This window comes from Dromiciops gliroides, chromosome 2, assembly GCF_019393635.1.
Source record: "Dromiciops gliroides isolate mDroGli1 chromosome 2, mDroGli1.pri, whole genome shotgun sequence".
NCBI lineage: Eukaryota > Metazoa > Chordata > Mammalia > Microbiotheria > Microbiotheriidae > Dromiciops > Dromiciops gliroides.
In genome coordinates this window covers 398,029,950-398,564,434 of record NC_057862.1, presented here as the reverse complement: position 1 = coordinate 398,564,434, position 534,485 = coordinate 398,029,950, and the positions used below count along the sequence as shown (strand labels likewise).

Here is a 534,485-nt window from a genome sequence, read left to right as displayed (position 1 = left end):
TCCCATCATGGCACCAAGACAAGAATTCCACAGTTGAGTACTTAGCTTCTCTAAGACATAATTTTTAGAGGTACCTTTGAGAGGGAACAGCGGTCATGGTAAGAAAGATGGCAAAAAGATGACTTCATCTATAAGACTGAGGGGTTGGACTAATTGGCCAATGACCCTTTCAGCTAAATCTATGATCCTCATCTGTAAAATGAGAGAGTTAGACAAGATAATCCCTGAAGTATAATAGCATGTGAGTCTAAGATGATGTTTGGGTGAATGGAGTATTCTGGAAAGGGTGATATGAGGAGCTAGGCAATGTGATGTAGTTAAATAAAAAAGTACTGCACTTATCGTCAAGAAAGGCTCATCAAATCAAATCCTTTCTCCAGTACTTCTTAGCTGAAGGGATATAGGCATGTCAATTTCTCTCTGAGTCTGAGTTTTCTCATGTTTGAAAAGGGGGTGATAATACCAGTAGCATCAACCTCACAGAGCAGTTGTGAGAATCAAATTAAATGATTCAGGTAATACATGTTGTGAGCCATAAAGCACCTTAATAAATGTCAGCTATGATGATGATAATCATGAAGATAATGATGAAGATGATGACAATTATAATAGTAGTGAAGAGAAGAAGAAGAAGAAGAAGAAGAAGAAGAAGAAGAAGAAGAAGAAGAAGAAGAAGAAGAAGAAGAAAAACAAGATAGTTGTGGTGGTGGTGGTGGTGGTGGTAGAGAATGTTTATTAATGCAGAGTCCTGGAGGAAGGAGATCTTGTTGCAGCAGTTCAAACAAAATAAGAAGCTACTCCATCCAACTAAGTTAGTGAACTTCACAATTTAGATTTTATGTGGAATATCAATGGACCTCAAAAGCAGCTAGTAGATATAGTGCTGGACCTAGAGTCAGAAAAACCTGAGTTCAAATCTGACCTCAGGAACTTGCTAGCTATGTGACCATGGGCAAGTCATTTAACCTCTGTTTCCCTCAGTTTCCTTATCTGTAAAAATGGGTATAATAGCATCTAATTCACAGGGTTGCTGTGAGGATCAAATGAGGTAATATTTGTAAGGCACCAAAAAATTGCTAAGTATTATTACTATTAATGCTCATTACCTTTCTATATGACATACTAGGTATCCTTGAAAGTACTGGCTACAGGACATCTACCACAATTCAAATTTTTTAATGGGAATCAAAACAGTAGGAATAGAAAAGGAATATTCAGGGTAATAGCAAAGGATTTCTGTTGTTGCTTTAAATTGGTTATAGCACATGGTGAATTTTAAACAAGTCATTTGTCTGATTTTTTTCTTTATTTTTTAAATATACATGAAAACTGCAGTGTTAAATGTGTGGTAAGCATCCAGATAATTGCTTTTCCTTTTGTACTTGGGATTCAGCTGTGTCTCATAACAGAATGGCTATGCCCAAAGTCATTGCTTTGGTGGAGACACTGCATGAGTTTAAACAATGACTGAGAGATTTCATTTGTCAAACAACTATCTCCCCATGAGCTGTGGCCATGACATCAGTGTTGCCAGACTACCACATTCTAATTCTCAGATATCTGGGCCAAAATTTTGAAGTCAATATACATGTTTTTAAAATGAAGTTGATGGGCAGCTAGGTGGCACAGTGGATAGAGCACCGGCCCTGGAGTCAGGAGGACCTGAGTTCAAATCTGGCCTCAGACACTTGACACTTACTAACCTATGACCCTAGGCAAGTCACTTAACCCCCATTGCCCTGCGAAAGAAAAAAAGGAAGGAAGGAAGGAAGGAAGGAAGGAAGGAAGGAAGGAAGGAAGGAAGGAAGGAAGGAAGGAAGGAAGGAAGGAAGGAAGGAAGGAAGGAAGGAAGGAAGGAAGAAAAAATGAAGTTGAAACATGTCACTTAAGATGCAGAAAAAGATACACATTTTCAGACATAGTCAGTGTGGGAATTTGTTTTGGCAGATTATATAGCTATGGATTGAGGGCTTTCTTTTTCTTTTTAAATTTGCCTAATTGGGTGGGGGAATAGTGGAAGGACAAATTAATAATTTTTCAAAGTATATTTATACTATGATTTATTTGCATATAATTTACTTCTGTGCAATGGAGTTTATTCTGACTTAAAACTCAAGCACTAAACCACACTTTTGAAGCAGAATAGTGAAAGTATATTACATCATCTTGCTACTAAAGTATTTCAATGCCATCCCTTAATGGGATAGGACTCTTATTGATAATGGGAATTATTTATTGAAAAAATAATGTATTAAGTGCACAGGATTTAGAGTGGACAGCATTTGTATATGTAAATCATTGCACTGCTAAGACACAAACTGTGTCATAAAAATTTAATAAAAAATATATTTAGATGATACTTATTTTAAAAAAGAGAAAATTTAGTTACATCTTAGGTAGATGATTCCACTAAATAGCTTACTTCTTACCTCTTTACAATCCTGAGAAGTTGGTTGTAAACTGCCTTCTTGTAAATTAGGACATTTTAGATACATTCTGAGCACATTTTAAGCTGCAAGTACATGCTTCTTCAAGATAAGTAAGGACTATATCTTATTTATCTTTGCATCTCCCTCAGTGTTTAACACAGGGCCTTATGCAGAGGCTTGTAGTAGAATGAACCTTAGAGACTAGCTAGTATGGTTTTTAAGAGAGATCACCACATATCATGTTTCACCTCCAATTTGTGACTGGCCTTGGGTCTGAGTGAAAATATGATTGAGAATTCTGATTCACAAAATATAAGTTGCTATAAACAAAGTTTATGGCATTAACTAAAAAACTACTTGAAATTATTAAGTTTTAGCAGAGTTGCAGGATACAGAATAAACCCACATAAATCATCAGCATTTCTATATATTACAAACAAAGTCCAGCAACAACCAATAGAAAGAGAAATTCCATTTAAAATAACTATAGACAATATAAAATACTGGGGAGTCTATCTGCCAAGACAAACCCAGGAACTATATGAACACAACTATAAAACACTGTTCACACAAAGTCAGATCTAAACAACTGGAAAAACATTAATTGTTCATGGGTAGGCCAAGCCAATATAATGAAAATGACAATCCTACCTAAACTGATCTACTTATTTAGTACCATACCAATCAAACTATCAAAAAATATTTTATAGATCTAGAAAAAATAATAAAATTCATCTGGAAGAACAAAACCTCAAGGATATCAAGAGAATCGGGGAGGGGGGGAAATGTGAACAAAAATGGTCTAGCAGTAGCAGATCTCAAACTGTATTATAAAGCAATAATTGTCAAAACAATCTGGCACTGGATAAGAGAGGTGAACCAATGGAATAGAATAGGTACAAATCATACAATAAGCAAATTACTATAGTAATCTAATATATAATAAACCCAAAGATCCAAGCTTTTGAAATAAAAACTCATTATTTGACAAAAACTGCTGGAAAAACTGGAAAACAGTATGACAGAAACTAGGCATAGACCAACGTCTCACACCATATACTAAAATGGGTACATGATTTACACATAAAGGGTGATAGAATAAGCAAATTAAGAGGGCATGATATAGTGTATCTGTCAGATGTATGGACAGGGGAAGAATTTAGGACCAAAAAAGATATAGTGAGCAACACAAAATGTAAAATAGATAATTTAGATTATATAAAATATTTTTAATGTTTGCACAAACAGAACCAATGCAACCAAAATTATAAGGAATGCATAAAACTGGGAAAGAATTTTTGAAACAAGTATCTCTGACAAAGGCCTCATTTCTCAAATATGTAGAAAACTAAATCAAATTTATAAAAATATGTCATTCCCCAATTGATAAATGGTCAAAGGATATGAACAGGCAGGGGTTTTTGTTTTTTGTTTTGTTTTGTTTCGGGGTTTTTTGGTGTGTATGTGAGGAAACTGGGGTTAAGTGACTTGTCCAGAGTCACACAGCTAGTAAGTGTTAAGTGTCTGAGGCTGGATTTGAACTCAGGTCCTCCTGACTCCAGGGCCAGTGCTCTATCCACTGTGCCACCTAGCTGACCCAAAACAGGCAGTTTTTAGACAAAGAAATCAAAGCTATCTATAGCCACATGAAAAAATTCTCTAAATCACCATTGATCAGAGAAATGCAAATTAAAATAATCATGATATATCACCTCAAACCTATTAGAGTGGCAAATATAACAAAAAAGGAAAATGTTGGATGTTGGAGGGGATATGGGAAAGCTGGGTTGCTAATACACTATAGGTGGAGTTGTGAACTGATCCAACCATTCTGGAGAGCAATTTGGAACTATGCCCAAGGGGCCATAGAACGGTGCATACTTTTGACCCAGCAATACCACTGCTAGGTTTATATCCCAAAGACATCCCCCCAAAAAAAGACCTATTTGTACAAAAATATTTATAGCAGCTCTTCTTGTAGTGGCTAAGAACTGGAAATCAAAGGAATGCCCATCAATTGGGGAGTGGCTAAACAAGCTGTGGTATATGATGGTGATGGAATATTAGTGTACTATAAGAAATGACAAGCAGGACAATTTCAGAAAGACCTGGAAAGACTTGTGTGAACTGATGGATAGTGAAGTGAGCAGAACCAAGAGAATGTTGTACACAGTGACAGCAATAGTATTTGATGAAGAATTGTAAATGATTTAGCTATTCTCAGAAATACAATGATCTAAAATAATCCCAAAGGACTAGTGATGAAGCATACTATCCACCTCCATAGAAAGAACTGATATTGATTAATTGAACATAGACTAAAGCATGCTATTTTTCACTTTCATTTTTTTCTTTTGAGTTTTCTTATATAAAATGATTAATATGAAAATGTTTTACATAATTGCACATGTATAACCTATAACTGGTTGCTTTCTACCTCAGGGAGGGGAAAGGGAGGAGGAATAGAATTTGGAACTCAAAACTTTAAATAAAAATGTTTATTAAAATTTTTTTAAGGAAAAAAGGTTTATAGTCATGTTATGAAGAATGGGATATGCTTCTCCAAGAGTATACCCAAAATTTTATAACTTCATTGATTGAAAATCAACCCAGAGGGAGCAGCTAGGTGGCGCAGTGGATAGAGCACCGGCCCTGGAGTCAGGAGGACCTGAGTTCAAATCCGACCTCAGACACTTAACACTTACTAGCTGTGTGACATTGGGCAAGTCACTTAACCCTCATTGCCCAACCAAAAAACCCCAAAAAACAAAAAGAAAATCAACACAGAGTTTCTGATTATTTGCAGAGATCCATTAGTTTATCTTTCAATTTCTGTTGACACTGACTTTTTTAACTCAATATGCAAAGGGGTTTGTATCCAAACTTCCACATGTTTGGTTTTAATCAGTAGTAATTATTCCTTCAACTATCTCTTTAAAATTTTTCTGATAACACTTCCTCCCTTTCCCACTTTGACTTTGTTGCCTCACTCCAATCCACAATTTCCCCCTAACTTGGTAACTTTTGCTATATTTCAGTAGAAAAGTATGAATTACTATACCTTCTCAAAAAGTATCTTGTACTCTTAGGTTAAGAATGCATGCTTCAAGGTCAGTGTTATAATTATTAGAGAGGCTGCATAGTATATCGTATAGAGATCTGACCTTGAAGCCACAAAGCCCTAGGTTCATGTTCTAACTCTGACACATACTGGCTTTGTGGTCCTGCCCAATCACTTAATCTCTCAGTGCTTTAGACAATTCTAAATTGCAAAGATGCTGACTTGCTTTGGTAGAGGAAGTTTCCTCATCTGATAGTTCTTTATGTCAATGAACTCACAGGTCCAGTTCCTATCTCCTCTGTTGTAACTATATTATCTGAATTTGAGAGATGAGTAAAATGAAGCTCAGAGAGGTTCAATGACTTGAACTACATCAGGTAACTGTCAAAGCCAGCACCTAAACTCAAGTCTTCTGCTACCAGGAACAATATTCTTTTCATTACATTACACTGTCCTGGACAGCACCTGATCCTAAACATTGCAAACACTGATCTTGAATTTGGAATATGAAACTCATTTACTAGGAGGCCTAGGTAAAGGGTTTATATATATATATATATATATATATATATATATATATATATATATATATATATATATATATATATATATATATACATTCTGACTTGTATTTAAGAGCCTCCAAATTTCAGAATTATGAAAAAACTGATATAACAGTCAATGCAGAAGCTCTAGCCCTGAAGGATAACCGAGAAGAAGGATTAGAGGATTATTTTTTCTATTTGTCCAAGAGTGGGAGGGAAATCCCATTTACATAGCTTGACTGAATTTTCCTAGCAAATTTTCTTTAATTTGTATGTAATACTTCTTATTTCTCTTTGTGTCTCATTAAAAAAAATAGTTCTCTTCTGAATCTTTTAAGGGGATCTAATTCATGTGGTCCACTGAAATCTGCCCCTTTTTTTAACAAAAAGAATTCATGTATTTTGCCTATCCACCACATAAAATATATGAAGATGTTAGAAACTACTTCCACAAAACACAAGATAGGCACTGCAAGGACAACCAATAACAGCTCAGAGATGTTTTATTTTGAAATGCATATAGTTGGGGGCATCTAGGTGGCTCAGTGGATAAAGCACCGGCCCTGGATTCATAAGGATCAGAGTTCAAATCCAGCCTCAGACACTTGACATTTACTAGCTGTGTGGTCCTGGGCAAGTCACTTAACCCTCATTGCCCCTCCAAAAAGAAATGCATATAGTCCCCCCCATAATATGGCTCAATCATAAATCATTCTTATAGACCCAATGATAAAGTAGAAAAATGGCCATGGCCAATTTTAAATGGACCGGCTTTTCTGCCATGTAATATAGTGGGGGAAATGTTGTTAGTAGGACTTACAGAAGTGGGAGGGATCCTACATATATGTATTATAAATATATGTATATATTCACATGTATTCATATACATGCATATTTTCATGGAAAAGGGTTTAGAAATAAATTTCAGCTGGCATCTGGGTAAGTGTAAATTGGGGTGAAAAGAAATTGTAGAATCTGTTCTCTATTTTGCTTTTTTGAAGTATTAAAACCCTATATTTGAACTGATCCAACTATTCTAGAGAGCAATTTGGAATTATGCCCAAAGGGCTATAAAACTGTGCATACTTTTGATCCAGCAATACCACTGCTAGGTTTATATTCCAAAGACATCCCAAAAAAGAGAGAAAGATCTATTTGTACAAAAATATTTATAGCAGTTCTTTTTGTGGTGGCTAAGAACTGGAAATCAAAGTAATGCCCATCATTTGGAGAGTGTCTAAACAAGCTGTGGTATATGATTGTGACGGAATATTAGTGTGCTCTAAGAAATGACAAGCAGGAGGATTTTAGACAGGCCTAGAAAGACTTGTATGAACTGATGTATAGTGAAGTGAGCAGAACCAGGAGAATGTTGTACACAGTGACAGCAATATTGTTTGATGAAGAACTATGAATGACTTAACTACTCTCAAAAATACAATGATCTAAAATAATCCCAAAGGACTACTGATGAAACATACTATCCACCTCGAAAGAAAGAACTGATATTGATTTAACACAAACTGAAGCATGCTATTTTTCACTTTCATTTTTTTCTTTTATTCAAGTTCTCTTCTACAAAATGACTTATATGGTAATGTTTTATATAATTGCACATGTTAAACCTATATCACATTACTTGCTGCCTTGGGGAGAGGAGAGGGGAGTGGAGGAAGGAGGGATGGGATTTGGTACTCAAAACTTTAAATTAAAATGTTTATTATTATTTTTTAAAATAAAGTTTACACAAATTTTTGTAAACCCCTACATTTGGGACAAGCCAAGAACATTGGTGCAAATCTTAAAGGACACAAATTTGAGGTGTTGTTACTATTACCATTATTATTATTATTACTAGAATTACTGAACCACTAGAATTCTTTATTCATACCTGATCATGAAGGTTCCAAATCTCAGAATTTTTTTCTCAATGACATCTATTCCTGAGCCCTTCATGGTCTAGTTCCAGCCTAGCATGCCTTTTCACACTTATTTCATATTAGTGCCTTCCACGCTGTTCTTTCCAGCCAAACTGCCTATTTCCTCTTCCCTGGACCTGGCATTCTATCTCCCAGCTCTGTGGCTTTTGCACAGACTACTCTCCAGGGCCTGAAATTTACTTCTTCCTTGTGTAGGGCTCATAGAATCCTTAGCTTCCTTCAAGGTTCAAAGTCTGTGGCTCTTCCTCCTCCTTCATGTAGCCATTCTTGATTGCCTTAGATGTATTTGTAGTGGAATGTAAACTCCTTTGCACAGGGTCTTTTTTTTTTCTTGGAGTGTTCACCCAAAGGACAATGAAAAGGCATATCAAGGATATGAATGGGCTATGGTACATTACAAATAAGGAATTACAAAGAAGAAGCTATATAAAGGATTCCATCAAAGAATGTAGGAACTAAAAAGAGCTATGCTTAGACATGTGATGAGATTGAGGGTTAATCAATGCAAAGCCTAAATGCTACACTGGTATCCTCACAATGTCAAAAGAAATTGAGAAATGCAAAGAGAAAAAAACACCCCTCTGTAATGATAATAGCCAACCTTGCCCATGGAGAAGAGTTGAGAAACTGTACCTCCCTCCCCTCTTTGTGGCCTCCTTTAAGATTGAATTCAAGGGGCAGCTAGGTGGTGCAATGGATAAAGCACCAGCCTTGGATTCAGGAGGTCCTGAGTTCAAATCCGACCTCAGACACTTGAGACTAGCTGTGTGACCCTGGGGAAGCCACTTAACCCTCATTACCCCGCACCAAAAAAAAAAAAAAAAGATTGAATTCAAGTGCCACCTTTCTAGTAAGATTGTTCTCAGTCCCCTCACCTACAGGTGCCATTGCCTCTAAGGTTCCCTTCCATCTATTATGTATTTATCTTGGATATCCTGATTTACATATGGTGCCTCCCCCACTGGAATATAAATTCCTGAAGGCAGGGGTTGTTTTTGCCTTCTCTTTGTAACCCCTGTCAATCAGTTGATAAACATTTATTAAGCACCTACTATGTGCTAGATGCTGATCTAATGGGCTTAGCATGGTGCCTGACACATAGTAAGTACTTATTAAATGTTATTTGATTGATTGATTGATTGATCAGCTATAAGATAAGGTTGAAGTATTGGTTTCACTGTCTTTTTTTTTTAATCTTTATTACAAACCATGACCCTCTTGGTAGAGGAGAGGGGAAGGATATAATCAGAAATTAAGGTGATTTAAAAACAAAGGATAGTAATTATTTTAAAAGATTGAAAAGAGAGAAATGGAGAAGTTCTGAGGCATGCTGAGTGACATTCCTTGAAACTAATTTGTGGGAAGTTGGGCACAAGAGGTACACAAGTAAATCAGAGTCCCTGATTGACATGTTGGAAGGACTTCCTGAATCAATCATATTGCAGATTCAAGGGAGCCAGCAAATCTCCCCACTATGTAGCAGAGTGTTCTGTACATAATAGGTGCTTAATTGCTGCTTGTGGAATTAAAATCTAATTGAATTTTTCATGAACATACACATGTACATACTTCTTGTAAATTCTTACAAATAAAGAGGCCCAAAGTAATTGTGAGATCTTTCCCTTACTCTGCATCTAAGTAGCTTTTGTGAGTTTCACAATGTTGATTATTTCCTTCTTCCTAATGCACTCTATAGCATTCAACAGTTTTTCCATTTGTCATCCATAGATCATCCACTTCTTAGACAAAATAATATTTTCTGCTCCACAGCTGGTGGCCCTCTAAGGAAAACCAGATGTGTGAAGCACTTGGCCCCCAGGATGGATATAAAAGGAGATATGGCATTGCATTCTCTAAATAGCTGTTGTTGATCCTGTATGTTTCTAAAGAATACATAAATTATTTTCTGTCTCGAATGATAACCCTATTAATAAGGTTAGTGGCAGCAATGGAAGGCTGTTGCTTAGCACATAATCCAGGAGTGGGGAAAAGTTGGCATGTGTGCCAGCTCTGCCACTAATTCATTTTCCATGTAACCTGGAGAAATAAGTTCAGTCTCATCATGCTCTAATTTCTGGCTCTGTAAAAAAAAAAAAAAGGGGAGGGGGTGGGAGGAGAGTCACTCTTACAAACTCTATAGGTGTTTATGGTGAATAAAATATTAATTTTGCAACTAAAGTTAAGTTCACTGTTAACATTTAAAAATTAATCCTGACAATCGGACTTATTGGAGCATGGAGTGACCCACCCTTTCCCCCCTTGGGAGACTCTCCCTTGGATCACTGTGCCCTGACCAAAGAATCAGTTCACTTAACTGAGTTAGACCTTGGCCTATTGTCTTCAGCCCAGGGTACTGATCCGAGGGCATTTTTTAAGGTTTGGTAGCCATCCAGAACCATGAACTTAATCCCCTTACATTTCTAAGTGAAACACATGTCTGTTCATTCAGTGTTCCAAAGTTCTCCATCCCTGGGAATTCCTTCTATGCTGTTACCATCTACTGTATGTGCACACTAACTTCCCTAAGTCAATTACATTCAATTCAACAAACATATATTAAGTACCTAATATTAGCAAGGCACCCTACTAGATAAAAGACATATGAAGATGAAAAAGGAAATAGGAAAGGTCCTCGAGGATTCTTCTAGGGACATACTACAAGTGCAGAGAAAATAAATACAAAGAAATATAAAGTTATTTCAAGAGAAAGCACTAATGACCCAGGGAAGAATTGGGAAAAGGTCTCATGTAGAAGATAGCACCTGAACTATGCTTTGAAGGAAGTTAGAAATCCTGTAAGGGAGTCAACTCTCTTCCAAGCCTTTCAGTCAATCAAATAAACAAAAATGTATTATGTTCCTACTATATACTAGGCACTGTGCTAAGTACCAGGAATGCAAAGACAAAAGTGAAATGACCTCTGCTCCCAAAGTAGGGGGAAGGCAATGTGATCAATAATTGTAGCATTTCTGTGGCTCAGTCTTCCAACTCTCTATCACATTTGTAGGTTGAAGACCCCAAAGGATGGCTAACTATTCCTTCATTCACGATTCCAAGCATGACCATAAGGAGTTGTATTTTTCACTCTAGGGATATCATTCATAAGCCCCCACCCAGTCTGCTCCCCATTGATTACCAACCACGTATATTTAATTCACTTTTAGAAAGGGGTAATTTCTAAGATGATAAGGTAAGAACAAGTAGCACAAAAACATTTCCAAAAAAGTGACAAACTTTCCCCTAGCCCACACAAGGTCTCTGGGGAAAATGTGCTCAGATTTAGAGAACATGTCACTTTAACTCATGTTGTTTTATTCAAACTCCACAGGAAATGTCTGATTCTTTTCAACCAACCATGAGACATTTCTTTTATGGCATCATTTGCTTTCATTTAATTCATACATATTTAAACCAATGGTGTCAAATTCAAATAAAGTCCTACTGTCATATATTGACTTAGAAAATCACAAATTAACATTGTCTATGTTGTTTTATATTTTTATTTATGTTAAACATTTCCCAATTACATTTTAATCTGGTTATGACCACACTTAGAAATTTTGTGACTGCTTGGGCTGGTCAGCAAATTTGACATCTATGATTTACACCTTTGATTGATAGATGAACTTAATAGAGGTGTCAGAGAATTATTCACATCTAGTTTACAGTTTTGATTAACTAAGTCTGTAATTCAAAGAGATATTCTCACCTGATAAAGGAATTAGGGCTCAAAATGTCTCATTAGTTATTTTATTTGAAGTTAATGGGTGTGGTATACTTCTGTTATATAAATATAGACAGAGTATATACAAAATGAATGCACAGGTTATTTTGGGGAGGGAGGGCACTAGCAACTAAGTGATCTGGAAAATCTTAAAGTAGAAGGGAACATTTGCTTTGTCTGAGTTTTGGAGGAAATCAGAGATTTCAAGAAATGGAAGTGAAGGAGACCATTCCAGTAAAGGGAGGAAGTTACCTTGCCAGTCACCTATCTTAGTTTTTATTTCCCCCCTACCATGAAGAATCAGTTTCCCTAAATTTAAGAAAGGAAACGAAGGATGGTATAATGGGTAGAATCCTAGATTTGGAGTCAGAGGATTTTTTGTTAAAATCTAAGGTCTAATACTTACCATGTGTATTATTAAAGGTGAGGACCTTTATCTCTCCTGAGCTCCTGTAAAATAAAGGAGTTAGGACGGATGATCTCTAACATATTTTCTGGCTTTAGGTTATATGATAACCTGGACTTGGGGTCAGGATATATGTGTGAACTTAGGCCCAGCTTCCTCAGTCATAAAATGAGAGGTTTGGGTTAAATAATCTCTAAGATTCCCATTTCTATCTATAAATCTTAGGGGCAGTATCTTGTAATAATGACTCAAGTTCCAGTCTTGGATTTGATCATCCTTGGGTTCAAATCTCACCTCTGATACTTAACTAACTGTACAACCATGGGCAAATCACTTAAATTCTCTGAGACTCAGTTTCCTCCTCTATAAATAAAGGTAAAGATGCAGTGGCACCTACTTACTTCACAGGTTTGTTATAAGGATCAAACAAGATAACATACGTAAAGAACTTTTTGAATTTCAAAAGTGCTACAAAAATGTCAATTATTATCCTATGGGGGCAGCTAGGTGGCTCAGTGGATAGAGCACTGGCCCTGGAGTCAGGAGAAAATTAAGTTTAAATCCGGCCTCAGATGCTTGACACTTACTAGCTGTGTGACCCGGGGCAAGTCACTTAACCCCAATTGCCTCATCAACAACAACAAAAAAAAGAATTATTATCCTATGAACTCAAATACTAGGTAGTCAAAAGAAAATTGACAAGGGCATATAGTGTCACACATCAAAAGGAAACAAGAAAAACAATTTTATAATTGCTATAGAAAATATTTATTGCAAAAATAAATACTCAAGCCAAATTGGAATAATTAATTAATTAAGCAAAGGTTCACAACTGGCAAACATATAGCAAAATCAAAATGAAACCTACATCTTGACCCTCTAACACTGGCTCCAAAAAGGTAATGGGAAGCATTTAGAATCTCTTCTTTCCACCATTTGTTGGATGTCCATAGACTATCCACACATTTAGATAGTTTATGGAGCACAGTTAATTGCAAAATTCTCCAAGGACAAGGTACTTCCTATCAGAATATCCTCAGATATTCTGCTGATGATACTGTAATATCCAATCACTCAGTCAACCCTCTGAACTCATATAGCACTTTGTTCCATTATTATTGAATTTTCACATTCTACTTTAGCAGGCAGCAAAGTGTACTAGAAAAATAACAACATTGGTCTTACACTCAGGAGACCTAAGGTCAATTCCTGGCTTTGCCACTCATTGCCTGAGCAACCCTGAGCAGATCATTTAATCTCTTGCTTGCCTCAATTTTCTCCCCTGTTAAATAGGGAAAATGATATTTGTCCTTCTCCACTAAAGGCCTCTTCTGATACTCTTCTTGGCAAAGAGATAAGCCCAGACTACTGAAGGCTACACCAGAAGAACACAATTTCTGGTAGGTCCTATCAAGCTGGAAAGGCATTGAGTAGAGACATGGCAGCAAACTGCATTTCTGTCATCTGAGATCCAGCCTCACCAAGTAACTTGGGGGAGATCAATTTTTGAACCACAGCAACTCATGAAAAACATCTCCTAGAACATAGAGGGGATGCAAACTGCATCAGTGGAGACACACAGATACACACAGACACAAAATAATGTCATAGAATGATAGCTCTAAAGGAATTTTAGGGGCCATCAAATCCAACTTCTTCAGTTTGCAAATGAGGAAACTGAAGCCCTAGAAGATTAAGTAGGTTACCTGAGGTCACATATGCATTAAATTGTAGAGGCAGAATTTGAACCCAAGTCCTCTGACACCAAATGTATTATTACATGCAAGGTGCCACCCACACTTTCCTTGAAAAATTGAAGACCTCATGGTCTTGTCTAGAAAATAAGGTTTGATTATATGCTCTTTAAGTTCCCTTTCAGCTCTAAGTACATAATGCCACCTCATGGATAGGAAAGCACTGAAAGCCTCAAAATATTCATCTAAGTATGAGTTACTATAAATTTTTGAAGTTACTCATGCTGCTGCTACTAGGTTGTAAACTTTTAAAGGGAAGGCTAATGTTCTATTTTCCTGAATCTTTTCTAACAGTCTGACTCGCATATAATATGTACTCAATAAATCTTAATAAATGAAATAGATGAAGTCCCTCAATAACAACATTTTATTTGTGTGGGTTGATTATGGCACTTGATGGCACATAGGACAACAGCTGGACTTGTGTGCCTGTTCTTGGATGTCAAGAGAATGTAGGTTGTATCTTTGTGCTACAAACTCCTTTGGACAAAGACTGTCACCATATAATAAAACCTTTGGAGTTCCACTCACTCATTGGGAATCTAGGGGAACTGAGGCAGTGGTTGGGCTATGGTTTGCTTTGTCAATAACTGAGAAAAAAGCTAGTGGCAGCTAGGTGGCACAGTGGATAAAGCACCAGCCCTGGATTCAGGAGGACCTGAGTTCAAATCCTGTATCAGACACTTGACACTTACTAGCTGTGTGACTCTGGGCAAGTCACTTAACCCTCACTGCCCTGCCAAAAAAAAAAAAAAACTGAGAAAAAAGAATGAGTTTACTAAAAAGATCTGATCTTGGTCTAGTACCCACAGTTACAAAGCACTTTATCCCAATAATCTCATGTGATCCTCACAACTATCCTATGACGTTAAGTAGGCCAGATAGGTTGTGCAGTGGATAGAGTGTTGGGTCTGGTGTCAGAAAGCTACATCTTCATAAGTTCAAATCCAACCTCAGACATTTACAAGTTGTGTGATTCTGAACAAGTCACTTAACCCTGTTTGCCTCAATTTCCTCATCTGTAAACTGAGATAGAGAAGGAAATAGCAAACCAGTCCAATATTTCTTTGCCAAGAAAACCCCAAATAGGGTCACAAAGAATCGAATATTACTGAAAAACAACTTCAACAACAGCCAGATATGATTAGCCTTACTTTAAGGATGAGGACACTGTGGTCACAAAGGACAGTGACTTGCCCAAGATGTTGCAGAGCTGGAACATGACCCTAGATCTTCTGACTATAGGTTAAGGGCTCTTTCTTTACCACATTGCCTCTGTGCTAATTAATGGTGTAGGTGAAGGAAATGTTCAGAGGGAAGGCCAACAAAATGTTTTCAAGCTATTTTTGTGCAAATGCTGCTGCTGCAGATAAACTGCAAAAATTACTCTCATACACTCACTGAAGCAGATATGATTAAAGCAGATCAAATTGTAAGATTATCACATGGCCCACCCATATCCTCCCCACTCCCATCAAGCAGTTCAATTTAAAGAGGTATTCACCAATAATGATGACTCATGTTTATATGTGCTTTAAGACTGGCAAAGAATTTTTTCATGACAATCCTATGATATAAGGAGGATGTGTTATTGTCTCCATTTTAGGCATGGAATGTTTGTTGAAGGAATGAGGAATACAATAACACTGTACTTCTTTTAAAATATTTCAAAGCTTGAATTTCCTGTCAGTTTGATGTTGTTTGCCTGTTCTGAGGCAAGGCAAGTAGCGTTTATTAAGCACTTAATATGTGCCCAGCATTGTGCCAAGTCCTAGGCCTACAAACACAAGCCAATAAAGAAATATATATGCATACATAGATATATACATACATACATACATACATACATTCGTACATATATACATACATAGCTACATATATACAGAGAGAGAAATGGAGAGAGAAAGAGAGAGAGAGAGAGAGTTCCTGCTCTCAAAGAGTTAACTGTTCTAGTGGGAGAAGACAACACATAAAAGAGAGCTGAAAAGGCAGAGGGGTAGGGAGGGGGAAGGGAAAGGAGATAACCAGAGTTGTGGTATTGAGGTCTAATGATTCAAAAACACAGCTAAGAAGGGAAGGAAGTAAGGCCCTCCTGAGACAGTACCCAATACACAGTCTCCCTCCACCACCCATCAAGGAAAACACCAATGGGAAAAGAGGGCCAGTATGGCAGACAGACAGTCCCCGGTGAGGAGGTATCTGAGTAATGGTGACAGAGTCCAGAGAGTCAGAAGTAGAGCTAGGAATGGACTTTACCATATCACATATGAGATTTATCAATGACTACAGGGCACCAAGGTTCAAGTATGAGTTCTGCCACTTGGACTACATGATCTTGGTCAAGTCACTTCATTTCTCAAAGCCTTATTTTCCTTATCTATAAAATTAAGATAATCATACCTGCCCTACCAAATCTTAAAGGATAATTGTAAGGATCAGTTGTAAGGATCAGTTAGGTATGGGAAATGCTTTTAAATCCATAAAGCATGATAGAAATACTGTAATTATTATTACAGCTCTAAATAACACAGCTATGAACTGCTGGAACCCCTAACTCCTTCAAGGTTTAGTTCAGAAGTTGCCTCCTTCAATAGGCTTTTCCTGATTTCTTCAGTTGTTGGTCTCCCTTCCTCCCCAAATCACTATATATTTTATTTTTGATACATATATGTGTATCCTGTATTTTCTGAGAACATACTGTATCTCCCCCCCCCCAAGTAGAATGGAAACTCTTTGAGGGCAAGAACTAGATCCCATTTGTATGTGCAGACACAGGGCTTTCCACATAGAAGACACTCAAAGCTGGTTAATTGAGGACTTTGTGTTTGACAGCTTTGTGGAGCATAAATTTCAGGAACTCAGAAACCATATAATCCAAATCCTAGGGTCACATATCTAGGACTGGAATGGATCACAGAACTAGAGATCACCTAATCCGACCCATGCATATTACAGAGAAAGAAACTGAAAATCAGGAAGTTACATGACTTACCCAAGGTCAAATAGATAGTGTCCAAGGCAAGATTTGAACCCAAATCCTCTGAATACTATCTTCACATCACCACCCTGCCTCCTTGTACAGCGGCCACAACAGGTAGATGGGTTACATATGCTGGTGATGCAATGAGAAGGAAAGAAATAAGAATCTTGGTCTGGAGTCTTTTATAGGAGAGTCTTCAGAATACGTGGCTAAGGGCTGCAGGAGGAAAGGAAGGGCTTACCAAGAAATAAGCCCCAAGCCCAGCTGACTATCCTGGCTGTGTCCCAGTATGGTCTGCAGAGATGCTGACTTCAACATCTGAGCCAGGGCCTGGATGCAGCTTCTGGCTAGAAGGGGCATATACGATGAGCCACTTCAGGGTATCTCCTGGTGGCCAAGTGAGGCATTTACACAGCTGGCATGGACTAAGAATGTTCCCTTGTACATCTTCAATCATTCAAATCCTGAGTCAGTTGGGACAATGCACAACTGCAGAGTTGCTATTAATTTCCCACTGGATTTGAATATCTAAACATGCCTCTGCCCCAGTTCCTCTGCCTAGGTTTTCAGATACTAGGACGCTGACTCCCCTGCTTTAGCCTCCCTTTAATCAGATCCCATACCCATGCCTAGGATGAAAATAGACCCAGATAGCATTTGAGATTCTTTAGATAGCATTTAGTGTTTGGTCTACAATTGTCACCATTTTGTAAAGATTCTGAAGGAAGGAAAGTAAAATTCCATGAAAGCCCATTGAATTTAAATAGGGCAATGATGATGAAACATGCTATCCATTACAGAGAGGTGATGGATTTGGGGTATGAAATGAGACAAACAGCCTTTGAAGGAATTTGTTTTGTTTGACTATGCATATTTGTTACAAGGAATTTTGTTTTGGTTTGATTGTTTATTTGCCAAATGCGATAAGGTATGTTAGGAGAGAAATGGATTGCTGTTCATTTTTTTTAAATAGAGAATTATAGGGGATGGTACAACAGGGATGCTGCATGCACTTTCAAATGAGGTCATGATTATTAGTTTTATTTAACTGTTTTACTTTGCTACAAGAGATGTCTCATGAAGTGGGAATAATCTGTAAATGTTTGTAATGTTAAAAACAAAACACATTAATAAAACTTTTTTTTTCTTTTAAACAGGGCATTAGATTACTTGGAATAGTCCAGCAATCTATTAGAGTACATAGAAAACTTTAAATATGCATGGACAGTAGTAGTAGTTTGTGTAGTCTATGCAACATGATTTATAGATTTCCCTCCCTGACCTAACATTAGTGTTATTCTTTTCAGCTCAGATTGTCCTCTGTTAATATACAAATGCCCATGGAAATAAGACTACTAATACTTCTTTGTCGGTGATGTGGCCACTCCACTTGATGCCTAGTCCAACCGTACTTGCAAGGGAGTAGTTGTCTGGGACCTATGATTTCATCAGTTTATGGAGCTCCCAATGAGGAAACACCCCCTGCTAATAGAGATGTCCTGCAACTGTTAGTCTTAGAACGACACCTAGAATATTGAGAGGTTAAGGGAGTTGCCCAGGGTCAAACAGCCATTATATGGTAGAGGTGAGACTGGAATCCAAGTCTTTTTAACTGCAAGGACAACTATGATGCATTTTGCAATAAATTATTAGTGTTCATAATAATAATTATTATATTTATATAGCTATTTAGGGTCTGCAAAGTAGTTTACATTATTTCATTTGAGCCTCACAACAACCCAGTAAGCTAGATGATTATGGGTATTATTTTCCCTTTTATACAAATGAGGAAACTGAGGCTCAGAAAAGTTAAATGATTTGTCCACAGTCACACAGCTACTTAGTATCAGAGGTGAAATTTAAACTCAAGTCTTCTTGAGTCCATGTTCAGCACTATGCTTGGATTTTGAGAGTTGTTTTGGCTGAATAATTAACTCTTGGTCGATCCAGTGATTAGACTCTGAAAACTTATCAAAGTTAGTCGTAGGACAAAAACATGACACTCAAGCCTGGTGAGACCTGCCAAAGCTTGTTCTTTACTGGCACCCAGGATCATACCAGTGCCATTGTGAAGCCCCAGAGTAGGACTTTAGATGAATAATAAAAACAATGCTAATAATATCTGACTTTCATATAGCACTTTAAGGTATTCAAAGCATTGTGGATATGTTATCTTTGTGACCTACTCGTTAGTTGATCTAGCCCCTGACACTACAGAACTGGCTACAGTACAGAGAGGGTGTCACACAATCTCTTTGGCTTCTGACCCCATGTGGAAAGAGTTGTGTTTGGCTTGTGTTTATCTAATGGCTCTCGACTCTCCAGAAATCACTCAGGCTAACAAGAAATGAGTTATAGGATAAGTTTATTTAACCTGAGCAAAAAACATAGAATAAGCACACACTCAAATCTCTTAACAGTCAGGAAAACTTTCCTTACCATCACAGAGCCCCCCTCCCTTTGAAGCCATACAATAATATGACTCATGTTACCAGTGAAGGAATCAGTCTCGGTTAAGTCTGAGTGGGACTAGGCATCTCCATCTCCCTTCCCATCTTTTCTCATTAAGGTTACAAACAATGCGCTTGCTTTCTCTCTCTCTCTCTCTCTCTCTCTCTCTCTCCCCTCCTTCTCTCTCCCTCCTTTCCTCCCCCCCCCACCTTTGTCTTTACACAATTTTCTGGTTCTAATTTAATTATTATCTCATTATGTCATCATCACCACCACCACCACCATCACTATCATCTCATTATATCCAGCCTCATCCCTTCCACTGAGCTTCAGTCCCACATCAACAACTGTCTGTTGGACATTTCAGATTGGATATCCCAAATCTTGCCACTTCTATCTCTACAACATCTCTCACATCTGATCCCTCTCTCCATTTACACAAGCCCCATCTTATACCAAGCCATCATCACCTCTAGCCCAAACAATACAATGGCCCCCTCATTTAGTTTCCTTGCCTCAAGACTCAACTGACTTCAATCCATTTTTCATACAGTGCCAAAGGGATTTTCCTTAAGTGAAAATCTGACTATATAACTCCCCTACTCAAGAAAATCCATTGGTTCCCTATGGATGCTAGGACAAAATATAAACTCTTTTCTTTAGATTGTCAACCCTTTTCTTTCTTTTTTTTTTTAAATTTTGGCAGGGCAATGAGGGTTAAATGACTTGCTCAGGGTCACACAGCTAGTAAATGTCAAGTGTCTGAGGCCGGATTTGAACTCAGGTCCTCCTGAGTCCAGGGCCAGTGCTTTATCCACTGTGCCACCTAGCTGCCCCTCAAGATTGTCAACTCTTTTCAACCTGGCCTGAACCTACCTTCAGACTCATGTATTATTCCACTTCACAAAGTCCATACAAATTGGACTTCTTATTTTCCCTCACATAGATATTCCATTGCTTATATTCTGAAAATGTCCTCCCTCCTCACTCCTACCTCTTAGAATCCCTAGCTTCCTTCAAAGTTCAACTGAAGTACCATCTTCTATATGAAGCCCTTCCTTGTCTCCCCTCTCTCAAAGCTACCTTATGCCTACACAGTTATTTTGTATTTACTTGGTAAATATTTTACAAATATATACATATATATACACACATATGTATGTCATATATGTGTGTATATATACATATATATATATATATATATAAAAACTACATACTCTTACATATGTTGTCTCCCTTAATGGAATGTAGGCTCCTTGAGTGCAGATATAGTTTTGTGTTTTTGTATCTCCAGTTCCTCACAGAGTTCCTGGCACATAGTAGGCACTTAATAAATGCTAGTTAAATGATTAATTGAAGCATAATTCATAGAGTTATTGGAAAAACCTGAACCTAAGTAATATTAATTGAATACACTTGTCAAAAGAGGCAAAAAGCTTGAAAGTTTAGCCAAAATAAATTTATCAAGTCCCATGTGGGCAGCTAGCTGAGAGGAAATGTCAAACTTGAGAGGTAATCAGTCATTTAGTAAACAAGCATTGCCTAAGTGTTTACTGAAGTCCCTGCCCTCAAGGATCATACATTCTAATGGTGAGTACATTTTGAATGAGAGAGGAGGGGAGAATCCCTGTGTTCAAATTGGAAATGCTAGGCAGTTATGGGGGCAGGCATACTGATCACCTAGGGAGACTTCTACAGAGGGGGAAGTAGATACTAAATAGTAATGTGTTAAAGATAACTTTACCTAGAAAAAGAAAATGGAATAAGAATTTTACATAGTGCCTACTATGTGTCAGGCATTATTATTATTATTATCCCCATTTTACTGTTAAGGAAATTGAGGCAGACAGAGGTGAGTGACTTGTCCATGGTCACACAGATAGTAAGCATTTGTGGCTAGATTTGAACTTAGGTCTTCTTGGCTCCAGGTCCAGCACTCTATCCAGGGGGACACTAGCTGGCTCTAGTCTTTTGCCTCTTTTTGTATCCTCAGAAATTAACATTGTGCCTGACACATAATAGTCACTTAATAAATGTTCATTGACTGCCTGACTGACTGATCAGCCTTATGTTGAAAGAGAGAGCCAAAGACTAGAAAACACTCACCTCACCCGTTATTTTCTATTATCACCCTGGCTTCACTTTTTTCACACTCTCCATGGTCTGCAGCTGGATAAATGACAAATTCGCAGTCCTTTAGCAGGAAGAGGTGCTGGTAGTAGCAGCATAAAAGGGCATCTACAAGAATTTTTTTTAACTGCCAAACAGACCGTCATGATGAAAGACTTGCAGAATCTAGCCTCCTCAGTCCCCATCCCTGGACACTGGTCTCCATACATCATACTGACACCCACCTTCAGATCACTGTGTCTATTCAAATAGGTCCTTGGGCAATAGGTTTGACTATACCACCAATGACTGTCACCCGCTGGCCTCCTGGCAGGGAATCCGGCTGAATATTATACAGTCTCTGTCCCCAAGGACAATGTTATAGCCTGGGGAAGGGTCAATTCAATACTTTAGATCATACCCTAGATTTCAAACTGGAAGGAACCTTAATCAGCATAGAGGCATTTTTAACCTAGAGTCAATCCATGGATAGATTTCAGGATGTCCATGAGTTTGGATGGGAAATAATAACATCTTTATTTTTCACTAACCCATAACTGACCCTTGGCATGTCCTTCAGTAATGAATGTAGGCTTCACCCAACTGCCAAAGGGGTCCGTGACACCAAAAAAAGTTAAAGAGGAACAGCTAGGTGGTGCAGTGGATGGAGCACCGGCCCTGGAGTCAGGAGGACCTGAGTTTAAATTCAGCCTCAGACACTTGATACTTACTAGCTGTGTGACCCCGGGCAAGTCACTTAACCCCAACTGCCTCACCAAAAAAAAAAAAAAAAAAAGAAAGTTTAAGAAAGCTTGATTTTATCGAGAGCAAGTGATTTGTCCAAGGGCATACATGTAGTCAATCCATAAAGATTTATTTATTGCCTAGTATGTGAAAGACAGTCCTAAGTGCTGGGGAATACAAGGAAAGGTAAAAGATAGCTCCTGCTCTCAAGGGGCTTACTGTCTAATGGAAGAGACAATGTGCAAATAGCTATGTACAGACAAGCTATACGCAGAATAAATTCAGAATAGTCAACAGAAGAAAAACATTAGAATTAAGGGGGTTCAGAAAAAGCTTCTAGTTGAAGGAGGGATTTTGGATGGAAGCCAGGGTAGTCAGGAGGCACAGATGAAGAAGAGGATTTCAAGTATGGGGTGGGGGGTGGGGAAACTAGTGAAAATGCCTGGAAGATGGAGTGTGTTGTTTGAGGAGAGTAAGGGAGCCAGTGTCACTGGACCAAAGAGTATGTGGAGAAGTATAAAGTGTAAGAAGACATGAGAGGTGCTAGGTGAGAGGGAAGAGACAAGTTATGAAGAAGTAAGTGCTCTAAGAAGTAGAGCCAGAGTTTAAATTTAGGTCTTATGAATCCAAATGCACCACAGCATAAATATTTGGAGTTTCTTGAATACTGTGGCAGATCTGTGGTATTTATCATAAGTGATGGTTATGGTGATGGTTTAAGTAACTACTATGCGCAGGATACTGTGCCATATTCTGTGGGAGACACAAAGATTATAGAGATACACCATTCAATTCCCACTGAGTAAATCCTAAAAGAAAAGCCCAGTCCCACAAGCAAAGGAGAAATTTTCACTCCGAGTACAAATTGGACATACTTATTGTCACATGAGGATTTTAAAAAAGTACATCCAGATAAGACCTTCCAACTCTGAGACACTATGAGTGTATGACGGACTAATCTCCAATCATGCCCAAAGAAGATTGTTTGGCATATGATATGTTTAAAAGAGAAAAATATATCCAAAGTAGAATTAAATTAAATACAAGTTTTTAAATTATTAATAATGTCAACAACCTTGGAAAAAATCTGCATTCCTTAAATCTACTTCTGCCTTTGTTTTCTCACAATAAAATATTAGAAATAACAAGTCAAGTCTTGCAAAACATAAAACTGGCCTATTATTCAATTTCCTAATTTGGGTGAGGTGTAAGTTGAAGGATCAGGAATCATTCTAGGAAAAGAAAAAAAAAGTGGTTGGAAAATAAGTTGACCTTTGCCCTTGATAAATTTGGAAGCTCTTTTTTCATCCACAGAAAGTTTTTATAAGACCTTTCCAACAAAACATTACAGAGTTTCCATTTCAAGGACTTACTGGCAGTCCCAAAGGTCATCCACAATGACATTACAGAGGCATAATTGAGAAACATAGGACATGTATTAATCAGCTAAGTGAATGTGTGGACTTTAGTCATACTTCTTTGTATTCAGCTAAATACTTGATCTCTTGGTATCTGTGTCAACCATCATGTCAGAAAAGACAATACATAACAATAAAAAGAAAAAAGAAAAGAATTATATAAACAGTATTTATACAGGTATAGCTCCCCTTATGTGACAAATATAACCTGAGAGCCCTCATACAAGGATCCATGTGATAAATTCCTGATGCACTTCAGTTCCAGAAAAAAAGTTTGTTTCTGAAGACAAATGCATATGTTTTCTTTAATATTTTTAATAGAAACTATGCAAACCTAAACGTTTCTCTTTTTGTATTAGCCATCTGAAAACTTGGAACCAAATTCAGTACCCAAATGACACTCAGTGCATCTTAGGCACCTGATAGTCTAAGCTCCCTCTACTTCCTGTAGTCCCTGTTCTGTTTTAACCTTAAGTGCCCCATCTTTTATAATGTTTAACTTATAAGATAACTCCCATCCTGCTGGAAGTGGTCACCCAAAGTAAATAAAATTGTACAGGAGATATGTTCCTGAAAAAAAGAAGTTGCAGACAAAATTTTTGTAAACAAAATATTAAATATTTTAAATATACATAGATATTCACTATTCTACAGAGCCTTGTGACAAATCCTTTTGTAAAGAGAATACTAGTTTTGCCACATGAATAACTGAACCCAAACAATTATGGCATAGTGATAAGAACACAAGACTTGTGGTCAAGAGATACCTGCAGGGGCAGTTAGGTGGCGCAGTGGATAGAGCACCAGCCCTGGAGTCAGGAGTACCTGAGTTCAAATCTGGCCTCAGACACTTAACACTTACTAGCTGTGTGACCCTGGGCACGTCACTTAACCCCAATTGCCTCACTAAAAAAAGAGATACCTGCAATTGAGTCTTCACTCTGAAACTTCGTTTCCTCTTCTATAAATAGCAAAAAGCACTTTCTAATACCAAAAGCACACTCGTCTTGAAATCAGGAAAGGCCTGGATTTTACTCCCAGTTTTGACACTTACAAACCTTAATATCAGTTGTCATTATTATTATTAAATGGTTCCTTGTCCAAAACATTCCACTCTTAACTAACTCCCTCTTTCTTTCCAAGGATACTCTAGAGAAGTTGGGATCTCACTGATGCTTCATAGATATCTATTGCTACCTATCCATACCTTTGCATCTTGTCTAATTCATGTCTTCGTCCTACCATAATACTCCATCAAAAGTAGTCTACACAATTCAACTGGTGGTCTTTCTCTGGGTCTTTTAATATTTCATTGGTTTCAGCTAGGTACATAAGCGGATAGAGCACTGTGCATGGAGTCTCCTGAATTCAAATCTGGCCTAAGACACTTACAAGCTGTACAACCCTGGGCAAGTAACTTAACCCTTTTTGCCTCAGTTTCCTCATCTGTAAAATGAGCTGGAGAAGGAAATGGCAAACTGCTCCTGTATCTTTGCCAAGCAAGTCCCAAATTGGGTCACAAAGAGTCGAGCATTACTGAAAATGACTGAACAGATAGATCTACCAATAGTATGCTAAAACTTTCTCTTATCTCCTATTCTTCAAGTTCCTCCCCATTCACGTTGGCTTTTTAGAATCCCCAACTTCCTTCAAGACAAAGCTAAAAAATACCTTCTGTAGGAGGCTTTTCCTAGTCCCCTTCACTGTTAGTACTTCCCCTCTAAGGTTACCTTTCTATCTACTTTGTATGCACCTTGTGTAAACCTATTTATTTACACATTGTCTCCCCCATTAGAATGTAAACTCCATGAAGGCAGACACTATTTTTACCTTTCTCTATATCTCTAGCACTTACTCTACTGCCTTGAACATAGTTGAGACTTAATAAATGTGTGTTGATTGATTAACTGTATAAATTGTGCATAATACATCATTACAGCCTATTTAAACTCACTGTGTGTCTCCCCATTGTTTTGGGGGTTACCTGAAATCTGGATTCCCCTGAAATTGTGGTCTTCTGATGGTATTTTTTTGGGGTGAGGCAATTGGGGTTAAGTGACTTTCCCAGGGTCACACAGCTACTAAGTGTCAAGTGTCTGAGGCTGGATTTGAACTCAGGTCCTCCTGACTCCAGAGCCAGTGTTCTATCCACTGCGCCACCTAGCTGCCTCCGCTGGTATTTTTAAATGAATTTTGATAACATGGAGCAGGTTGGAATCATTAAAAAAACACGGGAATGCTATCTGAGCCACTCTTCTCCTCTAGTCAGTACTGGGGTAAGCTTATTCTCCATCTTTAGTGCCTGTCCAAGATGCCAAGTACCTGTTACTTCTACTTTCTCACCTCCCAGTCACTTTGAGTCCCTTATAATCTGGTTTCCATCCCTTCCACTCAACTGTTTTCTTCAAGGTCATCAATGATTTCTTTTTTTGTTAATTCCAATAGCTCTTCCTCAGTCCCCATTCTTCTTGACCTCTTGGGGACCCACCCTTTCTCTGACTTTGTCACTCCCTGAACTTTCATAGTTTTTCTCCCACTTCTCTGATTACCCCTCTCCTGGTTTTCACCCCTATCTGTCTGATTACTCCTTCTGAGTCCCCTGCTAAATCAACCTCCTTTTTCTCCTACTATTTGTATCCCAGGGCTTTGTCCTGGAGCTTCTTCCTCATCTATATTTTTTTCTTGGTGATCTCATCAGCTTCCAGCTATTCAATTATGTTTCTGTAGGTGACATCCCAAGTCTATTTAAATAGTCTTAGTGTCTCTCCTGGATTCAGGTGCCACTTCACCACCTGGATGGGTTAAGTTTGAGTTTGGCATCCCAAACTCAAAATATCCAAACTATATTCATTGCCTTCCATGCCCCACCCCCAAACCCACCCTTCCTCCTAACCTTGCTATTTCTGTCTAGGGTACCAACACATTTGCAGTCATCTAGATTTAATTCAAGTGATTTTAGTAATAATGAGCTTTTCTTGATACCCCCTACTTGTTATTTCTTCCGGTTCCCACCAACACCACAAAAATACTTCAAGTTTCTCTGCAAATATTTTGTAGTTATTTATCTGTCCACACGTTTTTCCCCCAGTGGAATGTAAACTCCCTGAAGGCAAGGACTATTTTTATTTTTATCTTTGTACCCCAGTGCTTATCAAAGGGCCTGCCACATAGTAAGTGATATAATAATTTTTTTAGTTGAATGCATTTCAATTGAATTGGCTGCCCATCCAGTTACACATCATAATGTGAGCAATATGCATTCTTCATTGACTTGTGTTTTTTTTCTGAGTGGATCATAAGGTTTTTATCTCTTGAAATGGAGGTTAAACCCTAAAATGTACCCTGAACTGTAAGTTCTTGATAAGAGAAGCTGAGAAAATCCAGCTTGCTGGGTACTTATTCTCAGAAACACATTTAGGTTATAAACAGCTATCATCTGCAGAGTATAAGTTCCCTGGTACAGGGACCATACCTTGTTCTTCTTTGTATCATCCACAATGCCTTACACATGGTAGGCATTCAGTAACTAGCTAATGATTGTCTCAGTGATTGATTGATCACCTTGTTGCTAAAAAGTCAGGAGCACTGTACATGCTGAACAGGGAGTTCATTCAGCTCCCTACATTCTGATTTCTTTGGAACAGCTATATCCCCACTTGACTGGAATGTCCTTTTCTGGGCAGAAAAAAACAACAGTCTTAAGGCTTTGACTGGTCTAAGAGATCTGTGGACTCTGTCTCGCAGACCTTTCAGCCAGGCTCTGTTTGGCTCCCTTGCAGCACTCTCTCCATTATTCTGGGCCATGCTTCAGATCTGTCCTTCTGAGGTAGGCCTCCCTCCCCTTGCCTGACACTTCATTGTTGCTAAAAATAGACAGTGTCCCTTCTGAACAAAAACACTTGGCAAATCAGTTAGTTATTACAGATGCAGCTCTATACTAGTCTCTGTGCAACTGGGAAAGGAGAGAATGGAGGAGAAAATGCTGCAACACACACTCACCATCTTTTTCCCTCCTTCCCTCCTTCCCCAATCTCTCAAATGATCTTCCATGATTCATTTAAAAATATCAATTCAGAACTCCTCAAAAATGAACAGGCCAAAATAGCATTTTAAATAAGACTCTTGGTAGACTTCTAGAAAGCAGTGTCAACAGAACCAGTTCAAGAGACCACTGGAAAACACCTTTAGGAAGACCCTATCCACAACCACACCTAGCATAGCAACTAAGGACAAGATCTAGGAATAGCATTAAAAAGTTTCCAGTTAACAAAATGCCTCCTCCAAGAAACACTGAGAGATTATAGCCCCAGTTTGCTTTTGGCCACATTTTGCAGTGAGAGAGGGCAGGGGGAAAAAAGAGGAGTAGGGAAAGAGGAAGAAGGAGAGAGACAGGGAGGGAAGGAGACAGAAAGAGGGGGAAGGAGAAAAGATACAGGGGAGGGAGAGAGGAGGAAAGGTGGGAAAAAGGAGAGAAAGGAGGGAGGAGAGAGGAAGACAAGGAGAGGAGGAAGAGGAGAGTAGGGAAGAGGGGAGTGAGCAAGAGAGAGAGGGAAGGAGAGAGGGAGGGAGGGAGAGAGAGAGAGAGAGAGAGAGAGAGAGAGAGAGAGAGAGAGAGAGAGAGAGGGGAAGGGAGGGAGCAAGAGAGAGGAGGGGAGGAAGGGAGGGAGCAAGAGAGAGAGATATTATGGAGGTTTCTAAATTAAAGCCTCTCTTAGACCCTGGATGCCCAATACACACAGTTTCATAAAAGCTAGACAAGTGTTATTATTCCTCTTGGAATTTTCCAAGTAGATACTATTTAATCTTCACAGGTAGCAAATTGATCTGTGTCAACATATGGGTACTTTTCAATCAATGCAATTTGGGAAATACTTGTTAAATGCCTAGTCTGTGCAAGGTGTTGTACTGGACCCTGGGGATACCAAGGCAAGAGGCCAAAAAGGACTTGTTCTCCAACACCTGATGCTGTCCACCCAGATAAATTAATACAAAGTCATTTGACAAGGGAGAGAGCAATCACAACCGAGGCAGGGACGAACACTGTCAGTTTGAAGAAAAGGAGAAGGCTTCATTAAGGTGACCCCTGAGTGTAATGAAAAATAAGGATCCCAAAAGGTCAAGATGAGAAAAGACATGGCTGATAGAATGCACAGAGGCAGGAAAATAGAATGACAAGGTTGAGAAATAGTTTGGTCGGTACATACAATAAATGAAGGAGGGAACAATCATGTAAGGTAAGCATAGAAAGGTAGGTTGGAACTAGGGTGTAGTGGGCCTTGAATGCCAAAATGTGGAGTTTATATTTTATTCTGTAGGCAAAAGGGAGCCACTTAAGGTTTTTTGAGCAAGAGAGTCGTGTAGTCATACCTGTACCCTTTGAAAATGTTCAGGATGAATTAAGAAAAGGAGGGATTATCTACAGAGACACTAATTAGTTAAGGACTGGTGGGCCTACAGGCCAGGGATCCCTGGCTTGAATCCTCTGGGCAAGGAGACATGTATGTGAATCACTGGGTCCAAATTCAGGAGCCGTGTTTCTCACTTTGCATACATGAAAAGTTCACTGTGAAGCCGCTCGGTGCTTATTCTTTGAATGTAGCTTGTGTGACTGGCACTAACAATAACTTCCCAGAGGTTTAGGCATCAAGGCAACTAACCCAATGGACTATAAGCTTCTATTTTGTTTCCTATATCTGGAACTGTCTCCCTCTGCTCACTGGACTTCACAAGGCTTTTTTTCCCAAGGAAACTCCAGGAGTCTCTAAAAATGAACAGTGATACACTGATCTCTGCTAGACACTCAAAGAGCATCCACAGATTCTCTGGGTTACCTGGAGTCCCCAGTCACAAGTTCACTCCTGTCTACCTTTTAGTGTTTTGCCTGGAGCCTTCAGAGCAAAGGCTCTTGAATACACAATCTGTAGTTTGTCAAGGTCCTTCAGTGGTCAATAAACTGCTCCAAAATGCAAGTGTTGCAAGAATGTGGGTTGGCACTTCTATACAGAAAGACAGGGCAGTAATGTTAGCTGTATTTTTCCTCTGCAGGCTCTTTTTTTTCCTTTTTATACTTTAGAACTGTGATTTTATCAATGCAGGGAATTCCTGGTGTGGAAAAACCTTTCACAGATAGAGATTGAAATTCACATGTTAAGTATAGGCTTAGAGAGATCCCTGGGTACACTGATTGGTTAAGTAACTTGTCGATAGTTATATAACTGGAAGGTGCCATTTTGTGTTTTTTTCCCCAGCATCTAACACAATGGATTATACATAGTAGAGTTTAATAAATGATAGTTAAGTTGTTTTATTATTGAATTGTTGGCTCAATTTTTGTACCAGCCAAATAATTATTTACAAAAGCATCAAAGCTAACAACCATGGATAGTAGCTTCTCTTCTGGAGCCAATTGCAATTTCAGTTAGAGAGTGAATATGGAAGAATTCATTCAAAATTTATCAGACACTGTATGCAAAAGATTGTGTTATGTACTGGGGAAAATATGAAATTTGGACAAAACATAGTCCATTCAGTCCTTCAACTACATTCCACAGTTATTAAACACCTTTTGTATCCAAATCTGTAGACAAGGTCCTGGAGAAAATACAAGGTCTAGATAAGAAAGAGGTCCTACCTTCCCCCATGGAGATTACAACCTATAAGGAAGACAATATTAACATGTGGATTAGATTGTCTCAAGGTTCCTTCCAGATGTAAATTTATGGTTGTATTTTCCTACTAGCCAATAATTTATGATGTGTATTTGAGAGGTGCAAAGCAAAATTCTGTGTGAGGCCCAAGTTCAATACCATTTGAGTGAATGAGGAAGAATTAAATAGGGAGGAAAGAAAGGACATTGCAGGCATAGGAACAGTACCAAGCCATGGAATGGGGGAGCTCAAGACATGGTTTCGGGAAGGGGAACAGAGAGTTATCTAATTTAGTTTTAGTACAAAGTAGAGAATATTGTTAAAATAGGCTGGAAAAGTAGAGTGGAATTAAATTATGGAGGATTTTTAATGTCAGGCTTTTGAAGACCAGAGCACTAGCAGAACTGGAAAGCTTGGGTTAATCCCCATACTTCCACACTACCAATGAGACTGTTGTGTAAGCCAAGAGGCAATGGGACATTTTGAGTTAACTTAGGTCCCAGGGGGAATTTATCTGGGACCCAGCTGTCAGAAATTTGAGGAAGGAGGATATATAGATAGCTATGGACTCTGGTGGGATCTCCTGAGATTCCAGGGAACTTCCTTGCCAACTGCTTTTAGTCTCCTTGTTGGTGACTTTTACATATTTTTATCATACTATGTTGCTTTTTGCCACCTTGTGGATTGCTTTGACCTAGGGATTATCAGATCTGTTTTTATTAAGCATTATTATTTGTTATTATTAAACATTATTGTTTGTCTGAACGCTGGGGCTCTGAGTGCTCCATTGCACCAACAATGAACTACAACCCATGAGGATACTGACTAAGGAGTTGAAACTTGACACGGTAAAGTTCTTTCACCCATCATGATCATCAGATGATTCTAATTTCCTAATTGTCTAGAAGGGAGAATGTCATGCAAGACAATAAAATACCTGCAGAAGCTTTCAAGTGCTCATCTATGATCCTATGTCACTCATTAAGAAAAAAAAAAGAAATGGTAAAAAACCTAAAGCATTCATAGCCTACCATGCTTCTTCTACAAGATGGAAGTATGAAGCATTCTTCTAGTGGTAACCAAAACTGTAGTATATAGCAAAGCAAGAAATAACCTTAGAGATCCAATCTGGCCCATATCAAGTCTTACCTCCTATTTTATTGTTACAAAAACTAAGGTCTAGAGAGGAAAGTGGCCTACCCAAGGTCATCCAGCCAGCCAACAACACAGCTGAACTTAGGTCAACTCAGGCACTGAAAAGGTAAAAAACTGATCATGGTCCCCAGGGTCAACTAAAGACTAGAACCCAGGATCCCCCCCCCCATTCCAATCAACACATCAAGCAGGACTATACTAGTATCTCCATCTTTAAACAATGATGTTTGTTTACAAAAATGTAAAACAATCTTAGTCTCATAGGCTGTGAAAAGAGATCATCTTAGTAAAAACCACTCACTTTGCAGATAAAGAAACTAAGGTCCCCAGGGGGTAAAATTATTTGCCTAAAGTCACATAGGCTGGGAATAGGCAAACTAGGATTGAAAGCCAAATCCTCTGACTCCAGTGAAAGTTTCCTTTGCCTAGGAACAGCAGCTGTCTTTTCTGACGACTAATTAGGTAACTTCATTCAGGAGTGTGATAGCTTAAAACAAACATGTAAATAAATGCCTTGAAGGTAGCATCAGAAACAGAAGAGAGGATTTTCATCTAATAAGCTAACAGATGAGCACCCTGACAGGCTCACAACACCGATGGCAAACATAATCTTGCAGAAGGGCTACCAAATGAAGTTAACAGTTTCTACAAGAAATGAAAGAGTGGTTGTTGTGTACCTTTCTCCTAGGTGAAGGAGTCTGGAACCCTTGTACTTTTATCTTCTACTATTCTGATAATTGTATTTCAACAGAATTGGTTTCCTTTGTATTTCTATATATTTTATTTTATGCATCTAGGAACAATATTCTGAGAAAGAGTTCATAGGCTTCACCAGTCTGCCATAGGAGATCCTTGACACACCCAAAAAAGATTAACAACCCCTGTGCTAGATACTTGTTAACAACATGGTGCCATGGAAAATTGACTGGGTTTGACACCACAAGACCTAAGTTTGAATACTATCTTTTCCACTTACTACTGGTGTGAACTTGGTCAAATTACTCAACTTTTCTGGACCTAAATTTCCTCATTAGTAAAATGAAAAGGAAGAGGTTGGGATAGATGCCTTTTAAGGTCCTTTGAAGCTGTAAATCTGTGATGACAGTTTACTTTTTTAACTCTATAAATGAAATCTCATAGATTGGGAGAAGGGGACTCTCTGCTCAGAGATAGTGGTGTCCACTCCCACCAGTTTGATGCCTGAGCCTCAACAACAGGATTGAGAGCAAGACGCATCAGGAATTTCCTTGCTCTCCTCCCACCACTGCAAGGCTTGGGTTCTGTTGCAATTTAACTGGCAGGGTATTCTGCTGAGATTTTCACCAGCTAAAATCCCCCCAAGTTGTGCCTGATCTGACACATCTGCAAACCTTTTTTTTTTTTTTGGCAAGATGACACAAGGCAAGATGGTGTAAACGACTACCCCAAGGTCACTGATCCACACAGCAGAGGAGCAGGAAACAGAATTCAGAGGTTCTAGAACTTAAAGTCCCCTTGTCCTTCCCTGGCCTGTACTCCAGTGTTTATCAAGGCACCCTGGAATCTGAGTGTGTCCTCCCAGATGAAGCAAGTATATTGGACCAGGAACCTAGAAAAAAATACGCCCCTTATGTTCTATTTAATTAACATACATGGAGACTAGAAAGGTTCAGAGAAACTAGCGATTCAGAAGTGTAATCCTGAACAGATGGCCGCTCCCTGCATGATGTCTCTGAAGGAGATTTTTTTTTAAGGTAAATAGAAACAAATGTTTTGGCGCATAATGAAACAAAATATAGATCTCTCACCATTTTCTAACAGCAGAGAAGAGTGTCTTATTAATCACATTTCTATGTTAAAAACAAAACAGGTTTAAAAATTCTGAAACACTCCCTGTCAATGGTGGCTATTATAACATAGTAGAAAGAGAACAGATTCTGGAGTCAACGGAACTAGGTTCAAATCCTACCCCTGAAACTCACTATCTGTGTGACCTTGGGAAAGTCACTTAACCACCCTGGGTTCCTCATCTCAAAAATTAGGAGGGTCGATTAGATGGCATCTAAAATTCCTTCTCGCTCTGGACTTATGATCAGAAAACAGCATCCAAAATAGCCTGTTCTTTGAAATGTTACCTTACATATATCAGGCAACTTTTCAAATGAATGAGGATTTCATCTTTTTTAAGAGAACAATGTGGATTAGTGGGAAAAGCAGCAAGTCAGAAGTTGTGAGGTTTTTTGTTTGTTTGTTTGTTTGTTTGGGGGTTTTGTGGGGGGGGGTTGGTGAGGCAATTGGGGTTAAGTGAGTTGCCCAGGGTCACACAGGTAGTAATTGTTAAGTGTCCGATTTGAACTCAGGTTCTCCTGAATCCAGGGCCAGTGCTCTATACACTGCGCCACCTAGCTGCCCCAGAAGGCATGAGTTTTAATCTTAGCTTTTACCACTGTAAACTCAAACAAGTTATCTAACCTTTATGCTTTAGTAACCCCATATTCGACCATACTCATACACAGGAATATTATTCAAATATAATACAGTATAGAATTTAGAACTAGAAAAGACTTTAAAGATCATCCATTACAATCTCCTTATTTTACAGAGAAAGAAACTGAGGTCCAGGGAGTGTTATTTGCCCAAGGCAATATTCGTATAAGAAGTTGTTAAGTATCTTTGGTCTCCTCTGACAACCACAGCTCTGTGCCTCATATCAGCCCTGCACATAAAACTGAGAAAGGCCAAAGGAAAAGAAGAGAACGTAATGTACTGCTTGGCCAACAGAAACATAAACTAAAGATCTCAAGGTCAGAGATTGCAGAGTGGCCCTGTGGCCAGCTCTCCTTACTGGGGCCTGACTTTGAGTATACTTCCCCTACTCCACAAACCATAAACTAGCTGCAGCAAGATGTAATCAAAGGCTCCTCCCTGCCAGTGACAGGACACAGAACAGAAAAGCACTGAGAATTTAGGAACTTCTGTCTGCCCAGGGTACCAAGCCAAAAGGAATTAGGTCCAAGATAGAGCACCTGAATCCTTCATCTGACTGGCTGTACAACATGCCATAAGTTAAACATATGTTGGGAACTCTGTCATATTTCCTATACTCCTTTGCACATTTGCAGGGCAGGAAACAGAGAAATGAAACTGTCTTTCCCGGAACTCCTAGATTTGCAGCATGTCTGTGGACTGCCTGCATGTGGCCTGGGTCTAGGGAGGAGGATCTGAGAACACAAGGCCTTGTAGCTGGTGTTCTATTACATATTAGTTATACCATCTATGGGTTCTATGCATAGCAACAGAACCACTGCTGGAAATATGGTACCCTGTTATATCAAGAGGCTTTAGCTGTGGACACCACAAACCCTCTGAGTCATCTCCTCTTAACTAAAACTAGACTATCTGCAGACAGTACACAGACATCTAGGTAGCACAGTAGATGGAGCACTGGATCTGGAGTCAGAAAGACCTGAATTCAAATCCAGCCCAGATACAAATTGTGTGACCCTAGGTGAGTCACTTAACTTCTACTTGTCTCAGTTTCCTCATTTGTAAAATGGGGAATAAAAATAATAATGGCACCTACCTACCATGGTTGTTATGGGGATCAAATGAGACAATATTTGCAAAGTTCTTTGTAAACCCTAAAGTTCTATATAAATAGTAGTGGTGGTGGTGATAAGGAGGAAAAGAATGAGGAGGAGAAGGATGCCGCAAATCCAGAATATGCAAAAAAAGACACAGTCCAATCATAGGGGATCTTGGCCTCTAAAGAGAAGAGTCAAATTCATCCTTATTGTCCTTGGCTCTTTATGCCCTCCACCCCTGGTCCCTAGGGGAAAATCACTTACAGGCTCAATAATGTGCTGTTGTTTGAACTATAAATTGATCCAGCCACTATGGAAAACAATTTGGAACTCTGTCCAAAAAGTTATATGAATATAATGAAATATTATTATACGATAATAAATTAAGAAGAGAATGGTGTCAGAGGAAACTGAGACTTGTATGAACTAATGCAGAGTGAAGCAAGCAGATCTGAGAGAACAATTTAGACAATAACAACAAAATTATAAAGACAAACAACTTTGAAAAGCAAGAATTCTGTTATACTATAAGAAATGACAAGGAGGATGGGTTCAGAAAAACCTGGAAAGACTTATATGAGCTGATGCAGTGAAGTGAGCAGAATAAAAAAATTAGCACAGTGAGCATGGGGACTTCTCTGGACCTCCTGATCTTTTTCTAAAGAACACAGTCAAATGGAGTTCAGAGGTTCTAGAACTTAAAGTACCCCTTGTCCTTCCCTGGCCTGTATTCCAGTGTTTATCAAGGCACCCTGGAATCTGAGTGTGTCCTCCTAGATGAAGCAAGTATATTGGACAAGGAAACTAGAAAAAAATATGCCCTTAATGTTCTATTTAATTAACATACATGGAGACTTGAAAGGTTCAGAGAAACAGTCAACAGTCAGGTTAATAGCTAGCAAGGGCACTTTTTGTTTAGTCAGAATTATAAGTAAAGGATTCAGGATTCAAACCCAGGTTGTCTCATTCCAAATCTGGAGCTCCTTCTACTACATCACTGTTTCCCTCTCAATCTCCCTAGATTTCAGTACTCTGGAGGAATTTAAGAGTTGATATCAAGTGGGTTTCGATTTCAGGTTTATGCTTCCTTAGGGTATAGTGTGGACCCTGCCCCCTTTTTCTCAGACAGGGACCACCCCTTCCTCTCCCCAACTTGTCCAAATCACCAATACAGAAATTTAGCCTTTTTATCCTATCCAAAAGGGAATCCCAGGCTGATTCATAGCTGGACCCTGTTCTAGCTATGAATGATGTCAATTGTGTTTACAATAACACTCTCTCCCTCCTGAATATTTACTACTCCAGTCAGCTCTCCCTGACATGGAGAAATACTACCCTTTTTTTCTCTTCAAGTAAAAGTTCATGCCCCATTCAGTTTATGGTTAAGAAGTCTTGTCTGTAAACTGCCATCTTACCAACAAGAGTCCTTATAGAAAAGAATGAGAGAGACCTCTTCTACTTCATTCAATGAGCTCCTTCTTTTCTCATAACAATCATTACAATTAGATGAAAAAGGCCAGACCTCTGTCTCTACCCTCCCACTCTATCTCTAGGGCAGCTAGGTAGCGCACAGTGGATAGAGCACTGGCCCTGGATTCAGGAAGACCTGAGTTCAAATCCAGCCTCAAACACTTGACACATGCTAACTGTGTGACCCTGGGCAAGTCATTTAACCCTCATTGCCCCACAAAAAATAAAATAAAATAAAATAAAATAAAATAAAATAAAATAAAATAAAATAAAATAAAATAATAAAAACAAATCTCACCTTAGACACTTACTGGCCGTGTGACCCTGGGCAAGTCATTTAACGCCAATTCCCTTTGAAAAAATCTGGGGTCATCTCCATTCATCCTGATATATAGTTGTCACTGGACCCAGATGACTCTGGAGGAGAGTGAGGTTGGTGACTTTGCACAGCCCTCCCTCACTTAAATCCAATTCACCGCAAGTCCTGACATCATCCAGATGTCATGGCCCTCTTCAAGTAGAAGGACAAACAAGTCTACCTCTACCCCTGAACATTCCAAATCCTAGTAAATATAACAGGATATGCTTTCCACCCACATACATAGGGTTATTCACAAAGCATATATATCTGTCTAGAAGTCTGTATGAATACTTTAAAGACCTGTGATTTTTAATCAATATAGGGAAAATTCCCAGTGTGGAAGGTTCTCCAATGTAGATTATTAATTACAAAGATTTATAACCTAGTTTTTTAAAAAAGACTAAGATACACAGAAAAGACATGAGACTCACAGAGGTTAAGTGAATTGGGCCTGGTCATATAACTAGAGCCAACGGACTTATTTGTTCCCCACGTTCTCTCTCCACTATACTCATTTTGCCTCTTGATTATTCCTTCTTTTTTTCCAAGAGCTTACTAATTTAATTATGAACCAATGACACTAAACAATAAGTTTTAAAATTTTAAATATCTATTAAATATAGGTATATGACCACCAGAAACCATGCAATTATATATGTATATAATTTATATAAATTTTATATTTAAATTTATGTAAATAAATTAATTTATATATTTATATATAATTTCATGGTTTCTGGTGACCACCCAGAATATTCAGGCCCTCCATTTTAAGGACTGGGGCTCCCATTAAGTGGAGTTAAATCCTTGCATATGTAATTCCTTGCTCTAATCCTATATATGATAGATAGATAGATAGATAGATAGATAGATAGATAGATAGATAGATAGATAGATAGATGGATAGATAGATGGATAGATAGATGGATGATATGTAGGATTCTATATATTCTATATTAATATATAGTATCCTATATATTATATCTAGGTAGATAGATAGATATAGGATTGGAGCAAGGAATTGAATATACAGTGATTTAACTCTACTTCATGGGAGCTCCAGTCCGTAAAAGAGAGTACTTGAATATTCTGGGTGGTCACCAGAAACCACGAAATAATAATAACTCACATTTCTATGGTGCTTTAAGTTTTATAAAACGCTTTCCTCACAGCTTTGTGAGGAAATTAAAAGTATTATTGTCCCCATTTTACAGATGAGAAAACTGAAGCTGAAACAGGTTATAGAATTTCCCCATGATTATACTGGGTTACATGGTTACAGCTAGGAAGTGTCTGGGTTTGTATTTGACCTCAAATCTCCTAAAAATACAAGTGTACTCATTTCAACCACATTAATTTCATTAACACCAGGCTAAAACAATGCAAGCCATTTTAGCTGGGGGGAGAGGGGGTGTGCAGTTATTTAGTTCTCATTATTACTCAAAATTGTCATTTCATTTTCTTAGTTCACATTAATCCACTGTAAACTTGTTGCAGCATAGGTTATTTTAGCTAAGTTCATTATAGTCTACTGTTTAAATCAAAGTCTCAAAGCTTATGATAAGTATGGTGCCTAACAATGGCATCCAATAGCATTTAGAGTTTTACCACATTTGTGGTAAGTAGTTCAACATATTTACCACTGATCATATGTTGAATAGAGGAGAATGTAAGGACAATTATAAGAGGGTTTAATGAAGGTGGATTTGGGCTATAATAAAATTAATTAAATTAATTAATATAATTAGACTAATAAAAACTGACTGAAGGAAGCTGCTTAGGGTACAACATGTAGGTAAAGATTGCTAGGAGGGACACCTAAATAATATATAATATAAATATATAAATAATATATATAATATAAATGCACATAATTTTAATTCCACAAATCACACTTCCTATGATACATAAGTTTTACTTCATGAACAAGTAGCATACAAATTTGAGTTATTATTATTAGCAATAGAGCAACCCCTCTCTGGGCTTTTCTTTCCAACTAGCACTGGATTACTAGATTAGGTTCCAAGAGGGCAGTAATTATATATCTCTTTTTGGTATTCCAGGAATAACCCTGAAAGGCTGAGCTTTCTAGTACTATTGTTGGCAAGTCCTGATCCAATACATAACCCCATATCAGTCAATCAGTTGACATTACCTTGCATTTACAAAATGGTAATATGATATCAAAGATGATATAAAAATGATATCAAATGATATAATATCTGTGAAGTGTTTAACACAGGGCCTGGCTCATAGAAGGTGCTATATAAATACTTACTCCTTCCCCTATTCTTTGTTACTGAGAACACATAACAAAAACAAGTTACAAGGCAAACAAGCCCTTTCTCAAACAAAGGAGTACACTCTTTCCTTACATACAAAGTCCCTGGGGAGAGTGGGCCCAAACTTAAAAGTGCCAAGATAGTCAAGCACTCATGATAACACTTTGGACCAAGAGATACTTCATGACTACTGGCTCTAGGAAAGCAAGAAAAAGAAAGACATATAGTCTGCTTGAAACTTTTTATATGCATATTCTGTTCCAGTTCTCCCTCCCCTGAGTCATCAGTTCTTCTGGATCTGACGCCTATTAGAAGGCTTTTCATCATCCCGTTCCAGTTTTCTCTCATGGACCAAAACAGGCTGCCTAAGGTTCCATATATTGGATTAGAACCAGGGAGGGAATATCTGTATGTGTTCTGTATAACCTACCAGTAAGGGCAAATCCAAGCATGCTCTAAGGACCAGGACCTCTTGGTTTAGCAATAATCACTATGATTGTCATTTAAAGCATTCACTTAGAAGCAGCTTATGTAAAGAGCATATCATCCTGGAAAGAAGAGTGGACTTGGAGACAGGAGAGAGTGATTCTAAGCCAATGCTGATACTTACCAGCTGTGTGACCATCAACAAGTCACTTCATTTCTCCAGGGCTCACTTTCCTCATCTGTAAAATGAAGGCATTGACCTAAATAATATGTAAAGTCCTTTCCATTTCTAAAATCTCACAGCCCTATGATCCTAAGACTCATGTGTAACAGTAAAGGCTCAAAGTATCCAGTGAATATTAATAGAAAGAAGGTACAACTACCAAACCTAGCTTGACCCAGCTTTGAGTCTAATTAAGAATGGGTGAAAGCCAATTTATTTAAGCATCCTTGAGGGAGCAGGAAGTTCTAGCTTTATCATGAACAGAAAGGATAGCATGGGGGTGATACCCCATCCTGGATCCCCTTCTGGATCATTGATTTGTCACATATGATATGTGGTTGCTGTATTGAACAACTCTTATCTAAAAGCAACATCTTTGGATCAAAGCATGATAGCTTACAATTCCTGTCCAGAGATATCTGAGGAGTAAATATATACATAACTACCCGAGTTACCAAGATAATACCTATTTTTACTTCCCATTTGCTTTCACTCATCAGCCAGAGATACATTTTTCCTGTGCTAGGTTTTTTCCCTCCTCTATATCTCTATTAATAGAGGGGAGGAGCAAGAAGTATGTAAATAGCAATTCTTAGAGCAGGATGGTGAGGGGAAAGGCATGGGGAAAACCTCAAGGAGAGATCTCTTTGGGGCACAAGGTCTTATGAGACACTGCCCCTCAGAAGGAAAGAAGGCAACAGGACACTCTGAGGCCACTGCTGAGGAGGCTACCACTGAGGAAGAACAAGGTAGGACCAGACACTTTGAGGCGTTCATCTGAGGTCTCAAAAGACCTTGAAATTCCACCTCAGTCAGTGTGCAAAACCAAATTTCACTTTCATCATAGTTGTGCAACAGTCAGTCTTCCTAAATTAAGTGTGGTTGTGCCTAGGACACATCCCCCTGAGAGCCCAGCCCATAACACAGACTCCCTAAACCCTGGGAAGGCTATGGGGGCAGCAAGAGTGCAAGTGGAAGGGACAAAAGCAGGAAAAGTAGAGCCCTGGTTATCTCCCTCCGATTCCAAGATACAAAAATGAGTCTGTGGGATGCTGGAACAGTCAACAGGCCCTAGGAGAGCAGCTTAATAATTAGAGGGCCAACAGGAGATGGCAGTCCACGTATGGGCCAGGGTTTGGTGGCAACAGTGCTGAAGGATACAGGGGCTATATCATATGAACTGTAGAAGACCATGAGACACAAGGGGACCGTTTCAAGTAAAAAATGATCCCCCTGAATTTGGAGCACCCTGGATAAAAACTGTGGTTTTCTCATCCTAGTTATGACTCCAGAGAGAGCTCTATTAATAATTTCCATGACCCTGTTAGTTTAATGAAACCCGAATAAATGATTTGCAAGATAGATCTGTCGATGTCTTACCATGTTTCTAGCCCAGTACAATTTGGGATGGTTATTTCTAAATCTAACTTTATTGTTTGGATTGCACGTTATTATGGAGAGTTGGTGTGTTAAAGTAGACAGTGCCGGGGATTTGGATTAAGGATACCAATACTGACATTCACTGACTAAAGGACTAAAGGACTGTGGGTAAGCCATTTATTATTTCAGAGCTTCCATTTCTCTCTCTGTACTTTTAACTCCATCACTCAGCTCCCTGCATTCTCTCTGGCCTGGAATGCTCTCCCATCTCCATTCCAACTACTGACCTCCCTGGCTTTCTCTAAATTCCAACTAAAATTCCATTCCTACTGGAAACCTTCCCCGATCCCTCTTAATTCCAGTGCCTTCCCTCTGTTAATTATTTCCCATTTATCCTATATATAGCTTGCTTGTATTTATTTGTTTGTATATTGTCTCCCCCCTCAGATTGTAAACTCCTTGAGGTCAGAGAGTTGTCTTTTGCCTCTTTTTGTATCCCCAGAACTTATCACAGTGCCTGACACATAGCATGTGGTTAATAAGTGTTCACAGTATTGTATTAACCTACTCGATATGCAGGCTACTCGATATTGATTAACACTCACCTTGGGACATTGAATACAACAGAAACTGCTAACTAACTAGTGAATTCATGAAGTTTAATAGCAGGTTAACAAAGAAATGATGCCATTCAAAGGATGCATTCTTTTTTTCCATGTTTTCTTTTTAAAAAAAATATTCTTATTAAGAACTTTTTGCTTCTACATCACCTATATTTCCCTATATATTTCTTCCCCTCTCAGAGAGCCATCTTTATATCAAAGAATAAAAAGGGGGGAAACAGTTCAACAAAATTAACCAACACATTGGGCAAGGAATTATATATAGTGTTCCACACTCATGGTCCCCCAACTCTGCAAATAAAAAAGAAACATTCATTCCCATCTCTTCTTTGGGACCAAATGTGGTCATCAAAATTTCTTGGCACTGTTTCGATTGTTTTTCTACTTATATTGTTATTGTTCATTGTGCATGCTGTTTTCTTAGCTCTTCTTTCATTCCATATAAAATAAAATGTCTTTTTATGCTTCTCTATTGTGAGAAAATAATTATTAATAATGGATTTTGGGGGCAGCTAGGTGGTGCAGTGGATAAAGCACTGGCCTTGGATTCAGGAGGACCTGAGTTCAAATTCAGACTCAGATACTTGACACTAGCTGTGTGACCCTTGGCAAGTCACTTAACCCTCATTGCCCTGCAAAAAAAAAAGAAAATGATTTCTTGGGGGGTGGGGCATCTGGGTGGCTCAGTAAATGGAGCACTAGCCCTGGAGTCAGGAGGACTTGAGTTCAAATCCAGCCTCAGATACTTGACACTAGCTGTATGACCTTAATTAAGCAAGTCACTTAACCCCAAATACCTCACCAAAAATAAAAAATAAAAATAAAAATAATGGATTTCTTGGGGGACACAGGGACCTGGTCTCAGTCAGGTTTTTCTCTTCACCCCCAACTTCAGAAAGCATAGTTCTTGGAAACTTTAGCTGATCCCTTTTTGGGACCAGCCCGGAAGCCCATGGGTGGATCCATAGAAATGAAGATAGAAACCACACCCATCTGAACACACCTCTGCCCTCAGAGGGTTTCTCCCACTATACCTTGATGTCATCACACTAGAGCTCATGCTCAAGTTGCATCCATCAGTTAAATTGAATGATGATGACCAATTGGCTTTGTTTTTGTTTTTGTTTTTTGCAGGCAATGGAGGTTAAATGGACTTGCCCAGGGTCACACAGCTAGTAAGTGTCAAGTGCCTGAGGCCGGATTTGAACTCAGGTACTCCTGAATCCAGGGCCGGTGCTTAACCACTGCTCCATCTAGCTGCCCCTGACCAATTGGCTTTGATCAGTGGGTAAGGAGCCACCTCTAACGAAGGAGGAAGGGGACTGGACCGCAAGAGGCTTATTCTCTTTTTCCTGGACTCTCTTGACCCTCACTACATGCTTTCTCCTCTCCCTATTGGCCTAAATGTGATGGGTATGTAATTGTTTAGGCCTGTATCTTGTGACTAGTGAAGAAGTTATAGAAATGCTAAGCAGTCAATTGTTTACTAATATTTAATACATTTTAATGATAAATGCTTACTACCTAAACTGGTACAGTGACCATTGATTTGTAAGTAGCAATATATTGAAACCCCACCCTAGTCTTGCAATACTTTAATAAATACACTATTGGGCAGCTAGGTGGTGCAGTGGATAAAGCATCAGCCCTGGATTCAGGAGGACCTGAGTTCAAATACAGCCTCAGACACTTGACACTTACTAGCTGTGTGACCCTGGGAAAGTCACTTAACCCTCACTGCCTTGAAAAAAATTATATAATTAAAAAATAAATACACTATCTTCATCATATTATTTATGTTTTAAAGTATAGGAATATTCCATTACATTTATGTACCACAACTTATTTAGCCATCCCCCAATCCTTCAGCATCTACTTTGTTTCCAGTTCTTTGCTACTACAAAAACACTACTATAAATATTTTGACATACAAAGAGACTCTTTTGATCTCCATGCCCAGCAGTTGGATCTGAATTGTGCATTCCTACATGACTTATCTATGATCAGTATATTCATAGTGTAATGATTGGAATGATGCCACCTGCTGGAGACTTATTGTAGAAAAGCTCCGCCATGAGGTGAAGGTCTTTGAGGGCAAGACCATGCGTCTTTTCTTTGGCGTCAGGAAGTGACATTTGCTTATGGGAGGAAGAAGGGGGAGCCTGGCGCTCTGACTCGCACTCTTTCCTGTAGACTCTGGCGGAGAGCGGAGCTAGAAATGTGCTCTCCCTTAAATAGATAGAGGAATGTAGGCCTTTTCTTCTCTCTTTACCAAATTCTTATTCTCCTTAATAAATGCTTAAAAATCTAACCCTTGCTAAAGCTTATAATTTATTGGTGACCACTTCTTAGAGATTTTAGACAGACTAGCTAGAATTTTAGCCTTAACAATAGGCACAGAGAGTTTTTCATACCATAAATTGGTACATTTAGAGAGTACCAGGATAGTGCATATATTCTGAATATGAGCCCCAGGGGACAATGGGTGTTCCAGTCAGTCTGCAGTTCTGGGGAGAGCTGACCAGTCCTATGTTAGACAAGGATTGCGCCATACTCCAAAATCAAGACAAGCATAGTCCCATGGGTGACTGCTGACCACCTGTATCTTCAATGTATCCTCTGTTTGAATATCAACAAATTTTGTAGTTAGGTAAATTCATTGAGTGTGAGTTTTGGCCTTTTCCCATGAATCCTTAAATAAATTGTTACATTTGCTAACTCACAGAGTTGATGTGTGGGAAGAATTGCATAAATACGGATTATTCCTCCATCAACCCAAATTAAGGGACATATGCCTCTATAAAATCTTAGCAGTGTACATAAATCTACCATCAATCAATCAGTCAATTGATTGATAATCTGCTGGGGTTTAATTTATAGCAAAAATTTCAAGAATGTCCTAGTTCCTTTAGTAATATATTTACTCATTACTCATTGCTAATCCTGAGTCACCTTCGGAAATTGTGCTGTGTATTGTTTTAATGTTAGCACTTATTCCAAATCTTCTCCTCACCTTCTTACTCCAATTGATGGATTTAGAATCAGAAGATCTAGGTACAAATCCTACCTCTGTCATTTACTATTTGTGTAGCCTTAACCACCCTAGACCCCCAGTTTCCTCATTTGTAAAATGAGGGGGAGGGGGAGGGGGAACTAGATGACCTTTGAAGTCTCTTCTAGCTCTCAATCCAAGCCTATGATTTTATGATGACATTCTTGTCTATGGACTACCCACAACTAAACTAATGCTTATAGACAATATAAAAACTGGTTCTTAGCATCTTCAACCCCCTTACTGCTCTGCTATGATTACTGGAGAATTGAGGTCCACACAAGGATGATGGTCATTTTGTATACTTCTTCCTTTTTTGGTCTTCCATTGCTAAAGAATTCATCACCAAATGAACCTCTCCATCTTAGTTAGTCTGGTCCTTAGAAAACAGACAAGGTTTGTTTCTGGAACTATATTGGACCATATTTTCCACTCTCTGGTAGAATCAGAGTTTGAATCCCACTGCCATAACCTTGGAAGTCCCCCAGTCACCTCCCTGATACAATGAGACATTGGAAAAGGACTTTACTTCAGGATTACATGATTAAAATTCAGCTTGTTCACTTCTGTGTTGTTCTTATTGTAGGAGAAGGAAAAAAGTGAGAAGCAACATAGCCTACTCAACAGAATTCTATTCAGGAATCAATCATTAACATTTATTAAGCACCTACTCTGTGCCAGGCACTATGTTAGGTACAGGGGTAGACAATACAAAAATGAGACAGTCCCTACCTTCATAGAACTTACATTGTACTGGGAGGATAAAAATAGGTAGTCCCTAGGTTCAAATCTCACCTCAGACATTTACTTTCTGTGTGACTATGGACAAGTCACTTAATTACTTTAGACCTTAAGCAAGTCCCCAGGACTTTTTTACTAAGTAATATCAGTGGAGGAAATCACAGATCCTTAATATATTGATATAATATGTAGAACAATATATATGTATATGTAATAAACATTATATAAATAAGTGCCATACTTTGGTCCTAAACAAAATTAAATTAGAGCATAGATTTCCTGGACTTATAGTAGAACTATGTATTTTGTCTCTATCAATATGGTGTATTGCAAACTTTAACAAAGAGTACATTATAAAATGAGCAGGGAGGAAAGGGAATGATGAGATGGGAGATTGTTTAAAGGACATTCACTAAAAGTGTCCCAGACCTTTTCTTTTGGATATGTCAAAGAAGATAATAACAGAAATCAGAAGCAATTATGGGAATTACTACTGATTTTTTTAAGTAAGAAAGGTATCAAGAAGACAAAAAAAAATGAACTCATTAAAGTTAAATCACTTTGGGGATGGGAACACCTGAGCTGTCAAATAAATTAGAGGGACATTTAGAAGGGGGTGGACGGGTCTCCTTCCCTTCACATGCAGAAGCATCCATAGGAATTCCCAGGGGCAAGGCCATTTTTCTTTTGTGGCTTTTTTTAAATGTTCTTACACGGAATCTTTTTTTCTTAGGAGAATACCAAACATCAAAGTCCATCCTGTAGTATCTACTTTATGAGAAATATAAATGTATGCGGTTTTTCTACCCAAACCTCAGCAAAAACATTTAGGTTTTCTTTAAGCAAATGATTATGGGTTCATGGCTTTTTAAAAAACCCAATTCATATATAAAAATATATACATCACACTTATTACTTGCATATATAAACTGTTTGACAAGAGATATTACAAAATAAGACCCAAGGGGAAGATGACTATTCTCTGCTACCCTCAAATTCAGATTGCTTGGGATAAAGTTAGTCTATCCATGTATTTGTAAATTTCTCTGACATCCATCACTATGTTATCTTTGCCACAGAAACGGTAGGGCCCAGATTGTGGACCACAGCTGGGAGGCTTTGAGTTGCGGTTTCCTGGAACAATCCACAAAAGCTACAGAGTTCAGCCAGCTGGACATTAGAGACCTTGCCATTTCTTCAGAAACAGCAGCTGGAAAATTGGAACAAGGGGTAAAGACTGAGCAATGGGCACAGATGATGATGGTGATGATCAGCAACCCTGGACAGATGAGGATGACTTTCCCATGACCCACTGATGCATTCTTAAATGACTGATCTGGACCAGCTAATTTCTTTGCAATTTGAGAACTACTTTCTCATTTATGATGCTCAACTTTCCATTTTCTATCATTACCTTCTGATTGCTATTTGCCACTGCCATGATGTCCAAAAAAAAAAAAAATAGGTTAAAATTTTGCCGCTTACATTTCTTAGTGCTTCTATGCAAAGGGGTCCTGAGCTATAATCTCTCATGTGGCATATTTATGCGATATCTTCAAGAATCTGGAGATATGTCTGTGGGATACAACCTCCGCTGAAAAAAATCAAAAGTCCTCCATAGCTTAGTAGATGGTCTTTGTGAAGCCCTAAGGCTAAAAGAATTTCATCACCTGTTGGACAACCTGGTGTTAAGCTGCTCTGAATTCAGTCAAGCTGGTCTTGGTATGATAAAAAGCCTTTTAAGCTTTTTAGAAATTTCCAAAACTTATGTTCTTTTGGTACAGTCTTAACTGATACTACTTTTATGACTTTGGACAAATCACTTCACATACCTCATCCCTATTCCTCAAATATAGAATAAGGGATTGAAATATTTAGCCTCCAAGGTATCTACTAGCCCGGGGGGGGGGGGGGGGCGGAACTATAATCCTAAAGGACCCTATAAACCCAGATTCATCTTCCATAACCATAGTAAAAACATCAGGGTAGGAATTTAGTGGAGATGACCTAGTGTTCTCAAAGGCTGATTCTTGGCTCAGTTTGGAGAACAGTGCTTGTACAGGCGGGGAAGGGAAAGGGAAGAGATGGGAATAAGCATTTATATAGCAATAATTATGCTCCCAGGCTCTGTGCTAAGTGCTTACAAATAGTATCTCATTTGATCCTCACAATAATCCTGGAAGTTAGGTGCTCTTGTATCCCCAATTTACAGTTGAGGAAACATGCCCATAAATACCTGAAGCTAGATTTGAACTCATGTTGTCCAGGCTCCTATCCCTAGCACTCTATCCACTGGAATCTAGAGTAGTACCTTAGCTGTATGTTTCTGGTCCTTAAAGAAAAATACAGTGGTCATTCATTTGGTTGGTTCCTTTCTATTTTCTCCCTCACAATTACAGCCTCTTAAGCAAGACTTCTGATGCTCATGAACTTGGATGATGATAGATAGATAGATAGATAGATAGATAGATAGATAGATAGATAGATAGATAGATAGACAGACAATAGATAGACAGACAGACAGGCTATTGCAATATAATTAGTTTCCTTTTTCATTCTATGTATTTTATTTTATTTAAACTATTATTCTGAAAAATGGAACCATAGGCTTTCTTAAACTTCCAAAAGGGACCCATAACCTACAAAAAATAAGTAAATAAACACTGATCTAAAGCTTCATAGTGAAGGAACACTGCATACACTACTCCTAATTCAGCATTTATTCAATATCTACTACATAGAAGGCCCTGTGCTCCACCCTGGGGAAGACACAAAGATTAAATAAGACACAATTCCTGACTTCCTGAAGTTAACCTCATAGTAGAGAGGGCAACCAAGCAAAATAACTGTAGTACAAAACAGAATGTATCCAGCATATAGGAAAGATGTAATCAAAATGCAAATGCACAGTTTAAGGAAGGAAAGACCATTTCCTACTGGAAACACTACATATGGCTTCCTGGAGAAATTGACATTTGCTCTGAGTCTTTGATGATGAAGGGGGGGCATTTCAGGCAGCAGAAGAAGCAGAAGCAAGGGCGAGAGAAGGCAAGGAAATAATGCAGGGAGTAGATAGCTGATGGTAAGTAATCTATTTCAGCTAAAGGACAAAATACATAGGGTAAAATGTGAAAATAAGTCTGGAAAGGTAGACCAGACCCAGACTGTGAATGGCCTTGAATGTCAGACTAAGGAGTTAGATTTTCTTCAGCAGAAATGTTTTGAGCAAAGAAGTAAGATGAATCAAATCCAATAAATAATAATAATGACCACAGATAATATTTAACAAAAAAAGTTCCTGTGTAATAGTCTGGCAGAACATTAACTATAAAAGAATCATAGAAGGATATTAAGGTGGCCCAAGTCCATTTCTATTTGAATATCATCCAAAAAAATATGAAAAGAGTATGATAGTTGTTAATAATAATAAAAACAACAATAAACCTCATTAATTCAAAACACTTTCCTCTGGTATTACAAGCCAGACTATCTCTCATTCAGAAATTCTCCATAACCAGTGTCTAGCTAATGGTTGGTATTAGGTGTAATTGTCTTCCATTATGTTTAATTCTATTCAATTGCACAAATATAAATCAAAGTATAAGTCAAGTATAAGATATTGTGCTAGGCCCTTAGAATATAAAGATAGCTAGGATGTAGTTTCTGTTCTCAACTCTCTTACAATTTGATAGTAGATATGACACATACTCAAAAAAACATGAGTCTAATAGGCAAAAGAAATACCTAAGAAAATTCCCCAAGAAAAGAATTAGAAAAGATTGAGGATTTAAGTATTTTCTCTATATTGGTTTATGGGTCTTTTGGAGCTCTCTACACAAAGTGGGCATTCAATGAATATATTCTGACTAATTGGTTGGTTGTTCTCCAGCTTGGTTGATGGTGAATATCATCATTCATCTAGAGTTGACTCTGATCTCATTTTTCCTAAGATAGTGGAATGTCTAATAAACCATGGATACTGGCAAAGTTTTAATAGAAAGTTAACAGGTGCCAGATTCTCTCCTTCCTCTGCCAGCTAAAGAGTTCATTTCCAGGCCCCTTCTCCAATAACAAGACCATGAGTCTAAGCTTGCATGAAACCCACACCTAAGTTAGCCTTGAGTATTAGCATCAATTTATGTCACTCATATAAGCAACATTCAGCTAATTTTCAGTCTAAAAGTCTAAGCCCTGGGAACAATGTCACTGAGATAATACGTTGGCAATTTTGAGATTATTATTGCAAACTGCCAGTAATGTATATAATGCTCAAGAAAGCTTCCTTTAAAAAATCACTAAGCTTAGAGACCTGCTTCCAAGGCCAATGATAAAGTGTAAGGAAGGAGAATTGTCACTGGAGCCAGGCAAGCTAGGTTTGACTTCTGGATCTGCTACTTTTTTTCGATATGACCTTGGACAAGTCACTTTTATTCTTTTTGACAATTTCCTCATTATAAAATAAAGGGAATAGACTAGGTCATTTTATGTCCCTTCTAGATCTAAGTCTGATGAGTTCAGATATAAAATACAATTCCACAAATCCAATCAGGTGCTAAATCTTGAAATTTCTACCTTTACAAAATCTTTGCATTCATCCTCTTGTCACTACTCATGATTACCCGTGTGATTGGTTCAAGAACCCATCAATGTTCACCTGGACATTTCCTTCATTTCCTCTGACTCAATCCCTCCTCTACACAACCACCAAAGTAAATCTCCTTAATCTCAGATCTGACCATGTCACTCTGCTATTCATAAAAAATCGACTTGGCTTCCTATGGCCTGAATGTAGCACATGCTCTGTACATACTGTCTCGACCCTTATTCACATTGGCAAATGGATCCCCAGAGTTCAACTGGCTACTACATCCCCTCAAGTTAACTCTAATGAGTTGGAGGCAGTAGGGTTCCCAATGTGCTATAATTCACAAGCCTCCACTGGTATGTTTCCTCTAAAGATTATCCATTGACATCAGTCAACCATATATAATTAACTTTTGTATCATTTGGGTGGTACAGAGCAAACCCCCACTCTCCCATAAGTACAGCTACTATGGGAAAGTAGACTCCACTTTAGAGTATATGTGGCAAAGTGGGGGGGGAACAACAGCTCCTGACTGATGAAAGTCCCTTTCTCCTCTTCGTGGGACTCTTGTGAAGTTCCTCTTTAGGCAATAAATATTTCTTAGATATCACCCTGAAACTTCCTTTCCTCATCACATTTCATCTGTGCTCAAATGGTGCAGACATTGCCATCAGCCTATGTTAACCCAGGAATACTGCTAGCCAGAAAGGGGGAAAAGTAAAAAATCTTCTAGTCCTCCAAATTCAAAGGTACTTCTCCAGTGAGGGATGGGGCGGGGGACACAGTGTGGAGACTGAGGCCAGCTGAGGCAAACACAACCTACTGACCCCACAAAGTGACTTTTTCTCAAGTCTGACTGAGGCAATAAGCACCAAACTGCTAGTTCTAAACTGGCTCACATTTTATAGACCATCCACAGATCATGAACAAGTTTCCTCAACCTATTGGAACACGTCTCCTGTGTAATGTCATCATTCAAGAACTTTTTAAACCAGAATACAGACTTTGATTCATTGATTTGGGCCTTATTCACACCTGGTTAATACCTCTGATTGACTGATTTAATCAAGAGGCCTGAGTTCTATGAAATTACTAAAGTAGGGGTATGGAATATCCATATTATATAGGTTAAAACACAAATTCCCGTTTGGCTTTTAAACCTATTTACAACCTGGCCCACCCTCTCTTTTCAACCTCATTATAAACTTCCCAGTCAATTTGGCATTCCCTTTGATTTTCGCACAAGGCAGTCCATCTCCCACTTCTATGCCTTTGCATTAGCCATTCCAATGGAATGTTCTTTCTCCTCCTCTCCCCCTGATAGAGTCCCTTACTTCTCTTAACATTTATCTAAGGCTCTGTCTACTACTATTTATAAAGTTCTTAGCACAGGGTCTGGCACATAATAGACACGGAATAAATGGGTTTTTTTTCCTTCCTTATTTCCTGCTAGTACTTTATAGTAATTTATAAATAATACATATATATATTTATAAATAGTATATATCTATATAGATATACATTGTCTCCTTTAAGGTCCCTGAAGTCAGAGACTATTCCATTTTTGTCTGTTTTCCCAGCACCTAGCACAATGTGCCTCATCCATAGTAGACACTTAATAAATGATCGTTGGATGGTTGATTGATTGATTGATGAACTCTTTCCCCTATCCTTACTGAGTAGACTCTGAAATATAGCACACAATAATAGAATTTCATAGTTGGAAGACTATCTTCTTCAACCTGGCTGGATGATAATTCCCACACCAATATGTGGTCAATAAGTGGTCAACCAGCTGTTACTTGAATATTTCTAATGAAAGGGATCTTATGATTTTTGGAGGCGGTCCATTCCATAGCTTTTTGAGAGGGCACTATAGAACAGTGGAAAAGATACTGGATTTGGGAGTCAGAGGACTTGTATTTGAATTCCAGCTCTGTTACTCACTGCTTGTGGGACCTTGGGCAAGTCATTTAACCTATGTAGGCCGGTTTTCTCATTTAAAAAATGAGAGAGTTGGACTTGGGACTTCTGTGGTCCCTTACACCTGTGACACAATGATACTATGATCTCTGATCCTTAAAATGTTAGGAAGTTTTGTCTTAACAATTATTAACTAGCACAAAGCTTGAATTTACCTCTTGAATAGCTCCCATCTCTCCTCCCCACCATTGGTTTGATCCTCTGAGGGTCAAAACGAAACAAGTCTAGTTCCTCTTCTATAAGACAGTCCTTTAAATGTTTAAAAAACAATAATAATATCTCCCCATTACTCAAAGTCTTTCCTTCTCCATGCTAAACACTGGATCCTCAACTAGCATGAGCTCACGTGTTTATTGTTGTTCTTCGATCATTTCAGTCGTGTCCAACTTTTCATGACCCTGTAGCACATAGCACACCAGGCGCTTCTATCTTCACTATCTCTTAAAGTCTGTCCAAGTTCATGTTCATTGCTCCCATGATACTATCTATCCATCTCATTCTCTGCCGTCCTCTTTTCCTTTTCCCTCAATCTTTCCCAACATCAGGATCTTTCCAAGGAGTGCTGTCTTCTCATTATGTGGCTAAAATATTTAATCTTCACCTTCAGTATTTGATCTTCCAGTGAATAGCCTGAATTTTAATTTCTTTAAGTATTAACTGATTTGATCTCCTTGCTGTGCAAGGGACTCCCAGAAATCTTCACTAGCACCACAATTCAAAATGTTGAGGCCCAGGGTAGCTCGGTGGCACTTTGGATAAAAGCACCGCCCTGGATTCAGAAGGACCTGAGTTCAAATCTGGTCTCAGACACTTGGCACTTACTAGTTGTGTGACCCTGGGCAAGTCACTTAACCCTCATTGCCCCACCAAAAAAATGTTGAGGCCCTAATCAATTCACTTGGGGGCAAAATTAACTCTACCACCCACAAGTTGGCTCGGTAGCTTATTGTATACCGGGAGTGTGGGGAGTCAACTCAAGTCAACCCCCGCAACAGTTCCACCAGTGTCCTGGCCCACATTCACAATCCTGGTTGTCCTCCTCTGGATACTCTCCAACTTATCAATATCCTTCTTAAAATGTGATGCCCAGGAGCAGCTGGGTGGCACAGTGGATAGAGTACTGGCCCTGAAGTCAGGAGGACCTGAGTTCAAATCTGGCCTCAGACACTTGATACTTACTAGCTTGTGTGACCCTGGGCAAGTCACTCAACTCCAATTGCCTCACCAAAAAAAAGTGATGCCCAAATCTGAATATAATACACTAATGTCTTCTGACAGGATAAATGCCATGGCACCCAGTTCTTTGAAGTTACCCCCAGTAACTCTAGAGCTCAGGTCCTTCAGTTGTCCTCTGCACTAGTTACCTTCTCTTTAAATAGTAGGTTGCCTTTCCAAGGAGAAATTGGAAAACTCCTCCATGGTCATGGTTAGTCATTTTACCTAGAATGTTTGCTCACTACTGAACAATCCCAAACATCTCCACATTTATTTTTCTATGATGTGTAGTTCTGTTTGTCCACTGTCTGGCACACCAGCATCTCCAGGGCTGCAGAAGCTCCAGGTAGGCTTATTCCTGTACTACGTCTCTTTCAGCAAGCCAGATAGAAAGTGTCTACATCTTGGCTCCCCTCGATTTGGATAATGAATCTGAAGTGGCTGCATTTATTTGAATTCACACAGTATATTTCCATTGGGCTGGAACCAAATACCACCTTTTAAATAATTATAACTTTGACAGGGGTGAATTCAAATGCAACTACAATTATCCTTCCACATTGCAGGGGTTGGGGTGTGTCACCCTTCAATCTGGAAAATCCATGTAAAATTCTTCGGCCCTCCCTTCATACCAGAGATGTCTGATTTTTTTCTTTTCTTTTATGTGATTTTATAGCACCTTATTGTAAAATGTGAGTTAAGTATTTGGTCATAGGCTTTATGTTGTCTGATGGCCTTCACTGGCTATCTGTGGCTTCCACAAACCTCCCCAAAATCCCCATTTAATTTCTTATGCTTACTGAAGATATATCAAAACCATGATGGGGAAAGTTGCCATGTGGTATGGATAACTGTACTTCAAGGGGATTCATTATTGCATTAATGAGAACCTGACTATATTAATTACCTACTGAATATGGGCTGATTATGTTGGTTCACATACTCTAGGGATACAGAAGGGAATGGAAGGAGCTAGAAAGGTATGAGGTGTGGACCAAGAGAAAATACACATGTAGAACAATATGGAACAGACCCCAGGAGGCAGAAACTATATCTGTATGCATATTAGTAGTCTCCATCATCTATTTCACTCTTGGATCTATGCCATTCTTTCACCCCCATCATCTTTAGGCCCTTGAGATGTTCCACCACTCAGCCCATCCTCTAACAAATTTATGATGATGATGATGCAGCTAGGTGGGGGGAGTGGATAGAGCACTGGCCCTGAGTACTGAGTTCAAATCCGGCCTCAGACACTTAACACTTACTAGCTGTGTGACCCTGGGCAAGTCACTTAACCCCAATTGCCTCACTAAAAAAAAAAGAAAAAAGATCAGTTAGTGACTAATACATTGTTGGTGGAGCTGTGTACTGATTCAACCATTCTGGAGAGCAATTTGGAATTATGCACAAAGGGCTGTAAAGCTGTGCATACCCTTTGACCCAGCAATACCACTTTTGGGTCTTTTTCCCAAAGAGATTATAAAAAGGGAAAAGGTCCCACGTGTACAAAAATAGTTAAAGCTGCTCTTTTGTGTGGAAAGGAATTGGACATTGAGGGGGCTGCCCATCAATTGGGGAATGGCTGAACAAGGTGTGGTATATGAATGTAATGGAATTCTATTGTGCTGTAAGAAACGATGAGCAGAAGGAGTTCAGAGAAAACTGGAAGACTTGCATGAATTGATGATGAGTGAGATGAGCAGAACCAGAAGAAACATTGTACACAGTATCATCAACATTATGTGTTGATCAACTATGATAGACTAGGATTCTTCTCACCAATACATTGGTACAAAAAGTTCCAAAAGGATTCATGAGGGGAAAAGATCTCCAAATCCAGAAAAAAGGAACTGTGGAATATGGAAGTTGATTGAACCATACTATTTCTTTTGTTTTGGGTGCTGTTGTTTGTCTTTATTTTGAGGTTTTCCCTTTTTGCTCTGATTCTTCTCTTATAACATGACTAATGCAGAAATATGTTTGATGTTTTATATATATATATATATATATATATTATATATATATAATAAACCTAAAAAAAAAAAAGATCAGTCAGTGATGATTACAAGCATTGTCTGCCCACTCTGCTGAAAGGATACATGGCAGTAAGGACATTTTTTTCATGTTTCCTGTGGGTTGTTTAAAAAAAATCCAGAAATTCTAAAGCTTGGCATCACTACTACATAGGAAAATCAAAGTCAGACTCACATTCCTTTCACAATATTTGCCGGTTTTATTTACAGAGATGCTACAGTTCTGAAAGCAAAAGTCACATGAAGTATGAAAAATTTCATTCGTGTCATAAAAGGCTGAGACGGGGGGACAGGGAGGGAGGTGGACATGGAGTAGAAGGAATGGGAGCCACACACAGCAGAACAGTTGTACACCGAATCAAGGAGAGAATCAAATTGTAACATTTTTCTCCTTTGCCACCTGGTGAGGTTCCTACCCCCTACCACTTTGCCATTTGCAATTTGCCCTGTGCTAAATTTCTGTTGCCCTGTCCATAATTCAAGAACATTGCTGCCTCTTCACCCAACCCTCACTCCTCTCATATTATTTCCAAACCCAAAGGAACTGAAGTTTTCAGATCCACTCCATTAATAGCTAAAAACTACCTAGTCCCAATTTCTAGTTGCTACCTTTACCCTAGTAGGGGTTAATGGGTAGAATGTAGGGCATGACACTCATTTTGAACTCAATTCAACAGTAGTCTGGAACGAGGTGTGGAGATTTAAGAGCATAGCAACTTTTGCCTCAACCTCAGGAGAGAGAAGGAGGGTAATGTATGGGGAAAGAGCAGTATTTATATGTCATCACCATGAAACTTGGACCAGGTAATGAGCAGAAGCAGGAGAGTAGGCTGGATTACCTTTGGGAAACTATGCAGCTTCTCCCTGAAACAAAGGCATATCCTATTTTAAAACCAACATTTTCCCCAGGATGATTATATGGCTGCAAGTAGTGGATACAAATTGATATTAAGACTCACCCAGAGGGCAAAGAGGAGGTGCATGGTGGAGTGAGCAGGTTGCAACCATTTCCAGCAAAAAGTTGTACTGGATAAGTGGTATAAAGGAAATGATAAGAGAGAGGTAATGAAAAGTTGTACTACTCACAAAAGTAAGAGCGAGGGATAATCAATAAAAAGCCTGAATGCTCCACTGGTAGTCCACACAGTAACCAAAGATCCAGAGTCAGGCCCCCAGCAAAGGGGGTAGACCCCCTTGGAAGATTTGCAGGGTATAAATACGATTCACCCAGAATAGGAAAACATAGATGGATTTGTGATCTGCATCATCAAAAGGAGTACCCAGGGCAATGAGAGAAAAAAAATCTATCAGAGAGTATCAAAGTTCCATGAAAGCCCAGAAACAGCAGAACAACCAAATATAATTACTATAACCATGCATTGGAACCTGGACTTGCCTCAGGTAACCATAAGATTCCAATGCTTTCCCAATAATAGATTGGCCCTGAGGTCATGATCTGTGTGAGTATTCTGGGGAAAGAAGGAGGGAAAGAGAAAGAGAGGAGAAAGAGGAGGAGGAGGAAGAAGAGAGAGAGAGAGAGAGAGAGAGGAGAGAGAGAGAGAGAGGAGAGAACTCTGAGAGAGAGAACCCTGAGAGAGAGCACCAGAGAGACCCTGAAAAAAGGAGGAGATAACCACATGATCCAGGGGTACTCAGCTCACATCTTCTATCTTGAAGCCATGTGGACTCTTGAAGACATTTGAAAATGAAGTAAACAAATGATGCTTGGGGGAATTAGATGGGGGAAAGTTCTTATATAGGGGCTCTGCCTATAAGGCGGAGGGAGGAGTGAAGCTATTGATCCTTTAGGTGAAGGTAGAGATGGGAACCAGACTGAGAGAGGACAACGAGACTAAAATGAATGTGAAGTTTATATCTCTCTTATTTAGAGAAAGATCATTCCCTTGTTTGACAAACAGCATAAGATTGGTGGTTCTCCTGCTTTCAGACGGTGACTGCCGTACACTCTATAGTGTGGCTGAGAATGACTTATGACAAGTGAGCACAGAGCCTAGTGGACCAGGTTGGGTGAGATGACCCTGGCTATCCTGCAAATTCCTCTAATTGCCCACTCCTAGAAATTGTTTCACTGCTTCCTTATAAGCAGAAAGAGTTGACCAGGAAAGCCTAGTCCCTGGGGCAGTTGGGCCCAGTCAATATACAATCACAGTAGTTTTCCCTTTTCCTCTGCTATGTGTGTCCCATTCCTTCACCATTGTTTATTCTAGAGTATATAAAATAGCTTAAAGGTGGCCAGTCCTGCTTTTTGTTTGCAATTAGGCTCCTTGGCAAGACTGTGGGATTACTGAGTCTAGAGTCTGGAGAAAGTGAAAGACCCATTTATTACCTAACCTGAAGCTGAAAAACAGGAAGGTAGCTGAACATTGAGCTTGTCCCCAGGGTGACCTATGACAGTTTTTTTTTTTTTTTAAGATAGCCTCTAAGGTGATGGGCAAGGAGAAAATAAAAGCAAAAAAGAAAACTTTCATCTCAGTCATCATTCATATTTTTTTCTAGACCACTCACACACAGATATATAACACAAATTATTTATTATATAAATACATTTTTAGTGAAGGGAAAAAGCCAATAACAAAAACAGGAATAAAGGAAAGGGCCTGAACTGTGGGATCTTTTCTGGGTTCCTCAGGTCTACCCTTGGCACCCACTAGAACACAGCATGTTCAAATTGCTACAACACAGTGATAAAAAAATTAATAATTTATTAAGACATCTACTTTCCCCATCCAGGGTTCAAATATCCTTCATCTTAAAGATCTTAGGGTCGGGGGCGGCTAGGTGGTGCAGTGGATAAAGCACCGGCCCTGAATTCAAGAGTACCTGAGTTCAAATCCGGTCTCAGATACTTGACACTTACTAGCTGTGTGACCCTGGGCAAGTCACTTTACCCCCATTGCCCCGCAAAAAAAAGAAAAAAAAAGATCTTACGGTCCTAGGATTTAGAGCCATAAGAGAACTTAGAGTCCAATCTCCCTCATAAAGTCCTCCTTCCCTACTGCCTTTCCTTTCTTTCACCCCCAACCCCTACTCTCCATATTCAACACATCACTGATTTTGTCTCCAAATAGGCAATAATACTGTTGTGTTTTAGGAGCACATGAGAATGGTTGAAGAAGTCCACTAATGTACAGGTATGGTGGGATCATGGGGGCCTCAAGAGATCATCAATCCATTTTCTTTCCTCCTGGAATAGTGACACCTTGTTTTCATGTAGTAGATAAGAGAGCTTTCATGAAAAAGAGAGAGTCCTAAAGAGACCAATGCAGGTTGGCCATGTCATCACTCACTTCTCCCATTTCTAGTTCAAACATGCCCCATTTTCATTACCTTGGATCAGAAGTCTTACTTATTTGGAAAATGAAGTAAACAAATGATGCTTGGGGGGAATTAGATGGGGGAAAGTTCTTATATAGGGGCTCTGCCTATAAGGCAGGGAGAGTGATGCTATTGATCCTTTAGGTGAAGGTAGAGATGGGAACCAGACTGAGGGAGGACAACGAGACTAAAATGAATTTGAAGTTTATATCTCTCTTATTTAGAGAAAGATCATTCCCCATGTCTGGATATAGTGTGGTACAACACAAAAAGCCCTCGATTTGGAGTCCTGAGTTCAAGTCCTGATTCTGCTACTTACAACTTCTGTGGCATTGGATAAGTCATTTAGAATGTTAGCTCCTTGAGAACTCCTCTCTCCCTAAGAGAATATCTTGCTTTTCTATTTTTTATCTCCCAGTGCTTAACACAGTTTTTTTCATATAGCTAAGCCTTTAATAAATGTTTTTCTTTCATTAATTCATTCATTCATTATACCTCTCTTAGACTCAGTTTCCCCATTTGTGAAATGAAGGAGTTGTACCAGATGACCTCTAAGGACCCTTATATCCAAGATCCAGCTATGATCCTATAATGCCTCTTCAATCTCTACCTCAGAAAAGCGCTAACTTCCTTCAAAGTTTAGATCATGACACTTCCTGTAAGACGTTTCCTCATGCCCCTCTATTGCTAATGCTCTTTCCCTCTTGAAATTATTTTGTATCATTTTATATTTACTGATCTGTATAGATGTTGTGAGTTTCCCCCTTTCTTCAATGGGCTATTGGGATCTTATTTGTGTGCTTTTCTTTTTATTCCCAGTGCCTAGCATAGAGTAGACAAAGTTAATGTTTGTTCAATTGAATTCCATTGGCATCACTTTATCTAGTCCATGGAGTGGTAAGAAGGGTGTTTTAGGTTCACAGAGCTAAACACAAGGGTTGGAGAAGTGATCAGGCTCACATGACCAATCCTTAACGTTTAGCAGCAAATGTTTTCTAAATTAATAGTTTTGTTGTAAACATTACCTTTGTGACACTAAAAAGATGAAAGCAAAACCCAATGCACAACTTACATATATTCTGATGAGATTTACTTAAGAATATGAATTGTTGTAAAGATGGATTACATCTGGCTGGATGTTGGAGACTTTCTTCTGCTTCTATGTCAGCCTTCTTCATGCCAAGACAAGTACCAGTATCTATGTGAAGGTTGCAGAATGATTCTTTGGTTACAGTGCAATTTGAGGAAATGAAGTGTGTCAAAGCTTTCTTGCAGATCAATAGTGGGGTCCTGCCTCTAAGTAGCCCCTGTACCTCCATCCTGGGCAAGAAAAGGAGACCCAGTCATTTAAAAATTTAACTTAATTTTCAAAAATCAGTCAGGCCCATTAAGTTCAAGTTTCTTGAATATTTAAAAAGAGCTAATTGTCAGGCACCCTTTTCTGAGCTCATGCAAATCTTTTCTGAATACTAATTGGTCAGAGAACATGGGCAGACCTACTAGACAATCTTTTCCATGGTGATGATTGGTCATTGAGGCATTTTGGTTTCAGTGCATATTTAAGATTTTTAGTGGTCTTAGATTGTAGGCACCTACTGTCTGGAGAGAAACCTATATTGGTCACATTTTCAAACACTGGTGACATTGGGAGGTAGGAGTTTTCTCAGAATGAACAGTCTGCTCACCTTGGGTATAAATAAATATCCTGAGAATGATCTTGACAGAAGTTGTCATTTTAGAGTGGTTAGGAGGGGTGGATAAGATCAGGGAGGTTGTGAGGGGTCTGGAGTAAGATGGTAAAACTTTTTGAAGAAATTAGAAGAAAAGAAAAACATATAGTTAAAGTTTCAACAAGCAAATTTGTGTAAAAACTGTTAACTCTTTTCTAAAAATAAATGTTATTTATAGCTTTTATTTTTGTATAACGTAAATGTCCTCCTGTATCCTCAACCTCAAATGATAGTCACCTACTTTGTTTTCAGTTCTTTGTTGCCACAAAAAGAGCTGCTTTAAATGTTTTGATGTATATGGGACTCAGTTTATAACAATAACCTGGTCATGGAATCTCTGGATCAAAGAGTATAAACCTTTAGTCACTTTATTAGCTTAATTTCAATTTTGCTTTCCAAAAAAAGTTGTATTAATTCATGGCTCCACCACAATATACTATCTATCTTTTCCACAACCCCAATTGATATTTCCATTTTTGTCATCTTTGACAACCTGCTGAGTAATGGATGGAACCTCAGGGTTGTTTTTGATTTCCATTTTTCTTTCTTTTCTTTTCTTTTCTTTTTTGGTGGGACAAATGAGTGTTAAAGTGACTTGCCCAGGATCACACAGGCTAGTAAGTGTCAAGTGTCTGAGGTCGGATTTGAACTCAAGGTCCTCCTGAATCCATGGCCGGTGCTTTATCCACTGTACCACCTAAGCTGTCCATCCATTTTTTCTTATTAGTAGTGACTTGGAATGTTCTTATAATTATTCATAATTTACAATTTTTGAGAACTGTTTAAGCACCTATTATATGTTAGACACTCTGCTAAGTGTTGGGAAAACAAAGAAAGGTAAAAGATAGCCCCTAGTCTTAATTAGTTCATAGTCTAATGAGGGAGGTAACATGACCACAACAATCTACAAACTATATACAGAACAGAGACAATCAATAGAGGGAAGGCACTGACATTAAGGGAGATAAGGAAAGGCTTCTCATAGAAAATAGGATTTTAGCTGGGACTTGAAGAAAGCCAGGGAAGTCAGGAGGTGAAAATGAGGAGGGACAGTACTCCAGGCATGAGGAAGAACCAGTGAAAATGCCTGGAGCCTGGAGATGGAATACCTTGCTTGAAAAACAATTAGGAGGCCAGTGGGCCAATGTCACTGGATTTCAGGGTATGAATGGAGGTGGGGGTGGGGGGGAGGTTAAGAGAGATTGTTAATATTCTTTGACCACTTAAGTATTAAATAATGACCATATATATGTATACATGTATACATATATGTGTGTGTTTATACATTTTGGATATCGATTCCTTGTTTGAGAAATTTGATATAAAGATTCTTCCCATTTCCCTTCTTATATTTGGTGCATTAATTTTGTTTGCACAGAAGCTTTTCAGTTTTATGTGATCAAAGTTACCTATTTTATCTAGATAACTTCTAATTGTCTCTATCCCTTCTTAAGTTAAGACTATATCTCCTAATCTAGCTGTAAAAAGCTATGTGATCTAAAATGGTCAAAAAAAGTTTGAACGGGCAGTTTCAGAAGAAAAAATCAAACTATCAATAACCATAACACTATTGATTAGAGAAAGGAAAATTAAAAATAATTCTGAGATATGACCTCAAATCTACCAGTCTGGCTAACACAAAAGAGAAGAAAAATGTCAACTGCTGGAGAGGATGTGAAAAAATTGAGACACAAATGAGGTTGTTGGTAGAATTGTGAACTAGTTTAACCATTCTGAAAAACACTTTGGAACTATCCCAAAAGACCATAAAACTGTATATACCCTTTGACCAACAATACTACCACTAGGTCTGTACCCCCAAAGAGATCAAAGAAAAGGGGGAAAGGAACTACTTGCACAAAATATTAATAGCAGCTCTTTTTGTAGTGGCAAAGATGGAGTCTGTTTGTTTTTTTGGTTTTGTCTTTTTTTTTTGCGGGGCAAGGGGGGTTAAGTGACTTTGCCCAGGGTCACACAGCTAGTAGTATCAAGTGTCTGAGGCCGGATTTGAACTCAGGTACTCCTGAATCAGGGCCGGTGCTTATCCACTGCGCCACCTAGCTGCCCCTTTGTAGTGGCAAAGAAATTGAGAGGATAACCAGCAATTGGGGATGGATAAACAAGTTGTGATATATGATTGTGATGGAATACTTATTTTGCAATAAGAAATAATGAGTGGGATAGTTTCAGAAAAATCTGGAAGATATATATCAACTAATGAAAAGTAAAGTGAGCAGAACCAGAAACATATACACAGTACAGTAATATTATAAGGATTATCAACTGTGAAAGACTTAGCTACTCTGATCAAGACAGTGATCCAAGATGAGGCAGCTAGGTGGCACAATGATTAGAACACTGGCCCTGAAGTTGGGAGGATCTGAGTTCAAATCTCACTTCAGACACTTACTAGCTGTGTGACCCTGAGCAAGTCACATACACACACACACACACACACACACACACACACACATGCATGCATACATAATCTCTTGCCACTGCACCCAGATGGCTCTGGAGGAGAGAGTGAGGTTGGTGACCTTTCACAACCCTCCCTCACAAATCCAATTCAGTACAAGTCATGACATCATGTCATGAAGGACAAACAACAAATCCAAGACAATTCCAAAGACCCCATAATGAAAAATGCTATCTACCTCCAGAAAGAGAACTAATGAACTCTAAGAGCAAATTAAAGCATACTTTTCTTACTTTGTTTTTCTTAGTGTTTGTGTGTGTGTGTGTGTGTGCGTGTGTGCTTTTGCAACAAAGCTAATATGGAAATGTTTCACATGACTTCACATTGATATCATATTGCTTGCCTTTTCAAGGGTGAAGAAGGGGTGGAAGGAGGGAAAGGATTTGGAATTCAATTTTTTTAAATAAATGTTCACTTTTTTCATATTATTGGGAAAGAATGAAATAAATAAATATATATTTCAAGTATATGAGCTACTTCACTTGTAATTTTTTGCTATCATCTTTAATATTTGGGATATATCCATTTTTAATTTATTGTGGGATATATTATAAGATGTTGATTTAAGTCTATTTTCTACCAGACTGCTTTCCAGTTTTCCTAGAAATTCTTATCAAATAGATAGTTCTTTCCAAAACAATCTGTTTTGAGGCTGCAAAATTTATTTTCAATTGGAAAACTGTTAACTTAATATTCAAGAAAAAAGGACAACAGTCGAAATAATCTATTAAATAATGGGAAAAAACCCACCCTAGACAGAAGATAGAGGAATGCTACTGTGGGTTACTCAAGCCCCATTCTGTTTTGCTCTCTGCCCTGCTTTCTAATCTGAGTAATATAATTTATCTGCATGACCTCAGGCAAGTCACTTATCTTCTACGGAACTTCAACTTCAAAATGTGGTGTATGGACTACATGACTGAGAAGAGCAGGTCTCTTCCAGCTTGAAATCTATCGTTCTATGAAGTTTTTAATAATGTCATTCCCCCTCTTTTTTCCTTTACTTCCTCTCTCTTATCCTTCCCTGAAATCTAATATGTCTAGGACTAGACAAAGTAAATAGTAAAGTTTTGTGGGTCAAGGACAAAGGTACTCAGGGGCAGCTAGGTGGCACAGTGGATAGAGCACCAGCCCTGGAGTCAGGAGTACCTGAGTTCAAATCCGGCCTCAGACACTTAACACTTACTAGCTGTGTGACCCTGGGAAAGTCACTTAACCCCAATTGCCTCACTTAAAAAAAAAAAAAGGATAAAGGTACTCAGAGTTTGAGAGATAAAAAAATGTCTGTTCCTTCTACTTTTCTCAAGCTATGTGTAAAATTGTGTGATAATTCTCATAAGATGTATGGCTGATTGAGAACTGTTATTTCTCTGAATTGTCTCTCTTTGATCTTATAGATATACTCCATCCATCACAAAGCAATATCATAACATTTTTTCTACCACAGGGACCAGGATTTCAATTCCCTCACCTAGTCTTTGGAGAACAGATAACATGTCTAAATGTCATATAAAATGTATCAGAAAGCCATATTAGCCCACTAGGAAGCCAGTCATGTTCTTGGTACTTCAGGGCTTCTGGGAACAATCAAATCCACCTGTACTTTACAGTCTGTTGGCAAATCACAGAATTAAATCAGTCTGAGTAGGTTTAGAACCATTCAAACCATTTCTCAAAATCAGATCAAACCAATTAATATCTGCAAGTTCAAACAGGGTGCAGTCTATTTAACATTACTTATGCTGGTTCTAGCTGGTTTCCAACTACAGCTTGATATTTCTCTACAGATTCTCCTACTTCACTCAGACTTTCATAACTAAGGACACAAAGAACAACTCATGAACTGAAGCCAAAAAAAAAGTTTTCTTTCCATTACTCTATTCTAAAAAAGAATAATAGAGCAATAATACTTTGGACAGTAAAGCTGCTAGAAAAGATTAATGTAAAATGTTTGTGTTTCTTGTGTGAAAAGCACCATAGACATAGAAAGTATTACAAATAATGCAATAAACCATCGGGTCAATATAGCTTCTTCAGGTCTTCTGCAGGGCTGAATACGTACTTGATAGAAGCTTTATAAACATGCACTCAATTATCTTAATGTTACCTGGAATACAAGCAGGTAGAGAAGACTTTAATTTCCATTACACATGTGGAGAAACTGAGTTTCTGAAGGAAATTATGTAACAGGAAACCAACGGCAGCCAAACAGAGTCCATTCTAGACTGAATTTCCTCCATCATCTTGAGCTGCTCTTGGGGAGTGCTGTGACCAACATGAAAGCACTAGACCTAGCCCTTTTTACTCCATATCCCCAAATGGACCACTATGGGATATTCTTCCTATCCAAATTGAGAAAAATCACATAGCTCATTCCCCTCTGGGATTCTGAAGCATCAAAGCACTCACTGAATGATGTCCTTACCAGGGACCACATAATGGACTCCAATAACTTAAGAGCTCAATTCAATTACCTACAAGCCTTAATTTGCTCTTTCATAAAAGTCCCTTCACTCAAAAGCACACAAAAGCAGCTCTTTCCTGGGCATCTTTGCCACTCAGCACCATCAGTAGGAAAACAAATTCTGAAAAACAATGTGAGTTTTTTTTTTTACTGGCTCTCAAGGATTAGCAAAGAACCTTTTGACTTAAACTGAGAAACATCTGGAAAGAATTAATATTTGGTTTATTTTCAAGCCATTCCCCATTAACAAAGAGGTTCTCAACTTTTTTTTAAAAATTAATATCCATAAAAAGACAGTTTACAAGGCTTGATGATTGTCTTCTGGTATGAACAGGCCACAAAAATTTTATTTGTCCCACAAAATTTGCATTGGCCTCCACTTCTCATAGTTCCGAAAAATACACATTCACAGACCTAAAAAATTATAAGCCTAGAAAAGCCCAAGAGATCATCTGAATCAGTCTTCTTGACAATCCAAACTATTCAAAATGGACAGTTCTCTCTCCTCTTCTTGAGGTCACCAGGAAATGAAATTTGACAACTTCCTTTAGGGAACCATTCCGTTAGGGACCCAGTGTCTTATCATCTTGCAAGTCAAGTTCTTCCTTAGTCATTATTGTCATCCCTAGCACTTAGTATAGCACTTGGACACAGAGTTAAATGTTTAATTAACTCCATTTCCAATCATTAATCTTTGTCAATGGACCTCATATTCTATATACACACCGTCTAATGTCTCCCTTTCCTGAGCTCAAAGACAAAATCTCTCATTTCCTACTGACTTCCCCTCACCTAGCTTGTCCCTCTGGGCACCTCATAGGCAACGAATCCAAAACTAACGTCATCTCTATCTCCTACCCCAGATGCCTTCCTTTTCTAACTTCCTTGATCTGTTTGTTGATGGTGCCACCATCCTCGTCAGTCACAGGTTCACAACTCTTCCCTGTCCCCCATTCCTTCACATGCAATCAAATTGCCAAGTCCAATCCAATCAATTTTGCTGCCACAATATCTCAAATCTATCCTTTCCTTAACACTCACATAGCTACTACCCTATTCAGCCCTCATCACTTCTTACCTAGATTACTGTGATAGCCTACCAGTCTCTTCTCTCTTCAATCCATCCATCACAAAGCTGCCAAAATAATTTCTCTAATGCAAGGATCTTAATTGTACCACTCCATGATCAAGAACTTCCAATGGCTCCCTTTTGGCTAATAAATAAAAACAAACACCTTAGTCTGGCATTTAAGGCCTTTCAGAGTCTGACTCCAATCTGCCTTTTTAGCCTTATTCTACATTACTCCCCTCCATGTAGTATATGTTCCAGCCAGACTGGACTATTAACTGTTCCCTGAACTGGACATTCATGAACTCCCTGTCAAGATTTTTATCTTCTCCCTTCAAGGCTCAAACCAAGCACTACCACTTCAGAAATGCCTTCACCAATCTCCCTTTCCCCACCATCTGAGGTAATTTTCTTCCTTCTCATATTTTCTCATTTTACTTTAGTTCTTTCCCTTGGCCCCGATTCATTCTGCCTTGTGTTCCACTTATCAGTGTGTATGTAGAATTCACCTAGTAGAATGTAAATTCCTTAGGGACAAGAGCTGTCACTTTCTATCTTTGTATCCTCATCGCCTACCTAGCAAAATAACTGGCACACAGTGGGTGCTTAATAAATATTACTCTAATTGAACTGAATTGTGTCCAACTGATTATGTTGGCTCCTTGCAATAGAGATTGTTTATTCTTTCTATGCCCAGTGCCCAGCCCAGAGTAGGCACTTAATAAATATTTTGTGGATCAATTAGCTGAAACTTCTTTCAATCTAATTCCTTTGGCTGACTAACCCATGAACATAGAGAAATGATCAGTATTCCACCACCTCAGAAAAAAATTCTCTGTATCTGACAAAAGTAACCCAGTTATCTCATCTAGTTTCTGTTTTTTGTTTGGTTTTGTTTTTACTATGAAGCTTGTTGTGGATAATCAGCCTTAAAACATAAATGCCATAGGAGGTAAATACATGCCCTTTACCTCGCAACTCTGAAATATCTATTTAATTTCACTTAGAATACAAACTAGCCATTAAAAACCTACTTCCTTAAGGAACAGTTAAAAAAAAAAACTTCTCAAGACATCTAGGTGGTGCAGGGGATTAGAATGTATAGGGCCTAGAATCAGAGACCTGAGTTCAAATCCAGCTTCAGACACTATCTATATGATCCTGAGCAAGTTATCTACTTATACTCTATTTGCATCAATTGCCTCAACTCAAAAATGGGAATTAAAAACAGCACCTATCTCACAGGGTTGTTGCGGGGATCAAATAAGACAATATTAGTAAAATGCTTAGCACAATATCTGGCACATAGTAGATACTATACAAATTCTCATTCTCTTCCCATCTTCTATAAGTTTGTTCTGTGCAGGGTCTAATAATTCATGTGGTTTCAATATTTTTAAAAAGCAATCTAACCTACAACACAAATTAATAGGGTTTCATTAACTCAGTTAAGAGCCTCAGCAAAAACAATTATTTTCTTAAAAGGTATAGGAAAGGAAACTGAAATGATTTCAATATAACACTAGCTGAGATGGGGAACCATTTTTTCTATTAAAGACTGTTGACCCACAGAATGAATAAACCAATTAAAGGCCAGATACAAATTTTTAAAAAGCAACTTAATTTAGGTTTTTTTTTTTTGGAAAAAGAAATAGAAAACAATTCTTCAACTCCTCTTTAAATGAAGATCAGGGAACATAAAACTTCATTTAAAATAATGGCTAACTGCCGGTTAAAAAAAACAAAAACTTTTCTTTAGACAGGAGTTCTTAACCCTTCATTGTGTCATGGATGCCTTCTCAGAAAAAATGTTTTTAAATGCAGAAAATAAAATACGTAGTATTACAAAGGAAATAATATCAAACTATATTTTTAAGCAACTTCACAGAGCCGAGATAAGAGCTCCTGCCTTAGACAATGATCCTAAACCCAAGATGATAAAATCCAAGAGCTAAATCTGACCCTGAATATGAAGATTTCCCACCCTTGCTGTAAAGGATACATTTTCCCCAACTCATAGGAATTAGTTCATGGACAAATTAAGTGGGGATGTTATCATTTAATCACAGATATTGTGCCCCACTAAAAAGAGGTGAAAAATACCTTGTTCAGTCCCATATTATGGAGTTTCATTCATTCAGGCAACAACCTCAGCAAAAATGATTATTTTTTTTTAAAGAACATAGAGGGAAATTGAAATAATTTCAATAAAAAACACGCAGCTGAGATGAGGAACCATTTTTCTATGGAAGGCCATTGACCCACAGAATAAATGAATCAATTAAAGGCAGATAACCTCCTAGCCTACTTCTAGTCCTCTGAGAGGGTCCAGAGCAATACCAGGGCAGACCTCAAAGATATTGTGAATTCAGTTCCAGACCACTGCCCACAGCAGTAAAATGATATCACAATAAAACAAGTCCAACAAATTTTTGGTTCCCTCTACATAAAAGTTATGTTTACACCATACTGTAGTCTATTAAGTATGCAATAGTATTATTAAAAAAAAAACCAAACCATGTTGGGCAGCTAGATGGCACAATGGATAACACACCTGCCCTGGATTCAGGAGGAGACCTGAGTTCAAATCCTGCCTCAGACAACGTGACACTTAATAGCTATGTGACCCTGGGCAAGTAACTTAACCCTCATTGCCCTGCCCCCCCCCAAAATGTATATACCTTAATTTTAAAATAGTTTATTGCTTAAAATGCTATCATCTGAACCTTCAACAAGTTGTTAACTTTTTGCAAGTGGAAGGTCTTGCGTCAATGTTGATGGCTGCTGACTGATATGGGTATTAGATGCTGAAGTTGGGGTGGCTGTGGCAGTTCCTTAAAGTAAGACAACAACAAAGTTTGCTGCATTAACTGAGTCCTTTCACAAAAGATTTCTCTGTAGCACACAATGCTGATTGATAGCTTTTTATCTACAGTAGAACTTCTTTCAAAATTGGAGCCAATCCTCTCAAACCATGCCATGGATTTATCAACTAAGTTTATATAATATTCTTCAATATTGTTGTGTCTCAGAGAGTAGAGAAGCAGGAGGAAAGAGAGAGAGACAGAGAGAAAGAGACAGAGACAGGGAAATGGCTGGTCAGTAGAGTGGTCAGAACATACAATATTTATCAATTAAGTTATGGTCAGGGTTCATGGTGCCCCCAAAATAATTACAAATAAATAACATCAAGATCACCAATCACAGATCACCATAACAGATATAATAATAATGAAAAAATCTGAAATATTATAAGAATTACCAAAATGTGAAACAGGAAGAAGATATCAGAACATACTGTTGAAAAGAAACAATGTCAATTGACTTGCCCAATTCAAGGTTGCAACCAATCTCAATTGGAAAAAAAAAAAATTTAAAAGGCAATATCTGCTCTGTGCAATAAAAGCAAAGTTCAATTAAAACAAGGTATGCCTGTACCTGTTCTGGGTTGTGAGCGGCGGTTGAGGTTTCTTCATACAGAATATAGAGTATATCATGTTATTTATAAAGTACTCCATGGACCATCTTAGTATTTTATAAGGACCAAGTACTTTAAATTAAGATATTAGGATGACCTTACAAATAGAAAACATGACAATTCAACATGTACTTATTCATATGAAAACATCCCCTCCAAAAAAAAAAAATCCACACCAAATCTCAAAACACAAGTATGATTCTATACTACCAGGTCTAGTGTGAGGAACAAAGCATCATGGAAGCCAGGGATGTTTTGGTGTTATCATGCAAATTAGATATTCTCAACAATTCTTGCCTTGTTTGAGTTCTCTATAAAATAGTCTTTTAGGTAGGTGTGGGTTTGGCATTTGGGCTCCATGGTCTGCCCATGAGAACTGCACTCTCTGTAGTAGTTTGAAATGGAAGAGGTTCAATTTCCTGGCATGGTGCTAGTACATACAACTATGAAGTCATACAGACATACAACTATGAAGTCAGCATGAGGTCAGAAGAAGTAGCACAAGGTCACTCTCAAGGTTTCTTTGAAGGACTTTAGTACTGATAATAAAACCCAGCACAGCATACCTTCATCAAAGAAGATGTTGTGCTCTATGAGTAAAGCAGAATTTCAGTAGCACAAAGAAATTTGTGAGATGCACAAATATGGAGATGTCTTCATCCCAAATGTTCAAACAGACTATTTTGTGCCCAGCCTTCCAGAACCTTTCGAGCTCAAATTGGACTGATCATCCATAGTTGAACACACTGTACCTTGACCCCAACATCATGGTATCGCTGGCTCCTCTTCAAGTATAAAGAACTAACAACAACAACAACAACAACAACAACAAGATGTTCTCATAGGCTTAAGTCTTAGAGCCAAATCATAACAAAAATCATAAAACTTTAGAATGGAAAAGGCCAATCTAGTCCAACCTCTTCATTTCAAAAGTAAGAAAAATGAAGCCCAAAGAAGGAAAAGATTTATTCAAGTTCACATAACTGGTAAATAAAGTCTGGAGTAGAATCTTTCTCTTCTGATTCTCAGTCCAGTGTTTGTCCCAAGAAATAGTGTTGATGAATGAGTAACAGGTGGCAAGTCAAACCTTTAATTCAAATATAAAATGTCACCATTTCCTGCAATGGAATAATACCTTAGTCCTATCTTTTTAGTCCTTGTCCTCCTAGGTCCTTTCAAGCACAATATCTATGACCCCATTATCCTTAAATGCATCCTTGTAGGGGCCAGTTAGTCTCTACTTGCAGAGGTGTACTAAAAAAAAGTTTCCAAACTTGATATTTATGCACATTGTCTTATATCCTTTGAAGAAGACAGCAAACTCCCTTAGATAAAGAGAACTCTAATTGAATTCTAATTTGTATCTATAATTACCAACGATTTTTTGAAGACCAGAACTATACATGTGTACTCCTACTTTAAGCAAACATGATAAATTAAACTCTAAATCTTCATTTTACAAAAAGATTTACCATAGAATTCTTTATTGACTAGCTTTACCTCCTCTTAATGTAATATATTTACATACAACATGGGTAACATATATGTTATTACATAGAATATTTGAGGATATGAGCCATTTCATAAAATGAGGTATACCTGTACTGGGAAATAGTTACTTTAATATAGATAGATCCATATCTATTTATTTATTTATCTATCTATCTGTCTGTCTATTTCAATGGTCCAATGGATCTGAGATCAAATTGATTTGGGCACCTCCTCCTTCCATCAGTGCAACCCATCCATGTTTTTTCATATTATGTGACTCTTGACAATACCCTGTGGTAAATCTTCCACAGACTGGCATAAGCCAATATGCTAAACTTCTTCTTAGAGGGTTCAAAACACAAGTGTTTTCTTCTGGGTGGGGGCCCAAACATTCCCAGACCTTATTTTGGTTATCAATGTTTATATTTCCAAAACAGGAATGTCCTCTGCTTGTATTATTGCAATGATGCAAATGATTTGTTTTCAAGAACCATGATGATGTCCCAAGGGTTCTGGGACAAAGTTTTCACTAGTTTACATTCCCTCTGAAGCCTTTCTTACTGTACCGAGGTCTCCAGAAGAGCTCAGTCCCTCTTGGAGAGGGTTATCTCTTTGAACTATTATCAAAAACCTGTTGTACACTTAGATGAGCTTCTTCAGAAACAATTGATTTTGGAGAATGTTCACGTTGTCAATATTGGATCAGCTAAAATATTTTGATGGATTGTTCCATTATTTCAATCGCTATAAGGGAATGTAAAATAAATGGAATGGGAGTAAGGGATGCATAAAGGAGCAAGTATGGAAGTAACTTTTTTGTCACTAAGAATCTACCTCAGAAAACCCTCCTTTGGGAAGAAGACTCCAGCCCTGAATTTGGCAAAAATCTACCCAAAGCAAGTGACTAAGTCAAAAGATGTCATTTTTTAAAGCATTAAAACATTTTCTGTGTTTGTAGCATTAAGATAGACTGGAAGTTCCTTGAGGGCAAGGATTCTAAGTCATTCAAATCTTGTACCATTCCCAGAGTACTGTATACAGTTAGCATTTAATGTTTGTTAGTGTTCTCATGCTATCGTGGGGAAAAATGTCTTTACCTTCTTAGCAATTTGTAATGGAAATAAGTCTAGATTAGGTACCAGGACACCTGGGCTCCAGAGTCTGCTTAGTCACAGAACTCTGTTACTGAACAAGTCTCTTCTTTCTAGGTCTCAGTTTTCTCATTAGTAATGAGTGGTTTGAAATCTATGATCCAAGATCCCTTCTATGAAAATTCAAGCACTGGGAAATTTACTTACCCACTCTGGACCTAAATTTCCCTTCCATCTGTCAGTGCTGTATGAATTGTAAATTAGAGGGCTTGGTTTTGAATTCCAACCCTGCTACTTTCTCTGTGATCTTAAATCACTTCACCTCTCTGGGCCTCAGTTTCCTCATCTGTAAAATAAGAGGGTTGGACTAGATGGCCCGTGATTCTTGGACTTTCTGCATATGGCCCAGGGCCTTAAAGTCACGTCTTCACCAGAAAAGTAATGGAAAACTTTCAACTAATACCCCACGAAAGAAAGTTGCTTTGAACGTAAAAAGTGTCTTCATTTGGCTAGTGCGGCTGGGCCTCCGTTAATATAAGATCAGCTGTAGAAAAGGAAGGGAAGAAGGAAAGGAAAATGCAGAAGAGACGAGAAGGCAGAGGAGATGAGAGGGAGGAGGCGCGTGAACGCCTCACCAGCCTCCTCCCTCTTACCCCAACCTCCCACCCCCCACCCCGCTACACTGCTTCTGCGCCGCATTTCTCCATTGAGAACGAGGAAGGCGAGGAGAAGGTCGGGAGTGGGGAGCAGAGGGGAGAGTTCGCGCGCGCGCGCCCGCCTGCATCCCAGACTCCGCCCTTCGTCCTCTCACGGCAGCGTCGGAGTGGCGGGGGGGGGGGGGGGGGAGGGGGGGGGGTGGAGGGAGAGAGAAAGAGAGCTCCCTTGAGTTCTCGCGCGGCGCACGCGGCGTGCTTGCTCACTCGCTCGCGCCCCCTCCCCCGGGCCCGGCGAAGCAGCCGGCTCGCGAGCCCCAAGGCGGGCAGGCGCGCGTCCCTATGACGTCATTGAGGCCGGCGAGCCTGTGCGGTGTGGGCTAGAAACCCCTGGCGCACTCGCCGCACTCCGCTCTTTTCCTTCCCTCCCCCCTCCCTCTCATCCCCACCCTCTCCCTCCCAGGCTCTCTTTCCCCCTTCTTTTTTTTTTCCCTCTCCTCTCTTCTCTCTCCTCTCGCTCTCTCTCTCTCGCTCCATTAGGATCCACTGAACGATGCGATCTCTGGGAGCAGCCGCTGTCGCCGCCGCCACCGCCCGCTAGAAACCTTCCCCCCCCCTTCCCCCCTTCCCCACCGCTTGCAAAGCCCCCAAAGAAGAGGGAAAAAAGGGAATAAAAAAGAGAAAGAAGGGGAGGGGATGCCAATACTAATCACCATCCTAATAATCCTCTCTAGCCGAATGGATCCACCCTGCCCCCCATCCCCATCCCATCCCCACCCTCCTCCGGCTCTCTGGCTCCATCGAGCGCCTCTGCCCCTTATTTTTATTTTTAATTTTTTAAATATTTTTTAAAAATAATCTCGGTGTCCCGCAGCCTAGCGCTGCGCAGCTGCTGCTGTTGCTGCTGCTGCTGCTGTTGCTGCTGCTTCCTCCTGCCGCTGCCGCTGCTCGGATCCCCGGCGGTGGTTGCCTCTTTTCGGATGCGTTGCTTGCAAGCAGCGGAGAGAGACCCGCAACCCTGTCTCTAGAGCTACCAAACCCCAGCCCCCGAATCCAGCCTCCTTCTGCAGGTGACCGGAAAAGGGGGGGCAGTAGCCTGAAATCCACCTTGCGAATTTTTGGGGGGAGGGGCTTCATTTTTTATTGTGTTTGGGGGAACTTGATTTCTTTTTAAAAGAAAAAAAAATACAAGAAAGAAGGAAAGAAAATTAGCGAATTTTTTTAAAGGACAGAAATAAATATTTCTGGGGGGTGGGGGGGGGTCAAGCCGAGCAGGGGAACCGTGCCAGCCGAGGCCGTGCGGGCTGTTTGGGGTGTCACGATGGGATGTCCATTGAGCGCAGAGGAGAGAGCCGCCTTGGAGAGGAGCAAAGCGATTGAGAAAAACCTCAAAGAGGAGTGGCATCAGCGCCGCAAAGACGTGAAATGTACTCTTGCTGGGTAAGAGAGCCTAGGGCCACCTCCTCACCCCCACCCTTCTCCACAGGCCCCCTGAACAGGAAGGCTGCACCCTATTCAAACAACGCCCCCGCCGCCACTCTGTATTTCACCCCTTTCTTCACCCTTCTCCCTTGTCCTGTGTCCAAGAAGACTTGTCCTGAGGCCCAGGGAGACCTTTCCCTTCTTAGATTTGCAACAAGATAACCAAGCCATTGCACACACACGAGTCTTCAGCCAAAAAAAGCTGATCCCCTGCATCCTTTAGTCCAGCTGCTCCTTTCCTCCTCCCAGTGTAATCTCCCAGTTCTTCTAGCCTGACACTGACTAGCTTCTTTCCTTTTTGTCTGTCCCTACAGGGGCTGGAGAATCAGGCAAAAGCACCATTGTGAAGCAGATGAAGTAAGTCCCTATTGTATTGGGATTTTAATTTTTTTCCCCCTTACTCTTCTTCCAGCTCTCCCTAAGGCCCTGTTTGTAATTCTTGGTCACAAACACATAACACTTTGTCTCCCCCTCCATCTCCCTTCCCACCTTAGGTGTTTCTCTTCCCTCCATCCCATCTCCCAGGAGGGGTCTTTTTAGGGAGGGGTGAGAAGAAAGGATGATGGTGGGGGCTGTAGTTGTATGAATGACAAAGTCCGCCATATTGATCAGAGCATCATCACTATTGGCAATATTGTGAATGTTATTTCCTACTAGTGGGGTGTTTTTCCCTATCCTCTCCCTCCCCATCCCCCATCCTCCACCCTTCTCTTCCCTCCCCTTCTCACAGCTGCACCTGTGGCAGGGATTTATTTCTGGCTTGCCTAGAAGATGGAGGGGAGGGGACCTTGTCTTTTGCTCTGGGTGGAAAAATCAAGTGTCTGCTGTTCATGATTTTGGTGCTGAATTGGAGATGTGGGGGTTTCTCTATCTCTAGCTTTCTTTCTCCCCATATACATATACATACACATATACTCCCATGGGGTGGGGGGCTCAAAAGGAGAGGAAAAGAGTGGGTGGCTTTCCAGGTTGCTGTGAATGGCACAGATGTAACCAGGGCAGAGCCATCAAACAGACCAGTGTCAATTAAGCTTAATGTCAGCTTTCTATCTCTCAGCTCTTTCCTCTCTGCCCCCATCCTCCCTGATGTTTGCTCTTTTGACTTGGGCAGCTGGGTTAGCTCCATGTCACTTATATTATTTGTTTGCTGAATAAGGTATGTTATATTTAAATCTACCTACAAGGCAGATTTAAAACAAGTCTTGCTGCCACCCCAAATCCTCTTTTGCCCAAGGGGTGAGTCTTTCCTTAATTGGCTAGCTGGAAGTCAATTTTGACTATTGATAGAAATGTTTTTCTTTTATTGATATTATTTTAAGTGAAAGAAAATCTCATAATCTGCATAAAAGCCTCACCCTCTTTCTGAACACACACTCACACACACACACACACACACACACACACACACACACACTTTATTGTTCCTTGCTCTTGACATCAACCATTTCTTGGGAAGTTCTAAGGCAGGTTTGTTTTAGATTTGGGGGAGGGGACTTAGAAGGTGAAGGTGCAGGGATTTTTGTGCTCCATTCCCCACCACCAATCTTGTGTCTTTGCCACTTCCGTTATTCTTCCCACTTGGAGTTCGTTTGAGAACCGTTTAGTGAAGCTTCCACGTCGGTTTGCTGTGACACCTTTACGTATACACAGGGTTCCTAATTAGGGGTTGCTATGCAGTAAACAAAAATGATTATTTTTCAACTTGACAGAATAGCTGAAGTAATTGCATCCCGCAGGAAAACAATGGAAAATAAAAATCTCTTTCTTGGGGAGGTGGGTGAGGGAGGAAGTATGTTTGCGATTCCAGAACTAAGATGGGGGGGGGGAGTTCAAAGCCCCAATCTTGCACGTATAACTGGCATGACAAGCTGGTTCGAGGCGGCGCCATGATTGTACCGTGAAGCAGCTCTTTAAAAATTCCCATCTGTTTTTCATATTGCTATATTTGCACGAGAAACCCCCTGGGAGGAGTTTTTGCAAGGGGGTATCTCAGCTTGCTGCACCCCTCTGGAGCCATGATTAATTTGACTTGGGGCTTCTCTAGAGCTGTGTACAACCTAAGTGAATTTGGGAAGTGGGGCCTAGGGAGTTTCTATTTGCAACAAGGTGCATCCTGCATTTGCATGGCAGGTCACTTAATGCACACACTCCAATAAATAACAATAAGCAAGATTTTTTTTTTTAAGTCTCTAATCAACAGAGACAGGTTCCCGGGCCCTTTAAAAGCCAGTGCAACCCTGCGCTGCGTTGGGTTTCAGGCATTGCGAGTGGTGGACAGCGCCCAGCTGAGGCTAGAAAAGTCGATTGGGTCCGAGAGCGCAGCAGCACGGTGCTCAGCTCAGTGACTGGCCGGGTGCTGTAGCTCGGAGAGTCTCGGCTGTATTCGGGTGCTATTCGATTCCCTGGGAGGCTAGAGCCGAGCCACTTCGGAAACAGCCGAGTGTGTTCGCATTTCGGGCAAGGCTAAGAGGGAGGGGGAAGGGTAGAAATCTCTGCAAATTAACTTTGCATCAGCCAAAGCAGCAATTCTCCCCACGTTGACTTCCACACTTCCCTTGAAGATGCTACATAAATTAGGCTGACTTAATAAGGTGTTTAAAAATATATACAGATTCCCCAAAAGGGTAATATTATCTACCTCTTCATTCAAAGAGAGCTGAGCTCTCCAAGGGGAACAGTGTGCCATTTTAGAATGAAAATTCCTAATTGCACAGGAAGGAAATCTAATCGAAAGACTGCATGTAGACTTACTTCTCCCTGGAAGTCTCTGATGTCCCGAACAGTTTTTCCTATTGGCATTCTTGGTAATACTGGGGGAAAAAGACAAGCAAGTGTTTGAAGGTCTACAAATAAATTAGAAATGTGGGTCTCTAACTCCCCACAGATGCTGTGAGATTTTAGTCTCAAAAATAATTTTGAAAAAGAATTGACTAGCACAGATCACAGGATCCCTATTGAGAATGGGTTGGGGCTTGTTCAAAAGGAGAGCCAAAGATACATGACCATGGTCCAGAAGACAACACCCCAAAGGATTCCTACAAAGATCAATAGTGAGGACTCTGTGGGTACCCATGAACAGAGACTGACTGTCCTGTGGGTTCTGGCTCTAAAGGGGAATATACCAGGTTGGATGTTGAACTCATCATCTATGAAATGTGTGGCTAGTAACAATGGTATTCTGGTAGTTTGCATTTGCACAATCATGACCTAGAGCTTGTGAGGCACAGATTTCTATCAAGAAACTCAGGGAAATTGTACAATGGGTGGGGTGAGGAAGCCAAGATGGTGACTCCACATGTCCAGGAGAAATATTTAGAGAGTAGTTGCTGGTTTCTGTGCAGCACAAAGTATCTTTCGTAATAATATGTAGAACATTCTACCAAACAATTGTTGAGATACATAGTACTGGTATTATCAGTGATTCAGATAAAGGCATAGATGGCATTCTTATCAAGTTTGCAAGTGATGTAAAATTAAGAAGAATGGCCAACCCATTAGATGATAGAGTCTAAATCTATTTAGATCTTAAGAGGGTAAAAAATATTCAAGCCTAAAAATATTAAATTTAAGATGGATAAATGTAAAGTTTTACATTTGGATTCGAGACACATTGATTTCACAAGTACAAATGGGGTTGGCATAATTAGACAGTAAGTAGTCTAAAAAAAAATAAGGGGATATCAGTGAGTTGTAGGTTTAGCACAAGTCAACAGTATAAATATGGCAACCAAAAAAAAAGCATATTTTGGGTTGTATAAAGAAAACTATAGCTTCCAGGAGTAAGGAAGCAGTAGCCATACTGTATACCAGGGTGGAGAAGGGCCTTGAATCCTTGCCACATGAACATCATTTGAAGGATCTAAAGTTGCTTAGCTTGAGGAAGATTGGAGGAACATGATAGCTATTTTCAAGTTATTTGACAAGCTGTCATTTGAGAGCAGTCAACCTATTCTGTTTGTCCCTGAAGAACTGCATTAGGAACACAGGCAGAAGTTTCCAAGTGGTACATTTAGGGCAAGTGGGAAACAGTTCCTAGCAGTGAGAACTATCCAAAAATGGAAAAGGCTTCATCAGGAAAAAACTGGGTTTCCTCTCTTTGGAAGTCTCCAAGCAAAGTTGAGTGACCATTTGTCAAGTGTGTTACAAGTAGAAATTCTTTGCAGAAATATGTTTTGCATGACTTCATACATGTAATGAGTATAATTTTTCTTGCCTTCTCAATGGGTGGAGAAGGAGGTCGAAGGAGAGAATTTGGTACCGAAAATAAAATAAAATAAATTTATAAGTGGAGATTCTTGTTCAGTTATGAGTTGAACTAGATGGCTGCAAAGGCCCCTTACAGGTCAGAAATTCTATGATTCTTTTAAAAGCTCCCTTACAAATGAGAAAACTTGAGATGTAGGGAGGTGAAATAGCTTGCCTAAAATTACTCAACCAGTAAGTAGTGGTGCAGGCACTTGATACCAGTCTCTCTGACTCCTAAGTCCATTTATTACAATTACCACTATACCCTAATTCAAGACCAGGTAGCTGAGACCAACACACCAGGCTAGCCAGAATCAGCTAAGGTGTTCTTTTATTTCACATAGATAGATGTGTCTATGATATTACATAGATAACATCCATGAAGCCCAGTGAGAGCCTCATGATTTTGTAGTGGTGATAGAGATTTATCAGACTGGCCCTTTGAGTTGTGATGAAGGATATTTCAGACATTTCAGCCAACATTACCAACATTACCAGAAAAGCAACAACCAGGACCTTTATTTCTTCATTTCATTCTCAATAGCTTCCATGTTTTAGTGTGTGGTTTAAGATGCTAGAAAATATATGCTGATAGTAAATAATCAAATAAAGGAATGGGTATTGGATACTGCTTAGATTAAAAAAAAGTTACACCTTGTTAAGAACATTTCAGAAGTGGTTTGATTTTTTAAAAATTACTACTGATTGAGAGAATGTATTATGGGGGAAATTATAATCATTTATGTGGTCTGTTTTCCAATTAGATTCTTTTATGGCTTTGCAAAGCTTAAAGTGCTATATAACATGTATTGTCATGATAATGAATACCCAATAACAGAAAAATTTTGTTGAAAATTGGGTAGGTTTTGGGGGGAGGAGGGGGCCTGAAATTGTATTTGTGTCTGAATTAGTGTTTGGGAGCTTTGTGGAATACAATGGAATTCCCAAACAGTTCAGTGCTGAGACATAAACAATGATAATTGAGATAGCACCAATATAATTTAAAATATTCCATGATTATTAAGTGGCTGTTTTTAGCATTTTAAATACTTTTGATCGTTAAGGGTTGTGACTTTGCCCGTTAGATATTCTCATCATTTTTGTGCTCAATCTGTATGGCTCTTTTTATACATGCAGACTAATCAAGGTTTTAAATGGATGTGTCAATTTTATCTAATTACAGAAAAACACCCTCATGGAGGAATATTATAAAGAATTATATTTTATGTAGGATAGAATCACCAGAATAACGATCTAATTGGCTCACAGGTTTTGAATAATTAGCAATAGCTCATCCGGCTGTAAATTTAATGAAAACGAAAAGTGAACTATGGAAGCAATTGCTAAGCACACACTATTTAAAGTTCATTTCCCAGTATCAGAGGCCAGATTGTAGAATTTAGGCTGTTGTCTATGTTGGAACATAATGGGATTTCTAGGAAGACAGGGGTGTGGCTTGAAGCAAGATTTAACTGGTTAATTTTACACAGTAACTGGTAGGTTTTGCATAACTGTGAGTGGAGTATCATGTTTGGATATCTATCCCTAAGACAGATACATTCAGTAGCATTTCCAAACATATTATTAGTAATCTGAAGACTTGTTCCTCACCTAAGTTAGAGCTATCCCTGACCAATATGACTGGATATATACTAGACAGGTTACACCCTTCCAGTGAAGAAGGCACTCAGCATCCTTAAAAGAAATCACCCACTGTGAGAAAAGCTGCTGGTTTCATTCTGCTATTTTGACTGAATTCATAAAAAAAATACAGGCTATTGCAATTATTTCATAAACAATAATGAACAGTAACATCCTTCATCTTCAGATAAAAACTTAGAGCATTTCTGGTACATTTCCAAAAGCTTACATAGATTTATGTTGTTAGCCACGTGACTAGATTGATAGACTTTTGACTTAGAAAAGCATTATCTTCAGCTTTAGTTGGGTCCTTTACCTACCTTTCTTTATACTTATTCAAAGGTGTGTACCTTCATACGTCTTGAGACAGCATGAGCATAAAAAGGGTGTTGGATGGAATGGAAGGCAAGTTTTCTATTAGTGATGGGTGATATTTTTTCTTCTTTATTATTCCATAAGCCTAAAGATTTTTATATCAGAATAATAGCAAACAGTCCACCTGATTTCTCATCAGCTGTGGAATTCTTGAAGTGCAATTACCTGTTGGATTCTAAAGGGAAGCCTCTCTGTTGTGGAAAGTGTTCTGGCCAATCGCATGAAAGGTGAAGGCTCCAAGATGAATGGAGATGGCTAAATAGAAATACAGAAGAATTAACTGCTAAACATTTGGGGCTTGGTTAGGCCTGTGGTACATGACGATTGAACTGCATGTGTCTTTTGTGGTTGAAGTTAGTGTATAGTACTTCCCAAATTGTATTGTTCTTTTTTAGAATTCCACATCTGTTCAAGAAAGAAGATCACTGATTCAGGAATGACCTCATTCCTGGTTTGTAAGCACTGTGCTTTTCCCCACCTCTGTGGCTATTTTTTATTTCATATGAGTCTTCCCACGTCCTATGTTTTCTGACACTTGGAATTCAACCCACTGCAGTATAGTTAATGGGTACTCAGTTTAGGGGCAATGCCTTCTTCGAGTTGTAGCCTTGTTCTTAATTGTTGTCATGGTATATCCAAACCTGAGAGTGTGAAATATTAAACTGCTCTAAATATACATGCACGCGCACATACACACACACACACACACACACACACACACGATATATTTCCAAATACACAACATTCTAGAATGAAGTGCAACATTTTTTGTGGTTTTGAAAATTCCTAAATGATTTAAATGTTTGTATTAAAAATATAATATAGTGCACTATTATACTACAATTATATATTATATAAGTAATAATGTATAAATTTGTATACATTAGCTAATTAGGCATTTTTTCCAAACTTAATTAAATGTCATGGGATGAAGAGAGTATTTTTTTAACCAGCCATTCAGTAAATCTTTGTGATTAGTTAGAATCACACCAGAGGTCAGGCATGATGATTTAGACCCAATAGCACTATTTAAAAGAGCCATAACTCCACTGTTAAATTGGCACAGCTCTCTCAGAGGTGTGAAAGGTCTCACCAGCCTTTCAAAGAAATCATAAAAGCCTCAAAAGCACTGTTTTTTCAAAAGTGTATAAGGCTTTTTTTTTTTTTTTTGGTGGGACAATGAGGGTTAAATTAAGCCCAGGGTCACACAGCTAGTAAGCATCACATATCTGAGGCCGGGTTTGAACTCAGGGCCTCCTGAATCCAGGGCCAGTGCTTTTTCCAAAGGCTTTTTCTTGGTGGCAGATGTTACCACTTAAAAAGGACCAATGTCCTCTTCCAGTGCCCAAGAGGATAATATATGCTAGTCCAGCTAATCCAATCCCCTCATTGAACAGATGAGGAATCTGAAGTCGAGAGAATGACTTGCCGAAGTCACAGGATGAGTAAGAGAGGTGTAATCTGAACCTAGGTCCTCCTCACTCCAGAGCCAGTACTCTTGTGCAATACTGCACTACATCATGGTATGGAGGTGACCATGAGTTCTATAGCTTATGCAAGTTCTATGGGGTTGGCAGGTTCCAGAGGAGACATGGTAACAGACTGTCTATTGCCCAGTAACCAACCAGCCCAGGATTTTAGGAGGCACAGCAGTTTTCAAAAACCATTTACTAAGTGATAGAGGGATTATAATATGTATTGGTAGAGGAAGAACCCACTGATGAAATGACAGACCTTTGAAGTATATTATGGGAAAAATAGCTTATCAGTGTACCAACAAACCCATATTATACTGAAACTGAAAAGGCATTCTTTTCTTCCTTTCTTCTTTCTTGTCACTTATACTAATAACATCTTTTGTGAGTCCCTTAACTGCTGGTATTCTTCCCCCCCAAATAATTTTGTATTTGTTTTTACTCTCTCATAAATGTACATGATGGTTCCCTCAATTGGAGGGAAAGAACTCCTGAAAGAACTGTTGACTTGGGGTTTGGGGGGTTTTGTTTGTTTGGGTTTTGCCCTTGCATCCCTGGTGCATGGCACATAGCAGGCACCTGATAAATGCTTACATGATTGATTATTGTTGTTGTTTGTCCTTTGTTCTCAAAGAGAACCAATAGCATCAGGAGGGTGATGTGATTGGCATAGTGACAGCATTCTTAATAAATAGGTTTAGAGATGATTCTCTTGCAATGTTCTTTTATTTTTCTAAGGTATGAGATTAACTTTTTGGACCTTCCAGAGACATAAATGGGGTCTTACTACCCTTCACATGCATGTCTCATTTACAATTTCTGGGGCTTGGTCATAGTGAGATGCAGGAAAAGGGATCCCATGAGTATTATTATGTAGTCTGCTCTCACCTCTCTCTGGCTCTGCAGTAACCATTATATAACAACCTATATGGCCAAAACTATTGTGACTTAAAAAAGAAATAAAGAAAAGGAACTACTACACCAACCTACAATAGTCTAATGAGGGGAAATGGAGTGAAAAGATCACTAGTAGCCTTTGGAGAGCTGGTTCTAGTGCCAGCGCTTCTACTGTGACTCTGAGTAGCCTTAAGTAAGTCGCTGCCCCTCCAAGGGCCTCAGTTTCCTCATATGTTAAAATGAGGAACTTTTGGCCTGCATGATCTCCAAAGTCTGTTCCCAAACTACATAATAGGATTCCATATAATTTGAAGTTACATAGTTTTGAGGGCCTTGAGAAGTAACCTCATTCGACCCTGTTTCAAGTAGGAAAGGAAAAGAAATCAACAAATCTTGATCCTTTAGAAAAGCCCAAGGTCATGAGAAGGGACAGTCATTCCTAAGCTTCTTAGAGTATTTTGTGAAAAGCAGATAATTAGAAGGCAAAATCAAATCATGGAACTTCTCAAAGGCTGGGGTAGGGGCTGACCTACACTTCTAAAGGACTACAGCCAAAATAGTCCAGAGAAGTTATGTTGAAAGGCATCTCTTGACACAATTCTGAACCAGTTTCTCCCTTGCAAACACATGGGAGCCAACAAACAGGATCTGAAAGTCGATGTGATATAAGAAACGCGATGTTTTAAGTAGCAGGAATGAAATGGTGTGCTGGACACAAGAGGAGTGCTTTGTCTGTGGTCTTTTGGGATACATTGGGCATGAAGAGGGCCATTGTAGAGGTGACCAAACCCCAGCACTTAAGCCAGGGACAGCTGGGGGGAAAGAGTTCCAGGTTGTGCTGCCCAAGAACAAGGCTGGGAGCTACTGTCAGCATGAACAGAGAACAAAATGCATGAAATGGGATTTTGGAAAAAAAAGAGTGGGTGTACCTAGCCTCCTACTGATTTTCTCTTCTGAAGCATCTTTAGTTCTAATTTTCTTGACAGAAAAAAGGAAAAACATTGTGCTTTTTTAACACCAAAGTTAAAATAAAATAAGAGGAATTCTATAAAGGTAATAGCCAAGGCAATAAATCTTTTTCCTAACCAGGTCCACATCTAAAACTGTCTCTGCAAATAGTACCTAAGAAGGGTTAACATGAAGTTCACAATATCTTCAGCTTGATTTCCTAATGGTAGGAGATTTTAATCTACCCTTGAAATAACATCTCCCAGGGCCTCAGTTTCTTTATAAGTAAAACAAAGGAGTTGGTCATGATGACCAACTGGAAACTCCCTTCCAGCTCTGAGTTCTATGATTCTAAGTCTTCTTGTCCAGGAAAACAGATGTTCCTGGTGACAGATGAACTCCCAGCCTTCTCTCTTGGCCACCTCCAGTAGAGGTCATAAATAATAAAACCATTAAGCTCCCAGCACCCTTCAACTAATTGAGAAAGAAAAGTAGAACATAAATCCACAGGAGTGTTAACTCAGGGAATCGAGGAAATCAGTGTGTATCAGGCCCATTTTTTGGACTATCATGGAGAGAAGAGTGGAAGCATCAAGTAGTGCCCAGATTTGTCTTGTAAGTCTTCCAAGGTCTCTCCCCATAAAGCATAGGATTTAGTATTGCCCTTCCATTTCTAGAAGTACAGTAGTATGACTGAAACAGAAGAGGGGAAGAAAGAGCCCCTGTTCTTTTCTCCCAAAGAGGGATGAAGGGGGGGTAGAATGAGGACATGGACCTGTGGCTTTCTCAATTAAAAGGTGGGAGGCAAGGCACAGAAAATATGGAGAAGTTGGAGACTGCCTGTTTTAGTCCAAAGATGAACAAACTTGTGGGGCCCACAAGCATTATATGACAAGAGGCACCAGCTCTCATATTGAAGAGGCACTAGTGTACTGCAGTGATCACTGGAGTTGGGATCAGATGATCTGGGTTCAAATCCTGGTTCTGCCACTTACCATCTGGGTGACTTTATTAGGCAAGTCACTTGATTTCCATCTTATCTGTAAGAAGAGGGGTTGAACTAGTTGGCTTACAACCTTGTGAGGGAGGTGCTGTTATTATCCTCTATTATTGTCTGAGGCAAACAGAGGTTAAGTGACTTGCCCAGGGTCATGTAGCTAGTCAGTATCCCAGGCTGGATTTGAATTCATCTCTTCCTAACCCCAGGTTCAGCATTCTATCCCTTGTTACCTACCTAGATGCCTCAGGGAGCTCCTAGGTAAAACAAATCCTTTTACCATGCAGATCAGCTTATTCACATTATAATCATTGTTCATTCCTTTAGGTGTGCCCAGCTCTTCTTGACCCTATTTGGGGTTTTCTTGGTAAAGATACTAGAGTGGTTTGTCATTGCCTTCTCCAGGAAACTGAGGCAAAGAGGGTTAAGTGCCCTACCCAGGGTCACACAACTAGTAAGTGTCTGAGGTCAGATTTGATCTCAGGTCTTTCTGAATTCAGGCCTGGTCCTCTATCCCCTGGTCACCTGGCTGCACATAGGAGGCAATTAATAAATGCTTGTGGACTAACAATCTTAGACAAATAATTTAATCTTTGAGTATCCCATGGCAATTATCTAAGACTCTGAGTTGCAAAACAGTTCAAATATGACCTTAGACACTCACTAGCTCTATGACCCTGGGCAAGTCACTCAACCTCTGTTTGCCTTAATCTACTAGAGAAGGAAATGGCAAACCACTTCAGTTATCTTTGCCAAGAAAATCTCATGGATAGTATTAGCGTAGTATGGTCCATGGGGTCATGAAGAGTTGTACATGACTGAACAACTGGACAACAATGTGCCAAGTACTGTGAATGCAAATACAAGTAGAAAGGAAGATGTTCCACATCCTCAAAAAGATTTCATTCTAATGAAACCAGTATGTGTCATGCTCAGGACTAGTAAATATTATTAGTCCCATTTTACCAATGAAGAAACTGAGATTCAGAAAAGTTAAGGGATTTACTCATAAAGCTAATACATGCAGAAGTCATAATTTAAACCCAGGCTTTCAATACATGGTCCTGCTTATCCTGATGTTTTCCTTGGTGCCACCAAAGATGCTTGGAGAAATTGGGACAGAAGCTGCTAGGGAGAGGCAGACATATCAGCCTATATAGTCATGTCTTTTTATCACTTGCCTGTTTTCTGAAACCAATTCAGCCTACCTCCTCTAAGATAACATCTGTCCTGTTGAGTCCAGCCTTCGATGATTTCTAGATTCACGCTTTTGTTGTCTTATTCCCTCCCTGTTCCATGTGTGAAGAAAGAACTTGACCTTTGAAATCAGAGGACCCAAGCTCAAATCTAAGGACTGCCCATTTCTACCCATGTCACCTTGGGCAAGTCATCAAATTTCTCTGTGGTCCCTTCCAGCTTGAAATTCTATGAATATAAATTTAAAAAAAAATTTTTTTAATTATATGAATATTCACTCCTCAACCAGATCAAAAGGGCCCTAAAGTCAATGGGTGTGTATGACTTTTGTACTCTATAGCAGCTAACACAATGCTAGGCAAATAGTAGCTGTTCAACAGATGCTTATTGATTTACCGATTGCTATAGGCCCAAGCTACTTCTACCTGGCTCAGATTCTTGCGTTAAAGACTGGGATTTGCTTCATTTACTGGGCTGCCACCTTCCCTAACAAAGGGGAAGAATGTAAGGTTGATGAAGGTCCTTAGAAACCACCAGTTTTTCGGACTGACTACTTTCCCTCTTTACTTGGATTCTTCTTGTTCCGAAGAGAATGTGCAGCCCCTTAAATTAAACCCTCCAGCTTGACGGCTCTTTAAAAAAGAGCTCTTGAATGTAGCTGGGTCCATCTTCGGCTGTGGGCTCTCACATCCCAGTGGGGGGTCTGGACCAGTTTGTTAGAATGAGGCTTTCATTCACCTGCCACAGAGAAAAAATTCTTAAGCAAAGCAGCAATTGCCCAAAGAGGCCAGGAGAAAGGCAGTCAGCTGGTATGGAGCATGAATTCTCCATCTTGTGCCTGGGATGGGGTAGGGGGGCAGGCTGCAAATGCTACCTGAGTCTTCTTAGAAAGAGCAGGCGCTGTCAGGAAATACTGGGGCACTGCAAGAGGGCTCCAGATGGGGGAAGATTCTGGGGAGTGGGAACAAGGGTTGGTTCTCTATTTCTTAGAACAAGCTTAAGGGTCAGGTACACAGAAGAGTCAAGGGAGCCTGTACCTGTCTCTTCCACAAAGCAGGACATTGTTGACATCATTGTCAAATATGCTCAGGGGGAAAGGAGAATCCTTAAGATCTTGTGACTCTCCCATGGGGCTAAGGAACTTGGCATCATGAATTCTTTGCCAGGTTTGGCTCTTATTGTATGCTTACCGTTGAGTATGCTCTCTAGTCTGGAGGGAGGCCTGCTAGTAATGTTTCCATTATGTTCATGGTCAATCAGCACCAAGAAGCCTTTTTTCCCACAGCAGGTGTTGAGGCAAGACAGTAACCAGAATATGTACTCTTCAGCAGCAAAGAGATTGTCTGAAAAGAAATATAGCAAGCTGGAGAAAGTATTCAAATAAATGGTAGTCAAAAGACCTATCAAGACCTCTGCCACTATTTGCTTTGTGACCTTAGGCAAATCCCTTACCCTCCACGAGAGGTAAGGTTCTGAAATTCTGTAATTATATTTCAGTGGAGTTAGGAATCCTGGTAATAATTCATGGATTTATGTTGAGTTCATATACCTACAGGGTTCTGGGATCAAGTAAGAAGTCACTCTGAGACTATTATTTCAATGGAGATTTGTGAACATGCTTAAGGTTGAATGATACTTCATGTTACGCAATGGAGGACAAAGAATTTAGAGCACTTCTGTAGTCCTTTAGTTCTCTCCCTATACTGCAGTCCTATTCAGTGTTAACAACATCATCTTACTCTGTATGTAAGGGGCAAGCTTGAGCCACTGGTTGCAAATGTAGATTTGGAAAGGATCCTTGTGGGAACACAGACAAACCGGTAGAGTCATTTTGGGCAAAGTATCTCTCCTACTCTTTGAAACATAAAACACTTTGCAGAATTCCTATAAAAAAACATGATCCTAGAGTAAAAAATAAATAAATAAATAGATAGCTAGATAAATAAATGAATGAATGAATAAAGATTAAGAGAAAAAAGAAGAAAATAGCCAATGTCAACCCAGATTCAAAATGGCAGCATGGGTGAAAATATTTGTAGGTATAGTGGTTGATAAAAGGAAGGTCACCAGGAGACAGCAAGATTCAGAGGGAATAAAAGGAGAAAAGAAAGAAAGTCCCAGGCCTGATACATTTGTGCTGGTGAAAAATGCCTTGTTTTACTTTTTAATTCTTTAAATTTTACCTCTGTCTTCATAGGGCAATTAAGGGAGAAATTTAAGAACTAAGACGGACTATCCCATAGCAAAGTGCTTATCTCACAACTTTCAGCGTTCTCCTTTGTAAAAAGAAGGGGCTGGCACCAGGTGGGTGGCAAATATCACTTCCAGCTCTAATATTAAATAAGTCTATGAAGTAGATAGTGCAAACATCATCCATTTCACAGTAAACTGAGGCTCAGAGAATGAAGTGACCCCCCCCCACAATCACTTAGAACAGACAGTTTCCATCTTGTACATAACTTGTGCATCAATATTCCCAAAGCAAAGGTCTGACCCAAATCCCTTTCTCAAGAAGCTGTAGTGTCTCCCTATTGCCTCTGAAACAGGATGAGTTTTAAAGCCCTTCCCAATCTGTTTCTAAACTATCTTCCCAGACTAAGTTCACATTACACGTCCTCACACAATCTGCATTTCATCCAAACTGAACTAACTTGATGTGCCCTCTATACCACATTTCATCTCCTCCCCCCAGTTCTGAAATGTTCTTACTGCTCTCTTTGCTTAGCTCCTGTCAAGGCTCAGATAAAGCTCTACCTCCTACAGGAGGATTTTTATGATTCTCCCTCTTGTTATTGCCCTCCCTGTCCCTCTCCCCAAATTACTTTATATTTACTTTGTGTGTATTTTATATTTACTTATCCTTTATATGTTGTTTCCCTTAGTAGGATGTAAAGGCCCAAGACTGGAAGGCGCTTTCCCTTTTGGCTCTTTGTTTATAGGGCCTTCCATACAGCAGGTGCTTAATGCATGCTTATTGAATGCATTTTTCTAACATAAGAGAGGGAGGTACAATAACAACTGCTTCTTAATGAGATCTTGGAGAAAGAATCATTCTGAAAAAATGAATTTTCCAGATAACTGAGGCTTGCCCCTTTAAGCAGCAAACCTTTTTCAATACTACTTTTTGCCATTTTTATGAAAATCTTTCCAAGATGCACTATGCACTTCACCGTCTTAAGTAGAGGGTACTAAAAGCAATTTAAGCTTCTCTTATTGACTCAGGAGCATTATCAGGAGGTAGAAGAGCAGTGTTCAGATCCTGTCTCTGCCAGCTACCAATGTGGACGTGAACAAGGGAAGCTTCTCAAACTCTGTGGGCCTCCGTTTCCTCCCCAGGAAAGTGCCAGTGCTGGGCTAGACAATCTCCAAAGGCTCTTCCAGTTCTAAATCCTATGATCCTATAATCCTGTGATGTTGTGGTTTCTTCAGGACCTATTGAAGTATGGGGAACTGTTTGGGCATCTGCTTTTTATAGTTTTTGTGCTTCCTCTCTTGTTATCAAGTCACTACCTATTGCAACACTAACAAGTATTGGAGCTGGAGCTATAATCCAGGTCCTCTGACCACTAATAGGCATTGTCTTTTTCTAAATTACACTGCTAATCTACTATCATAGGAAACCAGACAACTGAGCTGATTAGCACTGTCTGTAAAGTAAGAGTAAACGGACATCGAGAGGGTTTCCCTGAAATAAATTGAAGAAACTTTAAAAGTTCATGGACGTTATTATATTTATGTGGCTGTTAAAAACTCTTTCTTTTTTGTTTGATAACTAGTTCTTGGCAGTGACACAGATAACTCTGGTCACCAAAATGTTAGGCATCATTATAATTTGTAGTCAAAATGGTTGAATTGTTTCCTAAGGCATAGAGGCAGGTGAGAGGAAACTCGGTAGCATGAGATCCTTTTCTCTGATCTAAATGGACCCTTTCTAGAGAAGGGGTATGACCAGAGTTAGCCTTTCTCCAGAGACCCAGAGAGTAACCTGTGTTTTCTACATTTCTCCAAGGAGAGAGAGAACAGCAGTGACTGTTTGAGATCTCTGCAGTAGGCATTTCCCTTACAGGCAGCATGGTATTGGTGAATGAATGGATGAATGAAAAGCATTTATTAAGCACTTACTGTGTGCAAACTACTGTGCTAAGCATGGGGACAAAAATTTTAAAAAAGCAAGATGACCCCTGCTTTCAAAAAGCTCATATTCAAATCAGGGGAGACAACAGATGAGGTCTCAGTTGCCAGACATGGAGTCAGGTAGAGTTGTATTTGAATCTCTTCTCTATTAAGCAGTGTCACCATGGTCAAGTTACTTACCTTCTCTACACCTAAGTTCCTTTCTCTATAAAATAAGGGGGCTGGACTTGATAACCCCGAGGTCCCTTCCAGCTGTAAACCTATGACCCTAGGACCTACCTGATAAGCCTCCTATCTAATAATTTCCATTGGGAAAATATGCCATTTCAAGTTGCACCGCTGAGAGCTGAATCTTCCTGAGATTTTTTTTTTTGAAGAAAAAGATTTCAAACTTTGATATGTAAGAGAAAAAGTGCTAGTTGAAATATTTTTCAAGCTTAATTGAATTCCAAATTTAGAAAAGGAGTATACTATAGTTAAAAGAAAATTTCCCACAAATATAATCAGCTGTCTCATAAAGGAGTGTTTCCTGTCACTAGAAATATTCAATAAGACATAAGATGGTCCTCTGTCAGAGATGCTATAAAAACAATTTGTGTTTGGATTGTGAGGATGAATTAGAGGCGTTACAGACTTTGAATATGGTAGTGGCTTCGCTATTCCAAGCTGAGAAGGTAAAACTTTTAAATTTGGGTTCATTTTGCAGTTTGGATGCCCGAAAGAGAGAGGCTGCCTGAAACACACAAGTAGGAAACAGCTGTAGTAAGTCTCTTTATGGATACAGCTTTCTGTGCAAAGAGGTTTTTTAATGCCTCTCATTGGATTTTTATCTTTCCTCACCATTGCACAAATTAGGAAACCATTAGCCCAAATGATGGGCAGCTGAGAATGATTTATTTGGCAGATTCAGGGGTTCTGCCCCAGTTCTCTTAGCAGTGGTAGAAAGCTGGTCCTCATGACAAACCTAGGGAATAGACCTGGGACTTGACACCACTGGACAGGAAGCTCCTAAGACCTTAAGATTGTTGCAGTTGGGATGCAGGAAGGGAGAGCAGTGACAAACCTAGGACAATGGCAGAATATTGGTACTCCTTCGTGTCAGAATTTATTCCCTGGATAAATAAGAGGTTTTTATAGGTTGTATCCAGAGATTGAGAGAGGTGGTTTCATCTAAAGGATCCCCAAAATAAAGAGAGCAGCATTCCCTGCCCCAAACAGCTCCCATAGCTGTAGTCATAGTTCCCATTCATATTTCTTCCTTACCAATATCTTTCAGGTGCCTCTCCATTCCCACTACCCTCATTCCAGTTAGTTCAGGCCCTCCTTACATTACCCCGTACTAGCACAACCACCTCGTACCTGGCCTCCCAACCTCCATTCTCTCTTCCAATCTTTTCTACCCATTGATGATAGACCTGAGAAGCTACTTTCATCATGTCACTGCCCTGCTCAGAAACCTGAAGAGGTTTCCTCTTTTCTACCATGTGATCAAAGCTCTGTCTGGCTTCTGAGGCATTCCATAGACTGGCCCTATCTTATCTTTGCATCCTCATTTCCCATTATTCCATAACAGAACCAGAATCACTGCATAATAGAGCAAGAAAGGACTTCAAAGGTGATCTGGCCCAAATCATAACTGATTGTGGAGAAGTGGTTATCCAGCCTCCACCTGAAAATTCTCAGTGGCAAGGAATCCATCCTCTCCTAAGATGGCCCATCATATTTTAAGGCAACATTGATGGTTGTGGAGTTTTTCCTCAGATTCATCTGAGACCTTTTTGTAGTGCCCCACTGATTCTTGTTCTGCCTTCTGGGGCCAAAAAAGTAAAACTAATCCCTGTTCCAAAACATAAGCCTTGAAGATAGCTCTTGTTGCCCTCTCCTTAATTTTCTTGTTCTGCGTGCTAAAGAGCCCCCTTTCCTTCAGCTTATTCTCGTATATTTTAGGTTGGATGCAGAGGTTTAGAAAGGCGAATTCACCCAAAGGATCCCAAAGATAGAGGGAACATTCCTCCTCCCCAAGCCTCCTGACTCCAGCTCCCATAGCCATAGTCATAATTCCTATTCCTATTTCTTCCTTGTCTTTGTCTTTTGAGTATGGCACATGCTAAAGAGCCCTAGCTTCTTCAGTTAGTAATCATGTGGCATAGTTGCCAACATTCTGACTATTCTAGCTGCTCTCCTCTAACCCTTCAGAGGGTTAGGGTTCATAGGATCATATAATTAGAGATGGAAGGGACCTAAGAGATGGCCTTGTCCAACCCCCACCTCATTTTATAGATGAGGAAATTGAGACCCAGAAGGTAAAGTGACTTCTCCAAAGTCATACAGATAATAATCAATAGAACCAAGATTTGAAGCCACACCCACTGCTGATAATCCAGACCTCTATCCACAATACCATCCTGCCATGTTGGCTCAGGATTTGATCCTTGTTTGACCTGGTTCATCTTTTTTCTTCTTATACTAATTGCGGGGTGGGGGGGCGGGGCAAACGGATAATGAAGACTTTGAAGAAATTCTCACACCCATCTTAGAAGTGCTTTACCACTAAAAACACTGAGTTCACAACTGGGACCTTGATGACCCACATCCACCATCTGGCCCTACCTTCATGTATGGCACCAACTCACATGGAACAATAACATCTGGATGTATGTGAGTTATAGTTTAATTATATTGCCCACGACATTGGACTTGAGATTGATTATTCACCATGTTTGGTGAGTAAAATTCTCACTGGGAAGCATTTAATCCTTCAAGTTTACTTAATAGAGCAGAAGCCTTGTGTGACAGACATGTCCTTGCTTTCTGAGGTTTGCTGCAGGATCAGTTGATATCCTTCTGATTTACAGCTCAGCAAAAAAAAAAAAAAAGTGACAAGCTGAGTATTAACTTGTTCATTTCAAGGTGATTTGCTGCATAGCCATTTCTTCAGCAGGAAACCAGATGCAGCTTTTGCAGTGTACAAGGTATTTGCAACTCTGGCCTAAGTAATTGCATTTCTGTTTTAGGATAATTGGATCAAAGGTCTAGTACTGGAAGAGAACCTCAGTGGCCATCTAGTCTAACATTCAGCATTTTTCAGTTGAGGAAATCAAGGCCCAGAGAGGCTAAATTACTTACCTATGGTTATACAGGTAGGCAAGATTTGAACCCAGGTTCTCTGACTACAGAGCCAGTGTTCTTTACAATGTTCTCATATTATGAGATTGGATATTAAAGCTGAGGAGACACCCATAGCCGAGGCTAGGTAGACAAGTATAGATGGAGAACTGTACAACACGGTAAAATTTCAGTTAATCTGCTCTCTTGGAGGAGACTTATGGTTTTGCACAATAATAGAGAATTAACAAATGATTTTAATTGAGTCAAAAGAATGACCATCACAATAAAAGATAACCCTCAGTCATTTTTATCTGCCTTGGAAAATAGAGCTTTGTCTTTCCATTTCAAAATGGATGTCTCTGGGGTTCTTGGAATTCCCCACTTTTCAAACAGAAGTGGGGAGCTGCACCACTAAGACTCAACTCAAGTTGGAAAGCTATCTTGCACTTCATTTCCTCTCTGGCTGCAGGATATAAAATACCTCCCTTGGGACGGATATGAAACACCAACCTGAGCCTAGCGGCTCTGCTGGAAGTTTGCTATCTGGCTGGCCGACACCTTCCCTGGGGTGAAGAGGGTAATTAGTGTTGTGGTTTAAAATGCCATTCCTGGGGGCCCGAATATGGAACCTCAAAACCTCCTTCCCATCTGCTGTAGCAGATTAGTGGGTTGCAGGTAGAGAAAGTAGGAGGTAGCAGATGAGATGATAATGTCACAGAGGCTAAGCGTCAGTGCCCTGGTGCAGTCAGCTTGGTGAAAACGGATCCACAGCCGATCATCCTCCTTCTGTAGCAGCGGAAGGAGAGCTGCCTGGGGCTGGTGAACAGAGCACCCAACTGCAGAATGACAGGATCTCAGAGTCGGGAGGGACTTCAGCCAGCCACCATTTAGTTTACACTGTCCCTGACCAAGAATCCCTGCTCCAGAAACCCAACGATGGGTCCCCAAGAATGCTTGGAGATTTCCCTTTTGTGTTCAGAATTGTTTGTTGACTCCCCCGATTCGGATGGGAGCTTCTTGAGGGCAGGGACAATGTGTCTGTCTTTCTCTGTCCCTTTAGCACAGTGCCAGGCACATAGGCAAATGCTTTAATAAGTGCTTGTTCTGGATCATCTCAGAATAATATTTTAAATGAATAAAGATTACAAAGGAAAACAATTATATTTGAAATACAATTCTCAAAAGTTTTTTTAAAAATAAGTTCATAGACTGCCTGAGATCTTTATGCACAGACCCCTTGGGACTCTGTGGACCCCAGGTTAAGACCCCTTGCCTATTAATTAGGACATTTTCCTTATATCAAACCCAATTCAGGGTTTTGCTGTAGCTGCTCATCATTCCTTTGATCTACCCTCTGGAGTGAAGCAGAACAAGTCTAATCATTCTCTATATGGCAATATTTGAACATGATTATTCTGGCCCCTCTGAGGCATTCCTTCTCTAGGCCCAAACAAACCCTGTTTCCCCTTTTACCTCCTTTGGTTTGTGTATTACCCTATTTCACCAAAGCTATACCCCAGGTGATCTCTCTCCCCTATTCCAGGTTCTATACTATCCTTCTCTTCCCCCATTTCCAACCCCATTGAGGGCAGTGGCCACTTACAGGTCTCATGGCCTTTGACTCATCCTCACAAGGCAGCATCTTGGGGTCCTTCTCCCCTTGGAGTGTCCCATGACTCTCTCCTTTCTTTCTCATCCCTAGACTAAATAAATTTGCCTTTTAAAAATACTGTTTCCAATACCTGTCTGTGCTACTTGACCTTGGGTGCATTTTCTGAAGCTTTTCCCCAAGTGTCAGAATTGCTAGTTATAGCTCTGTGTGTAAATTACAGGCCAGTTGCAGAAGAGGCCAGACTTTCTTGAAACTCTCAAGATCCATGGTTAGGATTGGCATCTTTCCAGGGGGGTGAGAAATGCCCACATCACTTTATCTACTACTTAGAGAGAACACAGCACACCTATAAATAGCCACATGATGTTACTACCCATGGTATAATGGCCAAAAGCCTAGGGACACTATTCCCCAGTGGGAGATGAGGAGGAGTTTCAGGAGACAAGTAATATAATAGGAGGTGCATCTTGCCCAGAACCTGGGGGTAACACCCTTGCACCAGAGAGAAATGAAAAAGAAAATCTATTTTAGTGGTCCTATCCTTGGTTTTAAAATCACCTTTAAAAAAAAAAACAAATCACTATTCCTTCTCTAACATTATGAACTATGAGTTGGAACCACTGTAAGAGGATACTAGTTGACATTCATCCCTTACCATTGTTTTTTTTTCTTTCCCTTAGGTTTTCTTTCCTTGGAATTCTTTAATCCTAAATAAACCTTTCCTTGACCCTGCTAGGCCTTCCGGCTTCAATCACATCTGTTTTTTGTTTTCCTCTTCACTGTTAACCTTATTGAAAAAGTCATGTAGACCCAATTACTCCAATCAATAAATCTACCAACAAGCACTTATTAAGTACCTACTGTGTGTCAAGTACTGTACCGGGTTCTGGGATTACAAAGACAGAAGTGAAACAGGCCTTTCTCACAAAGTGCTTACATTCTACAGGAGATACAACATGTTTACAGATAAGTAATACAGGAGATTAGATGAATAGATAAACAGACAGACAGACATGGTGATAGATACAAGAGCCTATATATAAACATATATGTGTGTATATATATATATACACATATATGTACATATATATGTATGTATATATACATGTCCAAAATAAATACACAGTGATGAGGACTGACGTTAACAACTAGAGGAAACAGAAAAGACCTTTTGAAGAAGGTGGTACCACTTTTTCCTTAACCCCTTGCACCTTGGCTTCTGCCCCCACCATTTGCTATTACATACGACCACACACATTTATTAAGCATCATCAGGTTGTTATACTCTGTGAGAGATACTAAGTTTAGATAATACAGAATCCTTGCCCTTGGGCACTATAGTTTAGTAGAGGCTTGAAGACACAAAACTATATAAGTTCAGTAGAAGATTCTAAAAAGGAGTAGGGTCTAAAATTGGTCTCCTGGAGACCCTCCCCCCAGGGAACAATTCACCAAATTTAACATCCTTTTTTAAAAGTCCTCACAAACCTCCCTTAGCTCCAAAGACCCTATGCTCTTCTTGGCATTCCCAAGAACTCCCTTGCTGTTCCTTCATCTGTTTACTGGTTCTTGCATCTGCTTCCTGACTTTTTTTTTTTTATGGTGAGACAATGAGGGTGAAGTTACTTGCCCAAGGTCACACAGCTAGTAAGTGTCAAGTGTCTGAGGCCGGATTTGAACTCAGGTCCTCCTGACTCCAGGGCCAGTGCTCTATTCACTGTGCCACCTAGCTGTCCCTGCTTCCTGACTTCTTAATGTGGACATTGCCAAGGTACCATCTCTGACCCTCTTCTTTCTCCTCTAGCAATTTTATTCTTTCCTGTGGCTTTAACTACCACCTCTATGAAGATGACTCTCAAACCTCTATTTCTAGCCCTGACCCACATATCCAGTTGCCCTAAGGAGATGTACCACTGATACCTCAAAGACAGTGTGTCTAAAACTAAGGTTATAGGATCTAGATATGGGAAGAGACCTTAGAGATTCCCTAGACCAATTCCCTCCCAACCCCATTTTTTAGATGAAGAAACAGGTCTAGAGCAGTTATATAACACACCCAAGAAAAAGCAAACTGAAAAACTAAGATTTGAACCAGGGTCTTCTGACTCCTAATGAAGTGCTCTTACCACTTGCACTTGCCACAAGTGCTCATGTCTCTCTAATCTACCTGTCTTTCTGTCTATCTCTCTGTTTGTCTATCCATCCATCCATCCATCTATTTATTTTTCTATCTCATCTCTATTCTCTATTTCTCCACCTATCTATCTCTATCCCTCTAATTATATCTGTCTCTTAATATCTATAGTAATATTGATATAGGTATCAATAGATATAGATAGAAAGACAGATGATAGGTAGGTAGGTAGAGAAGTGACAATCAGGAAGAGTCTTACTTCCCGTAGTTCTCCCTAAATCTGTTCCTCTTTTAGATTTAACTATTTCATAAGTGATACCACCATTTACTCATCTTCCCTGGTTTGCAAACTTGAAGTTATCTTTCACTCCTCCCTCTCCCTCACCTCTCATACACAACCAGTAAGTTACCAAGTCTCATCAAGTCCACCTCTCACACTCTCCTCCCCTCTCCCTTCTTTCCTGTTGCCACCACCATAAACATAGGCCTTTGTTATCACCCATCTAGACTATCACCAATGCCTCTAATAGGGCTTCTTCCTGCCTTACACTCTCTCCTTCATACTGGTGACAGAATAAACAAAAATCCCTAGAACTGGGAAGGACCTCAGGTATTATCTGGTCCAGTCCATACCTAAAGAGTTATCTCTAGAACATTCCTGACAAGTAGCCATTCAGCTTCTGCATTAAGCTAAACTTCACTTACCAAAGCAAAGCAGCCCATTCCATTTTTAGATAGCATTCATCATAAAGAACCTTTAGAGTTAAAAATCAGCATTTCTGTAACTTCCATTGCTCTTAATTCTCCTCTCTGGGGGCAAGTAGAATAAATCTAGTCCCTAATCCATAACAGCCCTTCAGAGGAAAAAAAAATAAAAACAGAAAACAAAATCTGACCTTATTAATGTGCAAACATGATCATATCACTGCCAAAAAGTCGACTATAGCTCCTATTGCCTACCAAGAAAGGATTCCTTTGGCTGGTGTTTCAGATTTCCCATGTTCTGATCATATTGCCCTACCTTTCTAGCCTTATCTCATCTATTTCCCCATAACCAGTCAGGGCTGGGAATAAACTATACTCCTCTGGACATACTCTGGGTTCTTATGCCTCTGTCTTTGTTCTCCCTTTTCTGTTCCTTGGAACATCCAGTCAGTTAAGAAACATTTATAAAGAGAATGCTTGACACACAGTAAACACTTAATAAATTCTTGTTGACTTTTCAAAAAAAAAAAAACTCACTATGGAGCAGATAGGTGGTGCAGTGGATAGAGCACTGGCCCTGGATTCAGGAGGACCTGAGTTCAAATCCGACCTCATACACTTAACACTTACTAGCTGTGTGACCCGGGGCAAGGCAAGTCACAACCCCAATGCCTCACAAAGAAAAAAAAAACTTCACTACGTGCCAAGCACTGCCCTCTTTACCTATCCATCCCTTAAAGTCTACCTGATGTGTCCCCTCCCTCATAAAGCCTTCCTTGATCCTTGCCCCAATCAGGGATAACCTTATCCCCGGGAGCTCTCATAGTACTTTAGTGTGTACCTCTGTAGGCAGTGAAGTGGATAGAGCACTAGACCTCGAGTCAGGAAGACTTTAGGTGTGGCCTAACTGTGTGACCCTGGGCAAGTCACTTAACTGTCATCTGCCTTGGTTTCCTCATATGTAAAATGCTAATAATAGCACCCACCTTCTTGGGTTATTGTGATGATCAAATGTTATAATATTTTAATGTACTCTGCAAACTTTAAAACATCATATAAATGCTAGCTAGCTAGCAGTAGTAGCAGTAACTTACTATTGTGTATTAGAGTTTTCTGTTTATATATTCCCTCCCTTTGTTCTCTTCACCTAATTTGTAAGCTCCATGAGGCCAGGAGCCATATCATATCTAAACTTTGTATCTTTCCTTAGTGCCTAGCATGGTGTCATGCATGCAGCAGATGTTTAATAAATGTGCATTGAAGGAGTGAATGAATGGATCTTCCCTAAACATACCTACTTCTGCCTTTGATCTGCCGATACATCAGCTTCCCATGGAAAATTCCTGTCATGAGGAAGTCAGCTTAGCCTGGAAAACCTGCAAGAGCACCATAACCCTTTCCTCCTTGCCTTCACTCTTCTCCAAGAAGATTATCTATCTTTCTCAATTTATCTTATAGTTGTGACTGGTATTTCTATAGCAAGTACCTTCAAGGAGCTCAAAGTTCTGTATGGGTTTTTCTCCCTTCTTACATCAAATATGCAAGAGGTTTTTTTTTTAATTAATAAAAAGTTATTTCCTGTTTTTCAGAGAGAGAAACTAAGCTATGGAGAGGTCTGTAACTTTTCACAGTCATAAACTAATCTGTGGCATTAACATTCACCTAACTGAGGTAACTGACATTTCTAGAGCACTGTTAGGTAAACAAAGTGCTTTGCTCAAGATTCTGTGAAGCTGATAGTACAAATATGATTACTGACATTTGAGAAGGCATAAACTGAGGCTCAGAGAAGTGAGCTGTCCATGGCCACACAGTCAGTGAACACAAGAGCCTGGATTCAAACCAAGGTCCCCTGGTCCAAGTCCAAGTGGTTTTTCTGCTGATCCCACACTGATATGGTCAAAGCTAGAACCCAGTTCTCCTGACTTTTGATCTAGTCCTTATCCGTAAGACAACTGTCTTCCTTTGTTGTCTAAATCCTTCATAATTAGAAAATGGCTTTTGTGATTCCCTTTTCTCTTGAGGAGCCTTAAAATATCCTCAGAAATCACAAGCCACAAGTTAAGAGCAGATGCTGATTCTTGGAAATCATGTGTTTATGTCAAAGCTCTCAGGACAAATGGGGTAGGGCCTGGGAGTCTGGGTGAGGAAGCAGTGCTCCCTCCATCCACTTCTTTCCTCCTTCCTTCTCCATTTTAAGATTCCCATGCCCTCAATTTCTCTGGTGTTTAGAATTAGAAAAGGTCATTGTAAAACCACAAAGGCCAAACAGAGCCAAGGGAAGGTAGGAAACATAAGCTTGGCAATGAGGCACCAAAAGAGTACAAGGGTGAGGAAGAAAATATCACAGCTCTCCTTTTAATCCAGCTAGAAAAATAAATAAGATAAAATGGAGACTTGTAAGGAATAACTTGTTTTTCTTCAAGATTATACAGAAGTTGGGGGCAGCTAGATGGCGCAGTGGTTAAAGCGCTGGCCCTGGATTCAGGAGTACCTGAGTTCAAATACAGCCTCAGACACTTAACACTAGCTGTGTGACCCTGGGCAAGTCACTTAACCCCCATTGCCCTGCAAAAAAAAAAAAAAAAAGATTATACAGAAGTTAAAAGAATACAGACTCCTTCTGCCACCTGACCCCCAGCAGCTAGGTGGCTACAGTAGATAGAATGTTGCACTTGGAGCAAAGAAGGACGTGATTCAAATCCTGCCTCAGACCCTTCATAGGTGAATGACTGGGGAAGTCACTTAATCTCTTTCTGGTCTTAGCGTCCTCATTTTGTAAAATGGGGATAATAATAGTGTTATTTCTCACATAGAAGAAAGATTCTATAGTGCTTTGTAACCTTAAGGCATTATATAAATGCTGGCTAATTATCATCTACCTTACCTTTTTGGGGCGACACACCTTTTTCAGTCCACCAATAAGGGTGCTGAGGAATATATTTCCAGAATCCTGTAACAAAATCACAAATCTAAAGATGGAAATAAACTCAGAGACCACCATTTAGTCCAATCCACCCATCTTACAGATGAGAGAGCAGAGGCCCAGGAAGCACAAATGATTGCCTAAGAGATATAGGGTAACAAGCATCAAAGTGGATTTCGAACCCAGGCCTTCTGACTCTAGAATCTCTTAGTTTTTCCCTGTGCACCACCATTGTCTCCTGAGATGAGCTCAGCTCTTCTTGATTTTCAGGTTTGATAGTCTTAGAAAAAGCAAACTGACTACCATAAGCCCAAAAGAATGAAAAATACATAAAACTGCATTTGATCCAGCCAAAGTCTAATGAGTTGAAGCCATCCTGTTTCCAGATTTTATCTCCCTGAAGGGATCTTGCTATAGATTGCAGATGTCACAGCTCAGGTGCCTGATTGCTCAAGTTGGCTATCATCAAGATTGTGGTTTCAGTAATTTTGCATTCTAAAATGGCCCTGTGGTTGATCCCTGGGGAAGGTGAGAAACTGAGGTAGGATGAGAAGTGACATAGATTCAAGATGGAAATCCAGAGAGAACTTGGCGTATAGAGGACCCAGTCCTCTAAATCATTCTTTGCTAGTCAGTGGATGTATGATGGAAGTTGGAAGAGGCTTAAATGCTGTGGGGTAAAAGAAGCTAGGGAATGTTGGTAAAGAGAGTAAGTAAGACCAGAGCTGGTGAGAAAAGCACTGGTGAGACAGGCATAGAAGTTTGCAATGGGATTAAATAGGGCGATTAGTGAGCTCAACTTTCAGATAATGCAAGGGATTTCGAAAGCCTTTATAAGGTCTTCCTAAAACACTACTGACAGGTAAGAGTGGCATGCAGTTGAAAATCTATGATTATCTTGCTGTAGGAATTCTTTGTCTGGAGCCTCATTACGAGCAGAGCACAGCAGTGGGAGGGGAACAGCAGCATGATTATACCTTTGGGGAGGTCAAGTGAGGAATTCTCACTTATTTGCAAAGTGCTTTGCCATCATTTTTATTAAATGTTCCCCACAACAACCCTGTGAGGTTGGTAGGGAGTTGTTTTGTTTCTCCCTCCAATCTACAGAGCAATAGAGTTCTGACAGTGGGAGGCAGCTGAATCCTGGTCCCTGGATCAAGTACTTGGTGACGCACACAGTTGGTGCATCACACTTGCAATGGGATTGTGTCTAGAAATCTTTTCCTGGGACTAGTGTAGAAGAAAGAGTAAGAATCAGAGGACCTGGATTCAACTCCAGTCTTTGCCACTCATCAGGGGTATCACTGTGGGTAAATCACCAGGCTTCAGTTTTCTATAAAATGGAGAAAATAATGTTTGCACTACCCATTTCACAGGGTTGCTTTAAGGAAAGTGATTTTGTAATTTTTTTTTATCTGAAACTGGAGGAAATTCCCTCTACTGATCCACATCTTCTAGTTTTAGGGGGTTGTCTTGAGTACTGGGACAGTATGTGATTTGACCCAGGTCATACAGCCAGTATGTGTCAGACCTAAGCCTCAAAGCTAGGTCTTCCTGACTCTGTGACTGGTCATCTATCCACATGCCATGCTGCCTCTCAATAAATAAATCTTACTGACGTAGTAGAAATAGGAACTATTGTTATGTGCATAATAATGATGAAACTGGATGGGGACTGGTGTTCTCTCAACCATAGGGAGATAAGGTAAAGCACCAGATGGGGAAAATGATGTGTGGAGATAGAGGAATGAGCATTGGGGCTTGAAATCAGAATGCCTGAGTTTGAATCCCAGCCCTCCTAACTAGTACTTTTGTGACCTCGAGTGAGTACAGTCATAGAGAGAATGTTGAGAGATGGTGAGTGGCCTTGGGCAAAGCTAGCCTACAATTTATTCCCTTAGCCGGGGTAGATTTGCCTGAGTGGCTCCCAGGGGAGAAGCTCTTTAGTTGCCTGTTTCTACCCCAGGCCCCAATTTTGCATTCCTCCAAGGCCGGTGAGCCAGGTAGCTTTCCCCTAGACCTCTCTCTTTGGAATGCTTCAGTCTCTGTGAATGGGACAGTCAGGCTTTCTTCCAAGAAGTGGCTGCTGAATGTAAAAGTCCTCATCTCACTTTTGAGTGAACCCAGAACTGTCTCACTTTTGTCTTTGCGGCCCCACACCCAACACAGGGCCTGATGCATAGTAGGCACATAAGAGATATTTATTGATGGATCAATTGCTGATGTTCCAGTGACAGAAGAGCTCTCTGATGGAGAGCACTCCCCAGTCACTAAAGGAAGTGGGGAGGGAGAGAGGGAGCAAGGGCCAGGCTCAAGTGTGTTTGCAGAGACAGGTAGAATTTGCAGCAAACAGCCCTCCATTCCTTGCAAGCCATTTATCTGAATGTGTTCCTTTCTGGCTCTAATGCTCTAATGCTTCCCCATCCTCTCCTTCCTTAATGTTACCTGCCCAAGAATTGCCAAGAGCTCCCCTCCGCACCACGTCACTCCGGGCCGGCGGTGGGAGCCAACTGAAGGGGACTGGCTCGGCACTGAGGACATCTCTGTTCTCTCGGCCGTGCGGGCTACCCCCTGGTATCCCAGCCCCTGTCCCTGGGCAGACACAGCAGTGACCATTACTATCTTCTATTATCACTGAATAGAACGTACTGCTTATAGAAGCTGATCCACTGGAATTGGGGAAAGGAGTGTTGTTGCTTCTGTTATTTGGGGGTGAGGGTGGAGGTGGAGGACAGAAAAACATCCATCCATCATTGGGAAGGAGGCGAGAGGCCACACCAAGGTTCTCATTTAAGTCACTGAAATTTCCAAATGCTCTCTTTGACTCTTCTTTTCTCCTGGCCTCCTGGGCATTTTTTCCCCATTGGACACAGTTTGAAACAATTGTTGGGCCTCCAGTAAAATGTAAACTCCTTGAGGGCAGGAACTGGTTTCATTTTGTCTTGATATTCTCTAGGACCTGGTTAGTATATCGTAGGCACTAAAACATTTTTTTGAATGAATATGCTTCAAGTTTGTACTAATGGGGTCCCCAGAAATAATTCCAGATATATCCATTTGACCTTAGAGATCATCTGGTCCAATTCCTCATTTTAGGAATGAGGAATTTAGGCCTGTGAAGGTAAAGTGACTTTTCCAAGGTCACACAGTATGAAGGAGCAGAGCTAGGATATTAAAAGAGAACTTCTGACTCTAAGTCGCAGTGCTCTTCCCAGGACCTCACGCTGGCAGAATCAGTGGCAGGAAGGAAGTCTGTGGAAGAGACTTTTCACAAGATAAATAAGCAGTAAGTTCTCCCTCTAGACACTTGTTTAAAACTGCTTCCATACCAGTTAGATTTAACTTACAGACGAGTAGCTGAACTAGTGCCTTTCCCTACCCTTGGCCTCTTACCTCCCACCTCTCTCCACCCAGGGCACCACACCCCTGCTTGTATCCAACTGTCATTTCAAAATGTGAGCTGAAAGGGAATGTATGAACGTGATCTTTCAAAGTATCATGGATCATAATTATCAGAGATCAAGTCCAGCAAACTATACTATTAAGAACAGAGCTGAGAACCAGAAAATCAGTTCCCATATCCCTCCTCCCCCAAAAAATGCCCTCAAACAACCAAAAGTCCATTTAGCCCCCCAAAAAACATACCCTTTATCTCGGTCTTCACTTACAGCATATTTACTCTTCACATTTCTTTCTAACAAGCTAGGTTTGCGTGGTTTCCCAACAATATTGCAGATCAGAGGCAGCAAATTAGAAAGGGCGTAGATGTTGGTTGCTAGAAGTAGGTACACTAACTACAACGAGTGCCCATTTATGGCAAAGTTACTAATGAAAAAACTAAAAAACACACTCAAAACAACTCCAAAAGCTTAGTAGGCTGGGGGCATTATTTTGGAAGCCAAATAGCTTGACACACTTCAGTGGAACCTATAATCACTGACCATCATGATTCTAGCCACCCTTTGTGAAAACAGGATCAGTGTCTTGGAAGGACTTGCATGAACTGATGAATAAATGAGATGAGCAGAACCAGGAGAACATTGTACACAGTATCCATCAACATATGTGGTTGATCAACTGTGATAGACTGATTCTTCTCATCCAATACAATAGTACAAGATAGTTCCAAAGTACTCATGATGGAAAAGGCTCTCCAAATCCAGAAAAAAAAGAACTGTGGATATGGATGCAGATTGAAACCCTACTATTTTTCTTTTGGTTTGGTGCTGTTGTTTTTCTTTTTTGAGGTTTTTCCTTTTTGCTCTGATTCTTCTCTCATACATGACTAATGCAGAAATATGTTTACTGTTATTGTACATATATAACCTATATCAGATTACTTGCTGTCTTGGGGAGGGGAGGGAGGGAGAAAAATTGAAACGAGAAATTCTTATAAAACAAATGTTGAAAACTATCTCTACATATAAGTGGAAAATAATAAATACTTTTGTAATTAAAAAAAACAGGATCAGGGGTCGGCTAGGTGGTACAGTGGATAAAGCACCGGCCCTGGATTCAGGAGTTCCTGAGTTCAAATCCAGCCTCAGACACTTGACACTTACGGCTGTGTGACCCTGCGGGGAATCACTTAACCCCCCATTGCCACACACACAAAAAAAAAACAGGATCAGTGTGCTATTCAGGATTGGAATACAAAAATGGGTCTGAGGTCTCACTGATGTGGGGACATCCCCTGATACTGCAGATCACTGTCTATCCATGCTCATCTGATTCTGCAAAACTCTGGCTCATCCACCTGCCATGAATCTTCTGCTGGGAGGAGGGTTCAACACAACAGGCTAAGCACTTCCCTTCTAGAACCCCTTGACATTGCATGAATATAGGTGGCCCATGTGGGCTCTCCAATGTTCACTCATACTTCTTTTTTGCAGTCATATATATCTTGGGTGGCATTCTCTACACTGCTTCACATGTGCAATTCTTCGTAGTAATTCAAACCTAGTCACTTCTTTGGTTTTTTTAAGTATTGAGTTCCTTAAAGGCAAAAGCTTCTGGACACTTCATTTATTTATGTGAGGCACACCATTCCTCACTGATGCTGAATAAGTCAGGTGGCATCATGGTTGTCTGACTGATTTTCACCTACTGTTATTAAGTGAGCATTAAAAAGAAGGACTTTTAACCTGAAAACTGAGGCCACCTTAGAGCATATGAGCAGCTGACTTTGACTCAGAGTCTGGGTGCATTAGCCACTGCATTCAGTGCACCTTCTAAAATCTAGTCTATGGGTTCTCCTTGTCCTTCTTTCAGGGACTATGCCCTGTTATTCTTTGCATCAGCTCCTGTATCTTTTATCTGGGTAGGAAACAAGGTAAGAGTTCTCATCAGTCAGTGGCACTTTTTGCTCTAGCCAGGGCAAAGGCTTTGGTGGAAGGTCGAGGTGAAATGAGTTTTCTGAGATTCTCTGTGACAAGTTGTCTGGCCTCTCTCTCATGGCCTATTCCCACAAGTAATTGCAGTTTGAGTTTCATTTAGCTGTCAAGTCAGCCTTCAGGAGCATTGAATCTCAACCCATCTCCAGTGAAACTATATACTATCCAGTTTTTAAAACAAGAAAATCATGATTCTTCATCGATCCCCTACTGTTCCCATGTACTTCTTCAGCAAAAATTTTAAGTGCTCTACCGACCCTCAGGAAGAAGTCCAGACCCAGAGGAACTCCCAGTCTAGCCATGAATCAGAAAAGTGCTCAATTTGGGGTGGGGGGGATTCTAAAACAAGCAGTAACTATTTTCCTTCACCAAAGGACACCCTCAATTTTGAACATTGAGGCTTTGGGAAGCTTTTATGGCTAGAAGAATCTAGACTTGGTGATCTGCTGTGAGGCTTCCTTGCCTTGCTTCAGCAAGGCTGGGGAGTGAACCGAAGGAACCTCATCCTGAGCCGAGTCTGTCACTGTCTTCTGTGGCGAGCTGGATTCATGACTTCAGCTGCTGCCAACACATTCCTTCCCTCTCTGGCTGACGCCGGCTGCTGAGGGGATCTCTGTGCATAGACGGTAAGAATTGTGGTTTCCTTGACTCAATAAATACTGAAACCATTCCATTTATTCCCCCTGTTATATTATTGTTATGATTTTGCTCACCTAATGAGGCTCGGAGGTATCATTCCTCTCTGTCTATAGCCATTGGCCTTGCTTTTGGGTGATAGAATCCATTGGATGCTACACTGCAGCTTTCCTAAGCCTCAGTTTGGTTTGTGAAATACTGTCTTCTGGGCAGGGTGCAATAAGAAAGATATAAGCATGTAGCAGCATCTAGTCTCATGCTTTGGGGGGAAGAAGCCTCTCTTTCCAGAGTAAGAGCTCATCAGAGCTGGAAGTTGTGTTTTACCAATGTGACTTGGTGCAGAAAGGCCAATTCAGAGGGTTTTTCATGATCATGTTTACACTGGCCACTGCCCCAGAAATTAGAAAGGCATTATTTGGGGTGAGGAGAGGGATTCACAGGCTCTGAACTCTATAGCAGATCTTTGTAGTCCAAGAAGACATGGAGTGAGTAGCTACCCTGAGTTATTAAACCTCCCCCAGCTACTTTTGGCTTATGTGGGCCAAAGCATTTTATTTAGTATTTATTTAGGCTGCTGTGGAAACTGAAGAAAACATCATTTTGTTCAGACACTGATGGATCATTAGAACAACCACCATGAGTAGAGAGAGGCAGTTTTCCAACCCACTCACTGAAAGCGAGGGTTACCATCGAGAGAGACAGGCTCCCAAGCAGGCAGAGAGGGGATGATGTGTAAGGTCCACAAGGAGGATGCTGAGAGCCAGTGAGGGGGGGCAGACGCTGCTTCCTGTGACTAGTCCAGGTTTGAGACATTGCTTTTGTCACTGCCCGAAGCCCTTTATATCCTTAAGGATGATGCCAGGGACTTGACGCTTGGCCCTGCAAAGCCAAAGCCATATATGCAGTACCCAAAAGGCAGCTAACTGTACTTTTTCGTTAGTCCTATAAGTAGCAGTACATGGTGGTGGGTGCCAGGGAGTAGAGAGCTTCTTGCAGCTGTGGGCAGGAGCCATGTATTCATAAGGAGGAGATGGGAACATACAGAACTCCCCAGCTCCATTCATTCATTCATTCGTTCTAAAAGCCTGTACCTTTCACAGAGGACATTTTCCTTCCCTTCTCCTGCTCTGCCCCAAACCTCTACTCATCTGCCTCCACTCACCTCTTGGCAGCTGGCTTCAGTGGCAATTTTTCCAGGGATATAGGGTACCAGCTTTGCTTAGAGAGGGTGTGGCCAGAGTTACTCTGGCAGGGAGGATCCCCCCCACCCCACTCCCAAAATCACAGTAGGAAGCAGTAACATACCAGCTAAGCAGCCTTGGCCCATACCAATGGTTAACTCTCTTCCTTTTCCAGTAGCTCCCGGGGAATTAGTACCAATGGCACTGATAGATGGCATTGGTCTTTTACCCAATAAAATTACAAACAGAGGAATTTGCCTTGGAGATGAAACTGCCCTTGAGGATAATAATGGGCTTTAGAAGTACACATGAGGGAAGTTTTCCTTTTCTCCTCGTAGCCAGTTATCTGGGGGTGGGAGATGGAGGGGGAGAGTGGGTCAGAATCAAGGAAGAATGGGAAAGCTCTTTAAAGTTTTAAAAACAATTAGCTTCGTTTACATGGCTGTCAATCGAAACCAGTCTGACAATCATTAACTTTTACTCTCTGTGTGAGATTATATGTATGTATGTTATAAAAATATGTTGAGATTAAATATATGAAAAATGTATGACCGTCTGCTACTTGATGGTCACAATTCTACTCCTAGTTCTGCTATTTATAGCAATGTGACTCTGAGTAAGTTGATTCTTCTTGCTATTTTTGCCCTCAGTAAGATAAAAGGACCTTCTGATATTCATAATTCCATGAATCTGTATGAGATTCTCCTTTTCTCCCCAAATGAAAAAATCCGGAGCCAAAGATTTTTGTGTTATCTCTATGGGAATACAAAAAGAAGAGGTCAATTCTCCATAAGTCATTGAACTTTTGACAGAATTGATAAAAATGGCACGAGAACACACGCCAGACTGTTCTCACGGCTATGATAAGTATAACATGGCATGGAATGGCAGCACCGACTGTAAGCAGGTCCTCTCAGGCAAGGATGATGAGCACAAGGACAAAGACACACCAAGGAGTATTTTCAGCAACTGGTCTTTTCTCAGATTCGAATCAGTTCATGGTCTTCATGCTTGTTTATCCACCAAAACAGAGGAAGAGGAGGAGCTAAATTGTGAGGGGAAGCTAGCAGAGCCATATAGGGAATGAATATAAAATAGGGAGCTCTCTAAAGCTAGGAACCACATTTTATGTTTCTTCGTATTCCTAGTGCCTATACAATGAGCAGCATAAAGTAGATTTTCAATAAATGTCAGCTGGTAATAAGAGGAGAAAAGGAAGGAAAATAGTCAGTCCTAGGACAAGGGGTCTCGTGGGAGGGGGGTCCCCAAAGGCAATGCTAGGATTATAGTCTGAAAGGGACCTTAAAAGTTATCCACTTATCCAGTAGACCCCTCACTGGGACACTCTGGTACCTTTCCTACCCATGAAGTGCTGACATCTTTACACTGCCTAGCAAAAGTGTGGTTCAAAGAAGACTCCTTCTATATCTCACTGACAGCAACAGGTGCCATTTTCTGCCCTGTGCAAATATGGTTTCTTTAGAGTACACAGGCCATTCTTTTCCATAGCAGGGCCATCTGTTTCTGGACTCAACCGTGATTATATTCTGGGTGCCTAGGACCATCAGCAAACAATGCTTTACCTGTCCACCTGATAACATGCAGCCTCTGAAGCAGAGGCCTATCTCCTGAGCCAGAGGAAAGCATAAGGATAGAAGAGGAGAGAGGGGCTGAGACTCCGGGTATAAAATACCCTAGAAACAATCAGAATTATTTTTAAGCTGTGTCATAAATAAATCAGGCTAAGTGTGATGTATGGAATGGACCACTGAGTTTCTGACCTGAGAGCCTTTGATGTGGAATTCTAAGAGACCTTTGAATGCCCCTCTTTTCGGTGTAACTAATTCCCAGAATCCTTTCACATGATAGCAAATGGCCCATAATTGCCAAAGACTCCTAAGCAGATGTGATTTTCCCTTTTTGTTGTTGTGTCTTTCCTGTCCCCTTCTTCATAACCACAAGGAGTAGAAAGGACCTCAGAAACTATTTAATCCAACTATATTTTCTTTTACAGATGAAGCTTAGAAAGGGGAAAGGAAAGAGACTTAGCCAGAAAGAATCACAGAGCAAGTTAGTAGCAGAGTTGAATTCGAAGCCAGGTCTACTATACTGTTTCCCACTAGGATGGTTCTCTAGAAATATTTCTATATCATAAGCAGCTGAGACCTGTGTTCCTCTTTGATTGTTAGGTTAAAATAACCCAGAAAAGTTTTACTTTGAACATCTAAAGATACAAGGGAAGGGAAGGAGGGAGGGAAGGAAGGAGAGAGACACACACACACAGAGACAGAGAGAGAGAGACAGAGAATGAGAATAGAATTATTAAAAAAAAAGGATTATATAATTCCCTTGTTTATCTTGACATCCTCACTGAACGAGAGAGTTGGTGGTTCACAATCAAGAGATGTGCTTCACTTTCCTTATGTGTCCAGAGTCTCCCATTTTCTGAGCCTCCATAGTCATTTATATGGTCACATACCTGTAACCTTGTTACCCCTAAACCCAAGGGAGTGCATGATAAAAGCCCAAATCCTATTAAACCATTTGAAAGTAAGAGAAAAGAAAGGGCCCAACTCATTTCTGGATCACATAAACTAACTGGAATGAACACAGTGTGAATAACCATAACTTAAGAACCTATACTAGTGCCTGGACCCTTTCCCTCATCGCATCATTTCCAACTAGTTACCAAGTGTCAATTTTTACCTTGTCACCCACATGGCCACTCCCTCTGTTCAGTCTGTCAGGATTGCAGCACTGCTGAAGTAACTAACCTCTGAATTGGCCTTCTGGTTTCTAGTCTTCCCCTGTCTGATCCATCTTCTGATCCATTTTCTTTTCCAGAAGAACATTCCTAAGCCACAGATCTGACCATGACACTCTTCTGCCCAAAACTTTTGGTGAATCCCTATCACTTCTAGGATAAAAATAGACTCCTCAGGGGCAGCTAGGTGGCACAGTGGATAGAGCACCAGCCCTGGAGTCAGGAGGACCTGAGTTCAAATCCGGCCTCAGACACTTAACATTTACTAGCTGTGTGACCCTGGGCAAGTTACTTAGCCCCAGTTGCCTCACAAAATAAAATAGACTCAGCCTAGCCTTTAAGGTCCTCTCATGTCGGACTCCAACTTGTCCTTCTTGACTTTTGTTGTTGTTCAATTTACCGTTCTAGATTTATTTTATCCCATTCCTATCCTAATATTATCCAATTTTTTCTTATCCCTTTTTACAAACTCTTCAGTCCAATGAATTTGACTTGACATATCCCACACCTGGGCATTCACAAAGTTAGCCCTTTTCTTGATCACATTAGCTGTATTTATTTTGTCTGGATTTATATATGTATTTTTCTCTCCTCTATTAGATTCTAAGCTCCTGGAAGGCAGGGAATATTTAATTTCTTTTTTCTAGCACTATACTTGGTACATAGTAGTTGGACTAAGTTGAATGTATTTTAAAGGCAGCTTTTTTTGTCCTATTCCTTCTTGAATCACCTGTAATTTTTATTACTCTATGGTGTTTTGTGATTCACAGACATATAGCATCACTGGATGAAAATTGGTAGAGAAATTTCATGCCTCTTTAGAAAGACATCTAGGGGGGCAGCTAGGCGGCACAGTGGATAAAGCACTGGCCCTGGATTCAGGAAGACCTGAGCTCAAATCCGGCATCAGACACTTGACACTTACTAGCTGTGTGACCCTGGGCAAGTCACTTAACCCTCATTGCCCTGCCTCTCCCCCCCTCAAAAAAAAAGACATCTAGGGAGAGAAGTGGAATTTCTGGCTAGAGAAGGTGTTGCCTCTAAGGAAGAAAATTAAACCAAATGGCTCCCCCTTCTACACTTCCTTCTAGTTGATAAAGGAGGTCACATTATAAAAACACTTTTTTCCCCTCCATGATGGCAGAAAACTTCCTTGTGTATTCCTTCTCAGCTCTGTTGAATCCTACACATCTCTATCCTTAGATTAAACACACAGGAACTTGGCTCTGACAAGGTCTGTCAAAGACCCGTCAGACCAAATGGAGTTCTCTCCTTGCAGTTCTACCTGCTCTCAGTCAGAAACTGGTTGATACCTGTAATGCTTAGCCCAAGTATCCCTTTTCTGTACTAAAAACAGGAGGCGCTTTTGGAAAGTCAGATCTCAAAGTAACTGACAGAAAATTGATCACAAGGTGTTCTTTCTAGGATGTGGTATTTTCCCCCACTTCTCTCTTCCCTGACCCTGGCTGTGCTGTGAATCTTGATCCAGAACCAAACAATGCAAGTCATGGTGTGGAAAAAGGAAGTGGAGCACGCTGCACTTTCCTGGAAGGTGGAGGTGTCATCTAAATGTTTCAGAGCTGTTAGGTTCAAAGATATGGGGATTTCTATTCCTGGTTGCTACTCCTAGATTCTTATTTGCCAACCATGCTGAAAGAGCAAATTATGTGAGAGCCTTTGTGGAGTCACAAGCAAGGTACTGTCTTAGGATCACAGGATCCTGGATTCCAAAGGGACTTCAAAGGTCATCCAATCTAGTCCCCTCATCTTTAAGATGAGGAAACTAAGGCACAGAGATTGGATGACTTGCCCAACATCCACACAGATAATTGGGATTTAAACCCAAGTCCTTGGGCTAATGAGGTAGGTCAACAGAAATAGCCCATACCAATCATAGGATCATAGTTTAAGAAGGAGACAGGACCTCAGAGGCCATAAACCCTTCCTCTCATTTTAAAGATAGGAAACTGAAAAACAGAGAAGCCAAATGATGCCTTGATAAAGAGTCTAATTTCATTCATTTGACTCATTGGAAACATCATAGCAAAAGAATGAACTGGAATTGTAGAGGGAGGATTGGAGGGTTAGTGAAAGTTTTGTTTTTATATACACCATGGTGTGTGTGTGTGTGTGTGTGTGTGTGTGTGTGTGTATGTATATATGTTTATATATTATATATGATTAAGTGATTATCTAATTTAAATGACAGGTGATTTAATTAATGTAAGTACTCCTCCCTCCCTTGTTCACCTCTCCCCCACTGGTAGAGATAGGAACCTACAAGCACCTTCTCATCCTGTATGATTCCCATCCTTGCCCTCCCATAAATCCCTCATAGAGGAGCTACCTAATGAACCAGTGATCTTTTCTCTGGATCTTATAGTATTTCATGGACACTAGTATCATACTTGAGCTGGCCATCCATTACCCTTCACCCTCAATATATAGTTATAACTAACACTTATTTAGTCCCTGCAAAGAACTTTGCAGATATTATTTCAGCCTTTAATTGAGTTATTTGAGCCTTACAACAACCCTGGAAAGTAAGGACTATTGTTATCCCCATTGTAGCTGATGAGGAAACTGAGGCTAAGAAGTTAAGTGATTTACCACAACCAGTAAGTGACTGAGGAAGGATTCCTGACCCCACTAACATCCTCTTCACTGTGCTGCCCCGCCAACTCCATACTAACTAGAACTCTTCTATATATCCTAGCTGGTGTCATCAAATAATCACTTTTAAAATAGGACATGGTAACTAGAAAATAATGAGTTTTATGATAAAAAATAAATAAAAAATAAAAATAGGATATGGTATTCGCTAATGGAAATAAATCACCCTGTCTGCCTCAAGGAGGTGGATAATTGAGTCCCAGCATATCACTGTTGACCACCCTCAATGAAAATTCTTTGAAGACAGGGATATCTCCAGTGTCTAGCACAAGGACTTAGCACATATAGATTTTTAATACATTTGTTTAATAAATGAATAACAGAAAGGGCACCGTGTAGCTTTTGGGAGGAGGGGGAAATAGGGAAGAAAGGACAAGAATCTTATTGATAAGATTATATGGGGGTGGAATTACCACCACCACCCCCTTCATTATTCATAGAATGCAGAGATTACTCCTTATAAGATCATAGAATGATAAATTTATAAATGGAAGGGACTTTAAATGCAGTCATGACCAACTCCTTCATTATACAAATGAGGAAACTTAGACCAAAAAATGAGGCCAAGAGAATTTAAGTGATTTGCCCAGGATCACAAAAAAGTTTCTGAGACAGGATTTGAACTCAAGTCTCCTTGACTCCAAACCCAGCACCCTCTCTATTTTTGCAATGCTTCTTCTCTGGAAGCTATAAATCTAAATTGTCCCATCAAGGTAGGGAATGGGGGAGGAGCAAAATTGTAGTCACTTAGCCCATGTTTATCAAGTGACTTCTATACCCTTGGCTAACTGTTTATTGAGAACAAAAGAATTATGAAAAGAAATATGACCATCAAAACCCAACTCATTCTGTACTCTAGTAGTATGCCTCATTTCCAGCTCTTAAAGTGCTTCAATTAATTTTTTTATTTTTAAATTTTTTTTGGCGGGGCAATGAGGATTAAGTTACTTGCCTAAGGTCACACAGCTACTAAGTGTCAAGTGTCTGAGGCCGGCTTTGAACTCAGGTCCTTCTGAATCCAGGGCCACTGTGCCACCTAGCTGCCCCTCAATTAATTTTCACAACTTCCATAAATTGTTTTTTAAAAATAGTAACAACAGCATTCCCCAGATTGCCTACTCCATGCCCACAGTGTGCTTGAGGCCACCAATGAAAGGAGCCATCAGACTGGGTCCTTTTCCGCAAAGTCCTGATAGTCTAATAAAAATGTTGGTTCTCTGTGTCAAAAAAAAAAAAAAAAAGACTAGAACAAGATCAGTCTGCTGTATATCTGAGTGTCCATTGTTTTCTTGCCCTTTACTAACTGGAAGGACTGGGGGCTTTGGGTGGGAGTGGGAAGACAGATAATAAGGGAAGTAGAAGCCATAGATGTGGCTGCCCCAAAGCACCTTATAATTTAGGTGGAGACGGGACTCATACAAGGAAAACCACTCTAGGACACTTATAAAGCAACAGAGTGGGCATGATTATAAAAACATTAGAGGCTTTAAAAAAAAACATACCAGGATTTATGTATCTAGATGAGTGGAATCAGTGTGATTTATAGGAGTGCTGGATATGGAGTAAGAGACTCAAGATTCAAATTCTAGCTCTGAACTTGACCTCTAAGGATACCTTTTAACTCTAAATCTATTATCTTATGATTTTCCAAAGTCTTCCTTTTTGGGAGGTTATACACTTATTAAAAAGATATGGGGGGGCAGCTAGATGACACAGTGGATAGAGCACCGGCCCTGGAGTCAGGAGTACCTGAGTTCAAATCCGACCTCAGACACTTAACACTTACTAGCTGTGTGACCCTAGGCAAGTCACTTAAATCCAATTGCCTCGCAAAAAAAAAAAAAAAAAAAAAAAAAGATATGGGGGCAGCTAGGTGGTGCAGTGGATAGAGCACCGGCCCTGGAGTCAGGAGGACCTGAGTTCAAATCTGGCCTCAGACACTTAACACTTGCTAGCTGTGTGACCCTGGGCAAGTCACTTAACCCCAATTGCCTCACCAAAAATATATATATATGGCCATCACTCAAAACCATTTGGAAAAAACTCTTCTTTGGGGGCTGAATTGCCTTCAGAGACTGTTCAGGAGCCTCTTGAGGATATCAGCCTTGTTATTTTAAAATCATACCTTGTCATTGACCAAAAATGGTAATATTCAGCTTGATCTCCCACCTTATCCACCAGTCTTGGCTCCAGAGAACTTCTGACTATTTTCAAAAATCAGATCCAGTTTCAAAGGACAAATGTTTACCACCAATGAGAAGATTTAAAAGAATGTGCCCCAGGCTTTGAAGATAATTCCTAAAGAAACCTTCTAAATATGTTTTGTCATCTTGGAATGATAAGCAAAAAAAAAAATCTGCTTTTTATACTACTTTTAAGGGGATAAGCTTATGCTGGTGCCTTTATTGGGGTGTTCTATTGCCATATATTGCATTAACAAGTGGAAATGTACCTGGAAAAGAAAGGAGAATAGAGTGGTCAGAATTTGGTGTTGTCAGATGGTACCCTTCTTTATGATGAGTTCTCATTTAACCAGCATTACAAGAGGGTTCAAAAAGGAAAGAAGAGAATTTGGGGCGATCTGATGGCCAGGCTGATCTTCCAACCAACAGACCCAAATATGTCCCTGAAAAATCAGTCTGTTTAAATTTAACTCTAGGGGGAAAAAACAGCAGTTCAGTTTCCAAACTGGAATTCTCCACCCATGTGTTTTTGGTATGCACAGATGCCTTGGAGTTTTCTCTCTAACAATAACAAAGATTGTTCACAATTATGAATGGTTTGGGTTGACTTCAACTCCAACAAAACCATGAATCATTTTGTAACTCCAGTAAGGATAGCATTATCTGAAATTGCAAAGAAGTAATAAATACTTTGGCCCCAGAAAAAAAAAAAGAAAGAAAGAAAGAAAGAAAGAAAAAGAAAAGAAAAGAAAAGAGAATTGGACACATGATAGAACCCCCAGTTACGTTAATTAAAATGAAAATCCTTTTAATTATTTATTCTTGGGCAGCTACACAGAGCAAGAAACAGCTGGTGGGTAATATTTACAAAGCCAGGTTCAGTGTATAGGTGCCTATGGTATTGTTCATCACATCTCATCTATATAATCCATCTCTTGTTAGTATGTGCTTTTTTTATTCATTTCTTTCATAACTTTGGGCAAGAAATATTTTCTCTTAAATGTCACTGTTGTTTAAGTAGGCAGTTATCCATGAAGATAAAAGTAGCCTTACAAGACTAAAGGTGATAGGATCTTTCTTTGAATTCCAGGGACAGACTGTCTTTCTATAAAAGGTCAGATAAGTTCCCATAGAGCCTTGCTATGTGGTGGGGCTTCTGGAAGTGAAACTCTAGGGGTCAGACTTCGTAGATGGGGTTAGAGCAAGGCAGTGATAGATATCTGATCTCTTTGCTCCCCCTTAATACGCCATACCTTTCCTTAGAAAGGTGTGAATTATTTTGAAAGCCACTAGTCAAATATTTTAGTGCTCCCTTGGAGTGATCCAACTTTCTCTGGTCTTCCTATCCATCCTTATACCATGAGGCGGAATGAAAATGCAGTGACCAAGCACTTACCCATTACTATCACATGGAAGCCAACCTGAATTCTGTGTGTGTGTTTCATTAGCTGTGTGACCCTGTGTTTGCCTCAGTTTCCCCACTGGTAAATTGGGGATAATAATAGCACTTACCTCTTGCAGTGAGGATAAAATGAGATATTTGTAAAGAACTTTGCAGACCTTAAAGTGTTATACTGATATTGGCCATTATTATTACATTCTCTCTGTCCTTTTCTTTTTCTTTCCTACTCTTTCTATTTCTCCCCTGGGCTTCTTTCTTCTCTCTGTCTGCTTCTTCTCTCTGCAAATGAGCCTAAAAAGTAAAGCCCATCTAACTAACAAACAGTCCAGCAGAGGATATTGGAAGTCTTCTGAAGTTCATGTTGTCCCTCATAAATACCTCAGGAGCTTCTGCCTCTGGACTCTGATCACTTTCCTTTATAATTCATCAGCCAACCAAGTACGCATGGAAGCAATAGGTCCATAAGGTAATACCCATCCCACCCAACCCTGGCAGCACAGTAACTTAAGGAATCTTTGGGAAATTGTTGAGGTGCCACTCAAGAGGCAGCCCTGAATAAGCTGCCCTGACAATGAAAGTGGGTATAATAGACCTCCTTTTGGCAATGAGATGCTTTGATAAAAGTGGATGTGAAAGTGATTCCTGTTAGTGGTTGCCCGCATGAGCCATGCCTAGACAAGCTCCGTGTGCTTTGGGGGGGAGCCCTCCAAGGACACTGGGAAGTGATGGCTTATTCCTGCTCCCACTAGCCCAGCAAAAATACCTCAAAAGACCCCAACAAGATAAGAATAACCTCATTCTACTCTGGAGCCCAAGTTGGGAGTCGCTGAGGCATCACATTTTGGGGGTTTTAATGAAGAATTGTCTCAATGATGAGTTCTGGAGATAATTGCAGAATGTTTATTATTCTTGGGAAACAAGTTAAGAATTTCAGTATTTATAGCAAATTGGCAAATGTGGAAATCACTGCATACATCCCAGGTGTGGGCTTCCTAGAAATGTCATTGGTAATTATCACCAGAGCTGTTAGCTATTTATCTCTTTCCCAAGGCTGATGAATAGGAGTGCCATTTATTCATTAAAAGATGAAAAACAAATAGCATCTCCTTGTTCTACCAGTAATGAAGCCATCCCTGAGCCTTGGAGCTCGAGGAACAGAAAAGATGGTTGTTTCACTTCCTGGTGACTACAAAGTACCCTCTGTGGCTGGGCAGCTAGTACATGAACCAGCCCCAGAGAAAACAAATACAGATCTCTGGGAAGGGGTTAGAGGGGGAAAGATGGATAGGGATCATGCTTTCAATTGGACATTAATAACCTGAAAATTAAGGAGTTATCTGACATTGGAAAAGCAAGTACCCCCATGGAAAGATTGAGAACAGCAGAAAGCAGAAAACATTGCAAAGAAAGGTATTTATTTGATAAATGCTTAAATGGATCAATGAATGGCCATGTGAAATGCTCATGTTTAAAACACAGGGCAGACAGTCTTTTGTGCCTGTTTTATTCACATAATGTTAATTTCCAAAGACAAACTGAACAAGTGTCAACTTAATACAATTTATCTCCGCATTGATTGTAAAATTTTGGAATTCTTATGAATTTTCTGTGATGAATTGCTGGTAGTGCTTTTCTAATCGTCGAGAAGGGTGATCGAGAAATTGCCAACCATACTTGGAACATCTGTAATAGCAGCTTCCGTGAATGTTACATAGAGCTATATTTTATTGCCCCTTTGGCTGGTAGTGTTGTGGCTTGGGCAGTATGATGTAGTAGAAGAAACATCTGATAATGTTCTGGATCTGGAGATGGAGGGCCTAGCTTCAAATCCTAGCTCTGTTAATTATTACCCATAAAACCCTGGGCAAATCAGTCCCTTTCCCTGAGCCTTACCATCTACTTCTATAAAATTAGACAATTGTACTAGATAATTTCTAAGGCCTCTTACAGTTCTAAATACTGTGCTCCCATTTTGTTTGGGGGAGGGAATCATTCTATGGGCCTTTTAGAAATGTGTCTTATGGTATATATGTATATGTATGTGTAGGGGTATGTATGTATGTATGTAAGTATGTATGTATATATGTATGTGCATGCACATATACATATGTATACATATATTTATATGTGTTATACAGATGATTATATGTAATATATAATTATCAGTTATGTTTATTATATATTATATTACTATATATTACTATATATGTATATGTATATAAATTCATCAGGACTTACAACATACTTTTCTTATAACGGTCCTGTGAAATAAATGGCATAAGTATCCCTATCACTCCCATTTTATCTCACTTTATAGATGTCGAACCTGAGATAAACCAGTAAAGGACTTTGAGATCAGGCCATATGAAGACCAAGTGGAGGAATTGGGAATGTTTAGCTTGAAGGAAATAATACTTTGGAAGGTGGGGAGCAGGGAATAGATACACAGTATCTGTTCTATAGTATTTGAAGAATTATCATATGGAAGATTCGCTCTGTTTCACCCCAATTAGGGCTTCTTCTGGTGGTAGTAAGTTTTTTCCTTTCAAGAAGTCCTCTAGCAAAGGCTAGAGAGCCACTTGTCAGATAGGTCATAGATTTAATTTTTGTTCAGGTAGAAGTTAAGCTCGATGGCTTCTGAGATCCCTTCTGACTCTGAGCTTCTGTGAGGCACTGAAGACTTAAGTGACTTACCCAAGGGTGCCTGACAGAGCCGGAATTTATGTTAGCATCTTCAGTTTCTTTTAGGATGGGGCTTTTTCTGTCTTCTCCCTAGTCCACTCAATGAAACAGAGTCACACAGTGGAAAGAATGTTGGTTTTGGAACTAGGATTTGCTTGCTGGGTTTGAAACCTGGTTCTGTCACATCCTCCCTAGATGACCTTGAACAAGTTACCTCTCTGAGCTTCCATTTCCCTCTTTGTAAAGTGACGCAGTTAAACTAGATAATCTCTAAAGCCCATTATAGCTCTCCACCAGGGTTCTGAAACTTCTGTGTGTGTGTGTGTATGTGTGTGTGTGTGTGTGTGTGTGTGTGAGAGAGAGAGAGAGAGAGAGAGAGAGAGAGAGAGAGAGAGAGAGAGAGAGAGAGAGAGAGATGGACCCCTTGGACAGTCTAGGAAAGCCTTGGACCTCTTCACAGAATCATGTTTTTAAATGCATAAAATACACAGGATTCCACTGAAATGCAGTTATCAGAATATTAAAAGAACAAATTTATTGTCCCCAGGTTAAGAACCCCTGCCCTGCATCTTGTGATAGCTATGAATGAGGGAGGACAACAGAGTGAATAAGGAAGAATTATAGCCAGGCTCTGTTCTTCCCAGGGGGAAAGTAGTTTGAGTAGTTCAAGTCAAAACTCAACTCATCTTATGAAGCAGAGCCTTTAGCAGGCCACGTGATTTATCCCCCTGCCTCTCTTTCCTTAAGATCCTTGCTGCTGTTATGATGGAAATCATGCTAGATTTGGAAAAAGAAGACCTGGGTTCCAGCCCCAGCTCTGTGATTGAGACCGAATGATATCTAAAGAGGAAGGAGTGGAAGGTATGGGAAGGCTAGATAATTTCTAAGGTCTCTTCTATCCATGGGTCCTATTATATAATACTTTTTATTACAGAACATCTTTTATTAAAGGCCTCAAAATGCCTAAAAATATTTGTGTCAGTTATCGTTAAGTCAGGCTCGGAATAGAAACCTCCTTTCCCCAATTCCCAATCTAAGACCTTGGGCCACACAGCTTCCCTTACCTTTCCCTACCCTTAGTCTGAGAGCCTTCCCAGCAAAGAAAAGTGAGAAGGCATTTTGATTGTGTACATCGCCTGTGAGACACCACTTGTCCCTTGATTACAAACATCTCTCACAATCCAAAAAGTGAGCAATAGCTTGACGGTCTGCTGGCAGCTGCCTTATTTTTCTCTTCAAAGAAAAACAATACTTTTTCAAGAAGGAAATGAAAACCTTTGGCTCAGAGTCACCCTTTTCTGTACCATCAAGATGTGCCAGAGAAGTTCTAGGCCACTCCTCAGCTATATATCTTTCTTTAGTTCTGTCAGTCAACTCTCCTTTATTCGTGGGGAGATAATCTGCTCTGTGACTTCTCTGGGGTCACTTTTGTGACCAGAATATAACCTTCTTCATAATATGGTGAACTCAGAAATGGTCAATCCTTTTAAATATTTATTTACCTGGGCAGCTAGGTGGCTCAGTGGATAGAGCACTGGCCCTGGATTCAGGAGGACCTGAGTTCGAATCTAGTCTCAGACACTTTACACTTACTAGCTGTGTGACCCTAGGCAAGTCACTTAACCCCAATTGCCTCACCAAACCCCCCCCAAAAAAAAATATTTCTTTACCTAACATGCATGATTAGCAAAATATATCTACTGCCCTTCCCCTTCAAAAAAAATAAGTGTAGAATCTAAAGGAAACATGTTTGATTCGATTAAACTCAACAAGCATTTCTAAAAGCACTTAATAAATGTCCCAGGCACAGCACACATTGTTAGGGACATATAGACAAAGAAGCAAACAGTCCCTGTCTTTGGGGAGTTTACCTTCTACTGGTGAGGAGAGGAGGGAGAAGCAGAAACACCATGTTTAGAGATAGGCAATACAAAAAATATATACAATAAGTAATAATGAGAGCTAATATTTATATAGTACTTTTTTCTTTTTTTTTTTTTTGGGCGGGGGGCCGGGCAATGATGGTTAAATGACTTGCCAAGGGTCACATGGCTAGTAAGTGTCAAGTGTCTGAGGCCGAATTTGAACTCAGGCCCTCCTGAACCCAGGGCCAGTGCTCTATCCACTGGGCCACCTAGCTGCCCCCTAGTACTTTGTTTTGCAAAGCACTTTAACATAGAGTTCCATATATACATTTGTTTGATCTTCACAGCAGTCCTGGGAGGTAGGTGCTATTATGATCCTAATTTTATAGATGAGAAAACTGAGTCTGAGTGAGGCTCAGTGACTGGCCTAGGGTGACAAAACTAATAAGTGTCTAAGGCAAGATTTGAATTCTGGTCCCAAAGTCAAGCACTCTGTCTATCCACTGTGCCTCAAAATACAAAGTAATTTGGTGGTTGAGTCACCACTGACCACAAAGGCAACCAGAAAAGGCCTTGGGTACGATGTGGCACTTGGGTGAGAGTTTGGATTATCTGCATAACTAGTATGCAAGATAAAATATTGGCCATGATTTGGAGTGGTCATATATATTTTTTTCAATGATTACCCCATGCAAACAAACTGTGTTGAGTTGAATGATTCTTTTGAGTGTAGAAAGAAAAGATGCCAGATCACTTTCTGTCTTGTGCTTGCCAAGGATGTATTTCTTAGTACCTTTTTCCCATTCTCAGTGGAAAAGTACTAGAACTGAAATCAAGCTCAGCTTAAGAATCACCTTCTTAAGTCAAACAATTCATTGGAGGATTAACATAAGGAACATACATCCCTGAACTTGTATTTTAAATTGGTTGTTGGCCAAAAAGGCAGACAATTAGGATACAAGATCATAGATCTAAAACTAGAAGGGCCTCCAAGTTCATCTAGTCAAACCCCACTCCACCCCCATTTTACAGAGCAATCTTTGGCCCAGGGAGATTGTGATTTGCCCAAGGTCACACAGATAGTGTTACAAGCAAGATTTTAATCCAGGTCCTCTGACTTCAGAGCCTAAGTACGCCCAGTGACTCACTGTGGGGATAGACAAACATTTTTCAAAAATGTAAATCCAAGAGTTTTTTCTCAGCAACCTTTTATAACATCTGTGTGTTTTGAAAATGGGTCCTATCCTCATTACATGATAAGTGTATGTATTGCAGCCTGTTATTGGCACTCTGGGAAGAAACACTTAATAACAATAACTGATGTTTGTATAATTCTTAGCAGTTTTAAGATGCTCTATATGAATAATCTTGTTCGATATGGGCAATAGGTAGAGCATATTTTATACAATCACAGGATCTCAGGGTTAGAAGGGACCTCAGAGACCATGTAGTTGAACCCATACCTCAATATGAATCTATTCTACAACCTGGGTCTAGAGTAAAGGTTCTGGGTTCAAATTCTACTTCTAATACTTATTACCTGTGTTTTCTTTGGCAAGTCACTTAACTTCCTCAGATTCTTCATCTATAAAAATGAGAGGGTTGGGCCAGATGGCCTCTCAGTTCCCTGCCAGCTCTAGAACTAGAGAGCCTCCCCATGAAACCTTCCAAAGAGGGGAAACCCAGTACTTCCTGATGCAGTCGATTCCACTTTTGGATTGCTCAAATTGTTGTTCATCTTTCATTCTTAAAGAGGACCAATGAGAGCATGAGGGTGAGGTCTTGACTTACATGTGAACTGGATATGAGTGGGGCAGACTTGAGCAGAATCATCAGCCTCACTCTCTCTTCCAGAGTCCAGTGGCAGGACAAAAGTTAAGACAAATGTGATGGCCCAAGATGTCATTGCATAAATTATTTTCAGGTTGTTTTCCCCTTGCCCTACCCTAAATCAAGCCTAAATCTGCCTCTTTTTGTAAATTCTGCCATTTGTTCCTAGTTCTGTCCTCTGGATCCCAGCAGATGACAATAATTTACGTACTTGGATACATCTATTATGTATGTATTTTATCTTCCCCAAATCTTCTCTTCATCTAATTACCTTTTGTTCTTTCAATTGACACTCCTATGGCTTGAACTCTAGTCCTCTCACCATTTTGAGCATCCTTTTCTAGTCTGTTGATGATCTTACTAAAATATGGCCTATAGTAGGAGATGGGGTATGCCAGGTGTGATTTGACCAGGGGAGGCTTCAGTGGGGTTATATTGCTTCCATTATTCTAGACGCTACGTCTTCATGATGCAGACCTAAGATGCCCATTTTACAGAAGACAAAACTGAGGTTTGGAGAGGTTATGACTTGCCCTACCTTATAAGGCTGTTGGTAGTGTCAAGATAATGGAATGTGATAGATGAGATTTGGCAGATACTCAGGAACCCACCTGAGTAGATTACTGACTGATTTGACTAGATTACTAGTTGACTAGATTCTAAGCACATCTGGTTGGTACTTGAGAGTACTTATGAAAGCATGGTTCTCAGAAGCTAAAAAAACTTTGAACTTCCGGCCCAGTCAACCAACCAGCTTGAAGAACCTCCCATTTCTGTGAGGGGACAGGAAGGAGGAAGGAGAGCCTGCACAGAGAGCGCTGTCTCTTTTGGTTCCTGACTTCACTGTGGTGGAGGAGAGAGAGACTCCAGAGGACTTCACAGGGAAATTGAGGAAAGATAGGATTGCCAGGCTGTAGGAATTCTGTTCTCAATCTCTCTCTTTCTATCTTTCAATAAAGCCTTAAAAACCTAAACTCATTTTATCAGTGATTTTAGTCAGTTTCCCCCAAAACTGGGGGAACAGATTAGGACCCACATTTAGAATTTTAAATTACACAGTAGGAAAGTGTTTTGTCCACTTTAAGTAAACATAGAAATACACGTTGTTATTTTTATTACCCGAGATCACATAGCTAGAAGAACACAGGACTTGAACCCCAGAGTATTCTGATTCTAAGTTCAGGGCTCTATCTACTATGCTGTACCAGTGGTCTGACATTCTCTTAGTCATTCAAATAAAGGAAGAACAAGAGCAAATAGCTTTAAACTGCAACATGAACAATTTAAATAAGCTATAAAGCAGATTTTCCTAACCTGGTCCAATGGGAATGTATTACAAAGGGAGGCTGTGTAACCATCTTCTCTGGAATTAGGGGCAACCCCCACAAATCATTCAGAACAAACACCCATGAGGTCTAGTCAGAGTTCACATGGAAAGTTCAAAGTACAGGTTACCCAATAAACCAATGGCAAAACATTCCAGTGACCACCAGAGATTCCCAATTCTATTTAGGGAACTTTAAAAAATAGGTTAGGTTCTCTTTGGTCAGGATTAGTTGAAATGTGGGCATACCAAAATTTTGAGGCATAAATTAAATACCACCTACCCTGTAAGTGTCCTCTCAGCACTAGAAATATGTTTAGTTTTAGCTGTACCAAATGAAACAAAAGCATTATGGAAATATTTAGTGATAGAAAAGATGTTATCAACTTCAGGGTCCATAGGCTATTCCTAAATACTACATTGGTTTGCCCAAATAGATGACTCATTTGTTAGTGTTAGTCAATGGAGAAGTGGCCTATGGGTAGGCTACTGTTGCTGAGTTAATACCCAGGATTATTTATTCTGTTGTAGAGATCTGATTAGTTCTGTTTTTCCTCTATGGTAGAGTTAAATTCAATTTCATTTAGATTCATCCTGGAATCACCTGGTAAGAATCCTTATGCTTTTCAGCCCAGGTTCACTCTCCAGTACTCACAAGAGATGTTCACAGCCTTACCCTGTAAGAGAATGGTGTCCAATGTGGTTTTCCTGCCCTTGGGACATCTAGAAAATTTCACTTGATTTATATCATTCGTTCATTCCACAAATAGTGTGGGTATGCTGAACCACAACTGATATTTAGCACATGCCTATGCACAGTAGGGGATGCATTAGTAGAATGTAAGTTCTATAAGAACAGCAGTGATCTAATTTTTCTTTGTGTCCCCAGTGACTTTCACATGGTAGATGTTTAATAAACATTTGTTTAATTGAATTGAATGTAAAAATAAAAGTAGAAAATACATACCTAATGTATAGGAAGAAAGGACAGGCAACTGGAGAATAAATCCAACATTTAAAGTGAGAACTAAATAAATACAAAGGCTATACCTTGTATAAACTTTCTCTCAGTACCTCCTTAAGTGCTTTTGCATGCAATAAGCCCTTTAAAATATTGGTTAAAAAAATTAGTCAAATTACATGCAGGTCATGTGTGATCGGCATGGAGTCAGGTTGGTCCAAGAAGGCATCCTAGATCTTTTGCATTATGTAAGCACCTAGAATCATGTGTTAGGGATGGGGAGTGGGAAGGAGAGTGGCTGCCAGTAGATATATTCATTGACGCTAATGGAGGATTATCAATATCAATTGGTACTAAGGAAGTGATGCACATAGTTGATGACTGAGACTTTGGACTGGGAATTCACTTTCCATCTCAAAGTCACAGAATCTCTTGGTTTTGTAGAAGCCACTTCAGGCTAACCCAGACTTGAACAAGAATCCTTTCTAAGGTTTACCCAGCAAGTGACCATCTAACCTCAGCTTGAAAATCTCAAGGGAGAAAGAACCCACTGCCTCTGGAACTTGTAGATAGCTTCAATTGCAAGGAAAGTTTTTTTCTCGCATAAAACATTGCTCCAAGTTCTGTTCCCTGAGGCTGGGCCAAGACAAATCTAATTAACTTCTGCATAATAAGTCTTCAATTACTAGAAGGCAAACAATTGTCATTTAACACCCCAAACCTTAGTCTTCCCTTCTCCAAACTAAAAAGCCCCAGTTCTTTCAAATGATCCTCCTACAGTCGCCATTACCATCCTAGTTGCCCTCCTCTGCATGCTCTCCAATTTATTACTGTCCTTCCTAAAATATGGTACCCAGAACAGAACACGATATTCCAGTTGCACTGTGCCCAGAGCAGAGTTCATTGGAGCTATCATCATCTTGTTACCAGACATCATTTCTCTCTTAATGCAGCCTTAGATCACCTCCATTTTCTTAGTTCCCACATCACAGAGTCCTTCGCTCCCTATAGGATTTAGAGAGTTTCCTAACCTCTTTTTTCAGTTTCTGAAATGGGACAAATGCCTTCCAGCTGATGGCCTTTCAGAAGTTTGAAGAAGAGTAAATGAGTTCACCTCCTTGCATGAAGCAACATTTTCATGGTCAAGAAACTTCTGAAATGGCTAAAATTGAAAAGTGAGGCACAAAGACAAGGTCAATAGTACCCTCATTCCACTTCCTTGGAGCCCCAAGAGCACTTTCTGCCTCAATTTGGGCACTTACTGCATTTTTGTCTTGTTATTAGAGTGATTTGTTTTTATGTCATATCCCCTTCCCACATTCACTAAGATTGTAAACTCCCTGAGGGCAGGAACCATGTCTTATTTATCTTTAAACTCTCCTAAGGCTAGAGGTAGAGGCATTCAATAAGGTTTTTTTTAGATGATTATGACTCATTAGTTCATTCTTTCCACTGGTCCCTATGTATTCTGTTGGTCACAGCCTGATGGAGTCTTCTCTGTCAAGTCAACAAGCATTTATTAAGGGCCTACTGTATGCCTGACTCTGTACTAAGCACTGGAACCAAGTACAAGAGCTGTCTATGTCAGTCAATGTAGTTGATAGATAAAGTTGGTCATCACAGAGACAATGTATTTTATCTGCATGGCACTGTGCATACAAATTGAGTACAAAAACATCTTGGTAAGGTGAGAAATTTGAGATACTGAGCCAGTAGGGAAGCTGCTTTTTAAAACTCATGATGTGAAGTCACTACCAACTGTGACTTCATTAAAGAAGCAAAGGAGGGGCAGCTAGGTGGTGCAGTGAATAGAGCACCGGCCCTAGAATCAGGAGGACCTGAGTTCAAATCCGGCCTCAGACACTTACTGGCTGTGTGACCCTAGGCAAGTCACTTAACTCCAATTGCCTCACCAAAAAAAGAAGAAGAAGAAGAAGAGGCAAAGGAGACAGTTTTCTACAGAAGGGGGTGGGGGGGAGGGGGAGAGAAAAGATCTAATTTGATAAAGGAGAAACATACAGGACACCTTTCCTAGAGAGTAATACCTGCAGAGAAGAAGGCTCCAGGCCACAGAATGTCCCAAGTTTTCCTTATATAACACCATTTTAGAAGTTTGATGGTTGGTTGGTGGAAAGCATTCTTCAGATAAAAAAAGACACTTTTAAGTCATGCAGGTCATTTTAAGAAGTTTAAAGACATCTGTGAATACTATTGTCACTGATGAGTTTACTTCTAATAATTTATAAAATTATAACCGTGACTTGAAAAGATGTTTAAAATTGGCGTTGGCATGGGAATTCTCTCCACTTATACAAATGAAAAGTTTTCCACGTATTAATAGGTGGTTTCATGAGTTTCTGTGGCCAAAAACCCCCATGCCCGGATGGTCAACCAATCAAAGGTGCTAAGCTTCTGTGGCTTTAGCTAGGCTAGTCTCTGATGACAGAGATATAATCTGTCACCAGGCCTAAACTCAAAGCCTTTCAATCTCAGTAATACCTACCGGGAAAGGTAGTGTGGTATACAGTAATAGAGCACTGGCCTCTGATTCAGGAAGAGCAGGCTCAAATCTTCTGTGAAAGAAACCAGCTGTGTGACCCAGACAAGTTGCTTAACTTCTCAGTGCTCTAGGCAATTCTTTAAGAATATAAGTTGCTGGGCAGCTAGGTGGCACAGTGGATAAAGCACTGGCCTTGGATTCAGGAGGACCTGAGTTCAAATCCAGCCTCAGACACTTGACACTTAACTAGCTGTGTGATCCTGGGCAAGTCACTTAACCCTCATTGCCCTGCAAAAAAAAAAAAAAAAAGTATATAAGTTGCTGACCTGCATTAGAAGATAGAATTTCCTCACTTGGGTGTTTCCTATACCAATGAAATCACACAAATCCAGTCCCTAGCCTTCTCCTTCCTTTAAAGAGAAGACATTTCAGATGAGAAATTCATATTGTATCTTTAGATACAGGCATTGATGCATGCATCAATAAAAATCAAAGAGCACTAGTGTTTTTTTCTTTTAACCCTTTAGCCCCTGGTCTGAATAAAATGAGCCACTTTTACTTCATTATACCAGTGAACTTCCTATTCAGTCGTTTCAGTTATGTCTGAGTCTTTATGACTCCATTTAGGGTTTTTTTTTTTGTTTTAGGACAATGGGGGTTAAGTGACTTGCCCAGGGTCACACACCTGGTAAGTGTCAAGTGTCTGAGGTCAGATTTGAACTCAGATCCTCCTGAATCCAAGGCTGATGCTCTAGCCACTGCGCCACCTAGCTGCCCCACCCATTTAGTTTTTTATTGGCAAAGATACTAAAGTGGTTTGTCAGTTCTTTCTCCAGAACATTTTACAGATGAGAAAACTGAGGCAAACAGGGTTAAGTAAGTTGCCCAAGGTCACAAAGCTTGACTAAGGATGGATTTGAACTCAGGAAGATGAGTCTTCCTGACTCTAGGCCTAGTATTCTATCCACTGAACCATCTAGATACCCCAATGAACTGCTAGGACAAGGATTTTAAAGGAGCCACATGTTCAGTGGGAAATCCAACTTATCCTTCCCTCTGGTACTGCTAGTTCATTCCTTTTAGACAGAGAATATCAGAAGTCTACCATTTACCTGAAAATATGCTTCTCTTTAACCTTCCCCTCCCCCTCCTCATAAAATATACCTTAAACTCATTTCATGGTGCCCTTGATTGCTACTTTGACTAGAGTCAAATATTTTTTCCACCTATATGGCAGGTAAAAAACTGTGGCTTCTTTTTTATAATACTTCCTTTCAGAGGTCATTATAGCCATCCCTAAAATCAAAACCTCATCTAACAAGTAACTGCTACAAAATTCTCAACTCCACACTGAAACTTTTCCAAAGGTTTTCTTATGGAAAATCTCAGCTTAAGGCTGTCATTCATTCTTGCAAAGGCCATTGAATGAAAATTATTTCCCTAGAGTGGTCTGTGCTTCTGGTGATTTTTCTGAAGTCATGATCTGGAATTCTGAATGAAGCCCATGGTAGGGAACAATGAGCCTTACTACAAACAATAAACTAGGCCGTACTTTCCTTATGTTGCTGACATGAAGTCACTTGACTCCATATACATTTCTAGACTAGCATCTCCATGCTAAATTTGACCCAAGGAGAAGTACTGGCTAAAAGTGAGGAAGAATAAGAATCAAATGATCTAATAAATGAAAGACTGGAGGAAATACTGAAGTACTAATTCTAGAGAAATTGCAGTATCAAAGGTTCTCACATCCAACTAGTCTGTCTCCTGATTTTTGGATCTTCCTGAAATGCCATAGTCAGGGGTGGAGTTGAAATTCCTTTAAATTGATGCTGAAGACACCAAAGTCCCCTCAAAGTGGTTTCTAAATAGACTAATTTACAAGGAATCAAAGCAGGAATCACCAAGGAGGCATTTTTAAAGGTAGAGGAATCTCTTTCCATGATATTTTTAGAAAGCATTCATAAAACTACTTCTCTGAGATGTTTTAGGTTAGTCGTCCTACCTAGTCAAAAAGTTGGCCTCAGAAACCTCTAGGACCCACAGGTTTCTAAATGTTTTCTATACATGATTTATTTTGGACAGGAAAAAAAATTTTTTAATGTAAATGCTTTTCTCGGGGACTATTCCAATCGTTTTTTTCTCTATTAAAATCTTCAATATCCTTACCTCTACTCAATCTCTATCACAGCAGATGCTCTTACCTCTTACTTTACTGAGAAAATTGAGGCAATCTGAAATGTACTTCCCTCATCTCACCTACTCCATACCTTAAAGGAAGAGGCAGCCCTTCTCCTTGATAAGATCACCCCTTCTACTTGTGTCCTTGATCCCATCCATTTCCATCACTATTCATCACTACAAAGTGAATGAATGAATGAATAAGAATAAGAATGGTCTTCCTTTGAATTAGCCATTATCTACAGCAGGGGTTCTTGACCTGGGATATGGGGACCCAAGACCCATGGATAGATTTGGGGGGAAGGGAAATCTATTAACTTAGATGTAAAAAATGCTTTATTTTAATTAATCTCTAACTAAAATTTAGCATTTCCTTCCATTATTAATGTAAGCAACAAACATATTCCAAGAAGGGTGCTATAGGCTTCACCAGAGTGCCAAAGGGAACTGTGACACAAGCAAAGAGGCTAAGAATCCTTGAACTGGAAGATAGCATATGTTATTAAGGAATTACACATCTAAAGCATTAATTCATCCCAATTATTTAAATTAAATTAAAATACAAATATTGTCATGTAGTGGCTTATAGAAGGTACCAGAAGGAACACTGGCTTTGGAATCAGAAGACTTGGGTTTGGATATTGATTCTACTCTCTATTTGACCATGGTTAAGCCCCTTCCCCCCAACTTCCTCCTATGTAAAAAAGAGGGACTAAATGATCCCTTTGGCCCTTTCTTATTGTAAATCTTGTGATCCTAAACATTTCCTTGTCAACAAGTATTTGCCATGTCTAAGGCCCCATGATAGATGCTGTGGAAAATTACGAAGAATGACCAGACGTGGCCTCAGCCCTCAAGGCGGGCTCACAGTCCTCTTGTAAAAATAAGCCAGGATATGTGAAAAGTTAAATGACACTATAAAAGGGTAATAAGAAAAATGCCACCAGGCAGTTTGTGCTTAATTAACAAATGGGGGCAGCTAGGTGGCGCAGTGAATAGAGCACTGGCCCTGGAGTCAGGAGTACCTGAGTTCAAATCCGGCCTCAGACGCTTAACACTTAACTAGCTGTGTGACCCTGGGCAAGTCACTTAACCCCAATTGCCTCACTTTAAAAAAAAAAGACAAGATGTTAGGAAAGGAAAAATCACTGTGAGAAATCAAGGAAGGCTTTGGGGGGAAGGTGGGACTTCACTTGTACCTTGAAAGAGGAGGATGGCTTGTCTAGGCAGAGAGGAGTCGGGAGGGTGCCCTGCTTCAACAAAAACACAGAGGCAGGAAAACACAAGGTATATTCAGGGAAAAACAAGTAGAGCAGTTTAGTGGAAGTGGGTGGTTTGTTTACATAGAGAAATAGTGGGAGAAGGGCAATGATCTGGCCTAGAGAACCTTTCCCTTCTGACAACGGATCATGGACCTGAAGCTGAAAGGGACTTTGGAGGCCAAAGAGCCCTGGGTACTTAGAATGTAAGCTAGGAGACTTCCTGTTTACCCAAATCTTTTGGTTTTAGTTCACTGCCAAGTCCATGACACCGGTTCTGTTTTTCTTTATCCCTTCTCCTTTGTTTCCTTACCATGTGCTTGGGAGCATTTAATATAAGGCTCAGTCCTTTCTACACCAGCAATCAGGGAAAAATATAGATAGATAGATAGATAGATAGATAGATAGATAGATAGATAGATAGATAGATAGAGAGAGAGAGAGAGAGAGAGAAATATATACATACACACACGTATATATATGTATAATCTTGCAACCCTTTCTTTCATTTAAACTGTCACACTTTAGTGGTCCTCTTTTTCACATGGTGAGAGTTTTCAGAAATAAATTAACAAGTACTAATTTATAGCATATATGTATGTGTATACATATATGCATAGACAGATTAATTAAAAACAGATTTCTTTTTTTTTTAAGGCAATCAGGGTTAAGTGACTTGCCCAGGCTCACACAGCTAATTAGTATCTAAGTTCAAATTTGAACTCAGAACCTCCTGACTTGAGGGCTAGTGCTCTATCCATTGTACCTCCTAGCTGCCCCTAAAAACAAGATTCTTAAGAATTTTTTTGTGTTCAATTATGAGTGGTAATCTCATCTCCAGCCAATCAACAAGCATTTATTAAGCACCTTCTATATGCCATGCAGTCTGCTCAGCTCTGAGGATTAAAAAAAAAAGTGTGTTGTGTATATTTATATTAACTTTAAGGGAGATCAAGAAAACTTTCTTGTAGAGGGTAGAATTTGAGTTGGGACTTGAAAGAAATTCAAGGGAATTCAAGAGGCAGAGATGAAGAAGGAAAGCATTCCAGGCATGGGGGACAGCTAAAGAAAATGCACAGATTCTGAAGAGGGAGTGTCTTATGGGAAGAGGAGCAGAGAGGCCAGTGTCAATGGATTATGGAGTATTTTGAAGAGAGTAAAGTGTAAGAAGAATGAAAAGGGAAGATCACCAAATACAAAATAGAAAAAAGTTGATTAGATGATATTTTAGAGGTTTTATAAAAAGCAAATCCAATGGAACTAAGAGCAAACTGGGGAAAATCTTGACATTGAGTTTCTCTGATAAAAAAATATCTCATTTCTAAATTATATAAGGCACTGATTCAAATGTATGAGAATAATAGTCATCCTCCAATTGCTAGTCAAAGCATGCAAACAGGCAGTTAACAGGCAAAGAAATTTAAGCTATATGAAAAAAAAATGTTCTACATCACTCATAATTAGAGAGAGGTGAATTAAAGAACCTCGCACCCATCAGATTGGCAAAGTTGACAAAGAAGGAAAATGACAAATGTCAGAGGGACTATAGAAAACACAACCAAATTATTGTACTGTTGGTGTAGCTGTGGATTGGTACAGCCATAATTGAAAGGAATTTGCAACTAAACACAAAAAAGTTACTAAACCTTTTGACCCTGTGGCACTATACCTACACAGATAACCCAAAGAGATCACAGAGAGGAAAAAGTCCTATATTTATAGCTACTTTTTTTGTAATGACAAAGAACTGAAAACTAAAGAAGGACCCTTTAATTGAGGAATGGCTGAACAAATCACAGTATTTAAATATAATGAACTACCACTGTTCAATAAGAAATGATGAAGGAAATGGTCTAAATTGGGAAGACTTACATGAACTAATGTAAAGTGAAGTCATCAGAACCAGGAGAACAATTTATACCATAACAACATTGTAAACAAAAAACAATTTTGAAAGACTTTGAGATTCCATCCAATGAGCAAACTTAATTCTAGAGGATCAGTGATAAAGAATGCTAATAACTTCCTAACAGAGAAATAATGAGCTAAATATTCAGAATAAGATACATATTTTTGGACATGGCCAAGATGGGAATTTGTTTTCCTTCACTATGAATATTTGTTATAAGCATTTTATTTTTCTTCTTGTTCCCCCAATGAGGAATTTTTTGTCTTGTTTTCCCACTTCTAATAATGACTGACATTTCATGTAGTGCTTTTAAGTTTTCAAATCATATTAGATACATCTTCTCAATAGAGACTCCAAGAATCCTCTGAGTAGGTACTATAAGTATTATTATCTCCATATTACAGATTAGGAAACTGAGGTTCAAAGAGGTTAATTGACTTGCCTATGGTTGTACAGATAGAAAGGGTCAGAGGTGGGATTTGAACCCAGGTCTTCCTGACCCCAAGTCCAGTATTCTTTCCAGATTATCTCTCTATGAAGGGCATCGACTGTGTTTATGTGTATGTGTATGCAATTATACTTACATGGGGATGATACCTGAAGTACTTGTCATATGGGATTATTGTAAGGATCAAAGTAATAATAGACATAAAGCGCTTTGAAAACCTCAGAGAGCTAAATAAGTATCAGCTATTATTACTATTATACATGCTTAAATATAAAAGGTCTTTTTAACTGCAAGAATGAGAGCAAGTTGAAAAGTGGGCTCCGGGACTTACTCATCACTTAAAAAGCTTGTGATGTATAAATAGGAAAATAAGGAACATCATTAAGCTCAAGGGCATGTTTTAATGGCAGTTAATTAACTTTTAGAAAATAGTCAGCAAATATTTTGCCTTTCTGCTAAGATGGGTCCTGGAGAGACTGTCTCTAATACCTAACTGCGGGTGGTAAAGTATGAGTAGGGATTTTAATAACAGCCGCCTGTATAAAGAAGTGTTTGTTCTTGGACTAGTTTTAGTCTCTTCCCCCTCACCCAGCCAGCACTCAAACAGTTGTCAGTTAATGGGCCTGAGATAGTGAGATGGAATTAAATCTGCTCTGAGGGTTACTGCTTTCTCCATTACATGATGGAATTGTGTCTGTAGCTAATGGGATTGTCTGCTTTTATTTTTCCTCCCATCCTGAACTCCCTCTCCTGCTTCTTATCAGCAGTACTGCTGTTTTCCCTGATAAAAAGGTATGCCAAAAATGGATTAAAAGGGGACACATCTGTATGGTCAAAAGGGATATCTTCTTTGTGGCCACAAATAAAAGCAAAAGACAAGAAAAATACCTAATATGTGATTTTCATAAGCCAGCAGAGGGTCATAGGGTTTAGGGAAGGTAAGGACCTTAGGCCAAAAAGTAGGCCTTCAAGAATAAGCTGAGGGGCTCAGAGACACCTGCAAAATGTCAAACAGGAGGCAAATAACAAACAGGATTTGAAACCAGATCCTCTGACTCCAGATCCCTTGCTCTAGATCGGAATACCACATCCAGGCTCTGTCAAAACATAAGATTCATTCTGACCACATTAGGTAAGGATACCAAAAGTAATAAAGTAAATAAAATCCCTCATTTTAAGATTTGAAGTCAAAGTGCCTGAGTTTGAATTCTTGCTCTGCCACCTATTTCTTGTGTGACCTTGGTCAAGTCTCTTCCCATCTCTGAGTCTTAGGTTCCACATCTCTAAAATGAAGGGGATTAAAAGGCCCCTAAGCTCTGAAACTATGAATTTGATCCCTGCCCATAGTAACAATACCTTGCAGATAATTAGAAAAATTTGCCAGCCCACAAATCTTGTACTTCATAATTATATGTAATATATGGAATAAAATAAAATCAATCCTTAACCTGCTATCAGTTATTATTAGGTCATGATCCATCAGCAGATGAAGATCTGCAGGGCTCTTCTATACTTGAGTGTAAAGTGTCAATCAGTGAAGAAAGACTCATGATTGGGAAGACCAAAAAAAGGAGGAAGAAGAGGTATCCCAAAAGGTGTAACAATAGATGGGGATAATGTAGGAGATGTTCAGGGAAAAGTAACTTAAGAAAGAATTGCTTTGTAATCAAAGAATGTTAGGACAATTCTTCATGCCTCGAATATATTCCGTACAGATCCACTTGTTCAGATGTTCTTAACATTTTCTGTGTCATAGATTCCTTTGGTAATCTGGTAAAGCCTATGGACCTTTCTTAGAATTATATTTTTAAACATTTAAAGGAAATGCTAAATTTCACTTAGAAATTAGTGAAAATCATTTCTTGCCTTCACAATGGTTGGGGGAGGGGTAGAAAGGAGGGAGAAAGTTTGGAACTCAAAATTTTAAAATAATGATTTGGGGAGTTTCATAGAAATAAAAAATATACAAGAAACAAAAAAGAAATTAGTGAAAATAAGAATATAATTTTTCTCATCCAAGTTCATAGACCCCTGAAATCAATGAACACCTGAGGAGTCTGTGAGCCCTAGGATAAAAATTCTTGCTCTGTTACAATCCCTCATTTAACAGATGGTAAAACAGGCCCAGAAGAAGAAGGAAATATTAAACTATAGAACATAGAATGTAAAAACTGGAAGGTCTCTTAGAGTTCATCTAGGTCAATCACTTCTTTTAGAGATGAGGAAACTGAGACCTCAGTCAAGGGAAAAGTTTGCTCAAGGATACAGAACTGAGAGAACCAGGAGTAGATCTTATGATTCTCAGGCCAGAATTCTTTCTTTTATATATTTCTTTGTATTGACCTTTGCTGATCAGCAACAGAGCTATGTTAGTTTTTAGCAATGGAGCAGTAAGAGCCAAAAATTCTGAAGGGCCCATGTATTGGGCTAAGCTTTGAGAGACTTCAACTTGAATCTGCTGTTCTCCCCTTTCTTTGATCAACCAGTCAGTCAACAATTATTTCTGAAGTACTTACATTTGCATAACACAGTGCTAAGCTCTCAGGAACCAAAGAAAGGCAAAAAACAGGTCCTGCCTCCCAGAAGCTCACATTCTAGTGGGGGAGACAACCTAGAAATAACTAAGTACATATAAGATGAAAACGGAAGAGTAGATGAAGGTAATCTGTGTTGGTTTAGGGGGTTTTGTTTGTTTGTTTGTTTTTTGGTGAGGCAATTGGGGTTAAGTGACTTGCCCAGACACTTGTCAAGTGTCTGAGGCTGGATTTGAACTCAGGTCCTCCTGACTCCAGGGCTGGTGCTCTATCCATTGCGCCACCTAGCTGCCCCAGATGAAGGTAATCTGAAAGGGGAAGGCATTAGCAACTGGAGGGGAGGGGATAGGGACTAGGAAAGGCCTCTTGAAGAAGGTGGAATTTGAGCTGTCTTGAAGGAAAGCAGGAGCAGAGGTATATGTGTGTAGGGGTGGGGTGGGGTGGGGGCATTAGGGGGAGAGCATTACAGGCATGAAGGTTACATGGCCAGTGTAAGGGCACAAAGAAAGGAGATAGGGTATCATACTCAAGAAATCAAGTAGACCAACGTAGCTATGTCTTAGAAAGCATGGAAAAGAGTCGGGTGTAAGAACATAGGAAGGGACAAGGTTACAAGGAATTTTAAATACCAAAGAGATGACTTTATATTGGATTATGGAGGCAGTAAGGAGCCATTGCCACTCATCGAGAGGAGGGTGACATGCTCTGACATGCACTTCAGAAAAATCACCTTGGCAGCTGAGAGAAGGATGTGTGGAGGGGGAAGACACCTAAAGTAGGGAAATCAATTAGAAGGCTCTTGTAACAGTCTAAACAAGAGGTGATGAGGGGACCAAACTAGGGAGGGTTGTTGCTACAGGAGTAGAGAGAAGGAAATATGTGTGTGTGTGTGTGTGTGTGTGTGTGTAAAAGAAATGTTATAAAGGTGGACATGACAAACTTTGACATTGGGTATGATATGTGATTTGGAAATGAGAAGTCAAGGATAACACAAGGTACAGGATTGTATGACTGGGAGGACTGTGGTTCCTTAATAATAGGGAAGCTCAGATTGAGATTTGTTGGAGGTGGAGGGAAGGATAGAGTTCATTAGTTCTGCTTTGAACATGTTGAGTTTGAGATGCCTATGAAACAATTATCATCCTGAGGTAGGTGATTCCCAGATCCATATATCCATTTCTAATCTCTCTCCTGAGCTACAGTCACACATTTCCAACTGCCTCTTGGATATCTTAAATGAAATAAGATGGATATATAGCTCTGGAAATCATCTACCTCAAGATGATAGTTGAACATGGGAATTGAGAAGATAACTAAAAGAGGTAGAACACTACAGAACAGAAAAGAGGCTCAGGATAGTTCCTTGGGTATATCCACATTTAGTGGGCATGACCTGGAGAAAGATCCAGTAAAGAAGATTGAGGAGTGATCAGACAGGTAGGAGAACCAAGACAGAAAAATGTCATGGAAACCTAAAGAGAGAAGAGAATATCCAGATGGAGAAAGTAATCAACAGTATCAAATGCAGCAGAGATCACCAATAGATAGAAATTGAAGATGAGAGAGAAAGAGGGAGAAAGATAGTTGGGTGGGAAGGCACTTTCTGGAGAAGTCAGAAGAGGGTGAGATAGGGGTGCATGTAGAAGGATTCACCTGAGACTAAAGTTAAGGAGAAAATAGTAGAGAAAGATTTCTGCGTGATATGAATTAAAGAAGAGGGGAGAAGGGACTTTAGGAGTAGAAAGGAGGAAATATATATAAGAAATGTTATAAAGGCAGAAAGAAGTTCTCTGGGAATGGTCTCCATTTTTTTTCCAGGGAAATATGAGACAAAGTCTTCAGCTGAGGTGATTGGGTAAGAAGCAAAATTGGAGGTTTGAGGAGAGACAAGTTGTTGCTCAAATGCTGTTTAGACTGGTTTCACCTTGGTAGATAAATTTTCCATGTGATAGGGCTCTTTTTCCTACATCTTTTTCCATGGATCTTGAATCCTATAAGCAAGTGTGTTTTATTTGAAGAATAAAAATACTGAGGACAAGAGAATGTATGCAAGTCAATTTTATGTAGGGTATTGGGAGAGAATCTTGGAATTGGTATCCATGGTACTGGGTTCAAGATCCAATTCTCTTATTTACTGTCTGTGAAACCTTGACTATGTCATTGAGCCTCCCTTTCTAGCCTCTAAGCTTCTTCCTCTGTAAAAAAAAAGGGGGGGGGGGCCCGCAGGAGGTTTAGATTCTAAATCTTAAGAATTTGTGATTACAGAACTACAATCCACACTAGAATCAGTGCCTTTTGTCCACTAGACCTTAGCTGTTGAAACTTGCTTCTTACACAATGGGTGGCCACACACACAGTGAGCCCTGCAGAAAAGGGGAAAGACTTAACAATCTCTTACATAAAAAGGGAAAGGCTATATTAGAGTTTGGAGAAAGAGAAAATCTCACCCATCCAAGGAAATTCCTTTCCTTGATTTATTTCTCTTACATATAAATTGTGTCTCTCCTCCAATTACCCTGCCCTCCCCACAAATATCCTCCCCTTTAGAACAGGGCATGTGGTATACTTCAATTCAACAAACATTATGCTGTTGTTTACTATGTGTCTGGCACTCTACTGGGTGCTGGGAATACAAAGACTTAAGTGAAACACTCCCTGCTCTCGAAGATCTTACATTCTACTGAGAGGAGATTCTACATACACATAGGAAAGTAAATACAAAGTAATTTTATGGAGATAGAGTAATTGTTGGGGACTGGGGAAAAGATCAGGTAAACTTTCACCTAGGAGGTAGCAACTAAACTGTGTTTTGAAGAAAGATAGGGACTAGACATGGGGGATAGCCTATGAAGGGGTATGTTGTATACTTCTCTGGAATCCCCCCAGTGATGAGCATTCAATGGGTGCTCAGTAGTGGTTTGCTTGATTGATCTGGCTGGCTATAGCTTGGAAGAATATGTTAGGCTGGCATTCCCCTTGATGCCCTTGGAGGTTCTGGTAGATCTGAAGATGACCCGCGATGGCAATTCTCATGTTGTCAGGTCCTTCATTCCATCCGCCAAGATCCCTAGACTTCCTGAGGGGCTATTAGCAACTGGCGCTAAGGAATGCCTTTTGAATCTCCCATCGTCTTTGAGAACCCACTGCCTCATTGAGTTGTCACATCTGGGACAGTTCACCAGCTCAGTGGCCATTATCCTGCATATCTGCCTAATGGCCTTATTGTCTCATAGCACCCTTCTCACATCTCTCCTACTTGTCCTAAGGGCATCTAGTCCATCACATTCTTGAGCTCTGTAGGCAGAGCCCTCCCATCAAGTGTTGCTCCAGGTTCCAGTTTTCCCAGGCAGCCCTGCCTTAGCCAGCAATGGCCCATCCTATCAGAAGCACACATGATCCGTCCTGTCACATATAATCTGGCAGGAATTGCTAGAGTCACAGTGGGTTAGGTCACTGAAGGAGGGCCACAACTGGAGATTGCTCAGAGGCAGCTTCTGTGCCTGGCACAAACTGGATAATATACTTCCTGCCTGCCAAGATTTCAGATCTGAGGCTACTCTCACCCAACCTCAAGGTGGCCAGCTAGATACCAACAAGCTCCTGAACCAAGTATTTGGGGGTTGGGATAGGTTCAAGGGTAGGGAGTAGCAGCTCTTGCTGCTGCCCAATGGGCCCAACCAGAGCTCAGTGTAGCAGCCAAGTCAATGAAATCTCCTCAGGGTGGTTGGGATCCGAGCAGGAGAGGACAGCTTTCCAGGGCCTGGTCTCATCACTCTACATTATTTCCCCTTCAAAAGCCAGGAGCTGTGTGTCCCTCTTCTCCAGCAGCTAATTCTTATCAGATAGACAACTAGCTAGGATGTTCCAGACATTCTCTCTGCCATAGTTAAGAGAAATCTGGGAGGACATTTAGAAGACTTCTTTCCAGCCATGCTTGTACAAACAGTACCCTGTGAAGCTAAAACAATAAAAAATACTCTTTACGATGCAGGGCAGGGATTAAGTGGTGTTTTCATCTGTTTCAGCCTCAGTACTCTGGTTTGCTAGGTTATACCAAAAGGCGCAGATATCACCAAGTTATGCTTTTGTATATAAGTCTTAACCTGCTTTTCTTCCTCCTGATTTTTTTTGTGAGGCAATTGGGGTTAAGTGCCTTGCCCAAGGTCACACAGCTAGTAAGTGTTAAGTGTCTAAGGCTGGATTTGAACTCAGGTCCTCCTGAATCCAGGACCAGTACTCTATCCACTGTGCCACCTAGTTGCCCCCTCCTCCTGATTTTCTTATCCTGAATATCAGTACAGGTCTATGCTCTTAAATCACATAGGCCACAGCCATTCCAACTATGTGCCTTTTGTCACACTGTAACTTGGATTGTGTAGTATAATGGAGGACCAGAGGACCTCCATTGAGGATTAAGACCAACAAATTTATTTACACTTACAATCCAAGCAGTTTTTTAATCCCAGGGAGGGTGCATTCCATCTGTATAGGCCCAAGTCTAAAGTGGCATCTGCTCTCAGCCTTTTCTTACTCAGTTCTTTGTCTCCCAGATTTCTTGACTTCCTTCAAGTCCTAGCAAAAATCTCACATTAGACAAGGAGCCTTTCCCAATCCTCTTTAATCTCAGAGCCTTCTGCCCGTTTATTTTCTTCCATTTACCTTGCATACATCTTATTTGACATAGTTGTTTGCATGTTGTCTCCCCTGTTAAACTGTGAGCTCCTCACAGGCAGGGACCATCTTTGGCCTTTCTTTGTATCCCCAGTGTTTAGCTCAGTGCTTGGCACATAGTAGATGCTTAATTATATGCTTTTAAACTGATTGACCAGTTGTTTCTTTAAGCAAAAGAGGTGATTTGTGGGCACTATTACTCAATCAAAATTAATTACATTCCAATAATTTTTAAAAGACTTATTTCTAACCCCAGGATACTTTGGATATGTCATGCGGAGAATTCTTTTCTAAAAATTGACTGATTCTAATTCATCAGAGTGACTAATACATCTTACGAGGGATGCATCCATTCCAAAGACAAGGCTTGTTTGGGTCCTGAATTTCCACTCGCTCCTCTCCTTGCCTTTTTCCAGGACTGGGGCTGGGGCTGGGGCTGGTGTGAAAGCCTGTCATTCAAACCTACAGCTTGTCTCATTGGATCCACCCGAATAACATTTAGCTAGATTTATCCCATTGAGTTAGATCAATTGATTCCTTAATGAGCCATATCTGTGCCTTCGGTTACTTGTCACCATTGTTCACATTTACAGAGGAGAGGCTATATTTGATTATATGTGTTTTCCTTCCATGGACTAAAGCCAAATCCTTTTTCATGGATGAAATCACTGTGTCTCAAAAGGACCCTGCTCATTTTGTTTCCTTCTTCCACTTGCCTAGTCCATGCCATATGACAAGACATGATTTTTTACTTTAGTTTCCAAAACAAAAGGCTTTATTGCTTTTAAGAAGAAAATTCTATTGCCAGAACACCCACGAGTAACCAATAAATGCCAGTATGCGTAAGTATTTGGAGACAGTGATTGTCTGAGTGTGTAAATGTTTATTGGTGTCCATAACATTCTTTGCACCACACCACTTAGCACTTATTTTCATATTATCTTTTATTTTCTCATTTTCATCTATATTGGACACTCCTAGACTATAAGATCCACAAGGACCGAGGTTGTGGCTTTTAACTGACATATTTCACAGAAACCCTAATATAGTCCTGATTACATAATATCTTTAATTTTTTAATTTTTTAGTGAGGCAATTGGGGTTAAGTGACTTGCCCAAGGTCACACAGCTAGTAAGTGTTAAGTGTCTGAGGCCGGATTTGAACTCAGGTACTCCTGATTCCAGGGCCGGTGCTTTATCCACTGCGCCACCTAGCTGCCCCATACATAATATCTTTAAAACTCAGATTTTCAAACTCCCTCCACTGATACAGATCAGAGCCACTCTGTCCCTTAATTGATAGATAATTCTGCATGGGGTGCTATGGCCCAAATTTTTCTTCACTTGATTTCCCATCTTTGACAAACCCCTCCAAATTTAGCAAGATTGATCCACATGGTCCATTGGAAGGAATGCCAGATTTGGATTCAGGGGCCTAGGAATCAAATCCTAATTCTGTCATTTATCACCTTTGTGACTGAGCAAATCACCTACCCTCATAGATCCTCAGTTTCCTCAAATATAAAATAAGGACTAGATGATCTAGAAGGTCCCTTTCAGCTCTATCTCTTTGTTCCTATGGTCTTTGTTTTTTGTTTTTGTTTTTGTTTGGCGGGGCAATGAGGGTTAAGTGACTTGCCCAGTGTCACACAGCTAGTTAAGTGTTAAGTGTCTGAGTCCAGATTTGAACTCAGGTCCTCCTGAATCCAGGCCCAGTGCTTTTATCCACTGTGCCACTTAGCTGCCCTCTCCTACGGTCTTTGGACAACAAACACACAAGTCTTTCCTGGACCCACAACTCAGACTTTTTCCAGTTTAGTAGGATCTGTCATATTCATACTGTGCTAGTTTAGCCTTCAAAATCTCGGAATCATCTCCAAGCCAGGATGAGGCATCAGGGAGGACCATTGTGTAGGTAGCATATCAAAAATTAATATTAACTGGATCAACGAAACAACAACAGAGAAGGCTTCTGCCATTATCTGAACCTCTATCTGAGATGAGATACCATTTCCCATCAATAGTGGTTTCTGAGGATTAATGGTGAAACATGCAAGACACATGCTTCTTATCAGAGAGATGGAGGAGTAGAGGTATGGGATGGGATATACATCTTTAGACATGGCCAGTGAGATTTGTTTTGCTTGCCTTTGTTTCAAGAAGACAAGAATGGGACGTGACAGTGATATGAAAAGAAAAGAAAAAAGAGCATCAATAAAGCATTTTAGAATAAAAACAAAAATCACCTGTTGGTATATGGAGACCAGTACTATGAACACTAGTGGCAGCCTCCATAACTCATTCTTTTGCCCCTGATTCTCTGCTAAGATTGTCCTCCAGGATCAGTTTGAGCATCTGCTTAGTGACCTGCACTCTTGTGAAATTTGGGAGAGGGGACCAGGGAAATGAAGAAAAAAGAGTCAGCCAAGCCCCTTACCTCCTTATCTTTTAAGTTATAGATCTCAAGAATTATCACTAGTGCCTAGAAGTTCCTACTCATTTCCTGGCTTCCCAAAATCCATCCAGTGAATTACCCCTGTTAACCTCTTGGAGGTAATCTAGCCCCACTGCCAATAAACTTCTAGAGAGGCTTCAGTTATTTAGAAAAAGAAGTAGATTGAGACTCCACAAGCTATTTACCTCAAGTGATCTAGAAGCTTCAACAGTGTTTGAAAATCTTGGAATTTTAGAAGTGTAATGGACTCAAATGTACATAGAATCTAACACTTTCATTTTACAGATGAGGAAACTGAGGCTCAGAAAAATTGAATGAATTGCCCAGTGTGCTGTTCACAGAGCTAGTTAGTGAAAGATCCAGAATTACAATCTTACCTCTGGACTCCTAGGCCAGGGCTATTCCCACTATATCATGAAAGGCTAGACCAGCTAGCATGAATTTTCTTTCCAAAGGTACCATATGTATAACTAGTCAGAAGAAACTTCACGAGAACCTGAATTTTAATAATCCATAAAATTCAAGAAATAAACTCCAAAAGATAGAGAAGTTCTGAGTCATAGCATACTATCTATTCTAGACCCAATAAGGTTAATGTACTGGTAGATGAGCCCCTACCAAGAGCTCATGGGGTAAGACATAGCTTATGTCAGTGCTCTCATAAGCGGTCATCATGTGAATATGGTTAGTCATTTAGCTCACACAAATATTTGTCCTCCAGAAAGCACATTTCAGAGAGCATTCTTCTGATAACCAGAATCTTTTTCACACCCTCCTGTCTTCCAGGAGGCATGTGTGCAGAAGGGGTGTAGGCCCACTCCCCAGCCACCATGATATTGATGACTAATTGAATGATTGCTTCTCAGCACAAGTTGTGTTTATATTCTTTGTACTCTGGTGCAAATGCCTAATCGCCGCCTCTTGGCTCGATGAACCAGATTCCTTCTTTCCTTGCCAGCAAGTACATAAGGTACTGTCACCACTTGTTGGCTAAGTGCCTCCCCATTGGACAGCTCAGGAGATTGGATTCCCATCACTTCTTGGCCACTTCTCTGTAACAGAGGTCACCTGACTCTCATTAGGGTTCTGTATGTCAGACCTAGCGGGGCTTAAGTGCAAAAGTGGATCATTGCCAACCTTCCAGCTGTGCAAAGCTTTCTGGGTGGCTCTGCATTGTGTAGGACCCTGAAAACTTTGTATCTCCTCAAGGATGGTTGGATAAGTGAGGCTAAATAAAACTGAACGGAAGGAAGGAAACAAGCCCTTATTAAGCATGTACTATGAGCCAGGCCCTGTGCTAAGCACTTTATAAATATTATCTCATTTAATCTTCACAACAACCCTGAGGGGTAGTTACCGTTATTATCCCCATATCCCAATTGAGGAAACTGAGGTAGACAGAGGTTAAGTGAACTTCCAGGGTCATATATCTAGTAATTTCCTGAGGCCAGATTTCAACTCAGGTCTTCCTGACTTCAGGTCTGATGCTCTATCCACGGTGCCACCTAGTTGTCCTATAACTGCAGATTTCCCAAGCTGGGGTCGCCTACTCTTGTGGTGAGGAATGAATCATCCCTAGTACCATCAACTCTAACCCACAAAGAACACCTCATAACATTCAAAATCCAATATACCTGAAAGAGTTCAGGCTAGTCGATGGTTTTGAAGGCTTTTTTGAGAAATTCATTAATGCAATATGGGAGTCTTACTGTCAGTCTTGGCGTTTTCCTAAATTGCCCATTCTTACAAAGATAGTCAGTTATACTAGGAGCTCCCCTTTGGAAATAAGGTAGGATATAGTACAAAGTACAAAGACTTGGAAATCAGGAGAGCCAGCTGGACATGTAGGGTTCGAAGGAACATTGGAAATCTTCTGGTTCGACTTCCCACTCCATATGGAGTCTACTCTACAGTATCCCTGACATGTAGTCATGCAAAATTAGCTAGAATACATCCAGTGATGAGAAGCTCAGTGCCTCGTCTACTTCACAGAATCACAGAAACTAAGTTGGAAAAGATTTTAGAGACCATGTAATCCAACCCACACCCAAAAAGATTTCTTTTTACAACATAAAAAACTAGTAGTCGTTGAGTCTTTGCTTAAGGACCTCCAATAAGAGGGAACCTACTATTCCTTGAAGTAGCCCATTCCACTCTTGAATATCTCTAATTGTTAAGTTTCTCCTAACATCAGGCCTAAATTTGCCTCTTTGCAACCTCCATCAGTTCCTCTTTTGGGGCCAAACTATATTTGTCTAATCCTTCTTCCATGTGACAAAGAGAATTCATTATATTTTTTTAAACAAGTAAAATTTCTTTAAAAGTTCTTGATATTAAACCAACATCTTCCTCCTTATAACTACATATCCATGGGTCGTTGTGGATTCTCTCTGGGCCTTGAATGAAGAAGGATCCATCCTTGCTTCTCAATCAGACATCTAGACACATGTGTATGTGTGTGTGTGTGTGTGCACACATGCGCATGTGTGTTAATACACATGTTCCCTAGGGCTACAGAGAAGAACGTTCCCTAGATGGGTGGCTAGAATGTAGAGCTCTGTCTTGCCAAGCGCTTGAACTTCCAAGTGTTCTTCTTGGGCTGATTTGCATGTCATGTTTAGTCCTCATGCATATTCCTTTGTTCCTTTTTTATGAGAAAGTGTAAGACCATGTATTGATAGCCACTCTAACCCAGCATACAGTTACTTCAGGATCTGATGTATTCCACCCAGAAGATATATTGCCATTTAAATAAACATTTTTAAGTGCATATGACAGGAAAATCGCTGTGCGAAGAGTTGAGGGGTCAAGGGAAAAAAAATAATTCCTCCCCTCAGGGAGCTTACATTCTACTGAGGAGATACAACATATACACAAGTTAATTAATACATTGCTTCTAATAGGTTAATGTGGTGATACATTGGAGAGTGGTGCATTAAAAAGGTATATAATTGCATATTCTGGCCATGATTGGATGAAATACCAAAAGATCTTTCATGAAACTAGAAAACCCTTCTCCCTTTTTTTTTTAACCAGTGTTGAATAACATACAGTGCACTAGAGTAAAAAAGACTACTGGACTTAGAGTCCTGAGAACTGAGTTCAAAAGCCATCTCTTAGATTTATTCACTAGCTGTGTGACTGTAGGCAAGTCACTACCTCTTTAAACCTCATTTTTTCCTTCTCCATAAAATGGGGATATTAATACTTACACTACCCATCTCACCAGGATTATCTTGAGGAAGGGACTTTTTATGAACTTTAAAAATGCTATAGAAATTTCAGTTGATGTGATGGTGATGATAAATGTCTTTAAAAAGCAGCATAGCAAATAGATATGGCACACCATCATTTCAGCAAACATCAGTGTACCATGTGGATAAAAAAAAACTTTCAAGAAATTGGAGGAAAGAGTAGAAACAGAAGTTACTATTCTATCATCTTGCTTAAGAATATATCCTTTCACATAAAATTATTCCAATAAAACCTATTGCATTAGTTCTGGTGTGTGGTAAAGGGGGAGAAGGCAGAGCATCCTTGGACTAAAAGAAAAAATACAAGGCAAATTTCCAAGAGCAGCCACAGCAGGTGTGCTCATGCACAAGTACATTTATACACAGGCATAGGTCTTGGTTTCTGTGTGCCATTATCCACCCCATTTCCACCACATACACACACACACACACACACACACACACACACACACACACACACACACATACACACCACCCTTTCCAAGCTGCATATGGGAGCTTGGGGACTAATTGATGCCAAAGCATTGTGGGATGCTTTTCTTCGCAAAGCTAGCTCTCCTTGGAAGATAGGCCAAAGCAATCAGACCATCTGGAAACAATGACTATCACAGGAAATCTAACTGGAATCTGGGCAGGTAATCAGTGGATTATCTCGTTCTCTCACCTCAGGGAGGTACAGAAGATGAGATGTCATAGAAGCATATTTATCCACCCAGGGCCAAAGTAACTAGGGGAGGGGCTGATTTCCCATTTCCTGGGACTCCTACTTAACTTGGGAGCTAAAACATGCATTTTTTTTTCAAGCTCCCCACAGTTCAGAGGTTTTGCCCTCCCCTCCTCATTTCTGGGATTTGAACCTATGTTTCTGGGCTACAATTTTATGGCATTACTCTTCTCTACATCTCTCTGGGCTTGAGAGCTTGTTCTCTTTTTTCATCATTGTTCTCTTTTCCTTGACTTGCTTCTGGTGTAGCATTGTACTTGTAGTAAAAAAAAAGACCTGGTCTCAAGTCCCCATTCTGCCATTCACAAGTGATATGACTTTAGTTTCGACTTCTAGCCCCTGTTCATCTATCCATAAAATAAGATGACCACCGAAGTGCCTTCCAGCTGTAAATCTATAAACCTGTCTGGATTGTCTTGAAACCATAGTACATACCACTGTCAGAATCACCTCAAAACACCATTCATATATCATTCCCACATACATAAATCTGCCTTACTCCCCAGTTATTACTACATTAAGTCTAAATCCCTCTACCTAGCTTTCAGGTTCTTCTTAATCTGGCCTACACCTCGTTTCCTACTACTGGACAGTTATGTAAGCTTGACTTTAGCTGGGACATTTTCTTTTTTTGGCGGGGGGGGGGGGGGGGTAAGGGCAGGGCAATGAGGGTTAAGTGACTTGCCCAGGGTCACACAGCTAGTAAGTTTCAAGTGTCTGAGGCTGGATTTGAACTCAGGTCCTCCAGCCCCTTTGTGTTACAAACGAAGAAACTGGGAGAGACCAGAGAAATTAAATAGATTTGCCCCAAATCACACAAATCGTAAACAGCAGAACTGGGATTTGAATCCATGTGCTCTGACTCCAAATCCAGGGCTCTTTTCCATTGCACCACAATACTTCTTAATCCAGTGCTTCCAGAAGCTGCTATTTCCCAAAGAACCCCCCTCTCCATGGGAGATCTATTTGTGTTATGGGAGAGTAAAACTATGGAATGTAAACTTGTGCCACAGTAGAAGGGCCAAAGCAGACCAAGACAATTTTTAAGCAATTCTAAATTCCTGAGTAAATTTCAGGGATTCCCATACCTCTAGGAGCAAGCATAAACTCATCTTTTGGGCATTTAAAGCTTTTCACAAGTCCTTCCTACCTTTCCAGTCTTCTCACATGTTACTTCCTTACTATGCTCTACAATTTAGCCATATTGGCCTGCATACACAATGTTCCCCTCTCATATGCTTTTGCATCCTGTAGGTTCCCAGGAAGGAGGTACCTTTGCCACCTCCTACTCCTCCTCTATCCTCTTAAGCAACGAGACATAACCTTTAGACTGAGGAAATGACCAAAGAATGGTGCTGTTCTGTAGAAAGCTGTTAGTTAAGATGACAACAGGGTCTAGCCTTTCTGCAGATGTCTTTGTCACTGCTGGCAGTGTTTACTTACATATAGGTTATGGAGGAAAAAAAAGAGCTGACAATGAGCCAACCCATGTTCAAGTAACCTGAGAAATTCAGGTACATTCTTCTTCACTTTGTCTTCAGGCTCCAGGCTTCAGCTGGTCTCCAGCCTCTCCAGAGATATGGAGAAGATGAATAAGTGGCTGGTTACAGCCTTACAAATAACAACAAAATTGTCGGCTTGTTTCTAATTCCCTCCCATTTGTTATTTGTGAAGGGCCCCAGGATCTACTTTCTGAGGAACATGGTAAAAAGCCCAAAAGAACACAGCTGGATTTTTAAAAACTAGACCTTGTAACACCTACCAGTAGAATAATTACCTTTTACCCTGATGGCCAAAACATGTTCTTCCCCTTCCTTGCCCCCCTTATGTATTATTGAAAGGGAAAGCAATGTGGAAGTCCACAAAGTAATGTTGATCAAATTACTTTTCTGGTAGTGACCACACCATAATGGTTATGAATAGCTGGGGGCTATTTTCATCCTAAGGCATTCTGAAAAAGTCTCACATCCCACACAGTGCCCTGACACTACCCATTGCTTCCACAGGTCATTTTGGTTTGGGTTTTGGAAGTGAGTACCTTTTTCATGATGCCAATGAGTGGCTTTGATGCCAATGAGTGACTTCCCTCTGATGGCCTGAGAAAGAAGAGATTCAAGAGTCAAAAGGGGGGGAAACAGGCTTTAGTTGTAAACCTGGATCATTTTGGGATGCCTACACAAGCATTTCAGATTCAACTTGTCCAAAACACAAGTCATTATCTTTCTTTCAAAACTTTCCAATCTTTCCTATTACTGTTGGGAGTTCTGCTATATCTCCAGAAACTTTGGTGTGGTCCTGAACTGCTTACTTGAACTCACCTCACATATTCAGTCTTTTGCCAAATCTTGTTCTTTTTGTCTCCACTACATCTTTTGAATCTGTCCCCTTCTCCCTACTCACCCAAACACCACCATATCAGGTCCTTTTGCCTGAATTACTGTAATAGCCTTCTATTTGGTCTCTTCAATTTATCTTCCACACAGCTGCCAAGGTGATTTTCCTGATTGGTCATGTCACACATAAATTCCCTTCAACTGAGCAAATATCAAGGACTCTTATTACCTACCTCTAGGATCAAAGAAAGACTCATCTGTTTGGCATTTGAAGCTCTTTGTGAGCCCTTCCTACCTTTCCAGTCTTCTCACACATTATTTCCTTACTACGCTCCACAGTCCAGCCATAGTGACCCGAATACACACTGCTCCCATCTCTATGCTTTTTATACTCACTGTCCTCCATATCTGAAATGCATTCCCTCTTCACCTTCATCTCTTGAAATCCCTGATTTTCTTCAAGACTCAGCCCAAATGCCAAGTTGGTTGACACCTCTCCTGACTCCCCCACCCACCCCAGCTACAAATGCCCTTCTTCCCAATACTATCTTGTTTCCAAAAAGTCAGTATGAGGACAGTGATTTCCCGAAGAAAAACTTGTTTCAGTCAAACTCTACAATTTGCCTGGACTTGTTGATTGGGACCCTGAGAGGAGGCTTCTTGTTTGACTGCTTTGTTTAGGAAAAAACATTCCCCTCCAATAAACCTGGATTTGGGATGAAACTCAAGAGGATCCCTAGTGAATTTTTAAGCTACCATATGCCCAGAAGGTTGAAATGAAGGAAGGTGAGAAGAAGCACATTCCTGCTTCTTTATGAATACAATTCTGCACGAGTCTTTTGGTGTCCATTCCGGTTGGTCACACAGTAGGGAGAGGAAGAAAAACAACACATATTTTAAAAGAAGGAAAAAAAAGCTGAGTCTTGAAGGAAACTGGGGCTTTTAAGAGATGGAGATAAAGAGGTAATACATTTCAGGTATGGAAGACAAACAGCCAGCTTTAAGAAGCATTTCCTAGACTGCCCCATTTTGTGGTCTACGAAAGAGGTGGGAGAGACTGAATGAGGAATGGTTGATGATGATAACTGTGTAATTTAAGATTCTAAATGTGGATTCTAATCTGTTCCCCCAATTTTGGGGGAAACTGACTAAAATCACTGATAAAACGAGTTCAGGTTTTTAAGGGTTTAATTGAAAAATAGAAAGAAAAAGATTGAGAACAGAATTCCAACAGCCTGGCATTCCTATCTTTCCTCAAACTTCCTGTGAAGTCCTCTGCCGCCACTACCACCATCAAGTCAGGAACCCAAATAACCATTGGCAGTTAGAAATGTCTCAAGCCTAAATGTAAGGCGGGCCTTCAATGGTATGTGGTGCCAAATTATGGCAGAGACCATCTTTTAAACAGATTCTGATGCTAGTTTAAGATCTAAGGGTCACCTCAGACATACCTCCACCTCCAGGAATAGTGGGACCAGAGGACTAAAGGAATTGAGAAGCAGACTCAGATTTAAATCATCATGCAATGAGGCAGACGTTTTGTTTTGTTCATTTTTATTCTGACACAAACATCCAATAATATGGGCATTTCCATGTGCAGAATTGAACAGAAAAAAGTAAAAGAAGATTGTAGATGAAACTATAGATTTCTTTTATATATAATTAGTTTTTCTTTTTTAAGTATATAAAAGTCCAATGTATAGCTTTCAAAGCTGTCCTGCTTGTCTACTCTTCTTTCTAATATTCCTTCTATTCTCTGCATATTTTTAAAAGACATCTCAATGACCCATTTCCTTTTTTTCTTTTTTGTTCTTTCTTTTCTTTTCTTTTTTCATTTTTTTTCTTTTTGCTATCCCATCACCATACCCCTTACCCTTCTACTCAGCAGTGTGCTGGAGCTGGCTCTTGAAGGCCCTCAATTTTTATTGTGAGCATTTATACCTAGGAAATATGCAAATGCTACAAATTAGGGCTTGAATTATTGTTTTGTTGGTTTTCTGGACTTGAGAAAGTGTTAGGGGAAATGTTGAGGCAGTTTATAGAGCACCAGCCCTGAAATCAGGAGGACCTGATTTCAAATTTGGCCTCAGATACTTACTAGTTTTGTGACCCTGGGCAAGTTGCTTAACCATGATTGCCTCCAAAAATAAAAATCTTAATAATACATATTAAACTGAAAGGTACGTGCAGTATTTTTTCTGGAGAGTCTGTTGTTAAATATTTACCAGTACATCCCTGCTCCTACCATACTCTACAATGCAAAAACAGGGAAGAAAATAAAAACAAAGTCCTTGTAACAAATATGAATTGTAGAGCAAAATCAATTCCTACATTGGCTGTGTCCAAAAATGTGTGTTTTATTTTACATCTTGAGTATCATACTTGAAAGTAATCTGATAGATTATCTAGTTCAACACTCTTGGTTTTTTCCAAAATTTTTCTTTTTTTATTATGAACTTAACAAACATAAACACTTTCATATTCAAACAGAAGAAAGAACATTATGTATGAAACTGCGAGTCTCTATTATTTATTAATTGTTCCTTTTTTTAAAAGCATGTATTAAATTTAACATGGTGGAGTCTAAGCAGCCCTCCTTTTCCCTGTCCCCTCCTGAACTTCCTTCTGTGTGTTTTTAATCCAATCCCCTCATTTTACAGATGACTGAACCTTTTGAACTTTCTTTGGCGGGAGTGGCCAGAAGAATATCGCTTTGATTTATTTGTTTTTTAAATGTGCATTAGAATGACTACATCCCATACTTGGGTTGTCTTTTAGAAATTGCAAGCCATAAGATTGTCTCTTTCCCTGTGGCTCATTAAGGATGTAGCCAGAAAATATTAAGCTGTGGACATTTATATTAAACCTAAATAATGAATGACCAGTTGTTTTTTCAAGGCCTTGGTGAAACAGGAAAATATCTCCCCCTTCTCTTGTGCACATCCCATCAGTTTCAATAAAAACACTATGTAAATTGTGCCCCAGTGCATAATTTTGTTCCTATATTAAATATAAGGCATTAATAAGAATACCTTCTCCCTCTCATTATTAGAGAGAAAAAGAAAGAGAGAACCAGCTGATGCTGTAGTCAGGCAGATGGGAGACCAGAAATAATATTTAGATTTAGGCAGTAAAGTCTCCATTGAATCAATTTGCCTCACTTAGTGGCTTTTGCTATGTTTGACAATGGCTTTACATAAGACATTGTAAAATGAGCTAAAAAGCCATAAAGTTCTGCTTTTCTTCTTCCCAGAGTAACCAGTGGCTTTCCAACCCTGAGTTTGAAAGTACAGTTTAGGATTTGTCCCATATGAGTGTGGTACAGACACAGGAGCCACCAGATCTCCTGGAGTGTAGACAGACAATGGGTGAAAGGCCAAAAGATAGAGTTCAATCCAAAAATCCTAAACCATGCCACAAGGAAGATGGCCAAGAATCCCTTTCTCTGTGGGTGGCAGGCACTACATGGCACCAGGGTGGAAATAGGATTGGCATGGGGGTGGGGGGAACACTGGGCAGTGTTTCAGTAGAATACAGCTGGGCAACCTTCTGGTCCCAGCCATATGAACACTACTTAAAATTATAGAGAATCCTAGAGCTCATAGAGAATTTAGAGATTAGAACTCCTGGGGAGCTTAGAGATTCTTTTGGGCAACCCCTTTATTTGGCAGAGAAATAAACTAAGGTCCAAGCAGGAAAAAATGATCTGTCCAATGATCATAGCTCAATGGCTGAAGAGATGAAAGATTTAGAGCTAGAAAGGGCCTCAGAGACCACAGAGACCAACGCCCTGATTTTACAAATAAGGAAACAAAGACCCAGAGAAGTTGAGCACCTTGCCCAAGGTCTCACCGTCAATAAGCATCAGAGGTAGGATTTGCACTGGGGGCCTTTCACTCTAGAGCCAGTGTTTTTCCATTCGCCATGCTGCCTCCTTGTGTGCAAGGTTACCCCGCTGGTCACAGTCCAGCCCTTGCATCTCTCAAGCTGAAATTAAATTTAAATCTAGCTAGAGGTCACTAACTAAACCCAAGAATTTAGGGACTTAGAATATTCAAACTGAAGGTATAATGCAACCTTTTTGTTTCCTGGGGGTAAGGAAGGAACAATTAAGTTCTGTGCTAAGTGCTTTACAAATTATCATCTCATTTGATCTTCACAATAACCCTAGAAGGTAAGTGCTATTGTTATCCCCATCTTTACAAATGAGAAAACTGAAACAGAAGTTAAATGACTTTCCTAGGGTCTTGTAGCTTTTAAGTAGCTGAGGTTGGATTTGAACTCAGGTCTTCCTAACTCCAGCCCCAGCATTCTATCCACTGTGCCACTGGAATTTCCTAATTCAGGAAACTGAGGCCCAGAAAGAAAGAATTATATAGTAAGTTTGTAGCAAAATGAAATTAGAACCCTCACTTATTTAAAAGTCTTTTTCAAAAATTATTTCTATTATAAAAGGTATCCCAAAAGTCTTTATGCTCGTGCTAGTATGTCACTATCTCTTCAGGGTTTGTTTGGGGGTTTTTTGTCTCTTTAAATTGGGTTTTTCATCCAGTCTTTTCTTTTCAAATGATCTGGGGTCCTTTTATATGTAAAAGAGATTTGCAGTCTTTAAAGTACTATATAAATGTGGTGGTGGTGGTGGTGGTAGTGACTATGATGTCACAGGGAGAGGTGATTCTTAGGTATTCCTCAATAAAGAATTACACTCCTACATACCGTTCAATTAGAATTAAATTAGAGGGACAGCTAGGTGGCACAGTGGATAAAGCACTAGCCCTGGATTCCTGGATTCAGGAGTACCTGAGTTCAAATCCGGCCTCAGACACTTGACACTTACTAGCTGTGTGACCCTGGGCAAGTCACTTAACCCCCATGGCCCCACAAAAAAAAAAAAAGAAATTATTTGGCACTAGAGAAAGTGACTGAGTTGGAAGTCAAAGACTTCATCTCTCAGGGAGATGGGCTTAGAAATATTCTCCTCCTCCCAGAACAGAAGGAAGGCAAAAGCTTTTATAGAGGATAGATGGAGTGTTCACTTGAAAACTGCAAAGTTCCCTTTTGCGGTGGGGTGGGGTAGGGAAAGCTTGGATGCTTGTCATATTCCTGAGAGTCCAGGGGGAGTTTTTTGAAATGTTGGTCCTAATCTTTAGGGTTATCTCTGTCTCCTAGCTCCAGTCAGGTAGTAGCCACACCTTAACTGACTTTCCTGCTATAGAATTTTATCTCTCCTTATTTCTTAGCTATGTCTGTCTTGATATCAAGTTGGTCAGTCTAAACTTCAATAGTCCCTTGATTCCTCTATATGTCTGTCCTGATATCTCGTCATCTATGGGTTTGCTTCTCACAGGAGCAACTTCTTCTGATTTATCCTAAGTCCCATGCCAATGATGCTGATGATTAGGCAGCTAGATGGTGAAATGGATAGACCACTGGGCCTAGAATCAGGAAGACCTGAGTTCAAATTCAGCCTCAGACACATACTAGCTATAGGACACTGGGCAAGTTACTTATCCTGTTAGTTCCAGTTTCCTGAAACTGAACTGAGTTCTGGGTGGGCTGCCAAGAAGTATAAAATACAATCCTGCCCTTAAGGAGCTAATAATTTGGTTCATAGAATCTTAGAGTTGAAAGAGACCATCTACTTGAACTTCTCCCAGAGCACAAATGAATTATGTGGTGGATATCTCTAACAAATGGTCATCCAGAATCTGCTCGAAGACCCCCCAGAGATATGAGGAGATAAGCTTCTCACACACATAAAAAATGAATAGACAGGGGCGGGGGGGGGGCAGCTAGATGGTGCACTCAATAGAGCACCAGCCCTGGAGTCAGGAGGTCCTGAGTTCAAATCCAGCCTTAGACACTAAACACTACCTGTGCGACCCTGGACAAGTCACTTAACCCCAAATGCCTCACCAAAAAAAAAAAAATGAATAGACAATTCAAGAAAGTCTATAATTTAGTGTTAAATTCTCCCTACTGGCTTGGATGGTAACTGCTCAGACTAAAGAGTTCATGTGGACAGGGGTAATCAGGTCAGGCTTCATGGCAAAATGAACTTTCACTTAACATCCCTATTGTGAGTGAAATTATGAAATCCTAGAACATCAGAGCCAGCAGGAATTTTACAGATAAATAGTCTCATACTTAAATTCCAGATTGTCCAAAGGGCAATTTGGCCAAGAGTGACTTCATCCTCCTCAGAGTAACATAGGATCATAGATATAAAATTGTAAAGGCCTAAATAACACCCAGCCCAGCCTCCTCATTTTATAAATAAAGAAAATGAGGCACAGAAGGGTGTAGTGACTTGTCTAAGGTCATGCAGTCAGTAAAAAAGGTGGGATTTTAACTCAGGTCTAACGAGTCCATATTCAGTGGTCTTTCCATGGCATTGTGCTGCCTTCCTTTCTCCTTCTGTACCTTTTCACCAGCCCTCCAGCTTCTGCAGGTAATTGTGCCTCTGAATGACCATGGAAGGTGGGAATGTGAAGTTAACCAGGGCTGTAACCACACCGGAATATTTGGGAAGCTCTGTCTCTGGGGGTTACTAGGGAAACACTCAGGCTACAGCTTGAAAACTTCCCCTCCTTCCACAGTTATTTACATTTTTATATGCTCCATAACTATTCTGGGGCCTATTTGGTACATCATTCCAGAACAGGGCCTGGATATTTCTATGGGAATAATGGGCACTATCAAAGGAGTCATGAAGGAAATATGGCTGTTGGGAAGCTAAAACATTAGGATGGAGGGCAAATAGTAAGGAGTAGAGGCCAGGCATGCTAAGAGCAGCCATTTGCCTACCAGCCAATGAGCAGATGCACCCTCTCTGCTTAATGCATTTCTTTTTTTTTTTTCCAGAGCAATGAGGGTTAAGTGACTTGACCAGGGTCACACAGCTAGTTAAGTGTCAAGTGTCTAAGGCTGGATTTGAACTCAGGACCTCCTGAATCCAAGGCCAGTGCTTTATCCACTGCGCTACCTAGCTACCCTGCTTAATGCATTTCTGTGGGGTTTTTCCCTCTTTAGGCAATTCCCTAATAACTAACATGTGACACTCATGGCAAACATTTATGGAATCATAGAATTTAGAATTGGGTTTGTTCATTTAGTTCAACCCCTACTGTGGCTCAGAGAGGGAAAAATGACTTACCCAAGGTAATGCAACTAATAAGAAGCACAATGAGTATCTAGACCTGGGCTTTCTGACTCAAATGCCAATGTGTATACAACCTTCTTGTTTAGTCCCAGATGGGTTTACCCCATACCCACAACTGCCTCTACACACACACACACAGAAACACACACACGCGCACACACACACACACACACACACACACACACACACACACACACCACACACACCATACTCCTGGGCTACAAATGAATCTTAAATTAGCACCATAATTAGTCAAAATTAATTGGTTGCCCCTAAATATACAAGACACATCCCAAAGCTAAATTTAAATGATTGTTGGCCTATCCAGTTTGGGATTTTCTGTACCACTGTTTTCCTCCATTGGCACAAGTAACTGAAAGCAGTATATGTTTCTACTGGTGACATCTCTTTGTCTTTGGCTCCCCCATTAAACTGAGAGCTCTGTGAGGTATGAGACTGCTTTTTCCCCCTTTAACATGTAACCCAAGGTTCAAAAAAAGCAAGGAGGTATTATGGAAAGACTACTTGGAATTGAAGGCCTGGATCTGAATCCTAGTTCTGCCGCCTACTATCCATGTGACTAATAAAATACTTCACCACTTACAGCTACAATCTCCTCATCAGTAAAAGGAGGAAGGTGATACCCACACCACCTACCTCTCAGGACCATGGCAGGAGAACCTGAGATGATGCTTCAATGGATCTGTGACCTCATCAGTGTGGATCCTTTCTCCAGTCATGTAGATCGCAATACTTAATTGCATGCCTCCCTGTCACTATTCTTGCCTAGAAGACCCCCATAAGGCACTTACTCAAAGTTCTGGTGGCCTTTCTCTGGTTCCCTTGAAATTATATGAATGCCAATAGTGAACATAGGGGATGCCCCCTCTCTTCATGTGATACTCACCTTTTTTCCAATCATACATCCCTCAGATGACATCCTTTCTACTACTTTTCTTCTTAAATTCTTTACAACCTGTTCACATCTACTCTAAGCCTATTGCCCTTTTGGGTTATCTTCAATTCAAATTCTTTGGCAGCTATGATATTCCATGACCCTCAGCCAGACAGCATCCCTGGAAGAATAGGAACAGGGATAAAACTGGGACTGAACCCACACTTTTATTAGTATCCTGAAGAAACTGGAGTATCAGCTGAAGAAACTCAATTCTAATGCAGATAGGCACTTTTTTCACAATCTAATTTCTTAGAAAGTTACCTACAGTCATGGTTTCAAACCCAAATAGAAATGGGGGCCATTAAACTATACATAAAGATTCCTGCTGGCTACATGTTGATTTAGAAAGCAATATATTGACATTTTTGTTGTCATATCTGACTTTTTGTGACCCCATTTGGGGTTTTCTTGGCAAAGATACTAGAGCTTTGACATTTCCTTCTCCAGCTCATTTCAGAGATGAGGAACTGAGGTAAACAGGGTTAAGTGACTTGCTCAGGGTGTCACAGCGAGTGTCAGAGGCCAGATTTGAACTCATGAAGATGAGCCTTCCTGACTCCAGGCCTGGTACTTTATCCACTATGCCACCTAGCTGTCCCATATGTTGACATTATCTATACTTTATTGTATTTTTATTTATTTTATAATATATTTCCCAATTATATTTTAATCCAGTTTAGCCCATACTCCCATATGTTTGATACTATGCCTATAAGAAGCTAAAATATTAGGGTAGAGGGCAAATAGTAAGAAGTAGAGGCCAGACATTCTAAGAACAGCCATTTGCCTACCAGTCAATGGGCCAACAGATACCCCTCCTCTTCACTGAGAAGTTCAATGACTTACCTAGGATTGCACAGCCAGGATGTGTCAGACATGGGAATTTGAGTGGGACTTGAACCTAGATCTTGCTGACTTCTAGGCCAGCCCTGTATTGCAGGGAGAATACTGATGCTAAAAATGATAGACCTTTGTTCCAAATTGAAGCTTGGAAACCCACCTCTCCTAATGAACAGCTCTGTGTAGTTTCCTAAGGATAGTCTAGCCTCCTCTTGCAGAACTCTTAGCCTGGTTCATTATCCATTTGTAGCATCTACCTTGGACATATGGACCAACGGATACACTCTATGGGGTGTCCAAATGAATATCGTTATCTGGGCAATAGGTCAATGAATTTGTCATCATAAACACTAAACATGTAATGAAATTATGCTGCTCTTCAGGCCATGAGAATTCTATATCTGCTGGTTGACTATTCTACCTTCAAGTGTAACATATGTGCCTTCCCCCAAAATGGTAGCAGACTCAACGGACAAGTTGTTGGGCTGGCCTACAGGAGCCATTATGGCTTATTGAGGGCCCATGTCCACCAGCCTCATGCCTCAGGTCTTGGTCTGTGACTACTCACCACCAAGACCCATAGCTGCCACTGTTTATAATAACCGAAGGAGCCGCCACATTGTTCTCTAGGTAAAAGATGGACTGTGCTCTCTGGGAGCCTGGCTCAGATAATACTTTTTGTCCAATTCCAGTGGGGTAGAGCAGTACCAAGCTATTCTGACTGTGTTTTTCACCCTCTGTACATAATGACTGCTGAGCACAATGGTGGCAGTGTGTGGGGATGTGTGAGTTCTTTGAGGAAGACCTCGCACATGGAGGCAGCTTGTCCTGTCCAGGCATTAAATCAGCCTTTATGCTTAGGGAAGAGTAAAACTCTCATTACTTTGAATCAGATCTCCCTCCTCTGCTACATTTGTTTTCCTGCATTATCCTTCCTCTCATAGCTCTCCTTCTGAAAGCCCCATCATGTCAGAACTGGAGCAGACCTTGTCCACTTCTCTCCTTTTAAAGAGGAAGGGGGGGAGGCTCAGAGATTGGAAATAACTTGCTCAAGAACAGGGACTAAAATGAAACCCATCTCTCCTAATTTCCAGTGTAAGGAGCCTTCTGCTCTACCACCCTTGAATCAATCAGTTAAGCATGTATTAATCGCCCACTATATGCCAGGCACTGTGCTAGACTCCAGCGGCACATAAAAACAAAAATGAAACAGTCTCTGCCCTCAAAGAGCTTATATTTTACTGAAAGAAACATTTATAAGTTAACACAAAATAAATATAAGAAAGGCACTAACAGCAGGAGGGAGGATCAGAAAAGGCCTCATGTAGAAGATAGCACTTGAGCTGATCTTGGAAGGAAATTAGAAGTTCTGTGAAGTGGACATGAGGAGGGAATGTAGGGAGACACCCTGGATGAAGGCACAGAAATGGGAGATGAGTGTCCTGTGTGAGGAACAGCAAGAAAGCAGTCTGTATAACTAAGGATAATTATTTTGCAAAAGAATTATCACAAGCCTTTCTTTATTCAGCCTGTTCCTCTATAGCTAGATGTCTCTGGACTATTTTATTTAGAGCAATGTTTTTAACCTATTTTTGTATGCTGGCAATCTGATGAAGACTGTAGACCCCTTCTCAGAATAATGTTTTTAAATAATTGAAAGAAATGCTAAATTTCAGTTTAGGATTAGTGAAAATAAAGATATTTTTTTCTTATCCAAGTTGTTGGAATTCCCAAAATATCTACAGAACACTTGGGAGTCTCTGGACCTTTGATTTTGAGTTAGAAGGAATCTTAAGGGGGCAGCTAGGTGGCACAGTAGATAAAGCACCGGCCCTGGATTCAGGAGGACCTGAGTTCAGATCCATCCTGAGACACTTGACACTTACTAGCTGTGTGACCCTGGGCAGGTCACTTAACCCTCATTGTCCAGCAAAAAAGGTGTGTGTGGGGGGGCAAATCTTAAGATCATCAAACCTAATCCCTTCATTTAAAGTAGAAGGATCTGAGACCCAGAGAGTGAAAGAGATTTGGCTAATGCCACCTAGGTAGGAAGAACCACAAGTCAAACCCAGGTACTCTAAACTTTAAAGTCAATGAATTGTTGTTGAGTCATATTTTCAGTCATGTCAAACTCTTTGTGACTTCATTTGGGGTTTTCTTGGGAAGGATACTGGAATGATTTGCCATTTCCTTCTCCAGTTCATTCTAGGAATCCAAAAAACTCAGGCAAACAGAGTTAAGTCACTTGCCCAGGGTCACACAGCTAGTAAGTGTCTGAGGCCAGATTTAAACTCACAGAGATAAGTCTTGCTGACTCCAGGCCTGGTACTTTATCCACTGTGCCACTAGCAACCTGAAAGCCAATGAACGCTCTTGCTATTGTACTCTGTGTAAGCTATTCGCAATCTGGAGAGTCCTTTGCCTTTGAGACATTGCTGTTTTATTTCAGGGGAAATGGATGTATAGAAAATGGCATACCAGGGGCAGCTAGATGGCCCAGTGGATAAAGCACCGGCCCTGGATTCAGGAGATCCTGAGTTCAAATCTGGCCTCAGACACTTGACACTTACTAGCTGTGTGACCCTGGGCAAGTCACTTAACCCTCATTGACCCACTCAAAAAAAAAAAAAAAGAAAGAAAGAAAATGGCATACCAAATAACAGCAAAGGGAAGATTTCTAGTCCATTCTGACTCAGGCTATTCTAGGGGCAGTTTTGGTGGTCAGATCAAACTTCCAGAGCACTTTCAACATCTTGGCAGATAGGGATGGGAGGAGGGTCTTCCAGCAAATTTGCTAAATGTTCAGAGCTCCTATTACTGCTGGAGGAGAGTTTTACTGTCGGCTGGTACAATCTCTGAGGCCAGAGGATCAGCTCCCATCTAGCTGGGTGATGTGGAGAAGAGAGCAGATGAGATTGTTCTGGCTTCAGGCACCTCCCAAAGCTAAAAGCATGGGGAGCCACCTCAAAACAACTTGCCTTGTTTATTGATGTTACATCATAATCTGATGTAATGTTAAATGATCTGTGGAAAATGGGAGCAATTTAACCTGTGAAATGCTAGGTTAACCTGAAAAATATTCTCCATCTCCAACTGCAACACCAGCACAAGTCCCTGGCTTGCAGGTGGAAGGCTAGGGCTGTCCATAGAGAGCTATGAAATTGGAATCCCAAAGGAAAACCACCAAGGGAAGACTCATTTATATGAATCTAGAATCAAAAGCCAGGAATTCCTGAAGTCTGCGACCCTTGAAGTGTAGCTAAGCAGTGCTGTCCCCAAAGTCCTGAAGCTTAAGGCATATTCCCTATACCTAGTTTGGGGGCAATATGTCCACTTCCAGGGAAGTGAACTCCATTAGGTCCCAGTGATGCCCACCCCATTCCCCATATATCTGTGCCGGTGAACCACATGCTAGCCTGGATTAATCATGGCCCATCTGCCTCATCAGGCAAATCTTGATAATAACAGCAAGGCCAGGGTCTCATCTCTAAGCAAATCATGCACAGTGATGATTTTATTAACCAAGGACTTTGACTTAAGTGGCACAAAACACAAGGGAGAGGTCCTTGAAAGCCAGCACCCACTGGAGCCAAGAGGAAGAGCCAGACCAGGCCTACGGCAGGGCCAACAGCTGTTCAGCTCAGCATCCTCTCTCAGACAGCTTTTCTTTCCCTGGGATGTCTCACCTGTGCTGGTCCTTCTCCCAACCAATCCAATTCTATTATTTTCCTGGCAGTTTTTCTCTTGCCTTACTGCTGTTTGCAACACCTCCCCATTTAGTCTCATCTGCACATTTCATTAACATGCTGTTTACTCCTTCAAGTGCTTTAATGAAAATGTTAAATGAGAGAAGATCTCAAACAGACCCCAGACACTATTGGACACTTCCCCAAAACAAAATCTGTTGCCTGTTTTCACCTAGTGGCATCTTTACAAGTAGTCCCATGACATAGTCCAAAGAGTTGAAGTGTAAAATGAACAAAAAGTGACTTCTTCCTGTGACCTTAGGCAAGTCATTTCCCTTCTATGGGCCTCATTTTCCTCATCTGTAAAATGAGAGGATTGGACCAGATGACCTCTAAGACCCTTCCAACCCTGTCTTTGATCTATGAAATCTCTGTGTTTCACACTTCACAAAAGACTGGGATTCCTGAATTTTAACATACCCCCCAGGACCCCCACCCAAGTATATGGCAGGATATTTTCCTGCCAAGCAGGTTGAATTCCTATAAAATGCAATAAGTTTCTAAAGCCCTCCACAAAATACTGGAAGAGCCTTCAGAATTCAGAATTCAGCTAGTCCATCCCTCTGGCAACAAGCCCAAGCTATGTCCCTTCCTGCCCTCACAGCCAATCTGTCTTCCCCATCCTTAGAGGTTTCCAAAGAAGAAGGCCCTTCCCTCTCCCTCTGTTCTAATTCCCTCTTCCAGTCTTTCACAAGGCTTAATTGGACTGAAATCCCTCCTGCACAGTGCCACAATGAAGTCTGTTTTCTTTTGTCTTCAGTGCAGATGGCAAACATCTGGCTTTCAGCTTCCATGCCATGTCTCTTCCTTTACTTGAAGACTATTAACGTGACTACACTGATAATTGCACCCCACCTGTTAATGAGCCATTGAACCCAGTGTCTCACCCCACAACAGTAAAGGAATACTTCCCCCTCTGCTCTGCTTACCTTCATTCTAACCATCCCTCAAAGTCCTACATCTGTTGGGAGGCCTTTCCTCTACCCCCCCCCCCTCTTCAGAACTCCAATCACTTAAGATCTGTACCAGTGGTTCTTCTCCTTTGTGTAACCCGATGCCTTTGGAAGATTAGGGAAACCCTCTGCACCCCTTCTTGGAATAAAGTCATAAATAAATAGTATAAGAAGCATAGGATTACAAAGGAAGCCAATTCTATTGAAGTATAGTTATCAAAATAGGGGGAAACAATTTTCACAAACCCCCTGAAATCCATGGAGTCCATACGCTTTAAATTCAGAGTACCTGGTCAATACCCTTTATTTGGTATGTATGTGCTTTATTTTTAATTATTTTCTGCTGTTGTTTTCAGTTATGTTCATCTCTTCATGACCCCATTAGGGGTTTTCTTGACAAAGATACTGGAGTGGTTTGTATTTCCTTCTCCAACTTGTTTTACAGATGAGAAAACTGAAGCAAACAGGATAAAGTGACTTTCCCAGGGTCACACAGCTAGTAAGTGTCTAAGGCCAGATTAGAACCCAGGAAGATTAATTTTCCTACTCCTGGTTCACCCCTCCATCCACTGTACCACCTAGCTGCCCAAACTATTCTCCCCTCCCCTCAATTTACAACTTATTTATGCCTCCTTAAATGGAGTACCCGTCATGTGAATGTCCAGGTACATTATTAAATACATCCCCAATTTGAATATCCATTACCAGAAGCTGTCATTCCAAAGATGTCCTTTTTAAAGATTATTTGATTCCCTACTCCCTGCCCTCTGAATTTTTGAAGTTGTTTTATCTGGATTTTATGAAAACCAGCTTTGACTCCTTTTCTTCTCACAGTGCAGAAGTAATGGTCCCATCCTATAAAGGCATCAAATGGGCTTAAATACTGACTGCATCTGACCTTAACTTCATTGGAACAGATAACCTGGAGCAAATACACCTATTCCTCCATCCTCATTCAACAGATCTAGCCCCTCTAAGGACAATGATTGGAGTAGCAGGAAATCGTTGTAATGATTTGGATGTTCCAACAACCCAGTATTAAAAAGCTCAATCCATCCTTCTGTTCCCAAGTTGAATTACCCAATCCATTTGACTTTTGATATATTTGTTTTCCTTATCCATAGACATGCTAAGGAAGACTCAATTCTTTCCTTTTAATCTAATGCTCAGGGCGCTTAAGTCAGAATATTGGAGCTTCTGTCACATAAGACAAAAGTAGCACCCAGAATAATAACAAATCACATTCTATAGCATTTTGAAATATACAAAACACTTTTCTCATGCCAGAAAATTAAGTAGGTAGTGCAGCTGTTACTGTCTGCATTTCACAGATGAGAAAACTTAGACTCAGAGGTGTTAAGTAGTTTACTCGGAATCATAGCCTAAGTAAGTGTCAAAAGCCAGGATTTTGAACATAGGTCCATTCTTTTCTCTAAATCATGTTGCCTTCCAGTGTGTTGAGTAACAAGGATTAGAGATTCTTATACAAGGAAGCAAATTTAACCTAACAGCTGTCACTGAAGCTTGATGGGATGAAACTCATGACTAGAATGTGGCTGTGGATGGGTCCATCTTATTAAAAAAAAATAAGTTAAATACTAGGGAGGCAGGAGTAGCACTGTATATTAAGAAGGTATAATCGTATGAGGAAATCCAGAAACCAGAATGAGGTAAGTAGGGCAGAGAGCATTTGGGTGAAGATCAGCAAAGAGAGAAATAGAAGCGATTTTGTTGTAGGACTATCTTACCGACCACCTGGAGAGAAAGAGGAAATAGATGAGGAGCTTGGAAAACAGATCACAGGCCTAATTTGGAAGTAGGATATAGTAGTGATGGGGAACTTATCTGCTGGTGACCTCTCTCTGACAAAAGCTTAGTAACTAATGACTTCTTGGCTTAATGATAACTTACTCCTTTAAAAAGTGGAGGAGCCAACAAAAGAAAGAATTCTTTTCAATATCTTATTCTTCAAGGAGAAATAAAAATGAGAATGCACCTTAGATTTGGGGAAAGTGGATTTCGAAAGGTTCTAACATTAGTGAGATAGAAGTGTACTAAAATTCCACAAGAGAAGTCAGCCCAGGAAAGATAGGAAATTCAAGAATGAAATGCTAAAGACAGAAAAAATCAATTCTGATGAGGATGAAAAACAGGATTTGTCTGAAAAGACTGATATGGAAAGATATAATACTCACCCACCAACTTGTGTTTTCTTAAAAAAAAAAAAAACACATGTATAGAAGAAGATGGAAGCCAGAACAAGTAACTGAAAATGAATATCCTTCATCCATCAATCTCACAACAGAATCTTGTAAAAACTGCATCAAGGGTGATGTGGCTCAGGATGAGCTAAGGCTGGTAAGGAAAACCAAGGACAACAAATAGAGTTGTTTGTTGTTTTTGAAGCTATATTGGAGAAATGAAGAGGATCACAAAGGGGTAGAACACCTGTGTGGGGTGGATGGGATGACAATAACTGACCACAGAAAGGAGACAGAGTTGTTATAATTTTTTGTTTGCTTTTTTCTGCCAAAAATGATCTGTGAACTGAAAAGAATGAAAATGGTTAAGAAGTTCTTAACTAAAAAAATAAAAGTTCTTAACCACCAAGATAAGTAAGGAGATAATAAGAACATATTTCTTTGTCCCCAATTAATTCAAGTCACTTGTCCCAGATAAATTTCATCTTCAGGTACTGAAGACCCAGCAAATGTGATTATTGAACCACGGTCATGGTATCTGAAAGACAGGAAATTATGGGAGAGGTACCACAAGACTAAATAAGAGCAAATGTTATGATTTTTTTTAAATGAAAAAAGTAGTCTGTTATCATAGGCCAGTGAGTTTTACTTTAATTCCTTGGGGTTAGGGGAAGGAATCAAGAACCTTGTAGATCAGGCCATGGCTCAAGATACCATTTACTTAGATTTTCGCAAAGCACATCATAAGGTATTTCATACTCTTCTTCCTTGTCTATAAGATGGTGAGATGAGAGGTAGGACATAATGATATAGTTGGATGGGTTTGGAACTGAGTGATAGGCTATATACTTGGCAGGAAGTCTTCAGAAGAATGCCACGGGAATCTGTGCTTGGCCCTTTGCTGTTTAATATTCTTATGAATTATTTAGATAGACTATATGCTTATCAGATTTGCATATGACAAAAGGCTGAGAAGGATAGCTAACATCCCAAAGAATAGCACGAGGATCCAAAAAGTCCTTGAGAAACTGAAATTCAGTAGGTATAAATGTAAAGTCTTATCTTTTTGTTCAAAAAATTAACTTCACCAATGAAAAAGGAGGCAGGGCAGCCAGGTGGCGCTGTGTATAAAACACCCTCCCTGGATTCCGGAGGACCTGAGTTCAAATGTGGCTTCAGACATTTGACACTTCCTAGCTATGTGACCCTGGGCAAGTCACTTAATTCTCATTGTCCCCCTCCAAAAAAAAAGAGGGTGGTACATTTAGACAATGGCTTGTCTGAAAAAGATTTGGGGGTTTTAGTGCACTTCAAGGTCAATGTGAGTCAACATTGTGGAGTGATCACCAGAGGAGAGATCTTAAGCTGCTTTGAAAAGCAGCACTGCTTCCAAGTAATAGTTGGAAGAGATGAGCTCAGAGGTTCCTTCCAAATATGAAGTTCTGAGTTTTGAAAGTCCTGAATTACAGTGTAATTATCAGTTTAGCAGGGATTACTTGACAGCCAGCTGAGAGAGTAAGAATGGGACACAGGAGAGGGAGATGACTGCAAGGTGAGGAAAGGACAATGTGGGGATCAGGTAAAAGGAAAGGATAAGAACTGGAACCAAATCTTCTTTTGCTACCTATTCCCTAGAGAATAAAAAACAAACTCTTCAGCATGACATTTAAGACCATTTGCAAGGTAGGTGGCTCCGATCTACTATCCAGACTAATTTCATGTTATTTTCCTTCATTTCATATTATTTTCCTCTACATTATGGCCTAACTATCTACTAGCTATTCCCCAAAATTGACATCCCATCTCCGATATCTATTCCTTTGTACTGGCTGTTCTTCATGCCCAGAATGTAATCCCATCTCACCACCTTTCCCTCTTGAATCCTTAGCATCCTTCAAGGCTTCAGTCCAATGGAATGTTCTTGATCTCTTCAGTTGTCATTACTCCCTCCCTTTTCAAATGATCTTTACTTTATATCCCAATTATGTAATAGAAGCTTCTTAAGAGCAGGAACTGCTCCACTTATTTTTCTTTTCATCCCCAGGCCTAGGAGAAGGCCTCTAGAGTAGGCAGTATTGGTTTGTTGGATTGAATTGGATCTCAGTTTCCTCATCCATAAAATAAGGAGGTTGGGCTAAGTGATTTTGAAAACTACTTCCAACCTAAATGCTATGACCCTTTAAGACACATGGGATTATAAGGTCATGGCTTTAAAGCTAGAAGGGACCTTAGAATTCCCTCATTTTACAGAGAAGGCAGTGACCCAGAGAGAATGAATGATTTTCTCAAGACCACACAGACAAATAGAAGAGTCAGGATCTGAATCTAGATCTTTTGATTTCAAATCCAATGTTCTTTCCACCATATCCTGGATTTATTACCAAAGCACAACATTACCCACAAATGGAGTAGAACAAAAGATAGTAGGAACATGTTGATAGGCTCAATGACTTTTCCATAGAAAATCTGACTCATAAGAGGATATAACCCTAAGACAGAATTCTTGGTAGAAGGTGAAAATAGCCATGGAAACCCAAGCCAGAGACATCCTGAAGAGAAAGGAGCCTTCATCCTAATTTGACTAAGCATCAGAAGAAAAGGTCAGATGGGAGGCCAGAAGAAAAGGTCTTGCTTGGCATTTTCACCATAAGAAAGGGCTCCAAAAATCTAAATATACTCACTAGGTTTTGTTTGGCTTCTGGCCTTACATTGTCTTTTCTTTCTAATTACTTCCATGTTCTAGCCTCCAGTTCCATGTCCAAAATCAAACATTCAGGTCTATAAACTCAGCCCAAGCTTATCTCCAGTCTAGCTGCCTCTTCCCCTTCTCACCTTCTGAGAATTTGTTGCTAGGAATGCTCTCTAGTGAATGTGAACAGGTTTTGATTACACACACACACACACACACACACACACACACACACACACACACACCACCAATATATGTAGAATTGAGCTGGAGTTCCATTGACTCTGTAGCTTCATAAAAACATGGTGAGTTCCTTCAACCATAAATAGACAAGTATAACTTGAGTGACCTTTAAATTTACTTCCAGTGCTAAAGTTATATGAGCCTGTAATTCCATATCTAGGATGCAGAAAACAAATGTGGCTTGGGGGGGGGGGAGAGGGAGGTGGTAGCAATGACTAATATATCACAGAACCATCCAAATATACAAGCTGTCTGACTGGGACTGCATATCAACTTTCTCTAGCAGGGGTTGTACCTGGGAGATACTTCTTACTTGACTTATCTTCCCATATTTTAAGTTGTCTGAAAATTCAGTATTTGAAATGCACAAAAATTCCTTCAAGTTATTTCCATTATGATTCCTATGGTCCCAGAAGGGTTTGGACACCCAAGTTTTTAATATCCCTTTTAAAACATGGGAGACTTAGGAAAACTGCAATATAACTGAGGGTTTTCACGGTGTTCCATGAAACTGTGACCAAGGGATTTTGTGAAACTCTTGTCCCCTGTTTCTAGGAGCTGGGGCCTGGTGATTACTGTTGCTCTCAAATCTGGGCCATTTGTGAGAGAACACCCTTTTCCTCACAGGGAGCTGCCTGAGGAAGCATGGAGCAGGCCTGGTTAAAATGGAGAATGATGATGACAATGATGCCTCACCTTGTGCCGTGGATGCATGATAACATTATATTAGACATTCCCAATGATTAGTCTTAGCTCATAATTTTCTCCTATGAAGGAAGGATCCTTCCTTGATCATGAGTAGGTGGAGCCTTTCTAACACAATCGACTGATAGTATCTGATAGCAGCACTGGCAAGGAAGAGGCCAAAAAGGGCCCCAGCTTTGAAGGGGAAGAGAAATTAAAAGGTGATAAGTGGAGTAGTTATGGGAAGAGTGAAGACTGGGGCTTAGGGTCCTGCTCCTGATGTGAATGAATAAGGGAACAAAAGAATGAATAAGCATTTATTTAGTGCTTCTCCTGTGCCAGGTCTACAAACAGCCCCAGTTTACTTCCAGTCTATCCCTTGTTCTCTATGCCCCAGGCTTGGAGTCACAAAGACTCATCTTCATGACTTCAAAACTGACCTCAGACACTTACTAGCTGTGCGACCCTGGACAAGTCACTTCACCCTGTTTGCCTCAGTTTCCTCAGCTGTAAAATGAGCTGGAGAAGGGGGGCAGCTAGGTGATGCAGTGGATAGAGCACCGGCCCTGGAGTCAGGAGTACCTGAGTTCAAATCCGGCCTCAGACACTTAACACTTACTAGCTGTGTGACCCTGGGCAAGTCACTTAACCCCAATTGCCTCACTAAAAAAAAAAAAAAAGAGCTGGAGAAGGAAATGGCAAACCAATCCAGTATCTTTGCCAAGAAAACCCCAAATGGGGTCACAAAGAGCCAGACATGACTGAAACAACTCAATAACAACAACATATGTGCCTGGCACTGTGCTGGGGATATAAATACAAAAGCAAAGACAATCTCTCCTCTCCAGGAAATTCTTTCTTTTTTTTTTCTTTTTTTTTCTTTTTTGGGGGGAGGGGGATGGTGGGGAGGGGCAGGGCAATGAGGGTGAAGTTACTTGCCCAGGGTCACACAGCTAGTAAGTGTCAAGTGTCTGATGTCGGATTTGAATCCAGGGCCAGTGCTTTATCCACTGCACCACCTAGCTGCCCCAAGGAAATTCTTTCTGATATGGGAAGATGACACATAGAGAGGAGTGGTAGCCAAGGAGAGTCTGGGACAGAGAATTTATAAAGAGGGGGGATTGGGCAGCTAGATGGCGCAGTAGATAAAGCACCGGCCCTGGATTCAGGAGGACCTGAGTTCAAATCCAGCCTCAGACACTTGACACTTACTAGCTGTGTGACCTTGGGCAAGTCACTTAACCCCCATAGCCCTGCCAAAAACAAAAAAAAAAAAAAAGAGAGGGAGGATTGAGGTCACAGGACATAAAACTGCCCGGCTTTCCAGAAGAGTAGTGTTGATTTGACTGATCCTGGCCCCAAGGCCAGACTCTAGGTAGATGGGAGTGGAGCTAGTTAGCTCTGGTAATTTGTGCTGGCTGGTTGTAATGAGATACAGGATTTCATTCATGCCCTGCAATCTCACAACTCTATAATGAGTTAAGTTTGTCTTATCTTATTTAACTTAGTCACTAATTATCTCCTTAAAAAAACTCAACTTTTGTCTTCAGTAGCCTTAAAGGAATAGGAGGCAGGGAGTACACACGCATGTAGGCCAGGAGAATCTGCAAGCATCAAAGATCTTGGAATCTGGGTAAAGCCTAGGGACGATAGTAGAGAGATCCAGAAAAGGGCCCTAAAGCCAGTGGCTCAGGGGTCACTGACATTCAACTAAGTCAAAGAATAAAAAAAGGCACCCCCCCCACCATGGTTTTCTGACAGGCAGTTGCTAAATTATTATGCTTCAGGAATCTTCTAGGTGTAATTGTCCTCTACTTGAATGCCTTTGATCACTGCAGGATCCATAATGTTATTACATCAAATACCACTGATGGTGTCTGCCTGGAGTCTTATTTCTTCAAACTCCAGTCTCTCTGGTGTTGTTCAATCTCCAATTCTGCAGCCCTAAGTACGTCCAAATCTATGTAATCACCAACCTAATTTGCCTCACAGAAGACAGATGGGTGTGCAAAGTGAGGTGAGGGTGGAAGCTTGAATCTCTTGCTAGATCAAGGAGGTAAAAAACTTCTGCTCCCTTGGAACAGGCTTGCCTAGAGTAGCTAGAAGTGTTGGCTATATAAACAGAATAGGAAACAGCTAAATGGTTCAGTGGGTAGAACACTGAACAGTCAGGGAAACCTGGGTTCAAATCTGGCCTCGGACACTTAGTATCTGTATGATCTCTGCTTCCTCATCTGTAAAAATAGGGGTAATAATAAGATTTATCTACCAGAGTTGTTTTGAGGATTAAATGATATAATATTTTTAAAACCCTTTGCAAACCTTTAAAGGTTATATATAAATGCTAGCTATAAGAACCAGCCTCGGGGCGGCTAGGTGGCGCAGTGGATAGAGCACCAGCCCTGGAGTCAGGAGTACCTGAGTTCAAATCTGGCCTCAGACACTTAACACTTACTAGCTGTGTGACCCTGGGCAAGTCACTTAACCCCAATTGCCTCACTAAAAAAAAAAAAAAAAAAAAAAAAAAAAGAACCAGCCTCAAATACAAAGTATCAGTACCTCACCTGAGTATTAAGTGAGGAGAGAAGAGCTCCAGGGAAGGATTCCATACCCAGGTAATTTTTTTAAGTGATTTGAACAGGTACAAAGTCCTGCTGTGTTTTACTCATTTGATTTACTTAATCCTCAATCTCACATAATACCTGAAATTATAGATTTAGTCAAAAGATACAATTAACAGTTTATATGAGAAGCTACTCACAAATACCTTCTCCTTTCTTCCCCACAAGTGAGGGAGTTGTATTTAAGCAATTGTGAATATGCCATGTGGCCAAATAAAGTGGCCATTTTTCAAAATTTATGTACTTCCTAAAACTCCACTGAAATTGGGGGCATAAATTTAAATTACCATAAGGCAGTTTGAACAAATCTAGAAATAAATTCTTTGAAACATGGTCAGGGTTTTGAAATGTGGTTTCAAAAGATTCTAATTTTTTTTCAAAATTTTATTCTTTTAAAAAATCCAATGGGGCCAAGTTCTTTGCCCTGAAACACCATATCACAAGTGAAAGATTGAGGTCATTTTGGCTAAGAATGTCATGGATGTTTTAAAAGCAGTTGTTTTCTGCCTAACATAGTTGTAGGATTTTAGATCTACAAAATGAAGAAGTTGAATGAGGTTCTGGGTTGAAGGCACTGTCTGTCTCTAAATCCCATGATCCTCTAAGGCACATAGAATCATTGGACCATATGTTTAGAGCTTGAAAGGACATAATAGTCCATCTAGTCTCTCTCAATTTACAGATGAGGAAATGGTGGCTCAGGGAGGGTAAGTAATTTATCCAAGGTCACAAACTTAAGTAAGTTTAAGAGGTGGGATTTGAACTCATCTTCTAATTCCAAAATCAGTGCTCACTTAACCATACCAGACTGTCTCCTCAGTCTGGTCCTGAAATGTGATATAATGAAAAGAGCCCTAGCCTCAAGAAGTCAGGAGACTTGAATTCAGGCAAACCATGTAATCTCTATTGACCTCAGTTTACTTGTCTGTTAAACAACTATAATGCTATGTTCCCTGTCTATCTTCTGGAATAGATGTAAGGATCAAATAATGGGTAATGGAAATAGGAATAAGTATTTATAAAGCATCTGCTATGTGTAAGGCACTGTGCTAAGCATTTTAAGATATTACATCAATTGATACTCAGAATAACCCTAGGATTTAAGTGCTATTATCATCGTCATTTTATAGTTGAGGAAACTGAGGCAGGCAGAGGCTAAGTGATTTGTCCAGGGTCACACAAGTATTAAATGTCTGAAGTCAAATTTTAACTCAGATCTTCCTGCCTCAGAGCCCAATACTCTATCCACTGTACCACCTAGTTGTGATAACAGCCTTGAAAATATTTGGGGCAGGTATAACCATGCTGTGCACACAATTGATGCTTAATAAATATTTGATTAATCAAATTAAATAAAATGCTATGTGGCCATAATGTAGCAACATTAAGAAAGATTGATTGAAAGATATTAGCATAGGAGCCTGAATAATGCTAGCTTCAGTCTCCTCAATCTGCAAAATGGATATACTAATAGCACCTCCCCCACACACAGGGTTGTAGATATATGTAAAACTCTTTACAAACCTTGAAGCACAATATATAAATGTATATATAAATATATAAACAGCCAATGGGCTGTTGTTGTTGTTGTTGCTGTTATTAAAAGAGGGAAGGAACTCGGACAGCTAGGAAAGGACATACATAGCAGGGAAGGGAGCCAGCTGATATACCAGAGAGCAAACCCCAGGGCAGTGGTTTCTAAATAGTAGATCTGAGGGAGCAGCTAGGTGTCCCAGTGGATAAAGCACCAGCCCTGGATTCAGGAGGACCTGAGTTCAAATCCAACCTCAGACACTTAATAATTCCTAGCTGTGTGACCCTGGGCAAGTCACTTAACCTTCATTGCCCCACAAAAAATTAATTAATTAAAATTTTTAAAAAATAAAAATAGTAACCCTGAATTTCACTGGGTGTGCCAAGGATTTCATGGCACTTTAACACTTTCAGCTGCATACCAGTGACCCAATCTAGCAAGTCTCCTGACTGACCCTTTAGTGTTGCCAACTTAAATGTTCAGTGAGCCCAATTACAGCAAAGAGTGAGAATACTGTGCCCTGCCCTACCTAGAGAGTAGAGTGATCATGTTCCAAGATGCACCTTAAAAACCCAACTTTGCTCTTTTTGAAAGTACAACAGTTGGCCTCTATATTAGCGTATCCACACCATTCTAGGGGATGAGCCCCCTGATATGATACCAGGGGGCATAAAGGTTTGTATAGCAACTCTCTGTTGACTCACTTTAAATTCTTTTTAAAAAGAGTTCAGTAATTGGCTGGTTTCAACAAAACTAAATTATATTGTCCTTAGAGAGGCAGCTTGGATTATTAGACAGGAAGCCAGCCTGAGGGTAGCTAGGTGACACAGTGGGTAGAGCACTTCCCTGAAGTCAGGAGGACTTGAGCTCAAATCCAGCCTCAGATACCTACTGGCTGTGTGACCCTGGGCAAGTCACTTAACCCCAATTGCCATCACCACCCCCCCCCAGAAAAAAAACAGCCTGCGGGGCAGCTAGGTGGCACAGTGGATAGAGCACCGGCCCTGGAGTCAGGAGTACCTGAGTTCAAATCCGGCCTCAGACACTTAACACTTACTAGCTGTGTGACCCTGGGCAAGTCACTTAACCCCAATTGCCTCACTAAAACAAAACAAACAAAAAAAAACAGCCTGGGAGTCAAGAAGACCTGGATTCAAGTGCTGCCTCTGATACATACTGTCTTTGTGACCCTTGGTAAATGATTTAACTTCTCGGGCAGCAATGTAAGACTGATTCTAAATTGCAGATCTGTATGGGTAGAGGAATTTTCCTCTTAGGTAGATTCCTATGTCTCAGATCTGGACCCTTCCCTCTCTAACCCTCCTAACATGGCATTAGTTTAAAGAAAAGCAGTACTTGTGTGTTCTGGCCAAATACTGGAAAAGAGGCTTCTATCCATAACCAGAGAACAATTAGCAAATCAATTCATGGTCTTGTTTATCCTTTTATTCACTAGGACAATCAGTGGTTTGTTTCAAATGAGATGACCTGATTCTATTACAATTGATGATTCACCTGGACTCAACAAGCAATGATTAAGCATCTACTATGCACCAGGTGCTGACAGTATAAACTGAAAACGGCCCCTACCCTGAAGGAGCTTATATTCTGTAGGAATATAATGTCCTTCTCTTGGGTTCAAATAACCAGTTATACAAGTACAGAAGAAGGGAGGTAGAGCTTGATAATACTTCATGTTAAAAAAGGGTGTGAGGGTTTTCCATAATTGTAAGGTCATTTAGATGATTGTAAAGTCAACAATGTGATACAAGAACCCCACCTCTCCCCAAAAACCAAAAAACAGTTAAAATTAATCATCTAAACTGCATTAAGAGAAGTATAGTGTTAAAACAAGGAAGATAGCAATCCACTGTAGTCTGACCAGGGCAAATTACATGGAGAGTGTTACATTTTATCTTCAGTGCCACGTTTTAGGAAACACATTGATAAGCTAGAATTTATCATCCAATGAAAGTGTTTCTTAATAGTTCTGACATATTATAGCAGGAATACAAGCCTAGTCAGCATTTTCTTAAATCAGCCCCTGTAATTAAGGCCCAAGGCCTTGCATAAACTAGCAAATAATTAGTTTATTTTTGACAAAATGAAATATGGCTCTCAATAATGCATTTTTTCATTATTCTTCTCTTTCAGGATATTATTAATGACATATGTGTCTGTGTCTGTGTATATGTGTATATTTATACACACATGCAATATGCATGTGTGTATATATACATTTATCTATAAAGATGTATGTATGCCTCTGTGTGTATATATGTATGTATGTATGTATGTATGTATGTATGTATGTATGTATGAGAAAGCCTCCCTTTTTGCTAATTACACAAGAGATATATCTTCATTGGGGTATCTTGGAGACTCCTATAATGAGCAAAGCATCTTTATCCCTAAGAAAGGCCCTTTATTTAACCAACTTATAATTTCTGAAAGGCAGCATAGTATACTGAGAGTTGGTCTTGGAGTCAGGAAGACTTAAGTTTCTCCCCCTCCCTCTCCCACTCAACACATAGTGACTGTGGGTGAGTTATTCTACCTCTCTGTAGCATAGGCAACTGTATAAGACCTGTAAGTTGCTGAAAAAGATGCCAGTTTGCTTCAGTGTAGGGAGTTTCTTCATCTGGGAGTTCCTATACCAATAAAATTATAGGCCCAGTCCCAGTCCTCTCTGGTATTTGATGGTCATGGAGAGTTTTTATGGAATCTACCATGAGACAGTGGGTCTGGCAGGGGAAAGTCTTATCCCCTGGAGAGAAGGAAACCAGCAATCAAAGTACAGGCGGGTGGTGGTACATTTTCCTGAGCAAACTCCTTGGATGTTAGAACATACTTGGATGTTGATGGTGAATAAATGAGTATGTGTGAAATGTGATGCCAAGCCTTCCCGCCTCCTTTCCTCCTGGTGCCTTTGCATATGGCATTTTCCACTGGGTAGATAGATCTTTAAGGTCTTGAGGAAAAAAGAGTCACACCTCCCACTTCTTAATATGGCCTGGGGACATATTTTCCCACTTCTACCCTCAACCCTATGGGGGCCTTAGTAGATTAGATACTACTAAAACAAAACCCATGCTAATTTGGACACAGGCTAGCTGTGGGAAAGTTTGCCTTCATGCTAGCAAAATTTTCTTTTGCCTGATATGATTCACTATGATAGAGTGAATAGCAGCCCTGAACTGGGTGTCTCATGCTGGATATGCTAACTAGCTGTGAAGCCTTGGGTAACATCCTTCCCCTCTGGGTTTTCTTTTCCTCCTCTGTAAAATGATGGGCATAGATTCAGAGACCCCTTCCAACTTTAAAATTCTATGTTCTAAGGCCTCTTCCAGCTTTGTTATCCTCTGTTTTCTAAGGCCCTTCCTGCTATAATAAATATAATAAAATAAAGTCCCCTCCAGTTCTGACATTGTTGGTTCTATGCTCTAGTTTTTGCTCCTTCTAGGTCCAATATCTATAGTCTATGTTCTAGATCAGTGGTATCAAACCCCAATAGAAATGGATCCGTGCAGCCAGCCCATTAACTTAGAAAACCACAGATTAACATCTTGTATTGCATTTTTAATTTATTTTGTTAAAAATTCCCCACTTATATTTTCATATATGGTTTGGGCCATACTCCAGAGTTATGCAGACCACACCTCTACAATCTAAAGCCTCTTCTAGCTCTATAATACTATTTCAGCCAAGGAATATTCTTATGAAATTTGATGTATTTGGTTTTTTTTAGGATTATTCATGAAGATGGTTTCTCGGGAGAAGACGTGAAGCAGTATAAGCCTGTGGTCTATAGCAACACTATCCAATCCCTGGCAGCTATTGTCCGTGCCATGGACACCTTGGGCATTGAATATGGTGACAAGGAACGAAGGGTAGGTCAATATTCTGATTGAGACAGTGGACTGAACGACTCCTCTCTCTATTACTCTGCTTTCTCCTTTTTTAAATACCAGGCTGCCTGGAAGGAATGACTGTGGATTATGCCGCCTAAGAGAAGGCATATTTACACAACCTAAGCAAATATATCCAACTGACTTGGTAAATATAATCGAAAAGGGGCCTTAGAGTGAAGAGGTAGGCACAGCTCTAAGAAGGAGCTTTTAATCAAGGCAGTTTGAATACCATATTTCTTCTGCAGATAAGAAATGCGTCTGCCAACCTATGCGCCATTCAGAAGCTAAGCCCTACTAGCACTGCAGTAATACCTTACTGCTGAAAATTAAGTTGAGGCATCCTCCAGTCAGTCAGTATGCATTTATTAAGTACCAACTATGTGCCAGGGCCTGTATTAAAGCCTGAAGATACAAAGAAAGGTAAAAGAGAGTCCCTACTGGGGGGAGGGGGGAAGATTGCATTTTAAAATTGCTCTCTCCTCCCCCACAAAAGAAAGTATTTTCAGCCACTCTCGGTTGAGTGTGGGATATTCCTGACAGATGTCTAAGGAGTTCTCTCCTCCCCTATAGGAAGGCCATGTCATAGAGCAGGGGCTGTTTTTAAGGTCTGTTTCTAGGCATCCCTTAAGTGGTGAACTGAGTAAGTATATAAAAGCAGCTTGTTTGCAAACATTTGAATTAACCACAGGACTGAATTATACTCATCCACTGTGGTAACACTAAATAGAGAGAGAGAGAGAGAGAGAGAGAGAGAGAGAGAGAGAGAGAGAGAGAGAGAGAGAGAGAGAGGGAGCGCACAAGCGCAGAGAATGTGCCTGTTTTCCTAGTCAGAATAGGAAAAGGAACTCCTTCCTGGAGCAGCTTTTTCCCTCTTCTCCTATAGGGATTCGAAATCTCAATGATATTTTCAAACATAACTTAATTGTATTGAGATTGTATACTAATGGGGATCTCAGAGCACAATGGCAACTGGGGTATGGATGGCTTAGAATTGGACACAATCTGCTGATTACTCAGTAGCTCAGTTTGAATTATGCACATATCTTGTCATTGCCAAAATCCGTGCACATTGGGTGGGATGAGGAGGGGGGCTGGAGCAAACCTTCATCTTCCATGTCTGATAAATAGTCTGTGACAGATGGCTTTAAATGTAGAAATTTAATTTTTTATGCACAAAGTCCTGATTCCACAGAGTAAACCCATCAGCACCAAGGCCCCAGCTTTGCCAACTAACGGAGATGCTCTGGAATCAGGGCTGACTGTTGGGTTATTGGGAGTCAGGAGACTCACCAAAGGTTTCTGCAGTTCCCTCTACTATAGAGAGGGGCAGGAGTAGAAGTGACAAATTGGTTCTGCATAGAGAAGTCATCTGATTCCAGCCTTACCACTGGACTTGAATGGTCATGAATTCTATTCTACTCTTGGTTAGAAGCAGAGAGGGAGGGATGTAGTAATAAGCAGGATGAATTTCCTCTTCCCTTCAAGGTATTCCTACATAATCCAGGAATAAGCAAATCACCATGCAATCAACGAGTATTTATTGAGCATCTTGCTACTTCCTCTGCACAGTAAAGATAATCGTACCTTTACATTTGTACAATACTCCATTTCGCAAAATGCTTTGTTTCATCTCCCTCTCCTTTATATGATTCTCTATCTTTCCTATGAAGTAGGCATGACCTTCCAAAGAACAAAATCAGATCCCCTCTCCTAACCCTTTGCTCTTGTCCCTAGAAGAATACCACTTGATCAGTGACAAAAGTGAGTGTACAGGACAAATATGTGGCCCCTGATCAAATCTTTTGAGAAGGAGCCAATAAAGTAACCCTCTAAGGCCCTGCAAACACCAGGAGACTCATAAAACTGCATAGACCAGGTCCTTAGATCTCACCTGGTGGGAACTATTCTCTTATATTTGTCTTTTTTTCCTTCTCCCTCCCTCCCTTCAGCAACATTTACCTCTTGTGACCTACTACCTATTACTATTCTATCACTTGGAGCCTTTCTGCTTTGGTGTCAGTGAATGGTAATAGGTTAATCAGTAGAGACTAAAGGATTATAAGGCAGGGATTCAGGTTTATCGTTCCCCAAAGATGTCATTCTCTAGAAAGAATATCCAAGTTTGAAGTTCGATTCATCTTACAATCTGATATTCGTTCAAATTCTTATTGTGTGCCTACTACATACAAGGCATTGGGCTAAGCATTCCAAGGATTATAAATCCATTTATTCCTGGGGCTCTCCCCCTACTATGAATTTACCACCATCTAGTAGGGGAGATGATGCTTTTGATACTTTGATAGATCTATAATTTCACTGGTATTCGTGCTCCTTACACCAAGGTAGGATACTTTCTCATCCTATGTAATTCTTGACCATATTTTTCTCTAAATCTTCTATAAATTATTTATTCAAAATGTTAGTCTTGTTTTAATATCTTTTGAGTACTGCTATAACATCTGATGTTTCTTTGGAACTGTTATCAACTCTGAAAAAGATCCATATTGGAGTGTGAAAGAGCTCTATCTTTGACACAATTCTTTTCAACATTTTAGTCAGTGACTTGGTTAAAAGAATAAATGGCATGCTTAGCAAGCTTTCAGGTGATACAAATCTGGCAGGGGACAGGAGACATAGACATTATGTTGGATGATAGAATCAAAAACCAAAACATTTTAACAAGCTAGAACCAAATTTAATAAGAAATTTAATAGTTTAAGTCAAACATTTTTAATCATCTAGATGAGTACAGATGGAGGAAATGTGACTAAACAAAAGTTTGTGTGGAAAAAAAATCTGGCTATTTTAGTGGACTGAAAGTTTAAGTACACATGGGTACATATCATGATGTGTTTAAGTACATATGAGTGTTTAAGTACATGGGAGTACATCGTGATATGTTTAAGTATATATGAAAGTTTAAGTACATATCATGATATTGCAGCCAGAAGACCCACTAGTTATCTGAGGCTGCATTGAGAAGTATGATGCCCTTAGTGAGTTAAAAGATATACCTGTGTTACTCTGCCATAATCAGGCCACTTCTGGAGTATTGTGTTCATTTCTGGGTGCCATATTTTAGGTAGGAGAGCAACAAACTGAAATGGATCCAGGCAGTAGTGACTAAAATGGCAAGAAGACTTGAAACTATACCGCAGATGGAACAATTGTTGGAGTTGGCAGTGGATTTATATATAGGATGTCAAGGAGAAGGAAGAGGCAAAGATCCAGATGATAAGCCTGAGAAAGCTGGTCATACCATCAAAAGAAATAGAAAATTCAGAGGAGGGGCAAGTTTGAGGGAAATGGTGACGAGCTGAGTTTTAGACACTTTGCTTTTGAAGTATCTGGGAATTGTGGAGATGAAATTGCAATCAGAGGACCTGTTTTGAACCCTAGCTCTGTTACTTTATCTTTGGATTAGGAGAAGATCTCTCCAGACCTCAATTACCTTTTCTATAAAATAAGATGGAGAGAGACCAGGTGATCCCTAAAGTGCCTTCCAGTTCTAAATCCTATTATCCTTTGAAATATGAAACTGGAACTCAGAGGTTAGAGATGTAGATTTAGGAGTCATCTGTATAGAGGTGGATAATTGAAGCCATAAGAGTGGGTGGGATCCTTAAGGAAAGTAGGTCAGAGAACAAGAGAAGGTGGGCTCAGAACAGAGCCTTATGCCACCCATCCCCCCTCTTTAAGCATCCTAACTAATTTAGAAGCATACATTTGCATATACAAATCATTTCTATAACAAAGAATGCTGGATTTAAAGTCAGAGGACCAGGATTTAAATCCTGGCTTTGCCGTTTATTAGCCATGTGACTTTGGGCAAGTTACCTTTCAACTCTGGGTCTCAGTTTCCTCATCTATAAACTGAGACCATTAGAGAAGATAACCTCTGAGGTCCCTTACAGCTCTAGGTCTACAAAAACCTAATGCCTTCTGTTACTTTCCAGGGAGCTGAATGCTTTAGCCTAAATAGGATGTATATGAATGATCCTTTGGGTGAATACTTCAGAAGTAAGGGTAGAATGAGAATTTCAGGAATGTAGACAACACCATCAGAGGAAATATCTATGTTCAGGGGGGTCTTTTGTAAAATCTTGGTTGGCTATCAGACATTATCCTAATCTGCCTTTGTATAGGGACAACTCTGCCAGTGACTTCATTATAAGAAACCCTCAGTTATTCATGTTCATTGAGCTCAATATGCTGTATATCAAGGGAATTTTCCCATGTGACAAGTGTGTGGTGTCCCAGTCCATTACAGCTGTTGTAGGATTCTCATACAAGATGCAAACCAGCCAGTGATGCTTTAAAAGGGCGGGGGCAGGGGGGAGTAAGGGGAGAAATAAACTTTTGTATGGGCACATTTTAACTCACACAAGAAAAGCCTTGAGATCTACCTGAGCCACTCAGAGAATGAGGAAGCAGTGAGTGTCAAGAGAAGAGGGGCTTAGGCCAAAAGCTACATCCAGGTCTCGGTCCCTGGAGGGACAAGAATACAAGTGAGTGTCACTTGCCAGAGAGGACAAAGATATGACTAGTTGGCAGTTGGCAGGAAAGGAGAAACCGTTTTCTCTACCTCTGAAGTGAAATCATCAAGGTGGAAGACAGAGTCTGTGATCCTTAGAGATCCTCTGGCTGTCCTGTAAACTTGGCACATCCCTGGTTACACCATGCTCTCAGCAGTTTTCCTTGTTTGGTAAGAGAACACCCACGTTCCATTCCCTACACCAGGGCTGCCCAGTGCCATAGGTGAGGAACAGGGTTGGTTTTTTTTTATAGGTATGATCAGTCTCAGGTGTGTCTTATTGGTTATCATCTTATGTCACTGACAGGGAGATGTGAGGGATTAGGCAGCAAAGCTCATTTGAGTACGAGACAGATCTGGAATTCTCCAGCCTAGAACAATCTAGATATGAAAGGTTCCACAAAAGGAGACTAGGTGATGGGCACTAAACAAGAAAAGTGGGCATTTCTAGTGCACATACAGCATGGCAAACCCATATCTATCACAAGTGGAAAATACCTGTCTCTCCTTCTTGATGAGAGAAAAATGGAGTGTGTCATACTGAAAGGCCCCATTAGCACTTTCATCCAGCTGTATCCCTTCCCTAATTTGTCTCTTCTTGCTGTTTTCCTCAGCATCATTGACCTAGAGGACAGGGCAGTTTATCAAAGATATTCTGGAATCAGCTTTGGGACTATTCAGAGGATAGAAATTCTCTGCTGTGTAATTATTTGCCTTTGGTTTGTTCATTTCACCTATCATATCTTATTAAATTTCTCTTGAGATGGAAAAACTCAAGAGCTCTTTAACTTCCATCAGTGTGGTCCTATACTTCAGGGGCATCCTATGCAGGCTCTTGAATCTAAAATCAGGGCAATCAATTTAAGTGTTTGATTCTGGTCAAGCTTCATTACCATGGACAGAAAATAGATGCAGTTTCAGTGATCATTAATTTTTACTTTACTTCACATAAGCTGGTTCCATTTTATTCTGTCTTCCAGGATAAAACTCCCTTAAAATGGTACTGACTGGAAGCCAGTGGAGCATCAGGATGTGGAAATGTCTAGTCTGAGAAAATTGTTTTAGATCTGTATGTGTCTGCAAACATAAATCAATGTGCAGACTACTTAGAGACACATGATGACTCTGCCATCATCATTATTTAAAGGTGTTTACTAAGCCCCTGGATCAGGCTATTCATGTGCTCAGTGCTATACATTGGAGATTAAACATGATCCCTGCCCCCCCAAAGGTTGCAGTTTAAATAATCAGCACTGATGCATTGGTATCCAGAAGCTATAAAATAAATAAACAGGCAGAAATAAGACGTTCAGAGAACAAGATTGCTGGAGCTAGAATGGAATATAGAATGTCGGAGCTGGAGGAGACCTTAGAAATCATTTAGCCCAGCCTCCCTCTCTTCATAGACTCAGAGGGTAACCCACATTGTCTAAAATTCCATAAGTCACTTTAATTCTCAAGACCTTAGTTTCCTCATCTGAAAAAAAAAAAAAAGATGACAAGTGATAGTGATAAGCTGACCCATGGCCACATTTTCAAGAACTGTTGGGTGATCACTGGAGTCACCAGTGAGATCAATCTAGAGTGGACTATATAAGGGCAGCCAGTTTGAGGCCAAAAACTGATAGAGGAGACTACCAGCGCATGGAAGACAGCAGGAAGGAAGGTACTGGATTGACAGAAACTCAAGTTTAATCTTAAATGTTAATCAATAATTAAGACTATGCTCTGTAGTTTCTCTGTGGCTTGTTCCCTCAACCCAGATCAATCTTGAATGTTTGTCAATAATTAAGAATATTCTCTATGATCTCTCGATGGCTTGTGACCCCACCCATATTCTCTTTCTGGGAAAATCACAATCTGGCTCGTTTAACTCTTTACTTGGCTATTAAAAGTCCATTCCTGCAAGCAATTCAAGATTTCCAATAAGCATTTAAACATAGAATATTTATTCAGGACAATAATAAATGTAGAAAGGACTAGGACCACAGCCCCTTTAAGCAAAACAATAGTATGTTTGCTAAATAAGCACTTTTTTTCCTTTCGGAGCAATGAGGGTTAAGTGACTTGCCCAGGGTCACACAGCTAGTAAGTGTCAAGTGTCTGAGGCCAGATTTGAACTCAGGTCCTCCCAAATCCAGAGCCAGTGCTTTATCTACTGTGCCACCTAGCTGCCCCTAAATAAGCTATCTTACCTCAAGGTGATTTCTATTTCTAAGGTGGCACAGTAGATAAAGAGCTAGACCTGAGTTCAAATCTAGCCTTAGATGCTTACTAATTATGTGACCTTGGGCAAGTCACTTAATTTCTTTTGCCTCAGTTTTCTCATCTGTAAAATGGAAATAATAATATCACCTACCTCGTTAGGTTATTGAGAGGTTTAAATGAGACAATATTTGTATAAATCAATATTATATATATATACATATATATATATACATAAATGGTACTTACTATTATTATTAGTTACTTCCCCCCTCCCAAAAAAAAAAAAAGGGTTCAATGGTTCAATCTCAGTTCCCTCCATAATTCTTCATTCCAGTTAGGAAAAGCTGAAGGATCTGTAGCTCACGGACCAGTTGGTCATAATGCAGTTCCAATGATAGCTGCCTTATTCCCCTTTCCCAGCCTTTGCTCCCACCTTTCAGTTTCTGGTCCCTCCAAGCTTGTCTCCTTTCATCATAGTCTCACCATTCCAAGTCTGACTCAGGCAATTGTAGCCACTTGTCTTTCAGCCACAGACCCTACCCTGTGTAGCCAATTTGTGGCTTCTCTTATAACCACAATCTCCCTAAAGTTTCTTCTTCTTCCTTCCTTAAGTTCCTTTCTTCCTCCTGTTCAGTGTATTTCTTCCATGGACCTTCAGCCCATGGCATCCTAGGCAATGGCATCTTGTCCTGTAAGCACCATGTCTGCTCCAGCATCTCTTGGATATATCCTCCTACTTCTCTGTCCCATCCCTGCTACCTAAACACAAATGAAATATTATGGGAGAAGATGGAGGAGGAAAGACATTAAACACACAGAGCTCCTGATGCAATTACCCCAAAACAGCAATAAAACAAGCCCTGGAGTGGCAAAACCCACAAAAAAACGACTGAGATTATTTTCCAGATTAAAGGAGGCCATACTGGGCTGTGAGCAGAATCCAACCCCGCGATCGCACCGACACAGACCCCAAACACGCTGTGCAAGGGGAACTTACCCCCAGCTTCTGAATCAGCTGCACCACTGGCACCTTCTGGAACTAAGCTTATTGTCAGGTGAGAGGGCTGAACAGCTGGCCTAGGGGAGCAGAAAATACAGGTCTGCTCAACCTGAGGAGGAATTCGGATATCCCACCCCAGCAGGGAACCAGGAAGAAATCTTGAGCTGGGGGAGGCCCAGGTCGGGGAGGGGCTCAGGCTCGTCGAAGCTAAAAACCACCACAGCACTCTGCTGGCTGGTTAAGTAGAAAGTTGGTTTGAGGTTACCTTAGAACCAGAGAACAGGCCAGGTGAGAGAAAAACCTGCCCTCCCTCAAACCAAAACACCTGGGACCCTCTAGAGCTTGGGACAGGGTAGCTTGGAAGTAGGGCCCCACAGTAAGAGGGAGCTAAAAGTCAAGTAAAAAATGGCAAGATGAGCAAGCAAAGAAAGTTGAGAACAATAGAAAGTTTCTTTAGCATCAAGGAAGATCAAGGTGCACCCTCAGGAGAGGATAGCAACCTCAGGGCCCCTACATCCAAAGCTTCCAAAAAAAATAAATAATTGGTCTCAGGTGCTCAAAAGGGACTTTGAAGTGAAATATTATGGGAAACTTAATCAAAATTAAAGCCTAATGTGAGTTTGCCCTCTGTTTTGCACGTCCAAGGCAAACTGGGAAAATGATCAGCTATTGGAAAATTCTGTAGACAATTTGTTTTGGGTGGACAGACAATTGTTTCTCACCTGTACTCCCTGATATGTTTCCCTAAAGTGTACTCAGACAGAGGCAACTTGCAGACCAGACACATCCAGTGGTGCCTCTTCAACTTTTAGAGACCTTTCAAAGGGGGAAATTATAATTCAGCCTACTGGTATTGGAGGCTCTCCATTAATTAGCCTAACCCTACCTATTTGAATTTTTCTACCATTACTCTCTAACATTCCACTTGAATTCCTGATTCTGCCTGAATCAGGCTAGCCTCCTTACATCCAAGCACATATCTCAAACACTCCTGTTCCCCCAGTGTCATCTGTCAGGCATGGCCTACCTTCTATTTAAATTACTCCTATCCATCAAGTTCCAACTCAAGTTGTACATTCTCTAAAAAACCTTCCCTAACAGGGGCAGCTAGGTGGTGGAGTGGATAAAGCACCAGCCCTGGATTCAGGAGTACCTGAGTTCAAATCCAGCCTCAGACATGTACTAGCTGTGGGACCCTGAGCAAGTCACTTAACCCCCATTGCCCTACAAACAAAAATAAAAAAACAAAAAACCCTTCCCCAACAACCCACACTGATGTGTAAGATCACAGATCTGGAACTAGAAAAGATATCAGGAAGTTATCCTTCTTTTTATAGAGGAGGAAACTGAGGCTCAAAGGTCACACAGGTAGTAATAAGTGGCTGAGCTGGGATTTGAACTCACATACTGTGACCCTTCCTTATCCAACTTTGCTATAATGCTTAGCATGAAATATATCAATGTTTCTCAAAGATTTTTGCTCATGTCATAACATGAGAAACCATGGAACACTCCAGAGAATCTAAAGAATCACATGGGGAGGTATGATTGCAAGGACAAGTTCCATACAATTCAGGGCACACTTTGCAGAACTTGGGGCACCCCCTTCAAGAACCACTGAAGTACATGCTTAAGTAAGATGCGCTTAATGGACATGTGATCACATCAATGTAGGTATTCCCTCCATTGGTACAAATTGTGAACCACCACCCATGCCTATCCCTCAAACTGTGGAATTCTTGTCCTTGCCCTACCATATTCTCTATAGAGAATTGATCTATGTACCCAATTCATTAGAGTCTCCTTGCTGGCCTTTTAATCATTTGTGAATGACAGTGCAATGCTCTGGCCATCCATCTGTTATCTGTCATTTTCCTTACATGACTGTCTGCCTCTTCAAGCCATACTTGGCCTTGATAACATCTTTTGGTACATGTCTTGCATGTGAGCCCCCTATCAATCTGCTGCAGTGTACTACTTACCCCCACCAGGAGTCTTTCCATTGCCTTTTAGGTCACCTACAATTTATTCTTCTGAGACCATCTTGTTCCACAATTTGCAGTCATATGGTACCCCTGGGAGAATACTGGTATTAAAAAGATGGGTTTTTGTGGCAGGGCAGCAGCTTGGCATCAGTGAATGTGCTGTACAACTCCCCCATAATGATCTATCCTATTCTCCTCCTCTTCCTCCTTTCTTCCTCTATTCAGTTACAGGCCCAAATCACTGTCCATCTATGGTGGCTTCCCAAGACATAAATAGTGATGTATCAACTCAAGAGGCTGCCACAAACAGCACATTTCGACTATATGGCCATGATGTTCCTTTAAAAAGAGAAAAAAGATATGGGAAAAAGATTTTCACGATTCTTAATAAATACTTGCTGACTTGCCTGGCAGCTTCCAGGTCAGGCACAGAAAGAGCCAGGCCAACCTTGCAATAGCTCCCATCTTAGCTCAGCTAGATTGCAGACAGACATTTGCAAAACCTCACTTACTGGCAAATGCTGCATTACTGCCCTTACCACCCCGCCCAGGGGCTCGCAGAAACAATTGTAATTGGAATGAATCCCTTGCACTACTTAAATCTCTTTTCTCCATGGTCCCAGAAGTGCCAAGAAGATTTAAAGGGAGCATTACAGTTTCTCCAGCATATTCCATTATACTTGCACATCAAATAACTGATGCCGAAATGTGAAAAATGCAAATGTGAATTCAGTTCAGTTCAGAAAAGTGCCTACTATGTACAAGACGCTGTTTTAGGTGCTTGGGATACAAAAACTAGAACAAAACAGCCCCTGCCCTCAGTGAGCCTACTTAAGGGTAACAACAGAGGATCATAGGTTTAGGACAAAAAGGAACCTTAGAAAATCATCTATTCTCACATCTCCATTTTACAGATGAGTAAACAAAGACCCGGAGAGGGTACATAACTTGCCTGAGGTCACATAAGTAACCAAACTGGGATTTGATTCCAGGTCCTTCGACTCCAACTTTGGCACCTCTTCCAGTACACTGAGAGGGTGAGAGTCTGGATTAGGGATTAGGAACAGCCTGATGTAGCACCTGACTCGTGGAAGGGAGTTTCCAAGGCCTTCAGAAATGTTCTGTGAATGACTTGAGGTCAATCTCCTTCCACAGCCTTCAGGTCTTCTCCCTCTCAGACCTCACACAGTATTTGACTCTCCTCCTATGCACTAATCTGTTATTGTGTATTATATCATTTGGGAATATAATATGTCCCTTTACTGAGCTATACACTCTATATCAGATTCAGGGACTGAATCATTCTCTGAACATTTCTGTTTTACCTGGTGCTTGGCATAGAGTCCTGCACATAGTAGGTGTCTAATACATGTTGCTGATGATGGAATTCACATTTGTTAAGCACTCCTGATTTATTAAGACTCTCTGGTCCACCCAACCAGATCCACTTTCCAGAAAACCGGTTCACCTGTGCCCATATGCCAAGTGACATGCCTGTAAGTGACAGATGACTTTCCTCAGATAATGGATGAAATTTTGACTTATTTCTTCCCCTCTGGGAACCAAAGCTTATTTGATACCATCCATCAGCGTCATCTACAGATGGCGCATCCAAATTTGCCTTATGTATCTCAAATAATTATCAGTTAATAGTGTGCCTCCCAAGAAACAGCAAGGGCATCAGATGGCTGAGGAGTTCACTTAATGGTTAGTGAAGCTGCTAACCATCATTGTCATCAACAACTATTTATTGAACACCTACTATGTAGAAGGCCCTGCCATGACTTTGTCATTGGTCTCCCTATCTCATATCTCCCTTCCCCAATCCTATACATAGCAGCGAAGATGTTATTCTTACACCCCAGGTTCACTCATGTAGCCCCCTACTCAATAATCAATTAGTAAACATTGATCAAGCACCTACTATGTGCCAAGCACTGTGATACGCAATGGGGATCCAAAAAGAGGCAAAAGAGAGTGCCTACAAAAAAAATTTTAAATGAAAATTACAAATTACAAAAACAAAAAACAAAGAGTACCTGCTCTCAAGGAGCTTACAATAAGCTCCAGTAGTTCTCTTTTGCCTCTAGAATCAAATAAAATCTCCTCTATATGGCAGTCTGCCTATATTTCCAGTCTGCCTCCAAACCATCTTTCCAAAATAGAATTCATCATCCTTCCCGCCCCGATGCTCCCCTCTTGCAAACTTCCCAGTTACTGTCCAAAGCACCACCTGGTCTCTAGTCATCCAGGCTCACAACCTCTCCATTCCTCACTCACATTCACCCATACAGCCAATCTGCTGCCAAATCTTATCTCTGTCTTTACAACACCTCTCATATACATCCCCTCCTCTCCACTCACACCACCACTCTAGTTCGGGCTATCATCAACTCTTTCTGGACTATTGCAATAGCCTTCTACTGGGTCTCCATGCCTCAAATCTCTTGCCACTCAATCCATCCTCCACACAGCTGCCAAAGTGATTTTCCTTCCCATCTCTCCCTCCTAGGCTCCTTAGCTTCCTTTAAAGATCTGCTCAAACCTCATCCATCTCCTATATCAGGCCCTTGCTAACCCCCCCAGATGTTATTGTCTTCCTCTCTGAAATTACCTTATGTGTGCCTTGTCTATGTTATATATATATATATATATATATATATATATATATATATATATATATATATGTGTGTGTGTGTGTGTGTGTGTATGTATGTGTGTATACATATGTATATATGTGTGTATACATGTATATGTGTGTGTGTGTGTGTGTGTGTGTATATATATATATATATATATATATCTCTGACAGGGATGCTTCCTCTGCTCAATAAACTCCAGTGACTCCCTATTACCTCCAACATCAAATATGAAGTTCTCTGTTTGGCCTTTAAAGCTCTGCATAACTTGACCCCTTCCTTCCTTTCCAGTCTTCTTAAACTTAACTCCCTTCCACAGACACTGCCCTACTTTCAATTTCTCATGCGTGACACTCCACCTTCAGATTCTGGGACTTTTCACTGACTGTTCATTGTGCTTATAGTGCTCTACCCCATCACTGTCCCCTTTTAGTTTCTCTTTTTCCTTCAAAACTTAAAACCTGCCTTCTGCAGGAGACCTTTCACCCCAGCAACTCATGCCTTCCCTCAGAAATTGTCTTGCATTTCCTCTTTCTATATCTTTTGTGTAGCTAGTTAGTGTTCTCTCTCATTAGAATGTATCCTCCCTGAGGTCAGGAATGGTTTTAGCCATTCTTTCAGTGCCTGATATATAATCAGCACTTAATAAAGGCTTATTGGCCAATATTCAGGAAAGCTAAAATCTAGCCAAACCAGCACTCTTACTGTTCCTCCTACAGAACACTCCATTTCCATTCTTTGTGAATGTGCATAAGCTGCCCCCTCACACCTGGAAAGCCCTTCCTTCCTATCTCTGCCTCTTGGGCTCCTTAGTTTCCTTTAAAGTTCTGCTCAAACTTCATCTATCTCCTATACTAGGCCCTTGCTGACCCTCCCAGTTGCTAATGCCTCCCTCTCTGAAATTACTTTATGTATGCCTTGTCTATGTCTTATATAGATTTATGTATGTATGTTGTTTTTCACAAGAACAAAAGCTCCCTGAGGGTAAGGACTGTTATGTTTTTGCCTCTGTATTTGCCCAGTGCCTGGGACTTAAATAAATGCTTAATAAATGTTTGTTGATTGATTCACTGATCACATCTAGGTACCTGTAAAATTCAGATCCTCCTGTAGTTCAGGATCTGTTCCTGGAAATCATTCTCCTATCTCTACTTTGCAGTGTCCTGTAAGTTTGGTTCCCAGTCTGCAAACTCCCTCTGGCTTTATACAGAGTCCACCACTCCCTATTTTCTAGAGGCCAGTTCAGCATAGGGCCTGCTTGGATGTATTTACATTTATGATGAGGACCCTTTTTAATCCTACCAGTTGAAAGGCATAGTATGGTAGAAAAAGCACTCACTTTGGAATCAGAGGACCTGGGCTCTCCCTTCCTGTTCTGCTAACTGTTTTATAAGCTATGTGACCTTGGATGAGTCACTTGACTTCTGGGCCTCAGCTTCCTTATCTACATAATGAGTGGGTTGAATTTGATGGTTCTTTCTGAATTCCAAGAGACTGTTGCCTGTGTTTCAGGCAATTCAACTACCATGAGCCATGAAATCATAGGACCATAGGATTGACCACTCCCTAGGGACATTTAGCTTCCCAGATGATAAGGACAAAAGAAGCTACCTTCTGTGTCTGTTCAGCTCTCCCCTGATGGTGAGACAGGAAGAATTCCACAATTAGCTCAAGTCCAAATCATACATCTCACAGAGCTGGAGGGGGCCTTCCTAAGGACAAGCAGGAGGTGGAGCTGAAATGGCCATGAAATCACCTAAATAAACTGACTTGGTTAGCCAGTTGACCTGGTCAAGAGCCAACACCTGTTCCTGATTAAATGAATGGGTGCCTGCCCTCAACTTATCAGGCCTTCATCACTAACCTAGCCCAAGAAAGAAAATGAAGCTTTGCCATTCTCATCCTCTTGCAGAAAATGGAAGTTGAGAAAATCCAGGACAGCAGGATATGACCCTGGCTATGTCCTCTCAGCCCTTTTTCCACGGAAGAGAGTTTAGCTCTGATCCTGAGGTGATTGTTTATGCCTGAAACAGAGTTTAGTGGCCAAATGCTGGCTCCAGGGACCTTTCTGTCACTGCTAAAATGCTTAATTCACTAAGATCAGACAAAAGAAAAGGGTTGGGGGAGGGCAGGGGAGTTTGTAGGGAAGGCAGGCTGGAATGGCAAGAGACTTGTGGAATCTGTTTTCATTCCAGTGACTTATACTTAGGAGAAAGGCTCACAACAGGACTACAGCCCACTTAATGGCTTACCAAGTTGGGAAGGTATGAATAATTTTGTTCTGAAATGCAGAGGCGGCAGGGGGATGAGGGAGGGGGAACCACAACCAGAGCTGATTTAAACCAGGTCGTTGTAAGTGGCTCCAAGGTAAGGGCCACTGGGAATGATAAAAATAACAGCAATTAACCCTCTCTGGAGCAAGGGTGGGGACTCTGAGTGAAGCTAGCAGGCTTGCCTTCTGAATGTTAGTGCACAACATCTTTCCAGATCCAAGGGGTCCCTCCAATTCATCTCAGATCCTTGGGAGCTGGCATCCCGGACCTCAGCCCCTTCTGCAGCCATGACAAGAGAGGAGAAGCTATTTTCCTGGTTTCCCACAGCCAACACTTCAGCAGCCTGACCCCAGCACATATGCCTCATTGCAGGGTTTTCACATCATGTGCTTAGTTACTGGTCTGTGTCCTATTTGTAGCTTTTTACATGTTTCTTATCTTCATTAGACTATAAGCTATCCAATGTTAGGGATGTATGGCTTCTACTTCTTTATCTTCCTCACTTGATTCATCTTTTTGAATCATGGGAAAAATGTGGTAATGATATCTCAGGACATGAAGAGCCCACAGAGGTTGAGAATCATAGTACTAAGCAATTAATATTTGACAGAATCCATGATCCCAGATCAAATCTGCTTTTCCTGTCCTGGGTCCTAAAATGATCCAGACAAATCTCTCTGTGTTATTGGAGGGAAAGGATCATTGGGTTCTCCAGGTGTTTGATGAACCACAAGTTTCCAACACAGGCTGCTCAAACTCAGTCACATGGTAGATATGTCCAGGCTACCTTCCTGCCCCCCCCCAACCTCACTACCCATTTATCCCCTTTGGGCACTCCACATTCCAACCCAAAAGGACAATTTGCTGTATCCCATTTGTAGCCTTTTGTCTCATTCCCACACCTTTGCACAGACCGAATGACCCCTTCTCAGAGGTGCTCCAGGGCTCTTCCAACTCTGAGATTCTAAGATTCCATTTTTCTTGCATCCATTTGGAAGACTCCAATTTTTTCCTATTTTTTTTTGTTTGTTTCTTAACCCGGATAGATAGTGATTTATAAGAGGACTTCTTGGATGCCCATAGGAGTATTATTTTGTGTTGTGTTATGTTGTGTTGTGTTGTGCTGTGTTAAGGGTCTCAGTACAGGCACTCAGATTGTTTCCTCTTCATGAAATTTGGAATGCAAGTATAGCTGCTGTCAGAAACTACTGCCATTAGATTCTGTGAAAGGTGAAAACTCGAAAGAAGACAGAGGCTGGTACCATCATCAGGAATAATGATTAGGTGGAGAAGGGGTGTGGAGAAGGAGGCCAGTGTGCTATTAACACATCTAGAGATACCAGCAGCCCATGACTCATCCTAAAGGCCTCCCTAACAACCGAAAGTGTTAACATAAACACAGTGCCCTATATAATCATATCCCAGCACAGATGCAGAACACAGCATTACTAAAAAACCTTCCAGCTGGTAGAAATTACTGAGAGGGTCCTCATTTTATTTAGCTAATCATGAAGTTTTCCTTATATGTCACCTTTCACCCTGGGTATTTAACTCTCCCTTTAAGACCACTCCCCCCCAAATCCCAACTTTAAGGAGCCATTATTATATACCTGTATGTAGAAGAAAAAATAAAGCTGAATTTAGAGGCTCTGTATGTGATACATATCAAGGGAAATCATTGGGATGAGCTTACATCATGTGGAACTTGGGAACTGCAGACAGAGAATCATGATAATTGATTTTTTTCTTTAAAGTTTTTTTCCTAAAAGACAGTTTTCATCACATTCCCCCTTCTCAAAAGCCTGCAATGGCTCCCTATTTCCTGAATGATAAAGTCCAAACTCCCTAGCCTGACATTAAAGGCTTTCTATAATCTTTCCCTAACTTACCTTCCTGCCCTAATTCCCACTATTCCCCAACATGGACCTATAGTCTAGGCCTCTATGATCCATTTACTAGTCATTCCTGAATACTCCTTGGGCTTCCTACCTCTGTCTATACCCCTGTTAATGGTGTTTCCTTTACAGTCCCAAAATAACTACTTCTATTTCTTCATTTATCCCAATCCTATCTATCTTTTGAGGCCCATTTCAAATGTCATCTTCTCTATGAAGTTTTCCTCAATTCCCTACAGTACATTAAGTGATCTCTTCCTCCTTGGAATGCCTAAACTTCCTATTGAATGAATTGCTATTCGTTGAACTCTTCTCTGTATTCCACTTTGGAGTTGTTAAAGCACTTTCATATTTTGATCCTCCCAACACATGTGAGGGAGGTAGAATAGCAATCATCAGTCTGTTTTACAGTTGTGGAAACTAAGGTTCAGAGAGTCCAAGTTACTTGTCGAAGATTACATGTTAAAGTATCAAAGTTAAGACTCAAACATCAAGGCCAGGACTCTTGTCTTCTGCATTGTGCGAGTCCACTGTCTTCTTGGGATACTCTGACCTCATGGGGGAGATTGCCTAGACACACATATCAGTGATATCAGGACTTGCTTTTTAAGTACCAGCCAACACAACCAGACTGAACTATTTACTTGAGAAATAGGGGAGAATTGGTAAGGATTGTTAAGGGAAGCTTTTCTGGAGGAGATAAGTTTCAAAGAGGAACAATTTGACTTGATAGTGAGGAATAGGAAATTCCGTGGCCCTAAGCTGTTTAATTTTATTTATCAATGACTTCGATGGAGGCCTGCTTATCAGATTTGCAGATGATACAAAGGTGGGACCGGAATGTTAGACCAGAAGTTCCTAAATTAGGGTATAAGAACCCCTGGAGATACCCAAACCCCTTTCAGGTTTCAAGGCCACAACTATTTTTATAATAATGCTAAGACATTTTAGTTTCTAATATAGTAAATATCTATGGCCTTAACCCACATAAACAAAAACTCTTTGGGGTCCTCGATTTTTTTTTATATAAAGGGAATCTTAAGATCAAAAAGTTGAGAACTGCTGTGTTAGAAAATAGGATCCAAAAAAGAAAAATAACAGACTAGAATAATGAACTGAATCAAATAAGATGAAACTGAATAGAGATAAATGTCAAACCCTACAGTTGAATTCAAAAAACCAGCTGTCCCAAAACAAAATATAAGATGTGCAGCTAAATAACCATTTATGTGAAAAAGATATTATCATTTTCTTGGACTATAAGTTCATTAGGAGCCAAAACACGATGGCCAAAAATTCTAGTCTAATCTCAAACTGCATTTAAAGAGATTTAACTTCCAGACTCAGAAAGGTGGTGGTGCTGCATCCTATTGATTGGTTAGACCACATCTAGAGGCTATACAGTTCTGGGAGCCACATTTTAGGACGGACATTGACAAACTGGAGCAGGTACCAGGAGGGTAACTGAGTTGATGTGGAAACTAGAAACTGTGCCACATAATGATCAATTGAAGGAACCAGGGATGTTTATCTAGAGAAAATAAAGACTTAGGAAGGATGTGATAAATGTCTTCCAATATTTTAGGTACTGTCATGTGAAAGATAGTTTAGACTTGTTCTGCCTATTCCGAAAGGAACAGTGGGTGAAAATTGCAAAGATGCAAATTCAGACTTGATGGCAGGGAAAGAATTTTAAGTTTAATTGTAAGAAAAACTTGCTAGCAATTAGAGCTGCCCAAAAGGGGAATGTGCTGCTTCAGAAGATGGTGGATTCCTTATGACTAGAGTTCTTCAGTCCAAAGCTGAAATGCCCTTTGTCTGGTATATGACAGTGAGGATTCCTGCTCAGGTACAGAGTAGATGAAGGTAACTTGTGAAATCTCTACCAATTCTGGAATTGTAGGATTCTGTAGTTGAGAGCTGACCAAACATGACCACCTACTTGATCGGGATGAGTAATCCTGAGGCAAGAAATTAATGTAGGTAAGTCTCAATTGTTCTGAAGGAAACCTGTCTCAAAGTGAGAGTTAACAATAACTACCGCCACAACAGTACATTTATGTGGGACTCTAATCTTTACAAAGTTAGCCATGGGACAAGACTCTAAGCCCTTCCACAGGCAGAAATTGCAACCAGGTTCACCAAGTCTCTGCAAAACTTCTAATGCTAGTACTACTAAATCAATAGCTTCTAATCATAAAATGAGATCTAGAAGGGACCTTAGGAAGAAATCATTGAGTCCAGAGGAAGTGATGGAACTCCCCCTGCCCTGTGAAGGAAATTTACTTACTTAGGGCCACATAGCAGTATTTGGGAAAAGGAATGGCTCTTGTGGACAGGAAGAACTAAAACTACCTGTCTCCTTTCAGAAAAATCCCACTGGTTCGTGATACACCTGAGAGCTTTTATCGGACATCCCTCTCTGTCTGCTTCTCTGAAGGAGAGAAGCTTAGCACAGTGCCTGGCACATAATGGGCACTTAATAAATGTTTGTTAACTTGTAGGATGTAGCTGGCCATGCTGCTTATGTGATGAGCTTCTTCTAAGCCTTACATCTGTCTCCGGATTTAAAGATTCCTATTTGTTGGGGTGGGGGTGGGGGAGCAATTGGGGTTGACTTTAAATCCCATTAAGTTTGAACAGTTCTCTGTGATGTCACTGTCTCATTTATGGATCTGTAAAAATATCTGGGGGAAGCTAGGTGGAGCAGTTGTTAGAGTGGTGGACCTGGAGTTAAGGAGGATCTGAGTCCAAATCCAGTTTCAGTCACTTACTAGCTATGTGACCTTGGCCAAGTCACTTAACTCTGCTTACCTCAGCTCCTCATCTGTAAAATGAGCTGGAGAAGGAAATGGCAAACCACTCCAGTATCTTTGCCAAGAAAAACCCAAATGGGGTCAAAAAGAGTCTGACACAACTGAAATGACTCAACAACAGAAGAAATATCTGTGGGTAGTTTTTCTTGTATGATATTCATATATGTATACATATACACATCCACATCTACATGCACACACATACCCCAAAACATTTATTAAAAGCCTATTGTGGATGGGCAGCTAGATGGTGCAGTGGATAGACCACCGGTCCTGGAGTCAGAAGGACCTGAGTTCAAATCCGGACTCAGACACTTAACACTTACTGGCTGTGTGACCCTGGGCAAGTCACTTAACCCCAATTGCCTCACAGAAAAAAAGAAAAGAAAAGAAAAGAAAAAGCCTATTGTGGGAGGCAGCTAGGTGGCACAGTAGAAAAACACCAGCCCTGGAGTCAGGAGGACCAGAGTTCAGATCCAGCCTCAGACACTTGACACTTAGTAGCTGTGTGACCTTGGGCAAGTCGCTTAACCCTCATTACCCTGCCCCAAAAAAATTTTTTTAAAAGAGTGCTGTCAGCCTCTGGAGATCATATATTGCTTAGGTAAGGCATACCCTTCAAGGGGCTCACAGTATAGTAAAGGGACAAGATGGTAACACAGATAGCTAATCAGTCAATGAACAAACACTCATTAAGTGTCTACCGTGTGCTAGCCAATGAACGCAGTGCACTTAAAAAGATCCCCAGACCTCAAGGAGTCTACAGTCTCTCCAGGGAAGACAACAGGTACATGTACAGGTATATTCATGGTACAGTATAAGGTGATTTTGAGGGAAAGCCTCTAGAAGCTGGGAGGGAGCAGGAAAGGCTTCATGTGGAAGATGGTACTTAAACTGAGCCCTGAAGGAAACTAGGGATTCTGAGAGAGCTCAAGGAGGGAATGCATTACTGGCAGGAAAAACAGCCAGTGAAAGGTGTGGCTGCAGGAGAAATGTATCAGAGAGTACAAAACCCCACTGTACCTAACATCCCTATGGTACTTTAAAATTTGCAAAACTTTGATATCCATTATCTCATTGATCATAACAACCCTGTGAGGTAAGTACCACAGGTATTATTCCCATTTTACAGATGAGGAAACCAAAGTTCAGAGAAGTTAAATGACTTCTCCATCATCACATGGCTAGTAAAGGTCAGCTGTGGTAGTGATCAAGTCTTCCCACAGATAATCCACTCCACTATGCTCCTTTCCTATATGGGGTTATCAATAACCGAGGGAACTAGAGAATCAAGGATGAGCCATGCTGCCCCACCCCTCTCCTGACAAAGAAGTGATGGACTCAAGGTGCAGAATGAGGCATGCATTTTTGGACATGGCCAATGTGGGAATTTTCTTTGCTTGACAGTTCCTATGTATTTATTACAAGGACTTTGGGAAGTTTTTTTTTCTTTTTATTGTTCATTTGGAGGGGAGGAGTAGGAAGGAGAAAAAAGTAAATCCTTGTTAGTAGAATAAAAATTAATTTTTTTTTTTAAATAGAGGAATTAGGGGCAGCTAGGTGGCGCAGTGGATAAAGCACCGGCCGGGATTCAGGAGGACCTGAGTTCAAATCCAACCTCAGACACTTGACACTTATTAGCTGTATGATTCTGGACAAGTCACTTAACCCTCATTGCCCTGCTAATAATAAAAATAAAAATAATAATAATAATAACAATAATAACAAAAATAGAGGAATTAAGGTTTCCCAAAGGAGGTGGCTTTGGGGATGGGCTTTTACTTGTTTGTTTATTCATCTTTATTTATTTTTTAATTTTTGTGGTGAGCATTTTTATTTAAAGTTTTAAGTTCCAAATTCTATCCCTCCTTCCCTCCCTTCCCTCCTCCCTCCCTGAGGCAATAAGTAATCAGATATAGGTTATACATGTTTAATTATGTAAAACATTACCATATTAGTCATTTTGTATAAGAAAACTTGAATAAAAGAAAAAACAAAGGAAAGTGAAAATAGCATGCTTCAGTCTGTGTTCAATCAATATCAGTTCTTTCTTTGGAGGTGGATAGTATGCTTCATCATTAGTCCTTTGGGATTGTATTGCTGAGAATAGTTAAGTCATTGACAGTTCTTCATCAAACAGTATTCCTGTCACTGTGCACAGCGTTCTCCTGGTTCTGCTCACTTCACTTCATCAGGCCATACAAGTCTTTCCAGGTCTTTCTGAAATCATCCTGCTTGCCATTTCTTATAGCACAATAATATTTCATCACCATCATTCCTTTGATTTCCAATTCTTAGCTACCGCAAAAAAAAAAACTGCTAAAAATATTTTTGTACAAATAGGTCTTTTTCTCTTTCGGGGATGTCTTTGGGATATAAACCTAGCAGTGGTATTGCTTGATCAAAGGGTATGCACAGTTTTATAGCCCTTTGGACATAATTCGTAATTGCTCTCCAGAATGGTTAGATCTTTTTACAACTCCACCAACAGGGAGCTGGACTTTTAAAGATGGGCAGGAGTTTAGGAAGTGAAGATGGGAAAGGAGGGCATTCCAGGCCTGGGAACCCTCCTGAACAAAGACACTAAAACTTTATGTCCTGAGGATGGAGAGTCATCTAGTTTGGCTAGAGTAGAGCATGCATGGAGTACAGTGTATAGAGAGACTAACATTATAGGATCACAAGTTTAGAGCTGAAAGGGACCTGAGAGGTCATCTTATCCAATTTGTCTCATTTTACAGATAAAGAAACTGATTCCCAGAAAGGCCAAATGACTTGTCCAAGGTCACACAGGTTTTTAGTAAATGGCAAAGCTGGGATTCAAGCAAGCTCCTTTGATTCCCAATCTAACATTCTTTTCACTATAGCCCATTGCCTCCTACAGTATAAGGCACCAGATGTAAAGGGCCCTAAGTAGTTAGAATGATTAGTAAGGAGTTCATTGATCTTACCCTCAGCCTGTCCATCCACCTCCTCCTTGTGAATTTCCTACCTAAACCTACCTAAATGTTGAGTTTTACAAGATCGTTTTGTTAACAAGAATTCTACACAGTCATATTTTTTTGTTAAAAGCAAAGAAAATACCCTCCCACCTTCTCGGTGGGGATCACCATGTTGTTCCATTCTCTTGGCGGAGGCTCCACAAATGGGAAGACTGTGCCGATGCTGCAAGCACTCTGCTAGATTGCTGCTGTCAGACACCTGGCTGTTGCAATCCCTAGATAGAAAAGCGTTTAAAAGCTTCCGCTCAATATACAATCCATCAGTCATAAGCCATTAGTATAATTGCATCAGACTTCCTCCTGCCTCTCCTGCTTTTTCTCTTTTTCCCCAAAATGGAGGGCTGGCTTACTGGCTTCTTCCTCTACCCATATGTCACATTTACACTCCTGAAACTGGTGTGAATCTACCAGAGCCCTGGTGTGGAAGAGTGTGCTCCTGCAGGAGTAGAGAAGCATCCTCACAGGACGTTGATTTTCTGTCTGAAAGAGGAAAGCCATGTATTTTTGGTTTCTAATCCTCAAGTCTCCTACTCTCTTAGAGCTCAGAACAAGTAGACACATGTTTGGTATAGCACTCGATTTAATCAATGTCATCAAATATTTATTGATTACCTACTATGTGCAAAGGCCTAAACAAGGCACTGTAGGAAATTTAAGTATACACAATCCCTTTCCTTAGGGAGTCAGATTAATGATAATAACAATAATAATAACAGCTAGCATTTATATAGTTCTCCAAGGTTTGCAAAGTGCTTTATAAATAATATCTCATTTTCCCCTCACAACAATCCTGGGAAGTAAGTGCTATTATGATCCTATTTTAGAAAAGAGAAACTGAGGCAAAAAGAGGTTAAGTGACTTTCCCAGAGTCACACAGCTAGCAAGCTGAGGCTGGATTTAAACCCGGGTCTTCCTGACTCAGCCCTCTATCCACCGTGCTATCTAGCTGCCTCAAACTGTATCATTTCATCTTTATATCCCTGGTCAATAATCTTTATATCCCTGCATTGCACATAGTAGGTGCTTAATAAATATTTGCTGAATTGTGTTGAAATAACAGTATGAAGTGATATACAATCCCAGCTCATCTTCAAAATGAGAGGATTAGACTATTTATTCTCTAAGATCCTTTCCTGATCTACCTGCTGGCCTACCATTCTATACTCCATAGTGCCATGAAAGTTTAGAGAGGTAGAGATCACTGTGGGAAGAAAATGTGCCTTGAGCTGGGCCCAAGAATTTCATTAGATGGGGAGATAGAGGTGTGGGAATTCAAGAGAAGAGAGAACTGCATGAACAAAAGTGTAGAGGTGGGACTGTGCAAGGCAGGTTTTGAAGAAACTATTAGCCCAATTTGGCAGGAGTGCAAGAGGATAATGGGAGATAAAGTTGGAAACATAGGTTCAACTATAGTGTGTGAGTTTATACTGTGCTAAAGAGTTTGGTCTTTATCCTGTAGGTAATGGGGAGCCATTGAAGGTTTTTTTAATACAGAAATGAGATGATCATGAGATCATATCTTTACTATTAGAAGAGACTTTAGAGGTCATCTAGTCCAACCACCTCATTTTACATATGAGGAAACTGAAGCCCAGGGATTTTACGTGCTCAGAGGTAAGGCTCATTTAAGTTACTTACCCAAGGTCTTACAAGTAGAAAGCTGAGGTCCTCTGACTCCAAATCCAGTGTTCTTTCCACTGAGTGGTGTTAGGAGGGGATCAATCTGTTGCCTTGCCCAGCAAGTAGATTGGAGGAAGGAAAACCTAGAAACATTTAGGAGGAAGTTGATGTAATAATCCAAGTATGCAAGGATAGTTGCCTAAATTAGGATGGTACCGGTAAGCAAAAGATGGGATGGGTGGATGAATGGATGCAAGGTACCATTTAGAAAGAAGGCATTGACAGGACTTGGTGACTAATTGGATGGGGGAGGCAAGACAAGCAGAAGAATCATCAAAGATGACTGAGTTTTTGAGCCTAGATGACTGGGAGAATGATGGTGCCATTGACAGAAATAGGAAAGTCAGGAAGAGGAGCTGCATAGGGTGATGGCAGTGAGGGGAATGGAAGAGAAGATTAGATCAATTTTTAGACAGGTAATGGCCATCTAGAGCTACTCTGTAGAGTGTATGTACCTGTTATTTAATACGATCTTCTTCATTCAAATGTAAGCTCTTTGAGGGCAGGGACCATTAAGTATATATAATAAATGCTTGTTGATTTATTGATTGACAGGACATACAGGTGAAAATGTCCTGCAGATAGGTTATTGGACTTGGGGCACTGGGATGTAGCACAATGGTAGTGGTTGAAGGTGTTGAATCGAATCATTTGCATAAAAATATTGAAGTAGTGACAGCAAATTCTCTGAGGAGGAAGAATGAATAGAGAGCACTTTCCTGACATCAGAATTTCATGAGGTAGGCAGGACAGCCATTATTATTCCATATAGCAAATATGGGAGACATCATGGCATAATGGATAGAGAACCAGCCTCTGATTCAAGGAAACTAGGGTTCAAGTCTGACCTCTAACACATACTGGCTGTGTGACCCTGGACAAATCACTCCACCTGTCCCAGACATCTATCTAAGAATTTAAGTTACAGAGCAAGTGCTGACCTTCGTTGATAGAAGGGCATTCATCATTGGATATTTCCTATACTAATGAAATCAATCTGATCCAAAAAAATACTCCAAAACAATGTGGAAACTCAGGCTCAGAGATATTCTGTGAATTGTGAAATGTCATAGGGCTAGTTAATGATAAAGCCAGGGTTAGAACTCAGGTCCTGGATCTTGGTGTCCTTTTAGCTCTCCCAAGGGGACCTCCCTCAGAATGGTAACCTAAGGGAAGATAGAAACAAGAAACTATATGGGGAAGGTGAATCAGATTTCAAATTTAGTTTCCAGAATGTCATTGCATCTCTACTGGTGGTAGAAATGATGACATTTAAGTATTACAGTGATACATCAAAGTGCTCTTTTTTTTAATCCATCCAAGAAATTGTCACACAACACTCCATCTGATGACATGAAGTCTCTTTACATCCCAGTGGTATGTAACTTTGTGTTTAACATGGCTTCAGGAATGAACCAAAAAACGTAGATGTTATCCAATTCTATGTCTCGCCCAGTGCTCCCCTGGGCTTTGGAGTCATGTCCTCTCTCCTTGTTCAGGGACCTTGGGAAAGCCATGAGTGCATATTACTCCAAAAAAACCAAACCTTCTAACAACAGAGGCTATGCCAAGAGTGTAATGAAATTGAAAAATCAAAGAAATTTCCCAACTAATTCAGGCCAGCAGCCATTTATTTCTCCCTAGACTAGCCAGAGAGATTTAACACAAAAGTGGGAGTTTTGCTTCAGTTCTCCAGACTAATGTCTTGGTTCTTCTACATTATTTGGGGTGAGGGGAAGCCATACATGGCACCACAGGATCCAATCAAACTAGGTTAGCCTCTCTCCAGGGAGGCTAAGCATAGACTCTCCCAGGAAGCACTGCATCCATCAGGTTACTGCACACTTAATTCATCTGAGGATAAAATACTAGCATATGATGAGATCTGGAATCAGAAGAACATGTTCCAGAAGTATCATAGCCAATGATTCTGCTGGCTCCAAGGAAAAGAAGAGCCAACCATTTGGAAATCACCACAAATTTTCATGATAAGGGAAAGGAAGGGAGGAAGAGCTCCATCTCAACTTGGAGGCTCTCTCTTTGCTATTTTATAGGGTGGGCAATGGTAGGCAGGACCAATTTTCTGGATTCATTTTTTCAATTTGGCTTTCTGTTCAGGGCTCCCACAGTGCATAGCTTAATTTCCTGTCTATTGATAATGATGAATTTGAAAGGATCATAGGATCCTAGATTTTAAGCTCAAGGATCTCTCATAGGTCATATAATACAACCCCTTATTTTGCAGATGAGGAAACTGAGGCACCGAGGGGGGGGGTTAAGTGACTTGCCCAGGATCTCACAGCTCATAAATAACTTAGGTATTCCTAGGTTCAAAGTTTTCCTAAGTTCAAGCCCTGTGCCCTATCGACTATGGTACACTGCCTCTTGTCCATAATGTGAACTGCCCCAAGAAGCTAGTTCATAGATTTCTTCTCTTTCACCTTCAAATAGAGTCTTGGTGGACAAGGACTATTTCCACTGATATGCTTTCTGTGTTTTTCCTGTTAACTGTTATCACATTTAACTTAGAGAATAGACTCAAATAGCCATGGATAAGCATTGTGGTAGAAAAAGGAAGGAAGCAAGCAAGCAAGCATTTATTAAGCACCTACTTATGTTCTAGAAACTGCTAAGCACTCTACCTATATTATCCAATTTTGGCTGAGATGGAAATATGTTTTGCATGATTTCATATGTGTAATGGTCATTATATTTCTTGCTTTCTCAAAGGGTAGGGGAAGGGGTGGAGGGTTAATTTTTCTAAAAAGCAAATATTATCTAACTTGATCCTCACAACAACCCTGAAAGGTAGATGCTGTTATTATCTCCAGAGATAGAGTCAGAGATTAGGTGTTGACAGCAGCTTTTATCTGCCTGTAGGGTCATACATAGATTTAAATCTCAAAGGTCTTTTAAAGGTCAAATAATCCAACCCCCTCATTTTACAGATGAAGAAACTGAAGCTCAGAAAAATTAAGTAACTTAACCAAAATGTCATAAAACTAAAATCGCAGAGCCAAGATTTGAAGCAAAGTTCTCTGATTCCAAATCTATGCTTTTTTTTTTCAGTGTCCCACCCTGATAACATGCTATACACACTAATCAGGACAGTCTCGACTCTCCTTATTATTTAAATAAATAGTAGCTGTGCTTGGCAAGTCTATTAGGAACCCTTTGGTGAATCTATGACCTCATCAATGTGAAGACTCTCTCCACTGCTCTTGATTGCAGCCCATATGCTCTTCATCCTGTGTGATTTTTGTCTGTTTCCTCTGATAAATCTTCCATAGATAATCTGCCCAATGTGCTGGAGGCCCTTCCCTAGGTCTTAGAGCTCTCCAGGATCTGTCTGGTTGATCCTCCAGAATATCTAGCTATCATGACTAGTTCTCTGTACATGTCCACCTTGGCTTTTTATCAAGTCATACTTTTTCCAGATTATGTCTTATGCCACTGCAAGTCATCATGGGTAATATACTGCAGCCTATTTACTCCCACCATGCATTTCCTCATTGACCTGAGTTCCTCAGGCCTTGTTCTAGACTTCAGTTAGGTCCCTTTTTGCCAACACTGCAGTGGCTCCTGGTAGAAAGCCCTTGTAGTGCCCTCAGGAGTGATGACTGGGGCTCTCCCAGTTCTTAACGTCCATTAGGCAAGCTGTTCCCTACTCCAGGCCACAGTTTCCACATATACAAAATGTTGAAATTGAACTAGCTGCTGCTGCTGCTAATATTAATATTAATAGTCACAGTAATAAAGAAGCATGATGCCATGGCAAAAACACCTGAGTTTGAATTTCCACCGTGATAATTACTGCCTTGAATAAGTCACTTCACCTTTGGGGGCCTGAGTTTCCTTATCTGTAAATAATAATAATAATAATAATAAACAACTATCGTGTATATAGAGCTCTAAGGTTTATAAGGCATTTTACAAATATTATCTCATTTTACCCTCATATAACTCTGGGAGGTGGGTGCTACTATTATCCCCATTTTACAGATGGGGAAACTTCAACAAAAAGTTTAAATGACTTGCCCGGGGTCACAGCTGATAAACATCTGAGGCTGGATTTGAACTAAGGTCTTCCTGACTCTAGGTGCAGTATTTTATCCACCACACCACCTAAGTGCCTCAGATTTGTACCTACACTGTCTCCTGAGAGGACATTAGATTAGATGATGTTTCAGATCTTTTTCAGCTCTAAACCCTAAGATTCTCTGTCCCTAGACCAAAACAACAATAGCAAACATATATTAAATGCCCAGTGTATGTAGAGCTCCAGGTTATGTGCTGAGGGAGTCATGTAGTCTAGGCTAGGCAATGTTATGACAGATGATAGAAAAGAAAACAGAGGCCACAGCTTTCAGGAGTGTGTTCCTCTTGGGGACATAGACTTATACAATGAAATCATTAGAGGATAATGCAAAGCCGTATGAGAAGTCACGAAACCTGGTTCCTAGTCCTAGTTATGTGACCCTGACACTGGACAAGTCATTTTGTTGCCCTATGCCTCAGTTGCTTCATCTATGTAATGGGGGTTATAATAGCTGTTCCGCCTAGCCCCACAGGGTTGTAAGGATCAAATGAGAGAATTAATGTGAAACTAACTCCATTAAGTAAAAAGTGCTGAACAAATATATGACTTATGGCCAAAACAGGGAGACAAAAAATGCTCTGAAAGTTTAGAAGTGTGTACTTCCCATGTGTACTTCAAGGCTCTGCTCAGGCACCCCGTGGTCTGTCAAGTTTCTCTGTTCATCTTTCTCCATCTAGATGTGCTCAATCCCTACTCATATTTCCTTGATCACCTTGCCTGGATCTCTCCTTTGGCCCCACCACACCCCACATCATGTTATACAGCCTTATACAACTGGTGAAGGAGAAACAGGGCAGGGCTTGAAGTCAGAGGTGGGTTCAAGTTGTACTCTAGCACTTGCTGTGTGCCCTTGGGCAAGTTCTTTTATCTCACTGAGCCTAGATTTCCTCCCCTGTAAAATAAGGTAATAAATAGGGAGATAGAATGCAGAACCTGGAGTCAGAAAGATTCATCTTCCTGAGTTCAAATCTGGATTCAGACACCTTCCAGCTGTGTGAACCTGGGCAAACTACTTTACCCTGTTTGCCTCAGTTTCCTCATCTGTCAAATAAGCTGGAGAAAAAAATGGCAAACCATTCCAATATCTTTGCCAAGAAAACCCCAAATGGGGTCACAAAGAGTTGGTCGTGACTAAAAAACAATTAAACAACAATAACAACAGTGGAGTAATATTTTTACTATATACCTCACAGGGCTTTAGAAGATAGGGGAAATAGGGAAAGAATAGATTTGTAAGCCTTAAACTCCTATCGCAATGTAAGTTATTATTGTGCTTTTCTATGAATTTGCCATATCCATTCAAGAGATGATAAATCCATTGAGGGCAGCAACTATGTAATTTTGTATTCATGTATTTCTAGCACCATGCCCATTGCCTTGTGTATGGTAATAGTAATGGTAACTGACAGTTACTGTACTTTGCTATTTATATAATTAAATAGGTTATCTAATTTGATTCTTCTTTTATTTTTCTTTTGATTTTTCAATTAACTGTTACTTTTATTATTAACAATTAAGAATTGAATTAAATTCATTAACAATTAACTGATTTTTCAATTAATTAATTTTCAATTATTTTTTCAATTAATTTCTGCATCGTGAGATGTTGAATGAAACATTGGGCTAATCTGACACTCAACCACCCCATGAGATAGGCTCTGCAGGGGTGCTCAGCAAAGTGATTTTCTCATGGCCGTGCAGCTAATAAGTCAGGATTCAAACCCAGGACTCCCCTGAATCCAAATCCATCACACTTCCCACCATATCACAGAGCTTTGGCTTCATAAACATTTGTTGCATTTAATTAATTAGAGTGATCTGGGAGACCTTCATGGAAGATGTAGAACTTCTTTTGAGCCTCGAGAGATGGGGATGATTTCAGCGGAGATGAAAAGGAACCTTGCAGTAACTGCTTCCAGAGCCTCACTATCTTGTCTATAACCAGAATGCACATAAATTCTAGCCAGGTGACTGCCTGGCTCCCTGGCAAATAAGATAGGCCTCTCTCCCTGCTAAAGACTGTTTCTCTCTCTCTCTCTCTCTCTCTCTCTCTCTCAGCTCTGGAGGGAGGGGGTTAATCTGGTCTGCCAGAGCAGCCTCAAAGCACAGTCTGAGGAAAATGAATTCTCAAGATAGCCAATGAGAATGTGCAATGACTTAGGGCAGGGCCCTATATCCTTCAGACTGCATGGGATGCAGAGCAACGAGAGAATCTACTAATGTACCCAGTCATCTGGAAGTAAAGATACTTCTTGGTGATAAAGGAGACTTTATGAAAAAGTTGCTTGCAGATTTAGGAGATGAGGAAGGGAGACTCCAGTGGCTCACTGCAGTCTGGAGGTCAAAGACAAAAAACTAGAGTCATCCATATCCCTGACTTTCTCCTTACTCCTCAAAGGATATAGGACTATGGGGATTTTTTTTTAATTTAGAGCTGAAAGGGACCACTGAGTAAAACTCCCTCATTTTACAGCTAAAGAGACTGAGGCACAGAGAGTGAAGGGACTTGCCCAGAAATGTACAGCTTACAAGTCTGAGTCAGGATTTGAACCTACATCTTCCTGCATCTAGGTCCAGTACTCTATGCCATGTCACATCTTACCTCACTGCTCAGCAAGGCAGTATTATACAGTACAAAGGGTGCTGGATTTGGCATCATACTGCTAAGGTTCAAATCCTAGCCCTGCCACTTACTAACTTACCTGTAGGATCCCTGAACCATGGACCTTAAAGCTAGAAAGAGACCTCAGAGGCAATGAAGTCCAGTATCTTCACTTCATGGATGAAAAAGCTGAGGCTGAGGAAAGTTAAATGACTTGCCCCAGGCCACACAGAAAGTTTCAGTGGCAAGATTTAAATGTAGCTTCTCTGCTTCCAGAGCCAGTACCTGTTCCACTGTAGCATACTTCTTCCTAACCTCCCTGGGCCTCAATTTCCTCATCTGTAAAATAAAAGAATTGGGGGCAGCTAGGTGGCACAATAGATAGAGCACCGGCCCTGGAGTCAGGAGTACCTGAGTTCAAATCCAGCCTCAGACACTTAACACTTACTAGCTATGTGACCCTGGGGAAGTCACTTAACCCCAATTGCCTCACTAAAAAAAATAATAAAAAAATAAGGGACAGCTAGGTGGTGCAGTGGATAAAGCACCGGCCCTGGATTCAGGAGTACCTGAGTTCAAATCTGACCTCAGACACTTGACACTTACTAGCTGTGTGACCCTGGGCAAGTCACTTAACCCTCACTGCCCTGCAAAAAAATTTTTTAAATAAAAAATAATAAAATTATAAATATAAATATAAATAAATAAAAGGATTGGCTTTAAGTCCCTTATAGTTCTAAATCTATGGTCCTCTGAGATCCAAAACCAGACCAGTTCTTGGACTGGTGGGAAGGCATTACAGGCAGGTAGGTTTCTATAGAAGACACATGAGCATCTGCTTCTCAAGTCCTAGGTAGTAACTCATAATAACTCCAACAGTAATAATAACTTACCTGGATTTGGTGCTTTAAAGTTTTAAAGTGTTTTTATAAACATTGTCTCATTTGCTCCTGAACTCCTTGGGAAGGCTGGGCAAAGAAAGAAAGAAAGAAAGAAAGAAAGAAAGAAAGAAAGAAAGAAAGAAAGAAAGAAAGAAAGAAAGAAAGAAAGAAAGAAAGAAAGAAAGAAAGAAAGAAAGAAAGACTGGGCTCTAGTCAGGAAGACTAGAGTTCAAATCATGCCTCAGACACTAAACTGGCTGTATGACTCTGGGAAAATGACTTAACCTCTCTTAGCCTCAGTTTCTTTATCTGAAAATGAGGGTAATAAAAGCACCTATCTCCCAGGCTTGTTGTGAGGAAAATCAGATAACATGAAAGCAATTTGTAAACCTTAAAATGCTGGGTGTTCAGTATCATTAATAGAGCTGGTCATAGGCACAGCCACTCCCTAGACAGAGTCTAGGGAAGCCCACAAAAGGAGTGGAATGCCCTCAGAGGGCACTGAGAGGAGGAAGGGCCAATCTTCCTTTGAAAAATGTGGCTCAGCAGCCCAGAAATCAAACCTACATCATAATAAATTGCATTTTCTGGCTAGATGCTTGCTACCTGGTTATGCTTCAGCTCTCTGACAAGCACAGCCACTGGATTTTACCCCCTCACGCTTCCCATCCTTCCACAGTCATTTGGCTCCCCCAACCTAGCTCCTTTGCCAACCTTCTCCCTCCCCCAACACTGCACTTTCTCCTCATTTAGCTGCTCTACCATTGACAGAAGTTTCCCACCACTGTCAAAAGATTTATGCTCCTTGACCTAAATACAGTCAATTATTCCTGGACCACAAGGGAGGTGAGATTTGTATTTTATTGGGAGTTGAGGTAGTCTGAAAACTATCCAGCAAGGCAGTAAAAATAATAGGGTTTGGCCACAAGCCATCAGTGGGCAGCCCCATTCTCATCTGCCCACCCACCCTATGTTAAGGCATCGTGGAGCAGCTGCCTCCCCGAAAAAAAAATGCTTCCTTAGTTATCCTCAAGGAATTTGCCATCTAGCAGGAGAAATAACACACACACACACACACACACACACACACACACACACACACACACACGCACGCACACACGCACATAACTGATATGGAGTGTGATACATGAATAAGAGCATCAAAGTGCTATGACAGTTTGGAGGAAGTGGAGAAGGAGATGATTAGGGAGGACTTCCTGGAGGAAGCATCATTTGAGCTGGGCCTTGTATTAAGTACTAAATGAGAGTATGGGGATGGAACCATTTTGATAACCAGTTATTCTTGCAAATGGAGGAAAACTGTTGAATGGATGATCCAAAAATCATTTCTTTAGAATGGTATTGCATACAAGCAACCAGGTTTGCTTTTTCTCCAGTATCAATTTAGATGATTATTCTATATGATCATAACACGTGAGCAGCTAAGAGGAAAATGAGTTTGCATGCTTAGAACATACACCCAATTTTTGGAAGGAGTGGGTAACAGGAAAAATCTGGCTTGTGGTTTAAAGGGGAAAAAAAACAAATGCAGGTAATCCAAAATGGGAATAAGCACACACAAAACAGGGAGAGTTGCCTAAATATAAAATCAAATGCTGTTCAATGTCCCCACCCCCAGGAATCCAATAATGGATTAGAGTCATATTATTCTTAGCTTTAGAGCGTGAAGGGATCTTAGAAATAATCTAATCCAACTCCTTACAGGTGAAGAAACAGGGGCACAAAGGAAGGGAAATGACTTACCCAAGACCACTCAGGTAGTGTCAGAGACAAGATTCAAACCCAGGTCTTCTGGTTCCAATGCTTTTTCCACTACATCTTACTGCATCTTTTAGGACAATAGGGAGCTGATAGGGAACCAACCACCAAACTTGCCACATGTTTTATACGAGTAAGGGAAGTAAAGTCATTTGACCATGCCCACGACCCTTTCTGATGGGTGCCTTGATACATTCCAAGAAGAAGCTACTTGATCAGCCCTTCTTCCTCCCCCTATTAGATGTAGCACCCTGTTGGGAGGAGTAGAGTAGGGCCCTTAAGTGACTGACTGCACCAGTAGAAATGACCCAACCTACCATGAGAACTTTAGGCAAAGACAATGACAAAACCAGCTCCCAGATAAGATGTGTAATAGGTAAAAGGTGACAGAGATCTTAGAATCCACAAGGTACAATGGAAAGACCATTAGATTTGAAGCCAGAGAACTTTAAGTTCAAATCCTGGCTCTGACCCTTCCTACCTGTATGACTTTGAACAAGTAATTTCTCATTTCTGAGTGTCAGTTTCTTCCTCCATAAAATGAGGGAGTTCCCCCCACTCAGCTCAAATCTACAATGAACCATTTTCATATTATGCCCAAAACATTGCTCTTTTAATAGATACTTTCCATAAATTTCACCCATTCTCCCAACACACAAGTACTATATTCGTCAGAATTGAGAATCTGGACAAATTCTTCTCTGAAATGGATTGAGCATTTTAGTAAGATTAGGCCAAAAAAAGTGGTGAGATGTTTAGTTATGATCTTCTTCAGCTGGATTCCCAGGAACAAGAAGAATGGGGATGAAGTGAAAAGGAGAAAGAAAAATTATCTTCTCTAAAGAGATATTCAAGCTATCATTAGAGGATGGTGGGGTCATATAAGTAGTATTTTAATCCAGGTCCACTGACACCAGGGTCCTGTCCACCTCCTATTCTCCCTCTGCCTCCTATTCTGTCCATCTGATCTGTCCGATTTCTCCCTAACACATACTACATATACCCCTCAAGCTAAGGCAGAATCTTCTATATCCCCTAACCATGCCATGATCCTGCCAGCTACATTTCGCCTTTGCTAACACAGTTCCCCTGACCCGGAATGGCCTCCCAAACCCCCTTCTTCACTTCTTCAAATCCTGCCTGTCCTTCTAAGCCCAGTTCAAGGCTCACCTCTTCCAATTACTCCAGCCCATGGAGGTCTTTGCCTTCTCTGCCCTCCTACAATTTGTACCACTCATGTCATTGTTTTTCATATGCCACCTTATGTTAGTATCTAACTCTTGTATGTTCTTATGCTTTATCTCCCCCAATAATTTCCAAGTCTCCAAGAATGAAGCCTTGCCAGCAGTCAGAGGACCCGTGTTCTAATCCCAACCCTACCACTAACTATCCATGTAGCTTTGGATAATCGCTTAGACTCGTTCCACCCTAATTGCCTCCTCTATAACGGAGGTTGGACCAGATCATTTCTAAATTTCTGATTTCTGAATTCTAATTCTAATTCTAAACTTCTAAAATTATTTCTTGATCTAAATCCTTTCAGTCTATAAATTGAAATATGGGAAAATGCTGTTTCCCTGGTATTGGATCTGCTCTTTATTGTCAGGCTTCTAAAGAAGCTTTCTGGGCAAAGCTGACCTTGTCCTGGTCACGCCTAATTGACAGCTGAGTTCAGGAAGCAGACAGCATAATTAAAGCCTCAAGTGATCCTGGTTCTGCTGCCTTTACCCCCTTTGTAAGCTCCAGGATCCCAAATAAGGACAAGGGGGATGACTGTCGAATTTGTGTAGGAAATGCCTGTTTGAATGTCACCATCTGGAGCACACCATAGAACGGACTGAGGCAGCCTGCTTTCATGAACTTTTGAAAGTTTCTGAGCTGGGAAAGAAAAGGTTGCTGAATACAGCCTCTTTATCACCCTTTCCCAGGGAAACCTGGCAGGGAGACCTAAAAGACAACCCACCTCCGTACTCCCAGCTTCACAGCCCACAGCTGGCACAATTGGTGAAAAAACCTGCCAACACAGAAAGGTCAGGCCTTCACTCACCAGGACTCAGTACCCACCAACAGGGCAAGAGGCCGGAAGCTGCCTGCAAACTCACACAGTTCACCAGTGGGGCCCCTGCTGCCAAGGAGACTTGTTCAGCATGGTTTTAAAATCCTGCTGAGTTGCAAAGACAGGTGGACATATATTTATGATGGAGATTGACGTGCTTTGAAGAGAAAGAGATAGGATTAAGATCAGTGACCAGAAGGCTAGAAATGAGAGCAGTCCAGGGGGAAGAGGACTAGCACATGATCACAGCAAACATAGACTTTATTGGGAGACCGTGGGCAAATCATTCATCCTCTCTGGTCCTCAGTTTCCTCATCTGTACAATGAAAGGGTTAGACTAGTGGCCTCTAAAGCCCCTTCCTGTTCTAACACAGTGACCTAGGAATTAATTATTGCTCAGCACCTGCTTGCACATAGCTGTTTGATGAACATTGCAGAAGGAATTATGTTGACATGGCCCCTCCTGTCATCTAGGAGCTCACAGTCCAAACCAAGTGGATACAGGACAATCAGATATTGGAACAAAACTGCAGATGCCTGTGAGGCAGCCATATCATAAACAGAAATGTATCAAGGGCAAATGTAGCTTAGGGATGGAGGCGGAAGAGAGGGGTTTGCCAAACTGTCATAATGTATCTGATCAATCCAGAAAGGCTTCAAGGGGAAGGTGGGACTTCAGAAGCTGTTTGAGTGATGAGAGAAAGAGATGGCTGGTCAGGCTGCTCGGGCATGTGATGATGTTTCAGAGAAGGCTCAAAGAGGTGGGAACAGAACAGCAAGACAAATAACTTTGGAGCGGATGTACAAAAGGTAAATATACACCACCAAAGGAGATGATATTCGTAAAAAGCACTTGGCACAGTGCCTGGCACAAGGTGGCTGCTATGTAAATACTTATTCCTACCCTTTCTCTTTCCGGTAGGGGGCTCTGGGGCTATTGGATATATTAGATGGACTGAATAGGAAGCAGAGGAAAGGACCCTGGTGTCAAAAAACCTGGGTTAAAATATTACCATTTTTGCACTAGTTTCATTGATTCCTTTGTTCCTCTGGATACATGTGATAATCACCCTCATTTATCAGTTGGGGAAACTGAGGCAGGAAGCAGTGAAACCACTTTCTGAGGAGGTAAAGTGAGTCACCAGGAGGTCATAAAATAGACTCAGTCCTGTTGATCCTTCATAGCTATTGGTGATTAGACTTGGGAATACTTTCCTAGGCCTTGATAATATTTTTATATAGCAATTTTAGAATGAAGACACTAAGAAGGTAAGACATGGAAACTACAACAGGAGACTCGCATGCTGAAGAAAGCCAGGGAAGGCTTCATGTTGTTACATGAAGACCCATCCATGCCCTGTAGGCCAGAGCAATGGGGCTGAGAGGGCCTAGAGTAGATCTGGATTGAGTCCTGGCTCTGTCACTGACTTACTGCATGATCTAAGGTCATTTCCCGCCACGAGGCTTTAATTTTCTTAGCTACAGAAGTAGAAATGTGTTCTCTAAAGCCCTTTCCAGGTCTAACAGTCTCTGTTCTCTGTTCTAAGGTCCCTTGTACTTTTGACAGCTACTAATATTGCTATTCTATACTTTAACTCCAGTTCTATCAGATATATAGATAATCTCCATAGATCTGCAGTAGAAAAAATCCATGGAAAGAATCAGCAAGAATGATGTCATTAAGAAGGGTCCATTATTTCTGGATCTTGGCATTCTTCTGGAGAATACAGATGGGAGTTTAAAGAGCTCTCCTTGGAGAGCTGTGCGTGCTGTGCCAACATCAGAAAGGACCCCAACGGCCGTGGAGCTCTCTGTGTTAATTCTGTTCTTAGGCCTCACTAATTGCCTTGGCTTATCTCCTGCTCTGGCCTGGCCTTCCTGCTGGGTATCAGCAAAATCAGAGTGTGTGGTGCAATAGAGAGCTAGGTTTTAGCCCCAGCTCTGCCATTGATTTACTATGTGACCTTGAGTCAATGTATTAATCTCTCTGAACCTTCGTTTCCTCCCCTGTCCAATGGGGATTCAAATGCCTACACTACTACCCATCTATCATAGCTGTTGTGACCACTGGATGTCTGTCTTTGACTTTTCCCCAATTCTTAAACAGCAGAGGTTTCTGCGTGTGCGCTTTTAAAGGTGCTGTATTCTCCTCAGAATTGAGTGTGGGGAAGGGGCAGTGGGAGGTAGAAAATAGTAAGGGGAGAAGCAGATCTCAATTCAAATATTTACTTGTGATCCTAGACAAATTGTTTTGTATCTTTTAATCTTAGTTTCCTCTTCCTTAAATAGGAACAATAATATTTGTAATTCCTACTTCACAGGGTTGTTGTTAGAAAAATATTTTGTAAACCTGAATGTGCCAGAGAAATATGAGCTATTATTACTCTTCAGGATTAAGGTTTATCATCAGACTCCTGTTTGGCCTCCCTGCCTCCAGTCCCTCCCTTCTCCAATCCATCTTCCACTCAACAGCCAAAATTATATTCCTAAAGCACAAGTCTAACCATATTACTCACCTAGTCAGTAAAAACTAGGGACTCCCTATTATAGAATTTAATAGGGATGCTTCTGTTTGGCATTGAAAGTTCTCCATGTCCTGGCCCCAGCCTACCCTTTCAGCCTTGTTAGCTTTTATTGTCTATCACTATCACTACAGTACAACCAAATTGGTTTTCTTGCTCATCTTCATACACAAAATTTTCTTTCCCAAACTGTGCCTTTTCATTAGCTGCCCTCTGTGCCATAAGTGTTCTCTCCCTTCATCTCCACATCTTAGAAATCTTATTTTCCTTCAAAATTAAATTAAAGCGTTAATTATTACATAAAGACTCCTCTAACTCCCCACCCCAACTGCTCATACCTTTTGCCTGCTACCTCAAAATTATCTTGTACTTATTTTGTACCAATTTATCTGTTCATGCTGGCTCCCCTACTAGCATCTAAGCTCCCTGAGGGCAGGAACTGTTTGATTTCCATCCATCTATCTCTAGCACCTAGCTCAGTGCCTGGCATATGTTGCTGTTGTTGATTTGTGTCTGATTCTTTGTGACCCCATTTGGGGTTTTCCAGGCAAAGGCATTGGAGTGGTTTGCCATTTCCTTCTACAGCTCATTTTATTGATGAAAAAACTGAGAAAAAACAGAGTTAAGGGACTTGCCCAGGGTCATATAGCTAGTAAGTATCAGAGGCTGGATTTGAACTCACAAAGATAAGTCTTGCTGACTCCAAGCTTGGCACTCTTAGCTACTGTGCCACCTAGCTACCCTCCTGGCACACAGTAAGCACTTAATAAGTACTAGTTGATGGATAATGATAATGACGATGAGGATGAGGATAATCAGCCAAGTCCCTGGAGAGCTCTGCGTGTGTTACTGGTTTAAATGATATAAAAGGAGGAGAGGGGAGAATTAAGGGATTACCTGCCTGAGGTCTCTAGGATACCTAGATGTTGCCATTGTCCTAATGAAAAGTCCATTCCTCCTGGCTCTTTTAATAAAGGACAGGGACCCCCTAGGAGCTTTCTGGTTAGTCAACAGGGCTGAACAGTGAGCTGCCATCAAAGGCTCTGTGCTAGACAATGCAAAGAGAATCCAGGAAGGATTGAAAACATTTTCCCTTTCCTGGAAGAGGACTTTAATTCAATACCACATATCCTTGGAGCAGCTAAGAATAACCAATGGTAGACTTCCTTTCTGGGTGGGAAATGCTTCCCTTTGGCTGTGCCAAGAAGATAGAGTGCTCCCAGGCAACCTAGACTTTATTCTCTCATCCCAACACCAACCCCCCCCCCCACGAAGAGCCTGGGTGTTAGGAGATCAAAAGAGGGACCAAAGGGAAGAGGGCATGGTGATAGCATTACCCTAGAAATGCCCACCTCCCTACACTGGCTTTCAGATGCTCTTTTCCTTTTCACCCATAGGAAATTTGCTTGAATATAATAAAAGAAAGGGTTTTCTTCTTTCTCAGGATAAAAGAGCCCAGCACACATCTGCCAAGAGACAAAAGCAATTTAGGGAAAAAGAAACACAGTAAACAATTTTGTCCTCAACTCCCTTCCATATCTTTCTTGTTCAAAGTTCCCTTGTCAAGTTGTGGCCTTCTTCTCAGCACTAGGGAGCCATCCCCTAATCCTCACTGACCTTGCTGTCTAGCAACGCTGCCTGATTCATTCCTCTCCCTTGATTCATTCTTTCTGAGCCGGCAGCAGAAATGTCAGCTGTCACATTTCTATCAGCTGCAGTCCATGGTGGAGACTGGTGTGAGGACTGGGATTTATGTCAGGTATCTGCAAAGGCTAGCTCTCTCCTGCTCCCCGGATGCTGCTTCCAAGCGGTTAACCTGGTGGCTGATGCCTCACACAGCAAACATCCCCAGATGAGAGCAGGCTGCCAGGTGTTGCTACTATCTCAGTCTCACAGTGCAGCAGCAAAACTAAGGTTCCTATCACCATAGTGGTAGGAGTTCTGCAATAACTAGCCAGACCTGGGTTCAAGTGCTAGCCCTGCCTCTACTTCTTTTTTCCACTTCTCTAGACCTTAGTTTCTTTATCTATAAATTGGTGATGATACCTATTACAAGAATGTGAATATGCTTTGAGAAAGCATCAAATGCTATACAAATGGATGGTTGATACCTTTAAAATGTTTTAAAATGTTTAAAAATTTGTTTTAATTTTTATTGACAACTTTTATTTTAACATCACCTACATTTCCTGTGTATGTTTTCTTCTTTCAAATTGCCAGTCTTATAATAATGAATAAAAGCATGGGGAATTCAGCAAAATTAATCAACACATTGGAAAAAACTCTAATGTCATGTGTGGTGCTACATAACAATGGTCGTCCCTCTTACACAAAGAAATGAGGGAATTATTTTTCATATCTTGTTTGGTGTCAGGCTTAGCCATTAGAATTTCTCAGCATTCAGTTTCAATTATTTTGCTGTTGTTATTCTTCCCGCTTACATTGCTGTTGTCATTGTGTACAATATTTTCCTGGTCATATTTATTTCATTTTGCATCAGTTCATGTAAATCATTCCATGCTTTTCTGGAGTCATTCATTTTTAGAAAAACCTCATCATTTTCCTAAGTTGTTATTGTTGCTGTTCAGTCATTCAGTCATGTCTGACTCTTCATGATGCCATGGACCATAGCACAACAATACTGTCCATGAGGTTTTCTTGGTAAAGATATTGACCTGGTTTGCCACTTCCTCTTCCAGTGGATTAAAGCAAGCAGAGGTTGAATGTCTCACCCAGGGTCACACCGCAAGTAAGTGCTAAGTCATAGTATGATACAAAACTGGAGTCCTAAAGCTGTACCCACTCTACTTGTGGAATGACCTCCCCAAGGTAGGTCAAGCAGATTCCCATAATGCCAGGTCACTGGGCAGAATTTCTAGGGTCACTAGCCCAAAGCTCTTCATCACAACACCTACTCCTTTTCCCTGGAAAAATACAAATGCTACTAGTCACTGAGTGAATAAATGATATAAACACATTCTGCATGGAGGGAACTGTATGGGGATCAATGAGAAATGGAGAGAAGCCTGAAATCTAGTGCCTAGCCTCTAGGAGCTTGAAGGCTAATTGGGGAGACATGGCAGCCATGCACTAAACTGTTCAATGGCCTTGCAAGCCACTGGGTGCTCACTGCTGAATAAGCACAGGCAAGAAAGTACTGCAGTTCACAGGAGGGAGCGGACCCTGAAGCCCAAGGAGGCTTCAGGGAGGAGGCAGGGCTTGGAGGGATATGGATTCCCTGAGAGGAGTTGAGGGTATTACAGAGGGCTTGAGCAGAGGATTGTCATCAGGAGAAATCATAGCAAGGGCAAATGTGCATCAGAAATCAATGTGGGGGGGAGCAACTAGGTGGTGCAGTGGATAGCCCTGGATTCAGGAGGACCTGAGTTCAAATTCATCCTCAGACACTTGACACTTACTAGCTGTGTGACCCTGGGCAAGTCACTTAACTCCAATTGCCCCGCAAAAGAAGGAAAGAAATGAGGGGTCAGGTTGGATGGGCAGATTGGGGCCACATTACGGAGGGCCTTGAGTGTCAGGTGGAAGAGCTGGGATGGAAGGCAGTAGGTTTACTGTGGAGAGAATGCTCAATTTGGAGACTAAGGACATCCAGGACCTGGCTCTGCAACCTGTGTGATCCTGGACAAGTTAGACAAATTGGACAAGCCCTCCCTGGGCTTCAGATTCCTTATCTGCAAAATGGGGAGATTAGACTAGATGAATGCTAAAGTCCCTTCCCATTCCATATTGATAAACCTATGATTTTGTCATCTAAGCAATAGGAGAATCTTTAAGAGGGAGAGATTTATTTTGTCTCCCACAGCTAAGTTGCCTTCACTGGATTGGGAGATAAGATGGTCTGGCTAACAATAATTACTAGTATTTGTATATAGCATTTTAAGTTTTACAAAGTGCTTGTTACCTCACTTGATCCTCACAACAACCCTATAAAGTAGATGCTATTATTAACCACATTTTGCAGATGGAGAAACTGAGGCAGGATTCAAACTCAGGTCTTTTCGATTATACTCTACCAATTATACCATCTAGCTGCCATATCTGTAAAATGACGTTGCCCTGTTTTCACAGAGTAAATTGTTATTATCCAGATCTCTGTCCTTCTCCTTCCTTTGTTCTTCTCATGTTCCCTTGATCCTCCTCAGTATAGACACCTCTTGGATTTTTAACAAATGTCCCTGAACAAAGATCAAGTTTACTGCCTAGATCCTGGATTTAGTCCTCTGCTTATTGGTGGATTTCTTGCTTTGGCTTTTCAACTATACCAATGCTTACCCTATTGATTCTGGAAATCTGGTGGTATATTTGGTTCATTCTTGCCCTATTTCCTCCAGATTGATTGACTCTCTCTTATACTTTTGCTTGAGACCACCCCAGCCCTCTAGCTATTAACCAGCAGCTGGCCTCCTTTCCATCCCAACCACATAGGAGCCCATGGAACACAACACAGTCACCACTCTAGGGAAGTCTGGTCTATTTCATTTGTTTTTCTTGTTGTCATTGTTAGTCCAGGGAGCAAGGGAACTGTTCTCCTATTGTTTTGTTCTGGAGATTGGAGAAATAAGGAGGGACTCTATGAATTCAAATGTGGCATAGATATTTCTAGCTATATCTCTTCAAATTTGGGGATCCTGCAAGGGATTAGGGCCACTGACTCATCTCTCCAGCACTAACCTTCTGCTGAGTGTCTTATTCACAAATAATAATAACACTAGCATATCTCAAATTGTCACCCAAAGTAAGGCATTGACAAAAACACTCTTTTGTGCTCCAAAGGCTGCCTGGTATCCCAAAAATAATCTGAGAGTGTGTTTTTCACATTGAAGGCAGCCAAATTGCTTGCAGTTAATTTGTGGGCATGTTTCTAGAATGTGATGACAACTTCATTTCCACAGTCCAGATTCCCACTTTTTTTTTACTGTTATCCTCCACAGTCAAAAGACCCTGGCTACGGAATTCAGGGTTGCAAGTTTTACAAGTGTTTATTTTCAATGACAAAGCAGAGGTAACAACCCTTAAAGGAAAAAAAAATGTGTTCCTTATCCAACAGTGAGATGAAACTTATTCTGGGTTCAATTTCTCTGTTGTGAAGGAATGGATTGTGGTACTAACAGCATGAAATAATGGAGGCTTCTGGGCTAGGAGTCAGGAAACTTGGTATCTAGTCCCAGTTTTGACCATGGGCAAGCCTTTTCCCCTTTCTGGTACTCAATTTCCTCATCTATAAAATGAGGGGGTTGGATATTGAAAGTTCACTTCCTGTTTATGTTCTAACATTTCTTCCAGCTCTGGCTTCTATGTTCTAAAGTCCTTAATAATTCTGATATTCTTTTCCCTGAGACCCTTCTCAGCTCAGGTAATGTCAGGCCCCTGACATTCTATGTTCTAAAGTCCATTGCGGCTTTTAAAATTCAGTATTCTAAGGTTCCTTCCACTTCGAACAACCAAGAGTTCTATGACCTTCGAGTTCTTGTAACACGTTTCATATTATTACTTTTTGGTACTTGGACATACATAAGTTGTCCATCATCTTGGTTCTGGCTGGCTTGAAGTACTTTCACAAACTGGCACCTGCAGTGAGCAGAGGTATTTGCAGATTCTGAAACTGTTGTGTCAGCAATTTTCTAGATTTAAAAAAAAAATTGGCACCATGACATTGCAGCTGTGCCAACCAGGGAATTAGACAGCTAAGCAAAGATGTGGAAAGTGACATCTTCAACCCTGTTTGCTAACTTGACAGGTTCCACAGAGAAGGCCATCCATGCTTAAAGGAAAATTCTTCCCTTGTAATATTCACAATCAGGTCTAGAATGACAAACAAAAAATTATCAGCCTTATGTCAGCCAATGTTTCCCCAGAAGGTCAAGTTGAATAAACAAGAGAACTTTTCTTCCACCTTTCTTCCATGACCAGCCAGGCTTTCTGAAAAACTGCACACCTCGTTAGTTTGAGATCAAGGCAAGTGGAAACAAGAAATTCAGCTCAGGATTGGAATCAGCTGGAAGCCAAAATAATGAAATGGCTTTTGATTTAGGCTGATATATACATCTTACTCCGGTATCCAAGCTAGAATTCTGATACTTTTGCCACAATTCATTATATTCAGTATTTTGGCATTTGTGTTACCCAAACCCAGTTTCCAGATTTGTGCAAGTTTAGTTTACAGTAAATTCTCAGTTATCCACGCTTATCCAAAGCAGCAGATAATCAGAATCATTCTTCCTCTTACTACATGTGAGTCTGATGTTTACTTTTCAAAGCATGGTTGGGTGGAAAGAGAGCTGGATTTGGAGTTGGAGGGGTGGGGTTCAAATCTTCCTCTGGTACCTAGTACTCATGTGATCTTGAACAAGTCACTTAACTTCTCTGGGCCTCAGTTTCTTCACATGTGAAATGACGAAGTTGGGCCAAATGGTTTCTAAATTCCCTTCCAGCTCTAAGATCTATGATGCAACACTTCTCCCTATGATGAGAGGGAACAAGCCATATGAGGCAATAGGAAAAAACCACCACAGAAAATCTCATGTGGATTCACATTGAGTATACCTCAAACAGTCATACAAGTGGAGATGGAAGAGTTAACACCTACCTCGGCTTACTCCCACCTCCCAGGGGAGGTAAGGCCAATCCATTCCATAGACCTCAAATGGCAAGTGACCTCACAGAATGTATCCCTGGATGCCAAAGCTGGACCAGCACTTCGCACAGTGCTTGACACATTGTAGGTACTTAATATGTTAACATTATTAATATTCCTCTTTTATTAATGAATAATTAATGTTAACATTTTAATATTGTTGTTTATTGACTGACTATAGACTTACTGGTCATCTATTACCACCTTGGCAAGAATCCCTTCCACAGCATCTCTGACAAGTGATCATCCAACCCTGCCTAAGACCTCCAGTGCTAGGCATCCCACTACCTCCCAAGGCATATATATGGTTCCACTTGGAATGACAACTTGTTAGGATTACAGCTGAAGGGTGAAGGAAGATAAGAAAGAATAGGACAAAACGACACCCATAACCTAAGCCAAAAGCAGAAGTCTCCCAGTCTCACAAAACATGATCAAAGACATTCATTTTCCAGGGTTGACTGCACTGAGATTAAGCCTCAAAGCTTCCATATTCCAGTAACCCCTTGATAGTTTTTTCAGGACTGCAAGAGAAGTGGTAGGAAATTCATTGGCCTTTACCTGGGCTGGACCAAGCAAAGTTCCATTTGTTCCTTTTTTTCCCTGAGACTCACTCCAACCAGCCTACCCTTGAGTGAAGCCTGGACCAGAGGATCTAGGAGCAAATCCCGACTTTGCCACTTACCACCTCTGTGACCAGGTAGCCTCTATGTGCCTCCCCCTCCTCAAGGGCTCTAGCTGGGTACCTGGAGGACCTGTCCTTGGTCCAAGGTCAGAAGCTTCCAAGACCATCCATTAAGCAAAGGGAATAGTCAGGGGTCACGATCAGCTTTACCAAGCTAAGAATAGTAATGATTAGAATTAGGCCAGAGCCCAGGAACTCCCAGAAAAAGAAACCCCTTCTCCCAGTATAACTTATAGTATGAGAAAATTGCCTGTGTCATTGCGAGCTTAAGTAACCGGCCCAGTGTCATACATGTCATAGGCTGGACTTGAATCCAGGTCTTCCCAGTTCCATGGCCAGCCTTTTGGCCCCAATTCCATGATGCCACATTATCATGATCTTTATCACTAATATTTGTTCAGCACTTTACATACATTTTATCCCATTAAACCTTATAATACTCCAGCTATTAATATCCCCATTGTATGGTTGAGGAAGCAGAGATTGAACAAATTCAGTAATTTTTCCAGGTATCACACGACTAGTAAGTTTCTGAGTTAGCATTAAGACCCAGGTCCTCCAGGATTCTATACGCTATTGCACCAGCTCAGAGTCTGGGGGAGAAGAAGAGGCAAGAGAAATATCAGAATTTAAGCTAGAAGACTAGAACAGAGTAGAGCAACAGGGGCCAACACTGAGTACAGAACAGAGTCTGGGCCTTACCTTCCAGCCTGTCCTTAGTACCTCTCTCTTAACCTGACCTTGTCTAGCAGGTTAATGTCCTATTTACCCAGTCTACTTGTATTCTGGGCCCTGACACTTGAGATGAGTAAAGGTAAAAAATCTATTAGTCAGATAAAACTGAAGGAACAGGCTCCTCAAAGAGCATAAGATAATATCTTCTTCCATAATTTAAGGGCTAGTTGGATGCTATACATTTTAAAAATGATATCAACATCTTTGTTTTTAATGTGACCTTCATTTCCCAATATACCCCTCTCCTCTCCAGAGAGCCATCCCTTATAACAAAGATTAAAAAATAAAGAGGAAGGGGCAGCTAGGTGGTGCAACGGATAAAGCACTGGCCCTGGATTCAGGAGGACCTGAGTTCAAATCCAGCCTCAGACAATTGACACTTACTAGATGTGTGACCCTGGGCAAGTCACTTAACCCTCATTGCCCTGCAAAAAATAAATTAATGAATGAATGAACAAATAAACAAACAAATAGATTGATAGACAAATGAATAGATAGATAGACAGACAGACATGGATAGATAGATAGATAGATAGATAGATAGATAGATAGATAGATAGATAGATAGATAGATAGATAGATAGGAAAAACATTAGTTCACTAATTAAACAACACACCAATCAAGTCTAGCAGTGGATGCAATGTTCCACATCCATAGTCCCCCAACTCTATAAAGAAAAATTATTCTTCAAGGCAAACCTTGAACCTTAAATTACACAGCAGTCACTTTTAATTTATTGTCATTCTTTACATTTAGATTATCATAGTCTGACTATATGGAGATACTATACATTTAACATTTCTCAGGTAGACTAGTGGATAGAATGCTGGACCCAGAATCAAGAAGACAAAAGTTCATACCCTGCCTCAGTCACTTCTCTGCATGGCCCTGGGCAAGTCACAGAAGTTCTCTGTGCCTCAGTTTCCTCTTTTTTAAAATGAAGAAGTTGAACTTAATGGCCACAAAGATCTCTTCCAGCTCTAAATTTATGACTCTATGAATTCTACTAGCCCTAACTAGATACATACACAAAGGCTCAACGAGACTCAGAGTTCTTTTTTTTTTTGGCCATGTTCATGTCAAGCCAAATATTTCTTTTTTTAGATAAATTTTTATTGATAGCTTTTGTTTTTACATCTACCATATTTCCCAATGTTTCCTCCAGAGAGTCTATCCCACATAAAAATTAAAAAGAGAAGAAAAAAGAGTTCAGCAAAACTAACCAACACATCCACGATTCTGACATTTTCTATTGTGTTCTACAATCATAGTCTCACACTTGTTCAAAGAAAGAAGGGAAGGACCTTCTCAGACTGCTTCTGTGACCATTATAATTTCTCAGCATTCAGCTTCAATTGTTTTGTCATTATTTTTTCCAGGTACACATTTGCTGTCATTGTCTGTATTGTTTTCCTGGTTCTGCTTAAATTCACTTGGCATCAACTCACATAAATCTTTCCATGTTTCTCTGTAGTCATCATATTCATCTTGTTTTACAACACAGTAATTATCCCATTGTATTCGTGTTTAAACACTGCCCATTCAGTGAGCCTCCACTTCATTTCAAGTTTCTTGCTACTACAAAAAGTCAAGTCAGGCATCTATGCACTTGGCACTCCAACATGAGTATCCTACTTCCTTTGCCTTCATCCTTACCAATGTTATCTCTTCTTTGAAGTAACCATTTCTGGAATCTCTCAAAGTTACCTTTAATATATTCCTTTTCGCCGGGGTATTGAGGTCAACCAGTACCTTCATAATCATTCCTTCCAAACATATAGAATCTTCCACTTTTCAAAACACTCTCACAGATAATGGTGTGATATTCTAGGCTGGTGATTTTTAAAAAATAAACAAAACAAACCATCAACTTATCTCATCCTAGAAAAATCACAATGGAATCCCAAAAGAGCATGTGTAGTCAGGGGACCTGTATTCTAATTATTTTTCTTTTACTTATTACCTAGTTTATCTTGGGCAAACCACTTAACCCCTCTCTGAGCCTTAACCTCTTTCTGAGCTTTTCTTTTCTGTAAATGAGAGTCATGGAATAGATCATTTCTTAGGTCCTTTGTAGGTCCTAAATCTGTGATCCCATGAGGCTTACATCTATACATACACTCTGACCATGATCCTCCTCCTCCCTCCCCCACCTCAACCAGAACTTTGGCCATGGAGGCTTAGGATGCTATGCTCTGACAGGTGAGCTTTCAAATTATTGCTTCCCAAATCCCATTTACAAACCATGCTACTATAAATATCTCCCTCCACTCCACTTTCTAGCTCCTTTTTATATGTTGTCTTCCCCATTAGAACATAAGCTCTTTGAGGGCAGTAACTGTTTTGTTTGCATGTGTTTGTATCTTTAGGACTTAGCATAGTGACAAGTATGTAGTACAAGTTCTTAATAAATGTTCTATTTATCTATAGAGATAAAGAGATAGACATAAATAGAGATAGATAGAGCTATAGATATAGGCCCCAGGAAGGCCCCTCTAAGTTATTGATGAGATTTTGGAAAAGTCTCTTCCATCACTTTATTCCCCTTCTTAACTGAACAGCTTGGATTCTGCTTTCCTCCATAATTCCCTGCTGCTCCCCACCCTTTTGGGAGGAGAAGAAGAAGAACAGTAGAAAGCTTTCCTTCCTTGTACTAACACATCTGAAATCTAAATGGCATTGTGGCTAGGGAATGCCCAGGGAAAAGCATCACAGTGCTTCTTCTTTTTCATTTTAGAAAGCCAGAATCCATGTATGCAGTGGTTGTTTAGAGGCCACTTAGTATGGACAAGGCCTCTGTGGCATCGCCTGCTTCCTCTCAGGTTATAAATAACATGACTATTCTTAGCCCAAGAGCAGTAAATTCTGCTTTTCCCTCTGTTTTCTAAAGTCTCCATCCCATACCCCTGTACTTTTTTGGAGACAGGCTATTACTTAGGCTTTACGCCATTCTGTTCCTTTGATACGTGATCAGAAAATTCAATTATAAAACCAATTACTGATTTCCTGGGCTTTGCAAGGAAGACATGAAAGTTTGATTAAGTTTGAATTCTCTCTTGGCTGATCACCAGCCAAACCCAAATGAGCTTGTGGGTTTGGATTTTTTTTTTTTTTTTGGTCTCTTGGTGAATAGCCATTGCCTGTTGTAATGCATGAGATGAGGCTCAATCAAAGTCTTGTTGCCATGGTAACTAGATACTGACTTGAACCCAGTTGAACAAACTCCTATAACTTAGAAGGGATTGTAGTTGTTTATCAATTTGGGCCTTAGTGACCTGGAGGGTGAGCAATATTAAAGGCACCTATTAATATGGATTTAACAGGGTAAAAAGCTGATTACCTTGTAATATTTTCTGCAGTCTGGATCTGGCCTTGTCTGGGTTCAGGCCAGCCACCAGATGGCATTAATTTTAGGAGCTGGAAATAGACATTTTAAGCAGAAGTTATGAGGTCAAAAGGTAAACCATCTAAGATAGGGACCATACTTTGTCTCTGTAGGAAGATGGCCTCTCCCCACAAGAAAACACTAAGCACCTGACACACAGATCCTTCCTAAAGTATGAGGGTGGGGAAGAAGCTCCCCCAGCCTCCATTGGCTTGGCCCATAGCAGCCAGGAGTAAACTGAGGGCAAATAAAGAAACAGGAAGTAAAGCCATGACCCTGTGAGGAAAAATTCAATAACAAAGTGATATTCCTCATAGCTTTGTTAATGTCATTCCTTTCTGCACAATAAATTCCAATGACTTTCCATTACCTCTAGGATCAAATACATGTTCCTTTGTTTGGCATTTAAAAAACTTGACAACCTGGTTGCAACCCTCCTACCCTTATCTTTCTTCCCTTTGGGTTCACTCTATATTTCAGTCAAATTGGCATTTTTGCTATTCCTCGCATAAGCCATGCCCATTCTATCACCATTCCTTGGCATAGGCTGTCCTTCAAGCCTGGAGGGCATAACCCCTCACCTCTGCCTCTTGGAATTTAAAGCTCAGCTCCAGCCACCCCTCCTAATCAGACTTTCCCTGATCCTTCTATCTATAACCTGCTGGTGGGTCTAACCACCTCAAAGCTCTTCCCACTTCAATCCTAAAGACACATTGGGGGTGAACCAAATGAACTCTTAACTCAGACATCATGAATGTGGAAGGTACACTTTGGGGGGAGGGAATGTGTGTAAAGATGGGGATTTAGAAGGAGGGATATTTTTGTTGTTGTTTGGAGTTTTTTATTTGTTCCTTAATGAAACCAATGTGGCTTTATGGTGAAGTAGTAATTAGGAAATCCCTAGTTAGTCAGCTAGCATGGTTCAAAAATAATTAGTTGGTGCTAGATAGAGGAAATTCTTATGTTTCTCCTCTGAAAGTTCAGGTTGTCACTGGATTTAGAGATGGAAAAAGAAGGTTTGTTTTCCAAAGAGAGAGAGTTGTTTTATTGTTCTAAATAAATTAGTGAGGTTCTGATTGCCTGAGTGGTTTAAGGGAGTCAATGGGGAGATAAGTGTGAGATTAGGGTGGGGGGGTCTATGATGTCCTCTACTCTTTGTTTGCATATACACACCTGAAAGCAGGTATGAAGGAAAATATAAGGTAAGTTGCATGTTATTGTTTCTTAATGTACTATCTTTTGTATATGAAAACGAGAATTCTAACCCATGCCAGTAGATGACAAGCTTATAGGAGATAAGGTGATGTCATAGAAAGAGCTTGGATTAGAAGTCAGAAGACCTGAGTTCTAATCCTGCCTCTGCTGCTAAACTAACCATCTGACCTTGGGCATGTTACTTAGCCCATGGTACCATAGGAAGCAGCTGGGGTATCATGGCACAAAGACTTATTTATTCATTTATTTGTTTGCTTGTTTGTTTTGGAATGATAAGGGTTTGAGTCAAATCCCACTTCTTGCTTCCCTGTGAGACCTTGAAGAAGCTGATCACCCATCTGAACCTTTCTGGAACTCAGTTTCCCTCCCTGTAAAATAAGGAGATTTGACTAAGTGCTGACCTGTTCAAATCCCACCCCTGATCTATGTCACCTTAAGCATGTCACAACCTCTCTAGACCTCAGTTTATTCATCAGCAAAATAAGGTTAGATGACCTCCAATGTCCTTTCCAATGATAGACTGATGTGCCTAGGACCAGATATCTGAAGACCCTTTCTGTCTCTAAAACCTAGCATCCACTAGGATCCCATTCAGTATCTAATCAATCTATAAAAAGGGAGGTGACAATAATATCTGCCTTACATGCCTCATGAGTGTCTTAGGAATAAAATAACTATAACATCACTGAAAAATATAAGGCATTACATGTTTTAAGGTTTTTTTCCCCACTAATAGTAACAGCTGGCATTCATACAGTGTTTTTAAGTTTTGCAAAAACACTTTGCATTCAATACCTCAGTTAATCCTTACTATACTGTGTGGTAGGTACCACACGTATTACTATCCCTATTTTATTGATGAGTAAACTGAGACTCAGAGAAAATAAGTGGTGTGCACATGGTCATAAATCTAGTGTCAGAGGAGGGATACAATCCTTTCTTGCCTCCAATGCCAACATTCTTTTCATCACATCTTTCTACCTCACTAATGGGGATGAACCACCCCCATACTCTTATCCCTAGTTCCCCTTGTGACATGGACCACTTGGGATCAGGGGCACAGCCTGACATCATAGAATAGAAATGGGTTTTGTGCTGAATTAACTTGCCTGTGTAAGGATTAAACTCAAGATCTTAGGCTTTTTGGTTTCATGCTGTAGCTGGCTGGACCAGACATCTTTTCCACAAAGCCCCTATTCTGTTCCTTTCATGGAAGGTTCTCAGTTTATCAAGGAGTCTTGAAAAGGATTTATGCAGATAAACCTGCAAGTTCTTCCTTGGTCCCTCAGGAACTCCCTTCTACATCAACCATTTACCTTAGGAATGAAGGCATCTCCTGCTTTGGACCAAGCTCAATGGGGAGACTGTTTACATCATTTCCACCAATGCTAGATTCTGATGTGACATATATGGTTCTGCTTGGCTGTGTTCCCAGCACCAGACTTAAGTGATGATCCTTTCAAAATGGATTCCAGCTATCTTCTCTGTCTAATTGTCCCAGTTCTCTGTGCTTCCTCTCACCTTCCTGGGGTCGGCAGATTGCTTGGAGATGACTGGACAAAAACTTGTGAGTCCTTTGAAAGGGTTGGTGACAGGAGCAGTGGAGTGATCCATGTTCCAGGATAACATCTAGGAGAAAATCTGAAACCTCCATGTGATATTGATGGCAAAGGGCTTTTCAAGAGACATCACTGTCAAGTTAGGGTTAGGTTCAGGGCACCAGCGCTCAAACCTCTCAGAAGATGGGCATTAAGATGAATCTGTACAGTGGCTCCTGAAGTAACTTGTACTTTGGAGACAAGGCTGAATGATTTCTGTGAAGCAGTCTAAACAACCCTACATGGTACCAGGCCTGAGAGACTCCTAAGCTCCTAGGCAAATGCTCTGTGGTTCTCTGGGGTCTTGCCATATGAATGACCCCATGTTGTTGGAACTTCTCTGGCTCATGCATGCTGTGGAGACCACCTGTGTTAAGTGAAAATGCCAGAATAAGCCCAGACCAGAGCCCCTCAGCAATGGAGGGCTAGTTGTAAGTCTCTTTAGGGACATCATGTTATTGGCAGCTCTTCTTACCAGCAAATTACTCAGGAGCAGTGGACAGCTCCACTTCCTAGACTGGGTACAGTGGTACAACTTCTCCCAAGGAGAAAGTCTACAGTTTAGATGAGTGTAATTAATGTATCAATCAGAGCTCAGCTAAGCAGTTGATCCCCTCTAAGCAAAGGATGAACCCTTTCCTAACTGATCAACCATCCTCTTCAAACTCAGTCTCCTTAAGGGATTCTCACTAATGGAGGGAAACTATGGGAGGGGAGATCTTCATTGAAAGAAAAATATGTCATATACCAGTCTGTTCACTTTCAAGTTCCTGAATCTAAAGGGCATAGGCCAATTTGTGTATCCAGCCACCAAACTCCTTTGGGGATGAGACTCCCCAGAGAACAGTATGATTCCTGGTAGGCAAAGCCCATTAGCCTTACACAGGCATGCAGGGTAACTCTACACCCTCAGCTTGCACAATATGTAATTTCATTAGTCTACAATGCAAACACTTCTTTTTTTCCTTTTTGAGATCTTGGGGTTTGGATAAGGGTGGGGGCAGGGTAGATCTTTCTATCACATCAATCCTGTATAATACTGAAGAGTATTGGGATGAGACCACCTTACCTACCTAATGGAAAGGGGGATGAGGTAGAAGCTCTCCTCTTTCAAGGTGGGAATCATCCTGTCTTTACTTCCAGCTTTTTATTTGGGTTAATTTGGTCCAACCCAGATGAATTAATTCAATACTGGATTAGCAGTGGGGAAGGGCTTGAATATTCAAGGTCCCTCTCATATCTCCTTAAATGACTCAACAGATTCAAGAATGATATAGAGGATCATTTAAAAAACCCTTTTTCTACTTCAGCAAACAAGAATCTATAAGGCTGGCCCAGTGGTTTAATGGATAAGTCCTAGGCATCAAGTTTTCCCAAACCCTCTGCTGAAGAGTTAAGGGGGGGGGGGAGGAATTCACTCTCTAGATGTAGAACCCATCCCCCAGGGCCTGTTTTCTCCGATCCCTTGTGTTTAATTCACTCAAATAAAAGCCTTTTCAGAAATTGCCTGGCATGATGCTGCATGTGACTAGAGGGGCCAATTGATTGTCAAGGAATTATTGTGGGGTGACTTGCTGAAACCTTGAATGTACATGCCATTCCACAGCACTGGGGCAGAGTCCAAGAGACTCCAATGAAAATCTCTCTCATCTTAAAGCACTAGCTACTCTTGAATGCCGGTTGCACAGGGTGGGCCAAAAGTCATTAAGGGGTCTGATGTTTTAATAACTTTTTGAAAATTATTTTTACTTTATTTCCTATATATATTTATATCCTATATATACTGTATATGATGCTAAGTTATTGTAAATTAAAAACAAAAAATAAAGGAGTTATTAAATATTGAAAAAATCTCTCTCTCTTCCTCTCTTTGTTTCTCTCTCCCTTCTTTTTTTTCTCCATTTCTTTTCCCCTTCTATCTCTCCCTCTCTGTTCTTGCTTTCTTCTCTCCCTGTTTCTTTCTGTCTCTCTAATGTCCTTCTATCTCTTTTTCTCTCTTCCTTTCCTTTTTTCTTCCTTTCCTTCTTTCTTTTCTATTTTCTTTTCTCTCTTTCCTTCCTGTTTCTGGACTATACTCTCCAACAAGCTGTTGACTCCAAATGTTTCAAATAATAACCTTTTGAATGATTTAACAATGCCTTCCCTCCAATAATGGATGCCTCTGAGTTAGAAACACATTCATATTTATGTGGGACAGAGGTTTTGGAACGTTATTAAATTTGCATGGGGAGCTGGCAGAGCAGCCACTTCAACACACTATGGATGAAAAAGAAAACAGCCTCTTCAGCAGTATGGAAATAGTTACACAAGCAGCTCTTCCAGACTCATTACTCCACTGAGGGAAGTCAGCACAGTTAACCTACGAACACCAAGGAACTGCACTGATGTGGAAATTCAGAACAGGGTTTGGTGACTTAGAAAGTGGTTTATACTGAGGTCCTCAAAGGGCTCTCTTTTTAAAAGATCTACATTCTAATCCTGGCCCTGTCACTAACTGACTGTGTGACATTGATTTTTGTGGCATCACTTTTCTGGGCTTCAGGATCCCTGTTTTCAAAATGATGACCTTTAATGCCTACCTCACAGGCTTGTTTCGAGGATTAAGTGAAATAAAGGATATGGCAGTATTTTACAAACTATAAAACAACTATGTTAATTTGAGGGATTATTATTACTAATGTTATTATCATACTGTCAGTGTTGAAGATTTAGACCTTAGACATCATCTTAGTTCAGCCGCCTCACTTTACAGACAAAGAAATCGAGGCTTAGGGAGGGTTACCGATTTGCCCAAAGTAGCACAGGTGTCTGAGTCAAGATTGGAACCCAGGTACTCTGTTCCCAAAGCCAGATATGTTCCACTACACCACATTGCCTATCACATCCTCTCCCTCCACTAATGTTCCAAGAGCATTTCTGCCTAAATCTCTCTTTTGCCCCATCATACCCTACCTTGCATTGTACTTAACTGAATAGTGCCATATTTCCCAGAGAAAAATAGAAGCTCCTTAAGAATGGGAACTGTGACTTTTTTTTCTAATCTTCACATCTTCAGTGGCTAATACATAGTATGCACGTAAATATTTGTTTCATGTAAATTTGAAAAAGTATTAATGAATATTAGGAGGATACCTCATAAGGTAGGTCAGTTTTGGTGACTGGGATTATCCAAGATTTTGCTATAATACTCCTTGCAGAATTGTTGTCCCAGGGTGTGGGGATAAGTAGAAGGCCCTTTCTTGGCACAATTCACATGGTGATCTCCCTAGTTTACAGTCTCTGGAACTCTTGGCAGAAGTAGTTCTGTAGGCGTCTGCCTCTATGCCTTTATCCAGATTCCACAACTCACAAACCTCAGCAACAGTACCCTTGATTCAATGAAGCCTTAAACATATATGAGCACTATCCCTAGTGTGAGCTGACCCAGATCAAATCCAAAGCCTGATGGCTAAGGTTGGGGAAGTGACCTTCACAGAGATGTCAGCTAACACCCTCTCAACCTGAGCAAAGACCTCTTGAGGACTGCCCTTGCCTCTAGAATGTTCCATCCAAACCCTTGTGTGTTTTAAGTGAACTAGTATCGGCTATTCTCAGCAACTGCCAAGAACAAAGATGCTATCTGTGAGCCATTGACATACCAGCATCCACAGAGCTGGGTGCCTCTGTCTTACCCAGAAGCTGGGCATCATCCAGTCCCAGGACAAGCCTCTCCCTGCCAAAATTTTAAAAAAACATTTGCCTTTCTCTCAAACATCAATGTATATTAACAATGTAGCTGATAAAAAAGATCCTCTCCCATCATCCCCCAACTCAGTCCCTTGGGGGTCAGGAGCAGATCCTTCATTTTCCCTCTGGACCTTTTCCAGAACACTGTATTCTCCTTAGGAAGGAGGGAGTTACATGGCCGGGGGGAGGGGGTTGCCATGGGATTATCAGTTGTCTAATATTAGTATTGCATTTGGAACATAGCTTTCTACACCACTACGTGTGTTTTCTTAATATATTTTTATTGACACCTTTTGTTTTTTTTACAAACCTCTCACCAAAGAGCCACCTCTTATAACAACAACAAAAAAAGAGGGAAAAATAATCAATCAGCAAAACTAACCAACACATTGAAAAAAGTAGACATGGTAAGCAATGTTCCATACCCATAGTCCCCTACCTCTGCAGAGAAAGGAGGTGGGTGTCTTCTCAAATCACTTTTCTTAGGGCCGAATTTTGTCATTATAGTTTTGCATCATTTTTTTTACTTTGTTGTTGTTACTGTTCTTTCTATTTACATCATGATAGTTATTGTATATATATATTTTTTCCTGGTTCTGCTTTCTTCAATCTGCATCAGCTCATTTGAGAGAGGTAATGTAGTATAGTAGATAGAGAGCCAGCCTTCCATCCAGGAAGACCTGGATATACTCTCACCTCTGTCATATACTGGTTGTGTGACCCAGGGCAAGTCCCTTAACCTCTAACCTCTCAGGGCTCTAGACCAGAGATATCAAACACTAACCAGGATCCAATTCTCCTGAACCAGATTAAAATGTAACTGGGAAATAGTTAACAAAAGAAGTAAAAGTATAATAGAACATAGATTGTGTTAATATGTGGTTATCTAAATCCTTATGCTGCCTACATGGGATCTTTATGTTTAGTGGCCCCATTTCTATAAGATACTGGGGCTCTAGACAATCCTCTAAGACTAGAAATTGCATTGAAGGTGCCAACCTGCAGTAGTGGAAGGGATTTCCTCCCCAGGGAGTTCCCTATACTAATAAGATCATAGCCCTAGACCCTCGCCCAATTTAAATGTCATCCATTACTTCTATGTATTCATCATGTTCACTGTTCCTTATATTTAACTCAATAATAATTACATTCATGTAACATTTGTTTAGTCATCACCCATTGAATGTATATTTTCTTTGCTACTACAGAAAATGCTGCTATATGTTGAGATATATAGATAGATAGATAGATAGATATGTCCTTTCTCTTTTTATCATTGACCTCCTTGTTTATATACCCAACCATGAAAAGTCAAAGAATATGGCTTAGTCACTTCTTCATATTTCCAAATTATTTTCCAAAATAGTTGGACCAGTTCACAGCTATACACAACCCCTCCAGTATCAATCCTTCCAATCTTTTATCATCTTTGCCAATTTTGTAGGTGTGAGATGAAACCTCAGCATTATGTATTTTGATTTACATTTCTCTTATTAGAAATCTTGAGCGTTCTTTCTCACAACTGTTGATACTTTGCAAATTCCTTTGAGAACTGCTTATATAAATCCTAGACTGATTGGTGTGGTCTTTATTAAAAGCTATTATTATTATTGATAATATCAATTCCACAAACATATTAAGCACCTATTAGACACAAACTACAGTTGGGATTGCAAAGACAGATACAACAGACTCTGATCTCAAAGAGCTTAAAAGGGAATGTAAACATATACACAAGTAAGTGTGATACATCCTGAGGGAGATGAAATAAGTGCAAAGGATGGATTCAAGCAAAGTGTGAGGAAAAAATAGGAAGGGAGAGTTGTAGGAAGGCACGAAGTGTCAGGGAAGCCTTGGGGGCAGAGGTGGCTCTGAGTTGGTCCCTGGGCAGAGAAATGGACTTCAAGAAGATGGTAAGGGATTCCACTCTAGTCATGGACCACTGTGACTGAAAGTGCAGAGAGAGGATGAGAACAAAGGCCAGGCACCAGAGCAGTTTGGTTATGTAGAATATCTGTAGAGTATCTACTCAGGGAGTAGTATGAAAGAATTGCCACTTTCTTTTTCTCCCTCGTGGTGCCCAAAGCACTTTAAAGTACCATCAAATTTATATTTATGGCTTGTCCTTTAGTTTCCCTATTCTTATTATATGTTCCAGTTTATTAAAACAGCTGCTTTATAATTAAGTGTATGAATCATGGAAAAACTCTCTTTCTATCTAAAAATAATTCCACCTAATTTTGGGGGGAGGACAAAATACTTTCACAAGTGCCCAGCATGCTGAGATGTCATCATTCCCCCAAACCCCAGCCACATCTACAGCAGCTAATATTGACATGTAAAAGATGCAAGAGATGGCCACCAAGCCCTCACCCCTCACCCCTGGGCTTGGGTGAGCCTTCTTCCTGCACCTAGGTTTGATGAGGGAGTTATAGTGGGAGAATTATACGCAGGTTTTAACATTTTATCCAGTGTGGTACATTGCAAAGAACAACATATTCGTAGTCAAAGGGCCTGGGTTTAAATCCTCACTTTGCTACTTACCTTATGTTACCCTGGGCAAGTCATTCATCTTCTCAGTGTCTCAGTTTCCTCATCTGAGGGAAGTGAACTAGATAGTTTCTCAGGGCCCTTTTGACTCTAAATCTCTGATCCTATAATCTAGCCTCAGTTTCATTTCTTAGCCTTCTCCAACCCCCAGTTCACTTTGTGGAATCTCTAATATCACCTTCGTAGGGTCATAGCTCTTGACCTGAAATGGACCTCAGAGGTCCTCTAATTCAACCTCTTCATTTTACAGTTAAAGAAACTGACACCCAGCAAGCATCAGAGACAGGATTTGAACTGAGGTCCTTTGTCTCCAGAGTCAGGGATATTTCTTCCCACCATCCTGTATCCCAAATTCCAGTGTTATGTCTCCTTTAAAACACGTAGTTGAGTATGGCTGGCACCTTGAAGTTCTCTATAAGAAAGATGCCATAATTAGGTCCACCCAGTCTAATAAACCCTGTCTGAATCATGACTTACCTATTTTTATATTATTCTAGCCCCCTGGCTGTTTCCTGGTTCCTGATTTCTGGCTCTTTCCATCCAGATTCATGTCCCCTATTTCATCTGATTTTGTCTGCCTTTCTCATTATCTTCACTTTTGATTCATGCCCAAACCCCCCCCCACAATGATATCTTTTGACTTCCAGCTTATCATGATCCAGTCCTCTAAGTGGTCAGTGTAAATCATCCAACAACTTTCCCAGAAGAAAGTCTGACATTTGACCAGAGGCCAATGAGGGAAGCTCTTTGCTTTCCTCACCCTTCCTAGATTCTAATAAAAGGTAAACTCCTTGAGGGTAAAAAACTGTTCTTTGTGCTTTTGTGTCCCCAACACCTAGTACTGTGCCTTACACATAGTAGGTGTTTAATTAATGCTTGTTGGATTGAATGTTAAAGGTCAGGAGGTAGGAATAAGGTTGGTGGAGATTGGAGTGATTGTGGAATTCTCTTCCTCAAAACTTTGTTTAATAAGTGGGACTCAGCCAGAGAAATATGGAGACTTGAAAATAACAAATGGGACCTCTATCCCAAAATTCTTGCCCAGAACCCTATATCATTAAAACAACCCTACAGGCCAGAATGAATGCTGCACCTCCTGAAGACAGGCAAGGTATTCAACATGTAAATGAATTGTGATGGATTCTATGGGAGCCCCAAGAGAATTCAGTCTTGCCTGTCTCTTGTTCCATCTAATCCATGGCCCAGAAACTGGCCAACAGTGAAGCCTCCTGATTAAGAGACTTGGACTGGAAATCAGGAAAGGACAGCCCAATTCAAAAGCCATCTACCAGGTCCCAACTGCATGAATGTCTCTGTGCTTAATAATTAATCCTGGTTCTGGCATTGCTAGCTAAAGTCCCTCTCTGTGCCTCAGGTTCTTTATCTGTTATAAGAAGAGTCAAACTAGATTATTTTTAAGGTCCCTTACAGATTCAGACCTGAGAGCCTAAGACTTGCCCATAGTTACACCACTAATGAACTTTAGTGGTGAGAGTTCAACCAATGTCTGCCTGACTTCATTGCACCTTGACTACACCAGGCTGCTACTGAGGCCACAAGTGTTGTCTTGAGCATCAGGCCTTGAGTGAGTATCTCCTGCATGCTTGGCCCAGCAATGATAGCCGTGACGTACCATTTTTATGTCATCTCTGTTCAGGGTGGCCAGAGATGCCAACATACTTATCTTCTTGCCAGGAAGTGTCTTGAGAGTCATCAGCACAATGACATCACTGTCTGCCCATCAATGTGTCCTACTTTCCTAGGAAATGTCATTTGGGTTCTTCCTTCAGGGCAAGAGAGTCACCATAGGAAAGTGACCTGCGATATTCATCCTGCTTAATATGCCTTCCCTTCCTGCCCTAGGGCCAAGCCAAGGGAGAACAATTTGCCCTCTCCAATTACAGTTCTGATTCAGTATCCATATTCCTGAGCTCTTCATTTTAGGGAGTGGGGTAAAGAAGGAAAGAGATGCTTTCCCTAACATTATGCTTTTTGGTCCTTCAGTCAAGGTTCAACTTCTCCATGCTCCCTGCCCTCCTATTTCCCAGGCCTTCACGAATAAGGATAGGAACCAGCAGCCCTGTTCACGTAGAAGTGACCTCATCAAATGAGTTGTTCTCAGTTCTCGGGATTAGGGGTTAGAGGTAGCTCTGGCCAGTCCCAAACTACCTTGCATTGCAACAGCTGCCGGGTGACAAATGAGCCTTTCCCTGTTCCCCACACCTTATGCTGGTGCTAAAAATAAAAGTGAGGAAGGAAATATCCTCAAGAAATTACCTTGAAATTCAGAAAACATGAAGCCTGGGCTCTGTCTAATTAAGATGACATTAAAAAGGGTTGGGGGGAAGGGAGGGGAACCTGGGTGGCATTTTAAATTGAAAGCCAATTGTGCGGCATCTCTAATTTTGGTTCTGAACAAAGTTTCCAATCGGAGCAGAAAATATGACTTCAAAGACTATGCCCACTGATGGCCGAGCCAGAGGAAATGAAAAGAGCCGCATGGGGCTTTTCAGTACAATATGTGGAATGGGGGAGGGGGAGTCGTGCCAAGGCATGAATGCTGGGGGGAAAAAAGAATCCCTCTTGGGCATGCTGTGTCTTTAAGGAGATCAATGGAGCAGCCCTTTAGAGTAAGCTAATTGAGGCAGTGAAAATGTCCTGAGAGAATGGAAATCCAGCCTTATCCATCTCTGGGGGGACACAGTGAGCTCCTAAGCCCAGGCCAATGGAGACCATGCTCCATTTTTACAGAATTTTAGAGTTTGAGGGGGCCTCAGTGCCATCAAGCCCCCCACCCATACCCAAAAGGAACCCCCAGGATAATATACCCACCAAGTGATCCATCCCCAGACTGTTCTTCGAGAACAGTCTCCCGATAATGAGAGGGAACCTACCCCTTCCTGAGGCAGCCAGTTCCACGCTGGAAAAGCTCTAATTATTAGGAAATTTTTCCTGACATCAAACACAAATTTGCCTCTTTGCAACTTCCCACCCCACTGCTCCTGGTTCTACTCCATGAGGCCAAATAGGACAAATCTAAGCCCTCCTTCACATCACAGCTACATGTCATAAGCTCACAGATTTCAGACTAACAGCAACTTGAGAGGTCATTGAGTCCGGTCCCCTGATTTTATGGATGAGGAAACCAAGGTTCAGAATGGTTTGGTGCATTACCCAGTGTCACATAGCTAGGATCTGAGGTGGGATTCAAACTGAGGTCTTCCTGACTCCAAACCCAGTACTCAATCCATGATGCCACAAGTCCTCCTTCTCTCCTCCCCAGTCCTCTGCTTTCCAATCTAGACATGCCCAATTCCTTCAAATAGACTTGCATGGTCTTTCACAATCATGCTTTCTCTCCTGTGAATACGCTCCAGCTTTCTTAAATCGTGCTGCCCAGAATTGGACACAGCACTCTTGTGTGGTCATTGGCCTTCTGGGATGCTTGGGAGTATAGAAAAAGGGCTTCAGGAAAAGGAGGTCCTGACACAAATTCACTGCGTGCTACTGAGCACGACCCTTGACCTCTGAACCTGAAGTTGTCTTCACCTGTCAAAAGGAGACAACAGTTTCTGCCATATAAGAAAAACTTCTCTCCGCCTCATGGTGGTTGTGAAACTCAGATAAGTCTTTGAAAAGTCTTATGTTCTGTACACATATGAGGCATTTTACAACTAAGGTCATTTTCCTCTTCTTTGCTGCAGTTTTCTCATTTGTGAGGTGACATTTATAGAGGGCTTTAAGGTTTGAAAAGCATTGATCTACTTTGAGGTCTTTCTCCTTAAATTATTTGTTGTTGTTCAGTCATTTTTCAGTCATGTCTGACTCTCCATGACCCCATTTGGGGTTTTCTTGGCAGAGATACATTTCCCTCTCCAGCTTATTTTACAGGTGAGGAAACTGAGGCAAACAGGGTTAAGTGACTTGCCCAGGGTCACACAGCTGAGGCTAGATTCGAACTCAGGAAGATGAGACTTCCTGACTCCAGGCTGGTACTCTATCCATTATGCTACCTAGCTGCCCTACCTTAAATGATTATTATGCCCATTTTCTAGATAAGAAAGTTGAGGCTCAGAGTGGTGGAATGATTTTCTCCTGGTCTCACAACTGGAAGGATCAAAGGTAGACTTATAAACCCAAGTCTTTCTAACTCCACATCCAGCCATCTGACAAAGTAGCAGGAGGCCTTCTTATCAGAGAGACGGAGTTTGAGAGGTGACACTGAGGACCATGCTAGAGACTGGACTTTCAAAACACAAAATTTCCCCCACATAGGGAAGAGACTTGATCCTTTATAATCCTTCATCTGTGAATGCAATTCCTTGTAGACAGAATCCCACCAAGCTGAAGAATATAAGCTCCTTGAGTGCAGAGACTATTTCACAGTGCCTGGTACTGAGTAGCCAGTTAACAAATGCTTATTGTTAAGCAGCATAATAAGAATGACCATGAGGGTGAGAGTTGGGTAATAAACCCAGTCGGTCTCCCTCTGTGACTTCTGGCCCTCCCCATCTTCCAAACAGCCACCAACCCTCTCTGCATCAGCCCCTGCCACTACAGCTCTGCTGGCCTTTGGGCACCAAGGGTGGACTTGGCAACATAGGTATTCTGGATCTGATGGGAAAACGGGCCCCTGACCAAGCCAGAGAAGCATGCCAAGACTGTGTGCGAAACATCTCTTGTCAAGCTCCAGGGTCCTACCTCATGGAACAAATCCTTTCTCCCTGGAAATGTATCCACACGGGAGGCTGAGTGGCTTAAGAGTAGGGTGTGGGAATGGAGACTGGAAGGCTCTTTTAGAAGCAAGGGTCAAACAGCTGTTGTAGGATTAGCAAATGGAAAATTGGGAACAGTGATCATCAGTTCAGTCTGATTCTCCCACCCTCCCATCCATATTAAACTCTCCTGTTCACAGTAGAGATCTTTTGCTTCAGGCAAAGTGTTCAGTTGTTGTTCAGTTATTTCAGTTGAATCCAACTCTTTGTGACCCCATTTGGGGTTTTCTTGGCAAAGATACAGGAGTGGTTTGCCATTTCCTTCTCCAGCTCATTTGACAGATGAGGAAACTGAGGCAAACGGGATTAAGTAACTTGCCCACGGTCATATAGCCAATAAGTGTCTGAGGCCAGATTTGAATTCAGGAAGATGAGTCTTCCTGACTTCAGGCCCAACACTCTGCCTGCTGTACCACCTAATTGCCCTCAGGCAAAGTAGACCTATCTTTAATGAACTTCTGCTTAATTTCTCAATCCAGTCCAAACAGACACATGGACAGACAATAGAGACTCTTAACAAACATAGTCTGGTGGTCCAGAGCCCATGGAAATGACTCTTCTTTGGGATTTGCCACACAACAAAGTTGATCTGCCTATTGAATGCCTTACTTGCACTCAAGAGGCGTGCTATTTTAGCATGGCCTGCCAGGCTACTTTAAAGATATGGGACAGAGGGGCAACTAGGTGGTGCAGTGAATAGAGCACCAGCCCTGGAGTCAGGAAGACCTGAGTTCAAATCTGACCTCAGAAATTTGGCACTTAGTAGCTGTGTGACCCTGGGCAAGTCACTTAACCCCAATTGCCTAAAAAATCAAACAAACAACCAACCAAAAAAATGAAGATATGGGACCTAGGAGAACTTTGGGAACAGGGACACCATTTGTATTTTCCCTTTCCCTGGAGAACAGGGAAATTTTCTTTGTTATATACACTATCATAAAATTTATTTTAATGCAATAATTACAGAACTGTTGGATTCCAAATATTTTCCTTCAGCATTTGTAGTAAAACTTATGAAGTAACTTTTGATCATATTTGTCCATTACAAGGTTGTTGGGGTTTTTTAAATCAACATTTTAATGGGCTCCCCAGAGTACTTTGGGATGATTAATATGAAGCACTTAGAGATATCATAGCTCTAGTGGTAGTGACTTGAACACTGTTGTAAAGCTGAACTGCTCCTACATAGATTTGGGTCATTTGAGCTTGGAAGTTGTTGATACAGCTGGACAGATTATTGGTCACATCTGTCCTGTCAGACATTGAGTTTCTTGTGTTACATACGAGGTTCCCATTTGTCAAGTCAAGTCAGCATATATTTATGAAGTGCTTGTAAGGCACTGTACACTGTGCTGGGAATTCAAAGAGATATGACATAGGCCCTGATATCATGGAACTTCCAATCCAACACAGAGGGGATAAGTACTCAACTGAATATGCAAGGGAGAATGAGCTAAGTGCCGAGGAATGGTCCAGGCAAAGTACTCTGAGAAGATGGAGAAGGAAGAGATCTCTTTCACCCAGGAGTGATTAGGAACAATGCTTAATGGAGGAGGTGGATTGAAGAACAGGAAGGACTTCAAACAAATAGAAATGGGAATAGGGAGTCTGCACTAGGCATTTGGGATGGTGTGAGCCAAGGCATGGAGACAAAAGAGGGTGGGATGAGAATGGAGAATGGAAAAGAGTCCAGTTTGGCTGTAGAGAAGGGTAGTAGTACAAAATAAGGTTAGACAAGTCAGCCAGATTGGAGCTCGGACAAAGCTATTTCAGTAGAGATCAGGGTTGAGTGGGGTGTGGAAGACAGATTGCAAGTGGTTGAGGAATAAGTGGGTGGTAAAGAACTAGAGACAACAAGTATAGATGGTACTTTCTAGGTTCTTTATGGTGGAGGAGATGGTTAGCAAACTAACAGAGGTGACAGGGTGACATGATGGGTCTTTTTTTTCTTAAGGTAGGGGAAACCTGAATATGTTGGTAAGCAACAGGAAAGCAGCCAGTATAGAGAAAAGACTAAAAAAATCATGAGAGAGGGCCTGCTTGAATTATATAGGGCCTGAGACAGCTGCTTCTTTAGCCAAAGCTGCTTTGAAATCCAGGTGCCCCTAGAGCTTTGGTTTCTCCTTCTACAATACAGTGGTCATGACAAGTGATCATCCAGCCTTCACTTGAATGATAGGAACCCCACTTCCTCCTGTTCTACTCCAAGCACACATTGGCTGAGTGACAGAATTGAAGTCAGGAAGACCTGGGTTTGAACACTGCCACCCAGGTACCAACTAGCTTCAGGAAGCTGCCAAGGTTACCTGGCCTTTACTTATCTCATCCATAAAATGGAGTTGATAATAATAGCACCAGGGTAGTTACGTGGTACAGTGGATAAGTTCTGGGCTTGGAGTCAGGAAGACATCTTACCGAGGTCAAATCTGACTTCAGACACTTTCTAGCTGTCTGACCCTGGACAAGTCACTTAACCCTGTTTGCCTCAGTTTCTTCATCTATTTTTTTTAAATGAGCTGGAAAAGGAAATGGCAAATCACTCCCATATCTTTGCCAAGAAAACCCCAAATGGGGTCACAAAGAGTCAGACACAACTGAACAACGACAAAAAATAAAAGCACTTACCCCCATGGGGTTGTTGTGAGGCTTGAGTAAGATAATATATGTAAATCACTTTAGAACTCTTAGAGCACTATATAAATGTAAGCTATTATTATAGCTTTAATCATGAGGAAATTTTTTCTGACATCAAGTCTAAATTTGCCTCTTTGCCTCTTCTAACCATTACTTGCTCCTGGTTCTGCTCCCAGGGACCAGAAAGAACAAATTTAATCCTTATTCCAGGGAACAACCCTTCAAGTACTGGAAAGCAGCTCCCTTGTCTCCCCAACCCACCTACCCCTAAATCTTCTCTCCTGCGGGCCAGACGTACCCATTTCTTTCTACCAGTCCTCACATGGCATGAGCTCCATGCTATTCCTCCTCTTGGTTGCTGTCCAGAAGGTCACTGTCCTCTGAATTCTCTCCAGCTTATCAATGTCCTCCCTTAACTGTGGTGCCCAGTTCTTGGCCATATTCCTCTTCAGCAGGGCAGAAGAGCAAAGTCATCCCGATTGACCTTGGCTGCCCTTCTACTTCTTTTAACATGATCTTTAGCCCTCTTTCCCTTCTTCCCTTCCCTTGTCCCTGCCCTTCTAGTCAGGGAGTTAGCATAGCATAGTGGAAAAAAAGGCTGGATGTGGTGTCAGGGGACCTGGGTTCAGTCTCAGCTTTGCCACTTCTGGGACAAACCCTTTAACTTCACTCGAGCTTAGTTTTCTCATCTACAAAATGAGAGATTTGGACTAAATGACCCCTGAGATCCCTTGCATCTCCAACTCCATGATTCTGTGAATAAGATATGCTCATTCTTCTAGTGATCTCGCTCCCAGAGAATTTACATTGTTCCAGAGGCTGGCAGTGAAAATGCAAAGCTTAATTTCTAAAAACACAACATTAATATATGAAACTTCAGGTATTTATGGCAAGATTTTTTGAGAGGAAGGAAATATTTAGAGGCAAAGAGGCCTTCAGAGAACTCCTTAGATACCGACATATAAGCAACCATCTTTTTCCAACCACTTTCCTGAAGGCTATTTCTTTTCCCATGTCTAACCCTATAGGCAGAGAACAAAACAAACCCCCAAAGACAGGCTGCTGACTGTGATCCTCTGGCCTATTAATTTGTTGTTGTTGTTTAGTTGTTTGGGGTCATATGATACTCTTCATATCCCCATTTGGGCTTTTCTTGTCAGAGATACTGGAAGGCTTTGCCATTGCCTTCTCTAAATCATTTTATAGATGAGGAAACTGAGACAAACAGGGTTAAGTGACTCACCCAGGGTCACTCAGCTAGTAAGCATCTGAAGCTGGATTTGAATTCAGGCCTTCCCGACTCCACACCACTGCATCACCAAGCTGCCTTGATTTTAGAGAGGACTAAAGTAATGACTTAGGCTAAATAAATGCTTCATTGGTGCCATATCCTTTCAGCAAAAAGAACCTTTTGGGGGGAAAAAGAGCAAGAATTTGAGTTTGGGGAGGAGGAAAGTGAGAGGAATGGCCCCTGCAGAAAGGGGATCTGGGGGACAGATGACAAGAGGAACAAATAAACCAGAAGTGAAGAAGCTAAGGAAAACAGCCACCTAACCAATGGCCAGAGACCCTGGAGTGAATACATCCCTCCCCCTCCCTGCCTCCTTATTCCTGTTGTAGGTTAGCCCAGGCTGCTCCTGAGGCCTGAAATAGGAGACAGACTCACAGAATCTATTTCCTGCCCCCAACCAAATCCTTTAATGAGTCACTGCTTCTAGAGCCTGAGTCTTGTCTTGCATCTGACATGCACTAGTTGTGTGACCATAGACAACCTCTCTGGACCCTGGACAACTTAGACTATTAAATTGCAGAAGAGATGCAAAGTAAATAAGTTAGGGGAATTACACATACACTGGTAAAATCAGAGGCCCACACCAAAAAATGAAACCAAAGACCCCACAATGTCGTGGGTTAGACAAATCAGGGATTATTATAACCATTTGACACCTGAGAAAATTGAGAACCAAGAGGAAACAAAGCAAGTGTTTTTTTTCCCCCTGAGATCATTCATCTGTCAGTGAAAGAGCTAGGGCTGGAACCCCAAATTCTATCTCATTCAGTGCCTTGTTGCCTGTAGGGCTAAAAGATAGAAGGGTGCTAATGGCCCTAAATAGCAAGTGGACTGTTAGAGACTTGGACAAGCATACAAGGCTGTTTGAATGGCTTGAAGAAAGGAGAAGTGTGGAACCCTCCATCCTCAGGAGACAGTTTCCAAGCCCATAGCTCACACTCACCCACGCCAAGGATAAGGTCTGTTCTCCTATGCCCATCACAGAGCTCCAAATAAAGAACCTTGTGTCTTTCTGTGGAACTTGGGCTGCCTCCTGTCTTCCTCCTTCCTCCATGCTGCATCAGTCCAGAGAGATGGACTCAACCAAGAGATGGCGCTAGGATAAGATACAAACTCCTCAACATGGCCTTGCCAGCCCTACACAAGACAGCTGTGCCCACCTTTCCAGACTTATTTCACATGACTTCCTTTCATATACTCTATGTTCCAGTCAATCATGCCCACTTAGCCTCTTCCCTCCAGCCACTGAGGTTTTGCTGAGGCTAGCCCCAGTGCCTAGTACCCACTCCCTCCTCACCTCTGCTTTTTAGAAGTGTTAGATTCCTTTAGGGCTTAGCCCAGGTACTTCCTCCTACATAAAGCCTTTCCTGACCCCTCTGGCTCCCAGTTGGTCTCTCCCTCCTCAAATTATCTTGTATTTTCTTGTCTATTTTACAAGTCTGATCTCTTCAGTAGAATGTCCCTTGTTTTGCCTTGGTTCCCAGTGCCTCAAACGTAGGGGTAGGGACAAGATCTGTGATTTCATGAGTACAGGGAACCACCAGGTGAGGAAACTCCCTCTATTACAGGTGAGCATATTCTTGGCAACTGTTGGAAAGTTGCTTAAAGCTCAGAGGTGCCCAGGGTCACACAGAGGTGGAACTGAAAGCCATAATTCTTCCTGGTTTTGAGACCAGCTCTTACTCAGCTACACTGCACTGCCTCTCATAGTAGGGATTTTAATGAATGTTTGTGGGATTTAAGTTAATTCTTCAAAGGCTTAGATTCTCAGAAGCATCTATTACAAGGAGAGTCTCCAGATCTCCATTCTAGGGACTTACTATGGTGGAAATGTGAGGAAAGGAGTAGGGCTCCATTTCTGTTTGTTGTTGTTTTCAAAATCCCAAGAAAGCTCTGTCCATTTTAGGGTCAGAACCCCACACTGATGGCTCATGGGCCTCAGTTATTTTTCTAAAGGTGCTATCCCACTGAAGGCCTATCAAGCAGGATGAGCCACAATTAGGAAATTTAGACTCATCTTCCTGAGTTCAAATCTGGCCTCAGATACTTAGTATCTATGTGACCCTGGGCAAGTCACTTAATCCTGTTTACATCAGTTGCCTCATCTGTAAAATGAGCTGGAGAAGGAAATGGCAAAACCACTCCAGTGTCTTTGCCAAGAAAATCCCAAATGGGGGCAGCTAGGTGGCACAGTGGATAGAGCACCAGCCCTGGAGTCAGGAGTACCTGAGTTCAAATCCAGCCTCAGACACTTAACACTTACTAGCTGTGTGACCCTGGGCAAGTTTAACTCCAATTGCCTCACTAAAAAAAAAAAGAAAGAAAAAAGAAAACCCTAAATGGAGTCACAAAGAGTCAGACACAACTGAAACAACTGAACAACAAAAAGAATTAGAGGAGATCAGTCAGGGGGTCTATAAAGTTGGGTAAGAAAAAATGCATATTTATTTTCATTAACATCTAACTGAAATTTAGCCTTTCCTTCAATTATTTAGAAACTTTATTCTTAGCCAAGGTCCATAGGCTTCATCAGAATACCAGAAGAGTTCATAACACACACAGACACACAAAGTTAAGAACTGCTAATCTAGGCCAATCCCTACCCCCATTTTAAAAGGGAAAAAACTTAGGTCCTGAGATGGGTAATGATTTGGCCAAGGTTAGGGGCAGAGACTTAACGACAAAGCTGAAACCAGAATCTCCTACTCCTGATCCAGGACTTTTTCTACTGCACAATTCTATATATGTGTTCTCCCTGTGATTACCCTATTCTAAATTAAGGTCTTTCTGTATCCCAAGCCTTGGCCAGGTTGTCTTGACTTTTTGTCTTACCACTAGACTTCAATGACCCTGGAGGAGAGAGTGAAGCTGATGACTTTATGCAGCACAGCTCTGCCTTACTTAAATCCAATTCACTTGAAAGTCAAGATATCACCCTGGTGATGTCATTGGTCCTCTTATGAAATGAAGGATGAACAACAACCCTATTCTAGTCCCCCCCATCACCATCACCTCTAGCATCAGAAAGCTACAGTGTTTATTAGCTGTGTGACCATGGTCGAGTCAGTTTATTTATCACTAATATGAGAATAATAATATTTGTCCCTACCTCCCCCACGGGGTTGTGAACAAAGCACTTTGTACAATTCAAAGTGCAAAATTTGTTTTAGATATTATCATTATTATTACTTATTATCTCAGTGACTGTGAAATTAGACAATGGAGAGAAGAGTCTGTGAAGGAGGCTTCCTCCAAAGGCCTCATTTCTTTTCCTTATTCTCAAATTCTCTCCACTATAGTTGTTTTGTGTTGTTGTTGTTGTTGCTGTTGTTGTCGTTGTTGTTTTAACCAAACCAAAATCAGGAGAAGGTGCCTTTGACAAGGAATTCCTTGCCTTTATCCTGGGTTCAAAAGCTTTTCAGAAACTCCAGGCCCCTTGTCCTTTCCTCCCCCACCCCCTTCTCTTTGGAGGCTGTTAATCATCTTCTATAGGCTCTCTTCTTTCTAGTGGACTCTTGCAGCTAGGAGACAAGATGTTACCATGGTAACAAAGCTCCTTAGATGTATGCTGCCTTTAGGATCGGTGTGTCTGCATCCCAGTGTTTTTAGGCTCCTTTCCTCCCCTCTATTTCTGTCTCTGTCTCTGTCACCATCACTCCATCTCTCTTTTTAGGAAGCAGACAAAGATGCTATAAGCTTGTGGCTAGCAAGAAGGGGAAGGAGGGAGAAAGTGAGAATGGTGTGTCTTGCTCACACTATTCCCTCTCGTAGGCTTTGTTTATCAAATGTGCTGCCTGTGAAAACCTGCTTCCCTGTGCCCTCCCCCTCTCCTCTCCCTTCCCCCCAGAATACTACACAGTCTCCTCCTTGTGGGCCCAGGTGCCCTCGAGAGCTTCTTCTCTCTTGAAACTGAGCTGAGGGAGCCAAAGAGGGGAGCAGGAATGGGAGGATAATGGAACCGCTGCTCCCCCACGATTAAAAAATAGCAGCTGTTGGTGTGTGCTTTTTCTGTCGCTGAGGATCTGACAGTCATCAGTCTCCTCGCAGCCTCCCACCTCCTGCCAGGTGAATTGGGGTTATTTGGATTCCTCAGATGGTGAAAGTGAGGTTTAAATAGGTGGGGCTGCTGGGTGTAGGAAGCTGGTCACTGGCTCCAGGGAGAGACTAGACTGGGCTTTGCGTGGGTGAGGAAGAGAGGCTGCAGAGAAGATTAAAAAAAAAAAAAGATGCCAAGAAGACGAGATTGACTGTTGATTCTATTACCAGTGCTAATGAAAGGGGAGGAGGTGTATGAATGATAATTCAATTAAATTTCAGTTCACAGGATTATAGACTGTCAGAGCTGGAAGGGACCTTAGAAATCATCATATCCAGTGCGTCATTTTACAGAGGAGAAAACCAAGGCCTAGAGGGGAATTGACTTGTGAGTTATCAGTGAAGCTAGGGCTAGAACCCAGGTCTCTTAATGTCTAGTCTAGCTCAGGGTTCTTTCTATAACACCCTAATTTAAACCAACAAGCTTTTACTTAGATATTTCTACATACTTAGCATTTTACTAGTTTTAATGGGGAATAACTAGATGCATATGGACACACATATATACTTTATTTTCCAAATAAGGTTAGACATAGGGAATAAGTATATACATACATAGACTGGGCATATATGTGTACATATACATCCATACATATGTGTGTGTCTCTGTGTGTATTTGTATGTGTAGTTGAGCATGTTCTTTACCTGCAAAGCAAGTCTAGTTGAGGAGACAAGGCACTTGGTACGTAAACCAATTAAAGATCAAAGACGTTGAAGCCATTGCTAAATTGGATATGTATCCAAATGTGTAGTTTGGACAGTAAGTGCATTCTGGGTATCTGGAAGGGGAGAGATCAGTGTTGGCTCATCATTGAGAAGGAAATCCTCAAAGATGAGGTAGCACCAGAAATAACATGATCTCACCAAAAAAAAAAAATGAGACCACTCTGCAGGAGCTCCTCCTCATGCTCTCCCCATTTCAAACCATTTAGACATCTTTCTCCACCATTTCCTCTTTCACTTCAGTCTCAAATGATTTCTCTTCATCCAGGCAAGTCCCTCCACACATGCCCTTAATCCCATCTCCTCCTGATGTCTTCAGCAAATTGTTCCCTCTAGCCATTCTGGCTTCCTCCTTGCTGCCTACAAATATACATATATCTCCCCTATTCTTAAAAGCTCTCACTTGATCCTACCATCTCTGCTAGCTACTAACCTCTATGACTTCTCTCCTTAGTGGCTAAACAACTTTGGAAAGTTGTCTACATTTGACTTCCTTCCCTCTCACTCTGTTCTGTAACCCTCTGCAATCTTGTTTCCCAACTTGTCATTCACCTAAAACGGCCCTCTCCAAAGCTGCCAATGATCTCTTAGTTACGTCATCCTTTTCTCAATTCCCATCTTTCTTGGCCTCTCTGCAGCCTTTGACATTGTCAATCACCTTGTCCTGGACACCCTCTCTTCTCTAGGTTTTGTGGCACTGCTCTCTCCTGCTTCTCCTACCTGTCTGACCAATCCTTCTCAGATCCTTTTACTGGTTCTTCATGTAGGTCATGCCCACTAAACTACAGGCTGTGGTGCTGTCCTGGGTCCTCATCTGTTTTCTCTCTATACTCTCTCACTTGGTGATCTCACCAGCTCCCTTGGGCTTAATTATCATTTCTAGGCAGAGCTGTGTACATCCATCCCTGTTCTTCTCATTGAGCTACAGTCATACAACTCGAACTGCCTTCGGACATCTCAAACTGGACTTCTAATAGGCATCTCAAATTCAACACATGGTCATTCTGTAATGACCATTGTATAATGAGCTTATATATAATAACAACTCATTATCTTCACCCTCCAAAATAATCTTCCCCTCTTATCTTTTTTTTTTTGGTGAGGCAATTGGGGTTAAGTGACTTGTCCAGAGTCACACAGCTAGTAATTGTTAAATGTCTGAGGCTGGATTTGAACTCAGGTCCTTCTGATCTTCCCCTCTTCTCAACTTCCCTATTATTATTGAAGACACCACTGTTCTCCCAGTTACTCAGGCCCACAACTTTGAAGTCATCATCAACTCCTCACTCCTACTCATCCCATATATTCAATCTGTTGCCAGATGTTTCTACCTTTATAGCATCCATCATCTACATCTATTTCTCTCCACTCATATAACCACAACCCTAGTTCAGGTGCTCATCACCTCTTACCTGGACTATTACACTAGCCTTCTAATTGGTCTCCCTGCCTAGAGTCTCCCAGCTCCAAGGCATCTTCATCTCAGTTACCAAGGGTGTTTTTCTAAAGTGAATATCTGCTCATCTCATCCCCCTGCCCAGTGAACTCCAATGGCACACAATTACCTCCAGAATAAAGCTCTTCAGAGCTTAGCTCCTTCCCACCTTTTTAGACTGCTTGCACCTGACTCCCAGCTACGCCAACTAATTGAGGTTCCTTGGACATGATCCTCTACCTCCCACCTCTTGATTTTTGCTTTAGCTGTCCCCCATGCTTAGAAAGCTCTCTCTTCTCACCTCTGTTTCTTAGCTTCTTAGCTTCCTCCAAGACTAAGCTCAAATGCTACCTCCTAGAAGAGTCCTTTCCCAGCCTCCCCCTCTGCCCATCTCCAGCTGCTAAGGGCCTTCCCCTTTCAGTTTACCTTATATATGGGGAGGTGCGCTGAGAGAGAGAGAGACAGAGAGACAGAGATCTTGTATGACCCTGGATATTTACATGTTTTCCCCCATTAGAATGCATGCTCCTTGAGGAAATGTACTAGGTTTTTGCCTTTCTTTCTATCACCAAAGCTCAACCTAAATGTAGGCAGCTGGGTGGCACAGTAAATAGAGCACTGGGAAGTCCTGAGTTCAAATCTAGCCTCAGACACTTATTAGCTATATGACCGTGGGCAAGTCACTTAACTTTTCTTTGCCTGTTTCCTCAACTATAAAATGGGGATAATAGCAGCACCTACCTCATAGAGATGTTGTAAAGAGAACATGAGATAATGTTTGTTAAATGCTTGGCATAGCACCTGGCCCATAGAAATACTTATTCCCTTCCCTAAGAGGCACATAAATGACACAGTTTATTCAATGACCAATATAAATGATAAGTCTTTCCTGGGGAGTTATTTATATAGTCCAAGATGGATGTTCTAACACACTAATTCAGAAGCATTCCCTTTTCTTTGCCTGCCCAAGGGCCTACTGTGTTAGCAAACCTTCACACCAAGCCCAGAGATAACCTTGGCAGCCTTCAGTCTACCTGTCGGCCATCTCCCTTCCTGTCTGCAGCCTTTTGCACTCCCTCTTCATCTCCAGTTTTCTATATTATTCCCGTTCTTCAAGGTTCAGCTTAGACACTACCTCCTCTATCCAGCTTCCCTGCATCCTACCAACTAAAATATGTTTTCTCCCACCTTAGCACTTTGCTTGGATCTGTCTTTTGCCCTTATTTCCTCATAACCCTACTTTGTATTTATTATCTAGGTACATGCCATATCCCCCTACTCCAACCCCTATAGGACATAAGCTACTTATGATGGAAGACTGTTGTTTCTTTCTCTCTTTGCCTCTCCAGTGGCAAGCATAGCTCTCACTATGCATGTAGTAGTCATTTAATAGATGTTTGTTTGCTTGAATTGATAATAATAGTTAATAATAATAGTTAACATTTCTATAGTGATTTAAGGTTTACATAGTACTTACACTCATCATATTCTTTGATTCTCACAACAACTCTGTTAGAAAAGGGACTATTACTACCCTCAAAATTAGGTTGAGTTTAAGTGACTTGCACAGAGTCACATAGCTAGTGTCTGAATTGAATGAAACAGGATTGAATTTTGCACTAAGCCCTAGGCCCAAGAGAAATGAAAGCTGCGCAATGAGGAAAGAAGGTGAAATTGATTCATTCGTTTTCACAAGCTTGAGAAAAGGAAGGATTGGGAAAGAGAAAGAGGCAGGGCACTGCTTTTCTGACTTCCTACTTATGCAAGGCTGGGCCTCTAGATTTTTCTAGCTCATTCCCCAAGGGAGAGAGTCAATGAAAGACGTCAGATAGTAGGTTGGGAGAGAGGAAGGGATAGAGGAGAGTGGCAAGGGAAAAGAGACACCTCAGGGAAGGCATGGGAGAGAAGAGGAGTTGGTTATTTGCCAGCAAAGGAAGGGATTTGCAGAATTAGCAGCCAAGCTTGGAAGTTATACAGCCGTGCCAAGTTGAGTCTCCAGAGCTGCGGGCCTCAGTGCCACCAGGCGGCCCCTCAGAAGGAGGGCCCATGAATGGAAGGGATTTGGGGTGAGGGAAGGGGGGGATGAAGGCTCTCTGCCAAAAAGCTGGGGATTTTGCCATTTCCAGAGGCCAAAAAGAGCCCTTTCTGACATTTTGATTAGGGGAGGCAGAGAGAAAGGGAATGGGAAGGACAGGGGAGCTTCATATTTAAACTTTTCATCACTACTCAGGACTTAGTGCATGTGTCCCCAGTTCTACCAAACTTCTTCTAGGTCACCCAACAAAAAATGTTGAGGACAGCAGGTCTTTTCCTCTTTGGATTGGCTAAGAGAGACTGACCACTGTCATTTGGCTGCTCAGAGAGAAAGTGGGCAAGAGATGGAATTAGCTGGGTACCAGCTTTCAGCTCTTTGGGGGCCCTAGACTTTCTGTTCCTTACAAAACTCCAAGCCATTGTGAATAAAGCTTCCTCAGGGAGCTATTTAACAAACCCTGCCATGTCAGGGTTTGATATTCGCTAAAGTATTTGGGGCTGGGGGTGAGGAACAGAAGCAGCCTAGAGAAGAAATCAGAGTTTGAGAAGTTCAGAATCTCAGGTGAGCAGGGAATGAGCATCACAGTAGAGCAGGGGTCACTGGCCTCTCCTTCCTTGAATGACCTTAACCACACCTAAACATAGGTATAGTACGAGGAATAAACCAAGAGGAAATGCAACAGCAGTTCAGAAAAGCAGGGAAGGGGGCAGCTAGATGGCGCAGTGGATAGAGCACTGGCCCTGGATTCAGGAGTACCTGAGTTCAAATCCGGCCTCAGACACTTAACACTTACTAGCTGTGTGACCCTGAGCAAGTCACTTAACCCCAATTGCCTCACCAAAAAAAAGAAAAGAAAGAAAGAAAAGCAGGGAGGAACAGCTTAAAAGGGAAATAAATCCAATTGCATGGAAACAGCATTTATCAAGTGCCAGACACTGTGCTTAGCACTGTGGATGTGAAAACAAAAAAGAAAAAGTCTTTGCCCTCAAGGAGTTTACGGTCTACTTGGAAGAAATGACATCAAATAACATCAACAGATAAATATATATACTATATATACAAAGTAAAGGCAGCTAAGTGGCACCATAGTACACAGAGTGCCCATCCTGGAGTCAGGAAGACCTGAGTTCAAATCCAGCCTCAGATACTAATTAGTTGTGTGACCCTGGCCACAACTAGGTTGGAAATGAGGAGATAACTATCTTGGGCCCCCTCCTTAAATAGTGCAGAAAATACTGATGACATGTGAACACAGAGTAACTGAAATTAATCAAGAAAGACTGAAGTCACACATATTGTGAAGGGTTTCAGGAGACAACAGGAAAGCTTGTAGTTGCTCCTAGAGTCAATAGGGAGCTACTTAAGCTACTGAAGCTTCTTAAGCTGGGGTGTGACATGGTCTAACCTATGCTTTAGAAATATTGATTTGGCAGTTGTGTAAAGGATGAATCTGAGAGGGGAGAGGCTAGAGGAAGGAAGCTATTGCAATTGTCCAGGCAAGAAGGGAACAGGGCCTAAACTAGTATGGTGACCATGCGAACAGATTGCAGGGGAAAGATGTGAGAAAGATGGCAAGAAAAGTTGGCAAGAGACAGAAACTGGTTGGGTATGGGGCATAGGGCTTGTGAAGAGAGTAATGGGACATAAGGCTAAGATAGGTTGGAGCCCTCTTGTAGAAGGCCCTCAGTGGCAGGCTAAGTAGTTTATATTTTATCCTAGAAATAACAGAGGCCTCTGAAGGTTTTTGAAGGAGTGATTTAGGCAGACCTGTGCCTTAGGAAGGTTATTTTGGCAGGATGGTTATTTAGGAAGGATCAATTGGAAAAGCCTGATCCCTTTATCCTCACTGATGCCAAGGAAAAGGAGGAAGAGGCGACAGGGGAGAAGGTCAAGGCTAGATTTCCCCATCCAATCCCATACCTCTTGTAGGCCAGGTCCTTTATGACAAGCTGGGCAGTGTGGTGGCACATGAAAGTGGGCCTCAGCATGCTCACTGCTTCTGTCATGTGCCATTCCAAACTCCAAGACCCTCCCTTGCTACATGTCTCATCTGGAAATAGGATTGGACCGGATCGGGTGTGTCTGACAGGGTATGGAAATATAGAAGTATCCCTAGTGATCCTCTCCCAGTCTTAAAGAACCCCCTATTGAAATTGTGACCAAGAGGACCAGTGGCCCTAGCACAAGGCAAGATTACCACAGGTTGGGAGTAAAAGATAATCAACCCACTTGATTCAGTCCCAAGCATTCCCTCCTCCCTGCCTGGACAGTCATAGGATCAGAAGGCCTTTCAGGAGAGCCTGGGGATTTCTTTGCTCCATTTTGCCCTAGGTCCTTTTCCCCAACCCCACCCAACCCATCTGCCTCTGTGTCCATTGCCACGTGGGACCTACACTATAGCACCAGTGGGAAGCAGAGCAGATGCCTTGTTTTGCCTAGTTCCAGCTGTGCCCTGTGCTCCCAGTTGTTTTAGTTGATGGGAGTATTTGTCACTGTTGTTTTTTACACCTGTCTCCCTTCCACCTGCTACATGAAAACACCAGCCAGTACCAACACTGTGACACTCCATTCCCTGGGCTCCAGTAAAGGTCCTTCAGGACAATGACTAAGAGAGGCATCATCCATTAGTGGGCATAGTTGAATGGAAAGTGATAGGCACTTAGAGAGTGACAATCATTCTGGCTAAATCACCATCAATGCTGTGCACCAAGATTCTCTTTTTTTCTTCCCCAGTGCTAGGATAGAGGCAGATATGATGTAGTTTTTTTTTTTTAAAGCATCAGATTTGGAGCTAGAAAACCTGGGTTCAAGTCCCATCTTGGATATTTACTGCCTATATGATCTAGTCAAGCCACCTAATCTCTCTAGGACTCAGTTTCCTCATCTGTAAAATTAGGGATTTGAACTAGATGACCTCTAATGCTCCTTCTGAGCAGCTAGGTGGCACAAGTGGATAAAGTACTGGGCCTGGAGTCAGAAAAAGATCTGAGTTCAAATATGTCCTCAGACATTTGCTAGCTGTGTGACCCTGGGCAAGTCACTTAACCCCGTTGCCTCAATTTCCTCATCTATAAAATGAGCTGGAGAAGGAAATGGCAAACCACTCCTGCATCATTTCCAAGACAACCCCAAATAGGGTCATGAAGAGTCAGACAGGACTGAAACGATTGAACAACAACAAAGCTTACTGATGGTGGGTCAATGACATATAACCTTTATATACAAGGTGGGCCAAAAGTCACAATGTTTTAATAACTTTTTGAAAAGTATTTTTTCTTTACTTTTCTCCATTTATGAGATTTGATTTTTCACATGCAATATAAATTCATTTCCTACATATATTGTATATGATGCTATGGTATTTTTAAAAATTTAAAAATAAGGGAGTTATTAGATGCTTGTGACTTTGGACCCACTCTACACAAAGAACAGAACATTCTAGTATGTGCTAAGGGTGTCATACTCCGTATATCCATGTAATGTTGTGCGCCATGTAAATGCCCAGTCATTTGTAGTACTCCATACATGTATGCTCTTGGAGCACCTGCTGAGCTCCAGCCCTATGGTAGGTACTGTGGAGAGAGTCAAAGAAGTTGACCTCAAAGAGCTTGGAGTCTTAAAGGGGAAAAAACTAGCTCTCACGAAAAGTTCAATGACCATACCAGAGACATTTCAAGGTAGCATATGCCAAGAACCAAACAATCAGTACAGGTAGCAAGTACTACAGGAGTTTGGAGGAAGGTGAGATCTCCGTACTTTGAAGTGGTCATAAAAGGTTTCATAGAGAAAGTGGGACTTGATAAGGACCTTGAAGGCATTGAATAATTAATCAACAGGCATGTATTTTTTTGGTTTTGTTTTTGTGAGGCATTTGGGGTTAAGTGACTTGCCCAGGGTCACACAGCTAGTAAGTGTCAAGTGTCTGAGGCCGGATTTGAACTCAGGTCCTTCTGAATCCAGGGTCAGTGATCTATCCACTGTGCCACCTAGCTGCCCCAACAGGCATGTATGAAGCCTTATCCTGTGCCAGGCACCGGGCTAAGCCCTAGGGACATAAAGAGAGGACAGAACAGCCCTTGCCCTCAAGAAGCTGAAATATTAATGAAAGAGATAACATGAAGTTAAATAGCTAAATGCAGAGTAGAAGGAAGATATGGGCAGAGAGGAGAGAGCAGGGCATTCCAGGCAAAGGTATGATGCCAGAAATGTCAATGATCTGCCCTGGAGACGGAGGGGGCCAATCTGGCAAGACCTTGTTAACTGCTGAAGGATGAGCAAATCTGTCAGTGGTTAAGGCTCCATTTTGGGAGCACCAGGTTAGGACCCTGGAATGAGTAGCTGAAACCCCCTCCTATGGCAAACAGTGGTGGTTAATGGAACCACCTACGCCCACCTCAAGCACCGGCTCCTGATCTGCAGAGTATCCCAAGGTCTTCCTTTTACCTCCTCCTCCTGTCCTGGAGCTGTGTATCTCCTATGTCACTGGGACCAGCAGACTGTAACCACAGCTCCAGCCTTCTTCTGGAATGACTAAGAAAAGAATGAGAATGCAGAATTGGAATAATTCCCCTGGGGCTAGATTTGCTTCAAGCTGGGCCATCTCCTCTTAGAGGAAAAAAAAAGCAAATAAACAAATGTCCTGAAATCTCCTTTCATGTGTCAGAAAGAAAGAAGTATATTAAGTAAGAAAAACGTCATGGTCCTGGAAACAGTTCCTGGGGAAATGCAGGGAGCACCTTCTGCCTCAGACCATAGAAACTTGAGAATTGTGGGCTTTTTTTAGCCCTGGAAAGGATCTTAGAAATGGTCTGGTCCAATCCCCATCATTTGGCAGAAATGAAAATTGGAACCAAGTGAGGTTAAATTACTTGCCTAAGGTCACACATCAGGTTACCTTTTATCTATAGCCACCTGAACTGAAACTCTTGCAAAATCTCCTCAAGAGGGCTCCCTGGCTTTGTCCTCATTCCTGATGTCCAGAGAATCAGAGCATCCTAGATGGGAGCCAGAAAGGAACTTCGAGGTCATATAGTCCAGTCCCTTACTTTAACGGATTTGAAGCTAAAGCCCAGAGAAGTGAAGTGACTTACACAAGGTCATACATTTGGTGAGCAGCAATGCCAGGATTTGAACCTAAGTTCTCTGAATTTGATTCAGCTCTCTGTCCACTGACACACTCAAAGGTCTTGGAGCTTCTCACATGTGTGCCTGGTCCTAGAAAAATCACCACCCCTGTAGCTTTTTTCAAAGTAAGTCACCATGTTAACAATATATATTAGGCTCATAGGAACATAGTCTTGGTTGCTATTTACTATAGACAGGGAAGACAAGAGGAATACAGTAGACTATAAGCCAGGTAAGCATAAGAGATAAAGGTGCCAATTCTTTGTCAGTTTCTTCATTTCAAATGGGACTTTTTCTAGGTCCCCAAATCTATATGTAGCCATCTATCTGTCTATCTATCTTTATCTATCCATCTATCTATCTGTCTGTTTATCATCTATCTATCCATCTATCCATCTATCTATCCATCTCTCTATCCATCCATCCATCCATCATCTATCTCTTATCTTTGTGTCTGTCCATCATTTTTCTATCCATTTATCTTTCTCTTTGTCTATGTCTTTCTATATATATCTATGTTTTTATCCGTCTGTATCTATACCGTTCGACGTATCTTTTTGTCTCTGTCTATCCTTTTTTTCTAACTCTTTGTCTGTGTCTGTTTATCTCTTCGTCTATGTCTGTCTGTCTGTCTGTCCGTCTAGGCTCAGGTCCCCTGCTTTCTGAGAAATCTTTTTTTTCTTTTCTTACTAGTCTCAGTCTTCTAAACTTAAACTCTTATTGCTTTCCAGGCCTTCTCTGACTCTTTTCCCTACCCATGGATACCCAGTTTTCATCCTACTGCAAGGCAGTTTCCCATGGCCATCCAAACCAAACAACAACAACAGGAAAAATCATCTGCATGAATTGCCTCATTTAAGGAAGTCAAGAGAGATTCCCTCTAGTATTTTATACTTCCTGTTTACCTAAGCCTCATTCAGATTCAGGACTTTCTACAATTATCATGTCCAAGACTAGAGACATAGAGATGGGATGACTATAGAAAGAGCCAAGAACCCAAAAAATGGAGGGGAGAGAGGGCTAAGATGAGAGAGGGAATAACTTCCTAGACTTCTGGCAAATCCGTTTCTCTTCTCTCTCATCCAGACAAGATAGGTCAGCTAGCTTAGATCACACAAGATCCCAACTGAACCTTCATCCAGATCTCTGTCCAATCCTCTTCCCAGATATTTTAGGATCATAGAATCATTGATTTAAAGTTGCAAGGGTCTTTAGAAATAATCTAGTCCAATCACCTCATTTTGCAGATAGACACTGAGGCTCAGGGGTTAAGTGACTTGCTCAAAGTCACATAGGTAAGAGTAGCAGAGCCCAGATCTGGACCTAAGTCCTCTGATTCCTCATCCTTCATTCTTTCCACTATACCACACTGTCTTGTAGCCAGTCCCGGAATCACAGAATGTCCTTAGAAGCCTCCAAGAAGTAGCTCCAGCCTCTCACTGCTCAAGTCCAGCTTACACACTACTGCAAAGTGATTTTCCTTAAGTGTAAATGTGACTCCCCTACTCAACCAACTTCAGTGGCTCTCTATTGCCTTGAGGATAAAACATAAACTCCTCTGTTTCGTTTTTTAACATCTTTTACAACCTGCCCCCATCTTGTATTTCCAGTTTCATTGAAAATTACTCACTCTACCCTTCTCTGTGATCCAGTCAAATTGGCTTTTTCTCTGTTCCTTGCTTACACTATCTCCAGGCTCCATGCCTTTGCTCTGGCTATGCCTTATGCCTAGACTGCATTCCCTCTTTACTTCCATTTCATAAAGTCTTCTCTTTTCCTTTAATATGCAACTTTTACACATGAACCTTCTGCATGAAGCCTTTCCCAATTCCCCCCTTCCAAACTCTCTTTATTTACCTACTTTCTATAATTGTATTTATTTGTATATGTCTGTATTTAACTAGCTTGTCTGTATTTGTATTCTTCACTTTCTATTTATGCTGTATGTATTCTCATATATACTTGGTGTCTCCCCCATTGGAATGTCAGCTCATTGTGAAATAGGGATTGTTTCATTCTTTGCATGTGTCCCCAGCGTCCAGCACAGGATAGATGTCCTGGCACGTGTCTTTTTTTTTAAATAAATACTTGTTGATTGATTGATCAATTGACAGATATTCAAGCTGCACATCCAAAGCTTTCTCCAAATCCAGCCCCTTGGGAGTCTTATAAGATTCCCTCTCCATCCCATACCTGAGGTTTGCAATCAGTAAATGAGGCTGCCTGAACAGAATAGCAAACCAGGCAGGACCTCCTTGATTATCTTAATGCAGGGACTGACAGTGCAAATTGGATGGCACAGCTTGGCCAGTCTGTCCTGATCAGAGGAGATGATCAAGAGCACAGGCTAAGGCAGTCTGGGTTTTTTTTTTTTTTTGGGGGGGGGGGGGAGGAGGGAGTAGTGTTGTGGGGGGGGTTGTGTTTTTTTTTTTTTTATCACAGTCCCTTCTGTTCTATGTAGCAGTGTTCCAGGATAAGTCTTTTCTATTCCATAATTGTGTTGCTAATATCTCCCAGCCGAAGAGGCTCTAATTAAACTATTCAGCCTCGTCACTTCATGTTCTGAAGTGATGTTGAGATTAGCCATTTATTGCCTCTCTTTCCCTTTGACTGAGCTCGGGTGGGTAATTTTATTCCTGCTCTTGTTCATTTCTTAGAAATTGGGTCTGCCCAATTTTAGGTCTTTTCTCCTATCTTAGAACATTCCGCTCAGGAGGAAGGGGAGGAGGGTTAGCTCCAGCATTTTAAGATTTCTATTCCATTCACTGTAAAGCTAATTTAGCAATTGTGAATGGTGCTGGACTGACATTCCGGGGGCCAGCGGCTCCTCTCTCCTCTAGAGGAGGCAAACTAGTATGGCTCGGCCCGTAGGCAGGAGGAATGCTGGAAGAGAAGCCAGTTCCATTCCGGCTCCATTTATTCTTAGGGATAGCCCCAAAGGAGAGAGGAGGTCCAAGCCCAGGTTAGCATTTATGAGCTATGTACTTATCGCCTTCCAAAAAGTGAACTGAGATGAGCCATTGATTCATTCATTCAACAAATATATACTAAAGCACTGTTGTCGCTGTTCAGTCTTGTTCAACTCTGTGACTCCATGGTCTTGTCCGTGGGGTTTTCTTGGTAAAGATATTAGAATGACTTGCCATTTCCTTCTCCAGTGTGTCCCCATTTTAAAGTTGAGGAACTGAGACAAATAGAGGTTAAGTGACTTGCCCAGAGTCACACAGGTAGTAACTCTCTAAACTCAGATCTTCCTAACTCCTGGCCGGTGCTTTATCCACTACACCACCTAGCTGCCCTTGCATATAAAAAGTGCTCAATAAATGTTTGTTTAATTGAAAACTTAATGTTGTAAGAGCACTGTGCTGGGTGCTGCCTCCTGGTACAGTGAAAAGAGTGCTACTTTTAAAGTAAGTGGACCTGGGACAGCTAGGTGACGCAGTGGATAAAACACCGACCCTGGATTCAGGAGGACCTGAGTTCAAATCCGGCCTCAGACACTTAACACTTACTAGCTGTGTGACCCTGGGCAAGTCACTTAACCCCAATTGCCTCACCAAAAAAAAAAAAAAAAAGAATAAAACAGCTTGATAAAGAGTAGGTTCCAAGCCAGGATTGGAATTATTCTGGTGGCCAAGAGTAAGAGTGAGGGTGTCTTTTTATAATTTCAAGTTATTGGTCAGATGTTTAGGGTACATGGAATTATTGGATCCAATAAGGGATGTTAGAAACTACAAAATATAGAGGGATTATCATGGGTCTGTATATTTGAATAAAATCGTGTGTGCATTCATCAAAAAAAGAGTGAGTGATAAGTTGCAGATGATAAAAGGTAAGGTAACTCTTTCTGATATTTTAGGTTAAAGAACCAGAAACCCAGAATATATTCCATCACTAAAATCATTTGAAGTCCAATAGGACACAGCTTCTTTTCCTCTCATGAACCCTTTTTGCCCAAGAAATTTTTACATGACCCCAGGTATATAGGCATAGAAAATAGGTATACATAACTTTTTACTGTTGCCAAATTTTTCACAATCCCCACATTCAGTTACATGAGCTCATATGGGATCACAACCCACAATTTAAGAAGCTTTGCAATAGGAATCTCCTAAAGAAATCCCTGTTCAAGTATAGTCCTATTGGTATTAGTACATCATCACTGGATTGACTTGTTCAGGAGGATCGTACAGAGAATCCAGGCATCTTTTTCTTATAGCATGCTCACTGGAGATGGCCTGTAGGCCAGTTTTCAGTAGCACAAGGGCCAGTTGTGGCCTATACCCTAGTCCCATTGCCTGTGAGAGTTGAAATCCAGGGAAAGGCCAAAGTCAGAACACCCACTCACTCAGCACCAGGAATTAATTCATCCTTACCACCCTTAAACACAGAATACCACTTTAAAAAAAAGTTTTATCAAAGGCTCCTCTGTCCTATACCAAAATTATTTCCCAATCTAGTCGCACTCACCACTAAGTCCTCTCTTATAACAAAGAGAAACAGTTAAGCAAAACTGACCAACAAACAACTGTGTCCAACATTCTGCAAGAAAGCAATATTCTACCCTCATGGTCTCCTACCCCTTTAGCAAGAGTAAGGGAAGTGTGTTTCATCATTTGCTTTCTGGGCCCCACTGGTAATTGCAATTAATCAAAGTTCAACTGCCTATTACTGGTGTTTTTCTAAGTTGTTGATTGGGGAAATTCCATAATCAATTTGATGAGGATAGTGAATGATGAGAATAGTGAACCTGCTTTGGAATTGATTGCCTTTTCCAATGGAGGGTATGGGTGTGACCATTGACAGTCTCATTAAGAGGATTTGGGCACATCTACTGGACCATGCTCAGTATTACCTCTTTAAGGAGAACACATCCTGGGCAGGTCTCAGCACTGAATAGAGAAGATTTCATTGACTCTGGCTGTATATGGCTGGAGCCTCCCCTTTGTATTGATCTATAATAGAGAATCTTCAATTATAGGCTAGACAATTTCCATTTTTTCCCTTTGTGAAGGACAGACCAGAGTACAGAAGGGCTGAGTGAACCTGGATCCTGGAAGTCCTCTAATTACACTAGAGCAGAGACAGATGGGAACTACATATTCTTTAGCTTGAGTAACCCAAGGGAAGAATCCCTGGACCCCAATTTCCCAGCCCCACACTTAGATAGGCAGTGGCATAAGCATCAGAGAGGAGCTATGTGGTGTGAGTGGTGGAAATTTCTGAACCCCAGCTTCTAGAGGAGTACTGAGAATTATTGAACCTCAGCCTCCAAGACAAAGGTGGGGGGAAGGCAGTTTTCCAGGGCAACCAGACCCTGGAATCCAGGCTTTTAGGAAACTGCTGGTGGTTTCCTTATCCGCACCAGCCTTAAAATGGCTTCTTTAGTAATCCTATATTCCAGAATTCTGGAACCCAGTCTTCTAGAGAAAAAAGGGAAGCTTCTGAGCAGCCCCAGGTCTCATTTATATGATCCCAAAGTCATAGAAGAAAGAAAGGAGTTTGAGCTGCAATATGGAAGATAGAACAACTCAGGCTTTGCCTTTTGCTCTTGAAATTAGTTTTTTTGGACATTTTAGGTCAGATGAGAAAGAGAATTACCTCTTCTAACAACTTGAAGTTCATTCCCTTCTAGGAAAAGCATGGTCCTGTTAGGGCAGTACCATGTGGTTTCCTGAGGATGAAAGTGGGATTCACCAAGACCTTGAGGGTAGCATCTCTAGTAACTCCAAGGGTGTTTTCCTCTGCAGAAGTTCAAACCACAGGCTAAATACCCATGCTTAGGGCAGCTAGGTGGTACAGTGTATAAAGCACCAGCCCTGGATTCAGTAAGACCTGAGTTCAAATCTGACCTCAGACACTTGACATTTACTAGCTGTATGACCCTGGGCAAGTCACTTAACCCTCATTACCCCCCCAAAAAAAATACCCATGGTCACATAGCTGGAGTATAAGAGATGTCAGAAATAGGATTTAAAACTGGAATCAGCATTCCTTTTAGTATACCACATTATATATAGAATATCCCATGATCCTCATTCCACCCAAATTCTAGATAAATATCTGTATTCAATAGGTGAGAAGTTAATGTCATTTGCCTGGAACTTAATTCTAACCCTTATTTAGCTAGCTGCATGACCACAGAGAAGTTACATTAACCTGTCTAAGCCTCAGTTTCCTCATCTATAAAATGAGAAAGAGAATACTTGCAACCTACTTCCCACAGTTATTGTGAAGAAAAGGCTTTTCAATCCATAAGGTGCTATCAAAATGTGAGTTGTCATTGTTGTAAGGAGATTTGATTAAGATCCTGACAATAACAAACACACAGTCCATCATCAGACCTGTTCTTAAAGCCCATCCAGTTTTGTAAGTCTTACTAGAGGTTGTATTCTACGGGCTTCGTCTTTAGGAACCCCAAGTCATTTCCTCATCATGATGAGGCATCAAACTAGGGCTTAATAACAATAACTTATCGAGGTTGTAGATGAATAATAGCATTTATATAGCACTTTAAAATTTACAAAGTACCCTGTATACATTATCTCCTTTGCCTCACAACAACCCAATAAAGTAGGGATGAGAGCTTTTATTATCATTCGCATTTTGTACAGGAAAGGTAAAGTAACTGACACATGGTCATACTACTAAGTGTCAGGGATGCTCAGGGATGTCCTGGTAAATGTTTAACAACCAGCTCTCCAAAAGAAACAAAACTTATACCCATGACACACTTTTAAATTGATTCTGCATTACTTTTCCCTCATCACCTTTTTTAACTCTAGACAATCTACACAACCATAAATTAAAGCCTGGTTTGTAGTGTTCGCCAATTTCCAAAGTGTTAAATGCTCCCATTGAAAATTAAACAATGGTAAAGCACTGGCCCTGGATTCAGGAGTACCTGAGTTCCAATCCAGCCTCAGACACTTGACACTTACTAGCTGTGTGACCCTGGGCAAGTCACTTAACCCTCATTGCCCTACCAAAAATAATTAATTAATTAATTAAAATTAAACAATCTGTTAGAGCTGGTTCCAGCATATCCTTCTTGTCAGACCTCCCAGCACTCTTTGTACTATCTCTTACACCTAGGGGGCATTCTTATGCAGATAACATGAAATTAGGGGGAACATTTAACATATTGATGACAGAGTGAGGATCCAAAAGGATCATGAGTCTAGAACATTGGACCAAATCAAATAAAATGAAATTTAAAATAGATAAATGTTAAGTCTCACTTGGGTTCAAAAAAGCAACTTCACAAGTATGGGGGAGGTATTGCTAGATAGCAGTTCCTCTGAAGAAAAAAAATCTAAGAGGTTCAGTGTCCTGCACGTTCAATGTGTGACAACAGTGTGATACATGGCAATACTTCCTGCACACCCTACCCCACCCTCCCCCCAAAACAGAAAAAAGGCTAAGGTGATAAATCTTAGGCTGTATCAAGAGAGGCATTGTATCCAAAAGATGGAAGTGATACTACTCAGCCCTGGAAAGAATACATCTGGAATATTGTGTCCAAGTCTGGGTATCACAGGTTAGGAGGGTTTCAGGGCCTGGCACATAGTAGGCCCTTTAGAAATACAGATTGATAAACTAAAGAGTATCCAGAGGAGGGTGGTCACAAGGCAAAGGACCTCAAGATCATGCCATATGTGAAGAGTGGCTGAAGGAACTGACCTGAGCCACTTGAACTGGATGTAGAAATGCTTAGAGGGGACCAGAGCTTTGTCTTTAAGTGTCCGGAGGGCCATCGCGTGGAAGAAGGGTTAGACTTATTGTGCTTAGCCACAGAGAACAGAACTAGAAACGATGGATAGAAGCTGCAGAGAGGCAGATGTCAGCCCAATGTCAGGAAAATGTTCTGTGATCAGAGCCATCCAAAAGTAGGATGACTGCCTTGGGAAGGAATAGCTCTCCCTCCTTCCCCGCACCCTTGCTGCAGTTTTTTCTTCCAGCAAAGGTTTGATGACAGTTTGTTGAGTTGACAATTGATGACAGTTTGACAATTTGTGGAGAATGTTATATAAATGATCCTTGTTGGGGCACCTAGGTGGTGCAGTGGATAAAGCACTGGCCCTGGATTCAGGAGAACCTGAGTTCAAATGCAGCCTCAGACACTTGATACTTACTAGCTGTGTGACCCTGGGCAGGTCACTTAACCCTCATTGCCCCGCAAAACTCAAACACACACACACACACACACACACACACACACACACACACACAACAAAACAAAACAAACAAAAGAGAAATGATTCTTGTTTAGGGATGGGATTGGACTAGTAGTCCTCTGAGATCCCTTTCAACTTTAGATCCATGATACCATGACCTCCAGATGAAACTTATGAAATCACTTTTAATCCTCATTGTCCTGCAAAAAAAAAGAAAGAAAAGAAAAAAGAAACCACTATAATCCAAGAGAGGAATCAAATGGCCCTAAATGTGGGGGGACATGAAGGGGGAGAGACTAAGAGATGCAGGTTGCACATGAACTTATTCAACAATATGTTGACAAAGAAGCATTTTACACATAGCTGATTTATATAGCTTTGCATCTCAGGCCATCTCCAGTCATCTTGTCTTTTGTCCTGCCCAGGACTTTCATGACTCTGGAAGAGAGAGTGAGGATGATGACTTTGTGCAGCTCTGCCTCCATTAAATCCAATTTACTTTCAAGAATCAAGACATCACACTGTGATGTCATTTGGTCCTCTTCAGAAATGAAGGATGAACGGCAACGATAGCTTTGTTTACGGAAATGAAGTCTACAATGAATAGCAATTTAGTACCAGAATATCACAACCAGAAATTACTGATTGGAGCATGGAATTACTGGTAAATGTAAAAATTTAGACATGACCTGGCAGGTAGAATTATCCATCAGAAGCTCACTATCTTTCATGTACTGACAGAAAACAAACATCCACACTACAAATACAAACCTCAAAATATTAGAACCAGAGCATTATTCCTGATAAAACTGTTGTCCACCACTGCCTGGAAAAAACATTGATCAGAAAGAACTTATGAACAGTTTATAATAGAAGTCACTATACCAAATACTCATAATCCCCAAGCTATATGGAAGGAAAAACTTTCAAAGCATAGAGACCTGGCAAAAGAAATCTAAATTATGTGAGAAGATGAGGCCTAGATCATCCCCATCACCCTGTCTGCTACTGAAATTACACCAAAGCTGCTTTCAGTGAATCTAGGGAGGATAAACTTCAGTCCTAACACTTTCATTCAGCTACCAAAAAAAAGCTATTTGATTTGTGCAGTAGTCTGCAGAACATTAACCATGAAAGAATTAATAGAATAGCAACTTGTACCAGAATCATTTCTAATCCAAACTCCATAAAAAAAAATGCAAGAATGAGGGGAGGAGGAGGAGAAGGAAGAGGAGAAAAAGAACTGTCATTTATTTAATGTTTTATATCCACTATTTATTTGATCCTTACAACAGGATGGACTATTACCCCCATTTTATAGATGAGGAAATTGAAACTCAGAGAAATGAAATTGCTAGCCCAGAGTCATTCAGTGAGTTAGTTGCAGGAGCTGGGACTTGGTCTCCTATCTCTAGCTCAAAATCAGAATTCCTCTGTACTCTGCTGACTTCTTCGGGTGTTGGTTGGAAGAGTAGTACCTAAAGGTTATAGAGGCTTTGAACCTTCAGAGGTATAATACTCTATCTGTATGAGAAGGTGAAGGAGATGCCATTGAGAGACCCAAACATGACCACAGAGAAGTTAAACAGCAGAAGCTCAGTGGGAGATCTCTGAGAAGCCTGCCCCGTAGCAGGCAGAGGGTGTTTGAACATACTTCAAAAGTAGATCTTGGGAGCAGCTAGGTGGTGCAGTGAATAGAGCACTGGCCCTGGATTCAGGAGGACCTGAGTTCAAATCCAGCCTCAGACACTTGACACATACTAGCTGTGTGACCCTGGGCAAGTCACTTAACCCTCATTGCCCTACCAAAAAAAAAAAAAAAACCAAGAGGAAGAAGAAGAGAGTAGATCTTGCCTTATATCAATTGGCAGAATGGGGCTGTGTTTGGCATCTCATTCATAGGCATCACAAGATCATGTATTTTCACAGGTGAGTGGGGCTGACTATGCCTTCCTTTGGCTTGTATTTCAGCTCCCTCTGAATCTCTATTTCTGATTTTGCTTCTCCTGGAATCACATAGGGCTCTGCCAGTGGGGCCACAGGAACAGATACTCAGTCTGTGAAGGGGAATGGGAAAAGGTCTTTTCTGGATTGGCCCTGCCCCAGAGCATCATCAGGGTGCTGGCTCTGGGCAAATTGGGTGGGGTGGCTGGCCTGCAGTAAATCCCCGCAGCTGAACTACTGCATCGGGGTTGGCCTGTGAGCTCCTGCCCTCTAGTGGACCAAGCAGCAACTACAGATTCACAGGGCATTATATTAGCCTTGGGCGGGGGGTGACAAGGAGCCTCAGGAGACTGCCACTTGGGATCTAGTTCCATCCCCTCTACGAGTACTTTCAAAAGAGCTTGGAGGGTTGGGGTTTGTTTTGTTTTTTGGTGGGTTTTTTTTTTTTACCAACCGTATGAAGAATATTTTTAGATCTGTTGTTAGATATCTACGTGAACCTCACTTTAAGAGCACTGGACTTGACATGAGGAGACCTGGTGGGCATTTAGCCCAAGGGCCCCAGCCCCTAGAGCTTTACTTGTATGTGGGCCTAGTTATCCTCCTAGCTACTAAACATGCTAGAGATAGTATTGGGGGGGGCAGCATAATAGCTGTGTAAGTGTCCCCCTCAACCCAGCTTCCATTTGGAAGGTTCAGTATGAGGGGAGACATTCCCTGCTTGGAAAGGGAAGCAGTTGGTACAGGTAATTTGAGAGTGGCATGCACAGCCCTGGGGGGTTTGAACGAATTAGCAAGTCAATTTGAGTCAACCCTGTGACAGAGCAGCCAAAAGAGCTTCTTCAAACTTGGGCTGCATGAAGAAGAATCTGATGGCCAATAGGCAGGAGGTGATGGTCACAGCCAACTCTGCCTGGATCAGACAACATCTGGAGTACTGTGTTCACTTCTGGATACCACATTTAGGAAGGACATTAACAAACTGTAGTATAACAAGGGGAAGGATGGCAAGGTGGTAAAGGGATTCAAAACCATGCCACATAACCCCTATTGTGGGTTTTCTCAGCAAAGATAGTGGAGAGGTTTGCCATTTCCTTCTCTGGCTCATTTTACTTATGAGGAAACTGAGCAAACAGGGTTAAGTGACATGCCCAGGGTCACACAGCCAGCAAGTATATCCTTCTGCCTCCCAGGGCTGGCACTCTATCCACTGCACCACCAGCTCTTCCATATAAGGCATAGTTATGATTCTTGCTGTTTTGTTTCTTCCTGGAAAGTATCATTAAACTCTGATTCTAATGGCAAAAGAATTTTTTTTAAATTGAGCATTCTACCTTATAGAAGAGACTTTTCATTTTGACATTTTCTCTTGGAGAACAGAGGCTGCCTTATTTCCTTTTATCTTACATTAAGGCCAATAGGGTAATTAATGATAGATAAACAAACACTTAAAGTCATCTGGAAAACTCACTTCTTTGAAGGAAACCTTCAGTCAATCGTGCTGCCAAAGCCAAGAATACTTTTATAATGTGAAAAAGTCACTTTTTAATTTGTTTCAAGTTCTCCAGCGTTTCTGTGCATAAGTTGAGGCAGATATGCCAAATTCTGATCAAGTAAAAATCTTCTGTCTCCCTGAGGATCCCTTGCTCCTGCACTGCTATTGCCTAAAGGTGACCACTGTCTTCTGCCTCCCCCTCTTCATGTCAGAGCCTGTGTCAGCAGTGGTAAACTTGATGCCACCAGGACAGTGACCAAGGGAAATAACCCACCCCCCCCCACTCCCCACCTCCTGCTCCAGTCAGGGACTGACTGAAATTGCTAGCTGCCTGCTGGTTGTGTCCCCCTGTATGTGAGGTCAATCAGCTTGACATGGCTGCTAACCATGGAACAGAAATGAATATTGCTGTGCTCTCCTGGGACTCCCAGGTACCATTATGTGTTTTCCAATTATTTCTCACAGCCAGTATTAATTTTCCTAATCCATACGGGGTAAAAAAGTTTGCCTAGCAGGTGGAGTTGGCTCTTAGCATGATTGCTAATGAGATACAAGCATTACACTAGAGGGTAGGCTTGTGGATTGTCATTGCTAGAAGGGACCTTACTGTTCATCCAGTTCCTCACATTTGTTTTACAGAGAAGACTGAGGACCAACATAGGGAAGTGACTTGCCCAAGGTCACACAGTTAGTGAGTGGTAGCCCTGAGATGAGATACCAGATCTCCAGACTGGCAGCTCAGGGCCGTGCTCACCACACTCTTGCAGTTCCCCTGCTGCGGAGCTCAGCTCTCCTTGCTTAGAATCACAAAATCTCCAAGTTAGAAGGGAGCACAGAGGTCACCTGACCCAACTCATACCTGAGTAGGAGTCCCCTCTATGGCAACCCCATGGATGGATCATCCTGCCTCCATGTGAAGCCTTTCAGGGATGGAACCTTCTGTCTGCCACGGCAGCTGATTCCACATTTCCCTCACACATCAATAGTTGATGGCTTTGTGAACTCTTCTACAGATCACGATCCATCCATGCCTTCCTGCCCAGAACATTTCTCGTCTGTGTCCTTCAATAAGTTCTCTACAATGGATACACCCACTATGCCAGAGGCCTTCCTCTGAGTCTTTTGATATTTCATGGATTGGAATCCAACACTTGGATCATCTATCAAATCTACCATCTATCGCTCTGACTAAAGAACTGACTCACCTCCCTTTCTGGTCTGGTACCTTTCCTTAATAGGTAGCATGGAGAAGAAGAGAAGAAAGGAATTAAAAAAGAAAGGAAGGGAGGGAGGGAAGGAGGAAGGGAAGAATCTTCCTATGTGCTAGGCACTATACTAAGCACTAAGAATACAAATACAAGCAAAAAGCATAGGATACTGTGTTATATTCAGTCAGGAAGACCTGGGTTTGAATCCTGACTGACACTTATTAGCTGTGTGACCATGGGCAAGTCACTTCAACTCTTCAAAGCTTATTTCCTCATCTGTAAAATGGGAACAATGATATCTATAATAATTGTCTTATAGGATTGTTGAGAGATTTGAATGAGATCATGAACATCATTGATCATGTTTTTATACCACTTTTGTGCAATTTGATAATATATTACATGCTACTTAGACCCTCTGTGAATCTTTCCATCACCTTAGATAACAAACACTTTTTATTCTTCTAAGATTGTGATGTTTCATGACTTGAAGTCATAAAACATCACAGGGGTAGTATTAGTGTTAACCCTTCCTCAATAGAGAGGTGAAGAACTCTGGCTACTGAATGCCACTATCAGATTGTTGGTTTCTGGATCAGTTGGTTTTGCTATATAGTTTTTCTTTGTGATGAAGGAAAGTTCCATGTGTTAAGTGTGGGGGTGGAGTGAGGGGGTAGAGGCAGGATGTTGGTAAAGGTCTATGATTTAAAAAGAAAAGAAATCATTGAAAACTTCCACTTAAAGAAAAAAGAATACTAATATTTAAAACGATGGTCTTTGTTGTTCGGGGAACTACCTGATACTGTTGAAGGTACTTCACAGTTTCACAAATGGAGCAAGTCAGCACAGTACAGGTCTCTGCCCATTTGTATTGCCTATTTCATATGTGTGTGTGTGTGTTGTCTATTTCATATATGCATGTGTATATACACATACATATGTACACAAAAATATATCCCTGTACACACATATATAGAGATAGATACGTGCATATGAATATAATGTGCACACATATAGAGAGATATGTGCATATACACACATATCTACCTATGTGCCTTGTCACATATGTGCACATGTGTATATATATTTGCATATACATACATATTTACGTATATGGATTATATCAGTGGGCTGCCTATTCAAGTCTGTATCATGCTCTGGACAATACACAGTCTTCATCCATTTGTTCTCCCTTGCTCTGGACACCAGATATTCAATTCAGCCTAAGAGCAAGTTAGCTTTTTCAGATGTTAGGGATAAATTATACCCCTCCCCACTCTTTTATTAAATAAAACCAAAACAGCCTGTTTCCCTAGAAAGGCTACCTTATGGCCAGATCATTTTTTTTCTGGGGCACCAGGGAGATAACTGCTCTATGAGCTGACAGAAGGAAAAAGATGCACTGACTTGGCTTTATAGGCTAGTAGGGACTGAAGCCTACAAATTCAGGGAAAGGATGGAGACAAGGACATTAACTCATTCAGCAGGCAGTGGAATATTCCAACCAAGAGGACCCCCTGGAAAGCTCAGATGAGTGATTGTCGAGACAAAGAAAATCCTACTTTACCCAGTAGGGATGAACATATGAAATTCCATCCCACCTCTCCCCTAGAGAAGTGAGACTGGTTGAAAATATAAACAAATTCAAGGATTTTCCTAGGACCTAGAGTTAGAAAAAAGCTAATACAACCTCCTCCCTTTACAAATGAGAAAATCAAGGCCCAGAGAAGTTCAGTGATTTGCTCCTTCCCACAGATATTAAATAACCAATCAATCACTAAATAGTTACTGTGTACCTACTACAGTATTTCTAAACATTGTACTAGGCACTGGAGGCACAAGGATAAAAACTAAGCAGTCCCTGACTTCAAGGAGTTTACATCCTGTAAGGGAAACAATATATATGCATATAAGTAGAAACAAAATAAATACAGAGCCAAAGGGAGATAATTTTTGGGAGAAGGTGACAGAAGCATGGAGTGGGGGCAGGGGACAGTCAGGAAAGGCTTCCTATAGGAGTTGAGCTTTGAAAGAAGTTAGGGATTCTAAGGATGAAGATGAGGAGGGAATGCATTCCAGGCATCAAGGACAGCCAGTGAAAAAGCAAGGAGATGGAAAATAGAATGCCATGTGTAAGGAACAAGAAGACCAATTTGGCAGGACCATAGAGTGTATGTAATAAACTTGGAAAGGTGGGTTAGAACCAAGTTGTGAAGGTCTTTAAATAGCAAACTAAGAAGTTTGTAGTTGATCCTAGGGACAAAAGGAAGCCTGTGGAGCAAGGGAAAGGCCAATCAAACTCGTGCTTTAGGGATATCACTTTGGCAGTTGTTTAGAATATGGATTGGAGAAGGGAAAGGCCGGCCACAAAGGTAATGAAGGTCTGATCTAAGGTCATATCCCTATGAGCAGAGAGAAGGGGACAAATGGAATAGAGATTTTGGAAGTAAAATCGGCAAGACTTGACAGCTGAATTAGACATGTGGAATGAAAGAGATTGTGGGGTTGAGGATGATTCCATCCTTGAAAACACAAGATGAGCCAGGATTTGAAGCCATTATCTGATTCCAAATGTCCCATGATACCATGCTGCTTCCCAGGGCCATCCTAGAGAATAGGGCCACAGAGACTACTATGGTTGGATAGGGATGGGTTAGGTATACCCTCAGCCTTCTGGGGAAGAGTAGAGGGCCACTCCCATTTCCACCATAAGGCATGGCTTGATACCCCCATGGAAAACAGAATCATGAGCTGTATGGACTATAGGTCTCACCTAGACTGCTGCTTCTAATTCAACAAATATTTACTTAGCCCTTACAATGTGCTTAATGAGTGAACTAAAGAGGAGACATGGTCTCTGTCTTCAAGGAACTTCTTGTCTAATTGGAGGAAAAAATGCATGTGTGGGGTTTTTTTTGGAAAGATTAACAATATTCTGCCATTAACTACCTGGTTGTGATGCCTTTATTTGGGTTAATCAGACCTCACCAGAGAGAAAACCATTTCTGACAGAACTGCATGAATGCAAGGACCAAAATGTGTAACCAATGGATTTAGAAAAAGAGGAACTGAACCTTGGAGAGGTCACTACTCCTCTTTGGGCCTCAATTTCCTCATATGTAAAGTTATACTTCTGGGCAAGCTGACCTTTGATCCTTTGCCTGTCCCACACAGCATGCAATTTAGTGTTCTGTAACATTGGGTTCTTTCTCATTCCACTGTGTTTGACTGGTGGGACTGTTAGTTGAACTGGTAGCTCCCCTGACTGCCAGGCACTGTCAGGAAGCAGTGATTTCCCTAACAGGAAGCCTTGCCCAAGCTGACATCCCTGACTTGGCCACAGAAGGGATCGTGGGCCTCAGATTGTCTTGTCACTGAAATACCAGGTGCCCAGGAAAAAGAGAGTGGGACGCAATCAGTAGGGTCTTGGAGGGCGGAGATCAGAAGGTCAGTCTTCTTCATTATCATGCAGGAACACCTGGCAAAACAGGCCCCAGCCCTTGAGCTGGGGACAGACTGGGCAGAGATAATGAAGACTTCTCAGAGGCAGCCCACTCCAGCCCCCAGACACAGCTCAGCATCCTGCTGTGCACTGACAAGCCTGTTACACTAATTGCGGAGTGGGTCTCAGTAGCCACCTCTCAGCATAGGGCTCTGCACACTAAACTAATTACTAGGTTCCAGCACCACATGTCTTCTCAGCATGAGGCCATTTGCCCTATAAATCATCATACATGAGCAGCAGTTAGCTAAGACCATCCAATGATGCCAGGATCCTATTTTCTATGCATACCCTCATGGTCCATGGGGCTGCTCACCCCACCCCCACCTACTCCCAGGCAATTCTACTTCTTCTAAAGATGGAGGACCTCAAACAGATTCCCTTCTGCCTTTTCTATCCTCAAGGTGCCCCTAAGCCTCAAGCTTATCACAGGTGGTACAGTGGAAAGAGCCAGAGGACCTAGATTTAAACCCCAGCTCTGACACTACCTGTGTGACCTTGGGCATGTCACTTAACTTCCCTTGGCCTCAGTTTCTTAACCTGTAAAATGAGCATGTTGGATTAGATTGCCTCTGAAGTCCCTTCCAGCCCTGCAATTTGTGCCAATTATTCTAATCACAGAGGGTATCTCTCACAGAGGGTATCTGCTCTAGGTCCATCTTGCTCTCTGAAGATAGAACTTGTTTATATCCCTTAGCTGTTACCTATATCTCCAAACCAAATCTGGTTCCCAAGGTGACTTGTAGTTGGCCCATATAAGTGATGTCAGTAGGCAGAAGGTCTGCAGAGCATTGTCTCAGGAATCTGTCTGGCCTCATATGCTAACATTTTTTTCGATGACGTGTAAAGGCATAAATGGCATGCTTATCAAACTTGCAGATGATACACAGCTTGGAGGACAGACAGTTAGCACACTGGGTAAAAGAGGCAGGATCCAAAACTATCTCAGTAGGCTAGAATATTATAAATAGTATAAATATTATAAATCTACAGAGATGAAACCGAACCAGGATAAATATAAAGTCTTACACTGGAATTTGAGAAAGCAACTTCACAAGTACAATATGAGGTTAGATAGCAGTTTGCCTGAAAATAATCTGGAGGTTTTAGTGGCCTGCCCATTCATTGAGAATGCATAGCATGATATGGGAGCCAAAATTCATGAGATCTTAGCCTGGTAAGAGCACATGTGAACTATTGTGTCCAGGTCTGGATGTCTAGAAGGAAAACTGGGGAGTGGATAAAGGACAGTGACCAGGATTGTAAAAACTGGAGGTCGTGCCCTATCAGGAGAGGTTGAAGAACTGGAGATGTTTAAGCCTGGGGAAATGAAGATTCATGAGGGACACTATAGCTGACTTCAAGTATATGAAGGCCTGTCATGTGGGAAAGGGACTAGACTTTTTCTACTTGGCCTCAGATTGCAAAAGAGGAGCAATGAGCTGGAGATTTTACAGTGGTAGATTTCAGCTTGATGTAAGGAAAACTCCCACAATGTAGAAGGGACCACCTCAGTAGTAATGAATTTTCCTTCATTGGAGAGGTTCAAACAACGACTCTGACCTCTTCTCTGGCATGGAGTGGAGGGGATTCTTGTCCAGGTATGAGTTAGATTGATTTGCCAATGAGATCCAGAAGATTCTGTGATTTTGTGAAATCCTAGAGGCAGGGATTTCCTTCAGAATTCCTAATTTGTCTCCCTGAGTAGTTGTGAAATTTATCTAAACCTGAATTAAATTCAGTTCACTTTGTACAACCAATATTTAAACAGCACCTAATAAATGACCAAATTCGAGAGTATTGAGTTTGGAGTCAAAGAACTTGGGTTTGAATTCCAATGCTCTGCACTCTTTGAACCTGTGGGACCCTGGGCAAAACCTTTAACTTCTCTGGGCCTCAGTTTCTTCCTCTGTAAAAGCACAGGATTAGGCTAGATGGTGTCTAAGGTCCTTCCCCTTCCCCCAGTTCTAAATCCTTTGATCCTAAATAAAACAGCTAAATAACATTACAAGTCCCAAATGAGGTGGGGTTGGACTAGGGGAGGGTTCAGACTAAGTGCTGTTGATTCTGATAGGAGAGGGAAGGACAGTATGATCTGGAGTGGTCAAGGAGGAGAGGTTTGACTGGAGACAGGCCTTGAAGAACCGATAGGCTTGGAATAAGTGAAATGGAAGGGTATCTTTTGCCATGTTAAGGATGATACAAAAAATTATTGCTATGTCACTTCTCCCACAATGCCATGGGGGCTAGGGAGTATATTTTTAGGGGAGAAATTCTAGTCCATCCAAAATACCACAATGGTGTTTATTAAGCAAAAGCCCAGCGGGCCAGGCCTGATAAGGTCTGTCTGTGCCTGTGTGTATGTTTGTACGGTTTTTTCCTATTTAATGTAGCCCAGATGGCAGGAGACAGCAGAAGTCACAAATTGTGCTTCCTCCATTAAGAGGGTCAGAGCTTTGAAGGGAAGGAAGAGTTGGCACAGACAGTATTGAGAAATCTCCCCTGCTAGGCTGAGAAGGCAACTGGAACTGTTAGGTTAGCCTCAGTATGAGGAGCTGAACAGGCTGGACAGTATATCCCTCTTCATTTATTAATTGTTAGTTCAGCTTGGCATGCACACATCAACAGTCCCAACCTGGCACTCTGCAAGCAGAATGGCTTCCTGAGGGGGAGGGGAGGGAGGGGGAGGGGGCACTCCAGCAATACCCAGGCAAGTTGGCAAGTCCCCCACAAGCAGCTTGCTCCTTCCTGTTTCTGAGCCTGCCAATGGGGCATTCTTGTCCCCTGGAATGATCTCTTCCTCACCAATCCATGCCCCTCCCCTTCTTTAAAATCCTTATCTCCTTCTGGGAGGTTTCCAAGTTACCCCACATGCTCTCACACATTCAAATCCAATTCACCAGTGTGTGTGCATGCAAGCACACACGAAAACACACACACTACTGCCCTTGTTCAGTGCCTCGTGCTTCATTTGCCCTATATAATTTTTTTACTCATAGGTACCTCATTGTATAAGAACTCTTAAGTCTTTTGAATGTGCTCAGCCTCCCCCTTAAGACTAAATATCAGAAGTTCAGAAAGTATGAAAAAAAAACCCTGGGGTAGGTGTCAGGAGACATGAGTTCTAGACATCCCCCACCCCACCCCACCACCCCCTCCGCTATTTGCTATGTGACTTTAGACAAATCCTTCCCCCTTCTCTTGCCTTAGTTTCCCATCTGTAAATGATCATCTTGAACTCAATAGGATGCCAGCTTAGAAGGGACTAGAGAGAACTGTAGAGGACTCTTGAGACCTCTGACTTCATGAGGCAGAGGGTACAAGAAAGTAGGGGGGTCACCTCCAAATTTTAGGGGCTCAGAAGAATCCCCTTCCTCTCACTCCCCCACTCCCATGGGGATTGAGTTTGCTGGTGTATGTCTGGCCTATTCAGAAGCCTGAGCAATCTCTCCAAAATCCTCAGGCGTTTTCCCTCTCCTTTGGATCGCTCCCCCACCCCCTTACAAGTACACCTGCCTTGGAACAAGGTGCTCAGATGAAGAATGTTTTCACATCAGATGCTTCTCAGATCCAAGGAGAGCCATGGGTTTTCTGATGGGTGGGAAGAAGGGAAGCTTTCTCTCCAGAAATCTACCTTTCAATCTATCCTACCCTGACTCCAGGAGGGATCCCAGGACACGCTCAGAGGCAGCGGTGAACTGCTTCTGCAGCACAGAGTGTGACGGAGAAGCCACAGGCAGCTTCAGCTCCCCTGGGGCCCAGAACATTGACTCAGCAGCCTCCAGGGCCAAGCTGTTGGCTAGGAGCTCCTCCCGGACATCTGAGCTGAGACAGATAAACCTGAGCAAGTGGAAGGAAAGAAACTGCGTTAATGAATAACTGCAGTGACTGTGTCTTCCAACTGCGCTGGAGTCTATTGATTACAGGCGGTGCTCAGCGACGCTCCTGGGGCAGCTGTAAACTGGGAGCTGGGGGCAGCTGTGCCCAAGTGGAGTGCAGACTTAGGTTTTCAAGGACAATTTCCAGCTTTGTCAGAAGCTCCTCAGACACTCCAGAGTGAGAGCAAAGCTATGCCAATCAGGACCAAAGGCTCCACCAGCCCTCTTCAGTTATAAAAGGAAAGGGCGGAGCTAAAAAATTGCCCCAGTTCCTGATGCCCTCAGCACAGCTCTAATAACATACAATAGGGCCTCCTGTCTTAGGTAAGTGAAATCATCACAGGCCTTCCTGAGCCAACAAAGAAGCCAGCCTCATACCTTAGATTTCCAATGGGGCAACAGATCATCATAGCAAAAAGCAGGGGATCTCTGACCTGGGGGAGCTAGGTGGCAGAGTGGATAGAGTATAGGGCCTGAAGTCAGAAAGATTCATCTTTCTGAGTTCAAATCTGACCTCAGACACTTACCAGCTATGTGACCCTGGGCAAGTCACTGTTTGCCTCAGTTCCTCATCTGAAAAATGAGCTGGAAATGGAAATGTCAAACCACTCCATTATCTTTGCCAAGAAAACCCCAAATGGAGTGACCAAGAGTCCAACCCAACTGAACAACCTCTGACCTGGGAACGTGGATTGACAAGACCTGAATTCAAATCCTAGTTCCGCCACTTATTGTCTAAGTGGTCTTAGATAAATCATTGAATCTCTCTGGGCCTCCTTTTCCTTATCAGAAAAATGAGGGAGTTGCACAAGATGACCACGATTATCTCTTTCAGTTCAAAATCCTATGATCCTAAAAACAATCAAAGCCTATTCCAGTCAAACCCCAGAATCTCAGCACTGAACATTGGCCTGTGAATGACTGGGGATCTGATAAGTGGGCATGCTTTTCTCCAACTCAGGCTCTATAAGAGGACAAACTCAGTTCTAATGAGTGCAGTGGGAGAATCTAAAGCTGCCACTGGGCTTCCGAAACCCCAATAGCTTCCCTAGGCCCTGAGGAGTAATACTTCCCAGGTCAGAGACAGTAAAAAGAACACTGCATGTTAAGTTTGGCTTGAGTTTAAATGCCAGCTTTGCTATTCATCACCTGTGCAATCTTAGACAAGATCTTTAACTACTTTATATTTATTTGCATTTGTTCTTTTTATTATATATATATGTGTGTTTATTTATTTATTCTATGTATATATAAGTATACATTCTGTATCTTTGGCACCTATGTGTCAGGCACTGAGGCTACTACTTTGTATTTATTTCTATTTGTTCTCTTCATGTGTATTCTATGTGTGTGTGTGTGTATGTGTGTATATATATATATATATATATATGCATACCACTTTGTATTACTTCTTGTTATATTTATGCTTTATACAGATAGATGCAGAATATATATGTATTCTGTCGAATTTGCTCCGTGTACTTATATATTTATTCGGTAGAATTTGTTCCGTAGATATATATTCTATATATGTGCATATATGTATATATCCTATATATATAATATACACATATGTATACAGAATAAACATAAAGAACTAATACAAAGCAGTACAAAGTAGTATCCACATGCCTGACACACAGTAGGTACATAATAAATGCTTGTTGATTCATTGTACCCTTAGTCTCGCTTTGCTCATCTTTTCCTTACCTTTTCCCTCTTTAAAGAGGGAGGAGGGATGGACTGTGATTTTCAAAGTACTCTCCAGCTCTGACATTCATGTATCACCCTTTGAAGGCTGAGGTAGGGGAAGAGGAAAGCTAATGAGCTGGGACAGGCCTTTCATCTGCTGACTGTTGGGAATGACAAACCATAAAGGGCAGAAGAGGTAGCACAGTGTTACAGAATGAACACTCAAATAAAAGTCAGTAGACCTGGGTTCTAATCCTGGTTCTGCCACCAAAAAGCTGTGCAACCTTGGACAAATCACACTCCTCCTCTGGATCTTGGTTTCCTCACTGGTAATATGACCAGATTGGACTCAGTGAGCTCTGAAGTCCTTTCTTCCCATGCTGACGTGCCCAGATTCCATGAATCTAGCTGAAAGCATTGGCTGTGGTGAGTTGTTTAGGTGGCATTTCCCATCTGTAGTCTCCAGGACTCTGTGTAAGACTCTGAAGGTCACATCACTAACTGGCAGACAGTTTGTTTCTTGGAAGTAACACAGACCACTTCCCTTTTATGCAGAATCCTTTGTGAGCTATAAACCTTCCAGGTGTGGGTCTCATCATCCATCCTTTCCTTTGTTCTGAAAGGAAGAAGCCAAAGGAAACCCTTATTTAATCTTTGGCTTCCTCCCACCTGCTTCTCCACACCGGACATGACATCCACTTAATGGGAGGGTTGGTTTGGGGGCTGTGTTATCTTGTCATTGAGAAATAATTAATGAGTTGAATGGTTCCCTCTCTTCTGAAAGGTTTGTACTCCGTTCAGTTCAGGCCTTACTGAGCTTCTCTTCTCAGAGCACTGTGCTAGGTGCTGGGGGCAGGTACAAAGATGAATAAGACGTGATCTCTTCCTTCAGGCCCAGGGGGGCCTGATATGTATGGGGGGGGGGGTATCTGATATGTAAATCATTTGAATTTAGTTCCATTTAGTTCACCCAATTCCCATTGCCATGTGCTGTTTTAATTCCTTCACATACAAGGCAGAATGAGATAAGGTCAAAGGAAGAAATGTAGACAAAATTCTTTAAGAACTTTGAAGAGAAAGAGAACATTTTCAGCCAGAGGTCTGGGGATGAGAAGTTGGGAAGAATAGGGTAGGTCAGTGAAAGCTTCATAGAGGAGGTGGTGCCTAAGTCTGACTTTCTTTCTTTTTTTTTTTTTTTTGGTGAGGCAATTGGGGTTAAGTGGCTTGCCCAGGGTCACACAGCTAGTAAGTGTCAAGTGTCTGAGGTCAAATTTGAACTCAGCTCCTCCTGAATCAAGGGCTGGTCTGAGCCTGACTTTCAAGGGAAGGATATTCATATCATAAAGTCAGTGCTGTGGCCTGCCTGACTCCCTGTCTTCTCATCCTTCCAATTGTCATGGCTCAGCTTCCTCACCATCTCCCTTGCAGACTCATCCTTAGAAGCTCTGACCAATCGATCCTAGCCCTTGGCAGGAGGAACATAAAGGAAGAAATCAAATTAGCCTGTAGCAGTCATCATTAGGCCATCAAATGGGCTGGCCCCACTACAAATGTATATTATCTCATCTTAACTAGGCTTTCACTGCAGCAAGGCAAACACCTTTTATGCCTCCCTGATGATTCTACAGTATTCTCAGACCTTCTCATCTCTCCTCAAGCCTCCCCCAGTCCTCCCTCCCCAACACCTTCTGAGCCTTCACCTCATATTTCACACACCCCCCAAAAAAAACCAATCTCTAAGTGCTCTCTCTTCTCCCCTCCTCTTCATCTTATATCACTTGGAGGAAAATGGAAGAAGACATCCTCATTTATCCTCCTTTACTCCTGCCTCAAATGAAGAGGTAGCCCTTTCTCCTTGACAAGGCCAACCCTTCTGCACAAGCCCTTTATCCCTTAGCAGTTCTCCAGCAAATTGTTCCCACTATTATCTGCACTCTCTTATCTTCAATTTCTCCTTATCAACTGCCTTCCTCCCTGCTGGCCCCAATTATGTTCATATCTTCCTCAAAATTAAAAAAAAGCAACAACACTTAATCCTACCATCCGACTAGCTATTATCCTATACCTCTCCTCCCCTCCATTGCTGAACTCCTTGAGAAAGTCATCTATACTTAGTGCTTCTACTGCTTTCCACTTTCTTCTAAACCCTTGCAATCTGACTTTCAACCACATCATTCACCTGAAACTGCTCTCTCCAAAGTTACTCATGACTGCTTAATTGCCAAACCTAATGATTTTTTCTCAATTTTTATCCTTCTTGACCTCTCTGCAGCATTTCACACAATTGATCCCCTTCTCCTGCATCCTTGCTCTTCTCTGGGTTTTCATGCCACCAATCTCTCTTGGTTCTCCTCCTATCTGTCTAACCACTCTTTCTCAGTCTCCTTTACCAGTGCCCTCTAACTATGACTGGTCCCCAAAGTTCTGTCCTGGGCCAACTTCCATTCTGTTTCTCTACTGTCTTGCTTGGTAATCTCATCAGCCCCTATGGGTTCAATACTTGTCTCTAGACAGTCATATCCAACCCTAAGTCTCTCTCTTGAGCTGTAGTCACACATCTCCAACAGCTTCTTGGACATCTCAAACTAGATTTCTGTTAGGCTTCTCAAACTTAACATAAAAAAAGCAGAAGTCAGAGCAGCTAGGTGGCGCAGTGGATAAAGCACCAGCCCTGGATTCAGGAGGACCTGAGTTCAAATCTGGCCTCAGACACTTGACACTTACTAGCTGTGTGACCTTGGACAAGTCACTTAACCCTCATTGCCCAGCAAAAAAAAAAAGCAGAAGTCATTATCCTTTTCCCCAAAGCCTTTTCTGTTTCTGAATTTCCTTATCATTGTTGAGAATACTACCATCCTCTCAGTCACCCAGGCCTGAGTGTCATCCTTGACTCCTCACTCTCCTTCATTCCACATATTCAATCCATTGCCAAATCTTATTGTTTCTACCTTCACAACATTTCTCATGTCCATTTCCTTCTCTCCACTCACACCCTCATCACTTCTCATCTGAATTATTTTAAAAACTTATAATTGTTCTCCCTGCTTCCAGTCTCTTCCCCCATCCAATAGATTCTCTACTCAGCTGCCAAGGTGATTTTTTCTGAAATACAAGTCTAACCATGTCACACACCTGCTTAAGGAGCTCTGGTAGCTCCCAGTGTCCTCCAGGATCAAATATCAAATATAAAGTACACACACACACACACACACACACACACACACACACACACACACTGATCCAGAGACCACTGGCTGTGTTGCATTTCCTCAAGTGGCAACAATCCATTTCCTGACTCTGGCATTTGTACTGTGTCTGCCCCTCATGCCTGAAATGCTCTGCCCCTCCCTTCTGCCTTCTGTTTACTGGGTTCCTTCATGGCCAGATACACTCTCCCTTCTGCAGGAGGTCTTTCCTGATTCTCCCCATCTGCTTATGCCTTCCCCTTTCAGATTTCCTTCATTCCATCTACTCTGTGTATATCTTGTACGTACCTAGTTATTTACATGTTGTTTCCACCCCCACCCTCTCCTTGTAATGTATACTTCTCAAGAGCAGGGATTGTGGGGTTATTTTATTTTATTTTTCTTTGTATCCCCAGTGCTTAGTATAGTACCTGGTACATAGTAAACACTTAATATATGATGCTGCTGCCTGCCTGATTGATCAAATTGGTTTTACTTCTGGTTCTGCTCTAATCTTAGTACTCCAGTTCCCCTGTGACTGGATACCTGCCTCAGTCCCCTTAGTGTCTGAATGCTCTGCCTGGTCCCTGAGTCTCAACCAGTGTCTGTCTAGCCTGTGTTTTATTCATCTCACTTCAAAAAACATTTGAAAAAAGGTGAATCCACACTGTGGTAATCATGTTGTACTGAAAAGGACCCTGGATTTAGAGATAGAAGACCTGGCTTCAAATCCTAACTCTGGTTCCATCTGTCCAACCCCCTCACTTTCTAGATGAAGAAACTGAGGCTCAGAGGAGGAGAAATGACTTGCCCAAGGTCACATAGCTTATAAATGGCAAATTCAGGCTTCTGACACTAAACACAGTATTTAGGTGGAGTTTGGGTTTTTCGCAGTATGCCATGTTGTTTCTATTACTCCATGCTGCCTCTTCCACACACTTAAAGAATAAGGAAATTAAGAGTTGGATGTCCTGGCAAGGAATAGAGTTGGGTAAAAAGGGAGACCATGAGTGTGGCCAAAGAGAGGAAGTTCAGTGAAGACAAATCAACATTTGCCTAAGGCTTTCCCAAGATCATACAGCTGGTAAGTGGTGGGTGGATCCAAGATTTGAATATCCAGGCCTTCTGACTCCTAGTCCTTGTTTCTCATGACCCCAACACTGTCTCCCCTATGGAGGCCAGATAGCCTAAGTTTATTGCTCTAGCCTTACTTCCACCAGAAATCTTGATGAAACATCTTCCTTTTCATGGGAAGATCTTTGTGAAGTGGTACAAGTGAAAGTAGGCAGAACTAACTAAACAATATACATAATGACTACAACAGTGTTATGGAAAAGAACAACAACAAAAAAACCTGAACACTAATGTGATTATAATGTACAAACCTGACCCCATAGTCAGACACTAGGAATGTGCTGGTTAGTTCTGGTGAGCTATTTCTTTTTCTTTCTGTTTTTAATTCTTTTCTCTTAATAGTAGATGACTGCTGTATTCAGAAATAAAAGAGATGTGAAAACAAAAGAATTCTACTCATTGACAGCATAGGGATCATTGCTCTTCAAAACAACAACCAGGACACATTGCTTCTGACTCCTACAGTATCTTTGGCATAGGCATCATAGTCTTTTATAGGATTCAGAGCTGGAAGAGACCTCAAATATTAGCCCAATCATTTCATTTTACAGATGAGAAAACTGAGGCCCAGAGAGGAGATGTGACTTGCTTAAGGCCACACAGGTATTAAGTAACAAAGGCAGGATTCAAACCCAGTATTGGCTCCAGGTCCATCACTCTTTCCATGGTACCAAATAGTTGTGTCCCTCTTTATTTTGCAGAGGGGAAACTGGAGACTGAAGTAACCCAGAGAGAAGAGTCAAACTCAAGTCCCCTGATCCAAATCAATATACTTTCTATAAAAACAGATTCAATCCAGGTGTTGTAGAAAGTGTGGGATTTGGAGTCAGAGAACCAAGCTTTGACTTCCTGCTCTGCTACCTATTGCCTTTGTGACACCAGACAAGTCACTATGGGCCTCAGCTTCTCTGTAAAATAAAAGGGATGAACTAGGTTACTGCTAAGGTTCCTTCCAGTTTCTAAATCCATGATCCCATGATCCTACAAATTCTACTGTCTAGTTTTAGAGTTTGTCTCTGAAGTTTGAGGATCTATGCTCAATGGCAAGAGCACAGAATTTGGAGTCTTTCCTCTGTTGATTATAAGCTGTGTAACTTTGGACAAAACTCTTCCCCTCCCGTGCCTCAGTTTCCTCATCTGAAAATTAATAAGGCTTAACCTGAATGACCTCTAAATTATTTTTAAGCTCTAAATCTGTGATTCTATGGTCTGTGATCTCTATGGTTCTTTCTGTCTGGCTATAAACATTTTGGCTACAGTCATAACCAACCAGGATGTTTAACTAACAAAGACATCTTCCATTGCCAGGCTAGAGAATGGACAGTTTACTGTTCCTGGTCTGGGAGAGAAGTACAAGGAAATGGCCACCTTCAATTGGTACCTTCGTGTCCTGGAAAACAATAAAGGCTTTCACATAGTGGGTGATTCCATGTGTTCCAGGAAGCAAGAATTGTGAACATTTTCATTGGGACAGCCAATATGGAATATGGTTCTGTGTCCTGTCTGGTGGCCTGGTATCAGTCAGTCAGTGAAATCAGTGTAGACCTTGCCATGGCCACCCTGTTAGATGCTCCATCCAGAGTCCCAGCTCTGTCCTAGAACCATGATGGAAGCTGCCTGGAGGTCGGTGGGAGGAGGGGGCAGGGTTTTTTGGTTATTTGAGTGTCTCCCTACTCTGGCCTCACACCCCAACTTTGTTTCCTCTCCTCACAGGCTGATGCCAAGATGGTGTGTGATGTGGTAAGTCGGATGGAAGACACAGAGCCCTTCTCTCCGGAGCTGCTCTCCGCCATGATGAGACTCTGGGCAGACTCCGGAATACAGGAATGTTTCAACCGTTCCCGAGAATATCAGCTTAATGACTCTGCCAAATAGTGAGTGAGACCACTGGAGTGGAGATGACTGTGTGGGGAGACTCAGGGCTAGAGTCCTATCAGCTGTAAGATGTTGGAGAAGCCAAATGGGAATGGAGAAAGGTTCAACCTCTGAAGGGGGAAGAGGGCAAAGACACACAGAGAAGGGGTTGTGGAAATGATAAGAAAGGAACTTTAAAATGGAATTTCCCAAAAGGCAGAGGTCATGTCATATGTTAACACTACATAGTACAAAGTACATCATAACCCAGATATGACATCTAGCTCAGCAACCCTATTTCTGTTGAGAACCTCTAGCAAGCAGGAACCATGTAAGGAGAAAAAACAAACAAACAAAAACTTTTTTAAGATGTTCTATTTGTTTTCAAGACCATGTGAAACTTTCCATATTCACCTACTTTTAAAATAAATGCTAGGGACCATGAAATTAATCAATAAATTTGGAAAGAAATTAAAATACATATTTCATTTCTACATTATGCTCAACTAGGTAAAGGGGGAGAGAAAAGAGGAGAAACAGAGAAACAGACAGAGAGAGGAGCAGCAAAGACAGAGAGTCGTGCACACTCATCTGAGCTATTTGAGATAGCGTCACTAGAGACTTTTAAAATTGCAGAATCCTTAAGATCATAGATTTAGAGCTAAAAGGGACCAGAGAGATCATCTAATCCAACCATCTGATTTTAAAGATGGTGTTACATTTTTGCAATATTGACCATAAATCGTTACCTCCTTTTTAATACTTCACAGGCTAAGGGGCCACTAGGTGGTGCAGTGGATAAAGTACCAGCCTTGGATTCAGGAGGACCTGAGTTCAAATGTGACCTCAGACACTTGACACTTACTAGCTGTGTGACCCTGGGCAAGTCACTTAACCCTCATTGCCCCACCCCCCAAAAAAAAAAATACTTCACAGGCTAGATGAAATTACGGCAAGGACCAAATCCACCCTTTATACTGGAGGTCTCAGACCCCTGGTATTAACTCATCATAGTTAATGACTATAAGATAAACTTCTGCTGTCTGAGCTCCCAAAATTTCATCAGTATACCACAGGAGCTTAGGAACCCAATAATTGACTTAAGGAAACATAAATGCATTCAAACTGAAACCTAGAAGCCAGGCATATGCCATCAACACTAATCCAAATCACTTGGAAGTAAGTTAACCTGAACCCAGTATTTGATACACTATAGGATCTTGGTAAATGCTTTTTGATCTATCTTCCTCCCAACTTTACCTACTAACCATTGTCCAAGTATGTAGTGTATCCTGGCAGAGATATGCATCTTTTGTGACAAATAGCCAAAAAGGGACTTCAGTGAGGCCAAGAATGCCTGTGTAGCAAATCTGTAGACCCAGACCTTTAGTAGGACATGAGCCCCAAACTTGTGACTCCCACGAAGTGGGCTCTTCAAGTCACTGCCCAGTGAGCCCATGGAGATGCCCAGGGAATCATAACTGGAGGGCTCCTCATTGCCAATGCCAGAATTGTGGGTAGCAGATCTAGATCCTTCTCTCGAACTTGGGGCTCCATAGAAAAGAGAGATTACAGACGCCCCTCTTTCATGCACCTCCTGTTAACAATATGTGCTGGCAAGTCTGGGAGCCCCCTTCAGGAGGGCTCTGGTGTGTCCTAGAACATGGGGAGTGAATTGGCCTGAAGCCACAAGATGGTGTTTCTTGTAATATACAAACAACCTTCCACTTGTGCACATCTTGATTTTCTACATTTGGGGAAGAATTCACGGTTTCAATGCTGCAACGCACTCCCATCCTAAAGGTCTTTTCACAGCATCTGCTCTAATCAAAACAGTCTGATTTCCCCGAAATTTATTTTATGCAAAGAAAACCTTTCATTGGGGTTTGTGTTGCCCCTCGCCCTCCACCAAATCCAATGTCCTGTAGGTTGATCTGGAAGCATAAGGAGGGGATTCAAATCATAGCTTCACAGACACTTAGAGCTGGGAGAGAGGGCCCCAGAACACAGAGGGAAAGCAACCTTACAACATAAAAGGAAGAGACTGCTGGAAGAGACTCGGGAGGCCATCTGGTCTACCTCTCTCACTTGACATGGAGAGAGAAAATGACGTGTGTGAAGTCACATATTGAGTTAGTAAGAGAGCCAGGATGTAGACCCAGGCCTTCTAAGCCAAGCCTGGTGCTGTCTCCACAACACCAGGAAGTTCATGTTTTAAACCTCAGCCCCACCCCAATAAGCAGTGGAAAGCACAGGAGCGGGGCAGCTAGGTGGCGCAGTGGATAGAGAACTGGCCCTGGAGTCAGGAGTACCTGAGTTCAAATCCGGCCTCAGACACTTAACACTTACTAGCTGTGTGACCCTGGGCAAGTCACTTAACCCCAATTGCCTCACTAAAAACAAAAAAAACAAAAAAAAAAAACAAAAAAAAAAAACAAAAAGAAAGCACAGGAGCTCAGCTTCAGCGTTTCCCCTGGCATTGACAATAACCACAGTCATATTCCTAGAGAGTTTCCTTGCTTCTGGGATCCAGAGTGGCTGCCTTTCTGGAAACACCATTACAGAAGCCATTTGGCCAGCTAGGGAAAACTGGGACCAGTTCTCAGAGCCCCTGATAACATTCCACAAGGATCCCTAGTCTTTCCTCACATCAGATCTAAGGGTTGCCTTCTTGTCATGGTATTACCAGCACCTAGCTCAATGCCTTGATTATTTTTTTTTTTAATGAGGCAATTGGGGTTAAATGACTTGCCCAGGGTCACACAGCTAGTAAGTGTTAAGTGTCTGAGGCTGGATTTGAACTCAGGTACTCCTGACTCCAGGGCCATTGCTCTATCTACTGCACCACCTAGCTGCCCCCCAATGCCTTGATTATTAATAGGTTATTAATAAATGTTTGTTGGGGCTGCTAGGAGGTACAGTGGATAGACCACTGGCCCTCAGATCAGGAAGACCTGAGTTCAAATGCGTCCTCAGACACTTACTGACTGTGTAACTTTGGACAAGTCACTTAAGCCCATAGCCTCAAAAAAAAAAAAAAAAAGATGTTTCTTGAAGTGAATGAGTAAAGTATTTATTAAGTGGTTACTGTGTGAAAAGTGCTGTGCTAAGAATACAAATAGAAAAAATGAGTCCCTGCTCTCAAAGAGCTATTATTCTAATGGATTAAATTCCGATGACAGGAGACTGGATTCTACTTCTGGCTTTGTCACTGACTTGCTGTGTGACCTTGGGCAAGTCAACCTATCTAAGCTTTAATTTCCTCATGTATCAGATAGAGATAATCCCTAGCTGCTCAACTCCACAGGAGTTCTATGGGTAGAACTACTCTGAGGTAGTGATCAAATGAGATGATGCATGAGGAAGGGCTTCGGAAAGTATAAAGCCCTATTCAAATATGATTTTATTATAAAAAATAGCAATGACAATATCTTACATTTCTGAAGTGCTTTAAGCTCTAAAGGCTTGGGGCAGCTAGGTGGTGCAGTAGATAAAGCACCAGCCCTGGATTCAGGAGTACCTGAGTTCCAATCCGGCCTCAGACACTTGACACTTACTAGCTGTGTGACCCTGGGCAAATCACTTAACCCCCATTGCCCTGCAAAAAATAAAAAATTAAAAAAAAAACTCTAAAGGCTTAAAATTGCCTTCTGAAATGATGGGTTTTCCCTCACTATAGGCCAAGGCTGGATGACCACTTGTTAGGTACAGACTGGACTCCATTTCCCCTGAGGTGCCTTTTCAACTCTGAGATTCAGTGTTTCTGTATTTCTATTAAAGTTATTTTCTTCACAACAGCCTTGTGGAGGGTAGTGTAAATGTGATTATGCCCATTCTATGATGAAGAAACTGAGTCTCACAAAGGCTGTCCATAGTCACATAACAGGGATGTGTCTGAGTTTGGATTCAGCTCTTGAAGCTAATTGAATTCAGTGGCTTCAAGTCTCCTGTTCTTTCTGCTAGATCATGATTCCTTACTCTTTATGATTTAATAGCTCATTTACAGTTTAATAGCACTTTACAGTTTATATTATACTATAGCTTTGTGTGCGGTGATTTTGCTATGAGCCCTTAGCTGTTACATAAATAAAAGTAATTATAAAATTTATCATTTAAAAGAATTATTTACAAAATAAAAATATTTAAAGTATTCCTCAAAACTGGGAAGGGGGTAAATGGCTGAGAAGCTGAGTGCTGAGGGGGCTCAGAGAGTTAGCTACCCAGGATCCTGACTCCAAATGCAATGATTCCATTGATTCATTCATTCAAAGAGAGGTGCTCACCTCCCCAGTTCCCTGCCTGGGAAAGGAACTCCACAGCCTGGCACCTCTTTTAGAGCAGGTCGGACATAAAGGAGAGAAGAAAGATATAAACAAGACATTCCACGTCCAAAAAGGCCCCAAGCGAAGCACATCACTCAGTGTTGCCTGCCACCTAGAGAGCTCAGCCACTCTCCAAGAGCAGCAGGTTCTTTCTGTTGGGAGGCCTGTGGTAGCGTTAGTGCTATGTCCAGCCACCAGGTGGTGCATGGGAGAGGACTTTCAAGCAAACCAAAAAAAAAGAAAGAAAAGAAAACTGAATCCTAGAATGAATGTCTGAGCTCAAGAGACTTCAGTGATCTTCATTTTACATATGAAAAAAACCAGGCCCAGAGAGGGCAGGGAGCCTACCGAGTATAACACAGCAGGACTGTGACAGAGCCAGGACTGCCAAATTCTGATTCCTAGGCTAGGTTTCTTTCTACTCCCTTGGGCTGCCTTCCTTTTGTTCTTTGTTTGGCAAACTTCCTGTGTGTATCTTAGGACAGGGATGAGAGAGAAGAAAAAATGTCTAGACCCATTCGTCCTCAGTTCATCAGGAGGGCCCAGTTCTGAATCTCAGCTATGTTCCTGCTTGCTGATATTACACGTGTGAGCTATTTACTTCACTCTGGGCCTCAGTTTTCCCTTCTATAAAAAAGGGGCCATTGGTGAGGCAGCTAGGTGGCACAGCGGATAAAGCAATGGCCTTGGATTCAGGAGGACCTGAGTTCAAATCCAGCCTCAGACACTTGACACTTACTAGCTGTGTGACCCTGGGCAAGTCACTTAACCCCAATTGCCTCACCAAAAAAAAAAAAAAGTATAGCAAAAACAAAAAAGGGACCATTAAACTAGATGACCTCCAATGGCCCTTCTAGCTCTAGATCTGTGAGCCAGATCCCAAAGGCCAGATTTTATAAGCAAAGAAAGAAAGACCTTCTGTCTATAGGGCTGCCCTACCCTGCTCTGACCATAAGACTTTACTGCTCAATAGGGAAAGAAGGGGATATGGTGTTTTTACTAAATGTTTTTTGGTCTGGGTTTTGGTTTTGACCACAGATTTCCTTTATATGCCCAGCCCTTCTAGGGTATTCATTCAAAATACAGTTCCATATTTTTAAGCATTCATTTTACATATAACCTTTCAAGAGTCTATCAGTTATATTCAATGAGGTAAACCTTGTCAAATTCTGGTTTTGTATTTGTCTCCTACAGAAAAAACAGATCAGATAAAATATTATTTTCATAATGTCTCCTACAGGAAAAACCAGATCAGAGACAGATAGAAAAAACATAGTCCCAGTTTATTTATCCCAAAAACAAAGATGCATGTGGAATCATTCAGAGACCCCTTCCAAAGAAGGAGCTCAAAGATTCCCTCTTTCTGGGGGTATAGAAGGTTTCTTTGCTCACTGGTTACAAGGTGTTATCAGTTTCATTAGCTGGATACAAATCAACCTAAAAGCAAATACTATAACAAGAATGGACTTAATGCAAATCAGTTTAACAATTTCAGTTATAACAAGTATGTAGGAAATACCAATCAGTTTGATAGTTCAACTTAATGGAAACACTATAATAAAATTATATGATTCCCCAAAAAGGGGTTTGGCAAGGACAAGGATGCCCAGATGTTTTTACAAGATAGGGACTTACTATCCTGGGGAAAGAAGTCAGCAGATAAGGACTTATCTGCTAGCTATCTGGATTCAGTTTGGAGTTCAGTCAAAGGGCTTTTTTTCTCCTGTTAATCCAGGGTTTCATAAAATCCTGGTTGATAATATGGCAGTTCCATCAAATCCAGGTGGTCCACACATTCATCATAGCAACCTTTATTCTAAGGAGGCAGGAATCTTAGGATCATATGATCAATATAATCATAGACTCATAAGATTTAGAGCTAGGAAGAACCATTGAGCTCATAGGATATGTGTGACCCCCTGAAGGGGGACAGGCTCCCAAAATACAGCCTCTCCCTTCATTTGTAGCATCAGTGTTATCACAGAGAGTACCAGCTTCCTCTCCAGCCCATTGCTCTCAGGATCAATTAATCAATCAACAACCATTTAGAGGGGACAGCTAGGTGGCACAGTGGATAAAGCACCAGCCCTAGATTCAGAAGGACCAGAGTTCAAATGCGGCCTCAGACACTTGACACTTACTAGCTGTGTGACCCTGGGCAAGTCACTTAATCCTCATTGCCCCACAAAAAAAACAAAAACAAAAACAAAAACCTAAAACTAAAAGACAAGCATTTGGTAAGCACCTACTATATGTCAGACACTGTGTTAGGCAGCCCATAAGATACAGGCAAAAATGGACCAGTGTCTGCTCTCAAGGCACTTAAAGTGACCAGCTCTGATCTTCTGGAGCTCCTGTACAGTTTCAGCACTGAGCCATGAGATATCTATCAACCATTTACGACCGTCCTTTCTGCCTCAGTTACTCCCACTTGCTCAGTTAGGCTGGTATCTGAGAGACATCAGGAGGCATTAGTTCTCCTGTTAGCATCAGCTAATGAACAGGACCAGATTGGGAGTTGAATGGAAGAAGTGATGATGTCTCAGTTCCTTTGTGCCCAGGCAAAAGGAATCAAAGATTCAGAGGCCTGAGGCAGTTTGTTTAATGTGTGGTTTCAGAACCAAATCATTCATTCACAGGCAAGGAAAGGACATTTTGAAACCTACTCTCCAGCATCCCTTTGTATCTGCTGAGTTTATGGTTCTAATAAACCACACAGAACACTGGGGTTCATAGAATGATCAGTTTTAGAATTAGAAGGGATTTCAACATCATCTAATCCAACCACAAAGAAGAAAACTGAGACCAGAGTGAGGCAGCAATGGGGCAAATGAGTGAAATAAAACCACACAAAAAAAGGGCTAGATTTGGATTCAGAAGACCTCTGTTCAAACCCTGATGCTGTCACCACTCCCTGTGTGACCTTGGGCAAAGCATGTCTCTGGGACTTAGTTTCTTCATCTAGAAAAACGATGGTGTTGATGCCCCAACTAAATCATTGATTCTGAGATGCAGGAAGTAAGTGACAAAATCAGAAGCTGAGCCATGCCCTCTTGTCTCCCAATGCAGGGTTCTTGCCTCTGTGCTATAGTGACCCTCCTCACACACAGACTAAGGCCCACCCCTCTCCCCAGAAGGCCAATCAATCAATCTATCAAAAACCATTGAAGTGCCTACTATGTGCTAAGCACTGTGTTAAGCCACCAGAAAGATTCTCTTTCTCCTGGCCCCCCTCCACCCACATTCTTGGCTTTCTCCGAGGGAGGAGTAGCACCAGTCCCTCCAGAGGAGGGCACCTTCAAGCTGGCTATCTAAAGGAAATCATACTTTTTCCCTAGCTCAATCATTTTTCCACACCGCCCCACCCCCTCCCCAAAGTCCATGTTGCCCCCATATTTCCCACACCTTTCCCATCACTGATCTAGGCAAGTCACAATAAAAGGGAGCCAGGATACTGGGAAAGTAATAATGAATAACATAATGTCGTGAAAAGAACTCTGTACTTAGCATTATAAGTTAGAGCTAAAGGGAATATTAAAAGATATCCAGTCCCTTTCATTTTATAGAAAAGGAAACAGGTCCAGAAAGGTTAGTTTATCTTTTTCAAGGTTATGCATACTAAGGAGTAGAGCTGGGATTTGAACCTGGGTCTTTTGACTCCAAGTCAAGAACTCTTTCCCCTACACCACAATGCCTCTCTAAGATGACTCCATTTCATTGCCTATAAAATGTTGTTAGGGAGCAGCTAGGTGGCATAGTGGATAAAGCACCAGCCCTGGATTCAGGAGGACCTGAGTTCAAATCCAACCTCGGACACTTGACACTTATTAGCTGTGTGACCCTGGGCAAGTCATTTAACCCCCATTGCCCCACACACCAAAAAAAAAAAAATTGGTTAATAATACTTGTACTCCCTACCTTGCAGGGTGGTGGTTTTTTAAAAGCACTTCATAAACTTTTAAAACACTCCAGAAACATGAACTGTTATTATTGTTGTTGACTGTGTTATTACTGGTTTCCAGGCTCTTGCCAAAGGCTATTTTCCAAGGTCATAAGTTTTCTTGGCAACTACAATTCCACCTTGCCTTTAATGCACTGGCCCATTGGCCTGAAGCAGCTGGGACCAGTTTTTATCCTTATCCCAGAATCATAGCTCTACGATAGGAAGGGACCTTAGAGGCCATCTTGTCCAACTCCCTCATGAGGAAACAGAAGACCAGAACATAGAAGGGACTTGGCCAAAGTTCCACAAATGGTAAAAGACAGCCAAGACTTGAACAAGGGTCTTCTTCTTCTTTTTGGGGGGGGGGTGGGGTGGAGTGGGGCAATGAGGGTTAAGTGACTTGCCCAGGGTCACACAGCTAGTTAAGTGTCAAGTGTCTGAAGCCAGATTTGAACTCAGGTCCTCCTGAATCCAGGGCCGGTGCTTTATCCACTGCGCCACCTAGCTGCCCCCAACAAGGGTCTTCTTACTCTAAATCCAGCCCTGTTTCTGCTGTGCCATGCTACCTTCCTAGCATACCCCATTCACAATTCGAGAATGTCTTGTTCCTTCCCCCTTCTCCCAAACAGAAGAAGACCCAGAGCAGAACCAGTTTGTCCACAACATGGTGGTACCACTAAGCGTATCATATGATTGGCAGATTACCAAGAAATTCACCCTGATCCCAAATACCTACCCCACTGGCCCTCCAGGTGAGGTCCCCACCATTAGAGGTGTGTCTCTTGGAGACACATTGGGAACCTAGATATTCACTGTATGTGCTCCTGAGAGAGATAACATTACCCCCACCCCTTAACATCTTAGTCAAATGCGCTCATCAGATTACTTAGACAAAGAATAAAAGCCATAAGAAGATGAGAAAATTTCACTTAGGAAGGGGAGGAGGAGGGAGCTACACTCAGCTCTAGGAGGAAAGGCTAAATATCAGAGAAGAAAACTAAGACTGCAAGACTAAGACTAAGAAAACTAAGAAAAGAACAACTCTGCAATCCCTGTGCAGGGCCCCAGGCTATTGAGGGCACTCAGTCTGACCTTCCCAAACCATCTTCATTCTCCTCCTAGGCAGTGCCCTTGGGTGCCCAGAATCCCCTGCTTTAGCAGTAGGGTGATAGGAAGTAGTTGGATGAACAACTATGAGTTGCATTAAAGGCAAAGTTGAGTTAATGCACTTGCCTGTAGGCCTGAAGCAGCTGGGACCAGTTTTTATCCTTATCATAGTATCATAGCTCTGGAACAGGAAGTTCTACCCTGGAGGGCCAGACTTCCTGGAAGGAGTGGGAGAGGGGTCAGCATCCCATGTCCCTGCTACATGGGTTCACTTATATCCACCAAAGGGATTGCCCTGGGAGAGCACAATGGGGTCAGTTGTGGAATGGAGTCAAAGGACCAACAAAAAAAAGAGAAGCACCTGGGGAAAGAAATGAATCCTACAACATCCTGGGTGGATAGGTAGGCAGAGAGATAAGTATCCTCCAAACCCAACTGAGTTTAGAGACTTGATGCAAAAAAAAAAAAAAAAAAAGCTGAGAACTCAGGCTGATGAGGCATTTCAGTCGTGATTGGACGTGGTTACAGGGAAAGGAGCCATTTGCCTCTTCCTATTAAGGCTTAGAAGTTCAACCTATTTGTACAGAGCATGATTTAATGAAAAGGACATTGGATTTGGAGTCAGAGGACCTGGATTCATACCTACACTATGTTATTTACTTCCCTGTGTGACCTCAAGCAAATTACCCCTGCAACTCATGTATAAAATGAGTGCATGACCTGCATGACTTCTAGGGTCTAAATTCTAGCATACTCTGGTCTATCTGGTCCATGTCTTCCTGCCATCCTACATTCATGACTTTCTGTTGCCTCAAGTCTGAGCCCTTCCAAAGTCTTAAGGACCCAAGAAATAAGGGCCTTGGTCCTCCTTCCTATAAGACACAAAGCAAGCTTTTGTCTCTCTTCCCCATCTGTAAGAGTCTCAAGAAGATGAAAAGAGGGGCGGCTAGGTGGCGCAGTGGATAAAGCACTGGCCCTGGATTCAGGAGTACCTGAGTTCAAACCCAGCCTCAGACACTTGACACTTACTAGCTGTGTGACCCTGCGCAAGTCACTTAAGCCCCATAGCCCCGAAAAAAAAAAAAAGATGAAAGGATTCCCACCATCTTGAAAGAGAGTTCAACCAAGTTGTCTTCAAATAACACCCCATCCCCAGTGTCTGTAGGGACATTTCTAGTGGAATAACAAAAGTACAACTCTCTACCAGTGAGAAATAAAGGTAGTATATGGGGTATCATAAAATTGAGTATAAATCCCTTTGTCTAGTTGAATATTGGTAGCTAAGTCTTGCACTGCACAAAGCTCTTGGGAGGCTACACCATACTTAGACACTCCTTCATTCAACAAACTATGAGCTACTATGAGCTTAGCAACTATGTTGGGTGCTGAGGGAGAGACCCAAAGTCCCCGCCCTCAGGGAACCTAGAGAGATTAGTTAAAAATATGAAAGACTTAAATCCACATTATCACATATTTAGTGTCTTAGAAGGAAGCACATAAGTCTTGTGGGAGACCCCAAGGGAAGATTGAGCTTAGGATTCTCGCAGGAACAGCCATGAGATCATTGATCAATCAATCAGTCAACACTTAACTTATTAAACATCTATATGCTAGACACTCCATACAGAGATGAAACCGTTCCTGTCCTCAATCAGCTTCCCTTCCATTGGCAGTGCTGAGGGTCTGCTGAATGTGGAGTAGGACACTAGGAAACATTAGACTAGGAGGATGAGAAATTGTTAAAGGAAGGAAAATTCAAGCCAAGGATGTGTGTAAGCTGGGTATCAAAGTAATGAAGGTCACTTCCACTGATGAGAGGGAGATTTGTTTCTACTGGTCCAGTAAGAACCTGCAGACTGCAAACAGCCTGGGACCATCCGTTCAGCTGAGCTGGTCCTGCATAGAGGTGACAGGGCAATTCTGAACAGTTCCCAGACACACAAGGGAGACTGAAGCAATGAGGGATCCAGGGAGGGAGGGTCCAGTGCTCAAAGAGTTCTCTAAGAGTGTCTTAGTCATCGTACATAAGCATTCATGTTCCTCTTATGTTTTGTCTTTCCCCAGCTACCTAGACAGCTTAGATCGAATTGGAGCTGGGGACTACCAGCCCACAGAGCAAGACATCCTCCGAACCAGGGTCAAAACCACCGGCATTGTAGAAACCCACTTCACATTCAAAAACCTCCACTTCAGGTGAGGTCAATGGAAAATACCCATTGTATTTGGAAAGTGTCTCAAGGCAAGTAGATGGACCATCCAGATGAACAAGGACTAACTTCATGTCTGAAGGGGGTCAGGGCAATACAAGTCAAGCTAGTGTTAAGGAGATGCTCCAACCTCACTCTCCTCATCCTCATCCTCCTCCTCCTCCATAATGGGGCACAGGCTCAAGACTGCCATTTAAATCACTTAGCGTGGACCAAATGCTGTTTGTTTTCTCAGCTATATGCTGGGTACAGAGGCGGGGGGGGGGGCGGGGGGAGAAAAGGAGCAGATATGGAGTCTGTCCTCAAGAAGCCTGGTCACAGAGGTAGGAGTTACATACATGGGACAATCAGAGACTATGGGGCCTTGTATGTTAAGGGGTACAGGGTAGAATATAAAATGAACATTGTTTGAAGAAAGAGGGGGAAGTGGAGAGGGAGAGGTGTTTCTCCTAGAGAAGGGGAGATTCTGAAGAGTTATAATATCCATGGTTGGGTATTTGGAAGGCTATTCTTTGGAAGAGGGGTTAATCTTGTTCTGCTTAGCCTCATAAGGCTGAAGAGCAATAGGGAACAGTTAGCGAGAGGCAGATTTAGATTTGATGTAAGGAGAAACTTCCTGATAATTAGAGATAGACCAAAGTGGAATGGTTTGACTGGAGAGGCTGGGGGCTCCCCCTCCCTGAAGGTTGGTCTTTAGGTAGAAGCAAGATGGCAGCTTGGGTACCAACCAGAGTAGATGGACACTGTGGTCTCTTCCAACTTTAAGATTCTGTGGTAGGCCAAGGGCCCAGGAAGTATCTTCAGACAAAAGAGAAATTGGTTTGGGCTGAAGTGATGATAGGAAGCTAAGGTGGGGTGGGCCATGAGCCAGACCTTGAAGGATGGGTAGGATTTGTATGGGTGGACAGAGGGAACAAAAGCAGGCAGCACAGCAGATGTGGTTTCAAGAAATGCTGCGGCGACTTTAAGCTCCGGCGGAAGAAGATCAAGTCCCTATGAGCAGAGGAAGTAGTCATTTCAATGGATTGAGCAGAATGGGGGTGGAGGAGAGAGAGAGAGGAAAAATATCTATTGTCTGCTTCCTGAGAAAGAGATGCCTCCTCCTGGACTCATACAAGCCCAGATATTTTGAGAAGGTCCTGGAGAGTCTAGCTTGACCACATTGGGGGAGGAGCAGCAGGCCCCTCTGGAGAGCAACCCTTGGAGAATCCAGAGAAAGGAATATAGCCTGAGAGAGGGGCAGATATAAAGGGCAGGGCTCCCAAGTGCCCTGAATGTTGCCCCAGCTGGCTGAGAAGAGGAAAGATTTTCTTTGGAAGGGCCTTGCGGAGGGGGTGCGGAGTCACCCCCTCTTAGTCTTGAAGGAAGAAACAAAACAGATGCTGCCCCACTTTCTGTGTAGCCCTGTTCTCCCAGCCTGGATTCTTCAGATCCTGACAGTTCTGTTCTTTAACTGACATTAGATGTCTAAATCCCCGTGCCTCGGGCTGAGGAGGTGAGGCAGGGGGTTGGGAAGTCCACATGCAGGCCTGTGGCTTCGGAGACGTCCCAGAAGAAGGTGCTGATGTCAGAGGAACAGGGCTCTTTTGATGATCCATGGAGAACGGGGTTATTGGCCCAGTTCACAAGGACTATTGGTGAGGACACATGTTCTTGGCCTAAGGAATGGACAACTTTGCCCTACAGCCCAATAATCTGCTTCATGTTCAGAAGGCCTAAAGCCATGAACCAAGGCTCCCTTGGCCGTCCTCCACAATGGAGCCTGCTTGCCCTGCCATTACTGTTAAGACAGGCCCTGTTACCTAGTGCCCACTCTTTGGGCTGTTTATGAAGAATGTGGTCAAGAGTTCTCAGTCTCCTGTCTGCTCCTCCCGTAGATATACATCATTGGAAGGTGAAGTTGGAGATGCATAGAGAGAAAGTGACCAAATGCTGCAGCTGCCCCCACCTCTTGAGTCATCCCTTATCTGTCTCTCTCTCTCTCAGGCTGTTTGATGTCGGGGGCCAGAGATCTGAACGCAAGAAGTGGATTCACTGCTTCGAGGATGTCACAGCGATCATCTTCTGTGTCGCGCTGAGTGGTTATGACCAGGTGCTCCATGAAGACGAAACCACGGTGAGTGCCCCCACCAAGAAGGATGTTGGCCTTTGGTGGGAGGTCGGATCCTGGCTAGGGGGTAAGCTCTCCATGGTCAGCTCCAGAATCTGAACCTGGGAGGCAGGGGAGACAGAAGAGGCAGTTTCAGTTAGTGTTGAACCCAAGCCAGGGATGCCTTTAGTTAAGGAACACTGTAGATTTCTGGTTCCTGTTTGACAGTGGCCACTGGTTGTGAATCACCATGTAACAGCCAATGCCAAAAACGAGGGGGAAAGATGGCAACACTCAGGAAGGCCTGATTTCCATTAAATCTCCTGTAGATTTTTTAAAAGAAGTCAGGCCTCAGAAACAAACACTTTGCCATTGAATCACATTGTTGATCAGAAAGAAATTAACCCCCAAAAAAAGAGGAAAAAAGAAATTTGCCAAGACCTAAAAGAAATCAGTCTATAGGCAAATAAGGAAAATAAAATGGGAACGACAATCCATAGCCACAGTCATCTCCTCTTAGACTTTGCAAGGGGAGCCACTGGTGACTGTGGGATATTAGAAAATTCAGAGAGTATTTTATTCTAGATAGTTCTAGACTAATGAACATGGTATTTGTTGAAACTTGATCTTAACCACCTTAAGTGGCCCATGTTCTAGTCAGAAGAAAATTACTTGGTACCCTCTGGTACCAGCCTTAATCTAGAGCAAGTGTTCTTAACCTGGGACCCATGAACTTTTTAAAAATATATATTTTGGTAACTTTATACCAATATAATTAGTTTCCTTTATAATTCTGTGTATTTTATTTTATGTATTAAAAAAAAATGTTCTGAGAAGGAGTCCATAGGCTTCACCAAACTGGCAAAGGATCTGTGATGTAAAAAAGGTGAAGAACTCCCATGTCTAGAGCAACATCTATAGTTTCACAGATGGCAAAGCTGCCTGTCACCAAAATACTGTGAATTAGTCATTAAAGTCCATTCATAGACCATATCCCACCAGAGTACCCAGCCTCCCTCAACCAGAGGCCTGCCTGCTTCAATCAGCATTGGGGAGCCAGTGTGGCGGCCTGGGTTGGCCTCAGAGCCAGGAAGACCTAAGTTCAGGTCCCACCTCTGAAACCTACTAGCTATGTGACTCTGGGCAAGCTGTGCTGGCCAAGATGAAAAGTCACAGAGAAAGTGCTGATCTGCATTTGGCAAATGGGATTTTCCTCACAGGGAGTTCCTTATGCAAGTGACAATCACAATGCAGAGTTGGCTGTTCTGAAAGCATGGTCAGGGGTAAGACAAGAACTGGGATGACATGATTTGTACTTTTATGGGATGGTGGTGGTTGTTTTGTTCATTTGTCTTCAAAATGAGGAGCAAATAGGCCATTTCCTTTCTTGAATAGCTACATGCTCCCCGCCAGCATTGATGATGGGTCACTCTAATGTGTCTGATGATGGTGTGGTAGGGAGATAGCATGGTATGGGAGAAAGAGCCCTGCACCAGGAGTCAAGAGATCTGAGGTCGTGTTGATTCTTTCATTTACTCCCTGTGTGACCTTGAATAAGTAACAACCTCTCTGTGCCTCATTTTCTTCATCTATCAAAAAGGATGATCTTTGCCCTGCCTAACCCCCTGATGTAAGGATCAAATATAATTGTGGTCGTGAACACTCTTTAAAAATGTAAAAGGACGTTGAAGATGTAAAGTAGGATTGGTATTATTGTGTGTGTGTGCACACACACATGTTCATGTGTGTTTAGATAGGAGACTCCACTTGGGTAAATTGAAATGGACCAATTTTGGTTGTTGGATGATCCATTATGCCCAATACACAAATCCAGAGCAAGCTTCATTCCTCAGTCCTAACCCATCTCTGAAGCTGGGCTTTCAGCACCAATCCTGCCCAAGAAGAGGGACTCTATTATGACTTTGATGTGACAGCTTCAGAGCAGAACACATGGTGGGGGCTTCAGGGTGGAAAGAATCCTAACTATTGAAACTCTTGTCAAAATTCATTCATCCTGTGGTTCTGTGGCTTCTCCAAGTAAATTGCATGAAAAAGATGTCTGATCCCCCATAATATCCTTTGACAATAGGGAGGGTTCATCAGAGAACTGGCCTCCTCTTTGTCCAGGTCCACATGAATTGCTTTTCAGGAAGGTATTGCCCTGGACTTCTGGAAAGCCAATAAATGTTTGATGTTTGAATCTCCTTTAGTTGCCTTGGATAGTGAAAAGGGACTCTGCATCCCTGAGGAATAGATGGGTTAGTCCTTTGATTGAACTAATGCTCACTCCTCATCAATATCAATAAAGGGCCAACTCTTAAGGGACTATCTCTGGTGTTGGGGGGAGACTCTCAGGGTACGATGGGAAGACTGTTGGACCAGAAGGTTGTTGATCTGTCCTAATCTTGGCTCTCTCACCAGTTCACTGTGGAAGCTTAACAAAGCACTTAGTCTCATATTCTCGCATAGTATTGGGTCCTCGCAACCTTTACTGAAATTTGAAACTGCTTTCAGGGTCTGCCTTTGGCACTGTACATCCCAGTGGTCACCTTTATGTTTTATCCTTCAAGCAGTGGCTGAAGCTTCCTGACTTGCAAGGTCTACATGCCATTTTTCTAATGTTCAGTCCCAGGATTCCCCTATGTAAAAGTGAGGGACAGGCATGGAGACCTTGCACAGTGTAAAATGGATTACAGATAGGTGTGCACCATAAGGAGAATGAACAAAAATTGTTTCTATTTGAACAGCATTGTGTTTTCGGGAAACTGAGCGGGCTGGAATGGGGTGGGATGAGTGACTGGGAGTTGGAGTAACATAGACAGGAATAGTGGGCCAGACTGGACTGGGCAAAAGATGGGATGGTCTGGGATCACATAAAAAGGGCAAGAGGATGGAGACTGGATTGCATTGTTGAATGCTTTTAATTCCCTCTACTGTAATATCTAACCTACCCCCAAAAAAGTCCTCATGGTTGACCAAAATGAGATTTTCCTCATATTGATAATGAAAAGGGGCTCTTGGTCTTGGTAGCTGCCTGTAGCACATATATAATTCTAGAACTAAATGTGAGGTTTGGGGTGGAAAAGATTTAAAAGTCCAAAGGAAGCTTTAGAAATGGCTCCGTAAGACATGTGGGCAGCACCATCACGCAAGCACCATGTCATCCGGGTTGTGCTACAGGTAACTAATCCTGGGGGATCCAGGCTCTAAGAGTATCCATCCAGGATTGCCCTAAATGAGCTTCAGAATCCAGAATTCCATTCCAATTCCTAGCATGCTTTGGTACTTATGGGGCCTCTCTTGGCAATTTTATCTTTTCTCTGCCATTTATAAGCTGATGACAAGGGTTCCTGGGTGAACATACTTCTCCCCTTATTTCTGTCTTTTTCCTTCCTGTCCTCCCCCTCTCCCTTGCCTTTCTAATATTCTTTCTGCCTCTTCACTCCTAACCAGAGCCCAGGGAGAGACCGAAGGGAGGAGTAGCAGGGTTGATTGATTGGTTGATGAAGGGGAACAATCCCAATTCATTTCTTACCTTCTCCCCTTTAGACTCTGGAGGGAACTAAAAGGAAAGTCTCCTCCCACATTCCTCCCTTCCCAACAGCCTCTCCCCACCTTGAAGAATGTCACTTTTACAAAAAAAGACACTCAAGGTGTCAAAAATAATGCCATCTCCAGAAAACGGATTTAAGAACTTCTATAGTATATTAACATTGCCCTCTCTTTCCTCCAATGGGCAAATGGAGCCAAGAGCCAGCAGTACTAGCAATGTCCAGGTTTTTCAAGATTGACTGGTTAGTCCTGGTGCCATCTCATCTGAGACAAAGAACATTGAGTTTTGTCTGGCCCACCTGCAGAGGCTTGGGGCCAGGTTGCTTCCAGCACGTTTCCCTCCTTGCCAGGTTGTGTCGTGATTCATGTCTCCAAGGGGGCTGGAGTCACCTCATTTCAAGAAGTCCTTGAATTCTCTCTAGGCCTCATCCTGTACACTCAGGACTTTCTGTGATGCTAATGCTTGAGAGGATCACTAGACTCTTAGTCTCCCTGGAGGCCTATTCACCAAGTTCAAAGATGAGAGTCAGAAAGAGAAGAAGGGAATGAGGAAATTGAGTTTCAGAGAACCCCCCCTCATTATGGGCAACCAGGTGGCACAGTGTATAGAGGGCTGGATTCAAAGCCAGGAAGACCTGAGTTCAAATCCCACCTCAGACAATAGCTGTGTGATCCTGAGCAAATCATTTGACCTCTGTCTGCCTAAACAAAAAATGGGGATAATAATAGCACCTACCTTGTTGGGCTATTGGGAGGATTAAATGAGATAATATATGTAAAATGCTTCTTTGCAAATCTTAAAATGCTACATAAATGTTAGCTTTTATTAATAAGTAGCCATTATCTATAGTCAGAGAATGGAAGCATTATCTAGATGCTATGCTGGGGTGGGGGTCAGGAAGATGAGAAAGGGATAAATATAAACATAGACATACATGCATTTTATATACATATGAAATAAGGTCTATGCCAAAAGGAGCTTGCAGTGTGATGGGGGGGAAAGGATAGACACACTTGACTACCTCACTAGCTGCAGAAATGATTGTCCGTACACTCTATGAGCTCCTCCAGCCTCAGGCCTCCAGCACAAACTTGATCTTTGGTGATTCACTGGGAAGACAGGGTGGTGAATCCCTCTTTGCTACAAAAAGGAAGAAGAATAAAAGCCTGAGCTGCAGTCCACCCATTGGAAGTACCCAGGGGCCTCCTACCCCAGCCTGAGGAACTGCTTCTGACTAAGATGTGGGCCAGGGACTTATAAACAAGATACTCTCTCTCTGTTTACGTAATCCCCACTACCAAAACACAAACTTCCAGTGGTGTGGGCCCCAGCCCATAGCTGGTACCATCCAGGGACAGAATCCACACTCCAGTGGGGCAAGGCCCCCCCACCCTGCCTGCCGTCACCCTGGGACTCTAGGGTGCCTCTCGTCCTTTCCTGGAGAGCACAGCCTCTGGCATCAGCCCCTCGATCCAAAAGTCTCCAGGTTTCTGCACACCACAGCTTTTCCTCCACTACCTGCTCTTATCTTCCCCAACAAAGACCAAAAGCTGAGCATATTTTGAGAGCCACCAAATCTGTCAGGTATGAAGCCCTTCCCCCCAATCAAGCCAACCCCATAAAGAGTTGAAAGCAGCAGAGGTTTGGGACGATGCAGGGTGACTTTGCTGTGAATTCCCTTCCTTCCCCAGGAATCAATCACTTTGCTATCATTTGTTCTTTCCATCATCCTCTTTTTCAGTCTCTATCTCCATATCCTATAACCCCAAAGCTACTCTGGCTTCAGTGTATTTAAACCTCAGGATTCATTGGCCAGCAAGTTAATGCCCCACCCCCCAAACCACAAGCTGATATGGACAGGTTAACCTACTGACTCCCAGTCCAGCCCCACTGATTTTCATGTGGTTTTTTTTTCTATTTTCTATTCTCGTTTCTGCCTTTTGTTACCCTTTATTTATTTGTTTGTTTATTTTTTTTTATTTTAGTTTGGTTTTGTTGTTTGGGGACTTTTTTCCTCCCCCGACTTTTTCTTGGATCTTCATCCAGAGAAACTTATCCCCCCCCCCACCAAATCTGCTGATCAATTCCCCTTCAGTCATAGCCCAACCAGACTAAAAATTAATCACCCACTGGGCAGAAGTCACAGCAAGATCATTACCTAGGTGTCAGTACCCCCTTGGTGTCTGCTTCCAACTCTGGATTAATTCGAGGATCTCACCAGTCCTCGGTTAATGATATCCAACCGAATGCGTGCAACCTTCAAACCCTGCTGGCCAAATTGAATGAGAACGTGATAAAAGAAATCTGCATGAGCCGTGTTTCCATGTAGACATGTTCAACGGGCGACAGTCGTCCCCTCCCCCTTTACATGCATGATGCATGACCACATATATTTACATATATATGAGCTGGAATCCTTTAGATTACCCGGCCTCCCCTCCCTATCACGCCCCAAAACAGCCCCGCCCCAGCCCTGCTGTCCTTGCCTGTGTGTTGAATGGAGTAGGGACCGCATTCATGTACGTCCACGTGGACCATTCTGTACCAGTCCTGTCCAGGCTGCACATCGCGTAGCCTCGATCTACTTTCCCTTTGCTTTTCTCGTTGTCGGTGGTGATTCAGCTGGCTTGGATCCCTCTGCATGTCGGGTCACCCTGGAGGGTGGCACCCTTCTCCTCACACCTTTCTCTGCTCTGTTACAGAACCGTATGCATGAGTCCCTCAAGTTGTTCGACAGCATCTGCAACAACAAGTGGTTCACAGACACCTCCATCATCCTCTTCTTGAACAAGAAGGACATATTTGAAGAGAAAATTAAGACATCGCCACTGACCATCTGTTTTCCTGAATACACAGGTGAGTCAGAGGCCAGGAGCAATTAATTGAATTGACTTCTTCAAGGAGCAACATAAAGCTTATCATTTTAGGGTCACCTCTCAATTATTTGGACTCATGTAGCAGATAATCCAAAAATCTTGTCTGGGGAATGTATTATGCCTAGAGTTAGAGTACTGACTTCTTCCCTGATGCCATTTGGCCTGGACAAAATATTAAAATGGGTGTGGGTGGTCAGCAGCAGGGAAAGCCAGCTGCAGATAATAAATAACAGTGCATGGAAAGATGGCCTCAGAGCCAAGAAACATAGGATTCAGATCCTGCCTCTTAAACATACTAGCTATGAGATTTTTGAGCAAGTCACATAACATCTTCTTTGAGGGTTAAGTGACTTGCCCAGGGTCACACAGCTAGTGTGTCAAGTGTCTGAGGTCATATTTGAACTCAGGTCCTCCTGAATCCAGGGCTGGTGCTTTATCCACTGTAACCTAGCTGCCCCCCACTCACTTAACATCTTAATGCTCTAGGCAGTTTTCTAAGACTGTAAGTTGACCTTCATTGGTAGAGGGAATTTCCTTATTTGGAAATTATTTGAGGCAGCTAGGTAGCCAGTTCTGGGCCTAGAGTCAGGAAGACCCTTGTTCAAATCCAGCTATAGACACTTATTAGCTATAAGATTTTGGGCAAATCACTTAACCTCTATTTGCCCCAATTTCCCCTTCTGAAAATGGGGATAAAGTTAGCACCTACCTCCCAGGATGGTTGTAAGGATCAAATGGCATAATAATTTTGTAAAGCATTTAGCACAATGCCTGGCACACATTGGGCACTATGTAAATGTTACTGTTATTAGTATCCAGGATAATAGATTTAGAGCCAGAAGGGACCTTGAAGTCTTCTTATTTTCCTGATGAGGAAACAGGCCCCATGTGGTAAAGTGATTTGTTCTTAGATGGGTAGTAAATGACAAAAGCAGGATTTGAATTCAGGTCTTTTGACTCCAAAGGCACTCTACCAATTATCTATCTCAACAGGAACAAAAAAAAAAATCACAGGTCCAGCCCTTCTCCATATCCCTTCAGAGAATGGTAAAGTGGAAAAGTTTCTGAATTTGGAAACTTACTATCAGTGTGACCTTGGGCAAATTACTTCCCCTCTCAAGGCTTCCGTGTCCTTCTCTGTACAATGAGAAGGCTGGACTAGATGGATCACCAAGACCCCTTCCAGCTTTAAAGCTCTGATCCTTTCATTTGCATGGAGGTTCTTAGACGCTGACAGTGAGCAATCTTTAGAAAGATTTTGGGCCCCTGGGAAAATGAGTAGCAGGTGCCCCTGAGGCAACACAATGGAGGAAGGACACCCTTCGGCAGATGTGCCCAGTGTCTCCACCCTGGGGGCCCCTGCCCTAGCAGAAGTTAATGGTGCCTTTGGTGGTCAGAGAGAAAGGCTTGTTCCTCAATGGTGATGTCACATGAGCATATGGTATTATGTGGAAAGATGACAAGGCCTGAACTGTCAAAGCTCCCTCATGCTATTCCAATCTCTCAGTGCAGGAGTGGAGTGGGGAGGTTAGTTAAGAAGGATTCCTGAAAGTGAGTTAAATGGCATTTAGGAAGAGACAGAATGATAATTAACAGAAAGAACTGGATTAAGATTCAGAAGATCTGGGTTCAAATCCTGCCTCTGCTTATTACTCTCTGTATGACTGTGGTGATGATGTCACCTCTCTGAGCTCTGGTTTCCTGTTCTGTAAAATGAGACTGGATGAACTGCAAGTTCCCTTTCAGCTCCATGCCTATGTGTTCTCTATGCTGTCTATGCCTTCTAACTAAAGGGGGCTTCTGCATCCTTCGTTTGCCTTTCCTGGGCCCTATCTACCTCCCACCCTTGAGCTCTCTAGAGCAGGAGAAAGTAAATTACATTTACCAAGCAAAGGCAGAAACCTGATGAACCCACACCTCCAGATTTGGGGGGACCCAGGGGGAGAGGGAAAGAGCACAGCCGTGAAATCACCCACGGGATGGACCACATGGACAGGTCTTAGATTGTATCTTTGTATCATGGACATAAAAGGCGCCCCACTCTGCTGATCCTGAGGCAAGAGAGCAGCTCCAGTAGAACAGCCCATTGAAACTGGGCCCCATGAAGGCATAGTTGGGCTCTGTGGCCATGTTTGCCATAGACCTTCTAATGCCCTTGGTTATCTATCCAGCAGAGGCTGCTTATCCCAACAATGGATTATCATAACTCCCTCCTCCTCTATCTCCATCATGGGAGATAGAGGCAGGGGACCACTAAGAACCACCAGTCCATCTAGCTACTAAGAAGAGGCTTGGGTCAAAGGTTAGGCCATTGGAGAACATGAAACTATTTTCCAGAAAAAGGTTTTTTCAGTCCCAAGAGTGTAATGAGTTCTGCCATGCTCACCCCCTTCACACATGCAGGACACAGCAAAGGGTCACAAGATTGTAGATCTAGAGCTGGAGAGGACTTTAGTGATCATTGAGGCATAGACATAAAATTATAGATTTAGAACCAAAAGGGGCTTTAAAGGTCACTGAGTCCAACCCCTCATTTTACAGATGAGATCACTGAGGCCCAAAATGTTAAATGACTTGACCAGTCACACAGGTAATAAGAATAATCATCATGATTTGAACTCAAGTCCTCAGAGCCAGTGCTCTTCCTACTATGCTAGGCTGCCTCTGATGGATCTGCCAAACCCATGGACTACAGTGACATGGGCTCACCATGCTGCCTTGCAAGGAAGACAGCGTTTTTGCAGGGCTAGCTCTAATGTCTTCCAGAGGTGATTTAGTTACCAAGTGAATATTTGTGTCTTTTAAAATAGACCATTTATTTAGGAGATACAGAAAGAAAGTGTTGCCTAATAGATATAGAGCCAGCCTTCGAGTCAAGAAGACTTGGCTTCAATGCCTGCCTCTGACACATCTGGGATTCATGACCATGGGCAAAAACCTAAAGGCTCGGGGGCAGCTAGATGGTACAGTGGTTAAAGCACAGGCCCTGGATTCAGGAGTACCTGAGTTCAAAATCCAGCCTCAGACACTTGACACTTACTAGCTGTGTGACCCTGGGCAAGTCACTTAAACCCCATTGCCTGAAAAAAAAAAAAAAAACCTAAAGGCTCAGTGCTCCAAACAATGTTCTAAGACTGAGAGGTAGAGAAAAGAGACAACTTTCATTGACAGAGAGTTTCCTCACCTGGAAGTTCTCTGTACCAATGAAATCACTGGTCTAATCCCCTTCCCTATTAAGAGACACTATGGGGGGGGGGGGGCAATGAGGGTTAAGTGACTTGTCCAAGGTCACACAGCTAGTAAGTATCAAGTGTCTGAGTCCACATTTGAACTCAGGACCTCCTAAATCCAGGGCTTGTACTTTAACTACTGTGCCACCTAGCTGCCCCAAGAGAAACTATTTTTGAAGGCTATTGAATAATAGTATTCTGAACTACCATCTGGTTTTCTAGGGTCTTGGGCTTGATAAAGGGGAAGGGAGATGTGTCTCCACGTGGTATGTCAAACCCTATTCATTATGCCAGATATTGGGGTCTGGCATAGAGACCCTGGACAGGGCAGCTTGTGGGATCTTCTGTCCTTAGATAGCGAGATCTTCCTAATTTCATGTGGCCCTGAATGCTCTGTCCCTAAATGTTCTGTTCCTGGAGCAGCATTTACTTAGTTATACCACAGGAACTGGAGCCCTTTCTGAGATATATGGGGCAGGCCCTTCAGCCAAACTGCCGTTTTGTGAACCGCCCCGCCTCCTTTACCATCAGCCTTCATTGAAGTGCATCAGTCTGTGTGTCAGATATGATACCTAAGGGATCACCAGACAAGGGTCCGGAGACAAAAGGGCCCTTCTACTGAGGCCAGAGCTAGAGGACTTTGACCTCCCCATCAGGCATGAGGACATGCAAGCAAGAGCATATCTGATCAATTTTGAGCCAAGTTTAGGTGACAGATATGGAGCTTAGATAAGGGATCACCCTGCCCAGTGCCCAAAAACCCAGAGTAGCAACCAAGTCCCTCTCCCTCCTGTCAGTGTTTGCTGCCACTATCTGTGGGTTCTTTGATTGCAAAGAAAACAATTCACCTGTTCCTTGGAAGTGGCAGGAATAACTATAAAGCTGAACCAAAACACTCCGTGGAAGATGAAAACTAAATTGGGGCACTGAGCCCCAAAGCTCCTACTCCCCCAAGGTATCACCCTTCTTGATACTATTGCTACCATGGGCAGCTAGGTGGCGCAGTGGATAGAGCACCGGCCCTGGATTCAGGAGGACCTGAGTTCAAATCTAACCTCAGACCCTTGACACTTACTAGCTCTATGACCCTGGACAAGTCACTTAACCCCAATTGCCTCACAAAAAAAAAAAATACTATTGCTACCAACTTAAACCTAACTTCCAAGGAAGTCCAGCTGCGCCCCCAGCCTCAGAGCTGAGTGTTAGCAAACCTTCTCTTCTAGAATTCTGAGACAAGGTTGGGGCTAAAAAGCTGATTTATTAAGAAATTACAGAAAGAAGGAAGGGAAGTAAAATAAGACAGGGAATATCAGAACTACTGTCATATAAAGAGGTAGCAAGAATCTTCCGTTTAACCTCATCTAACCCTGTCTGCAGAGTCATAGTCTCTACCTTAGTTTCTGCAAACAGCTCCTAGCAAAAAAAAAAAAAAAAAAAGGTGGGCGAGGTGGAGGTGGAGAGTACCGCTCCTGCTTCCAAAAGAAAACCATTTCTTGGAAAGAAAAGACATTTTGCAGGTTTCAGCTCTGCACCTCAGTTAGGCAAAGAAAAGCTTTCCCTCAGTCACCTCAAGCAGTTAGGGTACCCAACAGAGGAGTGCTGGACTTGAATCTGGAAGATTCTAAACTCCTAATCCTGCCGCAGACACTTAGCAGCCCTGGAACCTAGGGCAAATCACTTCACCTCACAGAGTCTAGACCAACAAAATGCCTCACCTGGGGTCACATAAGCTTGTTTCAGCAGCCACATCACACTGTTGATTCACAGAGAGTTCACAATCTACCAAAATTCTGAAAGATGTTTCAAACTAATTGCTCTCTCCATCTTTTACTTACAAAGTTGATTCTTTTGAACACTACGGAAAGATTTGGGTTTGGGAGGTGGGCAGAGGGAGAAAGTCTCTTCAATTTCTTTTTCATTAATCAGAGAAGCAGTGGGGCAAGATAAATAGAGAGCTGGCCCCCAAATCAGGAAGGAAGGCTGGGTTCGGGTCCCACATCTGACATATACTGAACCTCTTGGTGCCCGAGCCGGCTTTCCAATACCTTAAGTTTGCAGAGTGCTGACCTGCACCTACATTGGTGGAGGGAGTTTCCTCACCTGGGAGTTCCCTTTAACCAATGAAATCATAGCTCTAATCCCTATCCCTAGGGTAAAGCTTGACATTCATCTTCACCAGATTCAGTGAAATTCAATCCAATTTGAATCCTGACTCAATTATCCAGCTTGTTAGCTATTCCTCACATTTTCATATTATATGCACATTTGGTCTATGCCTTAATCCAAGCCAATGCTAAACACCAAGGGGCCAAGTGCAGATCCCCTTGGCACTCCACTGAAGACCTCTTGCTGCAGGAAATCAAACCACTAATAACTTCTTTTAGAATTGCCATTCAACCAGTTCCCAATTCATCTACTTGTGCCGCCATCTTACACACATCTTTTCCATCCCTTTAATGCTTTTTTGCTCTAGAATCTTGCCAGGAACTAAAGTCTAAATCACTGCCCTAAGCTTTCAGACTCACGTCTCCTCCCTCTTTTGAAAATGAGAACATTTGTCATTCTCCAGTCCAGCAAGACCTCTCCAAGGCACCATGATCTTTCACAGATAGCACTGATCGAGGCTCAGCAGTCACATCTACAAGTTCTTTCAGTAACCAAGGATGGAGTTCATCTGGAAACAGGTGATTTGAATTTGCCAAAGGCAGCTAGGCACTGTCTTCATCTCTTTCTTGGGTTCACTTCCCAGTTAGCAAATTGATTCTGTCCTTTTTCATCTAAAGGTCATCTTCCTTGGGACCCAAAACAGAAACAAAGTGAGAATTCAGCGACCCTGCCTTTCTCTTGTTGTCCATTATCATCATCCCATCCGCTGCTCCTATGCCTTCTTTGCTCTTTCTCTTTTCCTCAATATAGTTTATTTTTATCTTTTTAAATCATAAAAGTATTTTATTATTTCCTAGTTACATGTAAAGACAGTTTTCAACATTTGTTTTTATAAGATTTTGAATTCCAAATTTTTCTCCCTCCTTCCCTTTCCTCCCTCCTCCCCAAAACAGAAAGCAATATAATATAGGTTATATATCTACAATCACATTAAATATATTTCTGAATTAGTCATATTGTGAAAGAAGAATCTGAACAAAAGGGAAAAACCTCAAAAAAGAAAATAAAACAAAAGAAACAGTATGGTTCAATCTGCATTGAGATTCCACAGTTCTTTTTTCTGGATGTGGAGAGCATTTTCCATCATAAGTCCTTTGGAACTGTCTTGGATCATTGCATTGCTGAGAAGAGCCAAGTCTATCACAGTTGATCATCACACAATGTTGCCTTTACTGTGTACAATGTTCTCCAGGTTCTGCTCACTTCACTCAGCATCAGTCCACTTAAGTCTTTCCAGGTTTTTCTGAAATCTGCCTACTCATCATTTCCTTCTTTCTTTCTTTCTTTCTTTTTTTTGTGAGGCAATTGGGGTTAAGTGACTTGCCCAGGATCACACAGCTAATAAGTTGTCAAGTGCCTGAGGCCAAATTTGAACTCAGGTCCTCCTGACTCCAGGGCAAGTGCTCTATCCACTGCGCCACAGAGCTGCCCCTGCTCATCATTTCTTATAGCACAATAATATTCCATTACATACATATACCACAACTTGTTCAGCCATTCCCCAATTGATTTCCTCAATATAGTTTTTTAAAAATTCAAAACAAGGGGTGGCTAGGTGGCTCAGTGGATAAAGCAACGGCCCTGGATTCAGGAGGACCTGAGTTCAAATCCGACCTCAGACACTTAACACTTCCTAGCTGTGTGACCCTGGGCAAGTCACTTAACCCCAATTGCCTCACAAAAAAAATAAAATAAAATAAAAGGCTTACAATTTTTTAAAGCTGGAATAGACTACCTTAGGAGGTGGTAGATTCTGCCTCCCTGGAGTTTTCCAAGCAGAGGCTGAAAGAACTTTTACCTCTTACCAGTGTTGTAAAGGGAATTCTTTTTTTCTGGTATGGGTCACACTAGAGAGTGACTGAGTTCCCTTTTGAACTCTGAAATTCTATGATTCTGTGAAGGCTTCAGGGCAGAGAAGTGAGTGATATGACCAGATTTACACACAAAGATTAGTCTAGCAATATGTAAAAGATGGATTGGAGGGAGGAGAAAGGGGAGAAATGAGAAAGATGTGTTGAGAGACTATTACAATACTGACAATAATGCGGGTGGGTCATCCCTCCCAAAGGCATGTATGTGCTAGGCTGGTAACAATGGGAATAGAGAAGAGATAGCAGATTTCAGAGACTTTGTCTTGGAACTGCCTCAGGGCTCAATTAAAGCTTTTCCTTATCTCCCAGTTATTCATGCTTCTCCAGCAATGACTTTATATTTATTTATCTATGCACATGTTATATCCCCAGTAAGAATGTAAGCCTCCGGAAGGCAGGGATTGTTTTATTTTGTCTCTATATCCCAAGCATCTAGAATAGGGCTTTGAACATAATACTTAATGCATGCTTGTTGAATTGGATTGAATTGGAAAGTCAGAGAAAATCTCAGGGCTGTAAATATGGAAGCCAAGTTGAATTGTGGTTCCACAGGCAGAAAATTTGGAAGGAGGAGCACATTCAGGGAAAAGGTGATGAGCTTGGTTTCATCCAGTTAATTGTGGAATCTTCTATTCTGTTCTGTTTATAAACAAAAGAGGGTCTCATTTCTCTGGTGTAAATTAGACATGGCCTTGTCTGAAGACAGAGGTGCGAGTGAGATGGCATCTTTTTTTTTTTTTTTTTTTAGTGAGGCAATTGGGGTTAAGTGACTTGCCCAGGGTCACACAGCTAGTAAGTGTTAAGTGTCTGAGGCCAGATTTGAACTCAGGTACTCCTGACTCCAGGGCCAGTGCTCTATCCACTGCGCCATCTAGCTGCCCCGAGATGGCATCTTAAAGAATGTTCAAGTGGGGCAGCTAGGTGGTGCAGTGGATAAGGCACTGGCCCTGGATTCAGAAAGACCTGAGTTCAAATCCATTCTCAAACACTTGACACTTACTAGCTGTGTGACCCTGGGCAAGTCACTTAACCTTCATTACCCCACAAAATAAATAAAATAAAATAATGTTCAAGGGCTAGGATTTCATTATCATCATTGAAGAGGCTCTGACTAGACCAGAAAAGACACATACCTCACTCCAGTCCTCTAGGAGATGACCCTCAGCATGCCCTGGGATTGACACGATACAGGATAGCAGGCCCTGTAGTTGTCTCTGAGTGAATACCATGGCTACCGTGACTTTATTCTGTTTCTGCTTCTCTTCTAGGCCCCAACTCCTTCACTGAAGCTGTGACCTACATCCAGTCCCAGTATGAGAACAAGAACAAGTCAACCAACAAGGAGATCTATACACATATCACTTGTGCCACTGACACCAATAACATCCAGTTTGTTTTTGATGCTGTGACGGATGTCATCATCGCCAACAACCTTCGTGGCTGTGGACTCTACTGAGCCCCTAGGCCCCGACCTATCCCTGAGAACTCCCCAGTCCTGTTCAGCCTCCCTGGTCCCCTTTCCCTTTCTTTCCTTGGAACAAGAGTATCTATACCAATCACATTACTCTTCCTCACAAAGAAGGAAGAATGGAGGGAGTGGGGCTGAGGAAAGGGAAGGAGAAAACTCTCTCCTATCCCAACGCAGCCACCCCCTTAAGAGCACATCATGTCTAAATCTTTCTCTCTAAGCCTTTGTTTTTCAGATTTAGGAATGGCAGCCAGGATTTGTGGGGACTGGTCTCAGGGCTGGGTACTAAAACAAACAGTGTGGGCTAAGGAGGGATTGAGAAGGGACAAGCAATGAATGCAGGGGTCTGCCTCCCAGGCTCACTTTTCTTAGCTTAGTCTATTGAAATGTATATTGTACGGGTGGTCTCTTTGGGCTCTAGATTGGAAGGATACAGGTTCCTTGACTACTGCTCGTGGTCATTGGGTCTTCTTCGGTTTGTTACAAGTTTGGGGAACTACTAAGACAGAGTCTAGGCTTAAGCAAGCATCAGTTTGGTGGGGGTTTCTTCCTTGCTGCACTTGTGGTGATCCCTGTGTTGAGAGCAGGAAAGGGTCAATACCTGTCAGGGATATTGGACAAAAGCAGAAGCAACTATTCTGCTCTTTGCTCATGTCTCTCCCCACCAGGGGCAGCATTGGCACCAAAGCCCAGGATGGGCCAACTTTCCTGGAGCCTGTCAGACCATTAGGCAAAATGTTCAGCGGTTTGGACCATGTCTCCCCTCTCTCACTTCCCCTTCTCATTCACCAAGTGCAAATGGTCTAGATTCCTCCCCAGGCCCTTAGGCTCTCCTGCTCCACAGGGGACTGTGCCACCCCTACAGTACAGATCCCCATGACTAGTCACCAAATAATTTCTGTTCCCCAACCTGCTTCCACCTCTGGGTAAAATTATCCACCCTGACAGCCCCCAATGAAGAAGGGAAGATGGTGGGGGAGAGGGCAAGACAAGCCTGCGTGAAATGTGGCTCTAGTGACTCTCTTGTACTCACTTCTGTCTTTCCGTGGTACAAGAAGCTGGGAGGCTCCATGGATTCCCATCTTGAGAGTTCAGTCTACAGCAGCTATAGATGTGGAGGGACTGTGGAGTAGAGTTGAGAAGTTGCAGAATTGAAGAAAGAGGGAATCAAGGGAGAGGGCAGAAGAAAGGATGAATGTCCACTTAGAAAAAGCAAAGGATCCAGAAGCGGTTACAGTGGAAGCTCCAAGTCCCCTGGCCATTTTTCTAGTAGTATTACTAAAGCCCAGAGGGGGCTGTTTTTCTCTGAGATTGTTTTCTCCCCTCGGTCTATTCCTGGGGAGGTTGCTCATAGGGTCTTGGGGCACTGGAGAAGAGGGGGAGAAATTGTCTTGAAATATTGATTCATGAAAGTGTTCTGGGCAGTTGTTGGCAGTAGCTTCTAATGGATAGATGCCCTGTACTTCCATAGGGGCATATGGACCTCCCTTTGCCCAGCCAGGATGCAAAGAGAGAGCCTCACACCCCACCATCATCACCTAGTCTTGTCATGGGAAACCAGTGAATCAATCACCAATCTTTCAGGCTTCTGTTGGATAGGGGGGGAATTGAGGGAAGATGAGGTTCAAAATCCCTACAGAATTATCCCTCCCCCTGGAAGGGAAAGAGTAGCTGCCTGAGTTGAAATGTAAGGCATTCCTAAAAGGTACCCAGAAAGGACCCTCCAAGTCAGTACCCAAGTCTCCTGAAGAAAGCATTTTGTCAGGATGTCGCTGCTTCTTTCACTCAAGAACCAGGACCTAGGAGCTAGGAGATGTGATATGTCTTGGCACTTTCTCATCTTTCTGATTCTGGAACCCTCCTCTGATCTGGACACACTTCAGAGAGTGGGTTCAGTAGAAAGTTGGGAGCTCGGTTAGTGAGAGCGTTGGCAGTGAACAGACCCCTGTAGGTGACAGGACTGGTGGTCGACTCAGCCATGGAAGCATCTTCCACATTCTCTAGGCCATGGTCTGTGTTACTGACACAGTGGAGCCCTACGGGGGCAGGCCAACAATATATAACCAGAAGCCTGGGAGGTTGATGTCTGACCCTTCTGGGTGTCTGCTGCTGCTGGCTGTGTTGTATGTGGTCCAGCTGTGTCACAACATGTAACGATTCCCAGCCTTGTACCATGATTGCCAATCTTCCCACTGCTGTACAAATATGCCCATCAGCAGCTGAGGAGGAATAGCCCTTTGGGAGAAATAGTTCACTCTCATCCTTCCAGGGACCAAAAGCCTGATTTTTGCCCTTTGCATTATTTTGAGCACTCAGTTCTGAAGTGGGGGAAGCCCCTCAAAAAGCTCCCAGAGAAGCAGGAAGGCTCTTCATCCTATGTATTTGCTGAGATGTTCTGTGGGCTCTCCTGTAGCCTTACTGGGCTGGGCTAGAAACAATAAAAGGAGGAGCCACCAAGAGATGGTGACTGGGTGTCCAGGGAGCTACCTCAGCGCCAAAATGCCAGTGGGCTGTTAGCTGATAGGCGTTATTTCCTCGTATTTCTCCTCTTCCCTCGCTCCTCCCCCTCCCCCACTCCCCTACCTCCAGCATGTGTTGTGCTTATTTGAACCCCCATGCCATGCAGTGAATAGAAACAAAGCATAAAGAAGAAAGTTAGCATTCACGGGGTGCCTGAAGTTACATCCCCTCCTCCCATTGGCCCCCATACTTTTGTCACTAGCAATCAGTGTTATGTTGCTCATTTTGTCCATGGACAATCTGAGTGGCATTTCTACAAGCCTCTCTAGTGTTAATAGTTCCTAGGCAGGGCAAGTCTCCAACCATGGGGTTTTGGAGTATCCAAGGAGGTGGGAGAAGACAAAGTGACAGCCAGTTCACTTAGCAGCTCACCTCCATGCTACTGTCTGTCAGCGTGGTCACCAGGTTCATGAGAGGAGCCCCAAGGGAAGGAACACAGCCTAGGAGAAGGAGCGGGGAATCTCTTTCTTGACTGCTCTAAGACAAGCACTGCCTTGCCCATGCAGTCTTGGCTTAGTCTCAGTGACCTCATGGGTAAAATGATCCCTAAGTCCCCTTTTGACCTTCACCTTGTATGAGTTTGGTAGATAGAGGGCCAGCCTTGGAGTCAGGAAAATCTGGGTTCAAGTCTCACCTCTGACACATACTAGCTATATGACCATGGGCAAGCCACTTAATCTAGGAGAACCCCCAAGTAACTAACCCTTAGGATTAAGTTGCGGATGAGTTTCCATATTTGGAATACCAATAAAATCACTGTTCTGGACCCAAGATGATGAATTTGCCTGGCTTTCTGGGTAATTCCCCTCCCAACCTTCCTGGACGATCACTCTTACCACCTTTCCCTAAGAATATTTCCAGGGCAGCTAGGTGGCACAGTGGATAAAGCACCGGCCTTGGATTCAGGAGTACCTGAGTTCAAATCCAGTCTCAGACACTTGACACTTACTAGCTGTGTGACCCTGGGCAAGTCACTTAACCCTCATTGCCCCTCAAAAAAAAAGAACATTTCCAAGCCCCTCACTGGAGACTTAGGAGGCAGTGAAAAGACCTCCAGTTCCAGAGCCAAGGACACTGATTTGGATTCCCTACCTCTGTGGCTCTGTCCCTGTGTATGACCTTAGGCAAGGTACTAACCATCTCTAGACTTCTGGTCCTCATCTAGAAAATAAAGTTGGATTGGATGCTCTCTGTGGTCCTTTCCTCCTCCTTCCTATGATCTATGCTCCTTTTTCTGAATCCTGTAATTTCCCTCCCTTAGGACTTCCAGGACCCCTGCCTCTCCTCTCCTCTCCTCTCCTCTCCTCTCCTCTCCTCTCCTCTCCTCTCCTCTCCTCTCCTCTCCTCTCCTCTCCTCTCCTCTCCTCTCCTCTTTCCTTTCTGACTACTAGTTTCACCGGCTCCTGGGCCCATCCAGCCCAAGCTCTGGTAGAAAAAGGTGTCTAGTGACTGTCATACCCTGGCTTTGTTTGCCAGGACACAAACACCCACTTAATAACTCAGTAATTACCCCCCTCACCACAGACGGTATAATTACATACTCTGGCCTGGGAGGAATAATGACAGTGGTGCTTGGTTATTTCTGTCATCAAAATCAGCGTGATCACAAGAGCGGGAGAACACCCGTGGGCCCGCCTGTCTCAGGGGCCTGGAGCTAGCCCCAGGAGCCAGCATCAGCCTGTGCCCTGTGCCCATGGCTCCCTTAGCAACTCTGGCTCTGTAATTACCTGATAGTTGGTGACATGGAGTTCTCCCACCATCTCCCAATGATGGTGACATTTCACCAAGATAGATTAACAACCACCACCCCCAACTCTGGTTAAGGAGCTGGATGTCAAGAGGCCAGATTTGTCTTGTATCACTCTCACACTCCCCAGGTAGTTAATGGTTTCAGGGTAGTCCCTCTCTCGTGGGAATCTGTGGTTTTCAAAAGAGAGGATTCTGGAGAGGTCAATTCTTGCTTAACCAAAGAAATGACTCTCCACTGCTGGTATTTCAAGTCCCACAAGGCCAGTAGAATAAGAGGAATATATTTTGGTCAGGGATACCTTTGAAGTGGATGGTATGCTGGAGCCAGGTAATAGAGGATTGTTAACTTTTCAATGGGAGCATTCACACTTCAGAAATCTGCAAATGCTAGGAGGGCTTGATTTATATTTCTGTTGATTGTCTAGACTTAAGAAAGTGATGGAGAAAATATTAATTATTCAGATTAAACTTTAAAGTGTGTCCTGTGAACATTTTTTGAATTGGAGACCTCATTGTTAAACATCTACTAGCATACCCTTGCTTGTAGTGCTCCTCAGGAAATCACTAAACTTCTTGGGGGCTTAGTTTTCCCCTTTGTTAAATGAGGGGTTAATCTAGGTGATTCCTAAGGTTCCTTGCAGCTCTCTGTCAATGATCCTGTGACCTATAGCACATAAGTCTCCATCTTCTTGACCTGCTTGACCCCTAATATGGTGTAAGAGAAGAAGCACCTCCAATGGAAGGTGTTCTGGATCTGGAGTCAGGACCTGAGTTCAAACCCCATCTCTGATGCTTACTTAAGACCTGTGTAACCCTAGGCAAATCATAACCTCTCTGGGGCAGCTAGATGGCGCAGTGGTTAAAGCACTGGCCCTGGATTCAGGAGTACCTGAGTTCAAATTCGGCCTCAGACACTTGACACTTACTAGCTGTGTGACCCTGGGCAAGTCACTTAACCCCCATTGCCCCGCAAAAAAAAAATCACAACCTCTCTGGGCCTCACTTTCCTCATATGTAAAGTGAGGAGGGGTTAGACTCTGTGGCCATAAAGATCCCTTCTAGTTATAGATCCTAGAAGACATCTGTACACACTAACTATGGCACTTTGGACAAGTCACTTGTCCAGGGCTTCTGTTTTCTCAAATGATAAAGGAAGAAGTTGAACTAGATGACCTCTAGGCATTGGTTGGTTTTAATCAAGTCTCCTGGCCCAGGAATTTCAGCTCATCTGTTTGGATTTTCTTTAGGAATGTTTGATTGGAGCATTGTTGTTTGGGAATGGAAAAGGTGAGAGAACCGGGGGAAAGACAGGAATGTAGTAAAGTGAGTTCATATGAGAAAGCTGATTGTTAAAATTTTAGAGTCAGCATTTACACCTTGGAACTTGGCAAATGCTACATATCAGGGCTCATTTATTGTTTTGTTGATTGTCTAGACTTAAGAAAGTGTTGGAGAAATTGTTAACAATGCACATTAAAATTAAAAGTGTGTTGTGTGTACTTTTTTTTTTTTTGGAGAGGCAGTTAAACATTTACCAGCACTCTCCTAGAAAGAACCTGGAGATTTGCACACAGTTGTTTTTTGAGAGGAAGGAGACTTGCATGTCTTATTAATAATCTTTAAAGCATCTTTTAAAATCAGAACCTAATGTTTTATCAGCCTACTCTCACCTCTTATCCTTCACTCCCCCATCCATAACCCAGGTAGGAAAGTAGATGAAACTAACCCCTTTGAAAATCAGCTTGTCTTGGGAATGCCTTCTGTCGAGATTGCTCTAAAGCTGGAAGTCACTTGTGGGAGCCAGAGAAGGTTAGTTTTCTGCCCAGTGCTGAATGAGTGACACCTGAGATAATTAGTAAGTTGGGGAATTCCCCAAAGCTGTGAAATGGGGGTCTGGAGGTGATCCCAGCTTCTTGGGGGCACTGGGCCCCCTCTCAGGGCTTTTGAGCATTAGGTCTTGGGCAGTGGGGATAAAGACCAAACTAGCTACAGAAATAAGCCATCTTGAGGTAGTTGTCTAGCCATGCAGTTGGGATAGAATAGGTAAGTTCCATGTAAGCTGGGAGAGTTAGACGGTCAGTGAAAGGGAGGTAGGGGCTAAGGAATGCTAGTGGCCTATGGTTTGTGAAGGTTTTTATCAGCACTGCCTCTACCAGTGACCCAGCGTCTGCCAAGGTCCTCTTCCTCTCTCTGCACATCTCTTACTGGACATTTCTGAGCAAAGGTCAGAATCCTTGGGAGAGCAGAGCTGACTACACCTCACCTTGAAGAGGCCCCAGGTACCCTTTCTTTTCTTTCTCCCAAGGGGATGAACCAATCCAAACTCCCCTTCCTGCCCTTCCATATGCCAAGCAAGGTGCAAGGGCTCCTGATGACCCCCTCAGGCCACCCCTGACCCAGACCCTGTAAGTCAGTCCTGTGACTGCTCTCAGATTGGGGAAAGCTTTCTTTAATGTTCTTACCCACCTACATCTGTAGGTAGTCATGGTTCACAGTGTGAGATTGTTAACTGGGCTTGGGAAAGAAGCTAGAAGCTCCCATTTAGTCAGGACATGGACTCATCTTTCTTCTCTCCTCCTCACCACCATTGCCTATCCCACCACTGGCCACTTAGGCAGCATACCTGAGAAATGGCTACTGGCTCTCTCAGGGTCAGTGGGAACCCCATTACTGCTCAAGGATCCCCTAAAACTCAGGAAAGGCATCAGGTACCAGTCTTAGCCCCAGCACCTCCTTATTCATAGTGGGTGGGTGACTTGATAAAGTCTAAGATTGTCTAATAATAGAATGAAGAATCCTACAACCAGGAGGACCCCCCAAAGTGGTCTCACATAGCCCTTGGCCTCCTCCAAGTTCAGCTCCTAAGTCATCCAAGATAGGTTTTGGAGATCTTCAAAGTTAATGATTCCACAGGTTCTAAGTACATTCAAGTCGTTCTAGCTAACCCACATCCTTTCCTTCTGTCCATTTCCTCTTATTCTGTCCTGGCACATTGCTTAGCATGTTCCAGAAATAATGCATCATTTCCATGAATATTATTAAGTCATGCCTGTTTTCTTTCCTTTGGCCCAAATAATTCCAGGCCTCCTCATGTTTTTAAGAAGGCAGAAAGACACAGAGTTGGAAGTCTAGCCTTCCTGCTCTTTCTTGGCTTTTCTCTGGTTTGGATTCTTGCATAGATAGAGTCAGTCCCAGGTGTATAAAACAAACACTTCAGTGAGCATATTCTGTCCCCAGGCCACCCATGTATCTCTGCTGGGACACTTGAAGGAATTGACCATTCAAAATGAAAAGGACAAAGTTGTAACAGTCTCTTGTAACAGCCCCATGCATTTGGGGCAAATTAGACCCTAGAAAGATCAACTGTAAAAGGATGTGATGAGAAAGAACTGCTTAGCACTGTTAGATATCCAGGAACCAAGTTTCTTGTTGCTCCCTGGCATGTGGTTTTCACCTCCCTGCCTCTAGATGAGAATTGGGAGTCCACTTAATAACTACACTTGGGGTTCCTTGCTACACAAGTGTCCTCCTCTGGATAGCTCTTAGAGCAGCTTCCACCTCACAAAAGGCACTGACCAAAGGGCCCTGAAACCCAAGAAGAGGCAGAGAAAAGGGAAGAAAAATCTTTCTTTATTCCAAAGCTCAAAGCTTTTCACTTGGTCTGTTCTGTCCATTAATCCTAGCTTTGTAATGGATAAAGAAAAGGAAAGGCCGTGGCCAGGGGAGGGTTCCCTCTAAGAGGGAGCTATTCTCTCCTACCCTCTCACCAAGAACAGCCTTAAACTAATCTCTTCCTCCTTGCTCAGCTAAGGTTGGCAGTTCCATTAACCAGGGACACAGTTTTCTTCTCACTCCTCCCTATCCCTTTCCCTCTCTCCATCTCTCTGTTCCTTGAAGATCTGCTCTCAATCTGGGCTTTCCCTTCTCCCCTGCTCCATAGTGAAATAACGTTCTAGTACAGGCATAGGGAGAGCTCCTCGCCATCTTGCCATTGGCTTCTTCTATTTGCTTCCCTACCCTTGGCATGCCCTGCTCAGTGTGTGGATACAGTCCATCTTCCCACCAAGAACACAAAACCCCACCCTGCCGATGGAGTTTCCCTTCTGGTGACTAGCTCAATCTTTGGCAAAGCCGCCTCCTTTGGGTGCAATTTTGCCTTATCCACCAGCACCCCCACCCAACCTTTATTAACTGTAATTTTGTAAGAAGAGTCACTTCTGGTTTAATAAATCTTTAGTTACTGTAATAATTTATTGGCTGTCCGTAATGTATTTATTAGTCCCCACACATTAATAAAGTGCCAGCTGTCTCCTAGCGTGATTGTGTGTGTTTGTGCCCCCACCCCCAACACATCCCCCTTCTCTTAACTGACATAGTCTGATCCCTGGAGAATCTCCACCAAGGACCTCCTGAGGAGATCCTGATCCATGTGTGTCCTTCAGCCATTTCCCCAAGACTGAAGGCAGTGAAAATTGGCCCAGGAGACAAAACCTGGGGTATCAGCCCGACTTTGCTCAACAAATATGTGTGTGTGACCTTAGGCAAGCCATTTAGCATCTTTGGGACTCAGTTTCTTCATCTGGCAACTTTTTACTTCAAGAAGCTACAATTTCATCAATGTGGGTATTTTTCTTCCACCAATGTAGATCATAACACCCTCCACACCTTTGGCTAAAAGGAGCCATCACTTGGCCTTCTGAGGATGGGCCTCCCCAGCTGGGATGACAGTCACATAGTTCATCCTCCATCCAGTTGTTGGAGCCTCACCAGTGTGGCAGGACCTACTTAGCAGAACCTTAAGGAATCTAGGGTCTCTTCCCCAAGACTCCATGAAGTATCATTACTAATACGTGTCCTTTCTACCTCACAGGGATGTTGTGAGAATTAAATGAAATAATGGAAGTTGAAATACTGTGCATAGTATTAACTGTTTTATAATCAAAATGTTCTACCTAGTGATTGTGGGGTGTTGTTACTCTCCTTATTTAAACAACCATGCATTTGGGGCAACAAGCCCTCCCTAGCTTGTCTTTTAGCCTGACATTTAGTGTTTGGATCTATTGGTCTGAAGGTGGTGTCTGCTGGACCGTAAACAAGAAACTAACTGGTGAGATGATCAACTGCAAAGCCTTGTTTTTAAATATGTTTTGTGTATAATTGCACCTGTATATTTACATATGCAAAAAAAAAGCTAGACCTGTGTCTATATTCCCTTTCTCTGCCTTTTAGTTGGTCTTGCTGTGACCCTCATTTTCCTCAAACTGCAGCTCTTTCCTGCTCCCTACTTTGGACTATCCTCAACAAAACAAAACAAAACAAAACAAAACAAAACAAAAAAATATATAACCCAAGTGTCTAAGTACAAGGCAAAAAAATAATCTGAGCCTTGAGCATAACTTAAGGAGGGCATCTGCTCTGTTCCTGCAGGCAAGGCAAGGAGAGGACAGCAACGTAAATGTGGGTCTCCAGAGGTGTAGGGAAATGCAGGAGCCTGCTCACATATGGCAGCTTGGATTTCAAACTCCAGCTAGCCCATGCTGGCTCTCTCCAATCATAAGGAAAAGGTTATCCAAATGTGCCATGGAAATCTGGTTGAGGGAGAAGCACTAGACCCTTTTTAGCTTTAAATCCCACTGGCATGATGCCTGAAATTGTTTTGAACAGAGGTTGACTTTGGTGATGTTGCTTCCAGCCCATCTGCACTTGTGAGGTCTCAGTCCTGAGCTCCAGCTGACTGAGCAGGCCTGAAACAGACACACCACAGTCCCCCTACTCTAGGTCTCCATGATGGTTTTCATTGGTGGTTTAGAGCCCAGCCTCTTAAACTGTGGGTCGAGATCCCATGGGGTCACATAACTGAAAGTGGAGGCATGAAAAATTTGGCACCAATAAAAGGTTATGTATACCTATTTTATATATCTATATACCTGGGGTTGTGTAAAAATTTCTCAGGTGAAAAGAGGTAGCAAGTGGAAAAAGTTTAAGAAGGCCTGGTTTACAGCAGCACTTTAGTAAGCAGCATTTATTGTTTGCCCAGTAAGGTGCATGGATTGGGGTTTGTCTGTGGGATGGAGAAAGAAGCCAGATCGTAAAATTTGTTTTAGTCCTCTGCAAGGTAGACATTGATTTTGTCCGGTGTTCCATGCTTAAGCAGCAAAGCAACTTGGTGAAATCTGAAATTCCCAGCTATGTTCCAATTGACTAGACACTTCACCTTCTAAGGTATAGCCCTCAGGCCTCATTTCCTGCATGGGTTCCATCAACAAATGAATCATCAATGTACAGAGTGGCTCCATTAGATGAATGGACTCATACAAATTACTGAGGGGCCTTTTCAGGAAACCTGAGAGTACAATTTACTGGTTGACTCTAGACAGGTAACGAGATGATAGGAATTTTCAGAATTAGTCTGTGGAGTAAATAGTGACTACCATTTGTTCATGATTCTACATTAATGCTGAATATCAAATGAAATGACTCTACAGGGGTAGTTAAGAGCATAATATGCTTCTCCATAAACTAGTGTTGGCCAATAAGGACATGTGCAAGATGATATAATTCCCTTGATTATTTGGGCAATGAGGTAAATGTGCAAACAATTAGCTAAACAAAGGAACAATTGGTAGAGAAATCTTTTAGAACTAGTGTCTTCCCTTTCTTGAAAGTCTTCAGTGTAGCTGTGTGACCCTGGGCAAGTCACTTAACCCTCATTGCCCCCCCCCAAAAAAAAAAGAAAGAAAAAAAGAAAAAGAAAGAAAATCTTCCATGGCTCTCCATTATCTCCAAGATAAACTATAAATTCTTCCACCTGGACTTCAAAGCTTTCCTCAGCTCAATGTCACAGTAGCTTACCTTTATAAATGATTTGATATTACTCCCATTCAAACACTCGAAATTTTAACCAGATTGGATTAACTAGCTATTTCTCAAACTACAATGCTAGCTCCAGTTTCTGGACCATTTTTTTTTTCTTTTGTGGGGCAATGAGGGTTAAGTGACTTGCCCAGGGTCACACAGCTAGTAAATGTCAAGTGTCTGAAGTCGGATTTGAACTCAGATCCTCCTGACTCCAGGGCTGGTGCTTTATCCACTGTGCCACCTTGCTGCCCCAGTTTTCTGGACCTTTGACCTGGCTCCCCCCCAATGCTGTCTCTTCCCTTCTGCTCTTTTAGAATCTTGGCTTCCTTCAAGGCTCTCCCAGATTTCCTACTTGCTCCTACTTCTTTGAATCAGGCTGTATTTATCACTGTACCCTCCCTACACTCATACCAGGGTGTTAGCCCTTTGAGTTCCTAGTCTTTTTCTTCTCTCTCTTTTTTGTTTTTTTGTCTTTGCATATTTCCAGTACCTTGCCCAGAGCAGATATTCATTAAATAACTGGAAAGGAGGATGCAGGGTCACTTCCAAGCCCCAATAAGGCATCAGAATAAGGATTTAGGTAAAGGAAATGACTGCCAGGCTGTATTATCAGGCATTGATCTTAGACGAGCTTTATCATTGGTATTATCTTGTATATACAGATCCAGTGGCAGCTGGGTTGTATGGAGTTCTTTATGGTTTGCTGAGCACTTTCCTCTCCTCAGCCCTATGAGGTGATTTGTTCTTGTTTGCATTTGTGTTTTGCAGATGAAGGCTGAGGTGGGCTGGCCAGGGTCCTAGAGCCAGGATTTGAATGCAGGCCTCCTCCTGATTCTAAGTCTAGCACTCTTTAGATTACATCATGCTGCTTTTCATTCAGAATATTTTGTCTCTAGTTCTTTAAAGTGTTTGCTTACCTGTGGATGCTAATTGGCAAAGCTGCTTTGGGAGGGGGAAGAAGAAAAGGAACTTGGGACCCTCTTGGTTGACCCAAACTCTTGCCACTCTAGTCTTTGTTCAAGAGTTTCAACTCATTTTAACCAGTTTAAATCTAATCCAAATCTCCAGCCCTGACCTTTGCTCTAAACCTCCAGTCCTGCAAGCAACACAAATCCTATGTTAATTGCACTGTTTAAACCTGAGGCTAGAGACCTCAAAATAGTGAATGTGGGATGAAAGGGGTGGAAGGGAGGGAAGCCATCTGGTAGTTTCCAATTTTAACTACTTCTTCTTGCTAAATTCTGTTCTTTCTATGCTGCTGAAGAACTACAAGTGTTTTCAGTGCCCTCTAAATTTGGCACCTTGGGGCAAAGCCCTGATTGCCCTTTCCTAGTTACTGCTCGGTTAATTGTGCAATTCTTTGGGATGATGCTGACTGGACAAAAGCAGAAGTAGATGAAGGGCTTCTGGATCACAAGTTCTAGCCAGAAAAGCTTTTTATTCTTTTTTTCATCAGGGTCCATCTAGTATTTTTTTCAATGTCTTCAGGAGGATTTTGCATTTGAGGATGTCATCCTAGTAGCATTTTAAAACACCTATTTCCTGTTTAATAATGTTCATAAATCACATTTCCCCCCCTCCAAGTAACTTGTGTGAAAATGTTTCTATATGCTAGAATTTAGCCTCACAGTTTGCTGAGGTCAAAAAAAGAAAGCTGAAATTGGTACTAATAGCAACTGCTAACATTTATCTACCACTTTGAGATTTGTAAAGCACTTTGCTCATGTTAACTCACTGATCCTCACAAGCATGCAGGGCTATGATTGTCCTCATTTTACAGATAAGAAAACTGAGGCAGACTGAGGTTAAGTGACTTGCTCAGGGTCACACAGCTATCTTAGGCAGGATTTTGCCTCCAGGTCCTGTAGTCTTCTCCATTGTACTACCATCTATTTTCCTGCAGCTTACAAATAGTCAGTGAGCCGCAATCCAGGAATGGTATCCCCATAGGTTTAACAATATATTAACGTCCCAGTCTTACAGACTTCACCTTGAAGACTGACTGAAGTTGGGTTGGTGACTTTGCCACCAAAGACTGAATTAGAAGGAACCTGATTATGATTTATGTCAATGTGATGAAGTAGATAGAGAGCAGGCCTTAGAGCCAGGAAGATCCAGCTTCAAGTCTTCCTTTGACAGACTTGCAGTGTGACCCTGAGCAAGTCACTTAAGCTCTTAGTGGCTCAGGAAGCTAAATTAAATGAGAAATTACATAGAAGGGACTAATCTGTATTGGCAGAAGCAGAGAAAATACCCGCTTTTCTAATCCATCCTACCTCCCAGCTACCCAAGTCAAGGAAATCATAGTACTGGTCCAAAAAGTAACAAAAATCTGTTAATCAATCCAAAATATAATTCAAGACTCTGAACATACACACACACACACACACACACACACACACACACACACATATATATATATATATATACATCTATTTATATATTCAAACTCTTACCTTTTGATAAATAAGTATGATGCTTTTTGCTGACACAACCTAAGACTTGCTTTTCTCTCTGCTCTGAACCTTTGGAGCAAGCAAGGCAATAGTAAGCAACTTGTTTTTGGTTTCTACAGCAATATAAATGAAGGCTCCTGCCCTTATCCATTCTACTTTAAGACCTTTGAGGCCTAGTCAGGAAGACAGGAATATCTCCACCAACCTAATTTAGATTAAAAGTAACCAAAGGGGGCGACTAGGTGGTGCAGTGGATAGAGCACCGGCCCTGGAGTCAGGAGTACCTGAGTTCAAATCCGATCTCAGACACTTAATACTTACTAGCTATGTGACCCTGGGCAAGTCCCTTAACCCCAATTGCCTCACTAAAAAAAAAGAAAAAAAAAAGTAACCAAAAGCAGAGCAAAGAATGGAGACAGGATGGTGCAATGGTAAGATCTGCTGAACATGGAGTCCCAGGACCTGAGTTTGAATCCTGACTTGACCACTTACTATCTATGTGACTTTAAGCAAGTCAGTGATTCCTCTGTCAAATGAGGAAGATGGGGTTTCTCAGAGTCCAAGAGTGACTGTTCTACAAAGGCACTGAATTCTCTCCTTGTGAAGATGGGCATGCCTCCAGGAGGCATCTTCCTCTTATATTTTAGACCTATACTATAAAAGTGTACCTCTAACATGGAAACATTGTGAAAGTTTTATGTCATATGTCTTTCTGAAATATATTTTTTTATTTTGGGGTACATAAAGGACCTGGTAGGACCATGTGAACACTATGTTATCATTTGTTATTCTTTAAAGAACATTTATAATCTAAAAGTTGTCCTTTTTTCCCAAGGGAAATGGTTGGTGTACAGAATAGTTTGGATGAGGGAGAGCCTGGAGGCAGGGTTAGAAAGTCATTACTGCAGTATTACATGTGTTAAATAAAGAGGAAACAGGGTCCTGGCAAGGGCAGGGCTGATCATGTCACCACCATCTTTGAGCATGGGCACACTCAATCAACTCCAGTGGCTCCCTATTACCTCTAGGTCAAATATTAACTCCTCTTTGACATTTAACGATCTTATAACCTGGTTTTTCAACCTAACGATTGGAATGATGCCACCTGCTAGAGAGCTACTGTAGGAAAGCTCTGCCATGAGGAGAAGGCATCAGAGGGCAAGCCATGTGGTCAGTTCCTTGGCATCAGGAAGTGACATTTGCTCATGTGTACTGTCTATCAAAGCTATCAGCCAATCAACTTGAGGAGCCTCCCATTTCTGGGAGGAGGACACGAAGTAGGAAGCAGACACTGGTGGAGGGGTTCTTCTTTTGGTTCCTGACCTTGCCATGGAAGGTCGGATGATGGGGTCTCTTAGAAATAGTTAGATTTTTACCTTTCTCTCTGATCCTAATGCTCTTTAATAAATACTTAAACACTTAAATACTCTTGCTAAAGCTTATCATTTATTGGCAACCACTCATATTTTAGACAGTATAGCTAGAATGTTAGCCCCTTACTCTACCTTTCCAATGTTCATACATATTATTCCCCTCTAATCTTTCTATGATCCCAACATGCTCACCTAGTCACTGTTATGCAAACATTATTCTCCATCTCTGTCTCTGTACCTTTGCACTGACCATCCCCCATGCCCAGAATGTCCTAGGGATTGCTGGTTCTCCTTCAAGGCTTAGCTCAAGCATCACCATCTACCCAAAACCTTTTCTGATTCCCCACCCCCCCACCTGCGAGTGTCCAACCTTCCCAAACTTACTTGTATTTTACATATCATATATGTATATATAATTGTATGCCCATAGGTATGTATGTGAATATACACAGACATACATATAAACATATACATATAAGTAAAATTAAATTATTACATGTACTTTATGATATATTACATGTATCTAATTAAAATACAAGCTTCCTAAGGGCAGAGGTTGTTTCACTTTTACTTTTGTATCCCCAGTGTTTAGTACAGTGCCTAGCACATAGTAAATATTTGATAAATGCTTGGTGATTACTCCATTGGTTGATTGGTCAGGCTAAGCAGAGTGAGACAGTGACAAGACCTCTGAACCTGGAGTTGGAAGAGACCTAGGTTCAATTCCCACCACTGTCACTTACAAGTCGTGTGATTGTGTAAATTACCCAGTTCCCTAAGCCTCAGTTTTATCTGGAAAATGGGGGTGAAAAGGGCTTGCTTTGAGGAATTGCTATGAGAATAATGTCTGAAAATTGCTTGGCAAAACTTGAAGCATTGTGCCGATGTCAGTTATTCTTATTATGAAAAGGAGATCGGCCTTTGTTTGGGGTTCAAGGCCCTCACCTGGACCCCTCCCACGTTGCCATCCCTCTTACATCTCCCTCACAGCCACGTGATACCGGCCTTCTTGCTGTCCTTCCTACCAGACTCTCCATCTCCTGACACCGGACATCTTCTCAGGCCGTCCCTCACGCCTGGAATGCTCTCCTTCCTCCATCTCCAAATCCTGGCTTCCTTCAAGCCCACCTACCATGAGGAAGCTTTTGCAGCCCCCCCCCCCTTAATTCTAGTGCCTTCCCTTTGTTGATTATCTCCTATTTATCCTGTATATCTGTACATGGTTGTTGGGTATTGTCTCCTTCATTAGACTGTGAGCACCTAGAGAGCTGGGATTATTTTTTGCCTTTGTATCCCCAGCATGGAGTACAGTGCCTAGCACTTAGTAGGTACTTAATAAATGCTTGTTGACTGTGTGGAAGACATTTTAAAAAGAAGAGGAAGCTTTTGTGAAAGCCATTTGGAGTGGGGGTTGGGCCGGATGACACTGACTCCTAAGGACCCTCCCAGCTCTGTAGTTCTATCTTCCCAAGAGATAGGGGTTGGGTTCAGGAAGCGGGGCTCTGGTCTTAGGTTCAAATGAAACAGTGTATGTAAAGCTCTGTAAACCATAAGGTGCTTTCGTAGTGCCAGCTATTATTGTTAGAATGATTATTCTCAGAATCAGAAGCAACCTCCACAGTGAGAAGAATCCCATGGTTTTTCCCCCAGTAGAAAAAGCTCTGGGTTGGATCTGAGGTCTAAGTCCCAGCTCTGGTTCTAACTAGTCGTGCACCCTTAGTCTCACCAGTCCTCAGTTTCCTTGTCTGTCACTGAGGAATGAGAATCCTGGCACCCTGGCTACCTCACAAGGTTGTTGTATGAAGTAAATAGAAGATCGTAATGAGTGGGAAGGTGCCTTGAACTTCAGAAGTGTTACATAAACAGAAAGTGCTGTGGTTCAGGTGGGCTTAGGAGGTGTGGGCTAAGCAGCCGGCTTCAGTTCCATCAAATTCATCCTTCGGGACCTGTTTCTTCCCTGGCCCTGAGGATTTGTATGGTGGCTGAGTCATTGAGCCGTGGTGTTGTCTAAAGGCTTCTCTCTCCAACCTAATTCTCTCCTTCTCTCTTTTCTCCTGTCCCCCATGTCTGTCTTGCTTTCCTTTCACCAAACCCACTTCGGGCTGACAGAACCGCATGCATGAGTCTCTCATGCTCTTCGACTCCATCTGTAACAACAAGTTCTTCATTGATACCTCCATCATTCTCTTCCTCAACAAGAAAGATCTATTTGCCGAGAAGATCAAGAAGTCACCCTTGACCATCTGCTTCCCTGAATACACAGGTGGGTGTCATGGTGCCTTTAGTTTGGTTCCTGGGGCCTTTAGTTTAGTTCCTGGGGCCAGGAAGCCAGAGGAGACAGATGTGGTACAGCTGCCAATGAGAACAGTAAAGAGCCCCCCCCCCCCATCTGGTGGGGGTCTTAGAGAACCCAAAGGAGTGTCCATGAATAGATGCTGGAGTTTGGGAAGGACTCTCTGGGTGAGTTCTGTCCCTCATATTCTAAGGAATGTCCCAAATAGAGACTCATCCATACACCCTTACAATACAACTAGGATAGAGCTTATTAGCTATGCCTCACTCAGTTCACCCTCTGGACAGTTTTCTCAACTCCTTTCTTATTTTCATCCTGTTCATCACACTCTCCCTCAGTTGTCCTTCCCCTTGGTTCCCGTAACTCTATAAATGAGCCTTCTCACCCATCCCCACCCACAACACTTGCAACTGGCCCATACCCACCTCTTTTCCTTTACACATTTGGCTTTTTCTTTCCTCCTTCCTCAAAGGTCACATTCCCCATATCAAACTCAGCTCTGTCCACTTTTTTTTTTTTTTTAGTGAGGCAATTGGGGTTAAGTGACTTGCCCAGGGTCACACAGCTAGTAAGTGTTAAGTGTCTGAGGCTGGATTTGAACTCAGGTACTCCTGACTCCAGGGCCAGTGCTCTATCCACTGCACCATCTAGCTGCCCCTCTGTCCACTTTTCTAAGGCCTCTCCATTTCTGCAGATAGGGCTGACCTCAGAATGTATGCCCTGAAACTGAAGAAAGCTCCAAGTCTTTACAGACAGGGCCGATCATCCTCTGCTTTAGGTAGATGTGGCCCTGAGCTTCCTGGAGGAGATGACATACAATCTAGTTGGAGACAAGACTGATACAGACATAATGCAGAACTACAAGAGAACCAGCCTTTTTGAGCAGGGGTGTGAGAGTGTGGTTTAGACCCTGTAAGTTCTGGGGACTGCAGAGGAGCAGAAAGATCCTAGACAGTGAGGTGATTCTGGCCAAGCTCTATGGAGGAGATACTTGAGTTTCACCAACACAAGTCCTCATCTACCTAACACACTTCTTCCAAGGTCTGAAGTCCAAGGGAGAACGGGAAAAAGGCCAGATTCCCAGTATCATTTTTCCTCCTCCAGGTCTTAGCATTGTACTTGGTGCATTGTAAAGGCTTAATCAGGGACTGTTAACTGACTTCTCCACCCTTCCACATAATGGCACAACTCCCACCTTTAGGCACTTGCTGCATGCAAAGTAAGGCCCATCTTTTGTGGTATCCAGTCTCAGCTTTTGTAACTAAGAATTGCTTCTAGGATGGTGAGTTTGCATAGGTGGTAATGCTGTGGCAAACAGGGACACCTTGATGATAGCTAAAAATAAAACAGGTGCGGGGCTCATCCGGTGCTCTGAGAAATATGAACATTGGGAGGTTCCTCTAACACTACTTCAGTGGGCTACTATAACACCCATGGCTTAAAGGAGGTCCATGCTACCTTCCATGGACTATATACAACCATTATAAACAACTCTGAGTCCAAGTGAGCCACAAAAATTCCTAAGTCAATTAGTGAGTAAATGGTGTCCACTGGGAGACACTAACATTACACAGAGCCCTATAGAAGATCACTTTGGGTAACAAACTTGTCTGGAATTGCATCACTATCCTGAGGGTAGTTGGTTGTGTGGTTTCTCATTAGAGGAAGCCACTAGTATGAGATGGAGAGAGATTGAGAAAACAGAAGGAAAAGAATGGCTCTTAGGTCTGCTCAGGATTGACATGAGTTGACCAGCCCTGTTCTAGGATTCAAATAGACTAAGATAGATATTAGGGCTAGGTTGTCTGTGTCAGTCTTCATGCTCTCTGTTTCTATGAATCATGCATGGTCATCTTTTTGTTTGTTTTGGGGTTTTTTTTGCAGTGTTTTTTTTTTTGGGGGGGAGGGGCAGGCAATGAGGGTTAAGTGACTTGCCCAGGGTCACACAGCTAGTAAATGTCAACTGTCTGAGGTTGGATTTGAACTCAGGTCCTCCTGAATCCAGGGCCAGTGCTCTATCCATTGAGCCATCTAGCTGCCCCATGCATGGTTATCTTAACAGTTAGCAAGGAAGGATGTTTGGACAAGACAGTATTGATATTGTAGAAATAGCCTTTGAGGTAAGTCAAGCGTCCTGGTTCCAGTACAAGTCATACACAAAAATTACTTGTGAAGGGGCAGCTAGGTGGCACAGTGGATAAAACACTGGCCCTGGATTCAGGAGAACCTGAGTTCAAATTCGGCCTCAGACACTTGACACTTACTAGCTGTGTGACCCTGGGCAAATCACTTAACCCTCATTGCCCCACAAAAAAACAAACAAAAAACAAAACAAAATTGCTTGTGTTTAACCTTGAGGAAAAATCACTACCTTTCCTGAGGCCAAGTTTCTTCTGTAAAATGGGGATAGTGATAGTGTCCTATTAACCTCATGAGGATGCTTTGAGGAGCAAAAGAAGTGCAGAGCCCTGTACTAGGAACTATGGAGCTAGAGAGATGACTAAGATGGCCCTTGCCCTCAAGAAACTGAGGGCCTAGTAGGGGAGAGAAGACAAGTAACACATAACTATAAGGTAGAATATGGAAGCACCAACGGCAAGATGGAGAAGAGAGTTTGCATATGTCTCACTAGGGGAACTAGTGAGGGCTTCTTGAAAGAGGTGGTCTGAGCTAGGCCTTTAAAGACAGGCAAGATTTTTTAAGTAGAGAGGAAAGGGAATATGTAGAGAGGAAAGAGGGAATTCCAAGAGGAAGAAATCATTATGAGTAAAAAGGAGGCAGAAAAGTGTGGAACCCATTTGGCAAACAGGGAAGACTCAACCCAATGTGGCTGGAAAGTAGAGTACGTGTGGGAGGTGAGGCGGTTAATGTGTGTTGGGGCCAACTTGTGGAGAGATTAGAATGCCAGGCATTTGGACCTGTTTAAGAGATGAGAATTTATTAATGGTTTTTGAGCAGAGGAAGATGGAAAATGAAAGGTGCTACACATGCAAGGCATTTATATTTTTACAGAAAGAGCTTTGGATTGGAGGCAGGAGAACTGCATTCAACTCCCAGCCCAGCCACTAATCAACTGCGTGACCCTGGACAAGTTCCTTAACCTCAGACTCAGTTTCCTCATCTGTAAAATAGGGCTAATATCTGGCAGGACCTCCCTCACAGGGTTGTTGTGAGGATCAAGGAAGATGTAAAAACACTTTAAAGTATTCAATGTTAAAATGCTCCATCCCATCCCCCACCCACCCACCTTGTTGGAGTTGAAGGACCAGTGGATCCCCAGATTCCCCATGACTGATCATTCTCCCCTTGGCTCTTTGCTTCTTTCCCATCCAGTCCATCAAGGTAACATCTGTTCCTTTCCCCCATCAGTGTTGAACCTAAGAATCTCTCTATCTCTTCTGTCTGGTTTTCCTGTAGGCCCTAACACCTATGAAGATGCAGCCGCCTATATCCAAGCACAATTTGAAAGCAAAAACCGCTCACCCAACAAAGAAATTTACTGTCACATGACTTGTGCCACAGACACGAATAACATCCAGGTGGTATTCGATGCCGTCACCGACATCATCATTGCCAACAATCTCCGGGGATGCGGCTTATACTGACCTCTTGTCCTGTGTAGCAACTTATTTGGTAATGATTCCAACACTCACAGAAAATCTTCACACACACACCATGCCACACACACACACACACACACACACAAATGCAAGTTGGTAAATAAAATTTAAAAAGGCATAACAGAACATTATATATATATATAAACATATATATAAAATCTTTTTAGTTTGTCTTAGAAAGAACTGGGGACAGAACTGACAACCTTGTGATAGCTCATCAAGACCTTCCCTGGGGGGATTTGACAAAATGGGATGACATATAAAAGAGAAAGAGAGAGAGAGAGAGAGAGAGAGAGAGAGAGAGAGAGAGAGAGAGAGAGAGAGAGCAAGCAAAGACGTCAATCTTCCCAACTCTCTGTGAAGGTTTTTGGAATCTGTCCTACCAGTTTCAATGGGCCCCTCTTAAAGTAATGTGATTTTTAAAAAAATAGTCTACTTTTAAGGGGAGGGAAGAAGAAGGGACTTGTTCATATTCCCCATTCATGGGGCAGAAGCTGAGTCAGTTGGGTTCCACTCTTGTGGGGTTTTCTAAAGCCCACGAAAGAAACACTATACCTTTCCCTCCTCCTCCTCCTCCTCCTCATCTTCCTCCTCCTCCTCACTCCCTCCCCCACAACAACAACAACAAAATCCTAGCAGGACCTGTATTTATTTATTTATTTATTAGAGAGCCTGGCAGGATGGTTTCCCTAAGCTATCAACAGTCCCCAGCCAGCTCTTCATTCATGGAATGCTATTTCCTTCCCAAGTTAAAAGCAGAAGAAGGGGCAGATGGTGTTTGTTTGCTTTTTGACACCAGCAATGGGAAGGGGGCACCAAACACCAGTGCTCAGATGTTCCTGAACAAAATTAAGCAGAAACCCAATTGAAAGGAGGCCTTTGGCAGGGGCAAGAAGAGACCCAGGGAAGGATGAGGGCTTTACTGGTGGAAACAGCATGCCCCCTCAGGGCCAGTCTCAAGGTGGGTTCTTATGGAGTAAGGACAAAAAGGAAAACTGAGGTTTGGCGGTTCCTTCCCCATTCCCTTCCCCCAGCCTCATTTTAAAATCCTGTGAAAGAGAGGGTACTCTATGAATTGCAGTGCTATCTGTCCCATCTCACCTGTTCTATCACCCCCTCTCCCTCCAATTCCCCAGCCCTCAGACAGGGATCCTCCCCTCCTCCCAATCCCTGGCTGCCACCCCATGCTAAGAACTTGTACAAACATTGCTTTGTTGTTGTTGTTTCTTAAGAAAAAAAAGAAAGAAAGAAAACGGTCAGACTGGACCCCTTGTCTCTCTCTCTACAGAATGCTTCCCGGATTCTCTGTCCCGTTGGCGTTGATCCACTGGTAGCATGACCTTTGGCCTTTCTTTCTCAAGTCCATGTGTAATGTACTGAGCCTGGAAGGATGGCTGTGTGTCTCTGTAGAATGCTGTAGCATCTGGTTTTAGCTGAGTCTTTACATTTAGAAGCCCAACAAAAACAAAACAAAAAAGGACCCCCCCACCCCAACATTTCTCATGTGCTTTGTAGCTAAGAAAGGACATATCCTATTCTTTCAGCTTCCACCCCCATCCTCCATCCAGTCCCCATTTTTTTTTAGAATTTACACACTGCCCCACTACTCAGCCTGGGTAGAGAGGGGGCAGCAGCAGCAGCTGCCGGCCTCAGCTTGACATTTTCATTAACATAGGAGCTGAGCTTTGGGGTGAATTCTCAGAGCCTCAGAGGCCTTGGCTCAGCTAGAATGAATGAGATCCCTGCAGACCACTGTCCATCAGGCAGTGTTCCCCTCCCCTCCCCCCCCACCTCCCGCCCTTTCAGGGGCATGGCTGACCCTTTCAGGTCCCATTCCCAAGGCAGATAGATGCCTGTCATTCACCCTGCAGGTATGTATAGAAAAAGCACAGAGCTCACCGGCTGGTAGCTGCCAACAAGTACATATGTTTATATTTTCTCTCTCCCTAGTTTCCTCCCATACTTTTTAAATTTTCTTATCTGGACTTTTTTTTTGTCCTGATGAATACTGTGTATCACATGCCAAGAGAGGCTTCTAAGCGTTTTAGGGGATCTTGGGGTTTCATTTTTTTTAAATTTTAAAACTTTTTTTTTTAAGTTCTTAACCTTTCTAGTGAATGCTTTTCTTTTGTGCTGTTCTTCCTTCTTCCTCCTTTGTTTTTAGTGGATTGTGTTTTTCTCTCTCATGTGGAGATGTTTGTGCTGCAGAAACAGAACAAAAATTAAAAACACAAAAAAATTTTTAAAACACCACAAAACAGAAAAAAAAATCCTACACACACGAATTTAAAAAAAATCGAATGTAGTGTTTACATCAAAGCCACCATTTTCATGTCCTTTGTCATTTCTACTTTGATTAGTAACCAAACCCCTTGACCTCTTCACAATTTCACTTTTAAGACAACTTTTGCGACAGAACCAGTCACAGACATTTCAAATAAAGAGGAAGCAACCAAAACAAAAACACACAAACACACACACACAAACTTTAAAAAAAAAAAAAGGAAAAAAAAAAGAAAAAAAAGCCCATGGGTCTTTCTAAGCCTTTCTATTCCCAATCAGTGAGGTTTCTGTGATTATCTTACACACTGCCAGTCTATTTCTCTGACTAATGGAAAATTCATGTGTAGCTCAATAAAGAGAATGTTTGTCTGTATTCTTGAGACTATGATCATTTGCATTGGGTTTCTTCCATTCAAGGAAAGTAAAAGATAACTTCTCTTCTCCTGTGTCTGGGAACAGTCAAACAAGCATTTAATAAGTACCTACTATTTACCAGGCACTGCACTAAGTAAGCACTGAGGATGAAATTTTTAAAAAGTCTCTTCCCCCAAGAACCTCACATTTGAATGGGGGAGACAACAAATATACATGCTCAGAATGAATTAGATCTCTTAGCTGCTCTCAATACTCTTCTGTGTCTCATGAATTTGGTTCTTGCTCAGTAGTGGGTTTAAAGCATGCGATCATCTTAGAAGTTGTTAATGTCTTAGCATGGGGAACTTGGTACAATAGGAAAATCCCACCATATGCAGTATGGTAATAATGGGTAGAATATTGGGAATGGAACCAGGAAGAGCTGAGTTCACATTACATCTCTGGCATTGTGTAACCCTGAACAAATCTCTTCACCTCTACTAGTCTCACTTTATCTGTGAAAATGGGCCCCAGTAATAGCTGTTGAATTTCTTTCACAGGCTTGTTATAAGGCTTAAATGAAATATGAGTAATGTTTTGCAAATTTGTAAGCACTGTATAGATGTTATTTCTCTTTCCTTAATCCCATTCCAGGGCATTGATTTCTTTCTGGATGAATCAGAATTGTAGGAAAAAAGGGGGCAGAAGACCTAAGGTCTCCAGATGAAGCAAAACCCAGTTTCCCTATGGCCTAACCACCAGCTTTATGCTACTTCTACTCCCACCTGCACCACCAGCCAGAGAAAATGCTCCTAATGAATCTGTGAAAAGATCCCATTCCTCACAGGGGAGAGAAAAGGGGAGGGACTGCTGGCAAAGGAAGCAGGTCTGAGGAATCTTTGACTAAGATAGGAAGTAAGTTGATCACCACAGTTCAACTGCCTTGTTTCAAAGCCCTACCATCACTATGTCTGGGGTTGGCAATTTGGTCCACAGAAACCAAACTCTGGTTACAGACCTCTGAAGCCTGGGCCACTTGCTGACTGCTGACAGTGTACTTTAAGCAATTTCCTTAGAACACAACTGAGATCAGGAATGCAAGCATTTTCTCCATTTAAAAAATGAACGGAGACTGAAATTGGTTAGGTAGCTTATACAGGGCCAAAGAGCTATGAAGGTATGAGTCAGTGCAAATCTAAGTTTTATGAATCCAGTGCTCTGACTATACCAAAATGCACCAAAAGAAACTGTGCTCCTTTGTATCTCTTATCACAAAGGCAGTTTAGCTGCTAAAAGACTTTCCTTCTAATTCATAGCAAAGATGATTAGGAATACATCTTTAAGGCAAACACCTTCCAAGGGACATGTAATTCATGTGGTCCAAGCCATATCTGAGTTCTTGAAGCCTCTTGATCCTTGATGCTGGTGAGAAATGGTCACTTCCCTCTACTGAGTTAATTCACCCCCTTGAAAGTTAGACTCCTTTAATAAATGCTAATTTGGGGGCAGCTAGGTGGTGCAGTGGACCCTGGGCAAGTCACTTAACCCCAATTGCCTCACCAAAAAAAAAAAATGCTAATTTGAGGAGGTAGGACCGGGAGGTGCTTTGATTGGTGGGATATAACAAGCCACATCTTCATAGGATTCTACCCCAACTGCAAAATTGATCTTACCAAAAGATTGAAGAGATTTCTCCTTCCTGGATTTAAAATGAGAAAGTCTGAGGGAGTAGCATCAGATGGAAAAGAAAACCATATAATAAGAGCACATAGAATATCTTTTTCTGGCCTTAGGCCCTTGGTCCTATTTGTCAATAAGTTCATCTTAATACCCTGGAGAAAATCAGACAGCAAATATTCATTGCCTTTTCTTCCATTACTTCTGCAAATACTTTCAGTATATACTGAGTACCAAGTGCAGAGTCTTATATTAGTTACAGTGAAGTTTAGAGATTATATAAGCCAGAGATGTGGACATACAATTGGTATAATGAATTTGGGATCAGAAGACCTGGATTCAGATTCCATCCCTGCTCTTTCCTACCTGTGCAGCCTTGAGCAAATCATTTCATATCTTTGGCCTGTTTTCTCTTCTATAAAATGGGCAGGGTGGGGTGCAGGGAGGAGGTGTAGTTGATAGAGGACTAAATGATCTTTAAGGTCCCATCAAGGTATTAGTACTCTAAGCCTGCAAACTACAACATGAGGCAGAGGGTAAAAGGGTAATAATATGGTGGGGTAAAGGAGAGAGATCCTCTGTGGCTATAGGAATCAGAAGACATTTAAGCTGGGCCTTGAAGTCTGGAAGAGTAGGGATTGGATGGGTAGTTTGGCATTGGAGACTCAACAAGGACAAACAAAAGCACTGAGGTAGAAAAAGTTGAGGGGAACATCCTCCTCCTATCCTGGTAGTAAGGAGGCACAGAAGCCTGAATCACTGGTTCTGGAAGTGCTTACACTCCAGGTGGGGGGACAACACATACGTACATGAAATGAGCAAAGAACAATACGAGACTCATGTGTCAACTTCAACACTTTTTTTTTTTAAATCAAAGAACAGTGGGAAGGGGGCAGCTAGGTGGCACAGTAGATAAAGCACCAGCCCTGGATTCAGGAGGACCTGAGTTCAAATCTGGCATCAGACAATTGACACTTACTAGCTGTGTGACCCTGGGCAAGTCACTTAACCCCCATTGCCCCACAAAACAAAAACAAAAACAAAAACAGTGGGAAGTGTTGAGTGTAGAGTATGAGCAAATCATAGAGAATCTCACAATCCAGACAGAATAAATGCAGCAATGCTTTGGGCTCTCTTCCTTATGGAAGAGGGGTTACTGTTGGGGCTTTAGCCTTCCTTTGATAGCCTACTTCTTCAGTTTAGGCCTCGGTGTTAACTAAGTTCATTCTGTTTATGAAATTTCCAATCCAAAGTCAAACCGCAGAGAGAGAATAGATCAAGTCAAACTCCCCAGGTAGCTTTCACTGACTCAAGGTAAAATGGCACACGTGAGCATAGCTGAATCCCAAAGACCTTGGTTCAAATGGCTCAAAACAAAAACATGTTCTAGGCAGCCTCCTCCTACATGTTATGGATGTGTCTGTGCCAATGAACTTATCACTTGGCAAATACAAAGACATGCAAATCCCCTCTTCCTCCACATAAAAACCAAGTTCATCTCAAGGCACTTTGGTTTGTTGGGGGGATGGGGCTTTGTAGTTCAAAGCTGTATGATTTTAGGAGGGGATGGGAAAATCTTCTCTCTCCCCCTCCCCCAGAAAAAATGGGTAGACAAGGTAGAAAGAAAAATGACCAAAATGGGACCTATGAGAAACAGAATTAGCTTGGGGGTACGGGGAGAGGTTAAAAAAGACATGACTTTGGGGCATCTAGGTGGCACAGTGGATAAAGCACCAGCCCTGGATTCAGGAGGACCTGAGTTCAAATCCAGCCTCAGACACTTGACACTTACTAGCTGTATGACCCTGGGCAAGTCACTTAACCCTCATTGCCCCTCAAAAAAAAAAAAAAAAAAAGACATGACTTAGCAAGACATTCTACAGAAGATAGTAATTTACTATTCTTTGCTGTCACTGAAGACAGAACCAAGGGCTGGGTCCTTTATTTAAGCAGATGGAGTTTTCAAAAAGAATTCACCAAGTCCCTTAAGAAAATGAGAAACTTGCAAAGGGGTCATGTTGCAGAGAAATGACTGCTATATGAGTGAAAAAATCCATAGTGACAGTCCCTACCTAAGTTTCCATAGCTGCTTCTCTTTCCACATCTAGCTTCTCACATCTAGTTTAAGTACTGAGATGAATGAAACTAGGATTTAAAATAAACTTCAGCAAAAATGAAATTAATTATGCCTTAATAGACAAATATTAATAAACAAATGGTTGTTGATGCAGGGAGTCATATCATAATCAGCTGTGTTGAACCCAGAAGATAAAGACTAGTTAGAGCAAAGGCCAAAATCAGAATCAAATTAGAACAGATAAAGGCTATGAACTGAAACAGCTCCAATGTGACCTATTCAAAGAAAACATTCATGATGAAAAACAATATCACAATATGATTATATTTAGAAATGGAAAAAAGGTAATGATATTAATATTAGACATAATTTCTTGCAAAAACCTAACAACCTTTTTTAAACCTCTTTCTTCACCTGTAAAATGAAGGGCATTGGACTCGATCCCCAAGATCCTTTCTGGCTATAAACCTATGATCCTTGTCAAGCTAAAAGATGGCAGCCAAGGGCAGTTTGGAAAACAAACTCACTTATAAACGTCAAAAGATTAGTTAGTATTCACCTTATGTAAGCAGGAGAAGTCACTCCAAGCTTGGCATGAGACCCAACTGACCTACATTAGCCTAAGAATTTATGAATGAAACCGGTAGTTGAATATGGTAAATAAAATGAAAAACATTTTTTGACATTTCTACAATGATCTATCTTCTTTTTTTTTTTTTGGTGAGGCAACTGGGGTTAAGTGACTTGCCTAGGTTCACACAGCTAGTAAGTGTTAAGTGTCTGAGGCTGGATTTGAACTCAGGTCCTCCTGACTCCAGGGCCAGTGCTCTATCCACTGCGCCACCTAGCTGCCCCTACAATGATCTATCTTCAATAATCAGTTAACATCATCAAACTTGGATCTTAACATTTCAGTCCATGATGTTCAACATAAGGAAACTGAAATGGTACCCTAGAAAACAAAGTTAAAGATATTGGTTAGGTCAAAATAACACCAAGGAAGAGGGTGTGTGTGGTATGTGTGTGTGTGTGTGTGTGTGTGTTTGTTTTGAAAGATATTTCAGGAAGGCAAAGATTCCAAAGGAATGGAGTCATGAATGATAACTGACTACTCAAAAAAATGTTATCAGAAAAAACATCATCAAGTATTAACCTATACATCTATCTATTTCCTTATCTTTATTAAAAAAAAACCCTTCTACATTTATACATCTATTGAGAGGTTATCCTTGATGAAAATGTGAAGGGTGATTATTTCTCACTCTTCTCTAACAGAAGCCCATTTTTATTGCCACAGATCTAACAGACACCATGGATATAAGATGCCAATGTTTGGTTGCTGATTTCAGGAAAGCATTTGACACAAAACCAAACATTATTCAAGCCTCTCTTTCCACAAGGAATCTCCCATGCATATTAATGTCACACAAGATTCTCTGATAAATGCAGAAAAAACAGCTATTGAGGTGCCCTCTGCTTACTAACATCAAGCGAAGCATAAGCTACAAAGAATGTTTTGTGCTAGATCCAAAAGGAAATAGAATTTCCTATAGATTATAAGGTCCTCCAGATGTTCCCATTTGTGGCTGATAGAGTGCTAATTACATTAAGCCTCAAAATATCACAGAACTTCCTCAATCTTCAGAAGCACTGTTGCCTCTAGGATAAAATACAAACTTAAACTAGCATTTAAAATACTCAAGCAATCTGGCCTTCAACTACCTTTCAGATTTGTCTCATGTTAACTCGCCTCCACAAATTCTATATTCCAATAAACTGGTCTTTAGCTATTCTCTGAACTTGACGTTTCCAAGTCTTTTTGGACTGGGTCCACCATGATTGTAATGTACTCTTTCCTTACCTCTGCCTCTTGGAATATCTAGATTTCATCAAAGGTCAGCCCTGGTGCCACCTCTTTCTCAAAGCCTTTCTTAATCTTTCCACCCCCAAGTTAGTGCTTGTTGCGCTCTTCAAACTGCCTCATATTATCTGTAAACATGTTTCATTTCCCCATTAGAACGTAAGCTCCTTGAGGAAAGGGACTTTTAGTCTTACTATCTTACTATTAGGTTCATCACCTAATACCCAAGACTTAGTCCTAACAATTCATACAGGAAAAAATACCTATTGCTCAGCTATGACCTGCAATTGAATGGGCAGTGATTTCATTTTATTAGTGTCTGAGCACTAAGGTATGTAAGTATCTGAGATAAACACTGAAGATGGACAATGAGTTGGACCTAGAAATAGGAAGAGAGTAGGCTGTAGTTTTGGGAAATCATGTAGTGCTTTCAGTGATTCATTGGTACAAAGATTCATCTTTTTAATACAAATGTATGACCACAAATCATGAAACACTACCATCTCTGATTAATGGACGATTGTACAAGATGATATGGGCAGCTAGGTGGTGCGGTGGACAGAGTGCTGTGCCTGAAATCAGGAAATCTCAAGTTCAAATCTGGCCTCACACCCTTACTAGCTGTGTGACCCTGGGAAACTCACTTAATCCTGTTTGCCCCAATTTCCTCATCTATTCTTTGCCCAGAAAACCCTAAATGGGGTCACAAAGAGTCAGACATGACTCAACAGCAGCACAGAATGATAAAACAAAGATAGAGAAATACCCACACCAATGAGATCACAGGGCCACTGAAACATTTACCAGTTTTATCACTGATATACTGATGTATCCCAGACAAGAAAAAAAGAACAGTTCTAAGAGCATATTTCCATCTCTCTGCTACTTTAAGTCAAGAATTAAGTAGTATTCCATTTCATTTGTCACATGGAATCCAGTCAGCATTGAATCCAAACAGAAATGTGTCTCCTTTTGAAAGGTGCTAAATATGTAAATTAAGATGGTATATAAAAAAGTTTTTTCCCTGTTTGCTCACAAGAATCTGTCAGTAATACCATAGGAAGATAATCTTGGCTTTACCTTCTCCAATAAATGTAATGGAAAATAAAACCAAACTAAAAAGTGGAAAATGGATTTATGGAGAACACTTTAATGAGAATGAAACATGGAAATTAAAGCGGGATTCAAAGTTGGCACCTCTGAGAAGGAGCTTAAATTCCAACCATGACACACCCAGAAGAATTTGCTTTTTATTATTTTAACAATAAAAACAAACAAATAACTATGCTCTCAGCAAAACAAAACAAAAATCATAGAAGTTTCCAAAAGTTTACTAAACAGCACTGCAATGTAAGGCTTTTGAAAGATTTATTGAAATAAATTATCTCTGCCTACATATTTACTATTCCACCCTTTCCCCCCAATTACCTTTAACAGCCTAAAAACTTGCCATTAAAAAAAAAACCACCAAAATAGTTAACTTTGCCAATAATTCTAGATAATACTGGATTCTTCCCCAAAGGATGTGATAGGATGTTTGATTTTTTTAAATTACTCCATTGGGACAAACTTAACTGTGTAACCTATGATTGTGTTTCAGATCTTTAACATTAAATGTGTGAAGAATTTGAAAAGGTTAGGGAACTGGGCCTATGATGAAGGCAGGTGGACTTGACTCCTTACCTTTTTAAGTGTAATTAAGCTAACTGGAGCTAACCAATGCAAAGGGCTCAAGACACCAGAGTTTTCTTTATTTCTTCAAGCCCTCGGCTAATGACTGTCCCTTTTACTAGACCTATGTCTCTTGCCACTCCAAGGACCAAACCCACAAACGTTCCAATTACAAAACATACTGCAACACTGAATCAAAAATCCAAACTAGTGCTCATTGTTTAACCCTTTGGTGCTGACCTTTCCAACGTCTAAAGGTGGCAATGAAATGCACAGAAGGAAAATGAAAGGACACATGGATGTATACATAAGGGACACAGCACCAGAGTTAACGGAAATAAAACCAGCTCAGGGCAAGGAAGTATATAAAGGTTATACCACTGATGGGCTGGGCCAAATAGGGAGTTACTTCCTTGCACAAAGCAGGCTATTTATTGTCATCTTTCAATCATACAGCCAAACTACCCCTTGTTTCTGCTGTCACACCAAGGTCTCATTTTCCATGATTCCTCACACATCCCTCCTTTCCTAAGAGGGAGAAATGTTGTGGGGGTGGCCTTTGTCACATAATGAATGCCTCTGTGTTAAGCAGAGGCTTGCTAGCTGATCTAGAAAGCATTCTATGAATTTTTCTGTGCATGCCCCTTGCCAAATTTTGAATTAAGATGTTAGTACCTTCAGTGACCTATATATAAAGCAGGTAATTTAAATTGCCTACCACTGGGCCTCTGGCTGCTCTCTCTGACCACCCCTTTCTACTCCAACCCAACCTGGCAGTTTAGTCAGTGCCAGCAGAGATAAAAGCCTAAAATTAAAATTGTTGGGTTTTTTTCCTCCCGGAGTGGGCAGGGGAACTGGAGAAGTGTCACATAGAAAATATTACAAAAAAAAAAAAGATTAAATTTGTCAGCTGTCCAAACACTAGTAAGACCACATGCTTTATACAGCGGCAATGCAGTCAAGCCCACTCCTCCACAAAGCTGGCAGAACAGGGAAAGGCCTCTTCCTGCTGGGATGAAGTACAGCAGCTCAGCACACTGCTCATGAGGAGGTGGCAGAGGAGGGCAAAAGAGAACGCTAGGAGTTCTGCTGCATCTGAAGTCTTCGTTCAGCAGCAGCAGCCAACATCCTGCGGCGTTGGGTCACAGGATCAGAGGATGGGCTCTCCGAGAGTAGACAGCTCTCTGAGGCTGGGTCATCATCAGAAGTTTTGTTTAAGTAACGTCTGTAAGGAGTAAGGAAGGAAGAGGATGAGAGATGCAAAGAGAAGGGCTCTGGGACGGAGCTTCCTTCCCCATGAAAAAGATCATGCCTCATTCCTAGATCAAGCTAACAAAAACCTCTCTATGTCCCAGGAAAATGACATGGATCAGATGGATACCAAAAGACTAAAATGTTATTTGGGTTTTATATAGCTATCAGAGACCTAGTCTATATTATGCAGGTCACCCTGATCAAGAAACACTAAGTACAGATTTGCATGTGGGCCCTATGCAACATATACAGGACATCCCAAAACTCAGTGCAGTGTTAACAAAGAGCTTAAGACTTTACACTAAGACTTTTGGGGGACACCATGTGTTGTTACAAAGCAAACCAAGGAAGATATGGCCCTTGACCTCAAAGAGATTATATGCAACAATATCACCTAAAAACAGGTAAGGACATACATGTGTACAACTGACTGTGTAAGAGAACATGGCAGCATACAGCAACTAAGTACACATGCACACTTACTATTAATGCTTGTGTATTTAGTGTAATATGCAAGTCTCTTACTGAAAAGACATTGTTGAGGGGGTAAACTTGTTCCACCAGTCAGGGAAGGTATGAATTAGGATTTATACTTAACCTAACCTCTAGAGATGGTTCTAAAGAACCAACTTACTTCCTAGCTTGCTGTAGCAGGTCATCCTTCCGCTGTACTAACATCCGCTGTCGTTCATCAGCCGACTTGGAGAAGCGGCTCCCTCGGGCTTCAAAGTCCTCAACCTCATTGGGCTCAGCTTCCACCTCACTGAAGTCAGCTGTGTCTTCCAACCTGGGACTGAGGTCAAGGGGCCCCCGCTCAGCCTAGGGTTAAAAGATCAGAGTTAGAAATCATCATAAAACACAAACTGCATTTCTAAAATGCTTTAAAGGCTGAGAAGATGCTTTATTTAAAACCATCCTGTGACAGGAGATACAACATCTGTATTTTACAGAAGAGTAACTTGAGCCTCAAATAATCCACAATTACACACATCTAGTTAACTTAAGAGCCTCAATTTGAACCTGGATCTTGTTATTCAAAGTATAGGGTTATTTTTAGGTATCATGATGTTCCACCCCTATGGCTACTTATGGGGAAAATCTAACCAGACTCATAACACTAAGAGTAAAATGCAAAACCACATTTAAAAACTGCAACCTGATATAAGATTTTAAATCTGTACCTTAGATATTTTCTGATAAATTCCACTACTTGCTTAAAACCAACCCCATATTACAAGTCTCTTCACCAAGTTTATAATAAGGCAAAAAGACAAGAGGGGCAAGCAGAAAGAGCTAAAGAGTTCACCCAAAAGGATGGAACAATAACCTGACATATGGCCCCTGGATTTTACTTTGTGGAAGTAAAATGAGAATGTTTTCATTTTCTGAATTAGAAATAGCAAAAATAGTGACATTTTCTTCAAAATGAGTAAATGAGCACCCCAAGAGATTAACTAGGTGAAAAATAACTGGGAAACTAAGGAAATGTAAGAGCAAAGGATAAAATGTTTCCTAAAAGATTCAGGCAACTTTGGGAAGAATATTAAATATTAAAAGCCCATCCTTTAGACCAGAGCTTCTTAAACTTTTTCCATTTGCGACCCCTTCTCGCCCAAGAAATTTTTATATGACCCCAGGTATATAGGTATATAAAATAGGTATACGTAACCTTTTACTGTTGCCAAATTTTTCACAACTCCATATTCAGTTATGCAACCCCATATGGGGTCACAACCCACAGTTTAAGAAGCTAGGCTCTAGAGTAACACCCTAACTCTAATGAAACAGAATCTGTGTGGTTCTACCAATCATAGGATTAAGAGCTGGAAGAAGCTACTGGTACCATCGAAATAAACTAACCTTATTTTACAGATATGAAACTGAGGCCCAGAAAGAATAGAAAAAATAAGTTCACCCAAGTTCACATAGTAAGCAGAGACAGAATGTCATTTACTTTTTTCATTGAGTGGACAATGATGGACAATTCAGTTTCAGGATTTTTAAATGAAAGCTTTGATTCCTTGACAAGCACAACAAGCATCAATAGTCAAATTATCCTCTATTAGAAACATATATAAAATATAGTGTGCAAGGCAATAGGTAGTTTTGACTAATGTCAAACCCAAACTTTTCATAGAAGAACCTAATACTAGGTTAGAAAAACAAATTCCCCAGAAGAAAAGTCAAACACACAGCCCCAACTCTCCTGAATACAGACTGAACCGGATTAAAATGTAATTGGGAGGGGCAGCTAGGTGGCACAGCTGTTAGAGCACTGGCCCTGGATTCAGGAGGACCTGAGTTCAAATCCAGCCTCAGACACTTAACACTTATTAGCTGTGTGACCCTGGGCAAGTCACTTAACCCCAATTGCCTCATCCCCCCAAAAAAATGTAATTGGGAAATATTCAAGAAAAAGAGAAATGCAACAAAACATAGATAACATTATATTTTAAAACTAAGTGTATAGCCTACAGGGCTCATTATGAATGCATTAATGGCCCCCATTTCTATTTGAGTTTGACAACACTACCCTACAACATATAAATAGGCAAAACATTCCCAGGATCATCACACTGATATCGCACACTGTTAGTTATATGAGTTTACCTGAGTAGAGACATCATTCTCTTCTTGGTCATTTGGCCTCTCTACAGAACTGTTCAGTGCAGGTCTGAGGCTATCTGGCCGCTAGAAAGGAAACCAAATAGACTTCATATAGTAGAGAGTCACTGAAAGATCAAAGATTACTATTTCTGCTAAGTATCGGGTCTATTTAATTTTTCTTTTAATTTTCTTTAGGGATATCAGAACAGAGTACTGTATGAATATCAGAAATTAAGATTCCTTGTATATGGAAGCAATTTTTCCCACCCTTAGAATTCAAAACTAACCTGTGCAGGGAAAGGTACTTGAATCCGTCCCTCTAAAATGTTGTCTGTCGTTATTTCAACTGAACGCGTCAGTTGTAAATCCTGTAGAACCAGATGGTATGGTACCTGGGGAAACATTTCTTGAATCTGATGAGCCTGTAGGAACAAAAGTACATCTTGAACCCTTTTAAAAAAGCATTCATAGGTACTAGATAGAAATCTAAGAACATTAAAATTATAAAATATTCAAGAAGTCTACAAAAATTCACTTTTAACAGAACATACTAAGAAATCACATTTTTAAAATAATAGAGAGAATACTGGCACTTTCTATAAAGTAATTATTTTTTAAGTTTTTAAAGTTGAATATTCTCAAGAGCCATAAGGATTAGAAATCTTAAGCATAGGGGCATCTAGGTGGCGTAGTGGATAGAGCACCGGCCCTGGAGTCAGGAGTACCTGAGTTCAAATCCAGCCTCAGACACTTAACACTTAGTAGCTGTGTGACCCTGGGCAAGTCACTTAACCCCCATTGCCTCACTTAAAAAAAAAAAAAAAGAAATCTTAAGCATCCCCCCAATTTAAAAAATGATTGAATTCCAAAAGTTTACTTGGAATGTAAACAATGCAGTGGTTAAGTTCACCCAACCTATTTTAACTCATTGTGTAACTGAACTAGATAGATCACTGCTCTGGTAGTACTAGTGAATCCATCAGATCTAACATTGTTATCTATAGAAAAAAATTGAAATATTTGAAACTCAGGAAATCCTCCACTCAGTTGGCAGGGGTGAAATCCTATAAACCATAAAAGGTATACAAGTCACTTAATGTTTCTAGTAGGAAATAGTTCAGGTCTTCAGCAATGATAAAAGGGAAGAAAATAGTTCCAAGTTCCAACAGTAGCTTCCCCTAGGAATGATGGTAGGAAGAGACAGGCAACTATTCTTAAGTGTGAATACTCCATCCACCAACCCAGCAACAAAGATAGTAACCCTTCCACAACTTAGCAGTTTAATTTTTAATGTTTGGCTGTTGTTGAGTTGATGTGACAACCCCCCAACCCCTACCCCCCAAATTACCTGGTGGTTAGCATGAGGCTCATTTTACATGACCGGTGCTTTTCTTACAAAGACTCCATTATATTAAATTTTAATAAAATACGTGTAGCTCCAATAAATTACCTGTGGCTAAGAAGAGATCCCATTCCAAACTACCAAGCCCTCCTGAAGCTGTTACATGCCTGAGAACTCTGAACATGCCATACTTCCAGAAAAACTGTAATAGTTCTAATAAAAAAAGTAGGTTCCACCTACCAAGCTTTGAAAACTGACTCTAAAATAGCTATGTGCCAGAGATCAGCCCGTGGACAGGGAACTTTAAAAAAAAAAAAAAAAGGCAGAAACTTCCTAGCCTATAGAATAACATCCCAGAAATGATACTGTCTGGTTTACTAGACTATTGCTCCTAGAACATTAAAGTAATGTTACAGAATTTAGTGCTGGATAGCTCTAAAAATCATTTAGTACTAACTTCTCATTTTGCAGATGAGTGAAATGAGGACCTAGAGGTTCAGGTCTCCATACAACTCATTTTTCCTTTGTGCTTCAATAGGATGAGAAACTAAGGATCTTGCATCAGATGTTTAAAACGACACTTTTGATGCCCTCTAGCAAAGAACTTACTAAAGGATCAGGAAAATGACAGGTATAAACCTTGAAAAACCATAAAGAAAAATAAATATTCTGTCAAACCACACCACTATTTGGTAAATCACTAAAATGAGCAATATTCACTCTGGAAATTGATTCTTGAAAGTTGAAAGAAGCTAAAAAGTAGGACTCACACACAGCATCAAAAATGAAATGCCTGGGGCAGCTAGGTGGCACAGTAGATAGAGCACCGGCCCTGGAATCAGGAGTACCTGAGTTCAAATTCGGCCTTAGACACTTAACACTTACTAGCTGTGTGACCCTGGGCAAGTCAACCCCAATTGCCTCACTAAAAAAATAAATAAAAAAAATGAAATGCCCTCTATTCACTTTTCAACTCTGCTTACCTGTAGCAGAATCAAACCCAAAGCTTACCTCTAGCCATTAAAAAAACAAAAACAAAACAAAACAAGTTCTTTTTAGTTGAATAAGAATTTAAACTACCCTTAAAATTTGTTAACTGCCAGGGTTGAGCAAGATCAGTAAAAGAATCAGAAGGATTCTCAGCTTGCTCTTTCTTCCAAATATTCTCTCTGCTTACAGAATTGAGATAATTTTCATTCCTCCCAATGTAAAACTGCAACAAACATTGCAAAGAACATTTTGAATTTTTTAAAACCATGCTTACCATTGCATTAAGCTGAGAATTGCTTGCTTGAGTAATGCCAAGTATGTTGTTGGTATGCATCACTTCCACTGAAAAACTGGGCAACCAACTAGCAATTCGGGAACCTAAAGGCAGATAGGAACATGTAAGCGTGATAATCCAGAAATTTTTAAAATTCTCTCCTAATGGCAGAAGATGCAATGTCCTTCATTTCACCTTCAGTCCTTATTGAACTTGTTTTTTCACTATACCCAACAAGGGTTTTTATTAAGGGATGAGGAATCTCTTGAGCAAATTATAGTACTCCCCTCTCAATCTAATACCTGCCTTATCCTTTTATTCTTTTTTTTTCTTTTTTTAAATTCATAAAGTATTTTATTAAAGTATTTTATTTTTTTTCCATTACATGTAAAGATAGTTCTCAACCTTTGTTTATACAAGCTTTACAATTTCAGATTTTTCTCCCTCCCTCCCCTCCCTCCCCCCTCCCCTAGACAGCAGGTAATCTGACATAGGTTATATATATATATACACACACACACACACACACACATAATAACATTAATCCTATTTCTGCATTAGTCATGTTATAAGAGAAAAAAAATCAGAGCAATGATGGAAAACCTCAAAATAGAAGAAAAACAACAGCATCAAAAACAAAAGAAATAGTATGGTTCAATCAGCATCTATACTTCACAGTTCTTTTTTTTCCCTGGATTTGGAGATCCTCTTCCAGTTCCCTGGAACTCTTCTGTGCCATTGCATTGGTGAAAAGAATATAGTCCATCATAGTAGATCAACACTCAATGTTGATGTTACTGTGTACAATGTTCTTCTAGTTCTGCTCATCTCACTCATCATCAGCCCACGCAAGACCCACCAGGTTTCTCTGAACTCCTCCTGCTCATCGTTTCTTATAGCACAATAGTATTCCATTGTATTCATATACCACAACTTGTCCAGCCATTCCCCAATTGATGGGCACCCCCTCAACTTCCAATTCTTTGCCACCACGTAAAGAGCAGCTATAAATATTTTTGTACATGTGGGTCCCTTTCCCCCTTCCATGATCTCTTTGGGAAAAAGACCCAAAAGTGGTATTGCTGGGTCAAAGGGTATGCACAGCTTTATTGCCCTTTGGGCATAATTCCAAATTGCTCTCCAGAATGGTTGGATCAGTTCACAGCTCCACCAACAATGGATTAGTGTTCCAATTTTCCCACAGCTTCTCCAACATTTATTATTTTCCTTTTTTGTCACTTTAGCCAATCTGATAGGTGTCAGGTGGTACCTCGGAGTTGTTTTTATTTGCATCTCTCTAATCATTAGAGATTTAGAGCATTTTTTCATATGGGAATAGATAGCTTTGGTTTCTTCATCAGAAAACTGCCTGTTCATATCCTTTGACCATTTCTCAATTGGGGAATGACTTGGGTTCTTAAAAATTTGATTTAGTTCCCTATATATTTTACAGATGAGGCCTTTATCAGAAGTACTGGCCTCAAAAATTGTTTTCCAGCTTTCTGCCTCCCTTCTAATTTTGGATGCATTGCTTCTGTTTGTACAAAAATTTTTTTGACTTAATGTAATCAAAATCATCCACTTTGCATTTTATAATATACTTTATCTCTTGTTTGGTCAAAAGCTGTTTTCCTTTCCAAAGATCTGATAGGTAGACTATTCCTTTCTCTCCTAATTTACCTATGGTATCACCTCTTATGTCTAAATCGTGTATCCATTTTGACCTTATTTTAGTATAAGGTGTAAGATGTTGGCCTATGCCTAATTTCTGCCATACTATCTTCCAGTTTTCCCAGCAGTTTTTGTCAAATACTGGGTTCCTATCCCAGAAGCTGGAGTCTTTGGGTTTATCAAACACTACATTACTAGTGTCATTTACTACTGCATTTCCTGAGCCTAGCCTATTCCATTGATCTACCACTCTATTTTTTAGCCAGTACCAGATAGTTTTGATGACTGCCGCTTTATAGTAGAGCTCCAGGTTTGGTACCACTAACCCACCTTCCTGTGAATTTTTTTCATTATTTCCCTGGATATTCTTGATTTTTTGTTTTTCCAGATGAATTTTGTTATTATTCTTTCTAGCTCTATAAAATAATTTTTAGGTAGTCTGATTGGTATGGCACTGAATAAGTAAATTAATTTAGGCAGTATTGTCATTTTTACTATATTAGCTCTGCCTATCCATGAGCAATTGATATCTTTCCAATTATTTAGATCTGATTTGATTTGTGTGAAGAGTGTTTGGTAGTTGTGTTCATAGAGTTTCTGGGTTTGTCTTGGCAAGTAGACTCCCAAGTATTTTATATTATCTACTGTTACTTTAAATGGAATTTCTCTTTCTATCTCTTGCTGCTGGACTTTGTTGGTCATGTATAGAAATGCTGATGATTTATGTGGATTTATTTTATATTATCCTTTTATTCTTAAAAAACCTTTTTAGAGGTAGTGACAAATGAGCTAACCAGTTGTATCCACAGGGCCAACCCATTCAAGGGAAGAGCAATGGCTGGTTTGGACAACCAAGCTAGTTTGTGGTTGTTTAATAGACGAGTGCATGCCTAATTTGCTCTCTTCTGGGCAACCTGGATTTAAAGCTCAGGATAATCATGTTACAGGAATGCATGTACATATCCGTACACATCACAATGCCCTTATGGTCTTGAGTTATTCGAGGAGCTGCCAGACTTCCCGATTCATATCTGGAAACCAATTTGTCATCTTGGCAGTAGCTTCTGTATAAAGGTCAGGGTGATCTGGTCTTTCACAGGTACTACGGGACCAGTTTCCCATCCCTACCCTAATCCAGCCTCCAAACAGAGTTAAAACTGCCCTTAAGTCACCCAGCCTCTCTAGTTTTGAAAAATCCTTTTCCATTTATCTACTCTCTCCTGAGTTCCAATTATGCTGTCCCACAGGCATTCTCAAACCCAGTCATTAGCTTGACACCCCCCTCCCCAACCACTATTTTTGTAGTGAGTCTCATTATACCTTGGAGGGATCTTCAACTCTTAATCCTCCCTAACCCCTCATAATCAATCACCTGACAAATCTTTTGGGTTGTCTCCACATCTCTCAAAGTGGCTGCCCTCTTTCCATTCATTCATATGGCTTTCACTCTAGTCAGGCCCCTAGGAGCTTTCACATAGACTATTAAAATAACCTAACTGGCCTCCTTGCCACCATTCTCTCTCACTCTCCCAATTCACAGAAGTCACAGAACTTAATTCTTTTAAAAACTTAAGCCCATGCGGGTTTTGAACACTCCCATTGTCTCCTAAATCTGAATTCCTTACCTTTGTAACTCCACCCTTTACCTACATTCTAGAAACTAGACTAAAGGCCTAGCTTTTGTCTTAAAAGTGAAGGGTGGAGGGCAGCTAGGTGGCACAGTGGATAAAGCATGGGCTCTGGAGTCAGGAGTACCTGAGTTCAAATCCGACCTCAGACACCTGACACTTACTAGCTGTGTGACCCTGGGCAAGTCACTTAACCCCCATTGCCCCGCAAAAAAATAAAAAAATTTTTAAAAATTAAATTAAATTTAAATTAGTGAAGGGTGGGGGCAGCTAGGTGGCTCAGTGGATAGAGTACCCGCCCTGGAGTCAGGAGTACCAGAGTTCAAATCCGGCCTCAGGCACTTAACACTTACTAGCAAGTCACTTAACCCCAACTGCCTCACTAAAAAAACAAAAAAAACCCAACCAAACAAAAAAAAGTGAAGGGTGGAGTTACAAAGGTAAGGAGTTTGCTTGTTGAATGAAAATTCAAGATCTAGCCATTTCCAAAAATAGTCATTTTTGGTTTTCTTTATAGAGATACCATGGATGAAAAATCTGGATCTGGAGTAAAAGAACCCAGATTCAAATCCTGACTATGCCTTTTACAACCCATGTTACTTTGGACAAGTCACTTAACCTTTTTGGGCTTTTCCTTTGTACAGTGGAAGTGATCGGACTACATGGGCTCCATGCTCCCACTAGTTCTAAATCTAGGACTACATTATGAAAACACTATCATACTATCCAAGGTTAAACAAATTCAACAGACATAAGCAAAAATCCAAGGTTCCATGATCAGACTGGTTGGTTAGGCTTAAGGATTTGGAGGGGATCTCAGATGGTTATGAAAACTACAAAATTTACTGAGAACTGATTCCCCACCCAGTCCCCTCTTTCCCAGACAAATAAATTACCTGGGGCTGGGCTGATTGTCTTTGCCATTTCCAGACCTTTTTTTTTTTTTTTTTTAGGGCAATGATGGTGGAGCTACTTGCCCAGGGTCACACAGCTAGTGTCAAGTGTCTGAGGCCAAATTTGAACTCAGGTCCTCCTGAATCCAGGGCCAGTGTTTATCGACTCCACCTAGCTGCCCCCATTTCCAGACTCTTGATGGACTTATGGACCTTCCCCCAAGTAATTTATCCCCTCCCAATGCTCCCTACCTTACTCCCTGGACTTTATGTTATTATGTAAAAAGGGTCCACCTACATTAAGTAGTTTCTATTCAGAGTCAGTAACGCCTATACTTAACTTAGGAACAGTTCTATTATTTCTTTTGTTAAAGGTTCATTTACATTAAGTAGCTACATGTCACTCTGGAGCAATCTTTTGGTTCCCTTTTTGTTCTGTTACCCCATAAAAAACCCTGTCCTCTGTTCCCATCTTTCAGCATTCCTAGTTTCCAAGCTTTGCGATACCACCAGCTATAGTTCCTCTGCCCCGATTAAAAACCTTATTTTCGGGGCAGCTGGGTGGCGCAGTGGATAGAGCACTGGCCCTGGATTCAGGAGGACCTGAGTTCGGATCCAGCCTTGACACTTGCTGGCTGTGTGACCCTGGGCAAGTTACTTAACCCCAATTGCCTCACTAAAAAAAAAACAAAAACAAAACCTTATTTTCTCCTATATTGATTGTTTCCTTAATTTCCAGGTTAACGGTTAAAAACAACCAACCATCAAAGTGGAAAAAGTGGTTATGCTGGTTTAGTCGAGGTCTGCCTTCAGCTGCTGCAACAGGCACCAAATTCTCATCCAAGTTCTCCCCTTGCTGGTCTTCTCTGTTTCGATTATTGTCAGCAATATTCAGAGACATTCTGCAGGTAGGACAGGAGGTATCCTGTTCAAGCCAGGAGCGGAGGCAGGAGCTAAAGAAAAATTCAAATGTGAGAAAAATTACTATGCTCAATTCCTCTTAGGAATGCCTTCCATTATCCAATATGACACCTGTGTAAAAAGGAAGGAACATCACTGGTCAGCTTCAGTAAATGTTATTTTATGGGGGAAAAATTAAAGTCAGCATAAAGCTGATGTAAACATTTACATCATTCAAATATTCTGTAAGAACTATACTGGGGGGGGGGGTGGGGGGTGGGGAAGAGGCAGCTAGGTGACACAGTGGATAGAGCACCGGCCCTGGATTCAGGAGTACCTGAGTTCAAACACTTACTAGCTATGTGACCCTGGGCAAGTCACTTAACACCAATTGCCTCACCAAAAAAAAAAAAGAACTATACTGGGGATAAGCAAAATAATCCACTTACTTGTATTTTTTATTCATACCTGAACCTGACAGCCCTTCCAGGATAAGCTTCTATCTGATCTCATCAGCAAGCAAACTTCCCCAGTTTCTTCTCCCCCGAGGGCTGGAGGACTAAACTCTTCCTAATGCCTCCTATGGAGGGCACCACACAAAAATCTGTGCTGTCCTGTCCCCTACCTCTCTCCACTTTCCAGCCTACTTGTGTGTTGTCTCTCCCATTAGCTTATAAACTCCTTGAAGGCAGTTTAATTAATTTGTTTAATAGTATCCCCAATGCCTCATATTAGGAACTTAATGGTTTTTTTTTTTGTATTGGGGAAATTGGAGTTCACACCTTAGTTGATTTCTTGTTCCCTTCAAGGATCAGCTCAAGTGTTATCCTATAAGAGGCCTTTTCTGATTTATTCGGTTGTCTGTATACCCTAATTGTAGAATTTGCGTAGCATTTATCTTGGACACATTTTGGATTTACTTATCTGGTGTAAGTTCTTTGAGGGCAGGAGACTTTTTTTGTTTGTCTTGTAGCTGCATTTATTAGAGCGACAGAGTAGCTGACAAAAATTCTCCTGAAATTAACTTGAAATCCTCCCTAAACCCATCCCAATCTATCTTCTTCAAATATTTCATATTATTTTTTTTTCACTAACTACTCCACATTCCAGTCAAACTGCCTTACTAGCTATTATTCAAAACAGACATTCTATTCAATCTGTCTCCTATACTTTCAGTGCATTCTCCCACATCTGTCTTAGAATCACAGGATCACACAGATTTCAGATCGAAGAGATTATCTGGCTCAACCCTCTCATTTTTCAGATGAGGAAACTGAAGCCAAGAGGTTAGATGACTTGCCTACCAAAATCAGTTAGTAAGTGGCTAAAATAAGATTTGAAATCAGACCTTTTGGTTCCAAATCCAATCCTCTTTCTACCATACAAAGCTCAGCTTAGGCACGGCTTCTTACAGAAAACTTTCTACTCCTACCAGTCTGTTGTCTTTACACTCTCCATAGTCACCAATGATCCTTAACTGACAAATCTAAAGGGCTTTTTTCAGTACCCACCCTCCTTGACCCCGGTAGCTTTGGGTACACTTGTTCACTTCAACTTACAGGATGCTGTCTCCCTTGCCTAGGCTTTGTAGACAATTTACTGTCCTGGTCATGTTCTTTTGGAGTTTTTCCTGGGTCCTCATCATATATGTTATTTATTTATTTATTTTTGCGTAAGGCAATGAGGGTTAAGTGACTTGCCCAGGGTCTCACAGCTAGTAAGTGTCAAGTGTCTAAGGCTGTATTTGAACTCAGGTCCTCCTGAATTCAGGGCCAGTGCCCTATCCACTGTGCCACCTAGCTGCCCCCATCTTTTAATATATTTATTCATCTTCATGCTTGTCCTTGAACTTTTCTTCTTCTCTCATTTTATCCTGACAATTTCATTCATTTCTATTTCAACTACTCACCACTTCCTTGCAGATGACTTACAAATTTCAAAGCTTTATCTTTCTTCTGAAACCTAGACCAACATCTCCAAGAACTAAGAGGTCATTTTTACTTCAAATCAGTACTTGGATTTTGCGCTATGCATTGTTAAAGAATCAAAGAAAACTTTGTTGTTAAGTACTCCACCTGATCCTCAATAACGTAGAGAAATATTCGGTTCTGGGGATTTTTTTGGCTTATTTTCTCTGCAAGGCAAATAATCTCTGGACTGGAAAGCACCAAACAACAAAAAAACAGCTAATGGGGAGTTCATACCCAAATAAGAAGATAACAGAACATGTATCTGTCTTTGATGAATTCAAACAACCAGCTCCTGATAAACAACTATATCTTCAAGTACTCAAAGAACTGACAGATGTAACAGTTAATCTTTTACTAATAATATATGAAAAACTGTGGCATTACTAAAGTAATATTGCCCAGAATACAGAGAAACACAAAAAGCCTTCAGGGACAACTGCAAGCTGCATCTGCTGAGATTTATCTTATTTAAAGTCCACCAAATAGGATGCCCCTCCCAGGTTAAACTCATCACCTCTAATCTTATCACCACATCACTAAATCAAGTCTTGCTTGAAACCACCTGATTGAGGGTAGAGTTTCAAATGAGCAGGGTAGGGGTGGAGGGTGGCCTCTCCTTCTCAATGCTTTCATTTAGAGAGTAAAAGTTAGATTGTATCTATTTCTCCGACTGGTTTCAACTCCACAGAACAAGATACTACCTCACTGGGTACCTCCAGGGTCTTTCCCTCCCCCCGCAAAAAAATCCTACCCTCCCCTTTTTATGCCTGTTATCTAGCCCCATTAGATTGTAAGGCCCCAGGGGAAAAGGACTATCTTTTCTGTGGTATCTTTAATGCTTAGCAAAGTGCCCAACACAGAGCAGGTGCTTAATAAATGTTTATTGGATTATTGGACTGTATTTATATTCTGTGTTGGGCCTGACTCTGGTCAGTCCCCTGCTGATTCATGCACCTTAATGGAAAAGAATGAGACAATTGTAGGTCTTTTAATAGCTAACAAGAATTTTCCCTCCAACCTATTATTCTTCCTTACTATCAGCCTCTCTTTTTACCCTATCCCTCCACACTTTAGTAAACTTCTAACTATTACCTCCCTAATCCACATCCTTGTGAAGAACCCCGTTCTTATATTTCCCTTTACCCTATTTCTTATTCTACCTCTAAAAGTCCCTTCCTTATCCTCTCTCTATCCTCCCAAATCTGTCCCCTCATCCCTATTTCTTTATTAAGTTTAGAAGACTTTGAAACCCTTTTTTAACACATACACACACACACACACACACACACACACATATGTGTTACCTATTTTCATCTTTGTTAGCGGTATAGTCACCCTTTTCATTTTAATACTAGTAATTCGGTTTTCCTTTTTAAAAATTGTATTAACCAATGGTTTATCTATTTTATTTTTTTCATAAAACCAACTCCTGGGGCAGCAAGGTGGTGAAGTGGATAAAGCACGGATCTGGAGGACCTCAGTTCAAATCCAGGCTCAGACACTTGACACTAGCTGTGTGAACCTGGGCAAGTCACTTAACTCCCATTGCCCTCCTCAAAACAAAAAATCCCTCCTAGTTTCATTTATTAAATATTCAATGGATTTTTATACTCAGTTTTATTAATCTACCTTTAATTTTTAGGATCTCCAACTTAGTATTTAATTGGGGATTTTTAGTTTGTCCTTTTCTAGTTTTTTAAATTGCATATGCAATTCACTGGTCTGCTCTCTTTTATTGATGTAAGCTTTTGCTGCATCCCTGAGGTTTTGAGATATTCTCATTTTTGTCATTATCTTTAAAGGAACTATTGTTTCTATGTTTTGTTCTTTAACCCATGCATTCTTTAAGATTAGGTTAGTCTATGAGTTTTTCTTTTCTTTTTCTTACTTGCCCAGGGTCACACAGCTAGTAAGTGTTAAGTATCTGAGGCCGGATTTGAACTCAGGTACTCCTGATTCCAGGGTCGGTGATCTATCCACTGCACCACCTAGCTGCCCCTATGAGTTTTTAATATATGTTTCTGTAGTCCCTTATGCATTATGATCTGAAAAGCATGCTTTTAATATTTCTGCTTTTAACTATAAAATTTTTATGCCCTCATGTGGTCAATCTTTGTAAAGATAGTACATACCAATAAGAAAAAGGTTATTCCTTTCGATTCTCATTCAAGTATCTCCAGATAGCTTATCTAAAATTTTATTCCTTGACTTTTTTTATTTTTTGATCAGACTAATCTAGTTCTGAGAAGGGAAGATTAAAGTTCCCCACTATTATAGTACTACTATCTATTTCTACCAGTAATTCATTTGAGTTTTCTTTTAAAAAATTAGATGCATTTGGTGCATAAGATTTAATATTGATATGGCTTCATTATCTCTGGTGTCTTTTATCAAAATGTAGTTACCCTGATAAGCTCTTTTAAATAAATCTATTTAGCTTTTTGGGTGGGGAAGGGCAATGAGGAGTAAGTGACTTTAATTGAACAGAAACTGGGGGGGGCAGAGAATGGGACACCCCCTTTTCTAATTTCAAGGAATTGAACTTTTTTGCTCTTTCCCCTCCCAAGTTGGAAAGTCCTTAATCTTTCCCCCAATTGGATATTAGATGACCTAATCTTGTATCTTGGTTTGCACCCTGTTGTTTTCTTTTAATCAATTGGTCTTATTTGAATAATTATTTTTAACGCATAAAAATCTTTCTCCCCCTGTATTCAGAGTCCAATGCCAAAGCTGAGGAGGCATGGTCCCAATTTGTTATACAATTGGCATCCATTACTTCATAAACTGATAGGCTCAGAATCTCAAAAAACAAAACCAAGAGACTTACTTAGTCATAGCAAAAGAAAATTCAACAAAGACATACACCAAGGACCCCAGAAAGAAATCCCTTTGCCTAAGTTGCCCATTGTGGTCCAGCAGCAAAGTACCAAAACTATTGGGTATTCAAGCAACCAGAAGTGATGTCAATAGCTTAATCTTTAAGTCTTCTGAGCCAACTAAATTTCAAGGATGTTTTTAATACCTTCTAAGGAAAAAGTAACCACACTTGTAATGGGGCAATAGTTAATATTGCTCACACCACAAGTATATGTACAAGACTTTTAAAAAAGATCAAAATAATGTAAAGAAAAAGAATACTAAGAAGGAAGTGGAACTAGGAATAAGGGTAATGGGTTAATTTTGGTCCTAGGGAACAGATAATGAAACATTATCTATCAATGGTCAGTCATGATCACCATTTAACTGTTTTCCTTTGTTGCAATGTAAGGTTTATATGAGTATGGGGAGAAGAATATATCCAGAAATGACTGTGATATAAAAAGGCATCAATAAAGATATTTTGGGAGGGGGAAGGAAGGGGGCAAATAACAAGAAGGACGTGGTGATTACAAAGACCTAGCATGGCTTCATCAAGAACAGGTTGTTGTTTGTCTTTCATTCTCAAAGAGGACCCTGACATTGGGAGGTGATGTCACTTAAATTGCATTTAAGTGAGGCAGGGCTATGCAAAGTCACCAGCATCACTCTCTCCTCCAGAGTCATCTGGGTCCAGTGGCAAGATATACATTAAGATCACTGGAGATGACCAGATGTTTGAGGCCCAGGGTCACACAGCTAGTAAGTGTTTGCTGTGGGATTTAAACTCTGGTCCTCCTGACTTCAGGGCCAGTGCTGCACCACCTAGCTGCCCCACAAGAACAGGTAATGGCTAACTAAATAAATGTATTTCCTTTTTAAAATGAGTTATTAGGAACATATTAGGGAATATGAGGAAAATCCTGTAGATGTATTTTTAGCTAGATTTTAGCAAAGCATTTGTCAAGTATCTCATACTATGGAAAAGTATCTCACGTTAGTGGAAACGATGGAGAGATATAGGTAAGATAACATTAAAATTTGATGGATTTGAAACAGATTGAATGATTGTCACCAAGCAGTACTCATAAATGATTCAATGCTAACTTCAAAGATCTGTGCATTGCCCACTACTGTCTATTTTATTTATGAGTTGGATAAAGGCATAGATGGAACACTTCTCAAATTTGCAGATGAAGCAAAGCTGGGAGGGACAGGCTAACAAACAGAATTACAAGAGAGTCCAAAAAGATCTCAAGTCCAGATGTTAAGTCAAAAACATTTATCAAGCACCTTCTATGTGCCAGGCACTATGCTAAGAGTTGGGGATACAAAGAGAGAAAAAACATTCCCTACTCTCAGGGAGCTCAAAATCTAATGGGGGAAGAACAGCCTAATGTAGTAACTCCATTGTTATTATAGACATGTGGAAAAATAAATTTCCTTTTTTGGTCTGTTTTCTATTATTCTCTTTCTAGTCTCCAGATGCTTTTTAAATAACCCATCTTACTTGGATTGGATCCCATACAAACAAGGTTTTATGATGGAGAAGCAGTGTGTAAAGGATGTCAACTAAGAAAAAAGAGAATACTGGTGGTCACAAGGCAAGAAGGAAGAGGAAATAATGAACAACCCAAGTGCTCGATTGGACTAGAAGTATCTAAGATCTTTTCCAAATCCACAATTCTATGTTGCTAAAAAATCTTTCCTTTGCCCTTAGGTGTAATGTTTTCTAACTTCTCAGATTACCTCGTTATTTTCTCAATAGCAAGAGAGGAGAGGAAAAGACCAAAAATACTGAGACTCATCTCCCTCCCCCCATGGTGAACCTTCACACTTGAACACAACTGTCACATCTCTCCTAAGTCTTCACTTCTCTAGTTTAAATATGCCTAGTTCTTGCCATTGAACCTCACATGGGACAGTCTCTAGCTCTAAGACACAAAGCACTGATAGAGATAGAGATAGAGAAAGCTTTCAAGCATGTTCTAGGCAGGACTGAACCTAAACTATTCAAGGCAGATGTCTATTTCCAAGGTGAGCCATTTCTTTACTCCACTAACAACTGAGTTTATCTTCTGGGCTATTTAGAAATCTTGATCCTAACCCACCTCAATTCATTAAGTATGCATTTGTTTATACACTTTGTATTACTTCAAGAAAGTTCATTGAGAGTTTGAATACCATGGTGAAAAGAAACTTATTATTCAATAAAAATAAAGTGCTATACCTGGGGTCATAACTAGAAAAGGTAGTGAAAGCAATTGCCCTGAATCACCCTCTAACAGTGATGCTGGGATATTTGGGAATGTGTAAAGGGAAAAGTTTGAGGGGGGGTTGAACAGATTCCCCGATCTACACATACTTCCTGAAAGATCCCCCCTCTACCCCCCATCAGAGAGTACTCTAAGTATAGAAATTCCAGGTCTATTAACTATACATATTTCCATATCTCTCAGCGTTTTTCTCTGCAAAATGAAGTAGCTATACTCAATTATTTCTAGAAGTCCCTTTAAGCTCCAATATTTGGTATTTTTCATTACACTCATACTTGTGAAAGAGATGTCCACAGGGTAGTTTCCTTGCAGACTGCATGGAGTCCCAGCAGATGGCACAGTCATCGTTATTGACAGCTAGTTCTTCAGGAGTTGCAACTGCAAACCTGTAACAAAAACAAAAAATAGAATGAAAAAATAAACAAGCAAAGTCAATGTTGCTCTTCTAAAGCACTACAGTAATTCAAAGTACTTAATCAGCATTATTCAACCCTTAATAATATTACAGCTGTTACTTTCATTTACAAGGAATATTCATAGAGCTTCCCCACAAGAACTGTGAGAAATACACAGGCCAAGTTTAACCATCCCCATTTTACAGAAATGGAACCAAAAGCCTAAGGAGGTCACAGATTTGTTACACAGCCAGTAAGTGGATAAGCCAGAGCCTGAAAGGAGGGGCTTTTGATTTCAAGTCAAGAGTACTTTCATTGCATTATGATGCCCCACCCTAAGTAGGTGACAGGAAGCAGAAAATCCCAACAAAATTTAAACAAAAATAATTCATGTTCACTTTCTTCTATATCCTACTCAAGCTTGAGAAAAATATAATCATAAACTTAATCTTATTAAGATTCATATTTACTGTTGGTAAAGTTTAGATTTCTAGCTCAGGACAGAAGGGAAATTTAAAGTCCTCAAAGACTGAAAAAAACAGATAAACAATCACAGCAAAAATATCTGGGTTAACTTGTGTTCACAGTTATCTAGGCTTGCAATGCTCTTCCCTTCATGCCTGCCTAATGAAATACTACTTATTTTTTAAGACCTAAGTCATGTGCCACCTATCCCATAAAGAGAAGGCCCTAAGCTAAGTAGTCATTAATAGACTCATAAACTGATTTAAAAGAGTTTCTATTTTATCCAAGAGACAATAGAGATCTAGCGAAAAGTCTTGAGCAGGGTTGTTGCATGGTCAGATTTAGGACCATCTCAGCAGTAGTTTGATGAAAGTAGGCACTTAATATTTGTTAACTGCATATAATTCTCCTAAGAACATAATATAGTAATAATTTTTTTAAAAACTTCTTAAGGAATTTATTGCTAACCGACATCCAATATGACTATATTTCAACACTGTTAACTTGTGCTCACTTACCTGGCTTCCATATTGCCAACTACACGTAAATAATTCTTGTGGCGACGGATTCGGCGTTGTACCTCATGGAACAGATAACGTAGTTGCATAAAGATCACCAAGCTGGCCATGGACAACCAGATGTTGCCAAACAGCTTAAAGAAAGAAGCAGGGAAAAGTAATAAAATTAATTCCTTGAAATTAATAATAGGATTCTGAAGTCATTTTGTGGCATGCTTCATGAGTCAACATGAATTTGGCATGCCATGTAACTCAATGACTTCTAGCAAATTTTATAATGTAATAGCAAATTATGTCTGAATGTTATGTTCTGGATACATCTGATTTCACTTCTAGACATCCAAGTTGGTTTTCATCTTTATTATTTGCAAATTTAACCAAAGTAAAACTTAAGCAGTTAAAACTTTTGTCAGAAATCAGCACGAAGGCTCTCTTTTTTTCACACAATGATGAAAAACTAACATTATAGGAATACAATTACTGCTAATTTGCAGAAACTAAACTGTAGTACACAGGCAATTCTATGTTCAAAAATTACCTAATGACTCTAGTTGGCAGAGATGATAAAATCTTCTGGAAATATACTGAAAGACTCATTGGACTAGACATCAGATTTATTTATTCCAGGATATTTCTTTGTATACTATGTACTTAGGGAGGGAAGACACTGAGATCACATTTTAATTATCTCTTTATCAAGTCACTACATCTCATTCCATATGTTTCATTTTAAAATTTATTAATGAGGTTGTATCCTAAATTCTGTTAGATGTTTATTCTTGTGTTACATACCAACATGTGAATATGGTGCATAAGGTCCAGGGACAACAAAGTGAGCTCCATAACAAAATCCGTATAATACACGTAAGTGCCCTTTCCTTCCCATGTCCCTTCATGATTAAGATCCCAGAGGTGGATTACATAACTGTTAAGAAGAAATAATATTTAAATCATCAGGACACATTTTTTGTTTAAACTTGATGTTCTTCCCCATTTATATAAATGTCCCATCCTGTAAACTAAAGCCATAACTAAAAAGGGGACAAGTATAGCTTTCTCTCCATGGTACCAATGTGTAGGAGGAGGGGGAGAAGGAATAAAAGGATGGTACATGCTTCATTCTTATGGCAGACAAGCATTGTGGTCTTTTACCAAACTAATCCATACCTTGGAATCCCTAGATTTCTGTCACTGGGGAGTTCCTCTCCCAAGGATTGTTGCCTTCCCAAACTCTAAACAATATCTTCATCTATCTTTCTAAGTAAAAAGACAGCTAGCTACTAACCGTAAAATCACATGAGCAGTCCTCACTGTCACAAGGAGAGACTGTAAAAAATAAAAATACACATTTTTACCTAATAAAATCCAGGAATATTCAGGAACTCACTTTAGTAATCTGATGATATAAAATAAGATATAATAAACTCAATTAAAAAGGAGTAATTTTTTCAGTATACCAAGAATATCAGTTCCTTTAATTCCCCTGTCTCCTAAAGGTCATCCATTAGTCACTAATAATTCTACCATGAAGGAAGCAGGAAGCAAATCAATTTAGTTAGCAGCCCCTGCTGAAGGCTGGGTATGTCCGATTATTAAAATAAATTATTAAGATAAGTTTTGAATTATCTGTGGATTTAATAATTCATTCATTTTGTGGTCCTTCTTTAGCAGAGAAAATAGAACAATGAAAATATTCACTATGAAGACCTCAAAGTCAGGTAAAGGACTATGTAAATAACATTCAATATCATATCCAAGTAGATACAATTCCTAATAAAATGAACTCAGACCTTCAGCCCAAAGAGAAATATTAAGCAAGGTTTTGGAAATAGTCAATTCCACCAGATGGCAGTAATGCTATCTATACCAGACCAGGGCTTCTTAAACTTTCCATTTGGGACCCCTTTTTGTCCAAGAAATTTTTACACAATTCTGGCTATGTAGGTATATAAAATAAATATACATAACCTTTTACTGTTGCCAATTTTTTTGTGACACTCATATTCAATTACGCAACCCCATATGGGGTCGCAACCCACAGTTTAAGAAGCTTTGTACTAGAGGTAATCATTTTCAAAATTCTTGGGAACCTTTCCAAGTGTTGCATGACTAAAAAACCCAGCCCTTTACAGTTTCTGAGTGAAGTTTACAGGTAACCATGAATTACAGCTTGCTAACATGAGCATACCTTAAAGGATATTTCCATTATAATGATCAGTTACAGACTCAAAGAAGAGATAAGAAAAGGTATAGCTTCCTTGCAGAGGTTGAGGGAGTACTGGCATGGAACAATATACAGGGTGTTAGACTTTTTTGATATGCTGGTTAGTTTTGCTAAACTTCCCCCCTATTTTCATTCTTTATCATAAAGGATGCAACTTTAGGAAGGGAAGGGATACTCTGGGAAATATAGGTAATAGCAAAAAATAAAAGATATTAATAGAAGTTTATTTTTAAAAATAAAGAATATTTCAATAATTCAAAAGATCTGTGATTTCATTAGTTATGCCCATTTCTACCACCTGGTCCGAATGCAATCCTTCCATACCTTAGTAGTAGTCACTCTTCATGATTTCTGTAGCCCTCCAAAAATCACATGATAGCTAATCTTCTGGAGTTGAAAAAACTCCTAAGTGTGTGTATCCCTATCTATGTATGTGCATATGTGTATATATGTATATATGTTTATGTATGCATGCACATACATCTATCTGAGGATATGAGGGTTCAATTTAACAGTTAAAAATCAATATCAAAGCCAGCAAAATAGTTGGGAAGACTTTGTAATTCAAAATTTTACTTAATCCATTTTCTATTTTTAAACAATATGAATTTAGAAAAGGCTTACTTATATTTTCTCTACCTAAAAGAGGAAAAAAAAGAATTTTAGTGAAGGATTAACAGTACTCTCTTTAGCCAAAAGAATATGAGAGAAAGAAAGAAACCTCACATCTCCTATGGTTATTTTATACTACAGAAAGTTCTATACAATAAAAACGAGTTCATTTGGACTTTTATTTATTATTATTATTATTATTATTTTTTTAAATAGACCCCATTACAATGCTGGCACCAGGGACCAAAAATAAAATTCACATTATAGGCTTTCCAAGTTGTAGTGAAAAATATGTACTCTATATTATCATATACAAAGGGGACATGATATAATCTAAAATATAACCAAATCCATACTAGAGAAAGATAGTTTTATAAAGGGGTTTTTAATATATTGCCAAAAAAAGATAGTTAAAAATTCATACTATAGTATTATCAAATAACATAACCAAAATTAGTTACACTTTTCTCTAATTGTGACCATCATATATTAGTAAAAAGTACAGAACTAATGACAAACATTATATGAAGTAGTGGATACATCTCTAAAACAAACTGATTAATATGGGAAGACTCCAAACTGCTTTTAAACAAAACAAAACTGTTTTCCTAATTATATTCAACATTCCACTTTCAATTTTATTTACTGTTTATTTTGTATTACAAAAAAATTTACTGAATAAAAGTAAACTTCAGCCCCATTCCAACAAATTCCTAATTAACTGAAGTCCATATTAATAACCTTTTGGGGTATGAGCTTTGATCCTGAGACTTCAGAATGTTTCACTTTCATAACTAAAGATGAGATTTATTTCTCTTTTAGTCTTCAAATAACATTTTTGCCTCAGACTTATGGTTTCGACAGTGTAGAAATTACCTCTGCACTGATGTAGCTCAGAAAAGATAGTCAGAAAAATACAGTCTCAGAGGGTTGCATTTGACACTGAGATTGTTAAGTGACCTTTATCCAGGGTGACACAGCTTAGTAACTTTTGGAGAGAGAACTTCAACCCAGGTTCTCTGGATGACAAAGTCAAACTTCTATCAACTAAACCATTATGTCTCTCTAAAGTAACAGACCTATATCAAATATAAAGACAAACTAAAAAGATAACTTTAAAAACAGTTAATATAAGTCATAATATAGTAAAGCTTGCTAAACTTTGAAAAATTGTTCCATAAATGTCTTAATAAAAATTTTTTTAATGTTAACCACTTCAAACTATCCTAAGGATACCCTAAGGTGAATAACTTTTCCTACTTCAAAATTAATGACCATCACTAACTTTACTATTCTTAAAGGGTAAAGATTTTAAGTGTCAATTTCCACTTTATAAATACCTGTGATCCCCTTGAAAACATACAGAGAAAAACACAAGTAAGCATATGGTATAGGCAAAATCCCACAGTGAAAGCCTCACCTCTGCAGCCATGAAGGCCAGTGTATGCATTCCATGGGTGTAGCCTGTCACACAGCAGACAACAGCTAATCCACAACAGGAGAGTAGCATAGCAATCAGAAGGGTCAGCACTCGGACATGGCTGCTCATTGGTGTGGTGGGAGAAAACGAAAGCTGGAGTAAAATAAAGACAGAGTCAAGTAATTGCTGAACTTACACCCAGGGAGGAAGAACAAAGGAAACTTGGCTTCCTTATCAAAATGAGAGTTTCCAACAGAGGAGTTTTGTCTGACTGAATGGGACAAATGCTGTAGATAAAGAGCATTGATTAACTTAACCAAAATAACAGATGATGAGAAGAATCATAGTGAGCTTTAAGGTTTGCAGAAATACTTTGCCATTCACCTCACTAGTGAGGTTGGTGCTACTGATCATCTTGCACTAAGCAGACTGCAGGACAGAATAAAATTTTGTTCTATTTGTATATATGGATTCACTATGACAAAGTTTGGAAGACTAAGTTGGAAGGCTGAAACTGGAAGCTATTCAAGTACTGGGAATATAGGAAGATGGTTAATTTAGCTAGAAAAATAAGAGACTTTATAAACTTTATTGAATTCCTCCTAAAAGACTTAGTTGAAGAGCAACTGACCATAACATTGGGTGATAAGAACAAGCTAGTTCAGAGAAATTTCAAAGACAGAATCTAAGGAAGTTGCTGATCTAAGGTTCACATTTTCATCCAAAGCTGAAGGGCAGAGCTGGGATCTAGACAGAAAATGGCCCTGCCTCACTTTTCTAGGGATCCTGGTAGCTGAAAGTGATAGTTCATTCTCAGCCTGGGGATAAGACACACACTATCAGTAACAGGCAGCTACCAAGTTGGGTTAGAAAAGTCAGCCAGAAGAGAGGTGAAACACCAAGTGCTGGAAGAGACTGATTAAAGCTTTAAACTGCAATGGAGCTAGAAGATGATGTGATGTACCTCTAAATTAGCTAATTTAAATATACTTTGCATGCAAAGATAACTCGACACTATAGTTAAACAGTTTATGCCCTTGAACTGACTCTACTAAATACTGGGGGCCAGGGAGGGGAAGGACTTAGCATAGAAGGGAAAGGGTAGAGGCTGTAAATCTCAGGGCATAATGGTCTTTGCAGGGTTTTTTGTTTTTGTTTTTTGGCGGGGCAATGAGGATTGTGACTTGCCCAGGGTCACACAGCCAGTTAAGTGTCAAGTGTCTGAGGCCGGATTTGAACTCAGGTACTCCTGAATGCAGGGCCGGTGTTTTATCCACTGTGCCACCTAGCTGCCCCCACATAATGGTCTTTGAAGAATCCCTTTCTGATCAATAGAAAAGCAGCAAGAAAACAAACAAACCCCCCACCCCAGCAAGTGACAATAAGAAGGCAGATAGGCACTTTTCTGTTTAAGGACTAATGTCTTGGGGGTAGCCAGGCTGCTCAATCCTACTCCCCATTTCAAAGCTGCCAGAATCAGAATGGTGTGATTAAGCAACAGAAAAGTCTTTTTGAAAACGTACATATTCAAACCTGTCTTTGCATAGCTGTACCATCAGATGTAGGAACACAAGCCCAGCAAACCAGAGACACCACATCACCACCTCTTCCACTGTCTGGACGTTCAGCACACCAAAAATGAAAATGAACTTGTAGAAGATAAAGTTCCAAAACTTGTCCTTTAGGTGCTAAAAAGAAAAAGTATAATAGAAAAAAGTTCATAAAAAGGATCTACCATCATGAGCACCCCACATGTCAAGAGATTGCTCCAAACCAAAAATCAGTTGCCTTGGGAAAAAATCTGCATTTAGCTACTTATCACCTTTCAACAAATAGTTTCAATATTTATTTCTTTTCTGTTTTGATGAGGCAATTGGGGTTAAGTGACTTGCCTGAGGTCACACAGCTAGTAAGTGTCAAGTGTCTGAGGACAGATTTGAACTCAGGTACTCCTGACTCCAGGGCTGGTGGTCTATCCACTGTGCCACCTAGCTGCCCCTCAATATTTATTTCTAAGAAACAGGTGGTATGATGATCGATAGTAGGAAGGAAAAAAGAGCGGAAAGGGTGACACAGGCAAAAATTATATATTAATCCTTTCTTTGACTGTTTTGAAATAACCTAGAAAATAGGCACCTATGAAAGAACTTTGCTGGCTCTGAGTTCTAATCCTGTGTTTGCTATATATCTAAACTTCTAGTTATAAGGGATAATTATATTGTTTCTCCATCTTAACTAGGACCAAAAATTCTTGGTATTTGAAACATGTTTAAAATACTTATTATATTATACTATATTTTTCTAAAATGTTAAGTTGCAGATCTATTGCTGATTTGAATTGGCAGAAGTTTCTTGATGAAATCTCAAGTCTAGACTAAAAAAAAAAGAAAGTATTTATTAGTAAAAGATGAGGAAACTAAGGTTGCAAATTTCATTTTTCAAGAAATAAATATAGGATCACTAGGTTTTCAGAATGGACTACAACAAAGTTAAGATTTATTCAGTGATACTTACTGAGGCAACATAGTATGCTGGACTGATGGAAAGTACAGTGGAATTGAATTTAGAAGACCTGTGTTTGAGTCCTGACTGCTCTACTAGCTAGCTGTGTGACCTTGCACAAATCAATATATCTCTCTGGACCTGTTTCCAAATATTTCAAATGAGAGTAGTACTTAGGGATATGCTAGTAAATGTTTAACAATTGGCTCTGCAAAAATGCAAAACATTTTGCAAATACTATTGCAAAAATGCAATACTAACATTTTTGTCCATCATTTTCTCAAATATAGACCAAAGCTTCTTAAATTGTGGGTTACAACCTCATATGGAGTTGTGTAACTGAATGTGGGATCGCAAAAATTTTGACAGTATACTGTCTGTATACTTATTTAATAAACCTATATACCAGAGGTCATATAAAAATTTCTTGGACAAAAAGGTGTTGTAAGTGGAAAAAGTTTAAAAAGCCCTGGTCTAGACAAGAAACAAATCAAGCCCTGACTTGTGTTTGCCTGTTTTAAAGGTGCAAATGCTCCTATTAAAAATTTAACAATCGGGTAGTGGCCCCGGATTCAGGAGGACCTGAGTTCAAATCTGACCTCATACACTTGACACTTACTAGCTGTGTGACTCTGGGAAAGTCATTTAACCCTCATTGCCCTGCCCCGCCCCCCCCCCCCCAATTTAACAATCAGTTCCTATAAGCAGTATGAGCTAGCTCCAGCATACCCTTAACCATACTAAATGACAAACTTGTGAGGTAGGCATAACATATATCTCCATTTTAGAGATGAGAAAAGTGAAGGCTCAGAGAGGTTTAAGTCTTGCCTATGGGCAGATGGCTAGTAAAATTGGTAGGAGGACTTGAACCCAGATCTTCCTGACTCCCAAGGTCAGCACTCTTATCTATTCAATCATACTGTCTCTTCATATTCCCTCTTAATTCACTGGTTTCAAATTCATGGGAAAACTACTTAATCTCTCTGGGTCTCATTTTCCTCATCAGTAAAAATGAGGGGGTGAAACTAATTAACATAAGTTCCTTTACACTTCTAAGTCTATGATAAAGTTCCGACAGGCTGGCCCTTTGCTTACACATAAATTTTTATTCTAAAACTTTACTGCAGACCTCAGTTTCTTCATCTTTAAAAAAGGGAACCAGACTGATATTTGAGGTCTCTTTCATTTCTAATACACTATTATTCTGTTTGATATTAATTTATCTGATTATAGACATACTTAATACTTTTATTTTCCCTTCATAAATTCCTAGAGGGTAAAGGTCACTATGACCTAATTTGTTTTGTCTAGGTCCTACCTCCTCACCCCCCCAAAAAAAACCTTTTGGTAAAACTAATTATAAAATAGGCCATATTACACAATTTATAAAATATCACATTAACATAGAACAAGGTAATGTTTTAGACAACCAACCACAGGAAGATGTTCTCCATCTCTATATGGTTCTTTTTTGTGTGTGGAGCAATGAGGGTTAAGTGACTTGCCCAGGGCCATACAACTACTAAGTGTCAAGTGTCTGAGGCCAGATTTTAACTCAGGTCCTCCTAAATCCAGGGCCAGTGCTTTTTCCACCATATGTTTCTTAATAGTTTGAAAAGCATTTGTACAAGTGAAAAATCTAAAACTACAATGTTAAATTCCAAAGGACCCATGATGAAAAATGTTATCTACTTTCTGAGAGAGAACTGATGAACTCTGAGTGTGGATCGAAATGTACTTTTTTCACTTTCTTTGTTTCTTGATTTTTACTGTTTTGGGGCTTTTGGGGGGCAAAGCAGCATGGCTAATAATGGAAATATGATCTGTATGACTTCACATGTATGATTGCTATATTGCTTGCTTTCTCAATGACTGAGGGAGGGATGGGAAGGAGAGAGAGAATATGGAGCTTAATTTTTTTTAAATGTTTAAAAATAAAAAAATTAAAATTAAAGCATAGTGTTGGATCACAAATATGCTCTTTCAGTATTCACTCTTCATAGTAGAGACTATCTCTGAAACACTCTATGGTGATGCTTCTTCTTCTTTTTAATAGTCACATTTCTTAAGAAATTCATCATTACATCCCCCAAAAGAGAAAAGACCTATTTGTACAAAAATATTTATAGCAGCTCTTTTTGTGTGGCTAAGAATTGGAAATCAAAGAAATGCCCATCAACTGGGGCTAAACAGCTAAACAAGCTGTGGTATATGATGGTGATGGAATATTATTATGCTGTAAGAAATGACAAAGTAGGAAAATTTCAGAAAGGCCTGGAAAGACTTGTATGAACTGATATATAGTGAAGTGAGCAGAACCAAGAAAACATTGTGCACAGAGACAGCAATACTGTTTGATAAAGAACTGTGAATGACTTAACTATTCTCAGCAATACATACAATGATCCAAGACAATCCCAAAGGACTAATGATGAAACATACTATCCACCTCCAAAGAAAGGACTGATACTGATTGAACAGACTGAAGCATTCTATTTTTTACTTTCTTTCATTTTTCTTTTGTTCAAGTTTTCATGTACAAAATTACTAATATGGTAATTTTTTACATAATTGCACACATATAACCCATATCTGACTGCTTAACACTTCAGGGAGGAGGAAGAGTAGGGAGAGAAGGAGGGATAAAATTTGGAACTCAAAATTATAAATAAAAATGTTTATTATTAAAAAACAAAAGAAATTAAGACTCAAATTCAAGAGAGGACAAGTAACATTTGAGGGAAGAGAAAAAGGGAGATTTAGTTGAATTTCTTCATGTATCACCCAAAAACAAAAGCAATTATCAAACATGGGTTTAACAGTGAACCAGTTTATGGTTCCATGTGAACAGCAAACTGACCTATATCTTCCTAGTTTCCTTTTAAATGTAACTAATTTCTGTAAAACAAATCAAAAGTTTTTATTGGGAGAAAATAAGTGTGTAAATGACCATTATGGTCAAACTCCTGTATGTCACTGGGCCTGCCTGGGAGGACCACTATCGTTGACACTTTAGTTTGTTGTTGTTGAGTAGTTTCAGTCATGTCCAAATCTTTGTTGACCCCATTTTGGGTTTTTTCTGGAAAAGACACTATAATGGTTTGTTGTTTCCTTTTCCATCTCATTTTACAGATAAGGAAACTGAGGCAAACAGGGTTAAGTGATTTGACCAGGATCACACAACTAGTAAGTGTCTGAGGCTGGACATGAACTCAGGAACATGAGTCTTCCTTACTCCAAGCCTGGCACTCTCTCCACTGGGCCACCTAGTCGCCTGAACTTTAGTAGTAAGTGCTAATTCTCTAATGAAAAGACTTTAGGGGGAACAAAAAAATAACCATAGTCCTGCTAGAATCCAGGCTCTGGCTCATCCTTGTCATAATCCTATTTTAGTTCTAAAATGGCAGCCCAAAAGACTCTCCAAAAGCTATCATATTTACTAAAGCTGTAATTCATAGAAGTATAGGCTTAGAACTGGAAGGGACCATAGACACTAAACAATTAGTCCCAGACCCTCGTTTTATAAATGAGGAAACTTACTTAGCCCCAAAGAAATAAAGTGCAAGTGGCAGTCAGATTTTACTGATTCAAAATCCAATACCTTTTCCACTAAAGCAAATTGCTGCTTAAACACTCCATCTTAAAAGGCACAGTGCCACACCTATAATTTAACAGTATTTACTAGTAAGCCATTGTATCTGTTTATCTGTATAGGATACAGTGTTTAACTAATGGAGTAGTAAAGTTGTTTTTTAAAGGACCATTCTGAATCCCTTTATAGAGACAAACTACTCTATTTAAACCCAGAGGATCCCTGAACTGTAGGTTAGAAGAAATACTGACAGCATATATTGCCTATATGCACTTCCTGGCAATCATAAGCAGATTCAAGACAAAGTTGTCTAATGTCTTGACAAGACAAATTGAAATTTTAAATTTGTTTTAATACAGAAAATCTTTTTTTTAACAGATTTTATTTATTTTTTTGTTTGTTTTTGTGGCAATTGGGGTTAAGTGACTTGCCCAGGGTCACACAGCTAGTAAATGTTATGTGTTGGAGGCTGTATTTGAACTCAGGTCCTCCTGACTCCAGGGCCAGTGCTCTATCCACTGCGCCACCTAGCTGCCCCCAGAAAATCTTTTGAGTGATTTCTTTCATAATCTCAAATGTGACCTTTAAGAATTCATTTACCTTAAATCTCAAAAAATCACACACATACACACATATTTCTGGTTGCTAGACAGCTAGCATTACTGCTCTTTCCGTGCTGTTACACATATAAATCACTTACCTGTCTCTCACTAACTCGAAGAGGACCAAATATGACACACTGGATTAGTTTGGCCACCAACATCAAGAAACAGCAAACAGTATTTACCAAGACCTGTGCATAAGCCCAAGAGAGAAACAAATTTTACTTTTTCCTGCTGAAAAAGATATAAAGCAACAGAAAAGACTTTGTAGTAGGAAGTTCAGCCATGATTTCCAAGAAGTTGAAAATCAATTCAATTCAGTTTAGCATTTATTAAATGTCTTCTCTATGCATAAAGTACTATACACTGTGATGTAAAAATATACTGGGATGAAAAAATAAACAGTCCTGTCCTCTAAGAGCTCACCTGGTAACAGGGAAGATTAATCAGCATTTATTAAGCACCTACTATGTGCCAGCATGGGGTTAACTGCTAGTGATACCAAAAGAAAAAGTCTCCACCCTCAAGGAGCTTCCCTTCTATCAAGGGAAACAACATGGTATATATTTAAGTATATATAGAATTCCTGTAATGTAGTTTTAGGAGGGAAGGCATGAGCAACTGAGGATGATCAAAAAAAAGTCTTAATGTAGATGCTGGACCTTGAGCTGAGTCTTTAAGAAAGTAAGAGTTATGGCATGTATAAAAATAATTGCAGAACAAAAGAATCCAGTAAATATAGAGAGAGCTTTAAAAATGTGCTATGAGGAGAGAAGGAAAACATTTCTCTAAGACTAAGGAAGATTTCCTGAAGATAGCATCTGAGCTGAGTCTTTTAAGTTAAGGTGAGGGTATAAGGCAAATGAAACATTTCTAGTATTGAGAACAATAACAGAGGGAGAAGATCTATTTACAGCAAAGAATGAATAGTTAGTTCCATTTGGTTAGAAACTTGAATATATATGAGGAAGTAGTGGGAAATAATCCTGCAAAGGTGGTGGTGTTTTGTCATTTTCAGTTATGTCCAACTCTTCATGTCCCCTTTGGGGTTTTCTTGGCAAAGATACTAAATTGGTTTGCCATTTCCTTCTCCAGCTCATTTTACAGATGAGGAAACTGAGGCAAAAAGGGTTAAGTGACTTACCCAGGGTCACGCAGCTAGTATGTATCTGAGGCCATATTTGAAACCAGGTCTTCCTGAATCCAGGCCTGGCACTATCTATTGCACCACCTAGCTGCTCTGTAAAGGTACATTTATGCTATATTATAAAGTCTTAAATGCCAAGCTAAGAAGTTTCTCAATAAACAATGGCAAATAACTGATGATCTCTGGGGGTAGAGAAAAGTAGGGTGATATGATTACAGCTTTTTATAGATTAGCCAGGCAGTAAAATATATTTAGTCAACCAGGCACTGTGCCAAAACTCTGAACATACAAAAAAGGGCAAAAACATCTTTGACCTCAATGAACTTACATTATAATGGGAGAAGATAACATATATACAGAACTGATGGAGGGGCCTATGAGAAGAGAAAGCATTAGCAGCTTAGGTGACCAGAAGAGCCTATTAGAGTTGGTTAGATTTGCACTGAGTTTTGATGGTCTGGAAGGAAGTCAGGGAAAGTAAGAGGCATAGGTTAGGGGATGGAACATTCCAGGTATGGGTGACAGCAAGAAGGAAGTCACGAAGGTGAGTCAGTCAAGAAGCATTTATTAAGCATCTAATATGTGCTAGGCACTGTGCTAAGGTCTGAGGATACAAAGAAAGCTACATGGTGGATCAAAAAGAATGCTGGGCCTGGAATCAGGAGGACCTGAGTTCAAATTTGACCTCAGACACTTACTGTGTGACCTTGGGCAAGTCACTTAACATGCTTGCATCAGTTTCCTCATCTGTAAAATAGAGATAATAATAGTACATACTTTCCAGGGTTGTTGTAAGGATCAAATAAGATAATATTTGTAAATATTAACTTAGCACAATGCCTAGCACACAGTTATAACTATATAACTGTTGTTTATTATTATCGAAAGGCAAAAAACCCCTGGTTCTCAAGGAGTTCCACATTATAATGAGGGAGATAAATTAGAAATCTCAAAGGGAAGGCATTAAGGAAAGCTGGGGAAGGCTTCCTAAGGAAGGTAAGACTTCAGCTGAAACGTGAAGGAAGCCAAAGGAGATTGAGATGAAGAGAGAGTTCCAGGCATGGGAGATTGACAAAAAATGTCAGGGGTTGGGAGATGGGAGTGTTATTATGTGAGAACAACAAGTGTTATTGGATGTTGACATCCAGTTGTTGGGGGGGGGGGGTGTAAAAAGAAAATGTAAGTCGACTTGGAAAAGAGGAGGGGCCAGGTTGTAACAGGCTTTAAAAGCAAAATAGAATTTTATGTTCAACCTAGAAGCAATAGGGAGTCACTGGAGTTGACAGAATAGTGGGATGACATGGTCAGATCTGTGGCATAGTCAGAAAGATTAATTTGAAAGCTGAGTGAAAGATAGATCGTAGTGGGGAGATTTGAAGGCCAACCAGCAAGCTACTGCAATAGTCCACCAAGACGGTGGAAGTGTCAGGAGAGAATAGGGCTTAAAAATTAAAATGACAGGACCTGCCAACTAATTGGATATGGTGGGTAAGAGAGACTGAAGAGGATGACAGGTAGGTTGTGAGTATGGGTAACAGGGAGGATGGCGGTACCCTTGACAGTAATAGGAAAGCCATGAAGAGGTGAGGGCTTTGGGGAAAATTAGCTTATTTTTGGACATGTTGAGTTTAAGATGCCTACAGGACATCCAATTCAAGATGTCCAACAGGCAGCTGAAGATATGAAATGAGGTCAAGAAGTTAGGGCTAGACATGGGAGCTGAGGAGATCACCAAGTGAAAGGGAAAATGGAAGAGGGCCTAGGGCAGAGCCTTTGGAGACATGCAAAATGAGCAGAAGAGACCTGGATGAAGATCCAGCAAAGGAAACTGAGGTGTAGTCAAGACAGGTATGAGAAAGAACCAGGAGAGTAGTGCCATGAAAACACAGACAGAAGAAAACTATACAGAAGGGGTGATTGACAGTGTCAGAGATTACAGAGAAGTCAGGAAGGATGAGAATGGAGAAGATGCTGTTAGACTAGGCAGTTAAGATTTCACTGCTAACCTTGAAGAGAGTAGTTTCAGCTGAATGATGAGTCTGGAAGCCAGACTACAAAGAGTTAAGAAGAAAGTGAAAGGGGGCAGTTAGGTGGTACAGTGGATAGAGCACAGGCCCTGGAGTCAGGAGTACCTGAGTTCAAATCCGGCCTCAGACACTTAACACTTACTAGCTGTGTGACCCTGGGGGAGTCACTTAATCCCAATTGCCTCACCACCACCACCACCACCACCACCAAAAAACCATATAAATAAATAAATAAATACTTGTTAAAAAAGAAGAAGAGAGTGAAAGGAGAAGACATAGAGGTACCAATTAAAGATGGCCTTTTATTTTTTCTTCACTTATTTAGAATTTTATTTTTCCCCAATTACATGTAAAAGCAATTTTTAACATCCATTTTTAAAACTTTGTGCTCCCAAATTCTCTTCTTCCCTCCCTCCCCAATCCCCCCTAAGAACGCAAGCAATTCAATATAAATTATACGTGTCTAATCATGCATATTAGTCAGTTTGTGAAAAAAAGATTAAGGAAAAAAAACTAAAAAAATTATGTTTCCATCTGTATTCAGATACCATCAGTTCTTTCTCTGAAGATAGATCACGTTTTTCATCAGAAGTCCTTTAAAGTTGCCTTGGGTCATTGTACTATTGAGACTATAAAGATGTCCTTTTCATGGAGTTTAGTCTTAAAAGGAATAAGAGATATAGAATGACAGATCATCCTATAGATGGATGCATCAAGTGAAGGGTTTCTGAGAATGGAGGAAACATGGGCATGTTTGTAGGCAGCAGGGAAGAATCTAGAAGACAGGAAGAAAATAGAGCTAAGTGAGAGAGTAGGGAAGCTAGAGGAGGCAATCTCTTGAAAAAGGATGGAATGAGATCACTTGTGCATGTAAAAGGGTTAGCTGAAGCAAGGAGAAGGATCATCTCTTCATGTGAGACAGGTGTGAAGAAAGGCATCTAAGAAATATAAGTTGGCCAGTGCCTGCAATGTAGAATATATGGAAGAGAGTGGAGGAAAAAAAACTCAAAAAGCAGGAAGGGTGCATGTTATGAAGAAGATTTAAATGCCAAATAAAGAGTCTATATATGATACTCGAGTTAATAGGGAGTCACTGGAATTCATCCATCAGGAGGTGATATGATCAGACTTACATTTGAGAATAAACATCTTGACAGCTGAGTGGACAATGGATTGAAGCAAGAAGAGACTTGAGGCAGGAGGCCTAGTTAAAAGGACACTGTAATAGCCTGAGTGAAGGGTAGGGAAAGCCTGAACTCATTTTGTGGCTAAATGAATGGAGATATAGATATGTGATAGATGTAAAATTAGAATGGCAATATTTGGCAATGGATTGAATATGTATGGGGATAATTTAGGTTGTGAGCCTCAGTGAATGTGAGGAGGATGATGCTTTCAACAGTAATAAGGAAGTCTGGAAGACAACAGGATGAAGGGGGAATAATGAATTCTGTTTTGGACATGTTGAGTTTGAGAAGTTCCTAATAGCATTCAGCAATGCAGAACTAGAACTTAGGAGGGAAAAACTATAAATAGAGAGAGATCTGAGAATCACTAAGGAATGGGACGAGGGGCCCATGGGAAGGAAACACACCTAATTTCAGTGAGGGCTCAAAGATGGACAAGAAAGAAAAAGGTTTATGGAAATTTTAGGGAAAAGATCATTATAGAGCAGGTATTCCAAAGGGCACAGTGGAAGAGGTAAGCAGAGTTGAACTGGACAGCTGTGAGAGAATAGTAAGTTAGGGATGGGAATGAAGTTTATACACTGGCACCCAGGAGTTTAGAATTGCTCAGATGTATGTAGAATAAAATACAAAGGAGGCATCAACTAAAAGGTATGAGACTTGTCTGGACACTATTTTAATAGTGTACACATACGTAGGTGTGGCCCAAAAGTATGACTGTACTGTATGGAAAAAGAAAGGAGATAGTTGGGGGAAAAATAGAGTATTGTGAAAATAGAATGGATAGGACTCTGTAATTGGTAATGTAGGAAGTGAGGGTGTGGGGAAGAGTAAAGAGCATTTCAAGTTTTTAAGCACAAATACTTAATAAATGCTTGCTGACTTGAAATCAAAGAAATCTGGATTCAAATCCTATCTCTGAGACTACCTGCATGACCTTGAGCAATTAAATTAACTCCCATGAACTTCAGTTTCTTCCTTTGTAAAATGAGGCCCAGAAGGTCACTTCCACTTGTAGATAGATTATCCCTTAATCCTATGTAACGAACACAAGGGGAAAACTAGAAATCACTGAAAACACACACACACACACACACACACACACACACACACACACACACACACACACACACACCCACCCTACAATACAAGTGATATTTACATAGTGATTTATAACTGTTAAAGCCCTTTCCAAAGATTCTCATTAAAGTCTGACTCTGTGAGGTAAGAAATATAAATAATGCCATAGTCACATTTCACATAATCACACATTTTACAGAGGAAGAACCTGAGGTTCAAAAAGATTAAGTGATTTGACCAAGGTTATCCAGCCAATAAATGAATGAACCAAGATTGCAATCCAGGTAACTTCTGACTCCAACTCTATTGTTTTCTTCCCCTGTATTCAATTCACAAACTTGATAAAAATCAGACAGAAGGAGCTTTAAAAAAAAAAAAAAAGATTGAAATGGCATAGTATTATTGAAATACCAAAAATGGGAAAAACTCAAAGAACATAATTAAAACAACCAGGATAATGATTTTATTTAGAAAAAACACAACCATACAAATTACATGAAGGTAATTTTAACCATGTTTTAATCTATTAATTAAATTAAATCTATTGATTGATTATGCAAAAAAGGAAGCCATGCTATACTTTTTATGAGGTTATTCTTCATTCTACTGTAAAGAGAAGCAAATGACTGAAAGCAAGTTGATAGAAGGCATGTGGTTTAAGAAAGCAAGTTCTAGGCCATGTACTATTATTATAGTCAGTTCTTATTCAGTGTTCCAAAGTATCCCTATCATAGTACATAATGATATAGGACATGGTTCCCCAGAGTGAACTACTCCATGCCCTCAGGACTCTAGTGGTAGCCCAAAGGGGCTAGGGGATAGTATTTCTAGTACCATATAACTCATGAACCCAATAGGTGTTTCCTGAAATGATTATGGGTTGATTTTAATCAGTCAGACTTAGCCGCTTTTATAAAAGAGGTATTTACCATTACTAAGGACATATAGTTGTCACAAAACATCTTCCTAAAAGTCTGTGACAAGACTATCCCAACCAATACATAGAGAATCCAGGGGAACCAGGATTAGTTTAGGAAGCACAAAGTTCCTGATTACTGGAAGTCCCTTTTTCCCTTTAGAGGGGCACTCAAGAAGTCCCCCTTAGGCACGGGTAGCTTCTTAGCAGGGCTTTTTGTACAGGTATGAATCTACATACATTCAGGCCTTAGCTCCCAATGTAGACAATGCTGACTCTTGTATCCCTATGGAAAGATGAAGAGTCCAAAATCCTGAAGACCCTGAAAAACTCAAAAGGGAAGGAAGGAAAGGAGATCAACAAAAGCTGAAAGGTTGGTTCTCCTCTCTCTAGAGAAATTACTACTCAGAGGGCTAATTGGAATGCTCTCCTCTCTCTCTCCCTCTCTCCCTCTCTCCTTCTCTCTCTCTCTCTCTCTCTCTCTCTCTCTCATTTGAAGCTCACTAGGTTTTGAATATGGGTATTACAATGGTCTGTCTTTTTTATAGAAGACCAACAAGACTCGACTAAATTTCTTTAGTCAACCCTTTCAAGTTCAGTTCCTCTAAAGGCTTCTTGCACTTAATTTCAAAGTCAGACTGCAACTTGCTCTTACTTCATTGATTTTTCAACGCACATCTTCTACAACCCACCTTTACATCAATGAGATAGGGTGTTATCAAAACAAACATGTGGGAGTTGGGGGGCGGGGCAATTGAGAAAAGGTAAAGTATGGCCTGTCAACCTTCTGTCAGTTAGAAACAAAGTCACATCATTTATCAGCCTGCCCAAAACTACAAAGTGATGCTATAAGCATTAGGTGGTTATATTCCAAAAGAAATCTAAAGATGGTTATTTAGAACACAATATATATTTTCCCTGAGAAAGCTGTGGTTGTACTGGAATGATTAATAAATTTGGAGAGAGAAAAAACCCTCCAGTTTGAATTCCAGCTTGCTACTTTATTATTTGTGTGACTATGAACAAGGCATTTCTCTTCACTGTCCCCCCTCTTTTTTTTGGTGGGGCAATGGGGGTTAAGCGACTTGCCCAGGGTCACACAGCTAAGTGTCTGAGGCCATATTTGAACTCAGGAAGATTAGTCTTCCTGACTCCAGGCCTGGCACTCTAGCCACTTCACCAATTAGCTGCCCCTGCAAATATCTAATTAACCAGAATAATTCAAATATCTGAAACCACTTCCCCCAAACATGCCTCTTAAGTGAGGCAGAATAGACTATGGCAGTCTCACCTATGACCACCTGGACCAGACTGTTCAAAGCTGAGTTATTTTAATCAAAATAAATATCACATCCAAAATCCACAGCTTTCTAAATCTCTAGCCAAACTATGACAAATGTCTAAATATAAAAGGATTCTTTAAAAAGGCATCTTCTCTTCTTTGGAGCACAAACAAACCATGGATGTTATACAACACATACCAGGCCAAAAATCATGATTATAAACAAAATCTTGGCAGAAACTTTAAAGATCCTCTGATCTAAAAGTGCCATACCAGATTTACATACATTTGGGGTTGCAAAAATAGAAAATGAATGGTACTCAATGCTGCTTATGGCTTAAATAAAACTGAAAATATCTTGCCAGCAGGCAGCCGAGAGTAAGTCCCTCCCCTTCTCCAAGTCTCGAATGCCTATCCCTTCAAATGAAAGTTCTATGATCTATAAGGTGTTTCAATCCTAACATTCTAAGACTGAGAAAGTTATAGTATGATAAAACTGCAAAGGGAATCCCATGACAGTTTTATTGATACTTCCTTTCCAGTATTTCCTCTCATCCACCCAGACTTCATCTTGTAACAAAGAAAAACAATTAAGCAAAAGCAACCTTTACAGTGACAACATCTAACAGTGCATGGGGTTCTCTGTTCCTGTTTGTCCCACAACTTTCAGCAACAAGGAAAGAAGTATGATTCTGTTCTCCAGAACCACTGGGTTTTCAGTTACTCAAAGCTTGACTTTAGTGTCACTTTCATAGGCTCATAGACTTAAAAGGAGAAAAGATCTTTGAGGCCATGGAGTCCAACCCACTCATTTGGGAGATGAGGAAACTGAGGCACAGAGACGTTAAGTGACTTGCCCACAGTCACATAGCTAATAAGTGTTTGAGGAAAGATTCAAATTCTTCTGACTTCAAGTTCAGTACTCCTTTCACTGTCATCACACTGCCCATGCCCACTCACAAAAAAAGAAAGAAAGAAAAAACTTGTCACGGTTGACAAAGGCAGTATGGGGGGGAGGGGGAAGAAGAAGCAAGGGCAGGGGGAGAGACTATATCCAAGGTATTTTTGACTCAGACTGGTTCTCTACCCATGATGCCTCATTTACATTTGTGTAGTCATTGTGGATATCGTTATCCTGATTCTGCTTATTTCATTTTGCAAGTTCATACACGTTCTCATATGTTTTCTTAATTCCTCATAGCCATCATTTCTTATTGCACAATATTTCATTATACTAATTTTCCACAGTTCCTTTAAACATTCCCCAATACACGGGCACCTACTTGGTTTTCAGTTTTTGGCTGTCACAGAATATTGTGGTATAAGGCTTTTCTTTTTCTTCCTTGGAGGAAAATATCCAGTAGTGGAATTGCTGGGTCAAAAAGTATGAACAGTTTAGTCACTTTCCTTGCATAGTGCCTAGCACATACTAAATGGTTACTGACTTGATAATTCAAGATTATTTTCCAGAATGTCAGGAAGAATTTACAGTTCCACCAATAGGTCATTAGTGTGCTTCACTCCCACAGCTAGTTTCAGTTTTGGTCATATTTGCCATTTTGCAGAGTATGAGGGAGAGAGAGAAGGCAGTAGGTACCAGACAAGTCAATCTGCCACCACAACCTTGACCACCTACTCTCGGATATTGATGAACAGTCCAGGACCTGAGCCAAAGATCCTTGGGATGAGCAGAGCTTCTTGCCCAGTACCCTCAGTCATCATCCTGGGAAGCAACCCTTGTGAAGATGCAGCTGGACTACTGCTCCTACAGGGGCTACAGCAACATCTTTGGAAGACCCCAAAATGAAAGTCCTTGTTACCAAAGTCTTTAGCACTGGCAAACAGTCCAACACCAGAAACCGATATGATTTTATCAATGGAAAGGCATTAAAGAAGAGGCATTACCATCTATTTTGCCACTGCATCCCAAGGACCATGGGACTTTTCCATATGACTTCAGGCAGCTAGATGGCACAGTGGATAGAGTGCTGGACCTGGAGTCAGTAACACGAGTTCAAACACAGTCTCAGACATTTACTAGCTGTGTGATGCTGGGTAAGTCACTTAACCTTTGTTTGCCTCAGTTTCCTTAACTGTAAAAATGGGGATGATAATAGCACTTATCTCATGGGGTTGTTGTAAGGATCAAATGAGATAATATGTGTTAAGTGCTGAGTACTATTTGGCACAGAGTAGGTACTATATCAAGCTAGCTATTATCATTATTGTCATTATTATAAATATATATATATATATATTTGGTGATGCAATTGGGGTTAAGTGACTTGCCCAGGGTCACACAGCTATTAAGTGTCAAGTGTCTGAGGCTGGATTTGAACTCAGGTCCTCCTGACTCCAGGGCCGGTGCTCTATCCACTTTGCCAGCTAGCTGCCCCATAAATATTATTCTTGACTTGCAGCTGGAACCTTCCATGTGTTGTCTCCCCCATCAGAATATGAGTTCCTGAGAACAGGAAGGTACTGTCTTACTTTCCTATTTGTATTCCCAGGGCTTAGCACAGTACTTTGCACACAGTAAGTGCATAATAAAAACTTTCTTCATTCATTCATTTCATGCCATGTATCAAGTCCTACTCAATAAACTCCAGCAGTTTCATGTTACTTCCAAAATTACTTCAAAATATGTCATATTAAATCCTCTCCTTGGCTTTTAAAATCCTTCACAGACAACCCCTTCCTACCACTCCAGTCTTTGTACACTTTGCTCCCCTCCTGCTTGCTGTTTCTCACAGATGGTACTCCATGTCCTTATACTGGTCACCTCCTTTGCCCAGAATGCTCTCCTTTCCTGACTTCCTTCAAGAAAGTTCAAATTTTGCAGGAGGCCTTTCATGTTCATCTCATTGCTAGTACCTTCCCTTTGAGATGACCTTCCATTTACAGTTTATACCATGTGTGTACAATTTTTAAAAGTTGTCTTCTCCATGAGAATGGGAGCTCCTTGAAGAGAGACCATGGTTTTACCTTCCTTAGCATAGTGCTTTGGCATGTTTATAATGGCTGGCATTTACACAAGAATTTTAAGATTTGCAAAACACTTTACAAATGTTATTTCATTTGATCCTCACAATAACTCTGGGAAACAGGTTATCCCTATTTTACAATTGAGGAAACTGAGGCAGCCCTTTTGGGCTACCATTAGAGTCCGAAGGGCATGGAGTAGTTGATATACTACTGATGAGAAGTCCAAAATCTTGCAGACTCTGCAAAACTCAAAAGGTTAGAAAGGAAGGAAAGGAGACCAAGGATGAAGCCCAGGGTCATACCATTATTAAGTATCTGAAGATAGATTTTTAACTCAGGTCTTACATGACTCCAAGCCTACTGTTCTATCCACTGCACTAACTAGTTGCTTATAGGTGCTTAATAAATTCTTGTCAACTAGCTAAGGTGAAACTTAAGGTTTTTTTTTAATTTCACATTATTATTTATGTAAAACATTCTTTTTACTGGCTCTAGGTCTTAAATTTGTGTCAATTCCCCATATATCTTAGCCATAAAAGTCTAATAATTTGTCAAGAATGTCTGATATGATTTTTCAGAAGTTTCCCTTCTTAGTCTATCTGCATTGATTGTGCTTATGTAACCCTGTATGGTTAAAAATTCTCCCCCTAGGTAGAGTTGGGAAAGGTAACTCTCCTTCATACTCTTCCAATTTTCTATGTTACCTTTGGTACATAGTTCATTCTACTTTTCCCATTGTTTCCCTTATTTTATTATTTTATCATTTTGTCTGGTTTTATAAATTATCCTTTTACTAGTCTGATTGGCATGACAGTACATTTGTAAACTAATTTAGTACCATCATTTTTATTTTACTGGCATGGCTCAACAACTAAGGATTGAATAGCTCTTATTTAAGTCTTCATTTGTATAGTGTTTTTTGTGTTTGGGTTTTTTTGATGAGGCAGTTGGGGTTAAGTGACTTGCCCAGGGTCACACAGCTAGTAAGTGTCAAGTGTTTGAGGCTACATTTGAACTCAGGTCCTCCTGAATCCAGGGCCGGCATAGTGTTTTGTAATTTTACTTGGGAGTCTTAAGTATGTTAGGTTAGCTTAACTCCCAGATATTTTCTATCTTAAAACGTATTTTAGGGTCCTACAGGATGAAAAGGGATATCTTAAATAGTACTTTAAGTATTATTTTAAAGAATTTAAAATACTTCTACTTACTTCCACATGTGAATTATAAACCACTTAATGAACTTTTAATTTTTGTAAAAAAAAGAAAGAAAGAAATAACAAGGCTCTTAGATTGCTCTTCAAACAACAACAAAAAATTTTCCCTTGGGCATTTCATAATAGAATTAGCTAAATAAATGTTTCTAAGGAACCCCAAATGTGTTGGACAAATGCCAATGAGTATAATGTAGTAGAAAACGTAATGACTTTGAGATTAGAAAACCTAGATTTTCGTCTCAGTTCTGTTACTACAATGTGACCCTGGGCAAGTCACCTCACCACTCTAGCCCTCAAATAAAGGGCTTGGGCTAGATTATATATAATGAAGGCCTTTTATGCCTACTTCCCTTTGGATAGGTATCAAATCAGCAGTTTTCTATGAGACAGGACCAGTTAACAGGAAAAGGAAAGGGGGTACTAACCCATTTATCCAAATTACTACTGCATAACTGTATTTATGGCAAACTAAAACTCAGCAAACAAAGAGATAAAAATATATTTGTGAGCTTGTGATATATGATTATAGCATGTGGAATTATTTCATGGAACCATAGATTAGGAAATTTTTTTTGTTTCCTAATAACAAAATTTAAGTCCAAAAAGTGATTTGCCTTTCACTAAAGTCTTGTGTTTGAACAACTATTCTTCTGCTCATTCATGCATCAAAGAGTCCTAAAGAATCAGAAATACTTTTCCTATATTATAGCAATGGCAATATTCTTCCTTATCCTTCTGAAAATGGGCATTCCTAGGTCACTAGAAGTATTTAGATTTACATGTACTCTCCCCCAAAAGAGTGTAGGAAAAATTTCCTTCTTTATTTCTAAATTATTTACCCACATGTACTTATTATTTCTGTGTCATCATTATCACAATTATTTTCTCTTAGGTATCCTTGCTTCCAAGCAAGTAGTCACATTTGTTTTCAATATCCACCCCAAATTTTTGAAATTTGTGAATATTCAATACTAGGACATTTTAAAAGGAAAATTTCTAGATGTATTTTAGAATTTTACTTTTTAGTTTTATTTTTATGCCTTTCTTTTTCCTGTAAGTTTCCCCTTAAAGCTTCTACCAAAACTGCATCTTTCCATTCATTGGTTTCATATTTTAAAGTATAAATTGTGTCCTTTTCTCAATATTTTTCAGGCCATCATCCATAAATTACAGAGGAAAGGAAAGAGAAAAAATAGATCATAAATGTAATATACCTAGAAAAAACCCTGCAGAATTAAAAATACTCGAACAATTTTTAGTTGGGCTGGTAGAATAGGATACAGAAGGTCTTGAAAAAATACTATAATGTCAAATTAATGGAAGAGTAGGGTTAAGAGAAATGAATCTGAAAATGTGATAGTGCCTATTACCTTTATGGAAGGGAAAATTAGGCAATACAAAATACTACATGATAGCAGCTGAAATTAGGGATCACTGAAAACCAATGGAGGGAAAACCGATAGTAAAACAGAAGAATAAGAGAACAAGTCAAACAAGTCATTACTCTAAGAACCATGAAGCCTCACCTTGCTGTATTTAGGGTTCCATGCCATAGATATCTTATAAAGACAAGCAATTTATTATAAGACATATTTTATACACTTCAATAATGCAAACTCCCCTGGGATAGGATCTTAGGAAGAACTGCATTATACAAAATTTTTCTCAACCCAGAACAATATTACGATAAGGTTCTTGTGCATTACAAAACAGGTAAGGAATAAAAGGGATAAGAGATGAAAAATTAAGGCAAGCACAAATAAATCTGTAAGAAGGTAAGAGAAACCTACTAAGTCAAGATTAATGCAAAGAAATATGAGAAACAGGGAAGAGAAAGTAGAAAAAGTCGACTAAGAAATGAAAAATATCTCAGCATATAAAAGACATGTAAACCTCATGAGGCATCTACCAAAAAAGCAGACAGAAAAAATGAGGGGGGAGGGAAGAATAACTCACACACAAAAAAAACCCTAGGCTTTATCTAATATTTTATCAATGTATTTTAGACTACTGCAAGCTCAACAGCAAGTCTGTAAGAAGAAACTCCTAGGTAAAATCATTAAACAATACTAGTGGCTGTTATATAAGCACAATAGCTACTCATCAAAAACTTATTTATAGCTAATGTTTTAAGGGAAAAAATCATATATCAAAGACATTATAACCTAAAAGAATTGCCAAACTCCATTCTTCCCATTTAAAGTAAGCACTTTTCAAACTAAACAAAGTGAAAAAAAATTAACTTCCCTTGGATGAGATGAGTTCTTTCCTCACTTCTTTCCTAAAAATAACATGCTGCTACAGAGTATCAGACAAAAGGAGTGAAAACCCTTTAGAGCTAAATGGAACAAATGGGCCCCAATATAAGAGGTGTAGAAATTTCACTTATCTTGCATATATCCCAAAATTTGAAAGTCAGGAGAATTTTAATTTAATAATAACAAGAACTCTTAAAATCTACTCAAGTTTATAAATCTCACCACTTCCTGCTGAAACAATGGTATTAATTTGAACAAACTGCACACATTTCTGTGATTTTGGGTATCTGTTTAAGTCAACCAGAGGTTGAGTGATGACTAAATTGACAAAGCCTCAAATCCTGGAGTAACTTTACTCAGTGCTGTATGATTTACATGAGAAACATTCAGTTGTCTTTGTTTATATGGTTAAAACACACACACACACACACACACACACAAACTTCTTTAGATTCAAACTGTTGGTTGGTACAATATTATTTCCTCAGAAAGGACAAATCACATAGAAATATGTCCCTCTTTTAGACTTCCTAATGGCCTTCTCGATCTTAATCCCTTTCTCGGCCGACTTTCCAGCACAAGCTATATTCTGAAAGTGTTTGTTGCCTACATCTGGATATTGGCTGAATGGTTAAATAAAGGCAGAAAACAAAAGATGCGAACAGGTTCTTGCTAGACAGCAATAAAAGAGAAGAGCACGATGTTTTGATGAGACAGAAAATGGGTCCTATTTATACCAAAATAAGGAAGCCCAAACTCAAGTCTAAAATTTTTCATCCATCAAAACTCTTAACATCTTTTCTTCCTTGACTCTGGGAAGTTCATTAATATAGTTATTCTACTGAGAACCTCTTAAATTCATGCTCCTTAAAAAAATCCCAAAATGTGGCTGATCGCAAGGGGGAAAAAATTCCCATCCACATATGGAAGCACTAAATTTGGAGTAAGAGGAGGTGGATTCAAATTCTGTCCCTAATTTACTATCTCTGTGACCACAGGTACGTCGCTTTCCCTTAGTGAACCTCAGTCTCCTCATTTGTCATATTAAGAAGTTGGATCTAGACGATCTCAAAAGTCCTCTCCAGTCCTAATGACAGGTGACCTGTGACCCCTAGGTTCATAAACTTCCTCGACACTGCCCACCATGAAATTCTGCTTCTTTCCTGGGAGTGAGTGTAGAGAGTTTGGGGGGATTATCCTTACGTACTCAAAGCCCTCCTTTTTAGGGGCGCTCTTCAGGATCCCCTAAAACAGGGTTTCTTAAAACTTTTTCAAACTCGCGACCCCTTTTCGCCCGAGAAATTTTTAGGCGACCACGGGTATATGTGTACATAAAATACGTGTACATAACCTTTTACTGTTGCCAAATTTTTCGCGACTCCCACATTCGTTACGCGACCCCATTTGAAGTATCGATCCACAGTTTAGGAAGCTAGGCCCTAAAACATGAAGGCTTCTTCCCCGCAGGTCCCTGTGCCCCATAGAGGCCAGTTTCCTCCAGCTCAGGTGCCCCTCGCCCGGCCTCGGCCCCACTCGGGCTTCCCTGCGTGCGCCCGCCCCCCAGCCGCCCTCCTCCTCCGCACGGCCCCGCACCCACTCACCCACACGAAGAGGCTATCGGACAGCAGGTACTGGGCCACATCTCCGGCCCGGGGGCCCCCGGGGCCCGGCTGGGCGCCAGGCGGCGGCGGCTGGGGCGGCGGCGGCTGCTGCTGAGATGTGAGCGCCTCGGGATCTCCTGGGCCGGCGCCGGCGCCTGGCTCGGGCTGGCTGAGGGCGCGATAGGCGCTCACGATGGTGCCCAGCAGCGCCAGGCCGCTGAGGCCAGTGTAAGTGCGGAGGCTGGGCCAGGGGAAGCGCTCCAGGAAGAGCAGTGGCATGGCTGCCGGGATGGCGGCCCTGAGCCCCGGGCCTCGCCTCGCAAGCCCCGGAGCTGCCTCCCTTCCTCCTTCCCTCCCGCGCAACCTCCTCCAAACGACGGTGGCAGCGGCGGCGACAGCGACAGCGCTCCTCGGCTCCTCGCCGCTCGCTCCCGTTCCCGCTACTGCCCCTGCCGGCGCGGAAGAGCCTCGGCCACGGGGTCGGCGGCCACCCTCCCCCCCCCCGCCGCGGGGCGGGACCCGGCGGGCCTCTGGCCCTCTCCTGGGCCGCTCCGCTCCGCGGAGCCCGGAGCCGTCCGCTACTAGGCTGGGTCTGAAGGCGGCGCCGCGGACCCTCCCTCCTCCGCCTCCTGAAATCATAAACCCCAGAGGGCAGGACGGGAGATGGCAAGAGCCAAAATAGCTCCAGGAAAACTAGCCGCGAGAAGAACCCTGGGGTAGCTCAGGCTCCCCCTTGCTTTACAGAGGCGGCAAATGAGGCCCAGAGAAACGTAGTGACGGCTCCACGGCAGCGCGGTGCGGGTGGGGTGTATGACAAGAGCCGAGATCTGACTAGGTCCACCGGATTCCCGGCCCAGGCCAGCCTCGTCACGCCGGGGTCCGTTCGGGCGCAGCCCGCGTCCTGGGGTTTTGGCAGTCCGGGTCAGCACCCCGCGAAGTCTCCCCAAGAAGCTGCGGTTGCTGAGTGGTTAGCCTCCCTTCCCACTTTTTTCTTTTTTCAAACCTTTTTCGAAATTATTTTGAAAACTCCTGTCTCACACTTTAAGTTCAGAAAGATTCCATCTCAATGCAAACTAACGTTTTTTTAAAAAGTCGAAAGTTGCCGGGCACAACAGAAATGAGGTGGCTATGGCGCCACAGCATCTGAGTTCAAGTTCCTCTTCAGACACTTCCTTTCTTGTGACCCTGGGCAAGTTACTTTGCCTCCCTCGGCCTTCTTTCTTAATCTGTAAAATGAAGATAACAATAGCACCTACATTAAAGGGTTACTCTGACTAAAGCACAATTATTATTATTAGGATCATGGATTAAAAGCTGTCTAAAACTTTAGGGATCAAGAGAGCTTGGGGGGGGGCAACTAGGTGGCTAAGTGGATAAAGCACCGGCCCTGGATTCAGGAGGACCTGAGTTCAAATTCGACCTCAGACACTTGACACTTAACTAGCTGTGTGACCTTGGGCAAGTCACTTAACCCCAATTGCCTCACCCCCCCCCAAAAAAAAAAGAGCCTGGGGGGCAACTAGGAGTGCCAGACCTAGAATTTTCTTCCTGAATTCAAATCCGACTTCGGACATTTAGTATCTGTGTGGCCCTGGGCAAGTTACTTAACCTCGTTTACCTCAGTTTCCTCATCTGTAAAAATGAGCAGAAGAAAATGGCAAAGCACTGGTATCTTTGCCAAGAAAACCCCAAAGGGGACGTGAAGAGTTGGACTCAACAGAAACAATTAAAAAACAGTACTTGGCTTATAAATGCTTAAATCCTTTTTTCATTCACTCAACTGATGCACACTGAAGAGAAACAACTATTTGTGCAAAGAACTTGGTATAGCAAAAAAGGAATTTAACTTGTGAAGACCTAAGAACCCTCATCAATCACAAAACACCACTCCCAAGTAATGATTCATTGTAACTGAGGAATGAGATACATTTTCCTACACAACCCATTATAACACAAATTTACTTAGCTTTAATGGTATTTGTTGCCAAAGAGGGTTTTTATTATCAAGGAACATGGGAAAAAATTGATACAAAAAAAAGGTATCAGTAAAAAAAAAAAACTTTAAAAACACTTTAGAAAGCTAATTCAGAAGTGATTATATGGCAAAGAATTTAAAATCCAAGGAATGCCCATCAATAGGGGAATGGCTAAACAAATTGTGGTATATGAATGTAATGGAATACTATTGTGCTGTAAGAAAGGATGAGCAGGAGGAGTTCAGAGAAACCTGGAAGAACTTATATGAACTGATGCTGAGAGGAGCAGAACCAGGAGAACACTGTACACCGTAACAGCAACATTGTGATGAACAATGGGGATAGACTTGCTCTTCTCAGCAGTGCAACAATCCAAAACAGTTTCAAAGAACTAGTGATAGAAAATATACTCAACATCCAGAAAAAAAGAATTGTGGCATGCAGATTGAATCATACTGTTTCTACTTTTGGACTGTTTTGTTTGAGGTTTTTCCTTTGTGCTCTGATTTTTCTTTCACAAGATGATTAATGTAGAAATATGTTTGATGTGACTGTACATATATAACCTATACCAGACTGCTTTCCATCTTGGGGAGGAGGGAGGGAAGAGGAGGGGGGATAAAAGAAAAAATTAGAACTAAAAATCCAGTGTAAACAAATGTTGAAACCTATCCTTTTATGTAATATGTAACTGAAAAATACTAAATTTTTTTAAAAAAGAAGTGAATATAGAGAAGGGCTATGTTGGGATTATCATGTTAAATGGCATTTTATTTTATTTTATTTTTTGGTGAGGCAATTGGGGTTGACTTGCCCAGGGTCACACAGCTAGTGTTAGGTGTCTGAGGCCCTGCCAGTGTCCTATCTACTGCGCCACCTAGCTGCCCCCTAAATGTCATTTTAAAACAAACTTTAATACATTTCTGGTTCCATAACCAATCCCCACTTTATCACCTTTGTGTGTGTGTGTGTGTATATATATATATTCCCCCCCAATCATTTTTTTTTCCAGTGGAGCTACACTGTCATTTTAAATTATTTTGAATAACTACCCAGAAAAACAGGCAGTATGCAGTAGTGGAGAGAGCCACTTTAGGTGAATTTAGGCAACATTAAGCCCTCCTGCCCTCAATTTTATCATCAAGGAGAGGTTGGACTAGAGGTTTAAAGTATTGGCCAAATGTAAATCCTATGGCCTAGCTTAATACCTGTTTGTTGAAGTGAATTCCCCAACAGTCAGTTATTCCTTGGGCTTTTTAGCAGAGTACTTTAAAAAAAAGGTGCTTATAAACAAATTACATAATTTCATCTCTGGGCTAATTACTCAGTCACCATTGCATTGGCCTCACTCCATCATGAAGAGGACTTCTTTTTTGCTCTCTCCAATGTTTACACACTGCAGTGTTTCTATCCCCATAAACTGAGAGGAAAAATGGCAGGATCCAAGACCATTTGATTTAAAAGCTAAATACATAGCTGTTAAGTCAAGTTAAGAAAATTACTTGATTCAGTCTAGCAAGGCCTAGTTTTTAAAAAGCAGCTAAGGGAATAGTGTTATGAGTTGTAAGGAACTCTGGCCTCTAGTCTAACTCTTATTTTTACAGATGTGGAAACTAAAGCCTAAAAAGGAGGAATAACTTCCACAGTTATAACCAAAATTTGAACTCAGGTGCTCTGAGTTCAAACCCAGTAAGAGTAGGCCTCTTTTTACTATACTACATTGTTTTTTATTGAATTCCTCAAAATAAGTTAGAAAGATAATCTTTTAAAAGAGTTAATTTTTTCTTACTTCAGGAAAAATATAAACTCTGGTACTAATTTAAAAATCATATAAATTCTCTATACTGGCTGTGTGAACCTGGGCAAATCACATAAACTTTCTTCTAGGTGTCTCTAAGACTTATCAGTTGCCAACCTGCATGAAATCACAGGTACAGTCCGATCTTAAACCCTAACAAGATCCAAACCACAATGAATTTAGTAATGGGAGATGTTCCCAAAAGGCTTAAGATGATACTTTACAATTTTAAGTAAAGGAAATGCTGTCAAGTACTTTCAGTTTAATAATACCTATCACACTACTATTCTATTCTTTAAAATACCAAGTGATGCATCCATCTTTCCCTGATTTTAAAAATTGCAGTTTGTAAGCTCCAACTCCTCTCTCTATATATTTAGCTTTAAACAAATTCTACTCCCCACCTAGAATAAAATTTGTGTTGAGAATAGCATTCTATTTCTCAAGTACCTATTTTGCAAAGAGATTGACCTTTCTGAACATTATGTAGAATTAGTTTAAACGGTTAAAATATTTTACAAGTGGGTACATATTAATTTAACTTTAAACATCAGAACTTAATGAACCTTTGCCCTTGGAGTTAACCAAAAATGGCAGAATTTCTATTGGCATAAAGAGGTTAAGTATATACATAGGGATCTGTTCCTAAACATTCACAGAATCTCTTTGTTTTAAATGATTTTTATTTCAAATGACAAAGGGAACAGCAATGGTCTTTTGGACTAAGCTTTTACATTCCATATATAAAAATAAAACCAGAACTTGTTTCTTTTACACATTTTCTAAAAACTCAGTACACCATGTAGCCACTGATGCCAAACTAAAGATGGGCACGTATTTCCCTTTATAGTACCTAACTGCATTTCCCCCCATGGCTTAACATACTAACAGGGCACATTCTTCCCTACTTGCTATTCCACTTTTACAATGCACTGTCACTAAAACACAAACTATTTATACATAGTAGTACTAGCTTTTAGCAGTCAGGTTTCAAGCAGTTTCTCAGAAAAAACACTGGTCAAGAAGTTGAAGTGACTTGCAAATGCCATTGTTATTATTATGGGGGGGGGGTAAGGCAATTGGGGTTAAGTAACTTGCCCAGGGTCACACAGCTATTAAGTGTTGTGTCTGAGGCCTGATTTGAACTCAGGTCCTCCTGACTCCAGGGCCCGTGCTCTATTCACCAAGCCACCTAGCTGCCCCAAATGCCATTATTATTAAAATGGACTTTATTGACCAATTCAAAATATTTTTTTTGGTCCTTTAATCTTTCAATGATTCAGGCAAGCACCATGAGTCCAATTAAATTCAATCAAATAATGATTAAGTGATGAGAAACAACCAGAACTATGAAACATATTCTATTATAAAATGCAGAGATGGCATTACTAAAGACTTCTTTCAACTTTCTTTGGCAAAACACACAATGCAGCAAGCTTTCCTGAAGCTGTCTTGGGGATCAGTACAATTTGTTCCAACCATTATTAACTACTAAAAATGTTCAAACTTACAAAATCAGGTATGCAAAAGCTACACCATGGATATGATTTCAGGGACACTAGTGCATATGAGACTAAATATTTTAAAAAACAACTAGAAACTGAAATATCTACTGTGAGGACCAAATTCTTCACTTTTCTAAGTTTAGCTATCAAACAGATTGACTTGTTAGTTTCTGTCATTTGGAAAGCCTCATATTTCCTCATCTAAGACTGAAAAGTACAAATCCACTAAGTAAATTAAGTTACACTCTCCATGTACAATGCTCAAATGTTTAAATTTTACTTAAAAGTCCCATAACAAAATAATGGCAAGACATAGGGATGGCAAAGTAATTTATGATGGAAAATTTTCTCCATCTACTTTAAACTTGGCATTTTCCAATTGGTATTATCATACCACATTTTAATTACTTAATATATTAAGTCTTAGTGCTTCTAAGCTTTAGGAGCCTGAAGACTTTTGAAGTCTAGTTTGTAGTGGTTTATTTTGTGTGTGTGTGTGTGTGTGAGGCAATTGGGGTTAAGTGACTTGCCCAGGGTCACACAGCTAGTAAGTGTCAAGTGTCTGAGGCCAGATTTGAACTCAGGTCCTCCTGACTCCAGGGCCATGCTCTATCCACTGCGCCACCTAGCTGCCCCATGTACTGGTTTATTTTTGTAATCAAATAGATTCATACATAATAAAAATTGGGCCATATAAAAAGATTGTTTTAACACAGAAGAGATTTTAAGGCAAATGGATATAGATTTTACATTTTCCTCCCCAGTCTATTGAATACTTTAATGCTATTCTGAATTCACTGTTCGATAATGATTATCACAGCCAGAAATACTCAAATTTTCTTTGAATATTCAAAGTGAATAGTACTATATGTCGCAGTTTTAAACAAGGAATCTTTTTTACCTGCTAGGTGCTCAGTAAATACTTTACAAATGACTATCAGTGAATAGAAACTTGTTGAACTGGCCCATTAATAAACCTTATTAAATAAATTTTAAATTAGCATTTAATATATGCAAAGAACATGCACTTCACTGTTATTAGTTTACATATCATGGGGACTTGGTGAATAATGCTCAGAAAATTTTATATTACATTACTTTAATGGGGGAATATGCCTGATTTTATTTTCCTGTAGATCTGTTGCTTTTAAAGGGAGATGAAAATATCTGCAAAAACTGGAAAAGCATAAGAAAGGACTTGATTGTGACTACCTATGTTAACTGTTGTCACTACTCACATGGTATCAAGTAAGTTTAGAGGCAGAGGGGGGAAAATGAGTCCAATCAATTAAATTATAATTTTATATAACTTGAATGACTACTCTCAACTACTAGGACACAATTTAACCCCATTTCACCAAAGCTAAATTCATTATTCAGTCCAGGTGGCAAAAAGTCCAGGATTATGTAATACAGTTCAGGGAATTCAATGTTTTTTTTTTTTTTTTTTTGCTGCTTAGCCTCTCATGTAAAGATGACTGTGTTCACTGAAGGGCTAAACTGTAGCCAGAATCCCACCTTGTCACACAGGTAGGTGATTACTTGGTAAACGCTGAAGGTATGAAGAACACAACTGGGCTAGAAGCAACCCCCATACCCCCCCAAAAAAATTTCACCAAGTTTTGGGGTTTTTTTGATGAAAAAACAAAACAAAACCAACCCCACCCCATATATCAGACACACACAAAGAATTGCTCCATCTCTGATCCTCAAAAAGCACATCAAGAAAGGCCCAGGTGAGTTCACACATAGTTTCCCTTGCAGAAGCAAGTACACTGTTATTCATAGGAAAGTGTAGTTTGCAATTTTGTACACCACAGGTATTGAAAAGGGGGTAAGACTACACTGCCTGTGAAATAAGACCAGGTAGACATAAAGCAATTAGCTGTATGGTTTTCCAAACCAAATTTCCCCCAACTTCCTGGACAGGGCTATTACAAAAAGTCACATTCATGACATAGTGATGCCATCTAAAAGCCAGTCCAATAACTCCCCCGAATGACTAATTAAACAGATGAATGGCACCATCTCATCATAATAGCAAATAAATATAATCAAGGTTTTCAGGTGATATTCCATTCTATAAAAGCATATAAGCATGGCCTCAACCCAATTCAATAGCATTTTTCTGAAAAATTAGTATTTCATTTTAAGCAAAAAGGAAATAAAAATGCACTGCTTTTCAACTGGAGACTAGAGAATTTAGGAATAGTACTTAATTCCCACATCTGGGATTATTTAGCAGAGAATTACTGTACTAAGTATCATAGATAATTAAGGACCCAAGAGAACTCATTTATAAGATCAATTTACTGCTGTATATTGATTTTATACCTAATTATATAAACTTTAAGCTATCAGTTATTAAAATTAGATCGATTCCTTTCCATTAAAGCCTATCATCAATAATTTCTATATTAAAACTTTAATTATACAGACAGCCTAAAAAAGCAGTTATTATTAATTGGTATATGGGGAAATTCCTGCACTCATAAAATTTTTCCAAATAAATTTAAAGTTAGCTTCTGCCCTTTCTTAACTGCTAAATTAATTTTTATTACTACAGAAATATTTTGAATAAAGTTTTCAGTGTTAATATATCCATGACTATGTTCTTACAAATTTACACATTTATGAAGTTATACCTATCTCAGAGCACCAAAACACCCAGTGAATAAAGCCATGAAAAACCTTCATTTTAAAGGGTGTCAACTAACCATTACAGATCAATGTTTTTACTAAAGATTTTAAAATAATCTGGAAAGACAGGCCCATAATGAATGGCATATTTTTGTATTAAACAAATTATCACAACATACAGACTTACCTTTCGATTAAATAAAAAACTAGAATAGTCTCTCATTTTAGACCACTATTATCTTGACTTTGAAACATGGTTTCCCCAATTTCCAAGTCAAATTTTGAGGGTCCCTACTTTTTTGAAGAATCCTTGGACTCTTATGTGAGGAGACCTAGATCTCAGAAGTAACTGAAGGATCTCATCATCACCTTTTCTAAAACATGATTATGCTTAAAGAACATTCACGATGATATCACAAGGACCACTGTACTTAGGTAAACTAAATCTGCAGCTTCTCACTAATAACCACCAGCCTAAAAGGAAATATTATGATCCTTACCTGTAAGGATTTAAAAGAAAGATTTAATATAAAGTAAAAAATGCAAATAGAGATAGGTCCACTTTGTTTAATGTTGTACAAAAAGTATGGGTAGAACCAAAAGTGAAATATACATTATCACATTTGTTTACACCACTATCTAGGACAGTTCTTCAGATTCACTTTACTATGCAAACAATATAAAGTATGAGGCAATTGGGGGACAAAGAAGGGGTGGACAATGGGGGCGGGGAACAAAAAGAAACTTCCTATACTGTTTATTCTTCTACATTGTATAGCTGTGCTCACAGAGACGGCTTCTTTTACTCTTCCATGGCTCAGGAATTCAGTTGTAAATAAAATTGAACCTGTATTAAAAAAAAAGGGGGGGGGGGAAGAATCCTTTTTATTAATGGGATAATTTTCATAGATCATTAATTTAAAAAACAAAGTAACAGTTGATATCCAATATCTGCCTCACAAAAATATAGTAAAGTGCATAGGCATAGAGAAACCTAGAACCGAGTTCATTTCTCATTATGTTATCTGTAATAGAGAGGTAATATATTAAGCATAGTCAAAGAGATTCAACTCTCCACTTTTCTACATTTGTATTTAATATACTCCAACAAGGTCTCTTCTTCTGATAAAAGATTTCAATACAAGTAACCCAGCCAAGTGTTACTTGAAAAATTGCAAAATTTCAGTACCAAAATGATTGATAGGTAGCACATTTATAGAAATATGTATTTCCTTAAAATCTGCTTGCATACGTATTTTCTAGGTTACCACATGAAGTCAAATCTTTTAATCTGTAGCTCACCAAGCCCAAGCTATCTCTTTAGCTAAGCTGTTTTAACCTATGCAATTTTAAATGTGATTACCTGTATTTCATACTGACTTAAAATATGGTTTCTAAAATAAAAATGTACCATGATCCAGAAAATGACTATTTTGATCTTTTCAGAACATTCTGATACCCTGACATTCTTTACCTGCTCAAAAGCTGAGGAAGGCTGGAAATGATAGGTCCATATCCTGGTGCATTGTCATATAATTCAAACAATGGTGCAGCTACCAGTTTATAATTTTTGGGGACCGCAAACAAGGCTAAAATTAAACAAAGAATTAATCTTTCCAATTCATTTAAAAAAATAATGCTTTAACATTTTCAAAGTTAGTTTCTTGGTTTTTTTTAAAATATTAACGTTATTTTCTTTTTTCCACTTATATGTAAAGATATGTAAAGATAGTTTGCAACATTTATTTTTATGAGATTTTGAATTCTAAATTTTTTTCCTTCCCCCCAACAAGACAGCAACCAATCTGATATAGGTTATATGTGTGTAATCATGTTAAACATATTTCCAATATTAGTCATGTTGTAAAAGAAGAAATCAGAACAAAAGGGAAAAAAAACCCAAAAGAAACAAAACAAAAAAGGTGAAAACAGTATGGTTTAATCTGCTTTCAGATTCCACCGTTCTTTTTCTGCATGTGGAGAGCATTTTCCATCATAAGTCCTTTGGAACTGTCTTGGATCATTGCATTGCTAAGAAGAGCCAAGTCTATCGTCACACAATGTTTCCGTTACTGGTTACAATGTTCTCCTGGTTCTGCTCAATTCACTCAGCATCAGTCCACTTAGGTCTTTCCAAGTTTTTCTGAAATCTGCCTGTTCATCATTTCTTATAGCACAACAATATTCCATTATATTAATATACCGCAACTTCTTTAGCCATTCCCAAACTGATGGGCATCCCTTCAATTTCTAATTCTTTGCCACCACAAAAAGCTGCTATAAATATTTTTGTATATGTGGGTCCTTTTCCCTTTTTTATGATCTCTTCAGGATACAGACCTAGTAGTGGTATTGCTGGGTCAAAGGGTATGCACAGTTTGATTGCCCTTTGGGCAGTTCCAAATTGCTCTCCAGAATGGTTGAATCAGTTCACAACTTCACCAACAACGCATTAGTGTTCCAATTTTCCCACATCTTCTCCAACATTTATCATTTTCCTTTTTTTGGTCATATTAGCCTTGTTGGTTTCTTAATAAAATTAGAAAGATTTCAAGAACATTTTGGGGAAAAGATTATGCACATCTACTCAACGACCTAATTTAAGTCTTCTTTTATTTATTGTTTTTAAACCAATTGCCCATATAAAACAACTTGAGGCATCTTTATTCATTTCTTTAAAAAAATTCTGGCAATCTATTTGAAACATGAGGATATTAACAGCAGTTTGTTGTAAGAGTTAGAATAAGATCACTGTGACTTTTATTAAAATTATGATCCTCAAAATGGATTAAGAAAATTTACCAGTTTGAAAAGCTATTAAGTCTTCCCTATTTCCCCCCAAAAATAATGCAGTTTATGAAAATCAGGTATGGATGCCTGAACAATTACAGCGATATGTACTCGGTACTTAGTTGCTTTCAAAGCAATTTAATTTGTATTTAGTCCCAGCTACTTTACCTTTTCCTTCTACTATATTTTATGAATGGCAGGTATGGAGTAGTGGATAGGGAACTGGCTTCAATCAGGAAGTCCTACTTCTGATATCCCATGTCCGGTCAATATCTCAGTATATTAATAAACAATACATAACTAGTATATGTGTTAACCAGGTAATATCTTTAATATCGAATTGATACCTTTAAATTACCAAAGGTTCTAAGCTAATTTCCTTCAAAGTTAGTAAAAGACTAAAATAAAATATTCTTGGGGGCAGCTAGGTGGCGCAGTGGATAAAGCACTGGCCCTGGATTCAGATGGACCTGAGTTCAAATCCAGTCTCAGAAATTTGACACTTACTAGCTGTGTGACCCTGGGCAAGTCATTTAACCCCAACTACCCCACAAAAAAACAAACAAAAAATATTCTGTTTTAGTAGTGAAACTGTGTCAGGGTAAACACTTACCTTTTTCTTGAAGCTGAACCAAAAAGAGTTTTTTGTGCTCTTTAGGCTTTGTAATATGTGCTGGAATATATGGGTACTAAAACAATAAAAGAGAAATAAGAATAAATAACTAAAAACATCTGAAAATGTAGCCAGTAGATTCTGGACTTCATTAAAATAATAATTTTTTAATGACTTTTAAGTAAAACTTAGTTTAAAAAACAAAAACAAAACCCCATGACTTCCCTTCCTCCATCATAAAGATAGTTTTTTAAAATATCTTTATGAAGTAGTCATTATCAAGAAATTATACAAGGACACAAAAAAGAGTTTTAGATACTGAATATTCCCTATAGTTTATCTAATCTACTCCTCTTTTATTTTATATATGAGGAAACAGAAATTTAAAATGACTTTCTCAAGATCACAAAATAGAACACAGGTCTCCTGAGAGCCTGTGTTTAAAAAAAAAAAGTTTATTGAAGCAGCATGGTATAGTGGATAGAGTTGGTCTTAGAATTAGGAAGACCCCAGTTCAAGTATGCCCGAGTGCCCCATAGTCTGGCTGTGTGACCTGGGACAATAATTTAACCTTTTGGTGCCAAGTAACTCTCTAAGACTGAGTCGCAGAGAAAGTGCCAATCTGCACTGGTAGAGAGAAATTCCTCACCAGGAGCATTCCCCACATTAATAAAAATACAGATCTATTTGGTCCCCTAAAGTATATTTTACTCAGAGCCATCCCTACTTTACAGTAATCTAAGGCAAACTACTCTACCCTCTGGTCTCACAATATTGCATGAACCTGGGGCAGCTAGGTGGCGCAGTGGATAGAGCACCAGCCCTGGAGTCAGGAGTACCTGGGTTCAAATCTGGCCTCAGACACTTAACACTTACTAGCTGTGTGACCCTGGGCAAGTCACTTAACCCCAATTGCCTCACTAAAAAAAAAAAAAAGAATATTGCAGGAACCTGGCAAATGAGCAATGACAGAAAGATAGCAGATGGGTGAAAAGATGGTTTTACCAACTGATGTTTAAAAAAGATTCAAAGCTCATATACATAAATGCAGCTATAAATCATAGCCAATGGAAAGTGGCCTGTCTCCTATTTCCCTCCCTCAAACTACATACTATCCTTTTGTGATAGTTTCCTCTCCTTGTTAACTTTTACCTAATTTCTCTTATACAAAAATCTTCTATGGGAAAGGATATAGGCAAGGCAGAGTATTTTTTACATATATATATATATACATATATGTATATATATATATGTATATATATATATATATATGTGTATATATATATATATCCATATCCCCAGGGCAATGGGGGTTAAGTGACTTGCCCAGGGTCATACAGCTAGTACATGTCAAGTGTCTGAAGCCGGATTTGTTTTTTGTGGTTTTTTTGTTTTTGTTGCAGGGCAATGAGGGTTAAGTTACTTGCCCATGGTCACACAGCTAGTAAGTGTCAAGTATCTGAAGCCGGATTTGAACTCAGGTCCTCCTGAATCCAGGGCCAGTGCTTTATCCACTGAGCCACCTAGCTGACCCCTGGCAGGGTATTATATACCATGCACTCTTAGGGAATGGACAATAGACATATTCTTAGTTTGAACTTAAAAACTCTTCCAATTCTTGTCTTTTGACCTTTCTGACGTGTAATATTCTTGGGGGAGTTTCATTAATAGAACAAGACTGAGCCATCACTCTTTTAGGAACTTCAGAATTTAAGGGATATTCCTATATGAAAAGAATTTACCAGTATTTCTACATGAAAAATTAGCCAATATTTTTCTTTTTAAGCTTGCATTTCTATTTTCTTGAAGATAAGCTATACAACTGATATTATATATAAGTCTGAATGAATTTAGCATACTTAGGAAGTACCTTGAAGGCTCAACCAAGATTTAGTTTCTAAAGAACTCTTTCTTTTTTTTTTTTTTGCTGGACAATGAGGGTTAAGTGACTTGCCCAGGGTCATACAGCTAGTAAGTGTCAAGTGTCTGAGGTCAGATTTGAACTCAGATCCTCCTGAATCCAGGCAGGGCCAGTGCTTTATCCACTGCGCCACCTAGCTGCCCCCTAAAGAACTCTTTCTTTAATCAGGTACAGAATAAACACGTCAAGTTCTCCTTACTGGAAAAGCTCATCCTATCTCCCACTCTGCTAAATATGACAATTTACTAACCTTCAAATAAAGAATCTGCTAAATAGTTGCCAGTAACAACCATCCCATATTACTAAAGGGATTGGGAGTTAAGAAGTAAGGGGTAATGGGTTCAAGTAAGAAATCCCAAGCAAAATAAAACACAATCTTAAGCCTCAGTTTTAGAGGTGAAATGCCCAAAAGATAGTAAGAAAAGAGGTAAGCCAAGCTTGTCTCCAAAGAGATGGGGAAATATACCTCTTTCCCTTCTTTAGAGGGATGGGGAGCTATGGGTGTATATATGCTGCATATAGTGGAAGAGTTGATGTGCTTGTTAGTTTTAATGAATTGCTCCCCTTTCCCTTTTAAAAAGTCTTTGTTGTAGGGGCAGCTAGGTGGCGCAGTGGATAAAGCACTGGCCCTGGATTCAGGAGGACCTGAGTTCAAATCCAGTCTCAGACAATTGACACTTACTAGCCGTGTGACCCTGGGCAAGTCACTTAACCCCCATTGCCCTACCAAAAAACAAACAAACAAACAAAAATCTTTGTTACAATGAATTGAGTAGGAGATAGTCGAGAGGCTATATATGAGAATGAAAGTGATGTAAAAACAAGATTTCAACAGAACATTAAAAGAAAAAAGGCAATCTGATATTTAACTAGAGTAATAGCGGAGGAATATAATTTATCAGTTAATACACACAGCATTAAACTGCCTTGTCTAACTGTTTCAAAGAAATGTTAAAGGTATGCAACTCTTTTTAAGATAGTCATATCTGTTTCAGCCATATGAAAAAAATTTTTTTTGTTATCTTTTGCTTTTACATCACCTCAATTTCCCTATATGTCTCTCACCCATTCGCCTCCCAGATAGACATCCCTTATAATAAAGCTTTTATTTTTAATCCGCAAAGTTAGCCAACACATAAACCACATCTTACATTATATGTGATATTCCATACCCAAAGTCCCTCCCTTCTGAAGAAGGAGGTGTACTCTTATATCTATTTTGAAGCCAAGCTTAGTCATTACAGCTTCTTGGTATTTCATTTAGATTAGTTTCATTCCCTTTGGATTGCTGAAATAATCATTGTGTATCCTGTTTTCCTTGTTGTGCTTATTTCATTTTGCACTAATTCATGCAAATCTTCCTCTGCTTCTCTTCATATATCTCTTTTCTTGCAGTACACAATTATTCCATTATATTCATGTGCTACAACTTTGTTTGGCTATTCCCCAATCAATGAGCATTTACTGTTTCCAATTACTAGGTACCACAAAAAGTGTTGTCTAAGTATTTTGGCATATATTGGATCTTTCTTTTTATTACTGACCTTCTTGAATATGCCAAGCAGTGGAATCTCTAGTTCAAAGGGTAAGGAGGACATTTTAGCACTTTCTTTGCACAATTTAAAGTTGTGTTATAAAATTATTTGAATACAGATGAAAAGAAGACCTTACATTTTGCCCCAAGTGCCCAACAAATGTAACTTAAGACACTGACCTGTGGTGGTTCAAAATTTGGTCTCCACCAGTTACCAATGCAGTCATCAATGACCCAATCTTGTAGAACTCCATCTTGACGTCCCAATATCTATCAAAATGAAATAATTTATGGTCAGTAAAAAAATTAAACATTATATAGGTACTGTAGTCTTTTTTTTTTTGTTTGGTTTTGGTTTTTGCAGGGCAATGGGGGTTAAGTGACTTGCCCAGGGTCACACAGCTAGTGTCAAGTGTCTGAGGCCGGATTTGAACTCAGGTACTCCTGAATCTAGAGCTGGTGCTTTATCCACTGCGCCACCTAGCTGCCCCTAGGTACTGTATTCTTAACTGTAGGGACCACTTCTAGCAACACCACTGGTAGTAAATATATGACTAAGGAGTTTCCACATTAACAATTTGTCTTTTCTAAAGGTTTTTGCCTGTTTACCTTGTGTTGTCTGTTAATCTCACAGCATTCATAATTAGTTCAAACTAAATAATCCTAACAAATTGCTTGAGGAACAAATCTATTACTCTTTTGTAACTATACAATAAAATGGTGGAGCTGGTCACTCCTTTAAGCCAGCCAACTTAACACATTTTTTCTAGATCCCATTAAGCAATTTCTCTTACCCATGGTTTCTATAAATTGGACATTTCAGATAATGCAAACAAGTGGCCCATATTGATATTTTTCACTATATGCATCCAAGATGTGTTTCAGGTATGTTAAAGTAACTGCCAAACCAGCACAGAAATATGGTTCTTCATTTTACCAAACAACTGCTCTGGTTTCCTTCTGATATTTTTTCTTATATAAAAACCCACCCTAGAACAAGTTCTAAGAGTTATTGTGCCTTCAAAAATGAATTTTGTATATTTTTGTCATAAAGTATTCAATATCTGACACTAGAATGTTTTTTTTTTTTAAAAAAGGTAAGAAATTTAGCATCATCAGAGAGATAATGCAAAGGGTAAGGATAAAAAACTTAATAATGTGCCCTAACTTCTATGGTTAAACAATGAAAATTAAAAACTTCAATGAGACAACAAAAAACCTCCAAAGAAATCTGAGTCATTTATACATGAATGATCCCAATTACTCACCAATTTGATAGTATTTGTATTAAAATAGTGAAGTAAAAGAAACTACCTCTGTCATTAAACGTTTGAGTCCTTCTACTTCATCTTCTCCTGGATTAAGTTCACCACCAGGTCTGTGAAATGACAGTCAATTGTATAAAATTTTAACAAAAAATGCTGCCACATTTGTTTGTCCAAGAAATTACAAGAATGAAATTTTAATTTCCAAATAAAATATGCCAATATTTCAAATACCAAGCCTTAAAATATTCAGAAGAATGGGGGGGAAGAAACTACAGTATTAATACCTACTTATCTTCTTCACTCTGGTCTAAGATGAAGAAGGGGCCCTTCTCTTTGCCTAGTTAAACCTATGTGCATCCTTGATCCCATCTCTCTTCTGACTTCTCCTGCCAGGTGTCCCTTTCCCACCTCTTCCCGCCCCACTCTCCTGATTAACCTTAAATCTCCTTCTACTAGCCCCTGCCTGGCACCCTGGAAACATGTCCCTGGCTCTCCCCTTCTTAAAAAACCAATTTTATCTAACTTCCCCACTAGCAACTATCTTGTGCCTACTTCCTTTCTTGGCTAAATTCCTAAGAAAGCAACCCATACTAGGTGACTCTTCTCCTCTCATTCCCCTTTCTTCTAAACCCTGTTATGTGGCCTGCAATCTTATTCAATGGAAGTGGGTCCTCTCTCAACCTCTTTACTGCAAAACCTAAAGGCTTTTTCTCAATGTGTATCCTTCTTAATGTCTCTGTAGCATATGGTAGTACTAATCCTCTTCTAGATACTCTCTCCTCTCCAGATTTTCATGACATTGCTCTCTCTTGGTTCTCCTAACTTTCTATGTGCTCCTTCTCAGTCTCCTTTGCTGGTTCTTTATGCCATGTCCACTAAGCAGCAATGCTCTCGACAAGACTCTGTCCTTTCTCTCTATGCTTTCTCATTTAATGATCACAGTTCAATTATGTTCTCTATATAAATAATTCCCAGAACCATATAGGGTGTCCCAAAAATCTTAGTTTGACTTTAAGATTTCATGTTTTAAACTTATTTAATAGCTTAAAACTTCATTAAGACTTTTGGAACGCCCTGAATATCCAGCTCTAGCATCTCTACTGTTTTGCATTACTAACTGCCTTTTGGACAACTTGAATCAGATGTCAGCTAGGCATCTCCAACTCAATATGCTCAAAATTTAACTCAATATCTTTCTTGCAAAACCCACCTGACTTCTCAACCTCCCTATTTCTTTTGAGGGAATCACCATCCTCCCAGTCATGATGCTTACAACTTTGGTGTTATCCTTTACTCCTCACTCTTTTTTTGTTTGTTTGTTTTTGCTGGGCAATGAGAGTTAAGTGACTTGCCCAGGGTCACACAGATAGTAAGTGTCAAGTGTCTGAATCTGGATTTGAACTCAAGTCCTCCTGAATCCAGGGCTGGTGCTTTATCCACTGCACCACCTAGCTGCCCTTACTCCTCACTCTTGAACATACATGCTGACAAATTTTGTCATGGCCACCTTCATAACATCTCTCCACTCAGTTAGATTATCATTATCTCACTTGAAATATTACAATTGCTTTCTAACTGGTCTCCCTGCCTCAAATTTCTCCCTACTTCAATCTATTCTCCATTCCACTTCTAAAGTGGTTTTTCTAAAGCATAGGTCTGAATACCCCACTCCCATTGCTCAATGAGCTCTAGAGTCTCCCTCTTAGCTCCAGAATCAGGTACTTGTATTTCCTCAGGCAAGCTGCTACATCCCTCATCTCCATGCCTTTGGATGGGCTATCCCCCCTGCCTTGAACTATGTCCTCCCTCTTTACTTCTACAGAGAATAGTGAGACTGCTGTGCAGTGGCTCTATTCTTTCACTGCAGTGCAATAACTGGCTCGAAGAAACATCAGTGATAGTCCTTTCCTTCTAGCACCACTGGGGTGAACAGTTACTAGCCAAACAAATTGTTTTGTCCTTCATGTCCAAGAGGACCAAGACATCAGGAGGTAATGTCATGACTTGCAGTGAATTGGATTTTAAGTGAGGGAGGGCTGTACAAAGTCACCAACCTTACTTTTTCCTCCAGAGCCATCTCTGGGTCCAATGGCAAGATGTGTGTGTATATGTGTGCATCTCTCTCTCTCTCTCTCTTTCTCTCTCTCTCTCTATATATATCTATATCTATCTATATCTATATCTATATCTATATGTATATATATATATCTGAGGATACAAAGACACACACACACACGTTATCAGGACAACGGATATATATATATATCAGGACATCTGGAAATGGTCCTGGATGTTTAAGTGACTTGTCCTGGGTCACATGTGAACTCAAGTCCTCTCAACTACAAGTCCAGTGCTCTACCTATCCACTGTGCTACCTAGCTGCCCCTAGCCAAACATATATTTTCATGAGGAATGAAAAACCTAAATAGCAAAAGTAAATTTTTTAAAACAAATGTTATAAGCAAAAGTCCATGGTTTTTAAAGTGGGGGGAAATAATTAATCTTCAGCTAGAAATATCAATTCTTCATATAAAAAGAAATGCAATTAAGTATAGTGATTAAACTTGGAAAAATCCATTTTAAAGAATTTCATTATGGCTGAATCTTTAACACTGATAATAAATAGAAATGAACTATATATTATATTAAAAAAGAAAGGCAACAGAAGGACTGCTGTATCTTCCATCTAAAAACAGTAATAAACAGCCATTTTATTGAAGGAAAATCACTTCATTTAATCATAAGTGCTAATATTTTATAAGTTGTGTTATTTAGCAATTAAAGACAACTTGATTATCAATTTCCAAACTTACAGTTTAAAAAAAGTTGTGCCCAATTGCAAGAGTAACACATGGGGTAACCGGTGCTCATGGACAATCAAAACACCCTCTACTGTCCGCCTCATTCCAATCTTGTCAAATTCTTCCCTCATTCGCTGAAACCGAGCTGCAACAGAGCTGTCCTTTTCATAGAGGGGCTCTTTTGTACCAAAGGTATAATTTGTAAGTGGGTACCTGCAAACAAAACAAAGTGCATAACCTGAAAATGACAGACCACAACAATCACAATCATAATGATCTACTACTAGGTTGTATACTCTGGAGTCTTAACATAATAATTAAAAACTGGCTTTCTATAGGACTTTAAGGTTTGCAAACTTTAATATTCCATTAATATCCCTACAATCACACTAAGAGGCAAATCCTTCAATTCTGGAAAATGAAGCTCAGTGACATTAAGTGACTGGCACAGCTAGAATCAGATGGGACTATAGATTTTGTTATCTTTGTGTGTTTATGAATATTTCTACATATAAGCTATCATATACACAACAATACAAACATTTCATTGGGACTCATGATTCTATTAGCACAGGGAAATATTTGTGTGGCAACTTGCTCAACCAATGCAGCTTTCTGGGATAACTGGAGTTATCTGGGGGCACTAAGAGGTTAAACGGCTGGCCCATGGTCACAAAGCTATTATGTATAAGAGGCTGAATTTGAACACAGGCAGAGTATCTATTGGACTCCATCACATGGACATACAATCCGTTCCCTTATAAAAGGCTCTCAAGTGCTATCCAAATTGTTCTGCTTATAGATCTTCTGATACAAGTTCGATGTTATAGACTATAAAACTAGTTAGTATCAGGTTTAGGAGTAATCCTATATAGGAATGCCAATCTTCTAAATAGGTATTAACCAAAGGTATTATCCCCTTCTTTGTTCTTTTATGAACTTCCCATAAACTCTAGGGTCAAGAAAGTACTGTGCCAAAATGGGATCATTTCCCCCAAAAGAAAGCTCTCCTAACCAACTCACAATCACCATTTGCCTGGTGATGTTCTGCTAAGATCAAAGGAAAATAAGGGGAAAATTGTTTCTTAAAAGACTATCTATCTATTTATATCCTTGGGTTTTCCCAAACTGTTATTCTTTAGCCATACCTTTTCTACCACATGCAATCAAACTGAAACGTACAAAGGATTAACCAGAGTGATTTTGGTGTACAATTTACTTACCAGGCAAACCTCAGCTGGTTACTTTCTGTCTGTCCCTATTTCCCTTTAGACCCTGGTGACTGCTGAAATGTTTTTTTTTCTTTTTCAGCCCTCCTACCTACCAGCCCCAGGAGAAGCTCTTTCAGCCTTTTAAATCTTAAACATCTTTTTCTTAGGTGTGCTCTACTGTAGTTTCAGGTTGAAATCAACAGTCAACTACCTCACAAACTGAGCTAGTGATCCTGTATAGCCTTCCCCTGGTTAAGTACTATATATCTCTCAGCTGAACCATACCAACTCTACCAGGAGTTCCATTCCTCTAGCTGTATTCTTACACTTCTCCATTATTGTGTATACTTTTTATAAAGGTTTTTCTGAAGATACCACTCAGACCACTCTATTTTTGGATCATCCTGAATTCTCTCTCCACTTTCCAGTTTAAAAATCATTTTAATTTTTTAGCCCTTTTGTACCAAATTATAAACCATATCACCAAGCCAGAAAATGCCCAGTCCTCTAAAAACAAAGCTCCTTAAATTCTGGGTCGCCTAACTGAATGTGGGGGTCACAAAAAAATTTGGCAGTAAATGTTTGATTTGTATAACTATTTTACATAACTATATATGAAGCCTGCATAAAAATTTCTCAGGTGAAAAGGAGTCGGGAATGGAAAAAGTTTAAGAAGCCCTGCTCTAAAGGGACACCTTCCAGAGAGGGTTGATTCACAATACACATGAGCATCTTTTAAAAAGTGGTAATAATAATAACAAGCATTTATATAGGCTTTAAGGTTTGCGAAGCACTTAATTATGTGTGTTATCTCATTTTAACCTAACAGCACACAGGGAGGTAGGTGCTATCATTATCCTCATTCTACAAATGAGGAAACTGAGAAGAGTTAAGTAATTTGTCCCAAGTCCCACATAACTAGTATCTGAGACTAGATTTAAATTCAGGCCTTCGGCCTTCCTAACTCAGCACTTTGTCCACTGCATTACCTAACAACTTAGTAGATTGAGAGCTGGCAAGGGATTCAGGAAGATCTCTGACACAAATGGCTGCCTGATCTAGGGCAAGTCAACTTTTCAGTGCGGCCAAGCAAGAGGGAGGGAGGGGGAAGTGAAGGAGGGAACAGAGTAAAAAAGGAAGGAACTCCTTACACCAAATCACAGATATGTTCCTCAGCCATGTTAAATAGTAGATATTCATTCAGGCCCTGAAAAATTCAGGATTTTGTAGGAAAATTTTAAAAATTTAGGCTCTTACAGTTCATTTTATCCTCTCCACTTGTACCTGGTTCTTCCTCAATCCAAGTATTCCCTATACTTTGGGGAGAATGTTTTTGCTATACACATTCATTCTTAATTTAGCAAGAAATTCTAACAGTAGCAGAGTAACACATTATTTCCCTAATCTATAACTCTAATGCCAAAAAGAACAAACAGAAGTCTAAAACCAAACACCCTGATATTTCTAAATTAGATTGTAGGTACTTTCTCACTTAAATTTAACCCTTAAATGACAGGAAAAAATACAGCAAAAATCACTAACACATATATTTGATATTTGGCTAGAGGGTTCAACACCATCTTTAGACATGATATTGTTACATTGCAAGATGTAGTCCCTGCTCTCCTATTAGGTTGTCGAAGTGAAAAATTAAAAATCAAAAGACTGACTAACTATAAAAACTATTCTTAAGCAGTTCTTTAAGTAATATTTTTACCTACATTCTTCTGAGGGGCAACTAAGTGGATTGGAGTGCCTTGCCTGAAGACTCATTTTACTAGCTGTGTGACCCTGGGCAAATCACTTAAAACTCTATCTGCCTCAGTTTTCTCACCTGTAAAATTAGCTGGAGAAGGAAATGGCAAACCATTACAGTACCTTTGCCAAGAAGACCCCAAATGGGGTCACAAACAGTAGGACACAACTGAAACAACTCAGCAACAACAAAAATTCTTTTGAAAGGGAACAAAGGATGAAGCTTATTTTCAGTTTTGCATGGTTTTTTGCCCACCCAGAACAACAAAAATTTGGGTCTACTGAGCAACATATATTTCTGAATGTAGTTAGTCTCCAACTTTCCAACAAATTATTCCAAAATTGTTCATTTTTAGAACTGAGACTATATTTTCTCATATAAATGTTATAAATATTGGTTGTTTCCAGGCCAGCCCACAAGTCTGTTTTACATAGCATAAGAGTTGGAAGTTTAATAGTGATCATTAATCCTAACCATCCACAAACAAATTAAAGGATTAAATAACTCAATTTGAATGCTTTCAGGTTTGGTGGTCTGACAACAGTTCTAGGTATTATTTTCAAATTGTTGAGATAAAAAATCAGCATACTACATCTTACTCCAAAATACCAATGACACAAGCTAACCTTTAAGTTCTTTGCAATGATTATCTTCCCTTTTATTTTTTACCCAAATGCAAACAATTTAAGAGACTTTACGTATTCCATTAGAAATGAGTGCCTACATTTTGTTAACTTTGTAATGTTCAGTAAATGGCAAAATGAACAGTAATTCCCACAGAATGATACTCACCAAATAGTAAAAATGTGTGCTGCCCACTTGTTAATACAAGATTACAAATGTGAATTATCTGCCCCATAGAATCTGCATTTCAAAAACAACTTTTAAGCAAAAACCTTAAGCCATATTCATTGTGGAGAATGCATTCATTATACATGTTTTTCTAAGACTAATATCTCTTAGCGAGGAATGATGTGTTTCCATAGCAACAATGCAGTACCACACAGCAACCACATGCACCACAATGTGCCAGGATGCTGGCCTAGTGGAAAAAAGAAGCAATATCCTTGAAAGGAAAAGCAAAATACAGGCTTTGAGCTTCCTCCCACTTATCAATCTAACCAATTGTCTAAACAGGGACTAATGAAAGAACCCACAAGGGCAACTTGGTAAATAATGGAGTTGGCTGCCAGAAAAAGAAAATGGACTATTAAGTACCCAAAGATTAAAGGAAGTTTTATTTTTATGAACTTTTTACTGCTCACCCCCACCTCATTTTAGACTAGATGTTCTCAGAAGGTCCCTTCCCTCTACTTATTAGTTCCAGTTTTTCCTGTTCCTTGTTTGTACAGGGTGGGCCAAAAATAGGTCTAATATTTTAATAACTCCTATACTGCACATTATGCTATGGTATTGTAAATTAAAGACAAAAAAATTAAGGATCTATGAAATATTCCTGACTTTTGGCCCACCCTGTACACAGCCATTCTGTGTGTCCTCTTCCCCCATGAGACTGTGAGCTCCTGGAAAGGGGATTTAGCAGGATCTGTAGACATGATGAACCTTTTGCCTTTCTTTGTAGCCCCACAGCTTAACACAATGCCAGGCACAAAGCAGATGTTTAGTAAATGCTTGTCATCTGACTTCCAACTTTATAGTCTATGATCCTTAGACCTGTCATTTGCTCCTGGTATGACTATGCTAAGTCAAGCCCTTCATCACCTATCCTGCCCCGCTTCCAGTCTTCTTACACCTTCCACCTCCCCCATTTACTCTCCGATCCAGTGACAACGGTTCCTGGTCATTCTTCATACACAAGACTCTCCATCTCCCAAGTCCGGGTATTTTCTCTGGCTGTGACCCATTCCTGAAATGCCCTCCCTCCTCATCCTCGCCTCCTGGCTTCAAATCTCAGCTAAAATTCAACTGTCTACAGGAAGCCTTTCCCGAATGCTCGTGCCTTCCCTACTGACTCCTACTTATGCAGTATAAGGCTTTGTTTATGTACATCTGTTCGCACAGGGTCTCCCCCTCATTAGACTGTGCGCTCTTCGAGGACAGATGCTGTTGCCAGGGCTTAGCCCCGTGTCTGGCATATAGAAATGTTTGCTGACTGACTGAAAACGTCTATTATTTCTTCTACTGTAGATTTAAGGAATGGTAGTCTACGATATCCTGAAGTCCTTTAGACCTTTGATGTTTAGGTTAGTATGAGGGGTTCAGGAAGAGGACGGTGGCCTGGGGCACGCCCACGTGTAGAATGGAAAGCCGAGCGCGCCAAGGCGGGAGCGCGCCAAGCCCACAGGGGCCCGGGATCGCGGGGGCCGCGGGCGCGCGCCTCAGGAAAAGGAGTTGGGGATGCGCTTTCGTGGGAGGTAGGGAAAAATCGAAGCGCCGTCGGGAGTACGCTCGTGACGTGGGGGGAGTTGGGGGGGGGCGGGAAACCGTGAGGAGGGGGCATGTCGAGGCCCGAGATGGGGTGTCACTCACAGGTTGATGGTGCGCTCCAGGGTGAGAGGCTTGGTCTGCTGGATGTATTTGTTCCCGAACTGGTTCACACCCCGGGGCCAGCCCGTCTGCGAACGATTGGGCGGTACAACAGACATGCTGGCGAGCGAGGGCGTGGACGCGAGTGCTGACAGGAGCAGACGGAAGTCGAGAGAAAGAGCTGCTCCCCTTCTATACCAGATTAGAGTCCCACTTCGGCAACCGCTACCGCCATTAACATGGAGGCGCAAGAGAAGGAGGGCGACGCTCGCCGGAAGTGCGCTCTGACCTATCCTTCCGCAGCGTCGGACGATTCCCTCGAATCGTAGAAGGGAGGTAGTCTCCTTAGCCAGAGCGCCGCATGGCCAATCACAGCAAGGATGCTGCACCACCAGAGGCACCCATTGGCTAGGATAAGTTAGGCCCCGCCTCTTTCCGACTTTCTTTTTCCCATTGGATGTTTTAGAGGTGGTAGGGGAATTCTAGGAGTTGTAGTATCAGTGGGTGCAACGCATTTGCCGCATGGTGCGCGATTCGTAGCAGTTCCTGCGTTTGGAAGGCAAAGCAACCCGAAGGTATGAGCGGGAAACGGCGCGCGGATCTGGGACCTGTCTCAGAGGGAAAAAAGAAAGGCAAGCGGGAGTTGACAGGGGAGTTCTCGGCCGCTATCCGTGAGGAGTTGCTGAAAAAGCAGGTGGCTGAGGCCTGGAGCCGGAGGACGAGATTCAGTCACGGTAACCGCGTTCGATCGTTCGCAGAATTGTTACTTTTGTGGGTGGGAGCTGGGGGTAGGAAGAGGAGGGCTGGAAGCATGCGGGGGGCGGGATCTGGAGGGGACCGGGCCCAAAGAGGCGGGGCCTGTGCGGAAAGAGACTGGAAGAGAAGATCCTGTGGAAAGGTTTTCCTAGCAAAGTATGGTTCAAAATCGTGGAATGGACGTTCCTTGAAGGCATAAACTGGCTCTTTGTATCTTCTGCTCTTACTCGATGCTTGGTAAATTGAAAATACCACCTCCAAGAAGCTATTCTTGATTCCCTTGTCTACCTGAAAAGACTTCCTGTTGGGCTTAGTTACGGGCCTGCTGACCTAAAAAAAAGAGGCGGGGTTTTTTTATTTATTCGTGATGTTGCAAAGACCCACGGGAAAATTAGAAATTTTAAGTCTGTCTGCCCCCTGAGAGCTTACAGTCTGGTTGGGGAGAAGAAAAGCTCATAAAATTTAAAGGACTTTGTATATAGTAGGTGCTTAATACATATTAGTTGTATGAACGAAAGTACAAACTACAGTAGTCCAGAGGCATCTAGCCAAGTGAACAAACATCTAATAAGATCCTCGATACCAGGTTCTCTGCTAAGCATTGGAGTTTCAAAGAAAAGCAAAAAAACATTTTCTGCCCTCAAAGAGCTCACAGTCCAATGGGAAAGACAACATGCAAACAACTATATACAAACAAGATATAGACAGGATAAATTGGAGGGGGTGCTTTCAGAGGGAAGGTGGAGTATGAGGAGGACTTGTAGAAGGTAGGATCTTAAGTGACACTTGAAGGAAGTAAGGCGATAGGGACAAAAAGGAAGAGAATTCCAGGCATGAGGACAACCAGTGAAAAAGGCATAGAATGAAGAGACTGAATGGTATATGCTAAAAAAGCCAGTATCAATGAATCAAACTATATAGAAGGGAATAAAATGTAAAAAGACTGGAAACATAGGAGTAGGCCTGGTTATGAACAGGTTATGAAAGGCTTTAAAAGTCAAACTGAGGGGGGGGGGGCAGCCGCTAGGTGGCGAAGTGGATAAAGCACCAGCCCTGGATTCAGGAGGACCTGAGTTCAAATCCGGCCTCAGACACTTGACACTTACTAGCCGTGTGACCCTGGGCAAGTCACTTAACCCTCATTGCCCCGCAAAAAACAAAAAAAGTCATACAGGATATTTGATCCTGGAAGTAATAGGGAACCACTGGACTTTAGTAAAGAGTGAGGGGGTGATGTGGCCAGACCTGCACTTTAGAAAAATCACTTTGACAATGGTGTGGAGAATAAATTGAAATGGGGAGAGAGGAGTCAGGTAAACCAACCAGCAGGCTATTAAGAGTCTAAGCATGAGACCAGCACAAAGGTTGGTGGGAGTGTTGAAGAAGAGGGGAGTATATCTTAAAAATGTTGTGAAGGATAGGTGTTGGCAACAGATTGGTTGTGTGGATTGAAAGGAGTGTCGGATGACACCTAGGTTGTGAGCCTAGGATGGTGGTGCCTTAGGAAGAGGGAAGGGTTTGGGAGGGAAAGATAATGAGCTCAGTTTTGGACATAATTGCATTTTAGATATCCCTAGGATATTTAAATGATGTCCAATACATGGTTGGAGATGCAAGACTGAATGTCAAAAGAGAGCTTGGGTTAAATAAATGTACAATAAGAGTTAAGGAAGAGGGGCAGCTAGGTGGTGCAGTAGATAGAGCACCGGCCTTGGATTCAGGAGGACCTGAATTCAAATCCAGCCTCAGACACTTGACACTTACTAGCTGTGTGACCCTGTGCAAGTCACTTAACCCCCATTGCCTCACCAAAAAAAAAAAGTTAAGGAAGAACAATGCATAAACTGGGTAAAGCTTCAGGGGATAGGTGGGAGGTGAACTATAACACAAAATGTAGGATAGGAGTAAATAAAAAGTGGGAGACCACCAATTCTTCCTCTGAATTTATAGACCATGAAATTTTATTTCCTATCCATTACATCCCCTTAAATCCCATTCAGACCTGCACCATTAAATATTGAAAGTATTTTCTTTTATGAAAGATGCCATAATCATGGACCCAGATCCTTTCCATCACTGTGTGATCCCAAACTTCATCCAGTGCCAGACTTTCTTGGAAGGACTTCAAAAGGAACTTTTGGATTTGGATTTCCATGAGAAATGCAATGACTTGTACAAATTCAAACAGGTATGTATTCACAAGCCATTTGTGCCACTTAGATTCAGAAACTGTGTCCTAAAAGGTCATTCAATACAAGGTTCAACCAATCCCAGTTAGAAGGTTACCATCATCGCATTGTTTTTATTTTACTGGTTAGTACTTTGGACACAATTGTAGCAAAAAAAATATACTTCTTTTTTCTCACTTGTGTATTTTTGATTTATCTTCATGAGGCAGCAGAAAAACTTAGACCTAATTGACATAGGTTTAAATCTTAGCTGTGGTACTTTATAACCATCTGGCTTAGGGATGAATCACTTAACTTCCCTAAACTTGTTTCCTTATCTATAAATTAGTGGTAACAACACTTGTGGTAGCCATTTCAAACAGTTGTTTTAAGGTTCAGATGACTTAAATGCACTGTGATAGATGTGTGCGTATAATTTCTATGTATATAAATGTGTGAGCTATGTACACATAAGTAGTTTGGTGACAAAGTAACTAGAGCACTGGACCTGGAATTAGGAAGACGAGTTCAAATCCTCCCTTAGATATTAACAGTGCAACCTGGGGTAAATCACTTAACTGTTGTCTGCCCCTGTTTCCTCATTGTAAAATGGAGGTGATAATAGCACTTTCCTCCCAGGGTTGTGGTCAAGATAAAAATGAGATAATTTTTATAAAGTGCTTTGTAAACTTAAACTGGTATATATAAATGCTGACTGTATTCTGACAACTTCACTGTCAACTCCTCTAGAAATTAGCACTTTATGAGAAGGGGATGGGCAAATGTACATTTCTGAAACTAAGAGAGTAGATTGGGGAGAGGAACATGACAGATTCTGTACCATACTCTTATTCATGCAGAGAGATAGAAGGGCAAAATCCCAATCCCAATCTTTCTCCCTCCCTCTGCCTCTCCCTCTTCTTCCTCCATCCCCTAGTGCACATGCATATGTGTGTGCACCTGTATGCATGTGATTGGCCTGGAACAGAATGTGAGGAAGTAGGACAGAATGCAGAATAGGTGAGAAATGACTGAGAGTAAATTAATCTAAGCAAAATAAATCACAGGGACTAAGCCCTCATTAAAAATAATTCATGTAGAAGAAAACACGAACTTGACTGTTAAAACCTTAAAAGTGAATGGATTAATTCTCTAGGAAAGAGAGTGGCAGGATGGATAAGAAAACAACAGCAATTTACTTTATACAGGAAAGATATTTCAAAACAAAGATAGACCAGGTGAAAAAAGAAGATTGGAACAAAATTTGTTTTCCTTTATTTGATTCTAGAAAAGCAGGAGTTGAAACCATGATTTTTTAAATAAGGCAGTAATTAGAACTTAGAGTGTCAATTCTGTTATGTTTAAAGGCATCGTAGTCAATAAAATAGTATTAAATATATGTGCACCAAATGACATTGTTATGAAGTTCTTAAAAGCTAACAGAATTGTGAAGATATTGGTAATTACATAATAATTATAGGGAACTAGTAATTCTCTTTTAGAGCTCTGTAAATCTAGCAGAAAGATAAGCACCAAGGAAAATATAGAGCTGAATAAATCGTTGGAAAAATTAGATTTGAAACACCTATGATAACTTCTCATTGGGAATATTTAAGCACATGAATATTTCAGAACACCAGTAATAACTTTATAGTTATTGATCATGCCTTGGGACATAAAAAATTAAATATTTTCTTTGTAGATTGTAATATAGTGAAAATTACTATTAATAAGGGAAACATAAGCAAAATATATAGACCTAAATGGAGACAGTAACATTCTGAATCATAAGTAGGTTAAATTATAATATATAACTATTAATGATGATAATAATAAGATAACATGTCAAAATGTATGAGATCAAATTAAAGTAGTATTTACAGGAAAAAAGTAGATCTCTAAAAACATTGATGAATTAAGAATAGTTATTTTTAATCAACTAAGGATGTAATTAAAGAAAATAGAGTTAACAAACAATGCTTTAAAAAGAATCTTGGATATCAGAGGGGAAAGAAAAAAAATGAAGGAATAAAGACAGTAGGAATGATTTTGACTAGCTTTGTTTTTTTTTAATTTCTTATTTAGAATTTTTTCCCAAATTACATGTAAATACAAATTTTGACATCAAAACGTTGTGTTCTAAATTCTCTTCCTTCCCACCCCCAAGAACTCAAGCAATTCAGTATAAACTATACATGAACAGTCATGCAAAACATTTCCACATTTAGCCAAGTTGTGAAAGAAAACAGACAAAAACAAAACGTCAGATAAAGGAACTAACAAAAAAAAATTGTACTTCAATCTGTATTCAGACACCATCAGTTCTCTTTCTGTAGATGGGACTACATTTTTCATATGACCTTCAGAGTTGTCTTGAATCACTGCATTGCTGAAAATAACCAAGTCATTCACAGCAGGTCATCTTGCAGTATTGCTGTTATTTTATATACAGTACATTTCATGTTGCATCAGCTCATGTAAGTCTTTCTGGGTTTTTCTGATAGCATCCTGCTTGTCATTTTTTTTATAGTAAACTACAGTTTTAAAGTACTTTAAAGAGAGGTTTCTTACAATAAACCCATGAGGTTGGTTCTTGCAATAACAGTAATAGATAACATTTATATAGTACCTTATACCTGACAAAGAATTTTCTTCACAGTAGCCCAGCAAAGTAAGTATCATATGGTTTTATCATCATCAATCAATCAATCCTTACCGTCACCAATTAATCATCCTTCTCATCAATTAGTCCTCCTCATCAGACAATTCTCATCTTCATCCAAATCATCACCAATCCATCAATCTTCATCATCATCATCTTATATTACTCTTGCCTCTCCTTTGAAATTTTTTTCACAGTTGCTATTGTTAACTTTTTCCCTCCATCCTATTCCTTCCCCTTTGATATTTACTCTATTTTCTATCTTCTTTCACCTTATCCCTCCTCAAAAGTGTTTTGCTTCTGACTGCCCCCTCCCCCAATATGCCCTCCCTTCTTTCACCCCTCCCTCCTTATCCCCTTCCCCTCCTACCCTCCTGCAGGGTTAGATAGATTACTCCACCCAATTGAATGTGTATGTTGTTCCCTCCTTGAGCCAGCTCTGATGAAATTAAGGTCTTTGAGCCAGTTCTGTTGAGTATAAAGCTCATTCACTGCCCCACTCCTCCCCCATCTCTCCCCCAACTCCACAAGCCCTTTCCTGCTTCTTTCATGTGGGATTTCACCCCATTCTACCTCTCCCCTTCCCTCTCCCCTAGTGCAGTCCTCTCACCCCTCAATTTTACACTAAAGTTGTCATCATGGGGCAGCTAGGTGACACAGTGGACAAAGCATCCACCCTGCACACAGGGGGACCTGAGCTCGAATCTGGTCTCAGACACAAGACCCTCACCCACTGCTTGACCCCGTTAATGCCAACCAACCCCGGCCACCCCACAAAAAAAACACAATAAACAAACAAAAAAATGCTTTACAGATATCATCCTTTCATAACCAATTCTCACCTGTGCCCTCTGTCTAAATTAATTCCTGTCATCTGCCCTAATACTAAGAAAATTCTTATGAGTTAGACTTATCATCTTCCCATGTAGGAATGTAAACAGTTTAACCTTTTAATATCCCTCTTGATTTCTTTTTTCTCTTTATGTTTTTATGCTTCTCTAGGGTCTTGTATTTGAAAGTCAAATTTTCTGTTCAGTTCAGGTCTTTTCATCACAAATACCTAAAAGTCCTCTTTTTCATTGAAGTCCCGTTTTTTCCCCTGAAAAATTATGATCAGTTTTGCTGGGTAGGTGATTCTTGGTTGTAATCCCAATTCCTTTGCCCTCTGGAATATCATATTCCATGCCCTCCTATCCTTTAATGTAGATGCTGCTAGATCTTTGTTATCCTGACTGTGACTCCACAGTACTTGAATTGTTTCTTTCTGGCTGCTTATGATATTTTCTCCTTGACCTGGGAGTTCTGAAATTTGGCTATAATATTCCTGGAAGTTTTCATTTTGGGATTTCTTTCAGGAGGTGATTGCTGCATTCTTTCAATTTCTATTTTACCTTCTGTTTCTAGAATATCAGGGCAATTTTCCCTGGCAGTCTCTTGGAAGATGTTGTCTAAGCTCTTGTTTTGATCATGGTTTTCAGATAGTCCAATGATTTTCAAATTATCTCTCCTGCATCTATTTTAGAGATCAGCTGTTTTCCAAGAAGATATTTCGCATTGCCCTCTATTTTTTTTATTCATTTGGATTTGCTTTATTATGTGTTGGTTTTTCATAAAGTCACTAGCTTCCTTTTGTTCAATAAGGCAACTGTTTTCTCCAGAGAGCTTTTCCATTTGGCTTTTCAAGCTGTTGACTTTTTTCTCATGACTTCCCTGCATCACTTTCATTTTTTCCTCTACCTCTCTTACTTTATCTTCAAAGTCCTTTTTGAGTGCCTCTGTGGCCTGAGACCAATTCATATTTTTCTTGGAAGCTTTGTATGTAGAAGCACTGACATTGCTATCCTCTTCTGAGGGTGCACCTCGATCTTCCTTATCACTAAAGAAACTTTCTATGGTCTGCATCTTTCTCTGCTCATCTTGCCCACCTTTTACTTGACTTTTAACTCCTTCTTAAAGTGGGGCACTGCCTCCAGGCTGCACTGTCCCAAGCTTCAGGGGGTCCCAGGTGTTACAGTTTGAGAAGAGGCAAGTTCTCAGCTCACCTGGCCTATGCTCTGGTCTGAAAATAACCCCAGGCCTACTTGCTCTTGAACCAGAAAACAAAATTTTTGTTTCATGGGGTTGATAGTTCTGGGGCACCTGTGCTCCTCCCACCTGGGCTGCCGCCACTCAAGGCTGGTTCCTGGTTCTCAGCAGGGGTAAAACCGTTTGTTTTTTGTTTTTTTTACAACACTAACATAACACTAAATCATTAGCTATTTCAGTGTTACAGTTTGAATCTGTGGTTTCTTTAACATAGTTATTCCCTCCAGAGGTGCAGGTAATATTCATCTGTGCCTTCTGATTCTTCTGCCACTCTTGTCCATGTCCTCTAAATCTTCCACAAAGATGTTGATCCAACCTGCTTAACATGTTCCTCTGTGTCTTGACATTGTGTGAATATCAACTGAATACATAGTTATTTGTCAGTCTTGCCACATGACTAGCTTGTCTTCTTTGCTAGTCAAACATCTCTCTATGATAACTTGATTTTTTAAAAAAGAGGAAAATGAAGTTGCCAAAATAATAAATGTACAAACTGAATCCACAGTGATTAGAAAGAAAACAGAATTATCCATTTTAAAAGAGAGAACACAATTGAGCCAGCTAACTAGCATTTATTAAATACCCACCATGTGCCAGGCAGGCACTGTGCTAAGTAAGCACTGGAGACACAAAGAAAGGCAAAACAGTCTTTGTTCTCAAGGAGCTCACAGTCTAGTAGGGAAGTCAACAAGCAAACAACTAGTTATAAATAAGATATATACAGGATAAATTGAGGAAAATCTCAGAGGGAAGGCAACAAAATTAAAGAGGACTGAGAAAGGCTTCTTATAGAAGGTGGAACATTAGCTGCATCTTGAAAGAAGCCAGAGAAGCTAGGAGGCAGAAATCAGGAGGGAGAGAATAACAGGCATGAAGGATAGGCAGGGAAAATGCTGAGTCGGGAGAAAGTGTCCTTTGTAAGAAACAGCAAGAAGGTCAGTCCCTGGGTTGCAGAGCCCTGGAAGGGAAGGAAAAGTGTAAGAAGACTGGAAAAGTAGGAAGGAGCCAGGTAATAAAAGGCTTTAAAAGCCAAATAGGATTTTATTTGATCCTGGAGGAAATAGGGAGCCATTGGAGTTTATTCAATAGGAGGAGGGTGTAGTCAGACTTGTGTTTTAGGGAAATCAGTTCAATTGAGTGGAGGATGGATTGGAGTGGGGAGACTTGAGGCAGGGAGACAAGTCAGCAAGCTATTGCAGTAATCCAAAATGTGAGGTGATAAGGGCCTTCCCTGGAGTGGTGACAGTATCAGAGGAAAGAGGGGAAAATATACATGAGATGTTACAAAGGTAGAAACAACAAGACTTGACTACTGATTCCATATTGGGATTGGCAGCAAGGAGTCAAAAATTGACACCTGGTTTGTGAGCCTATACACATGGAAGTATGGTGGTACCTTCAACAATAGAAGGGAAGTTAGGAAGAGGGAAGGGTTTATAGGGAAAAGATACTACATTTAAGATGTCTATGGAACATCCAGTTTGAAATCTATAAAAGGCAACTGAGAGTTCAAAACTGGAGGTCAGGAGGGAGGTCAGGGCTGGAAAAGTACATCTGAGAGTCTTCTTCATAGAGATGACAATTGAAACTGTGAGAACCAATGAGATCACCAAGTGAAATAGTATAGAAGGAGGAAAAAAAGGGGCAGCTAGATGGCGCAGTGGATAGAGCACCGGCCCTGGACTCAGGAGGACCTGAATTCAAATCCGGCCTCAGATGCTTGACACTTACTAGCAGTGTGACCCTGGGCAAGTCACTTAACCCCAACTGTCTCACATACACAAAAAAAGAAATAAAGAAAAAGAAATAAGCAAACAAAAAAAAAAAAAGGAAAAAAAGGACCTAGGACATAGCCTTTGGCAATACCTCTTGTTATTGGACATAACATGGATATCCAGCAAAGGAGAAACAAAAGGAGCAGTCAGACAGGAAAAGAATCAGGAGAGAGCACTTTCATGAAAACTGAGAGAGAAGAGAGTATCAAGGACAAGAGTATAGTCAGAGACATCAAAGCAATGAAGCTTGAGAAAAGGCTATTAGATTTGACAGTTAAAAGGTTATTGGTAACTTTGGAGAGAGCGGTTTCAGTTGAATGAAGAGGTTGGAAGCCAGACTGAAAAGATTTTACAAGAGAGTGAAAGAAAAGGAAAGAGAGGCAACTTCATCCTACATGGCCTTCTCAAGGAGTTTGGCCAAAACAGGGAGGAGCAATATAGGAATGATAACTAATAGGGATGAAGAGATCAAGTGAGATTTTTGGAGGGATGAACAAGACATGATCATGTTTAGGGTTCTAAGGCAAGGCTCTAAAGTCAGTAGGGAGGAAGAGAAGGAATCATGTGAGGTTTGAGGAAGGATGAAACAGTTTGGAAAAGCCACTCTGGTGGGAAAGGGAATCAATTAGAGAAGATTGCCTTGCTGCAGTGAAGGCCTATTTAAGATTATATAACAAACTTATAAGAGATCCAGTCAGCACAGTTTTTTGATTCTCTCCAGTTTGAATCAGCAGCATGTAAGAAGGAACAAAGGCAGTGGGTGGTGAGAGTAAGGTTGGGGTTTAGAATGTCAGGATCTTCTACAACATATAGGTCAGCAAACTAAATCCAATGGCCAACTCTGTACCCACCATCTATTTTCCTATTGCCTGTGAACCATACAAAAAAAGGCAGGGGTACAGATTGACCTGCATTTATTATTCTTTTTTTTTTAATTATTTAAAAGAAAACAGCAAGGGACTTAGGAGAAGAAGGCAGTGCAGAATAGAACTGGTTTTCAACAGGGGTGAGACAAGGAATGGAAGAGAATGTAACCAATTCAGAAGTGGTGACCTGGGAAAGGACTGAGAGGTGGAGAGATTGGAGGCTGCAATGAGGTGAAGAACAGGGTTTGGAATTGCAAGGCAGGGAGAACTAGAGAATGATAACAGTTTATGATCAGATAAAGGAATTTCAAAATTCATGAATGTGGAACACATAGGTGATAGCAAGATAAAAAGTAACACCATCTCTGTGCAGCTATGGTGAAGCAGAGGAATATGTCATGTGAAAGAAGTAAGTTGGGGAATTGGGAGGTTAGGGTATTTGAGGGAGTATCATTTATATATATTGAAGACCCTTAATATGATAGCAGGAGTTTTGGAGAGACTGTGAGCCAGTCTCTGAATTCAGAACTTAGGGAAATGTCTTAAAAGTCTGTGACATGGGGGCAGCTAGGTAGCACAGTGAATAAAGCACTTGCCCTAGATTCAGGAGGACCTGAGTTCAAATCCAGCCTCAGACACATGAAACTTACTAGCTGTGTGACCCTGAGCAAGTCACTTAACCCTCGTTGCTCTGCCTTCTCCCCCCCCCCCAAAAGTCTGACAGTAGCTAACAGAATTTTGATTGTGTGATAAATATGTTTTGAGTGAACCTCAAAGGAGCACAGGTTGTGGTGGTCAAGCGAGAGCCTAGAAGTGGTATTGGGGAGTAATCTTAATTTCCCTACTATAACCAGTGAGTCTAGGTGAATTAGTAAAAGTGCAGTCCCCACTAGAAAGAGTATCCAGGAAAGCTGTGTCATCAGAGGGAGCCAAGTCTCAGTGACTGCAAAAACTGTAGAACTGTAGAGAGGGAGGCAGAAAGGAAAAGACTTAAGATGAAATTTAGATAGCAAAGTGGCACATTGGATTGAATGGTGGGCCTGAAGTCAAGAAGACCCAAGTTTAGACACATGGGCAAATCCTGTAACTTCTGTTTGCCTATTTCCTCAACTATAAAATGGGAATAATAACAGTGCCTGCCTCACAGGATTGTTATATCAAATTAGACAATATTTATAAAGTACTTAGCACAATACCTGACACAAAGTAGGCATTGTATAAATGCTATCATCGTCATTATCATCACTACTACTGCGACCACCGCTGTCACTATCACCTCCATCACTTTGTAAAGTAGTCATTCCCTAGAGCACAGTGTAAGGGTAATTTAATAATTGGAGGTTGGAGCAGGAGGGCAGGTTGGGTTGAGGAAGATAGGAAACAAGGAATTACTAAGCAGAAGGAAAATGGGATTTGAACAATTGCAGGCAGTATTCAGAATCATTGGAATCAGGTGGAAAATATGTCAGTCATTGAGGAATGGGTCCAGGTAGGTTATCATTGTTCATAGGGGTTCATCTTTGGGTTTCAGGGCTGGAAGAGGGGGTGGGGAAGGTAGACAGGATTTGAGGTGGTTTGGGTGGCTACTGCCTATAATCCAGTAGGTCATGGAAGGCCTATACACTGTTTGCATTTAGTCAAACTAATTAACAAGAAAGAGATCTTAAAACAACCAAGTCTCAGAGAAATTGAGCAAGCCATAGTTGGACTACAAGAAGTAAATCTGGTCAAATGGATTTATGTGATAAAAATTTGAAAAAATGGAAACAGTGTTTGAGGGGCTGTGGGAAAATAGACAATCCTGTTTACATGGTGGATCTGTGACTTGATCCTACTGTTTTGAAGAATGTTTTGGAATGACATGAGAAAAATTACTAAACTCTTCATGTACTTTGACCATTGATTCTTGCTCTTAGGCAAGTGTCCCAAGAAGAGCAGTGACAGAAATAAAGGTCACATATATATTAACATTTTCATAACAACAATTTGTTTTATAGTAGCAGCAACAACAGCAAAGCTAGGAAATAAAGCAGGTCCTATGAATTAGGGTATAGCTGAACAAAATATGAAATGTGAATATAATGGAATATTTTGTGCAATAAAAAGTGACTGACCTATGAATGGATGTGGAATTGAATAAGCACAGCCAGGAGAACAATATACACCGAGTATAATAAATAAATTTTAAAAAGTTAAGAGGGGGGGGCAGCTAGATGGCGCAGTGGTTAAAGCACTGGCCCTGGATTCAGGAGTACCTGAGTTCAAATCCGGCCTCAGACACTTGACACTTACTAGCTGTGTGACCTTGGGCAAGTCACTTAACCCCCATTGCCTTAAAAAAAAAAAAAAGTTAAGAGGAAGATGCACTCTTAGTAATTATATTGATTAATATTGGTTTCAGAGACTCAATGATGAAACCTTTTCTTCTCAGTCACATAATTGTAGATGCTGTCAAATATGGTCACTTTATCTTAGTTTTATCTAACTTTTTTACTTGTTATAATCAAACATTCATTCATCATCTGCCAGGTGCCAGGCACTGTGCTAAGCTCTATGCTTACAAAAAAGAGGCAAAAGATAGTTCCTCCCCTCAAGTAATTTACAATCTAATGGATAATATAAATAGAACACTTACTATGTGCCAGGCACTGTTCTAAGCACTTTATAATTATTATCTTATTTGATATTCACTACAACCCTGAAAGGTATTATACAGTTTTATAGATAAGGAAACTGAGGCAAACAGAGGTTAAGTGACTTGCCCAGAGTCATATAGCTAGGAAATGTCCGAGTCTAGATTTGGAATTCAGATCTTTCTGACTCCAGACTGGATTCTGTCCACTGTGCCACCAGCTGCCAAGGTTCTGTTTGGAGTGGGGTGAGGCTTATTGGGAAGAAACTAGGGTGAAAAACAAAAAATGTCAATAAAACATTTTTTTAAAGAATGAAAGGAATTTCATTCCTTTGCAAACAAAAGTGAAGGAAATGCATGTATGGTTCAGATGTGCCTGATTCCCTTTGAGCCTTTCCAAAGCTTTCTTTGACATTCATCTGTAGCCCCTGTGTCACCGTTATTTGAATCTTAACTTAAAGATTGTCATAAATGCTTATAGTAACATTCTACCTTTTTTTCTCCTTTTTGATTTTTTTCAAAAGCAAAATATTCATTTGCCCCTTGATTCTTGATTTCTTGCTTAGATCTAAAGCAAAGTTGTTAAGACCTGAGCTAATAGGTTTTAACCTGATAATTCCAATTGGATGAAATGTAAGAAAAGTATTTTTATTTTCAAATACACTAATAAATACAGCTATAGGCTAGGCAGGATACAAAGGGAACAGTAATTACCTCTACATTTAGAATTTAAAGTCTAACATAATGACACTGACAGTACTTTTTGGGACATATGTTAAACCAATCAAAAAGAATGTCATTTGCACACAATGATAAATAATCTATATGTGTGTGTTTAAACACACACAATTGGATATCAGTTCACAATAGGATTGCACATTAGAAGAATGGTACCAATTGTCATCAATTAGTCTCTCTGTAGCAGTGGCATCAAACTCAAATAGAAAGGAATCCCTACTGGCCACAGATTGACTTAGAAAACCACAAATGAATATTATCAATGGCCATTTATCCATGACCAGAAAGTAATAAGTATTGAAAGTGGGATTTAAACTTAGGTCTACAGGACTTGGAAATTCATGTTCTTACTATTAACTGTAACTGCCTTCCTGGGTATCTTATGTGTCCCAGGATATAAGGAAAAGATAAGGAACAATCCCTGCCTTCACAGGATTTATAATATTGATGTTAACAGAAGATAGACATACAAAAGCAGAACACTTAGGTCATCTAGGTAGTATTGATTTTATGTGCAGAGTTTAGAAGAGACAGGTACTTGAACTCAGGCAACCCATTATTTTCTCTATTTTCAATTATATCACATATATATATATATATCTATATATATGTATATAGATATATCACTAAAGTTCTTCTAAGAATAAAATTATTTGTCTGTATATCTAATGTCAATGGGAATTTTTTTTTTCCATTATCAAAAGTCGGATGATCTGAAGAATAGAGAAGAACTTCACATCTCTGCTTTAAGGTAAAATGAAGTGTCCCAAGTACATAGTAGCCCCTTTTCTAAGCCCTAAGTTCTAGGACCTGGATTAACTGTGGGTCATTTGTAATACTTCATATTTGTTTAGTGTCCTTCTTTTGGAAATATTGGCATTGTTTAGACCATTGCCTCATAATTTACAGCATTCCTCTAGGAAGCATTCTAAAGTTAGAGAACAGAGTCACAAAACAGCTAAGAAGATACCCAAAGGATTCTACGGACTCTGAAAACTGGAACTTCTTATCCAGTACAAAGGAACTGATCAACTATTGATCTTGGAATTTTTCTAGGCAGATGGTATGGCTTCTCTAATGGAAACAGTTAAAAATGGAAAAGTGTTGCAAGAAGTAAGCAATGGCTAGAGTAGAAGTTTTCCAGTAACATAGACACAGACTGAGTGAAGGAAGCCTTTCCATCCAATAAGTCCATGAAACTAGTCTTGCCAGTGAATGGTAGGGCCAGGTACTTAGGGAATCCACATTTAAGGCTTTGCTTCTGTTGTTCATCCAAAAGATCTAGTGGCTTCAGGATTTATGAAATATTCTGTGACCTACAAAATCTAAAGCTGTACTCGGTTTTAATGTTGTTGATATACTAATCCTATCCACATAATTTTTACACTAAGCATATTACATGACATTTTGGTTTGGGTTGTTTAAGGACATTTAGTTATTTTGAGCTATTATATAGATAATACTGTCCCCAAAAAGTAGCCCCCATTAAATCCTAGTAACTTGGTAATTCCTCTGGCCTCTTTCCCAGCCTCCAAATAATAACAGCTATGGCCTAGATCAGGAGTACAAAAGACTGACTGCATGTATAACGTAATGATTAACACCTTTGCTTTTTAGGAAAGTTCTGTTTGAAGATTTCCGGAGATGGCTTTCTGACATTGCTAAGATTGACTTGGAGTCAACCATTGATATCTCCTGTGCTAAGTATGAGTATACAGGTGAGAAATATGAAAGTTTAAATTCTTTGGATTTTTTTTTTTGTTTTTGAGGGCAATGAGGGTTAAGTGACTTGCTCAGGGTCACACAGCTGGTGAGTGTTAAGTATCTGAGACCAGATTTGAACTCAGGTCCTCCTGAATGCAGGGCCAGTGCTCTATCCACTGCGCCACCTAGCTGCCCCCGAAAGTTTAAATTCTAAACGGATCCTACTAATGAGTATATCTAGGGGGAAGCATCATTTTTATCACAGGGAAATTCTGACCCTAGCCACTAAGATAAGGCAACAGGAAACAAATGAAACCTATGTAAAACACTTTTAAGGAAATGATTATGTGTCTTCATATACTTGTTTTATTACTCATCCCTAGGATGGGGTAGAAGAAAAGCAGAAAGAACCTGAAGTTTCAAAGTGAACTTTATATAGGGTTCGGGCATATAGGAACTACTGTTGGACAATGCACAGTCACTCCACTGCCCAGTGTCTAATCACTGCCTCTTTCCTAGCACTTCTGGCTGGAGGAGTTCTGGGTATTGACAGAGTTCAAAAGGTAGAGTTCCATATCAGGGACTGGGGAGGAGCATCCATATCTCACATTCACTGAGTAGAATAGTGGGCAAAAGTACTTATAGTTGTATAAGTTAAATGAGTATGGGATGCAACTACATTCTATTATTCACATTTTACAGATGAAGAAACTAAGGCTGATTGAGGTAAAGGGACTTGCTCATAATCATGCAGCTAGCTAGCATATTTAGAGTCAGAACTTAAACCCAGGTCTCCTGACTCTGAATCTAGCACTCCTCACTATACCATGCTGTTATTTTAACTTTTAAAAATTCATAATTTCAAAAATAATAATAATTATAGTAATAGATAGCATTTACATAGTGCTGTAAGGTTTACAAAGCACTTTTACAAATATCTCATTTTATCCTCTCAGCAACCTTGGGGAGGAATATTATTATTATCCCCAATTTATAGATGAAAATGAGGCAGACAGATTAAGTGACTTGCCCAGGATTACATATCTGTTTGGTGTCTGAGACCAGATTTGAATTCAGTCTTCCTCACTCCAGGTCTCAAACTCTCTCCATTGTGCTACAAAGATTGAGTGTCTGTCACCTAGATAAGCATTAAAACTTGATAAAGATTAGCTGTCACAAATGTATATATGAAATAGGGCCAACTACTCAGTCGTATACCATTGCAGATATCCTGCTATGCCATGATGATGAACTAGAGGGAAGAAGAATTGCTTTCATTCTTTATCTCGTTCCTCCTTGGGACAAGAGCCTTGGTGGTACCTTGGACCTGTATAGTATAGATGGTAAGATTAAAAAAAGAATCCCACATTTTATTTCTTAGTGCCATCATCTGTGTTTTTCAAAAAGGAACCGGGAAACTTATTCACCTTTCACATTTTTGTATGTAACCACTAATTAAGTCCTATTGATTCATTGAGTCACTGAATTAGAAGGGAAATAAATCTATGCTTTCTGAGGTGGCAGAAGCTATTTTATTAGTATGGGCTTCTCCAGGTTAGTACAAGCACTAGGATTATGATCTCTTTATCCACTCAGAACACTGAGTTTTATGTGAGGAGTGATCATTGGCCTAGGATATGTTAAGTCAATAATTAGGCAAATAAAGGTAGAGTCAACCTCACCTTCTGAATCATGTTGATTATTCAGTGGAAAGGTACAGAATAAACAAAATCCCTTTCAGTTACACAGTCGTTCCATATAACTATATGCTTTCCATATGGCCAACAGCCAGGAAGATGCCAACGTTAAAACTAGCTCTTCTCATTTTTGGAAAGATAGTTGTTACCATTTTAAGAACCACAAATTCTAGAATTTAGAGCTTAAAGATTTACTCCAACTCTTTCATTGTAAAGTAAAGGAAACTGACCCGAGAAAGGACATGACTTCCTCAGTTATCCTAGGAACCTGAAAGCCTAAGAGCCAGGTAGAAAGAAGTGATAATGTTCAGATTTGAAGGGCATAATTGTTTCCCCTTCTACATAAAATTAAACAAGAAAACAGTAATAGTAATGTTTAATGCGGTTTGTGAACTACACTTGTGGTTGTGCTTTCTTCTGGTGTAGAACATTTCCAGCCGAAGCAGATTGTTAAGTCTCTCATCCCCTCTTGGAACACCTTGGTTCTCTTTGAAGTGTCTCCAGTATCCTACCACCAGGTAAAGATGGCAAGCCACAAATGGACCAAGCTATCAATGAACATTGTTTTAAAATCAGGCACAATTCAGTGGGTACCAATTTCCTGCCAGTGTACAGTTGTTTTTACATCAAAATGTGGTGCTCTGGGACATAACATCTGCACTTTTACAGAAGTAGAATGCATATGCTTTGTCAAGTAATCTCTGTACTCATTTGTGCCTGATTTAATTCTTTCAGGTGTCTGAAGTTCTATCAGAAGGAAAATGTCGACTGTCTGTAAGTGGCTGGTTTCATGGCCCTCCTCAGACAAGGACCTCGAGCTATTTTGAGCCCCCTTTACCTCGTAGCCCTCACCTTTCTCAAGATGTAAGAATAAGCTATCTTTATTTTAGTAACTAGAGAGGTTCAGTTATTTCCATGTATTTCCAAGTGATTCTTCCTAAGAAACTGTTGAGTTCCAGCTAGTCTAATGTGACTTTTGTCTTCTCATGAAAAGCATTGCAACATTGACTTATAAGTTGGAAGATTTGTGAATATGTGATTCACATGTACTTTACTAGTGCCCTAAACTCTCTGACCAAAAATTAAGGTTGGGGACATGGTAGATACATCCCTTTATTTTCTGTTTCTTTGCAGAGTGAAATTTTGTATGAATGGATCAATCCAGTCTATATGAACATAGATTCCCAGGCTCAAATTCAAGAGGAATTTGAGGAGCGATCTGAAATTCTGCTGAAGGAATTTTTCAAGGTGACTTTCAAAAGACTTGTTCAATACCTTATTGTTTTGTATGTTGTACTTACTCTTTTTGAGGCCTATAAGCATAAAGTGGATTGAGGATTAACCAGGTCTTCAAGAGGGATTATCTTTGTTGATCTGCTTCTTCATTTCTATTGTTCCATCAAATAATAAAAATGGTCAAGTCACTTAATCCCAATTGTTTTAAACATTCGGGGCCATCTCCAGTCGTCCTGATATATATTTTGCCACTGGACCCAGATGGCCGTGGAGGAGAGAGTGAGGCTGGTGACCTTGCATTGCTCTCCATCACTTAAATCCAATCACTCTGATGTCATGGTCATCTTCTAGAACAAAGGACAAACAACAAATGACAAACAACAACAGCAATATCTCTTATGGGATTTTAGGAGCTCAATAAGTATTAGTTGGTGGTAGGGATAAAGTCACATTACAGTGAATCATAAATGTCGTTGGTGTCTAGAAATAGAAAGGACCTTAAAGGGATAGTGATTTACCCAAGATTACAAATCTAATTGGTGAAAGAACAACAACAAAAAATACTGGCTTCCTGATAATCTAGTGAATACTTTTTTGACTGTACCACATAATCCCAAGACACTGTACAAATTATTTATGTCCAACTGGGATTTTGTACCAAAGATCAATTGAGTAAGCATGGCTTAGAGCCTAGCTTCTTAAACTGTGGGTCACGACCTCATGTGGGGTCATGTAACTGAATGTGTAAAAAATTTGGCAACAGTAAAAGGTTATGTATACCTATTTTATATACCTGTATACCTGGCGTTGTGCAAAAATTTCTCTGGTGAAAAGAGATTGGAAGTAGAAAAAGCTTAAGAAGCCCTGACCTAGAGAAACTTTTATCATACAAAGATTTTTATCATAATGATAATGGTTATAACTAAACTTAGCCAGTTTTATTATTATTATTATTATTTTTTTTTTTGGTGAGGCAATTGGGGTTAAGTGACTTGCCTAGGGTCACACAGCTAGTAAGTGTAAAGTGTCTGAGGCCGGATTTGAACTCAGGTCCTCCTGAGTCCAGGGCTGGTGCTCTATCTACTGTGCCACCTAGCTGCCCCACCAGTTTTATTCTTAAAACATTCTTGTGAATTCAGTAGGGGTATATTATGAGGGTTTTGGGTTTTTTTTTTTTAATAAATTGAACTGAAACAGTTGAGTGATTTATTCAGAGTCCCACAAAAGGTGATAGAATTAAATCTGAAATCAGAGTGTTCAGATCCTTGGCTAAAACTAAGACCTGGACTCTTGACTAGACTACGATGCTTATAAGTGCTCTTAGGCCTCATTGACTCAAGGGCAAAATGCACTGGGCAAAGAACATTTAAACAGGAATCAAAGTCACAGAAACTGAAGCCATAGTTTTTCAGTAAATAAACTTTTTGTATAGGCTAATGGTTACACACTAGCAAAAAGAATGTCAGATTGTGGATAATGAAGAATTCTGTTAACTGTTTTGAGTACCTGTTTTTCAGCCTGAAAAATATGAAGAGATATGTGAGGCTTTGGAGAAAGAAGATCTAGAATGGCGCCAACGAGGTCCCCCCAACAAAAGGTAGCCTTTTTTGTCAAAGGAAATTTCCCTTCACTTAACTCTTACTCTTGAATGATCCTGCTGCTGCTGCTAGTCATAAGGGCCCAATTTTATGACTGTGGACAAATCACTCAGTTGGTATTTTGTTAATAGGGATAACCAATGGCTGCAAGAAGCAAAATGGTCTCACTTTGTAGCTTCTTAAGCATGCTAACATTTGGGGAAAGACACTTAATTTGTAGCCTACATCTTGTTTAAGCCTAGGGCTGTGATGAACACCTTAAGGCTGTTGCCTTTCAGGTTTTATGAAAAAGCTGAGGAAAAGAAGCTTCCAGATGTCTTGAGGGACTGCATGGAGTTATTTCGTTCTGAGGCCCTGTTCTTGCTGCTGTCCAACTTCACAGGCCTGAAGCTTCATTTCCTAGTCTCTTCAGATGAAGATGATGAGGAGCACTCAGAAGATGAAGAAGAAAGCAAAGAAATTAGCCATGTTTCTTCCAAATCAGGAAACTATCAAGAGGCTAGTGGCCACACAAGCCAACAAAGCAAGATGGAAACAGCCCTAGAATCAGAGAAGAAAAAGGCAAAAAATAGTAAGCTACTCCTATAATGGTTTTTTTTGTTTGTTCATTTGTTTGTTTTGGTGAGGCAATTGGGGTTAAGTGACTTGCCCTGGGTCACACAGCTAGTAAGTGTCAAGTGTTTGAGGCCACATTTGAACTCAGGTACTTCTGACTCCAGGGCCATTGCTCTATCCACTGCGTCACCTAGCTGCCCCTTATAATATGTCTTTATTTAACATTAACAGTTCTAAGAACTACACAGAACATAATAAAGGGACATACCATCTGTGTCAATGAAATGAGCCTCATGTATAAAGAGATACAGCTATAGGAATGGAGGGGTTGGAAGCTCAGCACAGCTCCAGCCCAAGAAAAAAATTTTCTTAGAGAAAGACAAAAAAAAATAGATTATCATCTGGATAGAAGGAAGTTGTAGAGGAAGGAATTATGGTGGGAAATAACCTACAAACAAGATTGAGAAGCCAGAGGGAAAAGTAATCTGACTTGAACAAAGAGAAAATAGAGAAAGGCCTATGGCTCTTTTCTTAATCATAGTATTTAATGATTTGAATTATAAGGTACCCCTTTTTGACATCATTAACTGAGCTTCTGCAAAGCCAACTTCGACTTGCTTTCTTCTTCTCCTTCTTCTCCTTCTTCTCCTTCTTCTTCTTCTTCTTTCTTCTTCTTCTTCTTCTTTTTTGGTGGGGCAAAGAGGGTTAAGTAAGTTGCCCAGGGTCACACAGCTAGTATGTGTCAAATGTCTGAGGCCTGATTTGAACTAAGGTCCTCCTGAATCCAGGACCGGTGTTTTATCCACTGTGCCACCTAGCTGACCCCAACTTAGACTTTCAACAACTACTAAACCATACTGTAAAATTCTTTCCCGTATTTCATTCATCACCTTTCTCTCCTCATGTTTCATATACTTATTTTCTTTCCTAAGAAGTATGCTATGAAATTTGATGAGCAAGGTGAAAGGAATAGTACCACCAGGTACAACAATTGGATTTTCACTTGCCATCAATGTAGTTTACCTTCCAAAGTCTGTGGGAAAACACTCCATACACTAGATTTGTTTTAGTCTTGGGGGCAGCTAGGTAGTGCAGTGGATAAAGCACCAACCCCAGATTCAGGAGGACCTGAGTTCAAATTTGGCTTCAGACACTTCACACTTACTAGCTGTGTAACCCTGGGCAAGTCACTTAACCCTCATTGCCACCACCACCACCCAAAAAAGAAGAAGAAAACAAGTCTCAAATAATTTTACCCTAAGCCATCTCAAACCTAACAACAGCTTTTATTTGAAATATAAAACTCATAGGATTTTAAAGTCAGAAGGGACCTTGATGTCATCTATTCCATTAAGATATTCAAAATAACAACAGCAAATTTTTCAGTGCCTGCTATGTGAAAAGCACTGTACTAAATGAAAAAATACAAAAATAAAATAATAGTTCCTGTACTTTTAAAGCTATTAGTGTATTTGTAGTGGAGTATAAATCACAAACACAGATAACTGACAGATGAATTCAGTATAAAAAGGGTAAGAGTGCTGCTGATTAGAGCTTCAAGAAATGCTTCATGGAGAAGGTAAAATTCGAGTTGGATTTTAAAGGATAGGATGGAGAGTAAAAGCCTGGAGGTAGGGAAGAGGATATATCTGATTTGGGGTGTGAAGCCAGTTGGATTAAGTAGAATGCCTGGAGGGTAACAATATGTGATGGTGCATGTAGAGTGGTATCAGATTGTGAAGGACCTTGAAATTTCAGTACAGGAGTTTGAACTTAGAAGACCATAGGGAGCCAGCAAAGATTTTTGAGCAGAGGAATAGCATGACTACATTTATGTAAAAATGATTACTCTGGCGGCTGTATAAATGACAGGTTGGAAGTGGGAGAAACTGAATGAAGAAAGACCTCTTTGGAGATCATTGTCATTATACAATTGTGTAATACTGGGGACCTAGACTGTGATGATAACAGTGGGAATAGAATACATGTGAGAGATTATGCTGATGTGGAATAAACAAAACATGCTAACTACTTGAATAAGAGTTAAGAAAAGAGTAAAGAACCCCAAGGTTGCAAGCATGGGAGATTGGATGAATAGTAGTGCCAGAGACAGAAATGATAAAAATCAGGAGGAATAAATAGCAGGTATAGGAGATAAGGTAATAAACTTAGTTTGGGACATGTTGAGTTTAAGGAAATGTCCTGGAGCATCTTGGAGATGCAGATATGGAGCTCAAAAAAAAGAGGTTATGACCTGAGGTGGAGATTTGAGATGCTTTTGCATAGAGGAGTTACTTAAATTTGGGGGGGGCGGGGAGAGTTACTTAAGTTTTGAAAGTAAATGTTTGGCCAAGAACAGAATGTAGAAATAGAAGAGTAGAAGGCCAAAGATGGATCTTTGAAACATCCATATTAAGGGTAAAGCTAAGAAGCATTGGCTCTTCTGTCTGAGGCCTAAAAGCAATGGAGACCTCTCAGATTGTTTTGTACTTTAGAAATTATTTTCATGGGAATTTATGTATTAGAGGAAATCTGTGTGATCTATAAGAAGAAACTCATTTCTTGGTCTGGTGATATGAAAAATAGTAGGATTTGCTATGGGGGGTTAGGTATCATTAATAAATATGGATAGAGCTAAGGGACATTTAAGGGACTACCTAGAATCTTTTCAGATGAAATAAGTTTGTTTTTTGTTTTTTAATTAATAAAGTATTTTATTTTTTCCATTACATGTAAATATAGTTCTCAACTTTTGTTTATACAAGCTTTACAATTTCAGATTTTTCTCCCTCCCTTCCCTCCCTCCCCCCTCCCCTAGACAGCAGGTAATCTGATATAGGTTAATATATATATATATATATATATATATATATATATATATATATATATATATATATATATACACATAATAACATTAATCCTATTTCTGCATTAGTCATGTTATAAGAGAAAAAAATCAGAGCAATGATGAAAAACCTCAAGATAGAAAAAAACAACAGCATCAAAAACAAAAGAAATAGTATGGTTCATTCAGCATCTATACTCCGCAGTTCTTTTTTTTTTTTTTTCCTGGATTTGGAGATCCTCTTCTATCACGAGTCCCCTGGAACTCTTCTGTGCCATTGCATTGGTGAGAAGAATATAGTCCATCACAGTAGATCAACACTCAATGTTGATGCTACTGTGTACAATGTTCTTCTGGTTCTGCTCATATCACTCATCATCAGCTCACGCATGACCCTCCAGGTTTCTCTGAACTCCTCCTGCTCATCATTTCTTACAGCACAATAGTGAAATAAGTTTTTTAAATCGTTTATAAGACTGGGTTATGGTAACAGTAGAAAATTTGCAGATCTTTGATAAGTGTTTTCCCCTAGTGGCTTATTAAGACTATTGCCCTCTTTTTCTTATCAACCAAGTTATGTCAAAATTATTTCTCTTGTTCTAATTGATTTTCCAACCTTTTTTTTCTTACTGTTCCTTCTTAGAATCAAGTGTCCCCACATGTACTGGAGAGCTGAGGTATTGGAAGAATGGTCATTACACTCTAGTGCATGACACCAAAAATACTGAATTTGCCTTGGATCTACTTTTCTACTGTGGCTGTAAAGGTAAGGAGAAAAAAATGGTGCCTTTCTTTGGTGACTGTCAATCTTACCAGAGGGATATAGCTCTAACTACACTGTAGGGAAATCTCAGATTAGGGATTAGGTTCTGCTTTCCTTTGAATAGAAGTATTTTGCTTTGCCACTTGAATAATAGAATCTTTGAGTTAAAATAGACATTAGATGGCAATATTTGGTGGATAAAGCACCGGCCCTGGATTCAGGAGGACCTGAGTTCAAATCCAGCCTCAGACACTTGACACGTACTAGCCTATGTGACCCTGGACAAGTCACTTAACCCTCATTGCCCTGCCCAAAAAAAAAGGCAATATTGCCACCTAGTACAAGATTTGATTGTATAACTTGGAATATGAGATGGACACCTTCATTATCCCTAAGATTCATAACTGCTCTTTTCCTCTCTACCTTTAACCGTTAGATCTGTTAGGGTTGGAAGTGGACCACGATGTCAGTAGCAACAGGAATTCAGGGAAGGGGAGAAGATGGTAGTCACAGTTGTTTCAGCCACTGAGGGATGAATTTGGTGGCTATCCCCCTCTATTCACTCATCATACACACAGAATACATATGCCAGGAACAGTTCAGGAGAGATTAAGTGTATAACGTAATTGATGTACAGTTGTGCAAAAGCCATAGTTTTCTGACAGCTGTGGGTTTTTATTTTCCTTTAAAGGATGGAAAACAGAATATGGTGGCTTTACTTCCTATATTGCCAGCGGCGAAGATGAAGAGGTGAGGTGCTTTGGTGCTTTGGTGCTTTGTTTCTTTTAGCTCTTGAGGAAACTAAGGAATAGCTGCTATTTCTGTAGCACTTTAAGGTGTACAAAGTATTATCCCCATTTTACAGATTCAGAAATTGTAGCTCAGGCTAGTTAAGTTATTTGATTAGAGTCAAACAGCTAGTAAAGTGTCAGAGCTTTGACTCATACACAGATCTTCTGACTCCAATTCCAGCACTCTTTCTATTCTTCCTCTCACTGTATTTTGAAGGCTTGGTTTTTATAAACTTCCTTAGGCATCTGGGAAATATTACATCTGTGTTTGGTCTTCCTGCTATAATTTCAGGTCTCTTAAAGGAACACTCAGTCTGGAGGAGAAATTCTATAACATAATATTTATTAAGTTGTCTACATAATGTTTAACATGCTGCTAAGTCCAATGGAAGATTATATAATAAGTAACATCCATATCCTACTTTGCTTGCGTTGGCTTATAAAGGACACAAACCATATATTGAGGAATAAATCAATCAGATGCCTTCTTTTGGTATGTTCTATATAGTGATGGCTGTAAACATAATTTAATACCCAGAGCAACATCAAGCTCCACTGCAGCCCAGAGGAAAAAACTTCTAAAGAATTTCCAAATCTTTTAAGTGATTGATTTTGGAAATTCTTTTGTGCCAAGTCACTGCTGTTTGATGAAATGTGTAGAAGGAAAGAAGTGAGTATGTGGGAAACAAATTACCTGATCTAACTATTACTTTGGTTAACTGTTTTAGCTCCTAACAGTGACTCCAGAAGAGAATTCATTGGCATTGGTTTATAGAGATCGAGAAACTGTAAAATTCGTCAAGCATATCAACCACCAAAGCTTAGAGCATAAGAAAACTGGCCAGAACAGAACAGGTTTCTGGGACTTTTCCTTTGTCTACTATGAATGACTGGACTGTGCTAAAGGTAAATGAAAGAGAAACGCTTCCTTGAACCAGAAAGGATAACGAGACAAGAGCATATTACAGTGGTCTCCTATCAATCAGGATTTTTTAACAGAGAAATCTGTTAAGTCATCTTGATAAGCCTGAATCTGAATGCTCATCTTGGAACTCAGTAGTCTAAGAGAGTTGTCTCTTGATGTTTTTAAAAGGAGTAATGAAGGCCTTCTTCAGTTTTCTTCATCTTTGCCTCAATAGAACTTAATGAAACTGGACACAACTGGTACTAAAACCAGTTGTTCTTACCAGACCACATCAGTGTGCATTACTACAAACTCTGACGCTCTGTTTTTGCCATAAACTTATCAACAAACACTTGAATAAACATTTGTTAAATACCTAATATATACTGTACTGTACTGTACCAGGTTCAGAGACTAGTTCCAATCCTCAAGGAGCTAATGTACAAGTGTATAAATAAAATGGCTGCAGAGGCATTGAGTGCTTTTCTGCTTTGAGTTGGGTTTCTGGCATGATTTAAATCTAGTAGTTCTTCTGGCCGCTGGTATGACCATTCAGTATTGGATTAGAGCAGGTGGTGGTCCTGGCTTAAAAGTCGCCGCCATCACCACCACCACCACCATCATCCCCAACACCATCACCACCAACAACAATTGTCATCACTACTATACAGAGATCCTGAAAACATTTCAGTCTACAATTCCCATCTTGTTCTCCCCAATCTGGAGAATAATTAACACACCACATTTTTTTTTCACTAGCCCCAGATGGCTTCATTTTAGGGAGATTACGGATGTACCCAGTATACTCATTTTTAGAGTTCACCCACAGGTTTCTGTGGTTAGTGGCTTTTATACAATTTGATTATTATAAATGAGTTTCACTGCATTGAACAGATTGTATTTGACCGCTGTTGCTACCCATGATATCCTTATATAAATAATAAACATTAAAATTCTAGACTTAATTTTTTTAAATAGTTATTATGTCATAATAAGAGATAGTAGATATTTATAAATGGTCCATCTTGTCTTTCTAATATCTTTCTTGGAAATATGATTAGGGAAACAGGCCCATTTTCTAAATTTTTTTCTTTTGTCTTTGGGAGTTGTAATATCTCTCAAGTATTGCTTATTCTTAAAATCTAACTATTTTAGCTTTTTTTACTTTACATTTCCATGTTCTGATTTTTTTGTTTGTTTTGTTTTTGGTTTAGTTTTTGTTTTTTTGTGGGGTAATGGGGGTTAAGTGACTTGCCCAGGGTCACACAGCTAGTAAGTGTCAAGTGTCTGAGGTCAGATCAGAACTCAGGTCCTTCTGAATCCAGGGCCAGTGCTCTATCTACTGGGCCACTTAGCTGCCCCTGTTCTGATATTTTTAATAAGGATTATCATGGCATTTGGAACTTGAAGAGACCCTTAGAGATTATCTGGTCTCTTGGTTTTCAGACTTTTCTTTATGGTATGGTATTTTTTAATAGTATTTTCCCCCCAATTATATGTCAAGACAATTTTTAGCATTTTTTTAAATTATTTTTTTTAACGGGGTAATGAGGGTTAAGTGACTTGCCCAGGGTCACACAGCTAGTGTCAAGTGTCTGAGGCCGGATTTGAACTCAGGTTCTTCTGAAGCCAGGGCCAGCGCTTTAACCACTGCGCCATCTAACTGCCCCCCCCCCCTTAGCATTCATTTTTACAAGATTTTGAGTTCCAAATTTTTCTCTCTCCTTCCCTCTTCCTAAAATGGTAGACAGTTTGATATTATATATGTGCAATTATATAAAACATTTCCATATTAGTCATAGTTGTGACAGAAGAAACAGATCAAAATGAAAAAAAGGGGGGAGCAGCTAGGTGGCACAGTGGATAAAGCACTGGATTCTGGAGGACCTGAGTTCAAATCCTGCCTCAGACACTTGACATTTACTAGCTGGGCAAGTCACTTAACCCTCATTGCCCTACAAAAAAACCCCAAACATGATAAAAGTAAAGTGAAGAAAGTATGCTTTGATCTGCATTCAGGTCACATCAATTCTTTCCCTGGATGTAGATAGCATTTTCCATCATGTGTCTTTTGTATTTGTCTTGGATCATCATGTTGCTGAGAAGAGCTAAGTCATTCATAGTTGATCATCACACCATGTTGCTAATATTGTATAGAATATTTTCCTGGTTCTGCTCATTTCACTTTGCATCAATTCATAGAAGTTTTTCCAGATTTTTCTAAAATCTGCCTCCTCATTTCTTATCGCACAATAGCACTCCATTACATTCATATACCACAACTTGTTCAGTCATTCCCCAATTGATGAGCATCCCCATAATTTCCAATATTTTGCCACCACAAAAAGGGCTTCTATAAATATTTTTGCACATGTAGGTCTTTTTTTCTTATCTCTTTGGGATACAAACCTATTAGTGGTATTGCTGGATCAAAGTCACAGTTTAGTTGCCGCTTAGATATAGTTCCAAATTGCTCTCCAGAACAGTTGGATCAATTCACAGCTCCCACCAACAGTACATTAGTGTCCCAGTTTTCCCACATCCTCTCCAAGATTTATCATTTTCCTTTTTTACATTAGCCAATCTGATGGATGTGAGGTGGTACCTCAGTTTTAATTTGCATTTCTCTAATCGAGTGATTTAGAGCACTTCTTCATATGCCTTTAGATAGCTTTGATTTCTTCATCTGAAAACTGCCTGTTCTTATCCTTTACATGGTCCAGTATTTTTTGCTGTTAGGAATTGCAGCAGAGGAGAGAGTCAGGAGACTCATGCATGTGATTACAAGTCTAAATCTCATATACTTCATAGCACACCTAGCTCTTGGTATAAGTATCCTCTTTGAGAACTACTGATCTAGTCTAATACCCTAATTTTTTCAGATTAAGAAAAGTTCAGTGTATTGCCCAGGCCACATCCAGATTCAGATTCAAGATTCAACTCCAAAGACCTAAACTTAACCTTTCCTCACCCAGTCCTCTTTCTACTACATTATGCCAAAGTTTACTTTGTAATCATTTTATTTTAGAGCTGGTGGGTGGCTAAAGCCCAAGTCTCTCATTGCTATGAAATCTCAGTTGAAGTGGTTTTAGCTTTGTCTAAATCGTTAAGAAAATGAAAATTGAGATCTCTCCCAGACCAGTGTTCTCTTCTGAAATAAAAGTTACATCCACAGCATCCATACATCCATAGTGGTAAAGCATGAAATAAACACTGCAAAACAGCATCTGAGGAAGTTGATGTTGCAAACAGCAAAGTGATTCCAAACAAACCAGTAACAGCCATGAAACTGCACATTCTCATTATAGCTGCCTCCTTGATGACAAGTTCATACAGATGTCCTAAGACATTTTGCAAACATTTGATATTTGTATAGTATCTTTTCAGGATAGGCAAGAACCCTATACCACAAGAAGAGGATGAAATGAGTCAATGTAAATTGAGAGCTTAAAGGCAAGAGTTGTGTGGGCAGGGTCCAGATGGAAAAAGGCAAAATACCAAGCTTTCATTTTGTGCCTTAATTTCAGAACAAAATTAGAGATAATTAAGTGCTGTGATCACAGGACTCTGAATTGTCAGATTTATAATTGCTACTTTTAAAAATTTGGAACATTAATAAAGATGTTGAAAATCACAAATATTTCTCTGGGATATGATAGTAACATAGTTTCTTGTTCCTTAATTTCTGAAGTAGCTGAGGTATGAATGATGTTAAGATGGTTGAAAACATGTAATTCTTTGCTAAAACAGTAAGCCATACTCTATGCCATGGATGTGAGGGTCCAACTTCATTGTACCTTTTTTATCTTTGGGTTAAAAGTTGTTTACTGTTTCAATTTCTGAATTTACATTTTAACTCTATTTAAGGATTCATTGCATCATAGTACCAAATAGGTTTACAAGGCTAGTCCATTTTGCTGCATTTTTTTCCCCCTCCATTAAAAAAAAATGTACTCATGTTGATTAGCTCTGGGTGGGTTGGCACTTTTTGTGAAATAGTATAGGGGGGTGGGGGGGGCAGCTAGATGGCGCAGTGGTTAAAGTACCGGCCCCCATTGCCTAAAAAAAAAAAATAATATAGGGGGCAGCTAGGTGGCACAGTGGACAGAGCACCGCCCTGGATTCAGGAGGACCTGAGTTCAAATTTGGCCTCAGGCACTTGACGCTTACTAGCTGTGTGACCTCATTGCTCCACAAAAAAAGAAAAAAAAGAAATAGTATAGCATTTTTGTGGGATAGTATCCATAAGTCAGTGTACCCAGTCAGGGAACTGAAATATACTTGGCACCATGAGAACTCCAGTGGTCTTGAGAGTTACTGGAAAAGATTCCTTAAGGAAAGTATGATAATCACTTCCTTGGAGACAGAAGAAAGAATTCAGAAGATTGTATGGTTTTATTCTATTAATAAGTATATTATATCCCCCCCCCCAAAAAAAAGCTTATTCATTTTAAATGAGCAAAAATCAGACTAGTAGCCTCTCATAAGTGGTAGAAATCCCAGCATAAATATTTAGGGAAAAGCCAAGTTAGAAAGGAGCACATTAGCAACAAGATAAAGCTGTGCCTAACTGGTTCAGAATATTAATGTGGCTTCAGAATAGAAATGGCACAGCATCCTCCCTCTCTTAGAGCTCTGTCCACAAACATTTTTCAGGTAAACAACTAAATTTAGAAATGTCTAAAAACAGAATTAACAGATTTATTCCTAGATAGGTTCTTAGAAGTTACCTCATCCATTCTAGTCATACAGATGAGAAAACTGAGGTCCGGAAGAATTATGATGCAGAGGCAGAAACATGAGATCCAAGTACTATGTATGATGAATAGTAGGGCCACTTTGGCTGAGATCAAAATACTTGAAGGGACATAATGTATAATGCGTTAGGAAAGGTAGGTTGGGAAGGTTTATATTTGGGTAATTGGGTACCACAGAAATTAGAAGTGATGTCATGAGTGAGACTTGTACTTTAGAAAACCACTTCAGCAACAGTGTGGAGGATGCAGTGGAGTTAAGCAGAGACAGCAGAGAACATTTTGTCTGTAGTAATTATCCAGGCAAGAGGTGATAAGGGCCTGAACTAGGGTGATGGCCATGGGGATGAAAAGGAGCCTAACTAGGTGTCCCATAGGGCACTGACATGGGCCTTCTCCCTCTATACTATTCACTCGTGATCTCATCAGCTCCCATTGAATCAATTCTCTCTATGCTGATGATTCTCAAAGCTACTTAAGTCTTACATCTCTAGCAGCCTATTAGGCATCTGGAATTGGATGTCCTATAGACATCTTAAACTTGTCCAAAATCATCCTCCCCTCCCCACCCAAAACTCTTCCCCATTCCAAACTTCCCATTAACTATCAGGGGTATCACTATCTTCCCAGTCTTGCAACCTTGGTGTCAAACACAACCCACCACTACCCCGCCCCACCCATATCTAATCTGTTGCCAAGGCCTTTCAATTTCACCTCTGTAACTCCCTCTGATACTGCCACCACTCTAGTTCAGGGCCTCATCAAACGCCATGGCCCATGGCAATAAGCTGCCTGGTTGGTCAGCCTGCCACAAGTCTTATCCTTCTAACTACAGAATAACTCCATTGGCTTTCTTATAAATCACTCCAGGATAAAAAATAAAATATTTTCAATACTTTTCAAAGTCCTTCATAATCTTCCCCCACCCCCACTTTCAGGGTTTTTAGACTTTTACCACCATTCCCACTATGTATTCTTCAATCCATTGACTCTGGCTCCCTTGCTATTCCTTGAACAAAATATTGATAGATACCATCTGTCAACTCTAGGCATTTTTACTGGCTGTCTGCCCTCCCCCCAAATGCCTGGAATGCTCCCCTTCCTGACCTCTGCCTCCTGGCTTCAAGTCTCAACTAATATTCCAACTTTTTGCAGAATGATTCTACTGATCTATATTAATTCTACTGCCTTCCTCTTTTTGGGTATTTGCACTTGATTTTCTATGTAGCTTGTTTGTATTATAATTATTTGCCTGTTGTCCCCCACATTAGACTGTAGGCTCTTTAAGCACCTGGACTGTCTTTTACCTTTTTGTCCCCAGCACTTAGCATAGTGCCTAGATGTAGTAGATGCTCAATAAATGTTTATTGATTTACCAATGTGAGACAAGTTCAGGAGGTAGGAACAAGATTTGGACAACTAGTTAGATACTTAAGAGTGAGTGAGTTAAGGATAAAACAGATTTAAAAGCTTGATTACTTTAAGTAATCAATCCCTCAACAGAAATAGGGTAGTTTGACAACGAAGTAAGTAGCAGGGTCAAAGTTCAAATCCAATTCCTCTCAAAACTAACTACAACTAAAGGTGAGGAGTAACCAACCTTAAAAAGTCAATGAGGAGGGGCAGCTAGTCTAGCGCAGTGGATAGAGCACCAGCCCTGGAGTCAGGAGTACCTGAGTTCAAATCCGACCTCAGACACTTAACACTGACTAGCTGTGTGATCCTGGGCAAGTCGCTTAACCCCAATTGCCTCACTAAAAAAAAAAAAAGAAAAGAAAAGAAAAAAAAAGTCAATGAGGCCAAGCAGAAAGAAGGCTGGACTTTAGAAGGCCTAGTCTTGTTCCTTGCTCTAACCTGAGGCAAATCTCTATCAGTAAGTATAATAATAGCTATTTACTTCAGAGTGGAGAGAAAAACAATAGTGAAAGTGCTTTCAATCTGTAAGTGGCAGGATGCAAATATAAATGTAAAGAATGAGTGGGGTGGGGGAATGCGCCCACCAAATCAATACTCAGGACTCAAGAAGAAAGGAGGTCAAAGCATAGAGCTCATTTATTTTTTCAAAAGAAGGTGCCCATGCCACCAGGACATGTGACACACCAAAGCAATAAGTCAAGCAATTTTTACACTTTTTTGCAAACAAGTACAGGATGTAATAATGAAGCTGAGACCAGACAGAATCCCCTTGACCCTAGGGTCCCAACAATAGGGTATTCTTTTATTCTTTATTTGGTCAAACCTTTGATTTCTTTGATTTCCCAACATAGCCGAAGATAAATTTTAAGCCTGTCATCCTTCTAAAATTAACACGACTATAAAACAATGCTGAAATACCTGAGTGACTTCCTGTTATTCAAGTTGAACATCTTTAGAGATAGGGGGGAGTGGTCAGTGGGAGTCATGAGATCTGAACATAATCCTCTCAAAAATATATACTAAAAAATGTCCTCACTCCAAAAGTGCATGCTTCAGAAGTGGAATAGTATAAACATGAATGATGCAAACAACTGCAACCATTTAGGTTAATGTGAGGAGCAAACTGACCCCCTCAGAACTGCTTATGAGTAAGACATTAAACTAGGGAAAGTGACAAAGGTCCACCATTTGGGACAGTTTCAAATTTAAACTCTTTAAGTCTAATTAACAATTTGTGAATGCCCTAAATGAGTGTTTAATGGAGCAAATGATCTCTAGCCTCACTTCATATAAGTTTACTGGCATAAGACACTACACAATTGTACACTTAAAACCAGATTTCCTGTAAAAAGATATTCAACCCTAGTGCAGATATTAGAGTTTTTCTTCAAGAAACATGAATAGCTGATACAAAGCAGTAACAGTGATCAATACTGACATGGTGGTAATGGGAGTGAAAGGCACCTTGGAGTAGTGAATAGAGCTGTCACAAGTGAATTTCAATAAAGGTAGACTAAAGCACGTTCTCTCCAAGCAAGAGAAATTTATTTATAGGGGATCCAACCTATTAATAAAGGGGTCAATACCTTCCCTCAGTTTCAAACCAAAAACAAAGGACTGGAAATGAAACTCCTTTTTATAAGCATAGAACAATGAACAGAACAGGGTTAAGTGAGGAAATCACGCCATGATTTATGGGGCTGGGAACATCATGGGGGTGAGGGCTTATGATTGGTTACATTAAGGAAAATGGACACACAACACACAGACATGGAATCAGGTCCACCCCTCTGTCTTGAAGGAATGCTTTGTGAATTTATGGAACCCAACTGCATCCCAAGGTCACTGATAGTGGACAGGAACAGACTCACTGGAGCCTGGGAGTGAGATCAGACCACCTTTAATTGGCAAGGATGAGGAGGATGGGATACAGTCAGCATGTCCACTCTCAAGGAAAGCACACAGCTGTCATGGAGTTTCTCAGGAGCTAAAGTTATAAAGGATGCCAATTTCCTTGGCATGAAGTGATTTGCAGGTTGTGCTGAGGTAACAATTCCTTAATAAGAGTATTTTATGAGGGCACTGAATTTCTAAACCACTCAAAGTTTTCCTTTAAATAACAGTGGTTGAGGGAAAACTTAAACCTTTGCATCTAACTTGAGAGAGGGAGACTGAATGTTTGGACTTATGAGCTTCAACATTCAGAGACAGAAAAAAGGCTGAAGTTTTTATAAAATACAGAACAGAAAAAAGTTTACTAAATAGAATCTGTCACAGAATAAAATGAATTATAAAATATAAAATTAAAAATTAATTTTCAGAGATCTCCTGAAAGACCTGAGTTTGAGTCCCACTTCTGAAATAGTCTGCTTGTGTGACCCTGGACAAGCCACTTAACCTCCAAATGCCCCCAAATAACTTAAGAATCTCAATTGCAGAAAAGTAATTGATCTGTTTCAGTAACCTTACCTGGGAGTTCCCCGAACCAATGAGATGCAAAACAGTATCTTAATAATTAGAATAGAAGCAAATGCATGTTAAGTCTTAAAAACAAAAGCACGTAGATTTTCAAATAACCAGAACATGCAGAAAGGTCAAATGCTTTTAAGTTTTAATAAAAATTTAATATAACTATAAAAAAGTGGTTCAACTTTTTTAAAGATACAATTTCAAAAAGTTCTCTATAATTAAGCAACAGTTGCACTTTAAAATACAAATTCCTACAGTTTTTCACTCCCCTACATACCAATTTTGTATTCTTTTAAAAGACTGATCCTTTAAAAGGAGGAAATGCAGACATTTTTCAGTAATGGTGCTTTACAAGTGAAACCTGGGCACAGAACCATCTTGCCTTTCCTAATCATAGCATATCAAGGTGTCTTTAAATGTTCAGTCCTTCAGGTTAATTTGAAAGGGCCTAAAGGAAAAATCACGGGACACTCCCAAAGACTGGTAGCATTTCACCACCTCTGACCCATGTCCTATGACGAAGCTGTGCCCACTCGCATTATCCTGAATAGCATGTTGAGATTGTTACTCCGAATTGCATCTCGACAAGCACTAACCACCTGGTTCTTTGGTTTTCCAACTGCAACAAGAGAAAGTAAGTTAATGTTATTTAAGAAAGAACATGAGGGGCAGCTAGGTGGCACAGTGGCTAAAGGTCCGACCCTGGATTCAGGAGGACCTGAGTTCAAATCTGGCCTCAGACACTTGACACTTACTAGCTGTGTGACCCTGGGCAAGTCACTTAACCCCCATTGCCCTGCCCCCCCCAAAAAAAGAAAGAAAAAACATGAGCCTTTAAACTAAAAGATCCTATTTTAAGGCAAAGGCAAAATTGGGACATTCACAAGACCTTCACCTTTTTTACAATTCAACCTCCTTTCACAGATTAGGAAACTGAGGTCCAAAAACATGAAGAGATTTGTGCAAGGTCACAGGGAGTTATTGGCAGTACCAGGACCAGAACCCAAGTCTTCCTACTCTAAGTCCAGGACACCTTCCCCTCTGCCAAAGTACTTAATGTAGATTGTGTTACCTAAAACTAACAATTATAATAGGACTTAAAACCAGAAAGGACCTAATGGGCAATCTAGTCTGAGCCCTTCTCCTTTATTTTGCACTACCAGAGACAAGTCATTAGAGACATTTGTCATAAAATAACACTAATATCTGTTTTATATTTCAATGTTTTCAAGGCATTTTCTCATAAGAACCTGCAAGGCTGGTACAAAAAAAAACCACCAAGATAAATAAGCACAAATATTTTCCCCACTGTTAAAAGTGTAAGTCTACAGAAGTGTCTGGGCTGGGATTCAAACTCATTGTTCCTTCCATCCCAATATACATGCTGCTTCTCAAAATAAGTGGTGATTTCACTTGAGAACAATCAAATAGTTAATGAAACCAGTTCTACCCTCATCATCATTTAAGTTATGACTCATACATAACAGTCCTTCAATGTAGTGGGGCTGAATTAGAAATACAGGTTTGTTGATTTGGGTTTTTGTTTTTTTTTTTTTTAAGTCAAAAGCACTAAACTAAAATTTTCTAGTTGTTTCTTTGGAACATACAACACGATCTGAAGAAATGCTTGGGAGCTAAGCTCTGACCTACTTCACAAAAATAATTTGGGCTTCTTGGACATTTGTCTGATGCTAGCAGACAGCTGAACCCTGGAAGAGTGACTTCAATCAGTAACAGTGATTTTTCATGATGGATACTACAAAAACTGACAGCCACAAAATCAGACTTACCTCGAAGACGGCCAGCTCTTTGTATAGCTTGGTTTACTGCTTTTAGGTTACCTAAAAGCTCTGTGTGGTTATTACAGCGAATTTTGTAACCATTTAGCAAGTCCTTGTTAAGGTCATAAAGTTCCATGTAGCGTTTTTTCATTGTTTTCCTGTGTAAATCAGCAGAAATATTACTATCAATTCATTTTCAATACAGCAGATGTGGGAGGGGGAGCCAAATTCTTAGAAATTTGAGGGTACAAAACACTAATCTTAGCATTTTATTTCAAAGGAAATTTACACTCTAAGATAATGGAAAAGAGGCTATATATCCTTTGTTAGTTCTTGTCTTTCTGATTATGAGAATAGAAATCTGGTACTTCTGTACCTCAGCAATGCTACCCCAAAAAAGTGAAAACACAGAAGTGTAGAAGAGGGGAGAGTTTTTGGGAAAAGAAACTAAATTCTGTTTTGGACATGTTAAGTTTGAGATGAACGGAGGGCATCCAATGTTACATGTCCAAAAGATAATAGGACTGGAGCTCAGGTGAGAGATTAGAGCTAGATACAAACACACACACACACACACACACATATGTATACATGGTTAGAGAGAGAGGGCACCATTTGCACAGAGATGATAATTGAATTCAGAGAATCTGATGAGATCAAGTAAGATAATATAGAGTGAAAAGGAGAATCCAAGATATAACCTAGGAAGATACCCATAGTTAGAGACTGTGACACAGATGAAATAACCTGCAAAGAAGACTGAGAAGCGATAGTTACTCAGATAGGAGAACTAGGAGAGAAACGTCATGAAAATCCAAAAAGGAGAGAGTGAGCAGCTGGAAAGACAAAGTGACTGACAGCAAGTGCTGCAGAGAGGCCAAGCAGGATCAGCATTGAGAAAAAGCCTTTGGTGTAAGAACCAGTTCTATGAGAGAGACAGATCAGGTACACAACATACAGAAGCTAACAAGCCCTATAGGCTAGAATTTGATAAAATTTACGCCAGGTATTGGTGTAAAAACCTCACTATTTGGCAAACATTGATGGGGAAACTGTAAAACTAGCTCCCAGAAACTAGGCGGAGACCTACATTTCATACTGTAGATCAAGGTATACGCCAAATGGCTACATAACTTATGTAAAGGGAGACATCCAAAACAAATGAGAGAAGCAAGCGATTACCTGCAGATTCAGAGGTAGAGCAAGAGTTCATGATCAAAGGACAGGAGAATCTCAGAAGGTTAAATAGGCAATTTTGATTATATAAAATTAAAACATTTGCACAAACACCACAAATTGTGGCTAAAATTAGAAGTACAAAGATCTAAGTTGTTTAATGGTTACACAGAAGCATTTGATTAAGTAGAGAAAAACAAGACCTTGAAGGCTTTTTTCCATCAAGTTAACTTCCATGAATGTGTAAAAATCAATCATTCAGTCAATCAACAAGCAATTAGGTGCTTACCACAAGTTGGAGTGCTGGAAATACAAAGAAAGACAAAAACAGCCCTTGCCCTCAAGAAGCTCACATTCTAATGGAGAAAACAACTTATACAAGATAAATACAGAACAGATGGAGCAACTGAGGAAACCAGAAAGGCTTCTTGGAGGAGTTAGTGCTCAAGCTCTGGAATTCTAGGAGTCAGAGGTTAGGAGCAAGAACATCTCAGGCATGAGGTACACCCAAGGACAGAGAAAGGAGATGGCTGGATCTAAGTGTATAAAGAGGGGTGTAATGTAATAAGACTGAAATGTGGGAAAGGGCCAAGTTGTAACGTGTTTTAAATTCCAAAGGACTTTAAATCTGATCCTTGAAATACTAAGGATGCAGAAAGAATCCATTTTCTTATTTAGACACTCCATTGACAATGCCAAAATACGAGGCTGGGATTTTGTGCATCAGTTGCTATTGAAGATGGATTCCCTATATATGGTGGGGTCTCTGGATAATTCTATTTATGGATGACACTAAGCTAACTGTATTGAGCCCTGCATCCCCAATAACATTTCTAGCCACCAAAAAAACCCAGCTTAGTAAATGATATAGGAAAAATCAAGTAAATGAAGAACTCGTGTTGCCCAGGGAGTGACACATAGTTAGTACACCATTAAATATATTTAAATGATATATGTGTACATCATTTAAATTTATTTATTTAAATATATCATTAAATATATTTTGGACAGACACTATAGAGGGATAGTGAATTGGGCCCAGAAGTGAAGAAGAGGAGAATGAGCTGAATTGTATATAGAAAATTGTCAGTGCTTTCATAATCTCAGGCTGGTTTTTTTTTTTTTGCCACCAAGTCCCTTCTTTTTAACATTCATTCTCCCACTGAAGCAATATGACTATAGATAATTGAAGGGTAATAATAATGATGATGATGATTTGGTTTTTTGGTGAGGCAATTGGGGTTAAGTGACTTGCTCAGGGTCACACAGCTAGTAAGTGTCAAGAGTCTGAGGCTGGATTTGAACTCAGGTCCTCCTGAATCCAGGGCTGGTGCTCTATCCACTGCACCACCTAGCTGCCCCTGATGATCATTTCTTAAAGTTTGCAAATCACTTTATATACCTTATCTCATGTAAGCCTCACAACAAGTTTGTGAAACAGGTACCACAGATATCACTATATTATCTATTTTCCAAATGAAGAAATTGAGACTCAGGGAGATTCAATTACACTTGCCCATGGCCACCTTGCTAGTGTCAGAGATGGGATTTGAATCCATTTTCTTGACTTCCAATTCAAAAATCTCTTCTGTGTCAAACAACTGCCTTTCTTATGGAAGGCTACAATCTCAGAGGAATCTTAATTCTAGGTGACCCAGAAAAGGAAAAGCTGTTCAGTAAGTATAAGTAATCTGAAGTATATTAACAACGATGGCATGTGATTAAGATTTAGCCAAAACAAACAAACAAACCGAACAACAACAGCAAAGCATCATGAGGGATATATATGTCTGGAAAAGGAGGGGGGCAGTGATATAGTGGCCAACAGCATCTGGATGGCTAAATGTCCCACAAATATCCATAAAATACCATAACATTCAGAGGAAGAGTACAGGGCATTTCACAGCACATTTCCATTTATTGGAATAGTTGAATGAGAATGGCGCAAGACGAAAGGACATGCATGGATTCTGATCTGCACTGGTAGAGGGAATTCAACCCAGCATATTAGTGTGATCATGGATCCATCCAAATACCTATGAAAAACTGGTAAGTAGTTAAAGGTGTTTGCTCCTTCAACTTTTTGAAGCTGGAATCTTTTAGGAATAGCACAAGTAGCCATCTAATAAATTTTAGTTCACTAAAATTAACTTAAACAATCACCAGCTAAATATTTTATTGACAACCTTCATGTAAAAAGATAGATAAAGCATTCTAACTGGAAATAGTGATTGCACACATTTTTTAAAAAGCTAAGTCTTCACCATAATGACTACTCACATGTCCCTCATAAGACGTGCATCCTCAGCCTGGACCAACAAACTACGAATCAGATTGGAATGATCAGCCATATCAGCACTAAGTTTCTGGTGTACAGAATGATATTCATCCACCTGGCAAAAGAAACACTTGTAGATTTCTGAAAGTTTCATACATTGCAAAAAGACTAAATATAAATAACTCCGAATCCAACTTAGCCTACTAAAGAGGCAATTGTCTCTTTTCTCTTTTAACATTCAGCAAGGTTCACTTATGTGAAGATCTCATAGCTGACACATTCCAAATGACCAGCTCAATAGTCCTCACAAATGTAGTCATGGTGTGTCCATACCTTAACTAGTACTTTCCGTAACTCCTCAAAGTAGACAGGGAAATCAGCTTCTACCTGAAGATCTTCAATAGCAAAAAAGGAAGCCATAGACTGGATGATATCCCCAGCCAGATCAATATCATCTGTATTGACAGTGATCTAACAAAATAAAAGTAAGTACAGCAGATTTGGCATTTTCCCTCTTAAAACTCTTATACACATAGTGAACAGTTATTAGATATCACACAGTGCATTCATTGCACCTTGTAGTATGGAAGAAGGTTGGGGGAAGACAATGAAGAGCTCCTCCCAGATCCTTTATTTAAGGTGGGGGCCCATGGCAGCCACCTCATTATTTCCACCTGACTGCAGGACTTTATTAGGCCCCAGTGTCAGGTACCCTTCCTCTCCTCTCTCTTTTCTCCTTCCCTCCACCCCCCAATTTTTCAACTTCTTTACATATGTCTTCCCCCATTAGATTGTGAATTCCTTGAGGGACAGGATGGACTTTTGCCTTTCTTGTATCCCAGCACTCAGTACAGTGCCTGGCACATAGCAGGCACCTGTCAAATGTTTATTAAGTGAATCAACGATGGATGCATTTGCTATTGCTGAGTCCTGGCCTATCAACTAATTTTCTATCATTAAAATAAAAATAAAACAGCCACAGTCTTTTACGGTTTTGACCCTGTTTCTGTTGTCTTCATCTTTTCTACCTCTGCTTTTGTACCATCATTCTATGGAATTGAAAATCTTTTGTAAGGTGCTATGTGCCCATTAGAGCTATGGAGAAAGATAAGGCATTTAGTGTAATGGGGTTGGCAACCTGTGACAACAATGGCATGTAAGCCAATTGTCAATGACTGCCAGGAGACTGCCACTAACATGCCCCTCTCCTTGCCATGATCTCAAGTGGCTGCCATAGGAATCATTGCTTCAGCCTCTAGGGAAGAGCTGGCCCCTAAACTGGCCCTCTGCCTTTCCCGCTTATAGATGTTTTAGATTCTAATCTCAGTGTCAAAAAATGAATAGCAGGAGCAGCTGGGTGGCACAGTGGATAAAGCACTGGCCTTGGATTTAGGAGGACCTGAGTTCAAATCCAGCCTCAGACACTTGACACTTACTAGCTGTGTGGCCTTGGGCAAGTCACTTAACCCTCATTGTTCCACCAAAAAAAAAATTAATAGCAACTGGTAGGGCTGGAATGGCTGGTTTATGTCATGAAGACTTCTTATGATACTTTCACCCATCTTCTAGTGTCTCACTGGGACACTGTCCTCACTCTAATAAAGACTGCATAAACAGAATGAAGGTGATTATAGCACTCAATATTACCTCTCCACTTGGTTTTATTTTTATACAGAGTTGCCCAGCATTTCGTAGGGATGTGAAACAGACTTGAAACGGAGCATTTTGGATCTCACTATCTTCTGGTAACAGGAAGTTCTGGTTTAGCCACATGACAACCTTAAAAAACATGTAATAAAATGAAATATCTGCTTGAGAAAGGGTTAGAAATATACACCATGGGGGCAGCTAGGTGGTGTGGTAGATAAAGCACTGACCTTGGATTCAGGAGGGCCTGAGTTCTAATCCAGCCTCAGACACTTGACACTTACTAGCTGTGTTACCCTGGGCAAGTCACTTAACCCTCATTGCCCCACAAAAAAAAAAAAGGAAGAAAGAAATACACAGCCATTCTTAACATGACAGAAAAAGAAAATGACATACTGGAAAGGATATAGAAAAATAGGGAGGCAGCTAGGTGGCACAGTGGATAGAGCACCGGCCCTGGAGTCAGGAGTACCTGAGTTCAAATCCGGCCTCAGACACTTAACACGCACTAGCTGTGTGACCCTGGGCAAGTCACTTAACCCCAATTGCCTCACTAAAAAACAAAAAAAGAAAGAAAAAGAAAAATAGGGACACTAATGCACTGTTGGAATTGTGAACTGGGCCAACCATTCTGGAAAACAATTTGAAATTACGCCCAAAACTGTACATGCCATTTGACCCAATAATACTACTACTGGGTCTGTATCCCAAAGAAATTAAAAAAAAAAAAGTAAAAGACCTATATATGTACAAAAATGTTTATAGTAGCTCTTTTTGTGATGGCAAGGAATTAGATATTAAGGTGATGCCCATCAATTGAGGAATGGCTAAACAAGTTGTGGTGTATGATTGTGATAGAATATTACTATGCCATTAGAAATGTTGAGTAGGATAGTTTCAGAAAAACCTGGGAAGACTTATATGAACTGATACAAAGTGAAGTGAGCAGAACCAGGAGAACACTGTACATAGTAATATCTATAGTAATACTATAAGGATGATTAACTGTGAAAGGCTTAGCTACTCTGTTTAATACAGTGATCCAAGACAATTCCAAAGGAACCCTAATGAAAAATGCTATTCATCTCCAGAGAAAACTGATGAACTCTGAGTGCAAACTGAAGCATTCTTTTTTACTCTATTTGTCTTGCTTTTTTTTTTTTTTACATGTATAATTGATATCATATTGGTCACCTTTTCAATGAGTGAGGTAGGGGCTGGAGAAGAGAGAGAATTTAGAATTTAGGGTTTTTTTTAAATGAACATATATATATATATATATATATTTGGGGGGGCAGGGTAATGAGGGTTAAGTGACTTGCCCACAGTGACACAGCTAGTAAATGTCAAGTGTCTGAGGCTGGATTTGAACTCAGGTACTCTTGACTCCAGGGCCAGTGCTTTATCCACTGCACCACCTAGCTGCCCAAAAATAAATCATTTTTTAAAAATCATACCCTTGAAAAATAAAAAGAAATACAGAGCAATTCTTGAATGCGAAACCCACATATCTATTGTTTGTAGAGGGGATCACAGATAGTACAGGGAAGAGAACACTCCAACTATGGATGCATTAGTACTAGAAAAGGGAATTCTTCATTTCTCAGAATGACTGACTGGCACCGCAATGGGAACTGAGGGGAAAGGAATCCCAAAAGAGGGCCACCAAAGAGATGGGGACCTAATGCAGATGGTGTTTCTGCTTGGTCGAGGTGCAGGAGTGTGCCATCCCTTTTAAGGAAGCTAACAACTGCTAGTATAGAGGAAGTTGCCCATAAAAGTAAAAAGTAAGGGGCGGCTAGGTGGCGCAGTGGATAAAGCACTGGCCCTGGATTCAGGAGTACCTGAGTTCAAATCTGGCCTCAGACACTTGACACTTACTAGCTGTGTGACCCTGGGCAAGTCACTTAACCCCCATTGCCCCGCAAAAAAAAAAAAAGTAAAAAGTGGCCCATATAGGAAAAAGAATCTAAATAATGGTTGTCTGTTAAAGCAAAAATCCATAAAGTGAAGGATAAGTGTATTTATTTATGTTTATGATTTTCTTAAGAGAAAACACACATTCTATAGAACATAGTGTAAAATACCAGTAACAAAAATCAGAATGAGATCAACAACTCATAAACCGTATATAGTCCTACATTATTCCCACTCTTTCTATACTTGCAACACTGATAATTCCACCATGGTTCTTGCCAACATTCATGATTCCATTCTTACTATTCTGTTGGTCATAAGCTAAAACATAACTTAGTCATTTACTTAATGCTTGTTCCCTTCCACCTCCCCCAGATGTGATGTACAAGACCCTCAATGTTTTTCTTAAAAAATCTAGTATAAGATATTAACGGAAGGACACCCATACAGAAAAGGCATTGAAGAGCATTATCAGACCTACTAACATATACATATTTACACATAAAGTTATATTCAGCAGATCTGGACAGGAGGAAAAGATATTCAGGGGATGGAATGGAGTAACTCTATGTCAGGAAAGGAGGATGTCGTTTAATGAATATAAGATATACATCCAGAGGGAAATTGGATTCTAGTTACATATATACAACAAACTCATCCCGCATGGCTTCTAGCTGGAGGTATATATGCTCAATAAAAAACCTAGATAAATCTGTGTTTCCTTTATTTTGTTGCAGACCTCAAAGTAGAATTGGGCTATGATAACTAGTAATCTCTTTTATGTGTCATCAACAGTTTGCTGTAGCTGAGAAGTGTGATTCTCTAACCCTCTAAGAAATGTAGGACAGAAGTGTGTAATTTTTCAAAGAGATCATAAAAGAGGTAAAAGGACCCACATGTACAAAAATATTTATAGTAGATCTCTTTGTGGTGGCAAAGAATTAGAAATCGAGGGAATGCCCTTCAATTGGGGAATGGATGATGAACAAGTTATGGTATATGAATGTAATGGAATACTATTGTGCTGTAAGAAATTATGAGCAGGCAGATTTCAGAAAAACCTGGAAAGACTTAAGTGGACTGATGCTGAGTGAAGTGAGCAGAACCAGGAGAACATTGTACACAGCAACAGCAACATTGTGTGATGATCAACTGTGATAGACTTAGCTCTTCTCAGCAATACAATGATCCAAGACAATTCCAAAGAACTCATGATAGAAAATGTTCTCCACTTCCAGAAAAAAGAGCTGTGGATTCCGAATGCAGACTGAACCAAACTGCTTCTACTTTTGTTTTTGTTTTTTCTTTTTTGAGGTTTTTGCCTTTTGTTGCGATTCTTTTCACAACATGACTAATGCAGAACATGTTTAATGTGATTATATATATAACCTATATCAGATTGCTTTCTGTCTTGGGGAGGGGGGGAGGAAAAGGTGGGAGGGAGAAAAATTTGGAACTAAAAATCTTATGAAAACAAATGTTGAAAATTATCTTTACATGTAACTGGAAAAAATTTTTAAATACTTTTATGATTTAAAAAAGTATGTAATTTTTAAAAGTATCAGTTTTAGGTACTAAAGAATCAAGGATATATGGAATAATTAGTTCAAGTATAATAGCTGGCTTAGCATTTAGTACTACCAAATGGTAAAACAAGGAAAGTGAGAAAGTTATGGTAAAAACTGTTGCAGGAGAACATTGTACACAATAATAACAATACTATATGATGATCAACTGTAAATGACTTAGCTATTCTCAGCAACACGATGATCCAAGACAACTCAAAGGGATTCACGATGAAAAGGACTCCAAAGAAAGAACTGATTGGAGTCTAAATGTAAATCGAAGTGTACTATTTTTACTGTTTTTCTTCTTCTTGTTCTTGTTGTTTTGGGGGGTCTGTGTTTTCTTTTATAATATGACTAATATGGAAATACGTTTTCCATAACTACACATGTATAAACTACATCAAATTGCTTGCTTTCTCAATGAAGAAAGAGTAGAGGGAGGGAGGGAGGGAGAGAATTTGGAACTCAAAATTTTTTAAAATGAATGTTAAAAATTTTTACATGTAATTAGAAAAAATAAAATATTTTTCAAAAAAGAATTGTTGGGGGCAGCTAGGTGGTGCAGTGGATAAAGCACCAGCCCTGGATTCAGGAGTACCTGAGTTCAAATCCGGCCTCAGACACTTGACACTTACTAGCTGTGTGACCCTGGGCAAGTCACTTAACCCTCATTGCCCCACCAAAAACAAAAAAACAAACAAACAAAAAAGAATTGTTGCAGCATCTGTTTGGGAAAATGGCATTTTTTTTTCTTTCGGTTAGAGAGAAAGCTCAGTAATGTTTTCACCATAACTGCCGAATTTAAATGGGGCAATCCCAAGAGTTGCATAGCTCTCCTACATCAGATCATTACTGGTACCAATGTACACACTCAAGTAATTTCCCTCCCTCTAGGTATTTCAAAAGAAATAAATATTTCGGGGGTATAAACACTGAACTACAAACTAAATACAAGTAAAATGTACAAAAGAATGCTTACCCTTTGTACCCGTTCATTGACAGTGAAGTTAACAAAACTGAGTGGTTCTTTGGTAGGGTCAGGGGTACTCAGTGCATACATGGCAAACCGGGGTAGCTGTCGTGTTAATTCAAACACATGAAATTGAGTGCTAGATCAAAGGAAGTGAAAAGATTATGTTAAAGTCGAATGTTAACACCTTACTTCATAACATCATTTGGTCCACATCCTATAAAATGCATATGAAAGCAGTGGGCCAACATAATGCTGCTAGAATGTGACAACTTAAGTAAATCTGAATATGGAAATACCTTGTATGTTAACAGGTCTCTTCAATTCACAGAAACAATATAATACATATAAAACAATATAAGGCTATGGAGTCTGAATGCAGACCAACCATACCGTTTTCACTTTTTTGTGTTTTTTTTTTTTGTGGTTTTCCCCTTTTGTTCTGTTTCTTCATGCACAACATGACTAATGTGGAAATATATTTAACATGATTGTACATATATAACCTATATCAGGTTGATTGCTGTCTTGTGGAAGGGGGGAGGAAAGGGAGGGAAGGAGAAAAATTTGGAACTCAAAATCTTGCAAAAATAAATGTTGAAAAGTATCTTTACATGTAATTGGAAAAAATACTACTAATCATTTTTTTAAATTTCAAAACTAGATCTAAGAAGAAAAAAATAACAATCCAAATCTAAAATCTTCTAGAAAAAAATTTCATAATTTTTCTAGACAATAAACACAAGGCATTAAAAAAAGGCCTTGACTGGGTAGGAAAATTAATGAAATGGCTGTATACTTCATGGCCTGCACATTTCTATTCAACAACCATTTACTGAAGGTCTACAATATGTAATAATGCCACCTTACATTTGTAAGTGCTCAGCATAGAACTTTGGCTACAGTAGGTACTTAATAGATGATCATTGAATTGATTTGATTTTGTCTAGCACTTTGTCATTGTATCTTATTTGATCCTTCTAGCAACCTTATGAGGTACAATAGGTATTATTTTAGAGATTATGAAACCGAGGTTCAGAATGATTAAATGATTTGTCCAAGGTAACACAGCTAAGAAATAGCACATCCAGAATTAGTCCAGTAAACATATTATCATGTATATTTCTTCTTCCAGAAACAGGACATACTGAAATGTTTTAGAAAATACGCATCTGGTGGTAATGTTTTACATAATTGTACATGTATAACCTATATCTGATTGCTTACCACCTCAAGGAGGGATGAGGGGAGGGATGGAAGGAAGGATAGAATTTGGAACTCAAAACTTTAAGTAAAAATGTTTATTATGAAAAAAAGAAAGTATACAACTGCAACACCTGTTTCTGTAGCCCACAAAAGTCTTCATGTGCAGATCAACAGGGACATCCTTTGGTGGAGTGATAGGAATTCGGATGCAGCTGGAAAGATTCTGAATGCTGGGATGTACCACATGGCTTTCACCCGTAAAGATCCCTTCAGCAAAAATAAGCACTGCTCGAATTATGGTGTCTACAGGAAGGAGGGAAAACAATAGCTCAGTAACTACACCAAAAGGATTATGTTCTCCAACAATGAGCAGCTGTAAATAATTTCCTACCATTTGAGGTTGAGATGCGTAATTCCACATGAGCAGCTTGGCTGTCAGAGCCCAGGTTCACTGAAAGGGCTGTTTGCAGCTTTGTGTTGGCTGGGATAATTCCCCGCTGCCCATCAGACTCATTCATTGGACTGCTTGATTCAGCCTGCTGAAAAACACCATTCAGTTCCAACTTGGTCAACTTCCCAAATAAAATGGCAATTCAACCTCTAAGCAAAGATTTCCTGTCAGCTGGATGGTGCAATGAATAGCTTGCATGGCTTGCCTTTAGGAAGACCTGAGTTAAAATCCAGCCTCAGAAACTCACTAGCCGTGTGACCTGGGGAAAGTCACTTAACCTCTACTTCAGTTTCATCAACTGTAAAATGGAGATAGTAATAGTACTGACCTCCCAGGGTTGTTGTGAAGAGAAATGAGATAAGAATTGTAAAACCCTTAGCACAGTACCTGGCACATCATAGGTGCTATATGAATGCTCATTCCCTTCCCTTCCCCTATTTAGTAATCAGCTGAAAATGATCTTTCTTATCTCATGCTACACAGTACAAAGTAGGGTTCTTACATTCTCTGATGTTCTTACATTCCATTCTGCATCATAGATATCATGGCATATTTGTGTGTGCCCAATTTTAATTCCTACCCTACCTATTCCTACCCCATCATCCTGCTAACTAAGTATGGTGAGGGCAGGGATCAGCATTTTTAATTAACTTCATCCCTCCCTCAGCACCTCCCTAACACAGGGCTCTGCATCATGTAATGAATGGGTTTTGAATGAATGGATGGTAGAGCAGAAGGAACAGTGAATTGGGGTCAGAAGATCTGGGCTCAGGTCACTGGCTCTGCCACTTTCTAGCTGGGGGACCTTTGGTGGATCACTTGCTTTCTGGCCCTCATTTTCCTCACCAATAAAATGAGGGTGGACTAGACAACCTTCCAGGTTCCTCCCATCTCTGATATTCTGTTATTTTGTGAATTCTATCAAAATAAATTACAAATAGAATTTAGAAAGTAAATTCCACTTGTCACCACCATGTAGTTTCTCTGGTAGTCTGCTGTTGCCTGCAACCTGAAATGTTTTGGCATGGCCCCAGCTTTGTTTTGAGAAATACCTTGGAGTTTTCCTCATAGTTACGTAGTTCTAGCAATAGGTTCTGTTTCTTCTGACTAAGCTCCCGGATCAGATCCTGTTCCACACTTGTATCCATCAGGTTCCCCTTCATTTCTGCACCACCAGGGAGATAACCCCGCACTATACAAGAGGGAGATACATTACTGGGTTACATCACGTCCATTTCCAAAACATGAGGCCTGATGGACTGAACAGTGTGTTTACTAAGTGAGAAAAGATTTGAGTAACAATGCTTTGGGGAGAGATTCTCTATTATTTTTCCCAATAAAATCCACAGAGGATTTTAAAAAAGAAATTGCTTTTAAACTAGACCTGTGATTTCATTAGTGAAGGGGGCTCCCAGTGAGGAACTCCCTGTACTGAGAAAGGTCAGTGCCTACTCTGTAACTGAGGCAATTTGCCAAGGTCACACATCCAGGAAATCAGAGTCCACACTTGAACCCACATCAGGATTCCTAAACCCAAGGCTGTCTCTCTATCTACTATGCTATACTACCTCTCTCCAAACTTCCCAGTGTACCTTCCCCATCCACTGAACAGCAGATTAGCTGCACATGGCCATCCATCCTATAATCTCCTTCCACCACACCAGCAACTGCTGAAGAAAAGTTATCTTTAAAGATGACCTCTCCAGTTCGGTCACTGCGGGCATCAACCTGAAAAAGAAAAGCAGGACTTTTTACACATTATAAAACATAGATGCTTAGAGTAAGTAGGTACCTATTGTGGTCATCTGGCCCAACTTTCAACCCACATACATAGGAATCCATTTTATGACATCTTTTGAACATTACCAGGAAACAGACTGGTTAATTCTCCACACAGCAGCCTGTCTGACTCCAGGGCAGCACTGTTAGAAAATTCTTCCTTATACGTTTAACCAAAACCAGCCTCCCTGTAACTTCTACTTCTTGGTTACATTGTGACTTCCTGTTGTTACATAGCAAAAATCCACTCCCCTCTTCCACTTGATATAGTCCTTCACACATTTGAAGTTGACTATCCTAACATCTCCAAACTTTTTGTTGTTCTAGAAAGTTGTATAAGTAAAATAATTATGACTATGGATAGAAACAAACCTATGTCAAAAACAAAATAGATATTAAAGGATGGATTTTTCTGGGCAATAACTATTTATTACCAAAAATCTACAATGGACAACATAATATGGTGAATAGAAAACTGAAAAGAGGAAGGCCTGGGTTCAAATCTAACATTTGACACATCCTGGCTATGTGACATTACCCTCTCTGGGCCACAGTAACATAGTAAACTCTATGTTGCAACATAGTAAAACTCTAAGTTGCAAAGAAGGTGCCAATCTGCCCTCTCAGAACCACCATTTTGGGAACATTGTAACCAAAGAATAAAGCATGCCAGGAATCTTATACCACCTACCAAAAGCGACTGCCATTTCTATGGAATGCTGTACTCAAACATGTTAACAATACAGAATAATGCAAGAGTGCGCCTTGTAGATGGCACCGTCTCTGATGAGATGTGAACTGTCTTGTACAGAGATAACAGCATATAAGCAGAGCCCTCTAAATAGGCCTAGCCCATTTCCTTTCAATTTAAGTCTAGCTACTTGATGATCTCTGATATCACTACTGGTCTTGAACAGATCCCACGTGTTCATTTCACAAAGAATAAATGTGCCTTTCTCATTTAGGTTTCACACCCTCCCAGTGGGAAACACACTGTTCCAATCCAATAAACTCTTAAGCAATCAAAGTTGAAGCAACTAGAGGAGGGGGTCCGTATTTCTAGTCTCTGGTAGTACAGATACCACCATATCTGCCCTGCCAGAGGCTACTGGTCAAAGATAAAGGAAACTGCAGGAAGAAAAAGAGAAGAGCTCATTATCCTTGGGAGAGTGGGCCCTGAGCAAGAAGAAGGCACTAACTAGTGAATGGTATCCATGGGGACTTGGCAGCTACTTTAGCTATCTCTAAGCAGCTACCACTCAGGCCCATCAGCATATTGGAGACTAATTCTGGCTGAGAGTACAAAGCAAAAGACATTGATTTTTAAATTACATTTAGAAAAATTCAGAATTATTAAATGTTAGTGAAGAGAAAAGACTTAAGGATCATCTATGTCACCCTTCAACTCTCTTCTGCCCCACAATCTTACAAACAAGGAAACTGAAACTTAGGGAGGGAAAATGACTTGCCCATTTCAGCTTTATTTAATATACTGTATTTTTATTTATTTTTAACATATCATATTTATTTATGTACAACATAATCTTTCCCATTAATTCTGAATTTCCAGGAAGCATGCAAAAGAATAATAAAAGGTAATAACAGAAAGGCTAACAGGCAGGGACAGTGTAGAAAGTACACAGGTGGCCACAGTTTCTAATTCAAACACTCACTGGTGCTTATTTCAGAGGATAGAAATACTTTGTTTATAACATCCAGCTTCATTTTTTTAAAAAATTATTTTTCAAATAATAAACATTTTTATTTATAGTTTGGGGTTCCAATTTTTATCCCTCTTTCCCTCCCTCCCTTCCCCCTTCCTTGAGGCAGCAAACAATCAGATATGGGTTATACTTGTATAATTATGTAAACCATTACCATATTTGTCATTTTGTACAAGGAAACTTGATTAAAAAAAATGAAAGAAAGTGAAAACAGCATGTTTCAGTCTGTTCCATCAATATCTGTTCTTTCTTTGGAGGGGGATAGTATGTTTCATTATTAGTCCTTTGGGATGAGAATGGTCAAGTCATTAACAGTTCTTCATCAAACAATACTGCTGTCTCTTTGCAGTTTCATTTTTTTTTAATTTAAAGACCTTTATTAACAGGTGCTTGCAGTTTGTGGATTTTTGAAAAAATTAGGTGTACTTTTATACAAATTAAAAATGAGGTTCTTAAAAATCTCAACTTGACCAGATAGGAAACAATTTAAAAACCTTTAAAGGTGTATTGAGAAAAACCAGGCTTTTTAAAAAAACATGTCTGTCACAGTTTCATTTAAAAAAGTTGTTTTTAAATTAATAGGTTTTTGCTAATGTAATTTGTTTTTTATATAACATTCAATTCCAAGCATATTTCCCCATCCTATTTCCTGGCAAGCCTCCCCTTGTGACAAAGAAAGAAAAAGAAGACGACAAAAACCAAATTCACCAAGATCAACTGCGTCCTCCAGTATGTGGCACATTCCACACTCATAGTCCCTCATATCTATAATAAAGGAAGGCTGCAGGATCAGAGATTAAAAGCTAAAAGGGATGTTAGAGATCATCTGCTCTAGCCCCTCATTTTGTAGGTGAGGAAAGTGAGACCCAAAGAGGATGCCAAGGACAAAGATACAGTAAATAACAGAGTCAGAATTGGAACCCTGCTCCCCTCGTTCCAAATGCAGCATTCTTTCCATTATACCATAAAGACAGTTCATTTCCCCAACTCTTCTCCAAAGTCGAGTTTGGTCAAATATAATCACACAGTGTTCAGTTTGGGGGTTTTTTCTTTCCATTATAGTAATTATTATCTAGTATTTCCCAGCTTCTGCTTCCTTTAATCTATATCAGTTCATGTTTCTGTTTCTCTGAAGTCTTCATGTTCATAATTTTTATAGTGCTGTGTGGTGCAGTGGATAGAGCACTGGGTCCGGAATCAAGAAGACTTGAGTTCAAATTTGGTCTCAGGCACTTACTAGCTGTGTAATCCTGGGCAAGTCACTTAACCCTTATTTGCCTCAGTTCTTTATCTGTAAAATGGAGACGCTATAGAAGGAAATGGTAAACCACTCCAGTGGCCAAGAAAACCCCATGGACAGCATCCATGGGGTCACATACAGTCAGATATGACTGAACAACTGAATAACAACAACAAACCATTATATTAATATAAAGTAATTTGTCTAACCATTCCCCAGTTGATAAATACCTATAATTTGAAGTTCTTTTCAACCACAAAAAAAGATGTTACAATGAATATTTTGGTGTATATGGGGGATCTTTGTTCTTTCTTTGACTTCCTTGGAGTCTATGCATAACACTGGAATTGCTAAGTTAAAGGGTATAGATATCTGGACCAATTCATACTTCCAACACCAGTATATTAACATAAGTGGCTTCCTACAGCTGTTCCAAGAATAAAGCTTCAGTTTTTAAAATAAAAAGTCCTATAGATACATTTTGGTTTTATAACACAGTAAAACTACTCTTATAAAAAAAAAAACCTTTTAAAAAGTCATCCAACAGAGCAATCACTACTGATGGAGTATGAACCAATGTGTCAGCTCTCTGCCAAAAAGAAAGGGGCTGTGCTCAAGATCAAGCACCTGGAAACCACTTTGGCCATGGTATTTTATTTGCATTCTATTGTCTCTTAGCTTTATCTCCAATTACTTTATTGAAGTTATTGTGCATAGTGTTCATCCTAAATCCGCTCCCCCTACCAACTCTACAGCAATTCACACAAACTGTTGCTTGTTTCCTTAATTCCTCATAGTCACTATTCCTTACAGTGCAATAATCTTATTGCATTCCCATTCCAGACTTTGTTGTAAGCATTTGCCAATCGATAGGTATCCACTGTTTCCCAGTTTTTGATACTAGAAAAAAAGAAATGTTATATTTTAATAGATATGAGACCTTTTTCCCTATTGACACTCTGGGAAATAAGCTTAGTGGTGAAATTGCTAGATCAAAGGGTAGTAACTTTTCTCTCATAATTCCAATTTATTTTTCCAGAAGAGCTAGACCAATTCATTTTCACAACAACATATCATTATGCCTGCCTTCTCACAGTTACTCCAACACTATTTTTCTCTTTCATGATCTTTGCCAATTTGGTGGATATAAGGTGAAATCTCAGAACTGTTTTCAGTTCAATTTGTCTTAGTATTATTTGAAGCCCTTTTATATGATTGTTAGAAGTTTACATTTCTAGGTGGCACAGTAGATAGAGCACTGGCAATGGATTCAGGAGGTCCTGAGTTCAAATCCGATCTCAGACACTTAACACTTACTAGCTGTGTGACTCTGGGCAAGTTACTTAACCCCAATTGCTTCACCAAAAAAAAAAAAAGTTTACATTTCTTCTTTTGAAAATTGTTGCTATCTAGGCAGTTTTCAAAGGAAAACGTTGTTGTTCAGTCATGTTCCACTCTTCTTCACTGCATTTGAGATTTTCTTAGCAAAGATACTAGACTGGTTTGCCATTTCCTTCTCCAGCTCATTTTACAGTCAAGGAAATGGGAAGCAAACAGGGTTAAGTGACTTGCCCAGGGTCACATAGCTATTAAGTGCCTAAGGCCAGATTTGAACTCATGAAGATGAGTCTTCCTGAGGCCAGGCCCAGCCAACACTATATCCACTTTGCCACCTGGCTGTCCTCAAAGGAAGGTATCCATGCTACAAACAACCACATGAAAAAATGTTCCAAATTGCTAAGAGAGAAATTGAAATTAAAACAATCTTTAAGTTCCACCTCACACTTATCAATTTGGCAAAGATGACAAAAAAGGAAGAAAAATGTTTAAGAGACTAAAGAAAAACAGGTGCACTGGTACACTGTTGGTGGCAATGGTGCTTTAAGATGATATTGTCATTCTGAAAAAGAATTTGGAATTATGCCCCAAAATATACTAAATTGTGCTTGCCCTTTGACTCAGCTCTACTACACCCCAATGAGATCAAGTCAGGAGAAAAAGGAACCATCTATACAAAAATATTTACAACAAAAACATTTCATAGTAGCTGTTAATATGAATTTATGGCTCACCTGGATTTGATGGAGGTACCTTATTATCCAAGGGGAGTTTTATGAAACCCTGGAATAATAGGAGCAAAATGTCCTTCAACTGAACTCCAGGCTGAGCCTAGATAGCTAGCAGATAGACTTCTTTTCCCTCAGGATAGTAAGTCCCTATCTTATGGTAACATCTGGGCATCCTCTTCCTTGCCAAACCCTTTTTTGGAATCCTGTAGTCTTATCATGATGCTTCTGTATTTCCTCCATACTTGTTATAACTGAAATTGTTAAACTACTTTTTGCTTCTGGGTTGACTTCTGTATCTTACTATTGAAACTGACAACACCCTGTAATCAATGGACTAAAACCTTATATACCCTCAGAAATGGGGAGTTCTCTGAGCTTCTCTCTTAGGAGGGAAGTCTCCATATGATCATGTTTTGTTAACTTTCTTCTTGGAACAATAAAATATTAAATTGATATTTATGTTTTTTCTGTCTGTCTCTGTTTTCATAGGAGGACAGGTATGTTTTTTCTGTCTGTCTCTGATTTGTAGGAGAAGTTAAATATTATTTCTCTGATCTGTTTGTAGGAGACAGGCAGCTATATCATGTTCTCTGATCTGGTTCATTGTAGGGGATGTAAGATGTTGTAATTTCTCTGATCTGTTTATTAATTTGTAGGAGAGATTAAACATTATTTCTCTGATCTGTTTGTAGGAGGCAGGCAGATACAAAAGCTATATTTTAATATTCGACATAGCCAAAAGCAAAAAACTAAGGCAATGCCCTGCACTGGAGAATGGCTAAAAAATTGTGGTAAAGGAATGTGGTGAATATTATTGTGCTATAAAATGGACAGTTTTAGAGGAAACTTTGAAGACCTCTATGAATTAATCCAGAATAAAGTTGAGTAGAAGTAGAACAATTTTAGCAAATGACAACATTGTATATAAAAACAACGCTGAAACATTTTAGAACCCTTATCAATGTGGTGAAAACCACTACTTCAAAGGACTGAAGATGAAACACATTGCCCACCTCATGCCACAGAGGTGGTTGACTTGAAATGCAAAGTGAATTTGGACATAGCCAATGTGAAAATTTGTTCTATTGGACTATATATGTTTGTTATGAAAAGGTTTTTTTTGTTTGTGGGGTTTTTTTTTGTTTGTTTCATTGATTAAAAGGGGGGAGATTGGAACAAAGAAATAGTGGATATTTGTATAAAGAGAGAGATGAAGTTTGCGGGGGTGGGGGGGGAAAGGCTAAGGAAAATGGCTTAGTTTTATATATTCATATCAATTCCCTATACACTGTGCATGCCAGACTTATCAGAGTTTCTTGATACAAAGGAAGTTTTCTTTTTTTTTTCCCAGTCCACATCCTGCTTTATTCTATCCCTTCATTATGACTTATTGTCTAACTATAGTTGTGAAAAGTATCTCCTTTCATTCTTATTTAATTTTTTAAGGTGTGAACTTTTACATTTAGATTGCTTACTTATCTGGAACTATGGTGACATGTAATATTTTATGCTGGTCAATGCCTATTTTCTGCCAAATTACTTTCTTTCTTTCTTTCTTTCTTTCTTTTTTTTTGGTGAGGCAATTGGGGTTAAGTGACTTGCCCAGGGTCACACAGCTAGTAAATGTCAAGTGTCTGAGGTCAGATTTGAACTCAGGTACTCCTGAATCCAGGGCTGGTGCTTTATCCACTGTGGCACATAACTGCTCCTTGCCAAATTACTTTCTAGCCTTACCAGTAGTTCTTGTTCAAGAGGAAATTCCTCCTCTCATAATTTGTGCTATTAAATTTATAGTACTCTGGGTGACTATAACTACTTGCATCAAGATCTTCTTGCTTATCTAGATTGTTCCAATGATTAGCATGTCTACATTTAACAAATACTAATTAGTTTTGCCAATTACTGATTAAAGATAGTATTGCTAAGTCCTTTTCATTCATCCTTTCCTCCTTCCTCCCCAAAATTACCCTTGAAATTCTTGATTTTTTTGTTCATCCATGTGAATTTTTAAATCTAATTTTTAAAAGTGATGTTTGTAGTTTGGTACATGACTAAAATTGTATATTAATTTAGGTACTATTATCATTTTTATTGTAATGGTATGACCAAAAATGAATAATTTCATTACAATTTTTTATCCTATTTGGATTCCTTGAGTTCTGTAAAAAAACCAAACCACTGTATAGTTGTATTTATATACATCCTGATGGTGACTAAGTACGTCTTATATATTTTATAGTAATTTTTAATATAATTTCTCTTTCTATAGCTTTCTTCAAGTTTTTGTTCATAAGATACATAAATTCTGATAATATCTGTGTATTTATTTTGGATCCTTGGCTAAGCTGTCAATCTCAATTAGTTTCTTCAGTAATTATACAGGATTTTCTAAGCATCATACTGTCTGCAAATACAAGTAGTTCTGCTTTCTCTTTCCCAATCAATGTTCCTTTTATTTTTCTTCTATAATTTCTCTAACTATCATTTCTAGTACTGGTACTACTAGACTGTAGCTCCTCAGACACAGCAACTCTCTCATTTTTGTCTTTGTATCCCTAATGTTTAGCACCTGGCACAAAGCCTGGCACAGAGTAAGCATTTAATAAGTGCTTATAATTGTTCTGTCAAATAATAGTGAGAAAAGAGGCTTTCCTCTTACATTCTACTGAACTTTGTGAAAAAGCTTCTAGTGTTACTTCACTGCAAACAATGCTATTGCTTGATTTTAGCTATATATTTTTTATTGTATTAAAGAAAGGCCCTAATATTTATATGCCTTTTTAATGTTTTTAAAATGAATGCATGAATACTGTTTTGTTAAAGACATTTTCTGTACCTATTGATACAAATATGTAAAAATAACGTAACTGGTTATTTATGAGATTAATTATTTTAATTGCTTCCTAAAGACTTAACTGTTTATACCTAGTAAAGATACAATTTGTCAGAATAAATGCTTTTTAAATATTTTGATAGAGATTCTTTGCTCAAATTCTATTTTAATTTTTTTTGCATCAAGATTCACAGATAAGGGGCAGCTAGCCTTGTGCAGTGGATAAAGCACTGGCCCTAGATTCAGGAGGACCTGAGTTCAAATCTGGACTCAGACACTTGACACTTACTAGCTGTGTGACCCTGAGCAAGTCACTTACCCCTCACTGCCCCACAAAAAAAAACAAAAAAACAAACAAAAACAAAACCAAAAACAACCAAAAAAGATTTACAGATAATATTGTTCTACAGTTCTCTTCTGCTTCATCTCTTCCTGATTTGGTTGCCAAGATAATGTTTTTCTCATAAAAAGAACTTAGTATATTATCTTCTTTCTATATTAAGGAGAACAATTTATTTAGCATAGATATTAATTGCTCTTTAAATATCTGATAGAATTCACTTGGAAAAATTTTTGGACTAGGTTTCTCCTTTCCCTTCCCTGATTTGATAGTTTATTTATGATCTGCTCATTTTCTTTTTCTGAGACTGCTTAGAAGCAGTGGGGTGTAGTAGATAAAGGGCTGGCCTCAAAGTTAGAAAGACTTGAGTTCAAGTCAAACTTATATCACAAACTGGATCTCTGTCTCTCATAAATCTTTTAACCTCTCAGGGCTCCAAATAATTCTTAATGAGCACATGTTCCATAGCTGTTGCTAGTCTACAGTGGCAGAAAGAATCCCATCACTAGGAGTTTCCTAAGCCAGTGAAATCTATCATCAGACCCCCTTAAAAAAATTAGCTCTAAACAAATGTTTAATATTTCTGACTTTATGTGTTATCACCTGATCAGTTTTAATAAAGGCATATTGATAAAGATGTATGTTCTTTATTCAATCTTTACTATAAAAGGTTTTGAACACCAAACAGGATTTTGTATTTGATCCTAGAGGCCACAGGAAGCCACTGGAGTCTACTATGTAGGTGGGTGATATGGTTTCTGTGATTTAGGAAAATCACTGGTGGCTGAATGGAGAATGGATTGGAGAGGGGAGAGACTTGAGGCCGGCTAATGCAGTAATCCATGTGTGAGGTGATAAGGGCCTGCACTACAGCAGTGATAGTGTCAGAGGACCCATGCCAATCCCAGAGTCCTAGAAACTACCTTTATCAGTTCCCTCTTTCACTCTTTACCCTCCTCCCTCCTTGCCTCACACCTCAAGCATCTAACTTCTTAGTATGAATAATACTCATCAATGGTGACCATTTCCACAGAATGTTAAATTCATCCCTTAATCCCTTGATTTACCCTCTTCCTTTCCAAGGAGACTCTAGAATATACTTTCTCATTCAGGGTTTTGCAACTCTCATTTAAAAAAAAAAAGTGGGTTACTTTGGAACATAAAAACTTACTTTGTCCTCTATCTAGTCCATCAAAGTATGATTACAGATTTTCCCCAACATCTTTCCCACCCACTACATGACCATTTTGAAACCAATATATTATCCCTATGGACCTATTTGCCCCTGCCCACTTCTTCTCTATGCCAGGCACTCCCAGGAATCCAAATTTCTCCTCCTTTGGGATCAGAAAGGGTCCTAAGAAGCCCACCTCCCATCAAGAAACCCACTGTCTCTTGATGAAACCCACTTGAAAGCACCCCTCCCCCCATACAGCACCTCTGAGAAAAATACTGTAATGTCCCATTAAACTTTGTCTCACCATAGGGAGAATAAAGTCCTGCTACTTCTCCAACTGCTGATTCCTCCACCAGTTCTGCCTCCCCATTATTCTTTGCCATCTCTTCCAATGCCAGCAGGCATGACAAGAGACCCAAAGACCACAGCTTTCATATCCCTTCCCTAACCATCAAGGAATGGACTTGCTTGAAAAACTTTCCTCTGAACATACCCACTCTAAAAAAGGTTACTTCTGAGACATATGAATTCAGTTCTTCCCCCTTTCCTCCTCCTAGTTACTTTTACTCCTTTTGAAAAAGAAGGATGCCCATAGACTCTACTTTTATTTTTCAATAGGCCTCAAACAAGGTTTGAGGTGGTTTGTTTTTTTTTAATTGCCTACTTGAGCCCTGGAAACATATAAGCATTGTTTTAGTTTCTTAATCTTGAGGTTGATGTGTTAGTTTTGTGAAAATGCTTTTTTTTTCCCTTAAAAATTGTTTTTTCACAAAGAAAAGAATGACTGGGTGGGTAAAGGAGTAAGGGAAAGAATATATTCAGAAATAAATGTGATATATAAACAAAATCAATACTTTAAAAAAAATTCTTACTCTTTGACAAATATAACAAAAATGGAAAATATTGGATGTTGGAGGGGATGTGGGAAAGCTGGGACACTAATCCACTGTTGGTGGAGTTGTGAAAAGATCCAACCATTCTGGGAGAGCAATTTGGAACTATGCCCAGAGGGCTGTAGAACTGTACATACCCTTTGATCCAGCAGTACCACTGCTAGGTTTATATCCCAAAGACATTCCAAAAAAAAAAGTAAAAGACCTATTTGTACAAAATTTATAGCAGCTCTTTTTGTGGTGGCTAAGAATTGGAAATCAAAGGAATGCCCATCAATTGGGGAATGGCTAAAAAAGCTGTGGTATATGATGGTGATAGAATATTACTGTGCTATAAGAAATGACAAGCAGGATGATTTCAGAAAGGCCTGGAAAGACTTGTATGAACTGATATATAGTGAAATGAGCAAAATCAAGAGAACATTGTAGGGGGCAGCTAGATGGCGCAGTGGTTAAAGCACCGGCCCTGGATTCAGGAGTACCTGAGTTCAAATCCGGCCTCAGACACTTGACACTTACTAGCTGTGTGACCCTGGGCAAGTCACTTAACCCCCATTGCCTGCAAAAAAAAAAAAAAAAAAAAAAAAGAGAACATTGTAAAAAAAAAAGGGAAAAAAGGGGGGAAAAGAGAACATTGTGCACAGAGATAGCAATATTGCTTGATGAAGAACAGTGAATGGCTTAACTACTCTCAGCAATACAATGATCCAAGATGATCCCAAAGGATTAATGATGAACTATCATTTTGTCCTCATGATAGTTGTTACAGTTCTTCCATTTTTATTATTGATTTCTTTATTCTATTATTTACACATTGTCTTGAAACCTGTTCTTAAATGTCAACTCATTTTTATTTTTTCTTTCACTCTACTGGTTTTTCTGTCATGTCATTCTTCAAATAATTTTCCCTCTTTCCTTTCTTTACTATTTGTTGTCTCAGATTTGGTGCCCTTTCTACTATTTTTAGATCAAGGTGAGCAGCTGGGCTTTAACATGACCTCTCACTCAGCCAATTTGCTCCAAGTCCCCAATTAGCCAAACTTGAAATAGCATGCTATTCAACTCATGTTTACATGTTACACCTGCCTCTTGAAGGGGATATGTGTTCTGATTCTTAACCAATAAGTTTTGGGAAATTATATTGAATAACTAAGTTCTATTTAAACTTACTTTTCCATTAGACCAACCAGTGATTAGTTCACATACTCCATCAGAGTTAAGGTCAAATGCATGAATGCTCACCGCATGATTCTTAGACTAAAGAAAAGAAAGAAACAATTAGTACAACTCTCTCAATAGAAAGTACAAAGTTGCAGAACATCAGAGGTTGAATCATACTAACTTTAATTCTCCAATATCGCGCTGTTTTGTCATAAACACCAACTGTGCCATTGGAAAGAGCATATCCAAAATGACTGCCATACATTGAACAAAGAGAAGTAATTGTCTATAAAAAGCATACACAAAAGAAACACAGCACATGATTGTCACTAAAATTCCATTTAATGCAAAACAAAGACACAAAATTGCATATTTTGCTACATTTGTGTTAAAATTGGGCTTGAATGTACATTCCTGGTGTATTTCTACCTAAGAAATAGCTGAACAGATTTAAATATAATTTAACAAAATTTTGTCTTTCTAGCAATAGTAAGCAGCAGAAGTTTTAGCAAAGTATAAAGTGAAAACTATGAAATTAAAAAGTGCTAATTGAATGCATATCTAGCAAGATTTATAATATGATAAAAGAATATCTTATAGTGATCCCAAATTTTAAAATCTAATTTGTGTGTGTGTGTGTGTGTGTGCAAGAGAGAGAGAGAGAGAGATAAAGAAAGATATAGATATACTACTTGGCTATTTCTTTTTAAAAAAAAGGCATTATGGAAATGTTTAATATGATTGTACATATATAACCTTTATCAGATTGCTTGCTGTCTTGGGGAGGGGGGAAAGGAAGGAGGGAGAAAAATTTGGAACTAGAAATCTTATAAAAACAAATGTTGAAAACTATCTCTACATGTAACTAGAAAATAATAAAATACTTTTATGATTTAAAAAATGCATTAAAATATTCATTAAAGTGAGAAGCCAAAAGTACATGTTTACAATTATATTCACTATGTATTTATCGTAATCTATACTATAAAATATTATTGCAAGGAAGTCATCCATAAAACAAGATTATACTCTTTTAGGACTAAGTTGAATTGTCCCCTTTAAGTTTAAATTTTAAACTTAATATTACATCAAATGATCCTGAAGTTTTGCTTTCTAATTCTAACTCTGATACAAAAATAGATAAATCAACTATGTAATCTATTTTTTACATTATATAACTTCCTTTCTACCTACATCATTTTTGCTAAACCACCCACTTAACTTAACTCTGAACATAGAGCACTAGTGTCAGATTAGCTCAAGGCATTCTTTGGCAATTCTTAACACTGCTCATTGGCCAAATGAATTTTGATTCATCTGAGTGGGAAATGCTGGATCAGCAATAAGCCTTACTAAAAAGAGAGGGGAAATGGCCCTATAGACCAACATTTCTACAAATTCCAAATTTAAACAAATTAAATCTCACTTTCCCCAGAACCTCACATTAAAATCCATGGACTCATAGATTCAGAGGTGAAGGGGACTCAAAAAGTCCTCAAGTTCAACCCCCTGTTGTATAGAGGAAGAAAGTGAGACACAGTGAGGTCAAGTGATTTGTCCAGAGTCACATGAGCATTCTGAGACAGGACTCCAAATCTGGCGTGCCCTATACAATATGCATATGCAACAATGCTTATTAAGACTCTATTCATTCTTTAGTACTTTCTTTTTATTTCAGTAGACCTTTTACAGAATCTCAGTTGGAAGGGAACTCCAAGGTCATCTACCTCAACCCCTTGGCCTGGGCCCTCTGGCCCTTGGGCAGCTGAGAAGGCCATTGCCTGTCTCTTAGAGCTCCCTCGCTTGGAGTTCTGGTTCTGTTCTCCCTTTCGCACCTTGGAACAAAGAAGCTATAAGCTAGAGGTTCTGGCTGTGCTTAGGGCCTGGACCCTATCCCTCTGAGGAGCCACTGAGAGAAGCAGAGCCTGGCTCCTGGGTACCTACTGGACTTCTCAACAATATTCCCAAGAAACTGCCATCCAGCCTCTACTTGAAGAAATCCAGTGATGGGTAACCAACCCACTACTTGCTATTATCCCTAATTGAAAAGCTCACACTGAGAACTTTATTCTATCTCATTATCACATCCCAAACCCAGGAGAAATCCTGAACATGTATTCAGGTATGTTCATTATTCCCACTTTGCTTCATCTATAGAGCAAACAATTTAAATAGGTTTCTCACATTGCTGTTTCTCTGTAATGAAGAACACATTTCATCCTCAAGTTATAACAGGCTTTGTTGTGTCCATCTGTTTCAGGCTATTTTGGGAGGGTGGGGGCGGGGCAGGGCAATGAGGGTTAAGTGACTTGCCCGGGGTCACACAGCTAGTAAGTGTCAAGTGTTTGATGCCAGATTTGAACTCAGGTCCTCCTGAATCCAGGGCTGGTGCTTTATCCACTATGCCGCCTAGCTGCCCCTGTTTCAGGTTAATTTTGAAAAAACACTGACCCATTTTAGGTTCTCTCTTACCTCTGTTTCTGCCATTTCTGCCACAATCTCATCTTCTTTAAAAACCCTGATGTCAAAATCCTCAGACCCAACAAGAAGCTAAAATAAAAAGGCCATACTTACTTAATTCTCCCAGGGAACAGGTAAAGGTTACAGTAGATCCATAATAAAATTATGATAGCACTTTGTAGGGCATTCTTGCCATCTAGGATATACACATATATATTACATATCTGAGGATAAATAAATACCCTTATCTCTAATTCAAGGCCTGAAACGTGTGATCAGAAGAGCCCAGCTAGCTATTCTGGCAAATGGAGAATAAGGAAAACCTAGTTGCATACTCGTGATATGCACCCAAAAATGTTCCTGGGCCAGCTCTTTTCATTTGTCAGAAGCTCCCTATAGATGGGAAATCCAGAGCTCACCATCCATGGACAAATTGGACAGTCATTATTCAAGCACTAAGGTGCTCCTCTACACATGGATGACTTAAAAGGCTGACAATATATCTTAATTTTTTTTCTCAAAGCTCTGATGGACAAAAGATTTAAAGGGAAACTGAAAGTTGTCCAAATCTAAGAATATCCACTAATTTGGTTTTTAAGGCATTGGAAGCACAATATGAAACCCTGTGATTGGGGTTCATTTAACTCTTTTAGACTCTAGATATTTCAAAACAACATAATCCAGATCTAAAGAACAGGTATACAAATTAATTGATCAGAATAGAGAAGGTTAAATGAGGCCTATTACCTATTAACAGGATAACAAAAAATTAGAAATATAATTCTCATCTCTCAATACTAATATCACTGTCACATGAAAATTTTTCAGCTGGATACACAGGAAAAGAATCTCTTTCCCCACATACCTCTTTCTTCCCATCACCATCAAAGTCACACAATGCTAAGGAATGAACATTGTCTCCGGTAACCTAAAATAAAACCAAGAATCATTAAAGTTCCTTCTTGTCTCATTTAATATATCTATTTTTGCCATATGGAGAAATAAGAGTATTTAGTAATGAGCCATCAGGTACAGTACAGACTACTGTTCCATGTAGAGAACAACAAAGATAATTTTGTTTTATTTTGTTTGTTTGTTTGTTTTGGCAGGGCAATGAGGGGTTAAGTGACTTGCCCAGGGTCACACAGCTAAGTGTCAAGTGTCTGAGGTCACATTTGAACTCAGGTCCTCCTGAATCCAGGGCCAGTGCTTTATCCACTGCACCACCTAGCTGCCCCAAACAAATATAATTGTAACCAGGTTTGAGTCACTCGTTGTCGATTACAATGCATACATCAATGGTAGCAAGAGATATTTATATAAAAATATTATGGTTTACAAAGCACTTCCCATACATTACCTCATTTTAATTTTCATAACAATCCTGCAAGGTAGGTGCTCTAGGTATTTTAATCATCATTTTGCAGATGAAGAAATTGAGGCTCAGAGGATAGTACGTGACTTGCCTAGGGCACTACTAGTCAAGGGTTCCAGAGCAAGAGGCAGGACTAAAATTTAAAGCTTCTGGCTTAGGTCTAGTGTTGTGATTACCAGATCACACAATAGATGGAGAGAGACAGAGAGAAAGACAGACAGACAGAACAGCAGAGAGAAGGAAGGGAAGGGGGAGATGGGGGAGGGAAAGAGGGAGAGGGAGGGATAGATGAATGGACGGACAGATAAATAGAAGGACAGACGGACAGATGGATAGACAGATAGACCGAGATATGTATATATACACACACATATGCATACACATATGCACACACATATATACATTATATGTGTGTTTGGATATAGATATAGATACAGATATACAAATGCATATATATAAAAACTAGTTTTCCCTATTGTCTCCTTCACACTTAAAGTATAAGGGCTACTCACAGTTCCAGTCCTACTACTGAAGTGAAGCACATGAGCTTTGGCCAGAGATGCTGGTTGACCCACACTCAAAGGGACTCACCATATTGATTCTTGCCTTGGCGTAGACACCCGATGACTTAGCCCATTGCAACTCAGAATTCCTGAGCCCAAAGAATTCCCTAGCCTCAGGGTCTCCAGTAGCTAGGATTATGGGTGTGCACAAACAAGTCCAGCAAGTCATGAAATATTTAAAGAACAGTGTAGGGAAGACAATTATTTACCAAAATTGAAAATTCCTATAGGAATATAAAGGGAACATTTTAAACCTCATACCGTCCAAAATAGATCATTTCCTTCATAATCAAAGCCCTGAAGAGCACAATTTCCACCAATAATTGCAAGAGGTGATGGAATGTCTCCCAATGTCCCAAGTACTATCGCATTTGCCCCATCTGTAACCTAAAGAAAAAGCAAAATGACTCACATTTAATGAGGCACCTACATTTAAATATGCATTATTTTGTAGCTATAGTTCCCAAATCATAATAATCATTAATAAATGGCAGTTCATAGTATTAGATGTAGATCAGGATTGTCAACGAGGAGATCCAGGACAGAGAAAATAAGTAGCTTACTCAAGCCTAAGATAGCACCAGGATTAAACTCAGTCCTCTATTCTCTAAGCTCTGTTAACAGGTTGCCTTGGCCATCAGAACTCCTGAAAAATAAATCATTCTAGATGGCTCACTTTATCCCTTTACTCGTTAAATTTTTTTAAACAATTTCTTAACCATTTTGGATGGAAATTTTTCTAAAATGTATCATGCATATACCTCCCTTCTTAAACAATACACTGAACAGAATTTAACCTTTTCTTGATATATCAGGGTCTTATACTACAGCAAGCATTCACTCACATTCTCTTTCAATACCTCATTATGATATAAAAGTGACCCTGAGTTCTGAAATATTCTGCCAACACAGAACACGCTCTGGTAAATCCAACCAGGCTGGGATGACTTCAAGCACAAGACTATATGCCTGTTTTTTTTCCAAGGATCACTCAAGCTAAGTTTGTCTCAGGGTGATTAATTTATCAAACATACCAACTCATGAAAACTATCTCCTAATGTACAGAGGGTCAGCATCTGGTGGGTGAAGGGAGTATTCACATAACATCATGGATCCTTAAAGTAAAAAGTATCAAAGTACTACTGAGATGCTTCCCAAGGTCCACAGGATCGCTGGCCCTAACATTTGAGAACTGTGGGTTTTTTGAGTTCTTATGCCTGCTTTTTGTGTTTTTATTGTTTCCTCCCTCAATGACTGTGAGCTGTCATTTTACTGCTGTCAGTGTATCTTCCTCTTTCAGTTTCTCTATGGCTTATAAAAAGTAATATGCATAAACAGCTAATGGGAATTAACTATCATAGACTACTTGCCTCTCTGTAAAATAAATCTGAGTTGTTGTAAACATCGTAGGCCAAAAGGTTTGTCTGTGTTCCCACCAGAAGACAATCATATCCTAGTTCAGGGTTCAGTACCCCTGCTGTAAGACAGCTGACTGCCTGGTTAATGTTGAGAAGGGAGACATCTGCATCAAGGGGGCTCTGGAGAAGACGAGGTGTATTTAGGTGCTGGCTACGTGCATGAGGATTGTGAATAAAAACCTATAAAAAAACAATTATATATTATTTCACCAAGTGTCAAAAATTTTAAATAGCTAACAATCCTAACCATTCTGTATTAATAAACATTATATTCATAAAAAGGAACCATTCTCCTTATCTACCAAGTTTATAAATCAAGCATAATATACAATGACAAGACAGTTAACTTTTAGTCATAATCAGTGTTATATATGTTGTTGTTAAGTTGTATCCAACTCTGTGGCTCTGTGGACACACCGTCTATGTGGTTTCCCTTGGCTAAGGATACTGGAGTGGTTTTGCCATTTCCTTCTCCAGATTAAGGCAAACACAGGTTAAGTGACCTGTCCAGGGTCATATAGTAAGTGTTTGAGGCTGGATTTGAACTCAGGTCTTCCTGACTCCAGGGCCAGTGCTCTATCCACTAAGCTGCCTCCTAATGTTATAAGTACTAGTGGCTATTGGTTCTCTAAAAGACAGTCAACAATTACACTTCTGTTGTTCTTTACTAGTATAACTGGCATGCAAGACATCAGCAGTCCACGCATCTCAGATGCTAGAACACCAATATTAATTAGTCTTACATACAACTCTATCCACTGTTAGCTTCCAGAAGTATAATTAACGTATATTCCAAAAGATCAAATAATAAGCCCTTCTGCAGTTCTTTGCCTAATAATCAATCTCTTTTTTTAATAAAGTATTTTATTTTTTTCTCATTACATGTAAAGATAGTTCTCAACTTTTGTTTATACAAGCTTTCCAATTTCAGATTTTTCTCCCTCCCTCCCCCCTCCCCTAGACAGCAGGTAATCTGATATAGGTTATATATATATAATAACATTAAACATATTTCTGTATTAGTCATGTTATAAGAGAAAAATCAGAGCAATGAGGAAAAATCTCAAAATAGAAAAACAACAGCACCAAAAACAAAAGAAATAGTATGGTTCAATCAGCATCTATACTCCACAGTTCTTTCTTTTTTTCCTGGATTTGGAGATCCTCTTCCATCATGAGTCCCCTGGAACTCTTCTGTACCACTGCATTGGTGAGAAGAATATAGTCCATCACAGTAGATCAACACACAATGTTGATGATACTGTGTACAATGTTCTTCTAGTTCTGCTCATCTGACTCATCATCAGCCCACGCAAGACCTTCCAGGTTTCTCTGAACTCCTCCTGCTCATCGTTTCTTACAGCACAATAGTATTCCATTACATTCATATACCACAACTTGTCCAGCCATTCCCTAATTGATGGGCACCCCCTCAACTTCCAATTACTTGCCACCACATAAAGAGCAGCTATAAATATTTTTGTACATGTGGATCCTTTTTCCCTTTCCATGATCTCTTTGGGGAAAAGACCCAAAAGTGGTATTGCTGGGTCAAAGGGTATGCACAGCTTTATCGCCCTTTAGGCATAATTCCAAATTGCTCTCCAGAATGGTTGGATCAGTTCACAGCTCCACTAACAATACATTAGTGTTCCAATTTTTCTACAGCTTCTCCAACATTTATTATCTTCCTTTTTTGTCATTTTAGCCAGTCTGATAGGTGTCAGGTGGTACCTCAGAGTTGTTTTAATTTGCATCTCTCTAATCATTAGAGATTTAGAGCATTTTTTTATATGGGAATAGATAGCTTTGGTTTCTTCATCAGAAAACTGCCTGTTCATATCCTTTGACCATTTCTCAATTGGGGAATGACTTGAATTCTTATAAATTTGATTTAATTCCCTATATATTTTAGAAATGAGGCCTTTATCAGAAGTACTGGCCATAAAAATTGTTTCCCAGCTTTCTGCCTCCCTTCTAATTTTGGATGCATTGCTTCTGTTTGTACAAAAACTTTTTAATGTAATGTAATCAAAATCATCCATTTTGCATTTTATAATATTCTCTATCTCTTGTTTGGTCATAAACTGTTTTCCTTTCCAAAGATCTGAAAGGTAGACTATTCCTTTCTCTCCTAATTTACCTATGGTATCACCTCTTATGTCTAAATCATGTATCCATTTTGACCTTATTTTAGTATAAGGTGTCAGATGTTGGTCTATGCCTAATTTCTGCCATACTATCTTCCAGTTTTCCCAGCAGTTTTTGTCAAATACTGAGTTCCTATCCCAGAAGCTGGAGTCTTTGGGTTTATCAAACATTACATTACTAGATAATCAATCTCTTAACCCTTAAAACATCCTAACCAATTGGAATATCTGTGACTCATAAAAATTCTATAACTTTCTGAAGACTTTCATAGCCAATGTCAATGAGATAAAGAAGTAAATACTTTACCCAAGGGCAACCAATTCTACAGTTTCAAGCATTAACAATGTAACTAACTTGTGGATGTTAACAAGTCACTTTAACCTCTCTCAGCCTTGATATTCTCATCAGTAAAATGAGAGAGTTAGTTCTTCTAAAGTCCCTTCTACTTCCAACAGCTCAATCCTATAATGCTAAATTACTAAAGAGATTAGCACCAAGTTATGGGAGGTGCCATGGTTTAGTGCATGAAAAAATGGCCACGATCATGAAGACCCAGATTCAAGTCCTGAGTCTGGCAAATATAGGCTATGTAATCCTGGGCAAGTCACAACTTCCCTATGCCCCAGGAAGCTCTTTAAACTATAAATTCAAAGCAGTTGCCAGTTTCCAACAGTGGAGGAAACAGTTTTATCAAGAGTTCACTATACCACTGAAATCACTGGTATAGTCTAACAAAGAGAAATTAACACCAAAAGATTCTGTAACTGATATAAAGGGAACACTAGTTTTAGAATGTAATTAACCAGGGGTCATAAAGACTTTCAGCACTTGGGTTCTATCAATGCATGTAAAATTAATAACTTAGGAAATAAATCATATGATTCAGCACAAAAAACTGATTTGCTACCATTGTTCAAATAAGATAATTTTTTGCTTATCATAATTTCAAACAAGATTATTTTAAAGATTATAAATTTAAGATGATAAACTAAGGAGATGGCTTAATAAATTTTTAACAGTGTTGTTTAGAAGGTGAAAATGTTTACATCCACCTTTTACCAAATAAGTTCTACAAAAACTAACTGGTGCTACATAAAAAAGCTGCACCCAAATGAACTTTTAGAAATGGAGATTGTACCCTCTGGGGAGAGAGGGAACAGAATGAAAATGCAGTAAATCTTATAAGTGGGATAATTAAAGAACTTCTGAATAGACACTAATAATTATATCTTTAAAAGTCTTAACATAAATGCTTCCACACATTTTTTTCTTTTCTTCTCTTTTTTTGTTTGTTTTTTGTGGGGCAATAGGGGTTAAATGACTTGCCCAGGGTCACACAGCTAGTAAGTGTCAAGTGTCTGAGGCCAGATTTGAACTCAGGTCCTCCTGAATCCAGGACCAGTGCTTTATCCACTGCGCCACCTAGCTGCCCCCACTTCCACACATTTTAAAGAATTTTCTTTCAAGATTGTAAGATAATCAATCAACAACCATTTATTAAGTTTCTCCTTTGTGCCTGGCACTGTATACGGATACAAAGATACAAATCACAGTTCTCAACCTCAAGGAAGCTTACATCTATTGAGAAATATACATATATTCTCAATATACAATATATATGAATATAAATATATGCAAAATATATGAGCAAAATAAATAACTTCATTGATTATGAAAAAACATAGGAGGAAGTAGAAATCATTATGTTTGTATCTGCTGTTAGCATGCAAAGAATTGGGGATTTGCTAACCCTAGTAATGCTGATTAAGAGCCACAAGATGGGATAACACTCCTCTTGATTCATTCCGTACTACTTAATGTCTACACAAATCAAGAGCTCATACTAACTGGTTACTAGAGACAAAGAAGATGGCCAGACTAGGCCGCAACAATGATTAATATGATCCTGTCCTTGCACCTAAGAAAATAGACAATGCCCAGTATTATTTAGGCCTTTTTGAAAAGCTATCTGTATTCTTCACAGCTAGGATTCTTTTCTTGTCTTAAAAGATCCCTGACAATTAAATTAGTTTGGTGGTCCCAGAGAGCTAAGTTAAAGGAAAGAATTTCACTAAAGAAGTAAATACTATTCAGTTTGGAATAAACTATGCTAAAGTACCCCTGTTCAGACTAGGGCATAGAATCAAACTCCCAGGGCAGGGTCAGTCTTCAGAGCACATAGAATAAGTCCCAAACCTAAGTTTCCTAGTCTAAAAGTTTTGTCAGTCTCATGATGACAAGTCATGTTTCAGAATTCTCATGTCAAGGGATTGGAGGCAACTTTTTAATCATACTTTTTTAAACTCCCGAGTTCCTAAATTCAAGGATTACTTCTTATTCTTCTCTTCCTAGCTATTTTCCCCCAAAATCCTACTCTGGAATAAGTGTTTGATGTCAAACATTTAAGTTAGAATTTAGTCTCCAAACATGTCCTTAAGTTAGACCAGTAGTTTCCAATTTTTATAGAGTGGTGGCTTTTGTTGCTGCTTCCACATTTTTCCTATAAGAATCTAGGCAAATAATTTTCTTAGTGTGTATTTTACTCAAATAAAATTAAGTTATTATAATTTTATAACAATCTTAAACACATAAGAATGAAGTAAATACAGATTTTTATTGCTAAGGTTATAATTTTTATTTTGTTACATCAAAGAACAATCATAATAATATTATTATGATGTGTGTTGTTTTTTGCCACAAAGTTTCTTGAAACATAGTGAATGCATGAAAATACAATTACTGAACATTTATTATGTGTCAAGAACTATGCTAAGCGATAGGGATACAAATAGAAAAATCAAGGCAGTTCTGTTCTCCAAAAGAAGGAGACAACACATAAAAAAATAGTTCAACTACAGAGTAGGCGTAAAAGCCTAGAAGGCTTAAGGTAGCAGCATGGGCAGATGGTAAAGTCCAGAGGTCTCTGGATTACATAAATTGGGAGGGGAAGAGTGCACACTGATACAGGGCAGATGGCAAGGCCTAAAGGACAACACAAGGTAGGGGCACAGTAGATTAAAAAGGCCTGGTGATATTACATTTCATCAGAAGGAATAGAGTTCTATCTCATCTGAGCCCTGTGAGTAAACAAACAGCTGGAGAGAAGGAGGAAAGAAAGGGAGGGAGGGTGCTCTAGGTTTGACCAAAGTTGGCAATACTATAAAGGGACAAGGGAAGGGACTCAAGTAGGATAGTGTAGGAAAGAGCCAATATGGAGGAGTGATAGAAGGCACTGAGGTGGACTCCAATCCACAAATTTCTTCAAAGAGATGTAGAAAATACACTATATCAAGTCCTGATGTGGAAATCTAGGAAAAGTTACGAGTCATTTGCCCAGCAAAGCATGGCATAGGTAGATAAACAAGGAGGTCTTTAGATACTGGGGCCTGGCTTGAGGCAGGAGCATCCCTCAGGCAGAACATTCCAACACCCAGGGAGAAGCAGGGGCAAGAATAGGTCCCAGACTAAAGCAGGGCTCCACCAGATCCATAACTGGGAACTGCAATGGAGAGACAGGTGCCAGTTGGCAGCTTTGTTGCCCACTACTCAGTTGTGGGTCACAGACCCAAGGCAGAGTGAGAAGGGGATCTGCACAGTGGCTGATGTTCCCAGGTAGGGAGGCCTTGGACAGTATGCCAAGAAAAGGGGAAGTTCAGAAGCCAGTTGCAACAGAGTGGCTCAGACCTCAGGCACAGAGCAGGGTCTCACTGCCTAGCTTATAAGACCTTTAAGGAAACAGGATTTCCAAGCATCCCTGATAAAAAGATCAGAGTTGTGGAGAAACTGATGTTCAAACCCAGGAATGAAGAGGAACATAAAAAGGTAAATGATAATGATAAAGGAATAAACAAACAGAAACCACTCATATTAAAATATGGAGAGATGATATATGTGTCCACTCTGAAACCTATCATCATTATCATTATCACGGGAGTGTGATTAGACAAGGCCTGGAAAATGATCCTGTTATGTACTCATGATCTTAGGAAAATAATGGAAAAGAGAGAGGAAAAGGAATACCCTGGGGAGTTGAGGGGGAGGGAAGGAAAGTTAGGGAAAATTATCTCACATAATTAAGATACACAGGTATGTATCTATACAAACAAGGAAGAGGGAGTTAGGGGAGAATGGCTAACAGCTGAATCTCACTGTTTCTGAACTGGTCAAATAACAGAAGAATACACACCTACACACACGTGCACACACACACAGATGCACATGCACAGACATTTGGAAACAAATACATTTAACTCAACAGGAAAATTGAAGGGAAAAGGAAGAAGGGAGGAAGTAGAAATTAAAGGGATGAATGATTAAGGGAAGATTAGTCCTAAGCAAAATGAATTCCAAGGCTGTACAAAAAAAATTTATTGTTCTTTTTGAGGTAGCAAAGAACAGAAATCTGAGAGGATGTTCATCAATTGGGGAATGGCTGAACAAGATATGGTATATAAATCTTATGGAATGCTACCGTCCTGAACTCTTATCGGCATAATGACCAAATAGGACTTCAGTGGACTAATGAGAAAACATGCTACCCACCTCTTGAGAGAGAGGTAAAGGACTCAGTACAGAATGAAACAATCAATTCTTTTTTTGTACATGGCCAATGTGTCCATTTGTTTTGACAGCTTATATGTGTTTGTAATGGGTTTTATTTTTCCTTTTAGGGGAAGAGGGAGAAGGGAGAGAGGAGTGGACTGATGAAATGTTTTTTCAGAAAAAAAAAGAGGACAGGGTAGAGTTGAACTGCTTCACTAATGGATCAAGATGAGAATGGAAGGAGAGCATAACAGTGCAAGGGTAATGTCCTAGGAAAAGACTGAGGTGTAGAGGGAGTGGAGTGAGTGAAGAACAGGGTTTGCAGTTGCAAAGAGGGAGAGCTGTAATAACAAAGGACTGTGGTGAGATAAGGGAATTTCAGAGTTTATGAACATGAATGTATAGTATTTTTTCCTAACAAAGAAAGGTTTTTTTACACTTAGCAACTCTGTACAAAAATTTAAATGATACAAGCAATCCTTTTATGTTACAGACATTGTGGTTTGGCTTTTTTTTTTAGTTTATTTTTGCCTACTAAATATATCTCATTTTATCCAGAAAAATACTGGTTTTGCCAACATATTCTGCACACTCCTAAGGTGCCATCTCAAGTTATTAAGTTTCATGCTTTCTGCAGCTAAGGTGGTCAAAGCAAACAGTGGGGTTTTCCTTTCTATCAAAATCAGTGACAAATAGAGTGTATCATATTTTCAGTATTTCAGTTTTTTGTCTCTTGTTTCATGCTTTCTGCAGCTAAGGTGGTCAAAGCAAACAGTGGGGTTTTCCTTTCTATCAAAATCAGTGACAAATAGAGTGTATCATATTTTCAGTATTTCAGTTTTTTGTCTCTTGTTTCTGTATGAGTTTTAGCCACTCTGCCAGGTTTTCTCTTCAGATAAGTTACGTATTTCTACTTCAAAAAACATATTTCTCTTTTTAAAAATTTGGAACGATGAAAATTTAATTGTTAAAAATTTAAACAAATGTTTATTATAAAAATTTGAACAATTATTTCTACCATTCTCATTCTTTCTTTTTTTTTCAAGTTGCAGATCTTTTGTAAAACAATTTATATTGTCCTTAACAAAATGAGTGCCAGTATGATGTTGTGTTTAACTTCTACTGGAAGTCAGGTTGAAGAATCATTTTCTTCTCAAAGATTGGTATCTTAAGCAAATACTGAGCTCTGGTCCTGCAAAGTTATCTCAAACTCAACATGTCCAAAATGGAACTTACTACTGTCATTCCCAAACAAATCACTCATTAATTTCTTGAGAACCACCATCCTTCCAAGTTACTCAGGTTTGCAACCTTGGAATTATCCTTAATTCTTCCATCTCCCTCACCCCCAATATCCCATCAGTTGCCAAGTCTTGTTGACTATCCTAAGCAACATATTTCACATCCATTTACTTCTTCCTCCTTATAGGGCCATCACTTTTCTCCAGGCCCTTATCACCTTTCACAAGGACTACTGCAATAGCCTCTTAATTGGTTTCACTGGATACAATATATTCACTTTCCAATCTATTCTACCTAAAGCCACAAAATTGCTACTTGTAAAGTACAGTTCTAACCATGTCATTCCTCTGCTCAAAAAACTTCAATGGCTCTCTACTGTCTCTGAGATAAAATAGAAATTCCTCTGTTTTGGGATTTAAAGATCATAGTTTTATGGCCAGAAAAGACTTAGAGACCAGCGAGTCCAACCACTTCATTTTATAGGTGAGGTTAAATGACTTGCCCAAGGTATGTTACCTAAGCTAATAAGTATCTGAGACAAGATTAGAACCCAGGTCTTCTTCACTCAAAGTCCAGTACCCTGTTCATTACATCACGTCCTATCTATCTTTCCAAACATCTCACATTCTTCTCTGTGATGCCACATGTCACCCAAACTGGCCTACTCACTGCTCCCATATATAATATTCCATCTCCTGTCTCCATGCCCTCTCTTTTACCTAGTTACCTTCAAGCCTGCGCTCAAGAACCACTTTTAGAGAGGCTGCTGATGAAGTGGATAGAGTGCTAAGCCTGGAGTCAGGAAGACCTCAGTTCAAATCCAGCCTCAGATACTTACTAGCTATGTGACCCTGGGCGAATCACTTAGCCTCTGTTTGCCCAAACCATAAAATGAGGATTGTGATAGCACCTACTTTGCAGTAAAAAGCACTTAGCATGGCGTCTGGCACACAGTAGGGGCTATATAAATGTTTATTGCTTTCCCTCTCCCTAAGAAAACCTTTCCTGATTTCCCTAAATGTTGGTACATCAACTTCCATTACTTTCTATTTATATATGTACATGTTTTTTCTTCTCCATCCCCTTACCCTGAGAATGTCAGCTACTTGAGGTAAGAGACTTCTCATTTTTGTATCTCATTTTGTCTCATTTGATCCCCAGCACATAGTCAGTACCTAATAAGTGCTTGTTGAATTGAATTATCCCTCAACTCTATATTTCACTTCACACGTGTTATAATTTGTAAAGGATAGAATCAAACTATTAATGTCAGAAGCCCAAAAAGTTAAGATCTAGGTTCCAGTGCCTTCTCTACCATTTAACTTCTCTATCATTTCACTGTCTCCTGACTTCAATTTCCTCATCTACAAAATAAAGGTAATAATAATCCCTGGCCTGTCAACCTCACAGTTTAGAAGGCTGAGACAACATATTAGATATGAAAAGATTTTTGGAAATATTTCTTTTTAAAGAGCTATGCAAATGAGTTTCAAAGATGTGAATGCAAAGCATGTTGTGTGTACATATATACATGCACATATACACACACATGTATGTACATGTACACATATGTGTGTCTATTCGCACATACATAAATGAATGATAACCGGCCTTTAGTGCTTTATAGCCTGGTTCTCAACTGGAGACAAAAATGGTCATGTGTAGTTTGTATACTAAATAACTGAGGCACAGTGCCTGCCACACTGGACGTACTTAATAAATACTGATTTAATTTAACGGAATCCTATTGAATTGAATTGATACCTGCAGGCAGTATGGCACAGGAGAAAAAGTACTTGATTTGGAATTAGGAATTAGAGGACCTGGTCAGATCCTGGCTTAACCACTTCTAACGTGTGTGGTGGTGTTTTAGTCATCTTTCAGTCATATCCAACTCTTCATGAGCCCTTTAGGGGTTTTCCTGGCAAAGATACTGGAGTGGTTTGCCATTTCCTTCTCCAATTCATTTGACAGATGAGGAAACTGAGACAAGCAGGGTTAAGTTACTTGCCCAGGGTCACACAACTAGTAAGTGTCTAAGGCCAGATTTGAATTCAGGAAGATGAGTCTTCATAACTCAGTCCTTGGGGTCCACTTTGCCACCTAACTGCCCTGTCTAACCTATGTGGCCTAGAACAAATTGTTTCTCTGGGCCTCAGTTTCCTCCTCAGTTAAATGAAGATCCTGGACTAATAATCTCTAAGGTCCCTTCCATATCTACATCTGAAGATTCTATGAAATACTGAAATATCAGTATTAGCAGTAATCAAACAACAATTTTGGTGGAGGACCCAGTGACCAACTTGTCTATTGTCTGAGGTTCCTCTAACTATAGTCAGGATGGTGGCAAGGTGAGCAACTTTTGGACACAGCAACTCTTCAAGTTCAAATTTTACATCATGGAAGGCAATATACCTAGATGAAAGGATTTCAAGCTGGAAAAGATCTGGAATATTCATTTTATAGAAAGGAAACCCAGACCCAGGTAACCTGCCCAAGGTCATTCAGTTTGTAAGTAACAAGGATGGTATTCAAAGCCAGATCCTCTGACTCCAAGGCTCTTTCCCCTACACTGAATACCCACAAGGTGGAATCAACTCCCTGAAGTATTCAAAGTAATAATGTTATTTATACGTATTATATAATATATGCAAGTATTATATAATAACATATCAGGCATGTAGTGGGGGAGAGAGAGGGAGTAGTGAGGTGGGGAGGAGCAATGGAGGGGTTCGCTAGGAGATAATTATTAATAATTATAATAGAGTCCTCCAGCTCCACAACGAGGTGGCGACGTTGCCTGGCAACCTTGGCTGGGTAGGACTGGGCGGGGAGAAGCGCAGAGGGGAGGAGTCGGGGGGGGGGGTGGCTGGGAAGAAGGGGAGAGGTGTGCATCCTCCCTCCTCCCGAAGAGGCCGCCGTAGGCCCGCGCCATAGGCCCGCAGTAGGCCCTTTTACCTTGCCAGCTTGGGTGGCGGCTGCCAGGCACGTGTGGGTCCCGTCGTAACGACCCACGGCCACCATGCGGGGGCTGATTTTGTGGCGCAGCTTCAGAGTGAACACTGGCAGCAGCATGATAGCACCGGCGGCCGCTCCTCCGGCCCCAGCGGAGCTCCCCCGCGGAATCGGACAGGAAAGCGACTAAACCAGGCCAGACTGCGTGCCTCAACCACCGGCAGGAAACAGCGCGGGCCCGACCCCCGCTATTCCGGCCGCAGCCTCAGTCACTATCCAAGCCAGCCTCTCCCTTTGGGATTAACCCCGCCCCACTTCCCTCTCAGCCCCGCCCCCGCTTCTGACCTGCCACGCTTCCGCCTCTGCTTTGCCCCGCCCTCTCCCAGGCCTAAGAACCGCCCCCTTCCTTCTCTTCCTCTGCATCAGCCACGCCCCCTCTCTTCTTCATCCTGTATTGCTAATTAGCCTTGGGATTATTTCCAGTTTTTCTTCATTCTCACTCCGTCTAAAGTGAGATCTTGCCTCTGTCTACCTTCGACCATGGTCCTTCCCACGTCTCCTCTACCTCCCTGCAGTCGAACTCTCATTTCCTTTGTGTCCCCAAACTGACTCCACTTCGAGGAAGGGACCCCACCCCCCTCCTCCGCCTGTCTCTAGTTGCTGCGGGACGGGGAGAGGGGGATGTTAACCCACTCACACTTCATTGCTTTCACCTCAGGTCTCTCTCCCCACACCCACGTATCCTCCCTACCACTCACCCCAGAATCGCCTTCGAATAGAATCTGAGTGGGAAGCAATCCCAGGGGCCAACTGATACAACCCTTGACCTGACTGCCTCCCAAGGCAACCCATTCCACTTCTGCACAGTTCTGTTAGGAAGTTTTTCCTTACATAACTCAGACAAGAGTTTCTTAATCTTTTTTGTGTAGTGCACCCTTCTTCAAGTCTGGTGAAGCCTATGGACTCCCCAGAATAATTTTTAATGCATAAAACGAAATACATAAAATTACAAAAAGGGGGCAGCTAGGTGGCGCAGTGGATAGAGCACCGGCCCTGGAGTCAGGAGAACCTGAGTTCAAATTCGACCTCAGACACTTAACACTTACCAGCTGTGTGACCCTGGGCAAGTCACTTAACTTCAATTGCCTCACTAAAAAAAAAAAAGATTACAAAAAAAATCCAATTATATTGAAACAACCATCAAAATATATATTTTTTAATTTTCAAAGTGCTCAGACTTAGGTTAAGAATCTAAGAACCTACTTAAGGGCTGCTTCTTTGCAACTTCTACCTGCTGCTTGCTCCTAGTTAAGACTGCTGCATCCAAGCAAACCACATTCAAACAAATTAAAACGGCTTAATTCCTTTCAAATACTTGAAGACAGCTGTCTGCCTAAACTTATGAGCAGTTCTTTCAGCTGACTCTCACATGGCATGGCCTCTAGACCCCTTGCTGTCCTGCCCACTATCCTCAGGATACTCTAAAGCTTATTCAGATCTACACATAAGAAAAAAATCAGAGCTGTAGTCAGTTGTTTTTTGTTTTGTTTTGTTTTTTCCTTCAGTTGGGACAAAAACAATTGGGGGTAGTAGTTAAGACAGCATTAGAGTGCAGTCTAAACATGGATGCACTTGTACTGGAGTAGTCAGTCCAATATAATCTCCACATCTGTTTTACATTAACTGCTGTTCCCGACCTCCCTCCCGCATTTTGTCTTTGTAAAGTTGATACTTTGAATCTCAGTTCAAAAAGTGAGATTTTAACAATGGTATGAGATATATTCCTACTACATTTCATCTTATTTGTGTAGCAAATAGGCTCTCTGGCTCACTCTCCCAGTCAGACCACCTACGTCTCACCTTCAGGGTTCCATGGGGCATCTCGTTTTGGGGATATCTTCTTTAATGTTTAGTATTGATATTGCATCATTGTTTATAGTACCTTTAAGCAAAATGTAGTTTCCTTCCTTAACTCCTTTAATTAAAATTATCGTTGTTTTCGCTTTCTCTGAGATGATGATTGCTGTCCCTGCTTTTGTTTTTACTTCAGTTGGATAAAAGGAGCTTTCCTTACAATAATAAATAGTATCTATCTAAAACCATTAGCAAGCATTATATTTAATGTGGATAGGATAACAGCCTTCCCAATAAGATCAGGGGTGAAGCAACAATGCCCATTATCAATGTATTGATGTTGATCAATATATTGATGTGTCCATTATTATTATTTTATAGATCTCAAAAAATAATAACAAAATTTATCTGGAAGAATAAAAGGTCAAGAATAACAAGGGAATTAATGGGAAAAAATGTAAAAGAAGGTAGCCTAGCCATACTACATTTCAAACAAAGCAGTAATCATCAAAACAGTCTGGTAGTGGCTAAGAAATGGAGCCAGGGATCAGTGGAATAGATTAGGTACATAAGACACAATAGTAAATGACTGTAAGAAAATAATGGAGTTTGGAGACTCCCAGAGGCCCCCGTCTGACCTTTCTTTCTTTCTTTCTTTCTTTCTTTCTTTCTTTCTTTCTTTTTTTGTGAAGCAATTGGGGTTAAGTGACTTGCCCAGGGTCACACAGCTAGTAAGTGTTAAGTGTCTGATGCCAGATTTGAACTCAGATCCTCCTGACTCCAGGACCAGTGCTCTATCCACTGTGTCACCTAGCTGCCCCCTGACCTTCTTAAGGCCTGCCCAAAGTCAGGAGAATTTCAAGGGAAATGTAGAATGACCTTGATGACTACCTACAGGAAATTACCTCACTCAAAACCACAACTACCTGAAAGCTTTTTCCCTCAGAGGATCTGCCCTCCATACTCTGACATCAGCACATACAGCACTGAACCACCCTCAAGTCCAGTAAACCAATAGATTTGAATGATGCTAGCCAATTAGCTTTGAGCAGTATGGAAGGGTGGGCTCTCCTCCTGACCTTAGGGAGTTTACACTCTCACAGACTTCTTTTGGTTTTTAATGCTCAAGGAGGCAGGAGGCAGATTATTCTCTCTCCCCTCTTTCCTAGGTAGGCCTTCTGATTTTTCTGAGCAATGTGCTATCTCTTTACTAATATTATGCTTTAATAAATGCTTAATGCACCAAACTGGTGCAGTAGCCTCTAATTTCTAAGTAGCTATATATTAGAAACCCCAGCTATATTTCCCTAAAACTTGGGACAGAAAGAGGGCAACCCCATATAATTTTAAATGCCACACTGACCATACTAATCTAGTGTTTGATAAACCTAAGGACAAGAACTCATTATTTGCCAAAAACTACTGGAAAACGGTATGGTAGAAACTAGGTATAGACCAACATCTTTCACCATATGCCAAGATGAGGTCAAAATGGGTACATGATTTAGACATAAAGGGTGATATCATATGCAAATTAGAGGAGCATGGAATAATTTAACTGTCATATCTATGACTAAGGGAAGAATTTAGGATCAAACAAGAAATAGAGAGTATTAAAAGATATAAAATAGATAATTTTGATTATATTAAATTAAAAGGTTTTTGCACAAACAAAATCAATGTAAACAAGATTAAAAGGAAAACAGAAAGTTGGGGAAATATTTTTGCAGCAAGTGTTTCTAATAAAAGGCCTTATTTCTCAAATACATGGAGAACTGAGTCAAATTTATAAGAATACAAGTCATTCCCCAATTGGGAAATGATCAAATGATATGAACAGGTGAAGAAATCAAAGCTATCTATACTCATGTGAAAAAATGCTCTAACTCTTTATTGATTAGCAAATTTAAACTGAGGTTCTACCTCACACCTATGAAATTGGCTAATATAACAGAAAAGGGAAATGATAAATGTTGGAGGAAATGTGGGAAAATTGGGACACTAATGCACTATTGGTGGAGTTGTGAACTGACCCAACCATTCTGGAGAGCAATTTGGAACTATGCCCAAAGGGCAATCAAACTGTGATTTTGATACCCTTTGATCCAACAATACCACTACTAGGTCTATATTCCAAAGAGATCAAGAAAAAGGGAAAAAGATCTATTTGTAAAAAAATATTTATAGCAGCTCATTTTGTGGTATCAAAGAATTGGAAATTACAGAAATGTCCATCAATTGGGGAATGGCTGAACAAGTTGTGGTATATGATTGTAATTTGAGATATTAAAAGACCAATTAAAAGATAAAAATATATTGGTATCTTTGCAGATCTTTTCCATTTTTCTTCTGTTTGTTGACTTCCTTTCATTTTCTTCCTTTAATACCCTTTGGATGACTTTGCTTAATTGGTTATCTTACCAAAACGGTTTTTACCTTCCACTGCTTCTCTCTCTCTTTTATTAAGAGAAACTGTGCATAATCTTCCATAATTCTTCATAAGAATTTGACAAATGAATTTATACTCTAAAACATTGTAATTCAAATGTATAATGACATGTACTTTTCTTCTTATGTGATTCCCCATCCTAGCCCCATATACTTTCCCTCTCTGATTATTTGTTTTTTGAAAGGCAATTGCGCTTAAGTGATCACACCACTAGTTAAGGGTCACACCACTAGTGTCAAGTGTCTGAGGCAGAACTTTAACTCAGATCCTCCTGATTCCAGGGCTGGTATTCTATCCACTGAGTCTCCTAACTGTGCCAAGCCTTTGAAGGTTTTGTTTGTTTGTTTGTTTTTTATTTTATTTTTTGGAGACAATCAGGGTTGTGACTTGCCATGGGTTACACAGCTAATAAGTGTCTGAGCCCAGATTTGAACTCACATATTTCTGATTCCAAGGATAGTGCTCTAACCACTGTACCCCCTAACTGTCCCTTACATGTCCTCTGTTAAGCTTCTGTTTAAAATTATTTTAATTCTTCCACCCATTTCCCCCTTTTTTATCATTAGTAACTTTTAACTTGGCTGTTAGTAATCTAAATGTGAGATTTTTGTCCAATGAACAGTGACTAGACGTATTTCTTTTTTCCCCCATTTATTTAGAAATTTATTATTTCCCAAATTACATGTAAAAACAAGTTTTAGCATCAATTTTTAAAACTTTGTGTTCCAAATTCTCTTCCTCCATTCCCCCCTACCAAGAACTCAAGCAATTCAATATAAGTTATACATGTGTAGTCATACAGAACATTTCCACATTAGGTTGTGAAAGAAAACAGACCAAAAAAAGCTTTAGAAAAAAGAACTTTAAAAAATTATGCTTCAGTGACTGATGCAGAAATAGGCTTAATGTTGTTATGTATGTGTATGTGTGTATATATGTATGTGTGTGTGTGTGTGTGTGTGTGTGTATATATATATATTATTTTCCAGTTACATGTAGATATAGCTTTCAGCATTTGTTTACATAAGATTTCCAATTTCAAATTTTTCTCCCTCCCTCCCCCCTTCCCCCAGACAGCCAGCAATCCGATATAGGTTATGTGTGTATATATATATATATATATATATATATATATATATATATACTAGTTCATGCAGGCCAAATCTCATCAATAAAGTCCTTCATCTTATTTAGACAGAAGAATCTGTCTCCATCTAAGGCTCCTTTTGTTAGCTTTATTTGGGGGGGGGGGTTGACCTAGATGAGATTTGATGAAATCTCTCAAGGAGACCTTGCTGTTGTGTGGGGGAAGAAAAGGCTTGAGAAAGAAAGGGAGATCACTGGGTCCCCCCAAAATACATAACCTATATCGGATTTCTGGATGTCTGGGGGAAGGGGGGAGGGAGGGAGAAAAATTTGAAATTGGAAATCTTATGTAAACAAATGCTGAAAGCTATATCTACATGTAACTGGAAAATAATAAAATACTTTTATTTTTAAAAAATATGCTTCAGGGCAGCTAGGTTGCGCAGTGGATGGGGCATTGGCCCTGGATTCAGAAGGACCTGAGTTCAGACCCAGACTCAGACACTTGACACTTACTAGCTGTGTGACCCTGGGCAAGTCACTTAACCCTAATTGCCTCACCAAAAAAAAAAAATTATGCTTCAATCTGTATTTAGATACCATCAGGTCTTTCTCTGAGGATGGATTGCATTTTTCATAAGTCCTGAGTTGCCTTGTATCACTGTATTGCTAAAAGTAACTAAGTCATTTACCACAGATCATCTTAAAATATTGCTGTTATTTTGTATACAGTACTTTTCACTTTGCGTCAGCTCATGTAAGTCTTTCCAGGTTTTTCTGAGAGCATCCTGCTCATCATTTTTTTTTTCTGCTCATCATTTTTTATAGCACAATAGTGATACATAATAATCTCATCCTACAATTCGTTCAGCCATTCTCCAATTGATGGGCATCTCCTCAGTTTTGAACTCAACATTTTGTTGTTGTGGTAGTTTTTTAATCTCTTTTTGGATACCAACCTAGTAGTGGTACTACTAGGTCAAAGAGTATGCATAGTTTTATAGCCCTTTGGCCATAATTCCAAATTGCTCTACAGAATGTTTGAATCCGTTTACAACTTTATGAAGAGCGGATTAATGTCTCATTTTCCCCATATACCCTGCAACATTTGTCATTTTCCTCTGCTATCCTATTATCCAATGCAATAGTAGTATGAAGTAGTACCCCAGAATTGTTTTGACCTGAATCTCTCCAATCAATAGTGAGTTAGGGGGCATCTAGGTGGCACAGTGGATAAAGCACCAGACCTGGATTCAGGAGGACCTGTGTTCAAATCTGGCCTCAGACACTTGACACTTACTAGCTGTGTGACCCTGGGCAAGTCACTTAACCCTCATTGCCCCATCAAAAAAAATAGTGAGTTAGAGCATTTTTATATGGCTATAGGTAGCTTTGATTTTTTCATCTGAAAACTTCATATCTTTTGATTATCTATCAATTTGGAAATGGCTCTTATTTTAACAAATTTGACTCAGTTCTCTATGAGTTTGAGAACTGAAGCCTGTCAGACAAACTTGCTTCAAATTTTTTTCACAGTAACTGTTTTTTTTTTTTTAGTGAGGCAATTGGGGTTAAGTGACTTGCCCAGGATCACACAGCTAGTAAGTGTTAAGTGTCTGAAGCCGGATTTGAACCCAGGTACTCCTGACTCCAGGGCCAGTGCTCTTTCCACTGCGCCACCTAGCTGCCCCAACACAGTAACTATTGAAAACTGTATTTCCCTCTATCCTATTCCCTCCCCATGACATTTACTCTATTTTCCATCTTCTTTTACCCTATCCTTCCTCAAGTGTTTTGTTTCTGACTGCCCCCTTCCCCAGTCTGCCCTCTCTTCTTTCAACACGATTCCCTTATCCCTTTCCCCTCCTACTTTCCTGCAGGTAAGATAGATTACTATACCCAATTGAGTGCATATGTTATTCCCTCTTTGAACCAATTCTGATGAGAATAAGGTTCACTCACTCCCCCACACCTCCCCCATCTTCCCCTCCACTCCATAAGTTTGCTTCTTTTATGTAAGATACTTAACCCCATTCCACCTCTCCCTTTCTCTTTCTCCCAGTGCATTCCTCTCACCCCTTATTTTTATTTTTTTTAAGATATCATCCCTTCATATTCAACTCATACCTGTGCCCTCTATCTAAATATACTCCACCCAGCTGTCTTAATAATGAGAAAGTTCTTATGAGTTACAAGTATCATCTTCCCATGTAGGAATGTAAACAGTTTAACCTTTTTAATATCCCTTATGATTGGGGGCAGCTAGGTGGTGCAGTGGATAGAGCACCGGCCCTGGAATCAGGAGTACCTGAGTTCAAATCCAGCCTCAGATGCTTGACATTTACTAGCTGTGTGACCCTGGGCAAGTCACTTAACCCCAATTGCCTCACCAAAAAAAAAATATCCCTTATGATTTCTTTTTCCTATTTACCTTTTTATGCATCTCTAGGGTGTTGTTGTATTTGAAAGTCAAATTTTCTATTAAGCTCAGGTCTTTTCTTTTTCTTTTTTTTTTTTAAGTTCAGGTCTTTTCATCAAGAATGCCTGAAAGTCCTTTCTTTCATTGAATTCCCATTTTTTTCCCCTGAAGGATTATACACAGTTTTGCTAGGTAGGTAATTCTTGGTTGTAATCCCAGTTCCTTTGTCCTCCTGAATATCATATTCCAAACCCTCCAGTCTTTTAATGTAGAAGCCTATAGATTCTGTGCTATCCTGACTGTGGCTCTACCATACTTGAATTGTTTTTTTTCTATCTGCTTGCAATGTTTTCTCCTTGACCTGGGAGCTCTGGAATTTGGCTATAATATTCCTGGAAGTTTTTATTTGGGGATCTCTTTCAGGAGGTGATCAGTAGATTCTTTCAATTTCTATTTTACCTTCTGCTTCTAGAATATCAGGGCAATTTTCTCTGACAATTTCAAATAGGTCAGAATGGAGTTCATTTCATACCATATTTCTTTTCTTACTTCTGGCTTTCCACTAATTTTATTTTTTCCTCTAACAAGTCAGAGATATGACTATACAGAGATACATTATTCAGGAATGATTTGCATATAAATAAATAAGTAGTCTCTTGTCAGTTAAGAGTATAATCACCTTTCCAACCAGGTCCTGGGAAGTATGGCTCCTGCAAAGAAAGGTGGAGAGAAAAAGAAGGGACATTCAGCCATCAATGAAGTGGTGACCAGAGAATACACAACTAGCATTCACAAGCAGATTCATGGAGTAAGCTTCAAAAAGCGAGCTCCTTGGGCTCTCAAGGAAATCTGCAAATTTGCCATGGAAGAAATAGGAACTCCACATGTATGCATTGACACCAGACTCAACAAAGCTGTTTGGGCCAAAGGAATAAGGAATGTCCCATACCATATCCATGTTCATTTGCCCAGGAAATGCAATGAGGATGAAGATTCACCAAACAAGTTGTAAACCTTGGTTACTTTTGTGCCTGTCACTACTTTCAAAAGCTTACAGTCAATGTGGATGAAAACTAAATTGAACTTTGTTTAAATAAAATTATAAAATGCCCAAAAATAGTATAATCAATTTCATTTTGGGGGACATTAGGTGTTCACTATATCCAATGATTACCAATATTTTTCTTGAAGGAAGCATTCATGATTTATATGCGTGAGGCTTCACAGCAGTCCATAAATCTTTAGCTTCTTTCATTCCTATTCTTTTTTTTTTTTTTTGGTGAGGCAATTGGGGTGAAGTGACTTGCCCAGTGTCACACAGCTAGTAAGTGTCAAGTGTCTGAGGCTGGATTTGAACTCAGGTCCTCCTGAATCCAGGGCCAGTGCTCTATCCACTGTGCCACCTAGCTGCCCCCATTCCTATTCTTGATCATTATTTTCAAACATTTTCTTCACTTACCCTCATCTGTTGCCACCTTTGTCTTCAAATCACCAAGTATCAAAGTATATATTGATTTAATCTGGAAGATCTTACCAAGTTGTCCACAAATTGTCCCAAACCATTCATCTTCTTCAACAGATGTTGGTGCACATATTATAATTATTTTCATGTGTGTGTGTGTGTGTGTGTGTGTGTGTGTGTGTGTGATTTTTTTTTTTTTTGCAGGGCAATGAGGATTAAGTGATTTGTCCAGGGTCACACAGCTAGTAAGTGGCAAGCATCTGAGGTCAAATTTGAACTCAGGTTCTCCTGAATCCAGAGCCAGTGCTTTATCCACTGTGCCGTCTAGCTGCCCCCTCATTATAATGATTTTCATTCTTGTCTTTTTGCAAATATTTCTCATTAGCAGTGCAGCATATGATCAAATGTCCCATGAGATCATTTTTCTTGTGGCTTTGAAGCATATCATAAAATCAATTCCACCAACTCCTTTATTTGACTATCTGAGAAGAACCTGTGAGGCACCCTTTTTTAAAACTGTACCTTCTTTCTTCTGGCTTCATCCATACTAAGAATATAAAGATTGATTTGATTTAGTTCATCTTGTAGTATGTCCAGTCACTGTTCATTGAATAAATATCTCACATTTAGAGTCCTAATGGCCAAGAGAAAATTTGTAGATAGTCTAAACAGTGTGATTCTTAGCAACCTCTCTGCAGAAGCAGAAGGGGTATGCACAACCAAGAGCCATTTTGTATTTCTCTGTATTTTATGCCTTGCCATGGTCAAAAATTCATCACCAAATGGCTAGCTTACTGGTGATGAGCCTCTCTATACCTTAACTAGATTGGTCCTTGGAAGACAGACAGATCCATCCAGTATGTTCACCACTAATTATCAGGCACCCAGCCAGATAATTAGCTTTTAGAAACAGGTATTATTACCAAGGTGGTAAGAACAATTGGTATAAAACATTCCCCCCTCATCCATGGCTAGGATAAAATTTCCAACAAGTATGGCAAAAGGGTAACTAATAGTTTCTAATTATTGGCAGTTATTTTCTTGATTTGTGGAATCCTCCCTGAGGTATAGCTCTTTGCTGGGCTCCAAAGGTGAATACTATGCTTTTCTCTGCCCAGATGTCATGGTCCCCGAAGCATCATTTCCTCAGTGTGAATACTTTGTCTTCTCTCATCTTGATTAGATACATTGTTTATTAATAGTCTCCTCTGCCTATTGACATATATGATGGGAAAGGGGAGAGGGGAGTAGGTAATGAGAGAAGGGGGGCTGTTTTCTTTGGGTTCACTTTTCTCCTTCCCTTTGAACTTTTGGAATAATACAAACTTAGGTCTCCTCAAAGCACCCACCCTGGTCCCACCCACCTAACATGCTTGACTGCCTCCAGCTATAATCCCTTCACCAATATAAATAGGGCTCAAAGCATGCCTAATCTCTTAACCAATCCTAATGCACTTCCTATGTTTCATCACCTGATTTCATCCAATGACTTAAAGTACTTCAATTGTTCCAAATTAATGAAGTACTTGTTTGTACCTACCATGTGCCTTTGATTGACTGATTCAGTAGAGGTGGCTAGTCTTTGCTGACACCTTTGATTGATTAGTGCATTCTGTTACTCAATTAAAAGGTATTCTCACCTGATAAAGACATCATAGTATCTTGCTAATTACATTAAGAGAGGTTGAAGGATAAGGGATATTCTTTTTACACTGTGTAGTTTGTATTTATTGTGTGCATAAATATGGCTTCACTTCAGTAGGATATGTGTTGTTCAGGGGTAAGAGTTTAATTTTTGCTTTGTATCCCAAACACCCAGCACAATGACTGGCAAATTTTATTGTTTTTGTTCAGTCATGTCTGACTCTTCCTGACCCCATGCACCACACTATTCATGGGGTTTTCCCTGGCAAAGATACTAAAGTGGTTTTCAGTATCCATCTCTAGTGGATTAAGGCAAACAGACATTAAGTGATTTACCCAGGGTCACACAACTACTAAGTGTCTGAGGCTGGATTTGAACTTAGGCCCAGTGCTCAATCCACTTAGCCATCTAGCTACCTTGGCTGGCACATAGTAGGGACCATAGTAGGGACCTGAATTAAATGATTTGTCAAAAGGACTAAATACTTATAAACTCTCCTAAGAGTCACACCCCCCAGAAAGTCCTGAATTCAAATATGTTTCCCCCCCAGGCTTTTTATTTTTATTTTTTTGTAAATAGTATTTTATTTTTTTCCAATTAGCTGTAAAGATAGTTTTCAACATTTTGACATAAGATTTTGAGTTTCAAATTTTTCTCCCTTCCTCTCATCTCCCTTCCTCAAGATAGCAAGCAATCTGATATAGGTTATGCATGTGCAATTATGTAAACATTTCCACATTAGTCATGTTATTGTAAGAAATAATTATTAATAATCAATATTTTGGGGGGACCCAGTGATCTCCCTTTCTTTCTCAAGCCTTTTCTTCCCCCACACAACAGCAAGGTCTCCTTGAGAGATTTCATCAAATCTCATCTAGGTCAAACCCCACCCCCAAATAAAGCTAACAAAAGGAGCCTTAGATGGAGACAGATTCTTCTGTCTAAATAAGATGAAGGACTTTATTGATGAGATTTGGCCTGCATGAACTAGTTCTAGGTAGGAACCATCTGCCCTTCAGCTTGGCAGGGTGGATATCTACATCTCCCTGATGTCATCTTTACTTGAGTCACATATCCCCCCAACTTCATTTTAATATAATCCACCTACAAATGATGCTGACCAATTATATTTGATTGCTCTGTGATGGACCTCCTACAGTGGGAAAAGTATGTGAATCAGACCCCACCTCAAGGAAGGGATCTTTGGTCCGAGAGAGATACTTTATTAATAACTTGCCAGGCATATTAATAAAATGATTAAATTACTTAGATGCTATGTCTGTCATATTTTTAATCATCATATCATGAAAAAAGAAACAGAACAAAAGGAAAAAGCACAAAAAGCAAAAAAAAGTGAAAATAGTATGCTTCAGTCTGTACTCAGACTCCATAATTCTTTCTCTGGATATGGAGAGCATTTTCCATCATGAGTCTTTTGGAATTGTTTTGGATAATTGTATTGCTGAGAAGAGCTAACTCAATCAGAGTTGATCATCACACAATGTTGGTGTTCCTTTGTACAATGTTCTCCTGGTTCTGCTCACTTCACTCAGCATCAGTTCGTGTAAGTCTTTCCAGGTTTTTCTGAAATCTGCATCCTCATCATAAATATGGGTTGTTGTTTTTGTTTTGTTTTGTTTTTGTGGGGCAATTACGGTTAAGTGACTTGCCATGGGTCACACAGCTATAAATATGTTTTACTAATAGTGGACAGAACATTTTCCTAAGCCCCAAAGAATAGCATTTCTGCCTTAAAAGAATAGACTTCCTGAACTACAGGGAGAAATGAGTCTTTTTAAATGACAATTCTTGCTTTTCTATGTGTTTTTAAAATATACATCTCTAGCTATTTTCCGCACCTGTGGTTACAACGACATGCACAGTGGTAGATTATAAAAGGGCAACAATAAAATCTCATAATTGTGGGGCAGCTAGGTGGTGCAGTGGATAAAGCACTGGCCCTGGATTCAGGAGTACCTGAGTTCAAATCTGGCCTCAGACACTTAACACTTACTAGCTGTGTGACCCTGGGCAAGTCACTTAACCCTCATTGTCCTAAAAAGAAAAAAAAAAGTTAAAATCTCATAATTGTGTGCTTCCAAAAACTCTGAGTAACAAAGATGGCAATGTTCCTTATTACAAAGGCTTATTCATGGGAAAAGAGAGACTCAGAATTGGAGAACATTCAGTTCTGGATGGTCTTCAAAAACAGGTGAAATTTCAAATATAAACATCTTTGTTGCTTTTATGGACTTTCTTGGCTGTCTTTTGACTACTGTGATTGAATTCTCTTTTAGAGATGAACCTCTGAAAGCTTTTTTCTTACCTCACTGAAACTTAACATCTGCTACTTTAAAAAAAGTTTAATAATCTATTAACAAAAACATTCAAATAAACAACTTATTTCAATTTTAAAATTAATTCCAAAATATTTCTAGTTCACTTAAAATGTATATATTTACAAAATAATAAAATAATTACCTTGTTTTCTTCCATGTCACCTTCAGACCTCTTTGCTTTTTGTGTATTTTTTCCAGATTTTGTTGCTTTTGTTATTGCTTTTTTATGTTGTTGTCAATGTGTATATTGTTCCCATTCTGCTTTCTTCAGTCTGTAGGACTTCATTAGTCAGTCAGTCAACAAGAATTTTTAAAGAGCCTATCATGTGCCAGACGCTGCTAAGATACGATGAGATGATACAAAGAAGGGTAAAATGTGGTTCTGCTCACAGCCTAATAGGGAAGACAACATGCCAATAGCTATGTACAACCAATCTGTATACAGCATAATAGGAAGTAATTAACAGAGGGGAGGCACTTGAAGTAAGAGGAATTGTGAAAGGCTTCCTCTAGAAGGTGGGATTTAAGCAGGAACTTGAAGGAAGTCATGAAAGCCAGGGAAGCCAGTAGGCAGAGATGAGAAGGAAAAACATTCCAAGCTTGGGGGTTAATCAGTGAAAATGCCCGGAGCTGGGAGATAGAGTGTCTTCTTTGAGGAACAGTAAGGAGGCCAAAGTCACTGGATTGAAGAATGTGTTGGGAAGAGAGGAGTATAAGGTATGAGGGGACTGGAAAGGCAATGGGGGCAGTGAGGAGGGAGAGGAGACAGGATATGAAGAGCTTGGAATGCAAAACAGAGGATTTTATGTTTGATCCTGGTGATATACTAGGGAGCCAGCAGAGTTTACTGAATGAGAGAGTGACATGGTGAAAACTATGCTTGATGAAGGTCACTTTGCTAGCTGAGTGGAGAATGGACTGGGGTGAGGAAAGACCTGTTACAGGAAGGCCAATCAGCAGGCTTTTATAGTAGCGCAGGGTGAGGTGATGAGGGCCTGCCTGAGGGTGGTGGCAGGGTCTGTGTAGATGTTATGAAGGTGAAATCAACAGGCCTTGGCAACAGATTGCATATGGGGGTTGAGAGATAGTAAGGAGTGAGTTTAACACCAAGGTTGCAAGCCTAGATGACTAGGAAAATACTTGTGCCCTCAACAGTAATAGGGGAGTTTGGAAGAGGGAAGGATGGGGGTGGGGGGGGAAGATGACAAGTCTTGCCATATTTCTTTGTATTCTTTTTTATTTCTCCTTTATAACTTCACTGGATTTGTGATCTCACAGATGTGGGTACTTTTTAAATGGTGACGATCATAATCCATCCATAACTCATCCTGTAACTCTTGTCCCTTTGCTCCAACAAATAATCCACATAGGTCCTCCTTCTGGTTCTCTTGGCATTGCATGGGTACCAATGAAACATTGATTGCTACCAGTACAAAGTTTATTCAGGTGGGGCAGGTGGCGCAGTGGATAGAGCACCAGCTCTGGAGTCAGGAGTACCTGAGTTCAAATCCGGCCTTAGACACTTAACACTAGCTGTGTGACCCTGGGCAAGTCACTTAACTCCAATTGCCTCACTAAAGAAAAAAAAAGTTTATTCACTTTTGAAAAGAGAGGCCCAGAACTGGGGAGCACTCAGTATTTCCAGATGATCTTCAAAGGAAAGCAACATCATCATAGAACTGTTCATTTGGGGGGCAGCTAGGTGGTGCAGTGGACAAATCACCGGCCCTGGATTCAGAAAGGACCTGAGTTCAAATCTGACCTCAGACACTTGACACTTACTAGCTATGTGACCCTGGGCAAGTCACTTAACCCCCATTGCCCCGCAAAAAATAAAAATTAAAAAAAGAAATGTTCATTTGTTGACACTTACTCTTAGGGTATGACTTATCCACCTTCTTTTCTAGTCATGTATTAACCTAATCATCTGTTATTCCACTTCTACATAATTATTGCTGATAATATGCCTCAGCCAACTCATGGCAACCACACATCGCTCCACTACAGTTGCTTCTTCAGAGATTGTGATATTTATTCAATTATTCATGACCATTTAACAAGACCTGAGGAATATTGAGGTTTCGAACAGTAGGGTAAAATAAGATATTTGTAAAGTGATTTGCAACCCTTAAAGTGCTTTATAAATGCTAGTTATTATTTCACCCCACCTTGTCCCAAACCAGACTCCTACCATAACTACACATCTTCCCCCCCATTAGAGCATAGACTGCTTGAGAACAGTGGCTGTCTTGTTTAATTGTATTTTAACCCCAATGCCTAGCACAGCATATGACATATAGTAAGTGCTTAATAAATATTTTTCTGTCTTATTTTTAAGTTTTGTTAAGGGCTAAAATTCTAGCTAGTCTGTCTAAAATATCTAATGAGTGGTCACCAATAAATTATGAGCTTCAGCAAGAGTTAGACTTTTAAGCGTTTATTAAGGAGAATAAGAATTTGATAAAGAGAGAGAGAAAGGCCTAGATTCCTATCTATTAAAGGGAGAGCGCATTTTTAGCTCCCTTCTCTGCCAGAGTCCCCAGGAAAGAGCGTCAGAGCTAGCGCCAGTCTCTTCCTTCCTCCTCCCACTAGCCCGCGTCACTTCCTGACACCAAAGAAAAGACTCCTGGTCTTGCCCTCAAAGACCTTCGCTTCATGGGTGGAACTCTTCTACAATAAGTCTCCAGCAGGTGGCGTCATTCCAATCGTTACAGTTTTAAAATTATGAATTCAATAAACATCAAAGTTAATATCTTTATGCATGCAGTAGGACAAAAAAAGGATTGCACTTGAAACTATGAATCTCCACCATGTACAGCTTGCTCTCCTATATAACAACTATAATATGTAACATTCCAAGCTGTCAGGCTTATCTGGCCTTCCTTCTGTTCTCTTCTGGGAATTTAAAAAAATGCTTCAGTAACCCCATTTCTCATCTTGATTTTTATTTCTGTTTTTGGCAAAATGACCAAGAGCTCTCCTTTCCCTTCCTACCAACTCCCACCCCCCCCTTCACCCCCACTGAAAAGAAACAAACCAAAAAAATCACAAAAGTCAAGCAAAACAAATTCCTACATTCAGTTGGATTTAAATTAGGCACATTTCCTGGCCATTGAAGCATACCATCACTATTTCTTGGATGAATCTCTTCAGCTTTCAAAATATATGGCACGGTATAGGTTTGTATAGTATTCCATCTCCATTTGAGAATTTTTGTAATTCTGGAATATTTCTGTTGCATGGTTATAAAAAATGATCAGAGTTCATTATTTCTCTAATAGAGACAATATTTCCAGCTGTAGGAAGTAAAAAAAAAAATTCCCCAGAATTTCTTGGGTGAATTTTTTATAGTCTAATGAAGATGCCCAAATCTACATTGTTACCTGCACTTCTGACAATGGTTTGGTATAATCTTGAATGAAAAGGTGATTTTTAGCAGCAAAAACTACCTTTTTGAAATCTTCAATATTTCAGCCAAGCATTTTTTTTATATCAACAAGTGATAGGTTTTTTTTAACTAGTCTTCTTGCTGTTCTTCCAACTTAGAGAAGCCTATTCCTCCTAACAGAGGAATCAATAACAATCCCTCCAGATTCTAAGTCCCTCTGGAGGTTTTTCCTCATTTGCTGAGGATGCACTATTTTGAAGCAATAATTTATTAGTTCTTGGTGTTGTGGTTTTGGTTTGGTTTGGTTTGGTTTTGTGCATGAGGGGCTGATCTTATTTCATTATGGGCTGGACTGAACCTTGAAATGCTTAATTTCCTCACACCAATGGCTGCTGAAAGATTTCTAAGAGTCATGAGACTCTTCTAAGAGCTGTCTGAGAGTTCTAATTTTTTCACATTTCCTTGGAGTAATACTTTCCTAAAAAACCACAGAATTAAAAACACCACAGAGAAAAATGAAACAGGCATGCCTGACAGAAATTTTAACATTCAACTGATTAAGAACTAGCTAATGGTAGAAAAACAAGGTCAAACCAGTTTTATCCGGTCAAGGTCAAAAATTCTTAGTCAGCTCAGTGTCTCTAGAAGCACATACATGTGACTATTGCTATTACAAAATGAAGCCACATCAAAATGCAGTTATTGTCCTGAGTAATTTGCACACTACTGTAACTCAATGGATTGTTCAACAACTGTATAACATGGTCTGGACAATAGGCATTCCCATTCCATTTTGTTTTTCCTCTGTGGAAAATTAGGCCAACTACACCATGTTGCAGTTGAGAGAGTTCTAGGTTTGAAATAGGTGCAATCACATCCTGGCTTTGTCATTAGCTATCTATGTAATTGGAGCTGCTAGGTAGCACAATGGATAGAACACTGGGCTTGAAATCAGGAGCACCCCTCTTCCTGAGTTCAAATACAGTCTCAGACACTTACTGGGCAAGTCACTTAACCCTGTTTGCTTCAGTTTTTTCATCTGTGAAATGAGCAGGAGAAGGAAATGGCAAACCACTCCAATATCTTTGACAAGAAAACCCCAAATGGAGTCACAAAGAGTTGGACATGACTGAACAACAGTTGAACATCTATGTAACATACACTGGTCCCTTAACTTCTCTGGGCCTCAGTTCCCCATTTGCAAAAATGAATGAGTTGTTGAGTGTAGTAGTGAAGGTCTGTGATCCCTGCTATATGTGGAGGCTGGGGCCAGTGGATTAAGTTTGGGGTTCTGAACTATAGTAATTTTAAGTTTACTGAGTTTCCTTGCTAAGCCCAGAGTCAATAGGGTGAGCTCCAAGTTAACTAACAAGGGATGAACCCAACCAGTTTGGAAAATGACAGCAGGTTAAAGCTTTCAGGTAATGGCCAAGGCTTTGTGTCAGAAATGCTATCCCTCTGGGAATAACCACCTAAGAACTTTTTGGGGGGGGAGGCAATCAGGACTTGCCCAGGGTCACACAGATAATATGTGTCTGAGGCAGGATTTGAACTCAAGTCCTCCTGACTCCAGGGCCAATGCTCTATCCATTGAGTCACTTAGCTATAGCTGCCCCCTTTTAAAAGAATTAATTTAATTACAGAAAAAGATGTCACATGAATTGGGGGGGGGGGCTCACCCTCCTTCCTTCTCTCCCTACATTCATCCAGATAGGCTGGTTCCCTTTTCTCTTGAAGTGTGGGTGGTTTAGGACTCTTGGCCATTTCTAGTCTTGTCTTTTAAGCTAGCAGCCCACAGCCACCAGCACCCAACCCTAAGTCAGAGCTGGCATTGTTTTTAACTGACTCAGGATGGGGCAGCCAACAGTTGACCCTTAACATAAGTTAAAGCCCAATGTGGAGAGAGACTTAGGGGGCCTGTGGAAAGAGGGAAAACCTATAGAAAGAAAGGTATTTGGAAGGGATGGGAGGGCAGGGAGAAAAGAAAATGAAGAATTTGAGAGTCTTATCATGCAGCTTTCTTTAGGGAGGAGTGTTGGAATCTCTCCCATAGCTCCAATACTCATGACCCAGATTCTGAGGAGTTCTTCAAACATCATGAGATCTAAGTAGAACCAGAAGGCTCCACCCTGAGGGGAAAGAGTGGCTAAAAGAAAGGGAGAAGGCAAACACAGAGGAAGAGATGGTAGATATATTATCCCCTTACATAACTGCTAGTCCCACAAAAGACAACACAGAGAGAACCAAGACAGCTAATCCAGACTGGTAGAGCTAAGGAATCTTCAGGTCTTTCCCTAGGTCCCATATCAAGTGTCAGATTCCATTCTAAGTGCAGTACATAAGTGGGAAGATATAAGCAAGCTTGGCTATGTGGATCAGAGTTGGTCTTAGGCCCAAGGACTTTACAAGCTTCAAGAAAGACTCAAAATTCCCAGGGAGCAACAAGGCTGCCAATCCAAAAAGGGATATATTCCTGTGCTCAAGGCAAAACCAGTGACTAATGGACATCATAGGCATGGACCAGTTGTAAATGGTGATGTGAGTTGACAAATGATGATTTGAATTGATGTTCTTATTCCAGAAATGTTCCATCTCTTCCTTAGCTGTTGTTCCCAGAGGGATAAATCAATCAACCACTTAACAAACAAACAGAAAGGCAGACAGATAGATGGATAAATGGATAGGTAATGAAAAAAGTTGGATTAGATGTCCTTTCAAATCCCTTTCAACTCTTAATCTGTGATTTTAAGATTATGCATCTCATTTGGGAAGATTAGTGATGCTCTGAAGCTTGATTCAATTAGCACAATGTAACTTTGTAAAAGTCAAATAAAGCATTTATCTCAATTGTAGAAGGGAGACTTTTTTCAAATTTAATAAATGGAGGGGACTATTAGAAAAAAGATGTTTGACTTTATGAAAATAAAATTTTCTGTTCAACAAAAATATCAAAATAAAAAATAATAGATTGGGAAAATATTTATAGCAAATACAACTGATAAAAATTTGACATTTGAAATATACTGGGCTCTGTTAAAAATTCACAGAGGTTATTTTCAGATGATTGTCAAAGGATATGAATAGATAATTTTCAGGAAAAAAAAAACATAATAATCACTTGAAAAAACGTTCAATCTCACTAATAATCAGAGACTCAATTTAAAGCAATTTTTGAGGTCCCATCTCATACATGTCAAATTGGCAAAAATAATTAAAAGTAACTCAGTGCAAGTAAGGTTGTAGAGAAACAATTATACTCACTCATTCACTGCTATTGGGATTTCAAACCTGTAGAATCTTTTTTGGAGAGAAATATGGCAGCTAGATGGTATAGTGGATAGAGTGCCAGACTTGGAATCATCTTCCTGGGTATAAATCTGGCTTCAGACACTTACCCTGGGCAAGTCACAACCCTGTTTGCCTTAGTTTCTTCATCTGTAAAATGAACTGGAGAAGCAAATGACAAACCATTCCAGTATCTTTGCCAAGGAAACCCCCAATGTGATCACGAAGAATCAGACATGTCGGAAAAACTACTGACCAACAATTGAGTGGCAGTACAGAGTAAAGTTCCAAAAATAATTTTTCCCTTTGGCCCAATGATTTCACTGCTTGGAATATGGCCTACAAGTGTTGTTTTTTAAAGAGCTGTAAGTAGATTTTTTTTTAAAAGGAAACAAACTGAATGTCCAACAATAGTAGAATGATTAAATATATCATGGTACATTAATATGATGGAATATAATAATAAATGGCATTTATACAGTGGTCAGCTAGGCAGCACAGTGGATAAAGTGCTGGGCTTGTAGTCAGGAAAACTCTTCTTGAGTTCAAATCTGACCTTAGATATTTACTAGCTTTGTGACCCTGGGTAAGTCACTTAACCCTGTTTTGCCTCATTTTCCTCATCTGAAAAATAAGCTGGAGAAGGAAATAGCAAGCCAATCCCAGTATTTTTGACAAAAAAACCCCAAATGGGATCACAAAGATTTGGATATGACTAAAACAACTGAAAAAAAAAACCAACAACATATAAATGCTTATTATGTACTAGGTCTTGTGCTATGCACTTTATAAATATCTTATTTATTCTCACAACAACACTGTGAGTGCAGCAGGTGAAAGATGAAATGAGGAAAACAAAGATTTGATCCTTCAAGCATATTGATTTATTAAACAATGCATGTCAATTGTCTAACAAATTGAGACCCTTCCTTAGAATAGGTCTGGATCCCAAATACAGGAGAGAACAGACTTTTATACATTAAAAACGATCAAGGGGCAGCTAGGTGGCGCAGTGGATAGAGCACCGGCCCTGGAGTCAGGAGTACCTGGGTTCAAATCTGGCCTCAGACACTTAACACTTACTAGCTGTGTGACCCTGGGCAAGTCACTTAACCCCAATTGCCTCACTAAAAACAAAAAACAAAAACAAAGATCAAATAAGACCGATTAATCAGAAGGAAACAATACAATGTTAGGTAATCTGATTTCTAAATGGATAAAAGATAAGGATTTTCCAAGCTGGGAGAGGGAAAATGAACAGGTAATATCTCCTGAAATCCCCAAAGTGTCTGTAAACAATCAAAGGAACAGGAAAACAATCACTGATTGATCAATACGGGGCTAGTTCACAAATAAGACGTATGGGTTGCTTAAGATATACAATTGTGAGAAAATTCCTTTGGATCTGACTGGGTTTCTGGTCAGCATAACCTAGGTCCTTAGTTAAGGGTCTTTAAGCTGCAGTTATATGTGGTCCAGCTTCCTAGCCATGCAGGGCTAGGTTCAAACAACACAATGTTTTCTTCCAATTTCTACAATTGAATAAAGTTTTCTCAGAAGACAGAAGTTGAACTAGACCCATAACTGAATAGAAAGGCAACTGAGCTAGCTCCAGAATTGAGTCACAAAATGGAGTCAGTGTAGTTCACTCAATTCCCATAATTAACCACTTGCTGTCCTAATTCCTCAATTTCCTCATGAGATTGGTCCTGTTATTATGCCCATTTTATAGTTGAGAAAAGTGAGGCAGCAGAGGTTAAGTGACTTGCCTTGGGTCACAGAGCTAGTAAGTGTCTTTGACCTGATTTGATCTCAGATCTTCCTGACTACAGATCCTGTGAGCCACCTAGTTGCCCCTATAATGAGGCAATTAAGACTGATAAGTAAGAGCAAAACAAAGAAATCTGGAAAGATCTTTATGAAATAATTCAAAGCAAAAAAGCAGAGCTAAAAGAATGGAGACCTTGTTCCCTGTAGCTATATATTGGAAAAAATAGAAAAATAGAAAAAATAGAAATGGGGAAAACAATAGAAAAAATACGTGATAACAAATGGTCCAGATGAGCATCCCAAGGAAGACTTGGAGTAACTGAAAAATTATAATACTTTTTGCATTGGATAAGGATAGCAGCAAGACTTGCGATTTAATTGGCAGAGAAAACTCCATTTGAATAAATTCCCTCTACCAGTGATTGTCGGCATCTTCTCTACAACTTTTAATCTTAGAGAGTTTCTTTCAGTGTTGAGAAGAAGTGAGTTGTTCAGGGTTACAGTCAGTCAGTATCTCAGGAAGGATGTGAACTCAGGTTTTGGGAGCCTAAGGCCAGCTTTCTTCCCACTGTGGCATACTTCATCTGTCCAGTGAAGTTAACTTAAATGTAAATAGTTATAAACAGGTTTTTTGTTGATGTTGTTGTTCAGTTGTGTCCAACTCTTCGTGACTCCATGGACACCAAACCCTTCTATCCTCCACTCTCTCTCAAAGTCTGTACAAATTCATGGTCTTTGTTCCCATGATGCTATCTATCCATCTCATCCTCTGCTGTCCCTTTTCCTTTTGCCTTCAATCTTTCCCATCATTTCCTAACTCATTTCCAATGAACTCCTATCTTCTTATTATGTGGTCAAAGTATTTAAGCTTCAGCTTCAGTATTTGACATTCCAGTGAATAGTCTGAATTAATTCTCTAAGTATTGTATGATTTAATCTTTTTTGCTGACCAAGAGTCTTCTCCAACACCACAATTTGAAAATATTGATCCACAGTACTCAGCTTTCCCTATAGTCTGACTCTCATGGCCATACATACTGGAAAAACCATAGCTTTGAATATACAGAGCTTTGTCAGCAATGTCTCTGCTATCCAGATTTTCCAAAGCTTTCCTTCCAGGGAACAAGCATATTTTAATTTCATGGCTATAGTCACTACTTATAGTGATCTTTGAGCCCAAGAATATAAAATCTGACACTATGTCCATTTGTTCTCCCTCTATTTTCCAGGAAGTGATTGCCAAAAATCTTAGTTTTTTATGTCAAGTTTCAAGCCAACTTTTACACTCCCCTCTTTCATCTTCATCAAGATGCTTCTTACTTCCTTACCTTATGCCATCAGAGTGGTATTGTCTACATATCTGAGAATGTTGATATTTTTTCTGGTAGTCTTAATTCCAGTTTTTGATTCATCCAGCTGGACATTTTGCATGATGTACTCTGTATATAAATTAAATAAACAAGGTGACAATATACATCCTTGTCATACTCCTTTTCCATCTTACAATAATCAGTTTTCCATGTTTGGTTCTGATTGTTGCTTCTTGGTATACATACATGCTCCTCAGGAGACAAGTAAGATGATTTGGTATTCCCATCTCTTTGAAGATTTGCCATATTTTGTTGTGATCCATACAAGCAAAGGCTTTGGTCAATGAAGCAGAAGAAGATGTTTTTCTTCAACTCCCTTGTTTCTCCATAATCCAGCAAATTGTTGGCAATTTGGTCTCTAGTTCCTCTGCTTCTTTAAAAACCAGCCTGCTCTTCTAGTAATTCCCACTTCATATATTGCTGAAGTCTAGCTTGTAAAACTTTGCTGGTATGTGAAATGAACACAATTTTTCAGTAATTTCAACATTCCTTGGCATTGCCCTTCTTTAGGATAGGGATGACCTTTTACAATCGAGTGATCACTGTTATTTTCCAAATTTGCTGGTATGTTAACTGCAGCACTTTCACAGTATCATCTTTCTGGATTTTAAATAGCTCAGCTGGAATTACATCATCATTCCTATTGCTAGCAATGCTTACTAAGGTCCACTTGACTTTGTTCTCCAGAATGTCTGGCTCTAGATCAGTTAACTATGCCATTTTGGTTATCAGTGATGTGAAGACCTTTCTTGTATAATTCTTTTGTGTATTCTTGCCACCTCTTCTTAATGTCTTATGCTTCTGTGAAGTCCCTACCATTTTTGTCTTTATCATTCCCATTTTTGCATGAAACATTTCCTTGGTATCTCTAATTTTTTTTTTGAAAGAGATCTCTCGGGGCAGCTAGGTGGTACAGTAGATGGAGCACCGGCCCAGAAGTCAGGAGTACCTGAGTTCAAATCAAGTCTTAGACACTTAACACTTACTAGCTATGTGACCTTGGGCAAGTCACTTAACCCCAATTGCCTCACTTAAAAAAAAAGAGAGAGAAATCTCTCAGTTATTTGCAAAGCCTCATCAGGCAGCCATTTCACCTTCTTGCTCTTCTTTTTCTTTGCAATGTTTTCTATTGCTGCCTCCTGTACAATATTGTGAACCTCTGTTCACAGTTCTTTGGGCACTCTATCTATCAGATACCTTCTCTATCCAAATTTGTTTATCACTTCCATTTCATATTCATAAGGGATGTTTTTTAGGTTGTATCTATATAGGTTTGATGGTTTCCCCTACTTTTTTCAATTTAAGTCTGAATTTTGCAATAAGAAGCTCATGATTGTAATCAGGGCAAAGAAAACCACTTCATTCTGGCTGTTTTGCCCTTCATGCCATGAATCCAATGGAAGGGGGAAAGGACATTAGAAGCTGAGATCCAGTACAAGCTAGGTTCCTTTACAAGGTAAAATCCAAGGGTAGGGGTACTTAGGGTGAGGTTCAGTTCCACCTAATCCAGAGTAAATCTCTTAAGAACAGGAACGCAAGGACATTACTGAAATTCTGACATTGCTAGGATTGTTTAAGGCAGTGGCAAGTAACATTACATTTGGTAGTAACAATTTTCTGTCATAGCAATAATTATATTAACGCTTTTCTGTCATCTGATATATTTTTGCATGTAAAGGCAATCAAATATCTGCTCTCCTGCTTCTTTTTAACATTATCGCTTTTTACTTCTCTTCTTTCAGATTGTCCTGTATTTTGATCTATTTATGTTCCCAATCAGTTGTTCTCACTTTTGCTTCTTTGGTGAGATTTGGTATTGTAATCCAAGTTTTTCTATTCTGCTGATTACTTCTGCTATGTAGGCCATAAATTCTGTTTTCATGACTCATTTCTCTACTGAACCATTCAGGAACATGTTACTGTGTTTCTATGCTCTCTTAGGCATCCACAGGGATTCTTCATCAGGTGGTTGATTTATTTTCCTTTGCCGTTCAATATTTATTCAGAAATGTCTAAACTCTTTTAGATCATCTGAAGTCTATATTCCCTTCTGCTATTAATATCATCCCCTGTTTAATGTTTTTAACTGAGTTTTTTTCCCCTCACAAGAACTTTGGTAATTTCAGTCTTTTTTTCTCCCCATAGAAAAAAAAACCCACTATGACTCACTTTCTCTGGGGGTTCCTTGAGAACTGGACCTCAAGATTGTCTCAGTTTCTTCCCATGCTAGGGAATTCACTTTTCACTTCCTTCAGTCTGTGCCCCAGGTGGCATCTGGGGAAGAAAGGGAATACAAGTAGCATCAGTCGGATGGAAGTCCATGGAGCCCCACATATGAGTCAATATACCTCTGTTCTTTGGGTCTTTGGCTAATCACTGCCCCTCAAAGAGGGCACACTTCTGCTTTCCTATATTAAGGGTAGGGGTGGACAGATTTGAGTTCTGTTGCTTATTGCCACAGAATTGTGGGGTGAGAGCAAGAGCAGTGTGATATGCTGATGGAGCCTACAACTGTAGCAAGGGAACCACTGAGTAGATTGCAGAGGTTTTGCTGCCTTGCCAGAGGATGAGGTTTGGTGATAGGGAAAGTGCTGAGTGAGAGCATTAGGGACTAAGGATTAAGCCTTCTCTACTCTTAGCTCATCTGGATTGCTACTCCATTAGGGTTCTTGGTGTTTTAGACCTTGGGGACAGATGCAGATGCTTTACTTCTTGTGCATAATCCTTATTTTGGAGAAGTTTGAAAGGTTGTGAGGATTTGTTGGTCCTCTAGTTTACTGGTTATATAACCTGGAAGTCAATCAGTATATAGATTGCTAGCTAATTAAGCTTCCATAGGAATTGATAATAGCTTTTGTTGATACCTATTTATTTTATTCACTAATCCTTTTTGGCAGCAATAGCTTATTTCAATAGATTGGGTTGACTTTGCTTAATTGAATACACGTCTTCTCATCTTTTTTATTCTTCTAATCTGCTGTTGATTCAAATACCAGCTCCAACAAGTTAATGGTCTTCCCGTACAGAGACAGCCAGTTCAGGTATGACTCTCAGGTCAGTAAACAAGTATTTCCCGTTTGTTGAGATTTGATCAGTTTTATTGTTTATGATGTTATTTGTTCCTTTCCATGTCTGGCACTTCCTGACTCTCTTCTTAAAGAGATTATTCATTGTAAAAAGGCATTAGGCAAGGGGGCGGCTAGGTGGCACAGTGGATAAAGCACCGGCCCTGGATTCAGGAGTACCTGAGTTCAAATCCGGCCTCAGACACTTGACACTTACTAGCTGTGTGACCCTGGGCAAGTCACTTAACCCCCATTGCCCTGCAAAAAAAAAAGGCATTAGGCTTCTGTGTATTCTATAAGACTTTGACCTCTTTCATTGGTTTACTTCTGACTCACACTACCTTCCCCTTTGCCTCACTTAGTATTGAAGCCACTGAATATTAAAGCATATGTAGATTTAATTTTGGGGGGGCCTTGATGAGTTGTTCATTGAATTTCTCTGCTTCCTCATCCTCTGCAACAGACGTTGGCACATAAGAATCATAGTGGCCTTTTAACACATGCTAATTATAAATATTGAAATGAGACAACCGGAATTCTCCCTCTTTAGACTCTGACATCCTTGAGAATAAGGACTTTTTTTGCCTTTCTTTTTATCTCTGGTGCTGAGCACAGTACTTAGCACATGGTAGGTGCTTAATAAATGCTAGTTGAATCACTGAGTTTCATGTAATTACATTTTTTTGTTGCCTTTGGATAAATTAGCTCTATCAGGAACTTTATTTACCTTTCCATGAAGGGCCTGTTAGTCATTTTCCATTTAATTACAACTTTTTTTTTTGGTTTCTGGTTTCATTTATAGTAAAAATTACCAATTCGACATGATTTAGTTCTTCCAGCAGTACAGCTACTTATGGGTCATTAGACAAGACTCTGACATTTAGGGTACTAACAATTAAGTTTGTGTTTATAAACAGTCTAAAAATTTTGATTCTTATCATCTATTGTCTCTTTCTCCTTCATCCTTGCTACAAATAACAGTGCCTCCTAAACCAGAGGCCCTACTTCCGGCCCATCATCAAAGGGAGCAACACCTGTGTCTAAGAGGACAGTCATCCCGATGAACACCCAACCATCTGTCTGCCAACCACAAGGCAGGCAAGCCAGGCTAGCTGAAGCATCAAGGAACCTAGAGACAGAAGGTGGTATGAGCCAGGCAAATCAAAAATCCATCACCATCTTGACCAAGACCTCCTGCCAGAACACAAGGGACAAAGAGTCTCAGGAATAGCAGCACATCACAGACAATTAGCCTTGCTTCCAGCTCACTCACTGTAGCCATCATCCAGAGAATCAACCCTGGTAGAAATGTGACCTAGCAACTAGTTCTACATTTTCTGAAGCTTCCACATCCTTATCAGCCACAGCTACGGAAGACCCAGAAAAGAAAGTTCTTAGCACCAAAATCCTATCCAGTTTTCAGGATCAGAACTGTTTATGGTTTTATCAGTACCAATAAAAATGTTTAAATATGAATTACCATCTATTCTGCTGCTTTTGCCCTAAGAGCCATGGGCTTTTACCATTTGCTTGCAGGTGGAATCTCCTCTATGTATCTATCTTCTCACCCTGTTAGAATGTGACCTCCTACTTTTCTGTTTGTATCCCTAGCACTTAGCAGAGTGATTGATACATAGTAAAGCATTGAAGATGTGTTTTTTCCCATTTATTCATTCATTTACTATGCCACCATTGATTCAGCAGAAGTGAAAAGAGACCACACAGGACTGAGGTTCATTTTGTATTTTTATTTCATAGGTTGTCATGACCCCTAAATTTATCACCTAGTGGCCAATCTACTGGCAATATGTTCTGTTGAGTTTAGTTAGGCCATTCTCAGAAAGCAGACACAGAGAGTTGACTTTGTTCTGTGCTTTGTTTTGTTTCGTTTAGGGAAGAGATAGTGGGAGGAGAAGCTGGCTCCAGGACCACTACTGGCCTAAGTCACAGGAGACCTGATCAAGTTATACCAGAACAACTGGTCCTTTTACCCCCCTACAAAATCTTTAAGACACATGTATCTTAAATATATATGTGTATATATATATATAATAGTAATCTATATTATATATAATAGTAACATATATCTTAAAGATTATATATAGTATATCTATATACACATACATATATGTAAGTATAAATTATAAACTTTATAGCCACCATCGCAAAAAGGAACATTTCTATATGCAAAATCAGATAGAATAATATAATTTTATGTAAAACTGCTCACCTATTATGTCATGTTTCAAAAATATATATAATAAACTCCAAATTATTACTTTCAAATTATCCTGATTGTATTTTCTTCTAAATTTTCTTCTATTCTTTTCTGGGAATTGAAGGAAAAGAAAGGCTTTAATAAGTTAAGATACGGTAAGAAGGCACATAGGGTCAAGCATTTTGCTCATGGGGACAGCATATAGGCAAATGCATAAAGGTAGAAAAGGCTGGAACAAGACTGGGGAATGGTTCTGGTTGGAGTGAGTAAGATCTGTGAAAGGAGAAGATCTAGCTTGGATCTAGGTTGGAATTAGATTCTGGAGGGCCTTAAATACTAGGATAAAGAGATGTGAAACCTCACTGATGACCGATGGAGAGTGCCTGGGGAAGAGTTGGGAATCACCAATCATCCATCCATCTATCATATGGCTGATTGAGGACTTCAAGCTCTTTCCTTACTCTGCAGCTGACCTTTTACTAATTCCACTGAATTTTAAACACCCCCCACTAGAGGGTGTACAGGGGTAAAGAAAGGAGATAAAACATTTAAGGATAAAAAGCTTCGCCGGAGTGAAAATTGAAACCATCACCAACCAGGCATCAGTCAATTAATTCATTTTAGAGTTGCTTACCCTTCCTATTTCCTATTTGCTATGTCACCTTGTTCTTTTGAGTCAACAGCAATAAATACCTCTCCACACCTCCCATCCCCATTTTACATAGACAAGAATAAAAATGTCAATTACCCTGAAAATATTCTGAGATTAACTCACAGAATTATACAGAGTATCGGTGTCAGAATTTGCAGGGACATTAAGAAATACCTAGGGGGCAGCTAGGTGCAGCAGTGGATAGAGCACCACCCTGGAGTCAGGAGGACCTGAGTTCAAATCTGACCTCAGACACCTGACACTTACTAGCTGTGCAACTCTGGGCAAGTCACTTAACCCTCAGTGCCTGGCAAAAAACAAAAACAAACAAACAAAAGAAATGCCCAATCTACACCCTACTTTACAAATAAGGAAATCAAATACTGGTGAAGGGAAGGGACTTACTCAAGACTAGACAGTTCAAATCAATCCAACAAACAGTTATTAAATGCCCACTACGTGCGAAGCACTGTGCAAGGTTCTTGAGATTCATAGATTAGAAATGTAACTGTCCCTGATATTGGTGAATTTATATTCTACAGCTATTAAATAAAAGGGTAGGTATTCCAATCCAGTTCTTCTCATCTGAAAGCAGGCCCTCTTCTCTCACTAATGGATGGATCAAAGCCCAGTAGGAGCAGACTCTTTGGGAAGCCCTTGGCACCTTTCTTTACCCCATTCTGGCACTTAATTGTACATATCCCACCAAGTTCTGCACACCCCTCTCCAGCTAGATGCTGACCCCCTTCCCTACCTCCACCCTTTCCAGAGGTAACAGAGTCCTGTTCCACATTACCTTTCTAGCTTACTGCCATCCTGGTCAGGGACAGAGCTGTTTATACCATTAGGATGAATCTTCTGGTAAGATGAAAGACTACTTGATTTTACCATATGCCTCACTATTGCTTCTTCTTCTTCTTCTTCTTTTGGTGAGGCAATTGGGGTTAAGTGACTTGCCCAGGGTCACACAGCTAGTACGAGTAAAGTGTCTGAGGCAGGATTTGAACTCAGGTCCTTCTTAATCCAAGGCCCATGCTCTATCCACTGAGCCTCCTAGCTGTCTCCCCACTATTACTTCTTTTTTTTTTTTTACATATAAGGTATTTTATTTTTTCTGTTACATGTAAAGATAGTTCTCAACTTTTGTTTATACAAGCTTTACAATTTCAGATTTTTCTCCCTCCCTCCCCTCCCTCCCCCCTCCCCTAGACAGCAGGTAATCTGATATAGGTTATATCTATATATCTATATACATACATACATACACACACACACACACACACATATATATATATACCCATAATATATATATATATACACACACACATATATATACCCATAATAACATTAATCCTATTTCTGCATTAATCCTGTTATAAGAGAAAAAATCAGAGCAGTAATGCAAAACCTCAAAATAGAAAAAAAAAAAACAACAGCACCCAAAACAAAAGAAATAGTATGGTTCAATCAGCATCTATACTCCACAGTTCTTTTTTTTTTTCTTGGATTTGGAGATCCTCTTCTATCATGAGTTCCCTGGAACTCTTCTGTACCATTGCATTGGTGAGAAGAATATAGTCCATCACAGTAGGTCAACACTCAATGTTGATGATACTATGTACAATATTCTTCTGGTTCTGCTCATCTCACTCATCATCAGCTCACGCAAGACCCTCCAGGTTTCTCTGAACTCCTCCTGCTCATCATTTCTTACAGCACAATAGTATTCCATTGTATTCATATACCACAACTTGTCCAGCCATTCCCCAATTGATGGGCACCCCCTCGACTTCCAATTCCTTGCTACCACGTAAAGAGCAGCTATTAATATTTTTGTACATGTGGGTCCCTTTCCCCCTTCCATAATCTCTTTGGGAAAAAGACCTAAAAGTGGAATTGCTGGGTCAAAGGGTATGCACAGCTTTATCGCCCTTTGGGCATAATTCCAAATTGCTCTCCAGAATGGCTGGATCAGTTCACAGCTCCACCAACAATGAATTAGTGTTCCAATTTTCCCACAGCTTCTCCAACATTTATTATCTTCTTTTTTTGTCATTTTAGCCAATCTGATAGGTGTCAGGTGGTACCTCAGAGTTGTTTTTATTTGCATCTCTCTAATCATTAGAGATTTAGAGCATTTTTTCATATGGGAATAGATAGCTTTGGTTTCTTCATCAGAAAACTGCCTGTTCATATCCTTTGACCATTTCTCAATTGGGGAATGACTTGGATTCTTATAAATTTGATTTAGTTCCCTATATATTTTAGAGATGAGGCCTTTATCAGAAGTACTAGCCTCAAAAATTGTTTCCCAGCTTTCTGCCTCCCTTCTAATTTTGGATGCATTGCTTCTGTTTGTACAGAAATTTTTAAATTTAATATAATCAAAATCATCCACTTTGCATTTTATAATATACTCTATCTCTTGTTTGGTCAAAAGCTGTTTTCCTTTCCAAAGATCTGATAGGTACACTATTCCTTTCTCTCCTAATTTACCTATGGTATCACCTCTTATGTCTAAATCGTGTATCCATTTTGACCTTATTTTAGTATAAGGTGTAAGATGTTGGTCTATGCCTAATTTCTGCCATACTATCTTCCAGTTTTCCCAGCAGTTTTTGTCAAATACTGAGTTCCTATCCCAGAAGCTGGAGTCTTTGGGTTTATCAAACACTACATTACTAGTGTCATTTACTACTGCATTTCCTGAGCCTAGCCAATTCCATTGATCTACCACTCTATTTTTTAGCCAGTACCAGATAGTTTTGATGACTGCCGCTTTATAGTAAAGCTCCAGGTTTGGTACTGCTATCCCACCTTCCTGTGAATTTTTTTCATTATTTCCCTGGATATTCTTGATTTTTTGTTTTTCCAGATGAATTTTGTTATTATTTTTTCTAGCTGTATAAAATAATTTTTAGGTAGTCTGATTGGTATGGCACTGAATAAGTAAATTAATTTAGGCAGTATTGTCATTTTTCTTTTTTTTTTTCTTTTTTTTTTTTTTTTTAGTGTGGCAATTGGGGTTAAGTGACTTGCCCAGGGTCACACAGCTAGTAAGTGTTAAGTGTCTGAGGCCGGATTTGAACTCAGGTACTCCTGACTCCAGGGCCGATGCTCTATCCACTGTGCCACCTAGCTGCCCCGCAGTATTGTCATTTTTACTATATTAGCTCTGCCTATCCATCCCACTATTACTTCTTAAATTCAACTAGGCCTTATCACCTGCCTCCTCCATTGCATCTGGTGGACTCCTGAGCTTTATCATCAGTTGCTGCAACCTAGGGAATCCTGGGCTCTCCTATTTGCCCTCATGCTGAAAGCTCTCTACATGTGTACCCTCCCCCCCCCCCCAATTAGAATGAGTACCTGAGTGCAAAGACTTTCTTGCATTTCTTCTTGTATCTCCAGCACTTAGCACAGAGTACTTAATAAAGGCAGCAGGGTGGTGAAGTGGATAAAGCAATGTACCTGGAGTCAGGAAGTCTCATCTTCCTGAGTTCAAATCTGGCCTCAGATACTTACTAGCTATGAGACCATAGACAAGTCATTTAACCCTATTTGCATCAGTTTTCTTTTTTTTCTTTCTTTTTCTTTTTTTGGCGAGGCAATGGGGGTTTTGTGACTTGCCCAGGGTCACACAGCTAGTAAGTGTCAAGTGTCTGAGGCCGGATTTGAACTCAGGTCCTCCTGAATTTAGGGCTGGTGCTTTATCGCCACCTAGCTGCCCCCACATCAGTTTTCTTAACTGGAAAATGAGCTGGAAAAGGAGATGGCTAACCATTCCGGTATCTTTGCCAAGAAAACCACAAATAGGGTCATGAAGAGTCAGACATGACTAAAAATGATCCAACAACAAAAACAAATCTTTGCCAAGAAAACCCCAAATGGGATCATGAAGAGGCTGACACAACTGAAATGACTAAACACAACAAAGCACTTAATAAAAGCCTCCCCTATTCCATTGTTCTATGGAAGGAAAGACAAAAGGAGAAATAACTACCAAGATCCATCTATCAGTGTTCAATCCTCAGACAGGAAACAAAGAAGGAATAGAATAGGGCATAAAAGTCATTTGAGGGGAGCATACAACATGATGTCAAGCATTCTTAGAACTGGTTCATCCAGAAACAAATCTTTTACTAGCAATACTTGTTATTTATAAGACCCTTTGGGGTTTTCCATAGCATCTCTGAAGGCCCTGTCCACCCCTGTAACTTCCCAAAGTATTAACTAATGACAATGTGTTGTTTAAAAATCTAAATGTGGCTTCTAATCTGTGTCCCCCCCCCCCATTTTGGGGGGGAAATGGCTAAAATCACTGATAAATTCACCAAGAATTTAGGCTTTTATGGGTTTATTAAAAGCCATAAGGTAGTAAAGACAGAGAAAGATTGAGAACAGATTCCTTATAACATGGAAATTGTAGCCTTCCTAACCTCTCACGTGAAGTCCTGCCACCAAGCCGATGTCTCAAACCAAAAGAGGAAGAAGCCCTCCACCAGTGTCCGCTTCTGACTTTGTGTCCTCCTCCCAGAAATGGGAGGCTCTTCAAGTTGGTTGGCTGAGAACAGTCTATTAAGTCAATCAAGTCAGACCCCTGGGTGACTTACAAACTCCATTATGTTAACAACAAGAATGAAGGTGCTGATCACAATCAACTTGCTCACTCCCAAGCTGGAGGAAGGGGAAATGAATTTCCCCAAAGCCATTTAGCAAATTAACACCAGAGATGGGACAGGAACGTCTTACCTCTGGACAAAGTCAGTTTTATAAACTGAAAAGCTAGTGTTTGTCATAAAGAAGATAATCAGGACTGTGAAAAGAAACAAAAGCATTTCAGTATAAAAAATAGTCAAGGTCAGCTAGGTGGCACAGTGGATAAAGCACAGGCCCTGGATTCAGGAAGACTTGAGTTCAAATCCAGCCTCAGATACTTGACACTTACTAGCTGTGTGACCCTGGGCAAGTCACTTAACCCTCATTGCCCCACAAAAAAAAAAATAGTCAAAGAAAATGGGGACTTTTAGCTAGTAGAGAAGACTTGGTGGCATATGAGAGATCATTTATGGTGCAGTGGAAAAAGTGCTGGAGCTGAGGGCCTGGATTTGAATCCTTCTTTTGCCACCTCTGTGAGTTTGAGTAACTTCTCTGGGTCTTATTTTTATGTCTGTTAAGTTAAAGAGGCTGGACAAGATGACCTTAAAGATCTCTTCTATCTCTAACTCTATAATTCCATGATCACATCTGCAATTATTTAAAAGGAAGTCATATAGAAGAGAGCCTGGACTTATTCTAAATGTGAAGCTCCAAGGACAGAATTAGTATTAATGGGTGGAAGTTACAGCTTCCTGCTCTTCATAAGGCAGAATTTCCAAACAATTAGAATTATCCAAAATATATTAGGTATTATGGAATAATGACCTCCCTATCACTAGAATTCATAAGATCATAGGAGTCAAAGGACACCAAGAACAAATTCCATTTTTTACACCACCAGTATTACCTTGGGCAAGTCACTTAATTTCCCTAGTCTTCAGTTCTCTTATTTGTAAAATTATGAAGTTGAACTAGATGGTTTCTAAGTTCCCTTCTATCTCCATATCCATGATCCTATGATATTGAACTATAAGGGATTCAAGAAACCATTCACTCTTACCCCTTAATTATTATGGAAACCAGGGCCCAAGAAAATCTAAATAGCATGCTGTGAGTTGGCCCTACTTCCAGCTAAAAGCCATGCTGAGTCAAGGAATTTCCTGTCCCTTGGAATTTGGACCAAGGCACTGACACCCCTGAAATCTTCTCTGGTAGGAGGGGAGCAGTGGAGCTGGTAACGCTTGGTATCATGGACTCTTAGGAGATGAAAGAGTGCTGGGGTCGGGGCAGGAGGAGCAGGAGTTTGAGGTCTCATTATTATAGGTTTTTTGAGGGGAACAGACTAACTCTTATTTGTGCCACCTTGGGGTTAGTTCAATAGCATATACAAATCATTCCAAAGTTGTCAGTAAAACTTTAAAGTTAACATGTCCATATGATCTCAAAATTATCTTATGGTTATGTGAGTGACATTCTTCCTTTCCCCTTCTCTATCCTCTTCACATTGCCTGCCTGCCTTCACAGCCCCATTCCCTGTCCTCTACCATCTGCCTCTGCACCCCTTGTATTTATCTGTGGTATTTGCTCCAATACCCCATAACCTTTGTGATTATTAAAATGTTATTGTTGCCCCATTTCCTGCTGACATTGTGGTCTTTTCCAGAGAGTACCCAAAGGACTGATAATTATCAATTCAAAAGAACATTGGGTTTAGAGTCAGGAGACAAAGGTTGATCTTGACTTTTTCCTAGCTAGGTAATCCAGGACAAGTCATTTAGCCTCTCCTAACCTCAGTGTCCTCATCTGTTAAATGGGGATGATAAGACTTGCACCACCTACTTCATAAAGAAGAAAGATGCTTTGTAAAACTTAACAAACCACAGAAATATGAACTACTGATTTTATACTGCATTCATCTAAACTTACATTCAAAGATGATGTAAATTCTCAGAGGAACAAATTATATTAAAGGTTTTACTCATAAAGAATCCCTTAAATTGTGACAAATGGGCAAAGAAAGCTGAAAGGGACCCAGAGGAAATGACTAACAAGTTTTTACAGATATTTTATGTACTGATGTTCATGTGTTCAAATATAAATTGTCATAAAGTCAAGCCTAACTAGTCTTGTTGAGGTTTAAAGGCAAATTTACAATAAATCATTTTTAAATATAAAAGAATCCCTTCTACTTTAGGTGAATCACCATAGATCTTGAATTAACGAAGCCCACATTAAAGTAGTCTTACTATTCTGTGCCCTTTTATTTAAAGATAGAAATTCAGAATCATAGAATTTCAGAGTTGGAAGTGACCTTAGAGGTCATCTAGTCCAACATCTCTCCCAACGTCAAATCAACTTCTGTGATATCCCTGGCAGGTGACCACCTCCTATATATAAAGTCTTTCTTGGCCCTGCCCCCAACTTGGGGTCTTCTGACTTGCCAAATTACTTTGTATTAACTAACTGTACATAGTAGTAGAGGTTGACAGTTTTGTATATACTGTAATCCTCTTTTTCTGCTTTTTCTTAATATGGAAATGAAAACAATGGTAGATGCACATTAAGTTCATAATAAGAAGAAGAAAAAACTTAATTACTCTGTATACATTTTGTATTTATTTAACTATGTACATATTTTGTCTCCCCCCCCAATGTAAGTTCCTTGAGGGCAGGGACTAATTTATTTTTAATTTGTATCTCCAGTGCCTACCACAGTCCCTGGCAAGTCATCAACAAACATTTATTAAGCACACACTGTGTATTAGGCAATGTGCTAAGAGCTGGGAAAAGCAAGAGAGTCCCTGCTCTTGAGAAGCATGTGAACAACTACACAGAAGCAAAATATATACAGGAAAATTTGGAGATAATCTCAGAGAGAGGGTACTAGTATTAAGGAGGTTTCTAAGTGCAGAAGATGATATTTTAATTGAGACTTGAAGGAATCCAGGGAAACCAGAAGGCTGAGATGAGGAGAAAGAGAGGCATGGGGGACAGCCAGTGAAAATGTCCGGAGTTGGGAGATGGAGTCTCATGTGAGGAACAGTAAGGAGACCAGTGTAAATGGGGGGGTGGGCATTGGGGTTGGGGGAATAAGGTATAAAAAGACTGGGGAGGTAGGAAAGGGCTAGGTTATGGAGACCTTTAAAAGCCGAATAGAAGATTTTAGTAGCAGAACTGGGACTCAAGTCCAGGTCTTTTAGGTCTTCCCACTCAAAATCCAATGTTCTTTCCAATACAATGTGCTGCAAAATATGGGACCAAGCTGGACTAAAGCCTATGATGCTATACAAGGTCTACTGAATCCTGACCAGAAAGGTTTCTACTACAGGACAATGGTACACAGTCTAGCATATCCTCAGTCTTTTGGGAACATTTTTTCTTTTCTTTCTTTCTTTCTTCTTCTTTTTTTTTTTTTTGTGGCAGGGCAATGAGGGTCAAGTGACTTGCCCAGGGTTACACAGCTAGTAAGTGTCAAGTGTCTGAGGCCAGATTTGAACTCAGGTGCTCCTGCATCCAGGGCTGGTGCTTTATTCACTGTGTCACCTAGCTGCCCCCCTTTTTTCTTTTTTCAAGAGAATTCAGCTTTAAAATTCTGATGTTGTTGGGAAGCAAATTAGAGATTTTAGAAAGGAAAACAGAAAGGGTCAGTCTCAGCCCCAACCAAGAAGGATCTAAATCTAGCAGCCTTCTCAGAGCACCCCATGTCCCACAAATAAATTTTCAGGAATGAATTTGCTTAGCATGCACCTCTTCTATTCTTTCTGTCATTCTCCAGCTTCAGTCATTGATTCCCTATTACCTAATGTCTGTAAAACTTATGGTTTTTTAAAAAAATCTATAGACTTAGAAACCATTCTACATTTATAGCTTTGTTTTCATATTTCATAGAAAAACACCCTCGGCACTCATGTCTTTTTCTACCTCCTAAACCCATAATTATAGATCACTCAGAGGGAAGACTATAATGGGGATATGCTTGCAATAACGGATCTGGGTTGCCAGGGACCCACAAGGGCCCACAGAAGGTATTATAATAAAAAGGGACCAAAACACATGAGATCCCGTTGAGCCAAGAGCCTGAGATATCTAAGAAATCAGCTCCTGGGCCCAGCATGGCCAGGGTTTAATGATCAAAATTCTTGGCTATGGAAATGTTCTAGTCATTAAGTGGTGTATGCTTTTTATGAGCCCCTGAAGCCATCCCTGGGTGTGGACAGCATCAGACGCGAAGGCTCTCACTTCATGCAGTGTAACTGACTATTTTGAGGCATCATGTAACTCCCCTCCAGCCAACCTCAGGAGCACCTGTTCTGGGGAGTGACTCAATTTCTCTGGCCTGGTACTGAGTTTTTTCCCAGCTTTGAGATGAGTTTACCTAAGCAGGTCCTCCCTCAGATTTATCATAGTGGATTGGGGTAGGGAGTAGGGAGGGATCAGAATTCTAAAGTTCCATTTAAAAATCAAACAATGTCTTGTTGCAAATGTCTCAAAAGGAATTTGTCTCTCTTTGCCTTGGAAGCTGCCAACCTACTGTAAAGGATAAGCATGTGATTTAAAAAAAAATTAGTTTTCTTTATTTAAAAAAAATTTGGTATTTTATTTTCCCCCAGTTACATGTAAAATAATTTTAAACATTCATTTTAAAATTCCAAGTTCCAAATTCCCTCCCTCCCTCCCTCCCCCCATTGAGAAGGCAAGCAATTTTATATAGATTATACATGTGTAGTGATGCAAAATATATTTCAATATTGTTTCCATGTTGTAAAGGAAAACAGACCCCTTCCTCGCCCAAAGGGGGAAAAACCCAAGAAAAATAAAATAAAAATGTATGTTTCAATCTGTATTCATACTCCATCAGTTCTTTCGCTGGGGATGGATAACATTTTTCACCATAAGTCTTTCAAGATTTCTTAGATTATTGAATTGTTGAGAATAGCTAAGTCATTCACAGTTGATCATCTTACAATATTGCTATAACTGTGTCCAATGTTTTCCTGGTTCTACTAATTTCTCTTTGCATCAGTTCATGTATGTCCTTCCAGGTTTTTCCAAGAGCATTCTGCTCATCATTTCTTATAGAACAATAATATTGCATCCCAATCATATGCCACAACTTATTCAGCCATCCCCCAATTTATGGGAATCCCCTCAGTTTCCAATTCTTTGCCACCAGAACAGAGGTATTGTATTTTTGTAAATGAGTCCTTTTCTTTTTTGTTTTTTTTTTATCTCTTTTGTGATAGAGAACTAGTAGAGGTATTGCTGAGTCAAAGGGTATGCATACTTTTATAGCTCTTTGGGCATAGTTCCAAATTGCTCTACATTAAATCAGTTCACAACTCTACTAACAGTTAAGCATATGATCTTGAAAATGGATGGTTACTCCCATAAAACATGGATAGCCCCTCTACCAATATAGATAGAGACCTATGAATTATATAAAAATACTAAATGTTACAGATAATAATTGGTGTTATGGCTTAATATCTTGCCCCTCCCAGATAATACACAAATGAATCTGTGATCTCATTGATCTGAATGTTTCCTGTAATAGTGCACAGCACGGCACCTCCATACCTACCTATCCTTCAAGACTCTTGTCCATGCCTCCCAAAGGTTCTACATAGGGATTCCACCCAACAAGAAGGGACTTTCCCTAAAGCATAGGTTGAACCATGTCACCCTAACTTTACCCACCACATACTTTCAATAAACTTCAGTGGCTCCCTTTTACCTTTAGGGTCAACTATAAACTCCTCTGTTTGAACATTTAAATCTTGTCACAACTTGGTTCTTTCCAATCATCTTACTAGCTATACTGTCCTATTTGCCATTCTACCCAGGTGACAAGTCAACTGCTATTTCTAACTGCTTTGCCAGTTTCCCAAATCTGGAATTCTTTCCCTTCTCACCTCCTCTGCCTCTTAGAATTTCAGGCTTCCTTTAAGATTCAACTCAAATGCCACCTTCTGCAGGAGACCTTCTTGTTCTCCCTAATTGCTAGTTTTCCTCTCTAAGCTTACCTTTCATCTACTGTAGGATGCTAGCATTTACCTATTTATGTACATATTGGCTTCCCCGTTAGAATATAGGCTTCTTGAGGTCAAGGACCTCTTTTCATTTTTTCTTTGTGTCCCCAGCATTTAGTAGTATTTGGCAATAAGTGCTTAATAAATGCACATTGGATCTTTGATTGATTGATTGATTAACATAGAGAAGACACCAATGGTTACATTGCCAGTCCATCATCACACCAGGCATGTGGTTACATCTTTTCCCATGTACATGTGACATTTATTTCTGTCTCTGATTTACTAAAAACATATGCCAAGTAGTGAACTTACTAGTTAAAAGATATAAATAGCTTAGTGATTTTTCTCACATAATTCCCAAATTGTTTCCCAGAACTGTTGGACCAATTCACAGCTCCACCCACAGTGTACTAGCATACTTGTCTTCCCAAGCACCTCTGATAATGACTACTTCTTTTATCATCTTTGCCAGTTGGATAGGTGTGGAATGGAACCTTAAAGTTTTTCATCAATATTTCTCTTATTGTTAATCAT

General features: G+C 40.2%; 6 protein-coding genes and 1 long non-coding RNA gene across 7 annotated transcripts; 3 read left to right on the top strand and 4 right to left on the bottom strand.

Moving 5' to 3' along the window:
- The first annotated feature begins 73,572 nt into the window (after positions 1-73,572).
- On the top strand, positions 73,573-338,733 carry GNAO1 (G protein subunit alpha o1). Its single transcript, XM_043983866.1, has 9 exons — positions 73,573-74,534; positions 74,891-74,933; positions 177,512-177,653; positions 286,236-286,396; positions 297,813-297,941; positions 299,942-300,071; positions 332,274-332,427; positions 335,875-336,090; positions 337,366-338,733. The coding sequence occupies exons 2-8, from the start codon at positions 74,929-74,931 to the stop codon at positions 336,060-336,062; spliced, it is 909 nt and encodes a 302-aa protein (XP_043839801.1). The 5' UTR covers positions 73,573-74,534; positions 74,891-74,928; the 3' UTR covers positions 336,063-336,090; positions 337,366-338,733.
- On the bottom strand, positions 86,160-124,988 carry LOC122740947. Its single transcript, XR_006354796.1, has 3 exons — positions 124,894-124,988; positions 87,542-87,694; positions 86,160-87,089 (listed from the first exon to the last, which is right to left on the bottom strand). It is a non-coding gene; the product is annotated as an uncharacterized LOC122740947 (long non-coding RNA).
- Positions 338,734-345,459: 6,726 nt separating the features above from the next.
- AMFR (autocrine motility factor receptor) lies at positions 345,460-393,178 on the bottom strand. Its single transcript, XM_043983016.1, has 14 exons — positions 392,689-393,178; positions 377,090-377,182; positions 371,819-371,983; positions 370,296-370,448; positions 367,325-367,365; positions 366,832-366,964; positions 366,040-366,173; positions 364,937-365,047; positions 357,422-357,612; positions 352,468-352,571; positions 350,149-350,283; positions 349,865-349,945; positions 347,889-348,073; positions 345,460-347,225 (listed from the first exon to the last, which is right to left on the bottom strand). The coding sequence occupies exons 1-14, from the start codon at positions 392,965-392,967 to the stop codon at positions 347,078-347,080; spliced, it is 1,953 nt and encodes a 650-aa protein (XP_043838951.1). The 5' UTR covers positions 392,968-393,178; the 3' UTR covers positions 345,460-347,077.
- Positions 393,179-401,160: 7,982 nt separating this feature from the next.
- On the bottom strand, positions 401,161-417,245 carry NUDT21 (nudix hydrolase 21). Its single transcript, XM_043983571.1, has 7 exons — positions 416,992-417,245; positions 411,547-411,747; positions 408,780-408,843; positions 407,646-407,735; positions 404,011-404,086; positions 402,082-402,196; positions 401,161-401,454 (listed from the first exon to the last, which is right to left on the bottom strand). The coding sequence occupies exons 1-7, from the start codon at positions 417,105-417,107 to the stop codon at positions 401,433-401,435; spliced, it is 684 nt and encodes a 227-aa protein (XP_043839506.1). The 5' UTR covers positions 417,108-417,245; the 3' UTR covers positions 401,161-401,432.
- A 174-nt stretch (positions 417,246-417,419) lies between these two features.
- OGFOD1 (2-oxoglutarate and iron dependent oxygenase domain containing 1) lies at positions 417,420-443,764 on the top strand. Its single transcript, XM_043983569.1, has 13 exons — positions 417,420-417,722; positions 419,787-419,932; positions 431,375-431,421; positions 432,288-432,388; positions 433,601-433,717; positions 434,498-434,589; positions 434,807-434,935; positions 435,206-435,319; positions 436,825-436,904; positions 437,184-437,476; positions 440,949-441,071; positions 441,760-441,818; positions 442,588-443,764. Exons 1-13 carry the CDS (start codon positions 417,566-417,568, stop codon positions 442,747-442,749), a joined length of 1,620 nt encoding a protein of 539 aa, XP_043839504.1. The 5' UTR covers positions 417,420-417,565; the 3' UTR covers positions 442,750-443,764.
- Positions 443,765-449,552: 5,788 nt separating this feature from the next.
- Positions 449,553-494,621, bottom strand: BBS2 (Bardet-Biedl syndrome 2). The gene is made up of 17 exons (XM_043986736.1): positions 494,322-494,621; positions 483,381-483,608; positions 482,272-482,397; positions 480,938-481,000; positions 480,085-480,162; positions 477,794-477,898; positions 477,622-477,708; positions 465,989-466,124; positions 465,449-465,588; positions 464,337-464,484; positions 464,077-464,248; positions 462,749-462,878; positions 458,285-458,416; positions 456,971-457,108; positions 456,640-456,752; positions 453,193-453,341; positions 449,553-452,021 (listed from the first exon to the last, which is right to left on the bottom strand). Exons 1-17 carry the CDS (start codon positions 494,436-494,438, stop codon positions 451,915-451,917), a joined length of 2,169 nt encoding a protein of 722 aa, XP_043842671.1. The 5' UTR covers positions 494,439-494,621; the 3' UTR covers positions 449,553-451,914.
- An 8,208-nt stretch (positions 494,622-502,829) lies between these two features.
- LOC122738958 (60S ribosomal protein L31-like) lies at positions 502,830-503,138 on the top strand. Its single transcript, XM_043980829.1, has one exon. The coding sequence runs from the start codon at positions 502,830-502,832 to the stop codon at positions 503,136-503,138; it is 309 nt and encodes a 102-aa protein (XP_043836764.1).
- Positions 503,139-534,485: the final 31,347 nt, after the last annotated feature.

What these genes read in the sequence shown, in the direction of transcription:
- BBS2 (XM_043986736.1), bottom strand. Translation starts at nt 494,438, where the DNA reads ATGCTGCTGCCAGTGTTCACTCTGAAGCTGCGCCACAAAATCAGCCCC. An exon ending in TACGGAAAGTACTAGTTAAG is followed by an intron (nt 456,753 to 456,970) that starts GTATGGACACAC and finishes TTCTTTTGCCAG; the next exon opens with GTGGATGAATATCATTCTGT. An exon ending in GCACGTCTTATGAGGGACAT is followed by an intron (nt 453,342 to 456,639) that starts GTGAGTAGTCAT and finishes TGATTTACACAG; the next exon opens with GAAAACAATGAAAAAACGCT.
- OGFOD1 (XM_043983569.1), top strand. Translation starts at nt 417,566, where the DNA reads ATGAGCGGGAAACGGCGCGCGGATCTGGGACCTGTCTCAGAGGGAAAA. An exon ending in GAGGACGAGATTCAGTCACG is followed by an intron (nt 417,723 to 419,786) that starts GTAACCGCGTTC and finishes CTTTTATGAAAG; the next exon opens with ATGCCATAATCATGGACCCA. An exon ending in TTTCTACTGTGGCTGTAAAG is followed by an intron (nt 441,072 to 441,759) that starts GTAAGGAGAAAA and finishes TTTCCTTTAAAG; the next exon opens with GATGGAAAACAGAATATGGT.
- GNAO1 (XM_043983866.1), top strand. An exon ending in ATGGTGACAAGGAACGAAGG is followed by an intron (nt 177,654 to 286,235) that starts GTAGGTCAATAT and finishes CTCTCCTCACAG; the next exon opens with GCTGATGCCAAGATGGTGTG. An exon ending in CTGCTTCCCTGAATACACAG is followed by an intron (nt 332,428 to 335,874) that starts GTGGGTGTCATG and finishes GTTTTCCTGTAG; the next exon opens with GCCCTAACACCTATGAAGAT.
- AMFR (XM_043983016.1), bottom strand. Translation starts at nt 392,967, where the DNA reads ATGCCACTGCTCTTCCTGGAGCGCTTCCCCTGGCCCAGCCTCCGCACT. An exon ending in TTCGAGTTAGTGAGAGACAG is followed by an intron (nt 371,984 to 377,089) that starts GTAAGTGATTTA and finishes TTTTCTTTTTAG; the next exon opens with CACCTAAAGGACAAGTTTTG. An exon ending in GTTGGCAATATGGAAGCCAG is followed by an intron (nt 365,048 to 366,039) that starts GTAAGTGAGCAC and finishes TTTTTGTTACAG; the next exon opens with GTTTGCAGTTGCAACTCCTG.
- LOC122738958 (XM_043980829.1), top strand. Translation starts at nt 502,830, where the DNA reads ATGGCTCCTGCAAAGAAAGGTGGAGAGAAAAAGAAGGGACATTCAGCC.
- NUDT21 (XM_043983571.1), bottom strand. Translation starts at nt 417,107, where the DNA reads ATGTCTGTTGTACCGCCCAATCGTTCGCAGACGGGCTGGCCCCGGGGT. An exon ending in GGCACAACTTTTTTTAAACT is followed by an intron (nt 408,844 to 411,546) that starts GTAAGTTTGGAA and finishes GTCATTTCACAG; the next exon opens with ACCTGGTGGTGAACTTAATC. An exon ending in CAAATTTTGAACCACCACAG is followed by an intron (nt 404,087 to 407,645) that starts GTCAGTGTCTTA and finishes TTATTGTTTTAG; the next exon opens with TACCCATATATTCCAGCACA.